Here is a 576,716-nt window from a genome sequence, read left to right on the forward strand (position 1 = left end):
CCCTTAGGCCATTTCTCTTCTTAAAGGTACACAACCATATTATATGTATTTCACCCAAACCAGGTTAGGACTTTAATTCCTTTTTTTTAATTGAAAAGTTTTACAGTACATTTTTAATACAAAACCCCTCCCCGCCCTCTCCCCCTCTCCTCTCCCCAAACCTCCCCAACTCTTCCCTCCCCTCCCCTCCCCGACTTCCCAGAGCTAAATAGAGGGTATAAAAATACAAACAAACATAATCTAAAATATGCAAACAACAATAAGATATTAAATTCTATCACACTTTAACTCTTAATAAAATAACTACAAGCTAATTGTACATCATATAAATCCATTACTTATACAAATGCTAAGTGAAACTTTTTAGTCCCATATTTATTCTGAATATAATCTATCCATCTCTTCCACTCCACAGTATATCTCTGTTGCGATTGATCTTTCAAATACGCTGAAATCTTTGCCATCTCCGCCAAGTTAGAAACTTTTAAAGTCCATTCTTCTATACTCGGCAGTTCTTCCTTCTTCCAATATTGCGCTACTAAAAGTCTCACTGCTGTAATTAAATTCAACATCAATTTAATATCTACAATGGTGGTATCTGTGATAAGACAAATAAAAACAATTGCGGAGAAAACTTTATCCTTTTCTTGAATATCTTTTGCATATTCCACCAGATTTTAATCCAAAAAGCTTTAACCTTTTTACAAGTCCACCATATATGAAAATACGTTGCATCCTCACAACCACATCTCCAACATTTGGGCTGGCAGTTCGGATACATACTTGCTAATTTTTTAGGATCTAAATGCCACCTATAAAACATTTTGTAAAAGTTCTCTCTTAAATTTTGGGCCTGTGTAAATTTTACATTTCTCACCCAAATCTTTTCCCAAGTATCCATTGTAATAACTTCTTGAAAATTCTGAGCCCACTTTATCATACAATCTTTAACAAGTTCCGTTTCTGAATCAATTTCTATCAATGCAAGATATATCCTTTTTATATGTGCTTGACCTTGATCTCTAATTTGCTTTACCAAATTTTCATCAATCATTGAAAAATGAGTTTTCTGGTCCTCTTTCCACCTAGCCTGTAATTGCCCATACTGAAACCAGGTTTGTACAATCTTTTCTTCTTTTAAAATGTTATATGACTTTAATTGCCATACATTCCTTTCCAAACTTAAAATTTCCTTATATGTAGTCACATCATGTTTAAATCCCACATTTATATTTTCTATTGCGTGTTTAGGTATTGCCCAAATAGGTATCTTATAATTTAACTTATGTCTGTACTTTTTCCAAACTCGCAACAGAGCAAACCTTAAAATATGTATCTTAAACACATTATCCACCTTCTTATCATACAATAAATATGCATGCCATCCAAATAACAAATCATGACCCTCAAGATTTAATAATCTCGCTTGTGTTAAATTAAACCAGTCACTTATCGCTGACAAGGACTTTAATTCCTAACACCCACACATATTTATGAAATGCTCCTATTAGCATTCTTCATTCCAGGTTGCGAAACACAGCAAGTGGGGCTGGTAATGCCTAGAGTTTGGACAAGTGAAGCTACTAAAAACAGAGAACTGATGGTGCCCTGAAATTCAATCACCATTGATTTGGGGTGCTTTCTTCTGTGTGCCAAGAAGAGGGGTTGATTTGTTCATTGTTGGCAAGTTGGAAAGCATCTAGTGGTGGAGTCCATCAGGAAAATGCTAACATCGTGTAAGGATAGTTGACTTGAAAAAATCAAAGGAGGATGCAGAGATTCAAATGCTTTGTTATCTCCACCATCTGCAGCCTTTACAGTACTTTGAACTTATTTTTGTGGGTTGAGTTCAGCATCCTCCCACCTGGCACCTTCCAGATGTTGGATCCACTACTCCAGAACATGCAACCAGCTTGGCTTGGGAGTTCTTCTCTGAATGCACAGAGGGGGTCAATAAAAGTATCCCTCCCCCCCCCAGTTATGACCTTTGGTTTTAGAATGAATTTTGCAAACCCATTTCTTTGCTCACTTCCCATGCTCTTTAACTACTATGCCATTTATTTTTTAAAGATAAATGAAGAAGGAATTCAATAGCCATTCAAGGTTTTGTTATTATACCTTGCAACAAGTGGGTGCCAGTAGATCTTGTGGCATACAGTATGTATCTTGACCTGATCTATTTCCAAATGCTGGCATCAATTTTGAAAAGCTCACAGTGATTCTCTCTCCCTCATCTTATACCAAGGAAAATCAAAGTAGGTCAGTCTTGAGTATCATTCTTGCTCTCTCCTTTCCATGGCTAAGCTGGTGTTCATATTTATTATGATCATCTGCCATCTGTTTTGACTCCCCAGTAACCACATAGATTTTCTAACCTGTTCTTTCAAGTCACCCAATGGTGCATTCATTGTCATTGTAACTGAATCCATCCACCTTGCTGTTGGTTGTCCTCTTCTTCTTTCCTTCCATCTTTCCCAACATTAGAGCTTTTTCCAGAGAGCTGAGTCTTCACAAAGAATCATAAGGCTGGGAGGGACCTCAGAGATCTTCCAGTGCAACCTTCTGCTCAAATGGTTGTCAAGTTTATTTTTGAAAATCTCCAATGATGGAATACGCATAACCTCAGGAGGCAAGCTATTTCACTGATTAATAGTTCTCACTGTGATAATGATGAGCAAGTACACATAATGAGTCAAAAGTAGGACAATTTGAGCCTTGTTATTTACATCTTGACTTTGGATTGATTTCTTTGACGATCCATTGGTTTGATTTCTTGGCTGTCTATGGTATTCTCAAGTGTCTTCTCCCACCTCAAAGTTCAAAAGTGTGAATTCCCATCCTACCCTGCTTCTTAAAGTCTAATTTCCACTTCTGTGGTATACCAGAATGGCAGAATTCTGATCTTTTCGGGTATTTGCTGATTTTATGGTATTTGAAGATCTTTTCCATGCCTTCACGGCTGTTCTACCAAGTCCACAGTGTATTTCATGACATTCTTTTTCCTCGCCATGTATGTACACATCTGAACTAAACTATGTTGTTTCTCTGGGTCATATATGTGAATATATGTGGGCATATGAATCATCATCATTATTAATATAATTATGATTATTATGATTATGTTTATGCAGTGTATACTGGAAATGGTTATCCTTTGCGAGCTGTACACAACGAAATCTCATTTTAATGTATGCTGATTAATGTACATTTAAAGTGACAATAAAGTTATTAAATAATTATTTTATTCTATATTATTCTATTTTTGTTCCTTTACAGTTGATGGTTGATCAAACAGAGCATGTTCCTTTTTATTGTTAAATGTTTTGAGAGTTTGCATGAACAGAGAGGGAGAAGGAAGGATAAAAGCATTTGTAAAAAGATGGATTTTCATAATTTTCCTACATTGGTATTAATGTATTAATTATGCCTAAATTCAGTTCTGACTGCCCCATGACTCCAGGGCTTTTGATTAATTCCTGATTCAAATGTTCCACTTGAAAACAAATACAGATTGTCCTTGACTTACAACCATCCATTTAGTATCTGTTTTAAATTACAACAGCGCAGAAATAACCTGTCCTCACACTTATGACTATTACAACCTCCCTCTAAGTCACCTGATCAAAATATGGGCATTTGGCAACTGGCATCTGCTTACAACAATTGCAGCATCACAGGGTTATGTGTCCTCTCTGTGTGACCTTCTCAGCTGGCTTCCAACCAGCAAACTTAATGGGGTAAGTTGGATTTGCTTAACAACTGCCTGATTCTCTGAACAAACACATTGATTCGCTTAGCAACCATGGCAAAAAAAGTCATAAAATGGGTGCAAATCACTTTGCAACCACTTTGCTTAGCAACAGAAATTCTGGCCCAATGGTGGTCATAAGATGAGAAATACCTGTATACTCCATGCCTTTTTTTTTCCATTCAGCTGATTTTCACATTCAAATTCACAATGGGGAACTTTCTATTTGCAAAGCCGCTTTCCCCACAATTTTAGAAAAGCAATTTATAATCAGGAGCAAGTGTATGAAGAATCAATATATTTATTGCAGATTAATATACGTATTTGGCCAGGATTGGCCACATGGGGCATGAAGTGAAAAAATAATTTCAAAGTAATAAACTTACCTTTACTTTTTTTTTTCTTTCTTCTTTGCACAAGGAATATCCTGGAGTTACCTTTTTGAAAAGTCAGCTTGGTGGTTTCCCATAGGAGCTGAAAACGGACTGAAATTTCTAAATATACTTGTGTGATGTGTAATAAGTGGCCCTCAGCAGTGAAATGATGTTGATGATACCATCTGTGGCTGAGATTATTTATTATGAACACAGATCAAGTCAAAGGTTATGCTCACCAGACCAAAACAATCAACTGAAATCTAAAATCTAGTTAAGCCACAAAGGAAAATGATGAATAACAAATAATCTGTCAAATATGGCAGACTGTATAGTCCTTGACCATTGAAAGTTACGACAGCGCTGAAAAAAAGTGATTTATGGTTATTTTTGCATGCAACCGTTGCAGCATCCCCATGTCATTTGATTAGCAATTGGTTCATAATTATGACAGTGGCAGTCATAAGATCCCCTTTGATTACCTTCTGACAAGCAAAGTCAATGGGGAAGCCAGATTCACTTAGCAACTGTGTAACTAAGCAGCTGCAGTGATTCACTTAACAACTGTAGCAAGAAAGGCTGTAAAATGGAGCAAAATGCACTTAACACAGCGGTTCCCAACCTTTTCTATACCCTGCAACCCTAGAACGCTTCTGATATATTCTCGCACCCCTTACAAAAGTTCAAAATAACGGCAACGAATTACGCATATGCACTATAATTTTGAAAACCCAAGTTTTCGCACCCCTTGGAATATCGTCTCACACCCCTGGTTGGGAACCCCTGACTTAACAATTGTCTCACTTAGCAACAGAAATTTTGGAGTCAAATTGCGGTCATACGTGGAGGTAAATCTTTCCACAGGGTATCAGTTATCTCCACTTTGGGTAGAAAGGAATTGGAGATTCTGGGGAAGAGATCTGGAAGTTAGAAGGAAAAATGATCCTTGGAAGGTATTAAAAGCAATAAGCAATTCTTACACACCACTTTTCTGCTTCATTGACTATGCTAAAGCCTTTGATTGTGTGGATCATAACAAACTGTGGCAAGTTCTTAAAGAGATGGGAGTACCAGACCATCTTATTTGTCTCTTGAGAAACCTATATGTGGGCCAAGAAGCAACGGTGAGAACTGGACACGGAACCACTGATTGGTTCAAAATTGGGAAAGGAGTCCGGCAAGGCTGTATACTGTCGCCCTGCCTATTTAACTTATATGCAGAGCACATCATGAGAAAGGCAGGGCTAGATGAGTCAAAAGTTGGAATTAAGATTGCCGGAAGAAATAACAACAACCTAAGATACGCAGATGATACCACTCTAATGGCAGAAAGTGAAGAGGAACTAAAGAGCCTCTTGTTGCGGGTGAAGAAGAAGAGTGCAAAAGTTGGGTTGAAACTAAACATTAAGAAAACCAAGATCATGGCATTTGGCCCTCTCAATTCCTGGCAAATAGATGGGGAAGAAATGGAGGTAGTGACAGATTTTATTTTCCTGGGCTCCAAGATCACCGCAGATGGGGACCGTAGCCAAGAAATTAAAAGACGCTTGCTCCTGGGGAGGAAAGCCATGGCAAATCTAGACAGCACACTAAAAAGCAGAGACATCCCCATCAACAAAATTGTGTATAGTCAAGGCTATGGTCTTTTGCAATGTATGGCAGTGAAAGTTGGACCATAAGAAAGGCTGAGCGCCAAAGAATTGAGGCCTTTGAGCTATGGTGCTGGAGAAGACTCCTGCGAGTCCCTTGCTTGCTCCTGCGATCAAACCGGTCAGTCCTAGAGGAGATCAACCCTGACTGCTCTTTAGAAGGCCAGATCCTGAAGCTGAAACTCAAATACTTTGGCCACCTAATGAGAAGGACGGACTCGCTGGAGAAGAGCCTAATGCTGGGAAAGGTTGAGGGCAAGAGAAGAAGGGGACGACAGAGAATGAGGTGGCTGGATGGAGTCACTGAAGCAGTAGCGTGAGCTTAAATGGACTCCAGAAAATGGTAGAGGACAGGAAGGCCTGGAGGAACATTTTCCATAGGGTCGTGATGGGTCGGACATGACTTCACAGCTAACAACAACAACACCACACCACTTTATTTGGAAATGTGAGTGTGAAAAGATTAAAATGGATGTCTGACTTGCACTTGCCTGCTTATTATGTTTTCTGATTTTAACTTTTGGCTTCAGTTGTTTTAACTGGGCTTTAATTGGTTTTTAAAAAGGTTACAGGTGTTTATTGACCTTTGTATTTTATATAGCAACTATGCTGTTTGGATGATTAATTTTAATTATGTGAGCTGCCCAGAGTCAGGAATATGAAATGGGCAGCTTTACAAATTGAATGATTGAATGAATGACTGAATGAATGACAGATGCTACAATGGAAAAGATCTTAGACCACATACGATTTTTATAATGGCCAATGTTCCTCTGTTATTTTAGTTGGGACACAAGGAAAAACCTTAATTAATCATTTGGCAGTAGTCTTCTTGATTCATTTTTTTAATCTTACAAAGTAATATTCCAAACCTGTTTTAAAAGAGTGTTTAGTCTCATTTTTTTCCTGTGTTACTAAGGAAAATAATGCATTTAATCATATCATGAATAACTCACTGACTTAATTTAAATTTAATTGGAAATTTGAACACATTTAAAAGGAAATCTCTCCACAGAAGAGTAAATAAAGATTACACATTTAAAACAACAACCTGAAATTCACGTTCTCTTTATTTAAAATAAATTCCTCTTTGAAATGAATACAGTAATGTAAATCTGAGTTTTATTTATGGGTTTTTTCTTCTCTCTTTTTTGATTCATTAAATACCCGGGCAGAGGATATTTCCTTCTGAGTTTTTTATTATAATTGGCCAAGCAGTGAAGTGATTGACATCTTATTAATAGAATTTTACCTTGCTGCATACTGACACGGAGACGTTTCTCAATGATTTGAACACGTGCTGTGCCTTGACCCAGCCTAGTTAGCATCTGATATTTTAAAGTTGGATGTCAGCTTGATGGGATTTTAAATATCAAATGGATGTTTTTTTTCCCCTGATGGGTAAATATTGGAAGACTAAAGGGTTTGTTATGGCTTTAGCATTATCATAATCAAGCAGAAACATATGCAAACTTTTTGGCTACAAGGAAAATTGAAATATACCCTATTATGTCTAAGGGAGATAAGAGCTAATAATAAGAGTTGGTGAGTGAGGGCCCCAAGTTCCAGTTCCGTGCACTTTACCCGACAATACCTGTAGTGAACATAGTGGGACCTCAGTCTTCTGGTAAGCACAAGTTCCTATTTACAGGTAGTCCTCGGCTTACAACATTTCATTTAGTGACCATTCAGTTAGAATGGCGCTGACTTATGACTGTTTTTCACAGTTATGACTGTTCCTGAGGTCACGTGATCACCACTGGTAGCCTTCCCAGCCAGCTTCTGAGAAACAAAGTCAATGGGGGAAGCCAGATTCACTTAATGACTACATGACTCACTTAACAACTTCAGTGATTTGCTTAACAACTGTGGCAAAAAAAGGTCGTAAAATGGGGCAAAATTCACTTAACAACTGTCTTACTTACTTAGAAATTTGGAACGTCGAGGCCTATGTGTATCTGAATCATGTGAGATTATAATTCTGTTTTAGCCATACAGGTAATCCTCGAGTCACAACAGTAAAAAACATTAAAATACATTCAAGCCACCTGGGAGAATAAAAGATCAACCACAATAGTATACAAAAGACTGAAACCAGACACCCATGTGTGAGGGGAGAGTTTGGATACAATGCAATCCGAAACTTTCCTTGGTGCTACAAAATGGATCTTTAGGGTTTTTGTAGCAATCTCACTAGGTTTTTACTGTTTATAAGTAGATAACAAAATGACCAATAAAGATTCCATATTTATTTATTTATTTATTTATTTTATTGAATTTGTATACCGCCCTATTCCCGTAGGAGTCAGGGCGGTTTACAGGGCAGTTAAAACAATGAAATACAAAAAATTTAAAATCAATTAAAACAATTAAATTAAATTCAAGCCCCAAGAGTAAATCTAAAACCCAGTTAAATTAACAACCCCACAGTCTGGACCAAACAGATCAAAGAGCCAAGTTTTCAGGTCCCGGTGAAATGAGCGAAGGTCGGGGGCAGTCCTAAGTTCCGTGGGTAGTTGGTTCCATAGGGCAGGCGCACCCACAGAGAACGCCTTTCCCCTGGGAATAACCCGCCGGCATTCATTAACCAGCGGTACCCTGAGAAGGCCCTCCCTGTGGGGGTGCACAGGACGATGGGAAGATGATGCCGGCAGCATGTGTTCCCTTAGATAGTCCGGACCCAAGCCATTTAGGGCTTTATAGGTCATTACCAGCACCTTGAATCACACCCGGAGGGCAACCGGAAGCCAATGTAGCTCATGGAGAAGAGGTATTACACGGGAGTATAGGGAAGCACCCATCAAAACTTGTGCAGCTGAATTCTGCACCAGTTGAAGCCTTCGGGTGGTCCTCAAGGGCAGCCCCATGTAGAGGGCATTGCAGTAGTCTAACCGGGAGGTCACGAGTGCATGAGTGACTGTACGTAGAGCATCTCGGTCCAGATAGGGACGCAACTGGCGCACCAGGCAAATCTGGGCAAAAGCTCCCCTGGTCATGGCTCCTATATGATCTTCCAAACTGAGCCGTGAATCCAGGAGGACGCCCAAGTTGCGAGCCCTATCAATGGGGGGTAATACCCCATCTCCTATTGTTAATGGAGAAGGCTGGTCAGCCCGAGATGCCGGTATGAACAGCCACTCAGTCTTGTCAGGATTGAGACGAAGCCTGTTTCTCCCCATCCAAACACGTACCGCCTCCAGGCAACGGGACATCACGGTGAGGGCATCACTGGGTTGGTTCGGGGTGGAAAGAAAAAGTTGGGTATCATCAGCGTACTGGTGATACCCCACCCCGAAACCACGAAGGACCGTGGTTATAGTTATTCAAAATCGCCAAGTCCAGGGTGGGCTTCTTGAGGAGGGGCCTCACTACTGCCTCTTTCAAGGCAGCAGGGAAAACACCCTTGCTCAAAGAAGCAGTTATTACTGCCTGGAACCAGCCTCGTGTCTTCTCCTGGGCTGCATAAACCAGCCAGGAGGGGCACGGGTCCAATAAACAGGTGGTAGAGCTCAGCCTCCTCATGATCCTGTCCACCTCATCGGGGGTCATAGGATCGAACTCAAGACCACTCAATTCCTCCCTGTCAGACTCTGTCCAGTCAGAGTCCAAGCCGGCCCGAATCTGAGCAATTTTATCCGCAAGATGACGACTGAACTCCTTGGCCTGCCCCTGCAAGGGATCCTCCCTCTCCTCCTGATGAAGGAGGGAGCGAGTAACCCGAAACAGGGCGGCTGGGCGATTATCTGCGGACGCGATGAGGACAGCGAAGTAAGACATGACAATTGTAAAGCAAGTTATCCATGAGACAACTCAGATCTGTGATCTCTTTTGCCACAGTTATTAAGCAAACATGTCAGTCATAAAGTCGTAAAGCAAACACCATGGTTGCTAAAGCAACCCGTTCAGCATTTTTGCCGAAAACTGAAGGTAAATATCTATTTTCAGAAAACAAAACATTGTAAATTGCAGTCACGTGATTGTGGATGCTGTAAAAGGCTGTAAATGGGGCTGATTGCCAAGCACATGAAATATGGTAATGTAACAACAGGGCAGCCATCAAAACTTTAGAACTCAGCAGGGGCGGTTTGTCATAACTTTGAACAGTCACTAAGTGACCAGTTGTAAATTGAGGACTACCTACGTATAGTAAACTAATCTGCTGCAGGCATAGTGAGTTCAATTTCTGATAGGGGTTCTATGCACAGAACAGAATAGCATCTGGCTATCTACTTCTGAGTGAGCGCCTGTTACTTGTCCCAGCTTCTGCCAACCTAGCAGTTCGAAAGCACGTAAAAATGCAAGTAGAAAAATAGGGACCACTACGGTGGGAAGGTAACAGCGTTCTGTGTGCCTTTGGCGTCTAGTCATGCCGGCCACATGACCACGGAGACGTCCTCGGACAGGCGCTGGCTCTTCGGCTTTGAAACGGAGATGAGCCCCTAGTCGGAAACGACTAGCACGCATGTGCGGGGGAACCTTTACCTTTTATCTACTTCTGACAAATCCCAAATAGGATGAAACTAGGCTTGTAGTGCCTCCTTCTGGTCAATGACATTGAATTTACCTGTGTGAGTGAGACACATAACGCATGAATAATCTGGAGATGAATGTAAAGGAGTTGGCAAACTCAGGGAACGACTTGGATTTCTGGAGAGATCTTTATTGCTCGTAGAGTAACGTCACAGAAACGTCACTTGAAAGCCCTCTAAACTAATTCTGCACTACTTACCTTAATTAAATCTAGACCTTGAGTTCTTCTCAGTGTCCTTCACATATGTTTCCCATTCCCAGGTTCAGGGATGTTTTTGAGGAAGGCCTTGGTTCCGCCCTTAAATGTCTTGCAGTCTTCTTCTCCGTGTTCCCAAGTACTGTTTGACATTTTGTCCCACATTTTGACATTTTCTGTTTGACAGTTTGCTATAAATGTTTGCAGCCATATCTTAACTAAACATAAACATAAATACATAATAAATGTTTGTAGAGAACTCTGAAGGCTATATATCTCAGCAAAAAGCCTTTCGTGCAGGCAGTCCTTCTAGTTATGGTCATTAGTGCAGGTTTGCATCCCACCAGGCTCAAGGTTGACTCAGCCTTCCATCCTTCCGAGGTAGGTAAAATGAGGACCCAGATTGTTGGGGGCAATAAGCTGACTTTGTAATAATGCCGCTTGGGGGTGTGTGTGTGAAAGCCCTAATAAGCAGGCATATACATAGAATGAAGGCTACTGCTAAGCTTGTAAGCCGCCCTGAGTCTTCGGAGAAGGGCGGGATATAAATGGAATTAAAATAAAATAAAATAAATAATGAACTGACTGTCCATTACAGTGAGAAATCAGAAGGGCTGCTAAGTGAACAATCTCACTTAATGACCTCCCCATCCCTGCTTTCCCAATGCATTAATTAAACAAACATTGTTTGTTAATGAATGATTGTTAAGTGTGCGGAGACCCTGGGAGGCCTAATCCAGGCACAAGCCCACCTTCCTTGGGCCTCCCAAGGCCTCCTCCACTCTCTGACCTATCCCATGCTCCACTTCCCACCCCTTGGGGTCCCCACAGTAATTTCTCTATTTCTAGCCACAGCTCTGCCAGTGTTAGCCAGAAAAATAATTTCTCATGGTTTCCTTTTTTTTCTTGCTAAAGCTAGCCTAAGGTCTGCCAGGGCAAGATTATTTTTCTCTCAACAATGGAGCGGCTCGTCCCTCATTCTCTATCCCTATCTCCTGGGCTCCAGAGAGTTTTGAAAAGTGAGTGGTCAGTGATGCGGGCAGGGAAGAGTGTGTGGAACACACTGGGGGAGGGGAAGCCATCCCAGTGCCTGTGGGGACTTGATGGGGCAGGACAGGAAAAGAGGAATAGGCAGGGTGGGTGGGTTGGGGGCTCTTGTCCTGTCTCTGCAGTTGGTAATAAGGTCGTAAATGACCCCAGGGCTCCTGCAACAGAGGTAACGGTGGAACTGGATCATAAGTACCTTTTGTAATTTAGAATGGTTGTTAGTTGAGGACTTCCTGCAATTTGAAAACAGAAAGGATGCAAATGGAGTTCCTAATAATCAGTATATGCAGACTACAGTACAAGTAGTCTCAACTTAGGACCAGAATCAGGAGCAGATTCCTGGTCATAAGGTGTTATAATTATAAACAGAGGCTCCCATGGGACCAGGCTCAATTATATAGTTTTTGCGGTGGCCGCTAAGCAATTATAAGTGCAAATCCATTATTGCGAATGGGCTTTATTGTCAGAAACTAGCAAAAAGCCACAAATCATGGTTATGTGGCTGCAGGATGCTACAACTGATCATAAATATGAACCAATTGCCATTGGCTGAAAAAGAGATCTGGAATCTCTCTCTCTCTCTCTCTGTATGTGTGTGCGTGTGTACACGGCGCGCACATGGGTGTGTGCCATATTTTATAATGGCCAGAAGTGCTTTACAGCCATTAAGGGTCCATTCTGGGGCTCTTCAGAATTTCAGAGCCATTAAATGGCCATTAAATCCAGTATTGGGATTCAGCATCTTGCTGGCAAAGATTAGTTTTACATTACCTTCTTGGAACTGGAAAGTAGGAGCAGATTTGGGGATGCTTAAAAAGCAGAGCCCGCTCGCAACGATCATCTTCAATCCTAATTATACAAATTAGGAAGAATGCATAAAAGTTTTCTTCCCACTCCATCCTTTTTAATAGGCTTCCAGTTAGATAATAATTCTCCAGGAAGGAACGCATTTAAGTCTTCACTGCAATCGTGTTTTATTCTGGTTTCTTTTAAAACTTTTGATTTATGTCCATTATTTAAGATTGGGGAAAAAAAGTATCATTAACTCCCCGCCGGCGGGAGAAAGATGGTAGGCGGAGCTAAAAACAGACGGCGAGGTAACAATAGGCGGAGCCTGCAACTTGGCATTCCTACCGCTTGTTTGTTAGTAGGCGGAGATTGGGGTGAGCCCATTATGTCGATCCCTAAGGGGAGGACGGGTGCCTCTCGATTGGCAAACCAAACCTGCCTTTAGAGGATCCGCAAGTTTAACAACACAGACTCTGTCGCATTCAGAGTAGAGATAGGAAGCGGCTTCCGAGACGCCCCAAGCGGACGGAGGCTCCCGCTCCCCACCCTCCTGCTTCCCCGTCCCCCCCCCACTTGCCAGAGATGGTCCATTCGAAAGCGCGCGCTCCTCTACCACGGTTCGGCGGCTGCTTTGGCGCCGAGGGGGGCAGCGGACAGGGAGATTCCGGGCTTGACGAGGGCTCTTGAATCATCGCGCTCGGAAGCCGAAGAGGCTGCATCGCCGGGCGGGATCATGTCGAAGGAGGAAGACCAGGAGGTGCTGAAAGTCCCCGAGGAAATGTTCAAGGATGTCAAGTTCTTCGTGGTGGGAGACATCGACCCCAAGGTACCTGCGGGGACGTTTCCGCGGAGGGGGGCGCGCTCTTCCGCCTTTGCGTTCCTGGGGTCGTTCTGCCGATCGTCCTCCTCCCCCCCCCACCCCCAACTCGGTTAGGATGACAGCGGCTCGTGCGGCTGGGGATGGCGCATGCGCCCTGCGAGGCCTCTCTGGAGAGCGGGACAGGGGATCATTGTAGCCCCTCGCGGCGGGGGAGGGGGAGGGGCAGGGAGATCTCCGCCGACGGCCGTTAACTGCGTTCGCCGTGTCCGGTGTGGCTAACGCTACCTCCTCCTGTCAGTCAATCCCGTCTGGAAACCGGAGAGGCCTCTGCCGCGGCCTGGACTGAGGGGGGAAAAGCAGGGCGAGGGGCAGCTTTTGCCCTCAGCTGGGGGTCGGGTGGTCTTTCTTCCCTTCCCGGCGGCGGCGCTGCTTTTAGTCCCTGCGCGGGAGCGGCCCCGTCTAGGCCTCCGGCTCTCCCCTTCTCTCTGGCCGTTTCCTCCTCTCTCTCATTCTCTCTCTCTCACCCCGCTCGCGAGCTTCCCTCTCTCGCCTCTCCGGATTGCGGGGGGGGGGTGAGTGGGGGGGAGCGCAGACCTCTCTCAAGGGACTGTTTTCGGATTAAATCTGAGGGAGGAAAGGGCTCCTAACACCCAGAATGGACAAAAAGGGACCCCCCATTTTTTTCCTCTTCTACGGAAACAGGTCCTACCTGTGAAGCCTGAGGAAAACATAGGGTCGAATCTCCTTTCCCCGTGCAGGGAAGCCTCCTTCTGTCAGTTGGGAGAGCCGTTAGGCACATCAGGCCGTCCAAGCTGACGGGACTAACGGCCTCCTCTTGATGTGGAAGGTGGCCCTGTGGCAGTTGGCAGCCGCTGGCTGATGCTGGTTGGGAAGCAAAATGCAGCCGGGGCTGGTTAGCTTTTAGATGAGAGACCACTCAGCGATCACAGACTAGACTGGGAAGCTGGAAAAACATCCTGGAAGAGAAGCTCTGCCTAAAATGCTTTTCACTTTGTTTGCAAGAACACCCAAGGACTCATCAAATCACCTGTATGTGGCACCAATAGCAGACAATATTTGTCGCTTAGGGTTGGAAGTGGGGGAGAGTCCTTGGTGCTCTCTGTGCCTGGTTCTTTTCTTGCAGACATTTCGTTAGCCATTTTCAGGAAAACAGCCAAACACAATAGAGCAGCAAGGACTCCACACATACTAAATCAGTTTTGCTTTTGTGTTCTGAAACTTCTTTTTTGTAATCATTCCAATGTTGTGAATGTGGATCTGATGAACAAAATGATTGCAGTTTAACGCTTCATTCATGATGCTAACCCTTTTCCTCCTCCCCTGATGAAATATTTCTGAGGTAAACATAACTTTCTGTGATGTCCAGACTTGGAAAAATAAGGTCTTGCTGAAACCAAGATCAAAAATAATAGTTTCCTAAGCTTTGAAATCACAATGAATTATGAGGAGTTTCACACTAAACCTCTTTATATAAATGGGAAAAAAAATAAAATGAGATAGGGAACGTGTGAAATTTAAGATTGTTTTTATAATAAAGCACTTTTCTTTGCAAGAACTGAGCTAAATTAGGAGTTTTTCTGGCTTTTTATTTTATTTCAAGATTTCTGCCTTTCAGCATGTAAAATGATGTGTTCAGAGGCAATTTACTTGATGAAAAATAAAATGAATTCAGTGCAACAAAGAATTATGTTCTTTTCCTAGCAGTTTTTAAACAAATGACCAAATTATCTTATACAATTCTATATGGCGTAAGCAGAAGGAAGGAAGTTCTTAGACAACTAGGAACATTTCTAGAATATTGAGTGCATTGAATATATAATTTTTTTTAATGGACTAAATGTGGAATACAAGCATCTTTCATGCAATACTTACATCCAGGGGAAAGATGGTAAAAGTAAAACTTTCTTTATTAACTTAGATTTTATTTATTGCTGCCTCGGCCAACTATGTGTTTATTATTCTGAGAGAGCAAGAACTGAATTTTTCAAGGAAGGCTTCAGTTAGCCCAGTTTTAATGAAATGAGTGGTACTTCAACAACATGCTTAAATGTCAGGTCAGCAGTGTGATTGGGGAGTTAAATGTTATCTCAAAAAGCCCTAGAGGTCTTCAAGGATCAAACTTCCCTAATCAATCATGTCATGAACTATCCATAACAAGAGAGGTTTTTTTTATTCAGTTTCTGGCAATAAGACCTAATATGCCCCCTCCCCATTGGTTTCAAGAGCTCTCATTTATTTCTGTTTTAATTCCCTTCTACATGATCACGTGAAATGGAATAGAGTCAATAGGATAGATTGGTGGCTTTCTTCCCCTTCCTCTTCCCCACCAAAAAACTTAACAAAGACCTAGGAAGTGATAGCCTTTCTCTGTGGCAACTAGGGGAACAGCTCATTGGATCAGCCATGAACACAAACTAGATGTCTTCTATCGTTCACTGATGTCCAGAAACAACTTTGCAGTTTGTCTATTGAAATTCATGCCTTCTCTGGGAAAGGATAATGTTAGTATGAATGTGTGTACTGGTATGTCTGGGAAAATGTGATTTGTTGTAGATCAGCATTTTTCTGAAATTGAAAAGAATAACATTTCACTTTGATGTTATAGGTTATTCAGCTTCTGAAAGATGGGAAAGCAAAGGAAGTTTCCTATAATGCTCTAGCTTCGCACATCATTTCAGAAGATGGGGATAATCCAGAAGTTGGTGAATCTCGTGAAGTATTTGATCTTCCAGTAGTAAAAGTAAATATTTAGAGCATAATAAATATTGCTTTTAGTACAATTAACATTTAGATACAGAATTTAATGTTTACAGGTTTGCATCCAAAGAAATGCTTTTTTGTGTGTGTTGGGAAGGAAGAAAAGGCCTAAGTCCATCACTTTGGGTGCTGTGTTGTATGCATTATGAGCATACTGCTAAACAGCAAATTAATGCCTCAGCTGAAATTACTTACACCAAAAAAACCTAGGTTATTGGAATCAGAATTAGTCCCTGTTATCTGGGTGGCTAAGGAGGATATAAATGTTTGATGACGGAATTTGTAAAAGAAATGTTCTTACTGTTGCCTTGTACAAGTTATATGTTTCAATAACAAATTCTGTCAATATTTGGAACCTTAATAATACATCAGTTTTATTACAATCATAGATCAGCATAGTTTGGAATACTAATATGAAGGTAAAAGCCACAGATTATTAATTTTATACATGTAGAGGATTCCTATTCAGTATTTTATATCTACAGATAGGCCTGGGAGAAATTGTCTGAAAACACATAGAGCTTTTGTCAAATGACATAGACAGTACAGAAATAGATGATCCTTTTGCTTGATAAGGTAGCTTAATAGCAATAGCTCTTATATACCCCTTCACATTGCTTTATAGCTCTCTCTAACCGATTTACAGAATCAGCATATTACCCCCCAACAGTTACATCTGATGAATGAATGATAACCAGATGAGTGTGTATGCTTACCATATGTTTATAATTAGAAGGCTATCCTCAGATATATAAATATTTATTCATAGATACTTATTAGATGTTTTTTTAAAACCTATTCTAGCCTTCCTGGGTGACTTTGTCAGTTCAGTGTGGAGCTCTTCTGCCGTATCCTTTCCAGTGAAACCTTTAACAAAATTATATAATACTTATTTGATTTTTTAAAACATAACTTGCTTTTTAGCTAGACAAGAAATTGTTTCAGAGAATTAAAGGAAGGTCATCCTACATTTTAATGCTCTTGCAAGGTCCAATTACTTAATTGGAATAATTCTTTTTTCTTTCTTTGCTAGTACTTTTGTATTTTGAAATTACATTGTCCTACTAGTCTGATCTACTGTAAGTAAAATGCATATATGTGAAACAAATTGTATTGGATTGTTGTTATTAATTTTTGTCTAACTTGTCTTATTACATTTTCTTTTCAGAATTAATTTCTCTAATCTTGTATACATTAGGAATTTGCTAAATTGTAATTTACAATCTCATGTGTTGTTGTTTGCTGCGAAGTCGTGTCCGACTCATCGCGACCCCATGGACAATGTTCCTCCAGGCCTTCCTGTCCTCTACCATTTTCTGGAGTCCATTTAAGCTCACGCCTACTGCTTCAGTGACTCCATCCAGCCACCTCATTCTCTCGTCCCCTTCTTCTCTTGCCCTCAATCTTTCCCAGCATTAGGCTCTTCTACAATCTCATGTACATCTCTAATAATTATAACTATGTTTTCCAGACTTCCTACTTATTATATGTTTATTTCCCTCTTAATATTAATATGGATCTTCTTATGCTCATAGTAAAAAAGGAATATATTGCCTTCTTTTTATGGAAAAAACAAATGTTTAATAGCTTTAATAAATATTTTAATTGTTGATTAAGGTGTATAGGTCAATAGGGACAACATCTGGCTAACCTTGTTTGGATTTGGAAAGGCAACATTTTAAGTCTAGTTGGTAATTAGATAGGATATTTCCAGGAAATACAATGGCTATTTGGTAGAAAAAACATTTTAGTAATACTGCCAAGAGTAATGTGTCCATGAAGTTAATTTCAAAGACATGTTTTAGGACGCCTAATACAAATATGTTACGGTTGAAATTGAGCATTGTTTCCCTTTTGATTTCTTCTATGTGCACCAATTCTGTCCCCAATGGCCACTTTTTTCTCCTTTTCTCTACAAAGCCATAATTAATTTTTCAAAGAAAATGTGATGTTAACTGCATAAAGATTACCATTTTCTCTCTATAGATGTAGATATTTTATATCCTTCAAATATACTGTAATGTTGCATAAATACAGGTTTATATATGTTAATACATTTCTTAGAACCATGATTTTGTGAGATAGATTGAACCTGATACTTAAGGGACACAAGCATCCTCTTTGCTTATAAGGCAAAGTATTCACTCAGATACATCTGATAATTTTGCAGCAGAACAAGGATTGTAATATCAAATCTACTGAGTTCACTTATACGTTACTTATATGTAAGGGTGTAGGTCTATCCATATATTGTATATAGCAGTGTTTCCCAACCTTAGGAACTTGAAGATGCGTGGACTTCAACTCCCAGAATTCCCCAGCCAGCTATGCATCTTCAAGTTCCTAAGGTTGGGAAACGCTGGTATATAGTATGTGTTATGTGTGTGTACACTTTGAGAGGAAGCAACTAAATTTCATTTTTAATATGTGCCATTGTGCCCCGAGGAAAAAATGACAATAAAGGTTGTCTTGTCTTGTCTGTCTGTCTGTCTGTTTGTCTATCTATCTATCTATCTATCTATCTATCTATCTATCTATCTATCTTCTATCTATCTATCTATCTATCTATCTATCTATCTATCTATCTATCTTCTATCTATCTGTCATTTCCTCTGTTGATTGCATAATGCTAGATTAGTTTTATTTCTACTCTCTTTTTAGAAAACTTGGTATGCACAAAATTATCCATAGTTCCTTGTGAAGTTGGAGGAACTTTTTCATTTGTTTATCTTAATATATTTTACATGTTATTTATGTTATTTCCTTGACTTAATTTTGTCAGAGTAAATGGCTTTTCCCCAGAATCCTGTCAGATCTTTTTTGGAGTTGCTGCTTGTCTGTCTCAGGTAAAATATTTTCCAAAGTGGCTAAATTATATAATATACAATTCAAAATATTTTCTACTAAAGGACCTTACATTTTTTGTAGGTTTCCTCTGAAGACCGGAATATATTGTGGGCTTTGATTACATTTTATGGTGGGGATTGCCGTTTGAGCCTCAATAGAAAATGTACTCATTTGATAGTGCCTGAAGCAAAAGGGGTAAGAATTTTAATGCATTTTAATGTTGTTTTAGTATATGGAATACAGGTCAATGTAGTTTGTGTCTTGTAAGTATGTTATCATTTTAAGAGGAATCAGCAATATGTAAGTAGATTAATATGGAAGCCATTTCATACCTATGAGGAAATCAAAAGAAATTTGACTGAGATGTTACTAGGCAAAAATGATGTTTTGGGGACTGATAGAATATTCTGATGAATGGTAATGAATTATGCTTATGTTATGTTTATGTTATTTTCAAATAATTCCTGTCCCAGCTAAAATAGGTGTTACAGATAGAAGAAAATCGGCTAGAATACCTCAGGATTGAACTGTGGGGCCTTTTGTGCTTTCTGAGCTTGGTTGTTTTCTTGCAGACATTTCATTACCCAGCTGGGTAACATCATCAATGCTAGAAGGAAATGAGGTTTGCTCTCTGTGGAAAAGGAGACGTGAAGGAGATGAAAACAGTAACAGGACTGGAATTCCTATTATTTTCTAGGGAAGGACTATGCTGCATAATTCAAATGCCACAGATTTTACCATCTCTTTATTTTTTGTTAATTAACTACCACACAGTTCCATTGCAATTATGTCTCCTACTCCAAAGTAGGAGTAGCTGTAGACTTTGGGTAATTATTTATAAAGTAAGAACATCTGCATAAATCCTCCAGGTCATAACTCCCACTCCCCCAATTAAAGTAGCATAAAAAAGAAACCTAATGAGCCACCAGTAATAACCAGCTTAGCAGTTGATTGGCCATTGAAAAACACAGTTATGATGTCAATTTATTCCATAACATTAGGCCATGGGTGTCAAACTCGATGGCATCACATGACATATCGGGATGTTTTTTTGCCTTTGCAGAGCCGGGGTGGGCGTGGCCTGCACGTGATGCATCCGGCCCACAGGCCACCAGTTTGACACCCCTGCAATAGGCCTTTGACCAATGACAACTTGTTTCTCATAAATGTTCCTCTCACCTTTTGAGAAGATGAGATTCTAAACAGGTCCTCTCTAGATTACATCTCCGGATGGACAGAAAAGGGGTCCCTGATACAGTTTGATGCTGTGCCTTGAAGGGCTTAGTAAGTAATAACCAGCATTATGAATTCAGCTGAGATACCTAGGAGCAGCCAGTTGAGCAACTACAGAGTAAGTAAGTTTCACTTATCAACAACATTTTTGTTCTTTCCAGGAAAAATACGAATGTGCCAGTAAACGAGAGAACATTAAAATTGTGACACCTGACTGGATTCTAGATTCTATATCTGATAAAACCAAAAAAGACGAGGTTCCCTATCACCCTCGCTTAATAATATATGAAGAAGAAGAGGAAGAGGAGGAGGAGGAAGAGGAAAATGAAGAACAGGATTCCCAAAATGAAGGGAGCACTGATGAAAAGTTATCAAGTCCACCATCTTCTCGAGAAGGGTCTCCTTTGGCCAATCGAACTTTTTCTCCTAAGTCTGTTGATGCTGACAAAAACAAAGGAGAACTTATGTTTGATGATTCATCAGATTCCTCTCCTGAAAAGCATGAAAGAAATTTGAACTGGACCACAGCTGAAGTTCCACAGACTGTTGCCAGAAAACACACATTGACTCCAGGCAAGGACTCTGGATTGATTAATTTGTGTGCCAATGTCCCCCCTGTCCCAGGCAATATTTTGTCCTCTGATATCAGAAGTAATATAATGGCCTCAGTACAAACTCCCCAAAGTTCTGGACATCCTGAAATGATGGCAACATGGAGTCCTGCAGTCCGGACACTAAGAAATATTACCAATAATGCTGATATTCAGCAGGTTAATAGACAATCAAATGTAGCACATGTAAGTACTTTTAAAATATAGATAAAATATTACTTGAAAATGAGCACTTTAGAACTTAATTCTAAATCAGTTAGTTGCGGCTTCCCTAAAGAGATGCATGCAGAATTGCAAACACATTTGTCACCTGTCATTGAAATTTTTGTTGTTGGTTTAAGATCTTGTTTTCTGTTTTGAGCTCTTAGACCTGTATTTTTTGGAGCTCTTGGACCTTGATCATCCTGCATTTTTTGAATACATAAGGATCCTAACTTGTCTATGACCTTAAGAAATAAAAAGAGGAAAATGTGATTGTTTTGTTGTTTTGAAGAGGAAAATGTGATTGTTTTGTTGTTAAAATATAGGATGTTTTCTGAAAGTCAAGTAATATAAGATTGCGTTTTTCTTTTCTACCCAGTCTTGGGTTTTTACATGGTAGTTCTAGGAAGAATTATATTTGCATACCTGTGTTTTGGTGAACTGCTTGTAACATTTCTGAAGTCTTGAGTTAACTGGAAGCAATTATTTACAGCCTAATTAAGGTACCTCTTTAAGAGCCTTCAGACTTAAAGCCATGTGGTTAACTAAGGGATGGTATCAAGACAAGATTTCTACAGCAATATTGCAGGTCTCACTGCTGCAAGTTACTTTTCAGATTAAACTCCAAATATTGGTCTATCTAAATATCTAATAAGCTAAGGAAATTTTTATTTCATTATATGTCTAGTTGTTTACTAAGATCTTAAGGAAAGATCAAAGTTAATAGCACTTTGTCAAACTTATGGGAGTGATGTGCTTTGTTTATAATGTTCCCCATGCTCAGCTTTTGAAAACATGCTAGAATGTTTTGCTTTCATTTTGCTTTTAATGTACTTTAAAAATTTTAAACACAGGCTAACTGTTAGTTTCTAAGTTTTTTATTATTTGATTCATTCAGAACAGACTTGATAGCTTTTACCCAGAAGAAGTGTTGGGGGGGTGGGAAATAGAACAACTGCAATAAAGTATCCATTTTCTTTTCTAGATCTTGCAGTCACTTTCAGCACCTACGAAAACTTTGGAGCCACAGATAAACCATAGCCAGCAGGGACACTCCAGTGCGGTCCTGCTTAGTCAGGTCAAGCTGACTCCAGAGCCACGCTTAGTGCAGCCACCCCCGCAGCAGCACCACCATCTCTTGCATCTCCAAACCCAGCAGCTCTTGCAGTTGCAGCAGCAGTCCCAGCCGCCACAGGCCCAGATTCCCCAGCCGCCTTTCCCACAGCAGCCTCATCAGTTTGCCCCTCAGCAACAAGTCCATCCTCACCAGTTTCCGCAGCAGCAGCAGCAGCAGCAGCTCCCGTTTCCTTCCCAACTGGTACATTCCCAGCAGCAAATGCATCGCCCTCCACAACCAATGCCGTTTCAGCAGCAGCAGTTGCATCGATTGCAACAGCAGCACTTGCAGCAGCAGCAGTTGCAGCTTCAGCAGCAGAACCTTCAGCACCTACAGCAACAGCAACTTCAGCAGCAACAACTGCAGCAGCAGCACTTACAACGAATGCAGCAGCAGCAGCAGCAGCAGCAGCAGCAAATGCAAAATCAGGCATCCCAACACTTGACTACAACACCTCAGACGCTGCACCATCAGGTTTCAGTTCAGGCACCACACAATCCCCAGCAGCAACAATTGCAGCAGCAGCAGCTGTTTGGACATGACCCATCTGTAGAAGGTGGGTTAATTAAGTTATATGCATCCTGACTTAATACAGCATTTCAAGGTGGCATACTTAATGTTTCCTCCCACGTTTTCCCAAAGATCAGCCCTATGAGATAGATTACTGATTAATCTACTTTGTTCTTGCACATTGAAGAAAAATTGTTCAAAATGAGAAAAAATATTTTTGGTTGCTAAATTATTGGTTATTAGTAAATCATGTAGAGTTAACTTGACACAAATATATTAGTAGGCACAGTATTCGTGTCCAGTACAAACAGCTGTCAGCAAGGCAAGCCCTTTCCCATTCAGTGGATTTCTGAAAGAAGGAAGTCATGGTATTAGATAAGCAGGACAGTTCTAAAAAGGCTGTGCTGTAAGCCATTATAAATGAGATACCAAAGAAATCAAGGGTATCTACTACCCTGAGAAAGTTCTTGTGCATAGATAAAATGTTTAAAAGATTGCTTTTAGGACTCACCATTTGGATTGGCCTAAAAGTGGATTTCTAACCTATCTAACTTCATACTAGACCACTAGGAGAAAACCAAAATACTCAGTTGCATTACATAATGGTTAAATTTTGAATACAGTTAGCATTTGAATTCAATATGTTTCCCTCTGTCAGTTTTCTTTTAATATGGGGTATATTTCTCAAACTGTCTTCTCAAAACATTCAGTCCACATTGACATGGATTGCAACTTCCTTGCAGACTGGTAGATATGCTTAACCTCTGCCTCATGGGACTCCTTTCTCAACAATCCGTTCCCACATTTCCCATTTCATTCTAAACTAACAGCTATAAGGTTGCAACTGTTTTCCGCTGCTGTCTGCTAAGCTAGTGGATGACGGGATGCAGTGTGCAAATTAGTGGCTGCTGGAATTTTTGGAACTTTGGGATAATATTGGTCAAAATCAGTGCTTTTTTTCTTAAAAAAAAGGTGCCAGAACTCAGAGGTGCTGTCACTGGGAGTGATGCCGGTGTCTTGCTATGGCGTCGCTGCTCGTCCTTTGCACCCCCGCCCCTGCAGCTCAGAGCCACATGCCGTGGGGATTCCCCTCCCTGCAGTTGCCATGCCACGGCCCGTGCTGAGCCCCCACCTGGAGTTGCTCCGAACCCCGACCCAGAGCTGTGTTCCTCATGGCAGTGGTCTCTAGCGCCAAACAGCCTCTTTCCAACCACATCCAGAAAAATGTGTAACAAACATTGGAATTCTCAAGGCCATGTTTGGTATTTCCCAGCAATCTGTTACTGGAAGGAAAAAGCAGTCCCTGCTGCGTTACTGATCCCAGAGAAGCATTTGCATGTATGCAGGTATCCTTATGGTGCCATAGTTATGGATGAGAAATATTGGTTGCAAAGTTGGCATTTCTGGATGTAATACAGATATTTTGGACTTATTTTTGTTTCTTTGCATGTTTGATATTTTTAAAAAGGCATATGCTACTGACTACACTTATGCACATACGTAACATCTTTTGCTAGGATACTGCTTGTCCAGAATGTGAAAAGTGAAAGATTATGACTAAACAAAATTTTAATGTACAGATAATACCACCAGAAATTATTTTAGCCTTTTTAATAAATGTTATTGATGTTAAGCTCACCATGGAAAACATCATATATTCTTATGTATATACTAGGTTAATTATTTAAAGACTGAAGTACAACATAACTAGATTCTAAACAATCCATTTTTCAAAACACACAACTGTCCAAACAGTAAAAGTAAAGTCCAAATTAAGAATATTTCATTCTTAAGAATTGTTTAATTTAAAGTGGTTTAGTTGTAATAGATGGTTATAGATTCAAAATAGTTTTCAAGAGTGTACAAAAGATACTATTTTTTGTAGCATCAGCTAAATTAGACATATTACATTGAGAAAAATGTTTCTCATTTCTTTCCTGTTACCTTTATTGATTTCATTGCAGAGATGTTAACATAGGAAATAGATTATTTTGTTATCTAATTTTACCTTCCAAAAGACAGAAGCAGTTGAAAAATGTGAGGTTCTTTTCTGTTGGCTTTTTTGAATAAGCTGTTTCAGATTCTAAAAGAAGTAACCTTGTAAATAATTTTAATGTCTTCCTCTAGTGCAGGGTAGGAAACCTTGGCTCTTTTATAACACGTGGACCAACTCCCAGCATTCCTGAGCCATCATGGCTCAGATTGGAAACCTCTCTCTTTACCCTCAGCGTGGCTGGCTCAGGATTTCTGGGAGTTGAAGTCCACGAGTCATAAAAAAGAGCCAAGATTGCCTACTCCTAAAGCCAATAGAGGGAGCTTCCCTCCCCCCCCAAAAAACGGTGCCGGAACGCCATTCTGAGTGTTCTGTGAGAAAAAAAGCCCTGGTCAAAATATAGAGCAAAACAATGTAATTTGCTCTTATCTTGAAACAAAATTCTCAAGGTTGAACTTTTTTTCAATCTTGGAATCCATGAAATGACTATTTGGGAATTGAAATGCTTTGCACACACTTAGCAAGAAGCCTCTTGCTATATTTGAAAGACAAGTAAAGTCCAGGCATCTGCATCACAGTATTGATCATTTTGATTGGTTTGGGAGGAGCCAAGTTTTAAATGTACATACCATTGAAGATGAGTGCATTAATTACAATTTAAGAGAAAAAAGTATTTTAGATTAATTTCAACTGCATTATCTTTTTCAGTTCCTGAAGAATATTTCTTACTGGGTTGCGTCTTTGCAATTGCTGATTACCCTGAACAGATGTCTGATAAACAACTGTTGGCAACTTGGAAAAGGGTGAATATAAGTTTCATTTGTGAATATTTTTCTAATCAGAATTTCTAAGTACATTTTTAATGAAAAATCAAATTAACCTATTTTTAAAAATAAATTTACAATAGTTTCTTTGTAACAAATGAATTCTAATAAAATGTGTTTATCAGTATCCAAGATATACTTGTTTTCACCAAAAGATGCAGTATTTCATCTTATTGCTTTAAGGGTTTTTTCCTACTGACTGGGTAGCTTCAAACATTTTTATATTTATTATGTTAGGCTGACTTGTCTTAAATTTTCTTAATTTTTATTTTAGGTAATCCAGACTCATGGTGGTACAGTTGATCCTACACTTACAAGCCGATGTACGCATCTTCTTTGTGAAAGTCAACTTAGTAATATGTATGCACAGGTATGACAGAATACCATATATAATTTCTAGTTAAGATAAAAGTCTTTCTATATTTTTAAAATACAGTTTATATAGTCTTATTATCAGTAGCACAGTCTATACAATTAATATGTAACTCTCCAAACCATGAGATCTTGAAGTTTGAAACTTAATATACTGCCCTTTTCCCCCAGAAAGTTTAACTAGGAAGTTGTTCATTGGCTCAAAAACAAAACAATCAGGGTCTCATCGGTTCAAGAGCAAAATAAACTAAATTAAAATAAATCCAAATTAAATCTAGGAATTTTTTCTGCTGCTTGTGTTAGTATTTGATGTCTGGCAATGTTAGGAAAAAAATGTGGCTTGAATTACTGGCTAGTCATGTGTGATTACTGTGTAGCAGAGAGAACTTTACATTGTTTGCTGGTTGTTCCAAGACACCCTTCTCCTCCACTCTCCTACACATTTCAGGTTTGCAGCTTTATTGTTAACTCTGCTATGCTGACTGTGGAGAGAAGGGGAATAAGGCGGGATATGTGCCTGCAATTTTTCTAAACAGCATACTTTTCCACAATGCATGGGAATCAGCTTGGTCTAGAGCAGGGGTGTCAAACTCAATTTCATTGAAGGCCGCATCAGCATTGCAGTTGCCCTCGGGGATGTGTGTGTGTGGCCAGGGTGGGTGTGGCCTACTTGGTGGGCGTGGCTGGAGTTCATGTGGCCTATTGGGTGGGCATGGCCAGCTCTACATTGTTTGAGTCAAGGGTGCCTATGGGGGCCTGGGCAGGAGTGGGACAGATCTGAGGGTCTCTGGCAGGAGATGGGACCGGGGCAAATGCCAAGGCATGGTCCCCTGGAGGAGCCTCACTGTTCCTCTCAGGCCATTGGGGGGAGGCTGGACGGTGGCGTGGAGGTCAAATGCCCAGCCCAGGCCTCAAGCACCCATGGCACTAAGCCCAGTCCCACTTCCCCAAGGGGGTGCCCAGCTGCCCTCACCTCCGCCTCAAGGCTGGTGCTGCTGTGCTTGCTCTCCTTAGCCAGGTTGCTCAAGTCAAGAAGGCCCACTCCCTCTCCATGTGAGGAGACCTGGCTTTGTATCCAAAACTTCCTTAGCAATAGGATGGGAGACCCCCCAGGATAGGCCAGGAGGAGGGGGCAAGGGGATGGTGAAAGGGCAGCAGGGAAGGTCTAAGGCAGGACTTCCCTCAGACCCTCCCTCTCCTTCCTTCCTTCCTTCGAGTGGTGAGAAAATATTTGAGATGAGTGAGGGAGAAAAAAAGGCAAGAAACGCAGCTGGAGAAGAGTCACCCTTTGTGAGGAATGAAGAAATGCACTATCGCCTGGAAGTGGCCAGCACATGGCCGTCGGCTACTTCACATATCCGGCTTGGTGGGCTCTGGGGGAGGGGATACCACGAGCAGCATGAGAGTCAAAGTTACCTGCGCAATGCTGCACAGCCCCCAGCCTGCCCGGTTTTGGCAGGCAGCGGGGAGCTCTCCTCACAGTGCTGAGAGGCTGAGCCGGGTGGCATGAATCTGAAGAAAAGCGCAACTCTGCCCATCCCCTAGCCTGCCTGAAGTAGCAGGGCCATGTGCTGGCCATTTACAGGCGATGGTGCATTTCTTCATTCCTCACAAAGGGTGATACCTCCCCAGCGCACGCCCAGGGGGTGGGGCCGACACGGCAGGGGCCGGTCCCTCACTGCTTCCAGACGGCCTTGTGGAGCTAAGACTGAATGCGTTTCAGCATAGATGGCCACTACGAAATTGTACATTGGCTCCTGGCCAGCCTGGGCCGGGGCCAAGGTAGCGGGGGCTGTTCCCTCACTATTTCCAGGATGGCTTCGCGGGCCACATGAAACCACTTCGCGGGCCGGATCTGGCCCTTGGGCCTTGTGTTTAACACGTCTGGTCTAGAGTTAAGGTACCAGGCTAAAAACTGGGAGACCATGAGTTCTAGTTCTGTCTTACCCACAAAAACTGATTGGGTGGCCTTAGGCCAGTCACACTTTCTCAGCCCAACCCACCTCCCAGGATTGGTGTTGTGGGCAAATAGGAGGAGGAAGGTGCGTTGGATATATTACTGCCTTGGTTATTCATAAAAATAATAAAGGTGGGATCCAAGTAAATAAAATGAATCACTTGAAGCCAATTGTGCTGAGTGCAGACTTACATATTCTTGAAATAAAGAAGAAAAATGAAAAGCAGTTAAAAAACAAGTAGTGGGTTTCTCTCTATATATATTATTTCACAATACAAAATGATAGAGGTGTTTTTGAAATGAATTTTTATTCATTCAATTTCTACAAGGCTTACAATTCAAAAAATACACAGTTAAAACAATAAAAATATTTTAATATTAAGTAAAAATATTTATCAAAAATAAATAGGTATAGCAATTGAGATATTTGGCTAGTTAACAATATAGGCAGGAAATTGAGCTCTAATACATTCAGCATCCCAGGCTCGGGAGCACAGCCAGATTTTTAGAGCTTTATTATGAAATGCTAGAAAGAGTCTGCAGCCCATGAAAACTAATGTGACAAGGTGTTCTTATATCATGTTTGTGTATCCACTTTTCATTTTCAAATGGAGTTGAAAATGACCTGAAGCAAAAAGAAAAAAAAAGGCCACAATAGTGTAGTGTTTAAGGTGATGAATGAAAACTAGGAAATTTACTGATAGCACTAGATGAAGAAGGCATTTGCTTTTTCATAATCAGTTTATTGATTCAGAAGTTGTAACTGAAAACTTAATGCACCAAGAATGCATTTTGTTCATCTTTTTTAAAAAATATTTTTATGTATTTCTTATAAAATGTGGTAAATTGAGACCTATAGTAACAATGATCTGCTGCGTGTGTGAATATTATAGGCTTTGAAAGAAAGGAAAAGATGTATCACTGCCCACTGGCTGAATTCCGTGCTAAAAAAGAAAAAAATGGTACCACCCCATCGAGCTCTTCATTTTCCAGTAGCATTTCCACCCGGAGGAAAACCATGTTCTCAGCACGTAAGGAAGCTTAATCTAAGTTTTTGTTTCAAAATTACTGCTGATATTACTTAAGACTTCAAAAATGAGTAAATGCATAGTGCTCCATTTTTAGAAAAATTAACACAATTAGACAATATAATTTTGCAGGATTGCCTCCTACGCTTCTCCCACTACTATACGCAGCTTTAAAGCTGTGCGAAAATGTCCTTCCCCAAAAGTCACAAATCTGACTGGAAAACGCCAATTCGAGAGAATTTGAGATAAGTTAGGTGGTTAAGAGGTGGTGAGGAACCGCTGTTAATATTTGGGGGGAAATGCTAAGGTTTAGCCATTTTCACCCAAGTAATAACCGCAGCTAATCCTTGCTTAGGAATGGTAATTGGGACTGGGAACTTCCATCACTAAGTGATGTTATAAAATACAATGTCACATGATGGCACTGATTTACACCAATAATTGTGGCACTCCCAGGAGCTATTGTTAGGTGAACTCCATGTGATCACAGCATCCCACAGCCACAGAATTGCCATTTGTGATGAACCTGCCAGCTTTCCATCGACTTTACTTGTCAGAATCTGGCAGTGAATGTGGCAAATTCCATCACGTAGTTGTGGGACACTGCAGTCATTATAATTGTAAACTGGTTGCCAAGTGCCTGGATCCCAATTGTGTAACCACAGAGATGCTGCAATGGTCACAATTACAAGAATCCATTGTAACTGCATTCAGCATGGTAACTTTGGATGTTTGCTGAATGAGTTTTTTTTTTAACCAGGACTACCTGTCCTATGTTGTATTTCATCTAGAAACAAATTGCCAGTCAACATTAATGCTTTTTAGCATAGATACAGTGTGATCTCTCTGACTTCTGTATTTTGTCCTAGTGAACTTTCTTCACTAATTGTAAAGGCTATCTCATGTGAAGCATATTGCAGTATTTACCCCTGGAACCCTACAGTAATTTTCTTCCAGAAGGGATACAATTAGAGAATCAGAGTTGTTAAAAGGAACCCCTAGCTCTTGTCTACATCCAGGAAACCAGAGGGAGATTTCAAATCAGAAAGGCCTTCAAATTTTGTCTTTCCTGGGGAATGTGACCCACTTTCCCAGCCTTGGGATAGTAGCTTAGTCATTCCTCACCATCTGTTTTTCTGGGCTGACTTCACACTCCTAAATCTAGTGCATGAGAGAGAAAGGGGTCTTGCCACCTGTGTTTTGACCTAATAACACTAAAGAGAAAAGGGTGGTTGCCTCTCTGCCTTGAAACCTCTGCAGGAGATAATGCGATGATCTAGTCCAGTAGTATTGAGGCACTTCTCATCTTTTGGAGTTAGCTCACTAAGACACGCTTCCTCTTAAAGAAGGTGAATGTCTTGTATTTGTGCAGTCTTGTATTCTTGCCCATATAGCTGAAATCTGGAACTTGTATCTGTTCTGGGAGTTGCAATTCCATCTTTATTTTGAGAAATACTGAATTAGTTAAAGGTGTCACTTAAATAAAAATAAAATAACCAACGTGTTTATAGTTGTTTCATTTGTTTCTGCCCAGATAATTGCTGTGACAGGTTTTGTGGATAATGACAGAGTCGATCTCAAGTTGATGGCCTATCTAGCAGGAGCAAAATATACAGGCTATCTTTGTCGCAGTAACACCATTCTTATATGTAAAGCGTAAGTGCTGTTTAGAATAATAATGTGAATAACGCCCATTTTATGTCTGCTTTTTTAACAGAATACAAGCATTTCGTTTTCCTGGCTGTGTTATGCTATGTTACATTAAAAATGTTGGTGTACGTTCTTCTTCATTTACAGTGTTAAGTCTTACTGTGTATTCTATAAAAAAACTGGCACAGAAGCCCTTAAAATTGTTTGTTGCAATGGTTCCAAAGTGATTTTTCATTTGTATAAAAAATAGTATATTATGGAATTTATGATAAGTGCTGTTTGATGTGAATTTTAACAAATTAGCAATATTGACATCTTCTGCCCCCTGGGATGCTTATTGAAAGCTGACTGGGTTGACTGTATCTCCAAATACAGTCCCAATGTATTTGGAGAACATCATGTTGGGAAAACTGTTCTGACTTACTTCCTATCGTTGACTCTTTTTTTCCCTATTTCAAGGCCAACTGGGATAAAGTATGAAAAGGCCAAAGAGTGGAGGATACCTTGCGTCAATGCACAATGGCTCTGTGATATCTTACTTGGAAATTTTGAAGCTTTGCGGCAAACGCAGCACAATCGATACACAGTTTTCAATCTTCAAGAACCCTTTGCTCCTAATCAGCATCTAGTTCCAAATCTTCTTGGTAAGAAGACTTGCAAAAGTTTACAACCATTGCACTTCAGTGCAACATAATTTGTTACTTCTTTTGCACATACCATTATATGCACTAAGTGTGCTCCTTTTGATAGTACAAACTATTTATTTTTTAAGTATGTATGTTTCTCTTTAAAAACAGGTGATAAAGTAATATTTGTTTAGTGGTAGTCATGCTAACCCTATTAATCTGTAAACGGAATAAATGAAACCCTTTAAATCATTTATCAGATACAAATATGTCCATCTGAGAGGAAAAAAATTCTAGTCTAGCAATATTTTATTTCATAGGCATTTCATTTTTCAATACTTTCTGCAGAAGTATAACCCTGCCAGAAGAAGAATATATGGAAGATTGAGTTCAAAGGGAAGATTCCAAGAAACATACTTTAATATAAATTATATCTTAAAATGGCATCATCTAGCTCTATAGATGATTATTTGATTATTATGGTGATGATTTTCCTGTGATATAATTAATTGCTTTGAGTTGTCTTTATCAACTTAATCCGTTGAGATACCCAGTTTAATGGAGAGGGAGAAATGATAGGAAGAACCACATGAAACAATATTATATTCATAATCTTAACCTAGGGTAATTGCATCATGTGTGAATTTTCTATGGGGTTTTAAATTGTGTGTCCTAATTAGCTAAAAAGAGTGGATGTACAAAATGGATATTGACCCAAGTCTCACAGAAACCCATGCCTTGGTGTAAGAGTTTCTTGCTTTTTCTGTTCATTAATTCCAGATGCTTGGAGGGTGCCTTTAAAGGTGTCACCTGAACTTCAAATGGTATGTAGTGTTACTTTAAACAGCTTTACGCGTGGGTGAACAGAAAAAGAATGTATGTGAAAAAGTGATGAGATTATAGATTATAAAACATTTATATTGTTTAAAATATTTAAATAATAATAATAATAATAATAATAATAATAATAATAATAATAATAAGAAGAAGAAGAAGAAGAAGAAGAAGAAGAAGAAGAAGTTGTTGGAAGGGACCTTGGCGGTCATCTAGTCCAACCCCCTGCTCAGGCAGGAAACCCTATACCATTTCAGACCAATGGCTGTCCAGTCTTTTCTTCAAAACGTCCAGTGATGGAGCACCCACCAACTTCTGGAGGCAAGTTGTTCCACTGGATAATTGTTCTCACTGACAGGATGTTTCTCCTTAGTTCTAGGTTGCTTTTCTCCTTGATCAGTTTCCATCCGTTACTTCTTCTGCCTTCGGGTGCATTTTTATGTTAATTTTTATTTAAAATTTCTCAGATGCTGTACCTGATGATTACATTTCTTTCCTTCCTTGGAAATCAGATGCAGTGTCTGTATAAGAATTTCCCCAGCTGACAGGGATTTTCCAGCTTGGTTATGATCAGTAATTAGGACAAAAGACTGCCAGTAAGAATGGGCAGAGATATCACCCTGCCAACAAAAGTGCGTATAGTCAAGGCTATGGTCTTCCCAGTTGCAATGTATGGCTGTGAAAGTTGGACCATAAGAAAGGCTGAGCGCCAAAGAATTGAGGCCTTTGAACTATGGTGCTGGAGAAGACTCCAAATACTTTGGCCACCTAATGAGAAGGAAGGACTCACTGGAGAAGAGCCCAATGCTGGGAAAGATTGAGGGCAAGAGAAGAAGGGGACGAAAGAGAATGAGGTGGCTGGATGGAGTCACTGAAGCAGTAGGCATGAGCCTAAATGCATTCCAGAAGATGGTAGAGGATAGGAAGGCCTGGAGGAACGTTGTCCATGGGGTCGCAATGGGTCGGACACGACTTCGCAGCTAAGAACAACAACAAGAATGGGCTTCCATAAAGTGCCAGGGTCTTCTTGCAGCTTCCTCCTATAGAAAAATGAATAAACCTGAATTGAGTTTCACCCAATCAGAACACTATTTATTGCATGCAAAGCTTTAACTACCGTAGTGGACAGTCTTACCCAATTCCTGGACTCTGTTGTACGCTCTTTTGCATTAATGTTGCACCCCCATTTAAATTATGATTCTCTTTGCATGAAACTTAGTTCTACTTTATTCTTCCTCCTATACAATGATGAAGAGGGAGCAAATCCAGGGACGGTTTTCTGAGGAAGGAAAGGATACCAGCATTAGTGCCTCCTGAAATGAGGTGTTGACTATCTTCCAATCCAGGCTGCTATACACTCTCAGTCCTAAGAGGAATGTGTTTCCAGCTTACAAGGAACAAATGAGTATCCTGTTCAATAATCCACAGGCTATAAAATGTCCCAAATAACAGGGCAAGATGCAACCCCAGTAACCACATCAGACTCACCCAGGAAGAATTGGCAACTCAGAGTAACTTTGTCAATAAAGTGCTGCAGAAACTGGTTGCAACAACCAAATAGACAATCTAAGATCTAATTCACTTCCAAGAAGTGAATTGCTCACCCTGAACAACGCCAACAGCTGATAGCCAATAGCACAATTTGGGAGAACAACTACACTTTACATTGCCTTTCACTATTTGGTGTAGTTTTGAGCTTGTATTTGTAGAATCCCTCTTGGCCTTCCTGCACCAATGCTCCAAGTATTGCTTCTGCAACTACATCTCCCAGAGCTCAGTAAACAAGGAAGATGCCATGGATCTTCCAGGATGGAGACAGAGAGAGAGAAGAGCAGTTTGGGAGCAATCACATTAGGTGTCCCATGTCATCTTTCCAGTTGCTTGAGCTCAGCATTTCACATAGGCATATTCCTACTTGTGTGCATAATACCAAATCCTGAACTTGCAATATATATGAATGTGGATCACTGTATTCTTCGTGTCTTGGGGGCCTGAATTCTCTACTATGAATATTTTAGATGCTTATGTAATAATTGATGGCTATGCTAGATAACGTACTTAAAATAAAAGAAAATTGTTTGGAAAGCATCACAACACTTAAGTATATAATACATGTATCTTTTTCTCCTGCAGCATTGTGACTATAATACAGTTATTTTCCTGGAATTAATTTCTGTTTAATTTGATGAGTTGGCAGGGGCAGGGTTATGCTGTACATGTATGTGATTTTAATAAAGTGTATGTTTTTATATATATTTAAAGATATTGGTACAAAACTAAAAAAAATGGTCCTTACAAAAGCCAATTCTATACCTTGTCTAATTGTAGAACATGAGATTACCCCTTAAACCAAAGCAGAATGAAACTATAATTCAACCTTCAACCAAGAGGCCAAGGTAAGAAAATGACAATGCTTAAGCAGCTCAATAGTTGCTTGGAAATGGTGTTACTGAAATGAAATTATTTTTAGATTTTAAACATCATACATTTTTGAGTTGCACATATCTGGAAAAAAGCTATAACCAAGGGGTCAAATCAAGGAGCAAACATTTGAAAGTGAGAGACATGTCAAAGGAACATGAAATATCACAGCAAAAGCCAACATGTCCCTTTTATTTTATAATCTACTAAATGGTAAAAATTCTTTAATTTATAGATATTTAGCATTGCAGAGCACTATATGCTGTTGCCCTAATTTTGGATTTATAAAGTAATTATTAAATTACTTGATGTAAAAAAGTTAAAAATAACATTAAGTTAACTTTGTATTTCTAGAATTGAAGACTTGCCAGTACCCACAAAAAAACTGCCACCAGAATTGACACCAATGGTTCTTTTTACAGGATTTGAGCCTGCTCAAGCACATCAGTACGTTAAGGTAAATTATTTCTTGAATTAAAAGATTTCATATGATTTTAGGATTGATTTTACAACGTGCTGGCTATCTCCACTGACAGATTGAATGTGTAACTGTACCAAAACATCACTTCGTAATAATTGAGCATTGTTTTTCAAAAGTATTTTTTCACATACATGGTTGTCCATTGAGTGTCTAATCATGATTCATTCTCTAATCTGCTGTTCTATTATGACTAAAAGTTCTAAAACGCTTTTTTTCTCTCTTTCTTCCATTTTTAGAAAGTCTATGTTCTTGGGGGTGACGTAGCAGAGACTGCTCAGAAGTGTACTCACGTGATAGCTAGTAAAGTGACCCGCACTGTAAAATTCCTGACAGCAGTTTCAGTTGCAAAACATATTGTTACACCGGAATGGTTGGAAGAATGTTTCAAATGTCAGAAATTTATAGGTTAGTACAGTGTTTTTCAACCTTTTTTGGGCAAAGGCACACTTGTTTCATGAAAAAAATCACGAGGCACTCCACCGTTTTCCGCACCGTTGGACCTCCCCACGGTCGCTACACGAACGGTCGTAAGTCGAGGATGGCCTGTGTTCTCAAGGGGTTGGACTAGATGACCTCCAAGGTCCCTTCCAACTTCTTCTTCTTATTATTATTATTACTATTATTATTATTACTATTATTTATTATTATTATTATTATTATTATTATTATTATTATTATTATTATTATTATTTTATTATTATTATTATTATTATTATTAGCCTCTATTTTATTTTGGGGCTTTTGTTTGTTTGTTTTTGCTGTGAAGGAAAAGGAAAGCTTGCATTTCTTTTTAATTTATCTTTCTGTATTTTCTTTTTTCTCTTCTTTTCTTCCTTCCTTCCTTCCCTCTCTTCCCTCCCTCTCTTTTCTTTCTTTATCTTCCTTCCTTCCTTTCTCTCTCCCACTTCCTTTCCCTCCCTCTCTCAATTTCTTGCTTTCTACTTGTTGTGGAAATTGGAAGCTACTTGCATTTCTTTTTAATTTTTCTTTCTGCATTTTTCTCCTTCATTTATTTTTCTTTCTTTTTTCTTTCTTTCTTTCTTTCCTTCTTTCTTTCTTTCCTTCTCTCTTTCTTTCTTTCTATCTTCCTTCCTTTCTTTCCTGCCTTTCTCTCTCCCACTTTCTTTCCCTCCCTCTCTCAATTTCTTGCTTTCTACTTGTTGTGGAAACTGGAAGCTACTTGCATTTCTTTTTAATTTTTCTTCCTGCTTTTTTTCCTTCCTTCCTTCCTCCCTTCCTCTCTCTCTCTTTCTTTTCTATTCTCCTTTTTTTTCTCCCTCCCTTTCCCCTTCCCCCTTTTTTCCCTTCCTTTTTTCTTTCTTTCTCACCTTTACCATCAAAAGCACTTCACTCCAGAGGGGGGGGAACCCCAAAGGTTTTTTAATTGCTTTGGTCCAAAGGACATTTTATTATGCAACGTATCAAAAGGACAGGTTAAAAAAAAAATCAGCCATGTAATTTTTCAGACGCAAGCGAAGCCTCCAAGAGCGAAGCGGTCAGATCCCTCTATTTTGGGCTGGGGCGAGGGGTCGCGGCGAGCAAAGAAAGCGGAGCCAGGCAGCCACCAGGCGGGAGTCTTACATCCTCAGCCGCGCGGGGAGTAAGGAGTAAGCGGCGCGTGCTGGGGAAGAAGAGCTTTTTCGAACGTTGCAGGCAACCAACCATGCGACAGCTCAGGCGAGCCAGGCTGGCCGCCCGTCCGTCCTCTTCTGATAAGCAAGCCGGTCGCCTCTCCCCAGCTTCTCTCTCTTCAGCAAGAGACCCTCTGAAGCCAGAGAAGGGGGCGGAGCTACACTGCCATGGAGCCCTGGTGCCTAGAGAGGTCGAGCCCACTTCTTTTCCCGGGCTTTTGCTTCCAGCGAAGTAGGGCCGTCAGCTTAGCCAAGGCTCCGGTGCCCAGCATTCCCCCGCCACAGTCTTGCAGCGCCGCTCCGCCCGCGGCTGTTCCTCCTCCTCCTCCTCTCACCGCTGTCTCCTAGGTCAGTGTTTTTTCAATTTTTCCCACGGCACACCAGGCAACATCTCGCGGCACACTAGTGTGCCGCGGAACAGTGGTTGAAAAACACTGGGTTAGTAGATGGCCATGTTGAACAAAGTAAGAGTCCTGTTGTGGAGTCCTTCCTTCAAATGTGACAGTGGAACTTTCATTGGAATGGGTGTCCTTTTGTTTATAAGTAAATGAACTTCACTGAAGTAATTTGAATAATTGTTTTCCCCTCTAAAATACTGTTTTTTTAATATGCTTGACTAGAATAGAATAAGCTGGTGTGTCATTTTGAAACTGGTCTCCTACTAGTCAGTTCATCCAAAAATTCATTTCTGATTCTGATTCTCTAATCCCTCTGTGTTAGTAGTCTAAAGAATGTGATACAACAGAAAAACAGGTGGGAGGGATTTTGGAGATCTTCTAATTAAACCCTCAAGCAGGAAACTATACCATTTCATACAGGTGGCTGTCCAGTCTCTTCTTAAAAACTTCCAGTGTTGGAGCATTCACAGCTTCTGGAGGCAGGTTGTTCCACTGGCTAATTGTCCTCACTGTCAGGAAATTTCTCCTTAGTTCTAGGTTGCTTCTCTCCTTGATTAGTTTCCATCCGTTGCTTCCTCCCTTACCTTCAGGTGCTTTGAAGAATAGCTGGACCACCTCTTTTTTGTGCCGCCTCCTCCTCCTTGTTTTTCATGTTCTGTGTGAGTCCTTGGCTTATGTTTGTTTGTTAGTGACTATTCAGCGTTACGGCAGTGTTAAAAAAATGGATGTATGGCCAAACCTTGAAGTTCTGGCCATTGCAGCATTTCCACAGTCACATGATTGCAATCAAGGTCAAGGCACTTGGGTGCCCTGCTTGCAGTGAGCCACAGCCATGGATTTGCCATTTATTACCTTTCCTGTCAGCTTCTCACAGGAAAAAAGCTGGAAGGGAAGGTCAAAAGTTCCTCTGGTAAATTGGTCCCAGGGATCTTGTGCTCTGTATATCACTCACCCCCTTCCCCAGTGCCTGCCCACCTATAGCAGCCTCCCACTCACCCACAGCTTCTGCCAGCCCGTCTGCACTTTTTTGTGCACTTGATTGCAGCCCTCTCCCTCACTCCCAAAGGATCCCGCGCGCCTTGCCTGAACTCTTAACAACTAGCATGATCCTGAGTTTACTATGGCAGTTTGTACTGGCCGTTACTAAGCAATGCAATCCAGTGAAGTTGCACTTAATGACTGCACTGCTTAGTGGTGGTACCCCTGGTCCCCATTGCTGTCGTAACCTAAAAACTTCGTGTATTGCATGCATTCTTTAAAGGCATTAATGCAGCTTTATTATTTAATCAATCCAATTGGTGGTTTTCCACTCTGTAAACTTAGTGAACACAAATGAAGTATTTTGACTGCTAGTGGTAAGGTAACTCAAGGTAAGGTAAACATCTCAAACTTTCTCAGAATAATTCTTAAGAATGAGTAAATGCTTTCACCATCTTATGTTTTGAAAAAAAGTTATGTCCCTACTCCCCCTTTTTTTATAGAAGAACAAAACTACATGCTCCGAGATGCAGAGGCGGAAGTCCTTTTCTCTTTCAGTTTGGAAGAATCTCTAAAAAGAGCTCAAGCGGCACCACTCTTTAAGGTATAATTGTATTTGTTTACTGAGAGCTGCAGATTCATATATTGTCACATGTTAGAGGGTAAGATCAGCAACATGGACAAAAGAACATATCTTTAAGGAGAATTCCAGGGGAGAAATCTGTGTCATTCAATTTAAAAAGAAAAAGCCACTGAGAGAAATTGCGAACCAGAAAAGAATTTAATATCTTGAACAGGATACCATTTGCTTCAAAAGTGAATATACATACATACATACATACATACATACATACATGCGTCTAAACACAAACATCTAATAGACCGATGTTAGTCATAGGAATTCATGATTTTGGTTTCAAAAAACAGTGTGGATTAGAACTGCATTAGTGTTTTTATTTTGGGTCAGTTTTGTGAGTTAATTCATGGCAACCTCTAAATAGAGCAGAAATTATGACTCGTTTGCTGAATTAATATTAACATAAATCTTGGTTGACTTTGACTTAAAAAGTTAACTCTGTTGATGTTACCACTGGCACTGATGATATTACCTAATTTGAGTAATGATACATCTACAGAAAAACTACCAAGCTCAGAAAGCACCAGACCCCTCATTTCAACCATGAGCTACAAATGTCCTTTATTGATAAAATCTGTTTACCAGCCAGTCACAAGTCACTATCTTAGTTTGACATATGTGAGTTGACTATTGTGCTTGTTGTTGTTGTGAGTTGTGACGTCGTGTCCGACCCATCGTGACCCCATGGACAACGTTCCTCCAGGCCTTCCTGTCCTCTACCATCTTCTGGAGTCCATTTAAGTGTTTTGAAGGAGTTGTATGGTTCCAACTCCAGAGCTTCCAAGCAGATTAACTTTGTGAGGGCGCTTGCCATATCTTGTTACAAATGCTTTTAGGCGGCATGGTGATGTAATAAGAAAATCAGAGAGGAAAAAGAAATCTGTTTGGGTCAGTCACTCATTCTCTTCCCAACTTCCTTCAGGCGGAAGGGTATTTTAGGGGAGAATGATCCCTTGTAAACCATTGTAAATTTCTGGAAGAATATAAATTATCTGGTGGGATATAAACCAAACAATTTCAAATAAATAAACCAATTGTATGTTATTTATTAATCCCACCTATCTGCCTGAAATGTTCCTTGTCTTTCAGTAGCAAATGAGAGAAAAAGTTTTATTTAGAGTTTCCACAAAATATTGAACAGGGAAGTAATTTTTAAAAACTTTCCTGAAAGTTAAAGTGTGTTGTTGTTGTTAGCTGCGAAGTCGTGTCTGACTCATTGCGACCCTATGGACAGCATTCCTCCAGGCCTTCCTGTCCTCTACCATCTTCTGGAGTCCTTTTAAGCTCACGCCTACTGCTTCAGTGACTCCATCCAGCCACCTCATTCTCTGTCGTCCCCTTCTTCTATTGCCTTCAACCTTTCCCAGCATTAGGCTCTTCTCCAGTGAGTCCTTCCTTCTCATTAGGTGGCCAAAGTATTTGAGTTTTAGCTTCAGGATGTGGCCTTCTAAAGAGCAGTCAGGGTTGATCTCCTCTAGGACTGACCGGTTTGATTGCCTTGCAGTCCAAGGGATTCGCAGGAGTCTTCTCCAGCACCAGAGTTCAAAGGCCTCAATTCTTTGGCGCTCAGCCTTTCTTATGGTCCAACTTTCACTGCCATACATTGCAACTGGGAAGACCATAGCCTTGATTATACGCCCTTTTTTTGGCAGGGTGATGTCTCTGCTTTTTAGTGTGCTGTCTAGATTTGCCATGGCTTTCCTCCCCAGGAGCAAGCGTCTTTTAATTTCTTGGCTGCAGTCCCCATCTGCGGTGATCTTGGAGCCCAGGAAAATAAAATCTGTCACTACCTCCATTTCTTCCCCATCTATTTGCCAGGAATTGAGAGGGCCAAATGCCATGATCTTGTTTTTCTTAATGTTAAGTTTCAACCCAACTTTTGCACTCTCCTTCTTCACCCGCAACAAGAGGCTCTTTAGTTCTTCTTCACTTTCTGCCATTAGAGTGGTATCATCTGCATATCTTAGGTTGTTGATATTTCTCCCGGCAATCTTAATTCCAACTTTTGACTCATCTAGCCCTGCCTTTCTCATGATGTGCTCTGCATATAAGTTAAATAGGCAGGGCGACAGTATACAGCCTTGCCGGACTCCTTTCCCAACTTTGAACCAATCAGTGGTTCCGTGTCCAGTTCTCACTGTTGCTTCTTGACCCGCATATAGGTTTCTCAAGAGACAAATAAGATGGTCTGGTACGCCCATCTCTTTAAGAACTTGCCACAGTTTATTGTGATCCACACAATCAAATGCTTTAGCATGGTCAATGAAGCAGAAGTAGATGTTTTTCTGGAACTCCCTAGCTTTCTCCATGATCCAGCGAATGTTGGCAATTTGATCTCTAGTTCTTCTGCTTCTTCGAAATCCTGCCTGTACTTCTGGGAGTTCTCGATCCACATACTGCTGGAGTCTAGCTTGTAGGATTTTAAGCATAACTTTACTAGCATGTGAAATGAATGCAATGGTGCGATAGTTTGAACATTCTTTGGCACTGCCTTTCTTTGGAATTGGAATGTAAACTTATCTTTTCCAATCCTGTGGCCACTGTTGAGTTTTCCAAATTTGCTGGCAAATTGAGTGTAGCACTTTTACTGCATCGTCTTTTAAGATTTTGAATAGCTCAGCTGGAATACTGTCACCTCCACTAGGTTTGTTGTTGCTCAGTTTTTCTAAGGCTCACTTCACTTCACATTCTAGAATGTCTACCTTGAGGTCAGTGACCACCTCACTGTGGTTATCAGGGACATTAAGCTCATTATTGTATAGTTCTTCTGTGTAGTTTTGTCACCTCTTCTTAATCTCTTCTGCCTCTGTTAGGTCCCTGCCATTTTGGTCCTTTATTATGCCCATTTTTGCATGAAACGTTCCCTTCATCTCTCCAATTTTCTTGGAGATCTCTGGTCCTCCCTATTCTGTTTTTTTCTTCTATTTCTTTGCACTGTTCATTTAAGAAGGCATTCTTATCTCTTCTAGCTATTCTCTGGAATTCTGCATTGAATTGGGCGTATTTTTCTTTTTCTCCCTTGCCTTTCACTTCCCTCCTTTCCTCAGCTATTTGCAAAGCTTCCTCAGACAGCCATTTTGCTTTCTTGCATTTCTTTTTCTTTGGGATGGTTTTAGTTGCTACCTTTTGTACAATGTTGCGAACCTCTGTCCATAGTTCTTCAGGCACTCTGTCTATCAGATCTAATTCCTTAAATCTATTTGTCACCTCTACTGTATATTCAACAGGGATATGATTTAATTCATACCTGAGTGGCCTAGCGCTTTTCCCTACTTTCTTCTGTTTAAGCCTAAACTTTGCAATGAGAAGCTCATGGTCTGAGCCACAGTCAGCTCCTGGTCTTGTTTTTACCGACTGTATAGAGCTTCTCCATCTTTGGCTGCAGAGCACATAGTCAATCTGATTTCTGTGTTGGCCGTCTGGTGATGTCCATGTGTAGAGCCGTCTCTTGGGTTGTTGGGAAAGAGTGTTTGCTATGACCATCGTATTCTCTTGACAAAATTCTATCAGCCTGTGCCCTGCTTCATTTTGTACTCCAAGGCCAAACTTGCCTGTTATTCCGGTTATCTTCTTGCTTCCTACTTTAGCATTCCAATCCCCCATGATGATAAGGACATGATTTTTGGTCTTAGTTCTATAAGGTGCTGTAGTGCTTCATAGAACCGGTCAATTTCATCCTCTTCAGCACCGGTGGTTGGGGCATAGACTTGGACTACTGTAATGTTGAATGGTTTGACTTGGATTCGAACTGAGATCATTTTGTCATTTTGAGGATTGTATCCCAATATTGCTTTTCCTACTCTTTTATTGACTATGAAGGCTACTCCATTTCTTCTGAGGGATTCTTGCCCGCAGTAGTATTCCTGATGGTCATCTGAATTAAATTTGCCCATTCCTGTCCATTTTAGTTCGCTGATTCCTGAGATGTCGATGTTCAGTCTTGTCATCTCTTGTTTTACCACGTCCAGCTTTCCTTGATTCATGGATCTTTCATTCCAGGTTCCTATGGAGAAAAAATCTTTACAGCATCGGACTTTCCTTTTACCACCAAACACATCCACAGCTGAGCGTCCTTTCGGCTTTGGCCCAGTCGCTTCATTCTTTCTGGCGTTACTAGTACTAGCCCTCTGCTCTTCCCCAGTAGCATATTGGACGCCTTCCAACCTGAGGGGCTCATCTTCCAGCGTCATATCGTTTTTCCTTTTAGTACTGTCCATAGGGTTTTCATGGCAAAGATACTGGAATGGGTTGCCATTTCCTTCTCCAGTGGATCACGTTTTGTCAGAACTCTCGGCTATGACCTTTCTGTCTTGGGTGGCCCTGCACGGCATAGCTCATAGCTTCATTGAATTACGCAAGCCCCTTCGCCACGACAAGGCAGTAATCCATGAAGGGGAAGTTAAAGTGTACAGGATGCATTGTTTTATTTTAGGCAAAAAAGTTGCAAACATTGCACCCCCATATAGACCTCCCCCCACACAAAAACTAATACAAACTATTATAGAATAAGGAAAAAAAATAGAAATCAAACAGAAAGCTAAAGGTGGAAAGAAGGAAGTAAAAGTAGAAGAAAAAAGATACAAAAAGCGACTTCTGATCTTTATAACAGTTACAAGTACAATTATAATTTATCTCTCCCTCTCTTCTTTCTATAACCTATGCTGTCTGGTCTTCAAAACCATAAATCATAAGTTTAACTTGTTCTGTTTTTTGCAAAAGTCCATATGGATTTCCAGTCAGAAATAAATGTAAATATTGTCTTTTCTGTTATTCTTCTTCTTTTGTATCCAGATCAAACAAATGAAGCCACTTTCTTGGCTTTGTTCTTGGTCAAAAAGAAGTCATTATCAGTACATATTTCTGGTAGTAGCCAACATACCAGCTGATGGGCCAGGCTCTGCCATACTCTACATCCACACAGTGTGTTTTTATCTGCTAAGAGCCTCCACTTGAGCATATTGATTCTATATTAAGTCAGTGCAACTCTCAACCTATTCAGGGTCCTCCAAGTAGTATAAGGGACATCAAATGTTTCAGCACTATGCTCCTTTAATGTTATTCCTTGCTTGATTGTCTCCTTCGATTTTGTTCCTTGTGTACCCTCAGGAATGTTTATTCTTGCCATAGGACAAAAACATATTTTTGACGAAGACTTTTGTGCCTCGAAAAAAGTAGAAAAATATAAATACCTTCAAATATACACATAGAAATGGGTAAAATATAAATGTGCTTTACACTTTTCTTGTTTTAGGGGAAATATTTCTATATTACTCCGGGAATTTGTCCTAGTCTGTATACGATGAAATCGATTGTGGAATCTGCAGGTGGGAAGTTATTATCTAAACAACCTTCTTTCAGAACAGTTATGGAACACAAACAAAATAAGGTGAGTGTTAACTTCTATTTTTTTTATGGAATATTTTGCTGTAAAGTATATTGATTAATTCAGTTCCTTTTTTTAATTTAGAGCTTGTCAGAGATTATCCTTATCTCTTGTGAAAATGATCTACACTTATGTCGAGAATACTTTACCAGGAAAATAGGTAGGTGCTTAATATCTTTGGGTGACACATGTTTAAAGATGCAATTTAATATATAATACGGGAGTATTTTCGGATTTATTTACATATTGCATATTGCCTCATCATGCTCTCCCAGACTCCAGAGCTTCACCATAATGCTAAAATTATGTGTAGGATTTTCTGACAATTGCTTCTGTTTTGCTGTTCGTTTATTAAACTTGCAACACAGCATTGTAACATGGGCCGCCTACAGGGCCCAAGAATTGCCAGCACAGCTGCATTCTGCAACGGCAGAAGCTTCTGATACTTTTCAAGGGTAGCCCCATGTTGAGCACATTGTAATAGTCCAGCTGTGAGATGGCCAGGGCTTGAGAGTGACCGAATCCAGGAAAAGGTGCAACTGATGCAAAACGCAACATTGTGCAAAAGCTCTCCTAGACACTGCCATGACTTGCTGATTGAGTAGGAGTTGCAAGTTCAGGAGAACCGCCAGATCGTGTACTGGGTCTGTCTGTGGTAGAGCAAATCCCGTCCAGAACTAAATAAGTTAAATCCTGGAGCTGGAAACTCTAATGTATCCAAAGCTGCTTGGTCTTAGCAGGGTTGAGCCGATATCCTGCTATCCTCCATCCACACCCACTCAGCCTCTCAAGGCACCACTTGGGTCACCTGGGATGGAGAGGTAAACCTGAACGAACATCGTCAGCACACTGTTAGCACCTCATCCCATGGTGGCGAAAGATCTCACCCAGGGGCTTCATGTAGATATCAAAAAGGAGAGGAGAGAGTACTGAGCCCTGTGACGCGCCACAAAGGAGCATCTATGGGAATGGCCTTGGAGGAAAGAGCCAAACCAGTGAAAACTGTGCTGCCCAGCCCCAAAACTCACAGCTGGTCCCACAGGATACTGTGGTCAATGGTATTGAAAGTTATTAAGAGGTCAAGGAGAGGAACAATGAATGTACTATACCCATCCTGCTCTTGCCAGAGGTCATTCGTATGTATGGCAGTGCTGTTCCTGTCCCATAACCAGGCCTGAAAGCTAAATGGAAGGGGTCCAGATAATTAATTTCATCCAGGACCCTCTGAAGCTGCCGAGTAACCACCTTTTCTACCACCTTACCTAAAAGGGAGAGTGGGAAACTATATGAAAATTGTCTAGACAGGTAGGATCAGTCAGTGATTTTTTTTTTGAAGGAGGGGGCAAACCAAGACCTCCTTAAAAGGTCCTGGAAACTTGCCCTCCTTTATCATTGCCTGAACTTACCTGGCCGTCACTGTCCTAGAGGCTTTCCCCAATCAGGAGGGACAGGGATGTAATTGGCAGATGGTGGCCCTGAGAGCATTGAGGAACTTGTCCACTTCATCAGGTTCAACAAGATCAAATTGTTCCCAGATAACCAGGTAAGACCTTTCCCCAGGCATCTCACATGGACCTGCACCACACGTAGGTTCCAACTGGGAACGAATCTGAGCGACCTATCCATCAGGTGTTCCACAAATTCCTCTACGTAACTCTGAAGATGATCACCTGAGCCTTCATGTTCCAGGAAGGACTGGGTGATCCTGAAGAGGACCACTGAGCGGCACTGTATGGACGTAATAAGGGCTGATAAATAATGGTGGTTTGCTGCTGTTACTGCCAAGAGGTAGGCCTTAATAGCAGCTCTGAGGTGTGTCTGGTTGGCTTCACCCCTCTTTTTTTCTCCAGCAGGGCTCTAAGCATCTCTTAGCCCTTTTCAGAACCTGCATTTCCTGTGTGAACCACAGGGAATGTGCGGTCATGAGAAGCCACACAAGCACAAATCTGTCCAAAGCCTCAGCTGCCCTTTGGCTTCAGGGCATGACCAGAGCTTCGGCAGGAACACGCAACAAATTTTGTTTGCTATTAATGTAAGCTGTCAGAGTCACTTCTGAGTCAGGCAGCATCTAAATTTCATAAATAAAGGTATACTTAGTGGTTGGGATGTGGAGGGGAATATATTGCATATCACACAGTTTTTAATTTTTTTATAGTTGCCCCAAGCCACATGCTACAGTGAGGGAGAATTATTTGATCCCCTGCTGATTTTATACATTTAGGTAAAAAAAGGTAAAGGTTCCCCCGCACATGCGTGCTAGTCGTTTCCGACTCTAGGGGCCGGTGCTCATCTCCGTTTCAAAGCCGAAGGTCATGTGGCCGGCATGACTAGACGCCAAAGGTGCACGGAACGCTGTTACCTTCCCACCGGAGTGGTCCCTATTTTTCTACTTGCATTTTTACGTGCTTTCGAACTGCTAGGTTGGCAGAAGCTGGGACGAGTAACAGGCGCTCACTATGTTACGCGGCACTCGGGATTCGACCCGCCAAACTGCCGACCTTCCGATCGACAAGCTCAGCGTCCTAACCCACTGAGCCACCGCGTCCCTTTTTATACATTTACCCACTGGCAAAGAAATGACCAGTCTATAATTTTAATAGTAGGTTTAATTTTAACAGTGAGAGACAGAATAGCAATAAAAAAATCCAGAAAAACGCACTTCAAAAAAGTTATAAATTGATTTGCATTTCAATGACTGAAAGAAGCATTCGACCCCTTTGCAAAACATAACTTAGTACTTGGTGGCAAAACCCTTATTGGCAATCACAGAGGTCAGACGTTTCTTGTAGTTGGCCATCAGGTTTGCACACATCTCAGGAGGGATTCTGTCCCACTCCTCTTTGCAGATCCTCTCCAAGTCATTAAGGCTTCGAGGCTGACGTTTGGCAGCTCGAACCTTCAGCTCCCTCCGCAGATTTTCTATGGGATTAAGGTCTGGAGACTGGCTAGGCCACTCCAGGACCTTAGTGTACTTTTTCTTGAGCCACTCTTTTGTTGCCTTGGCTGTGTGTTTTGGGCCATTGCCATGCTGAAATACCCATCCATGACCCAACTTCAATGCCCTGGTTGAGGGAAGGAGGTTCTCACTCAAGATTTGACGGTCCATGGCCCTGTCCACCGTCCCTTTGATGCAGTGAGGTTGTCCTGTCCCCTTAGCAGAAAAGCACCCCAAAAGCATAATGTTTCCACCTCTATGTTTGATGGTGGGGATGGTGCTCTTGGGGTCATAGGCAGCATTCCTCCTCCTCCAAACACAGCGAGTTGAATCGATGCCAAAGAGCTCAATTTTGGTCTCATCTGACCGCAACACTTTCAACCAGTTCTCCTCTGAATCATTCAGATGTTCACTGGCAAACATTGACAGGCTTGTACGTGTGCTTTCTTGAGCAGGGTGAACCTTGCGGTCGCTGCAGGATTTCAGTCCTTCACAGCGTAGTGTGTTACCAATTGTTTGCTTGGTGACTATGGTCCCAGCTGTCTTCAGATCATTGACAAGATCCTCCCGTGTAGTTCTGGGCTGATTCCTTAATATTCTCATGATCATTGAAACTCCACGAGGTGAGATCTTGAATGGAGCCCCAGACCGAGGGAGATTGACAGTTATGTTGTGTTTCTTCCATTTGTGAATAATCACATCAACTGTTGTCACCTTCTCACCAAGCTGCTTGGTGGTAGTCTTGTAGCCCATTCCAGCCTTGTGTAGGTCTACAATCTTGTCCCTGACATCCTTGAATAGCTCGTTGGTCTTGGCCATGGTGGAAAGTTTGAAATCTGATTGATTGATTGCGTCTGTGGACAGGTGTCTTTTATACAGGTAACATGCTGAGATTAGGAGCACTTCCTTTAAGACAGTGCTCCTAATCTCAGCTCGTTACCTGTATAAAAGACACCTGGGAGTCAGAAATCTTGCTGATTGATAGGGGATCAAATACAGTACTTATTTCACTCATTAAAATGCAAATCAATTTATAACTTTTTTGAAATGCATTTTTCTGGATTTTTTTTGTTATTCTGTCTCTCACTGTTAAGATCAACCTACCATTAAAATTATACACTGATTATTTCTTTGTCATTGGGCAAACGTACAAAATCAGCAGGGGATCAAATAATTTTTTTACCTCACTGTACTTCCTGAATTTACATAAATCTGTTCTTAATTTCTGTTATTTATTTTCAAAAGCTGTTTCAGTATAAATACATGTAAATATTGATGCAGTAATCAATATTAACAACCAAAACATCTTTACTAAATGGGTTAGACAATAATTATGCCTTAATCTTTTTGTAATATTACCTATTTATTTGTGTTTTATTTCAAGCCTGAATGCAGTTTCATTTGAACATTACAAATGTGATCCAAAAGGATAATTCTGGGATAAATTGAATGTTCTGGGAGACAGTGGATGTTTGCAACAATTTTGGTACTGCTATTTTTCATTTCAGGGCAGCCTGCATAAAAATTTACCATTAGGATGATTTTTAATATCCGTGCTGAAAAAAAATCCTCATAGGAAAAAAGAAAATAACAGTATATGCTGACAGTATTTGCATTTCAATCTTACTTTGGCAAATACCTGCTGGCTAGATAACATACAGGTAGTCCTAAACTTCCAATCATTCATTTAGTGACTGTTTTAAGTTACAATGGCACTGGGAAAAACCTATGACCATTTTTCACACTTATGATGCAGCATCATCCCCATGGTCATGTGATTAAAATTTGGATACTTGGCAACTGACTCATATTTATGACAGCTGCAGTGTCTCGGGGTCATGTGAGCAGTGGGCTAATGCCTCCTTAAGTAACACCAGCTGCCTGCAATTAGTGCAGGTTCGAGTCCCACCAGGCTCAAGGTTGACTCAGCCTTCCATCCTTCCGAGGTAGGTAAAATGAGGACCCAGATTGTTGGGGGCAATAAGCTGACTTTGTAATAAGGCCGCTTGGGGTGTGTGTGAAAGCCCTAATAAGCAGGCATATACATAGAATGAAGGCTACTGCTAAGCTTGTAAGCCGCCCTGAGTCTTCGGAGAAGGGCGGGATATAAATGGAATTAAAAAAAAAATCCTTTTGTGACCTGACAAGCAAAATCTATTGGGAAGCAAGATTCATCTATGTTACTAAGTAGTTATTCACTTAACAGCCATTGCAAGAAAGGTTGTAAAATGGGGCAAAACTCACTAAAAATTATCTTGCTTAGTAATGGAAATTTAGGGCTCAGTTGTGCTTGTAAGTCAAGGACTATATTCTATTTTTGTGCATTCTGTAATGAAATGTATTTTTTCTATTTCTTTTTGTCATTTCCTTATTCTCTCAAAATGTTGAGAATTACTTAAGAAATAACAGAATGTTCAAGTATATTTTCTTGGCAATAATTAGAAATAACAAACATCTTTGAATATTAAAGATGTTTATGATTATTAAATTTATATGCTGCCTGATTCCCAGCAACTCTAGACAGTTACTGAGTTTGTGAGATATAGGAAGTACTATGTTGTTCCAAGTTGAATTTACACATACTAGTGCGAAAGAGAGATGGGTTAGTGTAACAGAATAGAAAATAAAAGTAGAAATGAGTTGCCAAAGATGCCGACATTGACAATTATGTGAAGGTTTAACAGCTGCCCTTTGAAGCCTACTATTAGGAAAGACTAACACTATTGTTAGTCATTAAATGTAATTATTATCACTGTTAATGGATAGATTTTTTTGCATTTCCCTTTACTGGTTTACTGGTTTAAATTCTCCATTCGACATTATTAGCTATTTAAGAGTGCAATCTGCATCTTTGTCAATAAAAACCAAAATATAATTTTATTATATTTGTGAACTCTGAAAGAGCATTCTATATTTTCAGTAACGTACCCCTGCAAGTAACCTCTGGAAACGATGGTTTTTTAGATGTTTATCAGGATGACCTCTGATTAAGCAGCACCCAGACAGTACTATCCCTTCTTGTTTCTTTTCTCAAGCTTTTGTGCATCCCATCTCCTTCTGTTGTTGCTGGTAAAGATACCTTTCATTATGCCATCAAGTAAGATATTAAAATAGTTTGAATAGGAAAAGACATTTGACTTTTGTGCCAGATCATTTTATGATTGAAACCAAGAGAACTCTTGGGTGTGGTATATTTATCTCTTCGCTGGGGCACTGCTTGGGTGACAGTTGCTTTTGGCAGATGCCCAGTAGGTGAATCGCCACTGGTTTATCTGGTCAAACGTACCCTCTACATTTTAGCCATCTTTTACTGAGATCCCGTTGCTAGGTTTCCCTAATGAAGAAGATGGTTAAATTTTTATATTAATATCCTTTATATTTGTATGTTCTTTTTAATATTTTGCAGATGTTCACAGCGCAGAATTTGTTTTGACTGGAGTTCTTACTCAAACACTGGATTATGATTCATATCCTTTCATAAGCTACCTCCCTCCTTAAATATTATACTGATTTCTATAAGAACACCAAGCTCACTGAAATTGACTTTGTTTCCAGTGGCTGTCACATGGATATTGTGTAAAATAGATATATGCAGACTGAAAATTATAATGCATTTTACAGGTAACCCTTGAGATACGACCATAATAGAGCTTGCCCATTACTCATACTACAGTGGCCACTAAGCATTATCTCTCCATCCCTGCTCTCTGATGCAGCTGTTAAATGAACGTGCAGGTTGTTAAATGGGGCACAGGATGCCTTGGGTGGAGGAGATCCTTGGGGGCCTAGCACAGGCCCAGTCCTGCCTGACCCAGGCATCACAAGGTCTACATAATATTCATTCCCCAGGTTCTTTTCCCCATAATAGAGAGAGAGAGAGAGAGTGACTGGCCCAAAAACACTCAGGCATTTTCATGTTTAAGATGGGATTAGAACCCACCGTCTCCTGGGGATTGGCCCAAAGTCACCCTGCCAGCTTTGATGGCTAAGGGAGGACTAGAACTCACAGTCTTCTGGTTTCTAGCCTGGTATCAACCACTAGACCACAGGTCTGCAACCTGTGGCTCCGGAGCCGCATGCGGCTCTTTCGGCCGTCTCCTGCGGCTCCCAGTCTTCTGTCATGTGCAGTCCCCCCCCCAAAAAAAAGTGGGACTAAAAAAGTTCAACCAATCAATTCAAATATGCAGGGTAGGTGCATATCTTGCCTTCAGTCTTCACTCTTCAGTCAAACCCTGTTCTGCGCATGCGCGCATGTACGCACATGCGCACACATTTTTTGCGGCTCCCAGTTTTTCCTTTTGTGAGGGAACCGGTTCTGAGTGGCTCTTTCACTGTTTCAGGTTGCTGACCCCTGCACTAGACCAAACTAGTTTATGTTATGATGTAACATAATGGCATATGTAATGAAGCATGATAATATCAAAATAATGACATGGCATAGGTAATATGATTCAAATGCTGAAATTATGTACTTCTTTCATGGCTTGCTGTTGCCACAAATAAGTTATTTGCCTCGTTTATTTTACCTAGCTGAGGCTTGTTTAAAGAAGTTGATTCATCTATATCGGGTTCCCAACCGGGAGTGCATACACCCCCTGGGGGGTGCGAGACGATATTCCAGGGGGTGCGAAAACTTGGGTTTTCAAAATTATAGTGTATATTCGTAATTGGTTGCCATTATTTCAAATTTTTGCAAGGGGTGCGAGAATATATCAGAAGCATTCTAGGGGTGCAGGGTATTGTCTGTCTGTCTATCATGGACTGTATTTTTTCCTTAACTAAAACTACATATAAATTTACTTGATTGTAAGGAAAATGCCTTATTTTGCTTCAAATTTCTTGAAGCCTTCCTCTGAGTTTTTCCAGCCTGTGGATTATTTAATCAGGACTTTGTTGAATTCTTGTTCTCTTACTTTGCTGAAGAGGAAAGAACAGTTGAAGTAGGAAAGCAAAAGTTTACTGCATCTGTTTAGGATGTGTAACCTTTTAATATTAAACTAACTATGTTTTTATACTATACTGTAGAGAAATTACATTTTATATTGCAAAATAGTTTCCTGATTTTTTTTAAGTTTTAATAATCAGTATTCAACCAAAATGAAAATGAAAATCTAAAGGAAAAAGGGCTTGTGGTGTGTTTAAATTAAGGAAGTAAATATTTTATACTTTATTTTATTATGCTTATATTAATACTATCCCATGTTTTAAATAATGTTTCGTTAAAATTTAGTGGTCATTTTTGTTTTTTAAATGTTGTGCAATTATACCACTTTCTGGTAAGAGTAAACTACTGTGTTCTCTCAAATGATGTAAGATATTTCATTTATTTTACCAGATGTGTTTGAATATTAAAATCCAAGTATTTTAAGCAGAGTTTATTAGTGTTTGTGTGTTCCTGCTGCAGTTAGATTGAATTCACTCATATTCTGCAGTGATATATTTTATTTGTAATTTTTATGAAATAAATATGCAAAAAGGAATTCATGGATGCAGTTATTTCACTCAAGTTGAATTGGTCTTAAAATGTTTATTGTTAATTTAATCCATTTAATTTTAATTTCGATATTCATCATTTTAACAGTAATTTCAGCAGGGTTGCATGAATTCCAGTTAGCTGGCAATTTTATATAGTTCTAAAGACTTTCATTGAATTGATAAAATGTAAAAATCATTTCTGTGTGTTTGGTTTTCTTTTTAAAATACATTTTTCATGTTTGCAACCACGATAGCACATGAATCTCGACTGGCTGTCTCTGAATTGACAACAAATTTCTAAGAGATTCTGTAACTTGGGTTTAAAAGTACTATAAAAAAGTACTAGCAGTTTACATAGGCTGAAATAATTGGTATCTATTTTGTATATTTCTGAAAGTGGCTCTTAGAAAAGAGCCACGTGTGGCACCCTGTCTCTACATAGAAAACCTACTAAAATATCTGAAAGGTGACTGGTTGAACATGATAGGAATGTTTTAACAATTTACCATTGTTTACTGAAAACTTCTATATAGTTTGAAGACAGTGCACTAATTTCCATCAGTTAAGTTAGGTAACAATACATGTTTTGAAGGAACTGAAAATATCAAGTTACATCAATGTCTTTGGTCATGTGTTCTTTTTGGACTCTGGACTCTGACTGGGCAGAGTCTGGCGATCAGGACACGGGCGGTCTTGTCGATATCACCTGGGAGGAGTTTGATTCTGTGACTCCGGAGGAAGTGGACAGGATTATGGGGAGACTGAGCTCCACCACATGTTTATTGGACCCGTGCCCTTCCTGGCTGGTTTATGCAGCCCGGGAGAGGACACGCAGCTGGTTCCAAGCAGTTATATCAGCTTCTTTGAGTGAGGGTAGCTTCCCTGCCGTCTTGAAAGAGGCGGTGGTGAGGCCTCTCCTCAAGAAGCCTGCCTTGGACCCAGCTGTATTGAACAACTTTCGTCCGGTCTCCAACCTTCGCTTTCTTGCGAAGGTTGTTGAGAGTGTGGTGGCGCATCAGCTCCCTTTGGTCCTGGATGAAGCGGATTATCTAGACCCGTACCAATCGGGTTTCAGGCCCGGGCACAGCACGGAGACGGCATTGGTCGCGCTGGTGAATGATCTCTGGAGGGCTCGGGACAGGGGTCATTCCTCTGTTCTAGTCCTATTAGACCTCTCAGCGGCTTTCGATACCATCGACCATGGTATCCTGCTGCGGCGTCTCAGGGGATTGGGAGTGGGAGGCACGGTCTTACAGTGGTTCTCCTATCTCCAGGGACGCTCGCAGTCGGTGTTGACAGGAGGACAGAGGTCGACCGCGAGGTCTCTCGTTTGTGGAGTCCCTCAGGGGTCGGTCCTCTCGCCTCTCCTGTTCAACATCTACATGAAACCGCTGGGTGAGATCATTTGTGGCTTTGGAGTTGGGTATCATCAGTATGCTGATGATACCCAGCTTTTTCTTTCGACCCCAAACCACCCCAGTGATGCCCTCAACGTGATGTCCCGTTGCCTGGAGGTGGTTCGGGTCTGGATGGGGAGGAACAACTCAACCCCGACAAGACCGAGTGGCTTTGCATACCTTCATCCCGGGTCTATTCGGATATTCCATCTCTCTCTATGGGGGGTGAATTATTACCCCCCGTAGATAGGGCTCGCAACTTGGGAGTCCTCCTAGATTCACGGCTCACCTTGGAAGATCACATGGTGGCTGTGACTAGGGGGGCTTTCGCCCAGGTTCGCCTGGTGCGCCAGTTGCGGCCCTATCTAAGCCGGGATGATTTATGCACGGTCACTCACGCGCTCGTGACCTCTCGTCTAGACTACTGCAACGCTCTCTACATGGGGCTTCCCTTGAGGACCACCCGGAGGCTCCAACTGGTACAGAATTCAGCCGCGAGAGTTGTGTTGGGAGTCTCCCGATACTCCCATGTCACACCTCTGCTCCATGAGCTGCATTGGTTGCCAGTTGTCTTCCGGGTGAGATTCAAGGTACTGGTAATGGTGTTCAAGGCCCTACATGGCAGGGGTCCGGAGTACCTTAGGGAACACCTGCTGCCGGCGTCTACTTCCCTTCGCCCTGTGCGTTCCCACAGAGAGGGCCTCCTCAGGGTGCCACCGGTCAGAGAATGTCGACTGGTGGCCCCCAGGGGGAGATCCTTCTCTGTGGGCGCCCCGGAGCTATGGAACCAGTTACCGGTTGAGCTCCGGACGGCGCCCGATCTTCGCTCCTTTCGCCGCGATCTGAAAACATACTTGTTCGAGCAAGCCGGCCTGGCCTGAGGGGGGATTGGTGGGGTTTTTTACTATTTTTATTGGGGGTTTTTAGTATGTATTAACTGTATTTTTAATTGGGCATGTATTTAATTACCTTTTATCTTTTGTAAATCTCTGTGTTTTATTCTTGCCCTGTACACCGCCCTGAGTCCTTCGGGAGAAGGGCGGTATAGAAATATTAATAAATTAAATTAAATTAAAATTAAAAAAATAATTGTTGACCCATGGCAGCAAAATGAATGAGACCTTAAAGAGGTGGTGGGCTTTACATCTCTTAAGGTTGTAATGAATGGGCAAACCTTATTCACTCACCCCTCTCAAGATTGGCAGCTGATTTGCAAGCTAAAAGTAAAATTTACTTTAGGTTCCCCCCCCTCTTTTTAGTAACACTCATTTTAAAATCATAACACTCATTATATTTGTCTCTTTGAAAGGAAACAGAACTGCTATTCTCTGCCCACATACCTCAAAGTTTCTGTGGTATCCGTTGTTGCTATTAGAGTTGCTTTGCTTTTCTGTTTTCATCATCATCGCCATGATGATGATGATGATGCCCAAATTGCAAGTGAGTATGTTGCATAGGCTGAGAAGCCTCTCTGTAGATGGGTACCCTGGCCCAATGTTTCCTACCTCTAGAACAGGGGTCGGCAACCTAAAAAAGAAAAAGAGCCACTGGGAACCGGTTCCATCACAAAATAAAAAAAGAGGGAGCCGCGTGCGTGTGTCCATGCACGCGCATGCGCAAAAAGTTTTTTTGCGCATGCGCAGACGCACGCGGCTGCCATTTTTTTAAAAATGAGATGGAACCGGTTCCCAGTTGCCCGACGGCGACGGCCCGTCTGCAAAGCTGCCGCTTTCGGCAGCTTTGCAGACGGGCTGTGGCAGCTTCCTCAAAGAGCGGCGCCCCTGCCCATTCCGAGAGGTGCGCGCGCACCTCTCCGAACGACCGAAAGCGGCAGCTTCGCAGACGGGCCGCAGCAGCTTCCTCAAAGAGCGGCACCGCTGCCCATTCGCGCGGAGGTACGCGTGCACCTCTCCAAAGGTTTGGGGAGGTGCGGCCGCACCTCCGCCCATTCGGGGAGGTGCGCGTGCACCTCTCCAAACGGGCGGTGCCACTCTCCATTTGGAGAGGTGCGCGCGCACCACTGCCCGTTGGAAGAGGTGCGCGCGCACCGGGCGGCTGGGAGCCGCAAGAGACTCCGACCTGTGCTCTAGAAAGATGGGCAATGGCAGTAGTATCTAACTCTAACCAGAGACAGAGCCTTCTCCCAGGCAGAAGAGAGACAGCCTGCAAGTCTCCTCAATCACTAGCCAATATTGTGTCCTCCTTCTGGTTTACAACCCAAAAATATTTTCCTTTTTTTGCTGCCCAGGTATACTTTGTATCATCAGGAACGTCAAGTTCTGAAGCAAAGAAGGACATTGCCTTATCAGGAAGTTTTATGTAGGAATCTCTTCAGGGAAGAATGAAGGTGAAGACTGGCCTTCTACTGGAGAAAGAAAGAGAGGAGCAAGGGGTGCCTTTGCTGATTGCCTCCCATGGGCTAAAGGTAGAATGGGGAATTGCTGCCACACACATTTAGAACCACTTTTTTTAAAAAAAATTCCATTTATATCCCGCCCTTCTCCGAAGACTCAGGGCGGCTTACAAGCTTAGCAGTAGCCTTCATTCTATGTATATGCCTGCTTATTAGGGCTTTCACACACACACACACACACACACACACACACACACACACACACACCAAGCAGCATTATTACAAAGTCAGCTTATTGCCCCCAACAATCTGGGTCCTCATTTTACCTACCTCGGAAGGATGGAAGGCTGAGTCAACCTTGAGCCTGGTGGGAGGCGAACCTGCACTAATTGCAGGCAGCTGGTGTTACTTAAGGAGGCATTAGCCCACTGCTCCACCAAGGCTCTTGGACTTAAGAATCTTGGACAAACATATTGACGTGGTTGATGTCATGTGCCTTATACATAATTGGGTAAGAACAGGGAGGGGCCTCCTTATGGCTTACCCAGGATTTTCTGGGCTCAAGTAAGATTTTGGAGATGCCCAGAAATGCAGAGAAGCTAAACTCTCCCTGGATCGGGGTCCCTTTGTGTGTCTATCTGAACAATGATGTCCAGGAAGAATGGCGACTACTCTCTCACCACTCTATCTTGAAGCTGGTCCGTTGGAAGGTGCTTTGTGTAGTCTCTGACTGTTACAGGACAACAATGAATAGATTAGAGTGGGAGAAGGGGAGGTTTATTAAATCTTTCTGGATTTTCCAATAAATTAAGTTCTGCATGTGATGGGGGGGGGAAAGCATAGAAATGGGGTAGACAGAAAAGAAGGATATATCTTAAACTGTCTTCTCGTTAAAAGTAAATATCTTGGGAAGCTGTATTTACAGTAAATGAAAACCACTATGTAGCCCAATATTTTTGACAGTCATGAGAAGTGACTGCATGGTCTGAGTCAGGCAGAATGCGAGTCTCCTGGATGAGGAATCTGCCCTGTTTTTATCCCTGTTAATAAAGATTACAGGTAGTCCTCGACTTAGAGACATTTGTTGTATACAAACGTTGATCCCTCATTTAGAGACCAAAGTTACAATGGCACCGGAAAAAGCAACTTAATGACCATTTTTCACATGACTGTTGCAGAATGCCCATTGTCACATGATCAAAATTTGGATCCCGTTTTGCAACCTTCCGACAAGCAAAGTCAGTGGGGAAGCCTGATTCATTTAACAACTGTGTTATTAATATGACAACTGCAGGGATCCATTTAAAGACGGGGGGGCAAGGAAGGTTGTAAAATGTGGCAAAACGTACTTAACAATTGTCTTGCTTACCAATGGAAATCTTGGGTTTAATTACTTTCTTTTAGCAGGACACACCAAAGGCACAGGACTATTTACCTAAAGTCTACATTGATAAAATATCTATCTGCAAGAACCTAAGGGTTCTCCGTTCTTGATCTTACCTGGTTACTTAGATCAATGTGTAGCCCTTTTGAAGTTCCCAGTGTCTCCCAGAAACTAGACTCTGTAGTGGGGTCATTTTCTCATCTGGCTCCCCAACTGTGAAAGAGTCTTAATTTTAATTATACTGATTTTAAATTGGACTTTATTTTAATAGTCTTTTTATTTTATTTTATTTTTGTGTTAAAAGTGGCATTGCTTGAATGTCAGTAGAGAAGTGGATAAAAATCCAGAAATAACAAATGATACCATAGGAATGATTTTCAGGGTTTTTGACGTGTCGGGAAAGTGGTTTGCCTGCAGTGACTTCTTAAAATATTGGCTCCCAAATGCTGCTTTTAATTTTGACAGAAGCGCAGCTAATAGACTATCTTGAAGCAGGAGAAGATATTGAAATGGATATATATTGCTTTTAGGATCAGAGGCCACTGTGATATGGTGTGGGTTTGCAGGATTACCACTTCAGCTTGTAAAAAATCCACTTGCTGAAGATCGTTAATAGAAATAAATGTATACATTTTGCTCTTGGGCACTTTACTGGCCCTGTTGGATTGCTAGTCACGAAACAGCATGCTTAATGCTTAGGTTTAAGTGAAAGTGGCAGCAGGCAGTTTATTTTCCATAATTCGGAAGAACACCAGCCTAACCATTCCTGCCCACGCAGATACTGTGCATGACGGCGGCACCATATGCTACGTTCATTTACTGCAACAGCCGGTTTGCTACAGGCTTCTGGAGTAAGATGTGTGATGATTTTTTTTAAAGGGAATATATTTAATCTGACAATTAAGGTTACAATGGATCATAAGACATTTTTTAACTGCTGTCGGTTTTCTGGGTGTTTATAAATACATAATGGACTATTTCAGCATTGCATTTTTAAAAATTGCAATACAGGTAATGGTCCTTGACTTACGCCTGCTATTGGGACCTGAATTTTGTTACAATCCGTTTTAGGACCATTTTTGCCCCATGTTTAAGTGAATTCTGTGGTGTTTAAGCGAATTCAGTTTCACTTATTGATTTTGCTCATTGGAAGCCAGCTTGGAAGGTCACAAATGGTGATTGCTAAGTGCCCAAATTTTGATCACATGGTATGGGAATGCTGCAAAGGTTGTAAGTGTGAGGGCCAGTTGTAAGTCACTTTTTTCAGTGCCTTTGCAATTTTGAATGGTCATTAAATTAATAGTGGTAAGTCAAGGATTACCTCTAAACTTACGTTTGCAATTTTATTGCAATTTTCTGCAATTGCCATAAACATGTACATTGTCATAACATTCAGTTTTGTCTGCTTTAGTAGTAGAAGACTAGAAAACAACAGCTACAAATCCTAATTATATTTTGATTATTGTGTCAATCCATGTAATATGGACATCAAGTTGTCTCATTTCAGAAAGACAGAAGGCGAAAATTACAAAAAATTAAAAACAATTAAAATGATTACATTAACCTTGAAATAAAAACCCCAATTAAAATACAATTGAAACCCCAGTTAATACTCTCAGTCCAGGCCAGAAAGCTCAAAGAGCCAGGTCTTCAGGTCTTCTTTCTCAACCTTTGCCACTTGAAGGCCACTAGAGATTCTGGTGCAACAATGCTAGCTGTGGAATTCTGGGAGTTGAAGTCACACATCTTGAAGTAGCCAAACAGTGGATTAATCTATTTTCTTGCTACTGACTGACACTTCATTATTGTCTCACTATATCTAAGGAATGGTTTGAGTTGAGTTAATCCTTAGTTTTCAGGAATTCATTAATTCAGGTAAAGACAAGTCTGAAAGAATTTGTTTCAGACTTGTGAGAAGACCTGAAAAAAATGGGCTGTTTTTGTTTTAATAGTTGAGAACTACTCTGCTCATAGGAGGAACAAAGCACTTCATTCTGGAACAATGTCCAGTGGTAGTAAAAAATGTTCAGTGTGTGTGTGTGTGCGTGCGCACACACACACACACACACACACACACACACACACACACACACACACACACACACACACACACAGTCAAGAGATGGGAGACCTACAGGAAGCTAAATTCCTATCAGGCAAAGCTGTGGAGAATGTCACAATTTCCTTTCTTTTTCTTTCTGAAAAAAAACCCCCTCTGCTGAGGTGCTAGGAAAACATCTATAATAATGTAAACTAAGAAAATGAGTGTGCAAAGAATATCAATAGAAAAATAAAAATGTGGAATATTCATGGAAAAAAACCAACTTAAACGTTTTTAGTCATTTGAATTGGTTGAAGTTAAAGACACCCAATTTGGCTTTTGCTGCCATCTTGTGCCTAAAATTATTTTGTTCGAAAAATTGATTTTACTGATTCATTGGCTATTGACACTGGTATTTTATTCTGAAATATAATGTTCTATTGCTTAACGCGTGATATCCATTTTTATTACACCAACCCTCTTCTCTATACAAATAATCTGTATTAAATAATTGAATTTTGGAGTTGTGATATTGTCCTTTTCACTTTGATTTTAGTTGGCAAAATCTTAATGTGTCAGTATTTAAATAGAAATTACTGTTACTGCGTGCCAGATATGAAAAGTGACTGTTAGTCATTGACTTAGTTCAGTTAGCTGTCAGCATTAAGGAAAGCTTGGTTGCTCTCAAGGCTAAAAGTCAAGACTATTATCTGCTTGGGGTAAAACCTGTATATTCAACTTCATATTTAGAGATTTGCTTTTCACAGATTTCATTAGGCAAAGTCCTAGTTCTTGGAAAGGTAGAAAGGAAGAGAAGGAAGGAAGAAGAGGGTGACCAGCAGCAATATGGATAGATTCAGTTACAATGATGATGGGCACACCGTTGGAAGAACTGAAGAACCAAGTTGGGGATAGACCCTCCTTGAGAAGATCTAAGTCATCACTTAATCTCTCCACAAAAATGGGACTTTTTAAAAATCCCCCAGGCAGAGTAACTTGCCTGCCTTTGAATGCCGAGATGTTGGATCTTCTTCAAGCTCAAACTGCTTTGCCAAATTCTTACCAAGACGTTGAAAGTGAGACAAAGAAGAGACTAGACAATCACTTGTCTGAAATGCTATAGGTTCTCCTGCTTGAGCAGGGGGCTGGACTAGAAGACCTCCAAGGTCCCTTCTAGCTCTATTCTATTCTACAACCCCTCCTGGTGATTTCTTTTTGCCTTCACTTGAAAGTAGAGATTTTCCCTCCCATTGTCAAGAATATATCTATTATCAGCCAGTTTGAGGACAGGGCAGGGGGCAGGGCAAGGCAAGGCAGAAAGAGATGCAACTTTCCTGGCTACCAGATTCTCCTTCTTAACTTCTCTAAGTTGGATTTTCCTGGCTTTGGGGTGATATGGCCTAGTCCTAGGGCAGGGGTAGGCAACCTTGGCTCTTTTATGACTCATGGACTTCCAACTCCCAGAATTCCTGAGCCAGCATGGCTCAAGCTTGTAAACCTCTCCCTTTCCCCTCAGCATGGCCGGCTCAGGAATTCTGGGAGTTGAAGTCCACGAGTCATAAAAGAGCCAAGGTTGCCTACCCGTCCTAAGGAATGGTTTTCCGTGACCAAGTGTCCCTTCCTTAAACCTGCCACCAGTGACGATACAACATCAGATTTAAAGAGTTTGCAAAATTACTGCTGTGATGGTTATTTTTGCAGTTTCTAGTTTTAAAACTTGTAATTTGAACCTTCCAGATATTAGTTGACATATGGAATTCTGTTCATTTGGGTGTCTCCTCTCAACATGTCTTGAAAAAAAACATTTTATGTAGGCACAAGTTGCTTATTTTTAAATAATGTCTTTAAAAAATATTTTGTACTATGCTGGGTTTCTGCTGTCTGCAGGATCGTGATGCCAGGGAATCCACCTATCAACTCTTTAATCTTCTCCCTGTACCCGCATTTGTGACTGACCTTTACTTAGTCGGTTTTTTTGAAATATGTGTCAGGTTTTTTCAAGACAGTCTGTTGGGGAAAAATATATTTATGATACGCTCTTTATCAATTGCCACTCACTTGGGACAGTGTTTTTCAAATTTGTGTGGATTTTAAGTCCCAGAATTCCTCAGCTGGCATTCAGTTCAGTGGATTGAAGTCTACATATCTTCAGGTGGCCAAATTGGGAAAAAACACTTAATGGGAGAGGCTCCCTTTTCAAATTAACAATCTTGAAACTATCTTGGCATATTTTTTTTTGCAGGATCTTCTTGTTTTAATTTTATAGTTAATGGCTCTTTTCCTAGTTCAAAGGCTTGTTTCAACATAGATCCAGTGGCATTAATCGCTGAACTCCAATTTGTGGTGTACTACAAGGCTATTTGTAGTTGTGGTTGTTGACATGTCAATAGTATGCAGGGTCCAACCTTTGCAGTATTTCAGGTTTTGTATTTTATCTCTCATGATGTTTTGGCATCCTGCCTTCCAAATTCCACAAGATGTCAAAACAGGAACTCCAGAATCTCACAAGATATTGTGATCTCATGATTTTTTGGCATTTGCGCACACAGGAAAGCATACAGATAATGTGGAAAAATATTGGCATAGTCTGTAGAAGAATGGGTTCATGTGTATCCACTAAAAGAACATTGAAAGATGGGTGGACTTCAACTCCCAAAAATCCTCAACCAGCATAGTGGCTGGGGAATTCTGGGGGTTGAAGTTCTTCCTGTTGAGGTTGCAAAAAAAATATATAGCTTACTTCAATAAAGGACAGTTCTAGTCTTCCTTGTCAAAGAACTGACAATTATGGCAATTTAAACTGAGGTTTTCCTCTGTACTTTTGTGGCTTGTCAGCCTCCCAAGGTTATATATTTAAGATGGGGGGTGGCCACACAAATGTAAAGGTAAAGGTAAAGGTTCCCCCGCACATGCGTGCTAGTCGTTTCCGACTCTAGGGGCCGGTGCTCATCTCCGTTTCAAAGCCAAAGAGCCAGCGCTTGTCCGAGGACGTCTCCGTGGTCATGTGGCCGGCATGACTAGACGCCAAAGGCGCATGGAACGCTGTTACCTTCCCACCGTGGTGGTCCCTATTTTTCTACTTGCATTTTTACGTGCTTTCGAACTGCTAGGTTGGCATAAGCTGGGACAAGTAACAGGCGCTCACTCTGTTACGCGGCACTCGGGATTCGACCCGCCAAACTGCCGACCTTCTGATCGACAAGCTCAGCGTCCTAACCCACTGAGCCACCGCAAATGTACCTAAGTACAAAAGGAACCTTTGTTTAGAAAAGAAATCTGTAGTGAGTAGTTTTGAACACTAGGAGGAGCCATGTCTATGTTCAGGTTATATTGGCAAAAAGGAAAAAAGGATTCCTATTTGCTTTATATCCTTAGATGCTTGGCTGGGCATCTAAGAGGGAATGAAGAAAAGAGAAAGCTTAAGTCACCCTGATGGCTGTAGCCATAAAACTAATCTATCATCATAAGCACATTGATGAATTGCTCTCCCTTGTGGAGCGTTCAGTGCAGAAACATCTAAAAAGTCAGTGACAGGGACAACAGAGGATAGGGCAGAGACTTTTTATGCCCTATGTGTAAGGGAATGGGGGAATGACCTTAAGAGACAGGAGGAAGAGCCGCAGATATATGTAAGAAGGGGTAGGAGAGACGGTTCTTCTGCGTAAACATCTCAAAAAGACCCTTTCTAGTTCCTCAGGCTGTAAAGGAGATGGAAGAAGTGTATTTTCAGATTTGCAAGATTTTGTAAATGTTACCTTAGAATAAATTTACAGCTAGTACTCCTGGGTGTGCTTCTTGTTTGGAGTACCTGGCAAGGCTGACACCAAGCCTGGAGCATTTGCAAGCAAATGGGTCAAAACGGGCAAAATGGCAGCTGTGCAATTATAATTAAAGCCCTCCCCCTTTTGCACAGGGTGTGTGGGCTTCCTTTGCTATGCTGTAAGGGCCATCTGGCCTGATTTGACCTCCCCTTCAGATGCCAATGCTGGAGCTACTTGGCAGTATGAGGCAATGATTGAAATATGGCTAGTCCTGAATTTAGGGCTATAATGGAATTTCTGTCTCAGATGTTCATAACCTGAGGCATATGCCTGACTGATCCAATTTTACAAGCTTGTTCTGCAGGGGTTATTAACTGAATGCTGTGGTTGTAAAACAATCGCTTTGGTCATAAAGTGAATCTATGCATTCCTATGGGTACTTTTGCTTGAAACGAAAGGCTGGAAAGTGGCAAAAAAAGGTTACCAAACGAGATCACATGACCACACAATGCTGCAACCGGCCATAAAAGTGAGACGGTTGCCAAGTGCCCAGAATGCGATCATGTGACCAGTATGGGGTGTGTATGTGTGCTGTTGGAACCAAATTTGGTGAGTTTGTCGAAACTTCAAAAAGTTGCTAGATGGTTAAATGAGGACTGCCTGTACCGAAGGTACATCAGAGAAACTTGAATTCCAGTTCTTCTTCATCTACAAATCTTTACTGAGCAAACTGAGTTTTCATGAGAGCAGCGTTCCAATATCTTAGGGCAGGGGTAGGTAACCTCGGCTCTTTTATGACTCATGGACTTCAACTCCCAGAATTCCTGAGTCAGCATAGCTGACTCAGGAATTCTGGGAGTTGAAGTCCATGAGTCATAAAAGAGCCGAGGTTGCCTACCCCTGTCTTAGGGGTTGCCACAAAGAAGAGAGAGGGAGTCAAGGCAGGACAAGAAGCAACGGATGGAAACTAATCAAGAAGAGAAGCAACCTAGAACTAAGGAGGAATTTCCTGACAGAACAATTAACCAGTGGAACAACTTGCCTCCAGAAGTTGGTGGGTGCTCCATCCCTGGACATTTTGAATAAGAGACTGGACAGCCGTTGGTCTGAAATGGTACAGGGTTTCCTGCCCAAACGGGTTGGACTAGAAGACTTCCAAGGTCCCTTCCTACTCTGTTATTGTTATTCATTCTCCTTCAGTCACATTATCTTACAGATTTAGTAGGTGGGACAGAGAAACTACCAAGTGTCCCAAGTTCTTCTGGGCAAAAGATGGGATTAAAACAAAAATTGCTACTATGGGTAATCCTTGTTCGTAGTCCAGCCCCATAGTTCATTTAGTGACTGTTCAAAGTTACAATGGCACTCAAAAAAAGTGATTTATGACTGTTTTTCACATTTACAACTGTGCAGTATCCCCACGATTGTGCGATCAAAATTCGGATGCTTGGCAACTGGCTTGCATTTAGGATGGTTGCAGTGTCTCTGTGTCATGTGATTGCTTTTTGCAACCTTCTGACAAGCAAAGTCAACGGGAAAGCCAGATTCACTTAACAACCATGTTAATAACAACTGCAGTGATTCACTTAACAACTGTGGGAAGGAAGGTCATAAAATAGGGCAAAACTGATTTAACAGCTGTCTTACTTAGCACTGGAAATTTTGAGCTCGGCTGCAGTTATAGGTTGAAGATTATCTGTACACATTCTCTTGTTTTCAAACTTGTTTTCAACAAGAGGGACCCAAAGGTGCTTTTTCAGGAGGCAACTGGACTTCCTTGTTTTTGAAGACGTTTTACTTCTCATCCAAGAAGCTTCTTCAGTTCTGACTGGTGGGGAATGGAAGATTTATACCGTCTGCAAGGAGTATAAATCCTTCCATTCTCCACCCTCCAGTCAGAGCTGAAGAAGCTTCTTGGATGAGAAGTGAAACATCTTCAGAGAAAAACAAGGAAGTCCAGATGTCTCCTGAAAAAGCACCTTTGGGACAACCATGTTCTGGATGACTGAGAATCTCCACAGACATAAGAAAGGGACCCAGCCATTCTGGCACTCACTGATATGCTCCTTGTAGGCCTCAGGGGTGCTAAATTACCTCAACAAAATGAAGATAGAGCTGAAGAAAATCAGGAAGCACAGGAAGTGACAGGTCCAAGCTGATGTCCGCACAGAACAGGCCAGATGAGCCCCATTGCCAGCAAATTCTCCATTCCTACATTAGACAGTATTTCTCAACCTTGACAACTCTTAAGATGTGTGGGCTTGAACTCCCAAAATTCCCCAGCTAGCTACTGATTCTGGAAGTTTCCACATCGTAAAGTCATGGAGACTGAAAAACTCTGATATAGATGATATAGATTTTGCAAGATCTCTGGTTGACCCAAGAAAGGGCTTTCTTTTACTAAGATCTCTATGGTATTCACATAGCATAATAGGCGTAATCAGATACAGTTAGTCTTCAGGTTATGATGGAACTTGAACCCCTATTTTTGTTGCTAAGTGAGGTAGTTGTTAAATGAATTTTTTCCCCATTTTACAACCTTTCTTGCCACAGTTTTAAATGAATAACTGCAGTTGTTTAAGTTAGTAACACGATTAAGTGACTCTGGCTTCCCCCATTGACTTTGTCAAAAGGTGATCACATGACCTCAGGACGCTGCAACCGTCATAACTATGAATCAGTTGCCAAGTGTCCACATTTTGATCACAAATGACCTGGGGATGCTGCAAAGGTTGTAAGTGTGAAAAGTGGTCATAAATCAGTTTTTTTCAGTGCTGTTGTAACTCAATGGTCACTAACTGAAAGGTTGTAATTCGAGGATTTATCTGTACACTAAATCACCATACAGTCTGCTATATTTGACAGGTTTATGGACAACAGGCACAGACTTAGAGGTAGGCAGTTTCTGGTTGAATATTAAGAAGAACCTGTGAGTAATAAGAGTTAGAATTATGGCTCTACAGAACCAAGGATCTCCACTCTTTATGTTCAAGTGGAGACTGTACAGGGTGTGTTAAGGAATCTTATGTTGCGTCCCTCCACAGAACAGGAGTTTGGATTCAAAGACCTTTCCCAACTTAGAGATACTGTAGTCTAATATAAATATATTTTAATATAGTCTGCACAAATCCATCCTAAATAAGGATTGGGTGGCCCTCACCAGAAGAAAGGACCAACAACTCCATGTTAATGTCATGTTAATGTCCAATGAATGGACAATTGATTATTGCCCTGTTTATCCAGTCTGTATAGCTGAAAGCAGCACTTTAATTTCCATGAGGGTTTCTTTTCTCTAAATTAGTGTTTTTCTAACAGGACATAGAAATGCAGTCAAAAATCACTGTCAGATCCTTGATCTACAATTGAAACCTTCCTGGCAAGCCTGATTAAGTCCGACAGTGGGCTCTTGTTGTTCCTGACAAAACAGCAGGAATAAAATTAAATGAATGGGGGCTTTCTGTGGCCAGAACGGTGATATTAATAAGTGTCACGCTGAGCTTGGTGCCCAGGCAGATGCATAATTTATCGAGCTTTATAAATATCAAAACATGCCACAGCTGTTAGGAGTTTTCAGTGCAAAACCCACAAATATTGCTTTAATTATTCAGCAGCTCAACTTAGCAGAAAACAGTTTCCTGCGCTGGAATTAAAAATAAGACATGGTTGCATCAGATCTTCAGAACCAGTTGATGGACTATGAGACGTATTAGGACGGAGTATCTAAAGGTAAGATCTGAAGAACATGGTTGACCCACTGTCCTGGCATTTCCTGAAAAACGGCTAACATAAATAGAAGTGGAACAACTTAAAATATTTGAACTATTATCAATGAGGGAGAAAAGCAAACATTTCTAGTGCAGTTAAATCCAATATTCAATAAAGGTCCTTGACTTATGACTGATTACTTTGTTACGGTGAACATTCCTGGTGCTGAAGTTCTTTGGTGCTTGGCAGCTAACCAATATTTACAGCCATTTGCAGCATCCAGCAGTCACATAACTGCTGCTAATAATGGCTTTCTGAAACCTGATATTTATTTCTAGTTTTCAGCAAAATTTACCCATCGTGGTTCTCTTATCTTGTTGATTCACAACAACTACAGCGGGCACTTAATGACTGTGGTGGTTGCTTTATAACTGCTACATCTGCTTAATGATCTCAGAAAAGGTAGTAAAATCCAGTGGGTCATGTGGGTGAACCAATTTACGACTATCCTGACTTATGACTGATGGGCAGATTCCATTTACTGTTGTAAATTGAGGACTACTTCTAAGTAGAATTCCTAAACTTCAACTGTCCACAATATTCACTTTTCTACATCTACGGAATTTCAGAATTCTGAGGAACTCCACTTAGTAAACGTTGGAGATCAATCCAAAGGTGTTTTTTTTCAAGAGGCAACTGGACTTCCTTGTTTTTCTTTGAAGACGTTTCGCTTCTCATCCAAGAAGCTTCTTCAGTTTGAAGCAAAACGTCTTCAAAGAAAAACAAGGAAGTCCAGCTGCCTCTTCAAAAAGCACCTTTGGGACAACGGTGACCTGGATGACTGAGAATCTCCACAGATGTTGGAGATCAGCCACACTTTCTAAACAAGAAACTTGCACAATATTTGTTTTGAAATCATGGTTTCTTTACTTAGGGGTACTATTTTTCCTGCTCATCACCTCCCTAAAAAGAGAAAATGAGAGAGGCACTGCTTCAAAAGTATTCAGTTTTCTTCAGTATAAATCCAATCAAATATTTGCAGCTCAGAGTTGAAATCAGGGGTTCTTGGGGCCCTCTGAGTTTGGATGTTTTCTTTCTTTTCTAGGTAACAAGATGATATTACCTTCTTTAGAGAGAAATGTTTGCAAGAAAACAACCAAACTCAAGAGAGCACCAAGGACTTCCTACAGATTTTCTGTTATGTTGTCTCATTTCCCCTCCCACCCACACACAATTAACCACGCATCCCACAACTCTTGTTAGCTATTCTTATCCAGCTGTTCCTTAACTCAAATTGAAACAGACCTGGAACAAAAGCCATGAACTGAATAGACCAGGTTGGCAATTCAGCATGAAACATAGCTTAAGATAACTGGCTAACCTTTGGCTCTATAAGCACAGCCTGGAAAAGGATCCTGAGCTCTTAGCCTTTAAAGGATATTAAGATAATGCATGTGGAATTTAAAAAGAGACAGAATATCACTGCAGCAGACATGGAGAAAGATTGTTGTTTATTCCCACCAGGGCAGAAGAACGTCTCATTCATCTCAATGTAGATCAAGGGATGGTGGTAGAAGGCAGAGATTGGCCACGACAGACCCTGTTCAAGGGCAGCCGGTCTGTCTTCATGGCTTTCTGATTGTAGAAACAGAGACCCTGCAGGCAGTAAGGAAGTTGGGAGGGGGGGCTCCCATGTCAGATGCTGGTCAGAGTTTGACTTTGGAGGGTGAAATCCAATTAACCTTCTTGAAATTGTAATGTGTGCTGTGAGTGACTCTCTAAAGAGCCAGTAGGGAACATTATGAATGAAGGGAAAAGGGATTTGATCATGTGGCATGGGTGAAAATGCAAATGACACGTACAAATTGGAACAAAGAGAACGTATATGGGAGATGGAGAAAGGTAACGAGAAATAAATGCCTGAAAAAGGAGGAAAAGAATATCTATTTTTAGGAAGAATTTCTTATGCTTATATCATGGGAGAAAGACTCTGAAGGACAGAGTTAAGCTCCACAGAGGGTAGAGTGGAATATGGATTGAGGGAAATAAATTCTTGAATATTGACAAGTGGGATGAAGGACATCCTAGAGATGGGTTGTGAAGCATTCCTTTGCTGTTATCCAGTGTCTAATTTGGGACCACTCAGCCTTCTTGGTTTGGTTAATAGGAACTGTAGTTCCTATTGTATTGTTCCTACTGTAGTTAATAGTAACTGTAGGTGTCACATTTAGGGAGACAAGTTAAAATTGCAGGATGGTCCAAGTATTTCAGGCCAGATATTAATCTTCATATAAGTCAGCTCACAATTCTGGACTGCCAAAATCACTGATTTTTTTCTTTCTTCTGATTGAACCTGATCCATCTCATCTCTATTTACCTCCTTCTGCTTTCACTGTCGTTCCTTCTCAAGCGTTGCATACAAAACTTGATCATTTCTTGTAGACATTTCATTATCCAACTGTGTATTATCATCAATGCTACTAGTTGGTCTGAAAGGTCTGAAAGAAAACAGCCAAGTTCAGAGAGCACTGAGGAATCACAGAATGATGATGTAATTGGCTTTGCATTTTGCCAATTCTGTATTTATGCGAAGGCAAAACTGAAACAGATCAAATATGGAATCTAATCATATGAAGAGCTGCCATCTATTCAGTGCCCTATATATAATCTGTCTGTCTGTCTGTCTCTCTCTTTCTATGTCAGTCTATCTATCATCTATCTATTTCTATGTCAGTCTGCCTGTCTATCATCTATCTTAAAGAATAACTTTCTAGTTCAATGGAATTGGGAGGTCAGTTGAAAAAAAATGTGCCTTTGAAAGAGACATCTCCCTCTCAGAGGTCAAGTGAAGATGGCTTGACTCCTTTCGGTCAATGATTAAAGGCTCGTCCCTTGATTAAGCTAATATTCAGCCCCTCCCTCACCTATTCAAACTATTTCATTCAGAGAAAGGAGAGAAAAAGGCTGGAGAGAGCAACCATCCTTACAGAGAATCTTCTGAAGCTCACAATGAAGTTCAGAGACGTGCATTAGTTTACACCTACTTGTACAGTCATGCAGTTGTTAAGAAAGAGCAACCACAACAACCTAGATGGTAAAATAATGCTTTATTTCATGGATGAACAAACACTATTGTGCCACACCAGGCTTCTTGTTTACAAAATTTTATAAACAGAGCAGGGGATCGCCTCCTCTGGAGCAAAATCAGCTCAGGCATCCTGGCCTATAAGGTTATCGAAACCTGGACCCGTACCATTCACATGGTCTATTTGGCATTTGGCTGAAGGAATGGATTATTCTGCAATAGCTTTCTATATGACTCTTGATGCAGAGTAAACTATGAAAGGGGGGGGGAAATCAGTGAGATGCCTGATTCCCCCCTCCTTGCCGGGGTTTGGTTTACTGGTGTATCTCCCATGAGGATCTAATTGCCACCAACAGCTAACAATCTCAACCTAAAATAAAGCAGAGACAGGAAAAAAAAATCTGGATGAAGTATATCACCAATTCTCCTGCGGTCTTGGATTTGTGTTCTCTTACTAATACATGTAAAAATGCAGAAACCTGCATTGACATTCAAGCTGTCAAACACAGTAAAAAAGGAGCCACGGAGTTAATTTAGTCTGAATGAACACCTCTAAGGGGTCTTAATAAGCAAATAAGGGTTCTCACATGCACGTAGAACACAAGACATAAGAGTAAGAATAATCCAAATGGCTGGAGCAGAAGGGAACCTGACAAATCTTCGACTTACATTCCTTTTATACACAACAAAATGAAGTACACAATATTCATATATTGTACATTGGGTCAGAATAATTTACAGGGAGGAGCAGTCGCAAAGCAAAAGAAAAGAGAAGGAAGAGGAAAAGAGGAATTCAAGGAATGAAAATATAGATTGTGGGTAGTTTTGAACTATTTTAATCTTGTCTTTTCTGAACTCTTAAGAAAGAAATGACAGGTCTGTTCAAAATTTCAGGGGGAAAAAAGCAAAGAAAAAAAAAGGCAAACTTACAATGTCCCAACCTAAATTTTTATCATTACATTAACACAACGTATAGATAAGGCAGTGTGTTAGGACTAATTAAAAGCTGTGCAATATTATGAAGGTAACAGTATAAATGAAAGAAGCTATAGCTGTGGTAAAAGCAAGAGTAGCAATTCAAGAGAATATTCCTGCTCACTTGCTGATACAAGACACTCCAAGCACAATTAAGACATGGTCTTTTGAGAGTAACTTCTCACATTTTCCCAATCCTGTCAATCCGCAACAATAAGGACTAGCAATTTGGGGATATTGTAGGATGACACTGTCATGCAGCTATTCCTGTCCCTCTTAAAAAGGACTTTTTAAAAAAAAAGCATGACAAAATATTGGTTAACACTGGACAATTCAAATCCATAAAGCTAAAGCATTAAAGGAACAGAGTTCCAGAATATCTAAACAATTCTTAAGCCAGAACTCCTGTGGCTCTCTAAGCTTTGAAGGGGTTTTCTTAAAGCCAGAGCACATTGCAGCAACAAAGGTTTAGTAGTCCATGGCGGAAGTAAAAGGCGGGGGGGACAGCTAAAAACTATATACAGAAACGCCTGTACAGTCAAGCTACAGCAGTGCTTTATACAAAAGAAAATGCTTGTATAACTGAGCAGTTCTGCAGCAAAGCCTAATTTCTTGGAAATGCAGAAGACAACAGGTAAACAACACACAATTTGGTACCCTCAAAAAATAATTGTGCTATAATCTTTATTCCATGGATGGTTCACTTTATAGGAAACAATGAGATGCTAAATAAGGGACCCCTAACATAGACAGAGGGTGGGTTTTACTCATATCTTGGACTTGCACTTGATCAATGCAAAGGGTTGCTGTGGGCATCTTGGCAAATTTGCCTTTGGGGTTCAGTTTCCTGATCAAGGATCTTTAATCAGAAATCACACGGCGGCCATTTTTGTTCATAGGGATGGGTTCTCAACAGCAACGTCTGCTGAGTTCCTCATGCTTAAATATTCTTCTGTTTGAGAAGGCAGGAGTTCCAATACCAGCGCCAGGACTGCTTTTCCATTTCACTTTTCTTAAATTCATGCTCACATAACACTCCTTTCGTCAGGGAAGGGAAATCGGGAGGGTTTAGTTGCATATCTTTTTGAGAAGTCGCCTTGTGCTTCTTAGCACAAGCCCAGAAAGTTAATCTTCATCCTCGTCTTCTTTTGTGGAAACTGCTGGGACTTTGTCCGGGATGTTGAAACATTCCGCAAAGAAATTGACTATGGAATTGTACAGGTGCTGCTCCAGGGTTGGGCTGTTGAAGTAGTGACCTTCGTCAGGGTAGATCTGCCAAGGAAAGGGTCATGGTTGAGACGGGTCTCATATCTTTGGGGAGGGGGGTGGGGTGCGTCTTCTCCCAAAAAACAAAATGGCTCCCCTTGTTTACATGTCTAATGCATACTAAAAAGGGGGTGGGATTTCAATCAAGCAGTGGAGGCCCTCAACTTGATTTTTTGGATTTTCATCCGAAAGTCCCTGTTCAAAGCCTGAGAATGATCAATTACTCACAATTATGAGCTGGGATGGGATATGCAGTGCAAAGAAGGTTTATATACAAGTAGTCCTCAAATTTTAAAATGCTAAATCCTTTAATGTTGTTTTGTACTAACGTGAGAAAAGGAAATGATGAATTTCCCAAAATTACAGCTTGTAACAGTAGTTTGGGCGAATTCTCTAAAACAATTAGTGAAAACCAAGACCCATGGGAGAAGAGGTGAAAAATACCAAGATGGCAGCTGCATAGTACCAAACCTCATTTTCAATTGTTTGACATACCCAACTGTGTGGAGACTCCTATTGGCCATACTCAGTTCTGAAGCAAAATATTTTTTAAAAAATTAATTTGTATCCTTTGTTATATGCCTTTATTACTTTTACACATAACTCAAGATGGTGGACACATCAAACAAACCTTTCTCCTCCTATTTTTCTCACGACAACCCTGTGCAGTGAGTTGGGCTGATGAGAGTGACTGACCCAAGGTCACCCGCTGGCTCTCATGCCTAAGGCGGGACTAGAATTCAAGTCCCTTGGTGATTGGCTCAAACTCTCTTGGCTAGGGTGGGACTAGAACTCACAGTCTATTGCTTTCTAACCTGTTACCTTAACCACTAGACCAAACTAGCTTTAAAATCCTGTCAACTATAAACAATATACATATATCCATGTGCACATAGACACATACATACAGAGGGAGATGGAGAGGGAGGGAGGGAGGGAGAAAGAGAGAGAGAAACTCCATTTGTTTAAAAAAGTGATTGTGTGATAGCACAATACCTGCAAACTGTAATTAGCTTTTGTCCTAATCAGATGAGTGATGAACTCTGCAGTGTGCTGGAAGTGAATTTTCTCTGTAAAATTAGATTAAGGTAATTAAGTTCCAGGAAGTAAAGAATTGAATTACCAAAAAACGAAAACAAAATATTTATTGTGAGTAAAATAAAGCTTTTCTTTTGCTTTATTTGTTTGGGGAGTGTCTATTGGCTTGGTTCACATAATCTTACCATCAGCTGTTGCATGGATGATCAAAAATTTTTGGTCTTTCACTGATGTTACTCGGTGAGAGAGTTTAGTGAGCTGAGAAGAGTGAAAGAAGTAATTTTCAATATTATAGACACTTTAAAAATCACCATAATCAATATAGCATTTAACATTTTATTTATTTATTTACCAAATTTGTATGCTACCCCTTACTGTCCTGAGTAAGAATTAGCTTTAACAGAATATTATTGTGCATGTTGTTTTGTGTATTACCCCCTTTTTCTGATCTGTAAACACCTTTGTGATATTTATAGGAAGTAGAATATATTTTATGAAACTGTTAAATTGTTATTTCCACAGAAGATATTAGCTGTTGATACAATTCTACAGAGGAATTGTTGAATCTGTCATCTCTAGTTTGATATCTGTCTGGTTTGGTACAGTAACTAAACAGGACTGGTACAAACTTCAATGGATATTTAGGACTGCAGAAAAAATAATTGCAACCAGCCTGCCTTCTATAGAAGATCTGTATACTGCACGAGCCAGAAAGAGGGCTGAGAAAATATCTAGAGAAATCTCTCTTCCTGGACATAAATTGTTTCAACTCCTTCCCTCCGGATGGCGTTATAGAACATTGCATGCCAAAACAACTAGACATAGGGACAATTTCCCCCCCCCCCATGCCATCACTCTGCTAAATGCCTAATTCCCACATATTGTCTTATGCCTAAGGATATTTACCCTTGTAGTATAACTGTAGTATTATTATTATCCTTATCTTCTTTACTACCCCCTCTTATTGGTATCATTATGATTATTATTACTCTGTTGCTTTGCATGTGCATTGAGAGCTTCTGCACTGGGAACAAATTCTTATGTGTCTAATCACACTTGGCCAACATTGTATTGTATTATACTGTGCTGAACTGTACTCTACTCTGTTCTATTCTCTTCTGCTCTACTCTGTTCTACTTTTGCTCTATTCTACTCTACTCTATTCTGCTCTGCTGTGCTCTATTCTCTTCCCCCTTTTATGTTTTTAGTATCTTTTTTATCTTCTTTTATTCTTATCTTTAAATGGATAAATAAATTATATCAGGAAGAATAAATATTTTTTAAAAAAGAAATAACATTTGGAAACCCCTTCCTTAATATTATGCTTTCATATTATTCTTTGATGTTGTCATGATTTCAATATGTTGTGATTATGCACTTTAGGATGTTATATCTTAAACAAAGTGGAAGGCAGTTTAAAGCATTGCTGGTTAATGACTGCAATAAACTAACTTACTACAGGTTTTGTCATTTGTTTCTTGATATATATTTTCACTCCTCAAATAATCAAAAATATAAAATACAAGATCCTATTTTGTCTGCAGATCAAATATAGATATTTGGAGAATATAGAATATGTTTGATCTGAAGAGAAGTTTATAAAATAAATAAATAAAAATGCATTCTAACTACTGCCATCCCCATTGCCTACTCTTAAACAGTGTTGTGCTTAATAAATGAATAATTTAGTAAATAACTAAGTAAATAAATCACAGTTAACCTGATTTACCTCATATATCTTATTACTGTCGAACCCTTGTAATCCCAAGTATCTTTCTGAAAAGGCTGAAGCTGAGGGAAGAAAAGAAAAAATATGAAATTTAAATTCAAAGTACTGATGCTAAACTTGGATGGCATTTTCTGTTTTCGGATCTTTGTCTTACAGGTTGAAAAATATACATATCTGGTCCTATTATAATGTTAAAATATTCCATAGGCAGGACAGTTTTCTTAAATATGGCCTATGACTAGGGAATTTTCAGCCCAGGAAGATGATCTGGGCATTTTTGGCCTCAATCTTTTTCAAGGTTTTCCATTTTTTTATTTAGTTATTTTTATTCTTTATTTGCTACATCATCTCAATATCCTACAGCTATTCCTGCTGGGTGGAGTAAGACACTTGGATTCCCAGAATCGTTTGGGAAGAGGGTAAAGAATTCTGGGTGTTAAAAGTACAACACATCCCAGAAGGTGATGGACCAAGAGAAGATTTTGAACAAAAGAATATGGTTAAACAACAAAGAAAGTTATTGCACTGTTTTAGCATTATAACTTCCTTCCTTCCTTCCTTCCTTCCTTCCTTCCTTCCTTCCTTCCTCCTTCCAATTAATTTCCTTCCTTCCCTTCATCCCTCTTTCCCATCAACTTCCTTCCTTCCTTCTTTTTCTTGCTTGCTTGCTTCCTTCCTTTGCCCTGTCCTGTCCTGTCCTTCCTTCCTTTGCCCTTTTCCTTCCTTCCTTCCTTCCTTCCTTCCTTCCTTCCTTCCTTCCTTCCTTCCTTCCTTCCTTCCTTCCTTTGCCCTGTCCTGTCCTTCCTTTGCCCTGCCCTGTCCTTCCTTCCTTCCTTCCTTTGCCCTGTCCTGTCCTTCCTTCCTTTGCCCTGTCCTGTCCTTCCTTCCTTCCATCTCTCCCTCCCTTCTTCCTAGACCCCATATATTTTTTCAGTTACAATAATCTTCCTTCCTTCCTTCCTTTGCCCCTTCCTTCCTTCCTTCCTTCCTTCCTTCCTTCCTTCCTTCCTTCCTTCCTTCCTTCCTTCCTCCCTTCCACCCACCCATCCATCCATCCTTCCTTCCTTCCTTCAAGGCATTCTCCTCCAAACCCAACAAAAAGGGGGGGGGGGGCTTCTCATCAGCAAAGCTGGAAAACATGAGCAGTCATTCAGTATCAAAACAGACTGATCATGAAAAAAGCATGAAGATTTGAGCCATATTTGTCTTCTTAGCACAGGATATTATCTTTTGAAATGTCATAGGTTTGCCTCAGATGGCTCTATCTTGTACTCAGTTCACCCACTACTGCAAGCTGTTCAAAGCTAGCCAGATTTCTAAGGCATGCAGATGAAACCTTATGGCTGTCTTCTAAAGTTCCAGTCAATTTCCTTATTCAGTAGCCTCCACATCACATCCTTTTCTCAGCCAGAAACCTCCACCTTGGCATTTCACAGGCCTGGCCTGCATATTTTAATATTAATGTTTGTAACCTTAAGGAGTTGAAACCTGCTTTGTATAGCAGAATACTAAGATTCAAGGCCATGCAATGAAAAACCTGCTTTTATTCCTGTCAGCCCAACGAGATCCCTGTTTACCATATAATCTGAAGTCTGACAGTGGGGAAAGAGCAGCGCCACACAAGAAATTTGGCTCTTTATTTTCTTCTCCAGAAAAGTGGATGTATGAACTCAAGTAGCCACCATAATCCTGAGAGGCAAAAAAAAAAGAAAAAAAAAGGAAAAGAGATGAAAGTGTGTGTGTGTGGGGAAAATCAAGCAACTTGACATATGACTGTAATGAAGCCTGCCCATTAGGATTGTATGGCGGAACATCTGGAATTTGAGTCAGTCACGCAACTGACCCAATTTTATGACCTTTTTTCCCCCCGCAGCAAATTGAATGAATGTGGCAGTCATAAAATTAATGCCACAGCCATTAAGTGAACTCATTGTTCACTATGACTCAGTTTTGATAAGAATTGGAAATAGCTTCTGGTTTTCAGGAAAAAATGGTCATGTGACTATGGAACGCTGTGAATGGCCCTAAACGTGCCCGTGATGCTGAGCGCCTGAAATGATGTGACCCTGGGAATGGGCCGGCCATCAGAACTGGTCGTAACTCTCTTTTTCCAAGTAGGTTGCTTAGCAATTGGTTGTAACTCAAGGACCTCCTTAACAGATTTCATCTCCATGTTCTCACTGACTTCTTTTTCATTTTGGGGAGATTCTGCTTCTACCCAATCCAAGGACACCAGAAATGGGCAGTTTGTTTTTCTCTGAGGCCTGACCCCCATAATTTTGGGAGACTCACCTGCGGGATTAGTGCTATAAGGGCTTTGTCTCAATGTAGTGGGGCAAAAACCATATCCTGCCCTGCAGCCCACTGGTATCCCTATTGAACATCTTACAAACATCTGGAGGGGTGTGTCCTCCTTTTTATTTTTTTGTAAATTTGGCATACATGTCCCTGTGTGTGTATATGGATACTTGTGGACAACATTTGAGGGCCACATTTTTCAGAAGTGATTTGCCATTCTAGTTGGGTTTGTGCCTAGGGTGGGACTAGAATTCATACCCACCACCCACCCCCGCCTTTCTATTCAACAACATCACAATGGCTCTCACAATAAACCTTAGACATAGTCAGTCCTGCAAACTACAGGTCAAAATCCTGGAGAAATAGCAGAAGCTGTTTCAAGGACACTCACCTTCCCAAACACAGCAATTCGAGTCTTATCAATAAACGTCTTTTCCAGCACTGCCCTGGGGAAAAAAAACCCAAAGAAAATAAGTTTATGTTCAAGCCGACTCCTGTTCACTACAGCAAGGCCCAGCTTTGCCTTGATACATAGAAGTACAAATTGCAAAAGAGAGAAATTACACTTGTACATTTGAGCTCCTGGGTAGCCTTTTGGTTCAGTACTCAAACTGCCTCTCCAAAATTTAAAAAGGATATAATATTTTGAAATAAACCACTGCAAGAACATTGAGTATACAACTAGTCACTGATTTCAATTTCAGTGAGTTAAGGTCATTCACCGAACAGCATCTGTTTGATCCTTTTCTTGAGCAGCGCCCAGCTTTCTTTTAATGCCATGCAAGAGTTTAGTCCCTTGAAATCCGCTTCCACGCCCATCAAACTTCATCACGATGGCACCGTGGGAGCTGACCATGACACTTTCCCAGTTCACTTCAAACTTTTCTGTTACGCTCTGGGTGCCAGGAGTGCCATCCCTGAAACAGAAACAGAACAAGAACAACTTAGTAACAATGCTGGGAGGCTGGGAGAATGGACTGGAGGACCAGTTAGGAAAACAAGCAGAAAAAGAATGGAAAATATGCCAGTGGCAAAAAAAACAGACTTTGCATGCAAAGATCCTGATGTATGTGAAAAACATGAGAAAATACTCTGCCGCTTTCAAAGTCAGTTTGTTGAGTAGTTAAGGCACCAGGCTAGAACTGGGAGACTGGGAGTTCCAGTTCCAACCTTAGCAGGAAAGCAGCTGGGTAATCTTGGACCAATCACCAGTAGATGGTGGGTTCTAGTCCTGCCTTAGTCATGAAAGCGGGCTGGGTGACTTTAGCTAAACACCAGGAGACTGTGAATTCTAGTCCCTCCTTAAGTGTGAAAGCCGGCTGGGTAACTCCAGCCCAAATCACCTCACATGGTTATTGTAGGGAAAATAGAGCAAGGAAGTGTATGAGGTATATTTGCTGCCTTGGATTATTTATAAAAAATTATAAAGGTGAAATATGAATGGATGGATATAGATGGAATATAGGCTTTCTAACAAATAGGAAGCAGCAAGTGAAGCTAGGGAAAAATCACATTGAACACCCGTTCATTTAGCACAGGGCTGTGTGCTCTCTCTATTGCCCTTCTCTCTATATACCAATGACTGCATCTTGAAGGATCCCTCTGTTTAAATACTGAAGTTTGCAGATGATACAACAGTGATTGGCCTCATTTTAGGCAATAATGAGTCTGCATATACACAAGAGGTAAAACATCTGGCCCTGTGGTGCAGCTGGAACAATCTGGAGCTGAACACTCTTAAAACTGTACCCATGACAATAGATATTACAGGAAGCTCTTCTATTCTACCACCCCTTACAATATTAGGCCACACGGTATCAACAGTAGATAACTTCAAGTTTCTGGATTCTATTATCTCCAAGGACTTGCAATGGACACCTAACATTAGAACCATCATTAAAAAGGGACAACAAAGTATGTTCTTCCTGTGTCAACTCAGAAAGCTCAGATTCCCTAAGGATCTGCTGATACAGTTCTACAGAATAATAATAATAATAATAATAATAATAATAATAATAATAATAATAATAATAATAATAATAATAATAATTAATAATAATTTTATTTGTATACCGCCCTTCTCCCGAAGGACTCAGGGCGGTGAACAGGGCAAACAAATAAAAGTACAAGAATACAAACATTAAAAGAGATTAAATGACTGAGTCTGTGATTTGTATCTTAATAACTATGTGGTTTGGCACAGCAATCAAACAGGACAGGTACAGACTTCAACAGATAGTTAACACTGCAGAAAAAACAACTGCAACCAGCCAACCTTCCGTTGAGGGCCTGTATATTGCACAAATCAAAAAGAGGGCCGAGAAAATATCTATAGACCCCTCACATCCAAGGCATAACCTGTTTCAACTTTTCCCCTGGGACACCGCTATAGAGCAATGCATGCCAAAACAACGAGACACCAAAATAGTCCCCACCCCCGGTGCCATCACTCTGCTGAACACTTAATTCTCACACAGCAGTGCCTCATCTCTCAACTTTTCTCATCTTTCCTACTTTCCTACTATCTTCTCCTATTGGTTTCCAATGATTTATCAATTGCTGTTTGTAACTTATTAATGATTGTAACTATTATTATGGCTTATGACCTATTACTTGCTGTTTATATGTATGCCGCAAGCTTATGCACCAGAGACAAATTCCTTGTGTATCCTATCCTATCCTATCACACTTGGCCAATAAATTATTCTATTATTATTCTATTATATAGATAAATAAATAATCACCCTAAAATAGATTAGATTGCCCATATTGTAATGAGCCTTGGTGGAGCAGTGGGCTAATGCCTCCTTAAGTAACACCAGCTGCCTGCAATTAGTGCAGGTTTGAGTCCCACCAGGCTCAGGGTTGACTCAGCCTTCCATCCTTCCGAAGTAGGTAAAATGAGGACCCAGATTGTTGGGGGCAATAAGCTGACTTTGTAATAATGCCGCTTGGGGTGTGTGTGAAAGCCCTAATAAGCAGGCATATACATAGAATGAAGGCTATTGCTAAGCACATTGTGCTTTAGATTGTAAGCTGGCCTGAGTCTTTGGAGAAGGGCGGGATATAAACGGGATTTTAAAAAAAAGAATACCCCTCCAGTTCTTTCCCGCCGCCCCTGCTTCTGCGTACTTTGTTGTTTGTGCATTTTGTTAAGGGAGAAAGGTTTACTCCATGCTGGAAGCTCATAATCTTGTCTGTGCAGAGTCACCCGTGCTGTTTCTGTAGAATGCCCATAAGATGCTGGTGGGTTGCAAGAGGCCATTTAAATGACCAGGACTAATTTGCTCCATGCAGGGATAGCTGGTTGCCTCTCACTCAGTCTGAAAGGCTCTTTCCCAAATTTAAATTCTGTCTGACTCTCCATCCCAAATCTGCCTGCTTCCTGTTCTGCTTCTTTGGACCAAGAGATGACTGACCTCCGCAACATCAGCAGACAAGAGTTCTCCCTAGAATAGCGATGACTCAGCAGTTGCGTTTGTTTCCCCTGAATAGTTGCTGCAGTTACTCTTCCTGTAGGATGTGAGAGTTTGTCTCAGCACCTCTGGCTGGTGATAAGAGCTTTCCTAACCTTTGGCAGTGCTAATCATGGGTCCTCTCTACATTTTGATTCCTAAATCCCAATTTTACAGATTTTATGCAGAGATTCAAGGAACATAAGCATCTCGCTACCGATTAATTTAATGTCAGACAACTATTTTTCCCCAGGGCTAGAGGGCACAATAGCTATTTATTGATGCAACTTATTTAGGATATATATATATATATATATATACATTTTTTCTTGTCAATCTACATTGTCAGATTTTATTTCCTTAAGGCAGCTGCAAGCTAGTTAAGAGAAACACAGACAATTTCATCAGTGATGAATGCCGAGGTAAGGTAATAATAATGTCACAAGTAAGCTTAACCTGATCTGTTCTATCTTGAAAATCAAAATTAAAAAGGAACAGTAGACATATTGTTGCTAATTAAAACAATTAATTAAACAAGATAATCAAAAATATTCCAAAAGAATCTGCAGCATCAAGTCAGCCCAAAGTGTTCTTAGAAACCAACCGGTTAAAGTTCATTCGACTGGCTGAATGCAAAAGTTTGTGGTTTAGGCCAAGATTAACACTCTTATGAGCATCCTTATGAAGAGAATTTGTGGGAATTGTGCTATACAGGTAGTCCTCAACTTACAACCACTTGTTTAGTGACCATTTGAAATTACAATGGCACTGGAAAAAGTGACTTATGACCATTTTTCACACGGCCATTGCAACTTGCTCGTGGTCACATGATCAAACTTCGGACACTTAGCAACTGGGATGACAGTTGCAGTGTCCCAAGGGGTCATGTGATCACCTTTTGTGACCTTCTGACAAAGAAAGACGATGGGGAAGCAAGATTCACTTAACAACTGTGTTACTAACTTAATACCTGCAACGATTCACTTAACAAATGTGGCAAGAAAGTTTGTAAAATGGGGGAAGTTTCACTTAACCATTGTCTTGCTTAGCAATGGAAATTTTGGGCTCAGTTGTGGTCGTAAGACGAGGATTACCAGTCCTACATGAGAACTCATCTTATCAGGAATTTCGGTGCAATACTTAGGATAAAGCCATACAAAAATCTTTAAAATGTGTTTGAGAAGGCAGTGTGAGGTTATAGAAGATCTGGCCAAAATCTCACCTTTAAATTTAACTCCAAAACCTTTTAGACTTTCATCCACCAGGAAATCAAGCTAATATGGCAAGCGGGAGATGAATGTATTTGCAAAAAGAAAAGAAAAGCTCAGCATGTCACTCTTCCTCACTCTTTTTGATATCTCCAGCCCAGATGGAGACCATACATGACTCCATATGCATTTGTGTGTCTGTCTGTCTGTCTGTCCGTCTGTCTCTCTCTCTGTCTCTGTGTGTGTGTGTGTGAGAGAGAGAGAAAGAGAGAGGGGGGTGGGGGTGGGGTGGGAGGGAGGGAGATTGAGTTGATTTGCATTTATTCAGGGCCCACTGAAAGCCATGCTTTCTCATTCTGAGGCAGTTGTAATCAACTGTTGTTGTTAACTTGATGAGCACCAATCTTCCCCGGCATTTGCATAACGAAGCACATTTTCCCAGGAGATAAGTTTGAAGTGAAGTAAGTGGGAGGGTTCACGAAAGAGCTTTTGTTCTCCCTTTAGACTGGCACACATTTTGACATTTAAAAAATGTTTTTATTTATTTTTTATTTATTGCATTTCGGAACTGCCCTTCTCCCTTGGGAGGTGAGGTGGGGTTCCACTCTCCTGGCCTTCCGGAAAAAAGTCAAAAATATGGGCTATGCAACCTCCTGTGGGGAGCCCAAAGGAGCATGAAGCCATGGGGCTAGTTTGGTGCCCTGAGAGGCCCTCCTTTCACCTTTTCAATTCATTTTTAATTATTCTTGCCTCCCTCTTAAAAAAAAATTAACCCTGAAATTTTAATTCCAGCGTTTTAATTTTTATATATTGTTTTTTTTTATTCTGATATTTTATTGTACTGTTGGAAGAAAAGTCTTCATTGTGGTTCATCCAAGCTGGGAATAAACATGGCAACTGCTTTGGGAAGAAGGTTGTTGTTTATTGAAGAGGAGAACCAGACAGGAAGATGGCTCTGGCAGAAAACAAGGACTGACCACATGTAGGGAGTAGGTTTTTATACCCTCTGGATCCTTGTGTTTGGAGTTGCTTCCTGTTCCTGTCTGAGGCTATTTCCTGTGTCATGAACTTTTGACCTGAGTCTGCCTTTCTGGTATTCTGATGAGTTAATCCACAGGTCTGCAACCTGCGGCTCCCGGTCCTCTGCCATGTGCAGTCCAAAAAAAAAAAAGTGGGACTAAAAATTTTCAACCAATCAATTCAAATATGCAGGGTAGGTGCATATCTCGCCTTGGCTCCACTCTTCAGTCAAACCCTGTTCTGCGCATGCGTGCATGTACGTGCATGTGCACATGTTTTTTGCGGCTCCCAGTTTTTCCTTTTGTGAGGGAACCGGTTCCAAGTGTCTCTTTCACTGTTTCAGGTTGCTGACCCCTGAGTTAATCCTATTGTGTCCTGTTTTAGACTTTGGGTGGGGTATGTAGATTTCAGGTCTTTGTCTTCTTAATGTTCTAGCTCCAACCTTCTTGATGGCTTACATTTGCATGTCTATAGAACTGGTTTTCTGCTTAGGGGAAGGAGACCTGGGACTATTAAGAAAACTGGGCATGCTATACTGGTTCTTCAATATCTTTATAGGAAATATATTTTTCTGCCCTTTTTAATATTTCCTACTCAGGGTAGCTGACTTCCCACTGAAGTAGCCGAAAAGGACCACTCGGGACGACAGGCTACTTAACTAAAGGTTTATTTAGAGCAAGACAAAAACAGGATAACTTGCCCGGCTTTTATAGCCGGCAGCTGTCAGTGAGGGCCAATCAGGAACGTTCCTTTTGGCGCCGCGTCTAACCGGACCAATCCGCGCCGTCTGTTCTTGACAGTTCTTGCTTCCGCATGGCTCGGTGTTTTGACAGCCGCGAGCTGTCAGTGGCTGCGCCTGCGCCGTGCGGGGAACTTTGACAGCTGTCAAAGTTCCCGCGTGTTCTCCTGTCAGATTGTTTTTTCCCTCACCGTATAACTGGAATAACTTGTTTAACTTATATTAATGTTGTTTACAGATATAATACACCCCTTACCCCTCCCCTGGAGCGTTCCCTCCCCCTTGGTCGTTGGAACCTGCCCACTGGTAGTCCTTTAAGTATGTGGGGGCTTTTCTGTTCCTGTTGGAGTGTCTTGGAAGTGGGGCGATGTCTGGTTCAGGTGGCAGTAAGTTTTCTTGCCCCTCTTCCTCTTGGTTTGGTATCGGCAGTATTTCTGCGGGGGCTTGCAGCTCGTGTTGGGGTTCTGGGTTGTGCGGTGGTTGTCTTGGTCTGAGTTGATCAATTTGGCGGCGTAGATTGCCGTGAGTTTGTGTGGATATTAGATAAGAAATGGGTCCTGTTTGTTTTAGCACTGTCCCTTGGACCCATTTGTTTTTGTCTGTGTATGACCGTGCCCATATCATTTGCCCAGGTTTGAGAGTGCGGTTTGGGTGGGGGTGATCGTTTTCTTCCGGGTATGTGTCAGGATGTAGTCTGTCGAGCCGCGTTATCAGTCTCCTCCCCCATCTTAGTTCCGCGGGTGATTTGCCCGTTGTTGTACATGGAGTTGCGTGTTGTGACATTAGGAACTGGCTGAGTCGCCGCTGCCAGTTCCCCTTGACGAATTTTTTCAGAGCTTCTTTTGTGGAACGCACCATAATTTCAGCCATCCCGTTCGTCGATGGGTGGAACGGTGCAGACGTGACCAGCCTAATACAGTTCTTCATAGCGAACATCTGAAATTCACGAGAGGTGAATTGAGGTCCATTGTCTGAAACCATGGTGTCTGGGAGGCCATGTGTGGCGAATATTTTCCTTAGGGCCTGTATAGTGGCTCCTGACGTTGTTTTTCTAAGGGGAGTGACTTCTAACAATTTAGAATAGCTGTCCACTACTATTAGGAAACTTTGTCCCTGGATAGGTCCTGCGAAATCTAAATGTATGCGTGACCATGGGTTTTTTGTAGTTTCCCATTTGTGAATTGGTGCTTGGGGTGGCTCGCTTCGTGTTGCTTGACAGGTGTAGCACCCTCCTACATATTTTTCTATCTCTTTATCTATGCCAGGCCACCAGACATAACTCCTGGCCATAGCTTTCATCTTGACAATGCCTGGATGTCCTTCGTGTAAGATGTCTAATGTTTGATTTATGTTCCTATTAGGTATTATGACTCGATTCCCCCATAGAAGGCATCCCATATGTGAAGATATTTCATTTCTCCTGTTATAGAATGGCTGGAATTGGGGGTGTGGGTTTTGTGCTGGCCAACCTGTTGTTGCCCACCTGAGGATTCTGCTGAGTATTTTGTCTTTACCTGAGTTGTTAGCTATAATCTTTGCAGAGAGGGGGCAGTCTGGAAGTTGAGAGATTGCTAGAATCAGTCCAGCTGGGGCTGGGTCTGGGTCCTTGCTTTGAATTGGCAGTCTGCTGAGGCAGTCTGCGTGTCCTAATTCCTTCCCTGGTTTATGTATTAATTGATAAGAATAGGCAGATAAGAAGGTGGACCACCGTAGTATTCTCGGTGAGAGAATCTGTGGTGTTGCTTTATTCCACGTGAATATTCCTAATAGGGGTTTGTGATCTGTGAATATGGTAAAGGGTCTCCCATAGAGGTAGTCATGGAATTTTTTAACCCCTGCGACTATTGCTAGGCCTTCTCTGTCTATTTGTGTGTAATTCCTTTCTGCTTTTGACAGAGTGCGTGAATAAAAGGCTATGGGTCTTTGGGTGCCGTCCTTGTATAGATGACTTAACACTGCCCCAATCCCATAGGGAGATGCATCGCAAGCGATGCATATTGGTGTGTCTTCTCGGAAAAGGGTTATCGTTGAACTGTTGCAAATAATCTTTTTTAATGATTGGAAGCTATTTTCATGTGTTTTGGTCCAGGACCAGGCAGTTCCCTTGTCCAGGAGCCTATGCAGAGGCTCCGCTATGGTGGCTTTGTGGGGAAGGAAAGCGTGATAAAAGTTTAATAATCCTAAAAAGGCTTGGAGTTCTTGTTTATTCTTTGGGCTAGGCGCTGTCTGAATAGCCCTTAGTTTTTCTGTGGTGGGGTGGATGCCTTGGCCGTCTATTTTGTACCCTAGGAATTCTGTGGATGTGACTCCGATGGAGCACTTTTCCCGTTTAAGTTTGAGACCGGCTTCTCTGAGCCGGCTTAGCACAGCTGACAGTCTGTCAGCTAAGTTTGCTTCATTTTCTCCGGCGATGAGAACATCGTCGAAATAGGGGCAGACCCCGGGTATTCCCTTCAGGGTTTTCTCCATGATACCCTGGAAGATACCCGGGGCTGCCGATATGCCGAATTGGAGCCTTTTCACTTTAAAGGCACTGCGGTGGGTGACAATTGTTTGGGCTTCTGCAGTGTCATTTGTGACAGGCAGTTGCAAATACGCCTGCGTCAGATCAAGTTTTGCAAAAATGGCGCCAGAGCGGATGGAAGCAAATACGTCCCTTACCGCTGGCACCGGGTAAGCATGGGGGCTGAGAGCTAGGTTGAGGGTCGCCTTATAGTCCGCGCATAATCTTATTTCACCGTTAGGTTTAACTGGGGTGACTATTGGGGTCTCCCAGCTTCCCCCTTCCGTAGGTTCCAGCACCCCAAGACCTATGAGGCGTTCTAGTTCATTTTCTATTTTTTCTTTAAGGGCAAATGGTACTCTCCTAGCTCTTATCTTTATGGGTTGGATTGCTGGGTTTAATTGTAAAGAGATGGGGGGACCGGTGTATTTCCCTAACGTGCCATCGAAGACGTCTGCATACTTGTTGCAAACGGCTTCGAGGCTAGAGGATTGGACTGTATTTACCCCAGTAATGGCGATCCCTAAAGGCCCGAACCAGTTCAGCCCTATCAGGTTGGTGCGGTTCCCTGGCGTCACTAGAACTTCTAGGGGCCCCTTGAATTTTTTGTACTCTACAGCAACCCTAGCCCTTCCTTCCAGAGGAATGGGGGTTTTTTGGAAATCTGCTAGGTGGACCTGAGTTTGCCTCAGAGGAATTTTTCCCTTGCTTTGTTGGCAGATCTCCTGATACGTTTTGAATGAAATTAAGGAGACTGCTGACCCGGAGTCCACCTCCATGGGGCAGGGGACTCCCTGAATTTTTACCCTGATCCTCACCTTTGAGCTTAGGCAGTGTACCTTATCAATTGTTTCTACTAGGGCCCCTGGCGTTTTTTCTATGTTGGCCCGGGTAGCTGGCCTACCTGGGGAATTGGCCTCCAGATCATTCACGTTGTCGCGGCCCCGGCTTCGGCACACCGGTTTGATGTGGCCGGTCTTTCCGCAATTGTGGCACTTAGCGTTTCTGAACCGGCAGCTTCCACGGGCATGATTTCCCCCGCAGCTGGTGTAGGCGGCCCGTTGCTCGTAACGTGGTGGTGGTGGTGGAGGGGGGTTCCTGGTTCTTCGGCGATCCGATGTGTCGCTTCTTCTCTGTTGTCTGCGTTCCATCCTGCGCTGAAGGGCTTCCCCGTCAGTGAAGTCCACCGATTCGTCGCTGTCACTGAGAGTTGCGCTCTCTTGGTATACGGTCGCTGGGCTCTCTGGGGTCGTGGTAGTCGATTTCTTCTTGTGGTTATACTCGTAGGCCATAATTTCTCGGGTCAATTCTGCTAGACCCATGTCGGGTTTAGATGTCAGTTTCTTCTGAAGCCGCTTGTCCCTTAACCCAATCACCACCTGGTCTCTGATGCGGTCTTCCAGGTCGGGGAAGCAGCAGTTCCGCGCGGCGTGCCTGACCCCTGCGATGAAGTCATTCGCGGGTTTGTCTGGTCGCTGTTTCTTCTGGGCGAATTGTACTCGCCAGTACAGTTCTGAGCGTGCTGGCATATAATGCTTGTTAAGCCGGTCTACCAAGTCCGCGTAGGAGACTTCGGTGATGGGTACCGGGCTAAACAGCCCGACGGCAGCGTCGTACACCGGGGGTCCGCTGATGTATAGGAGAGCGGCGGCCTTTGCTCTGTCGTCAGTGATTTTGCTGACGAGGAGAAATCCTTCGACTTGTCCCAGGTGTGATTGCCACCTCTCGGGATGGCGGGTATCGAATTCCCTCACACGCCCGAAGTTTGCCATGTCGTCCGGTCCTAGGTCTCGCTCTGTTGGAAGTTAAAACTTCCAATGTCAGCTCTGGCCGGGAACTCTCTTCCTCGGCCGTGACTTCAGCTCAGGAGCGATCCCACCCTCGTCGCCAGTGAAGTAGCCGAAAGGACCACTCGGGACGACAGGCTACTTAACTAAAGGTTTATTTAGAGCAAGACAAAAACAGGATAACTTGCCCGGCTTTTATAGCCGGCAGCTGTCAGTGAGGGCCAATCAGGAATGTTCCTTTTGGCGCCGCGTCTAACCGGACCAATCCGCGCCGTCTGTTCTTGACAGTTCTTGCTTCCGCATGGCTCGGTGTTTTGACAGCCGCGAGCTGTCAGTGGCTGCGCCTGCGCCGTGCGGGCAACTTTGACAGCTGTCAAAGTTCCCGCGTGTTCTCCTGTCAGATTGTTTTTTCCCTTACCGTATAACTGGAATAACTTGTTTAACTTATATTAATGTTGTTTACAGATATAATACACCCCCAGTACTCTGCCTAGAGATTATCTTCCTCAATTGAAAAGGGCACCAACCAGCCCCACAGCTGCATGCTCCTTTGAGCTCCCCACAGAACATGCAGAGCCCATGTTTTGACTTCTTTCTGGAAGACCAGGAGAGTGGAAATCCCCACCCCCCCTTACTCCAAAGGGAGACTATTCTATAGGGCAGGGGGCACTGGCAGAGAAGGCTCTCTTCCTGGAACCTGCCAGTCAGATTTTTTTATTTGACAGGGTTGGCAACATATCTTCCCTCTTGACTAGCCAATGTAATGGGACAAAGCCGGTTTCATAGGTAGCCTGGCCCATGTCACGTAAGGCTTTATAGATCTCAACCAACACCTTGAATTGGACCTGGAAGCAAACTGGCACTCAATGCAGCTCACATAGCAGAGATGTTACAGGTCTCCTTCTTTTACACCCAACATATTCTAGCAATATGGCTGTTTTCCTCTTTGCTTACATAAAATAAAATAAAGTGAGGATGGTGGATTTTTGTTTTCAAATCTGCCTGTCCTTCAAGATTTTTCCAGGAATTGCTAGGAAATTATAGATACAAGAGCCACAATCATTTGCCAAGAGAGATTATAACATAGGTTAAAATAGGATCCGGTCCTAATCCAGAAGTTTAAAGAGTGAAGGTAACTGACTATGTTATGATGAACTCCTTATTTTAAGTTATGTGTCAAGACGAAATGCAACAAACCTATCTTATTTATTATTGATCTTTTAAAACTAGCAAGCACAGGTCACAAGGGCATCTAACTGGGTAATAGGATTTTAAAAAGTCAAGATGTCACCACGGCATCACAGCCGTGCTCCTATTTACATGCCTACTTATTAGGGTCCTAAATCATTTTAATTCATCTTTTTCTAGCTTTCTTTTAACATTGATTCCTTCAAATTCATTTACACCAGGGGTGTCAAACTCAATTTCATTGAGGGCCGCATCAGCATTGCGGTTGCCCTCAGAGGGCCAGGTGGGTATGGCCAGGGTGGGCGTGGCCTACTGGGTGGGCGTGGCTAGAGTGCGTATGGCCTACTGGGTGGGCGTGGCCAGCTCTACATAGTTCGCATCAAGGGTGCCTATGGGGGCCTGGGCAGGAGTGGGACAGATCTGGGGGTCTCTGGCAGAAGGAGGGTCTCTGGGCCAGGACCAAGGCATTGGGGACCATTCCCTCACTGTTTCCAGGATGGCTTCGCGGGCCACATGAAACCACTTCACGGGCCGGATCCGGCCCCCGGGCCTTGTGTTTGACATGTCTGATTTACACTAATCTATTACAAAGAATTATTAAGAAGTACAGCAACATTGCACGCCAGAAAAAAAAGAAACATTTGCATTTTCAAACCCACTTTATAAGCACAGAACCATGTATTAAAACTTTTTTTTCAATTACATATGTCAGAACAATAAAAATTCATCCTAACCTCAGTTAATTTATTAAGCTTAAAGCACTCCCTTTGGCTTTTCCTCATAGAATAAAATGTTTTCTTTTTTTGGAATGTCTATTTAGATAAATATAAGTTTCTATTTTTTTCCTCAAGAGATTCTCAACCTTGTTAATTTCCATTAAAATCCCTGTAGATTAACTTGCAATTCTTCTTTTCAATTGTACTGGGGGACTTGTAATTAAGCTATCATCATAGCAGACATTGTTGGTATCTGGTTTGTATTCCACAATTGCTTTAAGCCCTTTGCATTGTCAAATACTTGCACAATTAACTTCAGTGGTTGTACATTATGACAATTATAAAGTGACCGATATGATTTCATGACTATTTTTGTGGCAGTCATTAAGCAAACACTGTAGTTGTTAAGCAAACCAACAGTTTACAGTGAACATGATTTCACCAAAAAAGTGGAAGTAAATGCCAGCTTCCAGCACTGTAAAACAGTCATATGATTGTGGGAAACTGCAAACAGCTGTAAGTGTGATCTGCTAGGTCCTTTGGAACTTCAAACAATTGCTATGTGCCTTGTTATAAGTTGAGGACTTCTTGTAAAAAGGGTAGGCCTTTGACTGTGTGATTGCAGGCACCATCTTGTTTTTTTTTATCCACCAATCCCTCCCAGAAAACCTAACAGTTTAGAATGTATACAGACCATATTTGGTTCAGCTATAAGCAAAAAAAGAAAAATAGATCACATAAAAATCCCGAGGGTCTTTAGGGAGGAGAGAAGACACAATGGCCTAGCCTGAGGGACAAATCTTCTTGCATCCGACCCCAGGAAAGCCTCTCTTTGCCATCCAGTCTCCCTGGCTACTATCACCAACATTCATGTACGTTAACTATATCCAAACACGCATGTATCTTAACATGTCCTGCTAAGTAAACAAACAACATTAGGAACATAACACTCTCAACCCCAAGACAAGCATATTGAATTCTGTTATGGGGCATCCTTGCTTTTGCCTTGGCTTAAAACATACCTTTTACAAACAGCAACTTCAGTTTGGTCTACTGGGGAAGGCCCCGGGCTAGAAACCAAGAGGTTGTGAGTTCTAGTCCCGTTTTAGGAATGAAAACCATCTGGGTGACTTTGTGAATCACCAGGAGACCGGGAGTTCTAGTTAGTTATCTTAGCCATGACAACCAGCTAGGGTACTTTAGTCCCCTTCCCTCTCAGCCCAACCCACCTTGCAGAGTTGTTGTGCAGAAAAAGAGGAAGAGGCAGGATTATAAGGCATGTTCATCTACTTAAGTTATTTATTTGAAAAAAATAATAAAGGCAGGATATAAATAGAAATGAGTGTCTAGGAGCCACCTCCATATCTGCTAAGTTTCCATCCTTTTCTGGTTTTCCTAAGAAAGCCAAATCCTCACCCTTCTGAAATATCCCTTTTCTTAACTTGGCTGGCATAGCTGGCCATAACTGGGAAATTATACCAATTGTTAACATTACTCACACAACGAGGAGCAAAGGATAGTGCGTGTTTTCCATGAAAACGGCAGGCTTTAAAATTTGCAGTGGCAATTCTGCAAACAGAAGAAAAGAGAAGAAAGGAAGAGAGAAGCATTTAAGCACAAGGAAGGCTGTCATTGCAATGAGCAACCTTTTTTTCTTTCTTTTTTTTTAAGTACACTCGGGTACTTTTTGGTGGGAACAAAATGACATTACAGAGAATAGCTCAGCAAATAACAACCTAGCAGAACAGATTCTTTTGGAAAGAAAATTGGCACTGCTACACAAAAGGCCACACATCTAACAATACACCATGGTTTTCCGAGACGCTTGGTCATATATCAAACATGCAATTAGGGTGTGCTGATATGTGTTTTTCCCCCTCTCAGCAGGTGGAGGAATGACAGCCCTATCAAGCAATGTTTGCAAGGAGAGCAAAGCAAGGAGAAACTCAAAGCAAAATGCAAATCCTCTTCTGTAGAATGGAATAAAATTGTTCTTTTTTCCTTCACAAGGGATTTAAGCCTGGGATTTCTTCAAGGCATTTTAAACTCCAGGGCCTGGATTGCCACCCCCTTTGCTCCTTGAAATGATACAAATAAAGAAAAGGGGAGATATAATTGGATGAATTAAGAAGAGAAAATAGTTGCCTTGATGGAAACATGTACCCTAAAATAACAGCTAAGTGTGCTTCACTTTTTCTTAAATGCATATTGGCACAAGGATAAATAGGTTGCTGCCAAGCCTATCCCTCTTTTTTTATTTGGTTTTTAAAACATGAACTGCCAGGTCAATTTACCAAAGGGATAGCAATTAAATTTCAAATTACTGGTATCTGAAGGGCAATAAACAGCTAAATGAGTTTTAGTGGTATGCCTTTTATTTCATTTGGTTTAATTTATTATTGTATGAGACTTGTAAAAGAGAGTGGGTTTGTAGTTATGATTCACATGAAGATCCCTTGGGTTTACATGCCAACATATTGAAGATGGGAAGGCAGAACACAGAGAATTAAAGCATTAAGGCTACTCTTGGAAATCTTTTAGGATCGCAAGGAGGGAGTTGTCCACTATAAATATCGCTTCATATTTGTGGCTTTTCCCATTAGCAAATACTAAAGGTGAAGAGTTAAATTATGATACCTCTTATATGTGTTGAATTTTACCCAATGCATCTTGTTTTTGGAGTTCTTATGAACACTTCTTGGAATCCTAGTGGACAATCACTTAAATATGAGGCAGCAGCATGCAGCAGCAGCCAAAAAAGTCAATGCAATCCTAGGCTGCATTAGCAGAGGAACAGAATCAAGATCATGTGAAGTATCAGTACTGCTTCACAAAGCCTTAGTAAGATCACACCTATAATACTGCATCCAGTTTTGGTCGCCACAATATTAAAAAGATGTTGAGACTTTGGAAAGACTGCTGAAAAGAGCAACAAAGATGATTAGGAGGCTGGATGCTAAAACATACGAAGAATGGTTGTAGGAACTGGGTATGTCTAGTCTAGTGAAAAGAAGAACTAGGGGTGACAAGATAGCAGGGTTTCAACATCTAAGAGGCTGCCACAAAGAAGAGGGGGTAAACCTATTCACCAAAGCACCAGAAGGCAGGACAAGAACGAATGGATGGAAACTCATCAAGGAAAGAAGCAACCTAGAATTAAGCAGAAATTTCTTGAACGTGAGAGCAATTAGCCAGTGGAACAACTTGCCTCTAGAACTTCTGGCTGCTCCATCCCTGGAAGCTTTTAAGAAGAGACTGGACAGCCATTTGTCCAGAAGGCTATAGGGTCTCCTGCTTGAGCTAGGAAATCTCCAAGCTCCCTTCCATCTTTGTTATTCTGTAATTCTATAAAAATCACAATTATGGATTCAATCCCAATGGGATTGAATTGATCTGAATTGAATTACGATTCAATCACAATGTTATTGGAACTGGAGAGATGGGAAGGCATGGAATAGAATTATGGTTATGGAGAAGGCCTCTGGGATGAAAGAAAGAGGAGGCACTGCTTTTCTATTTACTGCAGTTCCAAAATTGCTCCCCCTTTTCCCTTCACCACAGCTGCATTTTCACTGCGGGAGTAAAATTTTCTTCCTTGGCTAAGAGCAACTGTGGGAGAGCAAGTTTTGCCAGAGGATAAATATCTTAAACCTCTATGGAAAAATGAATTGATTCAACCTCGATTGGTGCCTCACATCCTTTTACAGAAGAAATAATGATGCATATTACATGTATTCATAAAACTAAATTTATGCTTCAATTGGGGGAAGATTAAGACAGTGTGGAGTACATGAAATACAGGTAGTCCTCAGGTTGTGACCCTAATTAGGGCTAGCAAACATGATCATAAGTTGGGCCAGTTGTATAATGGGTCACCACATGATCGGACCCGCTTTTACGACCTTTTCTGTAGCAATGCAGTGATTGTAATGCAAATACCATCGTTAAGCAAATACTGCTGTCATTAAATGAACGCTGTAGTCATTATGCAAACACATTGTTCGCTAGGGGATGATTTTTTTGCCAGTTTCCAGGATAAACTTCATAAACCATCTTCCTGTGATTATGGGTTAATACAAATGTATTTAAAATCAGGCCTGTTACTGAGCACCTAAAATAGGGTCATGTGACCACAAGAGCTGGCAACTCTAGAATTTTAAAACTGAGTTGCAAGTGCTTTTTGGGGAGACCTTTATAACCTCTAACAGTCATTGAGTGGCTGGTCATAAATCAATAATTGCAAGAGCTTTGAGTAGAAAACAGATTTCTCTAAACTCATGTCAACCTAATTTATTCTAATGTGATTTTTAGTGGGTTTGTCAGAATCTGATCTGAAAAAACAAAACAGAACAGAACAAAATATCCAAGGTCTGGTCCTTCTGTAATTGTGCTGTGATGTCACATGTGTGTACAAAAGGGGAAGATCTTGTGAGACGATGGCCCATGGCCATTTTCATTATTTTGACAAGAGTTTTTGGTTCTGCAGACACCTCCATTTCTTAACTAATGAAAAATGTGTCTACCAATGGAATGGGAAGATAGAAACAAAGAAGGCAAGGCAGATGGTTTACAGATGGACAACAGGATGGCAAATATTTGCCCATTGTGGAAGCAATACAATAACAGGAGTGTCTGCAGGAGAGCTAAAAAAACTGAAGTGGGTAGCCAACAACTGAGTGTGCATGACACCCCATTCATTTTCACATGGTACCACTCAAAAAAGGGGGGCGGGGCGGGTGAGACTTTGACAAATGGTTTGACCCTTCTCAACTTTTTTGAGCTCTCTGAGGACATTCTTGGCAAGTAATAAGTGTATTAAATCCAGGATGCTGATTAATACATTGCACAGAATTAAAACACACCAAAATCTTGTGAGGGCCAGTTTAGTCTAGTAATTAAGGCACCAGGCTAGAAACTGGGAGTACTGGTCCCACCTTAGGCATGAGAGCTGGCTGGGTGACTTTGGACCAGTCACCTGGAGACTGTGAATTTTAGACCTGCCCTTGAGTTATTTATAAAAATAGTAACAGCAGAATATAAATAAACAAGCAAATATATGTTGGGTTGCTAGATTTCTATTGATGCTCTTATGTTATAGCTATGGATACATTCTGCTTTTGTTCTGGGGGCTGCTACCCATCTTACTGATTTGAATTTCTACTTTGGTGCTAGTGACGTGCTTTTATCTATTTTTTTAAAAAAGCTGACCCAGTAGAATATGAGTTTTTCTAAATTAAAAGATGATATTATAAACCCTTAAATTCAACAATGAAAATAAGCAGAGTAACTTACTGTAATCCTGAATCTTGATATCCAGATATTCCTGCTTGGGCATCTGTCGTTCTGCAACTGTCTTCTGCACTCTGGCATTTACTTCTAGATCAAAAAGTTCTGGAACAAGGAATAGGAAAGAGTCTCCTATCAGAAGAGAAATTAACCAATTATACCCTGACTGAATGCATCACTATTTCTAAGAAAGAAAGAAAGAAAGAAAGAAAGAAAGAAAGAAAGAAAGAAAGAAAGAAAGAAAGAAAGAAAGAAAGAAAGAAAGAAAGAAAGAAAGAAAGAAAGAAAGACAGACCAGTATTTCCATTACGGAAGATTTGAAGCTTAGCTGTTCATTTTTGGAAAGGCAAGTCCTACTACTTGGGATACTGTTTTACTCCATCACAACAGGACAGCAAGAGGAGATTCATTTCTTAGGATTCATTCATGTGTTCTGGAGAATTTAGCACAAGGGATGCTAAATTTCAATGCATTGTTTTGACTACTCGCAGCAGCAAGACTCCTACCAGGCAGATCTTGGAGATGCCTCATGGCCATTGCTGATACCCTTGTCTAACAGTAGACTCTTGGACATTAAAGAGAGCAGTGATAAGCTGTTATATACAGATAGTCCTTGACTTACAACTATTCATTTTGTGATCATTCAAAGTTACAACAGCACCGGAAAAGTGATGTATGACCAGTTTTCACACTTATGACCATTTCAGCATCCCCACAGTCATGTGATCAAACTTTGGGTAACTTGGCAACTGGTGCGTATTTATAATGTTTGCAAGTGTCCCAGGGTCCTGGGATTGTCATTTGCAGCCTTCTTAGGGAGCTTCTTGAGCCGAAGATTTCCATTGCTTATCAAGACAGCTGTTCATTGATTTGTGCTCCATTTTACACTTTTTGTCACAGTGGTTAAGTGAATCACTGCAGTTTCTAAGTGAATCATGCATTCGTTAAGAAAATCTGGCTTCCCCCATTGACTGTGCTCGTTGGAAACCATTTGGAAGGTTGCAAATGGTGATAGCGTGATACCATGATTCTGGGATGGTGCAATAATTATTGCCAAGTATCTGAATTTTGATCACATGACCATGGAGATGCTGCAAGAGTTGTAAGTTAGGAAAATAGTCATAAGTCACTTTTTTCAGTATTGTTGTAACTTTAATGGTCACAAAATAAAAGGTTGTCAGTCAAGGACTACCTAGATACAGTAATTTTATGGGACCTGGGAATCATGCCTTTTCTATGATGGCACATGTTCTCTAGAATGTTTTATCCCAGACATATAGTTGGCCCGAGTCCTGCAGACCTTTAGAACGGGAATGAAAATTGATCTGCTTCCTTGGACATTCCTTGAATCAGGATGTTGGAGCTCCCATCTAGAAGAGTGTAATAAATTGGATTTCCTGGTCATTGATTAATTACTGAACTAGGTAACAACGTCAGCATGAAAGAGTGTGGGGTTTGCTGCCTGTACTTGCACCGCTAATATTACCTAGTTGGGTAATGAAACATCTGCAAGCAAACAACCAAACTCAGAGAGCACCAAGGACTCTACATATTTCTTCATATTGGAAGGCATGTTTGAGAACTAATAGAACATTTGGGGGAAACTTGTTTATGCATCAGCTTCCTTATGAACATTCAGCTTCCTTATAAGCCAGTTATGAACATCAGCCAGTTTGGTCTAGCGGTTAAGACATCAGGCTAGAAAGCGGGAAAGCACGAGTTCAAGTCTCACCTTAGCTACGAAAGCCATTAGGGGGGGGATTTTCAGCCACTCACTCTCTCTCAGCCCAACCCACCTCATAGTTGGTGTTATGAGGAAAATAGGAGGAGAAAGGTATGTTGGATATGCTCACTGCCTTGAGTTACTTGTAAAAATGATAAAGATGGGATACAAATAAAAAATAAAAATAAGGCAGGGAAATATTGATTCTTTTTCCTCCCAATACTCTTCTACCACTTATCCTCAGCCCTCAGATCTGTCTCTAGTCAACCTGCATTGCAAAACCACCCTGTTCCAAATACTGATTTTTCTCTCTCTGTGGATATTTCAGCTGGGAGATATAAGGGTTCCATGTTAAAAGTTCTTCCTGAAAAATCTCCCTTCTCATTTTTGTTGAAATCATTACTCCTATGAAAATGCCAAAGCATCAAACAATTAAGTCTGATTGCATGCTGGAATCCTCATTTAATTATCACTTGCTCAATTAGCCTTATCAGCACAAGGAGGCTGGCCCGTCTGGGACTCTGTTTGCTCCCATAATTGCATTTGCAGAAAGCAAGGACAGGCGAAATAAGAGCAGCCTCTGACAGATCTAAAGATTTCTGAATGCATCTCCCGAAACCGTTAACCCGCTGGGAATCCTTGCCTGCGCTGTTCAGACAACCAGTCCTTAATTAAATAGAAGCAGATGGTAATATTGGGTGGGATTCATAGTTATCAGATTATTGTAGAAGACTCTCGTATTATGAAATAGAATTATTTTGTGAATAAGGGGTGCTTACAATAGTTCCTTCTATTCATTACAGCAAGAGAGGCCTGCATAATGAGACCACTGCGTCCTTAATCACATGCACAAGACAAGAGGAGAAACTGCTTTCTATCTACCCATAACCTTTTATTCATCCTCTCTCTCTTTCCCAAGGTGACTCTTTTGCCCTTCTCTGCCCTCCAGTTCCTCTGCTTTCCAGCACTGCCTGTCTGCATGCAGGCATTTATTATTTTGGCATTTATTTTATGAACTGGATCAGGCCAATATATGTGGTCTCCAATATACTCCTGGTTTTGAACATCTACTCGCTCCGAATCTTTTGTTGCAAAGTTAGACCTTTGAGAAATGTAAAACACAACCCAACCTAGACTTGCATTTTTTTCAGCCTACATATTTCCCATCCTTGTCCGCCCAAAAAATCTGGTGCTGCGTGGAAAAAATAGGATTCCTTCTTCACCCTCTTTATATATTTTCAAAAAGCAGGAACAGTGATCAAACGAGAGTATTTACAGCAAGGTGATAAAATACTCGTGGCACTTACCTATCCACCTTGCTTCAGCATTATTCCAAAACCTAAACTTTTGTCCTTGAAAATTTTATCTTTTTATTTATTAAATTTATATGCTGCCCATCTCAATTGTAAAAGCAAGTAGAGTGTTAAAACGTTAGCTATCAAGATAAAGAGATATTAAGTTAAAAAGCAGAGTGCGACAGGGTGGAGTTCGGATCTCCTTCCTAAGTCCACTAACCACTTCCAACCACCTTCATTATAGTCCCAGGCCCGTTGGCAGGGCTAGATTTTGATGTTCTTACAGAAAACCAAAAGATTGAGGGCAGATCTCACCTCAAAGCAGACCTGGGCATTTTATGAGTCTCGGGCCACATCCAGCCCTTTGGCTGTCCCTGTCTGCTACACAGGAGGAGGTCAATTGGTAGTTATAAAACAAAATATAAATAAGTGCAGGGGATGGGATGGGATGGGAGAAGAAGCCGAGTCATGGCTTTTCACAGTCACTGTGCGCTCCTTCAGTCAGCTGGCGGCCGCAGAAGGGTGGGGAGAGGAAACATTTTTCTGTTCCTGTGCAGCACCCACTCCTCACCTGGAGCAGCCTAAGGAAGTATCAGTGGCGGTCACTGCGTAAGGGGATCCAGGCTCGGCCACCCACTGCTGCTTTGGTCAAAGAGTGGCCTTCCAGGTGAATGAGCAGAGTGCAGCCAGCAGCTATTGGTTCAGAACAGTCCGGGTTCCTCACGTGGCCCCTTGGGGAAATTAATTGCCCACTCCTGCCTCAAGGGATATGATGTTCCAGAGGGCAGGAGCCACAGCAAAAAAGGCCCTTCTCCTGGAGCCCGCCAACTGGAATTCCTTGATTGACAGGTTCTGCCGCATGCCCCTTCTGCAGGAGCAAGTGGGATGGGCCTATCCCGTTGGGATGAGATGATCCCTCGGGTAGCCTGGACCCACCCCATTTTCATATTCTTAGAGGCATCTAGGTTGCTGGCTTTCGGCCAATAAACATGACATCAGATACACAGCATGTCTCTTTACTCAAGGGAAGGACCAGCTGTGCGATTCTATAGCTCCAATTTCTCTACGTTTATCTCACACAATAAAACTAATACCCACAAATATTCTTTAGCTTTTTACTCATTGGAACTTGAGATAGCTCTCTGCTTTTGTTTTCTGCTGGGCATGTTGTCTTCCCTTTCGAAGATCTCCCAATCTCAAAAGCCCCCTACAAATACTTACTTTCTGTATCGGATGTTCTGTGGACAGTTACCATTGGAATTCGTGGACCTTGAAAAAAAAAGAAGAAAGAAAATGCATTTAGGTTTAAGAAAATGCATCTAAAGTGATATTCAGGGCTAGATGTTAAATCCCTGTCCTATTGCATGGAAAGCTGATCTAAGCAACCAGTTGCCCAAAGATAATTAATAGGCACCAACCAAAAACATGGAAAATAGACAAGACTCTCCCAGCGGAGCACCGGGTTGCTTCATCTTCTCTAATTTGTCAATATTTTAATTAGTGCAAACACAATTAAATGAATTTGTTTTAGATTATTTTAATGTCATACTATGTATATGACACAAAGGATTATACTTCTCAGATAATGCACTGTGTGAAGGAGAAAGAAAAGCTCTAAGAATGCAAGCATTTCTAGCAGGATATTAATTGATCTTTAAGCATTGCTCCCTGCCAGCTTTGTCTACAGTGATGTTGTTCTTCTTTTAAAAAAAATACAATCTCCTAGACACCAAAATCTGAAATGCATCCATCCTGCTACAAAAAATAAATAAATAAAGTGATTCAGAAACCAAAACAGGACGGTATGTTTGAAGCAATTCAGATAGCCCTGTATGTATTACAGCCATCTGGTCAATGGGTCAGCTAAAGTCACCCAGGGCACCTAGATGTTTAAAAATTTCAAATGTGCCTTCCTACCCCAAGGATTGCAATCGATAAATATACTCTTAGAGTAGCACACAAAAAGAAAATAAGGAAGAAATCTTTGTGGTCAAAGGAAGGGAATGTATAGTTCTGAATTACTGACAGGTAAGTTGTCCACTTACAACTGGTTGCTTTGCAGCCATCTGAAATTATGAAGGACTTGCCAGGAGATTATTTATAACTCAGACAATTGTCCCCTGTGGTCAGGTGATCAAACCTTGGGCATTCAGCAGTTAGAATGTATTCATAGTTGCTTGTAGTGTCCCATAGACAAGTGACCACATTTCATGAAGAGTTTTGCTGAAAATTAACATTTACTTCCAATTTTCAGGAAAACGGCACTCCTAGCAAACTACTGGTTCCCTTAAGGACTATGGTGTTTGCTTTACAACCACAGTGTTGGCTTAACAACTGCCGTGATTTTTTTTTATGACTGCCATTATGACCATAGGCAAGCTCCCATCACGGATTATAATGGCAGCTAGTTTCACAATTATAGGTGAGACTACCTGTAATTGTGTGGCCAGCTGTATAAGAACACTTATTTGGATCTAAAGGTCAACATGTTACATGCCCATGCCATGCTTCTTTGCCCTCTCTGTTTTAATTTTAAAAGTTCTTTAATTAAAAAGAATGAATAATGCAAATGAATAATGCAAAGCAAGGCAACTCGATATAGACACTAATAATAATAATAATAATCAGGGCTTTTTTTTGTCATAGAACGCTCAGAACGGAGTTCCGGCACCTTTTTTGGATGGAACCTTGTAGGGTAGGCAAGGTAGGTTGTCTGATATGTGTGAGTTCCGGCACCTTTTTCTTTTACAAAAAAAGCACTGATAATAATAATAGTAATAATAATAGGCAGCTTCCTAAAATCAAAGTGCCTTAATCTCAAAGGCTGCCATCTTTATTTTGAACTGTACCTGAGAAGTACAGATGAGCAATAAAGATTCTGGATATCCAGAATATAGAATATAGAATCTGGGTATCCAGGTTTCAGTTAAGATAAATAGGAAATGTCATTTTGCTCCATCAAAGTGCCTGAGAAGTAAAAGGAATTTTGGAGTCTTCTAACAAGAGATTAGAAGAGGGAAGGGGATGGAGGAAACTTTGAGTCTGGAAAAATAAATGTTTTCCAGAGAGCACCCACTTGTTTCCTCCCTAAGTTGGCAGAGGAGTGTTACATGATTAAAAATAGGTGTTATTCTAGACAAAATCTGAGTAAACTGTTATGGGTTATTCTATACCAAACTTTCTAAAGGCATCTGCATGTTCCCCTGAGATCTGCATTTTCTTTATCGCACATTAATACAGCTGTTTTCATTTCCACAACCTGTATTCTGCTTTTGCACAGTCCATTATATTAAACTGAGGGAAAGCAAGAAAAAAAATCCATTAAGGAAGCTTTAAAGGAATCAAGGTTGTCACCTGGTGTGAACAAAGCCCTTCTGAAATATTGTTCCACTACACTGCAAAACATTTTCCTTGCAAACATTCATGTATTTATGGTTTCCCGAGCAAAAGTCAAATTCAATACCTCTTAACATTGGGAATACACAATGCTTTTGTGTGTACACATGTATGTTACTTCCAGATGAATGTAACCTTGCAATCAATAATATTTTTTCTCTCTCCATGATTCAATGATTGACTTTCTTCCCAGATCCCCATATTTTAATATAGGTGCAAATGTACCCGCAGTGATATTTCCTTTGATGTTGGCAGAAAAGAAAATCTATACTAAGCGAACACACAAAATGACAGTTTTTGCTATTGAGGCAAGCAGTTGCTCAGGGAATTGGGGAAAAAAAGGTAGATGTAAGTTGTTTCATCAGTTAAAAGACTGATTAATAGTTAGAAATAGTATTAAAATTATTTTATTAGCTAAGACATTCTCTACTACTTTTCCCTTAGTTACATAATGATCACATTGCAACAATGCTGTTTCAAAGAAATGCTATTTTCCAGCCATTCATGATGAAACTAACAAAATCTTAACACATCTGGGGCCAAAGAAAATAATTGAAGGTGCCACATGTTTTTGGAAAATCCTGTTTTGCCTTTCCAAAACACTATGTGATGCCTGCCTGTGTTTTTTTTAAAATAAAAGTTAATAACAGAGTCGCCTGATGGTGAGATGGGCGGCATATAAATTTTAAAAAATACTAAAGTAAAATAAAATAAAGCTGATAGAAATCATGATAATGAGCAATCGGCATTCAGGGATAACTACCAAGAAACATAAAAACGTGAGAAAGGTTTTTTAAAAAGATGAAAAGAAAGTAAATGTGTCCTTCCTTTTTAGTGGGTAAAAGGAAATTTTTTTTTCCCCTCTTCTTCAAATATCTTCAGAAAATTTCATAGAAGCAAATCTTTTCCTACACAACCAACAATGAAAATGGTCTGCTGTCTCTATCATGGTACCTTTCCAGCAATGATGAATGATTTAAAAGATCAGCTGGAGATATGGAGATCACACAAAGCCCTGGATGCTACAAAGGGGCTAATTGGCAGAAGCATATCTCCCCTCCCTGCGGCCCCCCCTCCCACCCCAGCATATGGCTTCCAGGATCTCTTTATTTGCTAGGCCATGAATTATGGATCACTGTAATGCATTAAAATCTCATATACCAAGGCCATATTATCATACTAATAAACAAAGACGCCAGGAGCACTTTTCAATCCCTGACTGTAATTAAAAGCTGTGTGTTGCCAGTAATATTCTCTGAGTCAATAACAGAGACAAATGTTTCTGGCATTTGCTGGTGATCACAGATTTCTTTTCTTTAAGGTCCTGAATGGGTTTTATGAGCTTTGAAAGTATTGGCAACCCCCCACCCCACCCCACCCCGCCAACTTCCATAGCTTTGTAGTTCAGAGGTAGCTGCAGAGAGCTGGGTCAAAAACCTCAAGATGCAATTGAAGTCCTGGCCATTTTTGATGGGTGTCATCACAGCATTCTTGATTTTTTTTTTTCAAATCTCTTCTGCAGATCAGATATGTGTGTGTGTGTGTGTGTGTGTGTACATACACACACACACACCAAAAATATAATAATAATAATAATAATAATAATAATAATAATAATAATAATAATAATAATAATAATAATAATAAGAAGAAGAAGAAGAAGAAGAAGTTGAAAGGGACCTTGGAGGTCATCTAGTCCAACCCCCTGCTCAGGCAGGAAACCCTATACTATTTCAGGCAAATGGCTGTCCAGTCTCTTCTTAAAAACTGCCAGTGTTGGAGCATGCACCGCTTCTGGAGGCAGGTTGTTCCACTGGTTAGTTGTTCTAACTGTCAGGAAGTTTCTCCTTAGTTATAGGTTGCTTTAGTACAAACAAAACAAAAAGCTGTAAGTATCCTGCCTTAGCCATGAAAGCCAGATGAGTGACCTTGGACCAACCTACCTCACAGGACTGTTGTGGGTAAAACAGGAGGAGAAAGGTGTGTTGAATATGTTGCCACCTTATTTGTAAAAATAATAAAGGCCAGAATATAAATGAATAAATAATAAATTAAGTGACTTGTTTCAGTGTTGTTGTCATTTTGAATGATCGCTAATGATTCTAAGTTGAGGACTTATCTGGTAAATGCTCTTAAAATACTTTGTATTCATTTGTATTCCATTTCTTTCCCAATGCCTTCTGGATGAATCTGCTCTTTGTGTGGCATCAACCTTTTTTACAGAAGGCCTGAAATAACTTGGCGATTATTTGTAAAGCCTACCTTCACAGGTCAACAAGAAATATGCCATGTTGTGGCTGAAAGTTGCACGGAAGTAAGTGCAGTTGTTAATCAAATCACAAGAGAGACATTGCCGGTTGAAGTTCCCCTTAGTGCTGGCACTGTAACAAACAATGGAAAACAAAAAATATTTAATTGTCAAAAAGCAAAACAGGCTGGAGTATTTATTAATGTTTGATCTAGACCCCAAGGTGATCTCTGCCTCACTCTTCCCCAATCTGATTCCATCCAGATGAGTTGCAACCCACATAGGCTAGGAATTCTGGGAGGTTACAGCCCCATATATTTCAAAGGGCGAGGGAGACTAAACTAGATAAGTAGATAGGAGGAAACAGGTAGATGAATAATCTCTCAAAATGCAAGGCAGTTTCTATGTATTCATGATGGCTAGATTAATTCATTCATTCATTCAATTTTTATTCTGCCTTTATTATTTTATTAGTAACTCAAGGCAATGAACATACTTAATGCTCCTTCCTCCTCCTGTTTTCCCCACAATAATAACCCTGTGAGGTGGATTGGGCTGAGATAAAGGGACTGGCCCAAAGTCACCCAGCTGGCTTTCATGCCTAAGGCGGTACTAGAACTCACCATCTCCTGGTGATCGGCCTAAAGTCACCCAGCTACCTTTCCCGACTAAAACTCACCATCTCCTGGTGATTGCCCCAAAGTCATCAATCTGACTTTCATGTCTAAAGTGGAGTTAGAACTCACAGTCTTCTGGTTTCTAGTCTGATGCCTTAACTACTAGACCAGACATGTCAAACACAAGGCCCGGGGGCCGAATCCGGCCCGCGAAGTGGTTTCATGTGGCCCGCGAAGCCATCCTGGAAACAGTGAGGGAACGGCCCCCACTGCCTTGGCCCTGGCCCAGAGACCCTCCTTCTGCCAGAGATCCTCAGATCTGTCCCACTCCTGCCCGGGCCCCCATAGGCACCCTTGATGCCAACGATGTAGAGCTGGCCACGCCCACCCAGTAGGCCATATGCGCTCTAGCCACGCCCACCCAGTAGGCCACGCCCACCCTGGCCATACCCACCCCGGCCCCCTGAGGGCAACCGCAATGCTGATGCGGCCCTCAATGAAATTGAGTTTGACACCCCTGTAGTAGACCAAACTGGCTAGATGGAATGGGAACAAATCAGCTGCAATGACCTACAACAGTATTTCTCAACCTTGTCAATTTTAAGATGTGTGGACTTCAATTCCTCCAAATTCCCAAGCTAGCCATCAGCCTAGGAACTGACCTAGAACACTGAGAAGATAGAGGCTTTTAAAAGGTTTAGGCCTAGACAGAACAAATTGGTCTTTTTTTAAAAAGGAATGGAATTACGACCAAAAGCTAAGTCTAAAGTGACAGTAGGGAAGTGCCGAAGGCAAAAGACATAATTACACATCAAGGGTGTAGTTGGGTGTAGAGCAGTGTTTTTCAATCTTGGCAACATTCAGAAATATGGACTACAACTCACAGAATTCAGAAATTCTGGAATTTGAAGTCTTTCTATCCCAAAGTTACAAAAACTGGAAAAGACGAGTGTAGTGGATAACGTGCTGGATTAGGAGTTTGGAGACCCAAATTCTAGTCTTCCCTTAAGCACAAAGGTTGACTCTTGATTGTGACGTCAAAAAAAGGGCTATCACCCAACTTACACTGGAGCAGATGACGGTTCAAAACATTCAATGAAAAGACTTTCATCCTATAGTGGATTGATCTGGGCTGATAATAACAAGAATATCACAAATGAAGGCAAACATGTATGTCCCAGGATAATGTTGCGGGATCCAATCTGGATCAGTCACTAGGACTAGAGCTTTAGTCTTCCGAGTTTTTGGAGTCCAAAAGCTCAGAAGACTAAAGCTCTGGTCCCAGTGACTGATCCAGATTGGATCCCGCAACAATAATATTATTCTGTATCAAGACTCTGATTAAAACAATGGGAAATCCAAGAGCTTTGTTTGAAACTGCCTTCTTGGTGTACATCTAAGCACTGAGTCCTGACTGATGCATCCATCAGGGAGACCTGGATGGTTTACATGTGGAATATGCAGACCTTTTAGGAAGGACTTCTTCAGCATCTGCCCCCTGAGGGGATGACAGACAAGCACAACCTTTTCTGCATAATGAAACACATCAAACAAGAACTGTGTTATTGGCAATAGCTCATCTGCCTATGGCGCTGCAGACACCAGTCTCTTGTGAGGTGATGTCATCCTAAAAATATTGGATAAATGCGAAGAGTCTTGCTATTTTGTTTATCTTTAAAATGCATTTGGTCCCGTTTAAAATATTTTGTGTTGGGATGTTTGCTTCCTCCCCTCCTCCAAAGTAAATAAATAAATAAATGTCAAGAGGGACAGAAAGGGAAGAAGAGAGAAATGATGAAGACAAAGACAGATAAACAATAATATCCACAAAATAAAGGTAGGGTAGCTGACAGCAACATTAAGTGTAAAAGTGGCAAGAGCCTTTTCCCCCAAATATAATCAGAAAGTTATCTTTGCATAAAACTAATGATACCTGTATAAATGCCGAGTCCTTGGCAACTCTTCTGTGCTGAGGAAATAGCTAAAATAAAATACATACATAATTAGGTTTTTAGGACCAATATTTCACTGGTGTGAGTTCCCTAAGCATAGATTTACTTTAAAACAAAAGTGAAAAATGTCTGGCCAAAAGTTTCTTACATCCCAGAAACATTTCCCAAAGTGTTTGTTTCTTGATAAAATCTAGATTCCAGGTTGTTTTTTCTTAGACAAATCTCTAGTCCTCATGGCTGGGAGTTTGAAAAAAATAGGTGAGTGGTTTAGGTTCCCCACTTCTTCACTGTGCTGTGTGAATATTCAAGCTCTTTCCCAGTCCTTCCCAAATATTCATTTCTGTCTCCTGTTGTTGTATAATTATTATTTTTTCCAGTGCATATAAATGTGTATTCGGCTTTCAACTGCAGAGGTGAGGACAATCTGGAGATATAAGTGGGGCCCAATCAATGATGCAGGGTGTATATAAAATACTGTTTCACTATATGAAACTAACTGACAGGTTGACAACTGCAACTCTATTGTTTGCTTATTAAATATACTTCCATAGCTCTGGTGGTTCATATGACAATAAAAGTGATAGAAATACTGTAGATACAGATAGTCTTCAACTTATAACTACTTATTTAGCAATTGTTCAATGTTACAATGGCATTTAAAAAAGGGATGTATGACCAATCCTTGCACTTCTAACCCTCACATGATCAGAATTCAGGCACTTGGCATGTATTTATGACAGCTGCAATGTCTCGGGGGTCATGTGATCACCATTTGTGACCTTCCCAGCTGGCTTCTCAGAAGGAAAGTACTGGGGGAAGCCAGGTTCACTGCATGCAATGCAACAACTGCATGATTCACTTAACAACCGTGGCATAATTTATGTGGTTATCAACTTCCTTGCTAGTCCCATCCTTGGCTGTAAATCATGCATGGATTAAATTCAGCATCATTAAAATTTGCTCTGTTTTATTCTTACTGAACCTCTTTGGTGACCAATCCTCCATTTTCTAGCATCCCACCAAATTGTGGTCCTGATTTCTCTATATTTTATGAATTATAGTCTATATTGATGGTTGAAAAGTAATCAGAAACTCTTGTTCATACTTTTCTGGCTAAAACTGTAGTGGATGTAGCTGTTTCACATTTGAGGGCCACATGTTCATGAACTATATTTGAACACATTTGTCAAAGTGACATGGAAATCAAGCAATTAAATATAGTCACGTGCAATTACGCTTTCCAAATTAGTCACAGCTTTCCAGCTGTCAGATGAATCTCAATGCTGATCAAAGCAATAGAAAAATAACATTTCCATTGTACTGATTTAAACTGCTGCTATTACAAGACTGACAGTTCAGCAATGAATCTTCTTTAACAGTTCTCATTCTTCTCCCCAAATTAAGATATTGCAGACATAAAGGGTTATATCATTCAATGCATTTTAATACCACTTTTAACAAAAAAAATTCCTGGAAATTCATTAAATTTTCCTTTCTGACAGTCGGATCAGTTCAGCACAAAAAAGGACCAATAATAATAAATAAGATATATCCAAAGTGCTTCTTTTATCTGAAATGTCATAGAATCAAAGAATGCATGTATTGCAAGGGAACCCAGAGGTCATACAATCCAACATCTTGTTCGATGCAGAAATCTGGCTTAGCCATTTAGGAAAAGAGGTCCTCCAGTCACCATTTAAAAATCTACAGCAAAAAATATTTACTGATATCACAAAATTCCTCCTAAGCTTCAGTCTGGATCTTCCTCTTTTAATTCAACGTATGAGCCTTAACTTGTCCCAAAGCAAAGAATCGATCTGACCCATTTACTATGATAGTCTTATATAACGATAACTGTATAGCTAATTGATCTTGTTCAAATGCTTTTGTAATTTAAACTTGCCTCATTCCTCAAATTATTCCTCAAAGGGGTTGAATTCCAGGATGGAATTAACTCCATAAGTTGAATGCAATGTTTGTGTTAATGAAACCCAAGATTGCATTGGCCTGCTCAGCTGCTGCATCACATTGTTTGCTCACGTTCGGCTGCTGGTCCACTACTGCCAAGTCAGATCTTCCCATTTCTTAGGCAGCAGAAATTGTTTCAATGACCCTAATGACAGCAGGAGGGTCTTCATAACAATCTGTTATTATTTCACAGATTGGGACTTTCATCTGAATCAAAGTAAAACTGATACACATTTTTTGGCTTCCAGCAAGCCATGGATGCTTTCCACTGATCAGGCTATCCTATGTAAATCTCAAATTACATCAGCTTCCTTTACTTTTAAAAAACAAATTACTTACATTTTATGCTGCATCTCATCGTAGCCCAAAATTTTGGTCACATCCCAGTCACCCGATGTAATAGACTGTAAATTATCATTGCTGCTATTGGGCTGCCAAGAAAAAGAAGAAAAAAAGAACTTCAGAAAGATTTAGCAAAACCTCTTATCAGTAAAAATCAGACTTACCTTTTTTTCAAACATATTCCCTGAAATTCTCTACCACAGTCTGAAAAATAGCATTATGCTCCTCTTTTTCTTTGCACTTAAAATATAAATGCCGTGTAAAAAGGGGGCTTGAATTTATGCCTGAAATAAACATATTCCTTACTCAAGAGCAGAATAACAGAATAACAGAGTTGGAAAGGAGCTTAGAGGTCATCTAGTCCAACCCCCTGCTCAGGCAGGAAACCCTATGCCAGGGGTCAGCAACCTGAAACAGTGAAAGAGCCACTCGGAACCGGTTCCCTCACAAAAGGAAAAACTGGGAGCCACAAAAAATGTGTGCGCATGCACGTACATGTGTGCATGTGCAGAACAGGGTTTGACTGAAGAGTGGAGCCAAGGCGAGATATGCACCTACCCTGCATATTTGAACTGATTGGTTGAACTTTTTTAGTCCCACTTTTTTTTTTTGGACTGCACATGGCAGAGGACTGGGAGCCGCAGTTGAAACAGTTGAAAGAGCCGCATGCGGCTCCAGAGCCGTGGGTTGCAGACCTTTGCCCTGGCCATTTCAGACAAATGGCTGTCCAGTCTCTTCTTAAAAACTTCCAGTGTTGGAGCATTCACCGCTTCTGGAGGCAGGTTGTTCCACTGGTTAATTGTTCTAACTGTCAGGAAGTTTCTCCTTAGTTCTAGGTTGCTTCTCTCCTTGGTCAGTTTCCATCCGTTGCTTCTTGTCCTGCTTTCAGGTGCTTTGGAGAACAGCTTGGCTCCCTCTTCTTCATGGCAGCCCCTGAGATATTTGAAAATGGCTATCATGTCACCCCTCATCCTTCTCTTCATTAAGGGAGAAAAGGGAAGCAAAGGGAGAAAAAAGTACTGTGGGTAGTACTTGAATTACAACTGTAATTAAGCCCAAAATTATGGTTGTAACTTGCTAAAATTATAAGTTGAGGTGCCCACATGACTGAAAGTAAATTTCTGGCTTTTTCTGCAGTGGTTATTAAGCAAATGCTCTGATTGTTGAGTGAATGCAGCAGTCGTTACACAAAACCACTCGTGGCTGGGTTTTTTGGCAGAAACCAGCAAAAAAACAACAACAACACACATTACAAATGTGACTCCAGAACACCCTAAATGGGTGGTAAAGCTGTCTGCAGGCAGGTGATAGCATGACCATATATGATGGCTAAGGATGCTTTTCAAGCTGTAAAACTGGTCATTAAGGGAAGACTATCTGTACTGAGGTCTTTCCATATGGAGGACAGGTTGTCATTGCTGCATTTTGTCCATATGTACAATTTTGGATGCAACATTTTCCAAAGATTGAATTTTGCAAGGAATTTTTGCAAGGAAGAGGTAATCCTGTAGACCAGGGGTGTCAAACTCAATTTCATTGAGGGCCGCATCAGCATTGCGGTTGCCCTCAAGGGGCCGGGTGGGTATGGCCAGGGTGGGCGTGGCCTACTGGGTGGGCGTGGCTAGAGTGCATATGGCCTACTGGGTGGGCATGGCCAGCTCTACATCGTTCACATCAAGGGTGCCTATACGGGCCTGGGCAGGAGTGGGACAGATAAGAGGGTCTCTGGCAGAAAGAGGGTCTCTGCGCCAGGGCCAAGGCAGTGGGGGCCGTTCCCTCACTGTTTCCAGGATGGCTTCGTGGGCCACATGAAACCACTTCGCGGGCCGGATCTGGGCCCCGGGCCTTGTGTTTGACATGTCTGCTGTAGACCAAATTGTCAGAGTTTTGAATCTGGGTCGTAAGTACCCTTTTTTGGATTGGTTGTAATTTTGAATGGTCACTAAACAACTGGCCATGAATTGAGGACTACCTATATAAGCTCGTGGAAATATCTGAACAGCAACCCTATTGTAAAAACTAAAGCAGATTGGACCCTGGATCCTGACAACTTTCTCAAACAACTAGAAATAATACTTAAATAGCAGAAAGGCACTAAATTTACTTTTCCTCCATCTGTGCCCCAAATTCATTTTCCAAAAAAGAGAGAATACTTGAGTCTTATCTGATAAGTTCAGAGGGCCATTGACCAATTACTAATTTTTGATACATTATAGACCTATGGCTGTTATGCATCTTTAAGAGCCGTGGTGACACAGTGGTTAAAGTGCGGTATTACAGACAAACTCTGCCCACTGCCAAGAATTTGATTACGATTGGCTCAAGGTTGACTCAGCCTTCTCTCCTTCCAAGGTTGGTAAAATGAAGAGCTAGACTGTGGGGAGCAATATGCTAATATTTGTAAACCACTCAGGGAGTGCTGTAAAGCACTATGAAATGGTACATATGTCTAAGTGCTATTGCTATTTACATAGATATTTTTGAATATATTAATAATTGGTGGATTGCACTGCAAAAGTCAGAGGAAGTAGAAATAATTATATTACAGTTTCTACATGGGTTCCAGAAGTGTGAATTGTAAATTCTATTAAAATGGGAACAATTTATATTTGTCCTCATTTTTCTCCCAGAGTGGCTAAAATCAGGTGAAATCTAATCTAATCTATTCTAGTTCGTTGTATTTTTATCTCCTCCAAGAAGCTTAGGTATGAAAGCCAATTGGTTGACCTCCTCTCTCTCAGCCCAACCCACCTCACAGGGTTGTGCTGTTGTGGGGGGAAATAGGAGGAGAAAGGCATGTTCCCTGACTCATTAAGAGGTCATAAATCATGCTGGTTCTTAAGCAGGTCATCACGTCTGATCTGATTTCATGATAATTTCTTGGTGGTCTCTAAGTGAGCACTACGTGCAAATACCTGGTCATCAATGTCATCATCTTCTACCAATAACAAACCAGGTTTCTTTCCATAAAACCTTGGTTCATATTCAGACATTGCTGACTTGGACAGAGGGCATTTTGACTTGGCGGCAGCCATCTTCCTTGTCATAAGAACTATGCGTATTTTTCTTCATCTCACTCGCCAGCTAAATAAAGGTAGTCTCACCTGAGATGATGACATGGCAATATGGTAGAACTCTCCTCGTCCCCCCTGAGGAATGGCTCGGACAAAAAAGAACTTCTTGCCATCTTTGGAGAAAATGGGTTCTTCGTTCTGCAAAATAATGAGAAGGTGCAAATGTAGTTTATAAAGATGATGTAAAAGAGGTTGGAGAGAGAAAGAGAGAAAGTCATATAAAGTGCAGCAGAGCCAGTTTCTCATTCTGTCTGACTCTTTCGAGAATGTGTGCATCTTCTTTGGTAGTTACAAGCTGAATTAAATCACTATGCAGCAGGGTGTCTGAGGATCCTGCTCTACCTACTCATTAATAAAACAGATCGGGTTTTCTTTTTGATTTTAGTAGGACCCCTTATCAAAGGAAGGAGCCCTGAAGAGATTTGAGGGCACCTGAAGCATCTTGATCTTGAAAGATGTTTTCTTCTGGCCAAGTGTTTAAAAAGCTTCAGACATACATACACAGATCTATACAGAAATAGCCAGAAGGCATCCCATACCTATTTTAAAGGAGCTTATAGTTTCATCCTTCATTTCTGCCAAGATTGTGTGCTAAGCTGTAATGACTTGACCAAATTTGTTTATATTTTAGAAGATGCTCTTCCACCTTCCTTTGCAAAATCCAAATGCATGCAGTAATTTTTCTCTGGCATTCAAGATGTTAGAAAAATGAATGTGTGAGTTGTAGCTTGGGTTGTTGATCCTATGTTTCATCATTCCCACACTAGTTCTGAGGCAAGGGTGTCTTCAAGATGAATGTCAACCCTTTCAGGTCAGGAACAACTAATGGAAAGAGGCAATGGCAAAATACTTCCAAAATCTTTCCAGGAAAACTACAAGAATTTTTCCAGACAGTCACCAGAAGTCAAAAACTGACTCAGAGGCTGTGTGTTTGTGTGTGTGTTTAACCCACTGCATTCATATTTGATTCAAGTTTATAGAATACATATATTATATTATATATTTATTACATTTACATACCGCCCTTTCCCGAGGGACTCAGGGCAGTTTACGGAGTAATTAAAACAAAAAATACAAAAGTTAAAAACCAAATTTAAAAAATTTAATCAAAGAGATTTTATGAATTTTGAATATATACCGGTAAATGGAAAGTACATCAAAGCATTTTATTTCAGCTCTAATGCTAGATAATAAAAGGGATGCAGAGGAAAAAGTCTCCATTAGAACCAATCATAACATCCTATCACAGTTGTGATAGGATTGAGATCAATTTTCAAATTGTGTATTTATAACCGAGATTGCTCTGAAACTGGTTTGCTTAACATCTGAAAGGTCTGTGACTGTTTTCAAACCTTTGTAGTCCTCTTTACAGAATGAAATAAAATTAATGAAATAAAAACACTCTCAAACCACAATTAATCTGCAACGATGTGGAAGTTTGTCTCTCTTAAATCTTCATGTTTGTATAAATATAACCCTTCTTTTAATGAAAATAGTAGAACATTTCTATTGGTGAAAATACTTTTTTTTCTTTTGCAAAGTAAAAGAACACCAATCCTGTTTGGTTCTAATAGACGAGGACTCAGAGTGGTTTAACAATGAACGAGTTTATTGAATACACAAAGTCAACTGTCAACTGTCAAATGTTGCAACCCTTTTATAGAGAAAGCGTTAGAACTGTAACCAATCAATGGAGTCTCTTTTCCCGCTCCTAGGTTATGGCGTCCAATGATTGCACCTTAATTTCCCGCTCTAAACCTTACTATGCTGCAATCTGTTTGCAATCTATTAAGTGCCTTGTTAATAACTATTTACATACACAACACCCCTTACCCCCCAGTTGATGTTATTTCTTTACAAAATCCTTTAAGTATTTTGGTGGCCTATGTATTCTAGAAGGGTATCTGTTACTTTGGCTGCTAGGGACCCCTCTTCCTGATTGACTGCTTGGCTGCTTGTCACTGCTGGACCTGGGCTCTGGGTTACTGGACTCAGATGTTTCCCTGTTGCTGTCTTGTGTATTAGTTTGTGTTTGGAAATCTGTGGTCACTGGCCTACTTCGCAGGGGTATTTCCCATTCAATTTGACTGAATTGTTGTTGTTGGGTACCGGGGGATGGGTCATTTTGCCTATCCTCTACGCCACTCTCTGGCCTGTTGTTATCGCTGAACCTGGATGTACTGTTTCCCCCTAGTATGCTTTGGTCCCCCTCTACTGGCACACATCCACTAGATCTTTTCCTCAGCTGGTCTATGTGTCTTTTACAGATCCTATTCCCTTCCCCCTCAATAGTGTACGACAGGGGACCTAAGATTTCAGTCACCACCCCAGGAATCCATTTGTCCCCTTGGGCATAGTTTCTGGCCCAGATCAAATCCCCCACTTTAAATGTTCTGTTAGGAATGTCCATTTCAATGTTTGGTTGAAGTCTGTCAGGGTGTAATCTGTCCAATTTGGTGGTTAGTCTCCTGCCCCACCTCATTTCAGCTGGACTTTTCCCTGTAGCAGAACAAGGGGTCGTGTGTTGGGCCAACAAGAACTCGGCCAGTCTCTGATGCCAGTCACCTTGAATGATTCTTTTTAAAGCGTCCTTCGTGGTCCTCACATTTCGTTCAGCCAAGCCGTTGGTGGATGGGTGGAAGGGTGCTGAAGTCTTGTGCTTAATCGAGTTGGCCTTGAGGAAATCCTGAAATTCAATAGATGTGAATTGTGGCCCATTATCAGACACAATTAAATCCGGCAGCCCATGAGTGGCAAAGAGGCCCCTTAATGCCTGTATTGTTCTACCTGAAGTTACTGAACTGACTGGTACTACCTCTAGCCATCTAGAGTAGCTGTCAACCACTACTAGGAACGTTAACCCTTGGAAAGGTCCAGCAAAGTCAATATGAATCCTGGACCAAGGATTCCTAGCTAGTTCCCACTTATGCGTACGGATGTGTTGTTGTTCAGGCCTGGAACGTTGGCACAGATGGCAATTGGCAACACATTCCTCAATGTCGTTGTCCAGTCCTGGCCACCACAAGTGACTCCTAGCCAACGCCTTCATCCGTACTATTCCAGGATGTCCCTCATGTAATTCTAGTAGAATAGCTGATTTGTGGATTCCTGGAATAACTACACGAGTTCCCCAGAGTAAGCATCCCAAATGAACTGACAGTTCATCTTTCCTTCTGAAATAGGGACTGTATTTTTCGTCCGGTTTGGCGTTAGGCCAACCACTCATGACCCAGACCATTACTCTCTTTAAGGTGAGGTCCTTATTAGTTGCCTCGGCTATGTCTTTAGCAGTTAGGGGCAAATCAGGAATGTCCTGTAGGGACATTATTTGTCCCACAGGTGCAGGGTCCTCCTCTGTTATGCTTAGGGGCAATCTGCTAAGAGCGTCAGCGTGTCCCATGTCCTTGCCTGGTCTGTATTGGAGGGAAAATGAGTATGCTGAGAGGAAAATGGACCACCTCAGCATTCTGGGCGACATAATTTGGGGAGTCTGTTTATCTGTGGTAAACAGTCCCAGCAGGGGTTTGTGGTCAGTCAGTATAGTAAAGTTCCTACCATAAAGGTAGTCGTGGAACTTTTTAACTCCTGCCACTATAGCTAATGCCTCCCTGTCTATTTGAGCATAATTGCGCTCTGCCTTGGTTAGTGTTCGGGAATAATATGCAATGGGTCTTTGTATTCCTTGGTTGTCTAAGTGGCTGATCACAGCCCCTACGCCATAGGGCGAAGCATCGCACGCCAGGTAAATTGGTTTGTTTTCTATAAAGTGGGTTACAGTTGATTTACTGGAAAGGATGTCCTTTAAAGTTTGGAAACTCACTTTGTGTTTGTTCTGCCATTGCCAAGGGGTCTTCTTATCTAAGAGTCTGTGGAGGGGTTCTGCAATGGCAGCCTTGTGTGGCACAAACGTGTGGTAAAAGTTTACCAAGCCAAGGAAGGCCTGTAGTTCCGCCTTGTTCCTTGGTTCTGGGGCCCATTTAATTGCTTTAATTTTGTCAGGGGTAGGGTGGATTCCACTTTTGTCAATCCTGAACCCCAAAAAATCAGTGGATTTAACCCCTATGCTACATTTTTCCTTTTTAAGTTTCAATCCAGCCTTCCTAAATCTACCCAGTACCTGTTCCAGCCGCTCTACTAACATTTCCTCATCCTTTCCTGCTATTAGGACATCATCAAAGTAAGGGCATACTCCAGGTATGCCCTTTAAGGTCCTCTCCATCACTTCTTGGAAGATGCATGGAGCTGCTGCAATTCCAAATTACAGTCTGTGGACTCGGAACGCCCCCTTGTGGGTAACAATCGTCTGTGCCTCTGCAGCCTCTTTAGAAACAGTCAACTGTAAGTACGCATGCGCCAAGTCTAGCTTGGCAAACATGGCGCCGTCCTGGATCGTGGCGAGGACCTGCTTCACCGTCGGGACCGGGTAAGCATGCTTTTTCATTCCAATGTTCAGGGTGGCCTTGTAGTCAGCGCAGATTCTCACATCCCCGTTAGGTTTGAGGGGTGTGACAATCGGCGTTTCCCACAAACCACCCTCAACAGGTTCTAATACGCCCTGGCCTACAAGCCGGTCAAGCTCGGCCTCGATTTTTCCCTTTAAGGCAAAAGGTACCCTTCGGGCCTTAAGCCTGATTGGTTTTACTGAGGGGTCTAGGTTAAAGTTAATGGGGGGCCCTTTGTACTTGCCCAGAGATCCATCGAATACGTCTGCAAATTCATTGCAGACTGATTCGAGGGTCTTATTTTTAATCACTGAATTTATTCCCCCGATCCAAATTCCCAGGGCAGGGAACCAGTTAAGTCCAATTAAGCTGGTCCTATTCCCCTCTGTCACAATTAATTCTAAAACCCCCTTAAATCCCTTAAATTTTACGCTAAGGCTGGTCTTTCCTTTTACTTTTATTGGACTTTTTTGAAAGTCCGTTAATTGAATATTTGTTGGACTAAGTGGAATTCTCTTTCCGCTTATTTGTTCAATTCTCTCAAGGGTTTCAGTGGAAATTATTGACACTGAAGCCCCTGAGTATTTCCATTCTGCAAGGGACCCCTTGCAGAAGGACTGTGATTTTTAATTTTCCAACTGGAAAATTGTGACCTTTTCCCAGCCTCCACCCATTGACTCGCGCCACCTCCCCTAGCTTTGGGATTTTAACCCGGGGTTTAGGGGTCTCCTTGCCACTGGACTTAGGGGTTACCTTACCCTCAGGCCACACATCGACTTCGTTAAGGCGGTTGTCGCGAGCACGGTTCCTGCAGATGGCCTGGATGTGGCCGGTCTTGCCGCATGCCCGGCACTTTGCGGAACGGAATCGGCAGGAGGCGCGGGGATGGTTGCCGCCGCAGCTGCCGCACCGGTTCTGGGTGTCAATGTCGCGCGGTCTGGTTGCGGTGTCCCGCCAAGGTCGTTGTGACCCGGTCGGTTGTCTTTGCGGAGTTGCGGTTTGTTGACGGCGGCCAGGTTCAGGCCCTTCGCTTCTGGGTTGTCTTGGCGCCAATTTTCCAAATCGCCTGGAGACTTCGGCGATTTCTTCCTCCCACTGCTGGTCCACCTCCCCGCAGTCCACATAGCCTTCTTGGTTGATCTCGGGCGCCGCTGCCATGCTACTGCGGGGGGGGTCGCGATACCCGGTTGACTCGTAAGTTAAAAGTTCGTCAAGCACTTCCTGCAAATCGCCGGTGGGTTTGGCGATTATTCTGTTTTGTAGTTGTTCATCACGTAAGCCCAGTACTACTCGGTCCCGAATTCTTATTTCTAAATTATCGTATTTACATCGTACTGCGGCTTCCCTGACGGCAGCGACAAATTTTTGAATGGATTCTCCCGGTCTCTGGTTCCTCTTTTCGAAGATGCGCCGCCAAAAAAGTTCAGATCTTCGGGGAGTAAAGTGGACCTTTAATTTGGCAAGGAGGTCGGCGTAAGGCACGCTTGAGACTGGTTGCGGTTGACACAGTCCGACAGCGACTCGGTAGACCGGTGTCCCGCAGATCGTCAGTAATGCAGCCGCTTTTTTACGGTCGTCGGTGATTCCGTTCACTAACAGGAACCCTTCGACTTGTCCAATGTATTCTTCCCAATCTTCGGGGAAGTTTGGGTCGAATTCCTTCAATGACCCGATTTGCGCCATTCGGAGAATTTTTTCCTTATTCTGCCGCGGCCGCTCGGTTGACTGTGACTCGTTCTGAATTTGCCGCCTTTCGCGACAATTCCGCCAATTCTCTGGTCTTCTGTCTATCCCACCTTCGTCGCCAGTTGTTTGGTTCTAATAGACGAGGACTCAGAGTGGTTTAACAATGAACGAGTTTATTGAATACACAAAGTCAACTGTCAACTGTCAAATGTTGCAACCCTTTTATAGAGAAAGCGTTAGAACTGTAACCAATCAATGGAGTCTCTTTTCCCGCTCCTAGGTTATGGCGTCCAATGATTGCACCTTAATTTCCCGCTCTAAACCTTACTATGCTGCAATCTGTTTGCAATCTATTAAGTGCCTTGTTAATAACTATTTACATACACAACAAATCCCATTTAAAAAAAAAAAACTATTACCTGTCGATGCAGCCAGTCTGTGCTCTCATCCTCATGTTTCTGAAATGAAGAAACATAATTAAAGTATACTTTTTATTTATTATATTTTGCTCATCAGTGCAGAAAGCAAATCCAACAGTAAATGAGCAAAAAGAAATGAAGCCTCTGAACAGGCTTTAAGAAAAGGCAACACAAATGATAGATACTATTCTTGGTTTTGACTCTTGTTGAATTAGTGCTGCTCCCTAGTTAAACAAGTGAATGGATTTATAGCTCAGCAGTTATCTATGGAGATATTTATTTGTTTAAAACATTTACATAGCCACCTACTTTAAAACAAACCCAGGACAGCTTCCAATCCAAAGCTAAAATAACATAAATGCAGCAAAAGCTAAAATGCATAAATGGTGCAAAATGCAGCAGCCCGCATGGTTTTGTGCAGACCTCGGTACACACACGTATCATCTCTCCTGTGGGAGCTGCATTGGTTGCCAGTTTGCTTCCAGGTGCAATTCAAGGAGCTGGTTGCCACCTTTAAAGCCCTTCATGGCTTGGGACCAGGTTCTCTGAGGGACCATCTCTTGCCGGTCACATCGACCTGACCCACTAGACCAGGGAGGCAAGGAAAGTTGCTGGTCCCATCCCCTAAGGAGATACATCTGGTGGGACCCAGAAGAAGGGCCTTCTCCGTGGTGGCTCCCTCTCTCTGGAACATCATCCCCGCAGAGATTAGACTGCCCCCCCCCACACACTCTAGCACTCTTTCGGAAGGCGTTGAAGAACCTGGTTCTGCCAGCGGGCCTGGGGAACCCAGACCGGGATGGAGCCCCTTTAATGGCTAATTTGAATGTGTGTTGTCAACAGTGTGTGTGTGTGTGTGTGTGTGTGTGAGAGAGAGAGAGAGAGAGAGATTATTATTTTATTTATTATTATTTTTATTCCTTTTATATGGCGTTTTTATATCTGTGTAAGCTGCCTTGAGTTGCCATGTGCAAGTAGGCCGCAATATAATTTTTAAAAATAAATAAATAAATAAAATAAAAACCATAAAGCAAAACCTGGTGCCAAGTCACCTCACTTTATCCCAGTGCTTGGGGGGGGGGAGAACTGGGTCCGGGTCTTTAAGGCTTGGTAGAAGGCTAGGAGGGCAGGGGCCTGCCAAATATTAGAGGGGTAAACTTGTTCCAGGGATGCGGTGGCTCAGTGGGTTAGGACGCTAAGCTTGTTGATCAGAAGGTTGGCAGTTTGGCGGGTCGAATCCCAAGTGCTGCATAGCAGAGTGAGCGCCTGTTACTCGTCCCAGCTCCTGCCAACCTAGCAGTTCAAAAGCACGTAAAAATGCAAGTAGAAAAATAGGGACCACTACGGTGGGAAGGTAACAGCGTTCCGTGCGCCTTTGGCGTCTAGTCATGCCGGCCACATGACCACAGAGACGTCCTCGGACAAGCGCTGGCTCTTCAGCTTTGAAACGAAGATGAGCACTGGCCCCTAGAGTCAGAAACGACTAGCACACATGTGCGGGGAAAACTTTACCTTTACCTAAACTTGTTCCATAGGGTAGGGACTGCCATGCAAAAGGCAGGCTTCCTAGCTCCCATCAAATGGCAATACTGTGGGGAAGAGACTAGAAGCGTGCCCACCTTATTTGACCTGTTGGATGGGTAGATATTCTTAAAAAAATAAGGTCCTGCAGATAATCTGGAAAGGTGCCATTTACAGCTTTAAAGGTGATGACAACCACTTTGAATTGCCCCCAGAAAGAAACTGGAAACCAGTGTCGCTCAAACAACATGGGTAAACCAATCCAGTGCTACATTTTGGACCAGTAGAAGTTTCTGGGTGGTCTTCAGGAGATGCTTAAACCGGTAGCTTCTGTTTCCTGTAGCTTCTTCTTCTCATCCAGGGTGTCTTCTTCAGGGAGGAATTAGAGAAACAGGCAGACCAACAGACAGTGATTTTATGGACTAGAAGCTTTACCAACACCTTCAGATCTGAATTTTGTCCAAGCTGAAATCTGTCCCAATCCTATTTCAAAAAATAGCTAACTTGGTGCAGTAGTGAATAACATTGGAGGAGGAGTATGAAATCAGGTGGGTGGTCTTGGGTCAGTCCCTTCTCTCAGGAAAAAGAGAGGAAGAAGACAAAGGCAAACTATCTCTGAAAATATGGCCAGCAGAATTGCACCATGTGGTGAAGGATCAAAGCAACAGCAGTGTAATGTATTGGGCTTGCTTTGTTAAGGGAACACCACGCGGTAACTGCTGGAAGGCTGTTTGAGCAGGGAAGCAGCTAACGGCTCCCAGCACCTCAGACGACCCGTCTCCAGCGTTGCTATTGGCTGCCCCTAGGGTGGCAATAGGTTGCTTCAAACCTATTGGCCACCACCTAGGGGCCAGGGTATAAATTGCTGCATCTGCAGCCCAGTTCTCTAGTTCAGAGCCTGCAAGCAATAAACCATGATCTTTGCTGAACTCACTTGCCTCGTCTTCATTCCTGCGCAACGACCCCAGTACACAACAAGCAGGTTAATACTGTTAACAGGGCGGCTTTAAGAATGGAAGTTTGAGTGGAGGGCTTGATTCCTATATTCTATCACTGCAATGGCAGGGGTCTGCCACATAATATAAATGACAATACTTAATCAAAACATTGGAAAAGACACATTAAAACAGAGATAAGCGTATCTTGCTGGTGATGAATTGAAACGTACAAACATATTTTTCATGGAATGGCTCCTTCCTAAATCTCACATACATCCTTTGGAGCAGAATGCAGGTAACAAAAAAGCAGAGATAGTTCATGACTTACGTAACGGAGCTTCCCCATCACACTTAAGTTATGCTGGTCATAAAATGATTTTATGACCCTTTTATGGTTGTCGTTAAGCAAACACTGCAGTTGTAAAAAGGCCAATGCACTCATTAACTGTTAACTAAACACATGGGTTTGCTATGGATGGGGTTTTGATGAAGCCTGAAAGTAAAAGCTGGTTTTCAGCAAAACCATAGTAAAATTTGGTCATTGATTGTGGGATGCTGCAAATGACCATAAATACAGTTCAGTTGCTGAGCACCTAAAATTTGATCACATGACTGCGGAGGGGAGGGACCAAGCATCGTAACATTGAATACGAGGCATATGTAGTCCCCAGATAGGTCCATCATAACTTTGAACAGTAGCTTAGTCACTGGACATAAGTCAAGGGCTATCTATACTTTTTTTAAAAAAAATCTTGTATGATATAATATGCCCGAAACAAAAGCAGCTGCAAAATTGCATGATGTAACTTAAAGGTGAAAATAAAAACAATCTCTATGGATAGAATGACAGTCAAAATTGATTATATGTTTTTTCCAGTGTTATGTATTTTCTGTGATATTCCATTTTCAGACTTGAAAAATGAAAACTAACCATAGAAAAAGGAATTGTTCATATGCTAGTAGAGGATTTTGCTTATTTATTTACTTGATTGATTGAGTGTATACTCAGTCATCTTGGGATTTATAACAAAAAAGCAGCCTTTCATCCACTGAAAGAAATAATGCAAATATACATATATACATATATACCTTTGTGCAGACGCCTGTGGTTGCATCACAGAGAGTCAGAATGGAAAAGTTCTGTGCTCTATTTAGCCAGTTGACTGCAATCTTGGTGCTGGTTGCCCACTTCACCATGGTTATATAGTAATCCCTGAAAAACAAATCAGGGCATTTTTAAAACATTTTTTTTTAAAAAAAAACATCTTTATTAATAACTCCAGGCAGCAAACATACCTTATAAAAGTATTCTTTCCTCCTCTATTTTACCCACAACAAAAAGCCCGTGAAGTGGGTTGGGCTGAGATAAGAGCAACCAGCCCTAAGTCAACCAGCTGGTTTTTATGCCTAAGGCAGGACTAGAACTCACCGTCTGGTTTCTAGCTGGGTGTCTTAACCAGTAGACTAAACTAGCTCTCTTCATTTAAAACAGGGGTGTCAAACTCAATTTCACTGAGGGCCGCATCAGCATTGCGGTTGCCCTCAGGGGGCCTGGGTGGGTGTGGCCTGGGTGGGCGTGGCCTACTGGGTGGGCGTGGCCAGAGTGCGTACGACCTACTGGGTGGGCGTGGCCAACTCTACATCGTTCGCATCAAGGGTGCCTATGGGGGCCTGGGCAGGAGTGGGACAGATCTGGGGGTCTCTGGCAGAAGGAGGGTCTCTGGGCCAGGGCCAAGGCAGTGGGGGCCGTTCCCTCACAGTTTCCAGGATGGCTTCACGGGCTGCATGAAACCACTTCGTGGGCCGGATCCGGCCCCCGGGCCTTGTGTTTGACATGTCTGATTTAAAAGCTTCCATTCTATACATTTGGAGATGTAATAAAAGTTGATCAAAGAGACAGCCTGATGCATTGATTATGTTCCAACAAGGCATGGTCTATAAAGATCATGACAAGGATGGTCTTCCATCATCAAGGTCATCCCTAACCATGAAGGTGAATATGTGAAATGTTTCATGAGGTTGTGATACAAGCCCTGCTCACTGATATTTGTGTTATAAGGTTGCACAGAAGGAGTGGAGCTTCTATTATCACAGTGCACATTGTTGGATTAGTAGATACCTGTGCTCTGAACTGAGTTCTCTGGCCTGGGTACCTCCATGTATGTCTGTAATAACCATATAGAATGATCTGCCTTCCCACAAACATTGGTGAGATCATAAATTGGTTAGTTTTTACTGTACAGTGTTTCTCAACCTTGGCAACTTTAAGACAGATAGAGTTCACCTCCCACTGGATTTCGATAAACATCAATTTGCCTACAGGGGAAACAGGTTGACAGACGATGCCATAGCTACTGCTTTACACTCTGTAGCAAGTCATCTTGAGAAATCTGGAAGCTATGTCAGGATGCTTTTTGTTGATTATAGCTCACCTTTCAACACCATTTTGCCGAGCACTCTCATCGAGAAGTCGACTGACTTGAAATTTTCCCCCTCCATCTGCGATTGGATTCAAGACTTTCTCAGGGACCAGTTACAAACAGTGAGGATCAGGTCTGCTTTGTCCACCCCCCTGAAGCTTTGCACTGGCTCGCTACAGGGCTGTGTGCTTAGCCCCTATCTGTACTCTTTGTACACATATGACTGTGTATTATCCGACTCATCCACTGCGATAATTAGGTTCGCAGATGATACTACCTTGGTGAGTCTTATTACAGGTGGGAATGAGACAGAATACAGGGCAGAGGTACAAAAACTATCCATATGGTGTTGTAACAACAACTTGCACCTGAACATCAGCAAGATGAAAGAGATGGTGCTAGACTTCTGGAGGAAAAAGGAGGAACCTGCCCCAGTTTACATCAGGGAGGACTGTGTGGAGAAGTTTCCTCCTTTAAATTTCTGGGAATCTATCTCTGCGAAGATCTTACCTGGAAAGTTAATACAACCCAGATGGCCAGAAAGGCCCAACAGAGACTTCACTTTCTCAAGGTCTTGTGGAAGAACAGGGTAGAACAATGGCTAATGACCCTCTTTTACCGGTCTACTATAGACAGCGTCCTCTCATACTGTATTGTGGTTTGGTATGCTGGTCTGACAGCCGTGGATAGGAAAGCATTACAGAGGGTGGTGAGCACAGCACAAGACATTGTGGGTTGTCCCCTGACACCACTGGATGACATCGCCAGGGCTCGCTGCCTTGGAAGAGTGAGGAAAATTCTCAGGGATGACTCACAGCCCGGACGGTATCTCTTTACTCTCCTACTATCGGGTAGGAGATATAGGAGTATAGCCAGCTGTACCAACAGGCTGAAGAACAGCTTTTATCCATGGGCTGTTAGGCTTTTGAACGGGATATAATTTTATAAACTTTATGCATGATTGACTCGCAAGGCCAGTGTGTTGTGCAGTTAGCTCACATGGTGTAATAAAATGGAGGGTTTGTGTCACTGTAAGTTGGGGGTGGGGGCACGAAGGGAGGCTCAGCCAATCTCAATGTATACATGGTCGTACTTTGACAATAAAGGTTCATTCATTCATTTGGAGGCTTTATTGAGGCAAACAGGAACTGAGACAGAGGCTTCTGTGCAGCTACTTATACGGTTGGCCACTAGGCGGCGGCCAATAGGTTTAAAGGAACCCATTCCCGCCCCAAATCATCCAATGATCTTCTTGGAGACAACAGGTCTGGCTTAGTCAGTGACCGTTACACAGACACACTATCAAGCAACCATAGGCAGCATTCAAACAGACACGTGAAACAGTTCAAGTAAAATCCCAATACATTACACATGTGATCAATGTAACTGAAAACACCTTCTACAAATTGAATTTGAAACAGACAAAATCAAGGGTTGCTGGTCTCACATGGGCTTTCTCTTGCAGAGTTTATAGACAAACACTAATGACGTTACAAAATATCTGCAAGAAAACAACCATGCTCAGTCAGCCTGAGCTGGGATCAGTTTCAATTCAATTGAACTCTTCTGCACTTATGACTGTGCCTAGCAAGATTCCCGTTGATTCTTTTACTATGCAACATTAAGTAATACTGACTCCTCACATTTGCCTTTTATCTCCTCTATCATTTTTCCTTTTGTCCTGCAAAAGGGAGAATCCTATAATGTTAAATGCTAAATAAATAATTGCACCAATCAGGAGAACAAGCAAGTAACATCTTTATGACCTCCCCTATCACCATACAATGTGAAGTAACAAAACACACATCACACATCTAGAAGCAACGGTTTATGCTTCTAGACTGGTGATGCCACTGTTAATTCAGATCAGCTTTGTGCAAAACTCTGTAGCTCTGGCCCAAAATGCTAACATTACATTCATCTCTCCCTCTCTCTCCCTCCCACTCTCTCTCTCTCCCTCCCTCCCCCTCTCTCCCTCCCTCTCCCTCCCTCCCCCCTTCTCTCCCTCCCCCCTGTACATAAGTATTGCTTAAGAATCAACTGTTTCAGTGACCAACTCTGAATAGTCACTAAATAAATGGATGAAAGTAGAGGACTACTAAACTTTTTACTGTGGTTTTCTTCTACAACAAGAAGATTGGGCTGGAGAAAGAATGATCAGTCCCAAATCACTCGGCATTAAATGTCTGACCTGAATTTCCCAAGTCGTACTCCAATACTGAATCATCACAGTGATTCTCAATACATTTTAGTCTACAATGAGTCACCTACACCCACCTTGAGTTTTTCTAATCACCTCTAGCCAAAGTACCGAAGCCCAACAAAAGGCCTTAATAAGCTACAGCAGATCACAAGAGGCAAACGTCTATGAAAGGTATCTTTAGTAGTTAAAGGGGTGATCATGTGTCCTGGCTATAAAAAGATAGTCCTCTATTTGAAATCCAGGTCTGGTATAAAAATAAAGTTGTTTTGTTTTTAAAGAAAGGGAGAGAACCAGAAGCTTGACATCTATTAGCTGTCCACATCTAAGCAGCAGCAGGAACAGATCTTCAAAGCTGGCCTGGTCAACTTTTTCATTGTAGTAAAAAAAATGTCTTCCGAAATAATGACATTATTTTGGTTCTGTCCATCTCAGAAATTCTATTTCACAAAGGACATTCATACTTAAGCCAGAATGTAAGAGTTTCATTTGGTGTTAGACTTTACTGTAATATCTCAGACTGAATAAAGGTAAAGGTAAAGGTTCCCCGCACACACGTGCTAGTCGTTTCCGAATCTATGGGCCGGTGCTCATCTCCGTTTCAAAGCCGAAGAGCCAGCGCTTGTCCGAGGACGTCTCTGTGGTCATGTGGCCAGCATGACTAGACGCCAAAGGCGCACGGAACGCTGATACCTTCCCACCGGAGTGGTCCCTATTTTTCTACTTGCCTTTTACGTGCTTTCGAACTGCTAGGTTGGCAGGAGCTGGGACGAGTAACAGGTGCTCACTCTGTTACGCGGCACGCGGGACTCGACCCGCCAAACTGCCGACCATCTGATCGACAAGCTCAGCATCCTAACCCACTGAGCCACCGCGTCCCTTGACTGAATATGGGTAGATTTTCTGCCTAGAACTGGAGAAGAAGGGTTTGGGATGAAAAAAAGAGCCCTCCCCAACAGCAAAACTGACACACCACACTGCCTGATCATATTCAAGTGGAACCTGCAGGTCAAAGCCATCTTTAAATTATCATACAATAGCTTTTCATAATGTGTACAGTCCATGCAATTTTTATGAGTTCATTTGTTGTCTATAAAATATGTATAAGGAGCCATTGCTCTCATTGGGATTAATGTGCTACATTGCTGGAGAGAAAACTCCTGCGTTTTGGTATGGGTTGGCTGTGCACACAAAAGAGTCGGGAATTGAGGGAGGAAAATGAGAAATAATAAACCCAAGATTAATTCTGCAGCTGTCAGCAAGGTTTAGCCGACGAATTCAGCTGCAGCTTGGAAAATAGGATATACAGAATATGGGCTTTTGCCAAAGGAACAGAAATGGGCAGTAAACACAGTGCCACAGTGCAAGTTGGACAGGTTAAATATTCCTTCTTACCCCAAATTCCCCACCAGGATGAAGGACCTTGATGATTTCTTGATTAGGCTTCTGTTTACATTTTGACGGTTTCTCTAGTATTAATCTTGTTATTAATCTCTGCATATCTGGATGTTGATTGTTGGTGAGAAAGTATTTTAGTCTTTTCATTTCCTTTTTAGCTTTTTGATTTGTCTATATGCCTATGTGTTGGGCAGTGTTAAGCTTTGTAGTTTAATGGCCAGATTTATTGCATAGCAAGATTGATGTCGGACTCAAAACCAAAAATATAACATGGTGATTCTTCCAAGTTCAGTTTTTTAAAAAAAATATTTCACACCTACAGACAAAACCTTGCCAAATTTAGCATTCACGTAGTGAATGTATCTCACAAGAAAAGTATATCTCACAAGTGAAGTGAGCTGCCTTCACCCATTTCTCTCACACTTGATATCTGTCATGGTTCAGACAGACAGAGATGAATAAAGCAGAACTACGAGGCTTGCAAACTCCTCAAAGAACATGTTTATTAGTTACAAAGTATCGGCATGGTCAAAAGTGAAACCAAGTTTGGATACACAAGTAATAATTTCCCAGTAGAAAATTAAACGTCCCACCCTTTAAACTATGCAATCTACTACATTCCCTAGTATGATTAATTGGCAGGCTTTTTATGCAACTCCCAGTCTCTAGTCTCGGGAGCAGCCGATGACCTTGGTTCCCACAGGACAGAAAATTATTTTGACTAACTAAGCACCTCCTCTTGTGGCAACTAACCCCCCTCCTATGTGGCAACTTAGAATGAGAAGAAAACATGTCTGCAGCCATACTCATTTGTAGAGTTGACAATATCTGGACCGAGTGGCCTCTTGCTCCTCCGAAATGCACTTCCCCTCCCTCCAGAAAATGCATTCCATCAGATCTGCTCTGTTCTTTGCTGGTCAGGAGATGACCAACTTTTGAACACAGTGGAGATTGCTATTATGTGACCTCTTTTCAGGGAGGCTCTGCCTGGAGCAAACCTATGGTGATCCTTGTCTTCTCCATGATTGGGAGTAGAGTTTCAAAGAGCTCCTCTTTTTACCGCAGCCATCAGATCATGTGAGCAGAGCTGTCTTCAGTCCTCCACCGGTTCCCCAGTAGTCCCCCTTGCCCTGTGTTTTCACCCTGGACTGTTCTGTTCTCTGCTGTTCAGGGACTTACCACATCATGCTGTTGCTCCTATCATGACTCATTAAGACATGAACTTTCTTTGCCCTGTCGTTTTTCACTGTTTCTGAAAGCATTGCTCCGTTCAAATCTTACAGCTGGGGGGGGGGCACTCATTCTATTTTTGCCCATGCTGAGTGAAGCACAATCCCTTGCTTTCGCTCCCTCTACTCACCCATAACAAATATTCCTATTCCTTCCCTCCACCCCACTATTTCAGCTGCAATGCATACTAAATCTATAAAGTTGCTATGCAAGGTATACTAAATCTACAGTGGATGCTACTTCATTTTGCTCCTATGGAACTGAATCCCCTGTTCTTGCTTGCTAAGAATTTTCCATGTCCCTATTATGGAGTGGAGATGAAAGACCAAGACGCTCTGCTTTTGTTTGATTATGGTAGCATCAGAGCCAGAATTTATTTATTTACACTCTGCCTTTATTATTTGTACACATAACTCAATGCTTCTTCTTTCTCTTATTTTCTCCACAGCACCAGCCCTGTGAGGTGGGCTGAGAGAGAAGGACTGACCCAAGTCTCCAGCTGGCTTTCATGGTTTAAGATAGGGCTAGAACTTACCTTTTCCTGGTGATTGCCCCAGTCATCCAGCCAGCTTACATGCCTAAGGCAGAAATAGAATTCACTGTCTCCTGGTTTCTCTAGCTTGATGCCTTTACCACTAGTCCAAACTGGCTATTGGATGGTACAATAAGGGAACAACATCCCAACTAATACTGAATGGACTGAGAGATACTGAAGTACGAGTGATTGAATTTTATTGACAATAGTCCATTGGACTCCACTGCCTTCATAGGCATTTAACTGTGGCTTAAATATATACTAGAATATGCTTAGATTTTTTTTATTAGAGGAATGAAATAGGCTTTATTGAAGTGAACCTTAATTCTGATTCAGAATAATAGACTTGGAAGGGACTTGGAGGTCATCTAGTCCAACCCCATGCTCAGGCAGGAAACCTATACCATTTCAGACAAATGGTTGTCCAGTCTCTTCTTAAAAACTTCCAGGGTTGGAGCACCCACAACCTCCAGGGAAAATCGTTCGGTTGATTAACTATTCTTACTGTCAGGAAATTTCTTCTTAATTTTAGGTTGGATATCTCTTTGATAGTCTACCACCCTTTACTTCTTGTCTTGCCTTCTGGTACTTTGAAAATAGGTTTGCCCCCCTTTTCCTTGTGGCAGTCTCTCAAATGTTGGACCACTGCTATCATGTCACTCCTAGTTCTTCTTTTCATTAAACTAGGTAAAGGTAAAGGTTCCCCCGCACATGCATGCTAGTCGTTTCCGACTCTAGGGGCCGGTGCTCATCTCCGTTTCAAAGCCGAAGAGCCAGCGCTTGTCTGAGGACATCTCTGTGGTCATGTGGCCGGCATGACTAAACGCCAAAGGCACACGGAACGCTGATACCTTCCCACTGTAGTGGTCCCTATTTTTCTACTTGCATTTTAACGTGCTTTTGAACTGCTAGGTTGGCAGAAGCTGGGACGAGTAACAGGCGCTCACTCTGTTACGCGGCACTCGGGATTTGAACTGCCAAACTGCCGACCTTCTGATCGACAAGCTCAGCGTCCTAACCCACTGAGCCACCACGTCCCTTTCATTAAACTAGATATATCCAATTCCTGCAACCATTCTTCATATGATTTAGCCTCCAGGCTCTTCTCTACACTCATTCCAGAGTCAGAATGATTTTTTTTTATATTGTGGTGACCAAAACTGAATACAGTATTCCAGATGTGGTCTTAGTAAGGCTTTATAAAGCGGTACTAGAACTTTGTGTGGTCTTGATTCTATTAATGCAACCTAGGATTAATGCAACCTAGGATTGCATTGGTTTTTTTGGCTGCTGCCACACACTGCTGGTTCATATTTAAGTGATTGTCTACTATCCCTCTTGCACTTACTACTATTGAGCCAGGTTTTACCTAATTTATACCAGCACATTTGGTTTTTCATGCCTAAGTGTAAAATCTTACTTTTTTCTATATTGAATTTCATTTTGTTAGATGGGGTCCAGTGTTCAAGTCTGTCAAGATCCTTCTGGATCTTGAACCTACTGGGGTGTTGGCTATTCCTCCCAGCTTGGTGTTGTCTACAAATTTGATGAGTTCCTTTTCTATTCCCTCATCTAAATTGTTCATAAAAATACTGAAGACTACTGGGCTTAAGACAGAAACTTGGGGCACCCCATTGCTTCCTTCCTTCCATGTAGATGTAGTTCCATTAATGACTACATGTTGAGTGTGGTTTGTCACTCAGCTTCTATCTTTACTGCTGGTGTTATGTCCTCATCCCCAGCAGGCTTAAATCTGGACCAAGACAACTAGATATCCAAAAATGGGTAGGAAAATGAAGAAAGAATAGAATTAGAAAATCTAAGGATAAAGGTGGCTGATTATATATACCAGAGCTGCATCTCATGGTCTCATCTTTACTTTAATGTAGCATCACACAAACCTCATTCGTGGATCATCAGGAGGAGTCATCTCTAGAACATGAGGAGGCCCATTCAACACAACTGCATGTAAGGAAATGCTTGGATTTTCTGTCCCGACCTAGAAGGCAAAAGGAGAACATAATAATAGTTAGGATAGAAAATTACCGTTGAGTGATTTTGATGTATTTAGAGTGGGAATAGTTCATAAGCCACAGCTTCACATAACGTGCCCTATTTTCCATCTCAACCCCACTGCTCCTCTGGTCATCTTGAAAATAACAACAACAACAATAACAATAATAATAAGAATGGAGGGTGGAAGGGTCTTGGAAGTCATCTAGTCCAACCCCCTGCTCAGGCAGGAAACTCTATACCATTTCAGACAAATGGTTGTTCTGTCTCTTCTTAAAAACTTCCAGTATTAGAGCATTCACAGCTTCTGGAACTTCTGACAACAGCCTTGCTGAAAAAGTGACCTAAGCTCAGTCCTCATTTAGCAACTACCTCATTTAATAACTCTTTGCTGTTATGAAGGTGATGATAAATTAACTTTGTGACCAACTCTTGCATTTGTGACCTGTGCAAGTCTGTAGAGCAAAGGAAAGCTGAAGTAAGACTATGAGCACAGTTACACTTAGCAACTGCTTTGCTTCATGACCGGGTTGCTGATCCCAATTGTGGTCGCTAAACGAGCAACCATCAGATTGCGATTCTATAATATGATCCTGAAGTGCTTAAGACTATCGTCAACTGTCTCAGTTGGCAGATTCTAAAAAAGGAACTCCTGATACAAAGAGTTTATGATAAAATAAGATAATCCTTATTGTTATTTTTTACAGCGGCCACACTGGCACACATTAAAAATGAAATTCTGTTGTCTGCTCTCAGAAGTGTACACATACATAACACACATATAAACATGCTAGATACAACATATGTATATACCTACACCATTACATATAAATACATATAAATATTAATCACTGTCCATCTTGAATACATAACGGAAAGAAGAAGCTTTAGAGTTCACAAGGTTAATACTGGATGGAACAAAACTGTGACTGAATCTGGATGTTCTGCTTTAATACCACGGAGACCCCTCCTCCCAGAAGGTAACAAGGAAAACAGGTTGTGAAGAGGATGAGTAGCGTCCGAGATAATCTTGAAGACCCTGCTCAAGCAATGCTTCTGTGCTATGTGCTGGGTGGGAGGGAGGGAACTGCCAATGATCTTTTCAGCCTTCCTCACCACTCTCTGCACCACCTTCCTGTCTGAAGCAGGGATGCTTCCAAACCAGACAGTGAAGCTGTATGACAGGATGCTCTCGATTGTCCCTCTGTAGAAAGTGGTCAGGACAGGGGAAGGAAGACGAGCTTTTCTCATGCAATGCAGAAAATGCAGGTGCTGCTATGCCCGCTTCACCAGTGTCTTACTGTTCACCAAGAGTAAACCTTTTTTGAAAGATCTATCTAGGTACAGCAGAAGCAAAGTTAGTTCTGAAGTTTTCCAGCAAAACCTGGCCTAGGTTTTGTTCCGTGGTCCATCTGCAGTTCATTGTCCACCTATATGCAGTGCTTTTGTTTTGGAAAACATTCTGTGCGGTTTGAACAGTTCTCGGAGCTTGACCTTGGCGGCTGTCTCCTGTCAGGTGACAGAAGGCTCTTATGCATTTCTTAGTCCTCCCCTCTCCGTATAAATTTACCAACAAACCCCCCCCCCACTTCTGCAGGTGATGATGAAGCAGAATCAGTTCTGACAACTATAGTTACAGCATCCATTCAGAAATAATCTTGCTTTCCTAACTGTATTCAATTAATCTTGAATTGCTTCTCCAAGTAAAAGTAACCAAATCTTGAATGTTAGATGAATAGTAAAATCTATCCTACCTTTGGGTAGTGATAGGTTTCCACTTTTGGGTAAAGGCTTCCGGTGAATGTAGGGATTTCCATTAATGGGACCCGGGAGTCATTAATAGTTGCATAGGCTAATCTTGTGCCATCAGGAGACCACCAGTGGGCAATGTGGCTTTTCAGGATCTCTTCTAGAGAAACAAGAGAGTTGGAAAAAAAAATACTGTGATATCAAAACTGTTAGTTAACAAGGAAATGAAAGGATAGATTGAAGGAAAATCCTACTTAACGGGCAGGGCATCACTGGGAGGGTAAAAGTAATGAGCAAAAATCTCAGAATCTATTTTTTTTTATAGATGTCCTCATGAATGGTTTCTAACCTTGATGCATTTTCTTTGATGTTGTGTAAAAGAATATCTCTTGGAGAGAAAAAAAAACAAATGCTTGTTTCGCTGTTGATCCCAATGATTCATATATTTTGCTTAAGTTTGGAAGATCTTACCTTGCAGCATCAAATTGGGGGAAAATTCCATTTACTACCATATTGTTAACTGCAGTGTTCTAAAGGTATTAGGATCTATCTTTTGTTTCTGGCAATATACAATCATAAAAAGTACAATCCATCATTTTAAGGCCTCAGCATAATTAGCTATATATCCTGAAAAATTTCTCATAGCTTTTTAAAAATTTTCCTGAGGGACATGTTTCTAGAAACTAACCTTTGGGTGAAACTCTGCATGATCGGGATCGTGTGGAATTTTCCTAGGATGAGGACTCCATTTGGTTAAGCACCATCCCAGGGACCATACTCCAAAAACTAATGGATGGGGCAAATTAAAACTGATTCTGCTTTGCTTTCATTTATATTTGACTAAAATTAAATGTAAATGGTATGAATACTTTCTGTCAGACATATTATATTTTTCTCCTTTTTTATCTGTTAAAGGTTATGCTTAGGTAGCATTTTGTGCAGAATTTTGTGACTGGCACATAAACCTGGGCTCAGGCCTTGCCTTTCTGACATTTAATTTCTGCATATTGGGAAAATGAGCTTATGTAGACATATGGGGCTATGATAACTTAAATGAGTTTCAGGTATTTATTTATTTATTGATTGATTTTAGTTGTACTGTTTGGATTTCTATTTCTTTTCCCGTGATGCTCTAACCCACTAAGACAGATTGCTTGTTTAAATTAAGAGAATGGCTGTCATCACTAAAACCCAATGTTCAAAGGGATGTTTACATGTGTAAAAATATGAGCTGAGGATCTCTGGCAAAACAATATGTCATATTTAATTATTTGAGAAGCTTCTGTTCATGAATAGATGAACCTATAACTTCTGGCCTACTTTGTAGAGCTGTTGTAACTATTACAAATGATTAAATGATTGGCATGGCATGGAAGTTGTACCTCTCACCCATGAAGACAAGGTGATCCAATTGGGGTCTCCCTCCACATTTTATCACCATAACAACTCTGAATCTAAGTCACTAGGTTAGACTGAGGAACAATGGACATCATAGGTTGAATGAGGGTGTGAATGGTAGCAATAGAGAAGGTGGGTGGGGGTGGAAGAGGACATGTCGCTAAGTAGGGTTGGACTTAATTGGGACATGTTTGGCAGAGTAACAGGAATTCTAATAATGCAGTCTAGAGTATGAAGTGGGGAAAACATCCCAGAAAAACACAATGGCAAATCCTAATTATTAATTAAGGAACTATCTTGCCTCAATGGGATTGGCCCACCCCATTCACTCCAGTAGTAGGGGCATGCTGAGGACCTTATCAGCCAAGAAATTTCAGCTGGTGGTATCTAGGAGAAGAGCCTTTTCTGCTGTGACCCCCTTCCCTTTGGAACAGCTTGCTCCCGGAGGTGAGATCCACCCTCACTGTTTTGGCCTTCCAGAAGGGCCTTAAAACCTGGCTCTATTGATTGATCTGGGGCCCGGATGAACACACTTAGGCTGGAGGTGTCTGGTGGAACAATTGAGAAGATACCACCTCTGTGACATATGTGCTCTTGGCTTATATTTTTATGTGACTCTTATTTTAATGTTTTGTTTATGTTTTTAATTGTATTGTAAGCTTTCTAGAGCCACTTTGGATTGTGAAATAGGCAGGATGTAAACTTAATTAAATAAACGCTGCCAGCAAAACCACAGGAGTTGAGGGCTCAACTCAACATGACATTCTTAATAAGAATAACTCATCCTACAGATGAAACCTGGAAGAATTCATAACAGAAGAATAGGGACCTGAATCTCAATCAGAGCCAATAATTTTAGCTCCAGGGCCTGTCTTTATTGGCCACAAGGCTGGTGGTTCTCCACAGTGCCTATAAATTATTCCAAGGGATTAATTTGAGCTTTACATTTGACATGCACCATGAGCTTTCGATGCTCCTGTCTTTCTCCTTAATATTATTTGACATGATGCTTTCATTAACTTTCTTATAAAAAGATCATAGTATCCATTTTTTCTCCTCCCAGCCCACCACCCCACATCTGCCACTGAAGAGGATCAATAGTGCACACTTATAAAGAGAAGCAAAACAGGCCTCTTCCCTTCAGCCTACACTGTTTCCAACCTCTCCTTAATTTTCTTACAGCACAGCTGTCACTCAGATTTGGTGTACTGCATGATATATTTATTACAGACAATGTGGTGCCTCTACAATGGTGGGATCATGTATTTTCAACAGTTCTGAATGGCAGCTCATGCAGAGAAGCAATAGATATTTATTAAGCCTGCATTCCAATGCATTGGGGCATCCCAATCAGCAGTGTTTCTGCAACTGAGGAGCAATATTTGAAGCAGCATCCAAGTAATAAAACTTGCTTGCTTTCTTTTGCTTCCTGATTATTATATTTTATTTACAGAAAAGACTGCCTGCCAGCTTTTCTCTGTTTGGTGCCTTTTGAGAGTCTGGATTACTACTCCCACACCCTCTGGGCTCATACTGGATGGGAGTTAACAGAGCTATAATCCAGAACTTCTAGAGGTCTCGGATTGGCAAAGGCTGTTAAAGCAACAGCACTGGAAATTCTTCTCTAATTTACTGAACGGAGGCACAAATCTTGCACGTGGACCATTTCTGCTTCTAGTCTTGACTTTCTAGTCTAATTTACAGCCCTGAGATTTCCTCTGGTCTTCCATCTAAGAACTAACCAAATCTGATTCCACTTAGTTTCTCAAGATCAGCCAAAGAAAGTGCTGTTAGCTAATGGGACCATGCAGAAAGACCCAAATTACTGTTACTGTAATTCAGATCTTTCAGCCAACCATGAATCTCCCACTTTAACCTAATTCATCAAAAAGCTGGGGATTAATTAATCCAGAGGTGAGGATATCAAACCCTTAGGACCACAGGTGATTGCTGAATCTATTTTTATGACCTACTAGAAATCTCAGGTATAGGGGCTAGATTGGTAAATCTAGACGTATCTTGGAAGAATTCATGCACACTGAGAGTTTGCAGCAAAGCAGTTTAATAAATTATTATCATTACTAGGAAGAAGGAAATCACTGCCATACTGTTGCCAAGATATCCATGATTCCTAGGAGTCAAGCTCAACGCAAAGCATGATACCAGAATAACTGAACATTTCTGGCACTGTTTCCCATCACAGAAAAAACATAAATTGAAGTGTAACATTAAACCTCATAACTTTTAAAAATGAAGAATAACCTTCAAACTCTTTTAATCCAGAAAAAATATTGGCTCAAAGCAGACGCAGAATTTGGTCATATAGTGGATTTTTTAGGAAATGAGATGGTGGTAATGTCCTTGGCATTATTAAAGTAAAAAAAAAGCAAAGTTCCATAAATTATATGCAATGGAAACTCCCCTAGGTAGGAAGTAAAGTTGCTGTATGGCACCAATAAGAATCAGGTGTCTTCATTTTATTTATTCATTCTAGGGGTGAGTTTTTAAAGAAGAGTGAGCTTCCATTGCTGAAAGAGAAGGGATTTCAAAAGTTTATAGTAGAATCCCTGGCAACTTTAAATGAAGCATGATAGAATCACTAAACCGGACACATTTATTATCTTTTCCTCCATGTCAGTGGATGATTTCTTATTTAAACTATGAGTTGCCACACAAGAATGCTAACTTTCCTTAAGAGGGTTGCTATAAGTAAGACAAACATGCCCAATTTAGTTAGAGACTACATGCTTCCTGCATCCATTGGCTAAAGAGTTTCCCACTGCCAGTTGCAAAATTGTAGTAATCCAGACAAGAAGCACATGTACAAGTACTATCTCTAACTTTACTATAAAATAACAGAATAACAGAGCTGGAAGGGACCTTGGGGGGGGTCTTCTTGCCCAACCTCCTGCTCAAGCAGGAGACCCTATACTATTTCAGACAAATGGTTATCCAATCTCTTCTTTAAAATGTCCAGCATTGGAGCATCCATAGTTTTTGGAGGAGTGTCATTCCACGGATTAATTTTTCTTTCTCCTGACACATTAACAGAATATTGCATCTCTCTCCTATCCTTGTTACAGCCCAAGAGACAAGGAATGTTTCCTTAGAGTCATTTGCTATGCCCCTTTTCCTTCTGCAGTCTCAGCTGCCTCTTATCTGAGCATTCTCTGTGGCTCTTCCTCCTGTCTCCCAAGGTCACACCCACACACCATAACACTGGCAGATTTATTGTTTTCTTAGGCTTACATGCCACTCCAATCATACATGACTCTGAGCACCATACATACCTGAATGGAATATCTGTTGTTTTTGAATTTGTCCTTCAGGCTGCAAGGAGTGCTTATTTCAGCATGGTGATCAGTTGGTTCACATAGCAGTGGCTATCAATGCATGATGTGACATGGGCTCTTGTCTATCATCATCTGGCCTGTTACAAATAGCCTGTGTCACATTAGGGCTGAGAGAAAGTGACTGGCCCAAGGTCACCCAATGGGCTTCTTCCCAAAGGATCTCCCCATTCCTAGTCTAGTATCTTAACCCCTACAAAACACTAGTTCTCCACATACCTGAAATGCAGTAATAGGATTAAAGCATAAGCAACAAGGTACAACAAAATACTCTAGGTATCACTGAACAACTAATTTCATAGAAGAGATCAGAAACAGATACGTTATACTCAAAAGCTTACCGAAAAAGCCAAGTCTTTATTGCTTTTTGAAAACCTAAGAGGTTCCACTGCCTACCAGCAACAGGTCTATACATCCTCTCATTGCCTTATTCTGCCACTTCCTTATACATGTGTTTTTACACATATGATTGTGTATTTTCATAGATGGGTGTAGGGGTTGGTTCCCAGACTGATAAAAATTATTATATACCGGTTGCAAGCTTCCACATGATCAGTGATGAGTGAAGTGACATAACTCCTTGCTAGATCATAGGAAGACCATCAGAAATAAAATCAAAACATGTCCATTCTAAAGTGGACTCTAAGAAAGAAGTATCAATTCTAAATGGTAAATGGCGACGTTTTTAGAACATTTTTCATTTTTCCTATTCTTCTTAGTATAGCTTGCTAATGAGAATTGTGTGAGATTCATGCTTTGAAAAGAGTCACTCTCAAAGTTCTTAAAAATAGATCACCATGTGTGTGAAAGAATTGGGGTAGGATATTGTCTGAACTGATTTTACACTTGGGAGTCAACTCAGAGACATGGATCACACATCATGATGGTCTTAAGATGACCAGGTAATTCAGATGGTCTTTAAACTAGTCTAATGTGTGAAGCTAACTAATTAGAATATATTCAATAAATAAAGGTGATTAGTTAAAAGAGAACGCTTTGGTGTGACCGCTGAAACCTGTATATTTACACAACATATTGAACCATAAATTAACTATATGGGCTATGATATTTTGCTAAACTATGGTCTATAATCAATGGAAGGGATTATTGAGGATCTGTAAACTAAACCGTAATTTCAACCAACTTAGTGTTATTTGATAAGTTAATGTCAAATATTTGCAAATGCTCTTGCCTTCCAGGATTGTTCAGAGGGGAGAGGCACAAATAAATAATACACTTTAAATACCTCTACTAATTAAATGCCATCAATTTAATTAATATGTCTCCTCATATTAAACCCATATTAAACCCTCATATTAAACTCCTCATATTAAACTCCTCATATTAAACTCCTCATATTAAACTCTTCATATTAAACCCAGATTGTTTGGGGCAATTAAGCTGACTTTGTAATAATGCCGCTTGGGGTGTGTGTGAAAGCCCTAATAAGCAGGCATATACATAGAATGAAGGCTACTGCTAAGCTTGTAAGCCTCACTGAGTCTTCGGAGAAAGGCGGGATATAAATGGAATTAAAATAAAATAAATAAATAAAAATAATACTAAGAGCAAAGCCAACCCCCTATTGTAGCTAATAAACACATTTTAAATCACTGAAAAACTTGAATATAATCTAGCTTAACAGAGGCATCTGGGGAAGCCACAGTGGTATCAGGTAGGAAATTACATCATTGAGCAAATGATACAGATTACACAACTGGCATCATTCACAGGTGATGCCATGGAGGTACACGTGATCTAATCTGCCCTGCCTTGTGGCTGTTGCTGAAATACATATTCATGGAAATTTATAAAAGGCTTGGTGTAGAATCAAAAAGGAATGGAAAAATTCCCTTCTCATCTTCTTTTCCAATTATCTGTTTAAATGGGAAGTGTGCAGTTTCATACACATCAGAAGCTAATCTTGGATTTTCTCAAGCAGAAACAGCCATTTCTAATTAAAGCCATCCTATTTACATTTACATTGTTAAGATGATTCTCAGCTGGAAGCTTTTCATATTAGGGAAACAAAAGGATGCTGTAAAGGGCCATGTAGAATCTATCTCGACCGCCAGGTGGAGCTTTCTTTTTAAGAAGTGTGGATTAAATAGGAAGGAAGATTCTTGATAGTTTGTTTATAAGCTATGAACTATGCACAGAGATGCTTGATGTGAGATTTGAACTCTATTTGATAGCAACAAGCAATTCCCTTAGGATACGCTTCTTCAGTCTGATGCTTCCGGATGTTTGGGACTACAAGTCCCAACATTCAAGCTAATTATTAGTGACTTCTATTTGTAGGCTGCATTTTAAAAGATCCATCCTTAACACTGTAAGAATTATCACTACCAATCACATCCTGAAGCAATGTGAAAACACACTTTCAATACCGATGCAGAGTTGCTGGTACTGACTGACAAGCTACAGAAATATTCCTAGTCAGAATTTGGTATGATTCATTATTTAAAGGTAAAGGTAAAGGTTCCCCCGCACATGCGTGCTAGTCGTTTCCGACTCTAGGGGCCGGTGCTCATCTCCGTTTCAAAGCCAAAGAGCCAGCGCTTGTCCGAGGACGTCTCCGTGGTCATGTGGCCGGCATGACTAGACGCCAAAGACGCACGGAACGCTGTTACCTTCCCACCGTAGTGGTCCCTATTTTTCTACTTGCATTTTTACGTGCTTTCGAACTGCTAGGTTGGCAGAAGCTGGGACGAGTAACAGGCGCTCACTCTGTTATGCGGCACTCGGGATTCGACCCACCAAACTGCCGACCTTCTGATCGACAAGCTCAGCGTCCTAAACCACTGAGCAATTCCATAGGAGATCTGACATCACAATAGGAAGAAAGCATCAGTACACAAAATATGAAAACAGCTGCAATAATTACAGAAGTTTCAAAATTACCAGTACAAGTAATCCTTGACTTATGACTGTAATAGTGTCTGGAATTTCCATTGTTAAGCCTTGACAGTCATAAGTCAAGGCCCACACATGCCTGGACTCAATTTAAGACCTTTTTTGCAGCAATAATTAAGTGAATTTTATAGTCATTAAAGAAATCTATATATTCCTATGGGCATAAAGGTCAGAATCCAGCAAAAACAAAAAAAGCTTCTTTCAGCATGTAAAAAACAAGTAAAAAGTTAAGGAAATGATTGGTCCATTAGTGGGAGAAAGTGGCAAGAAGGTGATAAGCAACAGGGAGAAAGCAGAACTATTTAACTCGTTTTCTGCATCCATCTTTACACAAATTACTGACCATACTCAGGATGCGGTCCTCAATGGAACTGCTTCTAAATGGAGGGAAGTGAGTAGTGGGGTGCCCCAGGGCTCTGTTCTGGGCCCAGTGCTCTTCAACATCAAATCTGCAGACAATACCTAGCTGGCAGGAATAGCCAATACTCCAGAAGATAGGCTTAAGATACAGAAGGATCTTGACAGACTTGAACACTGGGCGCTATCTAACAAAATGAAATTCAGTGGTGAAAAAAGTAAGGTTCTACATTTAGGCAAGAAAAACCAAATGCACAGGTATAGTATAGGTGGTATCTTGCTCAATAGTAGTAACTGTGAGAGGGATCTCAGAGTCCTAGTGGACAGTCACTTAAATATGAGCCAGTAGTGTGCTGCAGTTGCCAAAAAAGCCAACCCAGTGCTAGGCTGCATTAACAGAGGGATAGAATCAAGATCATGTGAAGTGTTAATACCACTTTACAATGCCTTGGTAAGGCCACACTTGGAATACTGCGTTCAGTTTTGGTCACCATGATGTTTATTGGAACACTTCTATCATGTCACCCCTCATCCTTCTCTTCGTTAAACTGGACATACCCAATTCCAGCAGCCGTTCCTTATATGTTTTAGACTCCAGACCTCTAATCATCTTTGTTGCTCTTCTCTGTACTCTTTCCAGAGGCTCAACATCTTTTTTACATCATGGTACTAAAAAAGATGTTGAGACTCTAGAAAGAGTAAAAAGAAGAGCAACAATGATGATTATAGGACTGGAGGCTAAAATATATAAGGAACGGCTGCTGGAATTGGGCATAGCTAGTTTAATGAAGAAAAGGATGAAGGGTGACATGACAGCCGTGTTCCAATATCTCAGGGGCTGCCCCAAAGAAGAGGGAGTCAAGCTATTCTCCAAAGCACCCAAAGGCAAGACAAGAAGCAATGGATGGAAACTAATCAAGGAGAGAAGCAACCTGGAACTAAGGAGGAATTTCCTGACAGTAAGAACAATTAACCAGTGGAACAACCTGCCTCTAGAAGCTGAGAATGACTGGACAGCCATTTGTCCGAAATGGTATAGGGTTTCCTGCCTGAGCAGCGGGTTGGACTAGATGACCTCCAAAGTACCTTCCAACTTTATTATTTTTATGTGAATTATGTGGATTAAATCATGGACATATGTCCTTGGATTGCTGCAACTGCCTATAAAGGGAGTCGGTTGCTAAGTGCAGTCATGTGACCAAGGAGATATATGCAGTTTTGAGAACTCCATAACTGGATTCTAAGTAGCTTTTGGGGAGAATCCATCAAAAGTTTGCAACTGGGAGGTTGTTTCTACTACTTTCACTCATGTTGCATTCTACCTCTGTGGCCACTGTGAGAAGATGATGAGGCGAGTTCTAACCAATGCACATTGACAGTCCCCAGAAAGATTAGGTTTCTCAGGGGTGGCTTGGGCCAAAAACAATGTTAGGTATGAAAGAATATCAAAATATCAGTAGCAATTCTTGACACCAAGGCCAATGGAGAAATGTCCATAAGCAATTCTTAAAATTACAGCAGTTCAGAGGGAAATGCTGCATTCTGCCTGAACAAGACGGTACCCTTTTCCATTACATGAACAGACGTTATCTAGATCTTGCAACTGAATTGTCTTTCAGTATCAGGCAATCAAAGGAGGCCTTGAAAGCAGTAAACTAGCCTAAGTAATATGGATTGTTCTACTGGTATTAACAGAAAAATAGAATGACAGAGTTGGAAGGGACCTTGGAAGTCTTCTAGCCCAACCCCCAACTCAAACAGGAAACCCTACACCATTTCAGACAAATGGCTGTCCAATCTCTTCTTTAAAATCTCCAGTGTTGGAGCATTCACAGCTTCTGAAGGCAGGTTGTTCCACTGATTAATTGCTCTAACTGTCAGGAAGTTTCTCCTTAGTTCTAGATTGTTTCTCTCCTTGATTACTTTCCATCCATTGCTTCTTGTCCTGCTTTTAGGTACTTTGGAGAATAGGTTGATGCCCTGTTCTTTGTGAGGATTCCTTATATATTGGAACACTGCTATCCTATCACCCTTAGTCCTTCTTTTCATTAAACTATATATAGCCAATTTCTGCTGAGGACTAACCGTACTTAATATCAGAACTGCTACTTTTGTTCCACATGGTAGGATGAATAATTTATGAGGAAAGTGATGGCCTCCACTACAAATGGCCACTGGATTCTCCTGAGTAGAAGGATCAAGGAAGACTTTGTATCATTAGTAGAAGTTTGAACATGCGTGTATTTCTGAATCTGCTCCTGGACGCAGTTTTGATTCCTACTTGTTTCTACCATTCTTATCAAATGCTAAAATAGATATTTCTGTGCAGCTGAACTGTACAAGGATTTGAAGGGTGTCCTGCAGAAACAAACAACCTCTGCACCTGCTAGATCTATCAGTTTATCACAAAATTCATAAAATCAAGTAAAATTTGTTTCATGAAGAAGGAGGTTGTACCTGTTGGAAACTCAGAATAAGAAATCCAAATTGTTTCATTTGAAAACCTAAATCTGCCCTACTAATTTTAAGTAGCATTAAAATTTAATTTGGAATATCTTGTCAATTACATAATCTCTGCTTTATTACCAGCATCTGACTGATATTTTGAAACCCGGCCTTGAAGGGGGGGAAAATGGAATCCCACCACTAGATGGCACGATATGTTAAAAAATATTATCTCAGAAATAATGAGAATTTCAGAACACAGTATTGCCTGTGAAACCATGGTGATGAAGGGAGTAATGCTGTCAACACTTGAGAAAGAAGAAAATTCTCTGCCAAAACAACAACAATCAGGCCCCATAATCAAAGATCACAGTTCTTTGTCAGAAAGCTTTGACTCTAATTCTGGCTAAGCCATTTACTTCACAGTAACTCAATTAAAGTCATTTATTCACAGGAATAAACAACTCCAAGATGGTATATAGGGATGTATATTCCATGCAAAATCCCAAAATACAGATTAGTTACCTCTTAATGTTTTCAGCCAATCTCCCATGCTCATAGTCAAGTCAGTGAAAAAAAGATTTATTTCCACTTTTCAGTCATGTTTATGAAGCAAACATCTTGCATTAGTGATTGCAAATACTGAATAAGAAAGTGGAAAATGAGCTTGATTAATGCAGAGCATAAAACAGATGTCATCCATGTAGCATCAGACTGTGATTCAGCATATGTTTTCTTTATAATTAGAGTTCATCATTATGTCAGGTTGCTTATGATTAATAGAAAAAGTTTACAAAATCACCACATCACCGAATGAATTGTCCTCAATACCACTACATCCACATGGAGAGAAGTAAGCAGCAGGGTACCACAAGGCTCTGTCTTAGGTCTAGTACTCTTCAATATCTTCATAAATGACTTAGATGAGGGAATAGAAGGGGAACTCATTAAATTTGCAGATGATACCAAACTGGCAGAAGTAGCCAACACCCCAGAAGACAAACTCAGGATCCAAAAAATTCTTGACAAACTTGAACAATGGGCCCTATCCAACAAAATGAGTTTCAATGTGGAGAAAAGCAAAGTTTTACATTTAGGCAGGAAAAATCAAAGGTACAAGTACAGATTGGATGAGACCTGGCTTAAAAACAGTATCTGTGAGAGGGACCTTGGAGCCCTAGTGGACGATCACTTGACTCTGAGCCAGCAGTGTGCAGCAGCAGCCAAAAAAGCTAATACAATCCTGGGTTGTATAAACAGAGACATAGAATCAAGATGACGCACAGTATTACTACCGCTTTATAAAACCCTAGTAAGACCACATCTGGAATACTGCGACCAATTTTGGACATTAAAAAAGATGTTGAGACTTTGGAAAAAGTTCAGAGAAGAGCAACTAAAATGATCAGAGGCCTGGAGACTAAAACATATGAAGAACGGCTGCAGGACTTGGGTTTGGCTAGTCTAAAGAAAAGAAGAAATAGGGGAGACATGATAGCAGTATTCCAGTATTTGAAGGGCTGCCACATTATTCTCCAAAACACCAGAGGGCAAGACAAGAAACAGTGGTTGGAAACTGATCAAAGAGAGAAGCAACCTGAAATTAAGGAGAAACTTCCTAACATGAGGACAGTTAACCATTGCACCAGCTTTGCCTTTAGAAATCATGTGTGCTCCATCACTGGAGATTTTTAAGAAGAGGAAAGACAGTCACTTGTCTGAGATGGTATAGGTTCTCCTGTTTGATGAGGGGGCTGGACTAAAAGATCTCCAGAGTCCCTTCTAACTCTAATCTATTTGAATTGATCTCCATCACTGACCAGTTCCATAAATGATTAATAGCTTTGGCTTGGGGTAGATTGCTACTAGAGAAGACATGAACTGTTCCATCCCTTCATTTATTAATGAGAAATACACAGCCTGTTCAGTCTGGACAAACTTCATAACTGCCTCTATTTACTCACATTGATAACCATCATAGATGATGTTTAGGACCTTTTGAAATAAATGAAGATTGCAATAATATCACTTAAAAGCAAAGATGGGCCATTGCACATACCAAGTCAGATTGTGCTGGCTTTCACTGATGCAAGCTTTAAACTGCCATAAACCTAATGAGAAGCATATATTCAGAGATGACTTGACTTTTTACAGCTTGTAGGGTATTTAAATATACAGTAAGAAGTGATAGCAACTGGAATATTACTTAAAATTCTCTGAGCAAATGCTGCATGTACTGCAGGAAACAACAAGTAAGAATTTATTCCTTCTAACTTGATGTTTCAGCCTAATTGAAGTGACAGTCTTGATCTATTTAAGCAATCTATTTAGAACAAAGAACATAGCTTAATAGTATTAGAACGAATCTTGGAGATCTCCAACTCTCTATGTGAGCAGAAAGATCTATATCATTCCAGACAAATGGCTGTCCAATCTCTTCTTGAAAACCTCCAGTGATTGAGCACCCACAACTCTTGGAGGCAAGTCGTTCCACTGATTAAATTGTTCTGACTATCAGGGAATTTCTCCTTAGTTCTAGGTTGCTTCTCTCCTTGGTAATCAGTCAGCTGTTACTTCTTGTCCTACTCTCAGGTACTTTGGAGAATAGGTTGACCCCTTCTTCTCTACGACAGCCCTGCCCAAGTACTTATTGATACAGTATTAAATATCATAGTTGATATTGGTAAAGTTCAAGAATTTATGCCATCAGCATAACCATGTTAGGGGTCTAGGCATTTATTTACTCATTTGTTTAAAAGATGATGAAATGGTTGTTCGACTGAACGATTCTTGCATAGACTACAACAGCCCTGGGGCAAGAAAAAGATTTGGCTTGTTGGGGGAAAGAATACCTCACAGCTATCCTTCTCTTTTGCTTTTAAATAATCCCATCTGCTTATCCCAATGGCGCTGTATAGATAAAAGCAGAAATCTAAAACCCAGCTATGAAGTTGTTAGCATAGCTAAGAGAGTGTGTAAAGAGTTATGGGGGATCTTTCTTTGCTGTTTGGAGCTGCCTGGAGTGAAATTAATTAATTAGTTTGTATAGCCATCCAATTTACACATAAGGCAGCTTACAACATTTTAAAAAATCCACAATATAATAAAGACTCCTAAGAAAAGCCACCCTCTGCATCCCATGGTAGCAACAACATAATCAAATTAGCCACTTGATCTGCAGCATTTCCATTTGTGATCCACAGGCCTGCTGAGGGCCTTTTGGAAAAGCAATGGTGTGGGCCAACTGTATCTTGGGGGGGCACCAAGAAGGGGCCACCACGAAGAAGGCCCTTTTTCATGGCCCCACTTCACTAATTGATAGGGCCCATAATATGCCGTGCCTTTCCATCCTGGTGGGCTGGGTGGATATATTAGGGGTTTGGGGCCAAATAGCCTGGCACCAAGACATGTAGGGCTTTCTTGATATGCTGACTTTGTTCTCAAAATAGCTGGAAGCTGGGCCATCAAAGCTAGAAGAAAAGCATGTAGTGGAACGCATAGATTGAGGAAGGAGACACTGCCTAGGAAATCATCAAACAAAAGAGATAGGAGCCCATCCTCATTTAATGGTCAATGAAAGAAAGCCATGGGTCCTTCCTCCATGGGTCTAGCAATTAAAAATGGCAGATGGGAACTTTGTACATTCAGACTTGCAAGATTCTGTTAATGTAGCCTTGCAATAAAGTAGATGTGGCTCATCTAATCTTGTTTCCTGTCTAAATTATCTAGGAAGGTTGACAAATAGGAGTTGATCACAGTAGCTGGAGCACATCCAGATAGTAGTGTGAAGAGCAGAAGATTGAGAAGGAGTGGAGCACCAAATTAATGGTCATCCAGTGGCATCAGGTCATTAAAGAGATTCAGTGACAAACATGGCATTGGAGGCTAGGAGTAATCCAGTGGGTATGGCTTTAGAAGAGGTCTTGTATGGCTTTAGTGGGATAGAGGATGAGACCACCCCAAAAGACCCACAGCAAGCCATGCATCTGCCAATATGAAAAAGACCTATCGAAGGGACAACAGCTGTAAATAATCCATTAAAAAAACCCCCGAGAGGCAGAGAATAGCTATATTTGAACAGGCTATTAATCAAAACTGTGGTATTCTACTTCTTCTCTGAGATATTGCCAGATTGTAAGTAAAGAAAATATAGGCATCAATGTAGTAAGTACTATAAAACCACAGAAAATTTATTATTGGCTGATCTTTGTGGGTTATTTCTTAGGTTCCTTATCATTTTAGGAGCAAAAAAACCTCAGCAACAGGGCTTGAGGCACAAGCTGACACTAATATTTGCACAATGACTCTCTTGCTACAAATCCTGTTTCTTCCATAAGATATTTACATGATGGATAAATGCTCAGATGACCTTAAGCAGCAGGATATCCTCAGCAATGTCTCTAGGCACAAATACAGTAGCTCAAAGAGTCAGCTCATTAACCTTTAAGGCCTGTTTCTTCAAACAATCCAATGCCAGTTTGGCTGGTTGTTTTTATTATAATTATTTATATCCCAATTTTTTCAAGAGAACAGATGTTCAAAAAGTGCCTTACAGGCAACATGAACCATAAGATATGAAAGTACTATATGTATTATTTGAAAAGAAGGGAAAGGGAAGATTGGTTTCTTGGATCCTTCCCATGAGGTATTTCGGAGTAATGGTCCTGCCTGAGGAAAAAGAGAAGGTAGACTGCAGCAGAAAAGGATTCAGGGGTTGTTGTCACCATTTTTCTTCATTTCCATTCAGGGTTTCTAGACCACTGTTGCTTCCTTAAAATCCTTCCGCTGTACTGATAACCTCTTAGATATAATCATATTTAAACAGGTCTTTTTTAAAACGAATAACAAATTGGGTTGCAGTCATACCTTGGCACTCAACTGCTTCAAAACTCATCCAATTCAGTATTCGATGTGTGTTGAAGCGGAAATCTTATCCTGGCACTCTATGGAAGTGAAAATTAAGACTTTGAAGAAGCAGGATAGAAAGAATAATGATACTTTTGTACTCTGTATTCTGGTATTGGAGATGAACCCTGCAAACAAACAAATGAATCACAGAACAAATCAATGCAGAGCTCTCACTCAAGGCAGAGATGATTATACTTTGGACAAATAAGACCCAGCTCTGAGAAAGATATCATGCTAGGAAAGGTTGAAAGAACAAGAAAAGGACAACCTTTCCTGGTGCACGGACTAAGTTAGAGCAGTGATGGAGGCATTGTTAAAAAATGTGAGGGACCAGGTTAGAGAGAGATCACCCTGGAAAAAAGATAAGGTCTGTCTTAGGCCCAGCACTCAACATCTTCATAAATGATTTAGGGCAGACATGTCAAACACAAGGCCCAGGGGCCGGATCCGGCCCGCGAAGTGGTTTCATGCGGCCCGCGAAGCCATCCTGGAAACAGTGAGGGAACGGCCCCCACTGCCTTGGCCCTGGCCCAGAGACCCTTCTTCTGCCAGAGACCCTCAGATCTGTCCCACTCCTGCCCAGACCCCATAGACACCCTTGATGCGAACGATGTAGAGCTGAACATGCCCACCCAGTAGGCCATACGCACTCTAGCCATGCCCACCCAGGCCACACCCACCCGGTCCCCTGAGGGCAACTGCAATGCTGATGCGGCCCTCAGTGAAATTGAGTTTGACACCCCTGATTTAGGGGATAGAAGAGGACTCATCAATTTGCAGATGATACCAAGCTGGAGGGGATGGCCAACACTCCAGAAGATAGGCTCAAGACCCAGAAGAGGCACAGCTTATTCCTGGGCCTTTTTTTTTCTTCAGAAGACAAAAAGGGAGGAATAAAACAACAGAATAAGGAAACAGAAAGGAAAATATCTCCTATAACTCCAGAGGTGGGACAGTTAAGAGAATGCCAGTGCCATGAAGGTGCACACCACCAGTCAATCACACTTTAGCCTAAACATGTAGAGAACAAAAAAATCCAAAACTGATCAGGTGCTTGGATAGATAGATAGATAGATAGATAGATAGATAGATAGATAGATAGATAGATAGATAGATAGATACACATACACACACACAAATATATAATAGCACACAATAGATTCTACAAATGGATTGCTAATGCTTATTTTCGCTCCCAAAAATCATGCTTAATCTAGCCTTTCATGTTAAACCTAATCTGATTCTTAGCCTGTAACCTCCTTGCTAAATTCACTAAGTAGATTATTCTATTACATCAGTGCTGATTGATTTGACTGTATTTTTGGTTTTCCATATCATCAGGAGTCAATTGAAGTGTAATATTTTGAAGAAAAGTTTTACCAGATGGCAGATTTATGAAGAGTGCAAAGAAACGCATCTTGAATGCCAATGAACTTTTGTATTTTAAATAGAAAATTCTGAATTGAAAAAATAAATGGCATATGTTTGTGTCTCTCTCAGTGCATACAGGTAGTCTTTGAGATATAACTGGTCATTTAACAGCTGTTCAATATTACAACTGACTCCCCTCCCAAAGCTACTTACGACCCGTTTCAAGTTACAGCCACTGCAGTGTCCCCTGATCATTCACCCTTAGGATCGATAATAGGGCCTCCCTCATCCTCAAGGCATCTCTTTCTCTGCTTAATGAACCATGTGTTCATTTAACAGTTGCATTATGGAGAACACAAATCCCATGATCATTAAGAAGTTGGCTGGGAACGTCACAAGTGATGATTAAATGACCCTGGGACATTGCAACAGTTGTTACTACATGCGCCGTTGCCAAGTGCCTGAATTTTAATCCCATGACTTTGGGGATGCTGAAACAGTCACTGTTTTCAATGCTGTTGTAACTTTGAACAGTTGCTAAATGAATGCTTGTAAGTTGAGGACTATCTTATGTGCTTTCAGTTTTATTGAATTATAATAATAATAATAATTTAATTTTTATACCGCCCTTCTCCCGAAGGACACAGGGCGGTGTACAGGGCAATACAATAAAATACAATATATAAAAATTAAAAGAAATATTAAATACAGTAGCCCAATTAAATAAATTAATACAAAATGTTAAAATACCCCTAAACCCATCAAACCAGGCCGGCTTGTTCAAATAAATATGTTTTTAGGTCACATCGGAAGGAGCGAAGGTCGGGAGCCGTCCGGAGCTCCACTGGTAAACGGTTCCAAAGGTCTGGCGCGCCCACAGAGAACGCCCTCCCCCTGGGGGCCGCCAGTCGACACTCTTTGACCGACGGCACCCTAAGGAGGCCCTCTCTCTCTCTCTGAGAACTCCACCAACCAGGGTGAGCTAGCCAGCTGGAGTTAGCTATCGAAGGTCAGACAAAAGGAATGAATATCATGATATTATAAGCAAAGTAAGGGTATGCAGGTATATGTCTGCATTTCTAAAACTTGTATAACGTGTTTTGAGGCTTTCCAACCTCCAACGCTTGTGAGTCGAGACAAAGAAGGCTATTTATCTGTCTCAGCAATGAAGCTGCCTATTCACTCTCTTATTACACTGCTTTATGGGGACAATTAGCTTGTACCTTACCACCCAAGGGAAATGTCTTCAAGTTCTGAAACAAGCAACTGATACTGTCTCTCCTCTTCAGCTGTGAACACAGCAGGAAAGAAGGAGGCTGAAAGCATGGCCTGGGTGTTTTGATAACATGCCAATCTTGACACAATATTCCATTTATTCATATTGCCCCCTCACCTCATCTTCCAAGAACGCTGAAAGGAGCTTCGTGATCTGGCTATGCAAAGCAACGCTTGATTGATGGACGAAGGAAGAAGCCATGTAGCTGGAAATATAACTTGGCACTGCATTATAACTCTATAAGCAGTTATGAAAGGATCCATCTGCCCTATTTGATCCAGAATGGCCTTCCTGCAAACACAAGGGCTCCTCTGCTGACAGCATCATCATCACTTAACAACTGCGTGCAAATGCATCCTGGCACTCCAAAAAGAAGAAAACAACAGCTAGCCTAAAGTCACGAGCGAGGGCATGTCTTAATTAAAACTGATCACAACTGAAATGGAAATTTATTTATTTAATTTAATTAAATTTTTATACCGCCCTATTCCCGAAGGACTCAGGGCGGTTTACAGGACAACATAAAATACAATATAAAAATAGTATAAAATTAAAATAGATTAAATTAATTAAGCCCAACAATTAAAAAATATTAAAAGCTAAAACCCCTTCAGTCCAGGCCTGATAGATCAAAAAACCAGGTTTTCAGGTCCCGGTGAAATGAACGCAGATCGGGGGCATATTATCTAACTTTCAATATCATAATTTTCAGATTGGGGCACCAACCTTTCCCAAGGTGTTTAAATATCCTGATGTAAAAGCCTAAAGCCCACAGAAGATTAAAACTAACCGTAATAGACTGATAAAGTGTCAGCACATCTGGATAAACCAGACAGAAAACTCTCTCTCTCTCTCCTTCAAGTCATATCTAATTTTTCTCAAGAGAAGTCTACCAAAGTGGGGTAATTCCTGTATGATAAGCAGAACTTAATAAAATAGTTAGTGTGAACTCTGCATATCTGGGTCTGATTGATCACATCTGGCACCCATCTCTCTATTATGATGTAACAAGACACATCTTGTGCTAGGGCAAAATAAAAATCTATAATCAATAGATAGAAAAGCCATGGGTAACATCTATTGTAGCTAGCATGGTTGAACTGGGAATTGCAAACTATAAAACCTATAGCAGGTCGATTATTGTTAGCCACCCTGAGTTGTGTTCTAAGGTGCGCAGCCATACAAATCTAATGAATAAACAAGGTAGTGATAGAAAGGGAATTCTAAAGGAAAGCAGTAATTAATTCACATTCATCATTTATTATTTATTTTATTTTTATTTTATTAAATTTATATACCGCCCTTTCCCGAAGGACTCAGGGCGGTTTACAAGGCATTTAAAACAACCAGTACAAAAGTTAAAAACAAATTAAAAAAAGATTAAATCATCCCTACAATTAAAAACCCCAGTTAAAAATTCTCAGCCTGGGCCGGAGAGCTCAAAGAGCCAGGTCTTCAGGTCCCGGAGAAATGTGCGAAGGTCGGGGGCAGTCCTAAGCTCCACGGGCAGCTGGTTCCAGAGGGCAGGCGCACCCACAGAGAAGGCCCTTCCCCTGGGTGTTATCTGCCGACAGTCTTTTATCGGCGGCACCCTGAGAAGACCCTCCCTGTGGGAGCGCACTGGACGAAGGGAGCTTGATGCCGGCAGCAGGTGTTCCCTCAGATATCCCGGACCCAAGCCATTCAGGGCTTTATAGGTCATCACCAGCACCTTGAATCTCACCCGGAGGGCAACCGGAAGCCAATGCAGCTCGCGGAGTAGAGGTGTTACATGGGAGTATCGGGAAACTCCCATCACAACTCGCACGGCCGCATTCTGCACCAGCTGAAGCCTCCGAGTGGTCCTCAAGGGCAGCCCCATGTAGAGAGTGTTGCAGTAGTCTAGACGGGAGGTCACAAGCGCATGAGTGACTGTGCGTAGTGTACTTGGTGCTTTCTGAGCTTGGTCGTTTTCTTACAGACATTTCATTACCAAACTAGGTAATATCATTGGTACTAGAAGCAAGTGGTTTGCCCTATCAGTGTTGGTGGGAATGGTCTTGGTGGTTCTTTGCTTGGGCTGTTTATTGTTAACTTGTTGCCAGTTCCTTGATTGGGATACTGTTGGCTTTTTGATTATTGCTCTAATATTAATCTTGCCTAATCTCTGCTCATCTGGATGATGATTGCTGGTGAGGAGATGTTTAGATCCTTTTGTTCCCTTTTTGATTTTTGATTGACTCTTTTGAATAGTAGGTAGATGTTGTCTATATTCCTGATGATGGCTGATTTGTCAGGGTGCCAGGTTACCTGGAGTTCTGTAGTGTTTTGGGGCTCAGCTTGGTCTCGCAGCGGCCACTGCAGATCCAATGGTGCTATCTTTTTTATGTAGTAGCTGTCTTACACAACGTATGGATGTCGGAGCAACTGGTGTTTACGTGTACCATCGTCAGACACTATGGAAACTCAGAAACAACTCCAACAACTTCAAAATGCCTCCTTAAGTAACACCAGCTGCCTGCAATTAGTGCAGGTTCGCATCCCACCAGGCTCAAGGTTGACTCAGCCTTCCATCCTTCCAAGGTAGGTAAAATGAGGACCCAGATTGTTGGGGGCAATTAAGCTGACTTTGTAATAATGCCGCTTGGGGTGTGTGTGAAAGCCCTAATAAGCAGGCATATACATAGAATGAAGGCTACTGCTAAGCTTGTAAGCCGCCCTGAGTCTTCGGAGAAGGGCGGGATATAAATGGAATTAAAATAAAAATAAATAACATTATTATCAAAGATTTGCAGAGGAAGCTGCGTAACCTCGGCTTGCTCCAAAGCCCAGGCCTTCAGACCCCGGCATCACCAGAAGCCGACGGATGGAGGAGGGGGCATCGGAAGCGGTGCGAGAGGAAGCGGAAGCGCGGAAAACGAGCAGGGGTAAATGCTAGGTTAAAGGCTAACTTTAGTTGGCCTGCTTTACCATCTATCTTGCTAGCAAATGTTTGTTCCCTGGACAATAAATTAGATTACATCAGACTCCAGCAGGCTACACAGCGTGAGTACCGACATTGCTGTGTCTTTGTTTTTACAGAGACATGGCTGAGTTCCGGATGCTACTATTCAGTTGGATGGGTTAGCCACGTTTCATGCTGATAGGAACGAAGCTCTGTGTGGTAAGACCCGTGGCGGTGGACTGTTTACATCAACACAGAATGGTGTATAAACTCTGTCCTTGTTTCCACCTACTGCTCACCGCTTGTGGAGTTTATGGTTGTGAGATGTAGACCTTTTTATTTACCCAGGATATTTACCACTGCTTTTATACTCAGAGTGTATATTCCACCTAGCGCTAAGGTTAAGGAAGCACTCTGTGTACTTTACCGGACTATCAACGAACTGCAGAACACACACCCTGACGGATTATTTATTGTTGCCGGAGATTTCAATCATGCAAATCTCAGAACTGTGCTCCCTAAATTTCATCAAAATATGAACTTTGCAACCAGAGGGGAAAACATGCTGGATGTTTATACAAACATCCCGGGTGCATATCGGGCAAAGCCCCGCCCCCACCTCAGTTATTCAGGCCACATCTCTGTTATGCTAATTTCAGCATACAGACCACTCATCAGGCGTTCAAGGCTAGTACGCCATCTCTGCTCTTCAGGACTGCTTTGAATGCACTGACTGGGACATATTTAGGGAGGCTGCAACCAACGACGACTCCATTGACTTGGAGGAGTATACATCATCAGTGACCAGCTATATCAGCAAGTGCATTGATGATGTTACAGTCTCCAGGAAAATTATTTTACACCCCAAACAGAAGTCGTGGATAACTAGAGAGGTGCGTGTTCTATTGAAAACTCGAGACTCTGCATTCAGGGCAGGCGATAAAGCAGCCCTAAGAATAGTGAGAGCCAAATTGTCCCGGGCCATCAGAGGAGCAAAGCATGCACATGCTCAGAGCATCCACCAATACTTCACGGACAGCGGCGACACACAGCGTATGTGGCAGGGCATCCAAGCCATCACTAATTACAGAATATTACCATCTGCCTGTGAGAGCGATGGCTCACTTCCAGATGTGTTGAACAGCTTCTACGCCCATTTTGAAGCACAGAACAACGTGACAGCAAGGAAGACCACACCTCCTTCCAACGACCAGATACTTTGTCTCTCCACAGCTGACGTGAGGAAAGCCCTAAGTAGAGTCGACCCACGGAAAGCTGCAGGACCAGACAATATTTCTGGCAGAGTGCTCAGAGGATGTGCAGACCAATGTTTTCACCGACATCTTTAACGTTTCTCTGAGTACCACTGTTGTCCCAAAGCGCTTCAAGACAGCGATCATCATTCCCGTGCCGAAGAAACCATCTGTGTCTTGCCCCAATGACTACCGTCCTGTTGCACTTACTCCCATCATCATGAAGTGCTTCGAGAGGCTCATCATGAGGCACATAAAGACCCTGTTGCCCATAACATTGGATCCACTGCAGCTCTCATACCACTCAAATCGTTCCGCCGATGACGCCATCTCTACTACACTCCATCTAGCTTTCACTCATCTAGAAAACAAGGACTCATACGTACGTAGAACCAGAAACATTGTGGCTGATTACACACACCCCTCATACACACACTTCACTCTTTTGCCATCTGGAAAGAGGTACAGGAGCATTCGGGCTCGGACATTCAGATTGTGTAACAGTTTCTTACTACAAGCCATTAGAATTCTCAACATGAAGAAACTGGAACTATAAATACTTGTATTTGCAGTTTTTTTAAGTTTTTAGTTTAGAGATGTATAGTTTGTGTTCTGTTCTTTTTTTGATTCCTGTCATCTGATGTAGTACCTTGGTCCTGGGGAAACGTTTCATTTCACTGTGTACTGTACAGTATATTGTTGAAATGACAATAAAGTCTACTACTACTATTACTATTACTACTACTACTACTACTACTAGGATGGTCATAGTTTCCCAGTTGAAATTATGGTTAGGTCTTTTCATGTTTTTTGAAAATTTTAACAGAGAGCACCAGGAATCCCACAGTTCAACCCTAAGCTATAGATATTCTAATAGTTTCGTTGTCGTCATCATCATCATCATCATCATCATCATCATCATCATCATCATCATTTCCATCATCTAATATAATGGTAGGAAGCAGAAAAGTATTTTAGTGCTCCTTTGGCCAAGTTATCACAGTTATCTGACCATTTTAGGAGACTATGCATTTTAAATACTGTTGTTGGGGCTATCATCTTCTGAATTTAGGCAGCAAAATATCAAGGGCCAGCCCTGAGAAAATCGATATCTTTTTCCAGGTCTTCATGGAAAGGGTGAATCAACATGGTATTCCATTCTAAAGTAGGGACAGAAGATAGAGCAGATTTTATCTATGACCTATTTCACTATGACCTATTTCAGTATTCAGGTATCAACAGTATTAACAGACACAGAAAACGATTGAAGTCCTGATTAAGAGGGAAAGCTCAAAGGATAGCAAATTGATTCCATTTGAGTTCCCCCTTTTTTGCCCCCAGTCTCTCACACAATCCTATCAATGTCTAGGAATTCTGCAGAACATGTTTGAAAAACCTTGAACTACTTCCTTTGGACCATGAAGTAGCTACTGCTTGCCTGAGATTTTTTTTAAAAGAAGTCTGAGACTTTTCTATTGCAGCAAAGTATTTATTGTATAGTTCACAGTCAGGATCACTTCATTATACATCATGTAAACAACAGTTGTTTACATTTTCTTTTCTGTTTGATTATGAATTCAACTGAACTCATAATAGTAAGCCTTGGGGAATTCTACTTCATCTTTTCCTGGTTTGTTGTTTTTCAGATAGAGCTGAATTCAACAAATTAGACATTAGGAAGAACTTCTTGACAATAAGAGAGAGCAGTTAGGGGCATATATTATTATATAGAGTGGTTTCTTCCCTGTCACTAGAGGTTTTTCAAGAAAGGCTGGATAGTCACCTGTGTAGGGTTTGGAATTCATGATCTTTTAGGCCCCTTTCAACTCTGTGATTCTATAAGCCCTAGAAGATGTGGTCCATATAGCTAGTCCAAAGTAACACTGAAGAATGTCTAGACTTTTTAGAAGTAGACTGCAAGTCCCAATGAAGCAGGACAGGATGCAATGAAAAGAAATGCTTATGAGAAAGAAATGTTTCAAATCACTGGTTTTCAATACAGATCACCACAAAGAATGGATATACCATTTGTTTTATTCTTGGGGAAAAATCAATAGTAGGTTGACATTCTTGGGGTAGTCAGGAGATTGTCTTGTCTCTACAAGTAGTCCTTATTTGCTACCCATAATTGGGACCGACAACCCCATTGCTAAATAAAATGGCCATAAAGCGAAATGTCACATGACTGCACTGACTTATGACATCAGTTCCACTGTGGTCATGAAGAAAATCACCACAGGTTAAGTGGACTTGTAAGTTCCTGCCAGCTTCCTTGTTGACTTTGCTTGTTGGAATCTGGCTGTGAATGTTGCAAATGGAGATCACATGACACTGGGACCATCAAAAGCATGTGAGAGTCATAAACCTATGACCATGAGGATGCAGAAACAACCACAACTTTTAGGATCTGTTCTTAGCATTGTCATAACTTCTAATAGCTGATGAACAAGTACTTGGTAACCAAGGATTATCTACAATGCTTGTTGGACATGTGCTTTTAGGGAGGGAAGGAAAGAAAGAAAGAAAAAAGAAGGAAGGAAGGAAAGGAGGAAAGCAAGCAAGCAAGCAAGCAAGAAAAAGGTTGGAAAGAAAACTATGAGAAAAAGCTGAAGAATTTAACATTTCTCATTCATACAACATGATTTAGAGGTGTTATGAATAACTCTCATTCCATGTTTCAAAGTACAAAATGATTTTGACTAAAAGTTAGTCATAATGGTACAAATTGCAAGACAATAAAAGAGAGGGGTGTAGACTTTATTCCAATAAACATTTTTACAGAATTTGAATCAAAGCTATCATCATAGGAAGTTGGACCAGAAGCTCTTCCTATAATTATTTAATGTAATTATTTAATGTAATGTGAAAGAAGTCATCTCAGAAATATTAAGCAATTAGCCAACTTTTCAATTCTCATCTTACCTTCATATAGCCAATCGCTGAGTCCGTTAAAAATAACTTTGTCTTTTCCAGTAGAGACTACACGGATGGCTTGTTTCCCCATATGGGCACAGTAGTAGATGTTGTTTTCAAATATAAATATCTAGGCAAAAAAGGAAAAATCAACAATAATTAACACAGAAAGCTCAACAGCAAGCTATGCTGTAGTCACTGACGCTCTAATGGGCAGATGACCTTTGATCTCCTCTTTGTAAACTGAACATCAACATCAACTTTTATAATTGAGGTTATTCTTCTATATGATGGTTAACTGTAAAGGAGAAAATTCCTTGGTTAAGCAGCCCTGAGCATACCTCCTTAATAGAGGATAATTCATATGTTTCACAGAGGGTGGTTTTATGCATGTGAGGAGGCTTAAAATTAAAACTCTACTTTAGGGAGAATAGTATTGCAATTAGGACATAAATGTTGCGTGTAAACAAAGCTATCCTAGAGCCTTCAAATTAATAAAAAAAATAGTAGGTAATAATTAATAACGAAAAATGCTGGAGAATCATAATTTACATGTATCCATTTATACGGCCTATTCATAAATTCCTAAGTTTGGGGCCCAGCATTTCTAGCACTTTATTGAAAATAGAAATTAATTGTTAATTGATACTTGTTTGCAACTCCTACTGACTAAAAACATAAAAGAAATAATATGCTATTCTTCTGCTTAGAGCAGGGGTCACCAACCTGTGGTCCATGGCCCACTACCGGGCCATGGGCTGTTGGCCATTGGGCCCAGTGAGTGGCTGGCCAGTGCATGCGTGTGTGCGTGCTCGCACCATCCTTCGTGCTAGTGTTGTGGCGTTGCGCGGGCAGTAGCAACGCCATGAGCATCAGGCAGGTGCTAGCGTTGCCACAAGTGCACCCCCCCCACTCATGCTAGTGTCGCGGCATCATGCCAGTGCTAGCATCTCTGCAAGCGTATGATTGGGAGGTGAACCGCTGATGGGGGGGGAGTTGAAAGGATTGATTGAGGGTCAGTGCTGTCTCTGGTTGGCTGTGTGGTTTGGATTCTGAGGGGTTTGTAGCCTGATTGCAGGTCAATGTTTCTGTTGATGGAATTGCTTGTGGTAAGCCAGGCTTTGATGAACTCAGAAGCACGGAGGGTGGTAGCCGATGATTTTTGTGTTGCTCCAATTGAACTGGTGTTGTTTGATGTTGGTGTGGGTAAAGATTAAGAATTTAAAATAATGGCGTTTGACTGCCAGCCGGTGTTCGTGAATTCTGGTTTTTAATGTGATGTTTGTCCCACATAGAATTGGTTCTAATGCTTATAGTAGATTTTGTAGATCACATTATTTCTTTCATCATTCTGTATCTTGTCTTTGGTTCTGGATAATTCCTGGCGGAGTTTGGCTGTGGGTTTGTGGGCTATTCTTATTCTAGGGAGTTGGAGAATTCTGGCTGCCGTTTCCAACACCCCCTTTGTGTATGGTAGGGTTAGTTTTAGCATGATGGTTGGCTGTGTGGTATACTGTGGTTTGGGTGTGGTGTGTTGGAATACAAAGTTTTTGGATAGCCATTACAGGGAAAGATGTCAACAAAATGTAATGAAACATTCAGAAACCAACCCCCAAGCTTGGTAAATGAACCTTCACCCTCATCCTGCACCCAAGCTACAGATATTTGCCACTACTGCAAACCTACAGTCCTGTCCTCAGGTTTTACAAAATCCCTAGAATCGACAACATAAATCAGGTCTTCAGACTTTTCCATCTTGAACAGAATAGAATAGAATAGAAATAGAAATAGAAATAATAAACAAAAGAGCCTTGGTGGAGCAGTGGGCTAATGCCTCCTTAAGTAACACCAGCTGCCTGCAATTAGTGCAGGTTCACATCTCACCAGGCTCAGGGTTGACTCAGCCTTCCATCCTTCCGAGGTAGGTAAAATGAGGACCCAGATTGTTGGGGGCAATTAAGCTGACTTTGTAATAATGCCGCTTGGGTGTGTGTGTGAAAGCCCTAATAAGCAGGCATATACATAGAATGAAGGCTACTGCTAAGCTTGTAAGCCGCCCTGAGTCTTCGGAGAAGGGCGGGATATAAATGGAATTAAAATTAAAAAAAATTAAAAAAAATAATAATAGAAAGGGACCTTGGAGGTTTTCTAATCCAGCCCCCTGCTCAAGCAGGAGAACCTATACCATTTCAGACAAGTGACTGTCCAGTCTCTTCTTAAAAATCTCCAATAATGGAGTGCCCACGATTTCTGAAGGCAAACTGTTCCACTGGTTAATTGTTCTTACTGTTAGGAAGTTTTTGCCTTAATTCCAGGTTGCTTCTCTCTTTGGTCAGTTTCCAACCATTGTTTCTTGTCCTGCCCTCTGGTGCTTTGAAGAATAGTTTGACATCCTCTTCTTTGTGGCAACCCCTGAGATACTGGAACACTGCTAATGTCCCCCCTATTTCTTCTTTAGACTAGACAAACCCAAGTCCTGCAGCCGTTCTTCATATGTTTTAGTCCACGTTTAGCTTTAAAATACATCTGGGATTAATTTAATATGGATGTCCAGAGATATGACCAGCAAATCATCATCAGAGCACTATTTAGTTTATTTATTTATTTATTTATTTTATTACATTTATATACTGCCCTTTCCCGAAGGACTCAGGGCGGTTTACAGGGTAATTAAAAACCAAAAATACAAAAGTTAAAAACCAAGTTTAAAAAAGATTAAATTTATCCCTGTATAAATAAAACCCCAATTAAAATAAATTAATCCTCAGCCTGGGCCAGAGAGCTCGAAGAGCCAGGTTATTTATTACAAAAATATCTAGGCCTATCCATACCAGTAAAGCTCAGAGTAAGTTTATTATTTATCTTTATGTATGTCTTATGGCTTGGTGGATGCACTTCATCTATCTTGCAGAGGTTTATGGAGAAGAAATATCTGCCATATTGAGACATTGCTGAGATTCAATCAGTCACTTTGATTAGATAAGTGTAGACTCTGCTGATGTGCAGAAATAGTCCTATATGGTCTGAACTAAAAGAAGCAGAAGGTTATTATTTATGTAGACAGGAAGAATGCAGGGAACATATAATAAGAGGTCTGGAGACTAAACTTTATGATGAACAGGGAACTAGGTATGTCTGCCTAATGAAGAGAAGGTTTAGGGGTGACATGATAGCAGTCTTCCAATATTTGAGGGGCTCTGCCCTAATACTAAGCTGCAGTTTTCTGCATCCAGTTTATAAAAAAGGAAGCTATAGAAAATAAAATTAGCTTTCTGTTCAGATTGTACCAATTACAACAGTGAAAATAATGGAGATATATTTCAACCAGAGAAAAAGTTGGAATGGATACGGAAATGCAGAAATTATGTTTTAATTTCCATAGCTGTTCTAACGGGTTAATATGAGGCTAAATCATAAAGCAAGGATTAAAACAAAACAATGTTACAAATTTCAATCTTTTTACAGTTACCTTTTTTAACAGTTTCACGCAATAAATATATAATAAGATATATTCAAATAAAATGCCCCCTACTTTCCAAGCCCCTTCTATTATGCGAGACATTGGAACTAGCACAAAGCAGAATGAAATTCAATTAAGGAGCCAGTATGATGCATCAGCTGTGATAGAAAGGGACTAATTGAGAGAACAAAATCTCTGCCAATTCTGTGGAAGCTTGGAAAGGAATTGGAAGTCCCTACGTGTCATTCATTTGATTTTCTGTGCTTAAGAGTGTTATGCCTAAACTCAGGAACCCCAAATTTATTATTAACACCCAAAGTCACTCATCGCTTCTCATCTGACCTTACAGAACTGCTGTGAGAAACAAAAAAAAAAGATAAATTGCCCTGAATAAAGGTAGTAATATTCTACCGAGGAAGTCATTACCATTGATAATGTTTGTATGATTGGGTGTTAGAGCTGTCACTCAAAGCATGGGAATACAGGGTTACCTCCTCCCAGAAAATCATTACCATTGATAATGCTTGTGTGATGATTGGGTGTCAGACCTGTCACTCAAACCATGGGGACGCAGGGTGCCTCCTCCCAGTTTATATTCTGGAAGGAAAGGAGTCCAAAGGAAGAGACACTGGGAGATGAAGGTAAAAAGACAGAAAAGTTTGGAGTCCTGGTCCTGGGAAAATATCCAACTGTGTGGGCCGGTTGTGTCATGGCAAAACCGCCCCTCCCCAATTGCTGGCAATGGAAAAAAAAAGTCGCGATACATTGCGGCACATCATGTGACGATGTGAGTTTGATGCCCCTGGCTTAAAACAACCCTTCTCAACTGGGGTTCCACAAGATGTCACTTGGTATGCCATGAAAAAATTGTGATAAAAAAAATCACTCCATATTCCATGAAAAATCATGATTAAAAAAACACTTTTTGAACTTCACATGCCACACTCACAATGAGGGAACTTTTATGTGATGTGACTTAGCTGCCAGCGTGCATCTTTCGCCTTGTTGTAAATGCTGTGAAACATGGATTGTTTAGGTTAGAAATGAATTGCACTGTGAAATTTTCATCATTTTATGGGTGATTTTTATACAGGGAATTCCTGAAGTCTGAAATTTATTACAGACATAAAGTTATTACACACACATAAACACACAAACACACACACACACGACAAAACTACATTTTCGGTATCAAGGCCTTTGAAATTATTTTAACAATCTAAGGCAGGGGTGTCAAACTCAATTTCATTGAGGGCTGCATCAGCATTGCGGTTGCCCTCAGGGGGCCGGGTGGGTGTGGCCAGGGTGGGCGTGGCCTACTGGGTGGGCGTGGCTAGAGTGCATATGGCCTACTGGGTGGGCGTGGCCAGCTCTACTTCATTTGCATCAAGGGTGCCTATGGGGGCCTGGGCAGGAGTGGGACAGATCTGAGGGTCTGTGGCAGAAGGAGGGTCTCTGGGCCAGGGCCAAGGCAGTGGGGGCCGTTCCCTCACTGTTTCCAGGATGGCTTCGCGGGCCGCATGAAACCACTTCACGGGCCACATCCGGCCCCCGGGCCCTGTGTTTGACACGTCTGATCTAAGGGTTAGGACAGACTTCAAAAATACTTATTTACGATCTATCCTCAAAGTTACAACTGCTGCCCCCTACTGACACAATGACGCGATTATATTTTGGGTAACTGGGCAACTAACTAGCTCACATTTACAACTAGTTGCAGCATTCCATGATCACATGATTTATGTCATTTTTTTTTACATTTTCCAATTGAACATGCTGAATTTGCTTAACAACCACATGATTCGCCTAAAGATTTGCTTTATCACCAACATAAAAAAGTTGTAAAATAAAATTTGGAAACAAGGTACCTTTGACTTCCGACCTCAGTGACTGATGACTAAAATTTTTATAGGCAGTCCTTGACCTATGACCACAATAAAATCTGGAATTTTGAAGGATTACCTGTTTTGCTAAGGCCTGTATTAAAAAATCAAAAGTTTCCTTTGGTGAGCACTTACGCAGAGGGAAAAAGAGTTAAGTATACAAATGACCTAGTCCTAGATAAAATAATGCACAACATGTGTGCACTTAAAATAAAATTATGACTGAACATCAAACAAGACCAATTTTCTTATAATAGTGGCCATATGTTATTTTAAAAGTCTATTTTTCATGTCTGGAAATACAAAACTCAATTTAGTGGCATTATCAATTGCAGATATTTTAAGATGTGCTCTTTGCAACTATCTGTTGCATCTGTAGCAATGATTTTTTTTTACCGTGAAATGCTTAACAACCTATTAGGAAAATGGATGCAATTTCTGCCTCTTTACAAATTAGTTTAAGATAGCGTTCTCTTTCTGCAACAGCCTCTTAGAACTGATGCACAAAAATCAGCAACATATTGACAAGTAGTAAAATCTCCAATGGCCACTTCCCTGGTGGAGAAACACCACATCAGAACACTGTTTTTCATCAGAAATATTCAATATTGATGCATGGAATAATAAGAAAGAACACTAGACTAGAGATCACTACATACAGCTAGTCCTCGACTTGCATCGGTCCGTTTAGTGACCATTCAAAATTGCATCAGCCCTGGAAAAAGTGACATGAACATTTTTCACACTTACAACCGTTGCACCATTCCCATGGTCACGTGATAAAAATTCAAGCCCTTGGCAACTAACATATATTTATGATGACTGTAGTGTCCCCTCTGACTAGCAAAATCAATGGGGAAACCAGATTCATTTAACAACCGTGTTGCTCATTTAACACCTGCAATTATTCACTTAACAACTGTGGCAAGAAACACCACAAGATGGGGCAAATTTCACTTAACCACTGTCTTGCTTAGCAATGGAAATTTTGGGCTCAATTGTGCTCGTACGTTGAGGACTGCCAGTACTACACGAGGACTATGGCAAGAAAAATGGGGCAAAACTCACTTAGCAAATGAGTGGGAATAGAAATTTGGTGTTCCATTGCAGTTATAAGTAGAGGACTGCCTGTACAGTGAGTTGTTGATAATGATCACTTAGACATATTTGTTTGTTTGTTTGCTAGATTTTTAGCCTGCAGACCCTCCACAGCTTACTCCAGGGGTTCCAACTTTGGTGCTTTTTCAGGAGGCAGCTGGACTTCCTTTGGGACAACCATGACCTGGATGACTGAGAATCTGCATAGACACTTAGCTATGCACTTTGGGATGAACACCCTTCGAATGGTGCAGGAGTACGAACGGATTTCCAGAAAACATTGCAGACTACAGGAACCATTTGTGCTTCAGTTTGGGATGCAGACAACACAGACTCATCCCCAACAGCCTCCGCCTGTCTTCAACAGTGAAGGGACACAGGGCAGAAAACATCCTGCAGCCAAGAAGGCCCCACACCCATTTGCACTACTCAGGTAGACACCAATAACCCCCCAGGTAGCACTAACGACTCTCTAAAAGAAGGCCACTGACCAGCTGTCTGCAAGGAATATAAATATAAATCCTTCCACTCCCCACCATACAGCCAGAGCCGAAGAAGCTTCTTGGATGAGAAGCGCAACATTTTCAAAAGAAAAACAAGAAAGCCTCCTGAAAAAGCACCTTTGGGTCATTAAGCAAATCTAACTTCCTCCACTGACTTGGCTGGGAAGGTCACAAATAGTGATCACACAACCCTGGGATGTTGCAACCATCATAAATACAGTATATGCTGGTTACCAAGTGTACAAATACTGATTACATGACTGTGAGGATGCTGTGACAGTCATAAGTGTAAAAAGTGGTCATGTCGCTTTTTTTAGCGCCATTATAGCTTCAATCACTAAACAAAAGATTCTAAGTCAAGGACTGCCTTATTGGAGAATGAATTTGAAAACATGCAGAATAAATGCTCTAACCACCAGTTTATGTGACTTTGCATAAACTTTGAAACTTGTTGAGGTACTCGATCTCTTTCTAAAGCTGAAACAAGCTCTAAAGCTTCTACTAAAACTAACATAGGTTTTATTTTAATTTTTGGAACAGCAGCTCATATTAATCTTTAAAACCCAGAAGGATTTTCTGCATATAGTATCTTTAATACCCAAAAAGCTGACAATGTTTGGGGCAAAAATAATGTTGTGCCTAATCTGCAGCAAAAAAAAATATCTTTGTATTGAATGCTGAAGCAAAAAAAAAAAACAACAGCTCATTTGGAATCTTAAAATTATCATATATTGATGCTTCTCTGAGGACCTAGTGATTTTTAGCCTTAAAATCTCTCCTCTGCATATTTCTTTTTTAAAAGTAGTCTAACTCTTGCTCACATCTTTTCTAGGACTTGGCAACAAAGTCTGCACATTTTAGCTGCTTATAGATATAGAAAACTTTTTTAATGTTTTCAGATGTTTAATTCTGTCTTTAATACTTTCTATGGCTATGCAGAATATTGTTCCTGGGCTTCTAAAATAGTTACAACTTATGGCTATAATTGGGACTGTAATTTCAGTTGCTAAATGATAATGTCATTAAGTCACGTTACTGGACCTGATTTTACAGTCACTTTTATCATGGTGATTAAGCAAATCTGGCTTCCCCAATTAACATTGCTTGTTGGAAACCAGCTGGGAAGATCGAAAATTACGATCACGTGTCTGCAGGTTGTTGCCACCAGTTGTATATGTGAGCTGGTTGCCAAGCATCTGATCTGTGATCAAATGGGATGGTATGATGGTCATAACTTCAAGGACAGATTGCAAATCACTTTTTTTGATGCCTTTGTAACTATGAACCACCGTTTCACGGATTGTAAATTGGGGACTACCTGTACTTTTGCATGTCAACTACCTTGTTATATTGTCCCTAGAATATATTAGTCAAAGTGGCCTTTAATATGCACTCTGTGCTTTAAATTTCTACAAAATGGATTATCTTGTGTTCAGTAACCTAATATCACTGATGATTATGTAGGGCATCACTGTAAATTAAATTTTCTTCTTGTGAAATGATACACACTGGTTCATTATTGCATCTTTGGCAAAGTGGTTTGACAAAGTCAAAACAAGGTTTTTGAATTAGGAGTGGGATGCAGAGTTAGTGATAAATTCATTCATACGAAAAACAAAATTAAAATATGCAAAATTCCTGGCTCCTCATGATTGAAAAAGCCCACTAGGAAACATCTCCTGGTTAGATCTCCTCTGCATCAGTGGCTGAACAACTTGAACTAACAAGGTGAAATCTCTACTTTGTGAAGTGCCTCAGGGCCATCTTCTCTCTTCACTTCTTTTTAACATCTACAATAGAACTGTTGGGGGGGTGGCAATCTGTCAATATGGGGACCTATATTTTCAATGTGCTGATGATACCCAACTATTTTTCTTGGCCTCAGGCCAAACAGGCAACAGAGTCAAGATGCTGACTCAGTGTGTGGAGTCAGTCAGGGTCTGGACAGGGAAGAAGAGATGCAGATTAAATCTTTCCAAGAGAGAGATACTGTCAGGATCCATTTATATCACATTCATAAATGTATGTTTAAAACATTATCCCCCCCCATGGATTCTGCCATCTCCCGAGGAAGGAGGAGCGCATGTGGATTCAGCCTGCCTTAGGTTATTTCAAAGACCAAGGGAAACCTTTTGAACTGGGGGGAACAAAAGGGAGGGTTAGAGAAGAAGACATCTGGCCTGTGTCTCCACTTGAATCTGTAGAGGAAGAAGGCAATAACCATAAAGATTCAAAGTTCCTTTTTCCCACGAAAGGGATGACATGAAGTAAAATGATGGGCTGACCAAATGGGGTTGAGGGAAGGGGGGTTGAACCGGGAACTCTTTATAAGGTTTCAATTTGTAAAACAATACCAAGTCCTGTCTTGTATTTCCACAACCAAGCATGTCCTAGTAAAAATTCCTTTTGGACTAGAACTGACTCCAATAGTTTTTGTTTTCCTAAGACGTGGATTGGGGTGGGTCCTGACAGATACTTTTGTTTCGTAGGCCCATTGATTCCTGAAAAATATTGTCTTTGACTATGAACAGAATTGTACTCTCCCTTTCAGAGGCAGCTAGCAATCTGGAGGTCTTCCTAAAGCCATAGCTCCTATGTTATAAGGAGACTGGAGCTTTAGCAAGGAAGGCTTTGCAGAGTTATATGTGTTACAGGTGGCCATTCTTGGGTCAATAGGCTCTGCTCACACCCTAATCACCTCTTGCTTGGATTACTACAACGTGTTGTGCACAAGTCTGCCCTTGCAGAACATTCAGAAGCTACAATTTATAACAAACATGGCTGTCTGGGTGATAACAGCTATAACCCAGTGAGTGAGTGAGTGAGAGTGACCCTACTGCTTAAGGACCTGCACTATTTGCCAGTTGGATACATAATAAACTCAATTTTAAGGCTCTTCCTGGCTGTAGACCTGGATATCTGAGGAAACACCTTCTCCAGTATTTATCTACCTATGGGGTTTGCCATTTATATACAAGACGCTTGCCTTGTCAATGTTGGTGGGAATGGTCTTGATGGTTGCTTGAGTTGGCTGTTGTTTTCTGTTTGATCTTTTGTCTGAGCTGGTAGTTTCTTCATTGGAGGATTGTTTACTGCTTTATTGTTATTCTGGAATTACTCCTGGTGTTTATCCAAGAAGAAAACAACATTTCCACTAATGCCGACAAAGCAAGCCACCTTATATATATATATATACAGAGAGCAAATTCTGTTCCCTTGTAGCACTGATGATGGTACCTAATTTGGTAACGAAAGGTCTACAAGAAAATCACCAAGGACCTCACAGTTCAACCCTGAGACACAAATATTCTCTTGGTTCCTTAAACTGTTTCACCCCCATTGCCCTTTTTTCCACTCTTGAATAATGCCATTGCAAAGAAAACAAGATTAAAAATTACTCCATGTGCTACATGATATGCCCAAATTATCCTCACCACTGCTCTAGCTCATGAGAAGAGGATGATCTGATTGGCAAAAGGGTTAATGAGGGCACAGCATTAAATTTTTGATTCGACTTTTTAAATGTTTGCTCAGATTACTTTTTCCCTTTTTCCTATAGATGCCTTCGTCTTATGATGAGACTGTTGGCTGCCTAGGAAATTTCATAGTACAGAATTGAAACAAACAAACAAATAAACAAACAAACACACTACAGGTAGTTCTCAACTTACAACCATTTGTTTAGTGGCTGTTTGAAGTTACAATGGCACTGAAAAAAGTGATTGATGATTGTTTTTCACACTTACGACCGTTGCAGCATCCTCATGATCAAAATCCAGACACTTGGCAACTGGCATGTATTTATGACAGTTGCAGTGTCCCAGGATTATGGGATCACCTTTTGAGACCTTCTGACAAGCAAAGTCAATGGGGCAGCCAGGTTCACTTAACAATTTTGTTACTAACTTAACAACTGCAGTGTTTTACTCAACAACAGTGGCAAGAAGTCATAAAATGGAACGAAACTCACTTAGCAACGGCCTAGCTTAGCCATAAAAATTTGGGACTCAGATGAGGTTGTAAGCCAGCTCCTGCGACTCCTACAGAGAGGTTGTTCTTTGCTGTGTCCAACACAATGTCTAGAGGCGAAGATCCTTGAGTTTTAGTCAAGGAAATACAAGGAGGTGGGGGGAGGCGGGCAGCAGAGATAAGTTGCAGTTGACTTTGGACCAAGAAATCTTTTCTGTCACCATAATGTACTTGAATGGCCTTGATCTTCCTTCTCCCAGTTCTGTTAGGTTTTTCTTCATGCCCAATAGTCTTTAATGATTGGGGGCGAGGGGGGGGAAACGAGAACCTGGATTTCCCCACTCCTAGTTCAGGAGCTTCTCCACGGCATCACCCAGGCTCTGAATTCACAGAGAGAGACTGGCCCTAGATCCCGAGTGAATTTCTGTGGCTAAGAAGGGGTTAGAACAAAGTCTCAATTACAGCCCTAAACTCTTCTGCTACGCTGGCTTTTAGCGTATGAATTCTTGATTCTCAGTGATTCATGATCACTGAGAAGCCAATTGGTCTTGCTGTTAGACAAGCGCTATCGGTGCTGAGTTAAGTCCTATCAGCAACGAAGCTGTGTGGTTAAATCAGCAAAGGAAGCCAAGAGGCTATGTGGGATCCCTTTTATTCACATTTCTAACTGACTTTGCAGCAAAGAAGAAAAAAAGTCAGGGAGAACAGTTTCTTACCAACTGCTGGCCTTTGGGTCCCCATCCTGCATACTGGAGCTTTGCATTGCTAACCTCAGGAGGGTAGAGATTTTGAGGATCCCTGTAAACAGATAAAACATGGGGACATTTTAATAAGATCCTGCACCTTTCTGCTGTCCTTATGGGATCTACTGTGACAAGTTCACCTCTGTAGACTTTGGAGTCTACAAAGCCGTGCTACTCTTCTGTATACCTATGAAACATGGATTGTCTATTGAAAGCATGCAAAACACTTCAACCATTTCCACATGACAAACCTTCATAGAATATTAGACATCAGATAAATTACAGTAAGTCCTCAACTTACGACCAGTTGAAATGACACTGGACGCCCCCCCCCACTTCCCAAAAGTACTCACAACTCAGTTCTGAAATTACAATGGCCACATAACCCAGTGGTCACATGACTATATCAGTGCATGCATAATCAGGGTTAGGGCATCAGCTGTGAATGTTTCCAAGTTAACCTAACCTGAAAATAGTTTTGTATAGTTTAGCTGAATGAATTTTTTACAGAATTATTCCAGTGGAAGGGATCTTGGAGGTCTTCTAGATCAACCCTCTGCTCAGGCAGGAAACCCTATACCATTCCAGACAAATGGTTGTTCAATTTCTTGTTAAAATTCTCCAGTGATGGAGCACCCACAACTTCTGAAGGCAAGTTGTTCCACTGATAAATTATTCTAACTATGATGAAGTTTCTCCTTAGTTCAAGATTAGTTTGCTCCTTTATAGGTTTCCATCCATTGTTTCTTGCCTTGCCTTTTGGTGCTCTGGGAAATATGTTGACCCCCTCCTTGTGACAGTCCCTCAAATATTTGAATACTGCTATCTTGTCTCCCCTAGTCCTTCTTTTCATTAGACTAGACTAAACTAGACTAATTCCTGTAACCATTCTTTGTATGTTTTAGCTTCCAGTCCCTTCATTATTCTTGTTGCTCTTATCTGCACTCTTTCCAGAATCTCAATATCTTTTTTATATGATGGTGACCAGAACTGGATGCAGTATTCCACATGTGATCCTACTAAGGCTTTGTAAAGTGGTACTAGAACTTCATGTGATCATGATTCTGTCCCTCTATAAATGCAGCCTTGGATTGCACTGGCTCTTTTGGCTGTTGATGCATATTGTTGGCTCATATTTAAGTGATTATCCACTAGGACTGCAGGATCCCTTTCACAATTACTGGCATTAAGCCAGGTTTCACCTAGTCTGTACCTATACAGTTGGTTTGTCTTGCCTAAGTATAAAACCTTACTTTTATCTCCATTGAATTTTATTTTGTTAGCTAGGCCCCTGGTTCAAATCTATCAAGAACTTTTTGGATCTTGAGCTTGTCTTATGGGGTATTGGATATTCCTGACAGCTTAGTTTCATCTGCAAATTTGATGAGTTCCCCTTTTATTCCCTCATCTAAGTCATTTATGAAGATATTGAAGAGTACTGGGCCTAAAATGGAATCTTGGGATACTCCATTATTTACTTCCCTCCAAATAGATGTAGTTCCATCAAGGACTACATGTTGAGTACGATTTGTCAGCCAGGTACAAGCCCATCTGGTGATACTGCTGTCTAGCCAACATTTTTCAATTTGCCAATTTGCCAAGAAGTAGGTTGTGATCTATTTTATCAAACAGATCAATAATCTAAGTATACTATGTCCACTGCATTTCGCTGATCCACTAATTTAGTCCCTTTGTCAAAGAATGAAATGAGATTTATTTGGTATAATCTGTTTTTGACGAATCCATGGAAATCAAATCTGTCCATTATAAAGGAAATTAACTCTTGACTGTTCTTTGGAATGATAGATAATGAAGCTGAAGCTCAAATACTTTGGCCACCAATTGAGGACTTCTTGGAAATGACCCTGATGTTGGGAAAGATTGAAGGCAAAAGAAGGGGACAGCAGAGAGATGATTAGATAGTGTCATTGATGCAACAAACCATGAATTTGGGCAAACTCCTGTTTAGAGGGGAGGACAGGGGGGCCTGGCGAACTGTTGTCCATGGGGTTGCAAAGAGTTGGATACCACTTATATTCTTTTCTATTTCTTGTTGACCTTCTGTTTGTTCTTTTGGTTTTTCCATCTTTAGTAAATGCAATCAATTTAGCACGGAAGACTCTATTTTCTTTATTTCTTTGATCATTGCTTTATGATCTAATTTGTAGAGTCTTGCCCTATGAACAAAGAGATGTGGTGTGCATTTGACACTCTAGCAATAAATAGAGAAATGTCACTTTGATTCCTCTTATGTTCAAGGTAATTTGAACTTAATGGTATTATTTAACCATTCGGCACTAATGATGTTAATTACTTTGCTTTCCGTTTACTTAATTTCTCCCAGGATATTTATTGAGTTGGAATGCATGTAGTACCTAGTTCTCAAAAGTCATGTGTGTGTGAGAGAGAGAGGGGGGGGGAGGGAGGAGCTTCTAAACCCATCATTATCTAACTTTTAGAATTCTGGTACAGGTAGTCCAAGGCTTATGACCACAATTGAGCCCAAAATTTCTGTTACTTAGTGAGACATTTATTAAGTGAGTTTTGCCCCATTTTACGACCTTTCTTGCCACAGTTATTAAGTGAGTACTGCAGCTGTTAAAATAGCAACACAGTTTTTAAGGAAATCTGTTTTCACCATTGACTTAGCTTGTCAGAAGGTCACAAAAGGTGAACATGTGACCCCAGGACACTGCAGCCATCATAAATGTGAGCCTTTGCCAAGCATCTGAATTTTGATTGCATGACCATGGGGATGCTGCAAGTGTGAAAAACGCTCATAAACCGTGAATGAATGCAAAGAGATGTGTTCCCAGGATAATGTTGTGGGATCCAATCTAGGTCAGTCACTGGGACCAGAGGGGTCCCGTTTCCCTGGCTTCAATAACTTGAACAGGCCCCTGGTCAGTCAATAGAAGTGCTTATTTAAAGGTAAAGGTTCCCCCGCACATGCGTGCTAGTCATTTCCGACTCTAGGGGGCGGTGCTCATCTCTGTTTCAAAGCCGAAGAGCCAGCGCTTGTCCGAGGACGTCTCCGTGGTCATGTGGCCGGCATGACTAGACGCCAAAGGCGCACGGAACGCTCTTACCTTCCCCCCGTAGTGGTCCCTATTTTTCTACTTGCATTTTTACGTGCTTTCGAACTGCTAGGTTGGCAGAAGCTGGGACGAGTAACAGGCGCTCACTCTGTTACGCAGCACTCGGGATTCGACCCGCCAAACTGCCGACCTTCTGATCGACAAGCTCAGCGTCCTAACCCACTGAGCCACCGCGTCTCTACCACCAGCTTATCAAGTTATTTACCACCAGCTTATCAAGTACTTAGGAGTTGTGTGCTTGGCAGCAGAACCAAACAACAGCCAATGACTTAATAGCCAGCCATCAACACCCCAATCGATATCTAAAAAGCCACATCCCATGTTTTCTCAAAAATAAGACCTGCTCTCATTATTATTTTTTTGCCTCTAAAAGAGGCAATAGGTCTTATTTTCGGAGCAATTTTGAACATTCACTAAATAAATGATTGTAAAAGGAGAATCACCTGTACTTGTCCTTTGTGGCTCCATTTCTGTCAGTTTTGTTGGGTCCAAATCTGGTCAGTGACCATATCAAAGTGATCCGTTCTAAGTTCACTTTCAAATGCAACCCAGCTTTAAAGGCAAGGGTCAATCATTCCTCTTCTTCAATTTTGTAACGCTGGCCGGTGAATTCTGGGAGTTGGAGTCCACCCAGCTTAAAGCTATCAAGGTTAAGAAGCACCACTCTAAACTAACACTAATATTTTTACTATACAGCAGGGGTGTCAAACTCAATTTCATTGAGGGCCGCATCAGCATTGCGGTTGCCCTCAGGGGGCTGGGTGTGTGTGGCCAGGGTGGGCGTGGCCTACTGGGTGGGCGTGGCTAGAGTGTGTATGGCCTACTGGGTGGGCATGGCCAGCTCTACATCGTTCGCATCAAAGGTGCCTATGGGGGCCTGGGCAGGAGTGGGACAGATCTGAGGGTCTCTGGCAGGAGGAGGGTCTCTGGGCCAGGGCCAAGGCAGTGGGGGCCGTTCCCTCACTGTTTCCAGGATGGCTTCGCGGGCCACATGAAACCACTTTGCGGGACAGATCCGGCCCCCGGGCCTTGTGTTTGACATGTCTGCTATACAGAAACAAAACAAGAAATAAAGAGTGCAAGAAAAAAGGCATTTCTGGGTTACATTGTGAAGTGACATTTGGATAGGCTATTTCATAATTGTTTGCAGCAACTGGATGACTAATTTGGCATCATCAGCTGTGATCTATTTTGGTGGTCTGTTTCTATTTCTTTTCTGGGCAGAGTATCACATCTCATTAAGGAAATCAGGCTTCTAAATAAAGACCTGGAATGGCCTTTTCTCACCATTCACCCTTCATTAATATTGTTTTTTAAAAATAAAATGTCAGGTTTGAGGCACATAGAAAACTGCTTGAATCACACTTATTTTGAACCAGGTCACTGTTTTTTGTTGTTGTTTTTTTTAAAAAAAACTATAACAGTTTTGTTTAATATTCTGACACAGGCAAACTCAGCCAAAATTTCAGCTTGGAAACTGTTGATCGAGCCAAATCTAAACAAAAATATATATATATATCTAAGGAATTAGATGCTATGGAGATATGCCTCCCCCATTTCTCTCCCCCCCCCTTGTATTCTCAGACTAGCGAGTTTACAGCTATTTTGTCTTGGTCTTGTACTAAAGGCCTCAAACCTCACACCCAATGGGAATGCATAGCTTTTTCAATAAATTCTTTTATTTACAATTGACCATTAGGAGGCACTGTATGACCAGTTTCATCCTGTACTGGGACTCATCACTAGTCTCCATTTCGGACAGTTTCCATTTACTAAATCTCAACTCCTTACCAAGATTCAAATCCTTTGCCTATGGATTCAGCTGTTCCTATCACTGTATTAGCTGGACAGAGAGCTCTTGATGAAAGAAGAGGGAGAGCCAAGCTATTCTCCAAAGCACCTGAAGGCAGGGCAAGAAGCAGTGCACAGAAACTAATCAAGGAGAGAAGCAACCTAGAACTAAGGAGGAATTTCCTGACAGTGAGAACAATTAACCAGTGGAACAACCTGCCTCCAGAAGGTGTGAATGCTCCAACACTGGAAGTTTTTAAGAAGAGACTGGACAGCCATTTGTCTGAAATGATATAGGGTTTCCTGCCTGAGCAGGGGGATGGAGTAGATGACCTTCAAGGTCCCTTCCATCACCACCATCACCACCACCATCATCATCATTATTATTAATTATTATTATTATTTTCCTGAGATTTGTTGGAGTCCCTCTCCCAGCTTAGGAGTCACAGCCATGAGTGCTCCTATCATCATTGGGACCACTTTGGCCCTGGCTTTCCACATCCTCTTTTGTTCCTCCTTCAAGCCCTGATACTTTTCCAAGTTTCATTGTCCTTCTTCTTGATGCTGCTGTCACTTGGCACTGCTACATCTATCACCACCACAGATCTCTGGTCTTTTGTCTACTACCACAATGTCTGGTTGATTGGTCAGTACTTGCCTGTCTACCCAGATCTGGAAGTCCCACAGGATCTTAGTCCTCTTATTCTTCATGACTTTCTGCAAAGTCTCCTACTTGGAATAGGGTCTAGTCCATATACTGTGAAGATGTTTCTGCATACAATACCAGCTATTGGGTTGTGCCGCTTAAAGAATGCTGTTCTGCCTGCTTCTTATACCCTGCCACTATGTGTTGGACTATCTCCGAGGCTTCTTTACACCACACATATACATATACACAAAATGTTACCTGATAAGAAAAAACTTTCAGGAAAATAACGAAGCTCAGAGAGCACCAAGAATGTAGCATTAATAATGCTTAAGATACAGTATAATGCAACTGAAGGCCTACTCCTTTTTTTTACTGCATCCTATACATAGAAAATGGGTCTTTGTACCATTGTGTACCATTGTGACCACCATCTTGACTTTTTTGACCAACCACCTCACAAACACCCTTGGTAATGTATGTCTTCTGCGATAACAGTGGAAAGAGCTAATAAAGCAATAAGAATTGCCCAAGATATGTGCAAATAAATAGCTTGGCAAAATGGTCCACACATTCTTAGACACACCATGTACAATGTGACTCCATGAAACACATGGTTAGATGGTTGCTTGCCAACAAGTAAAGATGCCTTTCCATTGCCTTCAACTCCTAGTCATGAGATGGACAGAATGACACCATATTTTTGGCAGCAGCAAGTTAGATGACACTCTGAATTAGAAAAAGATCAAAGAAGACAACTCATCTTTGGTCTCCTTCTAAGCTTGGCAGACAACTAACTATAAATCAGGATGAGCGGGCTGCTGTTTCTTGCAGACAAAAAGAGGGGAAAAATGCAGTGAACTGAATTTGGGGATCCTAGTGTGTTTGGGAAGAAGAAAAAAAGTATGTATCAAGGTCTTTCTGGAAATCTAACGTTGACCATAGTTCTGACTGCCATCACTATTTGAACTGAATTTCTCTGTAAATATGCAATAATGTACACAGGTAATCCTTAACATATGTCCATAATGGAGTCTGCCCATATGTCGTGATGGTTATAAATTGGGTTAGTCACATGACCAACTTGATTTTATGACCTCATTTGCAGCAGTCATTAGGTGAACCTAGTGGTTGTTAGACAAATGCTCTAGTCATTAAGCAAACCCATTGTTTGCTATGGTGCAGTTTTTCAGCAAAACCATCGGTCACATGACGATGGAATGCTGCAAATAGCCATAAATGCAGTTGTGTTGCTGACCACCTGATGTGTAATCACATAACTGCAAGGAAGAGGCAACCATTGGGACTTTAGAACCGGGCACTCTCTTTTGCAGGTAGGTAATAACTTTGAATGGTTGCTAAAGACTGGTCGCAGATTGAGGACTATCTGTAAATGTAAATAAACCCATTCTCTTGATGTCCTTCCAAAGGAGAGCAAACTAGCCTAAAATATGTCTATGGGGATTCTTAGTTATCCAGGTCATAGATGTCACAAAGGTGCTTTTTCATCAGGCAACTGGACTTTCTTGTTTTTCTTTTAAGATGTTTCACTTCTCGCCCAAGAAGCTTCTTCAGCTCTGACTGGAGGGCGTGAAATGGAAGGATTTATACTCCTTGCAGACAGCTGGTCATTTGCATTCTTTTAGAGAGTCCTTAGTGCTACCTGGAGGTTTATCTGTATCCTCAGGGTCATCTGAGTGGTGCAAATGGGTGTGGAGCCTTTTGGGAACTGCTGAAAAGACGGTGTTGTAGACCGGAGATAGATGATGTTGTATTTCTCCTGCTCTGTTGAGAGAGGGCTGTTCAGTTTTGACCTAGATGGCCTCTTTGATCCCTCTTTCAAACCAGATGTCCTCTCTGTCCAAAATGTGGAGTTTGCTGTCTTTTAAATGCAGATGGACTGCTGAATCTTGTCCTGATAGTTTTGTTCTCCTATGTTGGGCCATGTGTGTTTATGATGTGGTCAGAGCTGAAGAAGCTTCTTGGATGAGAAGTAAAATGTCTTCAAAGAAAAACAAGAAGGTCCAGTTGCCTCGTGAAAAACATCTTTGGGAGAATTATTAAAAAATGTTCCTCTGGAACTTCTTGACCCTTGAACATGTCAATTTCAGATTAACTTTGCTGACTATCTGCTCTCAGGATCAATGTGTTCTGCTTTTGCCAGAGCTTTAAAGCATTAAATTAAGTGGAGGCTGATCATTTGAGCACTGTTATCGTGCTTCAGGTTTTGGGAAACATCCCCTAATGTTCACATACAAGTCTAGAGACAAGGTAACCTGTCTTTAGTGACAGCTGCTCTGTGCTGGGAAAATTATCCAGATGAGGTGTGTTTGGCCTCCTTGCCGAATTGTTTTGCAGAAATATTGCAAATCCTTTTCAGGGTTTCCCCCCCCCCCCAGAATTTAATGGCTAATTATCTGGCCTTGGTTGTTTTATTTCTTTTAGTTGTTTTAGTGCATTAGTGTTGTGCTAGTTTTTACTATGATTACTTTGTGGCAGCTTATTCCTGCATAGGTAATTAGATTTACTTTGTTTATCATTTGGGGGTATATAAATAAAGGAGGGACATAAATAGCTTGTTAACAAATGTGTCAATTACATTTATGAGGCACAGTTCTACTTCATGCAGCCACACAAGGATGCAAATCTTGTCCACAGATCGGCTCAAGTATAATTATGAATTCAGCAAAGAACTGAAGCAAATAGGTTTCACAGACCAGAAGTTAAGACCACAGAATGGAAGGGTCAAAAGGGAGCCTTAAAGGTCATCTAGACCAGGGGTCCTCAGCCCCTGGGTGGTGGACCAGCCAGAAACTGGTCTGCACAAACGAGCAAAGCCCCATCCAGAAGATGCAGGCAGCACATGAACCCAAGCCCCCTCCGGTCCACGGAAAACCCTCTCTCCATGGAACTGGTCCTTGGTGCCCAAAAGTTTGGGGACCTCTGATCTAGTTCAACTACCTGCCCTGTGAATCTGCTACTATGGAACCCCAAAAACATGGTAATCTGGCTTCTGTTGAAATGCACACGGTGATATCTGTCACAAAATTTACTGTTTATCTTTAATCCATAAAATGTACCTCCAATCTGATATTTTAATATTTTTTTAAAAATATTACTTGATAAAGTATGATCAAGAAGGAAAAGGTCATTGATAACATTCATAATAGGTCTTTCAACCTGAAAACATGTGGAATTTTGTGCTGATTGCTAAATGCAGATTTATTTTTTTACTGTTTTGGCTTTTTAATTTCTATAAAAAAATTAAATATTTGTATTTTTAAACTATTAGCAACTCAATTTTTACGAGACTGCCAGTCACTCCCAAGTGGACTATCTATCCAATTGATAATGGTAACGATCATAAAAACTTTACTTATTATAATTAGCTGGATAGTCACTCCAAGTCCCACCAATCATACGTAAATGTTGATTGTCTTTAATTGTAAGAAACTTTTTTTTTAGCTTAACATCTTGGATAAGCTCAGTTCTTTCTTTATTAGTTTACAGTTCAATGTTTTCTGCAAATATAGAAAATAAATTACCGTATATACTTGAGTATAAGCCGACTCGAGTATAAGCCGAGACCCCCAATTTCACCCCCAAAAACTGGAAAAAGTTATTGACTCGAGTATAAGCCGATCCGCCGTTCTGCAAGCCTCTGCCGCCAGCAGAGGCTCGATCCGCCATTTTGCAAGCCTGAATACACAGGAATACCCTGTGTGGCCGCGGCTCGTCGGCAGGTCTCCGTTCCTCCTGCCGACCTTTGGGGAGGTTTGGGCGCCTCCCCAAACCTCCCCAAACCTCGGCAGGTCTCCGTTCCTCCTGCCGACCTTTGGGGAGGTTTGGGCGCCTCCCCAAACCTCCCCAAACCTCGGCAGGTCTCCGTTCCTCCGCGCAGACCTGCCGACCTTTGGGGAGGTTTGGGCGCCTCCCCAAACCTCGGCAGGTCTCCGTTCCTCCTGCCGACCTTTGGGGAGGTTTGGGCGCCTCCCCAAACCTCCCCAAACCTCGGCAGGTCTCCGTTCCTCCTGCTGACCTTTGGGGAGGTTTGGGCGCCTCCCCAAACCTCCCCAAACCTCTGCAGGTCTCCGTTCCTCCGCGCAGACCTGCCGACCTTTGGGGAGGTTTGGGCGCCTCCCCAAACCTCCCCAAACCTCGGCAGGTCTCCGTTCCTCCTGCCGACCTTTGGGGAGGTTTGGGCGCCTCCCCAAACCTCCCCAAACCTCGGCAGGTCTCCGTTCCTCCTGCCGACCTTTGGGGAGGTTTGGGCGCCTCCCCAAACCTCCCCAAACCTCGGCAGGTCTCCGTTCCTCCTGCCGACCTTTGGGGAGGTTTGGACGCCTCCCCAAACCTCGGCAGGTCTCCGTTCCTCCTGCCGACCTTTGGGGAGGTTTGGGCGCCTCCCCAAACCTCCCCAAACCTCGGCAGGTCTCCGTTCCTCCTGCCGACCTTTGGGGAGGTTTGGGCGCCTCCCCAAACCTCCCCAAACCTCGGCAGGTCTCCGTTCCTCCTGCCGACCTTTGGGGAGGTTTGGGCGCCTCCCCAAACCTCCCCAAACCTCGGCAGGTCTCCGTTCCTCCGCGCAGACCTGCCGACCTTTGGGGAGGTTTGGGCGCCTCCCCAAACCTCCCCAAACCTCTGCAGGTCTCCGTTCCTCCGCGCAGACCTGCCGACCTTTGGGGAGGTTTGGGCGCCTCCCCAAACCTCCCCAAACCTCGGCAGGTCTCCGTTCCTCCTGCCGACCTTTGGGGAGGTTTGGGCGCCTCCCCAAACCTCCCCAAACCTCGGCAGGTCTCCGTTCCTCCTGCCGACCTTTGGGGAGGTTTGGGCGCCTCCCCAAACCTCCCCAAACCTCGGCAGGTCTCCGTTCCTCCTGCCGACCTTTGGGGAGGTTTGGGCGCCTCCCCAAACCTCGGCAGGTCTCCGTTCCTCCTGCCGACCTTTGGGGAGGTTTGGGCGCCTCCCCAAACCTCCCCAAACCTCGGCAGGTCTCCGTTCCTCCTGCCGACCTTTGGGGAGGTTTGGGCGCCTCCCCAAACCTCCCCAAACCTCGGCAGGTCTCCGTTCCTCCTGCCGACCTTTGGGGAGGTTTGGGCGCCTCCCCAAACCTCGGCAGGTCTCCGTTCCTCCTGCCGACCTTTGGGGAGGTTTGGGCGCCTCCCCAAACCTCCCCAAACCTCGGCAGGTCTCCGTTCCTCCTGCCGACCTTTGGGGAGGTTTGGGCGCCTCCCCAAACCTCGGCAGGTCTCCATTCCTCCGCGCAGACCTGCCGACCTTTGGGGAGGTTTGGGCGCCTCCCCAAACCTCCCCAAACCTCGGCAGGTCTCCGTTCCTGTTTGGGGAGGTTTGGGCGCCTCCCCAAACCTCCCCAAACCTCGGCAGGTCTCCGTTCGTCCGCGCAGACCTGCCGAGGTTTGGGGAGGTTTGGGGAGGCGCCCAAACCTCCCCAAAGGTCGGCAGGAAGAACGGAGACCTGCCGAGGTTTGGGGAGGTTTGGGGAGGCGCCCAAACCTCCCCAAAGGTCGGCAGGTCTGCGCGGAGGAACGGAGACCTGCCGAGGTTTGGGGAGGTTTGGGGAGGCGCCCAAACCTCCCCAAACAGGAACGGAGACCTGCCGAGGTTTGGGGACGTTTGGGGAGGCGCCCAAACCTCCCCAAAGGTCGGCAGGTCTGCGCGGAGGAACGGAGACCTGCCGAGGTTTGGGGACGTTTGGGGAGGCGCCCAAACCTCCCCAAACAGGAACGGAGACCTGCCGAGGTTTGGGGACGTTTGGGGAGGCGCCCAAACCTCCCCAAAGGTCGGCAGGTCTGCACGGAGGAACGGAGACCTGCCGAGGTTTGGGGAGGTTTGGGGAGGCGCCCAAACCTCCCCAAACAGGAACGGAGACCTGCCGAGGTTTGGGGACGTTTGGGGAGGCGCCCAAACCTCCCCAAAGGTCGGCAGGTCTGCGCGGAGGAACGGAGACCTGCCGAGGTTTGGGGAGGTTTGGGGAGGCGCCCAAACCTCCCCAAACAGGAACGGAGACCTGCCGAGGTTTGGGGACGTTTGGGGAGGTGCCCAAACCTCCCCAAAGGTCGGCAGGTCTGCGCGGAGGAACGGAGACCTGCCGAGGTTTGGGGAGGTTTGGGGAGGCGCCCAAACCTCCCCAAACAGGAACGGAGACCTGCCGAGGTTTGGGGAGGTTTGGGGAGGCGCCCAAACCTCCCCAAACAGGAACGGAGACCTGCCGAGGTTTGGGGACGTTTGGGGAGGCGCCCAAACCTCCCCAAAGGTCGGCAGGTCTGCGCGGAGGAACGGAGACCTGCCGAGGTTTGGGGACGTTTGGGGAGGCGCCCAAACCTCCCCAAACAGGAACGGAGACCTGCCGAGGTTTGGGGACGTTTGGGGAGGCGCCCAAACCTCCCCAAAGGTCGGCAGGTCTGCGCGGAGGAACGGAGACCTGCCGAGGTTTGGGGAGGTTTGGGGAGGCTCCCAAAGCTCCCCAAACAGGAACGGAGACCTGCCGAGGTTTGGGGACGTTTGGGGAGGCGCCCAAACCTCCCCAAAGGTCGGCAGGTCTGCGCGGAGGAACGGAGACCTGCCGAGGTTTGGGGACGTTTGGGGAGGCGCCCAAACCTCCCCAAACGTCGGCAGGTCTGCGCGGAGGAACGGAGACCTGCCGAGGTTTGGGGAGGTTTGGGGAGGCGCCCAAACCTCCCCAAACAGGAACGGAGACCTGCCGAGGTTTGGGGAGGTTTGGGGAGGCGCCCAAACCTCCCCAAAGGTCGGCAGGTCTGCGCGGAGGAACGGAGACCTGCCGAGGTTTGGGGAGGTTTGGGGAGGCGCCCAAACCTCCCCAAACAGGAACGGAGACCTGCCGAGGTTTGGGGAGGTTTGGGGAGGCGCCCAAACCTCCCCAAAGGTCGGCAGGTCTGCGCGGAGGAACGGAGACCTGCCGAGGTTTGGGGAGGTTTGGGGAGGCGCCCAAAGCTCCCCAAACAGGAACGGAGACCTGCCGAGGTTTGGGGACGTTTGGGGAGGCGCCCAAACCTCCCCAAAGGTCGGCAGGTCTGCGCGGAGGAACGGAGACCTGCCGAGGTTTGGGGACGTTTGGGGAGGCGCCCAAACCTCCCCAAAGGTCGGCAGGTCTGCGCGGAGGAACGGAGACCTGCCGAGGTTTGGGGAGGTTTGGGGAGGCGCCCAAAGCTCCCCAAACAGGAACGGAGACCTGCCGAGGTTTGGGGAGGTTTGGGGAGGCGCCCAAACCTCCCCAAAGGTCGGCAGGTCTGCGCGGAGGAACGGAGACCTGCCGAGGTTTGGGGAGGTTTGGGGAGGCGCCCAAACCTCCCCAAACAGGAACGGAGACCTGCCGAGGTTTGGGGACGTTTGGGGAGGCGCCCAAACCTCCCCAAACGTCGGCAGGTCTGCGCGGAGGAACGGAGACCTGCCGAGGTTTGGGGAGGTTTGGGGAGGCGCCCAAACCTCCCCAAACAGGAACGGAGACCTGCCGAGGTTTGGGGAGGTTTGGGGAGGCGCCCAAACCTCCCCAAATAGGAACGGAGACCTGGGGAGGTTTGGGGAGGCGCCCAAACCTTCCCAAACGTCGGCAGGTCTGCGCGGAGGAACGGAGACCTGCCGAGGTTTGGGGAGGCGCCCAAACCTCCCCAAAGGTCGGCAGGAGGAACGGAGACCTGCCGAGGTTTGGGGAGGTTTGGGGAGGCGCCCAAACCTCCCCAAAGGTCGGCAGGAGGAACGGAGACCTGCCGAGGTTTGGGGAGGTTTGGGGAGGCGCCCAAACCTCCCCAAACGTCGGCAGGTCTGCGCGGAGGAACGGAGACCTGCCGAGGTTTGGGGAGGCGCCCAAACCTCCCCAAACGTCGGCAAGTCTCCGTTCCTCCGCGCCCTGCCTGCCTGCTTCTTTCCGCTGCGGAAAGAAGCAGGCAGGCAAGGCGCGGAGTTTGGGGAGGTGCGCGCGCACCTCCCCAAACCTCCCCAAACTTCGGCAGGTCTCGGAGGGCGGTGGCTTGGGAGAGGTGCGGGCGATCCCGGAAGCACCAAAGCCTCGGCCGCGCACAAGTCCTCGGTAAGTTTTTTTTGTTGACTGGAGTATAAGCCGAAGTGGAATTTTTCAGCCCAAAAATTGGGCTGAAAAATTCGGCTTATACTCAAGTATATACGGTAACTGAGGAATCCTGCACTGGAAGAAAACAGCGATATAAGGCAAAACTGTGCAAGGACTATTGGCAGATGAAAGCAACAGGAAATAACGTCTTAACTTGGGAAAGGAGGAACATGAAAAAGAAATTTAAAGGCTTTGTTTCTGAATGGTATATGTAAAGTCGCGTGCTTCACATAGAGACGGACACAGAGCTGGGGTAAAGATGAGTTTATTCTGAACAGAACGAACTGGGGAAACAGGGAAGCCTGGCGTCTATTTATACCTGCCCAGGTGGATGGCATCCAATCAGTTCAAACCTGGGCTTCCTGCGAGTGCAGGTGACAATGGGTGTAGATCCTGGCTTCCCACCAGGCTGACCATGCCTGGGGCTGTCAACAGCTTAACTCATTAGGCTTATCCTGAGTGAGCAGTTATCGCCCGGAGCTGTCCAACCCCTCTGCTGATCTGCACCATCAGCCTCCTGCTGTGCTGTCCCTTTGTGTATGCTGGGAGGCATACACTGCAGTATAAAAGTGGATGGAGCTATGTTTTTCAATCTTGGTAAGTTGAAGATGTGTGGAATTCCCCAGAATTCCCCAGTCAGCAACAATTCCCTCAACAATAGAATATCGATTGTCCTTTGCCTCATCTTCCCAGACCCGGCCTACTCTGAACCACTGAGATCAGCACAGACTCTAGTGGCTAAGGCACCAGGCCAGGAACTGGGAGACTGTGAGTTCTAGTCCTGAAAGCCAGCTAAGTGACCTTGCACAAGTCACTCTCTCTCAACCCAATTCAACTCACAGGGCTGATGTTCTGAGGGGAAAAAATAGGAGACATGTACACCACCTTGAGCTATTTATAAAAATAAAAAGGCAGGTTACAAATAAACAAATTAATTACAAATTATAAAGTAGTTCTTGACTTATGAGTGGTTTCTTAGCGGCCATTCAAGGTTACAATCTACCTGAAAAAGAAAGAGTTACAACCCAGTTCTGAAGTTCTGATGGTGCCCCCCTTAGTCAAATGACTGTATTTTGGGTGTTCAGCAAAATGGCCTCATTTAGAGCTGATTGCAGTGTCCCACAGACACATGACCGTGATTAAACAATAGTTTTGCTGAAAACCGGCACTTCCAATTTTTAGCCAAACAGTTGCCATAGCAAATCATGTGACCAACCCATTTTACAACTCTTTAGTCATAGGACTGTAATGGGCACGCTCCAGTCAAAGACTACCTATATGTAAAACTCATAACTTACTTTCATGGCTCATAATTGTGCAGAGAAGAGCAACAAAGATGATTAGGGGGCTGAAGGCTAAAACATACGAAGAACGCTTGCAGGAATTAGGTATGTCTAGTTTAATAAAAAGAAGGATTAGGGGGTGACATGAGAGCAATATTTAAGGGGCTGCCCACAAAGAAGAGGGGATCAATATATTCTCCAAAGCACCTGAAGTCAGGAGAAGAAGTAACAGATGGAAACTAATCAAGAACTAAGGAGAAATTTCCTGTTAGAACAATTAATCAATAGAACAACCAGCCTCCAATAGTTGTGGGTACCACAATACTGTTTAAGTTTTTAAGAAGAGATTGGACAACCATTTGTCTGAAATAGTATAGGGTTTCCTTCTTTAGCAGGGGACTGGACTAGAAGACCCCAAGATCCCTTTCAACTCTGTTATTCTATTATAACTACAGTCAGACGCAGGCAGATGATAAGAGGCTATGCCACAATAGAGAGTAGATCTATCTTAACAACATGGGTGTTCTGAGCTTCCTACAGAAAAAAAATATATGATGATCATGGATCAACAGTTAAAATGGAGTAGAGAGCAACTAAATGATTTGGAACAGAGATAGGAATGGACCAAGGTTGTCTGTTGTCATCTATGTGCACAATACAACTTGAGAATGCTGGATCTCAGGACACAAATTATTGGAATTAGAATGAGGGAGGAGACATCAACCATCTTAATATGCTGATGATACCACTTCAACAGTTGGAAGAAGGAAGACTTAAACATGTTTTAGATGAAAGAAGTATGATCAAGAAGGAAATGGTCATTGATAACATTTATAATAGGTACTTCAACCTGAAAACATGTGATACTTTGTACTGATTGCTAAATGTTCTATTGCTGAAAGTTAAATAAACTAAGATTATATAAACAGGCATTACCAATCCAAGGCAAGTAACTGAAGTAGATTTTATCTTCTGAAGGTTAGAAAATAATAATTCACACAGTTATAACCATGCTATAAAAAGACATCTGCTACTGGGGAGAATAAGTATGAACTATCTAGGCAAAGTACAGTATTAAATTCAGAGATTTCATACTAGCAACAAAAGCACATATTGTCAAGGTTATAGTTTTCACGGTGGTAGCATATGGCTGTAACATAACAACCGGACCATCTAAAAGACTGAATAATGATAAATGGTTGCTTTTGAATTGTGGTGCTGGAGAAAACTAGAATGAATTACCCACTATGAAATGACATAAAATCCAACTGTGCAATAGAAGCACTGAAGATGAAGCCAAAGCTTAGATATTTTGGACTCGTTATGAGAAGACAAGAGCCATTACAGAAGATCTGATTTTGGAAAGATCAAAAGCCAATGAAAAAAAGGTTAATAGAAGACAAAGTGAATGGATAGTATTTTTGAGGGCATTAAGGATGAGCTTTCAAGAACTCAAAGAAGCTGTCACTGGCTGAAAATCCTGGGGAAATCATGGCTACTGATTTCACAGTGTGGGAAGTCAGCTCCCCAGAGAAGGAAATATTAAAAGGGCAGGAAAATACATTTCCTAAAAAGAAGTTAAAAGAGGCAGAAAAAGCATGCCCAGGTTTTCTTAATAGCCCCAAGTCTCCCTCCCCCAAGTAGAAACCAACTCTACAGAAATGCAGATGTAAACCATTCAGGAAGGTTGAAGCTAAGAAGACTTCTAAAATCTGCATACCCCTGCCCCAGGGAGGTGGGCTGGGACAGACAACCAGCAAGAATCCTAGAGTGGCACACCTAGGCTCAGGACAGAATACGTGACAAAGGAAATGCAAAGCTTGAAACAGGAAATAACTCCAGACGATAGAGTCCAGGGGGTATAAAAACCCACTACCCACATGTGCTCAGCCCTTCTTTTCCTGTTGGATCCATCTTTCTGACTGCCTTTCCTCTGCAATAAACTACAACCTTCTTCCCAAAGCAGTTGCCATGTTTATTCCCCGCTTGGAGGAACCATGACGGAGACTTTTCTTCCTACAACAAAGAGTCATGAACACCAACAGATACATGCAGGCTTTTATTCAATGCTTCTTCTGCTTGAAAATTAGGTAGTCCGTTGATCAAAACAGGGCAGCTCATCACTAGAATTTTAGTTTGATTATTTGTATGGCTCGTTCTGTAAGAAAAGGAGGATCCCAAAAAGACCACAAGGTGGCGCTCTGGCTTAACCTGAATTTCACTCCTAAATTTAGGAAAAGAACAGAAAAGTGAATGCAAACGAGCCCAGAGGTTTTGCTTCCAGTTCTGCCAATAAGCCGCTAATTTGAACATCTGCTGCTGAAAACAGAGGCATTCAAGAGGTGGTTCTGTTGCAAAAATAAGAATAATAAAAGGTGTTCTGATAATATTTGCGGAGTGGATCTGGTCTCACTCCAAAGGAAGCTCTAAGATTGCAAAATGTCACACATGGCAGCTAGCATAGCTGCTAAGAATAATGCTGAAGTGGGAATGAGTAGAAACCAATAACAATACTTATGAAACGGTTTTCCTCATCACATCCGGCCACTGATGAAAATCAACTGAGTTTTAATAAAATAACCCGAGCCAAACCAATTCTAGAAATAAGAGACCCCTTCTGAAGCAAAGGCAATTAATGGATGGGTCAGACTATTTTGCTAGGTGCCTTTTTTGTATGTTTTGCACCACTTCTGCAACAGTTTGCAATATTTTAAATCTAATTTAGACACCTGTCTAAAAAGAGGCTGTTTAGCCATAGGTCCTTGTGTTTGTGTGGTGTGTGTATTGCTCGGAGTAGTTCTGCTCCCAAAGCTTTTGGAATAACCACACTGTAATAGTTTTCTGAAAAATCAACAGGAAGGGGGATAGTGTAATTTGCGGGGGGGGGGGGAGCTGTTTCAAAGACGGATCACTGAGAAGATGGCCATCTTCCTGAAGATGACACAGGCATCTATCTAGAGTAATCCAAAATTTATGTCACATGCATCATGGTACCATCATGGAAATAATCAGTGTATCCTCTTAAACCACCTCTAAGGACTATGTTGTAGTGGGTCTTCTCTTGTTTAGAGTACTGCAATGTGATCTACATGGGGCTGCCCTTAAAAACCACTTGGAAGATTCATCTGGTCCAGAATCAACTGTCCTGAGTGACTGAGTATCCCCACATAACACTTCTATTTTGGGAGCCCATTTTCTCCTGAGTGTCCGTTAAAGTGCTTGTCAGAACCAAAGAATGACATGTGGCAGTTCTTCTAAGTTGAGAGAGTTCATTATTGTTTCACACCTATAGAAAAGAATCTTGCCAAACTGAGGACTCTACGGTCTGCTTCTACAAAATACTCTGTGAACTATTAGGGAGGGTTTGTCTTCACCTTCTTTCGCTCACACATAATACCTGGGCTGAATTGTTTCATACTCCCCTGGAATGCAATTCTTCTGTCCTGGGACTCCACTTCTAAATTACATTCTATCACAATACCGTTTGTCATTTTTAAAAACCCTACATTTCTTAGGATCTGGGCTCTACAGCACCCACTACTCCCATGGGCTTCCATCCATCCAGTATGATCTTGAATAGTAGGCTTTTTCTGGGTCACTTCCCCCCAAAAATGTCATCTGTTCTGGATTGGTTTTGGGGGAAAATAACATTGTGGTACAGAAACTGTACTGCATGAGCTTCTTATGCATTGGACTCCCTATATGCAAAGCCATTCCCTTCCTTTGTTTGCATGTAAACAGATCGGGCCCAGTCTGAGATCAAGTTTATCACACAATCTTGCAGACCACACAGAATCGTGTGATTAGGAAAGAAGTCAAACACTTGCTGAGACTTCTTTCACTCTTAATGTGAGCTCTTTCACCCTCTTAATAGTTAGGTTTATGCGTCAAGCTAAGTTGAGTTTCTATAAACATGGATTTTGGAAAAAGCCACAATTGGCTGGGTTTGCAAAGCATACTAAGAGATTATTTGTGGTTGGCTAACCATGCTGGCTGAATTCATATAACATAAGCTAAGCAAACCCCTTGCTTTTCCTGCATGAATGAAAGATTTTAATGCTAGGCTGAATGAACAGAGGGAGAGAATCAAGTTCATGTGAAGTACTAATACCACTTTACAATGCCTTGGTAAGGCCACACTTGGAATACTGCATCCAGTTTTGGTCACCACGATGTAAAAAAGATGTTGAGCCTCTGGAAAGAGTACAGAGGAGAGCAACAAAGATGATTAGAGGTCTGGAGGCTAAAACATATAAGGAATGGCTGCTGGAATTGGGTATGTCTAGTTTAACTAAGAGAAGGATGAGGGGTGACATGATAGCAGTCTTCCAATATCTCAGGGGCTGCCACAAAGAAGAGGGAGCCAAGCTATTCTCCAAAGCGCCCGAAGGCAGGACAAGAAGCAACGGATGGAAACTAGTCAAGGAGAGAAGCAACCTAGAACTAAGGAGAAACTTCCTGACAGTTAGAACAATTAACCAGTGGAACAACCTGCCTCCAAAAGGTGTGAATGCTCCAACACTGGAAGTTTTTAAGAAGAGACTGGACAGCCATTTGTCTGAAATGGTATAGGGTTTCCTGCCTGAGCAGGGGGTTGGACTAGATGACCTCCAAGGTCCCTTCCAACTTTACTATTATGATTATGACTTAGTTTACAAATGGAATATGTGATAAAGAAGACTAATGGAGCAGAATGCTTTGTTACTATTTATATAATGAGCCATTCATTACCTGTTAAACTCTACAGGAACATTTTTTTGAAGGCAATGGTATTTCTATAAAGGTAAAGGTAAAGGTTCCCCCGCACATGCGTGCTAGTTGTTTCCGACTCTAGGGTTCGGTGCTCATCTCCGTTTCAAAGCCAAAGAGCCAGCGCTTGTCCGAGGACATCTCCATGGTCATGTGGCCGGCATGACTAGATGCCAAAGGCGCATGGAACGCTGTTACCTTCCCACCGGAGTGGTCCCTATTTTTCTACTTGCATTTTATGTGCTTTTGAACTGCTAGGTTGGGTAACAGGTGCTCACTCTGTTACGCGGCACTCGGGATTCGACCCGCCAAACTGCCGACCATCTGATCGACAAGCTCAGCGTCCTAACCCACTGAGCCACCGCGTCCCTTTTGGTATTTCTATAGAAGATGTCAAAAGCATCAAATGGTGACCAGGACTGCACAACTGAACACCTTTGAATGCACGGTTTACAGTCCTGGCCAACATCTTGACTTCTTCTGTTCCTGTTTCAAGGGAAACTTCATGATTTTATTATAAGTCCTGCTTAACTGCTGGAGTTTGGGAATAGTTGCCCTGTGCTCAGTATCCAGTGTCCCAACCCCTTCCCCAATTGACCCTTATAAGCCAAACAGCCTATTCATGAAATGTAGAGTCTTCATTGTATCACTTACCCATTAGGCAACTTTCTGAGGACATAAAAAGCAGTATATGAATACCGGTACATCTGCAGAATGAAATAAAAAATGAGAGAGGGAAATAAATGAGATTAGTAGTGACAAGATATGGATAGTTGCTTAAAACCTATTGTAAAAAAAACTGGTTCAGTTTCATTTATTAAGGGGGGGGAAAGTCATAAAAACTAATTTTCTTCTGTTGGAGCAGAGAGAATCAACCCACCTTCTGCTATTGTGAGATCTTTGCACCTGGTTGGGTGCTTTTGTGAGTCCTGAGGCTTTGTTTCATTGCCATGGAGACCACATCTTTGATGATACTGGGGCACCGGCTCCCAGCAATAACTAAATTTGGACTAACCAATAATGAGGATACTGCAGTTTGCCAGAGGCAGCATTCACAGTTATAACTAAAGCCAATAGAGAAATAGCCTAAAACACAAGTTCTAATCCATTGTAAATATATGCAGGCATTAATTTGCTAGCACCAGAAGAAAAATCACAGTGTCCTTCTCCTGTTGTTGAGCGAAGGTTTATGGTGTCAGCTGAATGTCAATCATTCCTGAACTTTTGATTTGAGCTTCCTCTTTACTGTTAGGCATAACAATTTATAGCAAACCAATGCATACATCTTTGACCCTGAAAAATAAAACTTTGGCAAATCTTGTGAGGATGAAATTAAAAGGAAGATGATATTAGATTGGGAAGGGAGAAAAAATGTTGTCAGTTATACCAGCTATGATGCTAGTCCTCACTGCAATCCTCGGGAAGAGATGAATCATTAGAAAGAACTTACTGTATTAAAATAAATAATTTAAAATAATAATAATAATCAAAGGATATCCATGTAATCCAAAATATAGCTAGTCCCCAATTTACAGTGGGGACCAGAATTTCCACTGCTAACTAAGGTGGTTGTTAAGTGAATCACAGCCAGTTTTACTGCCTTTTTTGTCACGGTCATTATGTGAATCACTGCAGTTGTTAAGAGAATCTGGCTTCCCCCACTGACCTTGCTTATTGGAAGTTGGCTGAGAAGATAGCAAATGGGAGTTGCAGGACCCTGGGAAGCTGCCACTGTTATATAGACATGCCTATAGCCAAGGGTAGCCAAATTCTGATTATCCCATGGGGATGCTGCAATTGTTGCAATCATTTTTTCAGTGCCATTATAACTTTGAATGGTCACTAAACAAATGGCTGTTAGTTGAGGACAAGCTGTAACCCATAACAAACCTGTATTTGTCATGAATATTCTTATATTTTTTTTAAAAAAAAGGTTACTTTAATGACACCTGGATTCTTGTAGTTTTATGCAGGGGAACAAATGTTAACAACAATATTTTGGCATCTTCATTCCACTTTGTTTGAATTATTTGAATATCTGTAATATAAAAGTAATCTATACTTTACTGTGCTGTAATTGGGAGCTTGTAATAAATGAATTGCTGATGCTACATTAAAAAAATCCAAATGGTGACTTTTCAAAATTATCTGTATTCATCAACTATTTTTTATTTTATTTATTATTATTTTAATTCCATTTATATCCCGCCCTTCTCCGAAGACTCAGGGCGGCTTACAAGCTTAGCAGTAGCCTTCATTCTATGTATATGCCTGCTTAGTAGGGCTTTCACACACCCCCAAGCGGCATTATTACAAAGTCAGCTTAATTGCCCCCAACAATCTGGGTCCTCATTTTACCTACCTCGGAAGGATGGAAGGCTGAGTCAACCTTGAGCCTGGTGGGACTCGAACCTGCACTAATTGCAGGCAGCTGGTGTTACTTAAGGAGGCATTAGCCCACTGCTCCACCAAGGCTCTTGCTTTTGGGCCCACTAAAGCTTCCTGAAATGCTTCTATAAACTTGAATAGAATAGAGCTGAAAGGGACCTTGGAGGTCTTCTAGTCCAACCCCCTGCTCAAGCAGGAGACCTTATACCATTTCAGAAGTGACTATTCTAGCCTCTTCTTAAAAATCTCCTGTGATGGGAGAGCTCATGATTTCTGGAGGCAAGGTGTTCCAATGGTTAATTGTCCTCACAGTCAGGAACTTTCTCCTTAATTTCAGGTTGCTTCTCTCTTTGGTCGGTTTCCAACCATTATTTCTTGTCCTCCCCTCTGGTGCTTTGGAGAATAATTTGGCCCCTTCTTTTTTGTGGCAGCCCCTAATACTGGAATACTGTTATTATGACATCCCTATTTCTTCTTTTCTTTAGACTCTTTGAGCCGTCTCTTGCGGCTCCCAGCCGCCCGGTGCGCGCGCACCTCTTCCAACGGGCAGTGGTGCGCGCGCACCTCTCCAAATGGAGAGTGGCACCGCCCGTTTGGAGAGGTGCACGCGCACCTCCCCGAATGGGCGGAGGTGCGCGCGCACCTCCCCAAACCTTTGGGGAGGTGCGCGCGTACCTCCGCGCGAAGGGGCAGCGGTGCCGCTCTTTGAGGAAGCTGCCGCGGCCCGTCTGCTAAGCTGCCGAAAGCGACAGCTTAGCAGACGGGCCGCGGCAGCTTCCTCAAAGAGCGGCGCCCCTGCCCATTCCGAGAGGTGTGCGCGCACCTCTCCGAACGACCGGAGGTGCGCGCGCACCTCCCCAAACCTTTGGGGAGGTGCGCGCGTACCTCCGTGCGAATGGGCAGCGGTGCCGCTCTTTGAGGAAGCTGCCGCGGCCCGTCTGCTAAGCTGCCGAAAGCGGCAGCTTTGCAGACGGGCCGTCGCCGTCGGGCAACCGGGAACCGGTTCCATCTCATTTTTAAAAAAATGGCAGCCGCGTGCGTCCGCGCATGCGCAAAAAACCTTTTTGCGCATGCGCGGACACACGCACGCGGCTCCCTCTTTTTTTAATTTGTGATGGAACCGGTTCCCAGTGGCTCTTTTTCTTTTTTAGGTTGCTGACCCCTGGACTAACCAAACCCAAGTCCTGCAGCCGATCTTTGTATGTTTTAGTCTCCAGGCCTTTGATCATCTTAGTTGCTCTTCTCTGAACTTTTTCCATTGCTTTGAAAGCAGTTCTGCTTTGCTCTCTTATTTTTATTTATTTATTTAAATTCCATTTATATCCCGCCCTTCTCCGAAGACTCAGGGAGGCTTACAAGCTTAGCAGTAGCCTTCATTCTATGTATATGGCTGCTTATTAGGGCTTTCACACACACACACACCCAAGCGGCATTATTACAAAGTCAGCTTAATTGCCCCCAACAATCTGGGTCCTCATTTTACCTACCTCGGAAGGATGGAAGGCTGAGTCAACCTTTCAACCTTGAGCCTGGTGGGACTCGAACCTGCCCTGATTGCAGGCAGCTGGTGTTACTTAAGGAGGCATTAGCCCACTGCTCCACCAAGGCTCCACCAAGGCTCTTAAATAGCCACAATGGGTCTTAGTGGTCTATCTCCTTCCCACTCTCTAACACAGTGTTTCTCAACCTTGGCAACATTAAGATGTGTGGATTTCAACTCCCAGAATTCTCCACTGCAGGAAGCAAATCAGTAGTCCTCGATGTACCACCACAATTGAGCCCAAAATTTGTTGCTAAGTGAGGCAGTTGTAATGTGAGTTTTGCTCCATTTTACAACCTTTCTTGCCAAAGTTGTTAAATCAATCACTGACTTCCCCCATTTGCTTGCCAGAAAGTCACAAAAGTTGATCACATGATCCCAAGACACTGCAAACATCATAAATATGAGTCAGTTGCCAAGCGTTTGATTTTGGATCACATGACCATGGGGATGCTGCAATGGTCATAAGTGTGAAAAATAATCATGTGACTTTTTTAATGCCATTGTAACTTCATCACTAAATGAACTATTGTAATTTGAGGACTACCTGTAGTTTTGTCTAAAGTATTACTATGCAAGAGATGTGAGAATGCTGTATGTTTAGAGTGTGATTGTGTCAGAAGCTGTGGTCATGGAAACACTCTCATGTCTAATTGACACAGCACAAACTCTTGACATTCTTGCTAACAGGGCCACTGAATTATCTAGATTGCAGAAATAAAGTCAATGTGTCTGGTTACATGGGCTCTAAATGGGCAACTAATGAATACATCATCTGCTGGCAAATATGACAATTCCAAACCATTGTTATGAAAAGAGCTAAGTCTAGGCAAAAGGGTACTGGGAAGATTTATTATATTTTTATATTCACTCCTTGTCTTTGCAGATATATACAAAGAAGTGGGGAGGGCTTATCAAACAATTGCATGGCCCTGACGCTACTGGGGCACACAAATGATAATTCAACTCCTGCCATAAAATTATCTCTGAGCCTGGGTTCATTTAAAATCATGGAATCCCACGGCTGTAAGCCATTATGTGTCTAAGCCTATCAGAATATCAGAATCATACCGGCAATGGTTTTCCTTATGACACTTTATGTGCATGAAAGTTGGACTTTGAAGAAGCAGGATAGAAGGTTTATAGGTGCATTTGAGCTTTGGTGTAATACTATGGTTAACCAAGAAAACAAATGGGTCAAAGAAGTAATCAATTCAGAGTTCTCACTTGGAGTACAAATGACCAGCCTCAAGTTATGGTATTTTGGATATTGAAAATCCAACTCTGTTGAGAAGTCCATAATGTTGGGCAAGGTGGAGGACAGGAGAATAGGCTGACTAGTTGAGATGGACTCAGTCACAGTGCACTGATGGAAGATCTGAAAGACAGACTGGGGCAGATGGTCCTGAAAAAAGTCTGACTTGATGGCATAAAATCAATAAATTATTCAGTCAAGTTGCTGAATAATGTGCTGAATATGTTGCTGAATATGATGTGCTTGCTGCCATCATAGTGCATTTACCTGACAACATGCAATATGTTCTCAGCACAACCCCTTAGAACAGTGGTGGCGAACCTATGGCACAGGTGCCAGAGGCGGCACTCAGAGCCCTCTCTGTGGGCACCCATGCCATGCAACTGTCCCTCTTCAACCAGCCGTCTGCTAATTTGCCGAGGTCCCACGTGGCTGAATGCATCCTGACACGGCTGGTTTCCTTCCCCCCCCCCATCCCGACCCTCCTGGCCTCGCATGCTCTCCTTTTCCCAGGCATGACTCACTGCATTGCCTCCTCAGCTGTTGGCTGACCATCCATCTCGGAGGCGGCTTCTTTGAACTGCTGGCGACGGGCTGCGGAGCCCCAGAGTGTGCCTGTCGAGGGGCCGGCAGGCTGTTGCTGCAGATGGACACCTTTGGCTCCCATGCACTCGCTGGCCCCTGTGTGCAGGGGTTGATGGTGTCAGGCAGCCGCTGCCCTGGCCCTTGCCTTGCCCCATGGCAATGGCACACCCACCCTGCCTTGCCTCACCCCACAGGATTAGTCTCCTGCCTACCGCCCCACCTGCTAGAGACCTCCTGGATCTCCCCCAACCCTGCCCACCCCCCACAGGTGTCCCTCCCCACGAGCAACATTGAGGTGACCACACCCACCTTGGCCACACACACCCAATCTTCCATGACCACCACAGCCACAGCCACCCAGTGGGCCATGCCCACCTGGCACCCAGCGATAAATAAGTGGGTTTTGGGTTGCAGTTTGGGCACTCGGTCTCTGAAAGGTTCGCCACCATAGAAGGCATATGTTATCGTTTATTAACACAAACTTCCTATTCCCAGCTAGTAAAATTCCAAATATACCTCAGAAACGTAAGTTTCTTGAGTTCTACGCTAATTATTTGGAAACTATCTAGAAGTGAGAATATTCATCTCAGACAAAACCCAGGTCTAGGTAATTAATTACCATCACAATGTAAACCAGTTACTATTCAGAAGTAATCCTCAGTGAGTATAAAAGGATTTACTCTGAAGTAAGTGAACCTGATATGATACCTCTGGTGTAATTATACTGCTTCGATTTGTTTTTCGAGTCTTGAGCAGTCACAACCAAATTGACATTCTCCCAAAATGGTGAGTGAAATTCATAATTAAGCTGGTGTTGGTTCTGGCTTATGGTTTCAACTGATCAAACTACCCATCTGCCCATCCCTCTGCCACTGGAGGAATTAATTTTCATTGCATAGTAACAGGTGTTGTTTACTTCCACTCATTTTCATTTTTTTAAATATGAAAGGGTCAATTATGAATCAAAACCCCGGTTATGACACTGAGTAATGAACTAGAACTTATTTGTTTCTGAATTAGCTTTATTACTTGCCCAGATTCAGTGTAGAAGCAGGCCATAACTGTTGATAAGCTATCATAAAATGAAATGTCCCAAAGGCGCTTTTTCAGAAGGGAACTGGGTTATTTCTTCTTCTGCCTTCCATTGTAAGATCACTGAAGAGATCCTAGCTCTGAATTTTCCTTCCCTTAGAATAGAGAGCTGCCGGAGCCAAGGGGATCAGGTGTTTAAATGTCCCTGCCTAATGATACATTTGCTGGCATCCTTTGATTTTAGGAGACTAAGGATCACATGCTTGTATTTGTAATAGCTGCTTATTGCTACAAAGAGCCTTTTATCAGGTTGTGTTGGGATAAAAAGTGATCTGATACCTGGTTAAGACATCAGGTTAGAAAGTGGGCAATTGTGAGTTCTAGTCTCACTTTAGGCATGAAAACTGTCTGGGTGATTTTGGGCTAATCACTAGGATATGGTGAATTCTTGTTCCATCTTAAGTGTGAAAGTCAGCTAGGTGACTTTGGGTAAATCACCAGGAGATGATGAGTTCTAGTCCCTCCTTAGGCATGAAAGCTGACTGGATGGTTTTGGGCCCAATTATCAGCAGACTGTGAGTTCTAGTCCCTCCTTAGGCATAAAAACAGACTTGATGACTTGGGCCCAATTATCAGCAGACTGTGAGTTCTAGTCCCTCCTTAGGCATGAAAGCTGACTGGATGGTTTTGGGCCCAATTATCAGCAGACTGTGAGTTCTAGTCCCTCCTTAGGCATAAAAACAGACTTGATGACTTGGGCCCAATTATCAGCAGACTGTGAGTTCTAGTCCCTCCTTAGGCATGAAAGCTGACTGGATGGTTTTGGGCCCAATTATCAGCAGACTGTGAGTTCTAGTCCCTCCTTAGGCATAAAAACAGACTTGATGACTTGGGCCCAATTATCAGCAGACTGTGAGTTCTAGTCCCTCCTTAGGCATAAAAACAGACTTGATGACCTGGGCCCAATTATCAGCAGACTGTGAGTTCTAGTCCCTCCTTAGGCATGAAAGCTGACTGGATGGTTTTGGGCCCAATTATCAGCAGACTGTGAGTTCTAGTCCCTCCTTAGGCATAAAAACAGACTTGATGACTTGGGCCCAATTATCAGCAGACTGTGAGTTCTAGTCCCTCCTTAGGCATAAAAACAGACTTGATGACTTGGGCCCAATTATCAGCAGACTGTGAGTTCTAGTCCCTCCTTAGGCATAAAAACAGACTTGATGACCTGGGCCCAATTATCAGCAGACTGTGAGTTCTAGTCCCTCCTTAGGCATAAAAACAGACTTGATGACTTGGGCCCAATTATCAGCAGACTGTGAGTTCTAGTCCCTCCTTAGGCATAAAAACAGACTTGATGACTTGGGCCCAATTATCAGCAGACTGTGAGTTCTAGTCCCTCCTTAGGCATAAAAACAGACTTGATGACCTGGGCCCAATTATCAGCAGACTGTGAGTTCTAGTCCCTCCTTAGGCATGAAAGCTGACTGGATGGTTTTGGGCCCAATTATCAGCAGACTGTGAGTTCTAGTCCCTCCTTAGGCATAAAAACAGACTTGATGACTTGGGCCCAATTATCAGCAGACTGTGAGTTCTAGTCCCTCCTTAGGCATAAAAACAGACTTGATGACTTGGGCCCAATTATCAGCAGACTGTGAGTTCTAGTCCCTCCTTAGGCATAAAAACAGACTTGATGACCTGGGCCCAATTATCAGCAGACTGTGAGTTCTAGTCCCTCCTTAGGCATGAAAGCTGACTGGATGGTTTTGGGCCCAATTATCAGCAGACTGTGAGTTCTAGTCCCTCCTTAGGCATAAAAACAGACTTGATGACTTGGGCCCAATTATCAGCAGACTGTGAGTTCTAGTCCCTCCTTAGGCATAAAAACAGACTTGATGACTTGGGCCCAATTATCAGCAGACTGTGAGTTCTAGTCCCTCCTTAGGCATAAAAACAGACTTGATGACCTGGGCCCAATTATCAGCAGACTGTGAGTTCTAGTCCCTCCTTAGGCATGAAAGCTGACTGGATGGTTTTGGGCCCAATTATCAGCAGACTGTGAGTTCTAGTCCCTCCTTAGGCATAAAAACAGACTTGATGACTTGGGCCCAATTATCAGCAGACTGTGTGTTCTAGTCCCTCCTTAGGCATAAAAACAGACTTGATGACTTGGGCCCAATTATCAGCAGACTGTGAGTTCTAGTCCCTCCTTAGGCATAAAAACAGACTTGATGACCTGGGCCCAATTATCAGCAGACTGTGAGTTCTAGTCCCTCCTTAGGCATGAAAGCTGACTGGATGGTTTTGGGCCCAATTATCAGCAGACTGTGAGTTCTAGTTCCTCCTTAGGCATAAAAACAGACTTGATGACTTGGGCCCAATTATCAGCAGACTGTGAGTTCTAGTCCCTCCTTAGGCATAAAAACAGACTTGATGACTTGGGCCCAATTATCAGCAGACTGTGAGTTCTAGTCCCTCCTTAGGCATAAAAACAGACTTGATGACTTGGGCCCAATTATCAGCAGACTGTGAGTTCTAGTCCCTCCTTAGGCATAAAAACAGACTTGATGACCTGGGCCCAATTATCAGCAGACTGTGAGTTCTAGTCCCTCCTTAGGCATGAAAGCTGACTGGATGGTTTTGGGCCCAATTATCAGCAGACTGTGAGTTCTAGTCCCTCCTTAGGCATAAAAACAGACTTGATGACTTGGGCCCAATTATCAGCAGACTGTGAGTTCTAGTCCCTCCTTAGGCATAAAAACAGACTTGATGACCTGGGCCCAATTATCAGCAGACTGTGAGTTCTAGTCCCTCCTTAGGCATGAAAGCTGACTGGATGGTTTTGGGCCCAATTATCAGCAGACTGTGAGTTCTAGTCCCTCCTTAGGCATAAAAACAGACTTGATGACTTGGGCCCAATTATCAGCAGACTGTGAGTTCTAGTCCCTCCTTAGGCATAAAAACAGACTTGATGACTTGGGCCCAATTATCAGCAGACTGTGAGTTCTAGTCCCTCCTTAGGCATAAAAACAGACTTGATGACCTGGGCCCAATTATCAGCAGACTGTGAGTTCTAGTCCCTCCTTAGGCATAAAAACAGACTTGATGACTTGGGCCCAATTATCAGCAGACTGTGAGTTCTAGTCCCTCCTTAGGCATAAAAACAGACTTGATGACTTGGGCCCAATTATCAGCAGACTGTGAGTTCTAGCTAGCTGGGTGACTTTGAGCCAGTTATACTCTGTCAGCCCAACTTACCTCATAAGGCTGTTGTGGGGGAAATGGGAGGAGGAAGGTGTGTTGGAAGTGTTTACCACCTTGAGTTATTTGTTAAATAATAAAGGTAGGATAGAAATAAATAAAAGAATAAATCTTTGAAGGGCAAGCATCACATTTATTAAGTATTACACACTGAGTCACTTTGGTAAGGGCAGGACCGCTACATCAGCATTTTCTTCTCGTTTCTTCCTGTCCCATGCAGATATTCCTAATAAGGTCTTTGTCTCCCGCCCCAAAAGATAATTATGAGATTTTTTTTTAAGGTCCTTCCTACATCCAGATCAAATTGTAAGATTTCAAAGAAAATGTGGCTTTATAATTGACCATGAATACTCTCTTCCATCCTCTGGAACTCAAATGATGTTTGGCATCAAGCATTTCCTAATAGTGATGCAAAGGCATTTATTTGAAGCTAGGTCAAACTAGGAGATAATTAATGGTTTAATTATATATCACTCAGGCCCACAACCATACAATCCACCTAGTCTTTTCTGTTGCTTTTAAAGTCAGGATAGATTAAAAAAGTCAAATTAAGAGAACCAAAACAGTTGTCTCATTCCACCTACCCGGAAATAAGTAAAGGATCATCTGGGAGTAAAATTAAATGTGAAGAGGCATTGGAATCACTATGGGAAAGTATAGTCACTTAACATCTTATGGATTCTATCCAATTCTTTTACTTATTATGGTCTGCACCAATCAGTCTAAAGTAGAGGGAAGGTTAGGGGACCCATTGTAATGTTCTGTACAATCTTTTGCCCACAAAGGAATTTCTTTCTGTGATTTTTATTTCAGCACAAATGATTTTCAAATGAGCCATTTCTTTGCATTTTAATAGTTTTAGCATCTCTTGATAGTGGAGAACTGTAAGAGTATCTCTTGCCATCTTTTGCTGCAAATAGTTTTTTTCTACAATGCTAATAGCAGATATTTCATACCAATTATTTTTTTCCCCTAGAGCTGTAGAAATGTATGAATTTTCTGGCTAAATTTGAACTGTTTCTTATATATTTTATATGATTTCAATTTGTTCTTTTTACTGAAATACTTGCTCATTATAAAAACATCTCAACATGTTATGCTGATGAACGATTCTGAACGCTCAGGAGCACCAGGGGCAAAAGAAGATATTTTTTTTCAACCCAGGATTTTGCAATTAGGATTTCACAAATGTTCTTGCTTGCTTAATTGGTACAGAAGTGATTGAAATATATCAGTGGCTAAAGTAATTTTGATGCATCAGGGTGTGACAGAAGCTTCAGCGCAAGTCCTAGTCAACGAAGTTTTGTAACCATTCTGAAATTGGACTGTCCTAAAGAGTTCGCAACATCTGACAAAAGAAGCAGCTACTGTGCAAAAAAATACCATCTCACATTGATCCTTCTATAACAAAGATCTTGAGAAAAATCTTTCCTATGCTAAGAACTTCTCATCCAGAAGCAGAAGGGAGAAAAGAGAACGGGAAGGAGAAAGGAGGAAAGATTCTTCTCCTATTCTAAGAACTATTCTAGAAGGAGAAGGAAGAAGGAGAAGACAACAGGACGTAGCTAATCTCAATGTACACATGATGTACTTTGACAATAAAGGTTTATTTATGTGTAGGCAGGCCCACGCTTCTCATATCAGCCAGTTAACTCTGATCCAGTTAATGGGAACATTAATGTTCTTCCTTTGATGCTTTTCCTTACACGAATCTTTTCCTGGATATTTCTAGCTATTGACGCAACATTCTCTTACCTTGTGTACTCATTTATATCAAACTATCACTGCAAATGGTGGTTCAAACCTGGGTTCACACATTCATAGCCAAGCAAATTCTCTAACATTGGGGCCTCATTCCAGCTCCGGTTTCTAGTTGACATAACTGCCATTTGTCAACTCTGAGCTACTTACCTTCCAGGCAATCCCACCCTGGGAAGGAAGCTGTAGAAGTGATTCTTGGTGGAGCAGTAGGCTAATGCTAGTGCCTCCTTAAGTAACACCAGCTGCCTGCCATTAGTGCAGGTTCGAGTCCCACCAGGCTCAAGGTTGACTCAGCCTTCCATCCTTCCGAGGTAGGTAAAAGGAGGACCCAGATTGTTGGGGGCAATAAGCTGACTTTGTAATAATGCCGCTTGGGGTGTGTGTGAAAGCCCTAACAAGCAGGCATATACATAGAATGAAGGCTAAAGCTTGTAAGCCGCCCTGAGTCTTCGGAGAAGGGCAGGATATAAATGTAATAAAAATAAAATAAAATAAAATTCTCATTCTATCTAAGCCGAATACCTATCTTCCTTTGTTAATCTTAGATGTTCATGTTTCTCCCAATACAGTATCAGGTTTTGAACCAGCAGCATTTTACAGGGAATGTCTTCTGTATTACAGCAGGAATATACTGTTAAGGTAGCTGTAGATCAGTGTTTTTCACACTCAGAAACTTTAAGAAGTGTGAACTTCAACACCTAGAATTCCCCAACAAGAATGAGGTTGAAGTCCATATACCTTAAACTTGTTGCGGATTGTGAAATATTGTTGGAGATGACATTAGAAACCCTAATAACCATTGAGTTACTTGATGGTTTTTCCTATCTCCCACTCCCTTTGATGATGTTACCTAGTGCTGTAACAAAATGTCTGCAAAAAAACAATCAAGCTCAGTGAGCAGGACAGGTTTTTCAACCTTGGCCACTTTAAGATGACTTCAACTCCTAGAATTCTGGGAACTGAAAACATGCCAATACAGTGGCCAAGTTTCAGATAGCCTGATGTAGTATGGGCCAAAGCTTTCCCCATGCAAATAAAAATGTAAAAATTATCTCCAAATGTACCCTTTGCAGAAATGCCCTCTCAACATGAAATGAAAACAATTACGGTAAATGTTACAAATGAGCAGTCCTTGGCTAAGAGATTCAAGATCTTAATGTTTTCCCATTGAGGCAGACATGTACACAACTATTTAAAAGTTACAATTAGACAGTTCATTATAGTTTGATTTACTGAAATTTATCACACTCCCTCTTGGTTTTTATATGTCAATTCTTCCTTTCCATTCTTACAGGTAGTTCTTTATTTACAATAGTTCATGTAGTGACCATGTCAGGTTACAATGGCACTGAAAAAAATGGCTTATGACCGTTTTTCACACTTACAACCATTGCAGTATCCCCATGGTTATAGGATCAAAATTCAGATGCTTGGCAACTGATTTATATTTATGATGTCCCAAGGTCGTTTGATCAACTTTGTGAACTTCTGTCAAGCAAAGTCAATGGGAAAGCCAGATTCACTTAACAACCGTGTTACTAACTTAACAATTGCAGTGATTCACTTAACAACTGTGGCAGGAAAGGACATAAAATGGTGCAAAACTCACTAATAAATGTTTCACTTAGCAACAGAAAGATTGAGCTCAATTGTGGTCGTAAATTGAGGACTACTCTCATATCCCTCCCTAAATTTCAACCTCACAAAAATCCCATCATCCATTTAAATTTGTGAGTTGATTGAGTTCAACTTGCTTTGATTCCTGATATTTGTAGGATCTTACAGTTCTTTATAAAATAAGCCTGAACAAATGACTGGATGGGATATATAAATGATCATTGAAAATAACATTAAACTCTTTGAGACTTACTGTACTTCTAAGGAGGCATGGATTGAGTTGTTTATCAGTTTTCCCAGATATCCAATTCTTTGTTTTTTTAAAAAGAAAATATGCGATCAAATCTCATTAAGCACAAAATTGTTAATATCTGTTGTATCGGCTCTAGAATCCCCAGTTGGTTAATTATGGGCTTGTAGAACTCCTTAATGCTACAACTGGAAGAGAGGCACAGCATCAAGGAAGATAACAGTGAAATAACTCAGAAGGGAAGAGTTGATATCAGAAGGGAGAAAAATCAGAGTGAGCAGAGAATGATAAAGGAGGCAAAACACACAAAACAAGAGTTTCTTCAGATGTTTTCAAAATAGAAGAAAGAGAAGTGGATCCATATATCAGCTACTCAAAGAGAGAAAAGTGCTAACAGAAGAAAAACACAGGCAGAACTTTTCTTATATTTCTTCAGTCTTTTCCAAGTAGATATGACTTCTATTAAATAAACTCAAAAAGCAAAATAAAACAGCACAACTCAAGCTGGAGACTGATAGAAACCTGGTCTGAGAATATCCATTTACTATGAATTAGTTTAAATCTCCAGGGCAAGATGAAGTTCATCCTAGTTTGCTGATGGTCTGTCTGAAACCTTAGGTATCGATCTTTGATAAATTCTGGAGAAGCACTGATGATGTTCCACATGACAGGAAGACAGCAAATGTTCTCCTGATCTTCAAGAAAAAGAAATGCAAGATCCAAGGAGCTATTAGCCAGCCAGTTTGATAGCAGTGCCTGGGAAGATTTAGAGCAGATTTTAAAGTGATTGATCTACTGGTATAAGCACCATGGAAACAACATGGTGAGTACAAGAAGTCAGACTAATTCTTGTTTTTTAAATTGCTAACTTTCTTAGGGGATTGTGGGAATGCTATAGACATAATATTGATTTCAGCCAAGAAAAATTGACAGTTTCCAGTGATCCAGTTAATAAATTTAGCTAAACACAGAACAGAAGAGAAACCAATTAAACTTTGAACATCGTATCAAAATGTACCTTATATCAGGTGCTTATTAAACTCAAGTGAAATATAAAGTAAGGTGCCACAAAGTTAAGACCTGGGGCCTGCAAACTTCAGTATTTTTAACAACGATTTAATAGAAGTAGAGGAAACACTTCCCAAATCTGCATATTTAAAATTGGAATAGGGATTGAATAGTTAATATCCTACAAGAGAGAAACACAATTGAAAATGATAGGTTAAAAAATAAGTAAAGACAAATACAAACAACTTTTGGGAACAGGAGTCAAAGTCATGCTTAAAGGAAGGAATATCTTGTTTTATGGGTATGCTTGGGAAGAAAATCTTTGAATAGTAAATAAACAAGAAGCTGAATAGAAGAAATTGGAACAGATGCAGAGCAGAGCAACAAGAATTATTGGGGACTAAAAATTAAACCAGACGAAGAAATATTGAAAGATCTGGGAATATTGGGATGGGAGAATGAAATCACTTTTTTTAATATCTGAAAGGGAGGCACAGAAAAATGCCAGCGGGTTTTCTGTTGGTCCAGATGGCAAGACATGAAATATTTATGTTACAAGAAGCCAGGTTGGTTAAATGTTAGGAAAACATTACTTACAATAAGCACTTTGACAATGAAATTAATTGCTTAGAGAAATGGAAGGATTTTGTTTTTTACATGAATGCTATCACTTTCTGGATGCTTCAGTTTAATTTCCTTGTACACAGTGCTTTTTTTGTAAAAGAAAAAGGTGCCGGAACTCACACATGTCATACAACCCACCTTGCCCACCCTACAAGGTTCCATCCAAAAAAGGTGCCGGAACTCCGTTCTGAGCGTTCTATGACAAAAAAAGCCCTGCTTGTACAGAATACAAAGTTGGACTTGATAGCCTGAATTGTCATCACTAATTCTAGAACTGAATGGTTCTGTTCATTGTAGCTAGCTAGTTAGTTTAGTTTAGTTTAGTTTAGTTTTATTTGATTTCTATACCGCCCTTCTCCCTAGGGACTCAGGGCGGTTCACAGGGCATATATAAATAACAATACAAAAGTTAAAAAGAAATTAAACCAGTGCCCAGTTAAAAAAAACAACAATAATAAAGTACTAAAAATCAATTTAAAAACCCATATTCCCCCATCAGGCCAGACCAGCTAATTCAAATAAGTGGGTCTTGAACCCTCGACGGAAGGATCGGAGGTCTGATGCCATCCGGAGCTCAACCGGCAGTTGGTTCCATAATGCCGGAGTGCCCACAGAGAAGGCCCTCCCCCTGGGGGCCACCAATCGACATTCCCTGACCGGAGGCACCCTGAGGAGGCCCTCTCTGTGGGCACGTACTGGGCGGAGGGAAGTTGACGCCGGCAGCAGGTGGTCCCCGAGGTAACCCGGACCCATGCCATGTAAGGACTTAAAGATCATGACCAGGACCTTGAACCTCACCCGGAAGACAACTGGTAGCCAATGCAGCTCGCGGAGCAAAGGGGTAACATGGGAGTACCGGGAAACTCCCAGGACAACTCTCGCGGCCGCATTCTGTACCAGTTGGAGCCTCCGAGTGGTCTTCAAGGGAAGCCCCATGTAGAGAGCATTACAGTAGTCAAGGCGAGAGGTCACGAGCGCATGAGTGACCGTACACAGACCATCCCGGTCCAGATAGGGCCGCAACTGGCGCACCAGGCGAACCTGGGCGAAAGCCCCCCTAGTCACGGCCACTATATGATCTTCCAGAGTAAGCCGTGAATCTAGGAGGACTCCCAAGTTGCGAGCCCTATCCACGGGGGTTAAAAGCTCACCCCCCATAGAAAGAGATGGAACATTTTGAATGTCCCGGGATGCCGGAATGTACAGCCACTCAGTCTTGTCAGGGTTGAGTTGAAGTCTGTTCCTCCCCATCCAGACCCGAACCGCCTCCAGGCAACGGGACATCACAGCGAGGGCATCACTGGGGTGGTTTGGGGTCGAAAAGAAAAGTTGGGTATCATCGGCGTATTGATGATACCCAACTCCAAAACCACGAATGATCTCACCCAGCGGTTTCATGTAGATGTTGAACAGGAGAGGCGAGAGAACCGACCCCTGAGGAACTCCACAAACGAGAGACCTAGGGGCCGATCCCTGCCCCCCCTGCCAACACTGACTGCGAGCGTCCCAGGAGATAGGAGGAGAACCACTGAAGAACTGTGCCTCCCACTCCCAATCCCCTGAGACGCCGCAGAAAGATACCATGGTCGATGGTATCGAAAGCCGCCGAGAGGTCTAATAGGACTAGGACAGAGGAATATCCCCTATCCCGAGCCCTCCAGAGATCATTCACCAGAGCGACCAATGCCGTCTCCGTGCTGTACCCGGGCCTGAAACCCGATTGGTAGGGGTCCAAATAATCCGCTTCATCCAGGACCAGAGGGAGCTGATGCGCCACCACACTCTCAACAACCTTTGCAAGAAAGTGAAGGTTGGAGACTGGACGAAAGTTGTTCAATACAGCTGGGTCCAAGGCAGGCTTCTTGAGGAGAGGTCTCACCACCGCCTCCTTCAAGACGGTGGGGAAATAACCCTCACTCAGAGAAGCAGATATAACCGCCTGGAGCCAGCCTCGTGTCCTCTCCCTAGCTGCATAAACCAGCCAGGAAGGGCACGGGTCCAATAAACATGTGGTGGAGCTCAGCCTCCCCATAATCCTGTCCACTTCATCAGGGGTCACAGAATCAAACTCTTCCCAGATAACATTGACAAGACCGCCCGTGTCCTGATCGCCAGACTCTGCCCAGCTGGAGTCCAAACCGGTCCGAATCCGAGCGATTTTATCCGACAGATGTTGACTAAATTCCTCGGCACGACCCTGCAAGGGATCCTCCCTCACCTCCTGATTAAGAAGTGAGCGAGTCACCCTAAACAGGGCGGCCGGGCGATTATCTGCGGACGCGATGAGGGTGGAGAAGTAATTACACCTCGCCACCCTCATCGCTGCGAGATAAGACCTAATATGGGTTCTTAACCGCAACCGGTCGGGTTCGGATCGGCTAGACCTCCAACAGCTCTCTAGGCCCCGTTTCCGACGCTTCATCTCCCGGAGCTCCACGGAGAACCATGGAGCTCGCTGGGATCTGCACCGGGTCAGGGGCCGCAAGGGCCGCAAGTTAGTGACATCAACAAAATGACGTAAGAAAAATACAGAGAAATGTTTATTTCAAAGGCAATGTTAATATCTCTCTAGCCTAGCTATTCATAATGAAAGCAATTTAGTATTCTCAGGTTAACATCATGCTGTATGACTATAAAAAGCCTTGCTTTTATTTATTGTTTGGTGTTTTTTGTATTTTGAATTAGACATAGTGCAATTAATTTTGATGATCATAAAGCTGGTATACAGTAGTTAAATAAGATGTATCGTTTTACAGATTGATAGAATTGGATATGGAGAATGAATAGCTCTTTTCCTCAATAGTTTAAAAATCATTATTTAACCTGTATAATACTTAAAAGTTTGAGCACAGAATATGGCTTTGAAAGCGCTTTACCAAGATAGTTAAATACCTATCCAATGCAGTGTTTGTCAACTTTCATAACTTAAGATGTGTGGATTTCAACTCCCAGAATTCCCTAGTGTCCTGTGTGATACATAGTGTGAATTTTAATTGATTATATTTGCTTGGGAAAACATAATAGCTCTGCCTTAGCTAGCATCATCTAATTAGAGACAATTAATAAATTTAACAAGCATTTCTATGCCAGTTCTCCTTGCAAAGAATTCTGAGCACGGCAACTTACGTATCGGAGGAGAGAGGTCTATTAATAAAAAATGCTTGCCACTTGTATTATTTATTAGTATTTATATTCTCCAGAAAACAAAAAAAGTTATAAAATCAATGAAAAGGAACATTTTTTTAGCCAAAGTGTGTTTCCTCCCCCCATTCAATTAATTGGCTAAAAAGCTGCCAATATTTTTTAAAAAATCATTAAAATGTAACAAATATCTAAAAATATTTGGAAAATGTAAATAATCAGACAAGAAATTAAAAAAAAAACTAACCAAGAATTAAATCTTTGTGTAGGTGCAGAATGCTATTTTTTATCAATACATGGTCAACTGCACAAACTTATGTGTGCCACATAGTGGGTGTCGATATGGTTACAATGCCACCATAGACTCTTGCTTATCAATTAATCCTTGGTGGAAATTGGCTGGTCCTAATGGCTGGCTATTCCATGTGAACAATTCATTCATTATTTCATTCTTGAGTTTTCCTTTCAAGTTAAACAAATCTTATGAATCCAAAAACATATGGGAGTTGGGTGGGGTTTGTTTAATGGGTTTTATTATACTGTATGGTGGATTTGTATTTTTTTTTAATTTTGTAAGCTGCCTGGAGTCATCTATGTGTGAGTTGGGTGACTATATAAATTTGTTTAATAAACAAATAAAATAAATATCCTCTATTGCAAATGGCTAAAGACTATTTTTAGACTGCTAGATTGAATCCATAATGAGTCCAGATTCTTCCCAACTCAGAAATGTGGATACTTAACAATTCTGAATTTTCTGTGCATGGTTTTGCTTAGTTTTAAGATTATGGGCATCTCCCTACTCTATTTGTGATGAGGATGTGCTGTAATATGTCACCTCCCTTGCCAAAGCATTTCTTTGCCCTTTTTTTAAAAAAAATATATGATATTAATATCCTTTTCTGTCAGTGGACCTTAGAGCCAGCCAGAGAAAAGACTTTCAGACGGACGTTTCACTGTATGACTTTCATTTCATCCAGATTCTTCCAGTAAGTTTGGAGTTCAGTTGGAACTGAATTTGTAGCTATTTCAACTTTTATGAAAGATTTGCACCCCAAAGAAATAGCCATAAAAGTTCATATGTCCTGGGTTTATGGCTTAGGGCTAAATAGGAACTCCACCCAAACCAGTACGGTAATTCTTTAATGGAGGACAATATCTTTTAATTAACTGTGCCATCAGACCAGAACTGATGCCTATTTAATAGGAAAAACAAAAAGAAAAAAAATTAAAGGTAAAAGAAAAAAAGTAAAGAAGAAACATTAAACAGAAAAAGAAACAGGAAAAGGAAAAGGAAAAGAAAAAGAAAAAGGGGGAAAGGAAAAAGTATCAGAAACAGAAAAAGGAAAAAGAAAACAGGAAAAAAGAAAAAGGAAATATAAAGAAAAGAAAAAAAATAAAGAAAAAAGAAAGAGATGGCATCTGGCGCGGGATGAACAGATCTTACTTACTCCTGTTTGAAATAATACTCATTGGGATTAGATTCATGATCACTTTAGATCCCACTGATTTTTATACTTCTCTGATTATCTGAATGTTGAAGCCACTCCTATGCAGGGCTTTTTTCCCCTCATAGAACGCTCAGAACGGAGTTCCGGCACCTTTTTTTGGATGGAACCTTGTAGGGTAGGCAAGGCGGGTTGGATGACATGTGTGAGTTCCGGCACCTTTTTCCTTTTACAAAAAAAGCACTGCTCCTATGCATCCTAAAATTATTGTTCTACAATTCTACCATACAATGTGGGTTGCATATTTTCTTTTTGCTCTTTATGAAACCTGAGATGAACATTCTGCACCACTGATGTCAACTTTTCTTTTTCAGAGCTTCTTCAACAATAAATCTGATTCTTTTGCATAATTTATTCAGTTTCACTTGCTTAACAGAGAGGAACAAGCAACTATTCATGAAATGGAAAATATATCAGAATTCTATATATCTTCACCTTCAAAGATCTAAGCATTTCCAACAATCTCATAATCTAGGTTAGTTCCCCTTCTTCTTTTTCCCCTGTTTGGAATATAAATTGTTTAGATTCTGAAGATAATGGTCCCAAGAAGATTGTTGGTCCAATGATTGGGTTTAAATTCCTTGGACATTTAAGAAACTGAATATTAATGCATGCTGATATATCAACCTTAAGCCTGACATGGGAAGAGAGGTATTATAATTAATGAGCTATTTCAGCAGTGAAAGGTACTGACATTTACCTTCTGTTAAAATTTATAATGTTTAAGAAAGTTTGGTAAGAAAGTTAAACAAAGAAGATTGTAAGCTTGTAAGCCGCCCTGAGTCTTCGGAGAAGGGCGGGATATAAATGTAATAAAAAATAAAAAAAATTAAAAAAAATAAAAGTTCTTGCAGCAAAGTCATAGTTCTACAGCAGTTTTGTCTATCTAGAGAAGCTGAACTTCTGAGTTGTGGGAGTTGGACGTCAGCTCCCATAATCCTCCAGCCAATGGCTATATTGGTGCTAAATGTGGAACTGAAGTTCACAAGTGGAAGCAATAGGTCGTGGTCAGGTATTTTATAGTTTTTCATAACCAAAGGACCAACAGCTGCTCAATACACCAATGTTACCTTTTTTATTTCGCTAGATGCAGCACATCTTCCTTGGATAAACAGGGATTTCTCATCACATCTACTAAATCTAGTCCTAAAATCAATGGTGACATATATGCTATTGAAGGAAAACCTTCACGTTGAACTCAACTCAGCGCCTGATAATTCCATTGGCATGTTTAGGCAATTTTCTTAGCAGACAATGCAATTTTGGTACTCATTCCTAAGTACAGATCTAGAAGAATCCACCAAAGTGATCAAGTGCCCAGCCAATAATTATATATTTTCCTTAAAGTATCCTTTAGCTGGTATAGATGCAAATGCTTCAGCAAAAATAACAATTGTAGGACTATCTCTTACACATATCATCCTTTTAAAATAATATATTTCTCATTCCTAGGATGCCCCATTTTACCTTCTTTAAATTAATAATCCATCTCTTTCTTGTCATGATGTTGCTGTTTTCCCTTACTTAATGCTCTATTTTCATTTCTTGAGGTTATTACATACAATTATGTATAACAAAATCCTGACTTCAAGACCGATCATTTCAGTAAGAATCTTTTTCTGGGTAAAGTTATACCCAATGCATCAAGAAAACACCATAAACTGAAATCAAAATAAATACAGTCTGCTTACTTACCGGTACAATGTCATAGGCAAAAAGTCCATATTCTCTATCTGGTGAAACTTCATATTTAATAGCTTTTATAGACACCTGAAAAATAAAACAAAACCCAGCACCTCAAATAAATGCATTCTAATATTAATTTAATTTAATATATTTGCCAATCATCTCACTATGAGATGACTCTGGGTGGCTTACAGAATTAAAAAGAAAAAAAAATACACAAAATATGCATATAATAAAAACAAAACACTACAAAAATACAAAATATAATTTAAAAAAATAACTCTTGTCACATTCGCAACCTATTGGTATGTTTGCTAAAACTTGTAAATATCTGCTTTATATTTCGATCCGTCTTATAAGAGTTAATAATTGCTTTATATGTAAAATCCTTGGGTTTGTAACTGTCAGCCAAAACAAATTTTTTAAAAACCAGGTTCACATTTTTGCATTTAATATAATGGATAATGCACAGAACCCACAATGTGTGAGATAATTAATTAATTAATTAATTATTTTGACTTATATACCGCCCTATTCCCGTAGGACTCAGGGCGGTTTACAGGGCAATTAAAATCATACCATACAAAAGTTAAAAAAATAAATAAAGATAAAGGTGTAAAATCTAGGTAGCCAGAGAAAATTAACTATGAAGTTAAATAAAAGAATATAAAATTTGTGGTTTTAGTCAGTAAGAAATATCTAAGAATGCTTGACCAGGGAAGGTTTTATAGAATTAAATGGCTTCTTTATTGTCCCAGAGTGCAAGATACAGAATAAGAATCTTAATTTCTAAGGATGGCGGATTCGAGTTAAATGTGAGCAAACAATTCTTAATTAAAAAGCAGTTTAATAATGGAACCAATTATCTAGCTAAGTTATGGTCCTCCTCTTCTGGATGTGTTCAAGTGAAGTTAAACAGCCATTTTCAGGGAGTCTTTATTTTTGGATTCTGGAACTGAGCAAAGATGAGACTTATTGGTCAATGTTAATGTTTCTCAACCTTGGCAACTATAAGATGTGTGGATTTCAGCTCCTAGAATTCCTCTGCCAGGAAATGGGGGCTGTGGAATTCTGGGATCTGAACATCTCTTCAAGTTCCCAAAGTTGTGAACCATTGTCTTACGTGATCTCTATGGTAATGTAAATATTGCAAAAATAAAATAAAATAAATGGGGACATTCTAAATTTCTAATTAAACTAGAAATAATGTAGCAATAGCACATAGACTTATATACCACCCATAGTGCTTTACAGAATTCTCTGAGCGGTTTACAATATCAGTATTATTTGCACACTTTCATGTAGAGAGAAATTCTTGAGGATGAGCTCCAGTATGAGTACAAAAGCTCGAAAGAACTCTGGTCCCAAAGACCAACCCAGATTGGATCCTGCAATATTATTTGCATATTGCCCCCAACAATCTAGGTCCTCATTTTACTGACCTCTGAAGGATGGAAGGCTGAGTCCACCTGGAGCCCCATCAGGATCGAACTGAGGGCAGTGGGCAGAATCAGCCTACAATACTGCATTCTAACCACTGTACCAGTGAATTTCTTGCAGAATTTATCATAGTCTCCCCAGTGATCTTTTGGTAGGGAAAAAGCTGAATTATATCCTTTAAGTCTTATTTTTAATGTTAGAGGGTTTAGGCTGAGTTCATCAACTGTGAGAAACACATATGACTTAGACCCTGTTTTCAAAAGAAAGTCACGACACAAACAGGTGGGAAGAGATGCATGTATTCCTTTTTTAAAAGATAAGTAACTTAAGATTTTTCTTAGCCTATTCTGTTTGAATCCTGGCTCTCTATTTTACAAAGAGAGGGAATTATATTGTTTACTGGAAGTGCTTAGCTAAAAACATTCACAAATCTTAACTTCAGCTTTGTAAAATAGAATAGAATAGAATACTTTATTGGCTAAGAATGATTGGACACACAAGGAATTTATCTTCAGTGTCTAAGCTCTCAGTGTACATACAAACACACACAAATGTAAAACATATATGAAAATATATGTTTTTTTTTAAATTTTCCAGTGTGTTTGAATCAGAATATTCAACTTCTGTACAAGTAATTGAAGGCACGTTCTTTCTTAACCTCTGAGACAGACAGATGTGCAACTGTGTAACCTATTCAAGAAGATACTCACAATTATTTTGTTTTCTATTAAAATTGTTGAATGGTTTGTTTCCACATTGTGCACTATCACTGAGCCATTCCGGTCTCTATAAATGAATTCTGTATCTAAAAGAGGAGAGAGAACAGAAGAAGAGGGTGATTTGTATCTATCACATATGGGCCAGAGGATAATTAAGAGAGGACCACAGCTTATTGGCAAAACATCTAGCTTAACAGGTCTACATTTATTACTTGCCATTTACAACAAAGAGGATCAGAAAACAGAAGAGGAGAATTTTTTTTGGATACTAGGAAAAGGAATTACCAAACAAAATAGAAACTTTTGATTATAACTTTTCTGAACTAGGATGATAGCTTCTTTTGCTTCTGAGAGGACCAGTCCCTCTTCATGCTAAGGAGAGAACTAACCTATGCTTAGAAGGCACTGGATAATGTCTAAAATAGAGAAACATCTTCAATTCTCGTGATTGCAGCTAGCATCAGAGTCACAGAGGGGTAGATCTGATATTTTAAATCAGGTATATAATAGGTTTTTAAAACATATTCTTATCACCTACTTCCAACAACACATATGCCCCAAATTATTAAGTGAACTGATTGTTTCTGGTTTCAACTTTTCAGTCAAGTATGCAACCCTGAGATTTCTTGGTATTTTCCCATCCCAGCATTAAGTAGGCCGAACCCTACTGAAGCTATTTTGAGATAAACCAGAGTTGGCTAGGTACTTTTAAACTGATACCAATTTTAAGGAAAATTCCATATTGTATAGCTATGCTACAAAAATTGTTAGAAAAGCAAGCAACTTGCAGAACAACTGATAGTACATAACATCATGGTTTTAGTTCTGGCTGATATTAAAACTCTTAAATCTGTTCAGATATTGTGTTTAATTATTTTGTACATAGGATATAATAATATTCCTGGCCTCACCTGCGACTTCAGCACAAGTATTTAAAAGTATTTTAAAAATACTTTCCCTAATTGTAGCATTCTTCACATGTTTGAACTTCAACTCCCAGAATTCATAGCAAAGCCTGTGGGTGGCTCAGGACTTCTGGGAGTTGAAGTTCACAAATATCAGGACAATGCCCAAGGTAGGAAAGCTTTCTTTAGGTTACATACAGGGTTTACACCTAAGGACAGTCTCTTGGAGTTAAAAACTCCATGCCCCTTTGTTATATTCAGAGAAAAAAAGTGCTTTTCTAAAGATTTCATTGCCTTTGATAGGTTGTTGTTGTTAGTTGCGAAGTCGTGTCCGACCCATCGCGACCCTATGGACAATGTTCCTCCAGGCCTTCCTGTCCTCTACCATCTTCTGGAGTCCATCTAAGCTCACGCCTACTGCTTCAATGACTCCATCCAGCCACCTCATTCTCTGTCGTCCCCTTCTTCTACTGCCCTCAATCTTTCCCAGCATTCTTTGATAGGTTAATAATGCATAATTCTATCCTGTCTTTATAAGGTGAAAAGCAAAAAATAAAATAAAATTAAACCAGCATTGATTGGTTGGTTCTGCTGGTAAGTCAATTCACATCATCAGCAAAGAGTTAAAATTTAATGAAGAGCAAATTGGCTTGCTTTAAAGAAGCCAAAATTGATTGGCTTCATGACCCAACAGAAAACACAATAAGCCTTTGCTAGTCTCCAAGTCCTGTAATCATCTCAAGTCTTCAGAATCAATGAATAATAGCTCTCCGTTTGTGTTTTGAAATGTATGATTCATGTTATTGAAGCTGTATTCATTTTCACTGGGCGTCCCTCAATCAAAGACAGAAAACAACGCAGCAGCCTTTGTCTGCAAATGAATTCTGTCCAGCAGGCTGATGAGAATTTCAGTCTGATTTATAGCTGACATCAAAGCTGATAAAGGTCATCACTGAATCTCATTTTTTTTACTGCTTCCAACTATTTGGAGCTTCAAATGCCCACCTCTTTAAGTAACAGTTATTTATTCCAGTTTGTATGGAGTAGACCACAAAAGCTCTTCTTGACTTGACTGTTTTTCTCACTTTCAATTCCAGGGACAGGCAGAAAAAAAAATCTATATCCAACATTAGCAGGTGCTTTTAGCACCAGAGTGTATTTCTCTGCATACCTAGCAGAGAAGCATTTCCTTATGATGGCAGGTCCTTGTATATGGAATGTCACTCCAAGGAGAAAGAATTCTGAAGGCTATTAAATAGGACTGCTGGCAGAAGAATGAAAACACTGCAAATACAGAAACTCTACACTGTATTCCCATGTTCTGCTCCTCCTCAAAGAATGATTTCATTTATTTATGTCTCCCTTGCCTGCAGCAACCTTTAATGGTGGTGAGAGGCGAAATATGGGTATGAGAAATGCTCCCTATAAAATGGACCATGAGAAAGACTCACGACCATCAAGAATTCATTCAAATTTTCTTCCTGTTGCCTGCTGCCTCCATGCAAATGTTATCTTTGTCCCTTCCTTGCAAATATTATTCATCTGAAGAAGATGAGAAGACCTTGAATAGCATAATAAGAAACAGGCTTTCTTTTGCATGACCAAAACTAAAATGTGGCAGAAATGCAAAGCACTTAAGACCAAGTCAAACGTATTATTCAGGGGGGAAGTGGCAACCGAACAGGCTTGTATGTTATCAACCCTAACTTGAGTTCATTGGTAGACTGAGATTCAAAGAGGATATGAGCCTTGGTGGAGCAGTGGGCTAATGCCTCTTTAAGTAACACCAGCTGCCTGAAATTAGCTGCCTCCTTAAGTAACACCAGCTGCCTGCCATTAATGCAGGTTCGAGTCCCACCAGGCTCAAGGTTGACTCGGCCTTCCATCCTTCCGAGGTAGGTAAAATGAGGAGCCAGATTGTTGGGGGCAATTAAGCTGACTTTGTAATAATGCCGCTTGGGTGTGTGTGTGAAAGCCCTAATAAGCAGGCATATACATAGAATGAAGGCTACTGCTAAGCTTGTAAGCCGCCCTGAGTCTTCGGAGAAGGGCGGGATATAAATGGAATTGAAATAAAAATAAATAAATAAATATGAGTCTGTATTTGCAGTCTGAGGGCAAACTTTGAGATTTGATGAGAAAAAGATTCTTCCCTAGGTTCTAACAGAGAAGCATCATTTCTGGCTGCTTCATATTTCGAGGAATGGAAAATCAAAGAGAAAGATGGAAGATCCTTTAGAAGACATCATTTTGTTTCAGCTGGATATCTTCAAGGGATTTAGTTGAAATATTTTTCCTGCACCTCTTTTTGGCTGACCAAAAAATAACAATTTTCCAAATAGTCTAACTTAGGGGTCCCTAACCCCCAGTCCGTGGATCAGTACTGGACCGTGGCATGGCAGCAACTGATCCACACAAACAAGCAAAGCCTCATCCGCCGGATGCAGGCAGCACACAAAACCAGGCCCCCTCCGGTCCATGGAAAAACCTCTCTCCATTGAACCTCTCCGCCTGCTTTGGGGACTTCTGTCTGACTTGTGCTAAATTAATACAAATTACACTTTCAAAATGTGATTAAAAGGGAAGGTCTTACTTTTCCACATGCATTTCTAAAATACCAGATTTGGCATGTTGGAGAACGACTAGTGATTGCCACTATTGTGCTGCCTCTGATCATTAGATTATCTGAGGTAATAAGAGGGCTGGCATAGACAATTGGCCAGGCATCACATCCTGGAAAAGAACACCTCATCAGCAGGGAGATTCAATTGTGACAGGTTTCTGGCTTGCTGATATTCAACATTAGTTAGATAGCAGAAGCAGATGACATCAGCATAGCAGGAGGCTGAAATGTCTATTATTGATACAGGAGAATGTTTGTAGCTCAGAGTTGAAACAAGGGATCCTTGGTGCCCTCTGAGATTGGTGGTTTTCTTGCAGATGTTTCATTACCAAAATAGGTAACATCATCAATGCTCTCAATTTATATTCTAGTAGCTTATTTATTATTTATTATTTATTTTATTAATTTAATTTATATACCGCCCTTCTCTCAAGAGACTCAGGGCGGTGAACAGGGCAATACATAAAAATAGGATACAAAAATTAAAATTATTAAAACATAATTAAACAATGCCCATAAATAATACAGATTTAAAATTGAAGTAATAATAAAATCCCACCCCGTCCCATCAGGCCAGGCCCGCTTGTTTAAAAAGATAGGTTTTAAGGTCGCGCCGGAAGGAGCGGAGATCGGGCGCCATCCGGAGCTCTACCGGAAGATGGTTCCATAAATCCGGTGCACCCACAGAGAATGCTCTCCCCCTGGGGGCCACCAGTCGACATTCTTTGACCGGCGGCACCCTGAGGAGGCCCTCTCTGTGGGATCGTACTGGGCGGAGGGAAGTTGACGCCGGCTGCAGGTGCTCCCCAAGGTATTCTGGACCCATGCCATGGAGAGCTTTGTAGGTCATAACCAACACCTTGAACCTCACCCGGAAGACAACTGGCAACCAATGCAGCTCACGGAGCAAAGGTGTAACACGGGAGTATTGGGAAACCCCCGATACAACTCTCGCGGCTGCATTCTGTACCAGTTGGAGCCTCCGAGTGGTCTTCAAGGGTAGCCCCATGTAGAGAGCGTTGCAGTAATCAAGACGAGAGGTCACGAGCGCATGAGTGACTGTGCGCAAGGCATCCCGGTCTAGATAGCTTACCCTGTTACTGGTTCTTTGTTTAGGCTGTTTACTGTTCTTGTTTGGCAGTTCATTGATTGGGGTATTTATTTCCTGACTGTTGGTCTGATGTCAATCCTGATGTTAATCTATGCCCATCTGGGTATTGATTTCTGATGGGGAGATGTTTTGATTTTTTTGTTCCCCTTTTGGATTGTTTATTGTCTCATTTGCATGGTATGTATATATTGGTTACATCTATCTGTTGTTTACTTATGTCAATTTGTCAGAGTCCCAGGCTTCTAGGAAATCTCTAGCATTTTTAGATGGTCATACTAGAGTAAATTTGATCCCAAACTGCATTCTAGACTGGTCAGGCTCAAGCCCATATTTAGAAAGAAAAGAGCTAAATTAAATTAAATTTAATCAGGAATTTCAGCAATGCAAGCATGGGAGTGTAATGTTTCATTAGTTCAAGAGAGAGCAAAATTAAAATCTGTGGTTAAAAAAAAGCTGAAAGATAATGATGTCCAACAGAATGTTATCCACTCTGGAAGACTTCTGATAGGCAGAGCATTGAATAAGGTGATAAATATTATTGGTTATGATGATGACATCATCAAATAAGTCACTACACAACCCAACCCCTTTTATCATTTTCCCTATATGGAATTGGAAAGCTGGCAGCTCGGGTTCGAAACCTGAGCTCCATATGATGAGATGAGCTCCTTTCCTCGCCCCAGCTTCTGCCAACCTAGCATGCAAATGCAAGTAGATAAATAGGTACCACTTCAGGGCAGGATATAAATTGAATAAAATAAAATAAATAAATAAATAAATAAATCTGTGGTTCATAGCTGCGGAAGCAAATGTTGTCTGAACACATTTTCTGTGATCATGTGTCCAGTATGGCTATACACCAAAGGCACATGGGATGTTGCTCCATTTCCATCAAAGCGGTACCTATTAATCTACTCGCATTTGCATGCTTTCGAACTGCTAGGTGGAAAGGAGCAGAGGCAGGAACGGGAGCTCACCCTGTTGCACAGCACTTCAGTTTTGAACATGGGCTGTCAGCTTTCCAGCTCACAAGCTCAGCATCTTTTACCACTGAGCCATCATGTGCGCTTCATTACAATAATCGTGCAGAACTGAAAAAGAGGTAAGGAATATCAGGTAATCCTGTAGATTTAATCTACAGATGAACATGTAGACCTTTCTGTATTACTGTACTATAATTCCCAGTAGCCTTACATTATAGCATAATTCATAATGAGGAATGATGGGAGTTAGAAATTCAGTTCCATGTCTTCCATCAATTACTCCATTGTAGAGGTCTGCTACTATCACGATGTGCTAGCAATGATAAAACATTGATTTCTCATTTACATTGTTTTCAATCAGGGTAGCCTAGCTAAGAAGGAGATGCATTACAATTCAAATGTACATTACCAATACTCTTTTTAAAGAGGCTAAAAAGATTCATTATTCTGTCCACTGGACCATACATTTTAGAGAGTGTAAAAAATGTTTATTCAGTACAGAGAGCAGAATGCAGAAATACACAGCATTTTTAAATTTTTCTAAATTACCATGTTAGTATTAGGCAGCACATTTAAACAAGATACAGTTTGCTATAATTAAGTCTTCCATTCATAAAGGCACCTGGAATTTTCAATTTAATTTCTCTTCCTGCACAGGCCATTATGTTCTGAATCCTTTGCCTCTGTCCTAATTCTCCTTGCTCAATTTCTTTAATTTTCCTTCTCTTTAAAATGAAATGGAGGAAGGAAATGGAGCTTTAAATACTCAGTTTGCTGTAATTTTACCTAAACAATGAACATCTCACCACATCGGTACATTAGGCAAGCTGAACATGTTTTAGTCTGCTTTATTATGCAAGAAGTAGCTTTAATCACTCTTTATTTTAATTCAGTTCAAGCTCAGAGCTTTAATGTAGCAGTTTGTGTGAATGTGTATCATTCAATGTAAACACACATTTACACAAATAGTGATATCTCTTCTTGCTCCCCTTAGGCAAACATCTTTGTTGACTTTCCATGTAGATAATAAACTGGTACAGGAATGACCATGAATCTCTAGCATAAAAACAACACCTGCATATCAACAATAATAAATATAACTTACAAGAATGTTACAGTGATTTTCTTATAATGCAGTTGAATGTAATAGTTGATAACCAAATTTTGTAAACAAATATTATATAAGATATTAGAGGTCTCTTAAACTTCTACCAGTCAATTCATAGTATCTTTTCATTCTAGCATCGGTTCTCTTATTTTTAAAATACCTGTTAGGACGCTGAGCTTGTCGATCAGAAGGTCGGCAGTTTGGCAGGTCGAATCCCGAGTGCCGCGTAACAGAGTGAGCGCCTGTTACTCGTCCCAGCTTCTGCCAACCTAGCAGTTTGAAAGCACGTAAAAATGCAAGTAGAGAAATAGGGACCACTCCGGTGGGAAGGTAACAGCGTTCCGTGCGCCTTTGGCGTCTAGTCATGCCGGCCACATGACCACGGAGTCGTCCTCGGACAAGCGCTGGCTCTTCGGCTTTGAAACGGAGATGAGCACCGGCCCCTAGAGTTGGAAACGACTAGCACGCATGTGCGGGGGAACCTTTACCTTTACCTTTATAATTGTCTAATTGCCTTCCTTATGGAAGAACAGTAAACTACTTCACCCCTTCCAAACATATTAGATTACAGATCCCATAAACTCCAACCATTATCCGTGATATCAGAAGCAATGGCAGTTGTAGTCCCAAGAAATCCATGAAAACTAATCCATTTAGATCTGAAAAAATATCAGGTTTCTGTAGGCTTCTGTAGATTTAATTACCAGTTAAAAGCTAACTTTTTTTAACCAAACATAGTTTAACATTTTCACTTTAGGTATTTGTTCATAGTTACTCTGTTTATTTGATAATGAATTCAAGACAGAAAAGTTTATGAGCTGTTCAGTTATCTACTGACTTTACTGATCCTGGTGCTTCCACTGAGCCCTGACAGCCCCGAAGAAGCGCTGATCCTGGCGCTTCCGCTGAGCCCTGACAGCCCTGCAGCTCCAGCCATCTCTCGCTCAGGCTTGTGCGTTGCTGCCACCGGTTCAGCTCATTCCCCTCCCCCGCTACCACTTTTCTAGGATGGTCACGTACCACCTGCCAGGTGCCAACGTACCACAAGTGGTACCCATACCATTGGTTGAAAAGCCCTGTGCTAAACTATAGCTCCCATCATCCCTAGCCATCCTATCAATTGCATTTCCTTCTTTAAGTATAGCAATAGCACTTGGGCCTATATACCGCTTCACAATGCTTTATAGCCCCCCCGTAAGTGGTTTACAGGGTCATTATATTTCCCCCAACAATCTGGGTCCTCATTTTATCCACCTTGGAAGGATGAGTCAACTTTGATCCAGTGAGAATGGAACTGCCGAACTTCTGGCAGCCAGAAGTAGCCTGCCATACTATATTCTAACCAGTGCACCACCACGGCTCCTCCATCTTTCTACACAGAGCTTTCTTTTGACCCCCAAACTCAATATTCATAACAATCTTTAAGATTTGGAATAAACTGCAGCTGGGAAACAACTACTGATTTGTCTTCCATATTGCCAAGCTTTATCACTCTTCAGGGTCCCCTCTAACTGATCGATCACATCAATGCTTGACCTTTATAATGAATATTGTTCCGCTATGATCTTTTAGAGAGACGCAGCCTATGTCTTCAGATTGGACGCAATGAATTTTGAAGAACAGGGACATAAAATGGCTGTGTTCAATCACCTTGACAGTTTCTCCTGCACATCACTATGATATCTTTTTGGTTTGTCTGCCTACCATCAGATCTTTTGGTTGGCAGATTTTTGCTATAAATATTCATCTGATTTAGCTAATAGTTTCACTATTCACAACAATCTTTAAGAATAGAGTTTGCCAACTTTGGACACTTTAAGATACGTAGACTTCAATTCCCAGAATTCCCCAGCCAGCATGAAGTCCATGCAGACACATTGAAAAATCTTCATTATGTTTCAACTTCTATTCCTACTGCCAAGAGACTTTTATTATTATCAAATCAATCTCTTTTCTGATTAATTTATTATTCATTAAAACTTTGCAATATTAGAATCCATTTTTCTATCCACTTCCACTTCTTCCTCCTTAAAGCTCCTTGTTAAAGCCAAGATAGGCTTGGCAGTGTAGTGCCATCTATTACCAAAATCATCTACAGCAGGGCTTTTCAACCAGTGGTACGGGTACCACCTGTGGTACATTGGCACCTGGCAGGTGGTACGCGACCATCCTAGAAAATTGTCATAAATCATTTCCTTTCAGCACTATTGCAACTTCAAAAGGTCATTAAATGATATCTGTACTTTATATGTTTCAGCAGGAAATGCAACACTGAAATAGAAAAAAAATATCCATGCAAACAAAGGGGACGTTTTGTCCATAGAAGAGACTCTTATTTGCAAATTATTCAGGAACTGTGGTTTCTGAAAAATGGATCTATATTTGGGGATTTCAGCACTTCCATAGTTCTCTTTATATGCAAATGCCTAAACAATATCATACTTATTATTGGTGGTTTGTTAATATTTTATTATTTAGTCTACTTATAGCTAGATTCCACCAATTCTTTTAATTATTTACTATCAATGCTTTAATAGTATCTTGTAATTTTTGATACTTCCAGGTCTATGGGTACCACCATCTACTTATGTTTATTATTAACTTTAAAGTCTTGTTTTGGATTTCAGAAAATGTGAGATTGGCAATCCTTGCTTGGATTAAATAAGGAAAGGATCAACCTGGCATAGAAAACCAGCAAATTCTTTCTAACTGTCTCCAAGGCAGAGATTGTGTTCTGAATTCACTGGCCCATGTAGCAGATGCCTGCTTGGCTCCAGTTTGGGTTAAATGTTAGCCTACATGTTCCTAAAGCCACAATAATGAGGTTAATGGTGGCTCAGGGTTCTAGTTGTAAAACACAAAATAATCTTCATTATTTAAATATTGTCAGGCTTCAACAGATATGTGTTATCCAGGAGGCAGAAGGAGGAGGATAGGAGAAGCCATTTATTTGTGCAACAGATGGAGAGGAAGAATAAAGAACACCAGGAGAGAACATTTAAATGTTCATCGTGTTATGGAGGCTTAAGTCAAGGCCCACATCTTAACAATCTCAGTTGTGTTCCTGGAATAGTTCTCTACCAAAATTGGCAGACAATTTTTTTCTTTTATGCCTTCATCTACAAATACCTTCATGACAATTGTCTATCTGATCCATTTGTATAAGATACTGTTGCAATCAGCTGCCTGAATTTCTACCTTATTCTTAACAATAACCCTTTTTTCACAGGTATTTCTTGACTTATGACCCCAATTGGGACCAGAATTTGTGCTGCTGAGCAAGGCAGTTTAAGCACTTGGTTTTATGACCTTTTTTGCTGCAGTTATTAACAAATCACAGCAATTTTAAGTGAATCATGTGGTTGTTAAGCAAATCCAGCTTCTGCAATTGACTTTGCTTGTTGAAAGCTGGCTAGGAAAGTTGCAAATGCTGATCACATGACCCTGGGATGCTGCAATCATCATAAATACATGCCAGTTGCCAAATACCTGAATTTTGATCACAGGACCATGGGGATACTGTGACAGTCATAAACAGGAGGACCAGTCGTAAGTCACTATTTTTCAGTGTTCTTTAACTTTGAATGGTGGTTAAATGAATGAATGTAAATCAAGGACTTCCTATACTTGTTCAGTCAATCAGATATTTGTCCACCTGAATCAGAATATTTTTCCCCTTCAATTTTTGTTATTTAAACTCCAGTTCTTCAATATTGGGGCTTGGGGCTTTTCATCATTCTTATTTTACCTAACCCCTCCCCCTCCCAATTTCATTTGCTTAACCTACCCAGATTTTTTAATCTTTCTTTCCCCTTCTCTTTTTTAATGGTATTTACAAATTTTTTTTTGGGGGGGGGCGGGAATATTCTGAATACCATGCAGGTTTGGCAAACATTAGAATAATGACCTATTCAGATTAGTTTGAATGTAATTATGATAGGTACTTGAGACACACAGATTTATCACAAAGGAGCTTTTCATTAACAATATTTATCTCTTACGGAGTGCCTAATTAGCTTTTACATAAAAATGTGAGGATTTTTTTTCCCAATTCAAAAAGGCTGCATTGAAGGAAGACAGAAAGTAAAGGGAAATCTATCAGAATCCACCAGGATTTCTTGCATGAGAAAAAAAAAAAGATTAGACAGAAAACATAGCTTCGAATGAACAAATAGAGATTTTTTTTAGAATTTCTTTTTTAGAAAGAAAGAATGTCCAAGGATGGAGGCTTTTCATGATTACATGCAGGCAAAAACACAAGACAGAATAAGAAATAAATTGGACAGGGGTTGTACAAGACTGATAAGTCTTTCCAAAGGAAGCAGATGTGAAAAATATGAACACAAAGACAATGACATTTCTTTTAAAGCTCAGAAAAAAGGAGTGGGTGACATATGTGCCTGTTTGTAAACCAAGAGATTTGCTTTTAAGGCTTCTTATTCAAGCTCTTGGATTCTCCCACATTTTTGTTTGTGAGACCAAAGCCTACACGGGTCATACTTTGTGATGAAAAAGTTGATTGTGAGTAGTAATTTGGGAGTGGGAGTAGAACGAAGTTCCTTTTACTTGTACAATGATTTACTGTTTTTCCAGGAGATAATTTCCTGTGTGTGGGATCTACCTTTCAAGTGCAACACAAAACAATGCCTCTACTTCTGCTGCCATCCTAAAGGGAAAAAAAACTTAATTTGAAAGCAGGGATAACTAAGGTTGCCTTATCTCATCTGACACAGTAAAATATAGCTTTGCTAACTTCAACAGCTGTCTCATAAAAATATCCCCACAAATTACATGGTTTGGGACAATTCTATAAGTCTTCAGACTTACTGATGAGAGTGAGGAACACAGTTTGCAAAGCTTAATTCAGTGATGCTGAAGAAAAGAATTTGAGGCATAACAACTCTGTAATAATGTAATGTTGTCTATATCTATTTAAAAATAAGCCCCACAGAGTTTAATAAGATTCGTTTGCCATGCAATGTATATGTCTATATAAAATTGCTGACTGGATTTGCATTTAAGGTACTCCTTGACTTACAACCATTTGTTTAGTGACTGTTCAAAGTTACAATGGCATTGAAAAAAGCGACTTGTAACTGGCTTTCATACTTGTGGACATTATTTTATAACAAATACACAATATTTAGTTTTTATTAGCATATATTTATTTCACTAGTATATTTTGATATGTTTATTGTTTCATACCATAGCTGGCTTAGGAATTCTGGGAGTTGAAGTCCATGAGTCATAAAAGAGCCAAGGTTGCCTACCCCTGCTCTAGACTAATTATGTGAGGTATGTAAGGGGAATGAATGTATGAAAAAGTAGCTACTTCTGAACTTCTATATTTGTCAATATTCAAAATTATTTTTTTAATAGTACCACTGTGGCTTCACTGTAATAATACAAATGACTTTTAATGTTGTAGTTCTAAAACATGAAGTAATATCTGTTTTTGTGTGCATATGTTATCAATGAGATGAGGATAAGGAAAGGATACAAAATTTCCTAATTTGCTTGTGTTTATTTATTTATTACATTTCTACACCACCCATCCTATCTGGACAGTTTAGAACATCAAGAGCTACAGATTAAATATGACATAGTCCTTGGCCTAAAATGTAATGGAGCCTGGGATTATAGTCATAAGTCAATGCATCCTGTAACTCAGCAGCCTCCAACCTTTTGGGCACCACGGAACGGTTCCATGGAGATGGCGTAGTTTCATGTGTTGCCTTCATCTGGCTGATGGAGCTTTGCTTGTTTGCGTGGACCAGTTTCTGGCATGCTGGTCCACTGACTTGGGATTGGGGACCCCTGCTGTAGCTGGATACAATATTTTTTTTACATTTTTTGTGGTATCATTAAGTGTATACTGCAGTCATTAAGCAAATCGATTTTCATCAATGGCTGTTTTTTGCCAGACGAACAATGCAAAATGGGAAAAAATATCTCAACTCACAATCACGTAATCACATCACGCAGGCTATAAAGGTTGAGTCGGCTGCTAAGTGTCCAAAATGTGATCATATCGCTACAGGTGTGTGTGTGTGTCCATTGTAACTTTGAGAGTGGATTGTGGGTAAGTGTCTATCATAACTTTTAAAGGTTGTTAAGCATCAAGAACTACTTGTACATTTCAAAACTGAAGTTGAAGCATAATAATCTTCAGTGATGGGTGAAGAAAGCTATTCTCCGGTATGACTCATGATTAAATTCAACAGAAGTTCAAAGAAATAGTTCCAGAATTTTCTCTTTTCTTTTTCTTCCTTCTTTCCTCTCCTTGTTCACTTTCCTTTTAACCAGTTCATGTCTTTTGCAACTAGTAATTCTGCAACCAGTTGACTTCCCTTTGTTCTAAATCCTACTTCATCATCTTTCAAAACTCACGTTCCTTCCAAAGTACTTGCCCTTTGGCTGCACTATGCTCTGACAAAATTGATTTAGAAAGTGGCACCCTTTAAAACCCCTATACTAAAGGTTTCTAATCCAATTTTCACAATACTGAGATCAGAAATAGAACTCAAGATCAACCTGAGACTCTTACAGAGCCAGGAAAAGGTTAACTCATTTCAACCAATTCTAAAAGAGCTCCTGCTGCCTTTTTTGTGTAGGAAGACTACAATCATATTGTATCTCATAAGATGCCTACTTTTCCATCTAGCAGCTGTCACTCAAATGGAGAGGAAACTGTGAACAGACCTCCGTGTGCATATTTTCAGGATTGGCTATAGATCCAGAGGAAGCAGACGGCAATGCAACACACACTGATATACCATACCAAGTAGAGCAAAGTCATAATGATTACCCAAGGAGCTTTGGACAACATTTGGTTGAGAAACCAGCTGGAGCATCCTCACCCAATGATAGTTGTTATTCCAACAAAGACTTTAAGAAGCTGACAAAGACCAAGTGATTTCAAGCAGCTCAACTCCTCCAAGATGCCAAGAGAAGATCTCCTTTTTAATCTCACATCCCAGGTGGTTTTCCATTGTGTGGCAATCCATAGTTCCAAATCTTCCTTGGAGCAATGCAAGCTTTCAAACTGAGCCACCAAGGGCACTAGCAGTTGGGAAAACTGTGTTGGCAATGTATAAATTTTGCCCAAAACCCATAGCTGATGTCAAGTTGATGGTTGACACCATCAGTTGGATTTATGCAATTGTTGGCATAACATTGGGTATTACTTTTAAAACAAGCTGGGGGCAGAAGATTGTGAAAAAACAGGATATGCAATTCTGACAGATTGCTATCATCTTGGGCAGAGTATATATATATGAACTGGGTTAATGATCTTCATGTAGCTGGAAAATGTCTCCTTTAGCCCAGCCTAACCATAGTATTGCAGAAAAACTCTAAATTGTTTTTCATATTTGTATACATGGAGAATTCTCGTGTGCTGATTCTGGCCTCTGGAGACCACAGAGAACATCCTGATTCCTGCTTTCCATTCTCGAGGGGATCATGAAATGCAGTATAGTTCTTAATTCAGTTCTCTAAGCTTTGGGCTCTCTTCTTTTTCATTGGTATCAAAGCTAAAAGGACCCTTGCGGGGTGGAAGGAAATGGTGTAGTGCTTAAACCAGAACAGCTAACCCTATTCAGTTTTTGTTATCGTTAGGAAGAAATTCAAAAAATATAACATGTCCTTACTGTTGGTGGAGAGAGCAGAGACTTAATTAATGGGTCTATTTAGGATTTTCCTTCATTCAGCTTTTGCCTCCAACCCCTAGATTTTGCTAGTTATTTCCAAAGCAATTTCCCTTTTCCTCCTGGAAAAATGGGACATGATTTATTCATATTTGTCTTCCAGACAAATTGCCTTGCAGACCTTGATAACACAGACTTTTCTACACCATAGTTTCTGGTGCACTAATGAGAATAAATTGGGTCAGGCTAGAGGACATAATGTGTAGAGAAGCATGGCTTTGCCTGGTAGGAAAGTCAACTTTTCAGGCCTAGGAACCATTAGCTGAATGAGAAGACAAGGTGGATTGCAAAAATCACAAAAAAACAAATGGCAAAATTTAATTTGACTTAGAAGTCCTTGAAAAAATTTCCATGCAATGTAACATCATTTTTTAAACTGATGTAGCCTTATTATGGAAGTAAATCAGGATTGTATGAGTCAAAGATGAGACCCTACCTATGTGGTCAAAGGAAAGAAAGAAGGAAGGAAGGAAGGAAGATAAAGAGAGAAAAGAAAGAGGAAGGAAGAAGAAAGTGAAAGAGCAAGGAAAGGGAGGGAGGGAGGGAGGGACGAAGGGTTAACTTGATAACTGATTGGCATTCTTCACCTTCAAAGCTTGGAAACTGAAAGCAACCCTCACATGCAATCCATGCTTTATTGTTGAATTATGTACACAATGAAAAATGAACTATGTGTCATTTTAATTCAGGCTACGTCTTTATTATTGTTGCTGTTAAGTGTTGGAAGTATCAAGGCTTTTTATAAAGGTGCTAAAGTACCACGGGGAGTAATCCACAAATCACTCATGTCCTGCCCACACATCAAAATAAAGCTTCAGAGGTTTTATTATTAAAAAATGCAGTAAGGCTCTGTTACATAAACAAATGCAAAATAAATTACCTTAAATACCATGAAAAAATAGGAACTCCAACACTGGTCTGCATGTGTGCACACATCAACAAATGTGTCAGAATCCATTTATATCACATTTCATAAATGTATAGGTAGAACAATGTGCTTATTCTGGGAATTCTGCCATCTCTCCGAGGGGGGGGGGGAGGATAGACTTAAGGTGATCTTCTAACAACAGGGAACATTTGAACTGGGGGAGGGAGGGGGAGACACAGACCTGGATCGCATCTTCATTTACAACTGAAAAAGGAAGAAGCAATAACAATAAAACCAGGGAGAGTTTCCCTTTCCCAAGGAAGGGCCTGACACCTAAGCAAATGATGAGAGCCTGACCAAATGGATGAGGGGAGGGGCTGAAATGGGAATGCTTTATATGGGATTGAAATGTAACTTTGTTAGATTCCGTCTTGTATTGCCACAATCAATTCCATCCTAGTAAACATTTTCCTTTTGGACTAAACTTGCATCCAAGAGTTCTTATTTCCTAAGATGTGGATTGAGGTGGGTCCTGACAAAATGTCAGTTTGTACACTTTCCCTCTTGCCATGGTTAAAGCCACTCACAAGTCAGGAAAAGCATGGGAATCTTGCCTTATGGAATTCTTGCCCATTAGAATGGAGCAGTTCAACATAAGAGCTTCTGTCCAATTACCTCTCCCATAGAGATGCATTAAAGGACTTCTTCCCCTTTTTCCCCTTTCCTTCTCGTTCCTCCCCCGCCAACACCCCAAATTTGGTCCTGTTCTGTTTAGTTTTCATCTTGGAGCCCCCTATATAATTTTAAAACATCCCTATTGTAATACTTGGGGGTTTTTTTCATAGTTATCTACTGTAAGTCAAAGACAAAGCTTCTACCTTGACATCTATTATCTGCTATGCCACTTATATATGAATACCTTGGTCCTCAGTAATTACTCAGAAGTAGGGACTGAGAAGAGATGAATTGTTACACCATAATCTGATAGTTTCAAAAGGCAACTGGAAGAAGAAGAAGAAGACATTTTGCTTCTCATCCAAGAAGTGCTATCAGTTCTGGTAGGATGATGGGGGTGATGGAAGGATTAGTTCTGACAGAAGTGAAATGTTTTCTTCCTGAAGGAAAAATCCCCAGTCTTTTTGCCTTTTGAAAAAGCACCTTTGAGACAACTAAGACTTGGATGACTGAGAATCTCCACAGACATAACAAATTAAAAATCTGTAAAAGAAAATGCCACGAACCCACAATGAAAAGCCCAGAAATATTTTACACAGTCACCTCCATAGAAATGTGGATTTTATGAGCATAGTCTCAATCTGACTTCTTACTTTATAGGTAAAGGTAAGGTAAAGGTTCCCCCGCACATGCGTGCTAGTCATTTCCGACTCTAGGGGCCGGTGCTCATCTCCATTTCAAAGCCGAAGAGCCAGCGCTTGTCCAAGGACGTCTCCGTGGTCATGTGGCCGGCATGACTAGATGCCAAAGGCATATGGAACACTGTTACCTTCCCACTGTAGTGGTCCCTATTTTTCTACTTGCATTTTTACGTGCTTTCGAACTGCTAGGTTGGCAGAAGCTGGGACGAGTAACAGGCGCTCACTCTGTTACGCGGCACTCGGGATTCAACCTGCCAAACTGCCGACCTTCCGATCGACAAGCTCAGCATCCTAACCCACTGAGCCACCGCGTCCCGCGTCTTACTTTATAGCCAGATGCAAAGATTCTCCAGTAGGATTTACTGCCACATATCAGCAAGAACAGTAGCTTTTCTGTTTTGAAAAATGGAAATATTAAATGCTTCAACCACGCATGGTCTGCCATCTCCTCTTTAAATGTATATAAACACAACTAACTAATCTTTTGGAATTCAATCCATCTGTATTCAAGGGAATACCATTGTATTATTATTTCAGATTATTTTCTTGAGTGCTCAAATAAAAGGGTTTAGTTGTCAATTCAATGCTTATTTTAATGGGTTCTAGTACTGTTGTCCATCAACTAAGTTATCATGAATGGAATCCAAGACTACAATGAAATTAATAAAGACAAAAGTGGTTTATGATAGTGCTTATCAAAATGGTGCACCATATTGTTTTCCCAGCTCCATACTGCCTCGCTGATGAACTTAAAAGTCATCATTCTGTTTTGTTGTTTACCCAGCTGTAAAATGAGTATAATAACTACATTTGTCAGCCCCACAGGGTTATGCGAATCTTAATTAAGGCTACAGAATTGTTCTGATGGCCTCAGATGAAAATGGTGACATTTAATTTATTTCTTTCGGCAAGTTGCCCATCTCTGTCATTCAGGACTCATAGACTGGAAAGAATGCTAAGTTATACAATGGAGATCTTCTGAGCTTTTATGCTAAAAACAACTGAGAATCGGACACATTCTAAGAGAAAGCAGCAGCAAAAGGCTAAGCCATTCAGCTCCAAAGCCATCTGACATTTATATAACAGCTCACCCAGTGACAGCTGACTAGAGATCTTTTTCAGTGCCAGATCAACCTTCAGTCTTTTCAACCTGTTAATGAGACACACAGCTCGATCCTTTTCAGCCAAGAACAAGAATGAAAACATACATTATATGGAGCCCTGAGCAACTTTTTTACCTCTAGCATGGCTTAATGAAAAGGAAGCATCCGAGACTGAAACCAAGATGACAGAAGCAATAGATAGAACCGAGGATTCATCCATGGTCTCTTGGGTTGGGGTTTATAGATTATAAAGATGTTTTCCTTTGCAAAACTAAAAGCCAGGAACTCTAGTTACTACTTTCCCTTCCATTGCAATGGGGCTCCAATTTCCCACTGTTCGTGCAAGAGTAGCACCCTTGCAGGACCCAAATGCTTCAATTGATAGGGAGCTGTCCAATAGCAGCAGTGCTGAAAAAAGAAAATGTTAAACCAGCCTCAAGCATAGGCTTCAATCAGTGTCGTCATAGCTGCTCCTACAGTTCCAGCCTTACTAGGCTCTTGATCCAGCCTGTATGTGGAAACCTCTTCATATTTCTGGCAGGATTCTGCTTTAATTTATTCATTCATTAGATTTTTATCCTGTCTTTATATTTATTAGATTTTTATCCTGCCTTTATTACTTTATAAGAAACCCAAGGTGATGAACATACATAATACGCCTTCTATGTTTCCCACAATAACTACCTATGAAGTGAGGGAGAGTAACCAGCCAAGATCACCAAATTGCTTTCCTACCTCTGAGCCTCCAGGTTTCCTGATCTAGCACCTTTACCACTACACTAAACTGGGTCTAGTTCTCTCTACTCCTGCAGTCCCAAAGTTGTAGCAGGCCCTCAAATCTACTTCTTTTCATCCCTGGCACTTTTACCTGATTAAGACCAGTGATAGCATCCCTAATTCTCTAAGGAAGATCCATCTACTTCTGGGCAAGTCCTAAAAGGCAGGTATTGTAATGGAGAATGATGGAAAGAAAAGTAGTTTGATGAATCCTTTTGAGAAGAAATATAGTTGGTAGATCCAGGAACCTTGCATGGACATTTTAAACTATTCATTATTGTACCCAAGAACTTGAATAGTTACATAGTAATCTATATACCACACAATTTGGTCCCAAAACAACTCAAAATCTCAATGCACTGTGAAAACCCTGCTCTTACCAGGAGTCATGTCCATGGGATTTATATCTGAATAAACACAGATGCATGATGGACCTTCTAGTTCAGACTTGTCAAACACACGGCCTGTGGGCCACATCCGGTCTATGATGGGCCCATTTCTGGGGCCACCCCAGAGATGGCGAGGGTCTGGCCCCCAACCATCCCAACCACACCCTACCCCAGCCTGGCACAGGACGTGGCAAGTGTGCAGGGGACTCCGGCGCAGCTCTGGTGAACCAGGCCCCGGCATCTGCCGCAGTTGAATCCCCCCTCTGCCAGAGACCCACAGATCCTCTCCACGGCCCTGCCTGCCCCGCCCCGAGGGCAAACATAATGCTGATGTGGCCCTCAATGAAATAGAGTTTGACAACCCTGTTCTAATTATTGTGTGTTGAAGTCAGGCCATGAACTCTGTAGTCACCCTGGTACTACTTCAAGTAATTTCCATACTCTGTCCGAGAAGAATGCCTGACTGTCCACTGTAAAAATAAATCTAGCTATTTCAGTAAAAGCATCTTTGTATTAAATTAATTGCCCTACAGAAGTAGTCCTCGACTTACATCCATTCATTTAATGCATTCAATGTTACAATGACACTGAAAAAAGTGACGTATGACCGGTCTTCATTGTTACATCCTTTGCAGCAACCACGTGATATATGTGTGTATGTATAAAGGTAAAGGTTCCCCCGCACATGCGTGCTAGTCATTTCCAACTCTAGGGGCTGTTGCTCATCTCCGTTTCAAAGCTGAAGTGCCAGCGTTTGTCCGAGGACGTCTCCGTGCTCATGTGTCCGACATGACTAGACGCCAAAGGCGCACGGAATGCTGTTACCTTCCCACCGTAGTGGTCCCTATTTTTCTACTTGCATTTTTACGTGCTTTCAAACTGCTAGGGTGGCAGAAGCTGGGATGAGTAACAGGCACTCACTCTGTTACGCGGCACTCGGGATTTGACCCGCCAAACTGCTGACCATCTGATCGACAAGCTTAGCGTCCTAACCCACTGAGCCACCGCATCTCTATGTATGTATATGTGTATGTATATGTATGTATGTATATGTGTGTGTTTGTGTGTGTAGATAGATAGATAGATAGATAGATAGATAGATAGATAGATAGATAGATAGATAGATAGATAGATGGATGGATGGATGGATGGATGGATGGATGGATGGATGGATGGATGGATGGATAGATAGATAGATAGATAGATAGATAGATAGATAGATAGATAGATAGATAGATAGATAGATATATTTTTAATAATTTTAAAAGTACGAATCCCAGGCATATTTACTTAAAGTATAAAATCTTCGAACACCAGGATGGATAAAAAACAGTTGTTTATTGCTAAAAGATCATATGCTTTAAACGGTTACTTTTTATTGCTTATTATGATCTTTTAGCAATAAACGACTGTATTTTATCCATCCCAGTATGTATACACACACACACACACACACACACACACACATATATATGTTTGTGGTTTGTGTGTGTGTGTGTATACACATACACACACACCTGTGGTGACAGGAACATCTGCTACTCACCCCCCCACACACTTTGTTCTAAAATGGTAAGAGGGCAGCTGGTTAAAAGTGCTGTCATTTATTTCATATCTTGAGTCTTTACTGCTAAATAAGCATTAAGTAACAGAATATATGAGTAATAAGATGTTACACTCCTAAGTGAGGAATATATAGGTGAAATTAAAAAAATATTTGGCACGCTCTTCATCTAAAGATTTTAGAGCCGTTTAGAGAAACAGGAGCCAGATGTTCTATTCAGGCATCCTTGGTGCTGATCTGATGAGAGGCGTATGTATTTTGTAATGGGCTTGAATTATACTTTTGTCAGGGATTAACCAATGGAAAACACAGTGGGGCAGAGAAGGGTGGATTTTTTATGTTGGGCAGGGAAACCTGGAATTGCAGTCCCAACAGATTTACAGACTGGGAAGGCAGAAACCCAGAACTATGTCATCAAAAGGAGGAGGAGGAGGAGGAGAAGATGGAGGTTCTATAATCCAAATCTGTCTCTTATTCTGTTACGTGTTATCTACTTTGTGTCTCCCGTCCTTGTAAGGAATTCTGGGTAGTTTTCCTGTTTCACCTTCACAGCTCTCTGTCTAATTAGTAGCTCAAGCCCCAAAGCAATTCCATCAACAAATCAAAAACAGCCCCTGTACATCCTTACTTGTAAAATTCTTTTCCGCAATGTATACTTTGGTATACGTTCCTATGAGACATACTCTGATTATAATACTCTTTTTACCTTTTTGCTTAAACATTCTGCAGTTAAACCTAGATAACAAGCTTTTGCACTTCTTCGTTTCACTGTACTGATGTTTAGCTTCTACTACTCCATGCAATATTTCATTTTCAATGTATTGCTCTAGAATAGGCATAACCTATTTTTTAAATAAATCAATAAATCAATAGTAAAGTTTTCTAATTCAGCTCTTTGCAACATATTATTTATAAAGCCCAAAGGCTGTGCTGTGCTTCATAATATCGGGAAGATGTTGCCAGTTGTGGTATCACTATGCTCACTGGATGAAAAGGTTTGACTTATACAGAATCTCTTTATAAAATTTTGCTCAGCTGAAAAATACAATGAAACACCACAGGCAAGAGAAGTGCTTGAAACAAATGGCGTAGGAAGTTATTTTTATACGTGATTGCAAGACTTACCACTTATCCATTTAGCCTCTGGATCATGAATTTTGAAATCTTCGCTGAATAGATCTTCAACTGTAATTTTCTTCTTCTGAGACTGGCTATTATCTTCAACTGTAAATCAAGAGGGATGAAATATCCAATATGTTTAATTTGCAATTTACCTGCCCATTCAACAAATGAAACCAGTTATCCATTTTCCTTCTGAATTAGCAACGTTGCATAGGTGTACATGGGATTTGTTAGAATTCCTTATTGCATTACCGTTGATCTAATTAGCAGAGATCTTTTCCATTTGCAACTTGGAATGTGTGAAGAAAATCCAGGATCGCACTTATTAGCGCAATAGAGAAGGCTCAATTGAGATGTCAGGGAAGGTGTTTTGCCACCAAACCAGTACAAGACAACTTTACAACATTCATTGCGAGATAATGGAGTGAAAATACGGCAGAGTGAATATAAGGGGCATCTGTGAAACTATAAAAATAAAATCAATAGTTTTGTGCCATCTTATAAAACTATTTTGCATAAAACACATGTCATATTTCCACAGGTCAGATCCAATTTAGTCTTAAAGCAATGATAATAGAAGACTAAACTCTAGCTCTAGAATTGTCTGGAAATGTAGTCATGGCAACTGGACTTATTTCTTGTTGATTTTTGCTGCCCATCGAAGCAACTTCTTTGGTCTGAGCAAGTTGGTGAGGGGAATCTGAATAGGCAGGGAGCTGTTGGAATGTACCAACTCCCAAAATTCTTAGGGGTATTTCAACCTCAGGGTTTCTTCCCCAATGGAATTGCCTCAGTTCTACCTGGATGACTGAGAATCTTCATTGACTTTAGTTCTAAAATGTTTTGATAAACCTAAAAGCCACAATATAGAAATGGTCATATAGAAAACCAGACATTTTTGCCTCCCATAGTTATATATTTTATGATTAAAAATGGATTTTAAAATGGTTGCACCTGTCATTTTGAGGCCGGTGACTGTCACTACATGTGTTTGGACCCAACTGTTGCAAAAGTCCTTTGAGAATAGATTTTCATTTTGTACATAATTGATATGATGAGTTAAAGGGCTGTTTATAGAATATTAGTGCTGCTACTTATAGTTGTATCATTTATTGTGGATTTTAATTGTTAGCAAGGGTCTTCTTTAGTGCGTGTTACCTACAGTGGACATTTATTTGTTTCATTTTAAGTTCTACTGGGGATATTTATGTTTTAAGTTATACTGGGGATATTTTGAATTGTGATTATGCAACTTGCTCTGTGTCTGGTTGGATTTAGTCATAAAAATCCAAAGGAATAGCAAATGAATATCCCAAAAAATGCTTTTTCAAAAGCAACTGGACTTTGTTTTTCCTTGAAGATGTTTCGCTTCTCATCTAAGAAGCTTCCTCAGTTCAGTCCAATCAGAACTGAAGAAGCTTCTTGGATGAGAAACGAAACGTCTCCATGGAAAAGTGCCTTTTGGACAACCACGACATGGATGACTGAGAATCTCCATAGACATACAACAAATGAATGTAAATAAAATGTTCATTAAATAAATAAAATATTATTTTTTTACAACAAAGCAAAAGTTCTGTAGTTTTATAAGATGGCTGTAATAGACCAAATTTAGTCAGTTTAGGGGCTTTTATATGTTCAGCCTAAGACGGTTAATTCCTATTCCATCTCGATCTCTTTCTGTTATTTTCCCCTTTTTTCTATCATATCTTGCTGAACAAGGTTCTGGAGAGTTACAAAGCCCCCATACATTCTTGTATTTATCTGATTCCAATGAAACAGTGTTTTTCAATCTCAGCAGCTCTAAAATATGTGGGCTTCACTTTCCAGAATTCCCCAATATACCAACTGAGGAATTATGGGAGTTGAAATCTATACATTATTAAATTGCTGAAGTTTAGAAATACTGCTATAAAGAAATGGCCCAGTTCTAATTAAGGAAGGATTTTGGTTAGGTCTCCTAGATAAGCATGTATTTCCATTTGTTAAACAATTTATAATCATAGATCAAAAGGAGAGAAAGAAAATAGAGTTAAAACACAAATGATCTTGGATGAAATAGCTTATTCACAGCAGGAGCTAATTGTATCTGTATTGTGTTCAGACCCACCACTGCTTACTGCCATTGCTATGGCACAAAATTTAGCTATTTTCCAAGAAGACACTTTGCTATTTCATTGGAAATACATCATTGCTTCCTGGGATTTGTCCCAGTGATGGATGAACTTTGTCCTTTGCAGATGATGGTGCTTTTCAAGAGAACATATGCAACTGGCTCGATTTCATATTTATTAAATTTATACACTGCTCATCTCATGGTTCAAGGCAATTTTAGTGTCTGGATAGGGGATACTAATGAATTCCTGGGGAGTAAGGAGAAATTGCTTTTTAGAGAGATATGCAGGAACCCTAACCTAAGCAAAAGGGACTGAAGCATTTTTAAAGTTCAGGATGTCCAGCTATCCTTCATAAAAGACATTTCCCCAATTCATTGAACTACAAGAAGCAGAATGCACGTAACAATCACATTTGCAAGGTTCTGTTTTGTAGGCAATCTCAATAAAGTAGTTTTAGCCTTCCTGTGGAGTTGATTTCTTGTCTGGTTTACCTAATGAGCTGACAATATCACTGAGGCTAAAGCACCTAAATATTCCAGTGTCTGAGCTCTCCTGTGTTGAAACTCAAGCCTAGGTAGACCTTGCTTGATGACTGCCTTCTTTAACAACCAAAGTCATGACCACACTAATAAAGCAATGTGACAACTTGTCTTTGTATTTATGACTGTCCCAGCAACCCACGGTCACATGATGGACATTTGGCTGCTTGACAGCCAGCAGGATCCCATGGTCATTGAACAACATTTGTGTGCCTCACAATTGGCTTTTGACAAGCAGAGTCATTGGAGAAGCTGGCAGTAACATCATAAGTGGCAGTCATATGAGGTCTTTCTTAATGACCATGGCAAAAGTGAGGACATTAAGTCTGTCATGGTCACAGACTACTTAGTGATAGTATTGCTTAGTGATGGAATTGTTGGTCTCAACTGTGGCCACCAAGTAAGGATCTGTATTTGAAGATAATGAAAGGTGGATCTTTGAAGTTACTGTAGGAGATGCATGTGATAATAGTCTTATTACTTGGTATATTACAGTCAAATAATTTATGCTTGACCTCACTCTAGGCTTGATATAAGCCCAATGTCAATATATAGAAAAAGCCAGCAATGGATCAGACCAGATGTTATGTGTTTCTTCCATGGAGAATTACATCAGTCTAATAGTACAAGCCTGTAATTGGTTGTAAGAATAATCTTGAGGATTTGGAGGACAAGCCACAACCAAGACTATGGTCAGCCAAAGGAAACTTGAGTCTGAGTCAAAAATGTCATTCGAGAAAGCATCTTAAACTTACCTTCCATAGGATATGATTTAATGAGGTAGTATATCATCTGGAAAAAAATCTACAGATTCCTATATGCTGGTTTATAATTCATTTGTTCCTTGCCCTGTCAGCTGTGGCCAATGAGCCAAGAGATTAGTGTAGAGATGGTTCTGCCTCATCTGACAGGTGTACAAAAACTCTTGGTACTTTCATGGGCATAGTCCATTTGTAACTCCTCTGATACCATGCCTTCATTTGCATAGGTGCTGTGATTTAATTTGCATAGCCATTTCATTCTTGCTGTGATGTCCTGCTTTGATTTGCATAGTCCTTCCCTTCCCTTTGATTAGCGTGTTGGCAATCGCTCTTAGAACTAAACCATTAGCATGTAGTACAAATTGCAGTTTGTGTGCCTGTTAATGAAATAAAGCAGGCTTCATGTCTGAATCTTAAGTGGCTGAAGTACTTTGGGACTACTGAAGTGAAAAGCCATTTTCCTCTCCATTAATTGGCTCAAAGGAAACTGTTTATGGCATCTTTAAATAGGGATGTGTGTGGCCTGCATAACAAGTAAAAGTATAAACAATGGTAAAGATGCTCAGGGGCATAACACTCCTTTAATCATTTGATACAAGAACCTGGTTTTTAAATATTTTGATTTGGAAATGCATGGAAGTGCCTTTAGGGTTGAGCAGTTATTTCTAATATTGATCTTCAAATTGAGGGGTGACCTATAATTGAATCGTTTAAGGGGATATTTGGGTCCTTGGATGAGTGAAAAAGAGGAGATCCAGACAAACTACCAAATGTTTGCTAAGGCATTTGATGACCTTAGTAAGGAAGGGAAGGAAACAAGAAAAGGAGGTATATAAAAGGCAAATCACAAGCAGATCTCACTTTCCAGGTAAAAATTAAAGGCAGGTATTTTAAAGGGCTCTGTTAAGTGACAGTGGATCTCATTTGGATGCATGTTTTAGGGAGACATGCATCCACCTGCTGAGGGTGTTACAACAACACTGCAGCCTCAGCCCAGCATATAGTGGAGTTTCTTGAGGATCAGAGTCCAATCCTGAAATTCTTCTCTTTGGAAGACAGAATGAGACTTGCAAAATTAAAGTCAGTCTTTCCAAGCAAACCAGATGGAAACATGACCTGATAAGCTAATTCTATAGTGGAGTTTCTTGAGGATCAGAGTCCAATCCTGAAATTCTTCTCTTTGGAAGACAGAATGAGACTTGCAAAATTAAAGTCAGTCTTTCCAAGCAAACCAGATGGAAACATGACCTGATAAGCTAATTCTATAGTGGAGTTTCTTGAGGATCAGAGTCCAATCCTGAAATTCTTCTCTTTGGAAGACAGAATGAGACTTGCAAAATTAAAGTCAGTCTTTCCAAGCAAACCAGATGGAAACATGACCTGATAAGCTAATTCTATAGTGGAGTTTCTTGAGGATCAGAGTCCAATCCTGAAATTCTTCTCTTTGGAAGACAGAATGAGACTTGCAAAATTAAAGTCAGTCTTTCCAAGCAAACCAGATGGAAACATGACCTGATAAGCTAATTCTATAGTGGAGTTTCTTGAGGATCAGAGTCCAATCCTGAAATTCTTCTCTTTGGAAGACAGAATGAGACTTGCAAAATTAAAGTCAGTCTTTCCAAGCAAACCAGATGGAAACATGACCTGATAAGCTAATTCTACTTTACTATAAGGCTACATTAATAAAGTCTTGCAAGTCTAAAAGTACACATCTCCTACCATTTCTTTTAAAGTCTAAGAAGTTAGGGAGGATTTTTTCTCTCAGCCTTTCTCCACCCATTATGCAGCTGTATCTGATGGTTCCCTAGACGGCATCTCTTTGCTTCATATTTCATTGTCACACGCCATTACAGGATTTCAATTTGACCATGAGAGATTCATCTCTGGATGTCCATGATATATGTCCATGGAACTGAATTGCTTCCAAGTGGAGCAGAGGAAAGGCCTGATAGATCACAGTCAAATAATTTATGCTTCCATGTCATCTTGCAGGGATCCAGACTTAGTAAATATAGCATGCACTCTAAAGCTTGAATGCAGCTGGAGTTCACCTTCACTCATCCTGGTCAGCAGAAATGTGCGTATTTTCTGCAATTGTTGCTCCAGACAGGAAATTCGCGAGAGAATACAGAGTGGAGTTTTAAAGATACTGCTGGACTTTAGACATTCATTTCACTGAGCAGTTCAGTTTTCAACTTGGTTCTCTTCTCGGTTTGTAATATGACAGGTATCTCTGTGACTTTTGTTAGGTACAGTGAAATATTATTGAACTTGGTAGGTGGGTTTGTTTGTTTGTTTATTTATTTATTTATTTATTTATTTATTTATTTATTTATTTATTTATTTATTTATTTATTTATTAAACTTGTATACCGCCCTAGTCCCGTAGGACTCAGGGCGGTTTACAGGGAAAAATTAAAAATACATAACATACAAAGTTAAAATCAATTAAAACTAAGATTAAATTAAGTCCCTGAATTTAAACTAAAACCCCATTAATAAATAATTTAAACCCCTCAGTCTGGGCCAGACAGCTCAAAAAACCAAGTTTTCAAGTCCCTGAGAAATGAGCGAAGGTCGGGGGCAGTCCTAAGTTCCGTGGGGAGCTGGTTCCATAGGGCCGGCGCACAGTGGCATAGAATGGGGGGTGCAGGGGGGCCGGCCACACCGGGTGCAACATCTGGGGGGGCGCGCTCGCACTCGCAGCTCTCTGCCCTTGCCTGGCTCACTCACTCTCTCTCACTGCAGTGCTGGCTGTGCGAATCCGATCCGAGCCGCCGGGTCGCCGCCCACTGTGGAGGGGGGGTGCCAGGCGTGCGGTGCGGTTAGGGGGCGCAAATTACTTGCCTTGCCCCGGGTGCTGACAACCCACGCTACGCCACTGCCGGCGCGCCCACAGAGAACGCCCTTCCCCTGGGAATAACCCGCCAGCATTCCTTGACCGGCGGTACCCTAAGAAGGCCCTCCCTGTGGGAGCGCATAGGACGGTGGGAAGTTGATGCCGGCAGCAGGTGTTCCCTTAGATAATCCGGACCCAAGCCATTTAGGGCTTTATAGGTCATTACCAGCATGGGGTTTCATGATCCCCATTCTTCCATGCTAATGAAATTATTGCTTAAGGAGAGCATCAATGGTTCATTTATTATTTTGAGGGGTGCAAAACTATAAAGTTTGAGAATCCCTGTATAAATGAATGCTCTTGACCAATCATAAAACATCTCCCAAGAATCAGCCCACAGATGACAATTTGGTGGCAGATCACGTGCTTTAGTGGAGAAGATCCAATCTCTAATTCCTGCCTTTTCCAATTTGAAGAAGCAGTTGTAAAAAAACCCCACTCCCATCTTAGAATCTAAGGAATCACTCTCAGTTGCACTAAATCAGGGGTCGGCAACCTCGGCTCTTTTATGACTCATGGACTTCAACTCCCAGAATTCCTGAGTCAGCTAATTCTGGGAGTTTAAGTCCATGAGTCATAAAAGAGCCGAGGTTGCCTACCCCTGAACTAAATGCACAAATGGCTTGATTAAGTAGAAGGCTACTTGCTTTACAGCCCTGAACATGTCAATCAAGTTTTGTAAATCCTTGTTTTAGATTGGCAACACAAGTGAATATACAGGTAATCCTTGATTTACGATTAATCATTTAATGACTATTTGAACTTATAATGGCCTCAAAAACAGGGCCTTATGGCCTGCAATGCACTTTTAGCCAAAAAAGCTGCCCATAGTTTCCTATGGTGAAATAAATTTAATAAACAAAGTTACCCTGTAGTCACGTGACTGCATTTCAGCATGGCAACTGGTTTGCATTTACAATTGGATGCAGTGCACTGTAGTCACATAAGCATGATTTCTAACTTTTTTTTTGCCAGTTTCTGGGGGAAAACACACCCATTTAGAGATTGGATCAGTTTAATGACTATGTGATTTGCTTAATGATCACTGTAAAAACAGTCAAAAAAATTGGGGCTGGTCATATGTGTGTCTCGATTTATGACCCCAACAATTAATGCCTGAAATTCTTTTTCCAATTGTGGTTATATGTTGAGGAGTCTCAGGATCAATTGCTACCTCATTTGAGCAGTTCTTTTCATATAGTATATGGATACTTACGATTCTTTGATATACGCATGTATATTCTTGATATTATTTTTTTTTAAGAAAAAGAAAGTTTTTAAAGAGAATCCGACCTTTTATTGAAGATTAACAGGGCTCAAGAGAGCAGGATTTAGAGATTCCCATGATAGGACTGATCTCTCAGCCCAACTGAATATAATCAGGCCTTTGCCTTTTTAAAATGCCTTTAGGAAGATTCTGAAATTAGAACAACAGCAGCAACAAAAGCCAAAGATTATATAAATACCTGGTGTCAGCAAGATAACAGAAGTGACAATCAAGGAGCAGATAACCAGAATCACAAGGAGAGCAATTGCAATGCCTTTCCAGTTCCTTTGTGGAGGATTGCTTCCCACCAGCTCCTACAAGCAACAAATGGAGAAGAAAGAATAAGTAACATGAAGTGCAACAACCTAAATCTAAGAAGCCATAATAATGTAAATTATTTTAATAGCCGTAACCATTGGTGGGATTCAGCCGGTTCGCACCAGTTCGGCAGAACCAGTAGCTAATTTTTTATTGCCCAGGCCCAGAACGGACTTCTGGAAGCAGCATCCACACAGAGAAACAGTTGTTCACATATCTGAATCCCACCACTGGCCGTAACCATTCTGGTGATGCTGCAATGTTAGAAATGCACTATTACAGGCTGCTGACTGCTAGGAGTTCGATTTTGACCGGCTCAAGGTTGACTGAGGCTCCCATCCTTCCAAGGTCGGTAAAATGAAGGCCCAGATTGTTGGAGAGGCAAAATGCTGACTCTGTAAACTGCTTAGAGAGGGCTTTAAAGCACTGTGAAGGAGAATATAAGTCTAAATGCCATTGCTGTTGCTATTAGATCACCTACATTTTGAAGAGATACAGTTCCATAGGCTTCTATGTTATGGATAGCTCTTCAGTAAGCAAGAATAGCTTTGTCTAAGTTGATTGGCTGGAGTGTACAAATAGTCCTCCACTTATAATCATTCATTTATTCACCATTTGAAGTTATACCAGTGCTGAAAAACGTGACTTATGAACATGTTTCACACTTATGACCGTTGTGGCATTCACATGGTCATGTGGTCAACATTTGAGTACTTGTCAACTGGCATGTATTTATGACAGCTCCCTGACTCCGGGTCATGTGATCACCATTTGCAACTTTCCCAGCTGGTTTGTGACAAACTATGAAAATTGGGGAAAGTGAATTTGCTTAAGGACTGTGTGATTCACTTAATGATCACAGTGATTCATGTAATGAGCACGTTAAAAATAATTGTAAAATCAGGCTAGGCACATGATGACCGTCTTGATGACTGTATAGCTTAGCAATTAAAATTCTGGTCCCAACTGTGGTCAAAAGTGAAGGACTATTTGTGATAGAATATAGCTACCGTAGGCCAAAAGGGTAAGAAAAGAGTATACTGCATCCAGTCTTGGTCACCACGATGTAAAAAAGATGTCAAGACTCTAGAAAGAGTACAGAGAAGAGCAACAAAAATGATTGGGGGACTGGAGGCTAAAACATATAGGGAACGGTTGCTGGAATTGGGTATGTGTAGTTTAACGAAGAGAAGGGTGAGGGGTGACATGATAGCAGTGCTCCACTATCTCAGGGGCTGCCACAAAGAAGAGGGAGCCAAACTATTCTCCAAAGCACCCGAAGGCAGGACAGGAAGCAACGGATGGAAACTAGTCAAGGAGAGAAGCAACCTAGAACTAAGGAGAAACTTCCTGACAGTTAGAACAATTAACCAGTGGAACAACCTGCCTCCAGAAGCGGTGAATGCTCCAACACTGGAGGTTTTTAAGAAGAGACTGGACAGCCATTTGCCTGAAATGGTATAGGGTTTCCTGCCTGAGCAGGGGGTTGGACTAGATGACCTCCAAGGTCCCTTCCAACTTTTTATTATTATTATTATTATTATTATTATTATTATTATTATTATTATTATTATTATTATTATTATTATTATTATTATTATTATTATTATTATTAGGATGTGGACAAAAAAAGGTCCAAGGGAAGAGAAGAAAGAAAGAAATTCTTCCAGAAAGAAGAAATGAGAAAGGTAAGTAAAAGACACCTGAATTTTTTTATCCCTCCAAGTAGCAGACCGTTTGATATATGATTATGTATTTGTTTACTGCAATTTATATGCTGCTCTAAGCCAAACAGTGCACCAGGGAATGCTTCCTCTTGTAGATAACTCTTAGTTCATGTCCAGCTCCTGACAGCCTGTTTATTCCCATGCATAAACAAAGATACAGAGCAGCTATGAATAATGCCAGGGGGCTGGAATAAACAGATAAGTCTGTGCTTACTTATATAAGCTTAGGATCACTTGCAAAGCTCTGACTTCAATTATTATGGCGCCACCATCTTAATAGTTATGGCTTTATAGGCAACTGTTTTGTCACTTGAATAACTATTACCACCACCAAAGACTTTAAAAGTTTATATGGGTGGCACGGCTCATTTATGGAAAATAAATCTATCAGAAGATATGGAATACCAAAAGCTGGTGTCCATCTGTCTTTTCATTGCTGAAGAAAAAACATAGCTTTTCTCTAAGTTTGTCTAGGCATGATCCTAATCAGTCAATTAGTTGTCATTCACAGTAAGAAAAAAAGAGGTGCTTTTTTTCCCCCTCCTGGGAATGTGTAAAACTTCCAAATGGAGTAGATTTAAAAAGCAAATTGAACTAATCCTATTATAACTCTTGCCTTTCATTTACAGCATTTCATAAATATATCAGGAGCTTCTGAAAATAACGTTTTAAGTTTTATGTTATTATTCAGAAAGCATGCATCATAACTTAACGTTCACTGCTGATTTCAAATCTATTATAAAATTTAAACCCACATTTTATACTTATCGATAAATGTCTCTTCTGCTCAGAATGATAAATTGTAGAAGCAGAGTGAGGGCGTATCGAGAATGTGCTCAGAGAAACAGGCATAACATTTCAAAACAAATACAAAAAATAATTAAATCATGCAGGGCTTTTTTTCTCATAGAACGCTCAGAACGGAGTTCCGGCACCTTTTTTGGATGGAACCTTGTAGGGTAGGCAAGGCGGGTTGTATGACATGTGTGAGTTCCAGCACCTTTTTCTTTTACAAAAAAAGCACTGATTAAATGTATCTTTTCCCTTCTCTCACAGATTATGTAAAAGAGTCATTTTTTCAGGAATGTTGATATACTTGCTACTTCTGAACATGTAGTCCTCAAGGATCCAAAATCTTTCACAATGATGGTCAAATTATGGACAGTGAGTATTAAAGTTTGGACTACAACAGTATTTCTCAAACTCGTCTGCTTCAAGGTGTGTGGATATCAACTCCCAGAATTTCCCTAGCCACCCATGTAATAGTTCTTGTTATTTTTTTCTTCTTCTAAAGTTGTCTCATCAGAGGCGCTTTCTCTGGCATTATTGGCTTGTGATTAACAGGGAATATGTTTAATCAGCCATGATTTAGCAATAGCAATAGCACCTAGACCAGGGGTCAGCAACCTGAAACAGTGAAAGAGCCACTCGAAACCGGTTCCCTCACAAAAGGAAAAACTGGGAGCCGCAAAAAATGTGTGCACATGCACGTACATGTGCGCATGTGCAGAACAGGGTTTGACTGAAGAGTGGAGCCAAGGCGAGATATGTACCTACCCTGCATATTTGAATTGATTGGTTGAACTTTTTTAGTCCCACTTTTTTTTTTGACTGCACATGGCAGAGGACTGGGAGCCGCAAGAGATGGCTGAAAGAGCCGCATGCGGCTCCGGAGCCGCGGGTTGCAGACCTGTGACCTAGACTTATATACTGCTCTGTAGTGCTCTACAACACTCTCTGAGCTGTTTAGTAATGTCAGCATATTGCCCCTAACAATCTGGGTTCTCATTTTTCTGAGCTCAGAAGGATGGAAGGCTGAGTCAACCTTGAGTTGGTCAGAATCGAACTCCTGGTTGTGGGCACCACTGTGTCACAACGGCTCAGTGATCTAATTTTTATAGCTGCCTACAAATGAGAAGGAGTGACTTTCAAAACAAATTCAAGAAAGATAGGAGATCAAAGTGAATTCTGGAAATTTTAGTCCTTTAATAGCTAAAGTGCAACAAGCCAGCATGGCTGCTGCGAATTCTGGGAGTCCACTTTTAAGTCCACAAGTCTTAAAAGTTGCTGAAGTTGGACAACCCTACTCTGGGTTATTCCCTCTGTTCCCTACAAGAAGCTACTTCCACCAGGATAGCAGGCAAGGAAAATCAGCTTGAACATGATTTATAGATTATCCTGGCACAGATGCAAAAAAAGTGAAATGATCAGCAGAGGCCTACAATAACGACCATGAATGTTTTCATTTAATATACTGATATCTCTTCCTATATCAAGAGATTTTGGTTCCTTTGAATTAAAAAAATTGTCTTTTCCATCTTGTAATCTTCCCACTACTGCAGTCACAGTTGTAATGGTAAAGCAAAGCTAAAAAAAATAAAAATCCCTAGGCATCTATGTCGATAATTCTGTGGTTAAAAGCATGCAGTCCTGACAGCTGTTCCATTTTTTAAAACAGAGAAAAACCACGGCATAAATGAAGTAATCTCATAGTTGTAGGTCGAGGACTGCCTGTAATTAATAAGGAGATCAAAATAAAATTACAAACGGCTCACTGTATTTGTGCATATTGGTGGTATGACAGTCCTTGCACATAAAATCCCAGACTTTTAACAGATGTCCAGCGTGCAGTGCACAAGTAGCATAACCAAATATTCCTTTCTATTCTTCACTGGTATTCTTTTATGGAATAGTGTATCCGACTCTGTGTACTACATTTTAGGAAGCATATTAGCAACCCGGTGCATGTTCAAGGTCTGTGAAAGAGAAGATTGTAGGATGATCTGTAGAATGATATTCAGGCATTAGAAAGGCTATCATGGAGAAGATGGGGCTGAATTGCTCAGTTGTTCCGGAAGACAAGAAAAGAAAGAATGTGTTTACATTACAAAGAGAGAGATTTTGGTTGAACATTCAAAATAAATTTCCTAGCTCTAACAGTTGTTCAACAAGGAACAAATTGGCATGGATGTTGGACTAGACATACTTTCAACTAACCTAATAATACTTTACTTCTATTTCTAGCTTGCTACTTCTTTGCCAGCCTCCACCAATCAATATGGACAGATCTGAGGTCGGATAGTAATGTGCAAATACAATGCAGAGGCATGGACTTTTATTAACCCAGTTTAATTACTTAATTATTGAAGAAGACCAAGCACACGAAAGCAATCTGGGATTCAAGTTTTGAAGAAGCTATCTTGTTTAATATATTGATGAAACTTGCTTCTAAATGAAACACAATACATTGGCTATCACTATTTTTGACCAAACCTTAGCAAGTCTACAGAAGGAGCCAGAGAAGTTTTGTTCTACAAATTTCAAAGGATTAAACTTAACTGTCTTTGGAAATAAATCAAAAGATGCTTTAAAACTTAGGGCATAGCCTCCTTACTATCTTTGTGGCTGGACTCATTTTCTTTTGATTGCATGACCACCTCAGATTATCTGATATTAAAATTAGGCACATTTTTAAGTCAGAAAATTTTATACATCAACACTTTTATTCTTTGTATTTCCTTGGAAAAGTTTATTTTAGTCACATGCTCAACTAAGCTACACTTGCTGTCTATCTGCAAGCAACCTATTTCCTATAATTTGAATATTGAGATGGTTATAATTTAGACCTCAAAAGCTATCATTTCCTAAATGTGAAAATTATGAATAAGCGTGGAATGCATAGAGTCTGGAAACCATCCAGATCAAGAGACTGTGAACAAGATCTTTATGGGCATTTTCTTCTCCAATCTGCTTCTGAATCAGCCACAGAATACAAATTTAGACTTTCCAACTGCAGTTTCACTTTGCCTTGATATCATCTCACAACTAAGGAAGTCTTTCAAAATGATCTATCACTTATCAGTAATCTTGCTTTCTTCACTCTGTGGATATTCAAGAAGGGGTCTGATGCTCTCAATGAAGCATTAGAGTAGACTGGAAATCAATAATTCTCAGAATTAATATCTCTGAATAGTTCACAATAGATGCACGTGTTACTCAACAAAAATAAATATTGGGGAGAGAATACAACTGTAATTTTATTCCAGTATCTGCAATTTTAGTAAATTTGCAGAATCGAATCCCCACAACTACTATTACTGTCAGATTTTATAATTTAAGTTACACCTCCACCAGAAGAAAAAACAGAATTCATCTGCAATATATAGTGTAAAGACTGCAAGGAGAAGACTAGCAGAACATGTCCATGAACACCCAGCAGTCAAATGACATAATGAAAACTCTTTAATTCCACAACATATGGACAGACTTAACCATAGTTTCAACTCGGAAACTGTGAGCATCCTTGATCAAGCCAAGTCCAAAAACGCTACAGAATTTCTAGAAGTCTGGAACTCAAACAAATTGGCTAGTAGACACATAGACATAAACAACATCTACATACTGTGCAAAAGAGACAATCAACAAGCCAAGCCAAAAAAGGAAACAAAGAGACCAAAACAGCTCCCCACCATCAATCAATACCCAGATGAGCTTAGATTAACACCAAGATTAACCTCAGACCAATAAACAAGAAGTAAACAATAACTCATTCAAGGAACTAATGGACAATCACTTAAATATGAGCCAGCAGTGTGCTGCAGTTGCCAAAAAAAGTCTAGGCTGTATTAACAGAGGGGTAGAATCAAGATCACATGAAGTATTAATACCACTTTATAACGTCTTGGTAAGGCCACACTTGGAATACGGCATCCAGTTTTGGTCACCACGATGTAAAAAAGATATTGAGACTCTAGAAAGAGTGCAGAGAAGAGCAACAAAGATGATTATGGGACTGGAGGCTAAAATATATAAAGAATGGTTGCTGGAATTGGGTATGTCTAGTTTAATGAAGAGAAGGACGAGGGGTGACATGATAGCAGTGTTCCAATATCTCAGGGGTTGTCACAGAGAAGAGGGAGTCAAGCTATTCTCCAAAGCGCCTGAAGGCAAGACAAGAAGCAACGGATGGAAACTAATCAAGGAGAGAAGCAACCTGGAACTAAGGAGGAATTTCCTGACAGTTAGAACAATTAACCAGTGGAACAATTTGCATCCAGAAGTTGTGAATGTTCCAACACTGGAAGTTTTAAAGAAGAGACTGGACATCCATTTTTCTGAAATGGTATAGGGTTTCCTGCCTAAGCAAGGGGTTAGACTAGAAGACCTCCAAGGTCCCTTCCTACTCTGTTATTCTGTTATCTGCCAAACAAGGTATCAGTAAACAGCCCAATCAAAGAACCTCTAAGACCACTCCCACCAATACTGACAGGGAAAGCCACTAGAATATAAATTAAGAGCAAACTCCACATTAACAACTGATGACATTGCCCAGTTTGGGTAATGAAATGTTTGCAAGAAAACAATCAAACTCAGAGAGCACCAAGGAGTCTCCGTTTCAACTTTGAGCTACAAATATTCTTCTTTATCAGTAAGTTGCATTGAATCTGTCAAATTCTGGAGTTGTCTTATAGCTGCATGATGAAGATCTCTCAACCATGGACAGAAGCTCAGCGCCTCTCCTGAAAAATATTTTCATTTACTCACATACTACAACCTTAATGCTTTAAATCAGGGGTCTTCAAACTTGGCAACTTTAAGATGTGGACTTCAACTCCCAGAATTCTGGAAGTTGAAGTCCACAAGTCTTAAAGTTGCCAAATTTGAAGACCCCTGCTTTAAATGTTCTTCCTTCAGCCATTCGGGAAAGCTAATTCCAAACAATTCCAGTGTTACAAAAGCTACGCTCATGTGGATTAGGTAGAATTGAATCAGATAGGGACATGTTTTTTTAGATTGGGTCAGCTATTTTTAAAACAACTCCCTTGTCACAGTGAACAATTTTATGTAAACTTGCTTAAATTGAGAGAAATCCTAAAATCATCAACTCCCTGGCAAGGGATAGAGATATCTTATGAGAAGGCCAACCATCATCAGACAGAATGACTATCTACAGAAATAACCTTGCTTATCTGGAAGCTAAACTGATGAAGGATTGAGGAAGCTGGGTTTGTCTAGCCCATCAAGAGAAAGATTAGCCTAATGACATGACAGCTGTCTTTCAGTACTTGAGAGGTTATCACAGAGAAGAGAGGGTTGACCTATTCTCCAAAGCACCAGAGAGCAGGGCAAGAAGTAATGGGTGGAAATTCATTAAAGAGAGATTCAACCTAGAATTAAGGAGAAAATTCCTGTCAATGAGAACAATTAATCAGTGGAACAGCTTGGCTTCAGAAGTTGTGAGTGCTCCACTACTGGAGCTTTTCAACAATAGATTGGACAACAATTTCTCTAGGATTTTATAAGATCTCCTTCCTTGAGCCAGGGAGCTGACCTAGGAGAACTCCGAGATCCCTTCCATGAGAATGAATACTATATACTATATTAGACTTCATTTTTTATATTCAGTTTCTGGTTCATGGCTATAATAAAGTTTTAATTTGATTCCAACATCTAACATCTACCTGAAGGCTTCTGTACCAGAAAAGGAAAAACTTGTTTATACTCCAATGCAATCTTAAGAATATTTACTCAAAATCACTGATGTTCACTAGATTGACGCAGTGGCTAAGCACAGCTTGCCTAGCCATAGCTTAGTGAACAAAACATAAATGTCTGGCATTGTGGAATGAGAGAAAGCCAATTCAATTACTAAACATGAATCCAACTTTTATAATTCATGGTATGTACCCTTAGAAAAATGGGACTGTCACTCTGTTTGTTACAATACCAAACAGAGAGGAATTCAGGCATCCATTTGATAGTATTTGGGGCAAGGAGAAATACCACCAAACTAATGGCGTATATTCTGTGATATACAGGTAGTCCTCACTTAATGACCAAAGTTATGACAGACTTCTCTAGAGCTACTTATGACCCAGTTCCGGAGTGCCGATGGCTGCATAACACTGCCCTACAGTCACGTGATTTCATTTTGGGTGCTTGGCTCACATTTATGGCCATTTGCAGCATCCCACGGCTATGTGATTGGGATTTTCAGAATATTTTGTTGGTTTCTGGCATTTATTTCTGGTTTCTATCAAGAAAACACTCATTGAAGAAAACAGGTCATTTAACGACTATGGCAAAAAAAGTTGTAAAATCAAATGCTACCAAAATCAAATGCTACTACTGCTAAGCTTGTAAGCCGCCCTGAGTCTTCGGAGAAGGGCGGGATATAAATGTAATAAAAATAAAAATAAATAAATAAATAAATAAAATGGAGTCATATGATGACCCACTTAATGATCACCAAAACTTACAACAGTAATTCTGGGCTCAGTTATAAGTCAAGGACTATCAGTAATTTACATCATTTTGACAAAGGCATCATGGATGCCCATGACACTGTTTTAGCTTCTAATAATAGAGGTGACAGGGTCCGTTTATTCCATTTCAGCTGCAAAAAATCTTACTCACAATAGCAGATGGCTATAACCACATGCTAGCAATTCCATGATGCCCTGCTTCTCAAATCAATTGCTTTTTTAAAAACAAAACAAAAAACAGTTTACACACAGATCTTTAGGCAGAGATAACCAATTCGAGACCAACTCTCTATATAGATGGGACTTGAAATAAAATAAGAATCAGGCCTGCCGGACTTCCGGTTTGCATTGCGGCAAAACAGGACGCAGGAAGGCAGGGCTCTGCTTTCCGTGCTCAATTTCGCCGTGCTGGGGGCCCTGATAAGTGCCTAAAATCAACCTGAAGAGGCGATGGAGGAGGGGTGCCTTGTCGATCATGGAGAGACAGCAATCTTTCCGTTTGATCCAAGGAAAGCCCACCAAACCAGCAGGGGAAAGATTGGCTACATTCCTGTGGCCGGCCATTAGCTGCTGACAACTGAAGGAGAAAAAAAAGCACTACTTAAGACATCGTAAACAGTATGTTTGGAACTGGGTGAGAATATTAATCCTTTCTTTACTATTTTACAAATGAATTTCCTGGAAAAGGCTCCCAAGAAGCTAAAAAACTCTGAATGTAAATGGAAGCGGCATTTTAATTTTATGGGGGACAGAAACACACAATATTGAAGTGGAAGTAATATAAAACCACAGTTTCAAGAAATCTGAAACTGAGATAACTGTTAAAGATTTTCTCTTTGGGGAAAAAAACATTGAGACAAAATATAAGAAATCAATCCTTTGTTTTAAGAGTAGAAAATGGACTTTGAATGACATCTAGTGGTAGATTTGTGTACAGCACCATAATTTGCTTTGCTTGGTGATTCCTACCTTGGGAGAACAGCTGGCAATAAAGGAAAATATTTTGGCATACTTATCATCCTGAACTTCTTGGATTATAAATACCTACTGAGCTTGGCTTTTTAACTTTAAGAGCTAGTGGGACAGAAAGAAAAACTTGACCTTTGACTATGCCAGGCTGGGAGAGACTTTTGAGCTGTCTTCTGAGAGTTTGAACATTATGAACATTTCAAATATTGTGAATTAGAATCTTGCCTGATTGACAATTTTTGGGATACTTGAGTCAAGGGATTACTATAAAATATTGTTTTCAGAACTGAACCTATACTTTGGGATCTATTGGATTATAAAGGATACATTTAAAGATTAGAAAACTAATCCCCAGGAATGATGCCTCAAGAAAAAACAAGAATCTTTCAGAAAGAAATATATTCTACGCTACAACTAATTTACCAAACAATTGCTGAATGCAAAGAGAACATAAAAATAAATCATAATGAGACTAAAAACAATTCAGACAATATAAACGAGCAAATCTCCAAATTAAAACTACAACTAGAAAGCTCCCAGATAACAAGTACAAAATATGAACAAAAATGCAGAAATCAGAAGTCAAAGCAGAGGAAATGGATTTAGAAATGGAAGAGATAAAAGAAGGGAAATACAAACGACTATATGCAAACAAAATACTGCAAGACTTAGCTATAACAATGAAAACACAAAAGACCTTTTACCCCTCAGGTCTGCAAAATATATCTGATGGCAAGGAAAAAGATTTTTAAAAAGGGAATCTAGAGCTGTTAAGGGAAATGTCACAATTTAGGAGACAGGGATTGAAAAGGAGAAAGGAAGTGGGAGTTGTCTAAGGAATATAAATGGGCAGAATTTCCCCCCCCCCCAAAAAATACCCTACCTAAATTGTCTTCCTCATGCCAAGCATTTTTTACAAAAATAGAAAGAAAATTCTTAGGCAATCTAATTGCCGTGGCTTGGAAAGCAACTTGGCAAAGAAAGAAAGAAAGCGAGAGTCAGATTTAAAAAATAGAAGATTTGAGCTTTTAGAGGGGGCATTATATGTTTAAATACTTCTTTGAATAAGATTAAAAGAACAGAAGACCCATAGATATAATTAGACCTTTATAATGCAAGATATGATTTAGAATTAAGATAGCATTTCCCCCCTCTTTTTTGATATGGGAAATATGAAGATAAGAGGAAAATTGATTTGAATAAAACTTTCAGTTATATAAATGTAATTAATATTGAGAAAATCATAACTGATAAAGATATTTCAAATACTGATGGAAAATCAACTTTAACAAGAACACAAAACAAGGATATTGATTAATGAATTGATATTATTGATTTATGAATTGATATTATTGTTATTTGTATGATATTAGTAATATATGATGAAGATGCTTATATCTAACGCTGTATACATTAACAGTACCAAAAATTGTAACTGTGTAACAAGGGGAAAATGGGAAAAATATGGAGAACAAAGGAGGATCAGGGAAAAAATACTGGATTGTATAGTATTGAATTTCCTTGCAAATAGATGGGGAAGAAATGGAGGTAGTGACAGATTTTATTTTCCTGGGCTCCAAGATCACCATAGATGGGGACTGCAGCCAAGAAATTAAAATACCCTTGCTCCTGGGTAGGGAAGCCATGGCAAATCTAGACAGCATACTAAAAAGCAGAGACATCACCCTGCCAACAAAAGTGCCTATAATCAAAGCTATGGTCTTCCCAGTTGCAATGTATGGCTGTGAAAGTTGGACCATAAGAAAGGCTGAGCGCCAAAGAATTGAGGCCTTTGAACTATGGTGCTGGAGAAGACTCCTGCGAGTCCCTTGGACTGCAAGGCGATCAAACCGGTCAGTCCTAGAGGAGATCAACCCTGACTGCTCTTTAGAAGGCCAGATCCTGAAGCTGAAACTCAAATACTTTGGCCACCTAATGAGAAGGAAGGACTCACTGGAGAAGAGCCTAATGCTGGGAAAGGTTGAGGGCAAGAGAAGAACGGAATGACAGAGAATGAGGTGGCTGGATGGAGTCACTGAAGCAATAGGTGTGAGCTTAAATGTACTCCAGAAGATGGTAGAGGACAGGAAGGCCTGGAGGAAGGTTGTCCATGGGGTCCTGATGGGTCAGACATGACTTCGCAATTAACAACAACAACAATAGTATTGAATAGATTTATATTAAGAAGTTAACGTTAAATATCTGAACCCAGACAAATGTTGTTTACTAAGCACTAAAGACGGTAATTTTTAAAAATTAATAAAACTTTTATTTAAAAAAATAAAGAATCAGGCCTGTCTAAGGGACATGTGTTTTATTTTTTAAGGCCTCCAAATTGCCTGCCAGCACAGAAATCTTGCTTCTCTCTTGGAGAGAAGAAAGTCAATGCTATTTTTATCTATTTATTTACAGCCAGCTGGCAGGTGGCTATTAAATGCCGAGGATGCCTGTCAGAACTTGAACACATTTGCCCAAATTTTTCAAGGACAAATAATGGCTTGGATACTGCTTTGCATATGCAACTGATTGCAAATATGTGAGATAATGTTAGTTGGGAAGGACTTCACTCACAAGGAGCAGAGCCTGCTAACACTATGTTTCTTTTATTTATTTTATTTATTTATTTTTATTACATTTACGGTATATCCCGCCCTTCTCCGAAGACTCAGGGTGGCTTACAAGCTTAGCAGTAGCCTTCATTCTATGTATATGCCTGCTTATTAGGGCTTTCACACACACACCCCAAGCGGCATTATTACAAAGTCAGCTTAATTGCCCCCAACAATCTGGGTCCTCCCAATGTTTTACCAGCAACAGCTCTAAACAATATATTCCACAGAAAATGATACTTTCTAAAATAACTACAATTTATTTTAGGGTACAGTGAAGATTGGATTCCAGGCTTAATCAGGTGGGTTCATGTTCCATGCTGAATATTAGTGTCCTAGATGAGAAATTCTTATATGGAATTCTGGGAAAATTGCAAATTGCTATTGGTTATAATCAAAAACAGGCAAGACATTTTAAAAATATTTAGGTTGGGTGAATGAGAAATCTAACTTAGCTGAAGGCAACTTCCTATGCTCTTGAGGATTCATTCCATTGGAAGAACATCATAATAATCTATTTTATCCGCATTACTTTATGACAAAACTAAATTGACCATTACTTATTGACACATAAGCATCTGCTAAAACTAGACTTTGGGATTATTATGTTTTTAATATTGATTAAACAGACTAAAGTTTCATTCTTTCAATGACTCCTTCAAAGATAAATATATAGAGTAATCTGTAATATATTGGACCTCAGAAAATCTATTTGTTCACATTTTTGGCAATACCCAAAACAGCTGCCAAGCAACAATAAATGTGATAAAACAGTATGGAGAATATTTCTAGACTACCCTCAAAATAGATATACACTGTTATTAGTTAATGTAGGTTTTCTGTTGGACAAATATGTTTGGTGTTTTGAAAATTTTCATTCATCATTTAATGGACATCTGGCTTAAATTGACAGCCCTTCCTTCCACTAATCCATTATATTTTTTGGCAAAAGTTATCTTGAAGCAGACAAGCAATAATGAGCATAATAATCATACCAACATATGATTCTGTGACTTCTTACATAAAAAGTGTACTGTTTGGTCCATCCATATCACAAGCCCAGTTCAGAGTGCTTCCACCATTAAAATTATAAAGGACTTGAAATATTTGTTGGAAGTATAAGAATAAGAAGTATAAGAATCAAAAGGAATATTCTATCATGGAATGCAATGAAGCTAAACTATATTGGACAGAAATACAAACTAGGGGTGACATGATATTTGTCTGTCACAGAGAAGAGGGGGTCCATCTAGTCTCCAAAGCAATTGAGGATAGGACATGAAGCAATGGATGGAAAGTAATCAAGGAAAGAACCAATCTAGAACTAAGAAGAAATTTCTTAACTGTGAGAACAATTAACTAGTTGAACGACTTGCCTCCAGAAGTTGTGGGTGCTCCATCTCTGGAGGTTTTTAAGAAGAGATTAGACAACCATTTGTCTGAAATGGTCTCCTACCATTTCAGCAGTGGGTTGGACTAAAAGATCTCCAAGATCCTTCCAATTTTGTTATTCTGTTATTACATACATTAATTTTAAAAAATTGAAACTTTAGATACAATTTAGGGGTTGACGGAGAAAATGCTAGAAAAAAAATTGATAGTATTTGAATCTTATATTTGGTAACAGCATCAAGACTTTTATATGCCCAACATTGCAAAGATTCTACTATAATGACAAGGAGACTGTGATTAATGAAAGTGATGACACTGGCAGGGATGGCAAAATTAATGATGCTCATTAGAGGAAATACACGGGCAAAATTTAACTCCAAATAGAAACAGAGAATTCTTAATTGTGGTACCCTAGTTATGGACTACAATCCCATAGAAATATAACATTCCTAATGAATTTTAGAATTGAATATGAATAAGGATGAAAAGAAATTGAATAGTCCCGGAGAAGCAAAATTACCCAAACTCTTGCTTGCATTCCTCAGTAACCATCATGTTTAATTTATTCTTCAATTTTTTACTTTATCCTTTCAAGCATATTCTCTGGGAATTTTGGGAAATGCATTAGCTGCACATTTAAATTGTGCCACAGTGTGGAAAAGTCGATCTAAATTTCACAATGACTGGGGACCAAGAACCAGTTTGATGTAGTTCATAAAACACTCATATCAGGGAGTCTATGAGTTATGTTTATTAATTAAATAAACAGCAACAGGAAAAAAGGGGAAAGGAATAGAATAAAATGTAATCCTCATATCATATATGGTGTTATTGATCTCTTTTTGAAAAAAACAAAAATATTATTGCTATTGCATAAGCTGGTTAATATGGCTAGATTTCTAGTCTGAATATATACTAGTAACATTTGACTCATGACCACAGTTGGAACCAGAATTTCTATTGCTAAACAAAGCAGTTGTTAAATCAGTTGTGCCCAATTTTATGACTTTTTTGGAATGGCTGTTTGGTCAATTAATGCAGTTGTTAAGTGAATCATGCGGTTGTTAAACAAATCTGGCTTTCCCCATTGACTTTGTTTGTGAGAAGCCAGCAGGGAAGACTGGAAGTGTCCATTACCTGAACTTGGGACACTGCAACCACTGTAAATACTTGTTGGTCGCCAAGTAACCAAATTTTGTTTATGATTGTGGGGATGCAGCAACTGTTGTAAGTGTGAGGACAGGTTGTAAGTCCCTTTTTTCAGTGCTGTTGTAACTTTGAATGGTCGCTAAATGAATGATTGTAAGTCAAGGACTACAATTTCCCCATTGGCACATATTCTGCAATTTTGCTTTTTCTGTTATCGTTGGCAAGATTGTTCTTATGCAGTGTTGTGCCAGATTGCTTCTAGTCTTTGTGCAGAGATGCTCTTAAAACTCAGGGTTGTCTTCCTTTCACAAAGTAAAATATAATCCTTTCTCTTTGGTAGGGGATTGTCAAACAACCCGGAAGATGAACCATGTCACTTTATGAGAGATGAAAAAAGAGTAGGGGAATTTTAATTTAGCAAATTATAGGAAGATGATGAAGATGAATGAGGTTTCCAAAATCAGAACCATCTAGTGACAAGTAAGGCTTTAAGTCCAAAGAGCGTACTTCTTCAACAAATGAGATAATTAATTACTAAAAGACATTATGACAGCTACTTGCATTAGTAGCTTTGAAAAATGACAGTAGAATCAGTGAATATAATCTGTCTGAGGCAGCTAGGTTTTGGGGCCAGAAATCAACTTTTCTCTATACAGATAACACTGAATACTTCTGACAGTCACAGTAAAAATCTATCCATGTGATTTTTAAGAGATATCAACAGTTTTATAGCATATCATCAGCACCATCATCATTTCTGACAGCAGTGGATGACACAATTTCGATCTCTTGGAGAGTCATCTGACCACCTCATAAAGATCAAGAACAACACTTATCAAAGGTCATAATGATGGTAGTGATAATTCATCAATGGATTTTTTTCAGGGCTCCTAGGAGAAGCTAAAAGAGCAGTCTGCATCTGGCTAATAATATAAATAATTAAAACAGAAGAGAATATCTGTAGCTCAGGATTGAATTCTGGAGTCCTTGGTCTGCTGTCTGAGCTTCACTGTTTTCTTGCAGATGTTTCACTATTTGTAATGTAGTGGGTCCGACGCAAGGAAGAGACGCCAGCCGGAGTACGTGTTCAGCTATTTATTGTGGGGGGTGCGTACTGAGGAACAAGGGCTACCTGGCCTCTTTATATACCCGGCCAGGGAGGCGGCCAGCCAATGGGGTTGGCCCTAGTTTTCCCGCCAAAACCGTCCAGGCCAACGCCCCCTAGTGGCTGTTGCTATGCAGATGCCTGCAACTGGATACATAACACCCCTCCCCCCTTAGAGAAGAACCATCCTACAACTATGTACATGCATAACTATATACAATGTGTGCCAATACATATGCAGCGAGTTGGGGATCACTTGCAAACATAGTCCGCTAAATACGCTGGTGTCCTGTGGGGCCTGGTGGACCATCTGGGTGTGGCTTCGCCCTTGCCTTGAATGTCTGGCTCATGATGCCCCTGTGCTGGGTTGAGTCCGGCCTTTCTATTCCCGCCTCCTAAGGTGCCCTGCTGCTGCTGCAGGGCCGGCTGCAGGAGGTCATCCTCCTCTAGTTCAGGGTCCAAGCCGTTTCCGGTTGGTCTGGCCTCCTCTGGGGTGTGGCTATCCCATTGGCTGTGGGTGGTGCACTCAGGGACCCTTCCTCTGAGCTGGTCGATGTGCCGCCTGATGTGTCGATCCCCCTCCACCCCCACGATGTAAGAGAGCGGCCCCATTTTTTCAGCCATGATCCCCGGAATCCATGGGTGCCCTGTCCTGTAGTTCCTTACCCAAACCAGGTCTCCCACGTTGAGTACCCTGTGTGATGAGGGACTCTCAGTCTCTGCCGCCACTCGGTCAGGGTGCAACCAGTCAAGCTTGGTGATGAGGCGCCGTCCCCATCGTAGTTCTGCTGGGCTCTACCCAGTGGCAACGCACGGTGTGGTATGTTGGGCAAGCAAAAATTTCGCCAGTCTGTGATGCCAGTCCCCGCTGATGATGCGCCGGAGTGCGTCCTTGGTCGTCCTTACCATATGCTCAGCTTGCCCATTAGTCGATGGGTGGAAGGGTGCAGAGGTGGCGTGTCTAATCCAATTCGCCTTCAAGAATGCCTGGAAATCATTAGCGGTAAACTGAAGCCCGTTATCAGACACGATTACGTCAGGGAGGCCGTGTGTGGCAAAGAGGGCCCTGAGCACCTGGATTGTCCTTGTTGAGGTCATGTTGGGGACAGGGACTACCTCCAGCCACTTAGAGTGGCTGTCCACTACCACTAAGAACAGTTGGCCCTGGAATGGCCCCGCATAGTCAATGTGGATGCGGGACCAGGGTGTGTGTGTGGCCTCCCACCTGTGCACGGAGGCGTGTGGCATCTCTGGCCTGGATCTCTGGCATGTGTAACAGCCCTTGACCTGCTCCTCGATGTCCTTGTCCAAACCTGGCCACCAGAGGTAACTCCTGGCCAGTGCCTTCATCCTGACCACCCCCGGATGCCCCTCGTGCAGGGACTCCAACACTTTGCTCCGGAATGCTGTGCGAATGATGACCCTGCTTCCCCAAAGGAGGCAACCCTGGTGTGTGGAGACCTCGTGTCGCCTGGTGAAGTATGCCTGGAATTCGAGCCCCAGGGACTTCTCCTGCCAACCAGAGCAAACCCACGAGTGTACCCTGCTCATGATGTTGTCAGAGGCTGTGCTGGTTGCAATGTCCTTGGCATGTACTGGGCATCTAGGATCTGTGTTGCTGGTGCCGGATCTGGTTCAGTGATGTCTATGGGTAGCCTACTCAGGCCGTCTGCGTGGCCCATCTCCTTCCCTGGCTTGTGCACCAGCTTGCAATTGTAAGCTGCAAGGAAGATGGACCACCGGAGCATTCTGGGAGATAGTATTTGGGGGGTCTGCTTGTCCGTTGTGAACAGGCCTAGCAGTGGTTTGTGGTCTGTGTAAATGGTGAACTCCCTGCCATATAGATAATCGTGGAACTTCTTAATCCCTGACACGATTGCCAGGGCTTCCTTATCTATTTGGGCGTAGTTCCTCTCTGCTCCAGACAGCGTCCTGGAATAGTAAGCTATTGGTATTTGAGCCCCAGTAGGCTCGAGGTGGCTTAGTACAGCACCCACGCCATAAGGGGATGCATCGCACGCGATGCATATGGGCTTCGTTTCTATGAACTGTGTTACTGTGGACTTGTCAGACAGTAGTGCCTTTAAGGCTCTAAAACTTTGGTCATGGACGGGAGTCCAGGCCCATGCTGCCTTCTTGTCCAATAACCTGTGTAGTGGTTCTGCAATTGCTGCCTTGTGAGGAAGAAAGGTGTGATAGAAATTGAGCAGGCCCAGGAATGCCTGAAGCTCTGCCTTGTTCCTAGGTGTGGGTGCCAGTTTGATTGCCCTTACCTTGGACTCCGTGTGGTGGATTCCCTTGGCATCTATCCTGAATCCCAAAAATTCAGTGGAGGGAACACCAATGCTGCACTTTTCCCTCTTCAGTTTGAGGCCAGCAGCACGCAGCCTGGTTAATACCTCCCTCAGCCTGCCTGCCAGTTCTTCAGCTGATGCTCCTGCGATCAGGACATCATCAAAATAAGGGCATACCCCTGGGATGCCCTTGAGAGTTTTCTCCATGATCTCCTGAAAAATGCCAGGAGCTACGCTGATCCCAAACTGCAGCCTGTTTACCCTGAAAGCTCCCCTGTGAGTCACTATTGTCTGAGTGTCAGCCGTTGCCCTGGTAACCATGAGCTGTTGGTACGCCTGCGCAAGATCGAGCTTTGCAAAGATGGCACCACCTTGGAGGGAAGCAAGAATGTGGCTGACCGTGGGGACTGGGTAAGTGTGCGGGTTTAGGGCGCAGTTCACCGAGCATTTGTAGTCAGCGCAGATCCTCACCTCCCCATTGGGTTTAAGTGGGGTGACTATTGGGGTCTCCCACTCTCCCCCATCTACGGGTTCTAAGATTCCCTGGCCCACCAGCTTGTCCAGTTCGCTCTCGATCTTATGCTTGAGCGTGAAAGGGACTCGCCATGGCCTGACCCTGATGGGGGGAACGCTCGGGTTCAACTTGAATGAGATGGGGGGCCCTGTGTACTTGCCCAGCTTCCCATCGAAGACATCTGCAAACTCCTTGCAGACAGCCTCGATGGATTCTCCCTGGATCTGGTGGATCCCAGAGACTGTGATTCCCAGGGCCTCAAACCAGTCTAGGCCGACTAGGCTGGCTCTCCGGCCCTCTACCACTATGACCTCCAGGTGCTCCTTGCGACTCTTAAACCCCACGGAAATGGTGGCCTCCTCCTTTACCTTGACCGGCGAGTTTTGGAAGTCGGTCAGGGCTAAATTTTAGGGCCGTAATTGAATTCGCTGCTTGCTCCGGCTGTTAATATAGTTAAGGGTCTCGTCCGAAATGACGGAGACCGCCGATCCAGAGTCAAGCTCTGTGTTGCAGGGGACGCCCTGCAAGCGGATTGTTAATTTAATTTTTGATTTGAGCAGCCAGCGGCTACCTGTGTGGTGGATGGCCAGCCGGCTCTCAACATAGCCAATTCGTAATTTGATCGGGGCCCCAGTATCTCTCAACGGCGATTCATCCTGGCGCAGCTCGTGGATCTCTTCTCAGGGGCGGCAGCTATGACAGACCGCGGCTATGTGGCCTGTCTTCTTGCAGGCCCGACACGTGGCCGACCGGAACTTGCAGAGGCTGCGCACGTGGTTTCCGCTGCAGCCTGAGCACTTCTGTGAGTTGTTGGCTGGCTTGGGCTTGTCCGGGCATCCTCCTTGTTGGCCGTGGGTCAACTTCCGCCGGAGGAGGTTGATGCTTTGTTCGTCCTCCTCGTCCTCGGATGAGATGACTTGCTGGTGGATGCTGGCCGTCTGGCTACCGGTTCTGGATTCCTGGACAGCCTGGACAGCCCCGCAGGCCACTTCGTGGGCCAGGATGGCGTCCTGGGCCTCCTGGAGCGAGACCTCGTCTTTCGCGAACAGGCGCTCTTGCAGCCTTGTGTCTCGTAGGCCGCAAACCAGCCTGTCGCGTAGCCGCTCCTTCAGATTCAAAAATTTGCAGGCAACGGCAGCTTCTCGCAGGGCGGCGATGTAGTTGGCCCCGGACCCGTCGGGACACTGGTCCCTCTTCTCAAACTGCGACCTCGAAGCCAGTTTGGACATGCGGGGCCGGAAATTCGCATTAAGCTTGCTGACGAGGTCCCGGTAAGAGACGGTTTCTATGGCCTCCGGGGCGAACAGGTTTGCGTCGACCTCGAGGAGTGCAGGTCCACCTATGCAGAGCAGGGCTGCCGCCTTCGAGCCGTCCTCCTAGATTTGGTTAAATCTCATGTACAGCTTGGCATACGACAGGTATCGGGCCCATTTCTCCGGGTGGTGGGTGTTGAACCCGCGGGGTTGCCCTGTTCGTGCCATCGCCCTTCCGTTGGTTGCTGCGGCGTGTGGTCAAGATGCTTGTTGCAGTGACCAGAGCCGGTCTCGGGTCTCTCGCAGTGGCTGGCAGTCGCGTTGGGGGAAAAAGGAAAAGATTCCTCTTTTCCTTCAGCATGCAGTGTGTTCCCCTAGTGACTTCAGCTCTTCTGTCGGCCTGATCCCATCCTCGTCGCCACTGTAATGTAGAGGGTCCGACGCAAGGAAGAGACGCCAGCCAGAGTACGTGTTCAGCTCTTTATTGTGGGGGGTGCGTACTGAGGAACAAGGGCTACCTGGCCTCCTTATATACCCGGCCAGGGAGGCGGCCAGCCAATGGGGTTGGCCCTAGGTTTCCCGCCAAAACTAGGTTTCCCGCCAAAACCGTCCAGGCCAACGCCCCCTAGTGGCTGTTGCTATGCAGATGCCTGCAACTGGATACATAACACCATTCAAGTAGATAACAGTTTCTATTTCCTTCTAGCACTGATGATATTACCTAGTTGGGTAATGAAATATTTGAAAGAAAACAAATAAGCTCAGAGAGCACCAAGGACCCTACAATAAATAATTCTAAAATGTTGACTCAGCCATCCAATTGTGTTCCAGGCACTGCAGCCCCAACTGATTTTATACAGTACATCAGTGTTTGCAATTTTATTCCAAATAGATAATGTTTTCTCAATGGATATGATCTTAGGGAAGGAATGAATTATTTTTCATCCAGATTGAAAAATATATCTGTTTTTTACACTGCACTATGATTGTCTAATTGTCTTCGTTATGGAAGAACAGTAAACTACTTCACCCCTTTCAACCATATTAGATTACAAATCCCATAAACTCCAACCATTATCCATGACTACCAGAGGCTATGGCAGTTGTAGTCCCAAGAAATCCATGAAAACTAATCCATTTAGATTGGAAAAAAGAAATCAAGTTTCTGTAGGCAACTCTGAATACTTAGCTTTTAACTGGTAGTTAAATCATTGTAATATTTTAAAAACCAAAGATAGTTTAACATTTGCACTTTAGATATTCTCCATAGTTACTCTGCTTACTTGATAAAGAATTCAAGACAGAAAGGTTTATGAGCTGTTGAGTTGTCTTAAGACCTTATTTCCATAACTGTGCATAGATATGCTAGACTATGGCTCCCATTATTCCTGGTCAGCTCCCATCATTCCTGGTCAGCATTTCCTTCTTTAAATATAGCAATAGCACTTAGACTTATACACCACTTCACAGTGCTTTACAGCACTTCTCTGAGCAGTTTACAGAGTCAGCTTATTGCCCCCAACAATCTGGGTCCTTATTTTACCTACCTTGCAAGGATGGAAGGCTGAGTCAACCTTGAACCTGTCAGAATCAAACTCCTGGAAGTGGACAGAATTAGCCTATTGTCAGAATCCAATTATATCGCATTTATAAATGTATGTTTAAAATACTGTGTCTTCCCTGGATTCTGCCATTTCTCCGAGGGGGAGAGGAGAAGGTGTTTATTCAGCCTGGTGGGAGACTGCATTCAAAGACCAGGGAAAACCCTTTTGATCTTAGGACAACAAAGGAGGGGAAGGGAGGGGGGGACCTGGTTTGTATCTCCATTTGAATCTGAAAAGGAAGGAGGCAATAATCATAAAGACACGGGAAGTTCCCTCTTTCCCACAAAAGGGTTGACACCGAAGTTTAATTGATGTGGGTCTGACCAAATGGGTTTTGAGGGGAGGGGGTTGAACCGGGAACTCTTTATAAAGTATCAAGTTGTAACACAATGCCAGATCCTGTCTTGTATTTCCACAACCAATCACATCCTAGTAAAACCTCCTTTTGGACAAGCCCTGGCTCCAAGAGTTTTTTATTTTCCTAAGATGTGGATTGGGGTGGGTCCTGACACCTATAATATTGCATTCCAACTAGTGCGCCACCATGGCTCTTGAAAGACTCTATTTGGCTAAGGATTAGGAGATGTTGGTGAAAGGATTAAACCTCCTCATGCAATATGTTCTTGATATTAATTAACCCGATGTTATTTAGGACAGCATATTAATGGAAGATATCTAAGTCAAGCTGAATTCAGTGGAGCTTCTTTTTCCAAAAACAAGCATGCGACATCTGCTTCTCCCCAAAGAATTCAGTTTCCTAGTGGAAAATGCCAAACCATCCAACTGTAACACTGCAGTTTCCAAAAACTGCTGAAATAGCCATGAAAGATAATAACCGAGCCATAAAAAAGAGTCCAGCTCCACTGGAAGGCAACTTGCTGACCTATATTCAATCTGCTAAATGAACATTATAAAGTCAGTCCTTCGTATCAAAGGCAATCTGATTCTCTTATTGCAGAATGAGAGAATTTGTGTCCCAACAGATGTTCAACTGCAATTCCAAGCAGCGTAGTCCATAATTCAGCAGGGCTATTGAAACTCACCAACAGCCTCCTCCTGAAAAGCCCTGCAGAAGACAGATGGAGCTGCCTTTTATTTTATTTTGAAAAGAATCTGTTTCATTGCTTGCAGTGGAAATGAATTTATCCGACCAGTCAAATCATTTGTCTGGATTGAATCTGGCAAAACAGCAACCAGCCGTTTCCAGGCTGGAGAGAACTATTACATCAACGTATCTCATTTGACACCCAAGGCCATTAAAATACTGCCCAAGGATTCAATAACTCAAAAAGTGGAAGAAAAATGTGTAGGATGAATATCTGGAGCATATATAAAGGTAAGGTAAAGTTTCCCCCGCACATGTGTGCTAGTCGTTTCCGACTCTAGGGGCTGGTGTTCATCTCCGTTTCAAAGCCAAAGAGCCAGCGCTTGTCCAGGGACGTCTCCATGGTCATGTGGCTGGCACTGACTAGACGCCAAAAGCGCATGGAACGCTGTTACCTTCCCACCGTAGGGGTCCCTATTCTTCTACTTGCATTTTTATGTGCTTTCGAACTGCTAGGTTGGCAGAAGCTGGGACGAGTAACATGCGCTCACTCTGCTACGCGGCACTCAGGATTCGACCCGCCAAACTGCCGACCTTCTGATCGACAAGCTCAGCGTCCTAACCCACTGAGCCACCGTGTCCCTCTATATAGAGAGTATTTAAAGGCTCTGAATTCTTCCTACTGGGGTAGGAAATCAATGCTTGTTTTTAAAGCTTCTTCTCTGCAATAAAGGTTCTAATCTAGCCAAATAATTTTTGGGCTTTTAACCAAGTCAAGCCAAAGTGTGAATAAAGGATTAAGTGATTGGAGGGTTGGGATTTATTGTTGAACCCTGGTTTAACTGGTCTGAATTCCCAGTTTGCAGCCAGCCTGCAAATTGGGCTATCTGGCACTGGAGTGAAACTGAGGTCAGCCTGACTTGACTTTCCCAACACCTGAAGCTGGGTGAACCTAGACATCTAGATGTGAAAAAAAAAAACCAGAACAAAGTTGGAAGGGGCCTTGGAGGTCTTCTAGTCCATCCCCCTGCTCAAGCAGGAGACCCAATACCACTTCAGACAAATGGTTGTCCAGTCCCCCACAACCTCTGAAAGCAAGTCATTCCAAGGGTTAATTGGTCTCACTGTTAGGAAATCACTCCTTAGTTCTAGGTTGCTTCTCTCCTTGACTAGTTTCCATCCGTTGCTTCTTGTCCCGCCTTCAGGTGCTTTGGAGAACAGGTTGACCCCCTCTTCTTCGTGGCAGCCCCTGAGATATTGGAACACTGCTGTCATGTCACCCTTCTCTTCGTTAAACTAAACATTCCCAAATCCTGCAACCATATATTTCTAGCTTCTTTTCACTGAGTTTTATTGAGTTTCTTATTTTAATATCTGATTATGGCTGTCCTTGGAAACTAAGTTAGGGTCTTTACTGTTCTTTCTCTGTGTGTGTATCTTTGTGCGTGAGAGAGGGGGGAGGGGAGGGAGGGAGGGAGGGGGAGAGAACAAAGAACAACTTAGAAGAAATGGAAATGCAATGTAAAATTCTTCCCATATTATGTTGTTGCCCTCAAATCTTCAAGAGATGTGTCTGTTTATGCCACCCAAAGTCTCAGTTCACAGGAGATTTTACTTCTACAGCTGCACTTCAATTCACAACTTCCTAATTTTTCCAGATTCTTACTTGTTGCAGGCATTCAGGTAAGTGGCTGTTTAAAAAATACCTCCAAGCGCTTCAACCTCTAACTACAACAAAAAAGTGTTTATGATGCAAAAAAGCAGAAGGCACGTACATTAATAATATTTAAGTGCTCGGGGACTTCTTTTGAGCTGAATATCCTAAGTCGCTAAAGAGGATAAATGCAATATTCTTTAAGTACCTTTTAAAACATTAATTAAAGGGTTGGAGTTTTTTTTCCCCCTGCTGCAAATTAATCTCCTACACTATGAGATGATGCTTCAAACTTAATTTAGGAAAAAGAAGGAAAAGCATTCGATGGAAAATTGCACAAAGCCCCCTGACGGAAGCAGAAAACATCAGCAGTGACACGTATCCCATTTTTTATCTTCTTTGATAACTAAAAGTCTCTTATAGGGGGCGATGGATACTGAGTCATAATTAGAAACCTGTCTTTTCCACTCCAAAAATAAATTTAAAAAAATCACAAGACACAGAGATCTAGAAAGCTAAATTCAGCCTTTGAAACTATCCCCTGACAGATCTGTCTTTCTCCAATTCAGGATTTGGACATCTGGCCTCTGAAGAAATTTCTGTATTTTTCGTCAAAAAGCTACATATTGGTATCACCAATATAAGTAGTCCTCATTTTATAACCATTCACTTAGTGACTGCTTGAAGTTACTCTGAATGACTTACCATCAGTACTCCTATTTACAACCATTGCAGAATCTGGCAACTGGCCTATATTTATAAAAGTTGCGGTGTCACATGATCTCCATTTGCAACCTTCCCAACTGGCTTCTGACAAGCAAAGCCAACGAGGAAAGCTGGATTCACTTAACGACCACGTGATTCACTTAACAACATTAGGAAAAAATGTGACAAAGTTGATTGCAACTCATGTAACAATGACCTTGCTTAGCAATGGAAATTCCAGTCCCAACTGGTCATAAATTAAGGTCTACCTGAATTGGAATTTGAGGATAAAATTTGCTTATTTCTCCCATTTTGCAATCAGATTCTTTTTAGTTGGTAAGAATTTGTTTTCTTAATGTGGTATTTAATATTTTGTAGTAAACTGCCCTAAAAAAATGTTCTTGCAGGCAGAAGGCATCAAAGAAAGCAATTAGCTCTTTCCCTAATGGGTTTACTGTGCGTTCCAGGGGTAAATGGACTTTCTTGATACATTCAATTTGTACTAGAAAACAACTCAGCCATTTTTCCCCAATCCATATAACACCCCTGCCTACAAGCCACTTAAGTTGAAAAGTTTGGTAGAACCTATTTAATCTCATCTATTCCCAATTACAAACACATTAGCAGAAACGTCTTGCAGGTTAGCAATATTTCTAAGGCATTATCATTTTAATTTAATTTAATAATTTAATTTAATAATTTGATTTCTATACCGCCCTTCTCCCGAAGGACTCAGGGCGGTGAACAGGGCAATACACAATAAAAATCAGATACAAAAATTAAAAAACCATTAAAAAACCATTAAACATCATGCCCATAAAATCAATACATATTAAGTTAAAAACTAATTTTAAAAACCCAACCCCATCCCGTCAGACCAGGCCAGCTTGTTCGAAAAAGAATGTTTTAAGATCGCGCCGGAAGGAGCGAAGGTCGGGGGCCGTCCGGAGCTCAACTGGTAAGCTGTTCCAAAGGTCTGGCGCGCCCACAGAGAACGCTCTCCCCCTGGGGGTCACCAATCGGCATTTTGTTGTTATTATCATTATTATTGAGCTCCCTTGTTGTATTGCTCTGCTGGGCTACCTCTATTTTTATTCTCGTAATGTGCACTTTCATTCATGTCATAAATTCACATGCCTACATTTCAAGTACTTGTATAGCTTCCCTTAGCCCTAAGATAGGAAAAAACTGGATGGGCAGTGAGCTCAGGTTTACATAAAGCCAAGTTTTTGAGCTTTGAAGGAAACTCAAAAGAAGCATGCAGCAATGTTGAAGGCGGCTAGGGTGGAGTAGGGTCTTTCTAGCATTATTGATGCAGCATGTTGTAAAAAAAAATATCAGAATTTGAAAATACATATTTCAATGGTATTTTTCCTTGGGGGGGTGGAATCAACAGAATACCATGCTGCTTGATTCAGCAATTTCGCAAGGCAGTGTTGGTCCCACTGTAATCTTCAATGCACCACACAGACAAGGGAACCCATCCGTATTTGGCTTGCAGAAACAGTACCGGTTGTCCTTGACTTAAAACCATTTATTTAGCAACCATTCACAGTTACAACATTGGAAAAAAAATAACTTACAACTGATCCTTACACTAAACACTATCACAGCATCCCTACAGTCACATGAGCAAAACTTCAGCACTTGGCAACTGGCAAGTATTATGATGGTTGCAGTGTCCCAGGATCACGTGATCACCTTCTGTAACCTTCCCAGCTGGCTTCCAACAAGCAAAGTCAGTGGGGAAACCAGATTCACTAAACAACCGTTTGATTCACTTAACAAGTGCAAGCCATTTGCTTAACAACCATAGCAAAAAAGATAATCAAGGCCTGACCCCATTAAAAGCCACCTTGCTTATCAACAGAAATTTTAATTCCAATTGTAGTCATAGATCAAGGACTAAAGTGCCCGAAGGCAGGACAAGAAGCAACGGAGAGAAGCAATCTAGAACTAAGGCAAAACGTCCTGACAGTTAGAACAATTAACCAGTGGAACAACCTGCCACCAGAAGCTGTGAATGCTCCAACACTGGAAGTTTTTAAGAGGAGACTGGACAGCCATTTGTCCGAAATGGTATAGGGTTTCCTGCCTGAGCAGGGGGTTGGACTAGATGACCTCCAAGGTCCCTTCCAACTTTATTATTATTATTTCTTTTTTACATTTTTTAGCATTTTGCTGGCATTGAGAATTTTAGAAGGCAAAGTGTTGTTGTTCTGTAGTCATTTTAAGTTACCCACATTTTGGTGCTATGCAGATTCAGGAGCAAGCACAGCTGTTCACAAAATCTTTGGAAGATTTTTTAAAAAAATAGCTTTAAAAAAATAGCTCAAAGTTCAGTAAATGTCTGATTATATTCTCTTGGTAGGAGGAAAAGACTGAGAACTAATATAACAAGAAGCCAAATGGGTTTGTCAAAAACAGATCATGCCAAACAAATCTTATTTCATACTTTGAAAAAGTGACTAAATTAGTTGACCAGCAAAATGCTGTGAACATAGTATATTTGAATTTCAATAAAGTATTTGACAAAGTAGGCCACAATCTATTTCCTGGTAAGCTAGAAAAAATGTGGGATAGGCAGCGTCACCAACAGATTGATTTGCAACTAGCTGACAGACCACAATCAACATGTAGTTCTTAATGGAACTACTGCTACATGGAGAAAAGTAAGCAGTGAGGTACACCAAGATTCTGTCTTAGTCCCAGTACTCGTCAACACCTTTATAAACAAGGAAATAAAAGGGGAACTTATCAAATTTGCAGATGACACCAAGCTGGCAAGAATAGCCAACAACCCAGAAGATAGGTTCAAGATCCAGATGGATTTTGATAGCCCTGAACACTGGGCCTTATCAAGCATGAATGAAATCCAAATTAGAGGAGAGTAAGGTTTTACATGTAGGCAAGAAAGGCCAGATGTACAGATTAGGTGAAACTTGGCTCAACTGGAGTAACTGCAAGAGAGATCTTAGTGTCATAGTGGATAATCATTTAAATATGAGCCAGCAGTGTGAGGCAGCTGCCAAAACAGCCAATGCAATCCTAGGTTACATTAACAAAGGGATAGAATCAAGACCACATAAAGTTTTAGTACTGCTTTATAAAGCCTTAGTAAGACCATACTGGAATACTGCATCCAGTTTTGGTCACCACGTTATAAAAAAGATGTTGAGACTCTGGAAAGAGTGCAGAGAAGAGCAACAAAGATGATTAGAGGCCTGGAGGCTAAAACGTATGAAGAATGGTTGCAGGAATTGGGTGTGACTAGTCTAGTGAAAAGAAGGACTAGGAGTGACATGATGGCAGTGTTCCAATATCTCAGGGGCTGCCGCAAAGAAGAGGGAGTCAAGTTATTTTCCAAAGTACCTGAAGGCGAGACAAGAAACAGTGGATGGAAACTAGTCAAGGAGAGATCCAACTTAGAACTAAGGAGAAATTTCCTGACAGTTAGAACAATTAACCAGTGGAACAACCTGCCTCCAGAAGTTGTGGGTGCTCCACACTGGAAGTTTTTAAGAAGAGACTGGACAGCCACTTGTCTGAAATGGTATATGTTCTCCTGTTTGAGCGGGGGGCTGGATTAGAAGACCTCCAAGGTTCCTTCTAATTCTATTACAGATAGTTCTCAATTTTCATTTAGTGACTATTTGAAGTTACAACAGCACTGAAAAAGTGACATGACGGTTTTTCACACCAGTTGCAGCACCCCTATGGTCATGTGATCAAAATTCAGAGGCTTGGCAATTGGCTCATATTTATGACAGTTCCATTGTCCTGGAGTCACATGAACATTTTTGTGCCCTTCTGACAAGCAGTCAATGGGGATGCCAGATTCAGTTAACAACCACATTACTGAGTTTAAGAACTGTGGCAAGAAGGGTCATAAAATGGGGCAAATCTCACTTAACAACTGCCTCTCTTAGTAACAGAAATGTTGGGCTCAGCTGTGATTGTAAGTCGAGGACTAGTTGTATTCTGTTATTTTATTCTGAGATTGACAAGGTCCCCATTCCATATGTTTTCAGACAAAAATGATTTATTGTAGGCAATAAATACTGAACCACATTTTTTTCTTGAGCTTTAGGACCCTATTTCCAGGAATACTGCATGTCCAGATGAAGTTTCATAAGCTGCAGAAAATATAGATATGATCATGAAGCAAAGACTTTTTTCCTTGCCCAAGATACCAAATAGCAAATGATTAATCTTCTAAAAGCTTAGCAAGCTTCCACATTGTTGACTCACTAGTGGATGATTGAAAGCAGAAAGATGCACCACATGTTGTGCACAGTTATGAAACCACAGGCTTAAATGAAAGTTCTGCTTTATGTTTGCTAGGAAGCTATATCTCTGCTTAATCCTTTCAGTAGCCTAGAATCACATAAATCAAGGGTTTTACCTGGGAAAGCAGATACCTGCTAAGGTATGGGAAGCTTTCTTACCATAGGGTCACTTACTTGGAAAATTCTCAGGTACTCCTGATACTAATGGGAATTTGTAAATATCAAACCTCATAAGACCAAAAATATCAAGAGGTCAATTCATGTTGACACTATTGCCACTGTCATTTTGAGGTTGTCATTCAAGGAGACGCATCAAGGAAAGCATGCTGCTTCCGTCTTATCAAATCCACCCTTTGTTGAAGCAGAGTCCTGGCAGAATTTCAGAGCTGAAAGGACATTGGTTCATCCATTCATCTACAGATAGCCCATGACTTACAACCATTCATTTAGTGACCATTCAAAGTTACAATGGCAGTGAAAAAGGGACTTATATGACTTTCACGCTTAGGACTGTTGCAGCATCCCATGGCTATGTTACCAAAATTCAGATGCTTGGCAACTGGTTCATATTATGTCCCGGGGCAATGTGATCCCCTTTTGCGAACTTCTGACAAGCAAAGTCAACTGTATTACTGTATTACTACAATTGTACTGTATTACTAACTTAACAACTGCAGTGATTCACTTAACCAACTGTGGCAAGAAAGGTTGTAAAAGGGGGCAAAACTCAACTGTCTTGCTTAGCAATGGAAATTTTGAGCTCAATTATGGTCGTACCTCTAGGTTTACCTGTAATGGTATACTATAGGATCTCCTGCTTGAACAGGAGGTTGAGCTAGAAGACCTCCAAGGTCCCTTTCATCTCCGTTATTCTGTATACTTTCCTCCTAAGTCTGTCTGTCTGTCTGTCTGTCTGTCTCTCTCTGTGTGTGTATGTGCCTTTGCATCAGAGTTGATTCATGGTCAACACTTGCACTAGTCTTATGAACCAAGAGGAACGTCACCCAGACAATCAGTTAGGTCTAGTGGTTAAGGCACCAGCTGGAAACCAGAAGATGGTGAGTTTTAATTGTATCTTGGGTATGAAGCTGGAGTACATAATAGTTAAGGGGGTAGATGAATTTTAAAACCAGTATAGATCTAGAAAAACATACTGCATCAAGTTATAAAATATCACAGAATGCTGCTGGAGAGCAATCGTCCCATTTGGGAAGAGGGCACTAGTGAGAAGTTTGCTACGTAAACACAAGACAGCAAGGTCTCTTTGCCTTGAATGCCTTTAAGACTCATCCACTCATTCCCAGGTGAAAGCTGCCAGGCTGGGGAGATTCCTGTATTATTGGCAGAGAACAATAAAGTAGTTAGTTTGAACTCTGTATGTGTGGGTCTAGTTGTTTGTGTATGAATAGCACAAAGACAGCGTGAGGCACAAAAGTGGTCATATCACATCCTGCAACTGGTATATGTATATCAAACTGGCTGTAACAATTTTTTAGATGATGATTTTTTTTTACCTAATACAGGTTGTTCTCTACTTACAACCATAACTGGGACCAGAAATTCCATGCCTAAGCAAGGCAGTTGTTAAGTGAGTCACACCTGATTTTACATCCTTTTTGTTTTGCTAGGGGTGTTAAATGAATTACTGGAGATATTAAGTTAATCACATTAGGTGAATCTGGTTTTCCCCATTGACTTTGTTTGTTGGAAACAGGCTGGAAAGGTTGCAAATGACATGATCTAGGATGCTGCAACCATCATAAATACATGCTGGTTGCCTGAATTTTGATCATGAGACCATGAGGAAACTGCGATAGTTGTAAAATGTAAGGTCTGATCATAAGTCACTTTTTCAATGCTATTGTAACTCTGGACAATTACTAAATAAACAGTTGTAAATTTAGGACTACCTCTATACAAGCAACTAAATTTCATTTTTAATGAAATGTAAAAAATGACAATAAAGACTATCTATCTATCTATCTATCTATCTATCTATCTATCTATCTATCTATCATCTATCTATCTATCTATCTATCTATCTATCTATCTATCTATCTATCTATCTATCTATCTCCATCCCCTCCTTCTTTTTCAGCATGATCTTCATGACCAGGGGTAGGCAACCTTGGCTCTTCTATGACTCATGGGCTTTCAGGAATTCTGGGATTTGAAGTCCACAAGTCATAAAAGAGCCAAGGTTGCCTACCCCTGATCATGACTGTTAGATGAATGTTAGGCCAAGGTTGCCTACTCCTGATCATGACTGTTAGACTTTTTCTATGAAAAAATCAAATCAAGGAAGTATCTGGCTTATTAGTTTGTGTAACAATCTTTAGCCTGGGAAACTAGAGTGTTTCTATCTTTATTTGATTGCCGACAGAAGTGTCCGACTTAGAACTGTTGCCCCACATAAAACAAGGGCTCATTCTCAGATCAATACAACTACGGTAATTATACACTAATAATCCCTTTCCTTATTTCTGCACCGAGTTCAAATGTTTCCCAACATAAATTCCACAAGGAGTAGATGAATAAAATGTGTCTGTTTTACAAATATTAGGCTACATTCACATTTTACTCCTGGAATTTTGATGTGGAAGGTCTATGCATGCAACACTGTTTTCATGCTCAATATCCTTAAATTTTAGTTGTGACAACAACACTAATAATAATAATAAATCTATTCAATGTGTATAGCTAACCTTGGCCAGGACACTTATCTCCACCTCCCTCAGCTGCTTAGATTTTTTTCCCCAGCCAATTCTTGGAAATGATTATCAGAAGCATAGATTTGAAAGGATTCCTGCTGTGATAATTGATTGCAACAAGTTTGATTTATCTAGTAAGACTTGTAATTATCTCGCAGATACTAAAACAGTATCTCTGGCAGAATCTTATTCCCAACCCCCTTTTTTTAACGCATTATCATTATTTTAGCAGAGGCTTATAGCATGTTTGAAATAGCAGTTGATATTGAAATGCACCGGAATCCAATAATATGGGCAATAAAACCAGGAAAACGGTTTTCTACATGAAAAATAACTTATTTTTAGTCTATTGGTAGACACAAAACTTAGGAATTCTTAAAAAAACAAACTTTCTAAACAATATTGTAAACATTGCACGTAAGCAACACTGTAATAAGACACTGAGTGCTTTGCCTGCTTATTTCTCTAGCACAGGGGTCGGCAACCTGAAAAAGGAAAAGAGCAACTGGGAACCGGTTCCATCACACATAAAAAAAAGTGGGAGCCGTGTGTGTGCGTCCATGCACGCGCATGCGCAAAAAACATTTTGCGCATGCACAAAATGGTTTTTTCTTGCGCATGCGTGGACGCACGCGGTTGCCATTTTTTTTATGTGTGATGGAACCGGTTCCTGGTTGTGCGACAGCGACGGCCCGTCTGCAAAGCTGCCGCTTTCGGCAGCCTGCAAATGTGCCGCGGCAGCTTTCTCAAAGAGCGGCGCCACTGCCCGTTCGCGTGGAGGTGTGCGCGCACCTCTCCAAAGGTTTGGGGGGGTGCGCGTGCACCTCCGCCCGTTCAGAGAGGTGCGTGTGCACCTCTCCAAACGGGCGGTGCCACTCTCCATTTGGAGAGGTGCGCGCGCACCACTGCCAGTTCGAAGATGTGCATGTGCACCGGGCGGCTGGGAGCTGCAGGAGATGGCTCCGGAGCCGCGGGTTGCCGACCCGTGCTCTAGCATGTTCATTTTGTCTGAACCTAATTTTATTTTTATTTTTCCTATAGAACTAATCCATCTGAATGTTGCTAAATGCATTTGACTGGCTCCACTGCACTAATTGGATTGTTTTCTTCACCTGACACTGTTCTTACCTTCAGTGAAGATTTAGCCCTAAGAGCTGCCTAGTTCATAGGATAATGTTTTTTTTTTAAAAAAAATCATTTTATGTTAAGTTTTTATACTGGTTCTTTCAAAATGTGTTTATTGCAAGAACTTTCGCAATTGGGCAATTTAAAGATCTAAGGAAATATGTAGATAGAAATAATTTCTATTTTTTTATGGCTAACGTAATTTTTTTAGTGGATCCTTGTATCTTCTTGTTTATTATGTTGCATTGCCATGCTGTTTGTTTGTACAAATATAGAGTATGAATTCATGCCCAGTGACTGCAACATTGAGAAAAAAATTGTGAGGATGCAATGGACATGCTACTCCACACACAACGAAGAAGAGTAATTTTAGTAACTGAAGACAGAATAGAATACAACAATACCAGAAATGGAAGAAACCTAGGAGATCTTCTAGTCACAAGCAAGAGACCCTATACCATTTCAGACAAATGGTTGTCCAATCTCTTCCTAAAAACCTCCAGTGATGAATCATTCACAATTTCTGGAGGCAGGTTGTTCCACTGGTTAATTGTTCTAACTGTCAGGAAGTTTCTCCTTAGTTCTAGGTTGCTTCTCTCCTTGACTAGTTTCCATCCGTTGCTTCTTGTCCTGTTTTCAGGTGCTTTGGAGAACAGCTTGACTCCCTCTTCTTGGTGGCAGCCCCTTAGATATTGGAAGACTGCTATCATGTCTCCCCTTGGCCTTTTTTTCCTTAAACTAGATATACCCAATTCCTGCAACTGTTCTCTGCATGTTTTAATCTTCAGTGCCCTAATCATCTTTGTTGCTCTTCTCTGCACTTTTTCCAAACTCTTTTTTTATACTGTAGTGACCAAAACTGTGTGCAGTATTCCAGGTGTGGTCATTAGGCATCTCCCTTCTTGACCCTAATAAAGATTGGCAACAGATGAATGTGGCACCAATAACCGAGGAAATGTAGGGAAAAATCCCTCCAGTGGTATGACCACATTCTATGAGCAATGCCCCACACCATCGCCTGCAGTTCCTATTGCTTTTTTCAATGATGGCAATTGCCCATGTGAAAAACCAGAGCAAAGTTGGCAGGACACAATTAACACAGTCATAAAGCCTTGGTGGAGCAGTGGGCTAATGCCTCCTTAAGTAACACCAGCTGCCTGCAATTAGTGCAGGTTCGCATCCACCAGGCTCAAGGTTGACTCAGCCTTCCATCCTTCCGAGGTAGGTAAAATGAGGACCCAGATTGTTGGGGGCAATAAGCTGACTTTGTAATAATGCCGCTTGGGGGAGGGCGAAAGCCCTAATAAGCAGGCATATACATAGAAAGAAGGCTATTGCTAAGCACATTTGATTTGTGCTTAGATTGTAAGCCGCCCTGAGTCTTCGGAGAAGGGTGGGATATAAATGGGATTAAAATAAAAAAAAATTCCATTGGACCCAGTTTCTGTGTTTGATCACCCAAAATGGCATTTGTTGATCCAAAAAGCGGACCCTCCAGGAAAACACTAAGATCAAGAAAAAGAATCACGATATGTTTAGTTAGCAGGTCCCTAAATCCAAAGTGGCTTGCCCCAAGTGGCAGCTATCTGGATACAATGGGAAGATTGCAAGTGTTCTTCTGTTCCTCAAGATCCATCTGATTTCTTCATCTATATTCAAGAGCTGGAGCTGTTTCTTTAGAATGATAACCAAAGAAGAAAAATAAAAGTAGAGTCAAATAATCTGAACTGGCAGTGCCTCTTAATCATCTGTCATCACAACTGAGAATCAGTGCTTTTTCACAAAGTTTCCCAAGAGACGCCAAGACAGATGAATTCAGATTGAAGAATAATACCTGGTATTCTTATCCTTTCTCCAGAAGTCAGTCTTCTTCATACATTTTTTTCTATTCCACTTTGTGTTGCAGGACCAAATAACGTGTTCAATTTTATGACCTATTTTACCACAATTGTTAAGCAAATCACTACAGCTATTAAGTGAATCATGTGGTTGTTAAGCGAATCTGGCTTCCCTCGTTGAGTTTGCTTGTTGAAAGCTGCTGGGCATGGCGATCACATGGCCCTGGGATGCGCCCAAACATTGATCATGTGATCATAGAGAGGTTGTGATGGTTGTGAGTGCAAGGATCAGATATAAGTCACATTTTTCAGTACTGCTGTAATTTTGAATGATTTGTTAAATGAGTAGTTGTAAGTCAAGGAGTGCCTCAAGTGACCGTAATTTCTCAATAGAGAAATTCTATCATTAAAGTCTCCAATAGTTTTACCCATATTCTGGTTCTGGATCTAGAAAGACCTGTTTCTGTTACAGTATTTCATTAGCCCAGGTTCGAATCTCAGAAGGGTATGACTGACTGATGAGGACTAATGAGTCCGAAATGCATTTCAGCCTCCCTAAATTCTTTGTTAGTAATTTACACAAATATATGAACTGTCCGGTGTGACTACAGCCTGTTCGATGGCCTTTGAGATAAGGCTGAAAACAGGAAATAAAGATTTGCCCCATGTTTGGGGCCTAGCAAGGTAATCTAAGAGTTAACATATGACACACATTTCTCCCCTTGCAAAAAAAGGCTAACAAAGCGAGAGAGAACCTGTGGCTCAAGAAGTAAAAACACTGCCTAACGTGCAAGCAGCCCAGGTTCGAATCTCAGAAGGGTATGACTGACTGATGAGGACTAATGAGTCCGAAATGGAAGTTGAGATCCACCCATCTTAAAGTTGCCAAAGTTGAGAAACACTGCTCTAGTCAGTCTCCTCCTGAGACCAGAAGTCACAAAATTATGAGCAATTCTTCAAGTTTTGCCTTCAAATATATTGGCTTTCCTGAATTCCCAATCAGCCTCAAGCCAAGGGTCACAAGTGACAGTTGGGCAGAGATGAAAAAGTCCTTCCCTACTTCAGTGAATTTAATGAGATGTGAAATGTGTGGCACCTTAAGTGCACAATCTCAGAAAATGGATGTTTTGAAAGAGCAGTTAAGAGAGAAAGCACTTTCAAATGTGTAACCACTTAGGAACACAACTTATGCCTCTCTCCCTCACGATATATACAACTGACATATTACCATCTCATAAAACTTTATGGAATCAAGTTGCTGGAATACATATAAAATTGCATTATATTGCCTTTTTTCAAGTGTTCAAAATAAATCACACAAAATGATGCTGTTCAAGAGGCATTATGCACATCAAGAAGAAAAAAATTCAAGCAATGCAATCAGTGACATCTTTCAGCAATAAACACACAAACATAAGGGGAGGAGGAAAGGCTGAAAGGGGCCATTGACAAGAAGAAAGTCAGGATTTTGAAGGCAGACAAGAGCTACAGTAATGTTGGGAATTTAATAAGGTATTTGAAAGTGGCTGTGGAAACTCAGAAACTCATGATGGACTGCTGAGATCCATTATTAAGTCAAGATGGTTTGAGCATCCATACCAGTCCATCTGCTCCTCCCCCACTAGGGACTCACTCACCTTCCCAAATTTTAGCAGTATGAGGTCAGCAGTGGGGAAATTATGATCTCTGGAAGATAATGCTCCTCCTGTGGTGTCAGTCAGGAACACGGACTGCATCTCCCATCAACCCAATGGCCTTGCTATCCAATAATATCAGCTATAAGTCCAACATATCTAGAGATACCAAGTTTACAAAGATCTATTCATAAAAGTGATGATGGTGGTGAGGGAATCAAATTTAAAAAGCCTATTGTAAGATACAGCAGCTGGTCATTAAACCAGATTTTGGTCATACCACATGGCTTCCTACTTGGAATTAATAGGAAAAGAGAAGTTGGGTATTCGACGGAGAATAAGAAAAAGAAGTCTCAAAAAGAGAAGGGAATGGTTTCAGAAAGAGACTAGGTTTCTATTTTTGGTTCTGGTTCAACCCATCAGGCAGTCCCCAAAATATTAATAGAGATACAATAGCAATTAGAGTTATATAATACTTCATAGTGTTTTAAAGTCCTCTCTAAGCGGTTTACAAAGTCAGCATATTGCCCCCCAACAATCTGGGTCCTAATTGTACCGACCTCAGAAGGATGGAAGGCTGAGTCAACCTTGAGCTGGTGAGGATCAAACTCTGGCAATGAGCTGAATTAGACTATAATACTGCATTCTAATCATAGTGTTATCATGGCTCCTAAGGAACAGAATGAGAACCAATTTGGTCCAGTGGTTAAGGTACCAGGCTAACAACCAGGAAACTAGGTTTAGGCATGAAAGTCAGTTGGGTGACTTTGGGCCAACCACCAGGGAACTGTGAGTTCCAGTTCCACCTTAAGCATGCTGTCTGGGTGACTTTAGGTCAATCACAGGGAGACTGTGAATTCTAGTTCTGCCTTATAGGCATGAAAGCTCTCACAGGGTTATTGTTGTGAGGAAGATAGACGAAGAAGTAGTATTAGATTAATTCACTGCCGTCAATTATTTACAAAAATAATAAAGGTGGGATTTAAATAAACAGGTCTTCATTAACAAGAATTTTGCTTATTGATTCTCTGTGGCATAATGGAGTTCCTGTTGATAGCATCTTCTGATGAAACTACTGAACATTACCACATTGACCAGGCATTAGAAAAAGTCAGCAAGGAAGAAACCTTATTATGGAATGGATATAGGGCTCAATCTATTTCAGTTATCATTTGGAATACAAGAAGCTTAGAGCAGGGGTCCCCAACCTTTCTGGATTAGTGGCCTGGGGTGGCGGTGGTGGAGGCACCTTTATGCATGCGAGCATGTGCCCACGTGAACAAGACCATGCACATACCAATGGGGTTGTGACTGTGCATGAATGGGGCTGTGATTGTGCACGCAACGCAAACGGGGTCATGAGTGCCCATGCAATGCCACGATGCTAGTGTGAGGATGTTGCGCCTACAGCGATGATAGTGCCAGCATGACACCACAACACTACCACGAGTGAGGTATGTACTCGTGGTGACACTAGCACCCGCCTGATGTTTACAGCATTGCAAGCACGAGTGTGTGGGGGGTGCACTCATGGCAAGGCTAGTGCCTGCCCGATGCTCACTGCATTGCTAGCACCTGCGCGACACCACGACGCTAGCACGAGCGGTGGTGGTGGTGCAAGCACTGGCCAGCCACTCACACGGCCCAGTGGCCAAGAGCCCATGGCCTAGTAGTGGGCCGCGGACCACAGGTTGGTGACCCCTGGCTTAGAGGATATCCAGAGAACATAATCTGGATTCCATAAATTACTGCCTGTATGCTCTGGACATGCAGGAGAACAGTGGAAATAAATAAAACCATTGTCTGGATTGTTTCAGCCCGACTTTAATGAGCAGTTATAAATAGTTAAACAAAATCCTTCATCTTATTACTAGGTGGGGAAATTAAATTTCCACCCATGTTGCAAATGACTTATCTATCAGCAAGTCATTCATTTTGAGATTTAATTTTAATTTAATTTATTAATATTTCTATACCGCCCTTCTCCCGAAGGACTCAGGGCGGTGTACAGGGCAAGAATAAAACACAAAGTTACAAAAATTAAAAGATAATTAAATACATGCCCATAAAAACAATTGGTACATTAATAAAAACCCCAATAAAAAGATAGTAAAAACCCCACCAATCCCCCCTCAGGCCAGGCCGGCTTGTTTGAACAGGTATGTTAAACATATACCCTTCCAAAAGTGTAATTTATTGTAGCAGTCATGATGAAATCTGTTATACCACTATTAGTGTATAATGTAATGGCTTTAGGGGAAGATAAAAAGGGGACCTACATTCTAATGAAGGTATTATCAATTCATGGCAAGAAAACAAAATAATTTTGATAGGCTATATATTGTTGACACTCCATTTCAGATTGGTTGGTGTTATATATATTGGCATTCTGTGTTTCCATTTCTTCCCCTCACCCCAAGCTCTCATGATTATATTGCCATGTAATAAGCTATACATTGCCATTTTTTATTTTATATTTTTGTTTAGGTTCAATATTGGAGAAGCTACTCTGAAAACAGGGCAGAAGAATTTACATCAGAATTTTACTCATTTGGGGGTTCCCAATGTTTTGATTCAGAAGAAGAAACCAGGAGACTGTGAGTTCTAGGTCTCGTCTTAGACATGAAAGCCAGCTGGGTGATTTGGGGTAAATCACCAGGAGACTGTGAGTTCCAGTCCCACCTTAGCCATGAAAGCTGGTTGGGTGACATTTGGCCAATCACCAGGAGATGGTGAATTCAAGTCCTGTCTTACAGGCATGAAAACCGGCTGGGTGATTTTGGGCCAGTCGCTCTCTCTCAGCCCAATTAATTTCACCGGGTTGTTGTTGTTGTGAGGAAAACAGGAGGAGGAAGGGAATATAAGGTGTGTTGGCCATATTGTGTCATTTATAAACATATAAAGGCAGGAGAAAAATAAATAAAAAATAAGTCAATCTTCACATCTCCTGTCAACATGTTTGGATCTATCTCTGCTGCACTATTTTGGATGCATCAGAATTTCATTATCTGAGCACATTGCAAAAGTTGGGAACATCTATCTTTCTAACAAAGAAAGATGAATTTATTGCTTCTGATTCCTGCCCCCAAGGCTCCTACTTCCCCAAAGAGACTCCCAAAAGTACCAAACACATTCTCCAGGGAGATTTCATCTTTAGGGTTTTTTGTTTAAAAAAAAAATGTCTGTTCTTCTGCAGCTATCCTACTTGCTCTGCATCTCCTCCAGCCATCCGTTAAGTCTCTGCTGTAAGTAAGCATGAATTTTGAATGCATCGGGACTTCACACCCCGAGTGCATTATATAAAGCACTCCTACACATCCTGACGGTATGCTGATGAATCACGCACATTTTAGTGCATCCTTTATTCCCTTTAATTACATCTTGAGGTTTCAGAATTGCTATCTGGTAGACATCCATGAGAAAGCAGACTAATAGAAGGCAGAAGAGATAGCGAGAATTCACAGGAGGGAGCTCATGGACACAGAGAAATTTTTTCCCCTTTCCCCCCCACCCTTATAGAGAATGGAATGGTTCTTCTCTGCCAGGATGTTAAGCCATTTAGAAGGTAGCAAATATCATGATGGGCAGGCGTCCCCAACCCTAGACCCAGGGCCACGGTCCACTACCGAGCCATGGCCTATTCAGAATTAGGCCATGAGTGGTTGGCCAGAGCATGCATGCAGCTCAACTTGTGAGAGAGGTGGACTGGTGGGCACTAGCATGTGTGTACACCATCCTGCTGCTCGTACCAGACCAGTTCCCCTCCCCCCCAGTTGATGTAGGAGATGACCAGGCTGACCTGAGGGAGGGGTCAAACACATCATAAGTCACGAATCCCTTAGCGCCCACAAGAGCTCAAAGTCTAGCCCACCTTGAATGACTCTCTTATCTCCTGCTCATTTCTCTTGACTGTTAGTAGGTCAGATTCTTGTAGAGAGCTGAAGCTTCCAAAAAATCTTTACACTGATTTGAGCTGCCTAAATCTTCTGATTTCCCTAGCACTTGGCATGTCCTTGGGAAAAGGGCCCATCTGATCACTGAAGAATGGCTAGTAGTCAGAGATCATCCACATTTTAGCTTTTATGAAGGTATCTGGAAATTGCCTTGGCAGTGTTTATTTATTTAATAAATGTATGTAACCACTCATCTCACATCTGTGATCTACAGTAGGTGGGGAACAAAGTTAAATTGGAACAGTCCAATACATAATTTAAAAATATCAACAAAATCACTAAAAATATTAAAAGCAGCAAAAACATTAAACCATGAAATTTAATTTGTGGAACAGCAAAATCAATACTAATGTAACCAACTTACAGGTTCCATACTGCCATTACAAGATCCCGAGGCCAGATGGCAAAGCCATGTCTTGAGTATCTTATGTAGGCAGTTGAAAAGCCTTTATTATTAAATTTCATAATATAAAATACAAATGAAAATAAGGATAGTAGTGAAATGGAGAATGGAAAAAGGAGAAAGAAAGATGTGTACTAAGGGAGAAAAAGTAAACATTTTGAGCATAATGGAATAAAAATAGTATGATACAGCAACAACTTTTTACTTTTACATACTTGGTATACTAGCCATATACTTTCTACAACAATCGATTTATTTAATCAGCAAATCCCAGTGCCAACATTTTTTTCTGCCTGGAGCACAATGTCTAGAAGGGATTGCCTACTAGAAACAATACTAGATGTACAGTATTTTTTTTCTTTGATTAAAGCAGTTTATTTGGCTATTTCTGCAAGTTTTTCCATCCATTCTTCTGTTGTAGAGACTAATATCTTTCCATTTTTTGTGCATAAAATGCTCTTGCCACAATGGGCGTATACAATAATAAAGTTCCAGATATTTTTTCAACTTCCTTGTCAAATAGTTCTAACAGAAAAGTCTCTGGTTTCAGTTTTATGTTCATTTTGAGAATCTTCTACATTAAAATATGAATCTGGCCCCAATATTTATTTGCTTTACCATAAGTAACAGCTGAAAAGTCTAAAAGACTGTTGACATTGTGACTGCAAAAGAAGAACCCAGTTAGACAAGAATTCTCCAAAAGGAAAAATGATCCGCTCTTAAGTTCCACAAGGTTGCAGAACCTGAAACTCAAACTTTATATTGGTTTCAAGTATACCACAATTGAATTAGAAATGAAGTGGCTTTAGCTACCAGACAGAGAAGGCATGGTGCCATAGGCAGATGGAGCTGATCTGGAATTGTTCACACCCTATATAGAGGCAATTCAAGATTTTAAGTCATGTGCTCCTGTGACATACACAAGTCCATACACAATAAAGGTAATCCTTGATTTATGATCATAATTGGAGCCAAAATTTCGATTGCTAAGCAAGGTGGTTGTTAAATGAGTTATGCCTGATTTTACATCTTTTTTTTTGCCATAGTCGTTAAATAAACTATGTGGTTCCAGTATCCCCCACTGACTTCGTTTGTCAGAAGCCATCTGGGAAGGTCACAAATGGTGGGACCATTGGAAATACATGCCAGCTGCCAAGCATTCTAATCTGACCATGTGACTCGGGGGATGTGGCAACAGTCATAAATGAAAGCCATAAGCCACTTTTTCAGTTATGTTATAAATTTCAATGATCAATAAATGAATGGTTGTAAGTAGAGGACTACATGCAATCCAACAAGGAGCTGGACAGGAAAAAAAATCCATACAGATCGTACTGTTAGAGAATATTTTCCACAGCTATTAGTAAAAAATAAGTTTAAATTACATCAATCTTACCTGTCCTAATCAATTCCACATTCTACTGCAGAGTTCAAAAGATGTAAACCTGTTTAGGACATTCAATTGCGCTTCACAAAAATTAATCTTAAGTTTTATGTAAACGGATTGTGGGTAAAAATGACCTTACATAACTGTTTCCACTGATTTTGAAACACACTGAGGCAGAGCTCCTCCCCATCCCTATGAACAAACCATCCTTATGCCATATTCTGTTACAATATTATTCATCAAACAGATTGCTCTAATAAATTGTAGTTAGATTTACAAATGATGTTGTTCTCTTCTCACAAGACCCAGAAGAGCTACAAAGACACATACTAGAGCTGCACAAAGTAGGAGAACCGTTTGGCTTAAAAATAAACCTAGAAAAGAGCCAGATTTTGTTTAATAAATTTACCAAAGAAAGAAAAAAAATTATAACTGGAGAACTAGTCATAGTAGACCACTACATATATCTTGGCCAACATATATTTTATTCTGCCCTGTGAACCGCCCTGAGTCCTCAGGGAGAAGGGCGGTATATAAATATTATTAAATTAAATTAAATTAAATTAAACACATCTCAACGGAAGGTGATATAATAAAGGAAATTGAAAAGCGTGTTAAATGGGGTTGGCAGGCATTCGGCAAGCTAAGCGTAATTTTCAAGAACAACTTCTCCTTATAATAATAATAATAATAATAATTTAATTTGTATACCGCCCTTCTCCCGAAGGATTCAGGGCGGTGAACAGGGCGATACATAATAAAAATAGAATACAAAAATTAAAAAGCCATTAAACCATTATGCCCATAAAATTAATACATATTAAAATTAAAACTGAGAGCCTTGGTGGAGCAGTGGGCTAATGCCTCCTTAAGTAACACCAGCTGCCTGCAATTAGTGCAGGTTCGCATCCCACCAGGCTCAAGGTTGACTCAGCCTTCCATCCTTCCGAGGTAGGTAAAATGAGGACCCAGATTGTTGGGGGCAATAAGCTGACTTTGTAATAATGCCGCTTGGGGTGTGTGTGAAAGCCCTAACAAGCAGGCATATACATAGAATGAAGGCTACTGCTAATCTTGTAAGCCGCCCTGAGTCTTCGGAGAAGAGCGGGATATAAATGTAATAATAATAAAAAAAAACTATTTATAAAAACCCAACCCCATCCCGTCAGACCAGGCCAGCTTGTTCGAAAAAGAAGGTTTTGAGATCGCGCCAGAAGGAGCTCAACCGGTAAGCGGTTCCAAAGGTCTGGCGCGCCCACAGAGAACGCTCTCCCCCTGGGAGAGCGTTCTCTGTGGGCGCGCCAGACCTTATGCCTGAAGAGAAAAGTTTTCAATCATTGCATGCTACCTGTTCTAACATATGCCAGTGAAACATGGACACTAACCTCAAAATCAATACAAAAGCTAGGTGTGGCGCAAAGAGCCATGGAAAGATACACGCTCGGCATTACAAGACAAGATAGAAAGACCTGCCCATGGATTAGAGAACAAATGAAAATATACAATATCCTCAAGAGAGTCAAAGAATTGAAATGGAAATGGGCTGGTCACATAGCAAGAAGAACTGATGGCAAGTAGATCAAGGCAGTCATAGAAAGGATCCCACTTGTTTATAAAGCGTCTATGAAAGAGACCTAAAACAAGATGGAGAGACGTCATCAGCAAGTATTGTGAGCCCAATTGGCAAAAGAAAGCTCAGGACCGTATATTGGAAATATGCCAAAGAGGCCTTCATCCTGCAGTGGACAGACAATAGCTAGAATTTTTTATTTTATTTTAATTCCATTTATATCCCGCCCTTCTCCGAAGACTCAGGGCGGCTTACAAGCTTAGCAGTAGCCTTCATTCTATGTATATGCCTGCTTATTAGGGCTTTCACACCCCCGCCAAGCGGCATTATTACAAAGTCAGCTTAATTGCCCCCAACAATCTGGGTCCTCATTTTACCTACCTCGGAAGGATGGAAGGCTGAGTCAACCTTGAGCCTGGTGGGATGCGAACCTGCACTAATTTATTTATTTATTTATTTATTTATTTATTTGGTTTATATACCGCCCTATTCCCAAAGGACTCAGGGCGGTTTACAAGGCAAAATTTGAAAACAATCCAATATAAAATTAAAAATCAGCTACCGGTTGAGCTCCGGACGGCGCCCGATCTTCGCTTCTTTCGCTGCGAGCTAAAAACATACTTTTTTGAACAAGCTGGCCTGGCCTGACAAGGGGACTGGGGGGGGGGGTTGTTATTGTCATTTTATTGGGGTTTTAAGATGTATTTTTAGTATATGGGCATGTATTTAATCATTTTTTAACTTTTGTAACCCTGTATTTTTATTCTTGCCCTGTTCACCGCCCTGAGTCCTTCGGGAGAAGGGCGGTATAGAAATATTATTAAATTAAATTAAATTAAATTAAATTAAAATAAATTAAGTCTAGCCACAAAAATTAAATCACAATTTAAAAACATTAAACCCCTCAGTCCAGACCAGATAGCTCAAAGAGCCAGGTTTTTAGGTCCCGGCGAAATGAACGAAGTTCGGGGGCAGTCCGGAGTTCCGTTGGCAGTTGATTCCATAGGGCAGGCGCGCCCACAGAGAACGCCCTCCCCCTGTGGATCGCCCGTCGGCAATCCTTGACTGGCGGTACCCTGAGGAGGCCCTCCCTGTGGCAGCGCACAGGACCATGGGAAATTGACGCTGGCAGCAGGTGCTCCCTTAGATAATCCGGGCCTATGCCATTTAGGGCTTTATAGGTCATCACCAGCACCTTGAATCTCACCCGGAGGGCAACTGGAAGCCAATGCAGCTCGCGGAGAAGAGGTGTTACATGGGAGTATCGGGAGACTCCCATTACAACTCGCGCGGCTGCATTCTGCACCAGTTGAAGCCTCCGAGTGGTCCTCAGGGGCAGCCCCATGTAGAGAGCATTGCAGTAGTCTAGCCGGGAGGTCACGAGCGCATGGGTGACTGTGTGTAGGGCATCTCGGTCCAGATAGGGCTGTAACTGGCACACCAGGCGAACTTGGGCAAAAGCTCCCCTGGCCACGGCTCCTATATGATCTTCCAAACTGAGCCGTGAATCCAGGAGGACACCCAAGTTGCGGGCTCTATCAACGGGGGGTAACACCTCACCCCCCATAGTTAAGGATGGAAAAGATTGGTTAGTCTGAGATGCCGGTATACACAGCCTGTTTCTCCCCATCCAAGCCCGGACCGCTTCCAGGCAACGGGACATCACGTCGAGGGCATCACTGGGTTGGTTTGGGGTAGAAAGAAAAAGCTGGGTCCCCGAAACCACGAATGAGCTCACCCAGCGGCTTCATATAGATGTTGAACAAGAGGGAGAGAGGACCGACCCCTGAGGAACTCCACAAACGAGAGGCCTCGGGGCGGACCTCTGCCCTCCCGTCAACACCGACTGCGAGCGGTCCAGGAGGTAGGAGGAGAACCACTGTAAAACAGTGCCCCCCACTCCCAACCCTCTGAGACGCCGCAGTAGGATACCATGGTTGATGGTATCAAAAGCCGCTGAGAGGTCTAATAGGACTAGGACAGAGGAACAACCCCTGTCCCGAGCCCGGCAGAGATCATTCACCAGCGCAACCAATGCCGTCTCTGTGCTGTACCCGGTCCTGAAGCCCGATTGGTATGGGTCCAGATAATCAGTTTCCTCCAGGAACAGAGGGAGCTGAAGTGCCACCACGCTCTCAAACACCTTCGCAAGAAAGCGAAGGTTGGAGACTGGACGATAGTTGTTCAAAATAGCTGGGTCTAGGGCAGGCTTCTTGAGGAGGGGCCTCACCACCGCCTCCTTCAAGGCGGCAGGGAAGGTACCCTCCCTCAAGGAAGCAGTTATTACTGCCTGGAACCAGCCTCGTGTCTCCTCCCGGGTTGCATATACCAGCCAGGAGGGGCACAGGTCCAATAAACATGTGGCGGAACTCAGTCTCCTCATGATCCTGTCCACCTCATCTGGGGTCACAGGATCGAATTCACCCCAGGTAACATTCTCTAGACCGCTCGATTCCTCCCCGTCAGTCTCTGCCCAGTCAGAATCCAAACCGGCTCGAATCTGAGCGATTTTGTCCGTCAGATGATAGCTAAACTCCTCGGCTTGCCCCTGCAAGGGCTCCTCCTTCACCTCCTGATTAAGGAGGGAGCGAGCCACCCTAAACAGGGCGGCCGGGCTATTATCTGCGGATGCGATGCGGGCAGCGAAGTAATTAGACTTTGCTGTCCTCATCACCGTGAGATAAGACCTCGTAAAGGTTCTTAACCGCAACCGGTCAGACTCAGACCGGCTGGATCTCCAACAGCTCTCTAGACCTCGTCTCCGATGCTTCATCTCCCGGAGCTCCACAGAAAACCATGGAGCCCACCGGGATCTGCGCAGGTGGTGTTACTTAAGGAGGCATTAGCCCACTGCTCCACCAAGGCTCTTGATGCTGATGATAATGGTGATGATGGTGATGACTCAGTCTAAAATGATATGACAAGAACAGCAGCTGCCTTTCAGTTTTGCTGGGCAGGGAATTCTGTACAATTCATCTTTTACAAAGCTGTGGGTTTATGCATAAAGCAAGCACAAAACAACATGCAGGACTTTTGGCTGCTGATGTAGATTAGGAATCTATGTATTTCCTTCAAATAAGAAAAAAAATATGTTAAGAAAAGAAATAGGTTTGGGTACTCTATAAATGAATGTCAAGGCAATCTTACAATTTCAAGAGGGGTAAGCAGTCTGGCTATGATTCCATAGCCAGCAACATTGCTTACATACAGGATTTTGGGCAGGGTTAGTTTAGAAAGAATTCCAACTCTACAAGTGGTCTTCAGCTAGGACCACTTGTTCAGCAACTATTTAAACTTGTGGTGCTGCTGAACAAGTGGTACTTATGACCAGTCTTCAAAGTGCTGGCCAATGTAGTGTCCTGTGGTCAAGTGGACATGATTTATGATTTCTTGGCTTCTCACAAGTCAATAGGGAAGCTGGCAGGAAGTTGGAAATTGTGATCCTCGCTTAATGACCTACAGTGATTTGCTTAATGATGATAACAGGGACTGCCAAAACTGCTGTTTCTAATAAGCATACTGATGTGATATTGTAATTTACAATCGTGTCACTTAGCAGCAGAAATTCTGGTCCCAATTACTACTGTAAATTGAGGATTACCTGTATTTTCTTAAGTAGAAATTATTTACATACAGAATATTAGAGCTGTGGCTTTTTCTCCTTATTTTTTGTGCATGTTGTATTTTTATCTTCCTGCCGGTATTTACCATCGGCAAGCTTAATTACTAGGATCTGCTTTCAACCCTAGTTGGAGAGCGAGATTTCTCACATATCTCTTAAATTTTCTCCTAGTCTCATGGCAATTTTGGCTATTCTTATTCCCCATCTTTCCTATCAAAACACTTTCCTTTGGCAAGCGCTGTTTAATCCATAGAATTCACACTTATTTGAAGGTCATTATACTACTTTTCAAAATAATCCTGTTACTGTACATACTGTTATCATCAGAATTAGGCAGTTATACAGCATAATAATGACAGTTTAAATATGCAAAGAACATCCCCAATACAAAGAAACTACAATTCTTGTCACACACACGCACGCACACACACACACACACACACACACACACACACACACATACACACACGCATTCAGGGATGAACTAGCATTTCAACTATGAAGAAAGACAGAGTAGAATTATTGAGCAGAAAACGTTAGAGTCCATGCCTCTCCTGGATTTATAAGCTGAACAAGACAGACATCAGCTTTCTGATTTGTAAACGTTACAACTACGAAGCATATGTTTGCAACGTGAGCACCAGATCTTCAAGCAGAAGAGATTCTTGCATTCCTTTTCACATGGTCAAAGATTTCCAGCAAATGTTCCAGGTGATAATAGAACTTGTAAGTCTTGCATGAACACAATGATCTAAAATATGTCACCTAAATTGACTTTTTGAAGATATGAACTCTTGGAAAACAGTACTACAGAATATCTGTAAAGCAACTAGACCAGGGGTAGGCAACCTTGGCTCTTTTATGACTTTTATGCTGGCTCAGGAATTCTGGGAGTTGAAGTCCATGAGTCATAAAGAAGCCAAGGTTGCTTACCCCTGAATTAGACAGCTGCTTCCGTCTAGCAAGATTCTGTCTGTAGCTGAATAATGATAAAGAAGCCATTCGGAAGTAATTCCACGTGTTGTTCTTGGTTCTTGGGGCCTGACATTACTACAGACCCACACCACATAGAAAAATCTCCATGTGAAACTTAGGGACTTTTTTGATTATTCACTGTGGATCCTGGACTAAAAAGACCTTTGGACTAGAATGAACTTTTTCTGATCTAGTGTAGCTCCTCCCGTTATTCCTATACAACCATTTCTTATTTCCATTAACTGTTGCTTTCATTAGCAAAGGTGCCAATACAGTAGAAAGGATGAAGTGTCTTCTTTCATTCCTGTACATTTAACAGCAAGTACCTCTTAAGAGCTGCTGAAAACCTGCCAAGATTCCCAATGATTTTCAAAGTCAGTCCAAAACTGCTAAGACCAGCAAGAATGCCATTTTAAATAATTTATTGGCATTTCTTCATAAATGAGACATCCTGGTGAGAATGTCATGAACCTTTGAAGTGCTGAATGTTCACTACATTATAAGTCAGCCCAAGAGATGTATCTTGAAAAAGCTTAAAGTCTGACTATATTTCTGGGGAAAAGTTCAAGGGTTTCTTAAAGTGGAAGGGTTGGCCACAGGATCAACAGAAGAAAATGGGCACTAAAATGGCAAAAGTTGATTATCCTAGATTTCAAGTGACAAAATACAATATAAATACAGTTATATACGCAGCTGATGAGTCCTGCAAAGCTAATGTAGTTTATTCATAATAAAGTAAAATTATCTCATTTAGTTGTGTTTCAATCTACCTGGAAGGATGATTCCAATTTTAAAAGCTTAGATAAATGTAGATACAATGAAAGAATAGTTAAAATGTTTTTTTTATTTTAAAACAGAGTTTTAAATGTTTTATTTTAAAACAGTGAAAACAGGAAATCAAATCCAATATGGGTAATTTTTGGACATGCAAAACCTTATCCAAAATAATATGAAGCAGCCAGTGCTTTTTTTGTAAAAGAAAAAGGTGCCGGAACTCATACACGTCATACAACCCGCCTTGCCTACCCTTCAAGGTTCCATCCAAAAAAGATGCCGGAACTCCGTTCTGGGCGTTCTATGACAAAAAAAGCCCTGGAAGCAACATAATTTGATATCCTCTAGATTAGTTTGATTTTAATATGCAGAATGCTGTGACATGTGGGAGCTAAAATTCACTATCTCTTAAGGGCTAGTATGTTGGAGAAAGCTAATCTCATGACTATCGAAAAGCAAACATGTAGGACAACAGTGCAATATTCCAACTCTTTATCAATATGATGATGTTACGCAGATGGGTAATGAAACTTCTGCAAGCAAACAGCAACTTCAGAGAGCATTAAGAAGTCCATAGTTCAACCCCGAGCTATAAATATTTTCTTTTATAGTAGCTCTTCATTTACACATCAATTTACCAGTCAACGTGCAAACAGATATGTGCATGTTCGGACATGCAAACTCATAAGTAAAAGCCTATAATTCAGACATGTCAAACACAAGGCCCGGGGGCTGGATCCAGCCCGTGAAGTGGTTTCATGTGGCCCGTGAAGCCATCCTGGAAACAGTGAGGGAACGGCCCCCACTGCCTTGGCCCTGGCCCAGAGACCCTCAGATCTGTCCCACTCCTGCCCAGGCCCCCATAGGCACCCTTGATGCGAACGATGTAGAGCTGGCCACGCCCACCCAGTAGGCCATACACACTCTAGCCACACCCACCCAGGCCACACCCACCTGGCCCCTTGTGGGCAACCACAATGCTGATGTGGCCCTCAATGAAATTGAGTTTGATACCCCTGCTATAATTACTGTAAAAAGCAATGTCAACAATTTTTCTTTCAAAAATTAAAACGCAACCAGGGTGGCTACCCATCATGGATTCTTATGTTTCACTTGCTTTTTCTCAATGTCATTTTCTTATACACAAATGTAATTGCAATCAATTATGCAAATTACCAAACTACCTGCCACCATAATTCTCTCTCGGTTGGATTGTTTCAGCATGAGTTTCGTGACAAGAGTTTTGTGGATGATTCATAACTCCATTTCCTTAAAAAAGAATTGTAGAATTTGAAAGGTAAAGCAAAAAGAGGATAATGTTTGAAGAACATAAACATTCTGCTTCTTATCTTTAACATCTTCTCTCTTACTTGGCTTCTGAATTCACTAATCCTTTGAAGAGATCACTTCTGTGCGACTTTGCGAGATGACTAGGCTGAGCCTGAGGGAGGGGTCAAATGCATTATTAGCCATGTGTTCCTTCGTGCCCACAAAAGATCTAAGTTCAGCTCACCTTGAATTCCTTCTATTTTTAACTCCTGTTAATTTTCCTTAACTGTTAGTAGTTCAGATTCTTGTAGAAAGCTTAAGCTTGCAATACATCTTTATACATATTTGAACTGCCTAGATCTCTTGATTTCCTTGGTATTTGAAGAGACTTGACACTAAACTCACCACTTTGATGAAGAGTTTAAAAAAGCAACGGCAAGAGTTTAAGTCTACCATGGTCTCCTTTGTTACTTTCTGAAGTCCAGGATGTTCAGATTGAGTTTGTGCTTAGAAAACTGTTCTTCACTTGTTTCAATTTTTTTCTAAAGCACTCCAACGTACTTGATCATAAGATAACTACTGATATTGTTTTGCCTCAATCAATGACAAAATTGACAGCTACATCTACTGTCTGCATTCAATTTTTCTTAAAGCACCCAAGCAAAACCAAAGATGACTTATAGGTAGTTCTCGAGTTATAACCATAATAGAAGCTACTCATCAGGGTTGTTAATTCATGAGTTATAAAATGGGTTGGTCACATGACTTATCTGATTTACAACCTTTTTTGTGGCAGTTTTGATTTTGCTTCAGTTGGATGATTTATGCATCACAGCATTCAGCTTCCCCTTCTACTGCTTTATTATTCACTGCTTTATGATTTCCGAAGTTTCCTCAATTTTTTCAGGTGCTAAGTCAATAGTACTATTTTAAAATATTTCCTTCCTCCCTCCCTCTCTCCTTCACTTCCTCTCCTGAAAAACACCTATCTCACTCACAGAGCAATTCTAAACTCTAATAATATAAAGGGAAAAAAAGTGGCAGAAAATATAGATATATGGACAATAGCTTCAAAAATGATTGTCTATGGATCAGTTCTATTCCCTTATCTGAAAGCAAACGTGTGATTAAAAAAAAAACAAAGTTTCTTCTAAGCACACTATTTTTTTCACATTTGCGTATAGCTGCATATTTGTTATTTGTTCTTTTTTCCCCCCAAAGCCATATGGTCAGCTTAGTTTTTCTTTCTTTCTTTCTTTTTGGGTTGACTTTAAGAACCCTTTTACTCTTGAAATATGTGAGCTCAAAGAATTTCATTATGTGCATGTTTCAAGACCTATTTATCAAAACTTTGCATAAGGGTCCATTCACTCTGAAAGTTGATGCCTTACTTTTGACAGCTGAATGACAAAGAAGGAGAAAGAAAGCTATTTCGGGTAATAGGGAACAAAGCTATTTCTATGCTAATATGTTGGGAAATATTATGTTTCTCTGACAATAGCATAATATTAGAATTTGCAGAATGTCTGAATGCCATTTTTTCTTTTGTTGCAATAAGCCACAAATATTCATTAATCTAATTTTTGTCTTTCTGCTTCACTTTGAATAAAATAACTGAAATGTTCATAAGTTATCTCACTCTTTCACTCTCTCTCAAACATACATACACAACACTAGGTCAAGAATAAAAATAGTTATCAGTTCCAGTCCCCTAATCATCTTTGTTGCTCTTCTCTGTACTGTTTCCAGAGTCTCAACATATAATTTATATTGTGGCGACCAAGTGCAGTCTTACCAAGGCATTGTAAAGTGGTATTAACACTTCACGTGAACTTGATTCTATGCCTCTGTTAATGCAGCCTAGCACTGTGTTGGCTTTTTTGGCAGCTGCAGCACACTGCTGGCTCATATTTAAGGGATTGTCCACTAGGACTCCGGGATCCCTCTCACAGTTACTACTATTGAGCAAGGTACTACCTATACCAGGGGTAGGCAATCTTGGCTCTTTTATGACTCGTGGACTTCAACTCCCAGAATTCTGGGAGTTGAAGTCCACGAGTCATAAAAGAGCCAAGGTTGCCTACCCTTACCTATACTATACCTGTGTATTTGTTTTTTCTTACGTAAATGTAGAACCTTACTTTTTTCACCATTGAATTTCATGTTGTTAGATAGCACCGAGTATTCAAGTCTGTCAAGATCCTTCTGTATCTTAAGCCTATCTTCTGGAGTGTTGGCTATTCCTGCCAGCTAGGTATTGTCTGCAAAATTGATGAGTTCCCCATCTATCCCCTCATCCAAATCATTGATGAAGATGTTGAAGAGCACTGGGCCCAGAACAGAGCCCTGGGGCACCCCACTACACACTCCCCTCCATGTAGATGTAGTTCCATTGAGGACCACATGCTGAGTACGACCGGTCAGCCAGCTACGAATCCATCTGGTGGTGATGCTGTCTAGCCCACATTTTTCTATCAAGTAGTAGGTTGTGATCTACTTTATCAAATGCCTTACTGAAGTCCAAGTAAATTATATCCAGAGCGTTCCTCTGGGCCACTACTTTTGTCACTTGGTCAAAGAATGCAATAAGATTTGTCTGGCATGATCTGTTTTTGACAAACCCAGGTTGGCTTTTGGTAATGACTTTGTTTGCCTCTAGGTGTTTGCTGATTTGTTGCTTGATTATCTTTTCTAGAGTCTTCCCAGGTATTGAGGTCAGGCTGATAGTTCTGTAGTTTCCTGGATCCATTTTTTCCCCTTTTTTGAAGTTGGGAACTACATCAGCTCTCTTCCAGTCCTCTGGTAGTTCCCCAGTGCTCCAGGATCTTTGAAAGATATAGTTCAGTGGTTCTGAGATCACATCTGCCAGTTCTTTCAGAACCTTGGGGTGTAGTCCATCTGGTCCTGATGATTTGAACATCTAGGGTGGACAGATGCTCACTTACCTTTTTCTTGCCTATCTTAACTTGTGTTTCTAATCTGTTTTTTACAGTACTGATTTTGATAGGTTGGGCTGTTTTAAAAGTTTGTTTTCTTAAATGCACAAGGAAAGCAGCATTGTCACCACTGCAATGAAAACTAGTTCAGATTTGTTCTTGTAAACTATTACAGAGAACCACTAGAACAGGGGTCTTCAAACTTGGCCCTTTTATGGCTGGTGGACTTCAACTCCCAGAATTCCTCAGCCAGCATGCTGAGGAAAAGAGAAGTCTCTTCTAAGAGCAGTACTGCACATGTTAACTGCATGTACTTTAAATGGTGGATTTCTATTATTTCACAATTTATTGAGGATAATCCCTGACTTATGGCCATTTGTTTGATGATGTTGAAGTTATGACAATGCTGGAAAAAGTGACTTACTACTTGCCAATGAAGCTGGACTTAACTTTTAATATGTTGCTTAACTATAGGCCCATCTCTATATATAGGTAAGGGATTACCAACCCCAGGGGCTGTAGCTCACCTCTGGGCTTTGAACCATTCAGAACTGGGCCGTGGAAGTGGCACGCGGGAACTCATACAAGCACATCCTCACCTGCATGAACAGCAGCTGAGCACGAGTGAACATGCTTCATTTGCGTGAGCGGCAGGCAATCGCACAAATGGAGCTGCGCACACTTGCCCACTGTTCACACAGAAACATCCCCACTCACACACACTCTGCCGGTCCACAAAGCTGAAAAGATTGGGGTACTCTGATCTAGGCTACTCCCAAGATAGCTAGAGGTAGCATTTCAAAAAATGATCTATTCCCCATTTTTCAGAATATACCATTGTGTTATGGCAAACAATATTAATATTTATTTCAGCAACTCAGCAAAGGAGTTGAAAATAGCTCCCTTCCTTACAACCTTATTTACAGTGAGTCAAATTTTAAAACAGTAACTTGGGGATTTCCATTAGCTTGAGCACGGAATGGCCCCAGGCACACATTTGTTTCCATATGGGAACTTAATTAGAAGGCTGGGTTTAGGCTAGCAGGTTCAAATGTATCAATTTTGACTCCCATTTAAGTATCTTCTTATATCTTAAACTTGATTCCCATTTAAGTAATTTCATATATTTTAAACTAATTTGTTTCAAAGGAATTTTCAGAACATTCATTGTTCACAGGGGGATTCATGAAGTAAACAGAATCATGCCGGCTAATTACACTTCTAGCTTCTAAAATGTTAACAGAAAATCCTGGATCATCTATTATCTTTAACCATGGTTTATTGAAAAAAAAGGAGCTTACTTAGTCTACATACATAAGTCACTTTTTCCAGCATTGTCATAACTTCAACATCATCAAACAAATGGCCATAAGTCAGGGATTATCCTCAATAAATTGTGAAATAATAGAAATCCACCATTTAAAGTACATGCAGTTAACATGTGCAGTACTGCTCTTAGAAGAGACTTCTCTTTTCCTCAGCATGCTGGCTGAGGAATTCTGGGAGTTGAAGTCCACCAGTCATAAAAGGGCCAAGTTTGAAGACCCCTGTTCTAGTGGTTCTCTGTAATAGTTTACAAGAACAAATCTGAACTAGTTTTCATTGCAGTGGTGACAATGCTGCTTTCCTTGTGCATTTAAGAAAACAAACTTTTAAAACAGCCCAACCTATCAAAATCAGTACTGTAAAAAACAGATTAGTAACACAAGTTAAGATAGGCAAGAAAAAGGTAAGTGAGCATCTGTCCACCCTAGATGTTCAAATCATCAGGACCAGATGGACTACACCCCAAGGTTCTGAAGGAACTGGCAGACGTGATCTCAGAACCACTGAACTATATCTTTCAAAGATCCTGGAGCACTGGGGAACTACCAGAGGACTGGAAGAGAGCTGATGTAGTTCCCATCTTCAAAAAAGGGGAAAAAATGGATCCAGGAAACTACAGAACTATCAGCCTGACCTCAATACCTGGGAAGATTCTAGAAAAGATAATCAAGCAACAAATCAGCAAACACCTAGAGGCAAAGAAAGTCATTACCAAAAGCCAATTCTCTGAAACATATGGTGTGTTAGCCATAATGCCATACTTTCAAAGCCTTCTAATTTAGTAACTGGTAAATTAAAAGACTTCTTTGCACCTGCAATTGCTTTAAAAATGTTTTCAATCTGTTTTCCTTAGCCAGGACTTCCAATACAAAGAGATTTCATCTCCCATAATTTCCATCCACCATAGCAAAGCAAAACATCTAAAATGCATTACATTAAGGAAAGATTATTTAAGCCATAAGCAGAACTTTAAAAGTGTTGTCTGAAATAGATGACGCCTATTGTAGGACAATAAGAATCTGATCATGTTTCTCCTTCAGCATTTTGCTGTGTCAGTGGGAATAAAACTACAGTGTCAATGGGAGTAAAACTATTTTAAGAATGGCCTGTGAGCAGAAAGGGGAAGGAAGGAAGGAAGGAAGGAAGGAAGGAAGGAAGGAAGGAAGGAAGGAAGGAAGGAAGGAAGGAAGGAAGGGGAGGAGGAGGAGGAGGAAGGAAGGAAGGAAGAGGAAAGGAAGGGAAGGGAAGGGAAGGAAAGGAAAGGAAAAGAATTGTTTAACCTTTTCATTGGGAAGATATGGACATTTCCATTTTTTTTCAGGTGCAAGTCAACACACTTGCTATATTCTTGCTGTTCTTTGTAATGATCATTGCAACAACTTTAAACCTCCTGGGAGGATGGGAAGGAAGAGCACTGGGCCCAGAACAGAGCCCTGGGGCACCCCACTACACACTCCCCTCCATGTAGATGTAGTTCCATTGAGGACCACATGCTGAGTACGACCGGTCAGCCACCTACGAATCCATCTGGTGGTGATGCTGTCTAGCCCACATTTTTCTATCAAGTAGTAGGTTGTGATCTACTTTATCAAATGCCTTACTGAAGTCCAAGTAAATTATATCCAGAGCGTTCCTCTGGGCCACTAATTTTGTCACTTGGTCAAAGAATGCAATAAGATTTGTCTGGCATGACCTGTTTTTGACAAACCCAGGTTGGAAATATCCTTACTTCCTCTTACCTTATCTATGGGCATCAGATTGCACAAGCAGGCCTAAAATGAATGGGTATTAGAACATTTTTTTCAACTTAGTGGAAAGTTAGCTGCTGCCACCCTGGAAACCATATAGAATTCTCCCCAAAATCGAAGAAAGCTCATCTTTGACCTAGGAATTTAGTGAGAACGTTGTGGTTGGTATTTGGAAAAACAAACAGAGAAGAGGAAGGTTTTCTGTATTTTTCTTAAATTTATGCTTTGCAATTATTTCTCTTCATTTTATTTTACCATCGTTATCTAATGTAGATTTCCTTTCTCAAAACCCCCCCACCCCTACCACAAAATAGATTGTTCAAACTATCCTTCAGAACGGGACCGTCCAAACACAGCAACTTTAAGACTTATAGACTTCAATTCCCAGAAGTCCCCAGCCAACAGAGTAGAGGTTCTTAAATTAAGAATCACTGGGACGTATATTTTGAGGGTAATGGACCAGTTGCAAATTGTGCTCTGATATGGACAGCCCAAGTACAAGAGGACTTGTGCAAAGACTTATTTTCGAAAGCATAGCTTTGGAAGTCTATTTGGGCCCATTGACAGAATCTTCAGCCAGCAATTAAATACTTGAATTATGAGAAGATGGCTTTATAGAATTCCCAGCTCTGTCCTAACAGCAGAAGCTGGTGTGAATTTATCTACACCCAAGATAGGCCAGACTGTATTTGTTCCAATAAGAGAACATTTATGAGTCCCCACGCCTCCATACTATATTTATCATTGGAACTATTTTGGCTACTTATATACTTTGAGAATTGGAGCTAGGGGCTTTATTGGAAAATAATTGACTCAATGCCAGGCTTTATCAACTATAGCACGTGCTCTTTATGCATTCTGCTCTTCCCCTTGGGAGGAAAATGCTCCATCCTAGCTGCCCTATTTCAGAAAGGAAATGGTGTCCTTACTTCTTTGCCACCCATTTTTGCCTTTCAACATCTGTGTACTTTCGCCAAATAGAGGAGAAAACCAGACTGCGTTGGCTGCAGTTTTCAGATTCAGAATGGGATGCTCTTCAAGGGCAGGCACACAGACTTATTTTTCAATTAGCCATGCCATCATAATTGCCCTGTTCACCGCCCTGAGTCCTTCGGGAGAAGGGCGGTATACAAATTAAATTATTAAATTATTAAAATTAAATCATAAAATGACCCATTAGAAAATTTCTTACATGTGCTTAATCAGATCACCCATGGCTTTATCGCTCACACTGATGAGGCATCGTGCCTCAAAGTCCAGCATTCTTAATTCCCCTTCTTAATTCCCCTGAAATGCCAGAAATGTCCCTTTATACGCAAACACTTGTAGTAGGCTTATTTCTCTGGAAATCATAAACATTCCTCAGCTTATCATTAGCAGAGAATCCGAGCGTTTTTCAAATGATTTTTTTTAATCCACAGTAAAGCTTAGAGTAGCAGGCGAACCAGAAATTCCCACTCCTCCCTTAATTTTAGCAAAGCTATTCTTATTTGCAGAAAATGCCCCTTTGTCACAATTTTGAAACAGATCACGCTGGAGAAAACAATGATGGATGTTAGAATAAAAAAAAGACCAGGCTTGATTAAGAGAACTTTACAGGGTGGAAGGAAGGCTACCCAACTGGTTGGTAGATTCTGAAGAGACAGCATCTACAAGCCAAAAGTTCCCTGCAGAGGGGAAAAAAAAGGAAGATCTTCAGTCTAAAACAGGGGTGTCAAACTCAATTTCATTGAGGGCCGCATCAGCATTGTGGTTGCCCTCGGGTGTGTGTGTATGTGAGTGTGTGTGGCCAGGGTGGGTGTGGCCTATTGGGTGGGTGTGGCCTACTGAGTGGGCCTGGCCAGCTCTACATCGTTGGTGTCAAGGGTGCCTATGGGGGCCTGGGCATGAGTGGGACAGATCTGAGGGTCTCTGGCAGAAAGGGATGGGACTGGGGCAAGTGCCAAGGCATGGTCCACTGGAGGAGCCTCACTGTTTCTCTCAGGCCATGCGGGGGGGGGATGCTGGATGGTGCCACAGGCTGCCCGGAGCCCTGGGCAGCAGAGGTCAAACGCCCAGCCCGGCCCTCAAGCACCTGCGGCACCAAGCCTAGCCCCACTTCCGCAAAGGGGTGCCCAGCTGCCCTTACCTCCTCCCTAAGACTGTTGCTGCTGTGCTTGCTCTCCTTAGCCAGGTTGCTCATCATAGGTGTGAGGGCAAAGCCAGAGGGAGGCCCACTCCCTCTCCATTGTATCCAAAGCTTCCTTAACAATAGGATAGGAAACCCCCAGGATAGGCCAGGAGGAGGGGGCAAGGGGATGGTGAAAGGGCAGCAGGGCAGGAGTAAGGCAGGACTTCATTCAGACCCTCCCTCTCCTTCCTTCCTTCCTTCCTTCCTTCCTTCCTTCCTTCCTTCCTTCCTTCCTTCCTTCCTTCCTTCCTTCCTTCCTTCCTTCCTTGTCTAAAACCTGCTGGAGAGAGCAAGGGAAAACTTCAAAGGATATGAAGATGCAAATCCAGGCTGAGCCTTGTCACTTTCTCATTGCATATCTTCATTTCCTGAATCAGGCACTTTGAGGACATCGAGAGAGCATCTGCTGTTGATACTTTCTCCCCCCATTTCCTACTCCTGCAGGCAACCCAGCTCTTTGGAACCCAAACACAGTGAAAGACTGAAAGGTCTTATTGACAGATTCAATAAACGAATAGGATGACTTGGTCAATCACTCAAGAAGCATCAAAATGTTGGGTATCAGATTTAGATTGGAATACTATAAGGATATTGTCCTCTTGATGTCTTTGTTGTGCTCTGTGTGATATGCACCCAAATACACAGCCGTGCTCAACAAATCACATCTAAATACTGTTTTGGCATGTAATTAGAACTGCACAGAGTTGCACATACATATGATTGCATTGGAACCGTGGTTATTCTCTACATCCAGATTCAATATACTGCTGGCTATGATTCTCTGTCCCCCTATGCCTTTTTCCAGAATCTTCCATTCTATTTCTTCTTTTCCTTTCATCGCCTCCACTTTATTATTTTTTCCTCAAGAGTCAGCAAATAACTAAGAAGAAAACTGGACCTGATAGTTAAAATTGGACCGCTGTGGTTCTAAGCTCTTATGTCTAACACAGGGCCATTGAACTGTCTCTCTCTCTCTTCTTTTCAAGGTCCTCCTTTAAGGATTTCCTATGGGAATTATAGTGGGCTGCAAAACTTGTGGCTCTCTCAAGCATACTTCCCTCTTATATTTGCACATTTTAATTTGGTCCAATGGGAAACATGATTCATTGTCTGAATACTGGAAGCAGAAGGATGACTCTATCTAGCATCTGCAAGGTTGGGCACAGATGGCAAATGAATTCAATGATGTCATATACTATTTGTAGCAGGGGTAACTGAGGTGTGAAAATAGGGTCTCATCCGTTTCTCCTAGTTTATGAGATGCTGGAGGACAGTTTCCTGGCTCCTTGTCACATCAAAATGGGAAGAAATGGAGATGTTCAAAGACCATGTCTATTGCAATTTTTCTTCTTTTTTCTTCTGTTCATACAGCACAGTATCAAAAGAAAAGGCTGCCAGTAACTCAGACTACCAATGTAGATAAATAGATTAAAGAAATGGATGGGGCAGAAAATACCCACCCTTGGCTGCCAGTTGAGAAAGAACAGATATCCTCAATCTATCTCTATGATTCCGTGAAAGAAGCCGCAAGCTCTTAGTATCTAAGAGGGGTTAAAGAAATCAATGCCACTCATGCGCTGCATTACTCCTAATGGCAAGACTAATGCTTTAGTTTCCTCTAACAGAGGGTTTTTAAACATAAGCCAGTCACTTGACAAAACTTGACATGTAATTAGTACATTTGTTAAAATGGTATTTTTTTTCCTCTTGTGAGATGGTTAAAATCATAGGATTTAAATGATCTGGTCCCAAGTTTGTTATCTACAAAAGACCCTGGGCTAAGGAACAGGAGAATTTGAAGGCGGCTTGCTCCAGTCGCGACAACATCTGCCTGATTGGTCCCCAAAGCAAAGAATGGATTCAGCCTCTCCGTGCTCCTTTTCTGAGTTCAGAAGCTGATCTGATCAACTTCATCCATGCAACTTGAAGGATGATGTGCGTGCATCAGTGCTTTCTGGATTATGAAAACTGGCAGGTCTCCTTGTTCATCTCACCATTGTCCTGCATTGTCATACATTCATCCGTTCTGCATCACAAGTGCAAAATCTTTTTCATTAGAAAGAAAGAATCGTACTATCAAGCTGCATTGTAGATCAGTTGTTTAAAAGCTGTTTTCTTGGATTTCCCCCTACATCCTTCTAAATGAAATTTATGATGATATCTGTGCAAGCTAAATTAACACTTTCTTGTCTACTTATTCCCAATTTTTGTGGGATGCCTTTAAGGGCAAAAGTTGCCTGAACACAGTTTACACATACGAACAATTTAAAACATTAATAAAATCAACATTCTCTCTCTCTCTCCAAAGTCACTAATATAGGAAAGAAGGACACCTTTTTCATATTAACTGTATTTTATACTAAGTAGCATCATACACTGGGATTCAAATATCAAACCAATCAATCTAAAGTAAAGGTTAAAGAAAGCCATGATTAATTAGTGCTGTTCCCCATCTGATTTTTTTCACCTGCCAATAAAGCGCCTAATCAAAGTAAAGCATATTCGTTGTTCACCACTGAAAAAGAGGCAGTTCAATTTAACTGCACTAATTTATTAATTAAGATTCTGCACATAACTCTTCTCAGTTATTAGGTTCAACATTTCCCTGAATTTTTTGTCTTCTCCTACTTGGTTTTCTAGTTTTTGAAGTTAATTGATGCCTGGGATCAACCTCCAAATCTCTAGATGTTTTAAATATGCTTTTGCTGGTATATATTTATATGTTTGTGTTTGTGTGATATTGCATAAGTCAATAAAGACACAATTGACTTAAAGTTTGTTGATTTTTCATCCTGTAAAATAGTATAGTAAAGGTAAAGGTTCCCCCGCACATGCGTGCTAGTCGTTTTCGACTCTAGGGGCCGGTGCTCATCTCCGTTTCAAAGCCGAAGAGCCAGCGCTTGTCCGAGGACGTCTCCGTGGTCATGTGGCCGGCATGACTAGACGCCAAAGGTGCACGGAACGCTGTTACCTTCCCACCGTAGTGGTCCCTATTTTTCTACTTGCATTTTTACATGCTTTCGAACTGCTAGGTTGGCAGAAGCTGGGACGAGTAACAGGCGCTCACTCTGTTACGCGGCACTCGGGATTCGACCCGCCAAACTGCCGACCTTCTGATCGACAAGCTCAGCGTCCTAACCCACTGAGCCACCGCGTCCCTAAAACAGTATACTGTAAGCCAATTTTACCAACTTGGCACAAAATAAACAACAGAATCGTTGTTGAAATGCACCAAGACACAGGAGAATCATACAGGAAATGGATGCAAGGCACACACAGAGTTGGTAGCAATCTTGGAACAAGTTAAATCCATCCAAACTTCACACAAAAAGTATTTTTAATAATTAAAAGAAAAAAGAAAAATCAAACTGCAAGAAAGTAGTAAATGGGGGGTGAAAGAAACAATCTTACAGTATCTGGCCAAAATAAGCCAGAATTGTTAAGAATGGAGAGAATGACATTTTACCATTTATAAACTGGAATATTTTGTTTGTACTGCTTTTCTGTATGAAATATTTACATTGCAATTTGGCTGAGCTGGAAGTGGAAAAATAATGTAAGTCTCTGGTGTATCCCCAGTCCAGCAGAGTCATACGATTGCTACTAGTGTGATATGTTGTACCACATACATATAGTACTATTTCTTGTATTATTAAGTGTTAAGATATTTAAATTTAGTAGCTGGAGCAGTGGGGTTGTGCAATGAGCCAGAACACACAGTTGTAGTTGATTGGTTGAAGAGTGCTGGCTCCTGCATGAGGCAATCTGTGCTGTGATTGGTTGCTGTGGGTGTGGAGGGAGAGTTTCCCTTTTTCCAGCCTTTTTTCCTCACTGTGCTTTACAATTTACCTCAGGATGTTCATACTGTGTTGATTTATCTGATAATGCTCCTGTTTGTCTATCTTGTTTGATGTAAATACGTTTATTTATATAAAACTTTCAGCATTGTGTCAGCATCTACGATTTCATTTGAACACTGGCTACGCAACTCCCTGACATTAAGGAACCCAAATCTGCAAACTGATGTATTGTGGACACTGAACCATCCAACCAGATACTTCCTTTTATACTAGATAAGAGTAGATTCACCAAGTACAACAATTATGTTTCAACTATGCCTGCAAAATTAAACCAAATTAGGGTCCAATATTATCTGCAGTTTACACAAAATATTAATATAATGGCTGGATTCTACAACATCTGAAATCACATAGTATCCAATCTAATTTTAGTCTACTTTCGCTTATTCCTACAAAATATGAAATAGGTCCAGATTTTTAGGTACTAAGAATATTTTAGCCAGTTGTAGCATGCATGCCCAAAGACACTACCAGTAGTCCTCAACTTACAACCATTTGTTTAGCAAGTGTTTGATGTTACAGCAACCTTGAAAGAAATGAGTTACAACCAGTTCCCGTACTTACAACCATTACAGCATTCCAAGTGCATGGTCAAAATTCAGGTGCCTGGCAATTGGCATGTATGTATAATGGTTACAATGTCTCAGGGGTCATGTGGTTGCCATTCACGATCTTCTCAGATGTCACAGCAAAGTTGATGACATGTTTTGCTTAACGAACCATGATTCACTTAACAAAGGCAGTGATTTGCTTAAGAGAGTCAGATTGGTAGAGAAGTTAAGGAAACTTGGAGACTGTGAGTTCTAGTTCTGTCTTAGGCATAAAACCAGCTGGGGACCTTGGGCCAGTCACTGTCTCTCAGCTCTAGGATGGTAGCAAGGGTAAACCAATTCTGAAAACCTTGACAAGAGAACTGCAAGGTCTTACCCAGATAATTTCCAGGAGCCAAAAACTGACTTGAAAAGATACACAACCAAAGCCAATCATATTTAAACTCTAAATTCTTCATACTTTACAAACCATATGCACTTCACTTGTTAGCTAAAGAAAGCCTGTTCTATCTTTGCTTTGTGCTTTCTGCAATGAATATTGTAGGCAGATTCCCAAAGGCTGAATCATAAATCATGATTTAAATCTGCACTGTTATTCCCCAGTTGTGTTAAATTACTAGTGCCACAATTCCCAGGCAGCCAGCAAATGTCCTAGTGGAATTCTTCCCCAGGGCTTTAAAGCAGATCTCCCAATTCTACAAGCAATTGCACATTATGGCTCCGTTGTATCAGCCTGCTAGAGAAAAACCTGTGCATACATTTAACTATGCTGCCCTCAGAATTACAGAATAACGGAATAGGAAGGGACCTTGGAGGTCTTCTAGTCAAACCCCTCGCTCAAGCATAAGTCCCTATACCAGGGGTAGGCAACCTTGGCTCTTTTATGACTCGTGGACTTCAACTCCCAGAATTCTTCAGCCAGCCATGCTGAGGGGAAAGGGAGAGGTTTCCAAGCTGAGCCATGCTGGCTCAGGAATTCTGGAAGTTGAAGTCCACGAGTCATAAAAGAGCCAAGGTTGCCTACCCGTGCCCTATACCATTCCAGACAAATGGCTATGCATTCTCTTCTTAATCTCCAGTGATGGAGCACCCACAACTTCCAGAGGCAAGCCCTTACACTAATTAAGGAAACTTCTCCTTATGTCTTAGAACAGAACAGAACAGAACAGAACAGAGCTGGAAGGGACTTTGGAAGTCTTCCTAGTCCATCCCCCTGCTCAAGCAGGAGAACCTATAGGATTTCAGACAAGTGACTGTCCAGTCTCTTCTTAAAAAACTCCAATGATGGAGCACCCACGATTTCTGAAAGCAAGCTGTTCCATTGGTTAATTGTCCTCACAGTTAGGAACTTTCTCTTTCAGGTTCTTTCTCTCTTTGATCAGTTTCCAACCATTGTTTCTTGTCCTGCCCTCTGGTGCTTTGGAGAATAATTTGAACCCCTCTTCTTTGTGGCAGCCTCTTAAATACTGGAATACTGCTATCATGTCACCCCTATTTCTTCTTTTCTTTAGACTAGCCAAACCCAAGTCCTGCACCCATTCTTCATATGTTTTAGTCTCCAGGCCTCTGATCATTTTAGTTGCTCTTCTCTGAACTTTTTCCGAAGTCTTAACATCTTTTTTGTAATATGGTGACCAACATTGGTTGCAGTATTCCAGGTGTGGTCTCACTAGGATTTTATAAAGTGGAACTAATACTTCGCATGATCTTGATTCTATGCCTCTGTTTATGCAACCCAGGATTGTATTAGCTTTTTTGTCTGCTGTGGCACATTGTTGGCTCATAGTCAAGTGATCGTCCACTAGGACTCCAAGGTCCCTTTCACAGTTGCTGTTTTTGAGCCGAGTCTCACCTAAACTGTACTTATACCTTTGATTTTTCCTGCTTAAATGTAAAACTTTGCTTTTCCCCACATTAAAATTTTGTTGGATAGGGCCCATTGTTCCAGTTTGTCAGGATCTTTTTGAATCCTTTTTGATCTTCTAGGTCAGTGACATCACGTAATGTATCAGGACGGTTTTGCCATTGCTAGCAATGGGGTGGGCCTGGCTTCCAGATGACGCATCCGGCCCATGGGCCGGCAGTTTGACACCCCTGTTCTAGTTCATTCTTTTCTTGATTAGTTTCAGACCAATGAAATAATTTATTTCAGTATGTCTAAACTCACATTAGAATCCAATCTATGAATTTTATTAGAAGAAAATGGTACATAGTACAGAAAAATACAGGTAGTCCTCAACTTATGACCGTAATTGATTATGGTTCTAACTCATGACAATCATTAAGCAAGTCATCATGTGACCACATCTGATTTTACAATCTTTGTTCTGGGGCTGAAAATCCTGTCAACAGCTGGATAAAAACAGTAAAGTTAAGTGGGGCACTTTGGTTGCACTGACAGACTGACTGGGCAGGAGGCTTTTGGGAGGGCTGAGGTTTTGTGACACCCTGTCAGCAACCCCCCACCCCACCCCAACTTGTATGTAGCCTGTGCTGGGTTTCTCAGGCCCCCCCATCCCCACCTAAAGCACTCCACATTCCTTACCTGAGATTTTGTCCACTTAATGACCTACAAAATCGCTCAATGACCAGGAGTGCCAGAATTGCTGTAGTTGTGCAAAGTGATCACATGATATCTCACTTAATGACCATATTTTAAATAGTTTAGTGACATATTTGATTTCTCCTTCATAATAAAAACATTCTAGATATATACATATACGTATACAACTCGAGTCCAAACAACTTATGTGTTTGGGTTTTTTTTAAAAAAAAATTGATATGAAGGCACATTTTATATCAAATCTGGACATAAAGGCAACATTTCTTGGAAAGTGACTAGTTTTTATGTGTGTGTTTTTAAAATGGAATGCATCCAGATTGCATTCCACTGATTTCCACTTATGCTTAATAAGTCTAGATTAGTGTTGCTAACCTTGGCAACTTTTAGACATGAAGACTTCAACTCCCAAAATCTGCTGGCTGGGGAATTCTAGGAGTTGAAGTCTACATGTCTTTTAAGGTTTTTAAGCTGGAGAAACCCTGGTCTAGATCAGTTTAGATTAAATCCACCATATCTAGATGAGAATGTCACTAAACTCTTCAAATATTCAAAAAGATGTCACCTAGGAAAAGTCCCAGGTTTACTTTAAATTGTCTTATAGTATAGGTCAGTGTTTTTCAACCACTGTTCCGCAGCACACTAGTGTGCCGCGAGATGTTGCCTGGTGTGCTGTGGGAAAAATTTAAAAGTAATTATAAAATACTTTCTTTGTGTTTATTTGATTCCTATTCAAGAGAATTACTTTATATATAGTCAATATAGGCACAGAGTTAAATTTTTTAACATTTTCTAATGGTGGAGTGCCTCGTGATTTTTTTCATGAAACAAGTGTGCCTTTGCCCAAAAAAGGTTGAAAAACACTGGTATAGGTGACACATATAGGGACGCGGTGGCTCAGTGGGTTAAGACGCTGAGCTTCTCGATCAGAAGGTTGGCAATTTGGCGGGTCGAATCCCGAGTGCTGCGTAACAGAGTGAGCGCCTGTTACTCGTCCCAGCTTCTGCCAACCTAGCAATTCGAAAGCACGTAAAAATGCAAGTAGAAAAATAGGGACTACTATGGTGGGAAGGTAACAGCGTTCTGTGCACCTTTAGCCACATGACTACAGAGACGTCCTCGGACAAGCGCTGGCTCTTCAGCTTTGAAACAGAGATGAGCACCGGCCCCTAGAGTCGGAAACGACTAGCACGCTTGTGCAGGGGAACCTTTACCTTTACCTAAAATGTTTAACTGGAGTTTGCTGATTTATAAGTCTGTGACGCTCCCCCCTAAAGTGACACAGTAAAATTCTATGGAAGAAGGATAATCAAGGGCTGCTAAGTTTTTTTTCTTCCTAGAAGCTAAGCCAGTATTAACAACATGCCAAAGGGATTAGCACTATTTACAAACAGTCAACAAATAATGCTTTATCCCAAGTCATTTTAGCAAAGCTGTACCAGCATGAAGAACAGTTTATGATGTACCTGGACTGTAAATTCTTAGTCCTAGAATAGTTTGTGGGCACTTTCAATATGTAAGACGACACCTGGAATACTGCAGCCAGCTTTGGTCACCACAATGTAAAAAAGAGGTTGAGACTGTTTAGTGCAGAGAAGAGCAACAAAGATGATTAAGGGGCTGGAGGCTAAAAACATATGAAGAAAACTTGCAGGAATTGGGTGTTATATATTAATGTTAGATGTTTATATGTTAATGTTATTACAATATGAGCTCGAGTTGCAAAGGTTGCATGAGGTAAATATTGGCTGACAGAAACACACGCGGCAGTTTGACAGCTGTCAAACTGCCGCCGGCAAATGCGCAGGCGCAGCAGCTGACAGCTCTCAGCTGCTAGCCTAACCACAGACCACGCAGGCGCAACCTCCACGAGGACTCTAAGCTGTCAAAACCCCAGATGCAGCCGATTGGTCCAGCTTCAAGGCGGGAGAAGCCGAACGTCTGATTGGCTGACCCAACTTCCAGCTGGCTATATAAAGAGCTGAAGCTGGCCGAGTTTTCGCCGGGTGTAACTCAATAAACAAGCAACCTGAGCCTGCTGTCTCCGTGTGATCCTTACACCCTAGCCACTTCATTGGGTATGGCTAGTTTAATGAAGAGAAGGATTAAGGATGATATGATAGCGTTCTTCCAATATCTAAGGGGCTGTCACAAGAGGGCGTCAAGCAATTGCCCAAAGCACCGGAAGACAGAACAAGAAACAATGGAAACTAATCAAGGAGGAACCAACCTAGAATTAAGGAGAAACTTCCTAACAGAACAATTCATCCATGGAACAACCTGCCTCTAGGAGTTGTGAATGAAATAGTATATAGGGTTTCCTGCCTGAGCAGGGGGTTGGACTAGAACAGGGGTGTCAAACTGCCAGCACCCACCCCATTGCTGGCAATGGCAAAACCGTCCCGATACATTGCACGACGTCACGTATCGTCACAAGTTTGACATGTATGGACTAGATGATCTTCAAGGTATCTTCCAACTCTGTTTTTCTGTATTCTGCCCTATTCCAAGTAATAATAATAATACTGTACAGTTAGTCCTCAACTTTTAACCATAGATTTAATGACCATTCAAAGTTACAACAGCACTTAAAAAAGCAACTTACAACTAGTCCTTGCATTGACAACAGTTACAGCATTTCCAGAGTCACATGATCAAAATTTGGCCATGTATATTGATGGCGTTGGCAGCATCTCAGGGTCATGTGATCACCATTTAAATCCTTCCCAGCTGGCTTTTGGCGAGCAAATTCAATTGTGGAAGCTGGATTCATTTACCAATCACTTGATTCCCTTAACCAGCTTACTGATTTACTGAACAGCCATAGCAAAAAGGTCATAAAATTGAGTGTGACTCATTTAACAACAACCTTGCTTTAGCAACAGAAATTTTGGTCCCTATTGTGGTCCTAAATTGAGGGCTATGTAGTATTCCTTGGATTGCCTGAACTGTATAAAGTCTTGATAATATTACAGCAGGGGTGTCAAACTGCTGGCCCACGGGCCGGACGCGTCATCCCAAAACCGCACCCACCCCATTGCCGCAACGGAGAAAAAGCTCCAATACGTTACGCGACATCACGTGACGTCACGAGTTTGACACGTCTGTATTACAGTTTTTTTCTACATTACTCCTGTGTCATAATTTGGCCTTTTACAAGTCTTGTTAAATAATCAAAGGATCTTGATTCTCCCCCCGTTTGAGTTTGATACAGATTGCTAAATGAAAAACTTTTTCCCCCCCTTAATGTCTCTTTTTGCATTTTTGGTTATAAAATAACATGTAAGAACATGACAGGGCTATACACACAGCAAGAGTTTAATTCACAGTGGACTACAATAACCACTTCCTCATTTCTTACTCTTAAAACCTTTTAATTGCTTTGAATAATTGTAGGAATTCTGGATAGATTGTTGTTTCGTGCTAACCCAATATTTCTTTCAATCAAACTAAAGTTAGCAAACTATGGTTTATCATGCTGCATGAAGCCAGCTGACATGGCGTGGCATATAATTTCTCAGTAATCAGAATAGAATAATTGCTTTCATTCTTGAGGGAATCAGATGTGTTCCTCTCCTGCCTTTCTGAAATATTCACTCTGAAGTTTTGCTGAATCACACCTCATTGCCCAGTGCAGAAGCAAATGACCCAAGAAATTTGCTAAATCAGCATTTCGCTCACTAGACTGGTTTCTGAGTTTCTGTTGAACTTCGGTTTGAGGTCAAATTCTGTTGAACTTCAGTTTGAGGTCAAATCTCTCAGGATGTGAATTTTCTTTTTCAAATCTGTATCATTTTCACCGAATATTTTAGTGGAGTTACAAAACAAATGATTAGTGGCTGCCCCTGTATGGTACCACTCATTGTGTCAGAGAGAACTAAACGTGATGGACCTCACAAGAGCATTTTTTAAGACAGCGTTTCACAGTCTTGGCAACTTTAAGATGTATGGACTTCGACACTCAGAATTTCAATAGTTTTTCAGAGCAAGACTAGCTAGGGAATTCTGGGAATTGAACAAAAGCTTTAAGGTGATTTTAAACTTGGATAAGTCTAAGGATTTAGGGTCTATAGAACAGAGACTCTAAGGATTCTGGGACTTCAACCCCCCAGGCTGAGGAATTGGGGGAACTGAAATTCACATATTTTAGAGTTGCCAAGATTGAGAAATACTGCTTTAAAATCATTCCAAAGCTGGAGAACTCTATGGAGGTTCAACCAAACCTCTGCATCTCCTTGGTAATCTGTCTATGCCAGGGGTCTCCAAATTTGCCGCTTTAAGACTTGTTGACTTCAACTCCCAGAATTCCTCAGCCAGCATGGCTGGCTGAGGAATTCTGGAAATTGAAGTCCACAAGTCTTAAAGCAGCCAAGTTTGAAGACCCCTGGTCTAAGCAGAGAATTGAATATTCCTAAGCTGAGGTTGGTGCAGTGCATGGTTCTTATCTGGTGGTCTGCTTTTCTTTGTCTCCCTGTAAATCCTGTCTCGGAAAATATATTTTAACATTTCTGGGTTGGTCTCACTGTTGTTCTTGATATCTTAAGAATGTGATGGCTGAAGTCACTTTTATCTTGACAATGTGAAGCCTTTCATTATATTATATTTATATTTATATTTATTAAATTTTTATACCGCCCTTCTCCCGAAGGACTCAGGGCGGTGTACATGGCAATAAATATTAAAATTCGAATTACAAAAGTTAAAAACATTAAATAATTATGCCCGATATAATACATTAGTTAAAATCCATGTTAAAACCCCGAACCCCAAACCCATCAGACCAGGCCGGCTTGTTCAAATAAATAAGTTTTTAGATCACATCGGAAGGAGCGCAGGTCAGGGGCCATCCGGAGCTCAACCGGCAAGCGGTTCCACAGGTCTGGCACGCCCACAGAGAACACCCTCCCCCTGGGGGCCACCAGTCGACATTCTCTGACCGGTGGCACCCTGAGGAGGCCCTCTCTGTGGGAGCGCACTGAACAGAGGGAGGTTGACGCCGGCAGCAGGTGCTGCCGTAGGTAATCCAGACCCATGCCATGTAGGGCTTTATAGGTCATCACCAGCACCTTGAATCTCACCCGGAGGGCAACTGGAAGCCAATGCAGCTCACGGAGCAGAGGTGTAACATGGGAGTATCAGGAGACCCCCAACACAACTCGCACGGCTGCATTCTGCACCAGTTGAAGCCTCCGAGTGGTCCTCAAGGGCAGCCCCATGTAGAGAGCATTGCAGTAGTCTAAATGAGAGGTCAAGAGCACATAAGTGACTGTACGCAAGGCATCCCGGTCCAGATAGGGCCGCAACTGGCGCACCAGGCGAACCTGGGCGAAGGCTCCCTTAGTCACAGCTCCTATATGATCTTCTAAGGAGAGCTGTAAATCTAGGAGGACCCCCAAGTTGCGAGCCCTATCTACGGGGGGTAAAAACTCACCCCCCATAGTAAGAGATGGAATAGTCTGAATATCCCGAGATGCCTGCACGCACAGCCACTCAGTCTTGTCAGGGTTGAGTCGAAGCCTTTTCCTCCCCATCCAGACCCGGACCACCTCCAGGCACCGGGACATCACGTCGAGGGCATCACTGGGGTGGTTTGGAGCAGAAATGAAAAGCTGGCTATCATCAGCATACTGATGATACCCAACTCCAAAACCACGAATGATCTCACCAAGAGGCTTCATATAGATGTTGAACAGGAGAGGCGAGAGGACTGACCCCTGAGGAACTCCACAAACGAGAGGCCTCAAGGTTGACCTCTGCCCCCCTGCCAACACCGACTGTGAACGTCCCAGAAGGTAGGAGGAGAACCACTGCAAAACAGTGCCTCCCACTCCCAACCCCCTAAGACGCCGCAGCAAGATACCATGGTCGATGGTATCAAAAGCCGCTGAGAGGTCTAATAGGACTAGGACAGAGGAACAACCCCTGTCCCGAGCCCGCCAGAGATCATTCACCAGTGCGACCAATGCCGTCTCCGTGCTGTACCCAGGCCTGAAACCCGATTGGTACGGGTCCAGATAATCAGCTTCCTCCAGGAACAAAGGGAGCTGATGCGCCACCATGCTCTCAACAACCTTCACGAGAAAGCGAAGGTTGGAGACCGGATGAAAGTTATTTAATACAGCTGGGTCCAGGCCAGGCTTCTTGAGGAGGGGTCTCACCACCGCCTCCTTCAAGGCGGCGGGAAAACTACCCTCACTCAAGAAAGCAGTTATCACTGCCAGGAGCCAGCCTCGTGTCCCATCCCGAGCCGCATAAACCAGCCAGGAGGGGCATGGGTCCAACAAACACGGGTCCAAGAATGAAAAGGTTTACCAAGTTACACATTACACAAGCTATTTCTCAGAATTTTACATATTTGTAATATGTTTTTGAGAGATGCTATGGAATACTGGATTGCCAAATATTTTTCAGTAAATTACTACATTGACACCAAATACATTTCCTCCACACAAATATTTTTAATACAATAAGTAGATTGTGTTCATGTTCATTACTAAATGATGTTTTGGTTTAGCTTTAGCCTAATATGTTATGAGAATCCAGCCATTGCAGTTTGTGAATTATAACTTACAGATTTGTTTATCAAGTGAGTTCAATCATTGCGCATATTTTAGGTGTGATTTTTTTAAAAATTCCATTTATATCCCGCCCTTCTCCGAAGACTCAGGGCGGCTTACAAACTTAGCAAACTTAGCAGATTTATGTGTCATTTGTCATTTTTGGGAATCTTTGATGAAAGCTCATAGTTCACAGGTCACATTTGATTGCTTTCTGTGATCCTAGAAATGTAGGTGAGCTGTTAGCTGTATTCTGAAAGGAAACATACAATATATATCTGCATTTGTTCTCCTTAACTTCCAGCTAGTCTAGCGATGGTGAGTTCTAGTCCCGCCTTAGGCATGGAAGCCAGCTGGATGACCTTGGGCCAGTTACTCTCTCTTTCCGCCCAACCCACCTAACAGGATTATTGTAGTGGAGAAAATAGGAGGAGGAAGGAGTATTAGGTATGTTTGCTGCCTTGAATACATGTTTAGATCAGTTTTCCCTGGTTTGATGCCTTCATTATGTGTTGAACATCAGCTACCATAATATCATATGTCACTGCTGGAAATGTCTCATTTAGAATACAAATTTGTCTGGAACTGAAAAACGTTGGTCAACTGAGCGCTGAACATCAAAAATCACACAATTAACATAACAAAAAACAAACTCGATAGGAACAAATACCTTAAGAAAAAGATCACATCTTTTGACTTAATCTACTGATGCATCATATAAATAGTTTACCCTAATGTCCATCTTACTATATTTGCTGCTGGGATCATTCAACGATATAGTTATTTCCATTGCATTACATGTTGAAAATATAGATTAGTGGATGCTTTATTACTAAAGTAGTTCTGCAGAGCTATCGTAAATTGACTGTTTGTAAATACACACTGTGCTTACTACACGTTGCCTATAACATAACCTTAATTCTGCATGATTGGGAGCTATAAACCAGTCTGTAATATTTTCCAATGATAGGATATTTTAATCTCTACATGCTCTTTTAAAACTTAATTAGCTTATAATATTTGCAAATTTGATTCATATCTGGTGACATTTCAAGCTTTATTTTTGCCTTTTCAGTAACTGTGCTCCTCAAATATGTATTTGCTATTTTTGCCAGAACTGACTAGATGGATGGATAGGACAGATAGACAGACGGATCGATAGATATTGTTTTTTTGCTCAAACCATTAAGCAATTGTGGTATCTTCCAAACAGCATGCAATTAAACTTATATAAGTTCCAATTGAACACTCAGCTTTTATTCCTCTCAGATCTGTGGGTGGATTTCTTCAGCTATGTCTTAATTATTTCTCTTGCAGTAAAGCTAAATAAAATATTCAAATATTTGAATAGAATAGAGCAGAAAGTCTTCTAGTCCAGCCCCCTGCTGTTTAATGCTATGAGCCTAGGATAGTCATTTCTTCAATAGATTGAAATCAGTAACAGTAAAAGTATAACAGTGTTGGAAGGGATTTTGGAGGTCTTCCATTCCAACTCCTTGCCCTATACCATTTCAGACAACTAGCTGTCCAATTTCTTCTTAAAATTCCATCCCCCAATGATTGAGTAACCACAAGCCAACTCCCAGAGTTGTAATGGTCATTGAGGTCTACATGTTCAATTCCTGCCCAATTTAGGAATTCTAGTTGAAGCACCTGTGAAAGACAGCTGATCCATCTCTGCTTGAATATAGGCGCTCACTCTGCTATGCGGTATTCGGGATTCGACCTGCCAAACTGCCGATCTTCTGATCGACAAGCTCAGCGTCCTAATCCACTGAGCCATAGGCAAACACTATTGCAGTGCTTTTTCCAACTTGGCAACCTGAAGATGTATGGATTTCAACTCCCAGAATTACCCAGCCTGCTGTTCACTTGTATGCAGTCAAATTTCTGTTTTAGAGCTTTGCTCTTGATTATGGATTTTGGATTTGTTTTTTAACAAGTTTAACAAGAAAAAATTAACAAGTTTTTTTTAACAAGTTCCATAACCCAAAAAAGTTGAAGACTTGGCTATGGTAGAATTAGTACCAGGTTTAGGTAGTATTAACTAAAGCAGTGCTTTTCAAACTTGGTTTGTTTAAAATGTGTGGACTTCAACTGCTGACTGGGGAGAGTTGAAGTCCATACATCTTTAAGTTGTTAAGTTTGAAAAATACTGCAATACTCTCTACACTCTGCTGTCTATATGCCGCCCATTTTAATTGGAGCCCTGTCTGGGTGTACATCACACACTCTTTTCTGGAAGGAAAGGTTTAAAGTAGGAACTTGCAAGATCTGGAGTCAAAGAGCAGACAATGTTTGTCAAGGAAAAGATGTAGTTGCTTTAAAGTTCTTCTGACCGAGGCAAGACAGGCCCATCCACATGTGAGCTGAATCATGTTTTGCCCTTTGACTCAGGAGTTTGGTTCAGCCATGTTTTCAAAGGTTTTTAAAGCTTCATCTATGTTTTTGAGATTTATGTCATCCTGTTGAGTGATATAGATTGAGTAATTGAGACAATGAAAGTCATCAATCCAATTAAGTATCCCCCCTCCTGCTCCGTGCATTGATGATGTTACCTAGTTGGGTAATGAAATGTCTGAAAGAAAACAGCCAAGTTCAGAGAGCACTAAGGACCCCACACAATTCAACCCTGAATGACAAACATTCTCTTCTACTGTTATTTATTCTACCGTAAGATAGGAGGTTATATACATTTCATAAATAAATAAATATGGGGGCAGGTAGGCACAACCAAACCTTAATCACTTATAAAACTTTTTCATTTAAGCGTATCAGAGGAAATTCTATCCAAAGCCGTCATTTCTGCAATGCTTTTTGAGAAGCAACTCTTATTCCATTTGGTTTATGTTCAAAGAAATATGTATAGGATTGCAATTTTACCACTATAAAAAAAGAGAAAGGGATTCTTTACATAAAAAAGAATAGTACCAGCCAGGAAAAAAAATTATTTTGCTGTTTGGAGAACAGCTAAGCTGCAGAACTGGGTAACTGGTGATTTTTTTTAACATATGAAAAATTCATAGTGAGGCATATCTCTTTAGAAGGCACAATAAAATTATTTGCTTATTAAGCCTGGGCAAAATGTATTAATGATGTAAATGTTTATTGAGACGCTTTGGTTGACAGTTAATTCACAAAGCTTTTTAGCATAAGATGGAAGACAGACCCATTAACTAGCAGGAAAGATGTTGCAAAGATCCAGTAACATTTCTCATTTATTGTCAGCTGCAAATGGTTCCTTTTAAATTCACATGTTAGAAAGCCTTTAATCTGTGGAAAGCATGAGTTTCAACTGATAAATACAATATCCCTTAAAAGAAAAAGGTCAAAGGATGTTTGGGAAGGGACTAACTGAGAGAACTTCCTTTTTTATTATTAAAAAAAAACTGGTCACACCATTTTTGTTTCAGTGTAATGTCACCCTGAGAAGGCGGCTGTCCTTTTGTGGCATTTCAGATAATGCTGCATCTAATAAAGAGCCAACCATCTGCTTTTCCCACCTATCTTCAAACTTAGCTACATGCTTGGAGGGGGAGGAAAAATAAATTGCAACTCTCAGCATACTGAGTCAGAGGAAAACTATTTTAAGAATTAATTTGCATCTGGGGACATCTGTTTAAACTAGTCTCCTGTGACATCCTATCCAGTAAGTTAAAACACAATGTTAAAGTCTCTTTTGGCGACAGTGAATTGCTTTGTATGTAACATTAAACTATAGATTGACAGTAGCAAGATAGCAAGAATTATCTGCAGAGCTCATTACCAGATGTGTGTTTAACAACTTGCAACATTCCTGCAGAAAAGAATGGAGAATATATTAAGGTAAAGGTTTCCCGGTCCAGTTGTGTTCCACTTTGCATTGCAATGCTCATCTCCATTTCTTGGCTGGGACAGCCAGCATTGTCCAAAGACATTTCTGTGGTCATCTGACCAGCATGACTATATGCTGAGGTGCACAGAACGCTGTTATCTTCCCACTGAAGTGGTACCTATTTATCTACTTGCATTTGCGTGCTTTCAAACTGCTAGGTGGGCAGGGGCTGGGCCAAGGAATGGGATCTCACCCTATTGTCTCAAACCTGGCCCGTCAGCTTTCCAACTGACAAGCTCAGTGTCTTTAACCACTGAGCACTTGCATCCCCTGAGAATATATACACATCTTTAAAATTAACTGTAGCCTGGTCTGGCATCTAAACTTGGAGACATTCTGCTTTATTTTTCACTAGAATAAGTTCAAACAAGCCAACTTCAGAAACTATTAATGTATTGACTTATTATGAAAAACGCACCTAAATAAACCATACTTTAGAGTTTCAGAGCATGCTGTTGTAAAATAGTAGTGGAAACTTTCAATCTCTTCCTCGTGGCCATGCTTATGGAGAAACAGAGAAGATAATTCATGTGACCAGGTATAGGGTAGTTGGTTAAAAAAAAAATCTTGTTAACTCCTGATATTTGAATTTGGAGGAAATGGGCTCTCTATATTCTTTATTTCTCAGAGGAGAATCTGCAAATAAGATAAAAGAGTGAAGGAATTCAGAAGCACCTGTGTATTTTTTGTAGGTTTTATCAGGATCTGAGATGTCTTCACCAGCCTTTCCATCTGTCATGCCTTCCTATCTGCACCCTATTAGGTTGACAAAATGACTCGTTACTTTACCAGAATGAAAAGTGGTTTCCATTGAAAAGGAAACTCATTTTATGAACTGGACCAGAAAAAAGCCATCCATTTATTTATTTATTTTATTTTAATTCCATTTATATCCCGCCCTTCTCCGAAGACTCAGGGCGGCTTACAAGCTTAGCAGTAGCCTTCATTCTATGTATATGCCTGCTTATTAGGGCTTTCACACACACACACACACCCAAGCGGCATTATTACAAAGTCAGCTTATTGCCCCCAACAATCTGGGTCCTCATTTTACCTACCTCAGAAGGATGGAAGGCTGAGTCAACCTTGAGCCTTGTGGGACTCGAACCTGCACTAATGGCAGGCAGCTGGTGTTACTTAAGGAGGCATTAGCCCACTGCTCCACCAAGGCTTTATAGGTAACATTCAGGAAGTGACTGGAGTAATTTTTTTTAATGATTATGCTTCTTTGCATTTATTATCTGGCACAAAACCCTTGATATAATTGAAGTTTTTCTTGATAAGGGGATAAAGGGAAAAGAGGAGACGAACAGGATAATTTTTTGAGTATTCTGCAACTATTCTGGAACAAGGCCAGGGGCAAAAAAGAAGGTAACAATCTCACCAGGGAAAACAGCATCTGGGATACACAAGACAGATATGTTCTGCAGCAATTTCTACATAACAGTAAGTAGATTTGACCTCCATATTTCCACAGATTTTCTCAATTAAGGATGCTAACCTGGGGACCAAGCTCTGGAGCGCCACATCACAGGATCACCCCCAAATATAGCAAAACTCCCTGAAGTAGTGGAAGCAACAATCACTATATAAATTTATATAACACACAGTTCCCAAAAGACTATTACCCAAAGTCTAAAATTCTCAACTAGCTGCACTGTGAATAAGGGCAATCATATTAAGACTTGTGCAAAGGTGAAGATGCTAAAAAAAGGCAGCTGGATCAAATCTGCTCAGGTTAAGACAAATCTGGTGAAGGGAGATAATTGGCTGTTGCAAGCAAGTTAGACACCATAAACTGGGTTAATGCTGTAAGGGGAAAAAATGTGGCTTTGACCCCCCCCCCAATCTCTCACCTGGTGGTCTATAAGAAAGTCCCAAACATCCAGCAAGCTCATCAGCACACACACACACACACACACACACAAAGACACACATGAACAGAATCATAGTATAAATCATTGGAAACTGCAAAATTCATGCACAGTATTTATATTCAATGACAGCTGATCGTCAACATTCTGCCTGGGATGACTCATTTTAGACTGTTAATCCCACATTGTCAGCAATGAAAAGGGAAGGAAGCCAACCAACGAAGGGGCATAAAATGCATTCAAAGTATCTCCCGGTTATTAAGAGAGAGAAACAGAGAGAAAGAAAGTCCATTACCTGTTCCTGTTGTTGGGCTGATTTTCCTGATCCAGTTTGCTCCTTAGCTGTAGTCATGTTCACCTACTTGGACTCACTGCACTGAGAAACAGGATTTCACAGGTCTTGTGTATGCGTGCGTATGTAGGTATGGGTCTGCTTGTGCTGATGTGCATGAGAAGCAGAGAAAAAGAGAGTGAGCGTGCAACTGTGGAAGTGTTTCACACTACCCCAGCTAAAGGAGTACGGATGAGTAGTTAGCCCATCACTTAATCACCGGTGGAGCATCAGCCAGCACAAATTTATTGCCATAAAAATACCCAGCGTCCCTTTAATCTCCTGCTTGTATCTGAACCGTCTCTCTCAACTTACATTCTTTTTCTCCCTCTTTCTGCCTCTCCAAATTAAACAAGAAGAGTGAAAGAGAGAACCAAAGATGCTGAAAGGACTCCTTCAATTAACTGCCTCCGCAACCCTGCCACAAAACAGTAACTGCTTGGCAACCAGGAACCGGTAGCTCAGAGCTGGCAGAGCGCTATTTCGCTCTCTCCCTCTCCCTCTCTCTTTCTCTCTCTTTGCCTCCCCCACCCCACCTTGACAGCCAGTTGAGGACTGGAGCAGCGCATGCTCCAAACAGCATTGTAGGAGATGTGTAGAACAGAACTCGGCACTGAATGTAAATTCCTAGCCTTTGCAAGAAAGAATTAACGGGAACTTTTAATTGCTAAACAGTCACCTTGGATGAATTGCCGCCAGTTATGTTCACTCCCTTAACGCAACATCAGCAGCTCTCTTGTGGCATTCTCCATGGGGGGACTGCTAAGCTGTTTTCAGCTGACCCTCTTTTCCTAGGACCTGTGTGAGGACACAGACATCTGACAAATGGACACGGAGAGTGTTCAAAGGCCAGAGCATGTTAAAATCTTTATCCGAGTATCTTGTCACAGTGACATTTCCAACAGTTTTCTTGAAATGGGCTATCAGACCGAGACTGCAAAACTCTGGAGAGCAGAGAAATAGCTAGCGACAGCAGAGACAGGTTCTATACTGCAGTACTGCTCAACCTTGGCAACTTTAAAATGTATGTATTTCAACCCCCAGAATTCCCAAGGCAACATGCTGGCTGGGGAATTCTGGGAGTTGAAGACCACAGCTCTCCAAACTGCCAAAGTTGTGAAATGCTGCACTAGAATCTCTCTCTGCTATTGCTAGCTATTTCTGTGTTCTGCCCACTGATTGTCCAGTCCTGATATTCCCATCCATGTGACAACTATATTGTGCACAAAGATACAGTTCAGCCATGTATTGGGCCTCAGCTGCTAGGAACTGAATTTAATATATTTGGAGAGCACTAGGTTGCAGAAAGATCAATCAGAAAAGAATCAAAGGAAGAAAGACTTATACATTTCATAAGTTTGGTAGTCCCAGTCACATTCATAAAATATGCCCAAAATTCAAATGATCTTGTTTTGCACTCACAATTATTTAGAGTCTTCATGAAATGTTTAAGCAAGCTCTGAAAATAAGCATTCACTGAGCATGGAATATCTTTATTCTTCTACAATACCGTTACTAAAGGAAATTGTTGAATGGAAATCTCCAAGAATTTAGCAATAGCACTTAGACTTATATACTGTTCCACAGTCCTTTATAGCACTCTTTTGGCATTTACAGAATCAGCCTATTACCCCCAACAATCTGGGTCCCTCATTTTACCGACCGTGGAAGGATGGAAGACCAAGTCAACCTTGAGCTGGTCTGGATTGAACTCTAGGCTGTAGGCTGAGTTAATCTGCAATTCTGCATTCTAACCATTGTGCCACCATAGCTTTTAAATTAAAGTCGCACCTTAGCTTCTGAAGCAGTTTTCAGCAGTAAGGATAAGCCGGAAGCTTGCAAGGAGTTAAAGTGATATATTAATATGGAGTTTTCTTGTTCAGAAACTAAATACTGGAACTCATGTCTCCAAACTGTGTTCAGTATCCAACTCCAGAATGCTTCCCCATTTAGAGTCATTTTGCAGAGTGAGATGGGAAGCCAGTAACTTAATAATAAATAAATGAATTTTATAAAACGGGGAAAGCCTTTGATAGATGCAATAGTTTACTCAAAATCTGTTAGTCTACAGACACTTCCCAAGTAATTTTTCTCATTTTAAAAAAAAATTTTTGAGCATCTTTTTTGTATTGCTGCAACACTGCTTGGCAACTATAGTTCAGGGAGGATGGCACATTGTGATGAGCCAAGGGTATCAAAAGTGTACCCTCCCATCAGGCAAATGATAACTGCTCTATCCTGGGACTAAGTAACTTATATCTCTATAGGGGATTCTGGGTCACTGGTCGTGTAGATTCCCAGTATGGAATAGAATCATCCTGGTATGGTTATCACTCTCTGAAGACTATGCTCTGAACAGTGGTAATGTTTGTTTGGAGTGAGTTCCACATCCCCCCAAAAAGTGACACCAAGTATAAGTGGCTTTCCTTCTTTATAATAACTTAAGTGAGAAAAGTGACCCAGTCACTCTCAAGCCCCTCCCCCCATTTCCCCGCAGTTAATTTTCCCATCAAAACACAAGGCTACAATTCCCTGCCTTTCTATGACTTCATTCATAGTCATCTGTCCAAGGTCAATGCTGTGAATGATGTATAGAAAGAGAAAGGAAAGATGGAATGAAGAAACACTAGCAGAAGAAGATAAAATTAAGAAAATTCTGGGTTGTGCGGAAATGGACAGGCTTACATTGAAAATGAAAGGGAAAGAAGACACAAAATAGTTTCAGACATGGGATACTTTTTACAAACGGCTAGAAAAACAGAGCAGAGAGTAGGAATGGAAGATTGTTTACTAAGCACAAAATATTTGTAACTAGAAAAAAATTAATAAAACATCTTACAAAAAAGAAACAGAAAGATGGGTGATACAAAACCCAACACAATTTTACTTTCTCTGCATTATTTTCAGTCCCTGTTGTTTCTCCAGGCATTCTAACATCTGTTTCACTTTTCAACCTAGAAACCCACCTGTGCCAAATACCGCAACTCGTCTCAATCTAATTAATGCACAGTGAAAGAAGACACTAGTGGGAATTAACACACAGCATTAAGTGAACTAGTTCCTGCTGCTACCAGGGACTGGAGATTAGTCTTTTAACAGTTTGTAACAGTAATTCTCAACCTTGAGAACTTTAAGGCATGTGGACTTCAACTCCCAGAATTCCCCATAGCAGCCATGGATGGCTCGGGAATTCTGGGAGTTGAAGTCCACATGCCTTAAAAGTTTTCAAGGTTGAGAAACATTGGTATAATACTTATTCCATTTTATTTCTCCCACCCCCATTTTAAAGGGGTTTTGTCTGGACATATCTTTGGAATGAATGAAAGAACTCCTTCTGGATAATCCGGGGTCTTAAATGTGTAATTAGATATTCACAAATTACTTACTGATGTAAATTATTTGACTATGTATTAGAATAACAAATTTCCTTGAAAATGTGAAGCATGTCCATCCTTCAGAACTGAACAAGATATTATATTTATAACATAGATATACCAGTAGGTAGTCTTCAACTTATGACTATTTAAAGTTATGATTGTGCTGAAAAAAGTGATGCATAAACTGATCCTCACACTTACAACCACTGAAGTATCCCCATGGCCATGTGATCAAAATTAGGGGATTTAGCAACTGGTATATATTAACATTAGTTGCAATGTCCTGGGGTCATGTGAATGTTGTTTATGTATATGACACACATAATAACCATTAGGCTTAACTAATTCTGGTCATTAATCAAGGAATACCTGCAGTGACTTTAGATTCCTAAAGGATAGCATGAAAGAGAAATGATCAAGATTGGCTTAAAACAGAGATGCAAAAAAATGTAAAGGAAGAACCAGTGTGTATTGTTAAATAGAAGACCCTAGCACTTTTCATTTTAAAATAATTTTATTAAATGCTTTAATTATGATAATAAAATATGATATAAACTCAAAAAGAAAAGAAAGAAAAAGATGCAAAAAAGCAAAGAAGAAAATAACTCTAGAAAAGCAACTTCTAATTGGTTACGTATCCCCCGTTATCTTTTTCTGTAACAACTTCTGGGAACAAACTGTTCCCACAAAAACACAATACAGCTGACATTATTGATTCAAAATCTCAATACTTTTCCTCAAAAATATCTTTGAATACCACTATAAATTGATTCTCTTGTTATATCTCCAATATCAAAAATAGTTTTTCTTTTTCACAAAAATTCATTTATTCCTTAAAATCATTATCAAAATCTTAATATTCAGTATCCAATGTTTATTATTTATTTATATTTCATATTTTTTAAACCACCAATCTCCCTCAGAGAGGTGGTATACAATAAAATATAATTGATAAATAAAACCATGTATAAAAATTAAATTGGGATTAAATTAGGATGAAATTAAATTAAGTTAGGATTAAATTAAAATGATAGAAGAATGACATTCAAAAGGAGAAAAAGACAAAAAGATAAAAAAAATCCTAGGATAGCCATTTAATGTTGGGTTTGTACTGGCAGGTTCTCAAGGGACTAGCCAGCCTCATGTTTGGGTGGTCCTCTGTGGCTACAGGGCCAAGTTTTGATCCCTTTGCAGAAGTCAAGAGATTAGGGGCTTTCATCACCTCTGGGGGCCAGATGTTCCACAAAGAAGGCTCTCTTCCTAAACCCCATCCATCAAATTTTTTTGACTGACATGGTCTTCAGCATACCTTCCCTGCCTGATCAAATGAGATGGGCTGATGAGATTGGGCAAAGTTGGTTATGTATCCCATGTAGGGCTTTGTAGGTGATGACCAAGACCTTGAATTGGAACCAGAAGCAAACTGGTACCCAATGCAGTTTGCAGTGAGGATGTTATATGTGATCTTCTTTGGGCACCCATTGTAGCCCATATGGCCTCATTCTGCACCAGCTGAAGCTTCTGAATACTTTTCAGGGATAGCCCTGTGTAGAACAACTAACTATATTAGAGTTTTCTGAACCTTTAATCTGTTTAAAACTTTCTATAGCCAAAACTTTATCTTGATTTTTGCTATTTATTTTAAGCACTTAAAAGTTATAAAGATAGAACTTCATTTTTTTTTACATTAAGGATTGGAAACATTCACACAGTGTTTCCAGTCTTTGTCATTTTGAAGGTGTCTACCTTCTTTAAAGCAATTAATGGACAATTTCTGATTAGTAAGGGAAGTACAAACTTTAAAAGGTCCCTTTTGTAGAGCACCATTGTGAAAATTTCCCTTCTCTCGCACTCACCAGATTGCTGCTTTGCAATTTCTTACTGAGATGCAACTGTATGGAGCACAATTTGGATGATCTCTTATCCTCTCTTTGTCCAGAGAGGCACAAAGGAGACAATTGTCGTCTCTCTGTTCTTGACTGAAAATGTTGCCTCCACTTTTTCCAGAGTGATCTTCAGTTTGCCTCCCTAGAAATATCAGTGCTTTAAAGCAGGGCTTTTTTTCTCATAGAACACTCAGAATGGTGTTCCGGCACTTTTTTTTTGCCAAAAAAAAAAGAGCTCCCTCTGAAAGCCTATTGCAGGGCTATGCAATCTTGGCCCCTTTTTAATGACTCGTGGACTTCAACTCCCAGAAATCCTGAGCCAGCCATGCTGAGGGGAAAGGGAGAGGTTTCCAAGCTGAGCCATGCTGGCTCAGGAATTCTGGGAGTTGAGGTCCTTGAGTCATAAAAGAGCCTGCACTAGAGGAGGACATTAAAATTATTTACAGGGTTACTTCTTTAGGAACTAAACTTTTAGAATCTAAAACAGCTAATTCAAAAAAGCCAATAGGAAAGAACCTCACATTTTTCATCTGCTTCTGTCTTTTGGAAGGTAAAATTAGATAACAAAATAATCTATTTCCTATGTTAACATCTCTGCAATGAAATCAATAAAGATAACAGGAAAGAAATGAGAAACATTTTTCTCAATGTAATATGTCTAATTTAGCTGATGCTAGAAAAAAAGTATCTTTTGTACATACTCTTGAAAACTATTTTGAATCTATTACAACTAAACCACTTTAAATTAAACAATTCTTAAGAATGAAATATTCTTAATTTGGACTTTACTTTTACTGTTTGAACTGTTGTGTGTTTTGAAAAATAGATTATTTAGAATCTAGTTATGTTGCACTTCAGTCTTTAAATAATTAACCTAGTATATACATAACAATATATGATGTTTTCCATGGTGAGCTTAACATCAATAACAACATTTATTAAAAAGGCTAAAATAATTTCTGGTGGTATTATCTGTACATTAAAATTTTGTTTAGTCACAATCTTTCACTTTTCACATTCTGGAAAAGCAGTGGTCATGTATCCTAGCAAAAGATATTACATATGTGCATAAGCATCGTCAGTAGCATATGCTTTTTTAAAAAATATCAAACATGCAAAGAAACAAAAATAAGTCCAAAATATCTGTATTACATCCAGAAATGCCAACTTTGCAACCAATATTTCTCATCCATAACTGTGGCACCCTAAGGATACCTGCATACATGCAAATGCTTCTCTGGGATCAGTAACGCAGCAGGGACTGCTTTTTCCTTTCAGTAACAGATTGCTGGGAAATACCAAACATGGTCTTAAGAATTCCAATTGTTACAAATTTTTCTGGATGTGGTTGGAAAGAGGCCTAGAAATGCCAGCACAAATACATCACACTTGCTGAACATGCACACGCAACTAATTACAATCTTCAATTATATGTGATATATCCAGGGCTTTTTTTCCCATAGAACGCTCAGGACGGCATTCCAGCACCTTTGTGCGCACACACACAAAAAAAAAGCTGAAGAAAACTGTTCCGGAGAGCCAAATTCTCCTCAGGCAGCCAGGTTGCAGAACAGCAGAATGCATCACAGCGACAGGCCTTCAGATAGCTGAAATCAAAGGAAATGCGATCCATACAGGCTAATTTAAAAGTGGGAGGGTAAGAAGGGCCGAGTGTGAACAGGTTGCTTAGCAACCTGCTTAAACAGTCTCTGTAACTTTCAGCTCCTAATGCCTTGCCTTTTTTTAAGCTGGGAAGTTGAAAAAAAGGCTAAAAAGAAGGAGTGCTATCAAGGAAAATGTATAGATATAGCCAGCAGACGTTTAGGGAACCTTTATTTTTCATACACTGTTTGAATTTTGTTTTAATGCCATGGTGATACACAATCAAATGTAGTCAGTCTTTTTTTTTTAATCCCAAAGCATCTGTTCGTTAAATACAGTATAACAAAGTTTTGGATGATGGAATTATTTTTTATCTAAGGATAACTAATGATAACAGCTCTCAAATCTGTTATTTTGTTTTATTTTTGCACAAAAAATTGTATAATTTGCATTTGCATTCATTTACAAATAGAATATGTTGTTAAAATGTATTGGTGTTGAAATAATTAGTGCACACATATACCTAAAACCAGTTTATTGCATTTGGCAATTGTACTAAAAAAAATCTCACTGTCAACCAATATAATTCATTTAATTTGAAATCAAGTGAAAAACTGATTTAAATTATTTTATTAAAACAAATTAATGGCAATTCTTTTATAAGAAGTTGCCTCAAACAAAATGAGTTTGACATGCCTGCTCTAGATAGTTGAATGCTCCAAAATAAATTCTAGATCAGGTCTGTACATGCAGCCTACCAAGCACCCTTGGACAGAGCAGAGACTTTTTTTTAAAAAAAAGTAATAAAATCACCACCACTGCCCTGAAAGTCATGTTGCCTAGTGCCTCCATGGCTTATCATGACCACAAGCTCCAACACTGTAGATGCTCCTCTAGTCACCAAATCATTGATTAGCCCAACAGCATTCCTTTGCAGACCACAAAGATTTTTAATTTATCAGTGTGGGCCTTTCCCTTCTACAAGTTGCACAGACCTCTTCCAGATTTTCCTCTTGCCTTTCCGAGTTAACTCCTTGGTCTGTCATTGAGCAAGAATTGACTTTGTAGGGAAGCATATTATCATTTGATGTATATTTAACATATGTTCTACCTTTATTTACCGATTATATAATATTTCTATGTAATCCACATGGCGAGTTTTGGGGCAACTTACAATATTTTTAAAATTGTAAGATTAAAACATAAAAGCAGGGCTTTTTTTCCTCATAGAATGCTCAGAATGGCATTCCGGCACCCTTTTTTGCACACACAAAAAAGCTTTTGCACAAGCTATGCTATTGGCTTTCGAAAGCCAATAGGAATTGCTGCTGAGCGTGCCAAAAGACATGGCCGGCAAATGTTGCACTGGCAAGTTGTCTGCAGTGAAGGTGAGATGGCAGGAACTTTGCATCCCTCCCTGCTGCCCAACTACACCCTCTCAACTAGGTAAGTAAGAGAGGACAAGGAGTGGGAGGTCGGTTCTGCGGAGTCCATGTGCTTCCTTGTGCTTATCCATGTCAGCCAGGCTGGTGGCCTACCTGGTGCTGGACCTGTGCCACTGTCGCCTTGCCCTGCGTACCTAAGTGGCCGCCCTGCATCGCCTGGCCTGCACCACCTCTGCCGCCTGCCCCACATAGCCCTGCCATATAGAGCAGGCCCCACTGCTCCCACAGCACCAGCCGCGCCGGCTTCGGGGGGCAATCCGCCACCAACACCTCGCACCCGTGACTGCAGCAGCGCCGCCTCCCCTCCCACCCCACTTCCTGCGCCCAAGATGAGAGTTCCAGCACCTTTTTTTTCTTTAGAAAAAAAGCACTGCTTTTAAGATTAAGCATATGTACCTATATAAAAAGTACAAGTAGTAAAGTGAGTAAAGAAAATGCTACAAAAATATCTAATATTTTTCAAGGTTACTGAACTGTTGAAATACATTCAGTTGTAACATCAGAGATTGGTTCTAACTGAACATTTTCTAGCTGACTGTACCTAAGTACTATTTTCTCATCTTTACATCCATAACCTGTTTTATAGATAAGTGCACCGAATCCATTCCAATTATTCTCTCATTCAGCCTATAGAGTTCAATAGACCTCCCCTCTACCAACGCTAGAATTAGACAAGGAATATAATTGAATATTGCCGAGTCTTCTTGAAAGTATGCATCGGAAAATATAATTCAATACAAACAAATACAATGAAAGAACTGTTGGAAAAATCAGCTGCAATGAACAGTTCAGTTATCTCAGGAATTTTTTGGTATATGAACCACAATGAGGATATTCTGTTAGATATTTTCTTGATCGATGCGGGGGTGTTCAGTTTGTCTCTAGAACTGGATCTTCTATGGATGTTTCTGCTTTCTAAGTCATTCTGAAACGGTTCAACTCATATTTTGAAAGCAGCTGTCTTTTCTGAGAAAAGTGGTCCATAGTGAGGAGTGAAAGCCTAGAATGCTTTGTCTTTCAAGTTTAGTGAATCTTCACACCTGAAAAGGGTAGCAAGTATTTATAGTCATTACTTACTTTCCGCTTCCTACTCAACATGTCAGCCTATAAATCATATACATATCTAAATATTTTTTTCCAACCTCACAAAGTCATATCTGTCCTTACCTAAAAGCCTTTATGGTCAGGAGGAGTATTTTGTTCCAGAGAAACATGTAGAATTTTTAATGAACTGTGTTAAAAACATTTATTTTGTTGCCTTATGTGTGTGTGTGTGTGGGAGCATATAAATTTAATAAATAAACAAACAAACAGCCTTATATTTATATTTCTTTTGCCCTATTCCAGGGGTAGGCAACCTTGGCTCTTTTATGATTCGTGGACTTCAACTCCCAGAATTCCTGAGCCAGCCACGCTGAGGGGAAAGGGAGTTTCCAAGCTGAGCCATGCTGGCTCAGGAATTTTGGGAGTTGAAGTCCATGAGTCATAAAAGAGCCAAGGTTGCCTACCCCTGCCCTAGTCCCAACCTTCTCTAGTTGTTTTGTCTGCAAGCACTTTAGCAGGTACAGCAGAAAGAGATCATATGCAGATTCATATGTTTATTCAATTATTTTTTATTTATTAAACTATTATGCTACCCAACTTCCCCACAAGTACCTCTGGGCATTACTGAGCATGTTATAATGTAGTTGGCCTTGAGTAAAATGCACATTAATACACATCTTCACTGATATGCCATAACGTTCATTAGAGCAACTACGGGTAAGTCTTCAACTTACAACCATAACTTGCCCTGGCCATTATGGTCATAAATCATGATGGTTATAGAGAGGGCCACCACATGACTGGACCTTTTATGACCTTTATTGCAGTGATCATTAAGCAAACAGGTGGTCATTCAGCAAAACCCTTGTTTGACACAGCCCAGAGTGAAAGGAAACATCATTTCCTACCAAGATCACAATAAAGTGTGGTCACACATTCATGGGGCACTGCAAACAACTGTAAATGCAGGCAGGTTATTGAGTGCCCAAAATGAAGTCAGGTGACCAATACATTGTAAGTAGCTTTTCAGACATCCATTGTAACTTCGAACTGTTGCTAAATGACTAATCATTAAGTCAAACCTGTATTGTATTCAGATTTGACTTCAGTGTGTTTGATTAGCTGGGATTCCACCAGTCCAAGTTCTGTTGATCTGTTGATTTAATCAGTCATGCTCAGAAGGATCGAATCAACTCTTGACTACACCAGAATACAAGAAACTAATATTGCAGCTCTATCTGTGTTTATTAGGAGTAAATTTCATCAAATTCAAGAAGATTTATTTCAGCACGAGTAGGTTAACAACTTAGCACTATTTGCTTGAGAAGAAAGCCTTTTGAAGCCAGAATTGTGAGAGATAAATGCTTGCTTCCTATCTCTTTCACTTCTAGAATGTAACATGCTTTCTTTGTCCAAAGCTTCAGCCTTTCAGCACCAGAGTTCTGAAGTTATACACAACTGCCACATTCACTTGGCACAATTAATTCTAATTCTACTCACACACTAGACACCAATCTGGTCAGTGTCTTCTGTGCCTTTCCAGTTGGCATGATCTTGACAATTTTAGCACTAGAAAGGCACAATTCTAGCTTGCTAGAACCATCTGTGGTATCTTACATAATTGCAGCACACTGCCTATTATACAATTTATGGTAGGCATGATACTCCCTTTTAAAAAAAATCCAGTTACAAAAAAATAGGATAAGGCATCAAATAATACTATTCTTAACTACAATGCCAGCATTGATTTCTAATTTATATATATATATATATATATATATATATATATATATATATATATATATATATATATATATATATATATATATATATATATTTGGAGGGGCGGAAAGAAAAGACCAAAATCTGAGTACAGGCTAGTCCTTGATTTACAACAACGATTTCCATTGGTAAGCATGGCAATCGTTAAGGAAGTTACACCCTATTTTATGACCTCTTTTGCCACAGTTGTTAGGTGAATCATTGTTAAGTGACTCCGGCTTCCCCCCATTGACTCTTATGGTCAGAAGCTGGCCAGGAAGGTTATATCTGGTGACCACATGATCCCAGGACACTGCAAACATCATAAATACATGCTATGTGCCCAAATTTTGTCAAGTGATGCTGCAACGGTCTTAAGTGTGGAAACCGGTCATTAGTCAGCTTTTTCAGTGCCACTGTAATTTTGAATGGTCACTAAAGATGTGGTTGCAAGTCCAGGACTACCTGTATGTTATAGCTGTTGGCTTCCCCACCCTGGACCCCCTTTGGATGTATAAATTCTTGGAAGTTCAGGTAGGACCACTGTTGAGGATTCTGGGACAATTCCACACAATTGGAGAGCCCCTAGTTCAGAGGGCAAATGAAGCCTCACTGTCTTCACAGAATAAAGATGGTAGTTCAATCTTCTATTAGCTGAGCCTACGTGCAAAAGAGATTTCACTCCTTGCTAGGGCCTCCTAAAACAGTTGTTCTCGCTTTAGAAAGATAAAAAACAATAGTATTCATTCATTTAAAGAAATTATATGCTGTTGTTATGGATAGCTTCTAACACAATGGACAATTGCTTAATTTTGGCCATAAATACCACTAGCTGGGCCAACAATACCATAGTGACATCTCGTGGCATCGTAATAGCACTGTAAGTTTGGATCTGATGCTTCAGATCAAAATGTCAATAAAGAGGAACACTGTATACTTTGCTTTTACCTGGATTTATCAGTCTAAATTCATTATCAGAGGAAGAAGGACCTATTTTCACAAAGTGAAAAGAGAACTTTGATCATTTTCATCAGGTCATTACTCGATCCTTTATTAAAAGTAGTAGCCTTGAAAATCACCAAATATTTTGAATTTGGCTTGGAAATTCTAGAATATGTTAGGGTTGCAGAACAAGATTCAATGATGTTACAAATCACAATACTTTCCTGGCAAGCCCAGCACTGAGAAGCAATCTATCTCCATGTTATTTCTATAAGAACATCTTGGGAGGGGTATGTCATATTTGGGGACCTAGGAAGTATTCATTATTTGCCATGTTTACCCCCTGTTGATAGGGCCCGCAACCTGGGTGTCCTCCTAGATTCACAGCTATCCTTGGAAGATCACATAGGAGCTGTGACCACGGGGGCCTTCACTCGGGTTCGACTGGTGCGCCAACTACGACCCTATCTGGACCTGGATGCCTTACGTACAGTCACCCATGCACTTGTGACCTCCCGCCTTGACTACTGTAACGCTCTCTACATGGGGCTGCCCTTGAGAGCCACTCGGAAGCTTCAACTGGTGCAGAGTGCAGCTGCACGAACACTTTTGGGGGCCTCCCGATACTCCCATATCACACCTCTCCTCCGTGAGCTGCACTGGCTTCCGGTTGCCTCCCGAGTGAAATTCAAGGTGTTAACAATGACATACAAAGCCCTACATAGCATGGGTCCGGATTACCTACGGGAGCACCTACTGCCAGCGTCAACACCCCTCCGTCCTGTGCGCTCCCACAGAGAAGGCCTCCTCAGGGTGCCACCGGTCAGAGAATGCCAGCTGGTGGCCCCCAGGGGGAGAGCATTCTCAGTGGGTGCGCAAACCCTCTGGAACTGCTTGCCTACCGAAATCCGGATGGCCCCCGACCTTCGCACCTTCCGGCGCGACTTAAAAACCTACCTGTTCCAGCAGTCCGGCCTGGCCTGATAGCTCTTGGGGTTTCATTTGTTTTTTACTATTGTTTAACTGTATAGTTACCTTGCTCTGTACACCGCCCCGAGTCCCTCGGGAGAAGGGCGGTATATAAAAATAAATAAATAAATAAATAAATAAATAAATAAATAAATAAATAAATAAATAAATAAATGTTTACAATGGGACATCAACTTTTTCACATACTCATCATAATATAGGTGAACTAAAGGGCTAACTAAAATTATGCATATAAACAAATTACTGATTTTTGCTATAACTACTGTGAAATAACATTTCATAGGTTGCCTAAAATCTTCTACATATCAGTGAGCAATTATCAGATGTTCACTCACCCATTTATTCCTAAAAATTGCTGAAAATGAGAAGTTTACTGAAAAATTACACACTGTTGATATATCAGGTCTGCAGGCTTCCTTATTTATTATTATGTGTCCTCTAACTTTGCATTCCTGTATGTCTTACAGTAACATCCAGATTCCTCTAAAAATAGTTTTATCTTCATTTATGGAATAAGTGAGGTTCTGGTTGCAACAAATATATTGGAACCTTAAACAGGAAAAGCACACAAAAAACCTCGTTCAAAATGAAGAAATACATAGTTTAGTGCACGTTTTTGAGATTAAAGTATCAGCTATATTATGCTTCAGGGGACGCGGTGGCTCAGTGGGTTAGGACGCTGAACTTGTCGATCGGAAGGTCGGCAGTTTGGCGGGTCGAATCCCGAGTGCCGCGTAGCAGAGTGAGCGCCTGTTACTCGTCCCAGCTTCTGCCAACCTAGCAGTTCAAAAGCACGTAAAAATGCAAGTAGAAAAATAGGGACCACTACGGTGGGAAGGTAACAGCGTTCCGTGCGCCTTTGGCGTCTAGTCATGCCGGCCACATGACCACGGAGACGTCCTCGGACAAGCGCTGGCTCTTCGGCTATGAAACGGAGATGAGCACCGCCCCCTAGAGTCGGAAACGACTAGCACGCGTGTGCGGGGGAACCTTTACCTTTATATTATGCTTCAAATTCTGTCAAGATTGTATGATTCAAAAACACTGATGCGCAAATACATGTTCAGGGAACTTAAGGACACTATTGTTCATAAATATCACTTGACTGCCATTGCAAAAGCACCTTGTAACAATATGCTGGCATTAATGAAACTAGCCATTTCAAATCTAGCCACAAATAGATGGCAGCTTGAACGTTTATTTTTTGTTTAGTGTCTGTGAGATATGTGGACACTATAATATAGGACGTGGCACATTAATTATGTAGCTGAGTTATAAATTCTGAGCAATCAAGCGATTGAGTCCTAATATGAATTAAATGGTGCCCTACAAGTGGGAGATATATCATGGAAAGAAGTGACTAGGGTGAAAGATAGATACATATAGGCAATATTATTAATCAGGACCAAGTTCCATATACATTTGATATACAAGAGAAACAAGCCAAACAAAAAAGCCAACACAGTGCTAGGCTGCATTAACAGAGGGATAGAATCAAGATCACGTGAAGCATTAATACCACTTTACAATGCCTTGGTAAGGCCACACCTGGAATACTGCATCCAGTTTTGGACACGACAATGTAAAAAAGATATCGAGACTGTAGAAAGGGTACAGAGAAGAGCAACCAAGATGATTAGGGGGCTGGAGGCTAAAACATACAGGGAACGGTTGCTGGAATTGGGTATGTGTAGTTTAACGAAGAGAAGAGTGAGGGATGACATGATAGCAGTGTTCCAATATCTCAGGGGCTGCCCCAAAGAAGAGGGAGCCAAGCTATTCTCTAAAGTGTCCGAAGGCAGGACAAGAAACAATGGAAACTAATTAAGGAGAGAAGCAACCTATAACTAAGGAGAAACTTCCTGACAGTTAGAACAACTAACCAGTGGAACAACCTGCCTCCAGAAGTGGTGAATATTCCAACACTGGAGGTTTTTAAGAAGAGACTGGACAGCCATTTGTCTGAAATGGTATAAGGTTTCCTGCCTGAGCAGGGGGTTGGACTAGATGACCTCCAAGGTCCCTTCCAACTTTATATTATTATTATTATTATTATTATTATTATTATTATTATTATTATTATTATTGTTATTATTATTATTATTATCTTGAAGAAGGTCTGGAGGAGAGGTTATGTAGATATCAGCTCAGCCCTGAAAGAGAGTAGAGGATAAACAAGAAACTCAGCATTACTCTATCTTGATTCTCTTTGATATAAGGGAGAGACAAATAAGTTCTGTCAAGCTTTTAAGTTTCCTTTTCATTTATACTTATTTATTTATATTTCACATTTTTTGAATCTCTCATCTCCCTCAAGAATTTCTATAATTATTTCTATGAAATATCAGAAAATTTCAGTGATGATATGATGAGGATGGAGGATGGGTTCTGTTCCACCAAATCAGTATTGATTTGTAATGGCCATATAGATGTTTTGCAGGACAATTTATCTCCAACCTGCTCCTTCAGACCTTCCAAGGCTGCACTCGCTGCTATAATTTAGTCCATCCATCTTGCTGCTGATCTTTCTTCCCACCTTGCCCACCATTAGAGCCTTCTCCAAAGAACCATGTCTTTGCCTAATGTGCCCAAAATAAGATAATTTGAGCCAGGTCCTTTGTGTCTTGATCGAGAACTTTGGGTTAATTTGTTGCATGATCGATTTCTCTGTCTTCCGTATACTTTGTACTTCCCATTTTCTAGATTATAATGAATCTCTTATTATATCACATTAAGTAGAGTTGAAATGTCTATAGTGATTCTCAGTCTCCAGGTCATGGTTGTCCCAAAAGTGCTTTTTCAAGAGGCAACTGGACTTTCTTGTTTTTTCTTTGAAGGTGTTTTGCTACACATCCAAGAAGCTTCTTCAGCTCTGACTGGATGGTGGGGAATGGAAGGATTTATATTCCTTGCAGACAGCTGGTCATCTGCATTTGCATTGGAAGGAATATAAATTCTTCCATTCCCACCACCCAGTCAGAGCTGAAGAAGCTTCTTGGATGAGAAGTGAAATGTCTTCAAAGAAAAAAACAAGGAAGTTAGTTGTTTCTTGAAAAAGCACCTTTGGAAGAGAGTTGCAATGCTTTTTGGAGTGCTCCTTTGAAGGACTAATACATAAATAAATATCTTCAGCTACATATTGCACTATTTTAAAGATCCGTAGCTCAAACAGATCTGATTCTGGGCATTTTTGACCCCATGATAGTACAAAGTATGTATTCTCATCTATATGATGTCAGATACCCGCATGATTTGCAATGTATGGCAGTGAAAGCTGGACCATAAGAAAGGTTGAGCGCCAAAGAATTGAAGCCTTTGAACTATGGTGCTGGAGAAGACTCCTGCGAGTCCCTTGGACTGCAAGGCGATCAAACCGGTCAGTCCTAGAGGAGATCAACCCTGACTGCTCTTTAGAAGGGCAGATCCTGAAGCTAAAACTCAAATACTTTGGCCACCTAATGAGAAGGAAGAACTCACTGGAGAAGAGCCTAATGCTGGGAAAGATTGAGGGGACGACAGAGAATGAGGTGGCTGGATGGAGTCACTGAAGCAGTAGGCGTGAGCTTAAATGGACTCCAGAAAATGGTAGAGGACAGGAAGGCCTGGAGGAACATTGTCCATAGGGTCGCGATGGGTCGGACACGACTTCACAACTAACAACAACAACAACAACAACAACCCGCATGATCTTTCCTACATATCTTTCAATGTAATGTATGTTGCTATGATATAATCTGAGCTGGCAATTACTATCAAACAGTGAACATAACAGATGCTACAAAAGGCTAAAGGACATTGAGCAGCAAGTCAGCTGTTTCTCAACTGCAGTATAATCAAAATAGCAAGGGTGAAATTATACAATGTTCGCTCTTTTAAGACTTTGAGGCAGACTAATAAGCACTTCTCTAAATGACACATCATGTTAGACCTTTTCACCTCCCTCTCATTTTATGAAATGACATCCTAGTGAAGATTGGAAGAGAAAGGCAGAAAAGTGCATTCTATCTAATAATGCGAAATAACGGTACCAAAGACGTATATCTATTCCAGTCTGCCAGCCACTGAACCGTCAAATATGTTATTGCCTCTTATGGGACCTTACATCCCTATGTTTGCATATCACCTGAGGAACATTTCTCAGAATGAATTTCTCCAGTTGAATAATTTTACATCATTATTTCACCAGAGTCCTTCAATGTATTATGGGTGACACCTGAGTCTCAATGAGACTCAATATTAATGTTATAATTATCACCTTAAGCTGTACATTAAAACAACCATCTCTGAAGAGAAACCAGAATACAGAAATATATTTGCAACACAAAAGACCAACGCTGCATTTCACAATCCCAGTTTTGACAACTAGTTCTCCTGCTGCAAAACTGAGATGGGTGTGAAAGGATTAAAGTTGGTGATGAACATGCCAGTAGAATAACACATTTTTCCCCCTATGACTTTTTAGCGTACAAGTTGAAAGCATCTACCTTATGCCACATGATATTAGAGGATGCTAAATTACCATATTGTACTGTCAAGTCACACTTCAGTCTCGTGTTTTGGGGAATTTTGTGTCTCAGGAGAGGTGGAAGGCAGTTGCTAAAGGTCTGGGAAAGCATCATCAGCAAAACTGTGAAACATGAAGGCCAGGGGAATTTTCAAGAAAAATTCTGCCCCAACACTTTCCTGAAATTTATTACAAAGTTTCCAGTAAGCATTTTAGGTTTAGATTAATACAGATCATTGTGTGGAGTCCTTGGTGCTCTCTGAGCTTGGTTGTTTGCCTGTAGACGCTGTTTTCTTGCAGGACTGACGATGTGACCTAGTTAGGTAATGAAATGTCTCCAAGTAAGCAGCCAAGCACAGAGAGCACTTCAATCCTGAGCTACTGATATTTTTTTCTGTTGGAGAATATAATGTGGCATCTAATTTTAAGTTGTATGATTCATATTGTAGACTTTGTACATTCAGCTCCCTTTCCAACCATTTGTAAATTCTATTGTCTTTGTGCACACTCTTCTGTTCTTCCTTTAGCTCTTCAAATAGATTATCTCTACATGTGAAAATCTCTGGATTTTTAAGTGTTGAACAGATTATGATTTTAAATAGATCTATGTTTGACAGGGGAATTATGAAATGTTGAGACCCAAGACTAAAACTGCACACATCATGCTCTAGAATACACCTTTCAATTTGGGAGGAAAACCTCTAGAATATTAGCTGGGCTATAGACTAATGCAGAGATCCCTAACCTTTTGGGCACCAGGGACTGGTTCCATGGAGAAATTTTTTTCCAATTGACCTGACGGGGTGTGGTTTTGTATGTTGCCTGCATCTGGTGGATGGCATGCTATGGACCGGTACCGGTCCAAGAACCAGAGGTTGGGGACCACTGGACTAATGAACCCATCACTCACAAATGTTACTGAGCTTAAGTTCTGAAATTCTTATATACGAGCCCTACCTTGTCCTCTCTCCTCAAACTGACACATTGCAAATCAATGCCGGTGTTCATCATTAATTGCATTTCTACATAATATTCTGGCATTTTTGAAAAATCATCTCTGACTTGAAAAAAGGTGTTATTTGAATTCTGAGTTCTTTAATTTATTCATGTTAGCTATCTTCCAGTAAATTAAAATGAATAAGCAGTGAATCTTCCAGTGAATTAAAATCAAATCAATGCATATAATTTTATGCAACGCCTTTGAACTTGGGACTGTTGCCAAGAGAAGACAGGGCCAGCAGAGGATGAGATGGATAGATAGTGTCATCAATGCAACCCAACATGAATTTGGGCAAACTCTGGGAAACAGTGGAGGATGGGGGAGGCTATGATCCATGGGGTTACAAAAGGTCAGACACAACTCAGGAACTGAATGACAACAATAAAATGGATTGGAGAAAGTTACCATCTACCATCTATCAATTTTTAAAAAATGTCTATATTCATTCATTGAATGCAGACCAAAAGGGGTGGGATTTTCCCCCTTTATTGACCATATTACAGTCTGTAAACACTGATTTTGATGTGAAGGAGAGAGATTCCATTCAGTCTACCTATAAAGAGATAAGGATCACCCTATCAATTTTCAATTTAATAAAGCCAGCATATCAGGTATGGAAAACTAGTACTATGGTTTAAAAAGAGAAATTCCATGTGATTGCATAAACAAAATAAAAAATTACAGGGGACATAACTAAATTCAAAATAATAAAATAATTAGGAAATGTATGTAAATGTATGTCTGTGTGGGTTTTTGAAACCAAAAACTCAAACCTGATGCAGAAACGTGTACTTTTTAAAGAAAAATGCAAATGCAGTATACAGAGAAACATAAAGAATTAGTAATCATTTTTGAAATTAGGGACTTCATAATTCATAATTCTTTATTCATCAGGATATATTCCATACCATTTTATAAAATGGACGGTGGATCACCAAAGCCATGTCTGTTAATAGACATTTGGCAGATACCAAATCAGATCAATAAATCAAAACAGAAGATTTACCTCAAGCAGTCTCATTTCAATATTTATAAATACCCCAGCTTGTCAGAACACTATCCCACATTGAAAATCATAATTCAAAATATTTCATTATTATGAAAAACTGAATGTTTGGGAAAAGACTTGGCTGGGAAATCAGACTAACATTCTGAAAAAAGTTCCAATTATGTAAAGAACCATAGAAAGTTCCTCATATAGCGACTGCCCAATGAAGCTCCTATTGGTCTTCTACTGAGAACTATCTTCTCAGCTTCTGCTCAAGAAGAAAACTTGTGAAGATATTATAGCAGTACTTCATTCTATAGAGTGAATTTTTAAAAAGAGTCAAAATTGCAACTTTGATTGGATAGTCATGGTTATTACCTTCGTGACATTTTTTATCTCTCCAGTGGAGATGCTCCTAATCTGGTTGGTTAGGACCTTTAAATCCCTTCATGTCAGGCAGCCATTTTGCTCCATTACATCAGCCATTCCATTCAGTCAAGCAGGAAGAGTATGCTGTGGGCCCCATCAATTACAGTACTTCAGCTGATACAATCCAAGGAGAGAGCCTTCTCTACTGTTGCCCCTATCCTGTACCACATTTTCCATCCAGAGGTGAGATGGTTCTCTGTTTTCCTGGACTTTATGAAATGCTTGGATACCTTGCTCCACCATCTTGTTTGGGGCCCACAGAGGAGAAAGCTGCTGTGTGGCTGGTTAGCTTTCCTCCGCCTTTTTAACTTTGAATTGTAATTATTTTATTCCTATTTTAACAGCCTCCTAGTAACAATATTTATATATAACTTTTATGTTTCTAGATCTTACTTGTATACAACCTAAAGTCGCTCCATATGTATTATATAAATAAATAAAATTTCTGCTCTTTGGGAGAGGCAGTTTTGCTCCTTTACTCCATGGAGTTTTGTGTTTTCCTTATGAAAGAAAACAATGCAATGAGGCAACAATAGGAACAGTGGGGTGGTATAATATTTTGTGTTCTTTCAGTCACCAGCTGAGAAAGAGGACTGGTCTTCTGAATAGTGATGGAGAACATTATCTCCCAGAGTAATGGTGACTGTGTGAAAGTTCCCCCACCTAACAGTTTTGGATGAATGTTATACTCAGTGATTTTCCTGAAAGACAAGAATCCCTTTTTTATCCATTTCATGCTGTAGTTGAGGAAAGAAAGAAAAATCTCAAAAGAAACTATGCAAGAAATTAATTGAGTAATGTGGGTGTATGGGTAGCTTTACTGTACAAGTGAAACTGGCTAGAAATAATGAATCCTGTGAGATATTTTTATCCAGTTTTCAATTTTAAAATGAGAAGAGTGGGAACACTTTAAAGCAGAGTTCCTCCAGTTAGCAGAAAAGAAGCAACATAAAACACAATTTAGTATAGTTTAATAGAATTAAGTGAGTTTGTCTACACTTCACGTTAGCCTCTGGTAAAAACCATGTTTCCAATAAATAAAATACATTGCAATTTAAAAACGGGTTTTTGTTTCTTTACTGTTTCTTGTTTGTCCTGGAAAAGATAACTGCACGGAGGATTTGTAAGCACCTAGAAACAAACAAGGTAATCCCTAGTAGCAAGCATGGGTTTGTTAAAAAAAAGATCATGCCTGACAAAACTTACTGAAATAACTAAATTAATGGATCGGCGAAATGCTGTCGACATAATATACTTGGACTTCAATATGGCATTTGACAAAGTAGACTATCACCTACTTCTTTATAAGCTAGAGCAATGTGGGATAGACAGTACTATCACCAGATGGATTCACAATTGGCTGACCATTTGCATGTTGTGGCTCGTTCTCAATGGAACTACATCTATCTGGAGAAAAACCTGCAGCTAGGGTGCTTCAGGTTTCTGTCTTGGGCCCAGTATTCTTCAACATCTTCATAAATGATCTAGATGAGGGATAGAAGGCAAACTTATAAAATCTGCAGATGACACCAAACTAAGGGGAAATGCTAACACTTTGTAAGAAGGCCCTAAGTAATAAGATGCAGTTCAGTGGTAAGAAAATAGGGTCCTGCACAGGAAAAACCAAATGCATGGGTATAGAATAGGTGGTACAGGGCATAACGAATAACTATGAGAAAGATCTAAATACTACTACTACTACTACTACTACTACTACTACTAATAATAATAATAATAATAATAATAATAATAATAATAATAATAACTACTACTACTACTACTACAATAACAATATAATGTTGGGAGAGACCTTGGAGGTCATCTAGTCCAACTCCCTTCCTAGGCAGGAAAACCTATACCATTTCGGACAAACGGCTGTCCAGTCTCTTCTTAAAAACGTCCAGTGTTGGAGCATTCACCGCTTCTGGAGGCAGGTTGTTCTAATGGTTAATTGTTCTAACCGTCAGGAAATTTCTCCTTAGTTCTAGGTTGCTTCTCTCCTTGATTAGTTTCCACCCGTTGACTCCTGTCCTGCCTTCAGGTGCTTTGGGGAACAGCTTGATTCCCTCTTCTCTGGGGCAGCCCCTGAGATATTGGAAGACTGCTATCATGTCATCCCTAGTCCTTCTCTTCATTAAACTATGGACATGCCCAATTCCTGCAACCATTCCTTATATGTTTTAGCCTCCAGTCCCCTGATCAGCTTTGTTGCTCTTCTCTGAACTCTTTCTAGAGTCTCAACATCTTTTTTTACATCTTGGTGACCAAAAATGGATGCAGTATTCCAAGTGTGGCCTTATCAAGGCATTGTAAAATGGTATTAATACACGTGATCTTGATTCTATCCCTCTGTTAATGCAGCCTAGCACTGTGTTGGCTTCTTTTTTTTTGTCCTAGTGGACCACCACTTAAGTATGAACTGGGGGCATGATGGCTTAGCAGTTACAGACACTGAAGCTTGTCAGCTAGAAAGCTGACAGTCTGGGTTTGAGACCAGACTACTACTTGAAGGGTGAGCTCCTGTTCCTCACCTCAGCTCCTGCCCACCTAGCAGTTCAAAAGCATGCAAGTGCAAGTAGATAAATAGGTACCACCCTGTGCACCTTGCCATATTGTCACGTGAATCAGATGACCACAGAAGCGTTTTTGGACAATGCTGGTTCCCTCGGCTAGGAAATGGAGATGAGCACCACCCCCTAAAGTCAGACTGGACTGTAAAGGGGAAAGCTTTATCTTTTTAAATATGAGCCAGCTGCAACTGTCAAAAAAAATCAATGCAATCTTAGAGGAAGAGCCTCAAGAGAATGCATTGCTGTGACCATACTTAGAATACTGAGTCCAGTTCGGGTCACCACAATACAAAAAAAAAAGTTGAGTCCCTATAAAGTGCAGAGGAGAGCAACAAAAATAATAAAAATCTTGACGCTAAATCATATGATGAGCAGTTGAGGGTGCTAAGAATGTCTAATCTATTGTAGACAAGAATTGGCGGGAGGATATGATAACTATCTTCAGTACTTGTCACAAAGCTGCCACAAGGAGCAGAGACTGAATTAATCTCTAAGGCAGAGTGCCCAAATTTTTCCAGCTTTGCGAACAGGTTGTGTGTGTGTGTGTGTGTGTGTGTGTGTGTGTAGGAATAGTTTTGCATGAACGGCTGGAGAGCATGTGCATGTTTACCCACTGGCCACGCAAATGGGGATGCATGCATGTCAGTTCCAAATGGCTCATGACCCAGTAATGGGCCAGGCAGGGAGCTGGGGACCCCTACTCCAAAGCATCAGAGGGCAGGACAAGAAATAATGGGTAGAAGCTTGTTAAAGAGATACCCAATCTAGAAGTAAGGAGAAAATTTTTGACAGTGAGAATAATTAATCAACAGAATCCTTGCCTCCTGGGGTTCTGGGTGCTCCATCACTGGAGCACCCAATGATATTTTCAAACATCACCCAGTGTTTTCACCCAGTGATGTTTTCAAACATAGACCAGACTATCACTTGACCAGGATGATATAAGGCTCCTGCCTTGAGTAAGGTGTTGGACTAGAAGACCTCTAGTCTTTTGAACCCCGTAATTCTATAATTCTGTTTTTTACATTATTTAACAGAGTCCAGCTAATTGTAGCACTGCTATCTTCTACGAGTGTCTAAACTGGCCAGCAGGGCACATTTAGATAAACAAAGGAATAAAGAATAAACATCCAACAGGCCATTAATAGCTAGAGACAACAAAACCGCATCACCTGACTGTTAGATTAAAGATCAGTCACAGTAACCTATCTCAACCCAAGTTAGCAAGATACAAACCACAAGCAGGATAATATTTTGACAGTTTGCCTTCTGTTTGTCCTCAACACTCAATTCTCAGAAGCATTTTGTTCTAATGGGTATTTTCCCTGTATGATCTCTGTCTCTACTAATTTTCCTTCATGCTTCCTAGTGAGATGGGTGAACCCATTACTGCCCTTGAAAAAAGGGTCAAGCATTTGCAGGGATTGTCACTGAATGCGTTCAATGAGCTTTGAAGGAGCTTCAGAGGCACTGTGAGAATGCCCATGTGTCCCTCTGCAAAGATATACAATGAGTTTCTGGACAGGACTGAAAGATTTATGCTTCTAAAAAGGACAATGTAGGCAGTCCAAAGAACCGAAATGGCCAGAGATCAGCAAGGGAAATTGTTTTTGGATACCCAATTGATTTCAGTGCATTTGACATTCCTTAGGATTATCTTCAGTCTGGCTTAGATGTGTGTTTGAATGGTTGGCGTCTGGTTACGATATATTGTAAATCGGTTTCTTTTTTATCCCAACTGTTCCTTGCTGCTCTATACATGTTAGAAATATCTCTCTGGTCTGATGGCAGAAAAGTCTGGACCAGAAGGCAGAAAGGGGTCCTCAACAATTACTGCAATCAATTTATTTCGCATCCTATTCTTTTCCAACTTGTACACTGTTAGGATTGCACGCTTATATGTAAAAGCTTGTATAAGTAAATAAATGCAAGCACTAAATGGAAGTTGTTATGGGCGCTGTAGCCATAGCAACAGTTGCCACTCTAATTTCATATTATTATGCCATGTTATTATTTTTTTAAAAAAAAATCAAATAAGGCTGATATTCTGTCTGGTCTATCCTGTAGTATTTAACTTCTGCTATTAGCACTGGGAAATTCAAAAGTATATCTGGGTGAAACCAACGGAATGTCTTACTGATATTAAAGATGCTATTTACCATTCTAATTCAATAAGACAGGTTCTTTCATGCAAATCACTTCAGTGATACTATGCTTTCTCACCACTTCAGCATTCTCATGTTATTAACTGAAGTGACAAATTGAATCCGATTTGGTGCATGTCGATCATCTTAATAATCTCTGCCTTTATTATGAATCCTGTCCTAAAGAATGTATTTTCACTAAAACATTTTTTTAAATGTCCACCCCATTCAGAATTAGCATTCAAAATGTAGAACTTTGAACTGAGGAAATAATTAAAACATCCAATTAAAATGCTTTTAAAAATAAAATTAAGAAGGTAAATGAAGGTAGTAAAGATTCTTAAGTCAACATCAACTAGTCAAGTCAACCATTACATCCAGTGGCAGAGCAACCATGAGAAGTATCAAAGGATAAACACTGTGTGATGGCCACCGTATATGCTATGAAGATGCATAATTCTGATACTTGTATTTTGCTTGTACTTACAACAATGCAACATATATTGCTTTCTCCTTTGTTTTTAGACCAATTCAGGCTCTGCAGTTAGGGAAAGTAAAGGGACACTGTTGTTGCTTACAATATACTGCATCTGTGTCACCAAACAACCAAGCAACATTTGGGGCGTAGTTCAAGTACAATCTAGCCATTGTATTTGTAGATTTATGGACTGCAGCATTATCTAACACTGTAGGCTTTTAACTGACTAAACCACAAAAGCTCAGAGCAAATGGGACTTGAGATAAAAAAGCACAGCTTTCTCACTGTTTCTGTGCAGAAATGATAGCCCCCAAAGTATCTTTAGCAGCATCCACAAGTGATGTCTGAAATTTATTGATGAATTTACAAGCTGACTCTTATGTGGTTACAAAGGGAACGCTATCAATCTAGGGCGATTTAGGAAATCTTAATAGTGGTTAAAACTTGGGGCATATAACTTGACATCTGTCGAGCATAACAGCAGTGTCCCAAATGTGTGTTTTTCCAAAAGGCAATTGGACTTCCTTGGCTTTCTTTTCTTTGAAAATGTTCAGCTTCTCATCCAAGAAGTTTCTGCGGTTCATAACTGAAGTAGCTTCTTGGATGAGAAACGAAACATTTTCAGATGAAGTTTGGTTGTCTTTTGGAAAAAGCATTGTGGGGACAGCCATGATCTGGATGATTGAGAATCTCCATATCCCCACACATAGCAACAGTGATATCTGGAAAAACAATGTTTTCATTTAATGTCATTTATATTTAAATTTAATCTGTATTAAACAACTAATGTAATTACTCTGCCCACATGCCTTTTTAAACACTACTTCCTCTTACATTAAACACTGCAATTTATTAACAGATTTCCAAGTATCTAAGACTTCTGTATTAAGATCTTGGCAGCTTTATTAAACTGAGTAGCTCTGGGTTAGATAGTATTTCAGGATATTTCCTTCCTTCCTTCCTTCCTTCCTTCCTTCCTTCCTTCCTTCCTTCCTTCCTCCCTCCCTCCCTCCCTCCCTCCCTCCCTCCCTCCCTCCCTTATTTTTGTAAATAAGTCAAGGTGGTAAAAATACATATATTGTGGATAATGTCAATGCCAAGCAGTAGGCACTATTACTGAGCAAGTATGATGGGATTCAATGAACTGTCTAATACTCATAGTGACTTGATACTAGAAGCTATCCTATCTTTACAGACTTTTTACTATTTATAGTAGCCTTTCCCAGCCTGGGAAATATATATATCTTCCATATATGTGGACTTTAAGAGTTCTCAGGCCCAAGCTATGCGGAATGGGACAACTCACTGCAGGACAATTCAATAGTTCAATTTAATTATTTAAAATAATTAAAACATTATTTTAATTTTTTTATTCACATTTCTTTCTGTTCCTCCTTTTGCATCCTTTATTTAATTGACTTAATTCTACCATTTCTTTGATAGTAAAAAAATGTAACTCTTGTCCCACAGCGAGCTGGCAACGGCGAGTTGGCTGTGCTGAGTTGTCCTAAACCCCAAGCTACGCTGGCTGGAGAATTCTGGGAATTGAAATCTCCACCTCTGGAGACTGCTCAGCTTGAGAGAAATATTTTCTGCAGTACGAAGAGCAGATTTTGGAGAAATTTTTTGGAGAAACAGTAAAACTGCCTCAAGAGAAGGAAGACTTGGTTGTTTACTGAACATTCACTGACCAAAAAAATTCCATCCCCATATAAATGATTGAGGTGAAATTAGGTAGCTCTTTTTCATAGTTCTTAATGCGGATCCACAAAATTAAATCTTTGGGAAGAAGGAGTATGGTGTGATAATACTCTACTTCAGGGGTCCCCAACCCCTGGTCTGTGGACCAGTACCGAGCTGCGCCATGCCAGCAACTAGTCTGCACAAACAAGGAAAGCCCCATCCATGAGTTGCAGGCAGCAAACAAAACCACACACCCTCCAGTCCATGGAAAAACCTCTCTCCATGTAATCGGTCACTGATGCCCAAAAGGTTGGGGACCTCTGCTCTACTTGTGAGACCAAGCACACCAGTGTGTATATTTCACAAAGAAAAACAGTAGTTGGTCAGATTTTGAAAAGAGGAAATAACATAAAAAAATTAACCCTGCATCTTCACCCCAAGCTGCTTTTCACTTCAAAAGAATGTTGTGTACTGCAAATACATTTGTATTTAATTGTAGATTATTCCCCAATAGAAAATTATGAGGAATATTAGAAATCCAAGGTTCTCTGTTTAAAAATAATTTTTCTCTCCTCATATTTTTAGGAGAAAGAAGCATTTTTGCCTATAATAGATCTTTTAAAAAATTAGTTATGGTTCAAGGTTTTGGTAATGGTTTTCAAGGCCCTACATGGCATGGGTCCGGAGTACCTCGGGGACCACCTGCTGCCGGTGTCAACTTCCCTCCGCCCTGTGCGTTCCCACAGAGAGGGCCTCCTCAGGGTGCCACTGGTCAGAGAGTGTCGTCTGGTGGCCCCCAGGGGGAGGGCCTTCTCTGTGGGCGCCCCGGCTTTATGGAATCAGCTGCCGGTTGAGCTCCGGATGGCGCCCGACGTTCGCTCCTTCCGACGCGGCCTGAAGACCTACCTATTTGAGCAAGCCGGCCTGGCCTGATGGGGGATGTGCTGGGGTTTTTATTGGGGATTTTTATTACTCTACTGTTTTTAGCTCGGGCTCTTATTTAATTCTTTTTTAATTTTTGTATTCTGTATTTTTATGTGCCCTGTTCACCGACCTGAGTCCTTCGGGAGAAGGGCGGTATACAAATATAATAAATGTAAATGTAAATGTACCGTGAATTACATATAGGCATGATCTGAGAGCAACTGAGAATAGCAAGTCCTTTTTTTTTGCAGAAAATGGACCCTTTATTACAGTATTAAACTGTTTCTTATATCCTTGGAAGAAAGTCAAAAGTCATTCTTTACATATAATTTTGTTTCCTTCTTTTTCTTTATATCTTTCTGCACCTCTATTTCTCTCTTTCTCCTATTTCTTTTTATCTTTCTTTCTGATTGTTATACTTTATGATAGTTTTTATTTGTACGTTTTGTAAAATGTACTGAATTATTATATTCGAGAATGGCACAAAGTGAATCAATGCAATCTGAAGACAGAGATCTTTATATGATAATAGAACTAGTTCAGCAAAAAGTACAAATAAAATATTATCTTAAAATGGACAGTTCGCCATGAAAAGGAAAACAACCAATGGGGCCTCCGATAGTTTTTGAGATTACATGTCTGTAATAAATTCAGTGTGCATCTGCCTACTTACCTATCAATTTATAGTACATGCTTCCTCAATCATAAAATGATTCTAGATGATTTACAGAGTTTGATTAAAACATCAATTAAATAATTACAAGCGACAGGGACAACATTAATAATAAAATACACAATCTTCTATTTGATATTCTCTTGTCTTTTCATCAGCTGCCAGCGGCTACTGGCTTTATTCTGAAAGGATGAAGAACTTACTTGTTGGAGCCCCTATACAGCCCCATATAAACTATTCTCTGAAATATGTGTTGCATAATCAGGAAAATAATAGGTAGTCCTTGGCTTATAACTACAATGGAGCCTGCCCCTTATGGGTGTAAGTTGTGATATTTGTAAAGGTGATGACCCTACCTTTTTTCAATCATTAACAACCATGGTTGTTAAGCGAACGTTACGGTTGTTAAATGGACCCAGTATGGGAACATTTTTGCCAGAAATTGAAAGTAAACACTAATTTTCAGCAAAAATGACATAAATTGCAGTCACATGGCAGTAGGATGCTATAAACAGCTGAAAACACTGGCTGGTTGCTGAGAGCATGGGGGAGGCACAACCGTCAGAACTTTAGGACCAGATTGTAGGTGCAATTTGAGGACTGAGGCATTGTAACTTCGAATGGTTGTTAAGTGACTGACTGTAAGTTAAGGACTATTTGTAAACAGTGGAACACATGGCCTCTAATGTAGGCTGGGACAAGTGTAAGGCACATCAAGAGAGTAGAAATATTGTGAAAATAGCACTTAGCCATAGCACTTAGACTTATATACTGATTCACAGTGCTTTGCAGCCCTCTCTAAGCGATCTACATAGTCCACCTATTGCCCCCAACAATCTGGGGGTAATCATTTTACCAACCTTGGAAGGATAGAAGGCTGAGCTGGTCAGGATTGAACTGCTGGCAGTCAGCAGAGTTAGACTGCAATACTACATTCTAACCACTGCGCCACCACAGCTCCAAAAATATCAAGATAAACTGGTCAGAGTTGCCTCAAACCACGAGATGGGGTCACAAATACATTTAATAATAAATATTCACATTTAGCAATGTTCATTTTTATTTGAAAAATATAGTTCGATAAAATTATCATAGATTAGGCTAATTAAGGTGACATGTAGTTATCATCTTTCTTATGGTCGATTTAGCGATGTTGGGCTAACATAGAGTATATGGGCTTTGAGAAAGGATGTCAACTATGAAAAAGAATTGGAGTCATTTTTCTTTATCCTGTCATTCATATTAATCCAGCTAGGGTTACCAGTGGATTGGCATAATTTCCAATTAGGTTTATAATTGTCAGGCAAAGTGATTTCCTAGGCATGCCTGGCTGAGGAATTCTGGGAGTTGAAGTCCACAAGTCATAAAAGGGCAAAGTTTCAAAAACCCCTGCCTTAAGCTACAGCAGAAAAAAAAAGGAAGGTCATATCTGCAGGTCAAGAATGCACATTTCTCTAGACCAGGGGTGTCAAACTGCCAACCCACAGGCCAGATGCGTCAGGATGAAACCGTGCCCACCCCTTGTCAGCAATGGGGAAAAAGCTTTGATATGTTGTGCGACATCACATGACATCACAAGTTTGACATGTCTGCTCTAGACAGTTAAAAACAAGAAAAAAACATTGAAAGGATTTACCATTATGCCAAAGCTAATAGTTAAGCAATTAGGGCTGTGAGAGGTTGACAGGATAGGAGTTCCAGCTGCAGAGATGAATGCAGAGAGCGAAACTGAAATATGCTGGCAGAGATTTCTAAAGTACAAGATGACTGAAATATACTGGGAAAAGATCAGGGTGGTAGGAGGAGAAATAGATGGACTTTGAAGGGTTATTTTAATGTTTATCAACCTTAGCAATTTTAAGGTGGATAAACTTCAATCCCCAGAATTCTCCAGTCAGAATGAACAGGCTGGGAAATTCTGGAGTTGAAGGACACACATTTTGAAGTTGCTAAGGTTGAGAAACTGGGTTAGTTTGAGAACAGATTCAATACATTCTAGACCAGAGGTCTTCAAACTTGGCCCTTTTATGACTTGTGGACTTCAGCTCCCAGAATTCCTCAGCCAGGCTGGCTGGCGAATTCTGGGAGTTGAAGTCCACAAGTCATAAAAGGGCCAAGTTTGAAGACCCCTCTTCTAGACCAAGCTAATGAACTACAGGAAGTCCTTGACTTACAACTGTTTGTTTAGCAATCAGTAGAAGTTACAACAACCTTGACAATCAATCCTTGTACCTATGACCATGGTAGACTCCCACACAGTTATGTGATCAAAATTTGAGTGCTTGGTAGCTGGTGTGTATTTATGATGGCTGCAGTATCCCGGGGTTATTTGTAATCTTCCCAGCTGGCTTTTGAGAAGCAAACGTAACAGAGGAAGCTGGATTTGTTTAATCAGTTAAGAACTGCAGTTATTTCCTTAACAATCATGGCAAAAAGTAAAATTGGGCATGTCTCAGTTAACAACCACCTTGCCTAGCAACAGAAGTTCTGGTGTTTATTATTGTTGTAAGTCAAATACTACCTGTATAAGCCAGAGTAAAGGGAACAAAAAAAACCCCCTACTTTAAATTAAAGGTGAGTTCATTTGGTGGAGAAACTTACTCAGTATTTTTTGTCTTGATGAATTTCTAGAGAATATTTCTCTATGTAACAAATGTACTTGCCTACTTTTTTAAAAACACATTTTTATTCACCTTTTTCTTCTAGACTTTTCCTCATTAGGCTAGCTAGTATCATTCAAACATGCAGTCTTGTTCATAGTTTTACCAGGAATCTAAAGAATAACATGTTCCATTTAAAGGTAAAAAGGTAAAGGTTCCCCTGCACATGCGTGCTAGTTGTTTCCAACTCTAGGGGGCGGTGCTCATCTCCGTTTCAAAGCTGAAGAGCCAGCGCTTCTCCGAGGATGTCTCTATGGTCATGTAGCCGGCATGACGCCAAAGGCACACAGAACGCTGTTACCTACCCACCGTAGTGGTCCCTATTTTTCTACTTGCATTTTTACGTGCTTTCGAACTGCTAGGTTGGCAGAAGCTGGGACGAGTAACAGGCGCTCACTCTGTTACACGGCACTCGGGATTCGACCCGCCAAACTGCCGATCTTCTGATCGACAAGCTCAGCGTCCTAACCCACTGAGCCACCGCGTCCCTATGTTCCATTTATAACTATTTAAATGGGGAGGGGGGGGAACTGCTGGAGGAAAAGGAAGAATCCACAATAATTTCTGACCTGCAGCTCTAGGAATGTAGATGGATTTTGCTAGGAAATACATCTATTAGATTTAGGCCATTATCAAATGTTTTATGTTTCTTAGCTGCAAAATAAATGTGTCCACCTCTGAATTTTTCCAAGCGTTCTTAATCCAGGATGTAGGTAGTTCTCCTGCTACAATATCAAGCCTGGAGTGAGCTTCCTTGCTGCTAAATTACAACTGGCTTTTCAGGATCAAGAAAAGGAGTTGTTACTTCTATTACTGTTTTAACCTACCTCAACCTCAAATGCTCTTAGACTTTCAGCCTCTAGTTTAGGCAGAGTGTCCTATTGTTAGAAGAATTGACTGTATTTATGACACAGGTTTCATAACAAATAAATCTGAAGGACAGTTGTTCCTTCAGAGGGTATGAATGGTAGAAGGTTGAACCAAAGGGAAACAAAAAGGAAAATATTTTAGCTGGATTAGTATAAATGATTTTCAAACATTTTGTTCAAGCAAATACAGTAATTTGAAGTCTATTTTCTAGGCTTCAAATGAACCAGTGGCTTGCAATGGACGCAGTTTTGCTGAAAACTGGAAGTGCCAGTTTTCAGCAAAACTGTCATAAAACACAGTGACATGATTGTGAGATGTTGCACGTGGCTGTAAATGCAGCTGGGTTATTGAACAACCAAATTTTGGCTATGTGATTGTGGAGGGCTTCAACCACAGGAACTTTGAATCTGGGTACAGTAATAAGTCCCCCTTTTTAGGTTGGCTGTAACTTTGAGCAGTTGCTATAACCCAGGGGTCTTCAAACTTGGCCCTTTTATGACTTGTGGGCTTCAACTCCCAGAATTCCTCAGCCAGCCATGTAACCAGCTGTAACTCAAAGATTACCTGCATACAGGAGGCAGCGTTTCTCCCAGTCAAAGCCACACCTCTTTTGCACACGCATATAATTTCAAGTGTCTGTTTATATACAATGCCATGATTGCTTTTTTCACACATCCAATTCCTCCCTCCCCGAAAATTGGATGGTAAAAAACGACTCTGGGCAACCAAATTGATTTAAGAGAAAACAAGTACCAAATGTTCCTGTTCCATAACTGCAAAAATAGATAAATCACATTACAATAAATGTTGGGTGTGATTCTGTTGTGATACAGAATAAACTTTTTATTTTATGTGGTAAATCATGTGATAAAAGAATAAAAAGTACTGGAAAGTAATATACAGAGCTATTGAAAAAAATCACTGAGCTAACTAAACTAAAATTAAAATAATTGACGGCAAAATACAGATGGTCTTTTGTATATATATATATATATATATATATATATATATATATATATATACTTGGTGTCAATCTAAATCCATTTCAATATTTCTTTTAATATCAGTTTAATTTCTGGACTGAATTTGCAAACCTCTGTTAATAATTAATTCACTTTGATCCAGTTCTCAACGGATTCCATGGGAATCCAGATCCCTTTGATCCAGTTCTCAACGGATTCCATGGGATTTATTCACTAGGAAATAAATTCCCAAAGAAACCAACTTAAATCATTTGTGAACAAAATTTGTTTTCCCTTGTATGCACCATTACCATTTTAACATAAAGTCTTTTTTTCCTTTAACATTCCTCCCCTCTTTCTTCTTCAGTTTTATAAGCTTCTCTGTATCTGAGCAAAATGAATAAATATAAATTGCAATTCACAATTTACTATTGTTTCAGGCTTTAAATGTTTTCAAAATGATTAGGTAGCGGTTAGAATATTTCCAAACATGAACACAGTATAAATCCTTTTCTTCCCCCTATATTTTCCCAAGTTGCTTCTGTTCCCGCTGCTTTTTTTTTGCTTGAGATGGTCATTCTATCTCAGTTTAGATAAAGAAATATCTCTGAAATGTCAACAGTCATTGGTTGTCTAGTTTTATTTATGTATTTATATATTTATGTATTTATTTATTTATTTATCAACTGACTGACTGACTGATTTGATTTCTGTAGCCATCCATCTCAGCAAATGACTCTGAGCTGCTCACAATTCAAAAATTTAAATCTGATTCTTATATTTTGATAAGGTTTTTCCCCCCTGATATTGTAACAGTGGGATACGAATTATTAAAATACATAAATACATTAATAAGCAAGCAACAATAATTCAGGTTGCCAAGAAATAGTGATGTTATTATGCAGCACGATGGTGTTTTTATTTCCAGAAGCAACATTACAAAAGAGCACAATGAAGCTTTGAATTAGAAAGAAAGGGCTTTATTACTTCATAAAAGCTGGTAAAATGAAACTAATAATTCTATTTCCACGCTAAACTGCAGATTCAACAAACTTCGTAATGCAGCCAATTACTCAACAATATCTCACAGTTAATTACAGACATTTATATATTAAGCATTTGCAGAGGGAATGCATGTAGAAGATAGGAAAAAGGGTTGTGGTGACCAGCTTAGTCGGAAGCAGATACAAAGCCTATGGGGATCCAGTGGGGGGTTGTGTGTGTGTGGGGGGGGGAAGATAGGCAGGAAGGTTGCAGTTCGTCACAAGGTCAAATGACAATGGGGGTGCTGCGGTGGTCATAACTTTGAAACCAGGTTATAAGTAACTTTTGGGCAGGGGGTCTATTGTAACTTCACAAAGTGATTGGTCATAAGTCACAGACTACACATATACCTTCCAGAGTAATTGACTAGAGCATTTTTAAAAATTGTGCTCAATCAATCAATCAATCGAGCCCCGAAATTTGTCTAGCCTCTAAGACAGACATGTCAAACACAAGGCCCGGGGGCCGGATCCGGCCCGCGAAGTGGGTTCCTGCGGCCCGCGAAGCCATCCTGGAAACAGTGAGGGAACGGCCCCCACTGCCTTGGCCCTGAGACCCTCCTTCTGCCAGAGACCCTCAGATCTGTCCCACTCCTGCCCAGGCCCCCATAGGCACCCTTGATGTGAACGATGTAGAGCTGGCCATCCCACCCAGTAGGCCATACGCACTCTAGCCACACCCACCCAGTAGGCCACGCCCACCCTGGCCACACCCACCCGGCCCCTTGAGGGCAACCGCAATGCTGATGCGGCCCTCAATGAAATTGAGTTTGACACCCCTGCTCTAAGACCTTGTCTTTGGACTAATCAGTGATATCCAACTCACGAAAGCCACTTATCTAAGAGCAGATCTATCAGTGCCTGGATCCAAAACAAGGTTCATTGAGGCTCCTAAGTGGACCAGACCAGATCATGTTTTATTGGTTCTATGTAAACTCATTTCAAATTATCCCAGTTCAGCTTGGTATTTCAGACCAGGAGTCTTCAAACCCGAGTCCACAGACCAGTTGGGAACTGGGCTGCGCAAGCAATGGGCGAGTGCACAAAGCTCCATTTGTTTTTGTGGGAATTAGGTTGCATGTGTGAAACCATCTCTTCCCCCTCAGCCACTGTTGCTGCTGCTGCTGGTCCACGAAGCTGGAAAGATTGGGGACCACTGTTTCAGACCAAAGAGGACAGAATCCGTTATGAATACTTATTTATTTGTCAAGTTTATAAAGCTGCCCATTTCACAAATAAATGATCCTGGGCATGTATAACAAAAATGAAAAGCAGTTAAATTAATAAATAGAAACACAATTCTTCATCATCATCACTATATTATTATCATCATCATTTAAAAGCTATAAAAACATAAAGCTAAAAAAGAACAGATATTAGGCACAAGATGTATGTATTATTCTTAATTATCTATAGATATTTTCTTAAACTACAAAAATAGTTCCTGGAATTTAATTCCAAAGTATAAAACTGAAGACAAGAACAGAACCATGAAAAAATGTGATTTTTATCATCATAAATATCATGCTACTCAATACTGCATCTGGTATGTGCTCTAGTGACAAATGGTGTTATTAAAATAACAAGCAACATATATTTTTGCATGTCATTGGGAAGCTGTATTTTTGTCCTCATTAAGTCTGCATTTTAGTCTCCTGCAGAGAAAGGGAAGATTCCAACAAAACTATGGGATGGATACCTGAAAGTAGCGAAGATTGAATATTCTTCGAAATGAAAATGTCTAGGGCAGGGTTGGCCAGTCTTGACAACCTTAAGAATATCAACATGACTGGCTGGGGAATTCTGGGAACTGAAGCCCACAAATCTTAAAGTTGCCAAGGTTGAACATCCCTGCTTAAAAAAAAATATTAGAAATTCAGTCCAACTGTAGTTTGAAGCAGCCCTAATCTCTTGATATCTAGACCAGTGGTTCTCAACCTTAGCTGCCAGAGAATGCATGGTCTTCAATTCCCGGAATTCTCTAGCCAGCATGTTCTCTGAAGAATTCTGGGATTTGAAGTTCATGGATCTCCAAGTTGTCAAGGTTGAGAAACATTGATCTAGAATAATGTTAAGACTGGAATTTAACTAACCCTTGGATTTCTTGGAGCAAAAGAGATGTTCTTTTTCACTTGAACAAGTTTTTCCTCTCGCACTCATCTTGGGCACTTGTATTACAAAAGAAATGTTAAGAAAAATATCTGCAGTATATCAGGGGGACTATATGAAGTACTCTTTAAAGCGAAAGTTTAGCCATCTTCAGTTCCCGTATCATTTTATTTCTTCTATATTCTACCTAAATCTTTTGTATTCTTTAAATTGTCTTTGCCAGTTGCTCAGTTCATTGACTGCAGGCAATCCTTGACTTATGACCACATCTGAGCCCAATATTTCTGTTCCTAAGCAAGACAGTTGTTAAGTAATTTTTACCCCATTTTATAATCTTTCTTGGCACAGTTGTTAAGTGAATCACTCTAGTTATTAAGTTAGTAACAAGATTGTTAGGTGAATCTGGCTTCTCCATTGACTTTGGGTGTCGGAAGGATCATAAAAGGTGGTCACATGATCCTGGGATACTGCAACAGTCATAAATATATCCCAGTATTTAAATAAATACATCATGTCTAATACATAAATGCACATATGTATTAGATTGTTTGTATGTCAGTAACGAACAGGGAATGCTGCAATGGTGTGCCATTGTAACTTTGAATGGTCACTAAATGAATGGTTTTAAGTCAAGGACGACCTGTACACAGAGGTTGTCTATGGGTTGTCAACGCTGCTAACATTGGATGTTTTTGCATTGACAACAGATGGAGATGCAACCATTTTCTTCTGTTTGCTTTTAGAGTTAGATGATGCTGAGGGGGGGGGAAGGAATGTACATGAGAGTCTAGCTAGACATAATAATATTGAAACTAGTGTGAGAACCAAGGTTATTGAAAGAAGAGATGATAAAGAATTGGCGGGCTGGAGAGCTGGAGGGGAAGCCCGCATTTCAAACTAATTGAGGAATGTGATTTACATCTGTTAACTGGAGGAGGGAATTGTGGTTTGATACTATATGCTCAGGGGAGGGGAACTCAGTTTTTGGCTTTGATTGTGTTAGTGCCCATGCTATGCTACTCAAATAAAGATTCTTTAAGGTAAACAATGCCTCGAAGTTCCCTGAAGGATTTGATCTGTCGGAATCATGACATGGGTTTTGTAACTCTTTTCCTGATATCACCATTCCAGCATCCATATTATAGGCTCATGTATATGTTAACATTTACTTTTTCCCAGCCTTCCCTCAATTTCTCAGCACTTGTTTCTAGATACTTGCTATACAGATAGTCCTCAATGTGTGGCAACAATTGAGCCCAAAATTTCTGTTGTTAAAGGAGTTTTGCCCCATTTTACAACCTTTCGTGCCACAGTTGTTAAGTGAATCACTGGAATTAAGTTAGTAACACGGTTGTTAAGTGAATCTGGCTTTCCCACCGATTTTGCTTGTCCAAGGTCACAAAATGTGATCACATGACCCAGGGACATTGCAACTGTCATGTTGCCAAGCATCTGAATTTTGATCACATGATCATGTGATGCTGCAAAGGTTGTAAGTGTGAAAAATAGTCATGTTACTTTTTTCAGTGCAGCTGTAACTTTGAACAGTCACTAAGTAAAACAGCTGTAAGTCGGGGACTATCTGTTTTTCACAAACTGAGCTGGGTTCCGCTTTCTCCCCAGTTTTTTCTGTATTTGCTGCTTAATGTCTCACTAAGTGAAAAGATTGCATCCTGTTACTTTTTCTGAGCAAGGTAATTGCCAATTACTCTGTGCGATATGTAGGGAATGCAATTCAAATTCTTCTCCTTGTGCTGAATTGCTGATGTGAATGGGTATAAATCAGGCTGGTCTCAAATTCTAGTCTAGTCTTTTGTGGCATCTTGTTAAGAATAAAAAGTGTAGCCATTGTTCCCCTCATTCTCCCCATGATAGCAAACGAATCTACAAACTTACTGGTCCCTGCTGGAATTGTTCACTACTTTTTGTTAAAAACAAACAAACTGATTTTTCTATTCATTTTTCAAAAAAATCCTAATCAACTGAAATTACCTTTCCTTTAACACTAAAACTTAAAAGTAGAGGCTTATCTAATAACCAATAACACTATTTTCCTAACCCGTGGCAACAGAAGTATTAATTAGAGAATGCTGACACAATTAAATTAGGGCTGCTCAAAATGATCTCTAGATCTTTTTAGACTTTAACATTCACCAGCTCCAGCTAATGCATCCAATGGCAGAGCATTCACAGAGTTGAAATCCCAGACAGAAAGCATCATATCCCTGACCTCAGAATATTTTTTTTAAAAATGTCCTACAATTATTAGTTGTAGGCAGTCCTTGCTTAATGATTGGTTGTTTAATGACAATTTGAAGTTAGAATGGCCTTGATTTATAACCTTTACAATGGTTGGAATTGCATTACAGTCAGTGGTGGGATTCAAATACCTAAACAACCAGTTCTCTGCATAGACATCACTTCCGGAAGGCCATTCTGAGCTGGTGAGGCCTCCCAGGCCCAGAACGGTCTACCAGAAGTACATGGACTTCCCCCAGGCCTCCGAGGCTCAGAACGGACTTCCGGAAGTGGCATCCACACACTTCCGGTGGTCTGTTCTGGGCCTTGAGAAAAAGGTCTACGGCAGGGGTGTCAAACTGCCGGCCTGTGCGCCGGGCGCGTCATCTGGAAGCTGTGCCCACCCCATTGCCAGCAATGGCAAAACCGTCCTGATACGTTGTGACGTTGCGAGTTTGACATGTCTGATCTAGGGCATCAGCCAGTTTGCCGAAATTAACAAAAAATTAGCTACCAGTTCTACCAAACTGGTGCGAACTGGCTCAATCCCACCACTGATTATAGCCTATCTAAAACGTCACAATTCCTGCCCCAGTGGTCATCTGACCGCATTTTTGTTTCTTGACAATAGCTGGCATTTACAATGGTTGCAGTGTCCCACAGTCATGTGACTCCAATCACAATATTTTTTGCTATTTTTTGGCAGAAAATATTGAAATAAAACTTATTGGATTTTCTAGGCTTCCTTAAGGGCCACATGGTTTGCGAGAAAACTGTGGTGACTTGCTTAATGACTATTGTAACACTGGCCATGAAATGAGTCAGTACATGTGGTGAACCCCATTAATGACTGCCCCAATTTACAACCAAAATTCCAGGCCCACTTGTGGTTCTTAAGCCAGGACTATCTACAACTACACAGTCATTAACCACAAAAGTCAGCTAGGTAACCTTGAGCCAATCACTATCTCCGCCCAACCCACTTTGCAGGGTTGTTGTTGTGAGGCAAATAGGAAAAGGAAGGTGTGCTGTATAAGTCCATCTCCTTGAGTTATTTGTAAAAATAATAATGGTGGGATAAAAATACTGTAAATAAATAAATCTGGACCACACAAACAGTTTAATATTTGTATTTACATTCACTGGAGAGAAAGGATAACAAGTGAGTCAAACAGGCACTCAATGGGGAATACATATGGAGAGGAATATGCAAGCAACAGCTGTTGGCTTAGCTTGCTTATCCCTGCCAACTGCCAGCTGCCAGCCCCCTAAAAACCAAAAAGCCTTAGCATGTAACTGATTAAGGTCTTGTCAATTTCAAGCAGCAGGAGGATAGTAATACAATTAAGGTCACAGAGCAGAGCTTGTTAACTTGCAGTGAGCACTTATTACAGAAGCACGGGAAAAAAAGCTGCTCTGGAAGAGATAGCTTGTTAGATACTCAAAAAGCCAGATAATAAGGACACGCCTGCTGAATGGGAGATACGAAGACCAACAGGAAGGCATTTTCTCCTTTTGCTGGATGCCTGGTAACTCCACACAGAGGCAAGGATCATATATTGTGTAGGGTTTTTTTTAGTACAGCTGGTGAAAGAGATAAGATTAAGTCCCAGTGGGCAGGTTCATATATCACACAATGTTAAAAATAAGCAGACCACATTAAGGCTTAGTGCAGTATATGTAACCTTCCTGAGACTGGGAAAGATCTCCACCAGGCCTATCAGTGCCTAAAAGGTAAAGGTAAAGGTTCCCCCGCACATGCGTGCTAGTAGTTTCCGACTCTAGGGGCCGGTGCTCATCTCCGTTTCAAAGCCGAAGAGTCAGCGCTTGTCCGAGGACGTCTCCGTGGTCATGCGGCCGGCATGACTGGACGCCTAAGATGCACGAAACGCTGTTACCTTCCCACCATAGTGGTCCCTATTTTTCTACTTGCATTTTTACGTGCTTTCGAACTGCTAGGTTGGCAGAAGGTAACCTCGGGATTCGACCCGCCAGACTGCCAACCTTCTGATCGACAAGCTCAGCGTCCTAACCCACTGAGCCACCGCGTCCCTGTCAGTGCCTAGATCTCCACATTTTGGATCAGTGGAAGCTTCCAAGTGGTCTTTAAAAGCAGCCCCATGTAGAATACATTGAAGTACTGAAATGTTGAACATTATATTTCTGTGAGGTCCTTGGTGCTCTCTGACCTTGGCTTTTTTTCCTGAAGATGTTTATTATCAAATTAGGTAACATCATCAGTAATGACAGGCAAATGCTAGTACTGATACTATCTAGCTGGGTAAGGAAATGTCTGTAAGAAAACAACCAGACAGGACCGAGGACCACACAGTTCAACTTTCAGCTGTTAATAATTCTCTATTGGTACATTATATTTCATAAGGGAGCTGAGGTTTTGTATTCTTACCATTTTCTTCATGATCATATGGTTAAAATGGTAATCCTCCACGCCTTCTTTCTTCATTCAGTAGGATGGCAAACCTGCCATTTTCTAAGATTTTGATAGGCTAGAGCCATAATTATGACAATGTATTTAAAAAAGGAAATCACAGGCACCATAAAGTGTAACTAACACTGATTAAGATGTTACAATTTGAATAATCTGTTTTCATCTAGTTTACCCTCTCAATAAATAATGCAATTTGCTAGTCTTATGGAGAGCAACTGTCCCACACGGTAGGAGGACTCAAGTGAGGAATCAGCCTGGACTCCTTAAGTAAACACAAGAGGGCTAACTCTGACTCTCTTGAATACCTTAAAGCCTTATCTGGTTTTTCCCAGGTGAAAACTAGCAGTCTAGGGAGATTCCTGTACTATAGGCAGAGAACAATAAAATAGCTAGTTTGAATTCTACATGTGCAGGTCTGCTTTTTCATACCTAACATAGTCCTACTTTTAGTTCTTTCCTAGACACCTTTTAAAAATGCAAAACAATATAAATATATATAGGTTTTAGTGGTTTAGGACAGCAGTACCGTTGAGACATGTTTGAAATCACAGATTCTGGCTTGATATTTGAAGTAAGGTATAATGCAGTTTTTAAAGTATGTGGTTAAAACAGAACTCTCACATACCAGGTCTGCATGAATATGGAATATGGAAAGATGAAATCTCTTGGCTTTCAATTTTTATAATAAATTATTCTTGGTGTCATCTTATGGAAATAAAACCTTATTTGTTTCTTCATTTAAATGATAATCAAGCTGAAGTATTTTTTTCATTTGGGAGAGAGGTCTGCTTTAGAATTAATCAATTCAGAAAACAGAAATGTATTAGTAAAATAATGGCAAACATTGTAGATTCTTCTTTTGGAGATCTATGGTTTAATATTCTTTATGCTAATTTCTACAAACAATAAAAGAAGATATGGAAACCATGTTTTAAAAGGTAAATTCAATATTTATGGGAAGGTATTCTTTCTTTCTTAATTAATTAATTAATCATATGTATGAGGCCATCTGATTCCAAAATAATCTGGGCAGTGAACAACAATAGAAGCCAAGTACAAAAATAATTAGAAACCCCCCCACAATGCTGAACCTGAAGCAAAGAAACCACAACTAACTTCTGAATTCAGCCCAAAAACTTATTGGCAACCAGTGCAGTTCACCAAGCAGAGATGTTACATGGCCAAACGAAGGCATATCCACCACTGTTGATGTCACCTATTTTGGGCCAGTTGTAGCATCTGAATGCAACTCAACAGCAACTCCATGTGGAGTGCATTGGAATAGTCCATATGCAAGCTGACCAAGGGATGGATCACTGTCAGGAGGGCCTCATAGGAAGAAGTACCTGGTGTATCAAAAGATTTGTGTAAAAAGTCTCTCTGACTGAAATTGCTATCTGTTCATTGAGAGTCCAAGAAGGTGCCCAAGTTGTCTAGCACAGAGGTCCCCAACCCCCGGCCTGTGGACCGGCACTGGGCTGTGGCATGCCAAAAACCAGTCCGCACAAACAAGCAAAGCCTCATCCATGGGATGCAGGCTGTATATGAAACCACACCCCCTTCGGTCCGCGGAAAACCTCTCTCCATGGAACTGGTGACCAAAAGGTTGGAACTTCTGGTCTACCACTTCTAGCAATGACTTTGGGATGAACACCCTTTGAATGGTGCAGGAATACTAACGGATTTCCAGAAAACATTGCAGACTACAGGAACCATTTGTGCTTCAGTTTGGGATGCAGACAACACAGACTCATCCCCAACAGTCTCCGCCTGTCTTCAACATTGAAGGGATACAGGGCAGAAAACATCCTGCAGCCAAGAAGGCCCCACCCCACACACAGGTAAGTCTCCAGGTAGCACTAACAATTCTCTAAAAGAAGGCAAATGACCAGCTGTCTGCAAGGAATATAAATCCTTCCATTCCCCACCATCCAGTCAGAGCTGAAGAAGTTTTTTGGATGAGTAGCGAAACGTCTTTAAAGGAAAAACAAGAAAGTACAGTTGCCTCGTGAAAAAGCACTTTTGAGATAATCAGGAACTGGATGACTGAGAATCTCCATAGACATTTGGTTGAAGCTTTTTTTAAAAGGTTTTATTGATTTTCTAATTTTACATTTAAGTATTTGAAAAGCAACGTGGTGGCTGAGTTAACCGATAATTCAATGACATACAGATATCTTTAATACAAATCTCAAAATACCACATTAAATATTCCCTCTTTTCCCCTTAGTATTTACTGTCTCATTTTTAAACTAATACAATTCTTATTATGTCAATTAAATAAAAATAACATTCTTACATTTATCACTAATTTTTAGCTTATACATATCCTAGTTCTTTTAACATTCAGTCTTTATAGACAATCAATGTCCTAATTAGTTTTCCAAATTTTTATTTCCCGTTAATATTTGAATTTAAGATTTGTTGTTTATAATTTCCAAATTTTGAGTAACCAAAATTCCCTTTTTCAAATTCATCACAAAGTCTAATATTAAGGATACACATCTTATCTATTCAAACATATTCTATTTCTTACTATCTTACATCACCTAATTAATAATACAAGAGCCTTGGTGGAGCAGTGGGCTAATGCCTCCTTAAGTAACACCAGCTGCCTGCAATTACTGCAGGTTTGAGTCCCACCAGGCTCAAGGTTGACTCAGCCTTCCATCCTTCCGAGGTAGGTAAAATGAGGACCCAGATTGTTGGGGGCAATAAGCTGACTTTGTAATAATGCCGCTTGGGGGGGGCGAAAGTCCTAATAAGCAGGCATATACATAGAATGAAGGCTATTGCTAAGCACATTGATTTGTGCTTAAATTGTAAGCCGCCCTGAGTCTTCGGAGAAGGGCGGGATATAAATGGGATTAAAAAAAATAGCATTCTTATTTTCTATTAATTGCCAAATATCTTAACCTTAGTAATCAGAATTTCTCCTGTTTCAACATCAAACACTTCCTCTCTTTTTCTCTTAATGTGTACTATCTCATATTTAAGCTAGTACAATTCTTATTATATCAGCTAAGTAAAGACATGTTTATTACATTTATCCAGAGTTTTAGCTTATATATGTCTTAATTACTTTTACATTCAATCTTTGTAGACAAATCAATATTCAATTTTAACTTTTAATATTTATACTTCCAAGTTCTAAATAATCAAAAAATTCTTCATCTGTTCATAACAAAATTTAGTTTTCAAAGTATACATCTTATCTATTTGAGTATATTCTCTTTTAATCTTCACTGATAAGTCAAAACCCCAATTTTCTTCAGCCATATTCTAGCTTTCTTTCTTTGCCAACTCGCCTTCCATCTCTGTGCTTTTAAATCATTAAATGGATCTACCTCTGTTATTATATGTATTATTTGAAATAAAAGATGGCATCCAATCGCCATTTTTTGGGAAGTACTAACAAATCATCTCTCTTTTTCCATCTCGACGTAGTTGTCCTGAAATATTTATCTTCTTTTCAGTCTGTTCTTCTTTTTGGTCCTCAAGCTTCTTCTGGTTTGTGTAGAAAGTCTTTTCCATTTTCGATATTATCAGTTAATGGGTTTTCCATTAACTCTATTTGTTGATCAATTAAATCTTCTGTAATAGTATTTAATTGTTCCACTTCTTCTATTATATTCTGTGTAGTTGATTCTTTAGTTGTAGTCAAAGTTTGCATTTGTTTATCTGACATCTTGTTCTTTGTAGCCTCTTATTTCACCAGTAGCTGTAATAATAGTTTTAAGAATTGCTTTCATCATAAAAGGAATCTGTTCCTGATCTTCAGCCATATTTTCTTAATAGTGTGTTAAATTAAAATCTTTACAATAAAAAAATAATAGTAATTTTGTCACTGAGTATGGAACACAGCTGGGCTTCTCACAGCTGATATCTGCCAAGGTTACAAAATTTATCTATAATCTGGGCTGCAAGCCAAGTCTCTGTTAGGCAATAACAGGTTATAATATCAGGTTTAGCCACAAGGTGTCACCCATACCATTTAGGATTTTTTAAATTAAGTCCAAATTTTGTAATCCTTTTCCCAATTCTACTTCCTTTTTGTAGATAAAAACCCAAATCTTCAATAAAAATAAGGAATATTTTAGTCCTCAAGCTTTAGAAAAGTAAAAGTCCAGTTAGAATCAGGTTATACTTTTAATGTTTTAAACTCCTCTGGATAGTCAGTCGCCGCTATTAGAGGGTGGGATAGAATTTCCCTTCCCTCTCTCCCCAGGGGGAAAATACTTTGGGCAGCTTATACAGGAAGAAAAAATGATTAGGATTGAACAGAGGTTCAGATCTCACCCAGTCTCTTCCGCACTGCTTTGTAGGTGCCTGGTGGTAAGTGTGACTATCTGCAGCCTAGTGATAAGCCATATTGCTATTTCCGGTCTTTTGTCTGCTGGTTTGGAGGACTGCGCCAGATCGAGCGGAAGAGCTACTGCTCTCCCACGATCCAGTGGGGATCCCCTCCTTGCTGGTTGCCTCTACAGGGCGACTTTTGACCCTTTCCAGGGTCCCCCAGCAATGCGAAATCAGATGTGGAAGACGAGCTCACCTTCCAAGCAGCCGCAGCAGCCGCAGCGGCATACCGGAAGTCTGAAGATGTTTCATTTCTCATCCAAGAAATTTCTTCAGTTCTATCAGAACTGAAACATCTTCAAAGAAAAACAAAGTCTGATTGCCTTTTGAAAATGCACCTTTGGGACAACCATACACAACTGTATATTCATTCATTCATTCATTCATAACATTTATATAGCTGTCCATCTTGTACCTATCTCTGGGCAGCTGACAACAGTAGTGAAAACAATATCTGTGTACAACAAAAAAATACTAAAACCACATATATTAATAGCTGGCAGCATACATACACTTTCTCATGCATATCACCACATACTGAAGTTTTATGACCACAGACCAGGGGTAGGCAACCTTGGCTCTTTTATGACTCATGGACTTCAACTCTCAGAATTCCTGAGCCAGCCATGCTGAAGTCCACAAGTCATAAAAGAGCCAAGGTTGCCTACCCCTGCCCCAGACTAATGGATAATCTTTCCCAGCAGCCTCATGGTTGCGTTAAACAGGAGGAATGAGAGCATTGAGCTCTCTGGCCATTCAGCAAACAAGAGCTTCAGATTGTCTCTGCCCTCTTATTAACTTCAGCTGGAAATGGATGCAGAAGAAAGAACAACCACTGGATAACACTGCCTTCCATTCTCAACAACAGGATTGATGGCATCAAAAGCTGCTGAAAAATCAGTAGGACCATTTATGATTGTGTCATACACCAACATCTATTCTTTCTAGCATGATAAATGCTACTTTTATTTTATAGAAACAGGGTAGCAATAAAAGATATGTGTCATATATAGGTGGTCCTCATTTCACATCCAATCGTTCAGGGACTGAAGTTCTGACAGTGTTGAACAAGGGACCCTTACAACGGGTTCTTATACTTGTGGCTGTCCTTCATAACCACATAAGTGCCGTTCAGCACTTGTGAATGGGACTCAGCTCGTAATCATGGCATTGCAGCGTCCCAAGTTCACATAATTGCCATTTGTGACCTTCAGGGCTGACTTCTGACAAGCAATATCAATGGGGAAGCCAGCAGGAAACTACAGAAGGCAATCACTTCACTGTGGGATGCTTTGATCATGACATATTTGCCTATGAATGGCAACTGGGACTGCTGGAACTGCCTCCACAAGGTGATATGGTCACCTTATAACCATATTGCTTAGCAACAGAGTACTTGGCCCCAAATATCATTGGTAAGAACTATCTGCACCACTACAAAAAGCATTTTCTGGAATGACTGGGGGCTTCCGGCAATAAACATATGTAAACCAGCTTATGCTTGGATTACGGAGGGAACGCAGATTAACCAACTTTAAGTGGTGAGAATGTAGATAATTCATGAATGCAAATATATTAGTCTCATCGCTCAGTAAATTGCAAATGAATGAGCTCTATTGAAAAAAATATATTGTGTTGACACAAGAATTCTTATAATGAAGGCAGTCATAATGAAGGCTAAGCTTGTAAGCTGCCCTGAGTCTTCGGAGAAGGGCGGGATATAAATGGAATTTAAAAAAATAAAAAAATAAATATATTTTCTATAAGAATTAATGGACTTTTAATAGCGTCATAATGGGTAGAAAGTTTGAAAGTGAAATATTTCCCTGATGCTGAGAAATTAGTTAACAGATCATAGAACTGTTAAGCAAAAATATCTTGGGACAGCATAACAGGCAACCTTATGTCATGCATGGGAAAATTGTGTGTGTGTATGGTCTTTGTATGTTGCTAAACTACAATTTACAGAAACTCTAACTACAGTGGCGAACAGTGAAGGATTCTGGGTTTTGTAGTTCATCAGGTCCTCAAGTTTCTCATACTCTCTTGTGTGGACAGTTTTTAACTTGTGATTCCTATTTTCAAAGTAAATTATAACTTCATGTCACAATTTTCCAATAAACAAAGAAACAAATGAAGGTAGTCCTCGACTTACAACCATTGGTTTAGCCACTATTCAAAGTTACAACGCCACTGAAAAAAGTGGTCCTTGCACTTCTGTCCCCACGATCACGTGATCAAACTTCGGGCCCTTGGCAACTGGCATGTATTTTCAATGGCTGCAGTGTCCCGTGTCATGTGATCACCCGTTGCCACTAAAGTGATTAGCTTTAGCAGCGTCTCCAGGCAGGCATGCAGACATAGGGGTGGAGTTTACAGAACTCTCCAACTGCTTTTAAAAAACGAACACACACACACACACACACACACTTGCCTGCAACCAGCTTAAGCGTCTCCAGGAGTTTACAGATGCTTTAAAAAAAACTGCACACTTGCCTGCCACTAGCTTAAGTGTCTCCAACCAGGCAGAGGGAGATGGGGGTGGAGTTTACAGAAATGGCGACTTGCAACGGTAACTGAGATGGAAGGGACCTTGAGGTCATCTAGTCTAACCCACTGCTCTCATAAGAGAGTACTGTACTGTATTTCTGATAAATGCTTATCCAGTCTCTTCTTAAAAGCCTCCAATACAATACAATACAGTGCAATACAATAACAGGTAGTCCTTACAAGCATTAGTTTAGTGTCCATTCTAAGTTACGATGGCACTGGAAAAAGTGACTTGAGGTCAGTCCTATAGCAGTGAACATCATGTGATCAAACGTCGGGTGCCTGGCAACCATTCTGTAATTTGCAACAGTTGCAGTATCCCAGGATCATGTGACCACTATTTGTGACCTTCCTAGGCAACTCCTGACAAGCTGGATTTGCTTAAAGACTGCAGCGATTTGCTTAACAACCATGGTAACAAAAAGATCATATAATCAGACATGACTCATTTAACAACCTCCTTGCTTAGCAACTGCTCCCAGTTGTGGCTGTAAATTGAGGACTACCTGTAAAAATTAGGAATACCTTATTTCAGTGCCAAGCTGTAGGCTCAAAATAAATTCATATGCAAGAAAATCTATTTTTTATATTACATGGATTCATGCAGCCAATAATTTTAATCCTGACAATCTAAGCAGCTTTTAAGTCTAGAGGATCTGCAAAGAATCTCTCCTTTAGAGGCTGGTGTTCCAAATTGCCTTTTGTAGCCATACTGAGATTATTACAAAAAATGGTGAGTCTGCAAACTCCTTGAACTGTATCAACTTTGCAATGTGCAAAAGTAACCGGAAGATGAAACTGTATTTAATTTTATAAACTGGAACATAAAGTGGTGAGTAATATTCTCCATTTTAATGCAAAATTCTGGAATGTATAATTTAGCATTTATAGTCCTGTTAGCATTAAATACATAAATGCTTTAGTGCACAAAACAGTCAATCAAGTGCATTAGCAAACAAAATCTATATACAAAGAACTCCTGGAAAATCAAAAAGCAATCTATGAATAATTCAGAAATCCATGCATTAAGAATAATCTTGCTAGAAAGACATAAAGTGCACTTACCTTGTCCCAGAGAAACGCTGATAAATTACCAGAATAATTGGTAATATCAACATAATACTTTAGTTACCCTGAAGAATAACAAGACGTCATTACGACTTCTAATAAGCGAAATCAATGGGGAAGCCAGATTCACATAATGTGAATATGCTACTAACTTAACAAATGCAATGATTCGCTTAACATCTGTGGCAAGAAAGGTCATAAAATGGGGCAAAACTCACTTAACAACTGTCTTGCTCAGCAATGAAAATTTTGGGATAACAACAACAACAAAAATAGAAAGACTGTGGCAAAGGCAAGCAAGGGTAGTACCAATAGTAATAGGCGCCTTGGGTGCAATCCCAATACAACTGGAGCACCACTTGAACACCATTGGCATTGACAAATTCGCCATTAGTCAATTGCAAAAGGCAGCCTTACTAGGAACTGCTTCCATCCTGCGACAATATCTGTAATACCATCAAACATCCACATCTGCCTATCCCAGGTAAGGACTCGATAGGTAGACAAAAATGCCAAATCCAGTTTAAACATCTGGCTGACCGTGCGATTAATAATAATAATAATAATAATAATAATAATAATAATAATAATAATAATAATAATAATAATAATGTCTTGCTTCTTCTAATAGAGAATGTTAAACCATATACTGTACAAGTATTTAATAATAATAACAAAGTTGGAAGGGCTTTGGAGGTCATATAGTCCAACCCCCTGCTCAGGCAGGAAACCCTATACCACTTCAGACAAAAGGCTGTCTAGTCTCTTCCAGTTGTAGTTATAAGTTGAGGACTACCTGTAATGGAACCAGCCCTCAGGAAATAGAGTATGTTAAACAGCCATGAAGATCTTGAAAAAGATCACTGAAGAATCAACCCAGATTTCTTACTTGAGGCACAAATGACCAGGCTTAAATTCTGACACATTATCTTAAGGCCTATCTGTAAGAATGGCTTGGTGCCTAGAGATGAAGATGCTTGCTTACCACTCGGAAGGTTGAAAGTTCAATCCTAGGCAGCAGCAGATATTTTTTTATCAGGGTGCAAAGAGAAAATATCTGCTGCAAACTCTGTATAGGCATCAGGAAGGGTATCGGGTCAGTAAATGCTCAGCTGCATTCAGTCGCCCTGACTCCATCCTGATAAAAAGGGATTACAGGGTCGTAAAAATTTAAAAAAATGTGAAAGCCTATCTGTAAATAAAAACGCTATTGAGACCCTGAAATTACTTTATATGGATGCCATATACCTTAAATTCACAACGTCTTTCATGCACCAATTCAAATCAGGTGCTGGGAGATAAATAACACTGAGCCAAAATACAATACATCTTCAGCAGAAAAATATGCTTATCATCTTAGAGTAAGACAACTATCTCACTTCAAACTTGCCATTTCTAGCTACTGCGATGTGTATCTTGCAGGCTAAAAAAATAATAATCCCTTGTTCCCCTCTGCCTTCAATCATTATTAGCAGGACTTTGCTAACATCCATCAAAAAGTAGTTGTTTGAAGAAATAAGATTTCTCAGAGTGCCTTCAAGTTAATTCCTGGTGACTGCCTGGACAAGTCCCTTCTGTTTTCTTACCAAGATTTTCAGAAGTGGTTTACTGTTGAATCCTTCTTAGAGAAAATGACTAGCCAGAGGTCACCCAGCTGATTTTGCCCCAAGGGGAACTAGAATTCATGGTCTCCTGGTTTCTGCCTGACGCTTTAACCACAAGTCCAAACTTGTTCTCATGTGGCAGCATCACAACTGCAATATTTTGAACCAGAAGTGCTCAAGTTACGATCCCAAGTGGGAACAGAATTTCCATTGGTAAGCGAGGTGGTTGTTAAATTAGTCATACCCGATTCTGTTACCTTTTGCCACAGTTGTTAAGTGAATCACTGCAGTTGTTAAGTGAATTCTCTAGTCTAGAAAAAAGAAGGACTTTGGCCACCTAATGAGAAGGAAGGACTCACTGGAGAAGAGCCTAATGCTGGGAAAGATCGAGGGCAATAGAAGAAGGGGACGACAGAGAATGAGGTGGCTGGATGGAGTCACTGAAGCAGTAGGCGTGAGCTTAAATGGACTCCAGAAGATGGTGGAAGACAGGAAGGCCTCGAGGAATGTTGTCCACAGGGTCGCGATGAGTCGGACACGACTTCGCAGCTAACAACAACCAAGGGTGACATGATAGTAATATTCCAGTATTTGAGGGGCTGCCACAAAGAAGAGGGGGTCAACCTATTTTCCAAACCATCAGAAGGCAGGACAAGAATCAATGGGTGAAAACTAATCAAGGAGAGAAGCATCCTGGAATTAAGGAGAAATTTCCTGAAAATAAGAACAATTAACCAGGGGAACGGTTTGCCTCCAGAGGTTATGGGTGCTCCATCATTGGAGGCTTTTAAGAAGAGACTGGACACCCATTTGTCTGAAATGGTATAGGGTCTCCTGCCTGAGCAGGGGGTTGGACTAGAAGACCTCCAAGGTCCCTTCCAGCTCTATTCTGATTGAATCACATGTTTATTAAGCAAATCTGTCTTCCACACTGACTTGTTAGAAGCCAGTTGGGAAAGTTACAAATGTTGATCAAATGACCCCTGGGTGCTGTAAATACATACCATTTGCTAAGCTCCAGAATTTTGATTACACGACCAAGGGAATGTTGGAACTAAGCTCGTAAGTCATTTTTCTCCAATGCCATTGTAACTTTAAATGGTCACTAAACAAATCATTGTTAAGTCAAGGACTATCTGTATACCGTCTTCCAAAGTAATGATTCATATTATCAAACAAGTACGTTGGTACTGTAAAATGCCAAACATTTGGGATGGGATTTGGAGGGGAATGGCATGTATTTTTGAAACAAAGGAAATTGTTGCAAAAGAAATAAGAATTTGTTCAGTTTTGATCCGCATGGGTTAGTTTTAGTTAGGTTTCAGTTTCACCAAAAAAGCCAATGCAATCCTGGGCTGCATTAACAGAGGGATAGAATCAAGATCCTGTGAAGTGCTAGTACTGGTTTGTAAGACTTTGGTAACACCACATTTGGAATACGGCATCCATTTTTGGTCACCACAATTTTAAAAAGATGTTGAGAAAAGATCAACAAAGATGATTAGGGGCTGAAGGCTGTGGAGAACGGTTGCAGGAATTGGCTATGCCTAGTTCAGGGGTAGGCAACTTTGGCTCTTTTATGACTCATGGACTTCAACTCCCAAAATTCCTGAGCCAGTGCTGGCTCCTCAGGAATTCTGGGAGTTGAAGTCCACGAATCATAAAAGAGTCAAGGTTGCCTACCCCTGGCCTAGTTTAATGAAAAGAAGGACTGGGGTGACGAGATAGCAGTGTTCCAATATTTGAGGGGCCACCACGAAAAGGAGGGGTTCAGCCTATTTTCCAAAATACCAGAAGGCAAGATAAGAAACAATGAATGGAAAGTAATTACAGAGAAAAGCAACCAGGAATTAAGGAGAAATTTCCTGACAATGAGAATAATAAACCAGTGGAACTGCTTGCTTTCAGAAGTAGTGGGTACTCCATCATTGGAGGCTTTTTAGAAGAGACTGGACAGCCACTTGTCTGTAATGGTATAGGGCAGGGGTAGGCAACCTTGGCTCTTTTATGACTTGTGGACTTCAACTCCCAGAATTCCTGAGCCAGCCATGCTGAGGGGAAAGGGAGAGGTTTCCAAGCTGAGCCATGCTGGCTCAGGAATTCTGGGAGTTGAAGTCCACGAGTCATAAAAGAGCCACGGTTGCCTACCCCTAGGGTCTCTGCCTAAGTAAAGGGTTGGACTACAACAGAGGTCCCCCACTTATGGACCATGGCCCACTACCAGGCCGTGGTGTGCTGGCCATCAGGCCATGGAATAGGCTGGCCAGTGCGTGCACATGGGTGCCCAAACTCATCCCCACTCATGCTAGCACCACAGCCACTATGAAAACAGGGTGCCGCGTGGTGAAAAGAGAGCCCTGCATGGCAAAAATGGGCAGTGCTCGCGCCTGTGTGGCAAAAATGGGATGGTGCTATTGAGTGTCACATGGATGTTAGCACACCCCGTTTGTGTCACATGTGCTCATGGCCCTATTTGTGTGCAGGTGCACACGTAAAATGGTTCCCCCTCCCTTTTCCTCCAGTCCACCAACCAAGAAAGTTTGGAGACCACTGGACTAGATGACCTCCAAAGTCCCTTCCAACAACGTTATTCTGTTTCGTATGGGTTATTTATTCAGGCACCTATGCTTATGCCTGCTGGAATTTGCCTTCTTTCTGGGCATGTCATTCTGCTTTCAAGTATTACATTTTAATTAGCTAACTGCATAATTTAACATAATTTCCAGGTGCAGTGATTTCTAATGCCTTTGCATAATATTCTGCCAAGAGAGACTTTTCTTGTTCTTTCACATAGATTTTCCTTTCACAATACCAGTTTTTATCCGTTGCCCAAATTATTTGCATTCTCTCTGCCAAGAAAACCCTCTTCAGTACAATCTCTTTTCGTATCTCTCTACCACTGAGTCTACAGCAGTAGGATTTGTCTAGTCTCTAAAAAGGGGTTGGGTTATTCAAAGCTCCATTTGGTCTCAAAAAGAGATGCCTTATAACTTAAAATAAAGTTTCAGAGGCTGCACTGGCACTAGAACAGCTGGCACTTGCTACAGTTAAGAGAATCACTGCAGTTGTTAAGTTAGTAACATGGTTGTTACGTGAATCTGGCTTCCTTATTGACTTTGCTCATTAGAAGGTTGCAGATGATCACATGACTCCACGACACAACCGTCATAAGTAGGAAACAGTTGCCAAGTGTCTGAATTTTGATCACATGACCAAAGGGATGCTGCATTTTTTTAAAGTATGAAAAATGGTCACAAGTCACTTTTTCAGTGTTGTTGTAACTTCGAACAGTCACTAATTGTTGTAAGTTGATGACTACATCTACTGTTGTTTCAAATGGGCACTAATCTAAAGGTCAAGGATAATCTGCAATGTCACAAAAATGTACATTTGTTTAAATCAGGCATAGCTTGAACTTCTAATTTTTGAAGCAATGCATGACAGTGAATAGAGGGAAGAACAAGATTCAGAAAATTTGTGGTTTATCTCAACGACAGATAGATTCCCAGGAGATTTCATGCTGCAAAGCTATATTTGAAACTATTCATAATTCTAACCAGATGATTCATATCTAATTGCCCTCAATCCAGCAGCTCCATTGTTCCCTGTGTTAATGCAATGCTAATAGCATTGAATAATCAGAGTTAAGGCCAATAAAACAGTCAAATGTAAGATGAACTTAGGAAAAACAGGTTATAAAATAAGATGTTAGTGTTGTATAATCATTAGATCAATATGTTCTGAGGGTTTTTAGGAATGGAAAACTTGTTTAGAAATGATGTTTCACGATTATGGTATGCACAATGATGGAATATTAATGAAATTCCCACCGTGCTGGAATGGATTGTGGAAATGTCAGAATTCACAGAAATGGTCAACACAATTCGGTCAGAGAAAAAAAATATTTCTGAAAAACTGGAATCTCAGATGGGCTTTTTAATAAAAACACAAAGAAATGGAATGAAGATTTACGGATTTGAAGATTAAGAAAGATGTGGATTCAATCATGGTCTGAATGGATTTGTATAATAGCTAATAATAAGAAGGAAAATAATAATTATCTGTTGAAAAGAAGGTCAGAAGTCATTCATATACTGCTAAACTTTAGTGTTTTTTTATTTCTTCCTTCCCTCCCTGTATATATTATGTACATTTTAAAATAATAAATGATGTCTCACTTATTTTTAAAAAGGTGTCCAGCTTAAAGTCACTAATCAGTAAATATCCAAATTGTTGCATCTGCCATCAATTTTTGGAGGGTGGGGTGGCTGAGGGAGAAGAACTAGGCAACTGGCATGTAGAGATGACCTGGAGTGTGTGTGTGTGTGTGTGACAGGCTTGACAGAAACCAGAGGTGTGAGAATCAGCTTGTTCCAGCCTGCAAGGGGGTCTGAGAAAGGAATGCAAATTGTACCAAGAGGCAGTCAACATTCCAGCGGTTTCCACCTACCTACACAGCACCCACCGTGTTGGTCGAACATGAACTAGACAAGGGGAAAGGGCTGGGGAGAAGGGGGGGAGAATTGTAACCTTTTGCAGGGGAATTTTAGTTCTAAGCCTGCTTTTGCTGCAACCACAAATTCCTAGTAAAAGATCCTATCATTTCAACCAAATGGAGTCAAGAGTCTTTCTTTCCCAGGAATCTCGCTGGGGCAAGCCTGACAGTGACATATTGACAAATTATCTTTCTTAATCAGCCGTTGTTTCATTCCAGATTAAATCGCAAGTATATTATATATGCGTCATTGTACCGACAGCACTTGCATTCATTTTGGGGGGAAAAAGAAGTGATGAATGGTCACTGCAAGCAGGAAAGCCTAATATGGTTTTTAGAGTAAAAGGAAGCCATCCAAACGACTACAATGGAGATTTGGCTGGATAATGCAGAACTGTACAGCAACTTTCCTAAACAAGACAAAATGCAGGACAGCCACAGGAATATATAACAAGTCTTTTCAGAACACAATTACAATTATTTTGCCTTTTGCCTCTAGCACAGGGCTTTTCAACTTTTTCACCCATTGTACCACTTTTAGGATAAGGCAACATCTGAGTACCACCAGTCGCCTAGCAAGGTGTCAAAAACTTGATGACAAAAAAAGGAAAAAAGTGATGAAGTACAGGTGGTCCTCGACTTACAACAGTTCGCTTAGTGACTGTTCAAAGTTACAATGGCACTGAAAAAAGTGCCCCCCAAGCCACAGCTGAGCAAGACACCTGCCTGCCTGCCTGCCTGCCTGCCCACCCGGCAGCGCTCTTTCTCCTGTCCGAGGTTTTCATTGTTGTGAGCATTTCTGTTGAGGATTGGCAGTGGGGGTGGGGTATGGGTTTGGTTTTAATTCTCCACCCCCCTGTCTGCTAGGTGGTTGCAGTAGGTTTTGGTCACTTCACATGACCCTGGGATACTGTGACCGTCATAAATATGAATCAGTTGCCAAGCATCTGAATGTAAATCACAAGACCCTGGAGATGCTGCAACATTCCAGCTGATCGGCGTTTCTTCTGGGCTCAGCAGAAGCACCAGGATCAGCGCTGAGCTCCAGCTGGAGCCTGGCGCTGATCCTGGCGCTTCCGCTGAGCCCTGACAGCCCTGCAGCTCCAGCCATCTCTCGCTCAGGCTTGTGCAGTGCTGCCACCGGTTCAGCTAATTCCCCTCCCCCACTACCACTTTTCTAGGATGGTTGCGTACCACCTGCCAGGTGCCAATGTACCACTGGTTAAAAAGTCCTTCTCTAGCATATCTAATCAAATCCATTAATAGTAGCAGATTTCTAGGCTAGAACTACAGGTACATCCACAATTGGGACCAAAATTTCTCTTACTGAGCAAGGAGCTTGTTAAGAGATTCACAATGAATTTTACAACCTTTTGCTATGGTTGTTAAGCAAATCACTGCAGTTGTTAAGTTAATCATGTGGTTATTAGCGAGTCTGGCTTCACCCATTGACTTTGGTTGTGGGGAAGTTAGTTGGGAAGGTTGCAAATGACAATCACACGACCGTGGGATGTTGCAGTTGTTGTAAATACACGTGGGTTGCCAAGCACCCAAATTTTTATCACCTTACTGTAGGATGCTGCAATGGTTGTAAGTGTGAGGACCAGTCGTAAGTGTAACTTAGTAACATGAGTGCCATTGTAACTTTGGACAGTCATTAAATAAACGGTTTTACCTGTACAGACTTATATGGTGTAAGAATCTTATTAAGAGATATGTTTCATTTTACAGAACTCAGCATATTTAACATAGTCTTCCACTGTTTAGATGTTTATAAGTGGATATAATAGTAATAAAACAGGTAGCCCTTGACTTATAAAAGTTCATTTAGTGACTATTCAAAGTTACAATGGTATTGAAAATATGGACTTTTGACCATTTTTCATACTTACGAACCGTTGCAACATCCCCAGGGTTACATGTTCAAAAATTTGGATGCTTGGCAACTGGCTCATATTTATGATGGCTGCAGTGTCCCAGAGTCCCCTTTTGTGACCTTCTGACAAGCAAAGTCAATGAAGGAGCCAGATTCACTTAACAGCTGTGTTACTAATGTAACAGCTACAGTAATTCACTTAAAAACTGCGGCAAGTAAGATCGGAAAATGGAGCAAAATTCATTGAGCAAATATTTCACTGAGCAACATAAATTTTGGGATCAGTTGTGGTCGTTAAACTACTAGGAATCAACTATTATATTTGCGAGGGGGAGATCCATGAATAAGAATAGCCTGGAGAAAAGCAAACACTTTGTAGGAGAAGCAGGAGCCAGTCAAGAGAGGAATCAGCCTGGACTCCTTATGTTCCCACAAGGCAGGGCTTTTCAACCTTTTCACCCATTGTACCACTTTTAGGACATGGCAACATCCGAGTACCACCAGTTGCCTAACAAGGTGTCAAAAACTTGATGACCAAAAAAAAAAAAAGGAAAAAAGTGATGAAGTACAGGTAGTCCTCAACTTACAACAGTTCGCTTAGTGACTGTTCGAAGTTACAATGGCACTGAAAAAAGTGCCCCCCAAGCCACAGCCGAGCAAGACACCTGCCTGCCCACCCGGTGACACTCTTCCTCCTGTCCGGAGCTTTCACTGTTGTGAGCATTTCTGTTGAGGATTGGCAGCGAGGGTGGGGTGAGGGTGTGTTTGGTTTTTATTCCCCCCGTCTGCTGGGTGGTTGCAGCAGGTTTTGGTCACTTCACATGACCCTGGGACACTGTGACCGTCATAAATATGAATCAGTTGCCAAGCATCTGAATGTAAATCACAAAACTCTGGAGATGCTAAAACATTCCAGATGATCGGCGCTTCTTCTGGGCTCAGCAGATGTGCCAGAATCAGCGCCGAGCTCCAGCCCTGAAGAAGCGCCAATCAGCTGTAAAGCGGTGCTGATCCTGGCACTTTCACTGAGCCCTGCCAGCCCTGCAGCGCCAGCCGTCTTTCGCTCAGGCTTCTGCAATGCTGCCACTGGTTCACCTCATTCCCCTCCCCCGCTACCACTTTTCTAGGATGGCTGCGTACCACCTGCCAGGTGCCAATGTACCACAGGTGGTACCTGTACCTCTGGTTGAAAATCCCTGCCACAAGGATTCAAGGCCAGCCTCCCACTTCAGTTCTATTAACTCTTATCTAGTGCCAATTTAGTGCTGGCTGTCAGCTGGCTAAGATTCTTGGGTATAGGGCAGGGTTAGGCAACCTTGGCTCTTTTATGACTCGTGGACTTCAATTCCCAGAATGCTATGCTGGCTCAGGTATTCTGGGAGTTGAAGTCCACGAGACATAAAAGAGCCAAGGTTGCCTACCCCTGGTGTAGGCAATCAGCTTAAATGGAAATTAATGCGTTGTCCTGTTTCTTCACACCTAGCACACTTTTAAAGTTTAACAGACAATGATATTAGAGACAGCAATTTAGTGCCTTTGGTTCCTAATGATAAATGAAAGGGTAAATCTAACAGCAATCTCAATTCTTTGGGATCTGCTGCAATTGCAGCCAAAAATCAGAATGCAAATTAATCCTCAACATATTATTGTAGTGGAGCTCAGAGGTTTCGCTGTCTATCATGTGACCAATCCAATTTACACTCTTTTTTTGCTGGGGCTTCTCAAGCCAATGTAGTAGTTATATATGTTATAATCATTAAGTAAATGCCACGGTCATTAAAGAAACTCATTGTCTGCCCTGCTGAAAACTGGAAATAAACGCTGATTTCCGGCAAAAAAGATGTTATAAACCTCGTTACCAACAATGTTACTTTCACTCCGGTATGTATTGTTGTCAAATACACAAAATTTGATCCCATATTTAATTGCTATTGTATTTATGAACGGTTACTGAATGAGATAGGCACTAAATGAGGACTACCTTAATAGTGTAATCGATTCAGAACGTTAAGCATTTTGAACAATCCCAACCCAATCAAAAGGGTTATTGGGCTCCAGTTCTCACACAAGGCTACCTCCACTTTTAGAAGTAACATTTCATTCATCCAGTTCAAGTGTGGAAAACCTATAGAAAACTGGATAAAATACTGTTTAGATTTGGCTTGTAGAGAAATGCCTTAAATGTTAATGACACAGTAGACCTGCTGCTTATTGTAATACAGGTAGTCCTCGAATTATTTACTGATGATTCGAAGTTACAATGGCACTAAGAAAAATGACTTATGTGACAACTTTGCAGCATCCCCATGGTCACATGATCAAAATTTGTATGCTTGCAACTGGCATGTATTTATGACAGTTACAGCATCCCGGCGTCATGTAAACAACTTCGGACGTGCAAAGTCAATGGGGTAGACAGATTCGCTTAACAATTGTGTTACTAATTTAACAACTGCAGTGATTCACTTAACAACGGTGAAAAGAAAGTTCATAAAGCTCACTTAACAATTGTGTTGCTTAGCAACATAAATTTTGGGCTTAATTATGGCCATAAGTCAAGGACTACCTGTGAATATGTGAAGGACTTTGGGGGAAAGAGATGTTGCCTAAGAAACAATCAGAGACAGGTCAGAGAAAGAAACCTTAATGGAACAAACAGTTAAAAAGATGATAGGAATTTTGTACTTTCAGGTTATTTTCCTAGCCTACAATAGTTTGGTCAATTTAACTTGAAAGTTTGGTGTAACAAAGCAAGGAACAGGTGTAAAAGAAAGCTGGATTAACAGTTTTTTAAAAAGCGCTCCTAACATGTCCAGGAAATATTGGCAGTCTCCCATTGCTGAAATGAGGTTTAAATAAGACGAGTGAATGAATGCATAACTAGCGGCTAAAATGTTTTCGGAATCGTTATAAGGCCAGGTCAGTTCCAATATTAATTATTATTCAGATTGGGGATTTTTCAACCAATCCTCATATTTTGAAACCCAGATCCCTGCAATATATTGGACATGCATATTAATTTGGTTTTTGACTACTGTGGCTCATTTCAATGCTAACTAGGAAGTTAAATAGGGAACTTTTAATAACTTAAGACAGCAATGAATCAAATCTGATACATCTTAACTAATAAATTGTAGAGGATATATATATTTATTTTTATTTCATATCTATTAATGTTTTAGATTTATTATCCAGGTAACAACTGTATTAACATAGTAATGGAGGAATGTGATTTAGTTTGCTATTTATTAAAATATTATTGTATTTATTTACTTTGCTTTTGTTCTTTACTGGTCATTATTGAATAAATATTGATTGATTCATTCTATATGTTCTATATTGCTTTTGCTTACATTGTATTCTTTTCATTTATATTATTTCAAATTATTAAATATATGTAACTGAAGTCTACAGTAATTGATTCACTGGAACACGCACAATGATACTTTTATTTCAGTTTTTTTTAATACTGATTACTACAGATGGATGCTACAAACATAGCTGAAAAATTTCCTATGACTTTTTAGAAAGGAAATTCCTATAAGCTTAGCCATTTTGCTTGATGCATGCAAGTGAATCTCAGATTTTCTTCTGCTAAAAGGATACTGTAGTATAATTTATTTAAATGGAAAATCCATCCAAGCGTTTTTACAATTATTATGCTCATTATGTCTAAACAACCTGTAGCTGCCCTAGATAAAATGAAATTACTATGAAGATAATCCAAGTGTATTATTCATATTCCACAATGTTTCCTCTCCTAAACTAGTTATATTCCAAACAGTGAGAACAGAAAACAGGATTATTCAATATAATTTTGTTTGTTTGCTTTTTAACAATCTTGCCAGTACAATTGTGTACACTTTAAAAGTGTTGTTGAGTTCAATGTTTTAAAGCAAACTATTTTGCTTATTCTGTATTATGTGCTAAACTGATGTTTAGGAGGCTAATTTACAAAATGATTTAGTCCATTAAAATAATGTACTTTAATTCCAACATGCTTTAGAAAGCTTTCTGCCCAATAAATGACATGCAGAATAAATTAGGCACTAAAAATCCTTTTTTACAAATAAAGATTTCCTAAAATGAAAACAACTTTCTGAAAGCATAGGCAGGCATTACACAAGGAGGGGGGGAGGGAGAGAGAGAGAAAGAGAGAGAAACTTACATTCACGTTAACATAAATTTACATTTTTTTACTACGGTAATAGTCCTATCTTAAAGACTATTTTCAACATGCAGCATGTTGTTTTGAATATTTACTTCCAATTACCATGTCATATTTTTTTCCTAAAGGAAGGCAATATTACTATTTAACTCACCTTCCAAATTTTTTTAAGTTGGCCAGCTCTGGATAACTCTGTTTTGTTCATTTCCAACAGCTGTTTAAATGTATATCCTGTGCAGATTTATCTATGCTCTACGATCCAGGCAGAAGGGGGGAAAAAACACACACACTCCAAATAGTTGTGTTGTAAGAATGTTGTGGAGAATAAAAAGCACTCTTAGCTTTTAGTGCTCCTTCCAATAGAGCTGCACTTCAAAGCTCAGCATAAAATAGTCAATAACACGTGGCTGTACAAAAAAATAATACGAAGAGCTTTGACCGTAAAGCTCTGTCCAACCATGCTAACTCTGGAGATGTGATGACAATCTGGGCATTTGGCAATTGGCTTGCATTTCTGGACGTTGCAGCACCCTATGGTCATGTGATCACAGTTTGCAAGCTTTTCTGCGGGCCTCCCCCCACCACTCATGCACCGGCAACAGCCATGCCAAAACCCACCACTGTCCACCCGTGTCTCCTGCATCACTCATGTGCCCTTCCTGGCCATTCACACATTCTCATGCACCATCTCCAACCCAGCAGCAGCCACTTACTTGCCTGCCAACCTACTTGTAAGCCACCGGTACTTTGACTTCCTGCTGGCTTCCCCACAGACTTTGGTTGTTGGAAGCTGGCAGGAAATTGCAAAGAAGCGCTCACCCATGATCCTCACTTAACTATGGTAACAGGAGCTGCCCACTGCTAAGGAATAGGATCAGACATTGTCCTTCATAATCACATCACACTGACAGAAATTCCAGTTTCATTTTAACTTGAGGACTGCTTGCATATCCATATCTATAGGACTATCAATAGTTGATGATCATATCTCCATCTCCAGATCAGTTCACATGACCAAACCAAATCCCTAAATGCTAGGGAATTCTTGGAAGCCTAGCACTGTGACAAATCAAAAGGCCCATCAATAGACTCGTTGAGATAAACCCCATTTACATACTATTTAAAGGATATTTGAGGGAACACCTGCTGCCAGCATCAAGTTCCCTTCGTCCAGTCTGCTCGCAGAGGGAGGGTCTTCTCAGGGTGCCGCCGGTAAAAGATTGCCGGTGGATAACACCCAGGGAGAGGGCCTTTTCTGTGGGTGCACCTGCCCTCTGGAACCAGCTGCCCGTGGAGCTCAGGACTGCCCCTGACCTGCGTTCATTCCGCCGGGACCTGAAGACTTGGCTCTTTGAGCTCTCTGACCCAGGCTGAGAATTTTAACTGGGGTTTTATTTTCAGGGATAATTTAATCTTTTAATTCTCTTTTAACTTTGTATTTTATATTGATGTGATTTTAAAATGCCCTGTAAACCGCCCTGAGTCCTTCGGGAAAGGGCGGTATATAAATCTAATAAAATCTAAAAATCTAAATACAACCAAAGACCTAAGAAGGAAAGAAACAACATAGGTAAAATCCATCTTCTTCACAGATGAACAGGAGGCGTACCAGACAGATATCAAGAAAGAAACAAAACCTTAATCAAATAAATGGCAGAGAGACCAGACTGGCAGGCAAGCTACTATGTATGAATGTGAGCAGCCAAAACACCACACTCTTCCTTGTGCTGATAACATTACCTAGCCTGGTAACAAAATATCTAAGATGGTTTCAAAGAAGACAAAGAACTCAAAAGTTCAATCATGAGCCCTACATACTGTATATATTCTCTACTATGAGAACCTTATGAATATGTAGAAAATTCCAGGTGTATGAAACTTGAACTATTTAAAAACACCCACATACTCGCATCAGAAGAGAAGCAGTTCATTAAATAATAAATAAATAAATAAACCTGTATTGTCAAAGTACAACATGTGTACATTGAGATTAGCTGAGCCTCCCCCCGTGCTCTCTCCCCCCAACACGCAGTGACAACAAACCCTCCACCCCACCACACCATGTGAACCAACTACACCACACACCGGCCTCCCAAGTCAATTCTGCATAAGATTATGTCCCATTCAAAAGCCTAACAGCCCACGGATAAAAGCTATTTTTCAGCCTGTTGGTACAGCTGGCTATATTCCTATATCTCCTACCGGATGGTAGGAGAGTAAAGAGATACCGTCCAGGGTGTGAGTCATCCCTGAGAATCTTCCTCACTCTTCCAAGGCAGCGAGCCCTGGCGAGGTCATCCAGTGGTGTCAGGGAACAGCCCACAATGTCTTGTGCTGTGCTCACTACCCTCTGTAATACTTTCCTATCCGCGGCTGTCAGACCGGCATACCAAACCACAATACCATATGAGAGAACGCTCTCTATGGTAGACCAGTAAAAGAGGGTCATTAGCTGTTGTTCTACCCTGTTCTTCCGCAAGACCCTAAGAAAGTGAAGTCTCTGTTGGGCCTTTCTAGCCACCTGGGTTGTGTTAACTTTCCAGGTCAGATCTTCACAGAGGTAGACTCCCAGAAATTTAAAGGAGGAAACTCTCTCTACACAGTCCTCCCCGATGTAAAGTGGGGCAGGTTCCTCCTTTTTTCTCTGGAAGTCTAACACCATCTCTTTCGTCTTGTCGATGCTTTCCTCATGTTAATAACGAGTCTCAAAAACGTTTCTGTTGTTCATGAAGACAATATTCAGCTTACTGAACACAACATCCAAATTTAAATTATCTCTCAGGCTTGAAAAGGCAATTTTATTTCATCAGAAAAATTAATGAGCTTTCTTTGGACGGAGAATAAGCATCGTTCAAATTACATTTATAACCATACTTATTCCTATAATAATTCTAGTTGGATTCCATTGCATTGAGTGCACAACATCCCCCAAGATTGCTCATAAGGCCTCAGGTCTTCTCAAGGAGCAAAGGCTGAGACATTAAGGAACTAGATGGAACAATCTGTTTCTGGTGTCTTGCTTACCATCCATTCAACTCTTTAAGATACCTAAATCTTGAATTTGCTTTCTGTTCCAACGCAACTCTTTTGAAGTATCATGCAATTCTAAAGTGAGTTGTTTGCTTCAGGATTAGCGTAACTTTTTAAATTTTGTGGGGTCCTTAGTGCTCTCTGCTTGGTAGTCTTCTTGCAGATGTTTCATTACCAAATTGGGTAACATCAAATTGGGTAACTACCTAGTCTGGTAGTGAAATGTCTGCAACAAAACTACCAACTCAAAGAGTACCATGGACCAAACAGCTCAACTGTGAGCTACAAATATTCTCTTCTATGAGCAAATTTTGCCAATGAGCTTGGTCAGCCATGATGTATGACTCAAAGGGCAGATTTGATGGACTGTTATTCTTCTTCTGCCTTCAGTTTTTTTATGTTTCCAATGCAATACCCTAGTTAAAACACACCATGAACTTACAGTGATGATGTGTATCTATGCCTTGCCAAAGCTGGCTAGGCTGTTCGAATTCTTGAACAGTATGTTCAAGTGTAAATAGGGCAAACCAAATTCTCATACAGCGATCACACAAAATAAATCCTGATGGAGTCATCCCACTCTGGAGGTGGTTAATAGACCATGTTAGCACAGTAAGAAGAGCCCACATCCATCCTGTTTATGTATTGGTTCCTTTCTTAGCTAGCTTGTTGTTCATTATTAATATTTTAATTGTTTAATTGTTACTGCTGTTTAATGATGTTGCAGGCCTAGAGTTGCTTGACAGTGAGATGGGCAGCATATAAATGTAATAAATAAATAAGAACCAAAGAGAAAATTCACAGAAAATACCCTCCGTCTATTGGTTTAATGTGACTTGTGTAAACCGCAAGACTGAAATATGCAGTCCTAACTGCAAATCGGTCCTTCCTTCAAATTAACTGCAGATTATAGCTCCCTGTTGATTTCCACACGATGAACTATCATTGTGTGCTGCTATGCCTCAACAAATCCTACCTCAAATTTACTTTCCAGGGGCCTTTTATTTTCCAAGCTGTAACATTTCAAAACTTCACATTGCCAGAAAGTCTGAAATATTTTCTTTGTCTCATTTCCATTCCTCCCTAGCCACTTCATTCTTCAACAATCATTTCTTAATTTCTTTATGTTTGCCTTTTTTCCATGATTGCACTTTCTAATCAAAGTCAAGTAAAACATTTCTTATCAATGTCCTTTGGTTTTCTACCTTTATTTATTTCACTTTTCAGGGCAGTTTTGTTATGAATGTTAATAGGCTTCAAGCTGAGGCATTATTACTTCAGGGCTGTTTAAGCTTTGATCAAGTTTAAGAGTCGTAGGAGTAAATTAGTCTCCAAGCACAGGCAAGGAAAACATTAAATACCTATCAATACAAGTGCACAGAAAAAGCAAGGGGGGGGGCTTATTATTTCTTCAGGAAAATAGCACAGTACTTCAGTTAGAAGTGTAGATGTTTTTAATTTGTATGGAGAACATCAAGTGCTTTCCAATTTTTATCCTGAAAATTTTTCAGGCCAAGTTAAATATTACATTTCCTCACAGCCTTGGCACATTATGCCTTCACAAAATGATGCTTTTGTTCATCAGCTTTAAAGCTTTGCAAGTTACAAAACACCGGAATTGTGATTACAACTTGACATAGTACAGGTCATGAAAAGTTAAACCATGTTCTCTTAACCAGGGAATAAGCATCAGGACTTAAAGATTTCCATGTTTTCTCCTTCCTAGCTTTAACCCAAAGTTCAAACTTACATCCATCAATGCAATGGGTAATTATAGCTTGTTAGAAGTGAGGAGGTTGGAGACAATGATGAAACAGAGAAGAAGAATTTGGTCTAAAATTAACAGCTTTGCAAAAAATCTTAGCCAATATGCCCAGTAATAAGACTTATGGCAGAAGGAATCCACAGGGCACAGGTACCCAATAGGGATTTCACCAAGGAAGTGACAAATTCCAAAGTGACCTTAGGAATCACCTGCTGCCAGCGTCAACGTCCGTCCGTCCAGTGCGCTCCCACACAGAGGGCCTCCTAAGGGTTCCGCCGTTCGGAGAATGCCGTCTGGTGGCTCCCAGGGGGAGGGCGTTCTCTGTGAGCGTGCCTGACCTATGGAACCGTTTACCGGTTGAGCTCCAGATGGCTCCCGAACTTCGCTCCTTCCGACGCGACCTAAAAACATATCTGTTTAAGCAATCCGGTCTGGTCTGACGGGTTCTGTTTTAATTATTGTTTTAAGGTAACTATCTTCTGCTTTTGGGCAAAATTAGAGTTTAACTTGTTTTTCAATATCTGTATTTGTGCATTCTGTTATTTATGTCACTGTTCACCGCCCTGAGTCCTTAGGGAGAAGGGCGGTATACAAATCAAATAAATAAATAAATAAATAAATAAATAAATAAATAAATAAATAAATAAAATAAATACTGTGAAACTCAACTGATGCCAGGTTTCCTCCTAATTGTTACATATATGCTGCCTTGGAAGAGCAGAAAGCCCTAATTAGGGTAAATTTTCAAAACCTTGCATATAAAAAGCCAGTTTGGTTTTATAGATAGAGATCTAGTGATAGGCTAGAAAGTGGGAAACTGAGTTTGTCCCGTCTTAGCCATGAAAGCTAGCTGGGTAATTTTGGGTCGATCCCTATGGAGACTTAGAATTCTAGTCCTGCTTTAGGCATGAAAGCCAGCTGGGTGATTTTGGCCCAGCCACCAGGAGACGGTGAGTTCTAGTCCTGCCTCAGCCATGAAAGTCAGCGGGGTGACTTCAGCCAATCACCCTAATGTACTGGATGATTTTGGACCGATCACCAAGAGGCAGTGAGTTCTAATCCTGCCCTAAATATAAAAGCCAACTGGGTGACCTTGGGTCAGTCACTCTCTGTGAGCATAACCACTTCACAGGGTTGTTGTGGGGGAAGGAGGAGGAGGAGGAAGGTGTGTTTGATATGTCTGTCACCGTACATTATTCATAAAAAATCATAAAGATGGAATAAAAAATATAAAATAAATTTATAAAATGATATAAAGTCAAAAGTATTTAATTCTCTTGTAAGAAATAAGAATCTTTGCCATTCAAGGAATGTGGCACCTAGATGAATGAACCTTCTGTGAAGAATACCCTATACTATTTTTAATTAAAAGAAAATAAATATTGTGCCTGTAATTAGAAAACGAGTAGCGTTTAGATGGAAAACAGGCTCAGTGGTTTAGAAATTGAGACTGTTGCATCGCATCACTATTGTTATTTTGATCGTACAGAAAATGGAAATACATTAATCTAATAGTAGAAATCCAGAAAAGTTATATCACCATTGTCAGCAGCTTTCTGACAATGAACATTGGTTATCAACTCCAGCGCAAAGTTGTTCCAGGTAATGAATATCAAACTTAACTTGCAGGAACTGAATGATATACTTGCAAAACACACAGAAAAACCTATAATAAATCTAGGGGGGGGGGAACAGTGTGAAGAAGAGCAGGCAGCTGTTTTTCTCTGCCAGGAAGATTAACAGGCTGCAGTTTTATAACCTTTGCAGAAACAGTTGCATAATTGCGTCATCAAGGACAACTGAAAAAATTCCCTTTTCTCCACTAATTTTGTATAGAATGGAAGTTGAGCAAGCAGTTTCCACATGGGTTTGTACCATTGCAAATATTTATTCTGGGGTGATGAGACAGGTATGTGACCACCTTTGAGTGGGTCTACATCAGGGATCTTCAAACTTAGCTCTTTTATGACTTGTGGACTTCAGCTCCCAGAATCTGGCACTTGAAGTCCACATCATAAAAGGGCCAGGTTTGAAGACCCCTTGTCTACATATTTATTAGGCCTAGTCCTATTAAAACAGGGGTCACCAATCCCTGGTCTGTGGACCAGCACAGCTCCGTGGCATGCCAGAAACCAGTCCACGCAAACAAGTGAAGCCACATTTGCTGGATGCAGGCAGCACACAAAACCACGTCCCCTCTGGTCGGTGGAAAATCCTCTCTCCATGGAACTGGTCCCTGGGGCCCAAATGTTTGGGGGGGAGGGGGGCTCTGTACTAAAAGACAGGCAGTTTGGTCTAGTGGTTAAGGGTTCAGGCTAGAAACCAGGTGACCATAAATTCTAGTCCTGCCTTAGGCATAAAGTCAGAAGGTTGACCTTAGGCCAGTTTATCTCCCTCAGCCCCGGGAAAGAGGCAATGGCAAACTATTTCCAAAAACCTTGCCAAGAAAAATACAGGGACTGGTCCTGGCATTCGCCAGGAATCACCAGGAGTTAACACGGACTTAAAGGCATGGCACAACACACACACAAACACACACACATACTAAAAATTTCTTGGTTTGCTTGTCATCTCTTCAATGCAAGTGTAGTGCTGCAAACACACCTGGGGGCAGCAGAGAAAAGCAGTCAAAACCACACTCCTTCCTTCTTTCCTTATTTTTGTAAGTTACTTGTCATTCGTAAGGCTGAACTGTGGTGTAGAACATAGAACATACAACCACAGGTCAGGAAGGGACCTCAGGGGTCTTCTAGACCAGGGGTCCCCAACCTCCAGTCCATGGACCAGTACCGGGCTGCGGCATGCCACCTGCTGCCGGCGTCAACTCCCCTCCGCCCTGTGCGTTCCCACAGAGAGGGCCTCCTCAGGGTGCCTCCAGTCAGAGAATGCCGGCTGGTGGCCCCCAGGGGGAGGGCCTTCTCTGTGGGCGCCCCGGCTTTATGGAACCATCTGCCGGTTGAGCTCCGGATGGCACCAGATCTCCGCTCCTTCCGGCGCGGGTTAAAGACCCACCTATTCGAACAAGCTGGCCTGGCCTGATGGGGAGTTAATTTAAGGTTTTAAATATTTGTATATTTTATTGTTTTATTTTGGGCATTAATTTAATTCTATTTTAACTTTTGTATTTTTGTATTTTTATTATATGCCCTGTTCACCGCCCTGAGTCCTTCGGGAGAAGGGCGGTATAAAAATTTAATAAACTATAAACTATAAACTATAACTGGTCCGCAGAAACAAGCAAAGTCCCATCCTCAGGATGCTGGCAGCACACAAAACCACACACCCTCCGGTCCGCAGAAAAACCTCTCTCTATGGAACTGGTCCCTGGTGCCCAAAACATGGGACCTCTGTTCTAGTTCAACCCTTCCTCAAGGCAGAAGACCTCATACTATCCCAGTCAACTAGTTGTCCAGTCTATTTTTGAAGACCTCCAGTGACGGAGCACCCACAACTCCAGGAAGTAAGCTGTTCCATTGATTAACTGTTCCTCATGGTCAGGATTTTTTTTTTCTTTTGGGTTGCATCTCCCTTTAATAGTCTTTCACCCATTGCTTCTTGTCCTGCCCTCTGATGCTGGTCTGGAGAATTCGTCAATCCCCTCTTCTCTGTGACAGCCCTTCAATCCCCTGTCTTTTATCATGTCCCCCCCAAACCCTTCTTTTTTCATTAGGCTAGACCAGGGGTAGGCAACCTGGGCTCTTTTATGATTCGTGGACTTCAACTCCCAGAATTCCTGAGGAACCAGCACTGGCTCAGGAATTCTGGGAGTTGAAGTCCATGAGTCATAAAAGAGCCAAAGTTGCCTGCCCCTGGGCTAGACATACCTGGCTGTTATCAAGAGTCTGGTACTTTTCAGGAGTCATGAACAATTAAAAGCTGAAACTATGCTGGGATCAGATTAAAGTGAGAAATGGGAGGAGATATCTTTCCATCAAGTCCTAACTCTATCCTAATTCCCATGATAGCCTTCACCACAATGAAGAGAAATTATTATTATTTTTTTGACAAGAAATTGCCATTAATGGAGGTGATTTTTTTTATCTGTTTTGCAGCATTCATATATCGATCTGAGCACATTCCAAATAATTTTACAATCATCTCCGCTCTCCTTTTCAACAGTTGAGTAGGAAGAAAGTGATAAGTTGAAGTTTTACAACAGTTCTCAAACTATATTAGCCATCAAAAAATAAAATAAAGATATGGAAGGATGTGTACTCAGGAATCACTTACTACAGAACATACACAACAGAGAAAATGTTGGGTTTCTCTGGATATAACACATTCAAATGGACCAACAATGAGTTACAGCCAATACTCAACTATGCAGTTTTCCTCTGGAGACTTTGCAAGGCAGTCTTATATATTTACTCAATGCTACCAGCTTGTCACATAATAAAGAAATGGGTTCTTACATCCTAATAACATTCTGATAATGCTTTTCTGCTATTCAATCATCCACCTTATCTTTTCCCAGTGTGATATGCCATCATTTCCAATTATTATTATTATTAGCAGTATTTAATGTTGTATGGCACTCATCTTTCAGATGGATGTTTACAACAGGAAACAAGAAAACATAACAATGTCCAGTACAATTTCATAAATAAATAATAATAGACGCCATCATCTTTACCAAAGAAGCAATAGACTAACAAAATCTAGTTTCATATGATAGACATTCTTTCCCACAATCTTTCGGGAAGAAAGGCTGGTCTTCCGTATCTTTCATTCTTCCTTTTGAAATAAGGCTGCTCCAGAATATAAGTGCCGTGAATAAAAAGAAGCATTTCTTTCAAATGATGAGCATTGATGAACACAAAGGAAAGATGAATGCCAACTAGCAGTCAGGAGACATGATGAAAAACTCACAACACACAGACAGACTTCGCCATAGATTCAGCTGGGAAATTATGAGCATCCTATAAGTCCAAAAAACATTCTGGAAACTCTTGCCCTCAGAGGTGAGGAAAGCCCCCAATCTTTTGGCTTTCTCCAAAAGGGTCAAAACCTGGCTGTGTAGCCTTGTGTGTGTGCTGGGTGGGTGGGTGGGAGAATAGAGGCCCACACAACCATGAGGCTGGCTGATTCAGTAAGAACCTACCACCCCACCCCACCCCCGCTTGTATTAACAATTGTTAATCCCCCATCTTGGAATTCTTCACCTTCTAAAATTTTTATAATGTTGTTTTTATAATTTATTTTTTTTTAATCCTAAATTATTCTGATTTTAATGTTTGATTTTACGGATAATATTGTGTGTTGCCCAGAGCCCCTCTCCGAATTAAGAAATGTGAAAAACAAACAAACAAACAAACAAGCAAGCTACAGAATTTCTTGAAGCTTGGCACTGGCATTCAAATCAACCATTGACTGGCAAATGGGGATAAACAACATGTGGAATGGAGTAGAATAGAATAGAATAGAATAGAATAGAATAGAATAGAATAGAATAGAATAGAATAGAATAGAATAGAATAGAATAGAATGGAAGAATATGGAATAGAAAATGGAATGGAACGGAACGGAACAGAACAGAACAGAATAGAATACTTTATTGGCTAAGAATTTGTCAACATCTATATACAATTCAAAAGAGACAATTGAAAAGCCAAAAAAGGAATAAAAACACCTCTGCACCAGCAACCAACACCCAGATATGCAGAGATTAACATCAAGAGTAACACTAGGCCACAGGTCTGCAACCCGCGGCTCCGGAGCCGCATGTGGTTCTTTCAGCCGTCTCCTGCGGCTCCCAGTCCTCTGCCATGTGCAGTCCCCCCCCAAAAAAAAGTGGGACTAAAAAAGTTCAACCAATCAATTCAAATATGCAGGGTAGGTGCATATCTCGCCTTGGCTCCACTCTTCAGTCAAACCCTGTTCTGTGCATGTACGTGCATGCGCACATATTTTTTGTGGCTCCCAGTTTTTCCTTTTGTGAGGGAACAGGTTCCGAGTGGCTCTTTCACTGTTTCAGGTTGCTGACCCCTGCACTAGGCCAACAATCAAACATTAAACAGCCTAATAAGGAACCACTAAGAACAGTCCCATTGACAGGGCAAGTCACTTGTCTATAAACAGAAAGCAAACCTCACTCGTTTTTGGTACTGCCGATGGTCCCTAGTTGGGTAATGAAATATCTACAAGAAAACAACCAAGTTCAGAGAGCACCAAGGACCCCAAAGAAGCATTTACTAGCTTGAGTCCTCCTCACCTCACAAAACTGGAGCTATGAGGATCTCCAACCGGTTGGAATAGGTGGCCCTGAACTGCCGAACTATATAGGTCAGTTTCTATTCAAATGGACAGTAATCTGGCAATATAGCCACATTTAAAGACATTAAAATAGGGCGGGGGGGGAATACAATTCAGCCTTCTAGATCTCAATATGCTCATCCTCAGGTGAAGTAACTATAATATGAAAGCACAAGAGATGAAGTGTATACCCACCAGACGGTAATATATACACTCTTTTCATTTCATGTAACAATTCAGATAGTTACGCAGTATTTGCAACTGTCTGCAAATTGGTCATGGTTAACATAATGGTTACCGTCTGCATTGTTGGCATTTTTGTGTTTCCCATTCATTATTTGCACAATGCTCTTAATAACTCAAAATGTACTCTGTATTGCACTCAGGGTTTTTCATGCATTTACTAGGCAAAATATAAAACAGGTATCTCCAGATAAGATGAAAAAAATGACTTTAATTTGTCAGTTAGTGGCATCACCAATGTTAATTTCATTAACGGAGACCATTAAAATACTGAAACAAGAACAAGGCAAAAAAATTCCTCTTCAGAGTAGCTGACATGAGTTCATTACAGTACAAGTTCTTTGTTCAAAAGCGTAAAATAGCAAAGCTATTATAAAGCAACCAAAAAAAAAAAGATTAATGAAGTGTGGTCCAGAAATAAATTGTAAGGAATGTGGATAGATAACTTTATGGAGCAGTAATAAATGGCGAGGGTCCGGGATATTTGAGGGAACACCTGCTGCCGGCATCAAGCTCCCTTCGTCCAGTGCGCTCCCCACAGGGAGGGTCTTCTCAGGGTGCCGCCGGTTAAAGATTGCCGGCGGGTAACACCCAGGGGGAGGGCCTTCTCGGTAGGGGCACCTGCCCTGTGGAACCAGCTGCCCGCGGAGCTTAGGACCGCCCCCGACCTCCATTCATTCCGCCGGGACCTGAAGACCTGGCTCTTCGAGCTCTCTGGCCCAGGCTGAGAATATTTTTAATTTTTAATTTTAACTGGGTTTTTATTTTTCTCAGGGTCTCATTTAATCTTTTTTAATTTGTTTTTAACTTTTGTATTGATTTTATTTTAAATACCCTGTAAACCGCCCCGAGTCCTTCGGGAAAGGGCGGTATATAAATTTAAATAAATAAATAAATAAATAAATAAAGGACTAGCAAGGAGACAAAATCACAACCCTACAAACAGTGGCAGGACAAACTACTGCATACAAATAGCTAGCAAACCTCACACTTGCTTGCACTAATGATGTTACCTAGTTGGGTAATAAAATGTCTGCAAACAAGCAGCCAAGTCCAGGTAGCACCAAGAGTTTTTCCTTCTCTCTCTCTCTCAGTGGCGTAGCGTGGGGGGTGCAGGGGGGGCCGGCCGCACCGGGCGCAACATCTGGGGGGGCGCGCTCGCACTCGCAGCTCTCTGCCCCTGCCTGGCTCACTCACTCTCTCTCACTGCAGTGCTGGCTGTGCGAATCCGATCCAAGCTGCCGGGTCGCCGCCCACTGTGGAGGGGGGGTGCCAGGCGTGCGGTGCGGTGCGGAGAGAGAGCGAGGGACTATCTGGGGGAGGGACAGTGCAGACTCGAGTGCTAAAATCCACGGGTTAGGGGGCGCAAATTACTTGCCTTGCCCTGGGTGCTGACAACCCACGCTACGCCACTGCTCTCTCTTATAGCCCAGAGAATTAGGAGGAGCCAAACTGGTTTTGTTTCTACTATTTCCCTGCTCCTCTAAATTTAACACATTTTTTGTTTGTACCTGTGGCTATCCTAATAGCTTCTGGATGTCATCTGCAAAATCTTTTCCATGACTCCTTAAAAAATGCCATTTCTTCCCAATATAATTTGGAAATGAAGAAGTTTGCACCACTGTGGCTGAATTCACAGGACACAATTAGTCTCTGGAGAGTATCAAAGAGAAATGAATCAAGTCTAAGGGCAATCAGAAGCCCAGTGAAATTGTTTGCCAGTTAAGATTTTCTCCTAATAATTATACATTCAATAAAATATTGCATATCCCACCAACTTGCTAATGAAAATACATTATTCCCTTTCTGTTTAATTAAATGTCTCTTTAAGTAGAAGAGTTACTGCTGAAGGAATATATTTATGGCACTATTCAACAACCCAGGGTTGCAGTTCATAAAGAGTTGTTTAATGTTCTTGAACCCCTCCCAGATATGTGAAATATTAGAATTTGCTTTCCATGCAAAACCAACTTTAAATGAAGAATTTCAATCAAAGTCAATGGCTGTGGATTTAAGACTTTTCAGTGAGGCATCTGTAGGGTGATAAAAAAATATCACAGAAACCTGACTGTTTTGTGCTTGTATCTAAGTACTTCAATTTTTCTGCCCTTGAACAGAGTTGGCTTGTATAAATTTAGAGTGTGATGCATCCTATTGCACATTGTATTGTTTATGAGGGAGGAAAATCTTAACATCACAATATATTAATTTCTTTTTTTCTCCCTTCCTTTTTAATCTGGCATTTATGCGCATGTACAGGTCATCTTTAATTCACAGCCATTTGTTTTAAGGACTGTTCAGAGTTATAATACAACCAGTCCTTGTGCTTACAACCGTCACAGCATTCCCACAGTCATGTGATCAAAATTTGGGTGCTTAGAAACTAGCATGAATTTACGACAATCACAAGATCCTGGGGTCATATGATCACCACTTGCATCTTTCCCAGCTGGCTTCCAACAAGCAGTCATTGGGCAAAATCTGGGTTGCTTAATGACCACATGATTCATTTAGCAATGGCAGTGATTTGTTTAACCACTGTGGCGAAAAGGATTATAAAATTGAGTGCAACTCACTTAACTGCCTTGCTTAGGAAATTCTGGCCCCAATGTGGCTGTATTCTAAGTCTTTGCCTATTAAATTATATATATGGTTAAGGGAATGAATTAAAACTGGAGGGACCCAGGATCAAAACAACCCTTATCTTTAGAACTGGGGTCCCCAATCCCCCGGTTTGTGGACCGGCACTGGGCCATGGCATGCCAGCAACTGGTCCGCAGAAACAAGCAAAATCCCATCTGTGGAATGCAGGCAGAACATGAAACTACGCCCCCAGTGGTCGAGGGAAAAACCTTTCTCCATGGAACCAATCCCACTGCTTAGAAGATCATTAGATGACTCTTTACTAGTCATCCTCTATTAGTCTTATCTACTTCATACATCTGTACTTATAGGAAAAAATTAAGGGACAATCCCGTAGAAATGTCTTTGACCTTCAGGAGAAAAGCTAAAATGTATATTTAAATCATATTCCAATGTGATATCATGGTTAAGGTTTTAGATTAGGAGCGCAGAGCTGAAGTTATTGTGTTCTAACCTCAGAAAGCCACTTCCTAGGTGACCTTCAGCCAATATTCATCTCTCCACTCCTACCTTATAAGCTTGTTGTACAGGAAAAGAAAGGGGACATTGTGTAAACTGCTTTGATTTTCTCTATAAAAGTTGGAATATAAATCCAATAAATAATCATAGCTATGATCACTTAAGAGATCTAACTAACCTCGGTAAGACCAAGCATGGAATACTGCATCCAGTTTTGGTCGCCACAATATAAAAAAGGTATTGAGAGTCAATGCAGAGAAGAGCAACAAAGATGATTAAGGGACTTGGAGGGTAAAACATATGAAAAACGGTTGCAAGAATTGGGTATGTCTAGTTTAATGAAAAGAAGGACTAGGGGTGACATGATAGCAGTGTTCCAATATCTCAGGGGCTGCCACAAAGAAGAGGAGGTCAACCTATTCTCCAGAGCACCTGAAGGCAGGACAAAAGCAATAGATGGAAACTAATCAAGGAGAGAACCAACCTAAAAATAAGGAGAGAATTTCCTGATAGTTACAACAATTAATCAGTGGAACATCTTGCCTCCAAAAGTTGTGGGCGCTCCACCACTGGAGATTTTTAAGAAGAGACTGGACAGCCACTTGTCAGAAATGGTATAAGGTCCACTGCTTGAGTAGGGGGTTGGACGAGGAGACCTACAAGGTCCCTTCCAGCTCTATTATTCCGCCATTGTTTGGGCAAGGGAATGCTTGCATTTTAGGATTAAACATATTCTTGTATACAGAAGATGCTACTTCAGTCCCTTTAGGTAGCAGAAGCTATTTCCTGCCTGACTAGCCTCCATCCATCAATGTCAATCAGTGCATATATGATGATGATGATGATGAAGAGGAGGAGGAGGAGAAGAGGAAGAAGAAGAAGAAGAAGAAGAAGAAGAAGAAGAAGAAGAAGAAGAAGAAGAAGAAGAAGAAGCAACGCAAGCTCATCTCCATGTTATAAAAACAATGAAATTGTGTCATGACCACCCCAATAATTTCTATTGGGCTTGAAATCAACAGTTTTTGCAACATGATGTTGCCACACATTTCATTACTTGCTGCCCCCTGCAGAGGTTCATGGGAAGCCAGAACATGTCTTCTCCCATCTGCACAACTGACTGTTGTGTTCAAGCATTGAGGGCTTTATTGTGATGCCCTCAATTTATTGTGATATCTAATCCAACTCAATTAGGTTTGATTAGAAAAGAGGTGAATGGCGGAATTATAAATTGGATAGAAAAATAAAAAGTGAAGATAATCTGTTTAGTATATATGGATCTGAATGTCTTTATTCTGTATACATTTCAATCAGTTCATAGGGAAATATATTTTTTGCATTCAAAAAAGTTTCCCATAATAGTTATATGCTGCATAATTATATATTCTGCAGTCATAAATACATTCCTATTTATACCCTGCAGATATAAATACATTATTAACAATAATATTCAGAAACTAGTACGAAGGCAATCTTTTTTGGAATAAAACTGAGATAAGAAGATTAGCATAATGTTAGCTTGCCACTGTTCGTTTAATATAATCTTGAAGAGATCATGTAAAATGCTGAAATATATCCATCTTCCATTGGAATTGATCAAAATCAGAGTTCCCCACAGTGCCTTAAGGTGAGAATAAACGGTTCTCTTAGACCAGGGGTAGGCAACCTCAGTTCTTTTATGACTCATGGACTTCAACTCCCAGAATTCAGCTGACTCAGGAATTCTGGAAGTTGAAGTCCCTGAGTCATAAAAGAGCCGAGGTTGCCTACCCTGTCTTAGACTAATCAAGCGATACCTACTCTAAATTTGTGAAGAAACAGCTTTGCACATGGAAGTGCCTTTAGAGTCTACTACCTATTAGGACAGAAAGAGCATTTGAAGTTATCTATTATAGAAAATTATAACTTACATTTGCCAAGTCTTGGTAAAGTCAGAGCAATGGTGAGTCAAAGTCACAAATAAAGCACTACATTGTTGCATGTGTGCATATAATTTTATTTCAGATAATAGACCAGAAATCTAATTGTATACAATTATATATAATATTTACTGATAATTTAAAACTGAAAGACACAACCTATGTGTTAAAGATTTTACTTTAACTGCCACCACCTAGCAACATTTAAACCCCAGCTACAAAACCTTTGCCTTAAACACGATCTTTTTCTTTTCTGTTTACCATCACACATATTTCACTAAGCTGGAAAGAGGTACTAATGGTTCCTGAGTGTTGTAGCTAAGGTTGAATTCAATTCTGATAAAAATGATTTCTACCATGGTGAAGATGGTGATAAACTGCACTCTGAAAGATAATGTGGAAAAGTAGGTTACTATTTTTACTATGGAGGAAAGGTTGATGGCAAGAGAAGAAGGGGATGACAGAGAGCGAGGTGGCTGGATGGAGTCAATGAAGCAGTAGGCGTGAGCCTAAATGGACTCCAGAAGATGGTACAGGACAGAAAGTCCTGGAGGAACATTGTCCATGGGGTCGCGATAGGTTCGGACACGACTTCGCAACTAACAACAACAAAAGGTAAAGGTTTCCCTGATCCTGTTGTGTCTAACTCCAGAGGGCGGAGCATCTCTCTTTGTTAAATGAGAGACCCAGCGTTATCTAAAGACACTTCTATGGTCATTTGGCCAGCATGGCTATACGCCAAGGAGCACAGAACACTGTTACCTTCCCATGAAAGTGGTACCTATTTATCTACTTGCGTTTGCATACTTTCAAATTGCTAGGTGGGCAGGAGCTGACACAACTAAAGGGAGTTCAACCCTTTAACCACTGAGCTGTAGGAGAGTCAAAGAACTCTACAGTATTCTCAGTTCTGCAATACAAGTAGTCCTCAACTTATGACCACAGTTGAGCTCAAAATTTCTGTTAAGTAAGACATTTGTTAAGTGAATTTTGCCCCATTTTATGACCTCTCTTGCCATAGATATTAAGTGAATCTGGTTTCACCATTGACTTTGCTTCTCAGAAGGTCACAAAATTGATCACATGACTCACTCCGTCTCTTTCAAAGGCCTCTTGCTCGCTCGCTCACTTACTGCCCCGTCGCTTCCAAACGCCATTTGCTTATTCACACACTACTTACTGCTCCGTCGCTTCCAAACGCTTCCAAACGCCACTTGCTCGCTCGCTCACTTACTGCATTTGGAAGCGATGGGGCAATAAGTGAAAGAGTGCTGGTGCTGGAGGCCATTAGCTGTTTGGCGCCGGAGACCGCTGCCACGAGGAACACAGCTCTGGGTCGGGGTTCGGAGCAGCTCTGGGTGGGGGCTCAGCACGGGCCGCAGCGTGGCAACTGCAGGGAGGGGAATCCCCACGGCGGCTGTGGGGATGGGAATCTTTGTGGCATGTGGCTCCGAGCCACAGGGGCGGGGTTGCAACGCCGTAGCAAGACACCAGCATTGCTCCCAGTGACAGCACCTCTGAGTTCCGGCACCTTTTTTTTTTTTTTAGAAAAAAAGCACTGGTCATAAGTCACATTTTTCAACACTGTCGTAACTTTGATCGGTCACTAAGCAAGCTGTTGTCAAGTCAAGGGCTACCTGTGTAATGAATAAATTAGAAACATGGGGATCAAATCTAAGAGGAGTTGGGCCCCAGTTATCTCTAAGATATACCAAGACCGTAAGCTGAAGTTGAAAAAAGAAATTCTGGAAGAAGCCAACGGCATCCACATGCCAAGAAAACCATAGAAATGCCTCAAGCTTGACTTAAGAAAGTCTTAACAGATAGGCGTTTTTTAGTAACTACAATTGTGATTAGCAGTGCAGTCATTAAGTGAAGTAATTATTAAATGAAACCAGGAAGGAAGCAATGAGGGGGGGGGAGAATATTGTTACTGAAAAAATATATGGGATTCTAGGGAGGGAAGGAAAGAAGGGAGGAAGAGAGGAAGGAAGGCATACTTTATATAATTAGAATCTCACTGAGGTTGAAATCATCAAATATTTACAAAGCTGGTCATCTTTCAACTTCATTTGAATTGTATACAATACTCAGGCGTTTGTGGCTATTCCTGTAACCAACGATTATGTTTTCTATTTGCTTTTAATTCTTGGCTTCCTTTAAATCAGTGGTAACTATGAGTTACATCAATGAAAGAGCAAAGAAGATGGCTTTTGTCCAAACACTTACAACAAAATGTTCAACCATGACGATCCCAAGTAAAGGCAACCCTTGATTACAAATGGGACTGTAATTGAAAGGCAATTAAGCGAGCTGCGCACAACTTTAGGATTTTTGGTTGTTAAGTTAATCACTAAATAATATTTTTATTAAAACGTTGTCTAAAAGCAGACAACCCCCCCATGATTCAATGCAATTATATTGATGGGATCACCAGATCTCCATTACAGCTTCTTTGCTATAAGTTTTATTGGTTAGAGACCAGCTTCGTGAGATGGAGTGAGCTCCCGTTGTTTGAGCCCTAGCTCCTGCCCACCGTGCAGTTTGAAAAAAGGGAATATTGCAAGTAGAGAAATGGGTACCATTTTGGTGGGGAAAAATTGGCTGCGTTCGTGTGTGCAAAGAGCAGAAGCTGGATGTGAGGCATTGTGACCCAAGGCAAAGCGAGACTGGTGGAGGAGCTTGGAAGAGCCAGCAATCCTAGTGGCACTAGTCAGCTGGTATACAACTACTTCACCCCTGGGATTTGTGTGCACCAAGGATAGGCATAAGCATTGAACAGAATGAACCAGCCTTCCATCCTTCTGAGGTTGGTAAAATGAGGACCCAGATTATTGGGGGCAATATGCTTTGTAAACTGCTTAGAGAGGGCTGTAAAGCATTGTGAAGTGGTATATAAGTCTAAGTGCTATTGCTATTCGAGGCTGTCAGGACTGCACTATGTGTGTGGCATGTGTAGATTCCCCTGAGATTGTCTGCCATATGCTAAATAAATAAATAAGGTCCTGTCTATCCCAAAAGATATGCAGATGTTGTGATATACATGTATAGTGACAAAAATCAGATAATGTTTGTCCTGAAACAGTCCATAAACATGAAAATTGGATTTTGGGATTAGACTTTGAAGAAGTAGGACAGAAAGACTATTGGTAATTTTGAACTTTGAGAAGATTTCCGAGAACACTTTAGACAGCCCAAAAAAGCAAACAATCATTCAACAGGGAATCATTCAACAAATCAACCCAGAATTTCCACCCAAGACACAAGTAATAAAGACTCAATTTATTCTACTTTGGGCACCTATTTTTGAAAACCTAACTCTCTGGAGAAGACTCCTATGTTGGGAAAAGTGGGAAGGAGGAAAATAGGATGAGCAGCAGAAGGTGGATGGCTTGATCTACAACGGCATTGAGAAACGTGAAAGATTAGGATTACATAGACTAGAATATGGGATACAGAATATTAGAGTTGGAAAGGATCTTAGAGGTTTTCTTGTCCAACCCCCTGCTCAAGTAGGACACCCTATATTATTCCAGAAATATGGTTGTCCAATCTCTTTTTAAAAACCTCCAGTGATGGAGTATCCACAACATCTGGAGGCAAGCTATTCCACTAATTAATTGGATTATCTCCAGGATAGATTGTCATGGAGAAAAACTATATGATATATCAATCAATCAAGAACAGAAACATGAAGCAAGTTACTAGTCTTCTTAAAACTTATTTTTTTTTAAAAAGGGTGCAATTACATACATACATACATACATACATATATATATATATATGTGTATATATATATATATATATATATATATATATATATATATATATATATATATATATATATATATATATATATATATATATATATATATAAAGGTAAAGGTAAAGGTTCCCCCGCACATGCGTGCTAGTCGTTTCCAACTCTAGGGGCCGGTGCTCATCTCCGTTTCAAAGCCGAACAGCCAGCGCTTGTCCGAGGACGTCTCCGTGGTCATGTGGCCGGCATGACTAGACGCCAAAGGCGCACGGAACGCTGTTACCTTCCCAACGGAGTGGTCCCTATTTTTCTACTTGCATTTTACGTGCTTTCGAACTGCTAGGTTGGCAGAAGCTGGGACGAGTAACAGGCGCTCACTCTGTTACGCGGCACTCGGGATTTGACCCGCCAAACTGCCGACCTTCTGATCGACAAGCTCAGCGTCCTAACCCACTGAGCCACCGCCTTATATATATATATATATATGTATGTATGTATGTATGTATGTATGTATATATATAGGTCGACTCAGCCTTCCATCCTTCCGAGGTAGGTAAAATGAGGACCCAGATTGTTGGGGGCAATTAAGCTGACTTTGTAATAATGCCGCTTGGGGGTGTGTGTGTGTAAGCCCTAATAAGCAGGCATATACATAGAATGAAGGCTACTGCTAAGCACATTGGTTTGTGCTTAAATTGAAAGCCGCCCTGAGTCTTCGGAGAAGGGCGGGATATAAATGGGATTAAAATAATATATATATATATATATATATATATATATATATATATATATATATATATATATATATATATATATATATATATATATAAAATGTCTCAAATGTTAACTATTTAGATTACCTTGCTAGGCCCCAAACATGGGGCAAATCTTTATTTCCTGTTTTCAGCCTATCTTGAAGGCCATTGAACAGGCTGTAGTCACACCGGACAGTTCATATATTTGTGTATCTACCCTTGCAGAAAGCTAACAGAGCGAGAGAGATCCTGTGGCTCAAGAGGTAAATACACTGCCTAATGTGCAATCAGCCCAGGTTCGAATCTCAGAAGGGTATGGCTGACTGATGAAGACTAATGAGTCAGAAATGCATTTCAGTCTCCCTTAATTCTTTGTTAGTAATTTACACACACACACACACACACACACACACACACACACACACACACACACACACACACACACATATATATATATATATATATATATATATATATATATATATATATATATATATGTTTCAAATGTTAACTATTTAGATTACTAGATTACCTTGCTAGGCCCCAAACATGGGGCAAATCTTTATTTCCTGTTTTCAGCCTATCTTGAAGGCTATCGAACAGGCAGTAGTCACACCGGACAATTCATATATTTGTGTAAATTACTAACAAAGAATTAAAGGGAAACTGAGATGCATTTCTGACTCCTTAGTCGTCATCAGTCAGCTATACCCTTCTGAGATTCGAACCTGGGCTGATTGCATATGAGGCAGTGTTATTTGCCTCTAAGCCACAAGGTCTCTCTCGCTCTGTTAGCTTTTTTCTGCAAGGGAAGATATGTTTCAAATGTTAGCAAGGTAATCTAAATAGTTAACATTTGAAACATATCTTCCCTTGCAGAAAAAAGCTAACAGAGCGAGAGAGACCTTGTGGCTTAGAGGCAAATAACACTGCCTCATATGCAATCAGCCCAGGTTCGAATCTCAGAAGGGTATAGCTGACTGATGACGACTAAGGAGTCAGAAATGCATCTCAGTTTCCCTTTAAATCTTTGTTAGTAATTTACACAAATATATGAATTGTCCGGTGTGACTACTGCCTGTTCGATAGCCTTCAAGATAGGCTGAAAACAGGAAATAAAGATTTGCCCCATGTTTGGGGCCTAGCAAGGTAATCTAAATAGTTAACATTTGAAACATATCTTCCCTTGCAGAAAAAAGCTAACAGAGCGAGAGAGACCTTGTGGCTTAGAGGCAAATAACACTGCCTCATATGCAATCAGCCCAGGTTCGAATCTCAGAAGGGTGTAGCTGACTGATGACGACTAAGGAGTCAGAAATGCATCTCAGTTTCCCTTTAATTCTTTGTTAGTAATTTACACAAATATATGAATTGTCCGGTGTGACTACTGCCTGTTTGATAGCCTTCAAGATAGGCTGAAAACAGGAAATAAAGATTTGCCCCATGTTTGGGGCCTAGCAAGGTAATCTAAATAGTTAACATTTGAAACATATCTTCCCTTGCAGAAAAAAGCTAACAGAGCGAGAGAGACCTTGTGGCTTAGAGGCAAATAACACTGCCTCATATGCAATCAGCCCAGGTTCGAATCTCAGAAGGGTATAGCTGACTGATGACGACTAAGGAGTCAGAAATGCATCTCAGTTTCCCTTTAATTCTTTGTTAGTAATTTACACAAATATATGAATTGTCCGGTGTGACTACTGCCTGTTCGATAGCCTTCAAGACAGGCTGAAAACAGGAAATAAAGATTTGCCCCATGTTTGGGGCCTAGCAAGGTAATCTAAATAGTTAACATTTGAAACATATCTTCCCTTGCAGAAAAAAGCTAACAGAGCGAGAGAGACCTTGTGGCTTAGAGGCAAATAACACTGCCTCATATGCAATCAGCCCAGGTTCAAATCTCAGAAGGGTATAGCTGACTGATGACGACTAAGGAGTCAGAAATGCATCTCAGTTTCCCTTTAATTCTTTGTTAGTAATTTACACACACACACACATATATATATATATTTCTACTAGTGAAGCTATTGCTAAGGAATGGGAAGCAGGCACTGAGTTACCTATATGGGAAAGCAGAGAAATAACCGTTTATTAAAGAAAATTACAGAAATCAAGGAAGACTTTTCTGTAAAAATTGGAACTGTGAATTCTATAGAAATTTAGGCCATGAAGAATTGTGAGTGAGTGAATCAATGAACAACCCTCATAACAACGTTGGGTAAATAATCAAATATGAACTTCTAGAATTGAATTCACCTCAAATCTGGATTGTATGTAAGTACAATATGAAAGTAAAGGCTGTCCTCAACTTATTACCACAACTGAGCCCAAACTTTCTGCTGGAAAGCGAGACAGTTGTTAAGTGAATTTTTCTCCATTTTATGACCTTTCTTGCCACAGCTGTTAAGTGAATCACTGCAGTTGTTAAATGAATGTGGCTTCCCCATGCTAGTCAGAAGATCGTAATAGTGACCCATGATCCAAAGACACTCCAAGTGTTATAAATATGAGTCAGTGCCCAAGCGTTTGAATTTTGCTGCAATGTTCATAAGTGTAAAAACTGTCACTTTTTCAGTGCTGTTTAATTTTGAACAGTCACTAGAAGAACTGTTGTAAGACAGGGACTACCTGTAATTTGATACTAGCCTTGTGAGATTTTTTTTTTTACTTCCTTGTATAGCTTACAACTGGCTTTGTTGTTGTTAGTTGCGAAGTCGTGTCCGACCCATCGTGACCCTATGGACAACATTCCTCCAGGCCTTCCTGTTCTCTACCATCTTCTGGAGTCCATCTAAGCTCACGCCTACTGCTTCAGGGACTCCATCCAGCCACCTCATTCTCTGTCATCCCCTTCTTCTCTTGCCCTCAATCTTTCCCAGCATTAGGCTCTTGTCCAGTGAGTCCTTCCTTCTCATTAGGTGGCCAAAGTATTTGAGTTTTAGCTTCAGGATCTGGCCTTCTAAAGAGCAGTCAGGATTGATCTCCTCTAGGACTGACCGGTTTGATCGCCTTGCAGTCCAAGGGACTCGCAGGAGTCTTCTCCAGCACCATAGTTCAAAGGCCTCAATTCTTTGGCGCTCAGCCTTTCTTATGGTCCAGCTTTCACAGCCATACATTGCAACTGGGAAGACCATAGCCTTGACTATATGCACTTTTTTTGACAGGGTGATGTCTCTGCTTTTTAGTGTGCTGTCTACAACTGGCTTACACAGGGTCAAACCCTGATAGAAGTGTCACTTCTTGAACCTTAAACAGCTGCAGAGGTTCCGAAGGAAATCAGACGTTCAAAATGGACAAAGTGTTCAGTCCGTCGTGTCTTTGATCCCTTTCCTTTCGTTTATTCATTCTCCTCTTCTTTTACTTTCCTCCACAGAGTCATTTTTCTGGTCCAGCATATGCTCATAGCATATCCCCCAAATCTGTCCCTTTCTGACTGATGATAATCTCCTCAAAAGATCAATCAGCCTTTATTACGTCCATGACTGATTAACTGGTTCTTTTTACAGTCCATGGTATATTTAGTAAAAAAATCTCAAAATCCCCAAAATATCTCTATGGCTTAATATCCAGCTTTTATAGAATATATTACCACTAAAAGAACCATTGTTGTCATATTCTGATCTTTGCTCTCTCAGAAACATCCTTATCTTTCGTACTTCTGCATAAATTTATCATTTTGGCCTCCCTAGGATTAATTTTCTCTTTTCTTCACCAATACACATTTCATCTTTATTTATTCATGAGCCAGAAAACACCAAATTATCTCCCACCTTGATTTCTTTGCTGTCAACTGCAAATTCAATAGGCATTACTTCTGTCTTAATATATATTTAACATTAATCTTTTTTACATTTTTATTGTCATAAGATCTTATTTTACTTTCAGCTAAGAAAATGGGCTCATCTGCATATCTCAGAATTGTTTCAGCTCCAACTGTGATGTTAGAACTATTATTTTTAAAATTTGTTTTAGACATTAAATAGATTTGGGAGTATAATATACATTCATGTTTCATTTCAAATTAAGTTTTTATAGTAGCTTCTTACTTATTGTAAGCCACACATTATATTCTGCATTATAGTGTGATCTTCACATGCATAAACCTTGTTCTAATCAATAAAACAAACAAACTTTTTTAAAAAAATGTTGTTTTGCCTTATTTATTTTATGTTAGCCATTGTACTGGCAATGAGGAAGACCATTCTAAGTGCTATTGGAGTTTAATGACACATTTTGATTTCTCTTCTATATTAAATAAAAGTCCAATGGTTTAGAACTCATCATGAGCTAACCTTGGGTGTTGTTGTTTTTTTGTTTACTCTTGTTTACTAAATAAATAGAGAGTTCCAGAAAAACATCTACTTTTGCTTCATTGACTATGCCAAAGCCTTTGATTGTGTGGATCATACTGTAACAAACTGTGGCTAGTTCTTAAAGAGATGGGCGAACCAGACCATTCTATTTGTCTCTTGAGAAACCTATATGTGGGCCAAGAAGAAGCAACAGTGAGAACTGGACACGGAACCACTGATTGGTTCAAAATTGGGAAATTGGGACCCATCGTGACCCCATGGACAATGTTCCTCCAGGCCTTCCTGTCCTCTACCATCTTCTGGAGTCCATTTAAGCTCACACCTACTGCTTCAGTGACTCCATCCAGCCACCTCATTCTCTGTCGTCCCCTTCTTCTATTGCCCTCAACCTTTCCCAGCATTAGGCTCTTCTCCAGTGAGTCCTTCCTTCTCACTAGGTGGCCAAAGTATTTGACATATTGGAATAATACTAGTTAAAACGTTGCTGTGAGAAAAACAATTAAAATAACTGCCTGCTCACCTTGACAACGAAAGAAGGCACAGCAATGAGAAGTTAAAAACAAACCAATATTGAAGGATAAATGTGTTTGGCCCAAAGATCTCTCCAAAGGGTCATGAATAAACCCAACAATTAAGGAAAATGTATCCAATTCTGATTGCCATTTCTTAGCTCTATTAGCCATAGAAATATTTATCTAGACAAATGATATTCTGGAGAAATATTCAATATGGATCTTTAAAATATAATTCTCCCTAAGATTCTATATGTACATACAATCATTCTATATGTACGCACACACACACACACACACACACACACAAACACACAGAACTATCCTCTCAACTTTCATTTATGACTTCTCTCTTTTTTTTATTGTGTTTGTTCTTGGATTGCATCCCTTTATAAAATTCTGTATGCGTAAAGTTTTTTTGGTGCTTTGTTGGTTTAACAGAAAAAGCAGCAGAGGAGAAGGTGGGTCAATAAAAACATTGGAGAAAATAATAATGATACTAATGGTGATGATGATAATAATAGCAGCTATTACAGTATTTATGAAGTGACAAGTAGAAAGCGATGAGTAATAAAGAATCCATGAATTTCAAGGCAAATTGGGCCAAGAAGTAAAATTAGTTTCCAGCAAGTAATTATTCCTTTTCATTTTAAGGATGTACTTTCTGACAGCAATTAAGAAATGTGTACAGCTAGCCCTTGACTTACGACCATGAGTTTAATGATAGTTTGAAGTCACAACAGTGTTGAAAAAAGTAACTTACAACCTGTCCTCGAAGTTACGGCCATTGCCGTAATCATTATCATGATTTGGGCACTTGATTCGTAATTTATGACAGACGCAGCCCCCAGCGATCATGATTTGTAAGTTTCTAAACTGGCTTCCATCAAGCAAAGCCAATGGGAAAAGCCAGATTCACTTAACAACCACTCAGTTCTTTTGATAATCACAGTGGTTTGCTTAACAATCATGGTAAAAATGATTGTAAAATTGGGTCCAGTCACATGATAACCCGCTTAATGACCACATCACTTAGCAGCTGAAATTCGGATCCCACTGTAGTCATAAATCGAGGACAACCTGTATTTGGAGTGAAAAGAAGGTGGGCATCTTTATTTAAATATTTGAATCTGGGGTTCTGCACCTTTCTTAAAAAATAAAATTAAAAATATGGATGGATTCAAAACCTTTTCCAATCAGACCTCTAGATAAACACTAATAACTGACTTGTTCAGGACCTTTTTGTAATGCAAAGACTTTTCCCTGTAAATATTGCTTCATCCTGAAGTTAGTACAGGTGGTCCCCGATTTACGACCACAATTGAGCCCAAAATTTCTGTTGCAAAGTGAAACATTTGCTAAGTGAGATTTGCCCCATTTTATGAACTTCCTTGCTACAGTTGTTAAGTGAATCACTGCAATTGTTAAGTTAGTAACACGGTTGTTAAGTGAATCTGGCTTCCTCACTGACTTTGCTTGTCAGAAGGTCGCAAAAGGGAACATGTGACCCCCACAGGACACTGCAGCTGTCATGAGTCAGTTGCCAAATTCTGATTATGTGACTATGAGAATGCTGCAACGGCTGTTAAGTGTGAAAAATGGTCATAAGTCAGTATTTTGAGTGCTGTTGTAACTTCGAACAGTCACTAAATGAATGGTTTTGAGTTAAGGATTACATGTACTAAAGTGCAAGACAGCAGAGAAAAATATTTCCCTGTTCCAATTCCATTATTAAACATTTGCTTGGATACTTCATGCATATGCTCAGACTTTCTCTGTTCATCAAATATTGGTTTCTGCTCTAGAACTGTGACTCAAGGCTAGTTCTCTAAGCCAGCATTCATGGCAATTATAATCAGGGAAGAAAGGGTAATTATTTGTCTGCACTAATGGCCTTCAAGGACCATTCAAGCATGACCAAGATTCTGTATACATTATCCAGGATAAGATCTCTAAAGTGCTTTATAAAAATACATCCATTATTTAAAATGGATGCTATGCATTATTAATATTTTTCCCATTACTTTCCTGACAGACTCTTTGAAAATATCAATACTGCTTTTCAGCTTTCCATCAAACTACCGGGCTACAAGATTTTCCTCAATGCTGTGTAATGTAAATCTGCAGGAAGAATGGAACAAAATGATCTAATTCCAAAAGAGAATTGGCTCTTACAAAGTGCTTTGAAAATCCAGATGAGTTATGCAACAGGCAGGAAATATGGAACCATCTCTAATCTAATTGCAGTGTTTGTTATCCTTTGTACTTACTTTCTGTGTTTAGCAATAAAGTATAAATTTGCCATAAAATCTGGGAAATAACAGTGAATAGCAACAGACATAAGTAATTAATCAGTGGAACGACTTGCCTCCAGAAGTGGTGGTTGCTCCAACACTGAAGGTTTTTAAGAAAAAGTTGGACATTTGTCTGAAATAGTATAGGGTTTTTGAGCAGGGGGTTGGACTAGAACAGGGGTCGGCAACCTCGGCTCTTTTATGACTCATGGACTTCAACTCCCAGAATTCCTGAGTAGTTGACTCAGGAATTCTGGGAGTTGAAGTCCATGAGTCATAAAAGAGCCGAGGTTGCCTACCCCTGGTCTAGTGCTATCTGTACCTAGTTTTAGATTTTGTAGAACAGACATGTCAAACACAAGGCCCGGGGGCCGGATCCGGCCCGCAAAGTGGTTTCATGTGGCCCGCGAAGCCATCCTGAAAACAGTGAGGGAACGGCCCCCACTGCCTTGGCCCTGGCCCAGAGACCCTCCTTCTGCCAGAGACCCCTAGATCTGTCCCACTCCTGCCCAGGCCCCCATAGGCACCCTTGATGTGAACGATGTAGAGCTGGCCACGCCCACCCAGTAGGCCATACGCACTCTAGCCACGCCCACCCAGTAGGCCACGCCCACCCCAGCCATACTTATCCGGCCCCCTGAGGGCAACCACAATGCTGATGCGGCCCTCAATGAAATTGAGTTTGACACCTCTGTTGTAGAAGATTACAGAGATAGCTTTGAGGAAGGAATTCAACACCATTCCACAAATATCAATTTAGCTTGGATAGAAGACATGAGGAAACAACCAAAACAACTTGCCAAATTGTCTTTAGTATAAGAGGATGGGATTAAAAGGGCTTTCAAGATTCTGTTATTAAACCCTAAGGGTAGAGATCTCCAAACATGGCAACTTTAAGACTTGTGGACTTCAACTCCCAGAATTCCCCAGCCAGCATTGAGCTAGTGCAGAATTGAGCCCCATAGTTCTCTTCCAGTAGTTCTCTTGGTGGCAGTTTCCCAATCTGATCTTCCAATGGCTGACAAGCTTCTTATTTTGCAAATATCTAGAATTAATATTTTTGAATCTGAACACCAGTCAAGAATTGCCCACCCCACTGTGCAATTGCTACAATTGACTTTGCTCAGTGCTGTGCAAGGGATAAAAATAAATATTTGAAATCCCTTCCCCAAAGTATAGTAATAGGTATGAAGGAAAGAAACCCTGCTGGTTTGTTTTGGAGCATTGTTGGCTGTTGTGTAATTAACTCAAGTAGATATTGTATAACTTTTGATAGATGTCCTGCAAGATTTATGGCTTCTGTCCAGTTTCATTTTCCCTTTTCCTCTGACTGAGTGTTGAAGAGACAGTTCCCAATGAGAGGTCAGTTGTGCAGTACAATCTAGATCAGGGTACACAATTAATTTTCCCAAGGGTCCACATGAGAAACTGGGATTGTTGCGGGGTGTGTGTGAACCAATGTAACCTGATTTGAGGTCCTCAAACTCCGTCAACTCAACTCCTCAGCCTACTCCAGATGAGGGGTGGGTGCTGCCAGCACAGAAAATGCTTCCTTTCCTCACCCTCCTGTGGCCTTCAGCTGACTGAAACCGCACAGAGCGACTAGGCAGAGATAGCAATAGCAATATGACTTAGCACTTAAGACTTGTATACCACTTCACAGTGCTTTAGAGCCCTCTCTAAGCAGTTTACAGAGTCAGAATATTGCCCCCCCCAGCCCCCACAACAATCTGGGCCTGCATTCTACCAACCTCGGAAGGATGGACGGCTGAGTCAACCAGAATCGAACTCCTGTGGTGATCAGTGAGTTAGCCTGCAGTACTGCATTCTCACCACTGCGCCACCATGGCAGCAGCAGGGAGAGATGGACCCAATTCAACTTCTTCTCCTCACTGTGGCGTATTTATCTACCTTTGATTTTTAACATCAGATTTACCTCACATGGGCCAAGCACAGACTGCCAAAGGGCTGGATGCGGCCTGGGACAGTAAAATCCCAAGTCTGATCTACACAAAGGGTCTGATACTCATGGCCCACAGACTCATTGTCAACAGTCATCAACAACAGAAATACAGGTTTGACTTATGACCATAATTGAGCCTGCAATTTCAGTCGTAAATCATGATGGTTGTAAAGTGGCTCAACCACATGAGCGATTCAATTTTACAACTTTTTGTTGCAGCAGTCATTAAGTGAATGCAGTAGTCCTTGACTTAAGGCAGTTCATTTAATGATCATTCACAGTTACAAAGGCATTTTCAAAAAGTGATTTACGACCATTTTTCACACTTACGACCTTTGTAGCATCCCCTTGTTCACACCATCAAAATTCAGATGCTTGGCAACCAGCATGTGTTTATGGCAACTGGGGTCCTGGGGTCACGTGATCAATTTTTGTGACCTGACAAGCAAAGTCAATGGGGAAGCCAGATTCACTTAACAACTATGTTAACTAATTTAAGAACTGCAGTGATTCACTTAAGAACTGTGTCAAGAAACATTGTAAAATGGGGCAAAACGTACTTAACGATAGTCTTGCTTAGCAACAGAAATTTTGGGCTCAGTTGTAGTCATAAGTAAAGGACTACCAGTAATCATAAAGCGAATACTGCAGTCATTAAGCAAACCCATTGTTTGTTATGGGGTGGCTTTTGCTGGAAATGAAATAAATGCCAATTTCTGACAAAAATGTTATAAATTTTGCTCATGTGACAGTGGGCTGCTGCAAACAGCCATAATCTAGCTTAGTTGCCTAGCTTCCCAAATGTGGTCAAATGGCCACTGGGGAAGCCTCCAGATGTCAAAATTTCAAATCCGGGTTGCAAGCAGCTTTTTGCAGATTCGTTGTAACTCTGAATATTTGCTAAGCAAACAATCATAAGTTGAGGATTACCTGTATTAAACAGTGGATGTGAAGGAGCCATCTGCTCTGCCCTCACTTTCCAGTGAGGTGGTAAGGTCCTAAAAACAAGGTCTGGTGAAGAGGGGAAAGAGTTAGCACCCCTTTTGTGAGTTTTTCTCTTTTTTAAAGAAAATTTTATTTAGAAAATTTATGGGGTGTTTGGGGCTCCTGGTCTGCGCTGCAAGGCTAGGTCATATGTTCTCCTTTTCCCTTATGCCCCCACTCACACTGCTCCATCAAAGCCTCCAAGAAGTCTTGGAGGTTCCCCACAGCTTAAAGAAATAGACGCCGTTCGTTTTTATACAAACACAAAATCCAGACAGCTGCTCTGGAGTCCCCTTGGCCGAGCTTCCCAAGCCCGTCCCCTAAACAGCCTGTTCATCTGCTCAGAGTAAAACCAGAAATTGTGTGGCTAAGCCCTTTAAGTGAGGCATGCCCAGTTTAATTAACTTTTTTGCCACAATTGTTAAGTGAATCATTGCATGCAGTTGTGGAGTAAATTGTGGTTGTTAAGCAAACTGAATGGTTGCTAAATGAATGGACTACCTGTACCATTCATGTAAGCCAGATTGGGAAGTCAACAAAATAAATAAATGAAATCTACAAAGAAGGGGATATCAAACTATTTCCATCTTTTTACCATGAAGTTTAACCAATCAATCAGAATAGAGCTGGAAGGGACATTGGAGGTCTTCTAGCTCAACCCCCTACACAAGCAGGAGACCCTATACCAGGGGTAGGCAACCTTGGCTCTTTTATGACTCATGGACTTCAACTCCCAGAAGTCCAGCTGGCTTAGGAATTCTGGGAGTTGAAGTCCATGAGTCATAAAAGAGCCAAAGTTGCCTACCCCTGTACTAGACTTATAACCATTTGCTTAGTGAGCGTTTAAAGCTACAATGGCACCCAAAAAATGACATGACTGTTTTTCACACTTTGATCATGGTCACATGATCAAATTTCAGACGCTTGGCAATTGGGTATGTATTTATGACAGTCCTGGGGTCATGTGATCCCCTTTTGAGACCTTCTGAGAAGCAAAGTCAATCCGAAAGCTTAACAACAACTGTTTACTAACTCAACAATTGCAATGATTCACTTAACAACTATGCCAAGAAAGTGTGTGTGAAGATTCTCAGTCATCCACGACATGGTTGTCCCAAAGATGCTTTTTCAGGAGGCAACTGGACTTCCTTGTTTTTCTTTGAAGATGTTTCACTTCTCATCCAAGAAGCTTCTTCAGCTCTGACTGGAGGGTGGAGAATGGAAAGATTTATATTCTTTGCAGACATCTGGTCATTTGCATTCTTTTAGAGAGTCATTGAGGCCATTTGGAGGCCTACCTGTGTCCTCAGGGTAGTGCAAATGGAGCCTTCTTGGCTGCAGGATGTTTTCTGCCCTGTGTCCCTTCACTGTTGAAGACAGGCGGAGGCTGTTGGGGATGAGTCTGTGTTGTCTGCATCTCAAAGTGAAGCACAAATGGTTCCTGTAGTCTGCAATGTTTTCTGGAAATCCATTCGTACTCCTGCACCATTCGAAGGGTGTTCATCCCAAAGTGCATAGCTAAGAGTCTATGGAGATTCTCAGTCATCCAGGTCAGTTTGGGATGCAGATAACACAAACTCATCTCCAACAGCCTCCTCCTGTCTTCAACAGTGAAGAGACACAGGGCAGAAATCATCCTGCAGCCAAGAAGGCTTCATATTTGCACCACTCAGGTGACCCTGAGGATACATAAAACTCCAAGTGGCCTCAATGACTCTCTAAAAGTATGCAAATGACCAACTTTCTGAAAGGAGTATAAATCTTCCCATTCCCTACCATCCGGTCAGAGCTGAAGAAGTTTCTTGGATGAGAAGTGAAATGTCTTCAAAGAAAATCAAGGAAGTCCAGTTGCCTCCTGAAAAATGACCTTTGGGTGTGCCAAGAAAGATTGTAAAGTGGGGCAAAACTAGCTCATCAACTTTCTTGCTTAGCAAAAGAAATTTTTGGGCTCAACTGTGATCATGAATTGAGGACTACCTATAATCTTCTACAAAATTAAAACCAGGTAGAAGTCTGTAGCAACTGGACGATTTGTCAAAATGAAAAAGCAGGTATTGTGAGTTCCCTCCCCTCTTTATGCATCTGTATCAGATGTTGCCCTGGAAATAGGAAAGGGATGAAGCAAAGTTTGGGTCATGGCATAAAAACATACATTTCACCACCCTCCCCATGGGTACCCATGGCTGATGCCCCATAATTTGGAAGTTAAATTTAGGAAGTAATTTAATGATAGCTGATTTTGTAATGTAAGACCAAGACTACATTTGAAAATATTTTAAAATTTTTAGTTTCAAATGGTTACCTTGCAGCACAAAGATCATAGCAGTACAATTTAATATATGGGCTGAACAGTTAAGAATTCCATGATTGCTTCCTTTGGGACTCTCATTTAGGAGCTCTGTTGGAAAATCCCAGATTTATTTTGAGAACTTTGGGCACACTTTGATACATGTTTTAATTCATGAGCACATTCTTCATTCTGTTTTTTAATATATGGAATTCCTTTAAAAGTGTAAGTCCTCGACTTACAATGACAATTTGGTCCAGAATTTCTGTTATTAAGCAAGGCCTTGTTAACCTATTTTACCTTTTTTGCATTGGTTAAGTGAATCACTGCAGCTGGTAAGCAAATCCTGCTTCCCCCGTTGACTTTGCTTGTTGGAAGCCAGCTGGGAAGTTGCAAATGATGATTACATGACACAAGGATGCTGCTACAGCTGCAAGCAGAAGCTGGTTTCCTAGTGCCTGGATCCTGACCATTTGATACTGCGATGGTCATAGATGCGAGGACTTACAAGTTACATTTTTCAGTGCTGTTGTAACTTCAAACAATCACTAAATGAATGGTTGTTAAGCCCAAGAATACTGTACCTACATATCATTTTCAATATCCACCCTGGAAATATTTTTGCACATGAAAGGAGAAGAAAATAGAGAAAGAGAGAAAAAAAATAGAGAGAGAGAGAAAGATTGAGAGAGAGATTGAGAGAGATATTGAGAGAGAGTGAAAAAAAATGTGAAGGAAAGAGAACAATTGAACAATAAAGGCAAAACGTTGAATGTGATCAATATGAGCAAATGTTTATAGGCAAGATTCTGAGAGAAAGATTTAGGTCCCATCCAAAATGTACTTGGGCAGTTTCCAAATGAAACAAGGCTGTTTATCTTGTTTTGCAAGAGATATCGAACTGATGTAGTTCTAATCACAGTTAAAGCACGGCCATTTGGGGCAATGGAATTGAAATTCGTTATGACTAATTTAAGCCTTATCGATTTTAAAAAGTCCATTGTAAGTCTATCTACATCTGGAACTAATTGGTTGCCAAATAAAGAGGAAAGCTTCTACAGGATTGTTAATTCCTACATATAAACTTATCACTGTTTTGGAGGAAGAAAATATTTTGACACCAATTAGACTGTATTTGTGCAAAAATGAGAAACTGTTTGGCACAATACCTAACTGAGGCCAGGATGAGAGATGAACTTGGACCAAGATGAATCTGGCTGCTTCGTGTTATGGTTACATTATTATTATTATTATTATTATTATTATTATTATTATTATTATTATTATTATTATTATTATTATTATTATTGTTGTTGTTGTTGTTGTTGTTGTTGTTGTTGTTGTTTTGAATTTATGTTGAAAACATTGATTTATTATAATGTATTCTAGGCATTCTATGTTCTGTTGTAAACTGCTTAAAGTCAAATTTATGGGATGCCCTGTGTCAAGAGTTTCTCAACCTCACTGCCAGGCGCAGCAATCAGAACAGCTCCAAGGATGGATCAAACAAGTTTCTTTATTGTTGATCACCAGTTCACAAGTATCTTGACAGATTCTCTGCCTTCCCTTGGGAAACAAACTTACAATGATTTGTTTAGTGACCATTTGAAGTTACAAAGTTACATTTTCATTAAGGCACTGGAAAAAAAATGACTTGTGACCATTTTTCACACTTACGAATTTGTGTTGTAGCATTCCTACAGTCACATGATCAAAATTTGGATACTTGGAAACTGGAATGTACTTACGATGGTTGCAGTGTCCTGGGGTCACGTGATCCTCTTTGGTGACCTTCTGACCAGCAAAGTCAATGGGGAAATCAGATTCACTTAACAACTGTGTTACTAATTTAACAATCGCAGTGATTCACTTAAGAAATATGGCAAGAAAAGACATTAAATGGGGCAAAACCCACTTAACAAATTTCTCACTTAACAGCATACATTTTTGGATCAATTGTGGTTGTAAGTTGAGGACTACCTGTATAGAGTTTAACCTCAGATGTTTCCTCCCCCAATCGGACACTATGTTTAACACGGTTGTTAAGTGAATCTGATTTCCCCACTGATTTTGCTTGTCAGAAGGTCACCAAAGAGGATCACGTGACCCCGGGATGCTGCAACTGTCATAAGTACATGCCAGTTTCCAAGTATCCAAATTTTGATCATGTGACCTTGGGGATGCTGCAATGGTCTTAAGTGTGAAAAATGGTCATAACTCACTCTTTACAGTGCCATTGTAACTTCAAATGGTCACTAAATGAAAAGATGGCTACCAGTATTGGAGTTTCTTGGATTTTCATTTACCTGCCCTTTACATTTGGGCACAAGTATGCAATAGTAATATTAAACAAGCAGAATAAAGATACTGTTCAGTTAGATCTGCTATCTTTTCCTGAGGAAATACTCAAGGCCAGTATGTTGGTCCTTAGTGAAAAGTCCATTGGATTGAGAGGCAGTTTTGAACAAATCAATAAAAATAATAAAAGTAAAACTCTACTTGACTCAATTAATCTATTAGCACACCTTTAACAAACACATACCATCTTTAATATTTACTTTGTTCCTGTCTAAATACTTGCAAGCTGAGTTAGATCTACTTTTGAAAATATCCCGTCAAGCTGGTTGTATATAATCTTTCTGTTAATCAATCAGTCAGTCAGTCAAATAGCTTGATATCTATTAAATAAAAGATTGCTTTGCATTATGTATTTATTTAGAGCTTAAAGATGTAGCAAAGCGGCAACACTGATTGACCTATTTTCCTGTTTTCATCGTATTTCTTTGCTATTTTGCTCTATCATTTTATAATTGACCCAGTTTATAAAAATGCATACATGATCATAATTATTGTTTCTGCAAAGTTGCGTGGTCACACAGAGAGACGGACACTTGAGCTGGGTAGTACTTCTTTATTGGATCAGGAATGAAGCTGGGGCAAAGGGGTTACCTGGCATCTCTTTATACCTGTCCAGGTGAATCGCGACCAATAGATTCAAACCTGGGCTTCCCACCAGTGCAGGTGGCCAATGGATTTAAACCCTGGCTTCCCGCCAGAGCTGACCATGCCCTGGGGCTGTCAACGACTTGCTCTATTCAGGCTTTCCCGCCAAAAGCGGTTATAGCCTGGAGCTGTCCAGCCCCCTGCTGTGCTGACATTCCGTGTATGCTTTAAGAGCATACACTACAGTTTCTGCCAGCAAATATTGTTTTGATTTACTCCTGGACAAAAATTATTTGGGGGTAAGTACAGTTCCTCTGTTTAAATAAGATCTACATAATAAACTGATTTAATTCCTTCTTTGATACTCACCCTCTTTGTGTGTGTGTGTGTGTGTGAGAGAGAGAGAGAGAGAGAGAGAGAGAGATGTGAGCATGGTGGAAAATAGAGGTTGCCATGGCAATTATTCATTATTTTTCCATAGTAGGTTTAAAAAAAATCCAACATATCTCTTTGGTCTGCGGAGAGAGCTAATTTACTGCTCATTGGATTTCTTTTTTCTGACACTTATTTAATTGAGTGCTGTAATCTCAGTGTAACAAAAAGTGTTTTGTTTTTGAAAGCAGTTTTAAGGACAATGCTTGAAGGATCAGGATAAGGAAGAACGTTTAATCCGTATCTCTGTTATCTATTCTTTAAAAAAGGGCTCAGATAATGGAAATATCTTTCATTATGTTTAACTCAAATTACACATATGGTGCAGGCAGTAACGAATGTCTATGAAATTCAGATGGATTTAGAGGGAGCAAAATGTACCACACAATTTATACACTGGTGTTTTTTTAAAAAAAATTCATGCAGACTTTGATTTGGGCTGAAATGTGAAGCCTTTGTTTCTTTATAAAATGTATATACAGCCTTCATCTCACCTGGTGATTCTGGCCAACTCGCCTCAAAGCATAAATACACAGTAATATTTATTTGATTTAATTATTCATAAAGAAAATTTATATTGCTATTCAAGTCGTGATGACTTTGGGCAGCTTACAGAAATAAAACCCTAAATACAAAACCAAATAAACTTGCACACATATACACACACACGCACACACGCCAACAACAATCAGACCAACCACTTAATGGGCTCCATATCACTCTGGGGTCTCCAGGCCCTATGGCAGAACCGTGTCTTTAGGGCCATTCAAAAGAATGTCATGGTGGGCAGCCAATTTTATTTCCACAGGGAGGGAGCCACCACAGCGAAGACCCTTTTTCTTGGTCGCACTAGATGGAGCTCCTTGCAATATATCTTTCTTCCCTGTTCTGGTGGGCCAGAGAGATATGATTAGGAAAAGACAGCCCCTCAACTAACCTGTCCCCTGGCCATATGTTCATAAAATAATACTTCTATGTAACCAAGGCCTTTAAAATTATCTCACAATAATTATCCTACACCTGTTGGGAACTTTGAAACGATTCAGTCTAGATCAGGGCTAGGCAACCTTGGCTCTTTTATGACTCATGGACTTCAACTCCCAGAATTCCTGAGCCAGCTGTGGAGTTAAAGGCTATGAGTCATAAAAGAGCCAAGGTTGCCTACCCCTGGTCTAGATGTACATGGTTAAATACAAATTTGGCTGCTACATACTGGGAAAGTCAAGTTTTCACATGCCACTTGAATACTGACATTCATATCATCATTGTATTTTGCATTAGCTGGCTGTCACCATAAAACAAGAAGGGTGGCACCTAGTTTTGCTGTTCGGGTACAAAAATATCTATTTATTTATTTTTGGGACTTATATGCCGCCCTATCTCCCGAAGGACTCAGGACGGCTAACAACAATAAAAACAACAATACCAAAGTTAAAATAAATTAAATAAACAGCCCCAATAAATAAGTTAAACTAAACAATTAAAAATTAAAAAACATTTAAAAAAACCTTGTCGTCAGTCCAGGTCAGCCTGATGAAAAAGGAATGTTTTAAGGCCACGGCGAAAGGACCGGAGATCTGGGGCCATCCGGAGCTCAAGGGGGAGTTGGTTCCACAGGGCTGGCGCTCCCACAGAGAAGGCCCTCCCCTGGGGGTCGCCAGCCGACATTGTCTGGCCAACGGCACCCTGAGGAGGCCCTCTCTGTGTGACCGCACTGGGCGATGGGAAGTCGTTCCCGGCAGCAGACGGTCCTGCAAATATCCCGGGCCTAGGCCATGTAGGGCTTTAAAGGTAAGTACCAGCACCTTAAATCTCACCCGGAGGACAATCGGTAACTAATGCAGCTCACGCAGGAGGGGTGTAATATGGGAGTATCGGGATGCTCCCATCACTACCCGCGCAGCCGCATTCTACACCAGCTGGAGCCTCCGGGTGGTCTTCAAGGGCAACCCCATGTAGAGAGCATTGCAGTAATCTATTCGGGAGGTAACGAGTGCGTGAGTGACCGTACATAGGGCATCTCGGTCCAGATAGGGGCACAACTGGCGCATCAGGCAAACCTGGGCAAATGCCCCCCCGGCCACGACTCCAATATGATCTTCAAAACTGAGTCGTGAGTCCAGGAGGACACCTAAATTGCGTGCCCTATCAACGGGAGGTAACACTTCTCCTCCCATAACCAAAGATGGAACCTCTTGGACAAGTCGAGATGCCGGTACATAAAGCCACTCAGTCTTGGCCGGGTTGAGCTGGAGCCTGTTCATCTCCATCCAAATCCGTACCGCTTCCAGGCAACGGGACATCACATCGAGGGCATCGCTGGGTTGGTTCGGGGTGGAGATGAAAAGCTGGGTATCATCAGCATATTGATGATACCTCACCCCGAATGATCTCACCCAGTGGCTTCATATAGATGTTGAACAGGAGGGGTGAGAGTACCGACCCCTGAGGCACCCAACACCATCTGCGAACGGCCCGAGAGGTAGGAGAACCACGGTAAAAGGGTGCCTCCCACTCCCAACCCCTCAAGACATCGCAGCAAGATACCATGGTCGATGGTATCAAAAGCCGCTGAGAGGTCTAATAGGACCAGGAAAGAGGAATAACCCCTATCTCGGGCCCGCCAGAGATCATCCACCAGCGCAACCAATGCCATCTCTGTGCTGTACCCGGGCCTGAAACCCGATTGGTATGGATCCAGATACTCAGTTTCCTCCAGGACCAAAGGGAGCTGCCGTGCCACCACGCTCTCAACAACCTTTGCAAGGAAGCGAAGGTTGGAGACAGGAAGAAAGTTATTTAAAATAGCTGGATCCAAGGCAGGTTTCTTGAGGAGGGGCCTTACCACCGCCTCTTTCAAGGCGGCAGGGAAGCACCCCTCACTCAAGGAAGCATTAATAACTGCCAGGAGCCAGCCTCGTGTAACCTCCCGAGCCACATAAACCAGCCAAAATAGCAATTCTAGTCTTATTTGAAATAACATAGAATTTAATTCTTTTCCAAGTAGCATCAAGCTTATAATTAATATAGGAGAAGCTTCTTTAACTTTTTTTAAAACTGTACAGATTTTAAGCTACAGAATCTTCTCAAGCAAATAATATTTCATAAAAACATGAATAGCACCCCCTGGCCTCCATCAGGTGTCTTTTTTTCAACTATTCACAGTACCATTTCATTATGATTCATACAAATGAATATTTTTCACACATTTAAAGTTATGGAGAAAGTATGGGATGGGAAAAAATGGGAAAGAGAAAAAGAAAATATGGCACATTGTAAATCTGTTACATAAAATGTAAGACTTTAGTATTGAATGTAGTTTACATCAAGAATTGCACTCATTATATTGAACAGATTATAAAAATAATTTGAGCGTTGAAGAAATTCTAACATATTTTATGAACTAAATGAAAAATATGATTTATAGATTTTGGAGTAGTCCTCAAATTAGGACTACAGAATTTCCATTTCTAAGCAAGGCAGTTAAGGGAGTCGTGTCAATAATAATAATAATGATGAGGATGATGATGAGGAGGAGGAGGATGAAGATGATGATGTTGAAAGGGATCTTGGAGGTCATCTAGTCCAACCCCTTGCTCAAACAGGTAACCCTATACCATTTCAGACAAATGGCTGTCCAATCTCTTCCTAAAAACTTCCAGTGTTGGAGCATTCACAACTTCTGGAGGCAAATCATTTCCCTGATTAATTGTTCTCATTGTCAGGAAATTTCTCTTTAGTTCTAAGTTGCTTCTCTCTTTGGTTAGTTTCTTTTTTGCCACAGTCCTTAAATAAATCATATGGTCATTAAGTGAATCTGGTCCCCCCCCCCAACTGATTTTGCTTGCTGGAAGCCAGCTAGGAAATCTGCAAATGGTGATCACATGACCACAGAATACTGCACCCTTTGTAAATCGATTGCCCAAATTTTGATCAGATGACTATGGTCAGATGACTACAATGGTCATAAGCACAGGGGGGACTGGTTGTGACTTTTTCCAATCCCTTTGTAACCTCAATGGTTGCTAAAGGAATAGTTGTACATGAAGGTCTACCAGTACTGATTCTCCACATTAACAAATATTCCAGTAATAGTTTATTACTATAGAGCTATAAATTCCAGCAGCTGGAATTCTGATTGTCAAGTGTCTTCAATTGCTGACATTTCTGTGCTTCCTAAAAACCGGATCATTTTGATCAAGAGAATTGAAGGCATCAAGGATGTCTGATGCTTCTTCCCCCAAAATACAAAACATCAACATTAAAAAACTGCTGAACCAGGCAGATGAGCTGCCAATCACAGATGTCCATCATTTATTTCTATTCCTGTTACTCACCAGTGAACTGGGGAAATTCAGCTGTGACCATATTTAATGTTTATTCATCTACAGAAGAATTTCCATTTTTGCTATGTGTATAACTAAAGCAGGGGTAAGCAACCTTGGCTCTTTTATGACTCGTGGACTTCAACTCCCAGAATTCCTGGCTCAGGAATTCTGGGAGTTGAAGTCCACAAGTCATAAAAGAGCCAAGGCTGCCTACCCGTGAACTAAAGAAATATTCAATCCCTGCATAGATCCTTGTTCGGTTAGAAGTCACAAATGTTTCTAAAACTTCCCAGAAGGGACTTTTGAATAAAGTTGATGTCTGTGTGTTACATTTCTAGTTAAATTAATTCCATAAATAGAATGAAGAAGGCCACTTTCAAAAACTTCTCAGGGTGGCTTTTATTCTGAGAAAGCAAAGCTAGATTGAAATAACTGTTTAAGGAATTACATAATCTTTTACTGAACTCTGTTTTCCAAATAAAACCATTAAATAAATCAAAAACAGAAATAGCTACTTTATTAAGGGATTATGAGATTTTCCAAAAATGAACAGCGGTTCAGCAGTCCACAGAACCCATGTCTAAGAATCATATTTAAGAAGATGTTTTGCCTAAAATGCAGCATTTTATGATATCGTCATTCTGCTTTGGCAATTTTTCTACTTTCAGATATTCTCACACCATAACCAATTTCAGCACAGCTTTCTCTGCCCTCTGCTGGTTCAATGAGATGTTGCAGGTGCGTTATTTCTGTGGTTTTGTGCTTTGCATTTGCATTTAGATTGCAATGAAAGCACTGCAAATCTTCAGGACATTTTGAAGAGTCTGTTGCAATCTGAAGGCATTCATCAAACATAATACATAAGATTATATTCTATCAAATCAGAGCTATACAGAGCTTTACAAAAGGGATGAATGGAGCACTCTGATTTTCATGTGAAAATTATGCATTTGGAATTAATCCATCTCATGTCTTGCTCTCTCAATGACCATTACACTCAGGATTTTGCTGAAACAGAATGAAAATTTTTCAATATTTTTAAAGATTGCTTCTGAAGATACAAAGTAGTTCAAAGAAACAAAATAAACACTCTACTTTCCTCTGGGGGGGGGGAAAACCCACATATTTTTGTTTCCGTTTGTTTTAAAAACCGGCATTTATTTATTTAAAAATTATACTACTACTTTTATAGAACTGGTGGAACATTATCCAGGTAGTCCTCAATTTAGGACCACAAGTGAGCCCAAAATTTCTGTTGCTAAGTGAGACAGTTGGTAAGTGAATTTTGCCCTATTTTATGACTTTCCTAACACAGTTGTTAAGTGAATCACCTCAGTTGTTAAGTTAGTAACAAGGCTGTTAAGTGAATCTGGCTTCCCTATTGACTTTGCTTGTCAGAAGATCACAAAAGGGATTGCATGATCCCGGGACACTGCAGCGGTCATAAATATGAGTCAGTGGTTAAGTATCTGAATTTTGATTATGTAACCACAGGAATGCTGCAATAGTCACAAGAGTAAAAAACACAATCGTAAGTCACTTTTTTCAGTCCCGTTGTAACTTCGAACAGTTGTAAGTTCAATTGGGAAAGGAACTTCCTTTGGTGAGCCATATGACCGTTAAGTGGGTCACACCTGATTTTATGACCCTTTTGCTGCAATCATGAAGTGAACCTCTGTGGTTAAATGAATCACATGGTCACTAAGCGAATTTGGGCCCCTTATTTATCTTGCTTGCCAGAGCCCCCGGGGAGGTCACAAGTGATGATCACCCCAGGATGCTGCAATTGTTGTAAATAATGTTGGTTGTCAAGCACCTGAATTTCATTCATGTAACTGCATGGACGTTGCGACAGTCGTAAGTGCAAAAGATCAGTTGTAAGTCACTTTATTTCAGCACGGTCATAACTTCGAATAGTCGCTAAATGGTTGTACTAATCTCCAGCCAAGATTTTCTACAGACATGTCTCCTCCTCAGGTTTAATGTAACATGTGCAGGTAATGGATATGAGAATTGAGAACTTGCAGAATCTATTCAGCTTGCAAAAGTCCATAGCTTAAAGTCACATTTTACATTGCCATGTAAATAGGAAGAACACTCGAAAACATGGAAAGCTGAGGTTGTTGTTGTTGTTAGCTGCGAAGTCATGTCCGACCCATCGTGACCCCATGGACAACGTTCCTCCAGGCCTTCCTGTCCTCTACCATCTTCTGGAGTCCATTTAAGCTCACGCCTAGAGCTTCAGTGACTCCATCCAGCCACCTCATTCTCTGTCGTCCCCTTCTTCTCTTGCCCTCAATCTTTCCCAGCATTAGGCTCTTCTCCAGTGAGTCCTTCCTTTTCATTAGGTGGCCAAAGTATTTGAGCTTCAACTTCATGATCTGGCCTTCTAAAGAGCAGTCGGGGTTGATCTCCTCTAGGACTGACTGGTTTGATCACCTTGCAGTCCAAGGGACTCGCAGGAGTCTTCTCCAGCACCAGAGTTCAAAGGCCTCAATTCTTTGGTGCTCAGCCTTTCTTATGGTCCAACTTTCACTGCCATACATTGCAACTGGGAAGACCATAGCCTTGACTATAGGCACTTTTATTGGCAGGGTGATGTCTCTGCTTTTTAGTGTGCTGTCTAGATTTGCCATGGCTTTCCTCCCCAGGAGCAAGCGTCTTTTAATTTCTTGGCTACAGTCTCCATCTGCAGTGATCTTGGAGCCCAGGAAAATAAAATCTGTCACTACCTCCATTTCTTCCCCAAGCTGAGTATGGTTCTGTGCAATGGCTGAATCATTTTTACCCTACTACAATCAGGGCATTGTGACAAGTTGCATGGAAGTTTGAAAAATGATACAGCAACAGGGGTTGCAGAAGGAACGATTAGAGAAGAAAAGAGCCAAAATGTTAGCATCAAAAGACAACATAGCTGAAAAGCATTCAGGAAAATCAATAGCAAGCACACAGAACACATAAAAGAAAAAAGAGAACCTCTGCATTATTGGCTAGCTAATCTGGACCTTTGTGGAACTTGTGGAAGAAAAAGAAAAAAGGGGAAAGCAAGAAAACAAAGCAAATTGAAATTCTACTGTATTGTTTTTAGATCTATAAAAACAGTAGAATGGGTTAGTTGCGACACTGGATAAGCAGCATCTACCAAAGCTGAGCTTAAAATCAACCTGGTTAGTCCTGGGAGACCTATCTGTTATATCAGATTTCTCAATGGTAGCTATTATAAGATATGTGGACTTGAATTCTGGGAGGTGAAGTCCACATATCTTAAAAATGCTACCATTGAGAAACACTGAAGTATACAATATGTCAGAATCCATTTATATCATATTCATAAATGGAATGTTTCAAACATTATTCCATGGATTCTGCCATCTCCTGAAGAGAAGAGAATAGATGTGTATTGAACCGGCAATAGGCATTTCAAAGGAAAGGAGAAGCCGTTTGAACTGGGGAAACAAAAGGGGGGGCTAGCATCTGGTTTTTGTCACGGAAGACAGCAATAAACATGAAGGGTCCTAAGTTCCTGTTTCCCACGAGATGGAGGATACGAGAGAAAGGATGGGGGACTGACCCAATGGGGGTTAAGGGGGGGTTAAACCGGGAACTCTTTATAAGGGTTTACTTCATGGAATAATATTAAGTCCTGTCTCCTTCCTACAACCAAGCATGTCATAGTAAAGATTCTTTTTGGAATAGATTTGACTCCAAGAATTTTGTCTTCCTAAGACGTGGTTTGGGGTGGGTCCTGACACAATAAGCAAAACATTGAAAACAACTCCCAGAACTAGGCTGTGGCAAATCATTTCTATCCTGTTGCCCCACAAAAATCTTTGACTCTTGAGTGTTATCAAGGGTCAAGCTCAATTCAGAAGAAATAATCTTGACATACATGTTTCTTTTAGTTTCTGGTGTGCATTCCCTTTCCTTTGCATTAAATGCTTTGATTTTATAAAAGTCCCATGGAGTGTGTAAGTTATCTAACAAAAGCATTAAAGGCCTACAGCTTTCAGTACCTTGATTTAGTGATCTGAAAATAGACACTTATAAAATAGACAGTTTAGGAGAATTTACTATAGCACGGTACCAACATTCTGTTTCTCTTGAACATGTCATAAGACATAAGACTCGTTAGTCGTTCTAGCATTCACAGATATACAAAATTACATTCACAGATAAAAATATACACTGTGTTTTTCCTATTCATAGAGCATAAATTTTTGAAGGAAACCCATCCAGTGTTGGTTTCTGTCACAGGATAAGCCCAAGACATTTACACTAGGGGTCTTCAAACTTGGCCCTTTTATGTCTTGTGGACTTCAACTCCCAGAATTCCTCAGCCAGGCATGCTGTTGAAGCCCACAAGTCATAAAAGGGCCAAGTTTGAAGACTCCTGATTTACACCAAATTCTGGAAAGTCTTTATGTTGTTCTCTAGGCAGATAGCAACTAGATAAATTGCAAACATATAAGAAACAGATCAGAGATTCGATTATTTTATCACCAATGTTGATGGAGATCTTAGTATCTCTGCTACCTTACAACCATAGAACCACAGGGCTTGAAGGGACCTTGGAGGTCTTCCAGTCTAACCCCTTACTCAAGGCAGGAGAGCTTAAGGCTGCTTTTCTGAGCTACGTAGCATCTCCTCCTACAAGAGGTTAGTGATACAGTAAAAAGTGGAAGCCAAAAGAACTGGTGCATACTATTAGTAATTTGCATCTTTCTTTGTGGATGAAGTTCATTAGATCCAACTCAATTGATATTCTAACCTTGGAAAAGTTCAGAATAACCACTTTTCCTATTAGACTGGACTTTTTGGCATGTGGGCCTTTAAAATGCAGATAGGATGTTTGGAGCAGCCAAACAAAGGGAAAAAGACATCAGGTTTCCTTTTATATTATTTTACAGTATTACTCTTTGAAAGTCTCCAAGTTCAACTCACAAACATTTTAGAATCGCTATTAAATATTTTTTTTCAAAATATAAAGCTTAGTATATTTAAACAGCCATTTCTGTCCTTGCATTCTCATTCCAGAGCAGTCTGGTAAAGAGATCAAGTATTACAAAAATACTTTTTAGCTTTTTATTGTTTAAATCATTTGCACAGGAAGATCATAGCGGGTATCCTTCATAAGGCTCAAACACAGGGATTAGAGATTATGTAACATTTAGGATGACCAGATTTGGCTGCAACAGTGCAGATTGTTCACTGAATAGCAGAGAGAAAAGTAGGAAGACTCTTTGTAGAAACTGGGAGTTCGACTTCCTTCTTAGGCAGAAGCCATTCACCTTGAGCTACTCTTGTTCTCTGTGGAGTGGAAAACCACTTCTGAAATCTTGCAAAATAACTGTAGGGAGTTTTCCAGGCAGTCATCTGGAGTCTTCAACATCTGCCTCACCCAGGTCCTTGGGAAAGACTCGACAGATGGCTAAAAATGCCAAATCCAGCCTGAACATCTGGCTCACTATGTTATTCATCGTAATATATAATAGGCACATTGGGTATTATCTCATAACAACTGAAACACAACTTGAACACCATTGGCATTGACAAAATCACCATCAGTCAATTGCAACAGGCAGCTTTTACTTGGAACAGCTTACATCCTGCAACTGATATCTTTAGCACCATCAAACATCCAGATCTGCCTATCCCAGGACCTTGGGAAGGATTCAATAGGTGGATAAAAGTGACAAATCCAGTCTTCAACACCTGGCTGACTGTGCAACAATAATAACTCCATCAAACATCAACATTTGCCTATCCCAGATTCTTGGCAAGGATTCAATATGTGGATAAAAATGTCAAATCCAGACTAAAACATCTGACTAACTGTGCAACAGTCATAATACAGGTAGTCCTCAACTTACAACAATTCATTTAGTGACTGTCCAAAGTTACCACGGAACTGAAAAAAGTGACTTATGACCATTTACAACCTTTGCAGCATCCCCATGATCATGTGATCAAAATTCAGATTTTTGGCAACTGGTTCCTACTTAGGATTGTTGCTGTGCCCCAAGATCATGTGATCCCCTTTTGGGACCTTCTAACAAGCAAAGTCAATCAGGAAGCCAGACTCTCTTAACAACCATGTTATTAACTTATTAACTGCAGTGATTTACTTAACAACTGTGGAAAGAAAATTTGTAAAATGGGGCAAAACTCAACGTCCCTGATTCTGTAGAATTCCTTTACAAAAAGAAAGCAAACAAGGCAGTAACATTTAATTCTGGAACATATTTACCCACCCATCTAAACTATATTATTATGAATCAGTTATTTATTTATTTATTTATTTATTTATTGAACTTATATACCACCCTTCTCCCATAGGACCCAGGGCGGTTCACAAGGCAATTAAAACAACATTACAATACAAAAAGTTAATAACAATTAAAATAGATTAAATTATCCTTGATTAAAAATCTAAAACCCCTATAACTTTGATTAAAAACCCAATTACAATAAGTTAAAAATTAAAAGTTCTCAGTCCTGGCTGGAAAGCTCAAAGAGCCAGATTTTCAGGTCCCGGCGGAACGAACGAAGATCAGGGGCAGTCCTGAGCTCTACGGGTAACTGGTCCCAAAGGGCAGGCGCGCCCACAGAGAAGGCCCTCCCCCTGGGTGTTGCCCGCCGGCAATCCTTTGCCGGCGGCACCCTGAGAAGGCCCTCCCTGTGGGAGCGCACAGGATGAAGGGAACTTGATGCCGGCAGCAGGTGTTCCCCTCAGATATCCCGGACCCAAGCCATTATCCATATCCCGGACCCAAGTTATGGGGATTAGTTATTATAATAATTTACAGAGTGGTTTAGGAAAGTGCTACATAGTGGCTAAAAATTACAGGTTTTCTCAGCACAATTATCTTTAAATTGCAAAATGGTCATTTAAAGCAGGGAACAGGAAAATGAATTAAGAAAGTAAAAAAGGCACAAATTGGATTCGAAAGTAATTTGGATTATTTTATGTTTCTTCTGAGATTGCAGGACACACTCTGTGAGCAGTTGCTAAAAGCTTGTCAGAGCCACAATTTTAAAATGAGGAAGATTCTTGTAAACCTCTCAAGGTTTTTACCATCTGTTTCTGCACATGGAGCCATTCTGCTCCAGTTAGGATTAAATAAGGAGGCAAATAATCAAATAGGTCTCAAAACAGACACACTCTAAATCATAAAAAAAAGAATGATAAGCCAACTGCAGTAACTGTAAAAAAAAATCTGAACATATTGGAAGAATAAATGAAGATGTTCAGACAACAAAATATATTATAAGAAATCTAGAGAGAGCAAAAGTATGGATAGAGACAGATAGTCCTTGGCTGATAACTATTTATTTAGAGACCAAAGTTATAACAGTACTGAAAAAAGTAACTGCCTTGCTTAGCAACAGAAATTATAACCCCAATTGTGTTCACAAGTTGAGAACTACCTCTGGGAAAAAATCTTTTGAGATCAAAATTTCTGAATGTCCTTTATACTTTTATTTATTCTTTATGTACAAGCAATATGTAAAGAAAATAGATCACACAGCGGGTGATAATTCTGAAGAAGCATCATCAGTCTCCAGTAAATCTGATAAAGTCTGGTTAGCACTTGGATTGAGTTGCACCAGGATTAAGAAGAAGAGTTGCAGTTACTGTACAGAACTTGGAAAAATCAAAATCCAGAGTTGATAAGACGTTGCTTTGAAATGTTTCAATTTTTAATGGCAACCAACGGTTTTTAGCGCTGCCTGAGGAAGGCTTATTTTTTCAGAGCTGCACAAAGAGACTTCTAGAGATGACAAATAAATGAATAATGCAATAGAAAAACAATAAAAATAAGAAAATCCAGGTGGTAATTTAACACAGAGTGTTTCTGATATTCAGGAATTCAGACATGTAAAGGGACAGCTACTGCAATGTCTCCATATCAGAGGAATGGATGGAGGATTCCTTGGCGTTCTCTGAATTTGGTTGTTTCATTGCAGATCTTTCACTACCCAGCTAGGTAACATCATCAGTGTGAGTGAGTGAGTGCTGGGTTTGCTGCCTGTATTGGCACTGATAAGCCAAGAGTACATAAAGATGAGATCTCAACAAGCAAGCAATGCCCAATGTGAAAAGAACACAGACCTGGCCTGGCTAGTGAACTGTCCAGGGAAAGGAGTACTTGGTCCCGAGAAAGATGAAAGGGTGAGAAAGAAACTCAAGTTATTTATTTATTTTATTTATTTATTTATTATGGGATTTATATGCCGCCCTATCTCCCAGAGGACTCAGGGCGGCTAACAGCAATAAAAAACAACATTACAAAAGTTAAGAAAAAATTAAATAACAGCCCCAAATATTAATTACACAGTTAAAAATTAAAACTTTTAAAAACCCATCATCAATCCAGGTCAGCCTGATGGAAAAGGAACGTTTTGAGGTCGCGGCAAAAGGACCGGAGGACCGGGGCCATCCGAAGCTCAAGGGGGAGTTGGTTCCAAAGGGCTGGCGCTCCCACAGAGAAGGCCCTCCCCCTGGGGGTCGCCAGCCGACATTGTCTGGCCGACGGCACCCTGAGGAGGCCCTCTCTGTGTGAGCGCACTGGGCGATGGGAAGTCGTCCCCGGCAGCAGACGGTCCTGCAGATATCCCGGGCCTAAGCCAAGTTAACCCAGCTTTGATTTTACTCTGCACAAAACTGGGTAGAGAGAAATTTTGACAGGCTTTCAAAATTCTGCTTTTCTAACCCACAAGAAAGAGCAGTTGAGAAGTTTTAAAAGAAGTATTCTCAGTGATTTTTTTAGGAACCCTATTGTATAGTTTCAAGACAAGCCCACAAAAGCTGTGACAACGGCAATTCCAAATTTCTCATTTATGAAGGAAAAGACATGTTACCAAAATAGATGTTCTCCTGTCTCATTTCTCCTTGATGTTCATAACCCTGTAAATATATGCCTTGAAGCCTTCAATAGCGTTCCATTTATCATATACCTGAAAAGTTGCAGGAAATGGGGAAATACAGTTAGTCTTCAACTCATGGTCACAACTGAGCCCAAAATTTATGTTGTTAAGTGAGAAATGTTTGATTTTTCTCTCATTTTACAACTTTTTTGCCACATTTGTTAAGTGAATCACTGCAGGTGTTAAATTAGTAACATGGTTGTTAAGCGAATCAGGGTTCCTCACTGACTTTGCTTGTCAAGTCGCAAAAGGGGACCACATGACCCCGGGATATAAATAGGAACCAGCTGTCAGGCATCCAAATGTAAATCATGTGACCATGGGGATACTGCAACTGTCATAAGTATGAAAAATGGTAACAAGTCCCTTTTTCACTGCTGTTGTAACTCTGAACAGTTATTAAATGAACTGTTGTAAGTCTAGAAATGTTAGCAGTGTTCCAATGTCTCAGGGGCTACCACAAAGAAGAGGGAGTCAAGCTATTCTCCAAAGCACCTGAAGGAAGGTCTAGAAACAACGGATGGAAACTAATCAAGGAGAGAAGCAACCTAGAACTAAGGAGAAACTTCCTGACAGAACAAAACCAGTGGAACAATCAGTGCCTCCAGAAGTTGTGAATGCTCCAACACTGTAAGCTCTTGAGACTAGACAGCCATTTGTCTGAAATGGTATAGGGTTTCCTGCCTGAGCAGGGGGTTGGACTAGATGACCTCCAAAGTCCCTTCCAACTTTATTATTATTATTAAATGCTCGTACAGTATATGGTTTAACATTCTTTACTACAAGAAGCAAGACTCTGCAACTAGTAATGCTCTCACAAGAAGAAAGCAAAGAAATAATGTTTAATCTGCTTAATGATGTTGGCTGGAGAGAGAGAAAATGAGAAAGACAGCAAGTAAAAAAAGAGTTAATATTGAAATGTAAAATCTTGATAACAGGAACTGAAAGACAGAAGGTAACAAGAAGGAAAAAAATGGCAATGCTCCAATTTGCACCTATCTTTGCCATAAACATGGATGTTGGCGATATCTTTTTTTTCTTGTCATGAGTCCATGAGAGAGAGACGTAAATTGTATTCACTGAATTTGTGTTGAAATTCTTTCTGTTTTATTTCTTATTCTAAAGCAGGGGTCTTCAAACTTGGCCCTTTGATGACTTGTGGGCTTCAACTCCCAGAATTCCTCAGCCAGCGTGCCTGGCTGAGGAATTCTGGGAATTGAAGCCCACAAGTCATCAAAGGGCCAAGTTTGAAGACCGCTGTCCTAAAGGCAGTTTCAGGGCATATTGCAGACATAACCTCTCTCCTCCTTTTCTCTCTCTCTCTCACACTCACTCTCACATGCAAACTAACACACACATACATCCCTCTCTCTTTTTTGTGCCTCCAAGTCAGTTTTTGACTCCTGGTGCCCACCTGGAAAAGTCCCTGCGGGGTGGGGGGGAAGGGGTGTATTATGTATTAGGCTTTATTGGAACACCTAAAGCTTGTATAAGAGTCAGCACCAGGAGGCATTGAACTGTAACTGTTTTGGGGGGAAGCATTTTCAGTGGGAAACAGAGGTTCAATCCGATTGGTTGATTGAGTACCTGGCCAGGTACTGGCCAGGTATATATAAGAGGGCAGTTAGCCCCTATTCTCCAGTATAGTCACTTCCACCTAATAAAGAGCTGTTATGTTGTACTCATCGTCTCGGCATCCTTCCTGCTCTCCAGAGTCCACTACGCAACAGTGGCGACGAAGGTAGGATCCTGCTTCACATTAAAGAGCTGAATTCACGAGGGGACGGCTTCGCGTGCTGGAGGAAAGAGGCCTCTTTCCCCTCCCTTCCACAGCCGGCTAGTCACCATGCTAGTGGCCTCACATACTCAGAACCAACCATCTGAGTCGGCGGAGCAGGATCCGAGAACAAGAGAAAGATGCCAAAAGTCAGCCAGCCCAGAGAATTCGACATCCGCCATCCCGAAAGATGGCCATCACACCTGGGGCAAGTCGAGAACTATCTCCGGGCAAACTAAATCGCTGAGGACGGCCTAAAAGCGGCGACCTTGCTTTGCATAAGCAGGCCTGCCACATTCGACTTGGCTGAAAGACTATTTGCACCGACGCCGATCGAAACTGTCTCATATGAGAGCTTCTTAGGCCGCACAACCCAAAACCCCAAGAGAACTACACCCGGGTGACTTGATTTGGGCCAGAAACTATGGTCCGGGACACCTGTGGATTTTGGGGGTGGTGGTTGACAAAACTGGGCCCGTATCTTACGTAGTAAGGGTGGAGGGGGGTCGTCAGGCCAGACGGCACATAGACCAAGTAAGGAAAAGAGTTCCAGAAAGGTCAACAAGCGACCATGTGAAAAATTAACCCTCATTGAGTTTCCAAGCTGGCACACAAGCTAGCTCACATTCCCCCTACCAGCACCACCAACAAACAACCACATCCAAGCCCAAGGAGGATCAGGAGAACCCTGTTCAACCTGGACAGCAATCCTCCCAGGACTGCAGAAATAACCCTGCCACAGGGCCTGACTATGGGGTGGGCCCACCAGAAACGGGCAGCCAGAGCTTACCTGTGGACTCTCCAGTTCAGGAGAACTTGGACGTCCAGGATACGCTGAGTAAGGTGCCAGCTCACAAGGGGGAAGAGACCCTAAGACATTCATCTCGGTCCCATAGGCCACCCACGTACCTCACGGACTATGTGCGCAAATAAGGGAAGCCGGGGGCTAAGTCCATTGGGAAGTTGGTTGTCATGTATGTAAGTTCATTGTTTGTGTATATAGTTTCATCCTTAAGGGGGAAGGGGTGTTATGTATTAGGCTTTATTGGAACACCTAAAGCTTGTATAAGAGTCACCACCAGGAGGCGTTGAACTGTAACTGTTTTGGCGGGAAGCATTTTCGGCGGGAAACAGAGGTTCAATCCGGTTGGTTGGGCATTTAGCCCCTATTCCCCAGTACAGTCACTTCCACCTAATAAAGAGCTGTTATGTTGTACTCATTGTCTCGGAGTCCTTCCTGCTCTCCAGAACCCACTAAGCAACAGGGTGTGTGTTTTGCAAGGTTTCGGAAGTCATTTGCCCTTGCCTATTTCCTACAGCTGAGAGAGAAAGAGCGGTTCAAGTCACCCAGCTGGCTTTGTGCCCAAGGATGGACTAGAATTCACAGTCTCCTGGCTTCTGGCTGTAACCACTATATCCAACTGGCTGTCTTTTGTCACCTGTTACTTTGGAAGACAATTAGGTGAGAGCAATACACGAAGCAGAAGCAATTAAGATGAGAGAGATCAGAAATATGCCTGTGTTTTATGTGTATGAAAATGAGTGAAGAGCACTTTAATTCAGCAATGGGAGAAGGCTCTTATTACAAGAACAGGGGAAGAAGTTGATGGTCATATCAGAAGTTCTTGCTATACAATGAATAACTTTTTTGACACTTCTGGAGCGAAAATCTCAGGGATGTGATCTAATAGCCCTACAAATAAATTAGGATAGTGGTTGAGCAGTTCAGTTTGGAGGACAAAAGAGAAATAAACAGAAGCAATAAATCAGGAGTTTCTATTTCTTCCTTGGACGTTAATGAAAAGGCTATGCGATTCTTGATATCTTTGTAAACATTTATGCATTTATCTTAGTTATGTCCTGTTTGCAGCTGTGCATTGAATGGAAACCAAATACATTGACAACATAATGTCCTTTGAATTTATTTCAAAACACCATCCCTGGCAGGATTACAAATGCTGACAATGATGAATATGATAGAACATGAAGAAGGTTAAAATGAAATATTCTGTCACAAAATGATTTAAATTTCTGAGTGCCTCAAAAACTTGAGTTCAGCTGGATCTAACAGGCTCACCTAGCTTACCCTTGTTAGGAAAAAAAAAGAATTCAGAAGCATTTTTCACAATTTAACAGACATTTAATCTTGCAAATGTTCTTTTCTGTCTCTAGTAAACTAAGAGAAATGGTAGGAAGAGAAAATCAAGACAAATTCCTAGGCATGCTTAAGCAAATATAAGGGGACATTAAACCTGTTCCTTACTATTCAGAACTGGCCAGATTAATCAGAAATGGGTTTCACACCAAAAATAAACTGAACAAATCTGGAAGGAGAGATTCAGCAGAACTGGAGGTCACCCTATTAACACTTGTAGGAAGAAAAGTCTTCATCATGGTTCCTCCAAGCGGGGAATAAACATGGCAACTGCTATGGAAAGAAGGTTGTAGTTTATTGCAGAGGAAAGCCAGAAAGATGGATCCAACAGAAAAAAGGGCTGATCACATGTGGGTAGTGAGTTTTCTACCCCCCGGACTCTATGGTTTGGAGTTATTTCCTGTTTCAAGCTTTGTATTTCCTTTGTCACGTATTCTGTCCTGAGCCTGGGTGTGCCGCTCTAGGATTCTTGATGGTTGTGGGTATGTCCTATTATGTCCCCTGCTTCCCTGGGGCTGTGACTGATGTTGACTCTAGAGATCTTTCTTCCTAATCCCAGTTTCCTGACAAGATTATCACCTCTGCATTCCTGCAGACTTGGTTTGTGCTTGGGACAGAGAGACTTGGGGGCAGGGTTGGTTTCTGCTTTTAAAATCCTTTAGGGAAATATAGTCTACCCTTTTAATATTTCCTTCTCTGGGGAGCTGACTTCCCACACACTGTTAAGAAGTAAATTACCATATTCAAGAAGAATATACCATATTCAAAAGAGGTTTAATTTTTGAAAAGCAGCTCAACTGCCCCAACTTTCAAAGGATCTCTTTTACAAATCCATTAATAGACCAGCAAAACACTGCGGACATAGTATACTTTTGACTTTTTGGGGCTATATTTAATTTAATTTTATTTTAATTTTATATTGTATTGTTTTTAAATTCTGCCCTGTAAACCGCCCTGCATCCTTCGGGAATAGGGCGGTATATAAACCGAATTAATAAATAACAAATAAATAATACTTAGATTTCAGTAAGGCATTTGACAAAGTAGACTACATACTTAGTAAGCTAGAAAAAGATCAGATAGACAACATCACCACCAGATGGATTTGTAGCTGGCTGACAAAACCTACTCAATGAGTAGTCTTCAATGGTACTACATTCACATGGAGAGAAGCAAGCAATGGAGTACCACAAAGCTCCCTCTTAGGCCCAGTACTCTTCAATATCTTCACCAATAACTTAGATGAGGGAATAGAAGGGGGACTCATCAAATTTGCAGATGACACCAAACTGGCAGGAATAGCCCACACCCCAGAAGACAAGCTCAGGATCCAAAAAGATCTTGACAGACTTGAACAATGGGCCCTATCCAACCAAATGAATTTTAATGTGGAGAAAAGCAAGGTTTCACATTTAGGCAGGAAAAATCAAAGGTATGAGTACAGATTAGGCGAGACCTGGTTCAAAAGCAGTAACTGCGAGAGGGACTTTGGAGTCCTAGTGGATGATTACTTGAATATAAGCCAGCAGTGTGCAGCAGCAACCAAAAAAGGTAATACAACACTGGGTTGTATAAACAGGCATAGAACCAAGACCACGTGGAGTATTAGTACCGCTTTATAAAACCCTAGTAAGACCACATCTGGAACACTGCAACCAATTTTGGACATCATACTATAAAAAAGATGTTGGGACTTTGGAAAAAGTTCAGAGAAGAGCAATTAAGATGATCAAAGGCCTGGAGACTAAAACATATGAAGAAGGGCTGCAGGACTTGGGTTTAGTTACTCTAAAGAAAAGAAGAAACAGGGGCAACATGATAGCAGTATACCAGCATTTGAGGGGTTGCCACAAAGAAGAGGATGCCAAACTATTCTCCAAAGCACCAGAAGGCAAGACAAGAAACAATGATTGGAAACTGACCAAAGAGAGAAGCAACCTGGAATTAAGGAGAAACTTCCTGACAGTGAGGACAATTAACCAGTGGAACAGCTTGCCTTCAGAAATCGTGGACGCTCCATCACTGGAGATTTTAAAGAAGAGACTGGACAGTCACTTGTCTGAAATGGTATAGGTTCTCCTGCTGGAGCAGGAGGCTGAACTAGAAGTCCTCCAAAGTCACGTCCAGCTCTATTCTATTCTAATTCTAGTTAGATTCTCCTCTTTTCATTTCACTAAATGGATCAGTGACCAATTAAGTGGGTGGAGTCTCTTAGATCTGTAAATTTGATAAAAAGCATTTTGGGGGGGAAAAACCAGGCCATTCTTTATGCAGTCTAGCACAACCTTTGTAGCTCGTTCTATGGACACCCATTGGGCTACTGTGACTACTTAAAAGCTACTAACAGGTCGAGTATGGCACACAGTTGGCTTCTTCAGAGTCCAAGTATTCAGAAGGCTAGAAATCTAGGCACACATGTCCTCAATCTATAACCATTTATTTAATGACCCTTCAGAGTTGTAACAGTACTGAAAAAAGGGACTTAAGACTGGTCCTTGCATTTACAATCGTCACAGCATCCTCAACCTCACATGATCAAAATTGGGACCTGGCAACCTGTATGCATTTGCAAAGGTTGCCGTATTGGGAGGGGGAGGGGTTTTAGTCATGTGATCACCATGTGCAATCTTCTTAGGTGGCTTTGACAAGCAAAGTCAACGGGGAAGCGGGATTTGCTTAATGATTGAATGATTCACTTAACGACTATGGCAAAAAGTCATGAAATCAAGAGCAGTTCACTTAACAACTACCTTGCTTAGCAACGGAAATTCTGATCTCAATTATGGTCATAAATGGAGGACTACCTATAAATTGTACAGCTGCAGACTTCATTTACTTTAAAAATTTTTATTTTATTTTAATCCCATTTATATCCCGCCCTTCTCCGAAGACTCAGGGCGGCTTACAATCTAAGCACAAATCAATGTGCTTAGCAATAGCCTTCATTCTATGTATATGCCTGCTTATTAGGGCTTTCGCCCCCCCCCCCAGCGGCATTATTACAAAGTCAGCTTATTGCCCCCAACAATCTGGGTCCTCATTTTACCTACCTCAGAAGGATGGAAGGCTGAATCAAAGGAAAAAAGGACTGGGATTCTGCTAAAGGCAAATTGTCCACTTGCATCACAGTTATGATGAATGACTACGCTTAATTTTGAGTCCATTTATTGCCTTTGGCATCTGTAGCAATCTTGATCCTAGGCATGGTGTCAGCAAGCCAGCTTGCTTCTGTAACACATATGCAGGTAGTCCTGCAACTGAGTCCCAAATTTACATTGCTAAGTGAGAAATTTGTTAAGTGAGTTTTGTCCCATTTTACGACGTTTCTCACATTTGTCAAGTGAATCACAAAGTTCTTAAATTAGTAACATGGTCGTTAAGTGAATTTGGTCTCCCCATTGACTTTGCATGTCAGAAAGTCGTAAACAGGATCACATGACTTTGGGACACTGTAACTGTCATAAATCTGAGTCAGTCTGTGTCAACCATCCGAATGTACATCATATGAATACTGCAATGGTCATAAATGTGAAAAGTGGTCATAACTCACTTTTTCAGTGCTGTTGTAACTTCGAACAGTCACTACATGAACTGTTTAAGTCAAGGACTACCTGTATTAGTGACCAGGTACATAAATAAAAGCAACATTATTTCTTCATTATTCTTAGCTGCATTTTGACTCCATCTCACATTTCTCCAGCATTAAGGCTTATTACTTATTGTAAGATAAAATAAAATGAATATTTAGGATGACTGTTCAATTGATATGTGGCAACAAATTGAGACGATGGTCCACCTGACTGGAGTAGGGAAAGTTATAGAGATCTTAAAAAGTTTGCATGTGGTCTAACCTTCTATAAATAGTCCTCAACTTACAATCATTCATTTAATGACCATTCAAGGCAACAATGACCCCGGAAAAAGTGACTTATGACCAGTTCTCACAGTTATGACCATTTCAGCATCCCCAAGGTCACGTGATCACACTTTGGTTGCTTGGCCACCAGGACGTATTTGCAATGATTGCAATGTCCCAGGATCCTGTCAATGGATTCCCTTAACAATTATGGCTAAGGCAGCCCTAGAACTTACAGTTTCTGGTGATTGGCCCAAACTCACTTAGCTGGCTTTCATGCCTAAGCCAGGATTAGAACTCATCGTCTCCTGCTGAGCTTGGAGCTGTAACTACTAGAACTTGCCCTGTCGTAAATATACAAGTCATGATGAGATTATGATGCCATGATTTTTATTCAATGCTACTGAAAAAAACCCATCCACAGTGAAAATGTTTATAAAGTTCTTGTATTTCTTATTGTTAATTCTTTTTTCTCTTCTTTTCTCTTCTTCCAAAGAGAAGCATCTTCCAATGCTTCTGTTTGTTACTGTATGAGAGAGATTTGGCTTCCTAAAAACTGTACCTTATTGCATTTCATCCCCCGACAATTCCTTTCAGAGGCTGAAATGACAGGTTGATAATGTATTCAGCATCTATAATCAATGTTAACCTTTCAGGTTACCGGAAACTGCGTTTTGAAGAACATTTCAGGGTTCCTCTGCCTGAGAGAAAAGCATTCTCTTTTCCCCCAACACCCCAAGGTCAAAACTGCCTATATAACATTGAATATAATATTGAAATGCATCATTTAAAGACAGAAAAGACAATTCCATTTTGCAAAAAGTTTGTGGGTAAGTGTATTTTTGCTGAGAATATTCTTAGGGTATATTTTGTTAAAGTGCAATTTTATCTAAACAATCAATTTTAAAATTGAAGAGTACATATTTATTGCATGTGAAATGAAAACTATAATACTGTAATTTGTAGTAAAGGAAACTGGATTCACACAGGAAAGGAACGGTTAATTAATAATGGAAAAAAAATACATCCACAAGATCCTGCAGGCATACGTTGCTTGACTTACAGCCATTTGTTTAGTGACCATTCAAAATTACGACGACACTGAAAGAAGTGACATGATCGGTTTTCACACTCACAACGCTTGCAGCATCCCTTGTGGTCACATGATCAAAATTCAGATACTTGGCAACTGGCAAGTATTTAAGACAGTTGTGGTGTCTTGGGGGTCATGCAATCACCATTTGTGACCTTCCCAGCTGTCCTCCAACAAGTAGCCAAGGGAGGAAGCCATGTTCACTTAATGACCATATGATTCACTTAACAGGTGCAGTGATTCACTTAATAACTGGCGAAAAGTTCATCAAATGGGGCAAAACTCACTTAACAACTGTCTTGTTAAGCAATGGAAAATTTGGGTTCAACTGTGGGTGTTGAGGACCTCCTTGATATAATACCTGATTTCAGATAACTCAACCTTAAGCTACTGATGGGTTTAAAAATGAAAACAATATTTTGAACTGGGTTTGGAAATGAACTAGAACAGGGCTTTTCAACCAGTGGTACGGGTACCACCTGTGGTACATTGGCACCTGGCAGGTGGTACACGACCATCCTAGAAAAGTGGTAGTGTGGGAGGGGAATGAGCTGAACCGGTGGCAGCACCACACAAGCCTGAGCGAGAGACGGCTGGAGCTGCAGGGCTGTCAGGGCCCAGTGGAAGTGCCAGGATCAGCGCTTCTTTGGGGCTGTCAGAGCACAGCGGAAGCGCCAGGATCAGCGCCAGACTCCAGCTGGAGCTCGGCGCTGATCCTGGCACTTTTGACCCCAGAAGAAGCACTGATCAGCTGGAATGTTGCAGCATCTCCAGGGTCTTATGATTTACATTCAGATGCTTGGCAACTGATTCATATTTATGATGGTCACAGATCTAAGGAGAAATTTTCTGACAGTTAGAACAATTAAACAGTGGAACAACCTGCCTCCAGAAGCTGTGAATGCTTCAACACTGGAGACTTTTAAGAAGAGACTGGACAGCAATTTGTCTGAAATAGTATAGGGTTTCCTGCCTGAGCAAAGGGGTTGGACTAAATAACCTTCAAGATCCCTTCCAACATTGTTGTTGTTGTTATTACAAAGTCAACAGATTTGCTTAATGGCGTTGTGCTTTCCTTAATGACTACAGTAAAAAAAAAGTTTGTAAAATTAGACACGACTCACTTTATGACTGGTTCACTTAGCAACTTAAGTTCCAGTCCCAATTGTGGTGGTAAATTGAGGACCCTGTATGGGCAGTTTACAAATTGTTAAAAATATTTAAAACAAGAAAATACCAAAAATAAAGATGGCAGAGAACTTGAACATCTTTCCATTACATGCTGAAAAGGCTGAATTTACATGTACATTCAATTGGAATAACTTGCACTTCTACCTTAAGAGGATAATCCATTTTGCATAACAATCCAATTCAATTTTATTTCACAGGTTCATTTTTCAGAAATCTCTCCCCCCGCCCAAAAAATGGAACAGGCCTTGTTTTGGCACATCATTACAAAGCAATAGCAATTATCATTTTCTTTGCAGTTTTCCAAAATAAATTACTCTCCAGATTTTGCACTATATATTCCCGAAGGCTTGTAAAGGCTAATTTAAACAGCCTAACCCACAGCCTGAATTATTAATATCAAAAATATTGGCAATTACTTCTGTGATTCATAGCTTGTCTATCTCAGGAGGCTGAAAAAGGCAACTATAAAAAAATCTTTTGAAGTCCAAGTTAAGTTAGTTAAATAGAGGAGACAAGGGAACATGACCACGTGTAAAACTTCCTCATTTGATTCTGGCAAAAATTATTTGCATTTGCTGTTTTGTAAATAATAGTAATAATAAAAAAACATTAAGAGATAACTGTTTTGATCATTATGCAACAAATAGGACAAACATCAAGTGACATCCAGATACATATCATTCCATCTCATTGTAGAGGAGTACAGAGATGGGTTTGAAGAAAATATAAATAGTCTTCAACTTACAAGCACAGAATTTCCGTTACAAAGCAAGACAAACGTTAAGTGAGTTCCACCCGTTTTACAGCCTTGTTTTTGCCATGGTTGTTCATTGAATACTGAAGTTGTTAAGTGAATTATGCTGTTGTTTAAGTGAATCCGGCTTTTCCCATTGATTTAGCTTGTTGGTGGAAGCTGGCTGGGAAAGTCGCAAATGGGACATTGCAACCATCATACATAGTACTGTTTGCCAAGCAATGATCACATGACCCTGGGAAATGCGACAACAATCATAACTCCAAGGACCGGTTGTAAGTTATTTTTCTCACTGCTGTCGTAACTTTAAACGTTCACTAAATGAATTGTTGTAAGTTGAGACCTACCTGTATGTGGCAACATGAGAAAGCTTGGGAAAGAAACTCAAGATTTTGTCCAACTGTAACTTTCTTGGTATAAGATGGAGAGAAAAAGAAAAACTCTTATCAGGGTTTCAAGATCCTGTCACTGCAGTCCAGATCAGAATAGTTCTATAATTTATTATGTATATCTTTCCTGACCTGGTCTACCTTGAAGGGTGACAAGTATAAGCTGCAAGTACTGCAAGCACCCTCACAAATATGTCATCATCCATTAAATCTACAGTTCTGTGAAAAAGTATGGTTGTTCCAGAAGAAGGAGAGTTAATGTCCCTCTTTTGTATATCAGAATCCCAATAATTATCAATGCTTTCCATCAAAATGACTGCTTTTTTTAAAAAAAATGCTATGCCAAAAAAAAGGTACTGTATACTTAAATTATCCTGATGAATTATCCTGAATGATAAATAAGGGAGGACCTGGATATTTAAGTAACACTATAAAACCGATTTCTGATATGCAACCTTCTTAAGAAAAAATAACCTCTCAATACTAAGTTTTATTGTTTTATGATATTAACTGTTATTTTGCATTAGAGGGAAGAGCTGATTTTCTTATGTACTTGATTAATGCATTATTACTTCATGGTAATTAAAAGGAACAAAGTTATACAGTAGACAATCTTCATGTATATCGAACTCAGCACCTTTGGCAATTGCTCACAGAAATTAAGCTCATTAATCACCTTGACTGTAAGGAAAAGTAAGTAAAAGACAGGAACTAGGAAAATATTCAAAGGCAATGTTAAGTAAAGTAACTGTAAGTATTCTAGTCTGGAAAGTATTAATCTCAAAAGGAAAAGTATGAGTGATTCCAAAATTATAAAAAAAATCCTCCAGTTATACTATTCTGCATTTACTTTATTATTTTATTATTTATTTTTTTTATCCTACCTGTATTTACTTTTTAAGTAACTCAAAATGGCAAACTTACCTAATATTCCTTCCTCTTCCTAGTTTCCCCACAACAATAACCCTGTGAGGCGGTTTGGGTTGAGAAAGAGTGACAGGCCCAAAGCCACCCAGCTAGATTTTATGGCTAAGGCGGGTCTAGAACTCACAGTCTTCTGGTGATTGGTCCAATTCACCCAGCTAGCTTTCATGCCTAAGGCAGGACTAGAGCTTACTGTCTCCTAGTTATTGGCCCAAAATGATCCAACAGACTTTCTATAAGGCAGGATTAGAACTCACAGTCTCCTAGTTTCTAGGCCAGCTCCTTAACTGCCACACCAAACCGGCTCCTTACTTTTATTTCTTTACCAGATTATATCCACAACTATACATCTGGAGACACAATTCTATAACCACAGGAAAAGATTAATGTAATACATGAAATTTAGGTGACCAACAATGTTTGAAAGTGATATGCTTTAGAAACCATGGACAGTATTAAATTGTAACATTTACAGCCCTAAAAAAAATAAATCAAAGAAATCTTTTCAAGCAAATGTAACTACTGTAAGGCCAAAGATGGCAGATAGGAATTTAGGCTGAACTTTTTGATAGCTGTTCTGTGTATTTCAATGTCTCTTTGGACTCATCCCAGCATTTTTTAATGGTCTCATTTTTAATATTCCACAAACTAGAGGAGCTGTCACCTTCATATCAATTGTCCCAATGCTGCAAAATATATCTCCCTTTCTCCTTGATCAGAAATAATTAATTCTCCATATTTTATAGCCTTCTGCTGCTGAAAACCCAGAAACATTTAGTTTTTTACTACCTATGGGGATTTTATTTGCAGTTTCAGTTGCTCCTTAATAATAATAATGAAGAAGAAGAAGAAGAAGAAGAAGAAGAAGAAGAAGAAGAAGAAGAAGAAGAAGAAGAAGAAGAAGAAGATTGAAGGGACCTTGGAGGTCATCTAGTCCAACCCCCTGCTCAGGCAGGAAACCCTATACCATTTCAGACAAGTGGCTAGCCAATCTCTTCTTAAAAACTTCCAGTGTTGGAGCATTCACCACTTCTGGAGGCAGGTTGTTCCACTGGTTAATTGTTCTAAGTGTCAGGAAGTTTCTCCGTAGTTCTAGGTTGCTTCTCTCCTTGACTAGTTTCCATCCATTGCTTCTTGTCCAGCTTTCAGGTGCTTTGGAGAATAGCTTGACTCCCTCATTGGAACACTGCTATCATGTCACCCCTCACCCTTCTCTTCATTAAACTACACATACCCTATTCCAGCAACCGTTCCCTATATGTTTTAGCCTCTAGTCCCCCAATCATCTTTGTTGCTCTTCTCTGTACCCTTTCTAGAGTCTCGACATCTTTTTTACACCGTGGTGACCAAAACTGGATGCAGTACTCCAGGTGTGGCCTTACCAAAGCATTGTAAAGTGGTATTAGTACTTCACTTGATCTTGATTCTATCCCTCTGTTAATGCAGCCTAGCACTGTGTTGGCTTTTTTAGCAGCTGCAGCACACTGCTGGCTCATATTGATGTGATTGTCTACTAGGACTCCGAGATCCCTCTCACAGTTACTATAATTGAGCAAGGTACCACCTATACTATACCTGTGCATTTGATTTTTCCTGCCTAAATGTAGAACCTTACTTTTTTTCACCATTGAATTTCATTTTGTTAGATAGCGCCCAGTGTTCTGTCCAGATCCTCCTGTATTTTAAGCCTATCTTCTGGAGTATTGGCTATTCCTGCCAGCTTGGTGTCGTCTGCAAATTTGGTGAGTTCCCCATCTATCCCCTCATCCAAATCATTAATGTTGAGGAGCACTGGGCCCAGAACAGAGCCCTGGGGCACCCTACTACACACTTTCTTCCATGTAGATGCAGTTCCATTGAGGACCACCCGCTGAGTACGGCCTGTCAGCCAGCTACGAATCCATCTGGTGGTGATGCTATCTAACCCACATTTTTCTATCTTATCAAGTAGTAGGTTGTGATCTACTTTATCAAATGCCTTACTGAAGTCCAAGTAAATTATACCTGCAGGACTGTCTGCTGCCAGGAACAACTTCCCATCGCCCTGTGCGCTCACACAGAGAGGGCCTCCTCAGGGTGCCGTCAGCCAGTGTCAGCTGGCGACCCCCAGGGGGAGGGCCTTCTCTGTCAGGGCACCTGCCCTGTGGAATCAGCTCCCCTTGGAGCTCTGGATGGCCTCTGACCTCCGGTCCTTCCGTCATGACCTTAAGACATTTCTTTTCCATCAGGCTGACCTGGACTGATGATAATGGGGTTTTAATATGGTTTTAACGTTTCATGGGTTTTAGTTGGGGCTAGGTATAGTTTAATTTCTTCTTAATATTTGTATTTTATTGTTGTTAGCCGCCCTGAGTCCTTCGGGAGATAGGGCAGCATATAAGTCCCATTATAAATAAATAAATAAATAAATAAATAAATAAATAAATAAATCTACAGCATTCCTCTGGTCCACTAATTTTGTCACTTGGTCAAAGAATGTAATAAGATTTGTCTGGCATGATCTGTTTTTGACAAACCCATGTTGACTTTTAGTGATAACTTTGTTTGCATCAAGGTGTTCGCTGATTTGTTGTTTGATTATCTTTTCCAGAATCTTCCCAGGTATTGAGGTCAGGCTGATAGGTCTGTAGTTTCCTGGATCCATTTTTTTCCCCTTTTTTGAAGATGGGAACTACATCAGCTCTCTTCCAGTCCTCTGGTAGTTCCCCAGTGCTCCAGGATCTATGAAAAATATAGTTCAGTGGTTCTGAGATCACGTCTGCCAGTTCCTTGAGAACCTTGGGGTGTAATCCATCTGGTCCTGGTGATTTGAACTCGTCTAGGCTGGACAGGTGCTCACTTACCATTTTCTTGCCTATCTTAACTTGTGTTTCTATTCTGTTTTTTATGGCACTGGTTTGGGTAGGTTGGACTGTTTTTTTCCTTTGTGTAAAGACAGATGCAAAAAACTAAATAAATAGTTCTGCTTTCTCCCTATTGCTTGTCACCTTCTTGCCACTTTCCCCCACTAATGGAGCAATCATTTCCTTAACTTTTTTCTTGTTTTTTATATGTTGAAAGAAGCATTTTTTGTTATTTTTTACTTTGGTCGCAAGCCTTAGTTCATTTTGAGCCTTAGCTTTCCTCACTTCATCTTTGCAGGCACGGGCTATTTGTTGATATTCTGACTTAGTTATGTGCCCCTCTTTCCAATTCTTATACTTGTCCTTTTTATCTTTCAATTTATCAGAGTTCTTTATGTAGCCAAGCTGGTTTCTTAGTTGAATTTAATTCACTGTCATTCACTGAGGATACAGTTTAAAATGTAATAAACACAGGATTTGAGTTTATTTTTTTTCCATTCAACATGTTCAGTTAATTACTGCCTCAATCAATTTTATAAAATGATTACAAGGAGAAATGGAAAAACAATGAAGCCAGATTCTTCTGAAAATAAAAGAGGAGACAAACAATATATATTTATCTGACCTCTTTGGACATCAAGCAAAATGATAAAAAATGGCAAAGGTCAAGAATTTCAAACACAGACTTTTGATTGGTTTGATATGTTAGGCTAAATCCTAATTAATTGGGGTGGGGTGGGGGCTGAGATAATCTTCTATGTAAATGAATTTATTTTGGAAACAGTAATTTATAACTTACTGCCTTTTGTGAATTTAGCCAATTATACTTTATTCAACAAGCCATGATTAAACCAATTTTGTACAACTAGGTCAGTATTTCCTTTACATATGTAATAATAAAGAATAACAGAGCAAATGACTGCAAAAAACATCAGGCATTAGAAAACATTTTAGAAAACATTATCAAATGGTTATTACACAGCTAACTAACATTATTTACATGCTGGAATTATTTTAAAATATGCTTGAAACAAATGCACAAAAACATTGAAAAGATGAGTTGGATATATTCTCTCTGCAGCTGTTTACAACAGCTGGGAATTTTGCAGCTGGTTTGTACAACATACTAATGCACAAATTAGACAACTGAATTTTAGCCTAAGCATACCGCACAAATTTAGCAGTACTATTGTTTAGTGTGTTGTACATATCCAGAAAAAGAATGTAATTCAAGTAATTATGGTTACATTAATCATGAATATGCACATCATGTGAATATAGGATCCATTCCTTGAGTCCTTTTCTTAGTTTTATGCTTTGATATGAAATACATATTAGAAGTCTAATCCTTCCAGATTCAGGTTTATTGTGCTTTCTTCTGTTGTGCAGAAGTTAACAAACACCACCATAAAACAAAGCGGAAGGATTTGCAGCGATTATGTATTCAATTCTGTAGAAATATATAAAGATTTATGTTTTTCTACATTTCATCTTGTCAGTTACCCTTGAATTGTTTCCCCTGTCCTCCAATGTCTTAAAAACTTGTAAATCTATTTGTACGATGAAAGGCATATCTATCCACAATATTCTTACATCTTTGCTAGGGACCTTGTTTCCACCAGTGCTTGCAGTAAGGAAGAATAACTTTGACTTGTTTTTTTGCATTTAAAAAAAAAAACCGTAGAATCCTTGGCGCTCTCTGAGCTTGTTTGTTTGTTTGCAGATGTTTTATTACCTGACTAGGTGACATGATCAGTTTATTACAAATTACAAAACTTCCATTCTCTCATTCCAGAGTTCAGGACACAAAATAATGGGTTATTCTGGCTTACCAGAAAGTAGTTACCAGATGAATATTATATATATATATAAAAAGCTTTCCAATACTACGAGCAGTTTGGCAGAGAAACCAATTACAGATAGATCAACTTATAACGATGTATTTCACAACCATTCAAAGTTCCAATGGCACTGAAAAAAGTGGATTATGACTGGTCCTTATAATGATGACCATCATAGCATCCCCAAAGTCATGTGATCAAAATTCAGGCACTTGGCAACCTGGATATATTTATAATGGTTGCAGCATCCTGGGGATTGTGTAATCAACCTTTCCAGCAATTCATGTTAGAATTGCCTTGTTAACAATGAAAATTCTGGTTCCAATTTTGGTTGTAAGCAGAGATTACCTATATCATGACAGGTGGAGGCTTCCCATTCATTGGATGGATTTAAGCAGAGGCTAGGCCCAGGTAGTTTACTTTGGATGCTTGCACTTAAGTAGGGGTCTTATGACTGACAGGTTCCTCCAACTTAATGATACTGCTTTCTAAAGTAAATACATTTTTCCAATGCCCTTAAAAAGGCAGACCTAGGCTAAAACATATCAAACATGGTTGCAGGAATTGGGTATGTCTAATGAGTCTAATGAAGAGATGGACTGGGGGTGACATGACAGCAGTATTCCAGTATTTCAGGGGCTGCCCCAAAGAAGAGGGAGTCAAGCTATTCTCCAAAGCACCTGAAAACAGGACAAGAAGCAACGGATGGAAACTAGTCAAGGAGAGAAGCAACCTAGAACTAAGGAGAATCTTCCTGACAGAACAATTAACCAGTGGAACAACCTGCCTCCAGAAGCTGTGAATGCTCCAACACTGGAAGTTTTAAAGAAGAGATTGGACATCCATTTGTCTGAAATGGTATAGGGCTTCTTGCCTGAGCAGGGGATTGATGACCTCCAAAGTCCCTTCCAACACTGTTATATTTATTATTTCATGGTCCCTGGCCACATCTGCACCTTTGGCTAACCCTGTTTGGGCATGCCTGAGATAACTGGAAAATATAAATGAAATGTAGAGTGTACAACCCTTTTGGTTCAGTCCTCTACATGGCATGGGTCCGGAATACCTCGGGGACCACCTGCTGCGTCGACTTCCCTCCGCCCTGTGCGTTCCCACAGAGAGGGCCTCCTCAGGGTGCCTCCAGTCAGAGAATGCCGGCTTGTGGCCCCCAGGGGGAGGGCCTTCTCTGTGGGCGCCCCGGCTTTATGGAACCATCTGCCGGTTGAGCTCCGGACGGCACCGGATCTTTGCTCCTTCCGGCGCGGGCTAAAGACCCATTTATTTGAACAAGCTGGCCTGGCCTGATGGGGGAATGTTAGGGTTTTAATGGGTTTTACATTGTGATTGTTTTAATTGGGCAATTATTTAATCTTTTTTAACTTTTGTATTTCTATTTATATGCCCTGTTCACCGCCCTGAGTCCTCCGGGAGAAGGGCAGTATATAAATTTAATAAATAAATAAATAAATAAATTCTCATTTTCTGACCTGGCCCATTAGAAAAATTAATTCCCCACCCTTGATTAAAGGAGACCAACTCACAATCTGCAAGGTAGTAAGATGACGACTGAGGGAGCCTGAAGGTATTCAGCTCCTAGATTAGCATATTAAAGAACCATCATACAAGGAATACAGGCAGGAGGCTGAATCGGGTTCTTCTTAATGTCAGAATTAGAACTAGCATTTTTAAAATTTTCCTTAAACATAACATACACACAAGCACTACTGCCGTTCTACAGACTGTATTATCTTTAAACTTTGGCTTATATTAGTGTTTCAAGAAAGGCAGAATCATTCTAAGTGTGTGTGGGCCTCAATCGTGGTTGCACAGCTCTCACACTTGATTCCTAGACAATAATAATTTTTGCACTGGAAAAATACAGCTCTGACAATCAGATCTCCTGTCTATAGAAAACGAGAATGAGAATCAGGATTTATTAATTGGTGGAAGTTTTTATTTATTTTGGTTCTTTTGTACAGATTTAGGGTGAAACCAGAAGCTATCTAGTGGCAGAGAATTCTATAGTATCTTATACAGATGCTTATTGACATATGAGCAGAAAGGAAAGTTACTTCATGTAAATATGAAGATTATACTATTAATAAATATTGTTCTGGGAAAAAAGTGTAGCTTTAACTTTTAATTTAAGCCAATTTAAAATAATCCATTAAATCTTTCAAGTTCAAAATGTCCAGTTGCTCGGCAGGTTTTTGCTATATACAAAATACGGTGCAGGTAAAATACTGTTAGCTAAATGTTAAAAAAAGATAGGAGGGAAAAAAAAAGTAAAGTTTGCTTTCTTATACTGCCACCTAGAGGTTAATGCCTGGAATACACGCGACTACAGCAAAAACATAATCCTAAGAAAACTTTTAAGATTCTGTGGCAGTTGGATGAAGATTTTATTTATTTCTACTTAATATTATAATGGAACATAAAGCACAATTTACCTGTGTCTAAAGGAAGTCGAAGTGCTGAATGTAACATAATTGCTGGGCACTTTGCAAAATGTGTTTATATTTTTAAAAAGATAAATGTTCTCTCAAAGAAGAAATAAAAAGGGAAAAAAACCCTTGCTTCCTTTAGAAAACTTTCTCAGGGGTGATTTTTAGTAAAAAGAATTGCTTCTCCTAATATTAATTTTATGCTAATTAATTAATTTTGTCTTTTTTAACCAAGGTCTGAGCAAAGGTGCTTTATAAAGCAAATTTAAAGGAAGGAATATTTAAAAATAAATATGCTTTGGAGATACTGTATACAATGAACTTTGAAAATCCCCCTTTAGCTTTTATTATGTATGTGCGAGTACATGTGAACACACATGCGCACACATACACACACATGTACACAGAATCACTACAGTCACACAAACCCAATGATGAAGTGTTACAGTAATGCAAGCTAAAGAATTAACACTGAATTGCTAGTAGCCATTCATATAGGCCTGATCTAGAAAACTAGGCAGAGTTGGCCTTAGTATTTGTATATGGAAGCCATTGTAACCTAGACACACAAACTGTATCTCTACTCTTGTGTAGAAAACATCCCAAACATCGACAAAGAGTTAAACAAAACTTAAAGGAGGCTTTGTTTCAATTTGCACAAACATTAGTGCACACAAACATACAAAAAAACGCCTTTCCAGACTAGACTAGTTATATGCCAGTTAAAACAACCTTCTTCCCATAACGAAGTGTTATGAACTCGAGATTATTCCAACTTTTTTTTTCTCTCCCCACCATCCTTCTCAGAGCCAGTAAGTGTCCTGGATGAGTAAGTGTCCTGGATGAGTCACACGTTTCTAAGGAGATATGCAAATACAAACGCTTTGAAATTTCTCCAAGGCATTAGAAAAGTGGGAAAGAAAGTGGGGATTGGGGAAGAGGATGGGAGAAGAGAGAGAGAGAGAGATGCAAGAATCCGAACCAACAAAAGCACATGTTGCTCAAATTTATGCTTCCAACTCTTTCTTGCAGCTTAATATAGCTCTTGAAAATCTACTTTTGATCACTTCGGACCAGTTTTTGGAATCGAGAGGAGAGACAAGAAGTTATTTGCTGGCCAGCTATTCTACCTCTCTCCAACCCCTTGCAAACTGCTTCAACGCGACTCTTTCCCGGGGAAGGGGGGGTTGGCTTCCTCCCTTTAACTTTTCGTTAAACCAGAGGTTTCCGAGTACCGCTAGCCGCATCCATCTCTTAACTCCAAGGGAAACACCGATTTTTCCCATGAGCTTCCACCAGATCCCCGTACCAAAACCGGGGGCGGGGCGGGGGAGAAGAACAAAAACGAGGAGAGAAAGTATCCGCAGTCTCTCTCTCTCTCTGGCCCAGGCACCTCAGCCCGTCGCACGGCCACGATTGCTCCCTCCGTCCGTCCGTCCGTCCGAGCAGAAGGCACGGAACACCCGAGGCGAGGCGCCCCGCTTTCTCCCACCCGCGTCCTGCCTCCCCCCCCCCCCCGAGTCAGGCAGGGGTTGGCTTACATCCTCCTCCTCGCCGTCGCTCCTCCTCGCCTGGTACTGGAAGCGAGGTCTGGGGTTGTGCGGCTGCGACGGGCGCGAAGCTTTGGCTGCGCGGGCCGAGGCGGCTGCGGCAGCAGCGGCGGCCCCGTCTTCCTCGGAGCACTGGGGGCCTAGCAGGTGGCTGGCTTCGGCAGTGACTGGGAAGGAGCGGGAGGTGTTGATCTTCCCGCCGAAGCGCTGATACAAGGAAGCCATTCGGTCGATCCAGGGCGGACTAGGGAGTTCGCCGGGCGTCTGAAGCCACCACTCTGCTGCCTGGCGCTCGCCCGCTCCACCCGTCTGTGCCTCAGGGGAGCCGGCGAGAACGGCGCGCTCGCCGCCCGGGCATCGGAAGTCAGAGAGGAGGGCTAGGAGGAGAAGGTGTAGGAACCCCGCCGTCGGCGCGTCAAACTCGCCGCCCTCTTCCCTCGCCAGGAAGCTGGTCGATCGACGCGGTCGTGACCCCCGGTTAGAGGAGGGGCGCGGAGCAGGGAGGCGACTTGGCTCCCTCGCCGGGCACCTTTCCGGGCCCACAGAGCAGCCGCCTTCCAAGTCGCATGCCAGGAGAGAAGGAGTGTGTGTGTGTGTGTGTGTGTGTGTGTCTGTGTGTTGGCCCCCGGGGGGGGTGGAAGAGAGAGAGAGAGAGAGAGGAGGAGGGTGCGCGCGCGTGCCAGGGAAGGAGGGCGAGTGTCTTCTGCGCGAGAGCCGGGCTGCAGACCGGGTGGACGGGCGCCTTCAGGCCCGACTCTGGGCAAGTGGGTTACCTCTTGGAAAGCAGCGGTGGGGTACGGGCAGCTCGCGTGCCCGCCTGCTTACCGCTGCTCGGGAGAGGCGAGAGCGGCTGCGGCGTGCTGGCACTCTCTCTCTCTCCTGCGGGAGTTTACTTAGCCGGGGGGCCGAGGACGCCTCCCGCCGGGGCCCCTCCTGCTTGCGCACCAGCCCACCCGTCTCCTCCCGCCGCGGGGCTTGTTTAATCCCCGCCAGCGCTGCGCCCGCTTTCTTCCATTCATTTTGCTGCATTAAAACGTGCTCCAGCGCCCCTCCGTGGAAACACGCGCGCATTACCTCGCGGGGCGTCAACAAAGCGCCAGACGAGCCAAGACCCCCCGCGAGTCGGCCGGAGCGGTGTAGATCAAAGCCGTTTCTCCCCCCCCCCCCCACGGGAAGGGCTGGCGTTTTCGGGGGGGGGAGAAAAAAAACCGCCTTCCCGGGTGACTGGCTTGCCGGTCCGGAAGGCTCAGCGGCAGCCAACGGCGATTACGATGCTCGGGGCCAGCCAGAGTTTAGCTCTGGGCAGCGGCATCCCATCAAAGGGGACGGGGTGGATGGTCTTCGGGATGGGGAGACTGCGAGCAGATCTCTGGGTTCCCATAGCAACAGAGGTGTGTGTGTTTGTGTGTGAGTGTGTGTGTGTGAGAGAGAGAGAGAGAATGTAGAAACTTGAGAATTCAGACAAAGGCCGAGTTCTTGGAGGAATATGCTTTGGACGTTACCTCTCTATCCTTCCTAGCATTTCACAAAAGCCTTCTGAGCAGAGGGGTTTTTTTTCCCCTCCGACATTTCATTTCTTCCATTATTGCCATTATTATTTCTTCATTAGCAATAAAGGAGAATACTTGTAGAACATGGTTGAACTCTTGGGGTCCTTGGTGCGCTCTGAGGTTGGCTGGTATTTGTTTTTGTTGTGTGTTTTTTTTTGCTGCGGAGGTTTCATTACCCAACTAGGTCACTTCATCAGTGTTAGGTGTTGGGGTGTCCTTTTGCTAGCATTAAAGCTATTATCTAGTTGGGTAAGGAAACATCAGAGAGTACCAAGGACCCCACATATTTTTTTCCAGTAACAATATCCTTCCTTCCTTCCTCCCTAGGACCCCAGGGTTATGGGATCACTTTTTACAATTTTTCTGACAAGCAAAGTCAGTGGGAAAGCCAGATTCACTTAACAACTGTGTTGCTAACAACTGCACTGATTCACTTCACAAATGTGGCAAGGAAGATTGTTAACAACTTGTCTTCCTTAGCAATGCAAATTTTGCGTTCAGTTGTCATAAATTTGAGGACTACCTGTATTAATCTGGAAGTCTTTTTTATGTTCATTTTTTAAAATAAACAGAGACACAATGGGACAAATGTATCTAATTCCAGGAATCTGTAGAAAAGGATGATGAATGCCAGAGCCTCGTGAGAGAAAACAGATACAAGATTAGCAGGAGGAAGAGGTAGGAAATTGGGGAAGAAAATAAAAACAGAATGAAAGATGATATGAGTTTTTCTACCCCCCCCCCCAGAAATGGGCAGGAATAGAGGACTCTGAAAGAAAACATTCAAAATGAGCATAAAATGATCATGGGGAAAAATACCCTCAAGGCCACACCTGTTAATAAGAATATTTTCCTTTATCAGCATGTGAACAAAAAAGTGTATTTTCTACAGTGCTGTGTTCTCAGTCACAGCTCAGGTCCTTAAGCAAATATTACAGGCACGTTAGTCCAAATTTACTGAAAACGCATTACAGGTAGTCCTCAACTTATGGCCGCAACAGAGCCCAAAATCTTTGTTGTTCAGCAAGGCAGTTTTAAGTGGGTTTTGCTCCATTTTGCAACCTTTTTTTGCCCCAGTTGTTAAGCGAATTGCAGGTACTGTTAAATAAGCCATGCCAAATCTGGCTTCCTCCCATTGTCTTTGCTAGTGGGAAACTAGCTGGGAAGGTCGCAGAAGGTGATCACGTGAGTCCAGAGCTTTGCAACTGCCATAAATACATGCCAGTTGCCAAGCATTTGATTTTTGATCACGTGACGATGGAGATGTTGCAATGGTATTAAATGTGAAGATCAGTCACAAGTCACTGTTTTCACTACTGTTGCAACTTGGAATAGTCATTAAACAAATGTAAGTCAAGGACTACATATACTCCACAAAATATAGAAATGGAAAGTTTGAAGAAGTTGGAGGAAGCAACATACTTCTCAAGGGAAGCAATATCTCAGCACAGGTTATATGCACTCCAGGCTGGGGAGACACACAGATACACATGAATGTGTTTAACACACACAAACATACACACCTCAAATACATCTGAAATAAAAAAAAACTCCTTTATGTAGGGAGGCCCAATAAACCCAGAACACAGGGACCTTTTATGAAGCTGGGAAAAGCAACAACAAGAGCGGGGAGTAACCTTACAGAAATGCAAAGACTGCATATATATGGGTTGAGAAAGCGATAAGAGAGGAAATAAGTGACAGGAATTAAATGACTGCCTGGCCAGAATATTGAATTGTAATGTTTTCACGGTATTAAGAGATCAACGTAAAGCAAACCTTAGGTTGAACTTGATCCCCAGTGACATGGACAAACTGCTTATAGATGCACTTCCTTACATGTGCTAGATCTGAAAGCCAAATCACAGTTCTTAAACAGAGAAAGGTATTCTGCCCCTGGCCCAATGCCCTTTCTGCAGCGGTCTTAGAAGAGAGATACAAGGCATCCCATTTTGTTCCAAGGTTTTGCAAAGGAGTTATGGAAACAGTGAAAAATACGTTTTATTATATGGTTTATGCTGGCACACGTTCAGCCTTGATAACCCCATAAATTTCTCACTCACTCTTGAGCAGTTTTATTCACAGTTTTACTTCAGATGAATAGGACCTTATTACTCTAAGTGCAGTTCAGTGTTGCTATGTCATATGCAAAATGTGCATTGAATTGCTAATCTTATGTGTGTCTTACACTACAATAAGGGAAAGAATAAAATAATTGGCACTATAACTTAGAAAAGTCTGTATCTGACTGTCAAAACAAATAACCATTGGATCATCAAAAAGCTGGATTTATAACATCATGCTAATATAATTTGTTGGTTTGGATGAAGCATGTAAACCCAGCTATTACAGGAAGCACTTGACTTATGACCAAACTTTAGTTGTCCATTTCTGTTGCTAAGTGAGACATCTGTTAAGTGAGTTGCGCCCCATTTTATGACCTTTTCCCCTACAGTTGTTAAGTGAATCACTGCAGCTATTATGTGAATCATATGTTGTTAAGCTATTCTGGCTTCCCCGTTGACTTTGCTTGTTGGAAACCAGTTGAGAGATACAAATGGTGACCCCAGGAAATTGCAGCTGTCACAAATGACATGCCAGTTGCCAATTGTCTGAATTTTGATCGCGTGACCATGGGGATGCTGCAACAGTTGTTAAGCGTGAAAACCAAACCTAAATCACATTTTGCATTGCTATTTGTCACTTTGAATGGTCATTAAATAGTATATTGTGGTTTGTATATATTAACTAGGGTCGTTCTTCAAACCCATCCTATAATCACGGGGACCAACACTTCTTTTAAAAACAATCCTGCATCTGCTGTACCTTCCAAAGGAAAACAAGGAAACAGTCAATCAAACCAACTGAAAAATAGGAAAGGACGAGAGAGAAAATAAGGTAAAGGTTCCCCCGCACATGCGTGCTAGTCGTTTCCAACTCTAGGGGCCGGTGCTCATCTCCGTTTCAAAGCCGAAGAGCCAGCGCTTGTCCGAGGACGTCTCCGTGGTCATGTGGCCGGCATGACTAGATGCCAAAGGCGCACAGAACGCCGTTACCTTCCCACCATAGTGGTCCCCATTTTTCTACTTGCATATTTACGTGCTTTCGAACTGCTAGGTTGGCAGAAGCTGGGATGAGTAACAGGCGCTCACTCTGTTACGCGGCACTTGGGATTCGACCCGCCAAACTGCCGACCTCCTGATCGACAAGCTCAGCGTCCTAACCCACTGAGCCACCGCATCCCTTAGAGAGAAAATAATTCTAGTCAATGAAGTATTTTGTCCAAAGAAGCCAATTTATCAGCCCAGCATAAATTACATCTTTCATACATGATGTAGTGAAAGGCAATAGCCATTACAAAATAAACAAATATTGCAGCAAGATTAACACTGAAACATAACCTCTGATGCAATAAAGAAGGCTTTGTAGGGAGGAAACGTAAATGTTCTTGGAATAGCCACAGTCCTAAATTTTTGTTTAAAAATGAAAAATAGTGCTAAAAATATATTACATTTTATTAACTTTTTAAAATTAAAAATGGGAAAATCTCAAACGTAGTGCATTCAAGGAAATCTAAGAATATTAATATTAATTAATATTTAATATTTATGAACTAAAAAAGTCAGGAGGAAATCGAAAAGAAGAGTAAGCTGGGAAAAGAAATGTTGGTGTTATTTCTGACAAAGCAGGGGCCGTATAGTTCTGACTGAAGACTATCCAAACATACTGACCCTGTCAAGCAGGAAAAAACAAGTCCATATTTGAAGGTTCAATTAAGCTGTTTATTACTATTATGCATAAAAATCTCAATTAACAGTCAGCATTTGTTTAGAATTAGATAAGGCTCAATAGCCCTTAAGGAGGGTTGGATATAGGTCACTTGTGGCCACGTAGTGATTCTAGGCTAATTCGTCTTTTCACTCCATCTCCTGTTCTGTCACTTCTCCCACAGCCTCTGCCATATATACGTTTTTTTATCCTGAACTAGTAAACAACTCCAAATAAATAATAAATACAGATAGTCCTTGACTTACAAGAAAATTGGGATCAGTATTTCTGTTCTTAAGACAGCTGTTAAATGAGATGTTTGATTTTATGATCTTTTTTGCCATGGTTATTTAGTGAATCACGCGGTTATTAAGTGAATCACATGGCCATTAAGGAAATTCAACTTCCAACGTTGATTTAGAACCCACCTGGAAAGGCTGCAAATGGCAATCACGTGACCTCAGGATGCTGCAACTGTCATGAATACATGCCAGTTGCCAAGCACCCAAATTTTGATCACATGGCGCTGCTGTGACAATTGTAAATTCAAGAATTGGGAGTAAAACATCTTTTTCAGTGCTGTTGTGACTTCAAACTGTCACTAAATGAGCGGTTGTAAAGGACCATATGTTTGCATCCACAAAAATGTTGTTTGACTTTCTATCCTGTATATTTTTTAGTGCCTACTTGCTTGGGAATTTATTGGAGCATCCAATCGAACCAGGAGAACTTTTTTTCCCCTCGCCTTTATGGATTTACAAATTAGCTCAATTATTTATCTTTCAACTGGAACTAAAAAGAGTCAACAATATGCTGCAGTCATCTTTATTTTTTCCCCCAGTTCCTGAGATCTTACAAATTGTACTTTCTATTTTACATCTCACTCAGTGTCCACCAGTGTACTGAAAATGGATAGCTCATCTGGAACTGGACGGATGTTAATCATTTAATTAGGTATTGGGATCTGCCACCATAATTCAGGCCAATGATCCATTTACCTCCCATTTCTTTTCTCAGACCCTGCCAAGCACTGAATGTTTCAGAAGAACTAGGAGCCAAATGCAATTCAAAAATTGCAACTCTAAGCTGTTGCTCACCATCAGCTGCCAATCTGCAGAACTTTAGACAAAGTTTTGGAAAAGTGGGGAGAATATTAGAAGGGAAAAACCTCGATGGGGCAAGCTGCAGAGGCCACTCTCTCCTCTTACAATGCACTTGGCAGCTGGCATAGTTCTTTTGTGTCATATAGAAACCAGTATTTCTGTTAATAACAGAATAAGAGAGTTGGAAGGGACCTTGGTAGTCCAACCCCAATTTAGGCAGGAAAGCTTATACCATTTCAGAGAAATGGTTGTCCAATCTCTTCTTAAAAGTCTCCAGTGTTGGAGCATTCGGAGCTTGTGGCAGGTTGTTCCACTGGTTAATTGTTCTCACTGTCCGGATTTTCTCCTTAGTTCTAGGTTGCTTCTCTCTTTGGTTAGTTTCCATCTGTTGCTTCTTGTCCTGCCCTCAGGTGCTTTGGAGAATAGCTTGACTCCCTCTTCTTTGTGGCAACCCGTAAAATATTGGAAGACTGCTATCATGTCCCCCCTCGTCCTTCTCTTCATTAAACTAGACATGCCCATTTCCAGCAACCGTTCCTTATATGTTTTAGCCTCCAGCCCCCTGATCATCTTTGTTGCTCTTCTCTGCATTGTTTCTAGTCTCTCAACATATTTTATTTTGTGGTGACCAAAACTGGATGCTGTCATTTTCTCCAACAGGACAGTCATATTTTTATGAGGGTTTTTTTTATGAGCGGATGTATTAACATTATAAAAGGGACGCGGTGGCTCAGTGGGTTAGGACGCTGAGCTTGTCGATCAGAAGGTCGGCAGTTTGGCGGGTCGAATCCTGAGTGCCATGTAGCAGAGTGAGCGCCTGTTGCTCGTCCCAGCTTCTGCCAACCTAGCAGTTCGAAAGCACATAAAAATGCAAGTAGAAAAATAGGGACCACTACGGTGGGAAGGTAACAGCGTTCTGTGCGCCTTTGGTGTCTAGTCATGCCGGCCACATGACCACGGAGACATCCTCGGACAAGTGCTGGCTCTTCGGCTTTGAAACGGAGATGAGCACCGGCCCCTAGAGTTGGAAACGACTAGCACGCATGTGCAGGGGAACCTTTACTTTTACCTTTATTTACATTATATTCTACAATTGCATTGTCTATTTCCTGACAGTATAATGAGAAATATATAAGATAATCTGTGGAATAGTAAAGTATGAGTAGCCCTTGCCTACTGCATCCAATTAGAAAGAGGCCTAGTTTCTGGTACCTTCTAATTCTGTAAATTATTATTTGCTACCATTTTTTTCCTTTATTTTCTTTATGCTGTTTCTCTGGGCAGTTTATAATCCGGAAGGAAATTAAATACAAAATAAGATTACTTGGAAGGATAGCTGGAAGGATAGCTTGTTTATCTCTTGTGCAGGAAACAACAAAGCCTTACAAGATGCTAAAAACAACCCAATGTATTTATCATATTTGAAACAAAACTCTTAGTATTTCCAAATTAAAAACAGATACTGTTTAAAGCTCTGACATGTTTTGAAACCGTCACCAAAAGAAATCTGGATTAGCTAAGTCTTCATTGTTATTCTTTATCCTAGGTAAATTGCTTCCTTTTTGACTCAAATTTACATATTTGTATATTTTTATTCAGAGTTTTTTCTATTTTTAAGCCAATCTCTTTTCTGATATAGATTTTAATTACTGGATTACATTTCCTTTTTTTTTAACTAGTGTGGTTTTAATCAATTTGCTTTCATACTTTAATTATCATTTAGGATTCAATGTGTAATTATTATAAATAAGACATCTTAAAAGCATTTCTTTTTGGGATATTTATAACCTGACCCATTCCTTTGTTTTTTAGAGCCGTGTCTCTCAAATTAGGCAACTTTTAGATAGTGTGGATTTCAAGAATCCTGCAGAATAATAAAGGGTGGTGAATCCTGGGCTTTGAAGTCTACAATATCCTAAAGTTGGCAAGATTGAGAAACATTGTTTTAGAGTACGGGTCCCCAACCCCCGGTTCATGGACTGGCACCAAGCCACGGCATGCCAACCACCGGGCCGCACAAACAAGCAAAGCCCCATCCGCAGGATGCAGGCAGTACACGAAACCATGCCCCCTCCGGTCGGCAGAAAAGTCTCTCTCCACGGAACCGGTTCCTGGTGCCCAAAAGGTTGGGGACCTCTGTTTTAGAGGGTTCATACATCAATATTTAAATATATTTTATATAGAATTTATGATGAAGAAAGTGTTGTCTTCACTTGTCAGAAGGTTGAAAAAAGGTGAACACACGATCCTGGGACACTGCAACAGTCATAAACAGGAGCCAGTGGCCAAGTGACTGAATTTTGATCATGTGACCATAAGGATGCTTCAGTGGTCGGAAGTGTGAAAAACGGTCGCTTTTCCAATGCTGCTGTAACTTCGAACAGTCACTGAATGGAAGTCAAGGACTAACCCTATCACATTTATAATTCTCTCCCAGTTTCATCTCAACCATGGGCCACTGTTGACTCAACCTCTTTTTTTAAAGAATACAGATAGTCCTCAACTTATGACCATTTGTTTAAGACCATTCAAAGTTAAAGCAGTGCTGAAAAAAGTGGCTTACAATCAGTCCTTGCACTTACAATTGTTTGGTATCCCCCAGTCACATGACGGTGAATCAGGCACTTGGCAACCATCATGTATTTATGATAAGTGCATACTCACGATCATTTCTGGATAATCGTAATTGGGTCACATGATCACCAATTTGTGACCTTCCCAGTGGATTCCAACAAACAAAAGTCAGTGCAGGAAGCCCATATATTTTTTCAGTAACAATAATCTCCCTCCCTCCCTCCCTCCCTCCCTTTTTCTTAAGAACCCATATATTTTTTCAGTTACAATAATCTTCCTTCCTTCCTTCCTTCCTTCCTTCCTTCCTTCCTTCCTTCCTTCCTTCCTTCCTTCCTTCCTTCCTTCCCTCCCTCCCTCCCTCCCTCCCTCCCTCCCTCCCTTGTAATTTAATGCCTTGGTTGCATTGAAGTGACAGGAGGAAGATTCATATGTATTTAAACCTAACCGCCTGCAAATGAAAGGCAAGATATCCTTTTGTGTGAGACTTGCCAGAATGGCAGGAAGGAAAATAAAGCTTGGTGGAGTTCCCTCATGAATTTTCATGATTATTTTACACAATGACTAACTGCAAGGATTGGAAGCTGAGGATAAAGAATTTAGTGTCCTTTTACTGGCCAATTTATACTTCTATTTAATGCTGAACTTGGCAGTAAGATATCAACTTGTTTATTGCATAAAATTAATATCAGAAGGAACAGATTGTATTCAGCTAGCTAAAAACAGGATGGATCTGAAAATGATTTCCATTTCCAGAACATTCATTTTCTGAGGAAGAAACATGTCAGCTAAATTTGTGAGACACAATTATATCTTGATATATAAAAGAGCAGAATCGATAATTCACATATACACAAAAGTTGGATGATGCCTCCCAAATAACCTCACAATTTGTTCCTGACCTTTACTGTACAGTCTTATATGCATTTCCAGCAATCGGGAAAATAATTTGAATTATTTAAGACCAAGTGTATGTTGACTTAAAGAAACAGCTGGCAGATCTCCTGCTTAATTTTGCAGTAAGCGTATAAAACCTGATCTGGATTAGCATACACTCACAAAGTTCACAAGTAGGACCACAGTCAGAGGCTTGTGACATAAACATCTCCTATGTGAAAATCCAAATTCAAATTGGGTTCCTTTCACTTAATATTTGAGCAAAAGAGAAACTTCCTTCTAGCACATAGAATCCTAGTATTTCTTAACCTCAGCAACTTTTAAGATATGTGGACTTCAGCTCCCAGAATTCCCCAGCCAGCCATGGCTTTCAAAAGTAGGATGTAATTGGGCTAAAAACCTCTTGTTCGTCTGTCAATATTAGAACATAGAAGAGTTTCAAGAATCATGGGAAGGAAGTGGAGGCTGGTAAGAGTTTTACAAGGATTTTTTTCAAGCAAAACCAAACTGGAAAAAGAAATAGTATGCTATAGACAGAGGTATGGAATGAGTGAACCTGAATCGCTTCTTCCTGGTAATTTTCTAATTTGAATATAGGTCTGGGAGAGCCTGACATGACATATGGCTATCAACCTATTGTTGTGATTCAGGGTCAGCCTGTGGGTTCGGCAGTTCGGTCGGATGACTCAGAGGAGGAGGAGGAGGGGGGTGTTGAAGAGCTTGATGAGAGTCCTCAGCCAGGCCCCTCTCATCTGGTCATGACCCAGACCCAGCTGTGTGAGCCTGACAGCGTGGATGAAGATGACCCACAGCTGGCCCTGTTCAAGGACGCCCGACGCAGAAGGCAGCTTGATAACTCTGGAGTTACAAATATTCTGATGGTACAAGGAACACTGAATGCTTTACAAATTATGCTTTCTCCTTCGATATACAGGTAATTCTTGATTTATGACCACAATTGAGCCCAAAATTTCTGTTGCTAAGTGAGACAGTTGCTAAATGAATTTTGCCCCATTTTATGATTTTTCTCACCACACTTCTTGAGTGAATCACTGCAGTTATTAAATTAGAAACAGGGTTGTTAAGTGAATCTGGCTTTCACATTGACTTTGCTTGTCAGAAGGGCACGAAAGATGATCAGGTGATGCTGGGATACTACAGTCATCAGAAATATAAACCAGTTTGCAAGCATCTGAATTTTGATCAAAGACCAGGAGGTTGCTGCAACAGTCTTAAGTGTGAAATATGGCCAGAAGTCTCTTTTTTCAATGCCGTTGTAACTTTGAATGGTCACGAAATGAACTGCCTGTATTCAAAACCAATCCATCAGATTTGTCAAGAATGATTTCTTAATTATTACTTTTCATTGGTTATTTATATATTTGAAAGTTGGAGGAAAGAATTCTCAGTACCTACTATAAAATTTGACTTTGGGCTTTGATTATCAGTATTCTTGGGATCATTTCACCCATTATACTCCAAATCTGAGCGTTTGCCTAGCAGCTTGCAGTAAAAGAATGATAAAAAAAAATATTATGCCGTTACAATGGGAAAATCAAAGGTGCAGGGGCCTGGATGATGACCTGGATTTCCCACTAAAATCAAAGGGAACAGCAGAAACGAATTAGCTGCTTCGGGATCAATCCAAAATGAATGTAATTACAGCAACTGAAAGAATTAATAGACAAAGAATACCATCTTGATTATAGGGGTTGTGTGATGATGTTCATATTAATCATACATGGACATTGATTGAAAAAAGCACGTTTTTAAAAAATATAGGATAAAGGCAATGCTGCTGTTTTTGTGCTGATCAGGAGTCAGTATTCCTCCCCATTTTGACACTGTAATTTCTCAATCTTGGCCTTTTGAACAACAAAACACTGACATTTTCCCAGCTTTAATGTTGAGAACTGGGTGTTCCTAGAGTCTAAAGAGATCTGAGCACAAAAGTCCAATCAATAATCACACCACAAACTGCTGGACTTTTCTGCAGACAGGAGGGAAACAGCTGGAGACCACTGTTTAAACCATCTGTGATGCCTTCAAGTCCTTCTGCACAACTGAATGCTCTTTCTACTGGTTGTTCCCTACCGAGCAGATATTAAGCCATTCTTAAAAGGATTCTGAGTGGCTTGTAGCAATGATTTACAGCTCTTCAGATTTTTACTGATCCTATGAAAGGCCAAATAATGGGTATAAAGTGCCACGCTACCCAAACCAGCACATTGCCTCTTAAAGAAGATGACAAAAAGCCATGATACGCCAGTCTAACCAAATACTATGGACTCCAACATTCAGGAACCCAAATAAGTTTCATGAATTACAGATGGGTTGTATGAGGAAGGAAGGAAGGAAGGAAGAAAGGAAGGGAGGGAGGGAGGGAGGGAGGGAGGGAAGGAAGGAAGGAAGGGAGGGAGGGAGGGAGGGAAGGAAGGAAGGAAGGTTTAGTTAATGTTAAAAAGACCTATGGAATAAATTATAGGAAAAAATGTCAATATCCAGCTGTTCCTCAATCTTGCATGGCAAAAGCTGCAGATCATCCATTCTATATGTCCTAGTTTTTTTCAAGGATAATTCAAGCTGCTTCCCTGTTGCCAGTTTGAAATACATGGAATGGAGAGAAGCCCCGTTAGGTTATCTGCCTTTGAGAACAAAGCGTCCTTGAAAGGTGGCTCCTGTTTTGAATCTAAAGCAGAAGTGTCTCCTCTGACTTCATACGTTTCATGTAGAAATAACCAGGGTTTAACAAGTGAAGGATGGGATTTATGCAGTATCACTAAATTACAGCCCTTCCCTTCCCTTATTTTTTTTTAACATTAAGAATACGGTAAATGCCAAATCCAGAATAATTTCCTTCTGCAATTAAAATGTGCACATACAAATCAGCATTGCCACAGGAGGGAGCTCCTGTAATTCTTAACTATAATAAGCTCAGGATGCTCTTTTCAACCTATCCTTTCAAATGAAGACTCCCACCTCTGTAATCTAATTCAGTCTATGCCCCTGCCATTTTAGCAAACAAGTATGTTCAGGTAAACGGAATGTACATTGTGAGAATTCTTGCACGCTATTTTGTCCATGAACTTTTCCTCTGACAAAGGTTTTTGAGCCTGCAAAAAAAAAAAAAAATGGAGCATAATCATCAGGCGTGCTCCCAGCAGGAAATGGTCAAAAAGACGAATGCAGGTTTGCATACAAATATTTTCCCTGAACACAGTTCTATGAAGAATAATAATATTTGCAATTCTCAATGATGTAGCTTGAACTACCAGCCATTGTAGGATAATAGTGCATTTGAGCAACAGTGAGAAAAACCCGCAGATAAATATGCACTAGACTAGCCAGACAAAGGTTTTAAGAGAAGAAAGAAAAACCGAAGCTGTGTTTTCAAGGTAAACCAGCTTTGCTTATCTTGCTGAAATACAGATCTGCAACCATCTTAACTGAATAGGTGGGTGAATGGGCTTTTATAAAAATACAAAGACCCTGTAGGGCCAAGTGCCTACCACAAAGAAGCAATTGTCATATGAATAGTTACAGAAGGAAGCAAGGTTGAATCAGATCCAGTCGCTGGGAGATGGGTAGTGTATACATTTGGATGGATGGATGGATGAATAAATGAATGAATTTCCAGGACTGCACAGATGAACAATTCAACCAAAGAGCTCTTGGGTTGTTTTTTTTTATTATTTAGCCCAACTTCAAGAGACCCCAGCAAGTTCAGACTTCTAGCAAGGCTATCAGTCCTTATTCCAACAAATGTTAGGGGAAAACAGAAGAGGGAGGGAAAGCAAGAGAAAGAGCCATCATAAAGCAAAGAAGATGAGAAAGGATTGCAGGAAGGGGGAAAAATGGTATTGTATGATCTACATATTATTGTCTATGAATGCCTGTTTCCCTAGCAAGGAACATCCAGACAAAGGCAGGCACTGAGGACTTGGGATGACAAAAAGAATTTCTCATTCCTCATGCCCTGCTCCTTAAATTTAATCTAGATGATTTGCTCTCTGAGAGAAAATCTCTAATGGTTAGATAGGACCAAGAGGGGGAGTCAATAAGAACAGACACTATCAGAGACAAAAATGGATTTTTCTGTCCACATTCCTAAGGGGAGATCATCCAAAGTACAACACCAATAAAAAAATGAACAACTAATATTCTAGGAGTCAAAATTTTATTTTTTCTTGTTCTTATAAGAGAACAAAATAATAAAATGCAACATCAACCTCATGGTACTGCAACTGAAGATCACACCTAGAATAATCTCGAGCAGTCCGTAATATTTAAAATAATCATTAGAACATATAATACAAGTGTACTTAAATGCACAAGTCCACAGGTGGGGTGCTCTCTAACAATTGGGTCCCAAAGTGGTGCTTCAGGACAATCAGATATCTGCAAAATCGTCTGGTCCTAATTGTTTGACAGGACACAAGCATGCTAGAAAGCAAAGCATCAGCTTCAAGTATTCCTTGATTTCTAACAGTCCTTTGAGCCCCTTTGAGCCTCTAGGGGTGTCCTTAGAAAGCAGAATGATGGGTGGCTGCAGAAAATACATATTTTGATTGTACGTGCTCACTGTAGGACATTGTAAGGCTGGTAGAAGATGGACTCAACATCTCAAGTCTGTTCAATACTTCAGAGTTGGGGGTTCCTTGCTTTCAGCTTCATATTTGAAAAACTGGCTTGGCTGACCATCTAACATGTGAACCTATGCAGGCCATGCTTATTCTTCAACCTAAAATACTACAAAGCTCCCTGATTCAGTTGAAGATAGAAACTACGAGCTTTTTGGTGCTCTCTAAGCCTTATTTTCTTGCAGATATTTCATCATCCAACTAGGTAACATCATCAGTGCTAGCCTAGTTGGGCAATAAAATGTCTGCAGGAAAACAACCAAGCTCAGGGACCCCACAGTTCAATTCTGAGCTACAAATATTGTCTTCCACTGATAAATACAGACAGGATCTACTACCAGCTCCTATTTCATTCACTGAGCACAGATGAATCGCACACAAGACAAAAACTAAGTGTCATCTTGCAATTTCATGATTATAACAGATTCACACTTTAGGAACTACCACAGCCCCTTGCTTTACCTTTCCCATTATTGTGGATTAAATGGAATCAAATAAATCTTTACAGTATTATGGTCCTAGGCCAGAATAATGAATTGGATGGTGTTTCTTCTCTGGCTGAACTGCAAATGCAAAGTAAAAAACTGTTTTGAATCAGTCTAAATACTCATATATAGAGCAGTGTGAGAATTCTCAATGAAAAAAAATATGATTGTAAATCTGAGCACTGCAACAACAAAGGATGGAAGCAAAATGGCCCACAAATAAAACACAAGAAGGCTTCAGTATTGTTTCTCTACAGGAAGTCATCAACTTACAACCATAACTGAGCCCGCAATTTTGGTCAAAGGTTGTGATGGATGTAAAGTGGGTCACCACATGATCTAATTTTACAAAAAAAAAATAATGCTGCAGTTATTAAGTGAATGTGGCAGTCATTAAGTAAATGTTGCAGTTGTTAAGTGAACCTATTATTCACTATGGCACATTTTTTTTGCCAGAAACCAGAAATAATTGCTGGTTTCCAGCAAAAATATTATAAATTGTGATCATGTGATATTGCAGATGGCTGTAAATGCAAAGTTGCGTAGTCCCCAAAATGCTGTCACGTGACCCTGAGGGAGGGTTTGTCACCAATCGAAACTTGGATCATAAATTCTTTTTTCACAGTTTGTTGGAACTACCTATTACCAGAGGTAGGCAACCTTGGCTCTTTTATGACTCATGGACTTCAACTCCCAGAATTCCTCAGCCAGCCATGCTGAGGGGAAAGGGAGAGGTTTCCAAGCTGAGCCATGCTGGCTCAGGAATTCTGGGAGTTGAAGTCCACGAGTCATAAAAGAGCCAAGGTTGTCTACCCCTGACCTATGCATAAGACACGACTGAATCAGAACACTTTTTTTTGTTTCTTTGCTCTACTGCCTGATCACAATACTTCTCCTTCCTCTTGATTGTCTTCTTGATGTACACCAACAGCTTCTAATTTCATCTGCTCTATTCTTGAGATATCCTAGCTTTGACTCACATCTAACTTAAGCTCTGATGTATGTTGATTCTGTGTCCTGACTCTGCAAACTCTGGCAAAGCCCTTGAACACCATACAAAAGGCTTTTTTAAAAAAAATCTCTCCACATAATTCCTACTTATTTATCATTATTTTCTTAGTTGTGTTTTAATGTAAGAATACCAACAAGGAATAACACAAATCAGAAAAAGTTAGTAATTGAAAATTTCCATTCAACAAAATAAGTTCATGAACCAGTAAGCAAAATTTAAAACTTAAAACCCCAAAACATAATTACTAGACATATTTCAAACAATGCCCTGTGATACAACCATTTGTCTATATCCTCTGTGTGTGTGCATGTGTGTGTGAGGGATGGAGGGTAACCAGAACCTACACTAACTTGTCAACTGTGAAAAAATTAAAATCCTTTGAAACAATAAAACTTTCAAGGGAGAAAGTGACTTCATACTTGTAAGGCTAGTTCCCATAAATTTGGACTCTGGAAGTCACAGATTTGAAGCAAGAAACAGAAGGAAGATTGCACTTTCATTATTAAGTTGCTAAGTCAACTCTTCATGACTTAGCAACTCTTTGTGATGCCATGGACTACTGCACATCCAGCCCCCCCCTCCACTATCTCCTGGAGTTTGCCTAAATTCATTATTCATTGTGTAGATGACAGTATCTAACCAGGTCATCCTCTGCCATCCCCTTCTCCTTTTGACTTCTATCTTCCTCAACGTCAGGGTCTTTTCCAGTGAGTAGACTGCACTGAAATGAACATAAAGGGACAGGATTGCAGAGACAAATAACAGCGGGCAAAAATTTGGAGTGTTTTTCTAAAGAAAAACATCCATAACTTAAACTGAGTCCTGGCCAAGAGTGTTTGCAAGGGGAAAGCTACCATAATCACCCTCTTGATTTTTTTTCAACACTATCTAGGTTGGATTAGCAGAGGGATAGAATCAAGAACACATGAAGTGTTAATATCACTTTATAATGCCTTGGTAAGACCACACTTGCAATACTGCATCCAGTTTGGGTCACCATGATCTAAAAAAGATGTTGAGACTCTAGAAAGGATGCAGAGAAGAGCAGCAAAAATGATTAGGGGGGGCTGGAGTCTAAAACATATAAGGAACGGTTGTTGGAATTGGGTATGTCTAGCTTAATGAAGAGAAGGACGAGGGGGGGACATGATAGCAGTGTTCCAATATATCAGGGATTGCCACAAAGAAGAGGGAGTCAAGCTATTCTCCAAAGCACCTGAAGGCAGGACAAGAAGCAACGGATGGAAAGTAATCAAGGAGAGAAGCAACCTAGAACTAAGGAGAAATTCCTGACAGTTAAAACAATTAATCAATGAAATGATTGGCATCCAGCATTGGAGGTTTTCAAGAAGAGATTGGACAGCCGTTTGTCTGAAATGGTAGAAGGTCTCCTGCCTGAGCAGGGGGTTGGACTAGATGACCTCCAAGATCCCTTCCAACTCCGGTATTCTGTTATCTCCACTCAAATAAGGAGCCAGCGAGGAGTCTACATAATGAGACATGGACATTTTCTTTTTATGAACTACACTGGGTATTTTAATGCAAAAGTAGTCATAAATGTTTTAGAGAGGCCATAAGTGTAAACAAAACTATTAAGGCAGCTCTAGATTCAAAATTCAGAGAGCTTGACTGTTTGCAACAACCCATTGGCTGAGCCATAGAGTTTAAATGCTAAAGAAACTATAAAAATAAATGGACATTTGCTCAAGGACAACCAGTTAAGTGCTGTGTAAATCATTATGGAGTGACATGTTAAGCATTTGTTAGCTCTTAAAACACCAGTGTTCTTTTGCAATGTGGAAGAAGGAATGGTATTAGTTATTCTGGGAAACCAATGCGGCTCAGATCAATTTATTGTCCGTATGTTAAACAGCTTTTTGAGGAGTTCAGTAATTAAGCTGAGAAATGTTCCTACATTCTGATGATTAGTATGTACCACTGTTGCTTAACTGAATGGTTTGACTTTGTAGAAGAGAAGAGAAGAGAAGAGAAGAGAAGAGAAGAGAAGAGAAGAGAAGAGAAGAGAAGAGAAGAGAAGAATTTTATTGTCACTTTAAATGTACACTAATCGGCATTCATTAAAATAAAATTTTGTTGCAAACAGCTCTCAAAGTGTGACCACTTCCAATATACTAATTTTCCGTAAATTAGTATACTCCAAATACATTGAAGAGCAATTCTCAAAATTCCTCAAGTCTACATTTGAAGGTTGGCAATGCATACAACTCTAATATATTTTTAGTTTTTTAAAAGCAGTTATCACATATTCAAAAGGAGAATATACTTCCTCTTTACACCTTGAATATCTTGTAGTTTTCTCTTACATAAGGTAAAGGTTCCCCCGCACATGCGTGCTAGTCGTTTCCGACTCTAGGGGCCGGTGCTCATCTCCGTTTCAAAGCTGAAGAGCCAGCGCTTGTCCGAGGACGTCTCCGTGGTTATGTGGCCGGCATGACTAGATGCCAAAGGCGCACGGAACGCTGTTACCTTCCCACCGTAGTGGTCCCTATTTTTCTACTTGCATTTTTACGTGCTTTCGAACTGCTAGGTTGGCAGAAGCTGGGACAAGTAACAGGCGCTCACTCTGCTATGCGGCACTTGGGATTCGACCCGCCAAACTGCTGACCTTCAGATCGACAAGCTCAGCGTCCTAACCCACTGAACCACCGCGTCCCTATTTTCTCTTACATACACCCCTTTATTTTGTGGTCACGTTTGGAGCCTTTTAACTGATTTGATCTTGATTTTGTAATAATTTTCTGACTATGCCTGTTTCCACCAACCACAAGTTAAGAATTAGATCAATGAAATCTACTTTTAGTTTAACCCAGTTTAGGCCAAGGAGACAGAAGATAAGCTCACTGAGATGTCTGCATGCACTGAATTGTTGTTATTAACTGGCTTTATAAGGTCACCCATTCAGTGTGACTCTGGTTAATGTAGAGATAGTCCTTGACATAAATGTTAAGCAAATGATTCCAATTGTTAAGTGAATCATGCAGTCAGCTCTCTACATGGGGCTTCCCTTGAGGACCACCCGGAGGCTCCAGCTGGTACAGAATGCAGCCGCGAGAGTTGTGTTGGGAGTCTCCCGATACTCCCATGTGACACCTCTGCTCCGTGAGCTGCATTGGTTGCCAGTTGTCTTCCGGGTGAGATTCAAGGTGCTAGTAATGGTGTTCAAAGCCCTCCATGGCATGGGGCCGGAGTACCTCAGGGAACATCTGCTGCCGGCATCAAGCTCCCTGCGCCCTGTGCGTTCCCACAGAGAGGGCCTCCTCAGGGTGCCACCGGTCAGAGAATGCCGTCTCGTGGCCCCCAGGGGGAGATCCTTCTCTGTGGGCGCCCCGGAGCTATGGAACCAGTTACCGGTTGAGCTCCGGATGGCGCCCGATCTGCGCTCCTTTCGCCGCGATCTGAAAACATACTTGTTCGAGCAAGCCGGCCTGGCATGAGGGGGATTGGTGGGGTTTTTTATCATTTTTATTGGGGTTTTTACTATGTATTAATTGTATTTTAATCGGGCATGCATTTAATTATCTTTTAATTTTTGTACATTTCTGTGTTTTATTCTTGCCCTGTACACCGCCCTGAGTCCTCAGGGAGAAGGGCGGTATAGAAATATTAATAAATTAAATTAAAATTAAATTAAGTGAATTGGATTCCAGTGCTGTTATAGCCGAACTAAAAGAATATTTGCAAGTCAAGGACTATCTGCACGTCATAAAGAATAAGCAATAAACCAACTCCCAAACCCTGTATGTGTGTCTGTGTGAGTGTGGGTGTGTACACAGACCCACACCCACACATACTCACACACACAAACATATAGGGTTTGGGAGTTGGTTTATTGCTTATTCTTTATGACGTGCAGATAGTCCTTGACTACACTGTACTTATTGTTACCACTACACTTATTGTAGGCTCACGGCAAACTTCCAATCCTGAAAGGGCTTCTCCTACTCTCCCTTTATAACAGAGGTCCCCAACCTTTTGGGCACCAGGGACCGGTTCCGTGGAAAGAGGCTTTTCTGCAGACCAGAGGGGGCGTGGTTTCGTGTACTGCCTGCATCCCACAGATGGGGCTTTGCTTGTTTGTGCAGCCCAGGCATGCCGCAGCCTGGTGCCAGTCCACGGACCAGGGGTTGGGGACCCCTGCTTTATAAGAATTAGGAAGGGTCAAGTTTGAGCTGCTTTCTCAAATTATATTTCTGATCTGGGCTCAGATTACCTTTAAAGCAGACCATTGTCTAGGACGGAAGCTTCCAAACTTGATAACTTTAAGACTTGTGGATTTCAGCTCCCAGAATTTCTCAGCCAAGCTGGCTGGCTAAGGAATTCTGGGAATTGAAGTCCACAAATCTTAAAGTTTCCACGTTTGGAGACCCCTGGTGCAGGCAGTGGCTCCTCCTCCTGGCTCTCAAGGTTATTTTCACAGCCCATTACCTCATACACTTTTGTTCATATCCAACTTGGCCTTTTGCACAGAAAATAACTAGAGTTCATCGTTTGTGGCTGGAATTGCAAATCACTCAAAATTCTACTTTAAACATCGAAATGCAGCCATCAAAATTAGTTGACAAATTCACTGTGGATTTTTGGCAGGCAGAACAATCTATTAGTCACCAGGGTTTGCAAGAAGTAACAGAACCAAATCACTCCAATTTTATCAAAATCTATCCATTAATTTCTAACGCTTTTAACACTTTTTATTCTTCTTTTTATTCTATACATTCTTCCTTCTTTCCAGAAAGAGGAAGCTACTTATACACTATGAAAGCATAAAGGATTACTTCCTAGTATGTGATCTTTTCCCTTCCCTAACTGTTTTGTATTGGCCAATCTTCCCTTTCTTGGCATTTTAAAATCAGAAGACTTCTTTGATTTCCATATTGATTTCACCTAAGAAACTGTATGCAAAACAATTGTGCTTACATGCACAATTTACAAACTGAGGAAGCAGGCTAGAATGAAGGGTTTTATCTAAAAAGAGAATGGAATGCAAGGCAACACGGCACAAATCCATTATTTTTAGTAAATATCATTGTTTTGCACTGGGGGTAAAACTGAAAATTCCATCCACACAGAAAATAAATTATACCTTCTCCTTCCTTCTGATGCTTCCAGGCTTAATTTATAAACCATTTATAATTCATAAATAAAGAGGCTGCCCTCTGCTAATCCCACAACTTCCTTTTATTCATAATTAATGTTCAGAATCTGAAATTTAATTAAGTTTTTAACAACTCATTTAAGAGTGGGGAGCCACAAACAACAAAAATTAACATTCAGTCTTAGTCACACAGATCTAAAATTTATATTTAAACTTATATATACAGTATATTGAACTGTACCAGTCTTCATCCTGCAGTCCAGTGTACTCAAGGACTGAATTAAACCTGAACTGAACTCAGGTTTTAAGATGTTAGGAACAAGAAGGAGAGAAAAATAAAAATAAATCTTTGTTATGGTTATAGATCAGCATAAGTAAAGTGGAATATCTTGAGTAAAGAAGCATAAAGATTACATCAAGAGCAAAAATACAACTCTAAAAATTATGAAAAACTGGAAAGAATATATTAAGAACTAAAAGTATATAAAAAGTGAGAATCTAAAAGAAGAGGTAGAAATATTAGAGGGTGTAGGGGAGAGCAGAAAGATAGCACCTAGAAGTATTCCTTGACAAGCAATGGTTCGTTTAGTGACCATTCAAAATTACATCACATCATTTTTCACACAACCATTGAGCATCCCCATGGTCACACAATCAAAATTCAGATGCTTGGCAACTGGCTCAGATTTATAGTGGCTGCAATGTTTGGGGTTATGTGGTTTCCATTTGCAACCTTTTGACAAGCAAAGTCAGTGAGAAAATCAATTTCACCATGTTACTAACTTAACAATTGCAGTGATTCACTTAATAACTGTGGCAAGAAAGGTCGTAAAATGGAGCAAAACTCACTTATGTTTCACTTAGCAACAGATATTTTGGGCTCAATTGTGGTCCTAAGTTGAAGACTACCTGCATTAAAACTTGAGTTATAGGAATCTAAAACAGGCTAAATTTGGCACGGAAAGAATTTCTTGATTTGTGGGCTTATTCAATGATTTCATTATTTTTAAAAACTGTTTTTCAAATTGGCAACTTTAAGAAATTTGGACTTCAATTCCCAGAATACCCCAGTCAGAAAAAGGCTGCCTTAAAGAATCCATATGTGGCTTTTCCATCAGGGATTGAACAAAGAAATATATAGCTGTAAGAATAAAAATTAGCATGCAAATAAATTTAGAAAACATCATGTGTGAGCAAGACATTATAGTGAGATACTTCACAGAAATGTGAGATGAAGTAAGGACTGCAACATACAGCTACAATCTGCTTGTGTTTTCCTTCCCTAAAATTATCAAATTTACCTTTGTGTTTAGCAATCTCATCTGATCATGGAGAAATACAAATCTTGATAGTTTTAATGTTCCAGTAAGCTCTAAAACTAGGCTTTTCAACCACTGGTACGGGTACCACCTGTGGTAGATTGGCACCTGGCAGGTGATACATGACCATCCTAGAAAAGTGGTAGCGGGGGAGGGGAATGAGCTGAACCGGTGGCAGCACCACACAAGCCTGAGTGAGAGACGGCTGGAACTGCAGGGCTGTCAGGGCTCAACAGAAGCACCAGGATCAGCGCCAGGCTCCAGCTGGAGCTCAGCGCTGATCCTGGTGCTTCTGCTGAGCCCAGAAGAAGCGCCAATCAGCTGGAATGTTGCAGCATCTCCAGGGTCTTGAGATTTACATTCAGATGCTTGGCAACTGATTCATATTTATGACGGTCACAGTGTCTCAGGGTCATGTGAAGTGACCAAAACCTGCTGCAACCACCCAGCAGATGGGGGGAAAAAAACCAAACACCCCACCCCTGCTGCCAATCCTCAACAGAAATGCTCACAACAGTGAAAGCTCCGGACAGGAGGAAGAGTGTCACCGGGCGGGCAGGCAGGCAGGTGTCTTGCTCAGCTGTGGCTTGGGGGGCACTTTTTTCAGTGCCATTGTAACTTCAAACAGTCACTAAGCGAACTGTTGTAAGTTGAGGACTACCTGTACTTCGTCACTTTTTTCCTTTTTTTTTCCTTTGGTCATCAAGTTTTTTACACCTTGCTAGGCGACTGATGGTCCTCGGATGTTGCCATATCCTAAAAGTGGTACAGTGGATGACAAGGTTGAAAAGCTCTGCTTTAAGAGACAAAGAAGAAGAATTCATCTTGCTGTGGTTCAAAAATATTTAACTCCAATTCATGGCTGTGATATTATTAGTTTGTTTTACATCACTTTAATGTAAGTTAATCTTCTGAGAAAGAAAATCAAGTTCAATCACAGAGACTCAAAGTGTAATGTTTCTTGTTTGAGTAAGTTTTAAATTAGCATTAGCTTCACATATGACATTCAATATATATCAACTGGCATGATATATATGTTATGCTATACTGGAAAAAAATTATTGCAGAATTATTTGTATTTAATTTCTAATTCTTAGTTGTAAGGAGAGTTTCCGAATTTCAAACTGAAAAGTTTATTAGACAGCCCAAGAAAGGGGAAGGTTTTTTCAAAGACTAGAACAGAATCCCCCAACTTTTCTTCCTTTGCTGACAGGCCGGAGGGGGGGGAAAGCAAGGGGATGGTTGCATGCGAGTGACGGGCATGTGCACCCATCGTTCCGCCAAATGAAGTGTGCATGCCTGCACTTGCCTGCTGCACATGCACACACTTGCCCACCGATTCCACAGCCCGGTTCCAAAAGGCCCCGCAAGTGGGCCACAGCCCGGGGTTTGAGGACTCCTGGACTAGAATATTTGTAGAACACCAAACTGTAACTCTACTGTCCATACAGTTGGGAATATAGTTCAATTAAAAAGGGTCAGATAAATTAGTAAACTTGGTCAATAAATTTTGTGTTAATTTAAATGGTATACTATGAGATGTAAATACTAGGCACTAACCATCTAAACATGTAGAAACCAATGAAATTAGCAGTGACATCACAAATCTGTGGCCATGAGCAATATGAGTTATGAGCTAATGTCAGTAACTGACTAATAATCTATTTAAAAAAAGTTGATACAGGCAAAGAAGGGGAGATCCAATGGGTTAGATTATTTTATTCCTTCGAAGTTTAGCTTCTATCTTCTGTCTAAGATAAACCAGTCTATCCAGTTAGTCCTCCACATCACAAATCCATTTTTGGTGCCCACAAGTGCTCTGAAGATGGTTTTATTAACAGAAAAGTACAATAAACTGATTTTATTTATCTATTGGGTTGGATTAAATCAGTAACCAATAACCAATATTTGGAAAATAGCACAGTAACTCCTCCTTATTTAAATCGGATAGATAATGCAACTTATTCAATTCAGCTTTGCAGAAGGATCTCTAATATTTTCAAAGAATCTTTTTTCAGCATGCGTCTAAGATCTTTAAATTCACTTTGTAAAAATAGCCAAACTGGACAGAAAAGTAAAGCTTTCTTTGAAAAAGTATACATCTTAGGAAATAGGACAATCCTTAAATAACTTTTTGTGCCTTATCATTGTCCAAGCAAGATAACAAAATCTATACAACTGTCACAGATTTGGAAAGAAAGTGAACATAGGCAAGGATTGGAAACCATTTCTAAAATTCTGTCTTTGCAAGACAAGCTTTCTTAGATCCGTTCCAAAGAGGAATTATTATTAAGAGCCTTGGTGGAGCAGTGGGCTAATGCCTCCTTAAGTAACACCAGCTGCCTGCAATTAGTGCAGGTTCGAGTCCCACCAGGCTCAAGGTTGACTCAGCCTTCCATCCTTCCCAGGTAGGTAAAATGAGGACCCAGATTGTTGGGGGCAATTAAGCTGACTTTGTAATAATGCCGCTTGGGGTGTGTGTGTGTGAAAGCCCTAATAAGCAGGCATATACATAGAATGAAGGCTACTGCTAAGCTTGTAAGCCGCCCTGAGTCTTCGGAGAAGGGCGGGATATAAATGGAATTAAAATAAAAAAATAAAAAAATAAAATTATATCCTGGCAAGCTTAAGCAGAAAACAAGAGAGGATCTATGATCAAATTCAGAAATACCAGAACAAACAAGTAAGGAAATTAGGAAGTAAACTAGGAAGGAAAGGAAAGTAAAGGTAAGAGGCCACAAACTCTAGGATCAGCAAATATATTTATCAAAAAGTTGGAAGAACTTTGAAGATAAACTTAATGCTGAATTAGGACAAGGATAAGTTTTAGAGATGTGGCTTACAGCAAGAGTAACAGGGGAGTTCTAAAACAAAAACATAAAGAGGAAGAATTAAGGTTTGTACAGGATGAAATTGTATTTAGTCCAAGGCTTCAGAACTAGCATGAGTTGTTCACTTGTATGTGTTGGTAATTCCTTAAAGAAGAGGACACAATATTTAGCTAAGGAGGTGTCATCACAAAAACATAATTTCCCAAGGCCACAACAATACACACATGACACCCCCCCCCCAAAAAAGGCACAGCTTCCTTAGGGAACAATCAGCAATAATGCCTACTTCAGATCCAAAATGTCTTCATGCTTCAGATCCAAACACAGGTAGTCCTTGACTTACGACCATAATTGAATCCAAAATTTCCACTGCTAAGCAGGACAATTGTTAAATGAAGTTTGCTCCATTTTGCAATCTTTCTGCTATTAGGTGAATTAGGTGAATCACTGTAGTTGTTGCTAGTAAGCAGTTAAGCGAATCTGGCTTCCCCATTGACTTTGCTTAGCAGAAGGCTGCGAAAGGCGATCACATGACCCCAGGGCAGCACAACTGTCATAAATACATGCCAGTTCCCAAGCATCCAAATTTTGTTCACAAGATCAGGAGGAAGACATGTTGGATATATTTGCTGCTTTGAGTTATTTGTAAAAATAATAAAGGATGGATGGATGGATGGATGGATGGATGGATGGATGGATATCTATCTATCTATCTATCTATCTATCTATCTATCTATCTATCTATCTATCTATTGATTTTTGTCTTTGGCCACTGAATGAGAAGGAAGGACTCACTGGAGAAGAGCCTAATGCTGGGAAAGATCGAGGGCAAGAGAAGAAGGGGACGACAGAGAATGAGGTGGCTGGATGGAGTCACTGAAGCAGGAGGCGTGACCCTAAATGGAGTCCAGAAGATGGTAGAGGACAGGAAGGCCTGGAGGAACGTTGTCCAAAGGGGTCGCGATGGGTCGGACACGACTTTGCAACTAACAACAACAACATCTCTCTCTCTATCTAGAGAGATAAATAGATAAGATAGATAGATACTATTTTTCCTTTGTATACAGAAATTGAATAAACTTCTTTCCAAAACAAACTTATGATCGCCATTCCTACCTCTTTCCCACATCTGCAAAAACTCCTCCACCACATACATTCATATTCACACCATGCAATTCTTTGCATAGTGCTGTATTTGATGCTTCTGGCTTCCCCCAGATATTTTCAGCAGATAAAAGCATTATAGAATTGCTGAAAAAGATGCAGAGCTTTGCTTGCCCTCTTTCCTCCCATAGACTGGAAACCATTTATAAAACTCTGTGCATGGAGAGATCTTGGAAACACTGTGGTGATCTCTTTTTTTTTTATCATAGTCATACAATACCTGCAGCATATTAACTTGGTACCATAGTACACAGTAGTAAGGATTATCAGTTTTTCATTACATCTGTGAATAAACACAGCAGCTTAGCTTCACATTTTCTGTGAAGAGAAGCCCTCTTTGGGAAAAAGAATATGCTGCTTTTCGTTGTATCTGTGAAAGTCTGTGCCAGCTTCCCTATTTTGTCTTCTGTTACAATTTGAAAGAAAAAAATGAATACTATACACTAATATTATTTATTAGCTTCCGTTCCATTCTGTCGTGAATGAAGGGTGCAAATGTAATATCTTTCTGCAATTTTTTTTAAAGCATTGTGGGAAAAGACACAGCTGTTTTAAAGAGTTGAAGCTGGGCGTTGTATTTATGCCCATGTATTCCAAAACACCTTTTGTAACTGAATTTAAGGGACGTGGTGGCTCAGTGGGTTAGGACGCTGAGCTTGTCGATCAGAAGGTCGGCAGTTTGGCGGGTCGAATCCCAAGTACCGCGTAACAAAGTGAGCACCTGTTACTCGTCCCAGCTTCTGCCTACCTAGCAGTTCGAAAGCACGTAAAAATGCAAGTAGAAAAATAGGGACAACTACGGTGGGAAGGTAACAGCATTCCGTGCACCTTTGGTGTCTAGTCATGCCGGCCACATGACCATGGAGACGTCCTTGGACAAGCGCTGGCTCTTTGGCTTTGAAACGGAGATGAGCACCGCCCCCTAGAGTTGGAAATGACTAGCACGTATGTGTGGGGGAACCTTTACCTTTACTTCAATGTATATACCGGTAATAATACATTTGGGAAAAAGGAAAGATGGAAATGAACATTACTGAGCACTGGTAAAAAGGCTATCAACATTCCTCAAAACAGTACTTGAGAAGCATAAATTAGGGTTGGGGAGCTGAGTTGTGTCTATTAATTCAATTTACCTCAGATTTCATCTTCCCAAAGCTTATATAATTACAACTGAACTCTAAAGCCAAAGGAATTAAAATGTTGTTTTCTTTTACCATTTATATAAGGTATGGGTAGGTGTTCAAAATGCTTCATCTAATTAGTAATGTTCTAGAAAAAAGTAACATATTACACTAAGAGAGTGATTAGGATTGTTTCTTCAGACTTCTTCTGATAAAGCAATAATCTTCATACAAAATCCACAAATGCTTGTGTAATAAAGGACAATTGTGCTTTTCAGGAATTGTGCTTCTTTCTCATGTCACAGATTTTATAGAGCCTTTCATCTAAAATAAGGTAAAAGATTGACAACTCTCTGAAGTCCACCTTCACCCTTGAAGAGCAACTATCTTTTCTTGAACCTCTGTGGATATAAAGCTCACAGTTCTTGCCTTTCGTTTTTCTGTAAAATAATTGGAATGATTAGTGTTTTAATTTAGCATGTTGGTTGGTAGTAACACTACTTTTGTCAGTGATTGTTTGTAGATGACATGCTTATAGAGAAGAGGCCAGCAATCTCTAATACATGTGACAATAAGCAAAATGACTCCTTATAAATGTGTGCGTTATGTTTTCATATCGTTCTGAGCGAATGAATAAATACTAAACAGCTTCTGTTTCCCCAGAGTACAGAGTCCTTTCCTTTATTATGCACAGCACAGCAGAAACATGGAAGAGAATCCCCTACTTCAAGCAACTCAATCAGAAGCCGTTTTACAGTTAAAAAATGCTGACTTCTGGGATTTTGTTCCAATTTCCTTTGCAAAAACACAACATTAAGGATTCTTGGGAAATCAGGTGGTGGTAAAAGACTGTGAAGTCTTCTCTAAATGTGTATAGACAGAAAGAGACTTTGGGAACAAGTAGATAGAATAAGATTATCACGGATTCTCCCACCACTGTGCTGAACCGTGCCAGCCATTTCTTTGGTTCCAGTACAAAAAAAGATTTTAAAAAGTAGGCCATTGTTTACTTGAAGAAATTAAAAAAAATGCAACAACAAAAAAAACCACCATCACTTCTCACTGAACTTGCTAAACCATTATCATTCCAAATTGAAATATCTATAAAGAATAATAAAACACATTATGGAATAGTATCTGCATGTTAAAGATTACTGAGGAGATGAATCATTTTGAACATTTACACACACCCATATAAATGGTTAAAAATAATTTTGGCTTTAAGATTCAGTTGTAATTATACACATTGTGTAAAGACAAAGTCTGAGATAAATTTAAACCAGATTATGGACATAATTTAAGATATTTTATTGAACATTGTGAGCGCCACGCACACCTCACTCACAAATGTTAATGGGATAAATTAATGCCTTTATAATATGTAGGTTTGGTGGGTTCCAAGAGAGATGTAATAATAGGGAGCAGTGTCAGTTCAGTTAAAATGGATCCTGGTTTGCCAGGTTCACGGAAATATTGAAAATGTATTAATTAATATATTCAGTGAAAATGTATTACTAATTAACTAATTAAACATGTTGTTGTTGTTAGTTGTGGTCGTGTCCGACCCATCGTGACCCCATGGACAACGTTCCTCCAGGCCTTCCTGTCCTCTACCATCTTCTGGAGTCCATTTAAGCTCACGCCTAGAGCTTCAGTGACTCCATCCAGCCACCTCATTCTCTTTCGTCCCCTTCTTCTCTTGCCCTCAACCTTTCCCAGCATTAGGCTCTTCTCCAGCGAGTCCTTCCTTCTCATTAGGTGGCCAAAGTATTTGGGTTTCAACTTCAGGATCTGGCCTTCTAAAGAGCAGTCAGGGTTATTTATTATTTATTTATTTATTCGGTTTATATACCACCCTATTCCCAAAGGACTCAGGGCGGTTTACAAGGCAAAACTTAAAAACAATCCAGGCGTTGCAAGGGTTGATCTCCTGTAGGGCTGACTGGTTTGATTGCCTTGCAGTCCAAGGAACTCACAGGAGTCTTCTCCAGCACCATAGTTCAAAGGCCTCAATTCTTTGGCGCTCAGCCTTTCTTATGATCCAACTTTCACAGCCATACATTGCAACTGGAAAGAGCATAGCCTTGACTATACGTACTTTCGTTGGCAGGGTGATGTCTCTGCTTTTTAGTGTGCTGTCTAGATTTGCCATGGTTTTCCTCCCCAGGAGCAAGCGTCTTTTAATTTCTTGGCTGCAGTTCCCATCTGCGATCTTGGAGCCCAGGAAAATAAAATCTGTCACTATCTCCATTTCTTTTTTAGTTCCTCTTCAATTTCTGACATTAGAGTGGTATCATCTGCATATCTTAGGTTGTTGATATTTCTCCCGGCAATCTTAATTCCAACTTTTGATTTATCTAGCCCTGCCTTTCTCATGATGTGTTCTGCATATAAGTTAAATAGGAGGGCAACAGTATACAGCTTTGCTGGATTCCTTTCCCAATTTTGAAGCAATCAGTGGTTCCTTGTCCAGTTCTCACTGTTGCTTTTTGACCCGCATATAGGTTTCTCAAGAGACAAATAAGATGGTCTGGTATTCCCATCTCTTTAAGAACTTGCCATAATTTGTTGTGATCCACACAATTAAAGGCTAGCATAGTCAATGAAGCAGAAGTAGATGTTTTTCTGGAACTCCCTAGCTTTCTCCATGATCCAGCGTATGTTGGCAATTTGATCTCTAGTTCCTCTGCCTCTTCGAAATCCTGCCTGTACTTCTGGTAGTTCTCAATCCACATACTGCTGGAGTCTAGGTTGTAGGATTTTAAGCATAACTTTACTAGCATGTGAAATGAGTCCAATGGTGCGATAGTTTGAACATGCTTTGGCACCGCCTTTCTTTGGAATTGGAATGTAAACTGATTTTTTCCAATCCTGTGGCCACTGTTGAGTTTTCCAAATTTGCTGGCAAATTGAGTGTAGCACTTTTTAACATTTTGAATAGGTCAGCTGGAATACTGTCACCTTCACTAGATTTGTTGTTGCTCAGCTTTCCTAAGACCCACTTCACATTCTAGGATGTCTGGCTCGAGGTCGGTGACCACCTCATCATGGTTATCAGGGACATTAAGCTCATTCTTGTATAGTTCTTCTGTGTAATTCTGCCAACTCTTCTTAATCTCTTCTGCTTCTGTTAGGTTCCTGCCATTTTGGTCCTTTATCATGCCCATTTTTGCATTAAACGTTCCCTTCATCTTTCCAATTTTCTTGAAGAGATCTCTGGTCCTCCCTATTCTATTGTTTTCTTCTATTTCTTTGCACTGTTCATTTAAGAAGGCATTCTTATCTCTTCTAGCTATTCTCTGGAATTCTGCATTCAGTTGGGTGTATTTTTCTTTTTCTCCCTTGCCTTTCACTTCCCTCCTTTCCTCAGCTATTTGCAAAGCTTCCTCAGACAGCCATTTTGCTTTCTTGCATTTCTTTTTCTTTGGGATGGTTTTGGTTGCTACCTGTTGTACAATGTCGCGAACCTCTGTCCATAGTTCTTCAGGCACTCTGTCTATCAGATCTAATTCCTTAAATCTATTTGTCACCTCTACTGTATATTTATAAGGGATATGTTTTAGTTCATACCTGAGTGGCCTAGTGCTTTTCCCTACTTCCTTCTGTTTGAAGCCTAAATTTTGCAATGAGAAGCTCATGGTCTGAGCCACAGTCAGCTCCTGGTCTTGTTTTTACTGACTGTATCTTCTCCATCTTTGGCTGCAGAGCACATAGTCAATCTGATTACTGTGTTGACCGTCTGGTGATGTCCATGTGTAGAGCTGTCTCTTGGGTTGTTGGAAAAGAGTGTTTGCTATGACCATCATATTCTTTTGAAAAAATTATATTAGCCTGTGCCCTGCTTCATTTTGTACTCCAAGGCCAAACTTGCCTGTTATTCTGGTTATCTTTTTGCTTCCTACTTTAGCATTCCAATCCCCCATGATGATAAGGATATCATTTTTTGGTGTTAGTTCTATAAGGTGCTGTAGGGCTTCATAGAATAATTTCATCCTCTTCAGCACCGGTGGTTGGGGCATAGACTTGGACTAATGTGATATTGAATGGTTTGCCTTGGATTCGAACTGAGATCATTCTGTCATTTTGGGGATTGTATCCCAGTATTGCTTTTTCTACTCTTTTATTGACTATGAAGGCTACTCCATTTCTTCTGAGGGATTCTTGCCCGCAGTAGTATACCTTATGGTCATCTGAATTAAATTCACCCATTTCTGTCCATTTTAGTTTGCTGATTCCTAAGATGTCAATGTTCAGTCTTGTCATCTCTTGTTTGACCACGTCCAGCTTTCCTTGATTCATGGATCTTACATTTCAGGTTCCTATGGAGAAAAAATCTTTATAGCATCAGACTTTCCTTTCACCACCAGATACATCCACAACTGAGCGTCCTTTTGGCTTTGGCCCAGTCGCTTCATTTTTCTGGCGCTACTAGTACTAGCCCTCTGCTCTTCCCCAGTAGCATATTGGACGCCTTCCGACCTGAGGGGCTCATCTTCCAGCATCATATCGTTTTGCCTTTTGGTACTGTCCATAGGGTTTTCATGGCAAAGATACTGGAGTGGGTTGCCATTTCCTTCTCCAGTGGATCACGTTTTGTCAGAACTCTCTGCCATGACCTGTCCGTCTTGCGTGGCTCTCCACGGCATAGCTCATAGCTTCATTGAATTACGCAAGCCCCTTCGCCACAAGACAGTAATCCATGAAGGGGTAATTAAACATAATCTAGCTCTTTTTCAAGTTTATTTTCAAGCCAAATGGTTCTCCTACTTTCTGCAGCTCTGATATATATCTTTGTATAAAATATCCTTATAGCAATTAGCATATAGAAAACCAGTTTAATTTTGTGGGAATATATAATTTTGTAAAACTTCATAAGAATAGCAGAGGCTGAAAAAGGAAATTCAACTATTAAGATTTTTTTCATCTTAGACATTTTTCAGTTGTTTAGCTTTAGAGCATTGCCACCAGATATGAAAGAAATATCTAAGAAATATGAAAGAAATATCTAACCAACAATTTTTAGAAAATGATTTAGTGATCAGGACTGGGGTAATATATCAATGATAAAACACTTTCTACCAGTTTTCTCTAGTTATATTATTTGATATAATATTCTCCTTCAATTGGGATTCCTATTGTTAAATATACAGTACAGACATTGAAATTCTACAATCATTTAACCCTACAATATTTAATTTCAGTTTCTGAGTCCTACTTCATCAACAATTTATAAATACAGCCCAGCAGATGCTCTGAACTGCACAATTACCGTAGCTCTCCACTGAGCGAATTTCTTTGTGGTTTCCTATTCATGAAAATAAACATTTAGTAGCCAGGCAAAAGACATAAAACTGGCTAATTCTTTCCTTTTGTTTATTCCAAATGTTGTGTGCTTATTCTTGCATTATTTTGTATATTGTGTTTTTTTCCAATTTATGTCAATCCAGAGATATTTGTAAAGCCAATCTAGAAGTCCTATTCTTTCTGTGGCTGGGCAGTAAGGAGATACAATTAACTTGGTAATCCATAGGTAAAGGTAAAGGTTCCCCCGCACATGCGTGCTAGTCATTTCCAACTCTAGGGGCCGGTGCTCATCTCCGTTTCAAAGCTGAAGAGCCAGCGCTTGTCCGAGGACTTCTCCGTGGTCATGTGGCCGGCATGACTAGACACCAAAGGCACACGGAATGCTGTTACCTTCCCACCGTAGTAGTCCCTATTTATCTACTTGCATTTTTACGTGCTTTCGAACTGCTAGGTTGGCAGAAGCTGGGACGAGTAACAGGCGCTCACTCTGTTACACGGCACTCGGGATTTGACCTGCCAAACTGCCGACCTTCTGATCGACAAGCTCAGCGTCCTAACCCACTGAGCCACCGCATCCCTTTTGGTAATCCATATTAAGCCATTAATATGGCAATGCAATTTGAACTTTGGAGTTGCCCGATCACTTTAGGAGGCCGCCTTATGGGCTGGTCTGAATTCCAAGGGAAAAGAGATATTAATGGAATAAATACATGTAGTTCTGTTGCTAAGCAAGATGGTTGTTAAATGAGTCACACCCAATTTTATGACCTTTTTGCTGTGATTGTCAAGTGGATCACTGTAATTGATGTGATTGTTAAGTGAATCTGGCTTTCTCCATTGACTTTGTTTGTCAGAAGCCAGCAGGGGAAGTCACAAATGGTGATCACATGACCCTGGGATGTTGCATGAATGTAAATACATGCCAGTTGCAAACACCTGAATTCTAATCATATGGCCATGGGGATCCTGTAATAGTTGTAAGTTTTTAGTGCTGTTGTAACTTTGAACGACCACTAAATGAATCGTTGTTAAGGACTACCTATACATAACAAATAATAATTGCTAACACGACCCCAGCTTTTTCTTCAAAGATCAGAAATTTAAGATTTGGTTAACAAAAAGCATGTTTGGTTACATGTTTTGGCATATACGTTATTTGCAATAGGTTATGAAATGGAACATCTAAATGAAGAATGACAGGGCCGTACATTTTGAGAATATATTCTTGAAAAATTGGTTGAAGTGCATCACACTTGACAGATTTCTACACGGTGGGAATTATATAGGACAAAGCTAAATCATCTTTCACTAGTTACAGCAGGAACAAAATACGCTTGTTCTTTCGGATTGGTTCATTGCTCACTGCGTATCTGGCAAGCCTGAGTTTCAAGAATAAAGGTAATTGGCCAAATATTTCTTCCACAACAAAATGGTGTGATCCACAAATATGGACTTCACTGATGGGTAGAAAGCAGTAATGCTCAAAATCTGCAAGTGTCTTGTTAAAAAGCGAAAGGAAAATTGTTCACAACTTGGAAAGATGCAATATATGAAAGAAGTGAAGAACGCATTACACAGGTGTTTGTAGAGGAGAATTTAAGTAATCATTGAATAGTTATTAGATTAATCTCTCATTTAAACAAGATAAAAAAATATGCATGTGCCATCTCTGTGAGAGATATAGGCTCATTATAACTGCAGTGAAATTATAAAGCAGGGCAAAACAGATTCAGAAAACCCCCCAAAAAACAACAACAACCTAATTAGCTATTTGCTATAGCCAGACAATAATACCTATCTGTGCAGATAGTCCTCAACTTAAAACCATTCATTTAGCAACAGTTCAAAATTACAGTGGCACTGACAAAAGTGTTTTACATTGTCCTTGCATTTATGGTCATTGCAGCATTCCCACAATCATGTGATCAAAACCTGGACACTTAGCAACCAGCATGTATTTATGACAGTTGGAGTGTCCTGTGGTCACATGATATCCATTTGTGGCCTTCCTGTTGGCTTCTGAAAAGCCAAGTCAATGGGAGAAGCCAGATTTGGATGCTCCCAATTGTAAATTGAAGATTATCTATGCTGAAGGCAATAAGATTGCTTTATGCACAAAAATGGAAGGACATTTTGATTCTCATAATGCAGGGGTAGGCAACCTTGGCTCTTTTATGACTCATAGACTTCAACTTCCAGAATTCCTAAGTCAGCTAAGTTGAAGTCCACGAGTCATAAGAGCTAAGGTTGCCTAGCCTTGCCATAATGGATGAATGGCTGTAAAACTTGATGGCTAAATTAGTAGAGATGGCTAAATTGACTGCTTTGATCAAAGAAAAAAAAACCACTATTAGTTTTGTTAATAGTGGAAACTACTTTTGGACTTTGTGCTTGAGATGGAAAAGAAATGAAACTTTGATTTTGGATTTTGCTGATTAGATAGATTTGTTGTTATATAAATGGCTAGTATATTTGTTGTTGGTAGTTGCGAAGTCGTGTCCGACCCATCGCGACCCCATGGACAACGTTCTTCCAGACCTTCCTGTCCTCTACCATCTTCTGGAGTCCATTTAGTATATACTATTATATAAAAGTGAAAAGCTGAAGTTTCATGTTATTATTTTATTATACTGCACCAAAAGGTGTTGGTAGTCAATGCTTTTCTTTTTATTTTTCCCCTCTGCCTACACTTTTCACTTTCCCCCCCTTATTTTCCCCTTATTTTCATTTTTTTCTTGTACTTCTGTATTTTATATTTTGATAAACTAATAAAATAGTAAAATGACATAAGTTGAGGACTACCTGAAATGGAATGTGTGGGTGAGGGAGAGGAGGGGAAGAGACATTGCCTAGGAAACAATCAGAGAAGACAGGACGAATCCCAGTGGCTTAGGAAGGGTTGGGCTTAATGGATGTACCAGATAAGGGACAGTGGGAAATACGTATTTTCAGATTTGCTAACTAGACAGATGTCAGCCCTTCCAGGTGAATCGGAGAGCAAATATGACAAGATAAACTAATTCTACTCTTTTGTAAGACTACATTATTGAATGTTGCAGAAATAGGTCATGCAGCATTTTACAGTTTATTTCACAAGTTATTTGGGAGCACGTAGAGATATTCATATTATACCTGTCTCTAAATGTTTAGATCAGGGGTAGGCAACCGTGGCTCTTTTATGACTCGTGGACTTCAACTCCCAGAATTCCTGAGCCAGCCATGCTGGCTGGTTTAGATTAATTCTGTCTTTTTTGAAGGCATGTGGGTTACCTCCTTAGTTGTCTTACAAGTTTGGGAAAAGATGTTCCTGCTTTAAGAGTCGTGCTTTAAAAGAGCTTCAGATAGATGCTATGTTTGCACTCTGAAGCATTTCTTAGAAACTGAATACACAATCCTATACAAATATTTGCTTCAATCCAATTAAAGGACTCAGCTCTTATTTTTGGTTTGGGGGGGGTTGGAATTATTTACAGGTGACCACTATCAGAAACCAGAATATCAATAAATAAATAAACAACAACAACTCTTGGCCTTATATGAAGCTCTTGTAATGCTCTTGAACATTTTCTATCTACTTATATCTTTTCAATCAGCCATTCAATCTTTCTGTCTTTCTTTTAAGCTACATTAAAGACTTGTTCATGCTTTTCAGAATATTACATTAAGTTTGGAGGTCAGTTCTTTAAATATTAGTACTATAATGTGAAATAGGCTTGTTGTTGTTAGTTGCAAAGTCATGTCCAACCCATCGCGACCCTATGGACAACGTTCCTCCAGGCCTTCCTGTCCTCTACCATCTTCTGGAGTCCCTTTAAGCTCACACCTACTGCTTCAGTGACTCCATCCAGCCACCTCATTCTCTGTTGTCCCCTTCTTCTATTGCCCTCAACCTTTCCCAGCATTAGGCTCTTCTCCAGTGAGTCCTTCCTTCTCATTAGGTGGCCAAAGTATTTGAGTTTTAGCTTCAGGATCTGGCCTTCTAAAGAGCAGTAAGGATTGATCTCCTCTAGGACTGACCAGTTTGATCACCTTGCAGTCCAAGGGACTCGCAGGAGTCTTCTCCAGCACCATAGTTCAAAGGCCACAATTCTTTGGCGCTCAGCCTTAGGCTAGAAGTAAATATTAAATAGGCTAGAAGTAAATATTAAAAAGAATATATGGATATTTCAATGAAGATGTACTAAAAAAGGTCATGTATTTTTTTTAACAATCACTTGTGCTTTCTATATAAAGCCGTATTTTGGAATGTGTGATTTAGGAAAAAAAATAAAGGTCATTATTTTATGGTATATATACTTTCGCAGTAAATTATTTTTTAAAAAACCCAGCTTTCTAACTTGAGTACTCAGTAGATTAATTGCCCCTAACTACCTGAATTTTGCTTCAAAGGACACTAGTCCATTTTCCAGAAGACGTTGTCTGATAGCTCTAGACCAGGGGTAGGCAACCTCGGCTCTTTCATGACTCATGGACTTCAACTCCCAGAATTCCTGAGTCAGCTGACTCAGGAATTCTGGGAGTTGAAGTCCATGAGTCATAAAAAAGCCGAAGTTGCCCACCTCCTGGTCTAGACCTTACCCAAATCTTTTTTTCCTAGTCAATAGTGTCATCATTTTCTCTACCTGTCCAGCAAGGCACTACATTTTATCTAACAGTACAATCTGCCCTTGGGTTATCGCTTTCTAATTTTTTTTTATAAAGAATGGAAACTGTTGTTTCCAACTGTCAACAAGAAATCTGCAAACAATTCTCAACATCCAATAAATGTCATTATTTTGCCACCAAATGTTACATTAGATGAAAAAAACACGCAGATCCCAAAATCTCCATCTTTAGAAGTGTATGCCTATATCTTTGAATGCTGAAAAGAAGTGCGATAGGTGTTCAATAGAATCTCAGAAGTAATGAATACAAGTGAAAGTTGTGTGTGTGTGTACACACATACACATGTACAGAATTATTTGCATTCAAAGTCACCTCGAACCACAAGATGGGCAGCATATAAATTTAATAAATAATCATATTTCTTTGCTGAGCTCTTCATCAAGCAAATCCATAAAATTCCCTTGTGATAACAACTAACTCATTTTAGATCCATTCTGCATGGTTGACCAACAGAAACACTACATAAGAAAACTAAATGCATAATCATCGCCTTCTCAGATCAATAAATATATAATGGCTATACAAAAATCTCTCAACAGTGCAGAAAGTAAGAATGGCTATAAAATGACTATAATTTATTGTCTTAAAAAAAGTTTAAATAATTGCATACTCCATTATGTACCTAATCTAATAACATAAACCACTGTAATCTATTCCCATAAAAATAATGGTTTAAAATCCTATTTAGTACCACATATTTTCTATTTAATACCACCAATTACTAATTAGATGTACCTTCCAACTGTTCCTCGTTACTAGCTAATAGCAATAAGAAGGAGATAAGGGATAGGGATCCCATCACCACAGAATTAATTAGGGCTGTTATCAAATGATTATTAAAGTATCCCTACTCATTAACTTTAGTGAAATGCAATACTGCCAACTGCAATTTTGCAAGGATGTACAAGATATGTACAGGTAGGTCCTTGGCTTACAACCATTCATTTAGCGTCTGTATGAATGGCACTGAAAAAAGGAACTTATAATTGGTCCTTGAAATTACAACTTTTGCAACAAATTTTGACAGGATCAAAATTTGGGTGCTTGGCAACCAGCCATGTATTTACAATGGTTGCAGAGTCTTGGGGTCATGTGATTACCATTTGTGACTTTCCCAGACAACTTCCAACAAGCAAAGTCAATAGGGGAAGTCAGATTTGCTTACAATTATGTGATTCACTTAACAAGTTAACAAGTGATTTGCTTAATAATCACGGCAAAAAAGGTTGTAAAATAGGGCATGACTTACTTAACAACTGCCTTGCTTATGGAGTATATGGAAATTCTGGTTCCAGTTGTAGGCATAAATCAAAGACTACAAGTATTTTTTCCACTTTCTTTTCTTAAAAGCTGCTAGTATATTGAAATGAATTTTGCATTTGCTCATTTTTGCTTTGATGGTCCTTCTCTTTTTCTCACACTATCTATCTATCTATCTATCTATCTATCTATCTATCTATCTATCTATCTATCTATCTATCTATCTATTTTTCATAGTTCTTAGCTGTCCATCTCCCTTCCCACATGATAAGGAAAACAAGACAAAGAGGGATTAGATTTTCCATAGCATGATGCCTTTTGTTTGGATTGAGTTCCTCTCATTTGTCATGTAGGTCATCACTGGCCAGGCTCCATTCTTATTTTGCTATTGAAGTCCACTGCTTTTCCTGTTGCTTTCTAGAGACGAGTTTTATATTTGGGCAAAACTGTTAAGAAGTAGGCAAAGCTGTATTGCTAGTTTCCAAGGGAGGAATGGAAATTTTTTTTGATCCTCAATTTATCTGTATCACAAAAGGACTCTTTCAATGTTTTGTAAAAACGAATGGCTTCCTTGCTAGCCTAACCAGTTCCAGGAATTCTCATACTGAGGGTTATGTGAACTATACATATGTGTATATAGTATGGTTTGGTGTGTCAGGTATGTGTTCCACTTTGAGAGCAGGCAACTAAATTTCATTTTTGATGTGTGCTGTTGTGCCCGCAGTAAAAAAATGACAATAAAGGTTATCTTATCTTAACTTTCCTTTCAAAGTCCTTCAAAACCTCAACTATACCCAGGTTTTAGGAGTGGGTGGCTATAAAGCCCTAGTCACTTCTTGTTCTGTACCAGCCTGCTACCGGCCCTGCAGAAAAGGCAGGGACAACCCCTTTTACAAGAAGGCAAGAGGCTGGAATTATGCCTGCCAAATTTATTGCTACAAAAACAAATAGAACAAGACACGAACCAAGAAACAGGAGCTTTTCAAGCGGTTGCCTTCAGCAAACCAGCCCACCCACGCATTCCCCCTTAAATACAGTTCAGGGCGTGGCTTCTCTCTGCCTCCTTCCGAGGAGCCCCATTGCCTTCCTCTGTTTACTCCTGATTGACTGCCTCCTGCATCGGGCGTCCTTGAACAGGGCCATCTGTGGGTCATCTTCATCCACGCTGTCACGACACAGCTGGGTCTGCGTCGTGACCAGATGAGAGGGGCCTGGCTGAGGGCTCTCATCAAGCTGTCCAATCCCCTCAGCAAGCTCTTCAACACCCCCCCCCTCCTCCTCCTCTGAGTCGTCCGACCCAACTGCCGAACCCACAGGCTGACCCTGAATCACAACACTTCTATCTTAAAAGACTCTGCTGGGGTCATTTTCTGTAGATCTTTTTTCAATTACTTCTGAACCTATAATAAAGGAGACGTTTACCTTCCTGAGGATGCATATAAAAGAATTTGTTTAAACTTTCTGAAACTGAAGTGGAAATGTGCCCTTTAAATTTTTGGAATCCACACCTATCAAACTAGCCAACATACCTAATGAGACTAAAAAAAAAATCCTCAGCATTCTTCTATTGTTTCAATTGTTTCAACCTTAGCAATTCTACATGTGCGGACTTCAACTCCCAAAACATCCAATGAATTCTGGAAGTTGAAGTCCACAGGTTTTAAGAGCCGCTAAGGTTAAGAAACCTGCTCTATACAATTATGCTGTGTTGTTTTATGGTTTATTTTATCTTTTTACACTCTTATTTAGGAAAGGAGCAATTGTGGCACACTGATTAACACTTCATTACAGGCTGAGTTTTGAAAGTATTACCTAGTCCTGGAGGCCTCCTATTTAAATTCTTCTCAGCTACATTGGGGGATCACAAATCATTATGAGCCAGTATGGTCTAGTGCGGGAGCCCTCATCCTTGGCAACTTTAAGACTTGTGGACTTCAACTCCCAGAATTCCTCAGCCAGCTTTCTGGGGGTTGAAGCCCACAAGTCTTAAACTTGACAAGGTTGAGGACCCCTGGTCTAGTGGTAAAGGCAACCAGGCTAGAAATCAAGAGAGGGTGAGTTGTAGTCCCGTGTTAGGCATCAAAGCTGGCTGGATGACTTTGGGCCAGTCCCTATCCCTCAATCTAACCTATCTCTACAGAGTTGTTGTGGGCAAAATAGGAGGAGGAAGGAGTATTAGGTATATTTGACACCATGAGTTATTTATAAAAATATTAAAGGCAAGATATAAATAAATAAATAAATCATCACCACAATTTGACTTATGCTCTAAAGCAGTGATGGTGAACCTTTTGGAGACCGAGTGACCAAACTGCAACCCAAAACCCACCCACTTGGGTGCCGGGTGGGCGTGGCCCATTGGGTGGGCATGGCTGCGGTGCTAACGGCAGACTGGGTGGGACTAAACAGTTCAATTCCAACTTTTTTTTTCCTGCAAGAAGTTGAAATTGATTGATTGAACTTTTTTTTTGTACACGGCAGCAGAGGCCTAAAGCGAAAAGGTTTTATAAAACCCAGCTGAAGGCCTAGGACTGGGGCGACGGGACATGTGCCCACAGAGAAGGCTCTGCGTGCCACCTGTGGCACCCGTGCCATAGTTTTGCCACCACGGCTCTAAAGGCTATGATGATGATTTTATTGTGGAAGGAGCATCAGTGCATCAATATTAGCTCCTAGGAGGAAACACAAATGTAATAAAATGATAACGAATAATTAAAATGAATAGAATAAGCAATGGGGAGCAAACCTCACTAATTTCTAGAACTGATGATAATATCTAGTTGGGTAATAAAATGTCTGCAAAACAACCAAGCTTAGGTAACACCCAAGAACTCCACTAATAATTGCATGTAGAATCACTAAAGAAAAACAACAACACTACTCTTAAACATAAACAAATATTTGCCATGACATATACATTCATAAATAAACAAAACACGGATACTTTTTTACCTTCAGAACTGATGACCTCAAGTATATCTGGAATTCTGTTCTCCTTCCATCTGTGCACCTAATTTATTTTCTTCCAGCTTTCCATCGATTTCTCTGACAGGCACAATCTGTTACAATGAACTTGCTCTGTGAATTGAGACTGTAATGTAGTGAGTCCGACGCAAGGAAGAGACGCCAGCCGGAGTACGTGTTCAGCTCTTTATTGGGGGGGGGGTAGCGTACTGGGGAACAAGGGCTACCTGACCTCCTTAAATACCCAGCCAGGTAGGCAACCAGCCAATGGGGTTGGCCCTAGGTTTCCCGCCAAAACTAGGTTTCCTGCCAAAACCGTCCAGGCCAACGCCCCCTGGTGGCTGTTGCTATGCAGATGACTTGGATACATAACACCCCTCCCCCCTTAGAGAAGAACCACAATACAACTATGTACATACACAACTATATACAATGTGCCAATACACATTCAGCTACTGGAAGGTCACTTGCACACATAGTCCGCTAAGTAGGCAGGTGTCCTGTGGGGCCTGGTGGACCATCTGGGTGTGGCTTGGCCCTGGACTTGGACAGCAGGCTCGTGAAGCCTCTGTGCTGGGTTGAGCAGAGCTGGTTGCAGGAGGCCCTCCTCCTCTGGTTCCGGTTCTGAGTTGTTTCCGGTTGGGCTGACCTTCCTTGGGGTGTGGCTATCCTGTTGGGCGTGTGTGGTGCACTCAGGGACCCTTCCTCTGAGCTGGTCGATGTGTCGCCTTATGTGTCTATCTCCCTCCACCCCCACGATGTAAGAGAGAGGTCCAGTTTTCTCAACCACTGTCCCGGGAATCCATGGATGCCCTGCCCCATAGTTCCTTGCCCAGACTAGGTCCCCCACATTGAGAACCCTGTGTGATGATGATGATGATGGTGATGCCCTATCCGTCTCTGCTGCCACTCGGTCCGGGTGTAGACGGTCAAGCTTGGTGATGAGACGCCGTCTCCATCGTAGTTCTGCTGGGCTCTTTCCAGTAGCTATGCATGGTGTAGTGTGTTGGGCAAGTAGAAATTTCACCAGTCTGTGATGCCAGTCCCCGCTGATGATGCCCGGAGTGCATCCTTGGTTGTCCTTACCATCCGTTCAGCTTGCCCGTTAGTCGATGGGTGGAAGGGCGCGGAGGTGGCGTGCCTAATCCAATTCGACTTCAAAAATGCCTAGAAATCAGTAGCAGTAAACTGAGGCCCATTATTAGACACAATTATGTCGGGGAGACCGTGTGTGGCAAAGAGGGCTCTGAGCACCTGGATTGTCCTTGCTGAGGTCATGTTGGGGACAGGGACTACCTCCAACCACTTTGAGTTGTGAATGCGGGACCAGGGTGTGTGTGTGGCTTCCCACCTGTGCACTGTGCACTGTGCACCTGTACACTGGGGCGTGGAGCATCTCTGGCCTGGATCTCTGACATGTGTAACAGGCCTTGACCTGTTCCTCAATGTCCTTGTCCAGCCCTGGCCACCAGAGGTAGCTTCTGGCCAGTGCCTTCTTCCTAACCACCCCCGGATGTCCCTCATGTAAGGATTCCAATACCCTGGCCCGGACTGCAGTGGGAATGATGACCCTGCTTTCCCAAAGGAGGCAACCCTGGTGCGTGGAGAGCTCGTGTCACCTGGTGAAATAGGCCTGGAACTCAGTCCCCGGAGACTTGTCCTGCCACCCAGTGCAAACCCATGAGTGTACCCTGCTCATGATGTTGTCAGCAGCTGTGCTGGTTCCAATGTCCTTGACATGTACTGGGCATTCTGATAGTTCCTGCAGGGCTAGGATTTGTGTTGCTGGTGCTGGGTCTGGTTCAGTAGTGTCTATGGGTAGCCTACCTAGGCCGTCTGCGTGGCCCATCTCCTTCCCTGGCTTGTGCACCAGCTTGCAATTGTAAGCTGCAAGGAAGATGGACCACTGGAGCATTCTGGGGGACAGTATTTGGGGGGTCTGCTTGTCAATTGTGAATAGGCCTAGCAGGGGCTTGTGGTCTGTGTAGACAGTGAACTCCCTGCCGTACAGATAATCGTGGAACTTCTTGATTCCGGCCACGATTGCCAGGGCTTCCCTGTCAATTTGGGCTGCTCCAGACAGCGTCCTGGAATAGTAGGCTATGGGGATTTGAGCCCCATTAGGCTCGAGGTGACTTAGTACTGTGCCCACACCATAAGGGGATGCATCACACGCGATGCATATGGGCTTTGTTTCGATGAAGTGGGTTACTGTGGACTTATCCGACAGTAGTGCTTTTAAGGCCCTGAAGCTTTGGTCGTGGACGGAAGTCCAGACCCATGCTGCCTGCTTGTCCAGTAACCTGTGAAGTGGCTCTGCAATGGCTGCCTTGTGTGGAAGGAATGTGTGATAGAAGTTCAGCAGGCCCAGGAATGCCTTTAGCTCTGCCTTGTTCTTGGGTGTGGGTGCCAGTTTGATTGCCCTCACCTTGGACTCTGTGGGGTGGATTCTCTTGGCATCTACCCTGAATCCCAGAAATTCCGTGGATTGGACCCTTATGGGGCACTTCTCCCTCTTCAATTTGAGCCCAGCAGTGCGCAGCCTGGTTAGTACCTCCCTCAGCCTACCTGCCAGTTCTTCCGTTGATGCTCCTGCGATCAGGACGTCATCAAAATAGGGACAAACCCACGGGATGCCCCTGAGCGTTTTCTCCATGATCTCCTGAAAAATGCCAGGAGCTACGCTGATCCCAATCTGCAGCCTGTTCACCCTGAACGCTCCCCTGTGAGTCACTATCGTCTGGGCATCAGCCGTTGCCCGGGTGACCATGAGTTGCTGGTACGCCTGCGCAAGATCGAGCCTTGCAAAGATGGCGCCGCCTTGGAGGGAAGCGAGAACGTGGCTGACCGTGGGGACCAGGTAAGCGTGCGGGTTTAGGGCGCGGTTCACCAAGCACTTGTAGTCGGTGCAGATCCTCACCTCCCCGTTGGGTTTGAGTGGGGTGACTATCGGGGTCTCCCATTCTCCCCCATCTATGGGCTCTAAGATTCCCTGGGCCACCAGCTTATCCAGTTCGCACTCGATTTTGTACTTGAGCATGAAGGGAACTCGCTGCGGCCTGACCCTAACGGGGGGAACGTTCGGGTTTAGTTTGAATGAGATGGGGGGCCCTGTGTACCTGCCCAGTGTCCCATCGAAGACGTCTGCGAACTCTTTGCAGACGGCCTCGATGGATTCTCCCTGGATCCGGTGGATCCCGGAGACGGCGATTCCCAGGGCCTCAAACCAGTCTAGGCCGACTAGGCTGGCTCTCCGGCCTTCTACCACTACAACCTCCAGGTGCTCTTCGCGACTCTTAAACCCCACGGAAACGGTGGCCTCCCCCTTTAACTTGACCGGTGAGTTCTGGAAGTCGGTCAGGGCTAAATTTGAAGGCCGTAATTTAATCTGCTGCTTGCTCCGGCCATTAATGTAGTTAAAGGTCTCATCCGAAATGACGGAGACCGCGGATCCAGAGTCAAGCGCCATGCTGCAAGGAATGCCTTGCAAGTGGATTGTTAGTCTAATTGTGGGTTTGAGCAGCTGGCGGCTACCCGTGTGGTGGATGGCCAGCCGGCTCTCCACGTAGCCAATTCGCGTTTTGGTCGGGGCCCCAGGACCTTTGAACGGTGATTCCTCCGGTTGCAGCTTGTGTATCTCCTCTCGGGGGCGGCGGCTACAACAGACCGTGGCTATGTGGCCTGTTTTCTTGCAGGCCCGACACATGGCTGACAGGAACTTGCAGAGGCTGCGCACGTGGTTTCCACCACAACCTGCGCACTTCTGCACATTGGTTGCGTTGCTAGAGGGCCTGGGCTTGTCCGGGCGTCCGCCTTGAAGGTCGGGGGTCGACTTTTGCTGGAGGAGGTCGATGCTCTGCTCACCTTCGGCTGAGGCGACCTGCTGGTGGATGCTGGCTGCCTGGCTACTGGATTTGGCTTCCTGGACCGCCTGGACGGCCCCGCAAGCTGCCTCGTGGGTCAAGATGGCGTCCTGGGCTTCCTGGAGCGAAACCTCCTCCTTTTCGAACAGGCGCTCCTGCAGCTTCGTGTCCCGTAGGCCGCAAACCAGCCTGTCTCGTAGCCGCTCCTCCAAGTTCGAGAACTTGCAGGCGATGGTGGCTTCTTGTAAGGCGGCGATGAAGTCGGCCCCAGACTCGTCGGGACGCTGGTCCCTCTTCTCGAACTGGGATCGCGCAGCCAACTTGGACCTGCGGGGTGGGAAATTGGCGTTTAGCTTGGCGACGAGGTCCCGGTACGAGATGGTATCGATGGCCTCTGGGGCGAACAGGTTTACGGCTACCTCGAGGAGTGCGGATCCGCCTAGGCAGAGCAGGGCAGCCACCTTTGAGCCGTCTTCCAATATTTGATTAAATCTCATGTACAGCTCGACGTGCGACAGGTACCAGGCCCATTTCTCCGAGTGGTGGGTGGCAAACTCGCGGGGTTGCCCAGCTCGTGCCATTGTCCCGTCGGTTGTTGTGGAGTGTGGTTTCGTTGCTCGCGTGGCGGCCAGAGCCGGTTTCTTGCAGCGGCCGGTTGCAGTGGCTGGCAGTCGCGTTGGGGAGGAAGGGAAAGATTCCTCTTTTCCTTCAGCGCGCGGTGCGTTCCCTTAGTGACTTCAGCTCTTCTGTCGGCAGGATCCCATCCTCGTCACCACTGTAATGTAGTGGGTCCGACGCAAGGAAGAGACGCCAGCCGGAGTATGTGTTCAGCTCTTTTTTTTGGGGGGGTAGCGTACTGGGGAACAAGGGCTACCTGACCTCCTTAAATACCCAGCCAGGTAGGCGACCAGCCAATGGGGTTGGCCCTAGGTTTCCCGCTGAAACTAGGTTTCCCGCCAAAACCGTCCAGGCCAACGCCCCCTGGTGGCTGTTGCTATGTAGATCACTTGGATACATAACAGAGACTATTATTTTTTAATTTTATCTGGTGTCTCTCTCTTTCTAAGGTTTAGATGTTGAATTCCAGGAAAAGGACCTTTTCTGCATTGGCACCCACTCAATTCCCTCATAGTGGGTTCATCTAACACCATTAGTTGGTGGTAATTTTTTCCACCCCCCCAGCAGTCAAGAAAAATGTGTGCTCTCTTTCAAACTATCAGTCTTCCTAAGATCTGACCATTTTCAAGCTATATTTCTCTATGCAAAACTGTTACACTCCTCTTATGGTTTTTTTAAAAAAATATTTTTTTGAAAACTGCAGGACCACTGTAAGTTAGCTTGAGGCATTTCTACTGAATGACAGAACACACAAAATATTAATGATTATTGAAAGCAGTGCTTTTTTGTAAAAGAAAAAGGTGCTGGAATTCACACATGTCATATAACCCGGCTTGCCTTTCCTACAAGGTTCCATCCAAAAAAGGTGCCGGAACTCCGTTCTGAGTGTTCTATGAGAAAAAAAGCCCTGATTGAAAGCACCATTCTTACCTAAGAGGAATTTTGTACGGTGATGTTGATGATTGTTTCTGCTCATTCCATCTGATCTGGGAAGATGGGGCATCTCTATTAGAGTCATAGTATCTGGAACGGACCATGAAGGTCTTCTAGTCCAATCCCCTACCCAAGACAGATAAATGGTTGCCCAAGAATGCCAGGTGGATTTGCAACGTGCATGTGGGGGCTTTGAAGATCTCAGTGAAGATCTCAGATTGGGCCTCTGGTCTATACATTTCCTGACTGTGGGAAAGCTCAGAGATGTGTCTCCCAAGCATAAGTGAAAGGATGCTCTCCCATTGTCCCCCCCAGTAGAAAAATTACCCTAATGGCCATTGCCAGATCCTCAAAAGAAGTACTAGAAGAGACTGGCGGTGCTGCAGCTTGGAAAGTGGGGGGATAAAAGGGACAGGTTTGGTGTTTCTCACAATCTACTGGGGTGGTCATGTGGTCTAGCAAGGCACTGGGTTCACTAGAAGATGATGAGGGAGAGCAGGGGAGGTGAGTGACAGATCCCGAGTAGTCTTTGATGATGTGTGGAGCAGAGGAAGAAGAGAGGAAGAGGAGGAAGAGACGGGGGGGGGAACTCTACGGCTGCACTTCCGCACACAGCATCCAAGGGAACCAGCAACAGAAGAGGATCCTAGCAATGCCTTGTTACTGGTCCCAGGAATCGTTCCTTCTCAGCACCTGTTGAGTGACCCTGTGCTGCCACCACATGGCTGTTTTGGGGAAATTACAATGTGGGCAGCCAGACCCATCCTATCCTGTGATGTACTTCCTCTCCCCTCCCCTTTTCTGGGATGAACTTCCTCCTTCTTGGTCCCTAGAGACTCTTATCCTCCATAACCGGCAGACATGTGATAACAGCAGACATGTGCTCCAGATCCACGTGCAGGAGCTGTGAGTTATTACCATCTTCTGACCTTGGAATACTGTACAATATCTCCTAACTCAACCTTATCGTGCTGTATTCTACTCTGCATGCAATAAAGGTATTTCTGGATGATCAAGGTATTTCATGAGTTCAGCTATCTGAAGAGAACTGTTAATAGTGATAATATCTGCTTACAGACCACAGGGTCTTAACAAGGGGATCAATCGCGATACAGCAGCTTGATTCAGAATAGACACCTTCTAAGGTTGGCTCCTTCTTAGCCTATAGGCATTTAAAATCTGGCAGTTCTCCCAAGAATTTGGGCCAGGACATCAACAAGCTCCATCAGTTGATTGATTGGCTGAGGTATTATTGCTTTGGCAAAATGATAAATTGTAGTTGGCTTTTTACGCTGCCCAGAATCACTGTTGAGCTTGGCAGCCTTATTAATTGTTTAAATAAATAAAATAATAAGTAATTGGAACACAGTACTGGAATTCTATAGCTTATAAAAAAGAGACCCAGCAGAAAGGGCATGTGGTTGCAATATATTTTTTTTTTAAAAAGTAATGTATTTGCACATTGAAATTCTGGCATCAGGGCACGAACTTCCTGGGAAAATGTCTGGAGTCCTTGACTTGTGGCCATTCATTTAACAACCATTTGAAATTATAAAGATGCTGAAAAAAAGTGGTTTAAGACTGATTCTCACACTTATGACTGTTTCAGGGCCTCTGCAGTCAAAATCGGTGTAGTTGGCAACCAACACGGACTTATGACGGCAGCAACATCCCAAATGTTGTAACCTTATGAGGGGGCATCCATCAAGCAAAGTCAAGGAAGTAGCTGGATTCGCTTAAAGACCATGCGATTTGCTTAATGACCATGATGATTCAATTAACAATCACAACAAAAAAGCCATAAAATCAAATCTGTGTGAGAGAAAGAGGGTGAAGACAACTTCCTCTAGTAGTCGCAAATGTACAGTCAGATTTTGCCTATATGTGTGAAATGATAAAAGAATTCAGCTTGGAAGAATTATGTTATTCTTGGTTTGGGGCCTGACAGCAACCACATAATGCAGCTGCTAAAAAGACATTAAAAGGATTAGAGTCTTACGAATGGAACGTCATTGCTCCATACAACTCTTACCATAATCGTAATCATAATAGTAAATTTGGAAGGGACCTTGGAGGTCATCTAGTCCAACCCCCTGCTCAGGCAGGAAACCCTATACTATTTCAGACCAAAGGGCAGCCCACTGCAGTTGGGGGCTGCAATGGAATTTGGCGATTGCTGCCTTTGCTATTTCTCGTGGAATTAAAATCCGCTACAATCCAATGATTATCAAATGTTTAAACCCCGTATTTTGGAGTGGGGGAAGTAATTAACCTTGCAGGTAGTAAGGAAATTTGGAAGTCCTCAACCTTGCATCAGTAGATAGTTATTGCGGGTAATAAATGTGGTGGAAATGAATTAATTTTCTCCCCTCCCTTTAATAAGAAAAAAGAAATACTTGGAAGAATATTAACAAGCATTCTGATGGACGGTGGTGGATATTACTAAAACACAGAGAGAAATTGAAATCGTTTAAGGCTGTACTGCAGCGAAGGAAGCAGGATTCCCCCCCCCCCCGTCTGTGCCCCCTGTCTCAATTTAATTTCAAATTTAATGGCTGTGAACTACTCTGCCAGCAGCAGTCTTTTGAAAAATTGGCTTCCTGCTAGAGCCGGCAGGTAGGCGAAGGAATAAGGATCCTCTTTCTTGCATCAGCAAAGAGGATCCTTTGTGCTGAACTCCAGCTCAGAGTGAATAGGGAATCCCATGCTGAAATGGGGAGGAGGAAGAGGAAGGGGAGGGGAGGGGGGATTACTTTCCATTATAAAGGGGGGAGGATGTCTTCAACCTGACTCCAAAGGAGCAATCAATATTAATCAAGTGGATGTGCAATCAATAAAGATGCGGGCTCTTGAGGTTTAAGGAGTAAGATTGGGGATGAAACATGAAGCTTGGCCAAAGGGCAACCCACTGCAGTTGGGGGCTGCAATGGAATCCCCCCCCCTTCTAGGGGCACGATGGTCCTTCTCTATAGCAGCCGGTCTTCCAATCTCTTCCTAAGAGATTTCATTTTCATTTCGAGACACAAGATACAAGCTATCACCGCTTGGCACAAAAGGGATTGGTGTGTGTGTGATTTATTAGGAAGGAAGCAGAGATAGTAATTCACTTCAGACTCCATCAGCTAAATTGTTGGCGGAGGGCTTGCAAAGAGCAGAGGCTGTGAAGAGAGCCGTCCACACCACACCCGGAAATGCTGTGCAAGCAAGAAGCAATTTCACGCCAACTAGCCTCTGGGAATTGGGGTGCTTACACAAGCGTATGTCCCTTTGTGTAAGCACACGTGTGCATATATGAAATGGTAAGACAAACCTTCACGGGTCTTGAGTGTGTGTGTGTGTGTGTGTGTGTGTGTGTGTGTGCAAATGTAGGCACGTGCAGGTGAAAGGATAGGTATGACATTTTCTCCCTAATGTTTCTTATCAGCAAAATGCTGATCCAGAGCTTTATGACGGGAAAGAGGTTGTGGCTCCTGCTGATTTAAATGAATTGGGTAATTCATCTCTCTCCGTCCCACTCTCCCTCCTACAAAAAGCGAGTGGGGAGAAAGGAATTGCCTGTGTAATTTGTCGTAGAGTAGTAATTAATGTGTGTCCTAATTCCAGGATGAGCCTAGAGCTCTGGATTCTCAACAACCTCTCTCCAACATGGTGTGTTAAGGCATCAATGAATTTTGAATAAATTCCCCTGCCTTGAACAAAACCCTCCCAACCCACTCCTTACAATCACAGTAGTCTCAAATCAATGCGGTTGCACCACATTGGCAAACCCCCCTCACCAAAGTTTTGCCCCTGCGTGTAACACAAATCATGCACTTTGTGGCACAATCCAAGGAAAATACCCGCCCAGGAACAATACAAGAGATTCCCAGTCTTAGAAAGCTGCATGACTTTTCTTTGATTCTATGCACGTTGGTTTTTTTTTTAGTTGCCCTTAATAACTAAAAGGAAGCATGCAAGGTAGTTCAGGAGATATTACCTACCAGTTTGCTGATGGCAGAAGCTGCTGAAGAGAAGGTGGAGGTGGTGGTTACTTTCTGATGTGCCGAAATCATCACTGACATCGTGGCAAAGGGCGTGCGAGGACCCCAGTTAGCTGTTCTCAAAAGAAAGCCATCCTTCTTATCTTCCCACCATGCAAAAAACCCTCAATCCTTTCTTCCATTCAGGGTACTTTCCGCTTCCTTCCATGAGAAAATCATGCCCCACAGGAATTCAAGATCGGTATCTCACTCACGGATAGAGACACGTTCAATCATACAATGCAAGGATGCAAGGCTTCCAGATGTTTAGAAAGAAAATAATAGGAATCCCACTCCCATCGCTTTCCAACAGCATCAGCCCACTGGATGCCTCTCCAGCCTGTGGTGTGAATGGATTTTGCACAAGGAAACGCTCAACTACTTTGAAGCACAACTGCTTGCTTCGCCCGAACTTAGTGCTGCAAATTCTCCCAATGCCCAGCCAGGCAGATATTTTATAACCCACCCCCATTCTCTTCCCCTCATCCTCCCCACCCCGCCCTTCCCCAAGCCCACCGGCTCCAAAGGCAGCTTATTATAGTCTCTGGTTGTGATAAAACCCTGAAGGTATTTATGGTGTTGTCTTAGCCAGTTGTTAATTATTGCAACTCGTAGGAAGTATCAGACCCTCTGGCTGTGCTGGAATGCCATTTTATTTATGTTGCACTTACCTGCCTGAATATTGAACCCGTATTTAAATAAGACAACAAAATCAATGCTCCAAAGAAGATGGGTGGAAAGGGGAGGGGGACGTGGGAAGAGAGAGACTACAATATCTCTAGTCGTTCCAACAAGCTAATAGATCTAAGAAAACTGCTGAGAAGGGAGAAAAATTCTGGTAATAGGACTGTACACTTTGCCTACTGGAAGAAGTGAGGGGGAGACGAGAGCCATCCTCAAAAATTCAATTAAGTTCTCTCCCATGGATGATCCATTGTCCAAGAAACAAAAATAAAATGCTTTCAGTCCTCTTTCAGAGCCTGAGTTACCCAGACGTATTTTCGAGTAACTGATTGAACACAACTTTACTGGATTGGAAAGGTACCCAGAGGATCATTTAGATCAGCTTCCCATGTTATCTAGGAGGATAATGCACTTAAAAAACCCCTATACTGTATGCTATTTGACACTACATCAGCATTGCCTATTCTGGTGCTTGCAAGATATGCTGGCCAAGCTTGCAAGGGATTTGGGGCAGTGGTCTAATGCATCTGGAGACACCCAGTTTGGCAACGTTTTTTCAAAGAACCATCTATGTTGGCCTGCAAGAGTGTTGTGAAGCACCTTAAAAGGTAATACATTTACTGCCTCACAAATTATAGCCCATCACACCAGCGTGACACACCAGCGGTGTTTTCTGAAATTTCATATTGTCTACCAGCACACAATACTTCATGAATGGATAGCAGTGTCTAGTTCTCAGAAACTTACATCAGAGTAAATTTACTATTAACAAGGTCAAAAGACATCACAGTTGAAAGCAACAAGTAAGCATGTCTATGATCATCATCACCATCAACATTTTAGCCATTTTCTATCCACTGCAGGATGAAGGCCTCTTCCGCAGGTTTCCAACCAATACAGTCCTCGGTTTTCTTTTGACAATTGAGCCTGCAATGCTTGCTGACATCGTCAATCCATCTTGGTTTAGGTCTCTTTCGTGGACGCTTTATAATCAAGTGGGATCCATTCTAGGACTGCCTTGGTCCACCTGCCATCAGTTCTTCTTGCTATGTGACCATCCCATTTCCATTTCAGATCTTTTACTCTCTTGATGATATTGTATATTTTCATTTGTTCTCTAATCCACGTGCAGGTCTTTCTATTTTGTCTCGTGATGTCTCTTTCCATAGCTCTTTGCACCACTTGTCTATGATATTGCCAAGAAAATGACATGGCCACATCTAAAAATTCCTTGGGGGGGGGGTCCTACCCACCTGGTAGGACAGCTACTAGTTGTACCAAACAATCTCAATCTCACTTACTACGCACACAGAATCTTCTACGTAGCTTCAGTGTATGTTTATGCAGCAAGAGAGAGAGCATACTCATAGGCAAATTATAATATTTTAATTCTTACATTTGGAAAGGAAAAAGGCAAAGGAAGGCTGACCCAAGATAACACGTTTAGGTGTCATACTTTCCACAATTGTTTAACACCTGCATTGTGTCTCTTTCACAAATTAAAAAGATTCAATAATAAAGAAGTGAGGGAAGTCCTATAATTCTAGAAAAAAGTCTCAAATATTATAAGACCACATATACCTGCTCGTCCCTCTCTCTCAACAAGCATCAAGCAATGAAGAGGTCCTGAAGTTCAGCCCGTAGAAAAAAACAAAACAGCAAAGATCATTGCACCCCAATTTGCTTTGGACTATAGATAGTCCTTATTCAGTGACTGTCTCATTTAGTGACTGTTTGCAGTTATGACATTGATGGAAATGTAACTTAGCAACCTCTCTTTACACTTATGACCTTTGCAGGTCTATAAAGTAAAGGAAAGCTGAAGAAAGATCATCAACACAATTACAGTTTAACTTAGCAAACTTTTCACTTAGCAACCGTTTCCAACTATGGTCGCTAAATGAGGACTGTCTATACATCTTTTATCAAGAATCACTTTGTCCTAAGGGTTAAGGTATCAGACTAGAAACCCAGGAGACTGCAAGTACTAGTCCCACCTGAGGCACAATGTTAGTGTAATGAATGTTATGGTCGCAAATGTTTAAATTAAACAGTCATTTATTAATGTAAGATTGTTTCAAGAACTTTGGTTGGGCAAAGAGCCCATTGAATGCAAAACTGGGTATGTGTCGTTCAAAGTATGCATTTTTAATTTCTTTTACTGTTAGCAACTTTGAATTCCCTGGAAGAAAAATGAATGAAACATTAAAAGGAAAACCAAAGAAAAATACTTTCAGTCTGTGAATTAAACATGCAAATCCTTAAGGATTATGGCTTATTGGGTTTATGAATCCCAAAGACAGACATCCAACTTTGGCTTCTTAAAAAAAAGTCTGAACCTAGAACTGCTTCGGCCAGCTTTAAATAGAAGCAGATGTCAACTTGAGGCAATATTTGCAACTATCCTTGTCCACGACTGCCAGCTAGCATTCCTTCACATCTTGATCTTATGAACTTGTGTGCCTAAGAGACTTTCAATAAAGTACTAAAAGAAACACACTATGGATTGCAGTCTAACTATTATCCATCTCTTGGACTTGAACTGGACCACTGCTCTGCCTTCCAGCATCGCTTTAAAAATGCAAGCAGAAAATTGAGTAGCATATCACATTCAGAATTTTACCTTATTTTTCAAAAGAGAAATATCCCCACACCAAAAATAAATTATCAAACACAAAAAGCCAGAGTTCTGGTTGTCTTCAGAACTGGATCTACCAGCTAAAGCCGTTAAAAATGAAAGTGCTGATTCTATTTGATTTGTTAAAAACTTCTGCAAAGTTTCAAATTTAATTAAAACAACCACAACATTAAACATGGCGCTAGATATTGCAAAGAAAAATACAAGACTGTGCCATTATTTGTTTAAAAAAACACCCTGTGTGGAGACCCATAAACAAAGATATAAAGAAAGGGAAATTATAGCTCAGATTCTCATTTGGAGGTGTGCCCAGCCCAGAGAATAAGTCACATTTGTTTATTAAAGTATTTATTAATCAAATGTATACGTATCTCGCATAACCCCATTCATCAGTCTGACTCAATCTCATCAATTTGCAAGGTGTTGGAGCTGGGCAGACTTTGTAATTTTAGTCCCCCGTATTTTAGTCATTCCTATAGGCCTCGCAAAAAACACATAGGGAGCCCTTACTCTATTTCCTTGCCTTGATTAAAAATAACAAGGAATTGTTCTGATAAATCGGCAGTACAAAACTGTTTCTGCTCCAAGGTACAGAAATTCATGGATAGACCTTTTCAGCAAGTTGCACTGCTTCATTCAGTCAGATTGGGGTAGAATAGCAAGGTCGGAATGGGCCAACTTGCTGCAGGGCAATTTAACAATTCAATTTAAATATTTAAAATACTTATGAAAATTTTTTAAGTTCTGTCATTCACGGTTCATTTTGTCCCTCCTTTAGATAGATAGATAGGTAACCTTTATTGTCATTTTTTACTCTGGGCATACTGGCGTACATTAAAAATGAAATTCTGTTGCCTGCTCTCAAAAGTGTACACATACATAACACACATTTAAACATACTACATACAACATATGTATAGCGTCATGATTCTGATAGTTGAGACCAGCAAAAAGAACTCCAAGGCAAAAGAGTTTCCTTGAAGAACGTATTTATTTGGCTACATAATATTGGCATGTTCAAAAGTGAAGCCAAGACTGAAACACCCCTGCCCCCAAGGTTACAAAGTTACAAAGTGAAACTTCCCACCAAAGTAATATGTCATCACATTCCCCAATTAGCTACTTGTGCGGGCTTTCTAACAAAAGTAACAGCCCGCTAGCAATGACCTTGGTTCCCACAGAGCAATTTATTGTTATGTCTAAGCTAAAACACTCATCCCCCCCTCCCAAGTCTGTGGCAATCGAAAATGAAGGGAACATGGCTTCAGCTAATGTCGTTGTAGAGTTGACATACAGTATAGTCCTACACCCTTACATATAAGTAACATATAAATATTAATCGCTGTCCACCTTGAATACATAGCAGGAGGAAGCTTGAAAGTTCACAAGGTTAACACTGTATGGAGCAAAACTGTGACTGAATCTGGATGTGCTACTTCCTTTTGCATCCTTTCTTTAATGATTCTATTCCACCATTTCTTTGATATTAGTGAAATTTTTGTCCAGCAGCAAGTTGTCCCATGGTGGGCTGGCCATGGCAAGTTGGCCGCGGCGAGTTGTCCTAGACTCCTGCTGGATATCTACAATCCCAAATCACTAGATTAAAAAAGTGCAAAATCCTGAACTCAGCAGAAATACAGGTGATCCTCGAGTTACAACTGTAATTGAGCCCGGAATAAAAATTTTAAGTCATGCCTATCATTAATCAGGTCATTACATGACCAACTCAACTTTATGGCATTTCGTGGAAGCAGTCATTAAGTGATTCACCACAATTGTTAAGCGAACCCACTGTCCACAATGTGCGTTTTTGTTTTTGCCTGAAACTGGAAGTAAATGCCAATTTCCAGCAAAAAGCGTTGCAAATTGCCGTCATGGGGACTGCAGGACATTCTAAATGGCTGTAAATGCTGGCTAGTTGCCAAGCACCCAAAATGTGATTACATGATATTTAGGGGAGTGGGAGGGCTGATTGTTCTAACTTTGATTGTTCTAACCAGGCCATAAGTTTTGTTGAGGTTTTTTTTGTCCATTGTAACTTCAAACAGTCACTAAACAACCAATTATAAATGGAGGACCAGCTGTAAAATACACTAACTTGAAAATATGTACCTGGTCTAAAATTACCTATAAAAAAATCTCAGCCCTAGAAACATTCTTCCTAATTCCAGATGGATAGAATGAGGCAGTTTTTTGTCTGTCATTTTTTTGAAAAGAAGTGATTAATTTTGAATAAAGAAAGTTAGAAGCCATCATGAACTTTTCTGGTTTTTTTTAATGTAGAACAATTAGCCTTAACTTGTGATCAATAACTGAATACATACTTCTGAGATGGTAAGGGAGCCTGTCCATCACAGTTGTAAGTTGTGAGGGTCATACAACCAGACTGGCCCAATTTTATTACCTTTATTGTGATGGTCATTAAGCAAACGCTGCAGTTGTAAACTGCTGTAAATGCAGCTGGTTACTAAGCACCTGAAATTCAATCAGGTGCCCACAGGGGGCAGGGCAACCATTAAAACTTTGAATCCAAGTTGTAAATAGCTCCCAGAAAGGTCCCTAAGCAACCAGTCATAAAACAAGGACTACCTGGTAAGATTCAGCCAGTTTGCACCTCTTTGGCAGAACTGGTAGCTAATTTTTTGTTGCCCAGTCCCAGAATGGACTTCTGGAAGTGGCATCCACACAGAGAACCGGTTGTTCACATATTTGAATCCCACCACTGACCTGTATTATACTGCAGTGGTCTCCAACCTTTCTGGCTTGGTGGACCAGTGAAAGAGACGGGCAGGGGCAGGCGGGAGAGGGGATTGTTTTGCACATGCACACCACTTTTACAAAGGCAACTGCACGCACGTGTACCCTTACACACCTCCACTTCCACAGCCTGGTTTCAAATGGCCTGTGGGCCGGCACCAGTCTGTGGACCGGTGGTTGAGGATCCCTACTATACTATATGGTACATAAAGCAATCAAAGAGAAAGTGATATAGCTTGCGCTTTTTCCAATAGCTCAGCTTTCAGCAGCCCATAGCTAATCTTGAGTATCTCAGAAGAAACTAAGCAAAGACAGACTTGTTAATGCTTGGATTGGACACCATCAAAAAATCTCAGCACTTTATGATAACCAAGAGGAAAATCATCCCAGAAAAAGAGGCGAATCACCTCCCAATTGTTCCCAAGAACCATAGCTCTATGCAATCATCAGGAATCATGAGTGACTTGAAGGAAAGATTCTTTTCCTAACAATAAGTCTTGAGAAAGCACAGATGTGCAAGCCAGCCTCTATATTGCAATCTTAAATGGTAGCAAATCATGACAAGATTTATAATTTGCTTCATATGACATGGAGACCTGAGACAAAATTTCCAGAATAAACACTTCCCTCATTAGTAATTACCTTAGCAACTTTAAGATGCATGGACTTCAACTCCCAGAATTCCCCAGTTTTATTGGCTGGGGAATTCTGGAAGTTGAAGTCCACACATTGTATAAGCTGCCAAGCTTGAAAAATACTGATCTACATGATTTAGGAATAGCAGAACACTTATTTTTCTGAATATGATCAGCAAAACCAAACTGCAGCAGGTCTTCTGCATCTATTGAAATGATTTATTATGAAAATCTGACAAACGTTGAACATTCTTCCAGAATTATGCGCCATCTTTCTAAGCCTATCTTAATTCTTTAAATCTTGTATCTGAAATAATTATCTTTCAGCATATAATGTTTTCCCTATTTTGTCTTTAACTGCATTTGAAATCAGTGGGATATTAAATGACCCTACTGATTTCAAATGGTCTCTAAGTGCAGCTTACGTGGTTTGAAGCCAATTCCATTTGTATTATTAGTTCCTAAAACATTATATATGAGGTTTGGCATTAGAAATAAGCTTACCAGAGCCACTTAATTCTTAGGGGAGTCATCCATTTTCAAGTGTACAAAATACATTAAGGATATATTCTACTGGTCATAAAAGGTCTAGACCTACATTAATAACAAGGGTCTGGTTGACAAGAAAATTCTCCAGAAAGGCATGTACCATCTCAGAAAGCTTCTCTATGCATAAAGGAAAAATTTTTTAAAAAATCTGCCCCCACTGCATGAGTATTAAATATTTATTTCCACCACAAGAAGTTATTAAAGCTCTGCAGGCATAAATATACAGCAGGAAAACTGTAACCCACAAGACACAAGCATATTTTACTAAAATGCATTGTGACAATAGATGTAAACAGAAAAGATTCATTGGAGAAAATCTAATAGCTGAGTGAATTCTGTGTGGTAGGTTTGTGAATTCACCAGTCAGATGTGATTACAGGTAGTCCTCGATTTATGACCACAATTGAGCTCAAAATTTCTGTTGCTAAGTGAGTCATTTGTTAAGTGAGTTTTGCCACAGTTGTTAAGTGAATCATTGCAGTTGTTAAATTAGTAACATGGTTGTTAAGTGAAACTGACTTCCTCATTGACTTTGTGTGCCAGAGGATCACAAAAGGTGACATGGATACTAAGAGTCATAAATATGGGTCATTTTCCAAACGGCTGAATTTTGCTTACGTGACGATGGAGATGCCGCAATGGTAGTATGAAAAATGATCGTAATTCACTTTTTCAGTGCTTTTGTAACTTTGAATGATCACTAAATGAACTGTTGTAACTACTTGCGTAAGGGCAGGGGTGTGCAAAGCTTTAAAGAGGCACTTGTCAGCCTTGTGAGAGAGACCAGACCAGAAACACAGACAGATGAACTAAGTCTACTTTATTGTGCATTAGTAGAAAATTGCACAAGTGAGAACACATTTCTTCTGCTGTGCCCTTTGGGAAGATGCCTTCTGAACTGCTTGCCCCATCCATATTCCTTTGTCTGGCTGTGTTTCTTTGCCTTGCTTCCCAAGGTTACTTGTACTTACTATCACAGCACTTTACTTCAGCTTTTCAATCAAACATCCCTTAGAGCAGACATGTCCAACTCGTGACGTCGCGCATCGTATCGGGATGGTTTTGCCATTGCCAGCAATGGGATGGGCGCGGCTTCCAGATGATGTATCCGGCCCGTGGGCCGGCAATTTGACACCCCTGCCTTAGAGGAAATGTTGAATCTTTGCATGGACAGAAGTCCAGTTTCTGGCTGACTGAGTTTAGTCCTACTTGGATATTTTCAATCAATCAGTCAGAATAGAGCTGGAGATCTTCTAGTCCAGGAGTAGGCAACCTCAGCTCTTTTACGACTCGTGGACTTCAACTCCCAGAATTCCTGAGCCAGTCCACGAGTCATAAAAGAGCCAAGGTTGCCTACCCTTGTTCTAGTCCAATCTCCTGCTCAAGCAGGAGACCCTATACCAGGGGGTAGGCAACCTCGGGTCTTTTATGACTCATGGACTTCAACTCCCAGAATTCCTGAGTCAGCATAGCTGGCTCAGGAATTCTGGGAGTTGAAGTCCATGAGTCATAAAAGAGCCGAGGTTGCCTACCCCTGCGCTAGACCATTTCAGACAAGTGGCTGTATTTAAAAACCTCCAGTGATGAAGCAATCACAAGGCTAAGTGTTCTACTGGTTAATTGTCCTCTCTGTTAGGAAGTTTCTCCTTAATTCCAGGTTGCTTCTCTCTTTGATTGGTTTCCAACCATTGTTTCTTGTCCTGCCCTCTGGTGCTTTGGAGAATAGCTTGACTCCCTCTTCTTTGTGGCAGCCCCTCAAATCCTGGAATACTGCTATCATGTCACCCCTAGTCCTTCTTTTCTCTAGACTAGCCATAACCAGTTCCTGCAGCTGTTCTTCCTATGTTTTAGTCTCGGAGCCTTTGATCATCCTAGTTGCACTTCTCTGCACTTTTGGCAAGCTTTATAATGGCATGAGACCTCTTATAAAGAATGGGCATCTTCACACCTTTTTAAATGACACATTATTCTGCCATATTTATGATTCCAATGCAAACTGCAATAATTGGTTGGCATCTTTACATTTGTACAGTCTTGTAGCTATGGACACTTCCTTAATACCTACCAGGTTCTGGTATTTTCTGACATTTTATTTTATTTTTTAAAAAAACACCTTTAATTAAAAAAAGGGGGAAGCTGGCATGCAGTGGAAGAATGCACCGATTTCCAGTATTTGACTGATTCTCTATTCCAAGATTCTGTAAGTTGTTTTTCTAAATAAAAATGATAATGATGGAGACTGCAGTATTTTATTTGCTCACCTCCCTAGAAAACAGACAGTGATAAGCTGGGAGCATCCAGCAGGACAAGGAGCCAAGAAGCAAGTCAATCCTGAATTCTTGGTATGCAGGAAGATAGGCAGGGCGACCCTTCCCTAACCTTTCACAAGTTACATCTCATAGTTATTAGACTGTGCTTTACTCTGGCACAGCCTTGTCTGTAGGCAAGCCACAATAAAGTAATTATTGAGTACTCCTTGAGTCTTTCTTGGTTCCTTGTGCCTGATCGAAGTGGGTTCCAGAGAGAAGCCCAAAATAAGAGATTACACAATTCTAAACTGGATGGGGAAGGGAAAAAGAGTTTCAAGGTAGCCACAGCAGGGCTTTTCAACCAGCGGTACGGGTACCACCTGTGGTACATTGGCACCTGGCAGGTGGTACGCAACCATCCTAGAAAAGTAGCCGGAGAGGGGAATGAGCTGAACTGGTGGCAGCACTGCACAACTCTGAGTGAGAAATGGCTGGAGCTAGGTGACAGGTGGTACTCGGATGTTGCCATATCCTAAAAGTGGTACAATGGGTGAAAAGGTTGAAAAGCCCTGCCCTACAGGCTACATCTATTAGGTCAGAAAGTTATAACTTTAGTCTTGCAGGATTCTGTCTACAAAGTGTAAGCAAATGAAGAATTGTACTCAGTCGGATCTAACTGCCTCTTTTTTGGGCTTGGATCTGTCACAGGCTGCTCCACTGCTTAATCAGTCTGCAACCTTTCATTTCCACCCTGAAAGCAAGTCAATAAAATGAAGCAGTGTTAAAGGTATAATCTATCAGAGAAATAAAGTCACCTTATTCCACCTTGGTTGTCAAGGCAAAACACAACCTCACCGTATCCATTACTGGCTACGAATCATTCTGAGGCTCAAGAGTTGGGAAAGAGTTGGTGAAGCTGCAGCAAGAAATATGGATATTACTTCAGCCTTTCCACTTAATGATCCCACAGAGCCCCACTGTATTTTTAAAAGGAAGTGTTCACACTATTTTATTTACTAAGCCTACCTTGGATCACCATCCTTATTATTTTTTATATTAGAGAAATCAAAAAACCTGAACCTGGAACAGAAGTTTTTCCATCATATTTGACATCTTTTTAAATCATCTGAAACAAAACTGCCAAACCTATGTACGTGTTGACCAGCCTTTGGAAAACCTACTTTTATATTTATTATGGTAGCCTCCTCTGGGAAGGGAATAAAGTGATAATGCTTTAATATTTGTGACAGACACCCTCTAATTCAGGAAGTTTAAAAATATATAACTCCACTACAAAATGCTGAGCTTATTATTTTGTCTAATAGCTTTCTCTAATCTCCTGTCCTCCAGATGTGTTAATTGATCTCCATAATCCTGCAGCAAAAAATGTCATGCTAATTGTAAATTATGGAAATTGTAGTGCAATACCTCTAGATGGCACCAATATGGTCTCAAACATGTTTCATGATTGGACCAATAATAGGGGAATGGGATGGGATGGGATAGGATACGATAAGATGAGGTGAGGTGAGGTAAGATGAAGTGAGGTGATATGATATGAACACACACACACACACACACGGACACACATGGACACAGACACGCACGCACACACACACACACACACACACACACACACACACACACACACACACACTAGTTGTTCTGCTTTGGATACTGCGAAGTGTCCTCCCAAAAGGTAAGAAAGAAAACTGGTCATGGGGAAGATATGTAGCTAGCAATCTTCAAACTTTGCTCCAATGGATTATAAAAATATATGCAGAAGATAGATAGATAGATAGATAGATAGATAGATAGATAGATAGATAGATGGACAGACAGAAAGATGGTCAGACAGACAGATAGGCTGATTTAGACACACTGATTGACTGATGGAAAGGCTAGTTTGCTTTTTAATTAAACAATTGAATTGTTTGTGATTACAGTTCACTATGGTTGTTATGGGCACTTCCTAAGAACATCTTCAACTGCTTCTGCATGCCTAAGTGTTTTTATATTGTTGTGAGTTTATCATCTTTTCATATTAAAAGGATTAAACAACACGAAGAACTACAGGTAGTTCTTACTTATGGCCTCAATTTTTGTTGCTAGGTGAAACATTTTTAAATGAGTTTTGTCTCATTTTACAACCTTTCTTGCCACAGCTGTTAAGTGAATCAATGCAGTTCTTAAGTTAGTAATGCAGTTGTTAAATGAATCTAGCTTTCTCATTGACACTGCTTGTCAGAAGGTGGCAAAAAGGTGTTCACATGACATAAATACAAGTCAGTTGCCAAGTGTCCAAATTTTGATCATATGACCATGGGGAAACTACAATGGTTGTGTGAAAAATATTCATAAATTACATTTTTCAGTGCAGATGTAACTTTGAATGACCGCTAAATAAACTGTTGTCAGTTGAGAACTACCTGTATGGATTCTGCAAAGACTTCAGAGAGAAGGAAGAAAGCAAAGTGATGGGTCTAAAAGCAAAGTGATGAACCAGGATGATAGCAGTGTTCCAATCTCTCAGGGGCTGCCACACAGAAGAGGGAGTCCAGCTATTCTCCAAAGCCCCTGAAGGCAGGACAAGAAGCAACGGATGGAAATTAATCAAGGAGAGAGAAGCAACCTAGAACTAAGAAGGAATTTTTCGACAGTTAGAACAATTAACCAGTGGAACAACCTGCCTCCAGGAAGTTTTTAAGAAGAGACTGGACAGCCATTTGTCTGAAATGGTATAGGCTTTCCTGCCTGAGCAGGGGGTTGGACTTCCAACTCGATGATGATGATGATGATGATGATGATGATGATGAGGTTGTTGTTATATTATTATTATTATTATTATTAACCAAGCTCAGAAGTTTTCAGTCATAACATTGTAATAACAGTTGGCGTTTTCATACAATTATAGGAAGAAATTTTGGAGGTCATCTGTGGCAAACATTGTATCAAAAGCCACTATAATTCAACCAGCACAATCTATTAGCAGTTTTCCAAGATTGCAAGTACAGTTATCCTCGAGTTACAATTGTTCATTTAGTGACCATTTGAAGTTACAACAGCACTGAAAAAAGTTGCTACAAGAGACTCAAGTCCAACCACCTCTGAATTCCTTTGACCCTTATCTACGCCAATTTAGCTTTGAACATTAGTTGACTAAGATTCTTGTATTAGAAGATTCTAATTTATTTCTTAGTTTTCTTAGTTCCTGCCTCAACTTTATAATAATAATAATAATAAGTTGGGTGGGACCTTGGAGGTCATCTAGTCCAACCCCCTGCTCAGGCAGGAAACCCTATACCATTTCATATAAATGGCTGTCCAGTCTCCTTTTAAAAACTTCCAATGTTGGAGCATTCATCACTTCTGGAGGCAGGTTGTTCCACTGGTTAATTGTTTTGTCAGGACGTTTCTCCTTAGTTCTAGGGTTGTTTTTTTTTAATCCCATTTATATCCCGCCCTTCTCTCAAGACTCAGGGCGGCTTACAATTTAAAGCACAAATCAATGTGCTTAGCAATAGCCTTCATTCTATGTATATGCCTGCTTATTATTAGGGCTTTCGCCCCCCCAAGCAGCATTATTACAAAGTCAGCTTATTGCCCCCAACAATCTGGGTCCTCATTTTACCTACCTCGGAAGGATGGAAGGCTGAGTCAACCTTGAGCCTGGTGGGATGCGAACCTGCACTAATGGCAGGCAGCTGGTGTTACTTAAGGAGGCATTAGCCCACTGCTCCACCAAGGCTCTTTTGCTTCTCTCCTTGATTAATTTCCACCCGTTGCTTCTTGTCCTGCCTTCAGGTGCTTTGGAGAATAGCTTGACTGCCTCTTCTTTGTGGCAGCCCCTGAGATATTGGAACACTGCTATGATGTCACCCCTCACCCTTCTCTTCATTAAACTAGACATACCCAATTCCAACAACCATTCCTTATGTTTTAGTCTCCAGTCCCCCAATCATCTTTGTTGCTCTTCTCTGTACTTTTTCTAGAGTCTCAACATCTGTTTTACATCGTGGTGACCCAAACTGGATGCAGTATTCCAAGTGTGGCCTTACCAAGGCATTGTAAAGTGGTATTAATACTTCACCTGATCTTGATTCTATCCCTCTGTTAATGCAGCCTAGCACTGTGTTGGCTTTTTTGGCAGCTGCAGCACACTGCTGGCTCATATTGAAGTGATTGTCCACTAGGACTCCGAGATCCCCCTCACAGTTACTACTATTGAGCAAGGTACCACCTATACTATACCTGTGCATTTGATTTTTTCTGCCTAAATGTAGAACCGTACTTTTTTCACCACTGAATTTCATTTTGTTAGATAATGCCCAGTGTTCGAGTCTGTCCAGATCCTCCTGTATCTTAAGCCTGTCTTCTGGAGTATTGGCTATTCCTGCCAGCTTGGTGTCGTCTGCAAATTTGATGAAGAGCACTGGGCCCAGAACAGAGCCCTGGGGCATCCCACTACACACTTCCATTGAGGACCACATCCTGAGTACAGCTGGTCAGCCTCTCAGATAGTAACAATGAATTCTTTCTTTGCTTTGAATTCAAGGAATGCTCCTGGTTATCTGATCCTGACACCAGGTTGGTATATTCCTCACAGTTTATAAATCATGAATATCATTACTTGATCCAATTTATACCAGGGGAAATGAAAGCGTATCATCTACTAAAATGAACATTATTATGGTTCATGTTAAGGATAAATAATGGTTGGTTCTATAAAATTGGAGTACAAGTGATACATATGTAGTTTTGAAGAGGCAAAGGAATGGATATAATTAGGTCAAAAAGCAGTTTGGCACAAAATGGAAAGAAGTACTTTTTTGTGGAAGAATCTGAAAAAAAGAGCAACTTCAGTGGGTGGAATCTGAGCAAGATAGTTTAGTTTACAAGAAATAATCTCTATGGAGTCTGATGCTCTCTGAACTTGGTTGTTTGTTTGCAGACATTTCATGACCCACGTAGGTAACAATCATCAGTACTAAATATGGAGTTGCTCTCTCTATATATAGAGTTGCTTCCTTGCCAATGCTGGCCAGGGTGTGATTTCCCCCCCCCCCTTTGAGGTAGTCCTTGACTTATAACCAGTCATTTAGCAACTATTTGAAGTCACAACAGCACTGAAAACAGTGACATACTGTATGACCGAGCTTCGTATTTACAACTGCTGCAGAATCCCCATAGTCACATGATCAAAATTTGGGCACTTGACAACCAGCATATATTTATGGTGGTTGTACCGCCCTTGGGTCATGAAAGCCATGATGGGTAGTTAAGGCCAATATAATGAGAAACAATTGCCATTTGTGACTTTCCCAGCTAGCTTCCCACATTGGAAATGTCAATGGGGGGAATTTGGATTCACTTAAGAATTGCACCATTCATTCAAATAAGGTCTATAGGAAGAAAGGAAGATACATTTGAGAACGTAAAGATGCCAAGTGGGAAGCCTGGTTGGCACAAAAAGAAGGCAAGAGTTAGATTTAAAAAACTGAACTTGTTTCTTTTTTGGGATTCCTAAAGATGGAGTATAAAAATACCTTTCAATGGATTAAGGGGAATCTTTAAAAATATAACTGATTCTATATTTAGCTTTTGATCTGTAAGGGAAAACAAAAGTAAGCTCTTAGAATATAATTTTGAACTATATTATAGAAATTGGAATGATATATCAAAAGATAGTATTTTAACAATTGATGTACGGTCAAGATGACTTATAGAAGATATTAGTTGTTACTTTTGAACTATATTATAGAATCTAGAATTTTATATATAAAAGACAGTATTTTAATAATTGTTGAATGGTTAAGATAAAAATATACTTCTAATAATTGGTGATTTGTTAAGATGAAAACTAAACTTTAATGGTAAAACATAAGAATGTTTTGTAACAAACAATGTTAGTTTTGTAGACAAGAGAATTATTCTTTATTGAAATAGGGAATTATGGTTTACCCAAAAATTAAGCTTTCTTTTGTATACTATAGGCCATTCTAGAATATTTTATTGCAATTAGATAAAATTTAAAAACAGGATATTGATATGTATTAGTGAAAATATATTGAAAATTTTGTTAATTGACTAGGTACAACTAGCTGTATTAACTTGATTATTTTGTCTATGTGATAACTAAGGGAATCAGAGAGGGAATCCCTGTTGATATAACCTGAACTATTTACAACTTGTTATTTGTTATTTAAGGGACGCGGTGGCTCAGTGGGTTAGAACGCTGAGCTTGTCGATCAGAAGATTGGCAGTTTGGCAGGTCGAATCCCGAGTGCTGCGTAGCAGAGTGAGCGCCTGTTACTCGTCCCAGCTTCTGCCCACCTAGCAGTTCGAAAGCACGTAAAAATGCAAGTAGAAAAATAGGGACCACTACGGTGGGGAGGTAACAGCGTTCCGTGCGCCTTTGGCGTCTAGTCATGCCGGCCGCATGACCACGGAGACGTCCTCAGACAAGCGCTGGCTCTTCAGCTTTGAAACGGAGATGAGCACCGGCCCCTAGAGTCGGAAACGACTAGCACGCATGTGCGGGGGAACCTTTACCTTTACCTTTGTTATTTTGACTACCCAACCACCATATTGCTTCACAAATACATGTATATGTAAATATTAAAAAATCAATAAAACTTGTAAAAAAAGAATTGCACCATTCATTTAACAACTACAGTAATAGGCTTAACAAAAAAAATCATAAATGCAAAAAAAAATCATAAATCTGGTCTTAGCAACAAAAATTCAGGTCATATGTCAAGAACTATCTGTTTTCTGCTTGATTGTTTGTCTGCTTGAAAGTTACAATATTAAAAGATTGTAATCAAGCACGAAACAATGGCCTAAATCAAAGACCAACACTGACAGGGGTTGGACTAGATGACCTCCAAGGTCCCTTCCAACTTTATATTATATTATTATTATTACAGAGCAGCAACTGTATATAAAAAGGAGTAAGCCCCACACTTCCTTACTCTGATGTTGTTATCTAGTTAGGTAATGAAATCTATGCAAACAAACAAGGTCAGAAGCAGCAAGGACCCCTTTATGTTATCTTTTATTGACAATAATCTCTGTATTAGAGAGCCTCATTGGCATTGAATAGTGTGTGCATGCTTGGGGTAAAAGTAGGTTTGGTTGGGTTATGGCCCATTGGCCCAAATCAAAACTAAATGATGTTTTCCATAGTATATAAATGTAATTAAATAAATAAAATAAATAAATAAATAATAGAATTAGCAGTAAATGTTGCACCTGCCATATGTATATCACTATTACTGGTAGGTTAGTTGTATCTCCTCTACCTTACTAAAAGTGTAATGTGATAGTCCTCATTGATGAAAGCCATGATGGATAGTTGAGGCCAATACAATGAGAAACAAATCTGCATGCCTTCGCCATGAAGAAAAGTAGTGATTTAATTACAATTTTGGTTGGGCAAAAAACATATTATTACTATACTATTTACTTTTAATAAATGCATTTTAGTCTGTGCGTCTCAAAGGTTGCAGTACTGCAGCTATTGTGTAATATTGTGACACTGTTCACCGCCCGGAGTCAATTGGATGGAGATGGGAAGCTTTAGAAATTGAATGAATGAATATCTGGAAGACTGAAACTTGGAATACAAGGAGAGTAGATGGTAAGGAGCATTAATCAACAGATAAAGGGGGAAAAAAAGACTGTATTGTTTGCCAGGGGTGTCAAGGTGCCGGCCTGTGGGCTGGTTGCATCATGCAGAGGCCACACCCATCCCAGCTCCGGCAATGCAAAAAAAAGTTGTGATACATCACATGACGCAGCGAGTTTGACACCCGTGGTTTATACAGTGTTCTTTTCCTTCTTTAGAGACTACTTACTCTATAATTGAGAGAGAAGAGGGAAGATATAATAGGTCTGAATTAAAGTGTTTGATCTCATGGAGTGGAGTTGACGAACACATGCAGAGAATTGCCAGTTCAGGTTTAATTAGTGGATGGTAAAGGTTATTTTGCAGGTTGGCAGGAATAGATGGGAGTGAAAGGTGAGAGCAGAGAGAAAAGCAACTGGATTATTTGAAGACCCAAAAATGAATGAATAAGAATCATTAAGGTAAAGGTAAAGGTTCCCCCGCACATGCGTGCTAGTCGTTTCCGACTCCAGGGGCCGGTGCTCATCTCCGTTTCAAAGCCGAAGAGCCAGCACTTGTCTGAGGACGTCTCCGTGGTCATGTGGCCGGCATGACTAGACGCCAAAGGCGCACGGAGCGCTGTTACCTTCCCACCGTAGTGCTCCCTATTTTTCTACTTGCATTTTTACGTGCTTTCGAACTGCTAGGTTGGCAGAAGCTGGGACGAGTAACAGGCGCTCACTCTGCTACGCGGCACTCAGGATTGGACCCGTCAAACTGCCGACCTTCCGATCAACAAGTTCAGCGTCCTAACCCACTGAGCCACCGCGTCATTACTCATAGTAAATATGAGTTTAGAAGGAAACATATTTGGTCCAAATACATGTTTACACACACATATATATGTACTCGTGACAAAGAAATGATTTGAAATCTAAAAAGCATAATTTATTACTGATAATGAAAGACTCAGACTGAAGGAATCAATCACCCAATAATGGATTTAAATAACAGGAAAGCAGTGATCAGTTGAATGCCACGAGCACAAAACCTCTCCAACTGTATGAGCAGCTCCATAGCACACTTGAAGGGGTCGTGGACATCCTTTTATTAAATGTGTTCAAATAGTAAAATATTCAGATATCACAAAGTGTTTTTAACTTCAAAGATCAGAATTATATAAATCATGTGACCCTCTAGGGAAATGAAAGTTGGACTTTGAAGAAACAGGATAGGAGGGGTATTAATGCCTTTGAATTATTGGTGTTGGAGAAGACTCCTAAGAATACCTTGGACAGCCAAGAAAACAAACTAATGCAGGGGTGTCAAACTCGCAATGTCATGTGATGTGTTGCGACAAATCATTACTTTGTTGCCATTGCCAGCAATGGGGTTGGTGCTGTTTCACTATGATGCATCTGGCCCATGGGCCGGCAGTTTGACACCCCTGAAATAATAGATCATCTAAAAAGTGACCAGTGTCTCTCCCTCCCTCTCCCCGGCTCTCTGTCTGTCTGTCTGTCTGTCTGTCTCTTTATTCTTTGTTAGCAAGCCAAAAAATTTTACATACACACACACACACACACACACACACACACACACACACACACACACACACACACACATATATATATATATATATATATATATATATATATATATATATATATATATATATATATATATATATATATATATATATATATATATGTTTTCTGAGGTTTTCGCGGGTGTTTGTATGTGGATCTTTGGTCATTCAGGTTTTTCCCCGCATAGAGTTGAAGGTGTAAGATTCCGTCGAAACGTTGCTCCTACACCTTCAACTCTACGCGGGAAAAAACCCGAATGACCAAAGATCCATATATATATATATATATATATATATATATATATATATATATATATATACAAAAAACATATATACAAAGAGAGAGAGAGAAAGTTGGAAGGAAGGAAGGAAGGAAGGAAGGAAGGAAGGAAGGAAGGAAGGAAGGAAGGAAGGAAGGAAGGAAGGAAGGGCAATCAGCAAAAGGTAGGTGTGCACAGTTACCATTGTAATGGATGCACTATTGGAACATATGAAAGACCAGATTAGGGACAGATTGTGAAAAATCTATGTCATCATTTGAAATATAAAAAAAAGACTTAATAGAACATGATCAATCAATCAGTCAATCACGTTCTAGGATTTCCACAATCTCTTGCTATCTGGAGCTTTTGCATGTCGACATCCAAAGCATCAGGGGAAATGGGACAAGATTGAAATAGATAAGTCTTATTTCAACACACACTAAGCATGTTAGTAAGTAACTATCAAGCCTGGTGATCTCATGGAAGTGTGGAGCCCATTAAATGACTGGTATAAGTTTGATTACTTTTCATTATTTCTAATTGTCTTAATGGATAAAGTATATTGATAGTTTAGTTTTAATTATGCACGTTGCCCAGAGTAACATGGAAGTGAGATAGGCAGCTATATAAATTCCACCCATTCATCCGTATCCATCACTTCATCAGTAACCCAACAAACAGAGAACACTTACTCCAGAACTAATGAACTGCCTACAAACAAATCCACTCTGACTTTCATATTTCAGTTTTTTTTCATAATAACATAAGACTCCTTTTCTTCTCATTGCAGATAATTTAACAGATGGTTAGTGGATTTCCTTTTAACAAGATTAAATTACATGATGCTGCATCGTAGAGAAATACATGCTTAGCCTCTAAGCACCAATCACACTTCCAATAAATGTGTAAAAGTTCGGAATTAAAAGGATTTGCCAGCTAAACTGAGCTTATCTACCAACATCATATTGCTGTCCACAGGATTTAATTAGTTGATGGTGTGTGGTGTGGGGGGAAAAGAGATTTTTGCTAATTCACTAATGGGTGAAAAAGAGATTTTCCCCTCCCTTCCTTATGAGAGAATGCTCAATCTTCTCTGCAGAGTAATAGCCCCTCTGTGCAATAATGAAGGTGTTCAAAAGGGACGTGGTGGCTCAGTGGGTTAGGACGCTGAGCTTGTCGATCAGAAGGTCGGCAGTTTGGCGGGTCGAATCCCGAGTGCCGCGTAACAGAGTGAGCGCCTGTTACTCGTCCCAGCTTCTGCCAACCTAGCAGTTCGAAAGCACGTAAAAAATGCAAGTAAAAAAATAGGGACCACTACGGCGGGAAGGTAACAGCGTTCCGTGCGCCTTTGGCATCTAGTCATGCCGGCCACATGACCACGGAGACGTCCTTGGACAAGCGCTGGCTCTTCGGCTTTGAAAGGGAGATAAGCACCGGCCCCTAGAGTTGGAAACGACTAGCACGCATGTGCGGGGGAACCTTTACCTTTACCTTTACCTCAAAAGCTAAAAGGGAAAGTTTTGTTTGTTAATGAGTGTGCTCAGCTTCTAAGCAGGTAGCTATCGTTTTGCTTTCTTCCTCCTTGATTCACAACAAGGGCTCTGTGATCAAAAGCTCCCTAAACATTTTTGCAAGAATCCTCCAACACATATGTCTGCTGTCACATCTGAGCTATAAATAAATGCAAAGGTAAGCACAAAATCACAACAAGATGGATTTGTCTGTCGTCTGTTGGTCACCTGGATTTCTGCAATCCAGAAAACAGAGAGCCCTAGCATATTGTCTTTAAGATAAACCTTACTTCTCCTAAAATCAGACTGGAGTAAGCATGTTTCTCAATCTCGGGGAAGTTAAGATGTATAGACTTCGACTATGCTGTGCCAGGAATTCTGGGGGTTGAAGTCCATGCATCTTAAAGTTGCTAAGGTTGAGAGACACTGGAGTAAGCTATGGTGATTTATCTGTAATTACTTAAATTTATGTGTTGTTGCAAGGGTTCTACATAATGCTCCTTTAAATCTAACACACACCAGCTTCGACAAAGCACTCATGAAAAATTTGGGAAATATATTCAGATGCCACAATAGGTCTATAGCCTCAAAGATCAGAATAATCTACATCGTGGTATTCACTGTCATTCTCTATGGAAAACAAAGCTGGACTTTGAAAAAACAGGATAGAAAGAATACTGATGCCTTTGAACTTTGGTGTTGGAGAAGACGTCTGAGAATATCAGGGACAGACAAGAAAGCAAATCAATGGATCATCAAAAAAATCAACCCAGAGTTCTCATTTCAGGCATAAATGACCAGGCTCAAGCTATCCTACTTTGGACACATGATGCAAAGATCTAGCTCTTCTGGAAAGGGCTGTAAGGCTGGGAAAGAAGGAGAGGGCAATCTGCAAGAAGATGGATGGGCTCAGTTCAGGTTAGGGATAGATTGAGTGTCCTGGAGAAAATCTATTTATGAGGTCACTGAGGGTTGCCATCAACTTGACAGCATATAATCAATCTATCAATAACTGATTAACATAATGCCCTGTTCACCGCCCTGAGTCCTTCGGGAGAAGGGCGGTATTGTTGTTGTTGTTAGTTGCGAAGTCGTGTCCGACCCATCGCGACCCTATGGACAATGTTCCTCCAGGCCTTCCTGTCCTCTACCATCTTCTGGAGTCCATTTAAGCTCACGCCTACTGCTTCAGTGACTCCATCCAGCCACCTCCTTCTCTGTCGTCCCCTTCTTCTATTGCCCTCAATCTTTCCTAGCATTAGGCTCTTCTCCAGTGAGTCCTTCCTTCTCATTAGATGGCCAAAGTATTTGAGTTTTAGCTTCAGGATCTGGCCTTCTAAAGAGCAGTCAGGGTTGATCTCCTCTAGGACTGACCGGTTTGATCGCCTTGCAGTCCAAGGGACTCGCAGGAGTCTTCTCCAGCACCATAGTTCAAAGGCTTCAATTCTTTGGCGCTCAGCCTTTCTTATGGTCCAGCTTTCACTGCCATACATTGCAACTGGGAAGACCATAGCCTTGACTATACGCACTTTTGTTGACAGGGTGATGTCTCTGCTTTTTAGTGTGCTGTCTAGATTTGCCATGGCTTTCCTCCCCAGGAGCAAGCGTCTTTTAATTTCTTGGCTACAGTCCCCATCTGCAGTGATCTTGGAGCCCAGGAAAATAAAATCTGTCACTACCTCCATTTCTTCCCCATCTATTTGCCAGGAATTGAGAGGGCCAGATGCCATGATACAAATTAAATTAATAATAATAATAATAATAATAATAATAATAATAATAATAATAATAATAATAATAATAATAATAATAATAATGAAACCACCACCTTCTCCTCATACTACAGAGTTTTGGAATTAACACATAAATGACTTATTTTATTAAATAGTTCTCAAGCCCTGACAAATTGCTAAGTTATAGCTAAACATTCCCTCAGCAATAATTAAGAATAAGAAACTGCACATCAGTAATTCTAAGATACTAGATCATATTCAAGAAACAGTATATCTTCTTGGCCCAATGAGTTCAATAGTCAAATACAGTAATTGTAACGAAAAACCCTTACACACCATTTTTTTTCAATTTGAATGCCATATCTTTGGTGCTAAGCAGATATTTTTAATCAGCTGTTCTACTTATTTCTCATAAATTGGTTCATATGCTATAGAATTTTTTTAAAAAATGATTATGGTATAGCAAACTGCCCTGAAAATCATTTTATTATTAAGCACACAAATATTTAGTTACTAGCATATGCCCAGGATAGTTTGAAGATTTGTATTCTTGCAGGTACAAATATATAAATATTTATCTCTCTCTCTATCACCAAGACAATCTTCTGGTATATCCTTTGGCAGCTATATTATAATGTGGCTTTTTCCCCCCTTTTGCCTATTTTAAAAAAGAAATCCTACAGAGAGTAAAAGAAAAGTATTTTTTAATGCCTTGAGAAAAACAACTGATGTAGATAAACGGAAACACAATCCTGCCTGTATCTATAGCAATCAAAGAACCTGACCTACTGTCACTATTTTCCAGTTTTTCCATTTGACTTACGATCATAATGCTTATCATGCTGAGGTTTCCCACAAAAGTCAATATTTAGAGGTGACTGACAGCTTTGAGACTGCAAAAGGATTTTTCAAGTTAATATCCTCCTTCGCCTGATAAAGTCACCAGAAATTGGCCAGCTGCTCTTTAATTCCCCAGCAAAAACAAAATTTAACAAAACACTTTTTTCTTTCTTTTTAACACAAGAATATTTTCCTTTTTAGCTCAGGCACACCCAAGGTTGCCTTAGGTCTTTTGTTAACACGAAGTTCAATCATAGTTCAATTATACCTGTATTTTACATCGCTTTATGCTGACAATACGTTAATATGTCTACAGTGATGAGCAATTCGGCATTTAGAGACTGTTCTTGTGTTTTTCACTATCTAGCTCAGACATGTCAAACACAAGGCCCGGGGGCCGGATCCGGCCCGTGAAGTGGTTTCATGCGGCCCGCGAAGCCATCCTGGAAACAGTGAGGGAATGGCCCCCACTGCCTTAGCCCTGGCCCAGAGACCCTCCTCCTGCCAGAGACCCTCAGATCTGTCCTGCCCAGGCCCCCATAGGCACCCTTGATGCGAACCATGTAGAGCTGGCCACGCCCACCCAGTAGGCCATACGCACTCTAGCCACGCCCACCCAGTAGGCCACGCCCACCCAGGCCATACCCACCCGGCCCCTTGAGGGCAACCGCAATGCTGATGCGGCCCTCAATGAAATTGAGTTTGACACCCCTGATCTAGCTCATTCTATTCTGTGGAATTGTTGAGTGTGGTCCAGCACACCATTGATAACCTCAAGGAGCAACTGCAACAAACTATGACCCCAAGGAGTATAAAAATGGCTGATAATCATCATCAAGGCTACATCACTAAAAAAACCTGGGGAAAAATAAAAATAAAAACAAAATTCCAAATCAAACTGTTGAAGCTAAACTTTGGAAGCAAAGACACACATGAACCAAATGGGTAGTCAACATGTTCAGTTGACCACTATTTTCCATGCACCGTAATATGCTCCAGAAAGGCCTCAACTATAACATAAATAGTCAGATTTTTTTGCAATTTTAGAAGCAGCATTTAAAAACTGCAGACCTTCTTGCCATAGAAACCCAAGAAAAGAGGATAATTGCTGGAATTGGTTATATCTAGTTTAATAAAAAGATGGACAAGGGGTGACATGATAGCAGTGTTCCATTATCTCAGGAGTTGCCACAAAGAAGAGGGAGTCAAGCTATTCTCCAAGGCACCTGAAGGCAGGACAAGAAGCAACAGATGGAAAGTAACTAAAGAGAGAAGCAGTCTAGAACTAAGGAGAAACTTCCTGACAGTTATAACAATTAATCAGTGGAACAACCTGCCTCCAGAAGTGGTGAATGCACCAACACTGGAAGTTTTTAAGAAGAGACTGGACAGCCATTTGTCTGAAATAGTAAGCAGGGGATTGGACTAGAAGACTCCAAGTCTCTTCCAACTCTGTTATTCTCTTCTATTCTAAAGCAGAGGACAGAAAGGTTAAATCACAAAAGAAGAATAGAGGTAGATAAAAAACACTGGACCCTTGGACTAGCTGATGCTCGATAATACCCACGCCTGGCATACCCCTTTATCCAATTCTATTGTTCCAGGAACCCTATCATATAGTATAGCCAAGAACCTTTTTTAAAAAATAAAAATAAAAGCTTGCACATCTCACAGAGGAGAGTGAATATTCTATCAACTCCCCATTACAGTGTGTCCAGAAAGACAAAGACCCCAAAATAGAAGGAGATATCTAAATCTGATAGAAGAATAAACAATAAAAATAAGATGAAATTTTGGAGTTATTTAATGTCACAGCACTCTTTTCATACATAGATCCACAGCTAGTGAAAGAATTAGGGCAACAATACTACACAATGCCCTCCACCTAGCCAAATACACAAACATTGAAAAACTCAGAATGGAACTCATCAATCTCTGCTTCATCACTTATTTTCAGTTTGAGGGACATACAGTATGTACCAACAACTCAGAGGAACACTCATGGGATCACCATTCTCAGGAATCATAGTAGGGACTATAATGTAGCATCTAGAAACTATAGCATTCCAATACATACAATTAAATGTATGGATCCAGTATGTAGATGCTTCCTTTATTACATCATAAAGGAACAACTAAAAAAGACAAATATAACAATCAACAACATCTGCAAGGAAATAAAATCCACAAAAGAAGAACACAACACACTATCCCTTCCTGGATGTCTTCATCAGTCAAGGAAATGACAAATTAGAAACGCATGTCTAACGAAAAACAACCCACACTAACCCAATGCTTTATTTCCAAAGTAACAACTCAACCTCCCACAAGAGGAGATGTGTAAGAATATTATTCAGACAAGTACAAATGCACTGCAGCAACACAGAAATACATTTTCCAGTAACATCTTCCAACTTATGAATATCTATGCACTTTTATCAAAAAATGCTTGAACACCTAGTCCACTGCAATATAACCAACACAAGCTATGAAAAGGATAACACTATCCTACATCAAGAATGTCTCAGAAACAACCAATAGGCTATTACAAACACACGGTAGTAGTTCAAAAAGAAAAAAAACAGAAGTAATCTTCTGCAACATACAGTATTAAAGACTGCACAGCCACTCTGTAGGACAGGGGTTCCCAAACTGTGGGCCGCAGCCTATTGGCCACCGGGCCATGTGAGTGGCTGGTCGAGGCACATGTGTCAGCATGCACAAACAGGCCCACTAGCGTGAGCATCACCACAAGCATCACAGTTCCACTTGAGTGAGTGGTCCCACCTGCATCACCGTGAGCATCGCCGGTATTCATGGCCTCACTTGTGCTAGCGTTGCAGGTGTTCTCAGTCCCACTCGTGCGAGCATTGTTGCAAACGTTGCTGCAGGAACTTGCAGCCCCACTCGCGCGAGCAATGGATGTTCATGCACGCGTGCACACACATTTACCCCTCCCACAAATCTATCCCTTCTTTTCCCCCTCCCCCACTATGGATCATCAACTCCAAATGTTTGGGGAACTCTGATGTAGGACACAAATAGAAAACTAACAGAATTCACCTATGAATCCCAATTAGCAGTCAGAAGATACAATAAAATCTCCTTAATCTCACAGCATATGGACAGACTTAATCACCGTTTCAACCTGGAAACTGTTAGCATATTCAATCAAGCCAAATCTAAAAACACACAGGAATTCCTGGAAGCTGGGCATTCAGACAAATCACTCATCAATAAAAACAAATAAATCATATGTATACATCATTCAAAAGAGACAATAAGAAGAAACAAAAAAATCCAGAATGCATCCCCTACAACAGGCAACATCCAGATAAACAGTCATCATAACACAAATAAGCAGAAAACACTAACCTAATCAAGGACCTATCAAGGAGAAACTCGCACCCCCAACAACACTTATAGGGAAACTACTGCACGTAACCAAGGAGTAAACCCCATATTCATTCACATTGATGATATTACCTAGTTTATTTATGTCTTCAAATAAATTACAAGCTCAGAGAGCATCAAGGACCCCATAGTTTAAACCTGAGCTCTTCATTCTAGTTAGTCTAATCTCAGGTTCTGCTTATCATTTTTTTTAGCAATCTCCCATTTCATTCTTGCTCTATTTATTTACTACATTAGCCCTTCTCACAATTCGTATTTGCAGACATTAGTTGCACAAACTTCTATGTATGGACTTAAACCTGTATACATATCAACAAGCAGTGCGTTAATATGTATGTAAATCTCATTCACTCCCAATTTAAGGGCTTAAGATGGTTTATGCTAGAGATAAAACAGATCCCAAGACCAAGATTTTCCCCCAAAAGGTTACACAACATATAATAAGTCGCTTAGCAACAATTCAAAGTTTCAAAGATTCCCCAAAAGGTATTTATGACCTGGTTCCAAAGCTGTGATGGCGGCCACCTCATAGTTACATGACTGCATTTCGGTCACTCAGCAACTGGCCCACATTTATGGCCATTTGCAGCATCATATGACCGCGATTTATGACGTTTTATATACAAACCTGGCATTTACTTCTGGCTTTCAGGAAAAATGCCCTAAACAATGGGTTTGTTTAGCAACCATGACATTTGCTTAGCAACTGTACAACAAAGGTTGTAAAATTGGGTCAGTCATGTGATGACCTGCTTTATGATTGTCACAACTTAGGACCGTAATTGGAAGACTCCATTATGGTTGTAAAGTCGAAGACTTTCTCAATTCTACAAATTCAACGAGCCCTGGTGGTGCACTATTGCAGGCTAACTCTGCTCACAGCCTGGAGTTTGATCCCAATGGGGCTCAAAGTTGATTCAGGCTTCCACCTTCTAAGGTCGGTAAAATGAGGACCCAAATAGTTCTGTAAAGTGCTATGGGGTGGTACATAAGTCTAAATTCTACTGCTATCTGTAATGATTACAACCTTCCAGATCTGGCTCTTTTCAAATGTACTGACTAGGTAGCTTCTACTGTATTCTCAAAATATGGAAAATCTAAGCATTGACTAATATACCGTCCTCCCTAACGCGATATATATACTTTAGAAATGTGGAGACTAAAATCCCCAGAATGAGGCTATACGTTGGCAAGCTCAAGGTAGCAAAAACAACACGGATTTTAGTACTGGATCTTTAATGCTAATTAAACGCTAATGCTAATTTAATGCTAATACAGAACATTGAAGACTAAGAGGTATTTCTCCAGAATTTAACTAACTCCCTATAGAGAGTTAAAGTGAAGTTTCTCTGCAGCTTTTTGTTCCCCCACTATTTCTTAGGAACTGGAATGGACTGACTCTTCTGAGGTAAACATTCAAAACACCTCAGTCTCAGCTCTCTTTCCCACCGTCTCTCACACCATGTCAGATGAGAATTTTATTAATTACAGACTACAGTACATTCTCCCCCCCCCTCAAAGTTAGAGTTTTGTAAGGAACTCACAGGATTCACACCTGCCCAGACACATTGGCTAGAAGAGAGTGATAAATTTATTTATTTATACCTTTTATACATGTATTTTCACATATTTGAATCCTCATCTGCCTCAGAGAGGGACTCTGGGTGGTATACAATAAAATGTTATTGTGCAATGAAATGTTAAAATATAAAAACAGTATATAGCAATTAAAAATTTAGAAGGAAGCAATGATGATTAAACACTATTAAAATTAATTTAAAGGTAAAGGGAGGACTTGGTACCAGCCAGCCTCACAGCTGTGGGCTCACCAGGAGGCTGCAGAGACACATTTTGACTCCTTTTTGGAAGGCCAGGAAAGTGGGGGCCTGCCCCATTCCCACAGGAAGAATATTCCATAGGGCATGGGCAAAAGCAGACAAGGGTCCTCCTATCTCTCTCAGGGATCTTCAAACTTGGCCCTTTTATGACTTGTGGACTTCAACTCCCGGAAATCCTCAGTCAGGCACACTGGCTGAGGAATTCTGGGAGTTGAAGTCCACAAGTCATAAAAGGGCCAAGTTTGAAAAACCCTGTCCTTTCTGGACCCCATCAGTCTGCGACATACTTTTCCTGCCTGACCAGATGGGACAAGTAGATGTAATCAGAGGAAGACTGGCCCCATGCCATGTAAAAAACAGGATATTTGGATTATAGTTTTGTACACGCTTGCATGTGAAAGGAATCAAGTTTGTATAGCAAAACACAAATACCTTTTTGTTTCTGTTACTCATGGACTGGATCTTCCTATTCTCGTTTTTGCTACATATGGGTTTTTTTCAAACTTGGCACCGTGAAGCTGTGTGGACCTCAACTCCCAGAATTCCCCAGCCATATCACAGCAGTGCTTTTCATATTTGCTGGCTGGGGAATTCTGGGAGCTGAAGTCCGCATAGCTTAAAGGTGCCAAGTTTGAACAGCACTGCACTAAATTATGCGCCTGGTGAATGTAATGGCCCAGAATGCCGCCAACTCATTTGCTACTGTGTCTTTTAATCCTTAGCAAAAATAATTTTATTTAAAAGATACTGTGAAAAGCCATTTCTATTTTAATTCTGAGCACTTGCAGACCAATTCAGGGTGCCAAAAGGAAGAAACCACAGATGGTATAGAAATTAAATCGGTTAATCGTTCCAGTAATATGTTAGCCACAGCAAAAATGATAAAGAACAATAACAGAAACACATTTCAAAATGAAGGCCTCACAGCTATTTCAAAAGTTCAGGCAGATTTCAAAACTGTTCTGCCCCTTTGAAACAAACAAAAAGGCATTTACTGCTACTGAAGTACTGAAAATAATGAGTAATCAATTTTATAACTGACCTAATTTTTCAAATTGGGGGAGAAGAACCTGAAATTGAAATATAGAACCTTGTTGATTCTTATGAAACCTAGTTTTTTAGTTGCAAACATTTACAAAACTACTAAACGCCTTTCCAAACAAGATATTTTAGGAACTAAATTCAGCATGAATGGAAACTGTGATAAATGATGTATCTTTCATCCTTCACTTCAGAAGGATGCATTTTAATAATTGGACAAATTCATTAAGAAAGAAACATTTTAGAGAGTTATGGGATGAATTGTTGGGATTTCACAGGTAATGTGATTCTATGAGTCTATAATACTTTCATCTTTGGAAATTTGTCAGTGTACTTGCAAGGTCAAAAATCAAAATACAGGTAGTCCTCGCCTTAATTGGGATCTGCACTTACAAAATCATAAATACATGCCAGTTGCCAAGCACCTGAATTTTAATCACGTGACCACCAGGACATTGTGATGGTTGTGAATCACTTTTTTCAGCACCACCACTGTAATCTTGAACAATCGTTAAACAAATGGGTCATAAGTCAAGGATTACCTCTAACAGTATTCCAACTGTTTAAAATGGATTCACTTGTCCAACCAATTTCCTCGGACTTCAATGGCCAAGCTGAAAACTTAAAAATGCTGCATGTGTGTTTTACAGGATATAAGATCTTTATAGAAGAAAATAATTGAGGTACTAAAAGCTACAATCCAATTGTTCAGATTTTGCTCTTCATAAAAATGTTTAAAACCAATTGAGATGCATTGCTCAGAGCTATAATAAACGATCAGGGAAAAGCATTAGAAAGGGCCAATTTATATGAGAAAATATGTGTTAGGGAATATTTATGTGCACAAGATAAAATATTAAACTGCAGAGCGAAATGGTTTGTATAGAAGCCTTCCCATAAATGATAATTATTTTGAATATTACTCCACTAGAAGGAAAGAAAAAGAAAAAGCAATTCATACTTTGAGGCTTAAATTACATGTCTGACCATATAAATTCTAAACATTTGATTTATTTATGGATTACATTTATATCTGCTTTCTCCTAGATTTCCAAAACTTATTCTTCCTATTTTCATCTGCATGAACCGCACTACGTGAGGAAAAATGACCTCGTAGTGAGAAACCTGGGTTTGCAAAGAGTATATGAATCCATTGTAACTAGTAAGGTAAAAGGTAAAGGTAAAGGTTCCCCCACACATGCGTGCTAGTCGTTTCCGACTCTAGGGGCCGGTGCTCATCTCCGTTTCAAAGCCAAAGAGCCAGCGCTTGTCCGAGGACGTCTCCGTGGTCATGTGGCCGGCATGACTAGACGCCAGAGGCGCACAGAACGCTGTTACCTTCCCACCGTAGTGGTCCCTATTTTTCTACTTGCATTTTTACGTGCTTTCGAACTGCTAGGTGGGCAGAAGCTGGGACGAGTAACAGGCGCTCACTCTGCTACACGGCACTCGGGATTCGACCCACCAAACTGCCGACCATCTGATCGACAAGCTCAGCGTGGAATTCAAATATCTGAACAACCAGTTGTCTGTGTGGACACCACTTCCGGCAGTCCGTTTTGAGCCTTGCAAAAAAGGACTAGAGCAGTGATGGTGAACCTTTTAGAGACCGAGTGCCCAAACTGCAACCCAAAACCCACTTATGTATCGGGTGCCGGGTGGGCATGGCCCATTGGGTCAGCATGGCTGCGGTAGTAACGGCAGACTGGGTGGAACTAAACAGTTCAATCAATTCCAACTATCTTTTTTTTCCCGTGAGAAGTTGAAATTGATTGATTGAACCTTTTTTTTGTACATGGCGGCGGAGGCCTAAAGCAAAAAGGTTTTATAAAACCCAGCTGAAGGCCTAGGACTGGGGCGACGGCGCGTGTGCCAACAGAGGGCTCTGCATGCCACCTGTGGCACCCGTGCCATAGGTTCACCACCACGGGACTAGGGCATCAGCCGGTTCTACTGAACTGGTAGGAATCAGCTGAATCCCACCACTACCTACACTCATTATCCTAATTTCTCCTTTGTTAATTTAGTTCTCAGTTCATCAACATTTTTTTCTCCCTTATTCACACCTTCTCTAAGTTCCATCATGCCATGACCCAGGAATGAGAAAGTGAATGTGAAGAAGTTGCTTCAACAGTATCTGTGTAATGCCAGCCTCAGGTAATAATAATAATAAAAAGCCAAGAATCAGCTGAGGCTGATGAAACACAGATACCAAATGAGCACCTGGAACAGTCCAATGATGATCTAAGTCCTCCAAGAACTCTATTCAATTAGTGAAACTTATGAGAACTTAAGTGAAATTGAATTCATTAAGCATTGGAAGATAATATTTTTGCTTTTGAGCTTCTGCCAATCTTCTTGAACTACTGATTACGTGGTGTGCTATAGATTCAATTTAAGATAAAGGAATTTAACGGTGTTTTTTTTAAAAAAGTTTTGCATTAGGTAACATTCTAAAATGATTTGAATTTATCTTTAATTTGTTTTCTTATTAGTTATCGCCAAAATCTGTTCAATTTTTTTCTGTTAAATTTAAAGATTATATGCTATTGCTTCTAAAGAAAAAAAATAAGTATTATTCTTTTTATATCCATTTTTCTCTCATGCTAGTAAAGTTATGCTTAAAATTCTACAAGCTAGACTCCAGCAGTATGTGGATCGAGAACTACCAGAAGTACAGGCAGGATTTCGAAGAGGCAGAGGAACTAGAGATCAAATTGCTAACATATGCTGGATCATGGAGAAAGCTAGAGAGTTCCAGAAAAACATCTACTTCTGCTTCATTGACTATGCTAAAGCCTTTGATTGTGTGGATCATAACAAACTGTGGCAAGTCCTTAAAGAGATGGGCATACCAGACCATCTTATTTGTCTCTTGAGAAACCTATATGCAGGCCAAGAAGCAACAGTGAGAACTGGACACGGAACCACTGATTGGTTCAAAATTGGGAAAGGAGTCCGGCAAGGCTGTATACTGTCGCCTTGCCTATTTAACTTATATGCAGAGCACATCATGAGAAAGGCAGGACTAGATGAATCAAAAGTTGGAATTAAGATTGCCGGAAGAAACATCAACAACCTAAGATATGCAGATACCACTCTAATGTCAGAAAGTGAAGAGGAACTAAAGAGCCTCTTGTTGCGGGTAAAGAAGGAGAGTGCAAAACTTGGGTTGAAACTAAACATTAAGAAAACCAAGATCATGGCATCTGGCCCTCTCAATTCCTGGCAAATAGATGGGGAAGAAATAGAGGTAGTGACAGATTTTATTTTCCTGGGCTCCAAGATCACTGCAGATGGGGACTGTAGCCAAGAAATTAAAAGACGCTTGCTCCTGGGGAGGAAAGCCATGGCTAATCTAGACAGCACACTAAAAAGCAGAGACATCACCCTGTCAACAAAAGTGCGTATAGTCAAGGCTATGGTCTTCCCAGTTGCAATGTATGGCAGTGAAAGTTGGACCATAAGAAAGGCTGAGCGCCAAAGAATTGAAGCCTTTGAACTATGGTGCTGGAGAAGACTCCTGCGAGTCCCTTGGACTGCAAGGCGATCAAACCGGTCAGTCCTAGAGGAGATCAAGCCTGACTGCTCTTTAGAAGGCCAGATCCTGAAGCTAAAACTCAAATACTTTGGCCACCTAATGAGAAGGAAGGACTCACTGGAGAAGAGCCTAATGCTGGGAAAGATTGAGGGCAATAGAAGAAGGGGACGACAGAGAATGAGGTGGCTGGATGGAGTCACTGAAGCAGTAGGCGTGAGCTTAAATGGACTCCAGAAGATGGTAGAGGACAGGAAGGCCTGGAGGAGCATTGTCCATAGGGTCATGATGGGTCGGACACGACTTCGCAACTAACAACAACAAATCCATTTTTCTTTTGAATGTGACAGAAGAGATGTGGCTGAAATTAAATAAAAGTCGTGCAGTTAGTAATTAAAGGAATTACTAAGTAAATAGACTTCTGTTCAAAAATCTGCACTCTGCTGTGAGGATAAGGACTTTCTACATTATGTTCTGGATTACAGGTCCTTAGTTGTAATAAACTGTAATTAGTAGATATAAAGTTCCTTTGGACAAAGTCCAAACATTTGCTTCTAAACAATGATTCATGCAATTTTGTATTTGGGGACCTCATATATCAATCCACAGATAATAAGATATCATATATTAAACTAGATAATTAACTGAGAATATTATGTTTAAAATAACAATTCACTTGGTGAATAGACCGGCAAGCATAGCAGAGTTGTTCTATGAGGCTCCTTACTAAGCTAGGGAATAAATCTTCTGATTAGAAACAGATGGCTGCAGCCTGATTTAAGAAGTAGCTCTGACCAATGAGACCACGTTAGAATCGACTGTCTAATTTCCGGCTCTTGTATGCTGTTTGTATGTGGATTATGCTTGGGTAATTACTATTTCTGAACCAACTGTTAACCCTGATCTGGATCTTGGGACTCTAGACTAGATTTGGACTATTGGTGTGTGTTGCCATTAAAAAAGCAACCTCTTCAAGCAAGTTTCCAGGCTCTATGTTGGCTTGAATGCTTTTTGTCTGCTGTTATCTTTTGGCTTTGAATAAACTGCTAATTTCCATAGTGTTAGTGAACGTTTAATTTGAACCAGAAGCAGGGCATATCTTTTAAACAAGATGTTGTTTTAAACATAATATTCTCAGTTAATTAGCTAGTTTAATACATGATAAAATTGCATGAATTGTTGCGTAGAAGTAAATGTTTGGACTTTGTCCAAAGGAACTTTATATCTACTAATTACAGTTTATTACAACTAAAGACTTGTAATCCAGAACATAATATAAAACAGTGGTGGCGAACCTATGGCACGCGTGCCAGAGGTGGCACTCAGACACCTCTCTGTGGGCATGCGCGCCATGCCCCGGAGATTGCAACCGTCCCTCTTCAATCAGCTGCCTGCTAACATGGATGCATCCCAACATGGCTGGTTTCCCTCCCAACCCCCTGTCCCATCCTTCCTGGCTTCGCATGCTCTCCTTTTCCTGGGCATGATCCACTGCATCGCCTCCTCAGCTGTCGGCCAGCCATCCAGCTCAGAGATGGCTTCTCTGAACTGCTGGCGGTAGCTGCGGAGCCCCAGAGTGTGCTGGTCAAGGGGCCAGCAGGCTGTGGCTGCTAATGGACACTGTTGGCCCCCATGCACTCACTGGCCTCTGTGTGCAAGGGCCGATGGTGTCAGGCAGCAGCCATCCTGGTCCCTGCCTCACCTTGCCCTGCAACAATGGCACCCCCACCCTGCCTTGTCTTGCCTCACCTCACCCTGCAGGACGAGCCTCCTGCCCACTGCCACACCTGCCAGAGTCCCCTTGGATCTCCCCCAACCCTGCCCGGCCCACACAGGCATCCCTCCCCACGAGCAACATCGAGGTGACCACGCCTACCTTGGCCCCACCCAACCAGTCTGCCATGTCCACCACAGCCACGCCCACCCATTGAGCCATGCCCACGTGGCACCCGGTGATAAATAAGTGGGTTTTGGGTTGCAGTTTGGGCATTCGGTCTCTAAAAGGTTCGCCATCACTTATATAGAAATTCCTTATACACATAGCAGAGTGCAGATTTTTTAATAGAGGTCTATTTACTTAGTAATTCCCTTAATTACTAACTGCATGACTTTTATTTAATTTCAATCAAATCTCTTCTGTCACAAATTCAAAAGAAAAATGGATATAAAAAGAATAATACTTCATTTTTTTCCTGACAAGCAATAGCATATAATCCTTAAATTGAACAGAAAAAAATTGAACAGGTTTTTGCAATAACTAATAAGAAAACAAATTAAAAGCAAATTCAAATGTTTGTAGAATGTTACCTAAGTGCAAAACTTAAAAGAACCCCTCAAATGTCTTAATTGTAAACTGAATATGTAAGACACTACCCAGTATTTCAAGAAAAATTGGCAGAAGCTGGGATTAAAATAAAATAAATAAATAAAAAGCAAAAAAAATATTTTCTAATGCTTAATGAATTAAATTTTGCTAAAATTCACATAAGATTCTGAACACCTTAAATGTTGCCATCTTACTTCTATAATTTTCCATAGGTTGTCTTCTGGAAAGACCTCTGCATTTTAATACTTTCTAATACACATTTTTTTGTATATTGTAAATCCCAATGAGCATTTATGATTTCTTGTAGAAAAGCCATTTATATAGTTTGAAGTTTGGCTTTCTTTCTGGGTTGAAAATTACTGAAGAATCAAACATATGAAACCCATAAAGATAAAATGTTTATATGTGTATATTGTGTTTTTAATTGTTGGCTAACACAGCCATAATAATGTTTAACATATGGTTATTCATATATAATGCCAAGTTGTAAGAATAATATCTTCTCATTTAAAAATGTAAGACACAGAGGAGAGGAAAAAATTCTCCAATAATTCCTTTGCATTCTACATCTTTATGCCTCTCTAGCTGACTTTCAATGTTGTACAAAGGTTGCAAAGAGATCTTGACACTAAAGAACAGATTAAGATAAATCTGTTGAAGAGAGACTGCCCAAGTCAGGGGGAGGAGACAAAGGGGAAATAGTCTGGAATCTTGTAGGCACAAGAGGCCAAGATCCAACCCTCCCTGAAATGTTACTGAATCTTATCCAATCTGCTCCAGGTACAAACTGTCAATCTGGGAAGATTCCTGTGAAACTGGCATTAGCAATAAAGTAGCTAACTGAACGCTTCACATGTGGATCTGGTTGTTCACACCTGACAAAATCTGAGGAATAACAAGTCTTATACTACCAGCATTCACGTGTGTGTGTCTGTGTGTGTGTGTGGGGGGATTTTCCTCCTTTAATTAATTTGCAAACTGCTGTTTTATTGTAGTTATCTTCTTCCATACTGAATGGCAACTTAGCACTGCAAGGGTTTGTTTGTTAATTAAGCTTGCTTTTGTTTATTTCTTATGACCTATATATCTACTAGGTGAGGGAGGGACAAAGGGCTGAATTTTTCCTCTATCTTGCATAGCAGGAGATGGTGCTATAAAATAGCTTTATATTTCAACTTTTTAATCATCAAAAAAGCTGCAGAGGGTATATGAGCCCTATCCCTATCACTCTCATATTGTCAGCCCTTTGAGTTAGTCCATACAGACATCTAGGTTTGTCTGAAATGGTATAAATTCTCCTGATTGAGCAGGGGGTTGGATTAGAAGACCTCCAAGGTCCCTTTCAACTTAGTTATTCTGTTAAATGTTGATAATGTGTGTGGTCTACTCTTCTATCTTAGTCTCTAGATGTTAATATTTCTGTTCTGTAGTTTTAACCTTTAGAGCCATCCACTTGAAATGAATGAACCTTTACTGTCAAAGTACATGTATACACTGAGATTGGCTGAGCCTTCCTTCATGCCCCCACAACTTACAGTGACTACAAACCCACCATCTTGTTACACCTTGTTACACTTGAGTTTTTGATATTTCCTATAAACCAAAGATTAGTTCAAGCAAAAATTAAAATATTTCTACTAAGCACTGAGGGCTTTTACTCCTAAATTTTCTGTTCGAACATCCATATCAAATCAATGAGACCCAAGATAATCAGTGCACAGCAACGCCTACAATGTGTTGTGAATGTAGCCTGTAAATGAGACGTTAGGATCCAATGGGAAATCTACTTCCTTGTGAATGAGAAGTTACATATTTGATACTATAGAGCAGACATGTCGAATTCGCGACGTCACGTGATGTCGCACAACGTACCGGGACAGTTTTGCCTTTGCCGGCAATGGTATGGGCGCAGCTTCTGCGTGATGCATCCGGCCCACAGGCTGGCAGTTTGACACCCCTGCTGTAGAGAGTCAGATTAACCCAGCCACCCACTGTGCTGGAAAGGAGCGGTCTTTTGAAAACAAAGGGCAAAATGCTGGCGAAGTCAGTGGAAAGAGCCTGGATAAGGAACACATAGTCCTTATCTCCCCAAACCCATTATCAACAATCAGAACCTCCCAGAGCTCGGAGAAGTCCAGGCACAGAAGCAAAATTTCTGTTTTTTATAAAAGTAGTTAACCTAAAATGTGCACTAGGTTTTTTGTTTATTTGCTGTGTTGTGCCAAGTTTTTCTGTTTTATTTTTAAAAAAAGCCTGTTGAATTTATGAAATTCAGTGCTTAACTTCCACCTTCACAGAGGAAGATACAATTTTTGAAACCTCTCCAGCATATTTCTGGAGATTCTACAGAGAAGACTTGATATTTAGCATGTCAGCACCACCTAGTGAACCGTTTGGAGTTTGGGTTTTCTTTTTCTGATAAATTAATTAATTTGCCAGTTGCTATTTTGCTGTGATCTAGGCACTCCTTTAGTTATCTTTTTCCACACTGCAAACAATATTTAAAGCTGAAAGGAACTGTTTTTAAAATGCTTATCTTCTCTTCCCCCCCCTTTAATAATTAAGTTTGATTTTCTTTATCTCTTATGACCTATCTGCTAGATAAGGGAGGGATGGAGTGTTAAATTCTTCCTCTACACTGCATGGCCAGGAGATGGCACTATAAAAATTACCTTACCTTAATCACCAGAAAAGATGCAGATGGCTTGTTAGCTGTATCCCTATTTCTCTCATACTATCAGCCCTTTGAGGTAGTCCAGACAGGAAATCAAGCCGTGGGTACTAATACTACCTTTATTATACTACTACAGTAACAGAATCTTGCAAGTCTTGAGAGCATTTCCACCACCACCACCTCTTGTCTTTATTATACAGACCATTGGGATGAAATGCTTTGTTGTTCTGAGAAGATTTCTCCACCTCTGTTACTTCTGTGGGCTGAGATATCTCTTATCATACCATTATCAAAGATGTGGCTCTTCCTCCTTTCTCTCAAGGCTATTCTCACAGCCCATTACATAGAACTTAGAACAAAGTCCTAGGGCTGGAAGGGACCTCAGAGGTCATCTAATTCAGCCCCCTGCTCAAGCAGGAGACAGGTCATTTTGGTGCCTCTAATAGAGAGGGAAATATGCAGGGAATGGAGCAGGCAACTAGGAGAAGGGGAGGAACAGATGCAGAGGAACAGATAGTCTTAATTTAAAACCACAATTGAGCCCAAAATTTCTGTTGATAAGCAAGACAGTTGTTACAACCTTTTTTCTACCAACCAGCCGAGGCAGCTTCAAAGACCAGGCCGCCCCCTCCTCTGCCATTGCCGCCATTGCCACCACCCCACGAGCAGCAGCATCTTAAACTTACCACTATCGGTTCGTGCTTGCTCGCTGTCTGCACTAAATGCTTCTCCCACCCAAAGTTGCTCCTTTTATAGCCTCACCCCGCTCAGATCACTCTGCATGCGCGGAGAGGGGGAAGGGAGCGGCCCTGCCCGGCATCCCTCTATCTGTGGCAATGGCGTGTGTGCTAACAGAGACAGCTCTGAGTGCCGCCTGTGGCACGCGTGCCATAGGTTCGCCACCACGGACATAGGTGGTTAGAGGTGATGTGAGGTTAAACAGTAGTAATGACCAAGTCACTATCCCGAAGCTGGAGGTGGAGACCTTCTGAGAAAATTTTGGAATCTCCGAGTTTCCATCTTATAGGCTTGAACAATCTACTACAGATGGTTCCAAAATTTAGATTAGATTTTAGATTTTATTAGATTTATATACCGCCCTTTCCCGAAGGACTCAGGGTGGTTTACAGGGCATTTTAAAATCACATCAATATAAAATACAAGGTTAAAAGAGAATTACAAGATTAAATTATCCCTGAAAATAAAACCCCAGTTAAAATTCTCAGCCTGGGTCAGAGAGCTCAAAGAGCCAAGTCTTCAGGTCCTGGCGGAATGAGCGTAGGTGAGGGGCAGTCCTGAGCTCCACAGGCAGCTGGTTCCAGAGGGTAGGCGCACCCACAGAAAAGGCCCTCTCCCTGGGTGTTATCCGCCGGCAATCTTTTACCGGCGGCACCCTGAGAAGACCCTCCCTCTGTGAGCGCACTGGACGAAGGGAACTTGATGCTGGCAGCAGGTGTTCCCTCAAATATCCCGGACCCAAGCCATTTAGGGCTTTATAGGTCATCACCAGAACTTTGAATCTCACCCGGAGGGCAACCGGAAGTCAATGCAGTTCACGGAGTAGAGGTGTTACATGGGAGTATCGGGAAACCCCCATCACAACTCGCGCGGCTGCATTCTGCACCAGTTGTAGTCTCCGAATGGTCCTCAAGGGCAGCCCCATGTAGAGAGCATTGCAATAGTCTAAATGGGAGGTCACGAGCGCATGAGTGACTGTGCGTAGGGCATCTTGGTCCAGGTAGGGTCGCAACTGGCGCACCAGGCGAACCTGGGCAAAAGCTCCCCTGGTCACGGTTCGTATATGATCTTCAAAATTGAGCCGTGAGTCCAGGAAGACGCCTAAGTTGCGAGCTTTATCAACGGGGGGTAACACCTCACCCCCCATCATTAAAGGTGGAATAGTTTGGTTAGCCCGAGATGCCGGTACGCAAAGCCACTCAGTCTTGGCAGGATTGAGACGAAGCCTGTTTCTCCCCATCCAGACCTGGACCGCCTCCAGGCAACGGGACATCACGGCGAGGGCATCACTGGGTTGGTTCGGGGTGGAGAAAAAAAGTTGGGTATCATCAGCGTATTGATGATACCCCACCCCGAAACCACGAATGACCTCGCCCAACGGCTTCATATAGATGTTGAACAGGAGGGGCGAGAGAACCGACCCCTGAGGGAGTCCACAAGCGAGAGGCCATGGGGTGGATCTCTGCCCTCCCGTCAACACCGACTGCGAGCAGCCTAGGAGATAGGAGAACCACCGTAAAACGGTGCCTCCCACTCCCAACCCCCTGAGACGTCGCAGTAGGATACCATGGTCGATGGTATTGAAAGCCGCTGAGAGATCTAATAGGACTAGGACAGAGGAGCAACCCCTGTCCCGAGCCCGCCAGAGATCATCCACCAGCGCGACCAGTGCCGTCTCCGTGCTGTGCCCGGGCCTGAAACCTGATTGGTACAGGTCCAGATAATCAGTTTCCTTCAGGAACAGAGGAAGCTGGTGTGCCACCACGCTCTCAACAACCTTCACCAAAAAGTGAAGGTTGGAGACTGGACGATAGTTATTTAAAACAGCTGGGTCCAGGGCAGGCTTTTTGAGGAGTGGTCTCACCACCACCTCTTTCAAGGCAGCGGGGAAGACACCCTCCTTCAAAGAAGCAGTTATTACTGCCTGGAACCAGTCTCGTGTTCCCTCTCGAGCCGCATAAACCAGCCAGGAGGGGCACGGATCCAACAAACAAGTGGTGGAGCTCAGCCTCCCCATGATCCTGTCCACATCATCAGGGGAAACAGGATCGAACTCAGTCCAGATAACATGCTCAAGACCGTCCGATTCCTCTACGTCAGACTCCACCCATTCAGAGTCCAAACCGGCCCGGATCTGAGCAATTTTGTCCATCAGATGATGACTAAACTCCTCGGCCCGTCCCTGTAAGGGATCCTCCCTCATCTCCTGGTTAAGAAGGGAGCAAGTCACCCTAAACAAGGCGGCCGGGCGATTATCTGCAGACGCAATGAGGGTGGCAAAGTAGTTAGCCCTCGCCGTCCTCATCGCAGCAAGATAAGACCTTATAAAGGTTCTTAACTGCAATCGGTCAGATTCAGAACGGCTGGACCTCCAACTGCTCTCTAGACCCCGTCTCCGACGTTTCATCTCCCGGAGCTCCACAGAAAACCATGGAGCCCAATGGGATCTGCGTCGGGTCAGAGGTCGCAAGGGTACAACACAGTTGAGTGCCTCAGTGGCCGCCCTTTCCCAGGCATCCACCAAGACATCAGCTGGGCTGTGAGTGAGGGCGATAGGTATATAACCGTTCAGGGTCCATTAGGCGCCTGGGGCGGAACCATCTAGTTGGTTCCGCCACCCAGCAGTGGGGGGTGGCATAACGGAAGACCAGTCGCAGGAGATGATGGTCGGACCATGACAGGGGAGTAACAACCGGTAAACCCCCTCCCAAATCATCCAACCATTGTCTAGACAGGAACACCAGGTCGAGAGTGTGACCCCCCATGTGAGTCAGGCCTTGAATTACCTGGGTCAGGTCCATGATTTCTATATATATATCTATTTTCCTCATATCATGTAATGTCAGTAACTTTCCAACCACCAGTTGGCTCCAACACTGTGGACATGTAAAAATATTTATTTATTTATTTTATTTTATTGCATTTATATACCGCCCTTTCCCTGAGGACTCAGGGCGGTTTACAGGGAGTTAAAAATCAACCATACAAAAGTTAAAAACCAATTTAAAAAATATTAAATCAACCCTGTACTATTAAAAACCCCAATTAAAATAAATTTCTCCTCAGCCTGGGCCCGAGAGCTCAAAGAGCCAGGTCTTCAGGCCCCGGCAGAATGATCGGAGGTCGGGGGCAGTCCTCAGCTCCACCGGCAGCTGGTTCCAGAGGGCAGGCGCTCCCACTGAGAAGGCCCTATTCCTGGGTGTCACCCGCCGGCAATCTCTTACTGGCGGGACCCTGAGCAGACACTCCCTGTGGGAGCGCACTGGGCGAAGGGCGTTTGATGCCATGTTTTCCCCAAAATAAGCCTGTTCTTATAATCTTTTTGCCTCCAAGAGGCATTAGGTCTTATTTTGGGGGGGATGTTTTTTCCACTGTCTTGCCTTGCTGTGATGGCACCAACAGCCCTGCACTGACTTTCCCCATTCAGGAAAAGGCCTCTGTCAGCAAAATGAAGACCAGGGGGTAACGCGAGTGTTATCCTAGAACTCTGTTCTGGGCTGCAGAGGCCTTTCTTAAAGATCTCTCCAAGCAAAATGGAGGCTGGGGGTGACACATGTGAATGGCCGTGGAAGAAATGGAACAGCGGCAGCCACACGGGGATGTTGGTGCCGCTGCCAGGAGGTGAGTTGTCAGGGCATGGAGGCCTGGTTGCAGGGGCCCTGAGGTAAGTGGGTGTGGGGCGCATCGGGCAGCTCCACACACACCCTCCCTAGCTTGATTTTTACATGTGCACCTCGCCCCACCTCATGCAACCAGACAGTGGGACAGAGTAGGTGGGATCTTAACTAGGGCTTATTTGGGGATAGGTATTACATTAGGTGCACTTGTAAAAATCAAGATAGGGCTTATTTTCGGGGTAGATCTTATTTTGGGGAAAACACGGTATGACTCATGTTTCTTTTATCTATCTGGAGTAATTACTAAATGCATCTGGCTGCAGCATTTCCATTTACTACAATAATATTTTGGAATCAAGGTCAGGTAACCTATTTTCATGAGAGGAAGCTATACACACTGGAAATATAGCTTAAACCTTTTTTATAGGCGAAAGAAATTCTAACTTTCTTCTTTTTTTGACATATATTGCTTCAAGGTTCATCAAAACATGCATTTAGCATATATCACAGAACAGATTTCTTACCTATAAAGAAAGAAGAAGAAACAACATGCCTGAATGTAATACTTGTTGGATATGAGAGATTTCATGATTTCCCCTAGGATTCCCCAAAATATATTTGAATTATTTCTTCAGAGCTCCACTGAAAATAATCACTGCTGGTTGCAGTAAAACACATTAATGGCGCTTTTTTTGGCTTTCTGAGCATAATGATGCTATTAATGCTTGTCAACCTCCTACCCTTCTTCCTCTATAATGAAGATTTCTTTAATTGATAGCCATGCTTATAAAAGCAAAATTAGAAGCTACCACTGTAGAAGGTGCCACAGTTATTCTTATACAGCATTCTAGCACTACATTAAAAACAGACTTAATAAATAAGTTATAAACAAGTTTAATTTTAAAAAGGGGGTTCTCTACTAAATCCTCCCACAGCCTGCAATAAAATGTTGATTATCAGAAAGTCATAGGCTTTGTTTGCAAAAAAGTGAGTTCCAATAATGCCAAAACTCAGTTCAGTAGGAACACTTCCATCTTCAGTTTAATGATGATACCTTCAGAAGAAAAAAGCTTTATAAAGATAGATTGCTTGCGGCAGTTTTCTTGCATCCTGCGGTTCCAAGGAAGCAACTGAAAAATTAGGGCCTTAAATTCTGATATAACAAAATAGTGACACCATGAAATTTATAAAGCAATATTACCTTAGATAATGTCTTTGGTTTGGTGGTTTGAAAGGTATATCTGAAAACTGGCCTATCAAAAATAAACTCCTATATGACACACATTTTGCCAGCATTCCAGTTTGATATACATTTAAGATATTAAACATGTAATTCGCAGTCTAATTAACAAATCTCTGAAAGGATGATTGGACAAAAATTGAATGCACACTCTGAAATTTATTTGTTTAGCCACTTTAGAGAGCTGTTCATTTATCCAAAGGTACAGAACAGAAATAAAAATAAAGTAAGCTATATAAATCAAGTACAAAAGAAAATTGGCTTAAGGCCTCCTAAAACTCACAATATCAACATGTAACAAAACCACACTCGGCATCTCTCAACATTTAAGGCAGGGAGATGTCTAGGGAGATTCTCAATCATCCAGATCATGTTTGTCTCAAAGGTGCTTTTCGAAACGCAACAGGATTTTCTTGGGTTTTGTCCTTGAAAACATTTCACTGCTCATCCAAGAAGCTTTTTCAGAACTGAAGAAGCTTCTTGGATGAGAAGTGAAACATTTTCAAGGAGAAAAGCAAGTAAGTCTAGCTGCCTTTTGAAAAACACTGGAGAAGCTTCTTGGTTGAGAAGTGAAAAGTTTTCAAGGAAAAAAAAAGTCTAGCTGCCTTTTGAAAAGCACCTTTGGAACTAAGGTAGGAGAAGCAACCCAATCTTCATGGTTATCTGGAAGTCCATCAGCATCAGAGTCTCCACATCTCACTGGAGCAGGGGTGTCAAACTCACCAAGAGCCTTGGTGGAGCAGTGGGCTAATGCCTCCTTAATTAACACCAGCTGCCTGCAATTAGTGCAGGTTCGCATCCCACCAGGCTCAAATTTGACTCAGCCTTCCATCCTTCCGAGGTAGGTAAAATGAGGACCCAGATTGTTGGGGGCAATTAAGCTAACTTTGTAAAAATGCCGCTTGGGGGGCCCCCCGAAAGCCCTAATAAGCAGGTATATGCATTGAATGAAGGCTATTGCTAAGCTTGTAAGCCGCCCTGAGTCTTCGGAGAAGGGCGGGATATAAATGGAATTTAAATAAATAAATAAATAAATAAATAAATAAATAAATAAATAAATAAATAAATAAATAATAAACTGCCAGCCCATCATAGCGAAACCGCGCCCACCCCATTGCTGGCAATGGGAAAAAAGTCACGATACGTCGCGACACGTCATGTGACGTTGCGAGTTTGACACTCCTGCGCTGGAGAGACTATGACAAGGGTGGTATATTTCCCGGAGTCTATCAAGTGACACTGTTTCACCAGTGGGACTCAGTTCTAATAGGAGGAACAGAAACTTAAAAACCTCTTGATGGAACATTCTGGATGTGATGTTTGTTTTGAGCTTGGAATTAAACGTGCTTTCTGCTTTATGCCCACCCTTAGATAATTGCAGATCAAACTTTAGGGGGGAAAAAATCCCATTGATTTTATTTAGCTTGTAGTACAGGAGAAGGCTTTCAGGAAGTCATTCTTGAAAATGGTTCTCAATTTTAATTCCAAAGTGAGCATAGAAACAGTGGTTGCAGCAAATTTCTTCCCCACCTCTTAATAACAACAAAATACCAATTAAAGAGTTATACCAATTGTAAGTTATAACCACCAAATAAAGAGTACAGTTTTAAGAACTAGCAAAACCAACAATACCCATACATCCAGTGGCCTGTATTTGTTATCGTATTCAGCACTATTAATCCAATACATTGCCTGGAAATTGAAAAATGCATAATTGACTAGAAATTCCAGAAAAGCTTAATTTATTATACATGATCAAAAAGCTCTTTGCACTTATAGAGTTACAGGAATGATTGCTGCCAACATTCAAATACTGCTAAAATTCAGACACTCCTCTCACCGTAATGCACGGGTTAAGCAAAGGGCATCAATCTCACATCTGCTATTTCGAGGCAAAAACTGGCTGAAACGAAATAAAAGGATTTTATTTGTATTAAACCTGATCAGAACTATCAATAAGATACTAATGCATTTCACTGACTCCAGTAAAGCACTTACTGACTTCCAAACAATGGATTTCTTTATATACAAGCAGTCCTTACTACCATTACTTACTAGTGTAGTGACCATTCAAAATAACAACAGTACTGAAAAAGTGACCAGTCCTCACAGTTATGACCACTGCAACTTCTTCATAAAAATCCAGATGTTTGACAACTGGCATGAACTTATAATTTATGGTTGCAATATCTTGGGATCATGTAATCACCTTCTGCTACCTACCCAGCCAACTTCCAACAAGCAAAGTCAATAGGGGAAATTGGATGTACTAAACAATCAAATGATTCACTTAACAACTGCAGTGATTTACTTAATCTCCATGCTAAAAATAAAAGGTGATAAATTTGGGCATTACTCACTTAACCATCTTGCTTAGCAATGAAAATTCTGGTCCCGATTGTGGTCATAAGTCAAGGACTACCTCTAGGCCAGGGGTCCTCAACCCCCGGGCTGTAGACCAGTACCGGGACGTGGCATGCCAGCAACCAGTCCGCACAAACAAGCAAAGCCCCATCTGCGAGATGCAGGCAGCACACAAAACCATGGCCCCTCCAGTTCGCGGAAAAACCTCTGTCCATGGAACCGGTCCCTGGTGCCCAAAAGACCTCTGCTCTAGGCAACTTTCAAACTATAAATGTGTAAGTTCATGTTGCTGTTTCATTACTACCTACCTATTTAGTTCTGTTTTATTGCATCATTCCCCATTAAGAAAATATTTTTTTTCTTCACAGATTCCTGCAGATGTCTAGCTGTGAGCCATTGCCTAATGGTAAGCTGCCTTTTATTTGAGTATCCAGTAGCCTATGGTATTAAACTTTCTTTGAAAATCAATCAGGAATTATCCACTGCTTAAATACTTCCACTACATACAATCATCAGAGCTGCAGTGTTTGCTATTGTACTTAAGGACAGATCCACTCCATCACATTTACAGCCTTCCCATGTTGCTCTGCAGAGTCATAATTATTGTGAAAGAAACAGAACTTAAATATTCAGCCATTTGCATCCCTAGCAACATCCTTCATTAGAAGATAGCCATGCATTCTCTTAAAGACTAATTAATTAGAATCAACACACAACTCCTATGCAAGACAGGCATCACTTATTTAAGATAATTAAAACTCAACCCATATATTTTCCCTAATATATGCTAGCAATGTTACTGTTTCTCTCACGTCAAGACAAACCAACTCTCACATGCTACCTTGCGGGTAGGAATAGCCTGTATTAATTTCAAATAGTGTGTCTGATTTGATGATCCAAAAGAAGCAGATGGCTAAAAAAGATCAGGATTAAAGTGGCAAATATAATACTAGGGAATTTACTGAGCAGGGATTCAGAGCCAAGGATGATGAAGACATTGTTCACATATCTTGTGCTGAAATTCCCACAGGCATCTGCCACCACAACAGTATTGATGCTGTGTTAATTGGTTGTGGGTTTAATCCAACACAAGGATGAATCTGGGCACTGTGGTAGGATTCTCCAATTGTGTTGAACTGGGAGATCATAAGGAAATCTGAAGTGAAGTCACAAATTTCAGGAAGGAAGTCCAGAATTTATTTATTACTTTAATAATTACTTTCCAGAATTCCCACAGGTGAAACTGAAAAATACTGGTTTAGGATGTTGTGGAACTAGAAACTCTTGTCTTAGCCAATGCATGAACTTAGCCTATTTAATTTGTATTCCACCTTTATTATTAATCAAAATAATTCAAGGTGGCAAACAAATCAAACACACCTTCCTTCTCTTATTTTCCCCACAACAGCCCTGTGAGGTGGGTTGGGCTGAGAGAGAGGGACTGGCCCAAACTCATCCAGCTCGTTAAGGTGGGACTTGAACTTATGGTCTCCCACTTTCTATCCTGGTACCTTAACCACTAGACCAGGGAGTTAAACTGGCGGCCTGCAGGCTGGATGCATCAAGCGCAGGCCACGCCCACCCCAGCTCCACAAAGGCAAAAAATGTCACGATATGTCCCAATACATCACATGATGCGATTGAATTTGATGCCCGTGCACTAGAGCAAACTGATTCTTAGCCTATAGCTTTTATTTTATTGCTTAAATTTACACTATTTATCCATCAAAAGTTCAATGTGGTATATATAAGTTTTTATTTTTATTTTTCCCCACAATGTATCTATCTATCTATCTATCTATCTATCTATCTATCTATCTATCTATCTATCTATCTATCTATCTATTTATATATATATATCTAAAGGTAAAGGTTCCCCCACACATGCGTGCTAGTCGTTTCCAACTCTAGGGGCCGGTGCTCATCTCCGTTTCAAAGCCGAAGAGCCAGCGCTTGTCCGAGGATGTGTCCGTGGTCATGTGGCCGGCATGACTAGACGCCAAAGGCGCACAGAACGCTGTTACCTTCCCACCGTAGTGGTCCCTATTTTTCTACTTGCATTTTTACGTGCTTTCGAACTGCTAGGTTGGCAGAAGCTGGGAGGGAGTAACAGGCGCTCATTCTGCTACGCAGCACTCGGGATTCGACTGCGTTCTAACCCACTGACAGGTTAAAAATGGCAACCTCTCTTTTTACACATTTTAATTTCTATTTCAGTTATGCTTTAGAAAGAACAATCTTTTCAAAGTAAAAAAAATACATATTTCTTAAAGGTGCTAAATTTCTCGCTAGCCAGGCTATTTGGCTGTACTCTATTTGCTAATTTACAATGGTATAAAAACAATTACTAATGCTGGTAATTTAAAGGGAGAGAACATTTTGATAATCCATTTAACACTGACCCAGAATCAATTCTCTTTGAGTTCTTATGGGAAATTTTAAATATGACTCACATTAAACAGTCTTCATTTGCAAACTCAGGCATACCAAATTAGAAGAAACAAGTGATTAAGCAATATGTATGGGTTATAGTTGGTACGCAAAAACAATATAGAATGTATGTATTGCTTTAATTTAAAATAGTTATAATGAGTTAACCCTTAATCAGCTCTTGTTCTGCCTGCCTGCAGCTTCCTGGCTCTTTAAACTCAGAAACCAAATGGTTTTTACAGAATTTTACTTTCTTATGGGTTTGTTTTCCGGGAAAATTTTCCAGAAACTACAATTATCTTATGGAGGAAGACAAACTGTGTTAAAATGTTTAAATTTAGTAGTTGGAGCAATGGGAGTGTGCAGGGAGCCAGAACACACAATTATGATTGATTGGTTGAAAAGTGAAGCAATCTGCGCTGTGATTGGTTGTGGTGGAGGGAGGGGGAGCTTCCTCCTTTACTCTGCCTTTTTCTTCTGTGGGCCCTGTGATTTACCTCAGGGGCCCCAAACCTATGGGTCACGGCCCACTACTGGGCTGTGGCCTACAGGCCACTGGGCGGTGGGACAGGCTGGCCAGTGTGCACACACACGTGCACACTCACTCCCATTTGCGCTAGCACCTGTGGACCCATTTGCACCTGTGTGCAGGGCTAGCAGTGGTGGCTAGCACCCGTGCAGCTGCGCAAAGGGGACCGCTAGTGCACGCAGGGGTTGCATGACCCATTTGTGCATGCATGTGGGGTCTAGCAGCGGCAGCTAGTGCTGCATGCATATGCAAACGAGGCCGCTAGCGCAGTGCAGCTTGTGCGGCCCGCTTGCGTATGTGTGTGGGGCTAGCAGCGGCTGCTAGTGCCTGCACGCTTACGCAAACAGAGCTGCTAGCACCATTTGGGTGTGCACGGCCCCGTTTCCGCACACACGCATGTGCGCAAATTTCCCAGCTGCTCCCTTTCCCTCCAGGCCACCAGCATGAAAAGGATGGTGACCTCTGATTTACCTCATGATGCTCCTATTTGCCTGATTATCTAGTTTGCTGTATATATTGATGTAAAATATATTTGTTTATATAAAACTACAAATTTGTGTCATTCTCTCTGACTTCATTTTGAACACCTGCCGCACACTTCCCTGACAAACAGTAGCTTTCTTTTTCTCCTCAGATGGAAGGAGAGTCATTTATGGGAAGAAAGTCAAAAAGAGTTAAGATGGCAACCACTCCTTCTATCTCTTCCACGTTGTGATAAAATGTAGGTTTCCACAGTTTTGACTGGTTAACATGGTATTACAAATTTCTAAACACAGATGAAAAAGTTTGTTGTCTTTCCTAGATATTCTTCTTAAGTTTTGGTTCTACCTGAGCAAAAATACATGCCATATTCTTATGAGACACAGCAGGACAAACTGTTCAGATGCTTTTGTAATCATGTCAGGACACAGCTTTGCTCACAGCCTGTGAGTAGACTAAGCATAAATCAATATAAGGCTGTCCTTGTTTTCCAACCGACTCACAAGGGTGGTACTGCTGGATCTCCTAGATGTAACTGAATCATTATCTCAGGCTCCTGGGCCACAGCAAGACAAGGCTCAGTTACTGAAGAGAGTAACAAAAAGAAACTTGAGGGAAATATAGGTAGCCTTCGACTTACAGCTGTAATGGATCTTGCCCATTAGTCATAATCTGTGATGGTCACAAAGTGGGTGAGTACCTGATGTGACTGACCTGATTTCACTATCTTTTTTGCTTAGGTCATTAAGCAACTCGTCATGATCATTAAACAAATCTACACTCATTAAGCAATCCCATTGTTTGCTACGGAGCATTATTTGCTAAAAATCGGAAGTAAAGAACATTTTTGGCAAAAAATGTAGTAAATCATAGATATGTTCATGGGATGCTGCAAGTGGATGTAAATGCAGACTAGTTGCTGAGTGCATAAAATGTGGTCACATGATCAAAGGGCGGCAGCCACCAGAATTTTGGAACCGGGTATAAATAACTTTTGGTGGGTCCGTTGTAACTTCAAATGGTTGCTGAACAACCAGTCATAACTCAAGGACTACCTGTAACCAAGAGCTATTAATCAGGCAAAGGAAGCTGAAACATTTTTAAGCTCTGAAAAAGAAGATAATATTACAGAATTACAGAAGAGTTGGAAGAGACCTTAGAGGTCTTCTAATCCAACTCCTTGCTCAGGCAGGAGACCCAGTGCTTTTTTTGTAAAAGAAAAAAGGTGCCGGAACTCACACACGTCATACAACCCGCCTTGCCTACCCTACAAGGTTCCATCCAAAAAAGGTGCCGGAACTCCGTTCTGCGCGTTCCATGACAAAAAAAGCCCTGCTTATACCATTTCAGACAAGTGGCTGTCCAGACTCTTTTTAAAAATCTCCAGTGATGGAGCATCAACCATCACTGAAGATAAGCCATTCCACTGATTAATTGTTCTTGCTCTCAGGAAATTTCTCCTTTGTTCTAGTCCAGACATGTCAAACACAAGGCCCAGGGGCCAGATCCGGCCCGCAAAGTGCTTTCATGTGGCCCACGAAGCCATCCTGGAAACAGTGAGGGAACGGCCCCCACTGCCTTGGCCCTGGCCCAGAGACCCTCCTTCTGCCAGAGACCCTCAGATCTGTCCCACTCCTGCCCGGGCCCCCATAGGCACCCTTGATGCAAACTATGTAGAGCTGGCCACGCCCACCCAGTAAGCCATACACACTCTAGCCACGCCCACCCAGTAGGCCACGCCCACCCTGGCCATACCCACCTGGCCCCCTGAGGGCAACCGCAATGCTGATGCGGCCCCCAATGAAATTGAGTTTGACACCCCTGTTCTAGTCCTTAAGTTATCTTTTTGATGATCTTCTATCTATTACTTCTTGTCCTGCCCTCAGGTGCTTTGGAGAATAGGTCGACCCCCTCTTCTCTGTGATAGCCCCTCAAATATTCGCAGATTCTATGTCAGCCCAATCCTTTTCTTCATTAGACTAGACATACTCAGATCCCACAACCATTTATCTTGTGTTTTAGCCTCCAGCTTACTAATCATCTTTGCTGCTCTTCTCTGCACTCTTTCTAGTCTCAATATCTTTTTTGTTTTGTGGTGACAAAAACTGCACGCAATATTCCAAGTGTGGTCTCATCAGTGTACTATAAAGCAATACTAGCACTTATTTATTTAACATATTCAGAAGTGGCTCAGGCAGACACCTCCTTAATTCATTTAAATACAAGGGATGAAATTTAGCACAATTAGACTTGCAGGATTCTGTTATTACAGCCAAACTCAACAAGGGTAATTTTTGCCTCCCTGGGAAGCTGATTTCCTGGTCTGATCTCACTCATGGGGCTGAGACGCACAATAATGAGATCTTTTTCCAATACTGAAAATATTGGACCGAACACCAAATAGCCTTTTTTCCCACTTGGAAACTTTAGCACAATTCTTTAGTACTCAGGGCCCAATGGAATATGTCTAAGTAAAACAAAAGCCAGTTCTAAAAATGAGGATTATATTGTTGTAATATTATATTATATTATTATATTATATTATATTATATTATATTATATTATATTATATTATATTATATTATATTATATTATATTACATTATATTTTGCCTTCTCTGTGGGCGCGCCTGCCCTTTGGAACCAGCTGCCCGTAGAGCTCAGGACTGCCCCTGACCTTCGCTCATTCCGCCGGGACCTGAAGACTTGGCTCTTTGAGCTTTCTGGCCTGGACTGAGAGTATTACTTGGGGATTTTAATTGGGGTTTTATATTTATTCAAGGTTTAAATGTAATTATTTTAACTGTTCTTAATTTTTGTAATTGTTGTATTGTTATTTTAAAAACCTTGTGAACCGCCCTGAGTCCTACGGGAGAAGGGCGGTATATAAGTCTAATAAAGATAAAGATAAAGATAAATGAAAGTCAGCCATACTTTTTCTTCCTCTGTTTATCCTTGTTCCTGTGGATTCCCCTTTCACAGATATCAGACTCCAAGGCAAAGATTTTACTTTAAAAAACATTAGAATGATGGGTGGTGCAAAAAAAAAGAAGAAGAAGCAAAAAGTGAATAACAGTGTCCAAAAATAGCTCAGGATACTGGTAGTTCCTGCTGTACAGCTTTTCTGTTTGAGATATTGGAAGTGCTGCAATTCCTAATAAAAGCAAATATTTGTATTTTTTGGAAGAAAGGTCCATGACCTTTGTAGTAGTCTGAAAGCAATTCTTATCACAGGTGTTGCTTTAAAATCTATTTAAAATCTAGTTTCCATGTATTTGGAAAGACTTCAAAATAACAATGCAAATTGTACAGAGATGCAGGATTGGGAGGGGCAATGTTTCCCAACAAAATATTTTTCTAATGGGATGTATAAGAGGAAACAGTTATTTACAAAGATTCAGCCTCTATATCATATTATTAGCAAGTACACAGTCCTTACTTAACGACCGGTCACTTGGCAACTGTTCAAATTTACAACAGACCCTCAAAAGATATTTAAGAGTTGATTTTGAAGTTCTGATGGCTACACCCTTTCCCACCATGGTTACATGTTCATATTTTGGACACTTGACAACCAGCTTCCATTTGCAGCTGTTTGCATCACTCCAGTAATGTGATGATTTTTGACAGGTGGGTTTTTTTTGTAGGTTTCCAGTGATTACTTCTGGTTTCCAGCAAAAAAATGCCCAATGGATACAATGTATTCACTTAAAGACTGGCCATTTACTTAATGATCAGGCATTTGCTTAACAACCACAGCATTAGCTTAAAAAAGTGCCACAAAAAGGTCATAAAATTGGGTATTGTGCTGGAGGTAACTGATTTAATGACCTCAGAAACATATGACTTTAATTCTAGGCTCTTACAGCCCTTAAATCAGGGATTACTTGTATTAACAAACATTAACAGATTTTTCATATCCTTGAATGGTTCTGGAACAAAGGAAAATTGTTAGTCTAACTGTTGCTTTCTTGCTTTTTGTAATTTATTTTATTTATTTATTTAATTAAATTTTTATACCGCCCTATTCCAGAAGGACTCAGGGCGATTTGCAGGGCAACATAAAATACAATATAAAAATAGTATAAAATTAAAATAGATTAAATTAATTAAGCCCAACAATTAAAACAATATTAAAAGCTAAAACCCCTTCAGTCCAGGCCTGATAGATCAAAAAACCAGGTTTTCAGGTCCCAGCGAAATGAACGCAGATCGGGGGTGGTCCGAAGTTCCACCGTTAAATCATTCCAAAGGGCAGGCGCGCCCACAGAGAATGCCCTCCCCCTGGGGATCACCCGCCGGCACTCCTTAACCGCCGGCACCCTGAGAAGGCCCTCCCTGTGGGAGCGCACAGGACGATGGGAAGTTGATACCGGCAGCAGGTGTTCCCTTAGATAATCCGGACCCAAGCCATTTAGAACTTTATAGGTCATTACCAGCACCTTGAATCTCACCTGGAGGGCAACCGGAAGCCAATGCAGCTCACGGAGAAGAGGTGTTACACAGGAGTATCGGGAAACTCCCATAAAAACTCGCACGGCTGCATTCTGCACCAGTTGAAGCCTCCGCGTGGTCCTCAAGGGCAGCCCCATGGAGAGAGCGTTGCAGTAGTCTAGCCTGGAGGTCACGAGCGCATGGGTGACTGTGCATAGGGCATCTCGGTCCAGATAGGGCCGCAACTGGCGCACCAGACGAAGCTGGGCAAAAGAGCCCTGCTGGTCACGTCTCCTAAATGGTCTTTGAAATTGAGCCGTGAATCCAAGAGGATGCCCAAGTTGCGAGCCCTATCGACGGGGGGTAACACCTCACCCCCGATCATTAGTGATGGAACAACCTGGTTAACCCGAGATGCCGGTATGCACAGCCACTCAGTCTTGGCAGGATTGAGACGAAGCCTGTTTCTCCCCATCCAAACCCGGACCGCCTCCAGGCAATGGGACATCACGTCGAGTGCATCACTGGGTTGGTTCGGGGTGGAAAGAAAAAGTTGGGTATCATCAGCGTACTGATGATACCCCACCCCGAAACCATGAATGAGCTCGCCCAGCGGTTTCATGTAGATGTTGAACAGGAGGGGAGAGAGGACCGACCCGAGGGACTCTACAAATGAGAGATCTCAGGGCGGACCTCTGCCCTCCCATCAACACTGACTGCGAGCGGCCCAGGAGGTAGGAGGAGAACCACCGCAAAACAGTGCCTCCCACTCCCAACCCCCTGAGACGCCGCAGTAGGATACCATGGTCGATGGTATCGAAAGCCGCTGAGAGATCTAAAAGGACTAGGACAGAGGAACATCCCCTGTCCCGAGCCCGCCAGAGATCATTCACCAGTGCGACCAATGCCGTCTCCGTGCTGTACCCGGGCCTGAAACCCGATTGGTACGGGTCAAGATAATCAGTTTCCTCCAGGAACAGAGGAAGCTGATGCGCCAACACACTCTCAACAACCTTCGCCAAAAAGCGGAGGTTGGAGACCGGACGGTAGTTATTTAAAACAGCTGGGTCCAGGGCAGGCTTCTTGAGGAGGGGTTTCAACCACCGCCTCCTTCAAGGTGCCAGGGAAGATACCCTCCTTCAAGGAAGCAGATATTACTGCCTGGAACCAGCCTCGTGTCTCCTCCCGAGCCGCATAAACCAGCCAGGAGGGGCACGGGTCCAGTAAACAAGTGGTGGAGCTCAGCCTTCTCATGATCAGCTTCTGCACCAGAGAAATCTCATTCAAGTGTGAGAAACATGTACATGGATGCGATATACTGAAGGAATGAATAAGGGAGTATACAGAAATGACTGATGTCTTTTTTATGATGTAATGGCTCTGTTGTTTGATTTTCATTGGCTAACAAAGTTTATAAAGCAATGCTACCAACTTTCTAAGGTGTGGCACTTCTGGACATAACTCTGCCAGTGTTCCAGATTGTTGGCCACTCAGCTGCTTAATTTGATCAAACAAAGTGCTGCTTGATCAAGAAGTCTCTGCTTGAGTTATCTGATTAGACTGACATAGTACCTCTCTTTTATTTCTTATAGAAAGCCTGCCCGATAATGAAATATTAATTTCCAGTATTTCACTTCCATTTCTATATCTACACTAGAGCAGCATTTCTATGGGAGGTTACATGCAAACATAAAGGTTATTCCATGCTTCTTTTGTAGGTATACACCTAAATAAATAAATAGTTTATTCATTTCTACTATTTTACTTCTGTTCTCTTTACACTTTTTCCATCTCTTCCTTTTTATTGTTGTAAACATCTAGATTGGCTCCATGGCAAGATAGGCAGAAAATCACCTTAACAAATGAATTAAATAAATGTGAACGCTCATGAAATGCATTTATGTTCATGTTGGAGCCAAACAAACTTGCTGTTGTTCAGGGTTTGAATGGTTTATATAATAAACACTAAATGAGTGTGGCCTAAATTTATATTCATAAAATAGTTTATAGTCTGCATTTAGCACTTTTGCAGTTGCATCAGTCTCTTTTTCTCATTCACAGCACAAATGACCAGGCTCCAATTATCACACTTCGGAGGCATTATGCAAAGACCTAGTTCTCATGAAACATCTAAATGTTGCAGAAGAAGAGGAGCAGCAAGGTAGATGAATTCAATTATAGTGGTAACAGTACACTGCTGGAAGATCTTAAGGATCATAATGGGAGCAATCATCCTTGAGCAGAACTGTCTCTGTGATTATAAAAGTTTATTGCGTCTCACTTATTTTGGCCGTGTCATGTGGGGAAATCCACTTGGGAGTTAGCAGTAAAAGGAAACCAGGCCACCCAAGAACATGATGGCTGGACATCTTCAAAGCTGACACCAACCTGAGCAAAGAACCACTCAAAGAAGCAGTGAAAGATTGGAAGATGTGGAGAGACCAGGTCCACAGAATCACCAAGAATCGGACATGACTGAATGGATAACATCATCATGATATCCAAGCTTCATAATCAGTCCTTTGTTTTTTGTGCCGATTGGCACTACCAAATTGAAAACAAAATCACTTGACTGAGGGAATTTTTTTTATTTATTTCCACTCCCTTTGCAAACATTGAAAAGAAACATTACAGATATAATATTGGATAAATCTCTGATATTTATTTATTTATTTATTTATTTATTAATGGGATTTATATCCCGCCCTATCTCCCGAAGGACTCAGGGCAGCTAACAACAAAACATATAATAAGTACAGAAATTAAGATAAAAATAAAATTAAAATCATCTGTGCAATAAATTAAAATTAAAAATTAAAAATAAATTAAAAATTGTAAATATAATTAAAGTGCCTGTCAGTCCAGGTCAGCCAGGTGGAAAAGGAGTGTTTTGAGGCCACGGCGAAAGGACTGGAGGTTTTGGGCCATCCGAAGTTCAGGGGGGAGCTGATTCCATAGGACTGGCACTCCCACAGAGAAGGCCCTCCCCCTGGGGGTCGCCAGCCGACATTGCCTAGCTGACGGTACCCTGAGGAGGCCTTCTCTGTGTGAGCGTACTGGGCGATGGGAATTGATATAGTTTGATATAGTTTGCATTTCTTCACTCCCATATTTTTAAGGTAATTCAAAAATAAGGCCATATTTTATTTATTTATTTATTTATTTATTTATTTGTTTGTTTGTTTGTTTGTTTGTTTGTTTGTTTGTTTTTATAAACCGCCCTTCTCCCGAGGGACTCGGGGCGGTGTACAGAATAAGGTAGGTATACAGGTTGAACAATAGTGAAAAAACAATAGTAAAAACAAACTGGGACCCCAATTAGAGCTATCAGGCCAGGCCGGACTGCTGGAACAGGTAAGTTTTTAAGTCGCGCCGGAAGGTGCAGAGGTCGGGGGCCATCCGGATTTCGGTTGGCAAGCTGTTCCAGAGGGCTGGCGCACCCACTGAGAATGCCCTCCCCCTGGGGGCCACCAGCCGACATTCCTTGAGCGGTGGCACCCTGAGGAGGCCCTCTCTGTGGGAGCGCACAGGACGGTGGGGTGCTGACATTGGCAGAAGGTGCTCCCGTAGGTAGTCCGGACCCATGCCATGTAGGGCTTTGTATGTCATTGTTAGCACCTTGAACTTCACACGGAAGGCAACTGGAAGCCAGTGCAGCGCACGGAGGAGAGGTGTGATATGGGAGTATCGGGAGGCTCCCAAGAGTGTCTGTGCCGCTGCACTTTGCACCAGTTGAAGCTTCCGAGTGGATCTCAAGGGCAGCCCCATGTAGAGAGCGTTACAGTAGTCTAGGCGAGAGGTCACAAGGGCATGGGTGACTGTACGTAAGGCATCCAGGTCCAGATAAGGCCGTAGTTGGCGAACTAGTCGAACCCGGGAGAAGGCCCCCTTGGTCACAGCTCCTATGTGATCTTCCAGGGAGAGCTGCGAGTCTAGGAGGACACCCAGGTTGCGGGCCCTATCAACAGGGGGTAGTAACTTGTCCCCGATGTTAAGGGATGGGATGTTCTGAGTATCCTGGCTTGCCGGTACGTACAGCCATTCAGTCTTGTCCGGGTTCAGTTGAAGCCTGTTCCTCCCCATCCATTCCCGGACCGCTTTCAGGCAGCGGGACATCACGTCGAGGGCATCACTGATGTTGTTTGGAGTTGAGATGAAAAGCTGGGTGTCATCAGCATACTGATGGTACCCTACTCCAAAGCTGCGAATGATCTCGCCCAGCGGTTTCATGTAGATGTTGAACAGGAGAGGCGAGAGGACCGACCCCTGAGGGACTCCGCAAGCGAGAGCCCTCGGGGTCGACCTCTGTCCCCCTGCCAGCACCGACTGCGAGCGACCCTGGAGAAAGGAGGAGAACCAACGCAGAACCGTGCCTCCCACTCCCAGTCCCCTGAGGCGTCGCAGCAAGATACCATGGTTGATGGTATCGAAAGCCGCCGAGAGGTCTAATAAGACTAGGACAGAGGAATGGCCCCTGTCCCAGGCTCTCCAGAGATCATTTATCAGAGCGACCAATGCCGTCTCTGTGCTGTAGCCCGGCCTGAAGCCCGATTGGTACGGGTCTAGATAAACCGCTTCATCCAGGATCTGAGGAAGTTGGTGCGCCACCACGCTCTCAACAACCTTCGCAAGGAAGCGAAGATTGGAGACTGGACGAAAGTTATTCAATGAGGATGGGTCCAAGGTGGGCTTCTTGAGGAGAGGCCTCACCACCGCCTCCTTCAAGGCAGTGGGGAAGTGACCCTCACTCAGAGAAGCAGAGATGACCGCCAGGAACCAGCCTCGTGTCCCCTCTCGAGCTGCATCAAATTCCTCCCAGATGACGTCGACAAGACTGACCATGTCTTGTTCTTCCCGCTCAGCCCAGTTGGAGTCCAGGCCGGTTCGAATCCGAGCAATTTTATCCAGCAGATATTGACCGAATTCCTCGGCTCGACCCTGCAAGGGTTCCTCCCTCACCTCTTGGTTCAGTAGGGAGCGAGTCACCCTGAACAAGGCAGCCGGGCGATTATCTGCGGACGCGATGAGGGTGGAAAAGTAGTTGGATTTTGCCACCCTTATCGCAGCGAGATAAGACCTGGTGAGGATTCTTAATCGCAATCGGTTGGATTCGGATCGACTGGATCTCCAACGGCTCTCTAGGCCCCGTCTCCGACGCTTCATCTCCCGGAGCTCCGCGGTGAACCATGGGGCTCGCTGGGATCTGCGCCGGGTCAGAGGCTGCAAGGGTACAACTCGGTCCAGAGCCTCCGTGGCTGCCTTTTCCCAGGCTTCCACTAAGGCATCCGCCGAGCTGTGAGCAGGGAGTGCATGTGCGTCCCCAAGCGCTGCCTGGAACCTATCAGGGTCCATTAGGCGCCTAGGGCGGTACCATCTGGTTGGCACCGCGCACCCACGGCGGGGGGTGGCAAAGGGGAAGTCTAGCCGCAGGAGGTGATGATCGGTCCATGACAGGGGCGTAACAGTTGTGGCACCCCCACCGATATCATCGCGCCACCGTCCAGACAAGAACACCAAGTCTGGGGTGTGGCCTCTCTCATGAGTCGGTCCAGAAATTATTTGCGACAGGTCCATGGCCGCCATGGAAGCCATGAACTCCCGAGCCAGATCGGACGATCCTCCCAGGGATGGTAGGTTAAAGTCGCCCAAGACCATGAGTTTTGGGAATTCAACCACCAACCCTGAGAGGACATCGAGTAGCTCGGGCAGGGCTGCCGCTGCACGATTAGGTGGTAGGTATGCCAGCAGCAGGCCCAACTGCGCCCCCGGGCCGTATCTCAGTAGGAGAGACTCACACCCGACCATCTGAGGGACGGTGGTCTCTCGCGGGCTAAGGGATTCCCTGATGATAACTGCCAAAACCAATGCCAAAACCATTTTGGTTTTCCAGATTTTTGTGAGGCCACTGGCGCTGTCTAATTTTGTTTATTTTCTTGCAGATGTTTCATTACCGAACTAGTAACATGATCAGGGATAGCTGATTCAGAATTCTTTTTAAAAAGTGCCATACCTTTTTTTATTCATATAACATTGTTAGCACCAAGAAGGTATTTTGCAGCCCGGATATGATTTCTAGTGTCCAGGTACAGGTATTCAAGTAGTATGAGATAGTGATAGTGAGGGATCTGGAAGAAGGGAAGGTGTACATTTGTTAAAGAAACATGATCCATGTGATCATAATGGCCTCTCACCTACATCTCAAAAACATACCTGCAATAAACCATAATGAGATTGTTTCGAGCTTTATGTAATTGGCAAGATCAAAGAAATACATCGATTTCAGCTAGGTGTTTTTTAATGTTTGTTATAATCTTGAAAACTTTATTAGGAATATTTTATAAGGTGAAGTTTCTTTAATTGATTTTTCCAAGATTTCTTCTAGTTTGTGCTGAATTTATTTATTTTTATAAATAATTCAAGGTGATAAACATATCCAACCTACCTTCCTCCCCCACTTTTCTCCACAACAAAACCCAGTAGGTGCTGATAGAGAATGACTGGCTCAAGGTCACCTAATTGGCTTTCACACCTAAGATAGGACTAAAACTCACAGTCTCCTGGTTTCTAGCCTGGCTGCCTTAGCCACTAGGCCAGGGGTAGGCAACCTCGGCTCTTTTATGACTCATGGACTTCAACTCCCAGAATTCTGGGAGTTGAAGTCCATGAGTCATAAAAGAGCCGAGGTTGCCTACCCCTGCACTAGGCCAAACTGACATCTAAATAAAATAATCTGTCAACCAAATTGACCACTGTTCTACCAGCCATCCACTATGGATCTGCAATTGTTTCCCACATCTACTAGGAGGGAGAAAGGAAGGTGATGGCAGATCCACACCGTGACTTAACACAACAGTGAGTAACTTTTGAGGGATTAGGAATTGCAAATAAGCAGCTTGATCTTCTGGAGGGCTTCTGGATGCCATCTGATGACTTGGTGACTTCTACCAGAGGAGGAATAGTTGATTTGCTTTTAGCTCATGGGGGAGTTTAAGCATGGAAATAAGAACAAGAGGGTTGTGAAAGACACTACATCCAGCCCTCCATTTTCTCAAATCCCAAATGTTGCACAGGTTTCAATGAAAAATGGACAATTTCAGCAGTACAGCCTTGGAGTGCAAAAGGGTCATAAGCAAAATGGCAGAAAGAGCTGTATGAGGCCACAGACTGTCTACCACAGCTTAGAAGAAGTAGACATAAATGCATGCTCTGTCTCACATCCCTAAACATCAAGTAAGAGATGCATTCAAATGAAAAGAACAGAATGTTAAAGCTAAATTCTGAGTCAAATTAAGTCTGTTTATGTCAGTAAAACCACCTTAACATGCCAAGTTAATAGCTTGTTTAAATGGATAGAATTACATAAATTAGATAATGATACAGCCTTTTCCCCCCAAACCTAGCGCACTGATTTTCACAAGGTGTCAGTAAGGGTATTGTTCAATCGCACAGGGATTTTTTTATCCATCTTGTCTTCACAAATTACATCCACCTCCTCCTTCCTAACAGATGTGCTTTATAACAGGATCTCTAGATTAGCAAAAATGCTCATTTCTAACCTTAGGCTCTTCCCATTGCACAAGTAATTGTAAAGGGAAACGTGATATTGTGTTCTTTTGCCAAGTGTACTGGCCTGAATATGAACTGAGGACATCAAAACCTATTAAAAGCAATTATAGCAAGGCCATCAAATGACCAAAAGACAGAATGTAGAAAAAGTTCTTCCTGACTGAAACATTTATTACGTTTTATTACCCAAATTATTCTCCACAGAATCCACTGCTTTAAATTAAAAGAAGATAGTAATGCTGACAAAGCTGAATAATCAAAATAGCAAGTCACAAAGAAATGCTGAAGAGAAGAGGAAGTATTTAACTGAAAGGGCAGAGAAAAAATAGGGTGTAAAATTGCAATATAATGAAAAAATATTAACATAAACCAGTGTTTCTCAATCTTAGCAACTTTAAGACAAGTGGACTTCAACTCCCAGAATTCCCCATAAACAGTTGTCCACAGGAATGAACAAATCTAGCCTCCTTCTAAATATGTAAGATTTGACTTCTAGAATTACCATCATCATCAATGAACAACTTGGGAGATAAAAGTTCAGATATCTGGAATACAGGGATCCTTAACTTGCAACCAGTATCTTAGTTACTATTTAAAGTTATGATGGGCCTCACTGACGCTACTTACAACTTGGTTCCAAAGTTCTGACAGCTGGTGATGTAACTGAATGTTGTGTGCTAGGCAACTAGTTGACACTCATGGCTATTTGCATCATCCTGTGGTCTTGTGATTGTGTTTTACTTTTTTTTTATAAAAACTGGTTCACTTAACGATGGAAGAGAGAGATTGCAAAATTGGGTTGGTCATGTGGGTTGGCCTGCTTTATGATTGTCATGACTTATGGCTATTATGTCATCGCCTTAAGGTCAAATGTCAAGGACTACCTGTATTTATTTATTTATTTATTAGTTGGATTTATATACCGCCCTATTCCCAAAGGACTCAGGGCGGTTCACAGGGCAGTTAAAACAGTACAAAAAGAGAATAAAATGGAATTAAATGCCTAAGGAAAGGCTGGACTATCAACCTAGGACTCCCGAAACCTCATGAAAATTGTCCTAGGTGCTTTCTACTGCTTCCAAAGACTATATCTTTCTATCTTTCTATCTTTCTTTCTTTCTTTCTTTCTTTCTTTCTTTCTTTCTTTCTTTCTCTTTCTTTCTTTCTGTCTATCATCTATTTATCTATCTATCTATCTATCTATCATCCATCCTCTATGTCTGTCTGTTTATCTATCTATCATCTATCTAGTTTTTAATGTTTCAATGTGTTCAGTTTTGTAGTTTTAAAATAATTTTTATCTGTTTTAATTTTTATTTGGGAGCCACCCAGACTTGATTATAAGATAGGCAGCTATATAGATGTTTTAAATAAATAGTTGCAATACAAAAACCATTGTCTTTCTTATTGTCTTTCTTATTCTCTCTGGCCCAGGCTGAGTATTTTTTAATTTTAATTTTAATTGTTTTTTTTTACTGTTCTCAGGGTTTTATTTAATCTTTTTAAATTTGTTTTAACCTTTGTATTGACTCTCTTTTAAATGCCCTGTAAACCGCCCTGAGTCCTTCGGGAAAGGGCGGTATATAAATCTAAATAAATAAATAAATACAGTGAGTTAGAAATATTTAGGAATTGTCTGTCTGTTTCTCTGCCTCTCTCTCTCCTCTCTCTCCTACCTCTCTCTTTCTCCCTCCTATCCTCAAACCTGCAGTTTCACAAATAAGCACTAAACTGTCCAACCAGTAAAGTGAAGATGTGTACTTTAATGAGCTTAGCGAAATAGGCAATCTAGTTTTTCTGTATGTGCTTTAAAAAACCCCACTAGGTATCAATGCTCAATTAGATTTTTTTATAGGACATTCAGATTTATTGCACATACACAATCTTGTTTTGTTTAGTCAATGACTATTTCGTAAATATGAAAGATGTTCAAGTGCAATAGATCTCTACCATGCTGTTCATTTGAAACTTTACAGATATAAATTAAAACAAAATTTAAGAATGGATGAATAAGGTAAATAATAAATACAATATTTACTACAGGTTAGCATAAAGCCATATTAGGTCTAAATTAGTCAAAATATGAATGTAGGATTTTGTTAAAATGTTCAGAGAACTAATAAATAAAACTAATTAGTTCAGAGAACTTATAATAAAACTAATGAACCTCATTAATATTATAATAGTTTTCTTCTAGCAGATCTGAGAACCTGCTTTAAGAATTACTGAAAATTCAAATGAGTTGTCCATTTAAAAATCTCAGTATACATCTAAATATATATACTGTTAAATGTTGAAGTATAACATTAAGAATCATGATAACTTCCAAGGTTAAATCTAATGTATCTTTTTGATCACTTGGATATAATCTATCTTCAATAAAAACATTAGAACAAAGACATTGATATTTCATGATTCAATTACTAAATTATAGTTAAATTCTGTTTTAAGATACAGAAGGATAACTAACAGAAGGAATTATTACAGCATAGCAATATGAGGCAGAAAAAAAATAATATGTTGAATTAACTGAGTTAAGTTCTAGTTTTCATAGACAATACCTGTAAGGAAGGGGTTTCCAACCTTGCAACTTTAAGACTTTAATTCCCAGAATTCCTCTTCTAGAAGTTGAAGTCCACATATTCTTTAAGGAAAAGGTGGAACAGTCAGGATTAGAAAAAGGAAAGAAGGCAAGGTTGTCAGAATACAAGCGAATTTGAGGGCTAATCCACATGGAGCCCCATTTCCATCTGTCCTGTTTGCCATCGTTCACTCCCTAGAGACTAAAATGGACAATGTGAAATTTGAGCGGGCCCCAAACAAGGAGTGTATATCGGAGGTGGTGACCCTTTGAGAACTGTGTGCCACGAAATTTCATTTTGATGTATGCCGATTGGTGTACATTCAAAGTGACAATAAAGTTATCATTATCATTATTATTATTATTTGAAGTTCATCAGTCCTGTTCTAAAGCAATCTAAAATAAGTCATTTAATGTGGGGATTTATCAATGTCCATATCTTACATGGGGATTTATCAATGTCCGTATCTTTATGTTGAACAATCCTGTAGAAAAATAAGAATTCAATTGTTGGATTCTCTAGCATCTAGAGTCAGGTTGAAAATACTCTATTAACAGTCCTTGCATGTCTGAGCAAATGAAATACATCATTATGAAGAACACAATTGCCAAGACAGATGGACTAAATACTGCTTTGCTACACAGAGAAGCTTTCAGAACTTTCGTTTAATTACTATATAGCCCAGAATTTTGAGTGGAAAAAAATCATTTCATTTTTGTAAGTAATAACAATAAAATAAGAAATCAAAGCTTGCTGTAGATAGATACATGTAGCTAGGCATGTCATAAGTCATATTGTGAAGGGACACTATTAAATCAAGTTAATACTATATTTTTTAATTGGATGGGTAATTACAAGGTAAAGATAGCAGGTATATTGATTCATTACAGACTTCCAAACTCTGTGGGAAGTTTAACCACAATTACCTGGAACTTTATTAAAAGTTAAATAGTAAATATAAAAACTAACTAGAACTAATAATCAAAAGACAGAACATAAAAGAAGAAAAAAAGAGAAAATGAATAATAGTGAATTGAATTATCTGGCAAGGTTTCTTGACAAAAACTGTAGATTAAAATATTTCGCTGCTGAGACTACCTACTGCCTCCATGTTTTTAATACAGATAACCTTGGTTGTTTAGATTCAATTCTTTCTACCACATCTGATCTCTTAAAGAAACATTGGCATTTAAGCGTAAGGAAAATGTTCAATGTATTTTATATCATAACTATTACAAGAGAGTCACTGCAAAAACAGTATGGTTGTTAAAATACTGTGATTAAGCATTTTGCATCTGGTTTTGAGTAAACAGAACTCTAAAGGTGAGAAAATTCAACGTTTTCCAGTGAGGAAGATCTCTGGTCAAAACATCAGCTTAAAAGGAACGTTGGAGGGATATCTAACCCCAGTCCGTGGACCACTACTGGGCCATGGCATGCCAGCAAGCAGGCCACACAAGCAAAGCCCCATCTGCGGGATGCAGGCAACACACAAAACCACGCACCCTCTGGTCCACGGAAAAATCTCTCTCCACCGAACTGGTCCCTGGTGCCCAAAAGGTTGGGGACTTCTGATCTACCGGATAGGGTGAAAAATGCCAAGAAGGCAGCTATGATGATATAAATGAAGATCTGCCTGTTTTATATGTGTAACATAACTGTATATACAAACAAAGCAGAATTTCAATTGAACCATTGCATTTGTCAGCTTGACCATACCCTACAGAAATTTATGGAAACGTGGAACTCCATAGAAGCAAGAGTGACATCAAAGTTGCATATGTCATGATATCAACATTATCGTTTGTTTGCTCCCTTATGTCCTTGTGGAGAACAAGGTGGCATAAGACCTGTAGAATTTTAGCCACTGTGGAATGAAGATTTCAATGGCTTCTCCTCTGCTGTTTTTTTGAAAGGGTTAGACTGGTTCTTTACCCAGGCCTTTGGAGAGGATATTGGAGAGGAAGATTTTTTTCTCTCTCTCTTTCTTTCTCTTTCTTTCTCTTTCCTTCCCTCCATCTTCTCCCCTCCCTCCCTCCTTTCCTTTCACCCAGCCACCCAGATTCATTTTATTTGCCACTGTTATTCTTATGACTTGTGTTGTTTCTGTATGTGTGTGTATTCCTATTGTTTTTTATTCATAAATGTTTTCACAACTGTAAGTCATCCAAAGTAATTGGGAGTCAAGTGGCATATACATTTAATACATGTACTGTTATTTAAACAACTCATTCAGTTTAATGGTGGGCATCAGAAATGTGATTTGTAGGCAAATAAATTATTTGGTACTTAGTTTTTTTTTAAAATTCATAGCTGCTCTCTCTTTTCATCCCTGCCCCAATTTATGCAGAAACTGTATTCACCTACAAGATACAGGGGCTCACTGAAAGCAAAATATGGAAATGATGATGGATTCAAAACTAATGACATGGCTTATGTTCACATAGACCTATTCAGAAGCAATCTTTTGGATTGTTCATTTTATTACTAGAATGATTTCGTCCTTTTGTGATATAGGATGGAATACACATAGTAATTTCACGTGCTTTAATGGACAGAATTCTCCTAACTGTTCTAACATGAATTATTGTTGAACTCTGCAGTTATTTTCAGTTAGATAATGTGAAAATACCTCTATAACCTCTACTGTATAAAATTTTGGCCATTTACCAAAATATAGAGTTAGAAAAATGGGCTGATGCTGAAAATTGCTGAAAGTTTTACAGTTTTCAGTCTATCCCTTGTATTAATTTGATGAATGGAAGAGAATGCAACAGAATCAAAAAGAGATGTTTTCCAATTGCACAATGGTGCAATTTATGTTAATGTGTCTACATCATCATTCATCATTTTAGCCATTGTTTATCCACTGCTGAATGAAGGCCTCTTCTGCATGTTTCCAACCAATAAAGTCCTGAGCTTTCTTTTGCCAATTAGTCCCAAAATACTTGCTGATATCATTGTTTTAGGTCTCTTTCGTGGACGCTTTATAATCAAGTGGGATCCATTCTATGACTGCCTTGGTCCACCTGCCATTAGTTCTTCTTGCTATGTAACCAGCCCATTTCCATTTCAATTCTTTTACTCTAGCTCAGGGGTGTCAAACTCAATTTCATTGAGGGCCGCATCAGCATTGCAGTTGCCCTCAGGGGGCCGGGTGGGTATGGCCTGGGTGGGCGTGGCCTACTGGGTGGGCGTGGCTAGAGTGTGTATGGCCTACTGGGTGGGCATGGCCAGCTCTACATCATTGGCATCAAGGGTAACTATGGGGGCCTGGGCAGGAGTGGGACAGATCTGAGGGTCTCTGGCAGAAGGAGGGTCTCTGGGCCAGGGCCAAGGCAGTGGGGGCCATTCCCTCACTGTTTCCAGGATGTCTTCGCGGGCCGCATGTAACCGCTTTGCGGGCCGGATCCAGCCCCCGGGCCTTGTGTTTGACATGTCTGCTCTAGCTAAAAGCATTATAAGGACTAAATTTGGCAATGCTAAAGAGAATTGTTGTGGAACATTCCAGCTGCTACCAAAAAATCTGTTAATATTTGTTAATTTAAAAAGACAACAGAAAAACCCTAGACAGTTTCTCAGCCTTAGCAATTTTACAACGTGTGGGCTTCTACTCCCAGAATTCCCCAGCCAGCATGCCAGAATTATGGGGGTTAAAATTCACACATAAAATTGCTAAGGTTGAGAAACATTGATTTAAACAATGGAACATGATCTTATATAGCAGCGTTGACATTTCAGGTGGAAAAATCTTCCGATATGCTTAATGTTTCTTTCTTCTGGGGTACTTGGTGCTCTCTAATCTTGGTTGTTTTCCTACACGTTTCATTACCCAACTATATAACTGTAACATCATTAGTGTTAGAAGGAAGTGGAATTTACTTGCTGTATCCCAGTCAAGAAACTACCAACTTAGACAAACCAGCTCACTGTAAACCAGGGGTCCCCAACCCCCGGTCCATGGACCGGTACTGGGCCATGGCATGCCAGCAACCAGTCCACACAAGCAAAGCCCCATCCATGGGATGCAGGCAGCACACAAAACCACGCACTCTCCAGTCCATGGAAAAACCTTTCTCCATGGAACAGGTCCCTGATGCCAAAAGATTGGGGACCTCTGCCATAAACAACAGTTTAATCATGGAACCACCAAGAACACTCCCATCAACACGGATAGGGCAAGCTACTAATATATGATGATGATAACTTTATTGTCACTTTGAATGTATACCAATTGGCATACATCAAAATGAAATTTCGTTGCATACAGCTCTCAAAGGGTCACCACCTCCGATATATACTCCTTGTTCGGGGCCCGCTCAAATTTCACATTGTCCATTTTAGTCTCTAGGGAGTGAACGATGGCAAACAGGACAGATGGAAATGGGACTCCATGTGGATTAGCCCTCAAATTCGCTTGTATTCTGACTACCTCGCCTTCTTTCCTTTTTCTGATCCTGACTCTTCTTTTCCTTAAAGAGGCCTTGCTTCTTTTCACCCCTGGAGCACGCTGCTGCTGCCGCCACCAACTCCTCCAAAAGCCTCTCTCTCTTCCTCTGGGCCTGCCGACAGCCTCATCCAGTTCCTTCGCTCCATAAGCTCCAGGTCCTCTCCTCCACTGCCTCCTCTGGAAACAGCCCTGATTTGCAGTAGAATCCATCACTGGGCCAGCAGTCAGATCTTGCTGCTGGCAGAACAAATTCAAACAGCGCCAACGACTTTTAACGGTCTCACCAACAGTTCCAAAACAACTAGAAACTCACCAGGCCAGCAAAGATTGTCGGTCGTATGTCATATGTTACCTTAGTTCCACCATGTTGCTCAAACACGTTAAAATCTTCCTGATCGTGTGGCCTATAGCCCTTACTATCCCTCCCAAAACTATTCACCTTCAAGAGCCAATGCAGCTGCAGCCATTCCAGGCACCGCCATCTTAGAACAATATAACCAGAGAGGAAACACTACTCCCTCCAGCACTGAAGATTTTACCTAGTTTGATCATGAAATGGCTGCAAGAAAACAACCACACTCAGAGAGCACCAAAGATCTCACAATTCAATCTTGAGTTACAAATATTCTCCTCTATCAGTGTTTCATTCTTGTATGGAACAAAGACTCTAATCTAACCAAGTCATGTCTGCAAATCTTCTGCCAAGTTATGCCAAATGATGAATAAGAGGTTAAATATCTGGAGAGTTGAGATTTACCGCCATGGCTTGGTAAACCTGAGGCTTATTATCTACTTTTCCTCCAAACGTTGATTTAGCTAAAGTTAGCAAAATATTAGGTTTCAGTAGAACAGCGATAAAGTATTCATAACAATACACAGCATGATGAATGTTCACAGGTTATCTTATAGGCACTAGGAATGAAACTGTACATTTATAAAGAACTTTCTAGAGAAAAATCAACATATATTATTATCTGGACACTTGTTAGAACACTAACCTGTGAAAGACATATCACTCAAAAGCAATGACTTTTTATGCATCTGAGTGAAATAATTCAATATTCCTAAGAATCTTAAAAGGAAAATGGATGCACTATTGATTCTTGAAGAGAATACAGATCTTTTATTTTCAATTTGTGTCTTATTAGCTTACCAGCCAGTTAGTAAATGAAGCACTGCTGGCAAGCAAGTCATAACAAATAAACATACTGTTATAAATGTGTGTATACCATTTATTCTTAAAACCATAACTCTAAAGAGGTAATAACTACTAGCAGAAATACAGGCCAATGTTTTTCTCATAAATTGAGAAATTCTATAAATATGCAACAGGAGTTCAGAATCAAATAAAACAGAAACATAAGAATTTAGGGAATCCAGAAATGTTCTTTAATTCTATAGTGAAATATCCTCTTTAAATTAAACCAGCAGGAAAAAAAATAGACAAATAACATTTTTGCAAATATATCTAGAGTCAGGAAGTAGGTTTGTCAGATGTTTTCCAAATATCAAGAGGTTTTTTTTTTTTAAAGTATCCTGTGTTCTTCTGCAAACATTACAACCTATTTGAACATCAATCACATCTTGTAATCAACAGGAGTTTTATTCTATACTTCTAAATCACTGTTGTCAGTTAAATAGTTTTGCTGACTGATCATTTGCATGGCTCTTTATAGACAACATTCAGCTGAAAAAGCAAAGATAAATGAACTAGGAATGTTTATTCAGGCAAGAATCCCAGGGCCCATGACTCAACAGACTGCCATCACAGACCAGGTAATCTGCATTCAGAACATCCCAACATTTCAAACTGGAGAACTGGAATTAATAATGGCTACGTGGAGTAAAGCCAATTTTAGCTTTAATGACAAATTAACTCACTTCTGTTTGTTTCTGACTGTACGGTTATGTCTAAAGTTTATTTCTTTTCCCCTATTCTGTGGATCTATTTTATGCTATAGAAACGTACAGCTGCTTTGTTAAAAAAGTTATCACTAAAGAAAATATGGAGGTTTTTTTATAAAAGGCAAGAACAATTCAGCTTATTGAATCTAAGAGCAGAAATCTTTCAAAGATAAATAGGTCATAGTGTTCTATGGGTGAACATGGGTACTACAGTACACACAAATTAGATTAATTGAAGGCCAGTAATATCTTGTCTCTAAATAGTTCTTTTTGCCTCACTTCCTTGTTGTAAGAATGACAATGAACTTTAGGAGGGCAGCTAACAGAGGAGAGGATTCAACTAATTTTATACTCCCTTAGATGGTTTAAGTAGATAGCAACACTTCCATTTAATCTGTTTGTAGAAGTTGCTATTCTGCTGACCCTTTCCTTAAATCCATAGGTCACCTTCAAGAAAGAGGATGGGGGTGAGGTAAGGAGTTTAATTCTGACCAAAACCAGCAATAGATTCCCCCCCCCGCCGACAGAAAAGGAAAGCGGCAGTCACCCATAGAGAGCTGGGGTGAAAGAATGTTGCTGTTTTTAAATATATCTCAAGAGTGACAGGCATCAGCCTTTGCTCCCTCCCTTCAGTTCAAATAAATATGACCCCTAAGAGGCGTGCAGGATCACCTACCAACAGGTGATAAGAAGTCCTGGGTGCAGACTGCGAACATTATTTTTCTGAGGGGAAAAAAGGACATTTTCCCCACCATCACGTGCCACCCCGCGCCGAGCTCTGTAAGCTCACCCTCCAGTCTCAAGCGCAAAAATCGCCGTCGCTGGGTCAGCTTCTCCCAACAATACCAAGCAGAAGCACATATCCCTCCCCCACAAAATGCGCGCTCGCACCAAGCCTTGTCGGCGACCAAACCGCGAAGGCCAAAGAAACACGCTTCCTCCAAAATGGCATCCGGTATTACCTGGGGAGGGGGGAGGGATCAGCATCTTTTATTGTTTGGTATTTTTAAGAGTGCATCCATAAAGGGGGAGGAAGGAGGTCCATTGTTCCTAGGAAAAGAAAGAAGGCAGAAAAAGGGTCCGACCACTCGACCCCCGGACACACGCAGACCCAGCGAGCAAGTTATCAAAGTTGGCGAGGGGTACAGCTCCTCCGCTTTTCTAGCTGGTCACATCCAGACTTTTCTTGTTTTCTTTTTGCAAACATCCAACCCACCCTTGCAACTAGCCGCGAGAGCGGATCCTCTACCACCCCCCACCCCCGCCGCCTCCGCTCTTCCTCCTTAGCCAAACCCGCTATTTCTCTGAGCAAAGGGCAAGCAATGCGGAGACAGCGGGCGATGGCAGCGCGCAAGCCCAGGCGCGTCCCGATTCTAAGGTCACTTATCCCTGCACGCCATCCTTCCCCCTTCCTCGGCCAGCGACTGCCCCAGCCACACGCAAGCACCAGCCGAAGCTCATCCCGATTGCTCTGGGCGGGCCAGGGACGCGTCTTCAGACGGTAAACCCAGCGAAGGGTTACACGCGAGGAGCTCCGCACGCAAGAAGCGACGCCGCGCTCAGTCCGGATCGCGCCTTTCCGGCGGTGAAGGCTACTGCACGTCCCTACTCCAGAACGAACAAACGCCTAGAAAAGACGCCCCGGAGTTAAGTCGCCGCTGCCCCCCTCTACTTACCATCATGTTGCCTTGCATTTTGGCAGTTTTAATCATCGCCTTTTCCTTCATGTTGGCTGGGTTAGGGCGCTGGCGGTGGAAAGAAAGCGAGCACCTGGCGATCCCCTTCCAAGTAGTCTTACTACGGTATTTAATAATCCGCCGGCTTGGTGACTTTAGTCTGGAAGCTGTCTTTTTTTACACTTGCTAGATGTGTTTTTTTTTAAGGGGGGAGGGAGTGACAGGAGGGGGAGGAGTAAAGGGAGTTCTGATCCCCCCCTTGTTTTATTTTATTTTATAAAGTCAACGCCCTTTAAAAAAAAGCGCTACTAATTTTGAGGGGACTGCTGGCACCCTTCTGTCTTCTCTCTTCCCTCCCCGCTATGAAAAATCTTTTGGGAGGATGAGAAAAAGGCAGGAGCCGGTCTCCAAAAGGCTGGTTTCCACACTGCCTAGCTAGAACTGTCTGGAGGTAAACAGGACAGAAACCGCTTCGCCACATCACCCGCCCCGCTCACCCCGTTTTGGCACAACCCCGCACAGGCACACGCACCCTTCTCGTGAAGGAAGAGGCGAGAGGGTTGTTGTTGTCGTGAGAATCTGTGAGACTTGGCTCAGTCACTTCACTGCTAACGCGTGTCCTTCTTTTAATGCTTTGGTGCCAAAACTTGTGGGAAGGCAGGAAATTGGCTTGGGGGGTGGTGGGGAGGCACGAGGAGAGTTTGTGGACAGACCAGACGCTGGGAGAGCCGCCCGTGCGGGTTTGGGTAAAGCGCAGAGACCCGTTAGAGGGGAACAGTCTCCCTCACACGGGGGTCCCGGGCGCAAACGGGAAGCAGCACATCGGTCGGAGATGGAAGGATCCGTGTCAGTCCCGTTGTTCTTACAGGTTACTATGGGACACCCGTTCCGTTTCCATGGTTGCGCTCGTTCGGGGGCTGCCTCCAAATCAGCTGCCGCCGCTTGCAACTCCTCGCGCGAGGAGGACGAGGCGGCGTTGGGGAGGGGATTCCCAAACCCCTGTGCGGGCGTCTAGCCATTACCACCATCCCCCAACGGCTGCCCTCGCCAGCTGCGCCTCAGCTCCCCGAATCGCACCCCTCCCTTCAATTCCAGCCGGGCTTTTGCCTCGGATCCGAGCGCTTGGCACGCCCATCCCCGAGCTGCCCCTTTTCTGCTTCATTTCCGGGACGCCGCGCTCCCCCCGATACCCGATGCGCGACCCCTGCGCCACGATGTCATTGGCGCACCGTGGTCACGGCTCGGGTTCAGGCTCCCTAACGCGGCCTGCGCCTTCTGCCCAAGCGGCGAGCCCCGGGAACTAGTATTCCCCAGTAGCCGCCGGCGCGCGCAGCGATTCCCAAAACCCAGCCCTGCTTCTTTCCAAAACAAAGCTCGGGCTGGTTTTGGCAGTCTAGTCACGCCGGGAGCTCGGAAAAGCTTTCAGGCGGAGGTGTGTGTTTATGTGGGTATCTCTTCTCTGTCTCTCTGTGTGTGTGTGTGTGTGCGCGTCGCAATTTCCTTTTGGTCTATAGGCGCAGCAGG

The 576,716-nt window shown here is 41.0% G+C and overlaps 2 protein-coding genes across 3 annotated transcripts; one reads left to right on the plus strand and one right to left on the minus strand.

Annotated features, from left to right (window-relative positions):
• Positions 1 to 12,984: 12,984 nt before the first annotated feature.
• On the plus strand, positions 12,985 to 52,095 carry PAXIP1 (PAX interacting protein 1; the record flags this gene model as incomplete). 2 transcript variants are annotated; one of them, XM_083376979.1, is made up of 21 exons in its annotated part: positions 12,985 to 13,159; positions 15,780 to 15,914; positions 16,736 to 16,779; positions 18,714 to 18,777; positions 18,860 to 18,973; positions 20,173 to 20,808; positions 21,809 to 22,496; positions 25,152 to 25,246; positions 25,542 to 25,637; positions 28,490 to 28,627; positions 30,159 to 30,280; positions 30,734 to 30,918; positions 31,681 to 31,724; positions 34,063 to 34,130; positions 34,510 to 34,612; positions 34,873 to 35,041; positions 38,147 to 38,247; positions 43,532 to 43,666; positions 43,748 to 43,823; positions 50,005 to 50,064; positions 51,386 to 52,095. In XM_083376979.1, the coding sequence occupies exons 1-21, from the start codon at positions 13,067 to 13,069 to the stop codon at positions 51,400 to 51,402; spliced, it is 3,183 nt and encodes a 1,060-aa protein (XP_083233105.1). In that variant the 5' UTR covers positions 12,985 to 13,066. The 2 variants fall into 2 exon arrangements, with proteins under 2 accessions (XP_083233105.1, XP_083233104.1); XM_083376978.1 differs by lacking the exon at positions 51,386 to 52,095 and having other exon boundaries at positions 50,005 to 50,096.
• A 19,804-nt stretch (positions 52,096 to 71,899) lies between these two features.
• On the minus strand, positions 71,900 to 320,604 carry DPP6 (dipeptidyl peptidase like 6; the record flags this gene model as incomplete). Its single annotated transcript, XM_083379052.1, has 24 exons — positions 71,900 to 72,046; positions 73,037 to 73,110; positions 73,264 to 73,336; positions 74,808 to 74,869; positions 76,385 to 76,496; positions 77,497 to 77,551; positions 77,828 to 78,022; positions 91,221 to 91,290; positions 95,014 to 95,112; positions 99,247 to 99,294; positions 103,684 to 103,802; positions 106,220 to 106,267; positions 108,546 to 108,637; positions 111,653 to 111,760; positions 118,170 to 118,208; positions 121,718 to 121,841; positions 130,313 to 130,410; positions 132,179 to 132,333; positions 157,293 to 157,413; positions 210,273 to 210,347; positions 212,414 to 212,508; positions 234,064 to 234,162; positions 241,843 to 241,957; positions 320,548 to 320,604. The coding sequence occupies 24 exons, from the start codon at positions 320,602 to 320,604 to the stop codon at positions 71,900 to 71,902; spliced, it is 2,280 nt and encodes a 759-aa protein (XP_083235178.1).
• Positions 320,605 to 576,716: the final 256,112 nt, after the last annotated feature.

The sequence above is a fragment of the Vipera ursinii genome (genome assembly GCF_947247035.1).
Source record: "Vipera ursinii genome assembly, chromosome: Z".
Classification (NCBI taxonomy): Eukaryota; Metazoa; Chordata; class Lepidosauria; order Squamata; family Viperidae; genus Vipera; species Vipera ursinii.